Source organism: Hemitrygon akajei, chromosome 9 (genome assembly GCF_048418815.1).
Source record: "Hemitrygon akajei chromosome 9, sHemAka1.3, whole genome shotgun sequence".
NCBI classification, from domain to species: domain Eukaryota; kingdom Metazoa; phylum Chordata; class Chondrichthyes; order Myliobatiformes; family Dasyatidae; genus Hemitrygon; species Hemitrygon akajei.
In genome coordinates, this window is record NC_133132.1 from 88,382,914 (window position 1) to 88,895,897 (window position 512,984).

A 512,984-nucleotide genomic window follows, 5' to 3' on the forward strand; every position below is an offset into this window, starting at 1 on the left:
TTATAATTTAAAGGTAAAAAACTTAATTTTTGAATGAGAGATTGTAACATATGCATGCAGCAATTGGTTTGAAAAATATTCAAGGTAATGAGAAATCTTGACCTGTAACAACACACACAAAATGCTGGTAGAACACAGCAGGCCAGGCAGCATCTATAGGGAGAAGCACTGTCGACGTTTTGGGCCGAGACCCTTTGTCAGGACTAACTGAAAGGAAAGATAGTAAGAGATTTGAAAGTAGTGGGGGGAGGGGGAAATGCGAAATGATAGGAGAAGACCGGAGGGGGTGGGATGAAGCTAAGAGCTGGAAAGGTGATTGGCGAAAGTGATACAGAGCTGGAGAAGGGAAAGGATCATGGGACAGGAGGCCTCAGGTGAAATAAAGGGGGAGGGGCACCAGAGGGAGATGGAGAACAGGCAAACAACTAAATATGTCAGGGATGGGGTAAGAAGTGGAGGAGGGGCATTAACGGAAGTTAGAGAAGTCAATGTTCATGCCGTCAGGTTGGAGGCTACCCAGCCGGTATATAAGGTGTTGTTTCTCCAACCTGAATTTGGATTCATTTTGACAATAGAGGATGCCATGGATAGACATATCAGAATGGGAATGGGACGTGGAATTAAAATGTGTGGCTACTGGGAGATCCTGCTTTTTCTGGCGGACCGAGTGTAGGTGTTCAGCGAAACGGTCTCCCAGTCTGCGTCGGGTCTCACCAATATATAAAAGGCCACACCGGGAGCACCGGACGCAGTATACCACACCAGCCGACTCACAGGTGAAGTGTCGCCTCACCTGGAAGGATCTTGACCTATGTTTGTTTGGTTTTTATTGTTATACTGTATATTACGTTCTGATAAAAGTGTGGTTTCCTTTTGTCACCCATTGTTCAAGCTTCAGTTGAGGATTTCTCAACCTCAGACACTGTAACACGAATCTTGTTCCGAATTTCCAACTTGCTGTTTGAAATTTTGTATGAAAACATCATATATTCTCAGCTTTAAAAATGTAAGTTATTTTGGTGACATATTCCTTAATCACATCATCTTATCTGTTAAAGAATATGTATTTTAAAAATCAATAAACAGCAAGGTTAGAAATCTATAAAGTTTACTTAAAATATAGAATGGTAACATGTATATATAGCATGAGGACTCCGCCCAAAGACTGCCAGGTCCTCCAATCACGTCGTCTGACAGCAAGATTTAAATAAACATGAAATCATTGCTATGCACATATTTTAGTAGGGGATCGGGAGCGGACATTTTCCTGGAGGCCTAATATTCAAATAAGAGGAGGGAGAGGATAGAGGCAATCCGCCTGGTTATTGGGTTACCATGGCAAGCACTTGCAGGCAATCCGGATTCTTATTCCTAGTAATTTTTCTACAAATAGTGCGCCTCGGTTTAACTCAAGTAAGTAGATATTCATTTGAACTTTGCCGTTTATTTCTTTTGAAACTAGCCGATCTTTATCTCAGCTAACCGCGTTGCTATTTGCACACTCATTACTTTGAACCACAAATATTTCAGCTAAAATTATTTACGAAAACATTAACACCGTGGAAAAGTTTTAAATATGCTTGGTTTCACTTAGTTGTTGTCAGATCGGCTGAAGTTTGAATTTACAAGAATCCCTGTATCGCTCTGTGTTCGATTCATTAATGGGCCAATGAATCAATATCGTCGCCTCAGGGAAACTACTGCAAAATAAAATCTGCGAACTTCACAGATCGTTATCTAACTCAACCAGCAATCTAACATTCATATACGTTTTACTGAAAACAAAGAGTGAAACTTCGAACGAAGGGACTTTTCTGATGTGCTGATTGAGATACAGGAGCCTGGATAAATAGAACGGACAGAGTATATTGGCAGTTTCTGTCCCGTGAGTGAACAATGGTCTACTGTGCTGACTATATGGATGTCCAGGAACGTTGTCTGGACAGGAGAAGAAAGGATGAACGATAAAGATTTTGTTTTGGAACTGTAGTGTTAAAACCTGTTTCTGTTACTGGGGATACCTATCTTTCATTTAGTTTGTGGCTCAAGATAGATATTTTCTATAGTAAAGGGGAAATACTTAAATTGGCGTTTAATTTACATGTTTACAGCTTTTGGAGCTGCATTAAGAGTCGAAACCACAGTAAATAAAGTGCTTGAGAATTTCGTTTGGAGGCAATAAATGAAATCTTGGGGTAATTAGGTCCAGTGTTTTGTTGTCTGGCGGAGGTTCCGCTATCATATTGTCCTTCACAAAGAACAATAATAAATACTTCTAATTGAAGCACTTATAATTCGTAGATACATTGTTTTTAAACGACTATAAACTTCCAAAACACCGATGTGAACACCTTTTAAAGTTAATAAACTTTATTTTAATGACTTTGAACAGCAGAGTTTACCAGATGATACAGGTCGCACAAGTCCACCTGGAGTCCCGGGAGTGGATGGAATCGATGTAAGTCATTGGATCAACACCAACACCGGTGATCTTTACTCCCGCTTTCCCCTTCCATCCTCTCCCGCTTTTCCACATCAACGTGACAAAATGCAAACGAAAGACCGCAGCTTTGTTGAAGGAAGCCTGCAATCCGCACTATCCTTTCCATGCCAGCCTTAGAACTGTAGATCCAAAGCGGCTGAGAGCTCTCTAACTCCAACATGAACATCATGTATTCACATTGTGTCAACTCCACACCCTGCACACTCCCGCATCCCCTCGGTCCACATGTCCTGCTTTCTTTTAGCCATGTCATTGGAACAACTTAATCTGTTTTAATGACTTTTTTTAACTTTTGTGATTTACCTACAGGGCCCTCGAGGTCCAGATGGTCCCCCGGGTCCACCGGTGAGTGATTCTTTCCTCTGATAGAATCATTCATATAAAAACATTATTATCGATTAAATATCTTTATCGATTTGAATTCCGTCCAGGGTCCAAAAGGTGACGCAGGTCCGAGTGGCGCTACTGGATCGATGGGGAAGCCAGGGAAAGATGTAAGTAGGAAGCTAACTTGGAGTAAATCCTGTCCGCGCAACTAAACAAAAAATCTTCCGAATTAAGAAGCGGGGCTGGTAGAATATGCGCTCACCATCACTCTGTCCCCTCACCTTGTCTAATGCAGCGTTCAGTCAGTGAAATTACTTCGGTGACCTTGCTGCAAAAACCCAGCGGTGGGGTTAGAGCGGCGAATTCCAGGTTTTCCGCTTTAAACAAGACCGTTATTGTGCACAGGTATTAAAGAAGCTTGAGCTGAGCGGACGGAAAGAATGCAATGCCCTCGCTGTATTAATATCAACAGCTGCCGTTTTGTCTTAAAATTTGTAGTTTTGATCGTAAATCAGCCGGTATGGGTCCGACTGTCAGGGTCAGTTAGTTCCTCCGATCAGGCGTCTGGCAGTGGGATGGGGGAAAATTCTTGAGTTTATCGAAATGCAGTGGAACAGACATAAAATACTGAAGGAACTCAGCAGATCAAGCGGCATCTATGGAGAAGAATAAAAGGTGGAGGTTCGCTCCACACCCTTCAAAGGTTCAGGAGAGGAAGTGGGAAGAAGCCAGGATAGGAAAGTGGGGGAGGGGAAGGAGTACAAGCAGGAAGGTGATAGGTGAGACCAGGTGAGGGTGAGGTGGGTGGGGGAGGGGAATTAAGTAAGAAACTGGAAGGGGAAGAGGTAAAGGGTTGAAGAAGAAGGAATCCTATAGGAGAGTTCAGTAGACCATCAGAGAAAGGAGAGGAGGGGAATCAAAGGGAGGTCGTGGGCAGATGAGGAGAAGGGGTGAGAGGGGCACCTCCAACCTGAGAGTGGCCTCATCATGGCAGCAGAGGTGGCCACAGACTGACATATCAGAATGGGAATGAGGTGTAGAATTAAAATGTGTGGCACTGGGAAATCCTGCCTTTTGTGGTGGGTGGTGGATGGAGCAAAAGAGCTTGTCAAAGCGATTCCCCAATCTATGTTGGGAATCTCTGATGTAGAGAAGGTCACCCCCTGAGAACTGGATACAGTAGATGATCCCAATGAAAATCCTGAAGAAAAAGCATAGGTTTAGTCCATTTTAAAATCATAGGTTTAGTCCATATTAACCACCTTTATCTGCTTGTTATAATATTTGGATATGAGTGTGTAAGGGATCCATGAGTACATACATACTTATGGGGTTCCCAGATACTGGAGGCAAGGTGGAACTCCAAGAAGGTGTAGATGTTATTGAGCTGTCAAAGGGGTCAGTGTAAAGAGGCTGGTTGTAAGAGGGAGGTCATGTGATGAATTTCAGGAATGCACCTAGTTGAGATCTACATCATAAAAAGGTCAAAGGTAGTCTTTGATTGTTGTCTCTGTAGCACTTACATTTCATTGCAAATCATGGATGCTGCTTGTGTTGACCAGCTATTCCAAAACTGCCTGGTTTGTCCCAAAGACCGATAACATTTTCAACCTGGAGGTTAATGTTTTTGTTATTAGTTTCTGTATTTTAGCATTAAGAAAGAGACCCAATTTTAAAAAAAGGTAATAGAGCAGGCTCCTTACATGAACTTGTAAATGAAGAGACCTAGGGGTGAGAACTCTAATCATTGGATCCTCTGGCAACCTTGATTGGATGTTTTACTTATAATATGACCTCCAGTCTCCCTCCTTTAATCCAATCCTTTCCCCCTTATGTTTTCAGATAAAATAAATAAGTATTCAAAGAATGAGAAGAACATAATTTTATTTCAAAAACCTAATTGCTCCTGGATTATTTAGTCACCATTCTGAATATTATTCATTAATTCCTGGTGATTCCATGATATCCCTTTCCCTATTAAGAGCTGATATTGAGCCTAATAATACATTAAAGGTTGTTGCCTTCCTTAAGAGAAACATGGAGAACAATATTTGATGTTACAATAAATTTTTCAGCCTCTAATGACACTTGAAAAGTTGATGATGCACTTATGTGCTTCTTATTCATTCCAACTTGAATGCCCTAGACATCGATCCACATACATACTATGGCCTCAAAAATTAAGCTTTTGGAAATATCATGTGACTGCCAGTAAAATGGTCATTGGTTTATTATTGTTACATAATCATTTAGCAATACAGCATGGATACAGGTTCTTTAACCCAACCAGTCCATGCTGACCAGATTGTCCACATGTATAATACAAAGCTTTTGTTTGCATGTCAACCAGATTAAGATTCCATACTTAAGTACTTTGAGGTAGCACAAAGAGAAAAATAACAGAAAGCAGCATACAGTGTTGCAGTTACAGAGAAAGTGCAGTACAGCCAGATCAATAAAATGCAATGCCCATACTGAGGTGTTCTGGGAGATCCAGAGTTCTATGTTCTGATCTTAAAAATTTAAACTCTATTAGATAGAAGGTCAAAGGCAGCAGTTGTTTGGTCTCTAATATCTGCAATATGGACTCCAAGTCAAGCATAATCCTAATTAGAAAACATTTATCCCAGTGCTCATGCAATTGATCTAATACTTGGTGGAGCTACCCTCCTAATTGGTAATGATTTATTATTGTCACACGTACGGAGGTACAGTGAAAAGGTTTCCTTTGCATGCCATCCATGTAGATCATTTCATCACATCAACAGTACATCAAAGTAGTACGAAGGAAAAGCAATGAAATAATGCAGTATAAAATGTTATAGAGAAAACAAACACAGGCAGACAATAAGATGCAAGACCATAATGAAGTAGGTTGTGAAATCAAGAGTCCCTTTTATTGCACAAGTCCATTCTGTAGTCTAGGGTAAAATCTCTCCTCAAGCCTGGTGGTACCTGTATTCAGGTTTTTGTATCTTCTGCCCAGTGGGACGTGGGAAGAGAGAGAATGTCAGAGGTGGGAGGGGCCTTTGATTATCTTGGCTGCTTAACTAAGGCATACAAGCCCTGATGTACCTGGATAGGAAGCTTTCCATGGTGCATCTATAAACATTGATGAGGATCAATAAGGAAATATCAATTTTTTGTAACTTCCTGAGGAAGTAGAGACACTGGTAAGCTTTCTTGGTCATGCTGCTACTTGGCTGGACCAGGATAGGCTATTGGTGATGCTTACTTCTTGGAACTTAAAGCTCTTAACCCTCTCACTCTCAGCACCATTGATGTAAACAGTAGTACATTCGCTGTCCCCTTTCCTGAAATTAATGATCAACTCTTTTGCTTTACTTAACAACATCGGGGAATTCCTTGGCCATAGCACTGCATTGAATCAAGAGGATGCCTTCTTGACAACTTTAGTGCCTGGAAGGGGTTATCAATAAGTGCTGACATACCCCACCGTGTTGACACAGCCCTAGAGTGATGAAGAGCAAAGGAAGTCAGATCCTCAGATAGTGATTAAGTTCCCATGTCACCATCCCTTTGTTGCTAACCATTGCATTACAAATGAGAAAAACAAGAAGAAACCTAATGATTATATTTAACAGTGGGAAAAAATCTTTAAATCATTGACTATTCATCCTGCTAGATTTCTCAGTTTATATTCTCAGGGTGTGTTATCTGTCTTACTACATTGACAAAAACACATTTGGTGAATGCAGCCAAGCTTTGGATGATTGGAGTGCAGGAACTTCCCAGGCCTTTATCCCCTGTTTTCAGACCTTGCCATCTTACCAGCAATCTAGGCTACCTGTGATAACAGGTATCAGCATGGGCATTATTAGGATTAGAAATGCTCTTGTCACCCCAAGAGAGAATCATACTCTACAGAGCTGCTCCCTCTTCTCAAATGCATGCACACCAGCATTCTGAGTAAGATGCTGAAAGACACATTGCTAGACTGACATGACTGATTAGGATCCAAAGCCCTGATGGCAGCAGTCTAAATGTCCAGGATAGAACTTACATATCAGCTTTGTAGGGAAAACCAAGATCTTGCCATCAGTTGCTGCACTATTGTATCTATGACAGGGTGTTAGAAAGACAGAAATCAGCATATTTTCAAAGTATTGAGGTGGAAAATGCTGATGCTCAAAAGGACATGGATGCCCTTGTATAATTGTCACTGAAAACTAACATGTAAGTGCAGCAGGCAATTTAAGCACAAGTGATATGTCGGCCTTTATTTATTGCAATAGAATTTGGGTATGAGAGTAAAGTAGCCTTATTTATAATTATGGCATTTGTAGCCATTGGGGAAAGAGGATAGCCCTATGGTCGGGAAGGGGAAGGGAGTGAACAAGTTAAATGACAGGAGGAGAGGGTGATTAGAATGGGATGTTATTGGTGGCAGAAATAAGAACGAGGGCAGATTGTGGTATAGGAATGGAGAGTCTTCTTCTGATGGATCATTGTACTGTTTACATTGTGACACTGGGAAGATACAAAAATCACATTTCATTATGTTCAGGGCTCTGTGGCACCCCCTGGGAATTTATGTAGCATCTTCTAATGTTATGAGAAGCTGCTGTTCTGAACATTATGGATAACTGGTAGGTGCATGTCTGGAACCCTGTGCTGACCTGTTAACTCCATCCTGTAGTACATATCTAACTAAATTGATCAACAGGACTTAGGAAATGGGAAAATGATATGTGACTTAATTCAACTCTGGGGAAGGTTTAGAGGAAATAGACCTGACCTGATATAACACTACCTTGTTACAAGATTTATGATGTTATTTGCTTTCTCCAGAAAGTTCCCCTGAGCTGCATCTCAGAATGGTACAAGACTGGGCCTCCTGTCAGGAAGATCAGTTACCCATGGGCCACTCAGCTTCCCCCGTCTCACTCTGTATTGAAACTGTATTTACCCCATAACTCTGGCCCATCTTCCTTCTCTTTCTTGTGACTATCTGTTACTGCTGAAATGTGTTTCTTAAAAAATGTATACTCAGAACTTTAAAGGTATCATTGCAGATGAATAGAGGGGCCAATGATATAAAAAAATATGATGGGGCAATTAAAAACTGGAGGACCACAGACATGTAGGATTCTTGAAGGCCTGGAAGTAGTTACAGAGGTAGGAAAGAACAAGAGCATGGAGGGATTTAAATTCACAGATAAGAATTTTAACATTAAATTTGGGGTGAAAATTCAGGCCACGGTTTTAAAACAATATGGTAACCCCACAGGGATAAAAACAAATAGCTTGCTCAGTCTTGAGATACTATATTAATAAGTTTCTTCTATGTGTAGTAAAATTGCCTGCTGTGGTTAAATAACATCTAAACTTTTACTTAAGAGCAAATTTCACAGGAATGTGCTAACACTGCTTTGATGTTTTTGCACTTATACAGGGAGCAACAGGACAACAGGGATCTCCAGGGCCACCTGGGCAACCTGGAACAAAGGTAAGGTCTGCAACCTTACATATTAGCAAATCATCATTATTGTGCATTAGACATTTACAGAGTAAAATACAGAGATGTGAAGAACTGACATTAAATGAGCTAGTACATATTCAGTACTATAATACAAATGTAAGACCAAATATTTGAACCTTTCGAAGGCCAAAATAAGTCATATATAAATTCACATTCCTGTGCTCCCAATGAGAAATATGTAGTGGAAAATGCCCCAGGTAGCAAATAAGTGACACTGGTGGGGTAAATTAAAACATAGATGGGGCAGATGGGAAGAATCTTCTTCCCAAATATAAGAGATAAGAACCTAGGTTTAAGGAGAAATGTTGGAGGTTTAGTGGGATTTGAGTGGATTTTTTTTTCCAGAGAGAGAGTGGATAGAATCTGGAATGTACTGTCTGTTGGTTGAGAAAGATAATCTCATAACAGGAGATGCATTTGCTTGGATTAAACTACATCTATTATTTCTCCAACAATAACTGTAACTGATTTCTATCCTGCTGTATCCTTGGATAGCCCTCTGCACTGTTCACAGTTCCACCTATTTTTATGTCAACTGCAAATTTACCAACTCACCCATTGATATTTTCATCCAAGTCATTCATGTTTACATCATAAATAACAAAGCCCAAGCACTAATCCCTGCAGAACACCACTGGTCACAGACCTCCAGCTAGAATAAAACACTTCCACCACTACTCTCTATGTTTTATGGGTAAGCTAATTTGAATAACTAAGCTACCAAGCTGTCATAGATCCCATAAATCTTAATCTTCTAGATCAGCTGACCTTGTCTTGCACTTCCCTCATTTCTCGCAGAAACTCCAGTCATTGCTGCTCTGCTGTCCTTCCTGCAAATATCCCTTTCCAGTCAACTTCGGCCAGTTCCCCTCTCAAGCCATTGTAATTTCCTTGGATAATTGACCTTTCAATAATCTTGGATATATCCAGTCAGGCCCTGGAGACTTATCCACCAATGCCCTTTAAAAGACCCAGCACCACCTCCTTGATCTCAAAATGTCCTAGCACTTTGCTGTCACTATCCTCAGTGTCCTTCTCCATATAAAGCACACACTTAATAACTTGCCCACATTATCTGGCCCCAAGCACACATTCTCGAGCAGTCTTACCATCCTCTTATCCTCTTGTTTTTTAATGTAGGTATAAAATGCCTTGGGATTCTCTTTAATCTTACTTCCCAAAGATATTTTATGGTCCATTTTGGCCTTCCAAATGCACCGCTCAAGCACCATCATGCTGTATTTATTCCTCATGGGATCTATCTGATGTTAACTTCCTAAATCTTACATATGCTTCCCCTTGCTGTTTTAATAAGTTCCTAACCTCTCTTGTCATCCATGGTTCCCTTACCTTGCCATCCTTGGCCTTCCTCCCTTCTGAAACATGTAGTAAGTGGTATACTGTGTAGAATGAGGCAAACACAGTAACTTCTCCCCATTGCTCATTTTATTTTGCCAGGGTAAGTTCAAAAATCTAAGATCTTTCTATTTTGTCTATTTTTTGTGGATCTGTGTGATATTGCAGCAGTATGTTTGATTTACATTGCTGTACAGAAGTACACATTGCTGCCTCACCAAGTATGAGTTATACTTTTGTGTTGGGAGTCTGAACTTTAAGAAGAAATCTGTTCAGACTGTGTACCGTTCTGTCAGGAACCTGGCACTATGGCAGAAATGAAATGATGTTCTACCCAGCCCAGAGATTTACCTGTGGTGTTGTGTTTAATGGTGTCTATTAGCCATTGAGCTTTTCACAATTGAGATGACTCTGGACTGAAGTCAGCTTTAAGCCACTAAAAGAGAGGAAAACAGGAGCTTCCTAATTGTTTGAATAGAAGATAATGAGAGAACTTATAGGATTGGATACCATATCAACACCTAGATCAATTGCTGCCAGTGTCCAGCCACGGCCTTCCTTACTGGCTCAAGTGGTGTTGACAGCTGCACTGCCAGTCCCAGCCTGCTCAACACCATTCCTCCCTTGCATCTCCTGTGGCTCACTTTATATTGAGGCATGTAGTGTTGAGGTCACTTGAATTGTTCATTGCTGTTTGGAGTACTTGGTAGAGAATCAGGTACTCATATTTGGATCAGTAAAACCGTTCTGTTCTGGACCAGTCTGGCAAGGTCTGTGTGTCAGCAGAGCTTGATAAACAATTAATTGTTTCATGTGGTGAACTATGACAAACACTATCCAGATAGCAATGCAATGACCACATTTTTGCCATCTGTTAGGGCTTTTATAGTATCTCTGATTGCCTATAAAAACTTACAAATTCTCTTAAAAACTGTAGTAGCTGATAAACGTCTATTAAGCTATTTGTTTTTAAAAAATCACTTTATCAGTTTAAACAGATAAAATTAAATTTAAAATAAATAATTAGCTAATGATTACCTGTTATCCTCAACCACAAAACCTCCATTGGAATGAATTGGCTCACAGATCTTACGCCAGGAATTGCCTTGCTTTGATATGATCTTAGCAAGTTTGTGCTCTAGTCATAGGATTCCATGTTGTGTTGAGTGACAATGCATACTGGCATTTTTGCTGTCAGCAAGTTATGGGGTTCTTTAGATACATATGCACAGCACTTGTTCTGACTGCCTCTCTCATCCTTTGAGTTTAGAGTTTTATGGTTTAGGACATAAAACATGTTTTCTGGTCTCTACTTAAAATGACTTCCTATCCAGGAGAGCCAATTACTCATTAGGATTAGTAAATCTCTTCTTCAATGGACAGTCTCTAAATAGCTCCAGGTAATAAAAAATATGCAAAGAAATAAGACAGACAGACATACTTTATTGATCCCGAGGGAAATTGGGTTTCGTTACAGTCGCACCAACCAAGAATAGTGTAGAAATATAGCAATATAAAACCATAAATAATTAAATAATAATAAGTAATTAATGCCAAGTGGAAATTAGTCCAGTTCCTCCAAGGGAGGAATTGTAGTTTGATGGCCACAGGCAGGAATGACTTCCTATGACGCTCAGTGTTGCATCTCGGTGGAATGAGTCTCTGGCTGAATGTACTCCTGTGCCTAACCAGTACATTATGAAGTGGATGGGAGACATTGTCCAAGATGGCATGCAACATGGACAGCATCCTCTTTTCAGACACCACCGTCAGAGAGTCCAGTTTCACCCCCACAACAACACTGGCCTTACGAATGGGTTTGTTGATTCTTTTGGTGTCTGCTACCCTCAGCCTGCTGCCCCAGCACACAACAGCAAGCATGATAGCACTGGCCACCCCAGACTCGTAGAACATCCTCAGCATCGTCTGGCAGATGTTAAAGGACCTCAGTCTCCTCAGGAAATAGAGACGGCTCTGACCCTTCTTGTAGACAGCCTCAGTGTTCTTTGACCAGTCCAGTTTATTGTCAATTCATATCCCCAGGTATTTGTAATCCTCCACCATGTCCACACTGACCCCTTGGATGGAAACAGGGGTCACCAGTGCCTTCGCCCTCCTCAGGTCCACCACCAGCTCCTTAGTCTTTTTCATATTAAACCGCAGATGATTCTGCTCACACCATGTGACAAAGTTTCCCACCGTAGCCCTGTACTCAGCCTCATCTCCCTTGCTGATGCATCCAACTATGGCAGAGTCATCAGAAAACTTCTGAAGATGGCAAGACTGTGCAGTAGTTGAAGTCCAAGGTGTAGATGGTGAAGAGAAAGGGAGACAGGACAGTCCCCTGTGGAGCCACAGTGCTGCTTACCACTCTGTCTGACACACAGTGTTGCAAGCGCACGTACTGTGGTCTGCCAGTCAGGTAATCAATAATCCATGACACCAGGGAAGCATCCACCTGCATCACTGTTAGCTTCTCACCCAGCAGAGCAGGGCGGATGGTGTTGAACGCACTGGAGAAGTAAAAAAACATGACTTGTTCAGGTGGGCGTAGACACGGTTCAGCAGGTAGATGGCAGTTGATGGCATCCTCAACTCCTAGTCGGGGCTGGTAGGCGAACTGGAGGGGGTCTAAGTGTGGCCTAACCATAGGCCGGAGCTGCTCTAGAACAAGTCTCTCCAGGGTCTTCATGGTTGGGAGGTCAATGCCACCAGTCTGTAGTCATTGGAGCCACTGGGGCGCGGCATCTTCGGTCCAGGGATGAGGCAGGACGTCTTCGACAGCACAGGAACCCTCTGGAGACTCAGGCTCAGGTTGAAGACATGGTGAAGTACTCCATATAGCTGGGGGGCACAGGCTTTGAGCACCCTGGGGCTGACACCATCTGGGCCTGCAGTCTTGCTTGGGTGGAGACGTTTCAGCTATCTTCTCACCTGTTCAACTGTGAAGCCCACTGTAGTGGTTTCAGGTGGGGGAGGGGTGTAGTCATGAGAGCAGGGTGGGGGGCTGTGAGGAGGGGTAGGAGGGGAGAGTGGAGTATGTGTTGGTTGGGGGCCAACAACAGATGAATCGTGGGGTATGGGCAGGGGCCACAGTGTCAAATCTGTTGAAGAACAGGTTAAGTTCGTTGGCCCTGTCCACACTGCCTTCAGCTCCTCTGTTGCTAGTTTGCCGGAACCCAGTGATGGTCCTCATCCCACTCCAGACCTCTCTCATGTTGTTCTGCTGGAGTTTCCACTCAAGCTTCCTCCTATACCTGTCTTTAGCCTCCTTGATCTTGGTTTTCAGGTCCCTCTGTATTGCCCTCAGCTCCTCCCTATTTCCATCTCTAAACACCCTCTTTTTAGTGTTCAGGATGTCCTTAATGTCCTTTGTTACCCATGGCTTGTTATTTGAATAACAAAGGACAGTTCTTGCTAGAACATTGCAGTCCACACAGAAGTTGATGTAACCAGTGATGCACTCAGTGAGCCTATCAATGTCCTCTCCATGTGGCTCACAGAGTGCCTGCCAGTCTGTCACATCAAAACAACCCTGGAGTGCCTCATAAGCCTCCTCCGACCATTTCCTCACTGTCCTCAAGGTTGCAGGTTTACTCTTCACCAGAGGCACGTAGCAGGGTTTGAGATGCACCAGGTTGTGATCTGACCTTCCCAGTGGGGGGAAGGGAGAGGAGCTGTATGCATCCTTAACGTTAGCATACATCAAGTCCAGGGTCCTCTCCCCTCTGGTTGTACAGCTCACATACTGCGTGAAGTTGTGCAGTGTTCTAGCCATGGTAACATGGTTGAAGTCACCCGAGTTGGTAATGAAGGCACTCGGGTGCTGTGTTTGTAGTCTGGCTATGACAGTGTGAATGATGTTACACGCCGATGTCGGGTTGGCAGAGGGAGGGATGTACACAACAACCACAATTGCATGTGAGATTTCCCTTGGCAAATAATATGGCCGGAGTCCAACAGCAAAAGGTTCAATATCCGGGCTACAAACACATTTCTTGATCATAATATGACCAGGATTGCATCATCTGTTGTTAACCAGAACAGCAAGCCCCCCTCCTTTACGCTTACCGCTCTCAGTGCAATTCCGATCGGCCCGAACGGTCTGGAAGCCCTCTATGGAAATGTTTTGGTCGGGTATGTCTTCGTGCAGCCACGTTTCAGTAAAACACGTAACACTGCTGTCCCGAAAAGTCCTCTGACTCCTGGCTAACGCTGTCAACTCGTCCATTTTATTACCCAGCGATCTCACATTGCCCATAATGAGAGAGGGGAGACACGGCTTATAACTCCTCTCCTCCATAAGTCTCTGTTGTCTTGACCCGGTCCTTTTCCCTCGCCTTTTTGATCCCCCCCTCTGCATCCTCTATGTGTTTTCCTCCAGATTTCAGCAGGGGTATCCCCCACTCTGTTCACTAAACCGGCCGGCTTAAGCACGATCAGCTGGTCCCTGGAATAAACAATGTGACCATACTGCTGCTCTGCTAATGAGACGTGTCCGAATGTAAATATTTCCAGTGCTAAAAACCAGAATAAAACTCTCTCCACCAGCATGTTAGAGAGGGTGCAGCTTCGACGTGTTACCATGAAAGAAAAAAAAACAACAAATAACGTAAGTTAGAAAAGTAAGAAAACTAGTTGGAGCGGCTGTAACAGGCTGCATGCACAGCTGGTGCATGCGCACTAGGATAATGTGTGGATTCTATTCTCTTTTCCATTTACTTTGAGTCACGATTTATTTGTTCCCTAGGTTTATAATGGAATTAAAAGCCAATTTCAATATCTGCAGGAGAAATATTAGTGCTATTTTTTTAGTACTGTCAGTCTAGATGTAATCTTGATCTGGTCACAATTAAATTTACAGCATTAAATCTTTGTGTTCTTGAAAAATAAGTTAATGTAGATTTTGTTTCATAGGGTGAACCTGGATCAGTTGGACCTCCTGGAGCTCCCGTAAGTCATTATATTTACAATCATTAAATGGATTGAATTTAATTTGTTCTGAAAAAAATGTTGAATAGAAAACTGCATTCTATGTTTCTGTAAAGTGTAGCTTGAGAGAATAATCATATTTGATAAGTTATGAGTTTTATACCTGTAGCAGTTTACTTAATATAATGAAATATAGCAACAATTTAAATTTTGATAGCAAAGTTAGTCTTGCAAAGTTATGGAAGTAAGCCTGGGCACTGGGACATTGGTAGGGGAATGTGGCAGCTGGATGGCTGCAGGGAGGCTAAATGGCACTGAACATGAACAAGAGGTTATAGTTGATAAAAAGATTATGTTGTCTTTTAAGTAGTTGTGAAGTACGAGAGAAATGTAGTTATACATAGGGATTAAGACTAAAATAACAGACTAAAGATTTATCTAATAACTGTCCTTGATAATAGGGCTGAAAGCATGGAGTCCAAGTGAAGACACACAAAGATTGTTCTAGAGTAAGGATGTTGTGGTTCGAAGGAAGGACTGGTAAATGTAAAGAAACTTGAACTAAGTATACTGAAAATTGTTATTGAGTAGATTATGAGTGAAGTTGGAGTGACTGGAACACTTAGGGATATGATAAATATTTTGGAAATGTTGCAGCAAGGATCTTGGAAGGCTGATATAGAGAGATTTGGAAATGTTGAGTTATAAAATCATGAATACGTGATTTAAGATATTAGGAATGAGGGAGAACTGGTGATTCAGGTGATTAGTATGATAATTAATCATTGAAATTGAAACCTGATTCACAGTGGAACTTCAATGTTCAGCTGACAGTAATGTTTAACTTCTGCAAGCTATCAGAAAAGATGACATCGTAGTTTCAATTAATCACATAACTGGACTACTTCAGGTTTGCTGATGTTAAGGTGAAAATAGGATTTGATGAACCATAATTTAATACCATGCAGGTAATCTATTACCACCATAAAGAGCAGGCATGAGAGCTGCTTCCACAATAGTGGTACAGTTGTAATATTAAGTATCTTTGGTATACATGAAAAACCATGACCCTCTTGTTTATAGATAATATTCCAAGAAAAGTGCATTAATAATAAATAATACAGGATTGAGGACATGGTCTTGTGACAAATGGAACTGGTTATGGAGATAGGAGATTAAAAAAATGTTTTAATACATTTTTAGATCTTCATAACCAGCAGGATTGCAACTGGCGGTTGACATTGGTGTGTCATTCTTAAAGAAGTAGCAGAGTATGGAGGAAATGGAGTGACCAAAGATACTAAAATTGTAGGTTAGCCTAAGGGAGAAAAGTTTTGCATTTAACCAGAATATTGTTAGTGACATTGGCCACAGTCATTGTGAGATTTTGAGGGGAGGAAGAGGCTGAAGAGATCCAAGACTAACGGGTTTGGTGAATAAAGTGGACATAATGTCATTGACTTGTTAAAGATTTTAGGGAAGTAACATTACAAATGAAATTGTGGTTTCAGAAATTGAAGTAGTACATTTTAGCTGCTGAAATAGGTAATTTTATTCACTGGTTCCATTTTGCTTTAGTGTGTTTTTATGTAATGTGGAGGAATAAAAATACATTCTCTGTAAAAAGAATTTTTTTTCATTGAATTATTTGCTGTTCTTTATTTGCAGGGTGAGATAGAATCGGGGCCACTTGTAAGTAAAGAGACTATGCAATGGATATGGCAAGTTACTGATTCATTTTTGAAGTATGAGTATTTACCATTCAATAAAAAAAGTTTTCTTTCATAAAGGATAATTTCCTTTATGCTGTCTATAGATTTCTTTAGATATTTTCACCTTGTTTTATCTTTGAAGAAATACAATTTCTCCAAGCATCTCCTTGCTGTTAATATTGCTAGTGTATGTACATTGAATTTATAATTGCAATTCATTGCAATTCTGTGACATTGCTAATTTCAGAAATTTACCCAGACTATTATTGATGTTCATGGCATTGTGTCTTTTTCCTCAAGAGTTAAGCACCTAAAAGTCAGGAGACAAAGAACATTTAGAAAGTGATGATATTGTATTCTGTGCACTGCACAAAGAACATTAATGATGGAGCTGTGTACAAAGCAAATTTATGAGGCTGCTACATAGGATGAGAAAATAAAGATATGCAACTTTTCCCTTCTCTTATATTGGTTATGATTACAGTACAGATAACAGAGGTGTTTAAAGTAATGAAATGGTGGGCAGGGTAGATGATATCAGATCTGGGTCAATAGTTCTGTGATTTGAAATAGAGGGCCTTTGTTAAATTATTACACTTAAAAGACTGAGGACAAAGGATAGGAGTAATATCTTAAACGGAGAAAAATAATGCTGCCATGATTAGTGATTGAAGCAGAATCCATGCCAATATTCAGAACTGGATTGGATAGGGAAAATAGCTGAATGGAAGAGTAACTAGGACAGTACATTTTGTGTTGTAACAAAAGTTGTTATAGACTGATGAAGCACAGTGATCTTTTTTGTGTTGTAGGTCCTGCGTATATTTATGTAGAATGGATTTAGAGCTCCATTGTGCAGTGCTATGAGCACACTCTTCCACTGTATAATTAATCCCTCTTGTTTGTCTTTTCAAGTCATCTACAGTGATACCAATAACTCTCATGGACTGTGATTACACAATGGTTTTGTAGTGTACCAGTGAGGCATATCCTCAATATGAGAGCATTCACTGAACATTAGATGATATGTACGAACATTTTGACAGCATATATGACTCCAAACATAGTATGCCGAAATTTCATATAAATTTTCTTTAAGAATAACATGATAGTATGAATACTGGATGGAATTTATCACTGTTCTGACTCAACAACTCCAAGGCAAGTTGATCAGAAATTAAGCTTTTCCACTTTGGCACTGTTTTACATTGTGCACATCCCACCAAAATATCTTAAAATATGTATAGCAGTAAGTTAGAACCAATGAAGAAAGTGAAAGGGCCATTCACAGTTGTGAAATACACCATGTTATATCAATAGGGCATGGACACAATTGCTAAAACTACAGCAAACTTGCGAACAGTAGCTGTCCAATTTGAGAACTTTAGCTGCAAGGTTGTTGCTTCCCAGCCAATGGTTTAGGTGACAAAGAGTGCAGGAAAACCTTGCCATTCTTCCATTTCAACCAGATGTGTGTTGCCTGCAGCTGAGCAGGAAATCAGTTTGGTGAGTTAGAACATCTCACTTGCTGTGCTGATCACTTTGCTGCTCAGCCTTCTTTATTATATTTGGTTAAGCCTACTTCGATATTTTCAATAACAGTTGAAAATGCCTCTTCAACCATGTTGTTTTGGTGCAGGGCCCGCCTGGTCCACCTGGACTTCCAGGTGAAATTGGTCGTGTGGGTCCTCCAGTGAGTATTTAATCTTTTTCTTACATTGTTCATTGTTGTTATACTTAAAGCAAAACAGCATGCAGCATAAAAAAACACTAGGTCTGTATTTATATAACATGAGTATACACAGCAATGGATATGACATTGTTAACAATAAATGTATGTATTTTTTTGTTACTAAGCATATGCAGGAAATAGAAATCATGCATTTTTGTTCTTGGTGCTTGAAATTATGTAGTTGCTATCCATTTATTGCAATTTGGGAAGACTCTCTTCCTGGTTTTGAATTTATTGAAAGATTTGTAAAGATAAGTATAGAGTTGTACAGCACAGAGAAAGGCTCTTCAGCACAACTTATCCATGCTAACCAATGGGCCATTCTGAGTTGGTCTCATTTGCTTGCATTTGCCCATATCCACAAAGCCTTTTATATCCATGTAGGAATCCGAAAACCTTTAAAATATTGTAATTGGACCCACCTATCCCATGTTCTTTGGCAAATTGTCACATATATAGACCCCACTCTGTGCAGAAAAATCCACCCCTTAGGTCCCCTTTAAATCTTTCCTCTCTAAATTTTAATCTATGCCTTTTAGTCTTATCCTACCCAGTCTCTCCTTATCATTCAGCTGTCAGTCCCTGCAGCAGCCTGATGATTCTTTACTGCCTGCTCTCTACCTTAATCACATCTTTTCTACAGTATGGTGACCAGAACTCTGCACAATATTTCAGGTCCGGTCTCAGAAATATTTATAAAGTTATAACACGGCATCCCAACTCCTTTTACTCAATATCCTGTCTGATGAAGGCAAGCTTGCTGTTTGTTTTTTCATCACTTTGTCTGTATTGCCTTTTTCAGAGAACTATGTACTTATAACCCTAGGTCTCTCTTCTATAACCCTGCTCATGTCATTCACTATGTATGCCCTGCCCTATTTTAGCTTCCCAAAATACATCAATTTGCACTTGTCTGAGTTAAATTCCATCTTCCATTCCTTTGCCTACTTCTTCACTTGATCTATATACTATTGTAAACTTAGATAAACTTCGTCACTGATTACCAGCCCAACAATTTTGGTGACATCTGCAAATTTACTAATCATGCTACCTACATTCTCATTGAAATTGCTAATATATATAACAAACAATAGGGTACCCATCGCAGATTCTCATGGCGCACTACTAGTTCAGGCCTCCATTCTGTAAAACAACTCTCCACTGCACCCTCTGGTTTCTTTCACCAAGCCACTTGTGTATCCATTTGGTTCACTCACCCTAGGTCTCATGTGATCAACTTTCTGAAAAATCCTACAATGAGGGACCTTGTGAAAAGCCTTGTTAGATTTCATATAGACAATATCTAATGCCTTGCCCTCATTAACCTTCTAGATCACGTCTTCAAAAATTAACAAGACACAATTTCCCATGTGGATTATCCCTAAACAGTACATGCCTATCCAAACATAGATGGACCTTGTGTCTTAGAATCCCTTCCAGTAGCCTTCATACCACTGATGTTGGGAGCAATGATCTGTAGCTCCCTGGTTTGCCCTTGCAAACTTTATTAAATAAAAATTCAACATTAGCCACTCTCCAGATTTTCAGTACCTCACTTGTGGTTAAGGAACACACAAAGCTCCTTGTCAGGGCCCCAGCAGTCTCTTCCCCTACTTCCAATAATGTCCCAGGGTATATTTGGTCAGTTCCTGGGAATTTATCCATCTTTATGCACCTCAAGACAATTAACACCCCTTCTTTTACAAAACCGATATATTTCAGGATATTGTTCTCTTACTTTATTTCCCTAGCTTCCATTACCTTCTTCATTGTAAATACAGATGAGAAGACCTTACCCATCTCTGTGGCTCCACACACAGACAGCTACACTGATACTTAAGGGACCTATTCTCTCCGTGGTTACACTTTTGTTCTTAATATACTTATGAATTCTTTTGTGATTCTCCTTTACCTTTTCTTCCATTGATATTTCATTTCATCTTCTTGGAGTCCTGTTTTCTTTCTTAAGTGGACACCTGGATCCTTATACTCCTTAACAGCCTATACCTGATATATTCCTACTATTTTTTCCTGACAAACCCCAAATTTCCTTTGTCAACCAGGGTTTCTTAATTTTTCCAGCCTTGCCCTTCATTCTAACAGGAATGTGTCAGCCTGACCTCTCAACATCTCACTTTTAAAAACCTCTCACTTGTCAGATATCTCCTTACCTATGAATAGTCTCTGCCAAAAAACCTTTTAAAGTTTTTGCCAAATGCTATCAAAACTAGCTCATGCAATTTAAGATTTTAGCTTGTAGACCAATCTGATCTTTTATAATAACTATGTTAAAACCAATAGAATTTTAGTCATTGGTCCCAAAGTGTTTCTCTTCTACTTGTCCAGCCTCATTTCTCAAGAAGAGATTGAGTAGGATCAGTTATATGTTGCTTAAGAAAACATTCCTGGACAAACTAAACATCTAATCCCTCATCACTATTGGTGGTCATGTTGGATAACATAGAACCGTACTGCACAGGAACAGGCCCTTTGGCCCACAATGTTGTGCCGAAATAATTAAGTTAGTAATCAAATGGCTAACTAAGCTCATCTCTTCTGCCAAACAATGCCATATCCTTCCTTTTCCTCACATTGATATGCCTATATAAATGTTTCTTTAATGACTCTAATGTTTCTGCCTCTACCATAAGACCATAAGACATAGGAGCAGTATTAGATCAATTGACCCATAAAGTCTTCTCCAACATTCCATCATGGCCAATTTTTTTTGTCTCTCTTAACCCCATTCTGCTGCCTTCTCCCCGTAATGTTTGATGCCCTGACTAATCAAGTATCTAGCATCTTCCGCTTTATACCCAATGACTTGGCCTCCACAGCCATCTGTGGCAAGGAATTCCACAGATTCACTTCCCTCTGGCTAAAGAAATTTCTCCTCATCTCTTATCTAAATGGATGCCTCTCTATTCTGAGGCTGTGCTCCAACTAGACTCCCCCACAATAGGAAACATTCTCTCCAAAAAAAAAATACTCTCCACATGCATTCTATCTAGGCCTTTCAATATTCAATAGGTTTCACTGAGATCCTTCACCACTCCAGGAAAAGCAACCTAAATTTGTCCAAACTCTTCGTATAGTACATGCCCTCTGATCCAGGCAGCATTCTAATAAACCATTCTGCACCCCCTCCATAGCCTCAACATCTTTTCTATAATGGGACGACCAGAACTGTATGCAATATTCCAGATGCAGCCTAACTAGAGTTTTATAAACCTGCAACATAACTTCCAGACTTTTGCACTCAGTTCCTCAAGTAATAAAGGCAAGCATGACTTATGCCTTCTTAACCACCCTGTCAACCTGTGTAGCTAATTTCAGGGAGCCATGATTTTGGACCCCAAGATTCCTTTGCTGATAAACACTTTTAAGGGTCTTGCTCTTAATAGTGCACTGCCTCTTTTACATTTAACCTACTAAGGTGTAACATTTTGCATTTAGCTCAGTTAAACTCCATCTGCTATTTCTCTGCCCATATCTACAATAGATCAGTATCCCATTGTATTCTTTGTCAGTCTTCTATGCTATCCACAACACCACCAATCTTTGTATCATTGGCTAACTTAATAACCAACCCATCTACATTCTCATCCAGGTCATTTATATATATCACAAACAGCAGAGGACACCACTAAATGCAGACCTCCAGCTAGAATAAATCTATTTGACCACCACCCTCTATCTTCAATGGGAAGCCAATTTTGAATTCAAACAGCTAATTCACCATGGATCCTGTTAATGTTACCATTAATGTTGTGTATAATGTTATATTATGTATGAAGTACTGGCGTGATTATGTAGATGTTAATCTAAGGGTAAAATTTGCAGCAGTATGTAATTCCACAGAGTAGCTAATGCATGTTTTGACTTGGGTCTTGACCAATGAAGGCTGTTGTAGGGCTAGTCTTCTGAGCAGTATGTAAATCAAAAGGAGCAAAGGCAATCAAAAGTTTTTTCCTTTGATTTAAGATTGTTAAACATTTTGAGACACTATACACCCATTTTTTAGAGCTTGACTGCTGCATGCACCTTCATATCTGTCTAATTCTTTTGGTTTTGCAGTGTCTGTCTTGAGGGCTATGTTCCCTTATTGACTAACTATGGTTCTCCACCACAAATCTTCCAGTGACCAATTCTCATTATAGTTTGAATCTTCCAGCAAGCTACAAACATTACCACCATGACTTTTGCACATCCTACTTTATGAGACATTCCTCTAGGGCATTTTAAAATATTGGAATTTGTCTAACTGGTGGTGATGTCATAGCTGATAATAAAATAAGTTAACTAAAATAACCGGGCACAGAGCACACTCACTCTTATGGCTCAAGCATTCCTTTTGTTTTATTTGTGCATAAGAAGAACAGCAGGGGTTCCTGTCACCCACACCATTCTGAAGACTGAACAGAAAACTATTTTTATACAGATTTGGCTGATCAGTTAAGGATATTGACCATTTGGTAAATTGTACTGTATATTTTTGAATTTCTCATTGACAAGAACAATTGCCATTCAAAGTAGAGGTGTTAAAAGTCAATCAAAACTTCAAGCAGACAGTCGATGATATCTTGAAGTTAGTAAAGACAATTGTGCCTTATTTGTTGGGATTGTTTCACATCCTTCTGTTATTCTATCCCATCTGTCTCTCACACCCCTATTGTGTGAAGGGACGTTATGCTTTACAAAGAACTTTCTGAAGAAGTATCACTACAGAGGCCTCACTCAACTGGCTTGAGTACACACTGCGGCAACCATCCCAGCCTATCTTGTTTGTAGTATGCAGCATTGTCTCCGTTGGTCTCACTTGACTACAACTGCATCAGGCTATCCTTGCCCTACTACAACTTCCTCACTTCCTCCCCTTTGTCCTGTAGAGGACAACATAGATCTTACTGAATTTCTATAACACAGAATAACTGAAACTCTGAGTGTTTCATCAGGGACAATTGGCTGTTGCTATTGGGGCATACGTGTTACACACCTGGCTAATAATGACACAAGTGCCACCTACCTTAAACAGCAGAAAGTCTAGTGCTGATCGATTTTTAGGGAGGAGGCATGGTGTGCATTGTCAGCATTTCAGTAGTAATATCATTGATGTCCTGGCTTGTGCCATGCAGCGCTAATGCTGTGTTAGTAGCCAGATTCTCCATTAGTATTGAGGCCACGTTAATGCTTTCACAAACCAGTCTGGCAGATTCCAAGACCAGGAGCACTACATCCAGAAACACTCATCATCCTTTGGCAGATCCACACAGTAGGATGGAGAGAGAGAGAGAGAGAGTGGGCAGGTGGTACATCTATGGTATGTGTAGGCCAGATAACAAAAATCCCTCCATTGCTTTGGTTCAGCCAAAGATCCCATTTTAGAAGGGGTATCACTGGCAGCCAGTGATAGGGCTGATGGCCACGTAGCCAAGAAGTACCATTCATGGGAATCAGAGGGTCACCAGTAGTACAGGCATTGCATACACTGTTACCCAAGTCTAGTCCTGACCCTTGATGTTTACAGTAAGATACTTCACCATTATCCCCATGAAGCAGCTTCAGAGCAGGGTGGTTATGCAGTCATTGTAAGTAGGTTGATACTATCCCTCAAGACAGTTGTTTTGGCAAGAGTCATTCCTGTGGGTGGTGCAGTCCCATGCTCCTTTTACGGTTCTAATTTTGCTATCAAAGTAAAACACAGAATCAAACTCACTACAATTCAGGGGTATAAATGCATTGGCAATCCACCTTCTGAATGTATAGATGTTCTTTAGAGTACATCCAGCAACCTGACTGATTTGTTCATGATGCATACTCATAACTAAAGTGAGAAATGCATAAGAAGTCTATTATAAATCAAGTCCACCTGTACGTTCAATGAGGTGGACCTCATTGTATATAGTTTATGATTATTTGCACTATTGTTTTTGTTTGCTTTTAATTCTGTACAGAGATAGCTCAGGGAAACCGGCATCAAATTCCCTGTATGTGTCCTCATACTTGGCGATAATAAAGGATTCTGATTCTGAAGTGTCAGGAATAATAGTGTCGTGAGATAGTTCTGCATTTAGACAGAAAGTAGATGTCCAGATTACCCAAAATGTATAATGCATAGTGATTGCCTAAGGTGGGAAATAGCAAAGATCAAGAGTTCAGTCGATCAGTCCTCATCATCAAGGCTTTCTGGCTACCTGTACCTTGGTCCGGTGGCACTGCTGGCTCAACGTGTGATGTGTATATCCACGTTGGCTCTCCAAGCAGCTTATGTGGTCAGTAACACTTGGAATGAACCTTCCCAGTAGAACTGCAGGAAGTTCTTTCATTGGTCGGCTCTCACCAGTACCCAATTTCTCAGCTAGTGGGTCTGCGCTATACAGCCAGTGCGACCTCTTGGGCTTTAAATACCTGTTGATTGGAAACTTTAAGAGCTTACGTTAGCTGTGCTGCCTCAGCTGCTATATGATGTGCACACACTACATATCAATTACAGCACGGAAACAGGCCATCTTGGTCCTTCTAGATTTTTTTATTTTTTTACCCCCTTCCCAATATAATCCCAGATGATCAAGTCCACTTGAATATCCACTTTTTTTTTGTATCAGGTTGGGAGGAAAAGCTGTCAAAGAAAAATTATATGCAAGTTCACATATATCAGGTGGCATTTTATGATGGAAATTAAAATTGTACAAATTCTTTAAGAAAATTTCAGGAACAGATTATTTAAAATAAACGGTGTAGTCTATGGTTCTGGTAGTGGTGGAGATGGAAACTGTTAACGAAGTTTTCTTGGCTCAAGGGCATCTTTGAGCCCAGTGGCTGGGCTGTACGCAAACAAAAACATATCCCTCCTGACATCCACATGTTTACACCTACCGTGTCTACTGTCCCATTTCTGTGTTTGTTGGACCAAAGAGCTGTAAAACACATTTAGAATTTATTTCACATTTAGAATTGTATTACCTAAATGACTACACTGTTCAAAACAAAATTTACCAGTCACATTTGAGTTACGTGAGCCATGTGTATAAAACAGTTAATGTTAAATACGAAGTTTACAGTGAAATTTTAAGCAGAGGATAATCAGGTTATGATTAGCCAAAATATAGTCACTGTCAATTTGTTAAGTATAAGACAAAGCTATAAGTTAAAATAGCATTCAAATTGTATATGTTAACCATTACAATACAATAGTTCTAAAACAATGTACGATATTGCCCAGAGGCCATACTTGAGCAGCCTGGAAGGTCTCTAAGACGAGTAATGTCCCCATTCCCCTTAAAAGCCTTAATTCCTTGATGTTGCAATTGCTTTTTGTTTATATTTGCATTTGCAGTCTATTGTCTTCTATGCTCTACTTGCTCTTTCATTGATCCTGTTTATAGTTACTATTCTATACATTTCATAAGAATGCCCACAGGATAAAGAAAGGAATCTCAGTGTTGTATGTGGTGACATGAATGTACTCTGATAATAAATTTTACTTTGTATTATCCTTTGCCTGTTGGGTTTGTATCTTTTCCTTTTAAAACTTTTGCTCATTTACCTGCTTTTTACAGGATTCATCTGACCATTTTTGCATTTCACATCTATATTAAACAAACACTGACCACCCTAGTCTTCTCACATTTTCCTTTCTCTAACAACATGGCCTCAGACATTACCTTAGTCCATTAATATACTTCAGAATATTTCTCAACGTACTTAATACTGTCTGATACAAACATGCATGCCACTGGAATCCTTTAGCGGTCTGGGACAGGGGACTTCCATGCTACCATTCATTGCACACACAATCAGGGTGCACATAGACACACACATTTCAGAATTCCTTTTTTAACAACACACTCATCAAACATTACTGTCCAAAATGTGGGACTCCAACCCTGCCCATGGCAACCTCATACGGGACAGCAACCGAGCCCGTGGCAACCTCGTGCGGGACAGCAACCTGGCCCGTGGCAACCTCGTGTGGGACAGCAACCAAGCCCACGGCAACCTCGTGCAGGACAGCAACCTGGCCCGTGGCAACCTCGTGCGGGACAGCAACCTGGCCCGTGGCAACCTCGTGCGGGACAGCAACCTGGCCCGTGGCAACCTCGTGCGGGACTCCAACCCTGCCCGTGGCAACCTCATGCGGGACAGCAACCTGGCCCGTGGCAACCTCATGCGGGACAGCAACCTGGCCGTGGCAACCTCATGCGGGACTCCAACCCTGCCCGTGGCAACCTCGTGTGGGACAGCAACCAAGCCCACGGCAACCTCGTGCGGGACAGCAACCTGGCCCGTGGCAACCTCGTGCGGGACAGCAACCTGGCCCGTGGCAACCTCGTGCGGGACTCCAACCCTGCCCGTGGCAACCTCATGCGGGACAGCAACCTGGCCGTGGCAACCTCATGCGGGACTCCAACCCTGCCCGTGGCAACCTCGTGCGGGACAGCAACCGAGCCCGTGGCAACCTCGTGCGGGACAGCAACCTGGCCCGTGGCAACCTCGTGTGGGACAGCAACCAAGCCCACGGCAACCTCGTGCGGGACTCCAACCTTGCCCGTGGCAACCTCGTGCGGGACAGCAACCTGGCCGTGGCAACCTCGTGCGGGACTCCAACCCTGCCAGTGGCAACCTCGTGTGGGACAGCAAGCCGGCCCATGGCAGCTTCGTGCAGGTCTCCAACCTGGACCGTGACAATCTCATGCAGGACAGTAACCAGGACCATGGCAACCTCTAGTGGGTCTGCAACCCAGACCACAGCTACCTCGTGCGGGACTGCAATACAACCCACAGGATCCTTGTGCGGGACTCCAACCTGGCCCACGGGATCCTCGTGCGGGACCGCAACCCTGCCCATGGAAACCTTATGAGGGACTGCAACCTGGCCCATGGGATACTTGTGCGGGTTTGCAACCCGGCCCATGGGATCCTTGTGCAGGACTGTAACCTGGAAACGGCAACCTCATGCGGCTCTGCAACCCGGCCCACGGGATCCTCGTGCGGGACTGCAACTCTGCACATCTGCAACCTTGTCTTTTTTTTAACACTGCAGCTTGCAGGAGGAAATTAGTGTTCCATCAGCAAACTCCGACCCTCGATAAATATGAGCAGCCTAGGATTTAGAACTGATCGGCTACGAAGGCTGAATTCCTTTCTCCTATATAACAAAGCCAAGGGTTAGCCATCTTGGTGGAACTATTAAGTAACTGTCGTAGCTGACAATTAATTGAATAAATTAAGATAACTAAAATAACTGGGCTCTCTTCCGACTCAAACGTTCCTTTTATTTTACTCTGGCACAAGTGTAATAGCATGTCCCCATCACTCAAACTGTTCAGAGGTCAGAACAGAAAACTGCTGTTTTTATACAGAACTAGCTTATCAGTTATGGATAGTAACCATTTGATAATTATATATGTTTCAATTCCTTACTTGGAATTGACAATACTTGCCATTCACAATAGAGGTGTTAAAAGTCTTATCAAAACTTCAAGCAGGCAGTGGATGATATTTTGAAGTTAGTAAGAACAATTGTGCCTTAGTTGATGGGTATGTTGGGTATGTATGTTTTTGTTTTTGTTATTTTTATCTCTTCTGTCTCTGGCACCCCTATTGTGTAAAAGGATGGTATGTTTTGGGAAGACCTTTCTGGAAAAGTCTCACTACAGAGGCCTCACTTGACTGGCTTGAGTACACAGTGCCACAGTCACCCCATGCTATCTCATCTCTTGTAAGCAGAGCTGTTTCTAGTGGTCTTACTTCAAAAGTTTCACTTAACTACAACTCTCCAGGTTATCTATACATTACTGTAATTTCCACATTGTTCACTTCTAAAGTTGATCTCTTTGTTAAATGAAAACTTGACACTGATTTTATGATAATGTACAAACAGGATGCATTTTGTTTACCGATTGGACCAAATGAAGTGAACATGGGTTAATCAACCATCACAATCCTCGCAACCATTTTTGAGCCCTATGCAGTTTGTCTGTACCTTATATCTCATGGTGCTACATCATTTACCGGACTTGACTGGTGCCATTCACTTCCACAGTTGTCTCGTCCCACTGCCTTTTGAGCATGTGGCTGGATGGCTCCTTCCGGCCCCTTGTGAATAGAGGACATCTCTCTGTCTGCCTTCTCCACCAAGGCATCCATTATAATCTCTGAAACACCTGGAGCCTGTTCTCTTCCATTTTGTGCCATATTTTTCCAGGCAAGTTGCAGTCCTGTATCTTGTCATTGTTGAGGGCCCCAGTCACTGTTTCACACTTATTCTTACAAAAAAACTCTCACATTGTGTAACTAATTACATCATTTTAGTCACTGTGGTATATACCATCTGATCAGAAAAAATAACTGATATTTCATTTTTGTGTATATTATTCACACAGAGATTATGTATAAAATTAACTAACTTGTAGGTGTACATGCTTATAAAATTAGGCCAGAAGTGTATTAAGGTGTTGATATGAACAATTGGTAGAGTATAAGTTATCTCTTACAATTTTGCCAGAATGTTATTTGAAAATTTATTCATGTTATTGTCTCATATAACTGCTGTTTCCACTGTTTTACTGTTCCATATTACTTTCCAACCCCATTCTGCCAGATTGCTCCCAGATAGTGTTTTCTGATTTATCGTTATTAGTTATGTATTTCACCTCTAAATATGCTGTAATATATCTGCCCAAGACAATTCTTCTGATAATAATCTCATTTATTAACTTTTTCTCCTCTATGGTTTCTTGGTTACTTCATTTACCTTTTGCCAGTAGTTTGGAAGTGAACTGCAAGTATTGTGCTCTTTGAGGTCAGTGTGTTCCTGACTTCCACACCTAAGTCTTGCAGTCCAAAGGCAGGTTAGCCATTGCACTGGTTCTGGGGTGGAGGTTATGCATTCTAAGCAGAGGAGTCAGATTAATTTACCTCATGGAAGCTTACTCTAATATCTTCAGTGTTTTAATGTATTTTAAATCTATTTTAGTAGTTTTTTAAATGTCCCTAATTTCAGAATGGCTGGAAATGCCTTTGATGCTATGAGTAGTCAGTGCTAAGACAGCATGGAAATATTGCTTCTGGTGAATCTCCCCAGGTCTATGACATTTCCCTGAGGAACTCTGATAGTGATGTCCTAGCACTAGAACTGACTTCTGACAGTCACATCCATGTTCCAATTTATAGAGTGTGAACACGAGGAAATCTGCAGATGCTGGAAATTGAAGCACACATTCAAAATGCTGGTGGAACACAGCAGGCCAGGCAGCATCTATAGGGAGAAACACTGTCGACGTTTTGGGCCGAGACCCTTCGTCAGGACTAACTGAAAGGAAAGATAGTAAGAGATTTGAAAGTAGTAGGGGGAGGGGAAAATGCGAAATGATAGGAGAAGACAAGAGGGGATGGGGTGAAGCTGAGAGCTGGAAAGGTGATTGGCAAAAGGGATACAGAGCTGGAGAAGGGAAAGGATCATAGAATAGGAGGCCTAGGGAGAAAGAAAGGGGGAGGGGAACACCAGAGGGAGATGGAGAACAGACAGAGTGATGGGCAGAAAGAGAGAGAAAAAAAAGGAGGGAAAAGAACTAACTATATCAGGGATGGGGTAAAAAGGGGAGGAGGGGCATTAATGGAAGTTGGAGAAGTCAATGTTCTTGCCATCAGGTTGGAGGCTACCCAGCCGGTATATAAGGTGTTGTTCCTCCAACCTGAGTGTGGCTCTGTCCACCAGAGAAAGCAGGATCTCCCAGTGGCCACACATTTTAATTCTACATCCCATTCCCATTCTGATATGTCTATCCATGGCCTCCTCTACTGTCAAGATGAAGCCACAATCAGGTTGGAGGAACAACACCTTATATACCGGCTGGGTAGCCTCCAACCTGATGGCATGAACATTGACTTCTCTAACTTCCGTTAATGCCCCTCCTCCCTTCTTACCCCATCCCTGATATATTTAGTTCTTTTCCCTCCTTTTTTCTCTTTCTCTTTCTGCCCATCACTCTGCCTGTTCTCCATCTCCCTCTGGTGCTCCCCTCCCCCTTTCTCCCTAGGGCTCCTGTCCCATGATCCTTCTCCTTCTCCAGCTCTGTATCCCTTTTGCCAATCACCTTTCTGGCTCTCAGCTTCACCCCACCCCCTCTGGTCTTCTCCTATCATTTTGCATTTTCCCCTCCCCCTCCTACTTGCAAATCTCTTACTATCTTTCCTTTCAGTTAGTCCTGACAAAGGGTCTCGCCTCGAAACTTCAACAGTATTTCTCCCTATAGATGCTGCCTGGCCTGCTGCGTTCCACCAGCATTTTGTGTGTTGCTATAGAGTGTGAGTTGAACCGTTCAAACATTTTCCCCTACACTCCTTCAACCCCTACATTTTTGTACATTCCTAAATAGAAATCTGGTTAACTTGCTCCCTCCTTCCCTCCAATCTCAATGATTTTAGTCAAGTACCTCTGTCTTTATTTGTTTTCTCTGTGGTTGTGCCAAAATATTAATCTTACATATCGTCCTTTCTCAAGACTTCAACCGGACTTGAGGTCTGCTATTATTTTTTTTCAGTTTATATAAAATATATGCCTCAGGGTGTTCCATCTGAGGGAGGGAAGGTAGGAATGGCAAATTTAAAAATTATTCCTAGTCACTTCTGTGCAAGTGCTAGGAACTGGTTCAGAGAGCTGGGAGAGGCCAAAGATCTAGTTGTTTAGCTTCAAAAAGTATGAGAAAAATGCCTAAAGCTCTGTGCGTTGCAGATGAGGGCTTACAAAACAAGGCCTTCCTTTCAGGCTCTACAAAGGTGGACTGCGTGAAGGAAATGAAATGCATCTCGCATAGGACTGGCCTTGTGTATAGGATTTGGGATAGGAATTGGGATTACCCAGGGATTGCTGGGCAGTAGCACGAGTAATGAAGGAAGAAGAGGGGCAGTATTGTAGTGATAGGTGGGATTCCTTTCTGGCAGATAGTAGTAGGAGCATGGGTAGAGTTGTCAATTAATAGATAACTTTGACAATAAGAGGGTAAAATAATGAAAGATGTGTAAGAAGGGTTGGCTTAATGAGTTTAATGATATGTGTTCTGAATTTAGATTTTAGTCTGATGCCTATAAGCATAAACATTATATTTCAATAATTATTTTAGTTTGAACTCTGGTTTTATATTACTTCAGGGTGATCGAGGACCTCCAGGACTATCTGGACCACCAGGGCCTCCTGGACCCAAGGTAAGTGATTTATTATTTTACTGAACTATATTTATTACCCAGCACACAAAAGATAACAGTTTCTGTTTCCAGTCTGTGAATGGTGTTTCATTGTATACAATAGGACAAAAGAAACAGAAACAATTGTTTCTGCTTGCATTTAATCAGAATAAATATATTCTACCATAATACCATTAATTAGCACTTTCTCTTTATATAGAAGTAGGTGAGACTGAAGATGTTGCCAGTGGTAATTTTAGCAGGAGGGAGACAATTGCTTTCAGGGTACAGTAACTTCAGTTGTTCCAGGTAATTTAGTTTATAAAACCTGGTAAAAGTAATACCAAATCTGTGAAGGTAGAAATTAAATTCCTAGATTTGTTAAGACAAGAGAATGCAGATGCTGGAATCTGCAACCAGAAGCAGAATGCTGGAAGAACTAATTGGGTCAAGAAGCACCAGTAGAGACAAAAAGTGTAAGTCGAGGTTTTGGCTTGGTTTTATTTTACCAATTATATTACTATACCTTGAAGCATAACCAAAATACTTCATATTTAATATTTTTAACTGTTATGTAAAACACATAGCTGTTATATTGCACATAGAAGAAGCCCCCAAGTTCAGGACCAAGGAAGAAATTGTTTCTGCTTGCATTGAGTCCTTTTCCTACTCTTCAAATAAAGCTGTGGATTTTGTGATGTGCAACAAGATTGGTCTATTTATACCAGTCATGCAGAAATGAATATGGTTTAAGTGGGATTCCAGTTCATGTTGAACATCTCTGGTGAGAATCAATTTCACCTCCATTGCTTTGGTTTGGTGTGTCACTTGACAGTGATATTCTGTGATTATTGTATCTTGGATTTTAGCTTCATGAAACCATATGGCAGCAATAAGAGTGTCCAAACTTATTTTTACATGATTCCTCCTAGCAGACCATCTGTTTGATTGTCCTGCAATCCTGTCTGATAGTTTCTTTAAGTAAGAAATAGGAACATGTTTAATATCATTTCATGGATTTTTTTTTACCAATAACTCTTCTACTACTGATGTTAGATTTCTGGACCTGTAGTTATTCAGTTTATTCCTGCTACACTTCTTAATAATGATTTTTCAAAATATTGAATTGGTTCAATTTCTTTGTTCATCTTATGAAGATGCTGTGGTACAATTACAAAGATTTAAGGCCACTTTTGACTATAGTGTGTCTTTATTTGTGTGTCACACTGCTGTATGCTGTCAGCTGACTGAAGAGGGGTAGTCTAATCCCATCCTCTGAATAGCAATTAATTAAAAGTGGAAATACATCTTTCCTTCCTATCTATTCCATTTAAGACAATAATAAAGTATAGCATGTGAGTATTTGCACTGAGTGATCTGAAAAGTAAAGACACAAACTTGGGAATTTCTTTGGTAGTTATGATAGGCAAGGCTTATCCATAAAGACAAGTGATTCAGCTTTAACTTCATGGACTTTCTACAGAATACAGAGAAGGAGGTGTTTGCTGTCTTGAGGCAATTAGGGTGGATAAATCTCCTGGGCTTGACAAGGTGTTCCCTTGGACCATGTGGGAGGCAAGTGCAGAAATTATAGAGCCAGAGCAGAGATATTTAAATTATCCTTTGTGACAGGTGAGATACCAGAAGATTGGAGGCTAGCCATTGTTGTTCCACTGTTTAAGAAAGACTCTAAAAATAAACTAAGGAATTATCAGCCAGTGAGTCTGACATCAGTAGTGCAAATTTATTGGAAACTATTCTAAAAGACAGGGTATATGAGTATTTGGCTAGACATGGTCTGATTAGGCATGGGTTTGTGTGTGGTAGCTCATGTCTAACCAATCCTATCGAGACTTTTGAGTAAGTTACTATGGTGAACTACATATACCTGTCTGGACTGCTCCTGTGGCTCCTCCCACAGACCCCTGCTGATTGCTCCTGTGGCTCCTCCCACAGACCCCTGTATAAAGGCGATTGAGGCCTGAACCTGGCCTCATTCTCCAGGATGTAGTGTTGTTCATTCTTCCAGTCAATAAAAGCCGCTATCTCGCTTCTTATGTCTCAGAGTGAGTTATTGATGGTGCATCAGTTACCAGGAAAGTTGATGAAGGCAAGGCAATGAATGCTGTCTACATGGACTTAAGCAAGTTGTTTGACAAGTTCCCACATGGGAGGTTGATCAAGAAGGTTCAGTCGCTCGGCATTCAAGATGAGGTAGTACATTGGATGAGACATTGGTTTTGTGGGAGAAGCCAGAAAGTGATGATAGTCAGTGTCTATGGAGGGGAATAAATACTTGATGCTTCAGATCCTTCATCAGTACTGGAAAGGAAAGGGGGGGGTCAGAAACCAGAATGAGTAAGTGGGGAAGGGGAAGGATAACCAGGTGGCAGGTGATAGGTGAGACTTAGTGAGGAAGAAGGCAGGTGGGGAGGAGGAATGAAGTAAGATGCTGGGAGATGATAGGTGGAAGAGTTAAAGGGCTGAAGAAAGAGGAATCTGATAAGAGAGGACATTGGACCATGGAAGAAAGGAAGGAGACACACCAGAGGGAGGTGATGGAGACGAGAAGAGAAGGGGTGAGAGGGGAATGGAAAAAAGAGAAAGTGGGGTTGAGAAAATGAAGTCGGAGAAATAAATGTTTATGTCATCAGGTTGGAGGCTACCCAGTTGAAATATGAGGCTTTACTCCTCCTACCTAAGTGTATCAATTATGAAAGTATTAGAAGCACAGAATCATGAAAGAGTGATGCAGTGTGAATATACATCTTGCTTTTTTGAACTCTTCCAAAAGTTATTGTTGAATTGCTTTCCTCTAACTGGTCTGGTGTATATCTCAGATCATCATAGGTATTTGCCTGTTAAATTTGTCAATATATTTATCTTCTTTCACTGTAGGGGCTTCCAGCAGTAACAAATGGTGAAAGCAGTGTCGATGTTCTGGTAAGTTCTCAAGAGTATTGATTCATTTGCTCCATCAAGACATTCCATATGAATTATTAAACAGAATGCCTGTTTGTTTGCAGTGCCCAAACTCATGCCCTCCAGCCCTCCAGGGTCACGCTGGTCTTCCAGGAATGAAGGTAGGAGTCCAGATTATTATAACTGAACTAACAACTAAATAACTGGGTAAAATGATGCACAAGTACTTTCATTTAATTCATCCCTTTAATATTTAGGGTCATAAAGGTGTGAAAGGTGAAACCGGTGAACCAGGCAAGCAAGGACACAAGGTAGGAGAAAATCAACATCTGAAATAGTTGTACTTTGAAGATCAGTGTATATTTTCTTTGTCCCAAACAAATTCAGTATCCTCTAAATAAGATCTTTTACTCATTAGTTGATTGTTTGATTAAAAAGTGACAATTATTTTTCTTGTGAGCTGATAAGCCAAACTTTGCCACAACATACAAGTCATCAAGTCATTAATTTGTACTTTATGTTCCAACAGTTTGCACAGTTCTGCAATTCCAAAATATAATCTTCAGTTTTCCTTTAACATTGTAGTTTCATTCTGTCTTTGGATTTAAGGAAATAATTTATGTACGGTTGCATCAGACCTTTCAAAGTAATTGCAGGTTACAAAGCAAAGTAGTTGCAGGTTGATAATATATTCTTCCAGTCCTAGCTGTGTGTGGCCTGCATTATCATAATTTACTAATAAACATGATATAAAGTACACAGTTCAGATCTGCATCTTTCTTGTATTTACAATATAAACATGCCAAAAAGAATTATAGGAAAGAATTAGTGAATGTCCAAATTACTTGTTTTTCTCTGCTTTTTGCCTAGCCTCCAAAAATGCATGCCATTGATTAAATCTGAGCTAGGGACTGACATGACTCTGGGCAGAGGTAACATGGATGTCCTTCGGGGACTGAAATTCCCCTTTGCTCTGGAGGCTGGTCCCAATTCCACATATAAATGACAAAGTTATTCAGCATTAAACCACTTCACATTAATGGTGCCATTGTAACATAAACAGCTCATTGCAGGAAATCTTGTTCTCTTACTAGGAATCAGTGGCAAGAAGGAAGAAGGTGACTGAAGTAAAATATTGAAATTAGTTGAAGTACTATAAATAACATATATAAAGAGACAGGGGAAAACATTCTATAGAGATGCAAAGAGGAAGAAATAATGAACAAATAGAAGCATAAGAAGAGTAGATAAAAAGATATGCTAAGCAGGTGCAAGATTCTCTTGTGGCTAATCTGTTCTCAGCTGCTTCTTCCATTGTAAGGATGGAGTTATTTGAAGGCACTTCATGACTTATGATTTCAGTTCTATTTGCAACTCCCATGACAATGAAGTACTCTGTAGCTGACCAGGTCTGTTTGTTCTTTGAGGTGAAAAAAGCTCTGATAGTAATGTCTTTCTGTTAAATGTTACCTGGATCTGAACCTACTTGAACTATACACTGCTCTCCCTTTGATTGGCATCAATTTCTGAATCCATTGCCCTCACCTTCAAGCACATGGGGAGGAAATAAGGGATCAAAAATTTGTGTTCCATCTCACCGCTTTATATGGGTTACAATTGAGTTAAGTCTGCTCTGGCCAGTGACCCACCTCCACAGTATCTGGCCAGAAGATCTCAGACAGGTCTCTGCTTATCAAGTATATGATTGCTGATATGCAAGGCAAGGGGATGAACGCATGTTTAGTCAGCTTGGACCAGGAGAAGACCTATGATGGAATTTTGCAATAGTGGTTGTATCCTTCAAAGTGAAGATTGGGGGAGAAAATTCAGAAATGGATACAACTGTCAGAGACACAGACCTAATCAATGAGTAAAAAGCTTTCCTATCAAATTGAGAGTCAAGCAAGGCTGTCTTCTCTCCTCTGTCTTATTTGTGTGTTGTTTTGAGCCTATTGTTGAATCCACTAGGGGAAATATAAGAAGCACTGTATATACGGTATGGCATATATTTTGCACAATGCTTTACAGTACCAGTGACCTGGGTTCATTTCCCACCACTGCCTGTAAGGAGTTTGTACATTCTCTCTGTGACTAAATGGTTTCCTCTGGGTGCTCCGGTTTCCTCTGATGGTCCAAAGACATACCAATTGGTTGGTTAGTTCGTCATTGTAAATTGTCCTATGATTAGACTAGGGTTAAAATGGGTGATTACCAGGTGGTGCAGCTCGAAGGGCCTACTCTGCACTGTATCACAATAAATAAATAAAGTAGAAACCCTTGACTCTCAAACGTCTAGCAATCACAATAGGTACACAGGAACAAACCCTTTTCAAGTTAAAACTATATAAAGGTTTCCCCCGCTATCCGAAGGTAGAGTGTTCCTCTGAAACCATTTGTAAGCCGTAATGTCGTAAATCGAAGAAGCAATTACCATTAATTTATATGGGAAAAATTTTTGAGCGTTCCCATACCCAAAAAATAACCTACCAAATCATACCAAATAACACACAAAACCTAAAATAACACAAACATATAGTAAAAGCAGGAATGATATGATAAATATACACCCTATATGAAGTAGGTATATTGTATGTATGGTGTAGTTTCACTTATCAAACTCGGGAAGACAGCGAGCCAAAATCGATTTGGAGGAAAAAAATCGGCATGTACATGCATGTGCATGTACACACCTATGCAAGTACACGCATACGTACGTACATGCGCACACAACTGCCTGCACAAGGCTTCACGGTTGTTGTAGTCCTTCTCAGGGTAAACACACGTATAAAGCGGGCGTCTTTTTCTCATAAAAGTGAAAATCCTCTTTGGTTAGCGAAAACAGTTACTGACTGTAGGTCTTACATAACAGCGAGCTGTCATAAAGCAAACGTTCGAAAAACAGGGGCCACCTGTAACTATTTGTTCATTCTCACTGGGTCGATATGCTGGAACTCCTATAACTACCATATTCTTCGACAGTTTGTTTTGGTCTTATCATCATTAGTCCTATCCTGTACATAGATGAAAAGGAATTATTTGCTTTCCTGTAACTAATTCAAAGATTCTTACTTCTGTTGAGAGTAAATTTGCACAGGATGCAGGTGTGCATTACAATACACATTATTTTAGCTGTACTTTCTGCACATGCATGTGTCAGCTGTATTATTGTATCAGAACATAATTCTGTTATACTTCTCCTTTCAAAAATACTTGCTTTATCTTTTAGGGAGAAGAGGGTGAGACAGGAGAACCTGGAGACCTAGGTTCTCAAGGCCCTCCGGTAAAGTATTTTTCATCTTAAATATATTTTTCCTTGGTGAAATTTATAATCATACAAGGTATATTAATTAAAAATCTTGGGCTGAATTCCTGGAGCAACACACAAAATGCTGGAGGAACACAGCCCTTCAAGATAGTACTGTCGTTTAAGATGATCCTGATTAATCTCTGGTGCCCTCATCTCTTCTGTGCCAGTTTTACAATGCCTCTGTTTGATGATTTTTCAAATACTTATTTATCTTTAGCTTTAATATTTAAGCCTCCACCATCTTTTAGGGCAGAGAATTAAAGAGATTTACTACCCTTTGAGAGAAGAAATTTCTACACATTTGTTTTAGATGACTGGCCCCTTATTTTTTGATCCTGTCTCCAAGCTGAGACACTTATACAGTATATAAATAATTGAAACACCCTAGTTTCCTTGGCTCCGTAAGTCTAGGGAAGACAACCTCTGGCTCAACTAAACTTGTGAGATTGAGTTGTTCCCCTACCCCAAACCGCAGTTTGCGTGAATGCTGTGTAATTTGCTACCCTGTTGCAAATTGTTGGCAAAATAACAGACAGTAAACTGCATACGATTAAAGGAATTATATTTATGAATCTTAACTAAAGGTTTAGTAAAGAATAACAAAAAGAAAAGGGCCCATTCTAATTAAACAGTCAAATGTGCACAAGTTGGAGCTCATCTTGAACTTCTCTGTCACTCACGCGCTGGGCCCTCATCAGTGTGAATGCCCACACCACCTTCTGAACATTGCTCGCAAACTATCTCAAACAAACAGGTCTCCCATCAGATCGTATGTTATGACCGGTTCTCCCCAGCATTTTCTCTTCAACTCCCGCCGAACAAAAACCCAAGACCAACTTATTGTCCCTCACCAAGAAAACCTTCTGCTGAATGGATGGCACACATTCCACATCATCCCTTACCTTCAACAGTAACCCAAACAAGCTGAAAACAAGTGGCTCTTACAGAACTGCCAAAATGAAATATATATAGCAAAAATATGAACCAGTGCATTACATAATTATATCTCTTCATTTTTACATAGATGAAAACTTCAAGATTGCAGTTCAAATAAACACTTTTAAATTGTTTTAGTTGTCATTAATTAAAGATTATTTTCTGTTAATATTTTTCCCTGAATGGTAACTTTCAAATGGATGGTACTATACAGCATTTGTTAACAATCAATCCACCATATATTCAGAAATTTAGTTTTTGTTGCAGCCAGTATGTTCTTTTCCACATGTTGGTGAAGCCTTGTGATGAGGAACTGTGCACAAAAAGAATCTGCATTTTTCAGTGTTGTGTGAGAAGGCTGTAGAAATTAAAAATCTGATGAAGTGCTGTGGCTGGCAATAATAAAAAAAATACAAACTTTACTTCATATTTGCCACAAGCATTTTTGTGTTTTCCTAATAATAGCACATATAATGGGCTTTCTTATCAATATTAGGGATCACAAGGCCTAAGAGGATATATTGGCATGGAGGGTCAAAAGGGTGATATGGTAAGTTCATTTGATGCCATTGAAATAAACTGGTCTTTGTCCTGAATAATTGTGCAAACCCTTTACCATAACACTGTGAAAGGAATACCAAAAGTACTTTAATGCTTTGTTAGTTTGCTTATAAAGAAATCTTTCTTTGGCATGCTGAATGATATAATTTAATGTTATTTCCTAACAATTATATGTAATGTCTATTTTTGGTAAGGAAATTGGCTTAATACTGGAACGGGGCTAATTAGGAAAATGTAAGACTGTGGGAATAACAGCATTCCTATGATGGGCCACTTGAGTTACCACTAATCCTGTATATTTTATATCACTGAAATACCATATGTGGTGGGAGGGGGCAAAAGAATTGTTACTGATGTCCCATACAGCAAATGTGCAGAAAATAACTGAGAATTGGTTGTTTCATTTATTAATGAATTTGTGCAGAAGATAAAAAAAATCCTTAAAACCCTTGTATATCAGTAGATTTTTTAATTAGGTTCACAGTTCAAATGAAGTGTAATTGTCATGGTGCAGGCCTTGAACACAGAAGCAGGCCTTAACTTGGAGTGGATGTTTTGTGTATTAGTATCCTTGCTTCTGTTGGAGAATCCAAAATATTTATCTCTTTCACTTAGTTTCTTATTTAAAATTTCATCACTTTACAAATCTTTTCCCATTCCTCAAACTATGCTTAGCCCCTTTATTATTTCCCTCCTCCACTCCTGACCACTTACTAGGCAACACACACAAAATGCTGGAGGAACTCAGCAGGTTGGGCAGCATCTATGGAAAGGAATAAACAGTCAGGAATTTGGGCCAGACCCTTCATCAGGACTGGAAAAAAAGATGAGAAGTATGTCCTGATGAATGATCTCGGCCCGAAACGTCGACTGTTTATTCTTTTCCATGGATGCTGCCTGGTCTGCTGAGTTCCTCCAGCATTTTGTGTGTGTTGCCTTGGACCAGCATCTGCAGAGTTTTCTCTTGTCCCTGACCACTTCCTGCAACCTACAGTGATGGGAAGCAGTGGACAAAAGGACTTCGCGGCTGTTTGTGCATGTAAGCCTTTTCCAACTGTGCACTGTGATGTACATTAGACATACAATTGCCAGGAGCTCTTGTACGGTGCAGCTCAGGGCATGATTCTCCACACTTTAGAGCATTGTTAATGAGGGGCTGTGACAGTGCTGCCAGAGATTGATACCTATTTGATGCACTGAAGAACAAACTCTAGCATTGTACAATCAAGAATATCATAGATAATAACATAGGGACATAAAAAAATAGGAGCAGGAGTAGGCCATCTGGCCTATTGAGCCTGCTCTACCATTCAATAAGATCATGGCTGATCTGGCCATGGGCTCATCTCCACCTACCTGCCTTTCCCCCATAACCCTTAATTTTCCTACTATGCAAACATCTATCCAGCCTTGTCTTAAATATACTTACTGAGGTAGCCTCCACTGCTTCATTGAGGAGAGAATTCCACAGATTCACCACCCTCTGGGAAAAGCAGTTTCTCCTCATCTCCGTCCTAAATCTTCTCCCTCGAATCTCACCTACCAATCGAAACAACTTATCTATCCCTTTCATAATTTTATATGTTTCTATAAAGTCTCTTCTCAATGTTCTGAATTCCAGCGAGTACAGTACCAGGTGACTCAATCTCTCCTCATAGTCTAACCCCCTCATCTCTGGAATCAACCTGGTGAACTTCTTCTGTACCACCCCCAAAGCCAGTATATCTTTCCTCAAGTAAGGAGACCAGAACAACACACAGCACTCAAGGTGTGGCCTCACCAGTACCCTGTACAGTTGCAGCATAACCTCCCTGCTCTTAAATTCAGTCCCTCTAGCAATGAAGGGCAATGTTCCATTTGCCTTTTGATAGCCTGCTGCACCTGCAAACCAACCTTTTGTGATTACTATGGTAAACTACAACTGCATGAAATACAAGAAGTGTGAAAGTACCTTTATATATTTTGTGCAGTCTGTGTGCTGCTATAGGTGACAATATGTAGACAGTTAAGGGCAGCAAGTGATTGAAGGATTGAACTGGGAATCCTTTTTGCTGGTTATGTGCATGTCACCCACAATCTATGCTAACAGTCATTGGACTTACTATAAAGACTAACCTTTGGGTCAGTTTGACTTTGATTCAGCACTCAAGCACTAAATTGCAAATCAGAGTCTTGCAATTTGTTCCTTGGCTGGACTCAGCACATCCTGAACAGAGGCATAACTTATTGAAGTAGTCCCACAGGCATCCTGAACAGAGCGACTGGATATACCTTGCATCCAGGCTCTTCATAAGTAGTGCAACTGTATTCATCTGAGTGTGGTCATTGACATTAATTGCAAAGGTTGTTGGCCCCATCATAAGCTAGAGATTTAAAAAATATATTAACAAGTTAAATTAATATATGGTGGTTTTTATTAAATACATTCTAATTTATGTTAATTATTTAAATCTGTTTGGGCTGTTTGAAATATCTCTGGTTATCAGAGATTTTAAATACAGTGGATTCCAATTAATTGGGACATATCAGGACCAGTACTTTTTGGTCAAATTAAACGGCTGCACCAATTAGCCATAGTTTCATGGAAGTAGTTAAAAAAAGTATAAAAATGCAAACTACCATTTAACTGAGTAACAAGTTATGTATTTAATTGAATTACAGAACAAATTAGAATACCATCAATTCTACTGCAGTCCCATGAATCTGTGTATGAGTTCCCAGTATTTATTGATGGAGCAATTCATCCAGTGTATGCTGACATGTTCTTTTGATTCTCTGTAAATCATATATGTCAAACTCAAGGCCCGCGGACCAAATCCGGCCCGCGGTGGAATTATCTTTGGCCCGTGAGATAATATCTAATTACTATTAAAGCTGGCCCCAGTAATCGAAGCGCCTATGGCGTATGATATGGCTAATGCTGAGTTTATTCAGGTACCAGGTTTTCAGGGTTTTTAGTGTTTATTCGGCAGTCTTCTTCATAAGAAACGGAATTTGTAAAGTGAAACACTTTGTAGTTATAGCAGAGACTGAGACACATGAGAGCAGGCTGAAAAAACGGAGGCAACGAAAGCTGCGTTCGCACGCGTCCGACTGATCCGGCCCGCATGAAGCTGCATTTTGCTCAATCCGGCCCGTGACCTAAAATGAGTTTGACACCCCTGCTAAATGAACAAAATCAGTGCAGACACAGTGTAGAAAATGGACTGCCTTCATACAATGCTATCGACTATTGCATCCTCCAAATCTTAATTGTCATTGTAACATTCAAGATTATTGTTCATACCTTAATTTTTCATAGTTCCTAACTTGCTGAAGTAGTGAAATCATTTCATTTTCACTCGTGACCGTTCCTGACATCTCCAAGCTTGGATGCTTGAAATCTCAATGAGGAAGCAGCTCGGAATTGTTTTACTGCTTATTTCTCAACAACTGTCTGTGACAAAAAACACTGCCTTTTCAACACAAGCACATGCAACTGATGCCTATTTAAAAACTTTTCACTCTAAGCATGGTGAAGTGTCTAACAGCTACACTGTGCATGTGTCTGACACTAGTTAAAAACTGGCAACAATCTCCTGCCCCGAGTAAGCGGCATAGTGTCCCAAATACATAAAGGGAACCTTGGCTATGTTTTGATTAGGTTTTGTTCTTTAAGATTGTCCAGAATAAGCAGCTTCCCATGATTAATCGATGGCCCGATTAACCAGAATCCACTGTAACTGAAGAGACCATTGACAGCAATGAGTTATCAAAAGGCTTGTTAGGGTGCTCAGCCCTGAGGAATTGCTCTGCTTGTGGATCAATCCACTTCACAGGGTGGCTATGGAACCAGATTCACAAGTTGTTTGAGTCCATGCAAATGTAAATTTTAAGTGCAGCCATGGGAAAAGGCAAGTGTAGTTCTGGGTCCAGATTGCACACTTGCAATGAATGGCATAGATTGCAATTACAGTGCATAGCAGAGATGTTGTTATTCTATTAATCACTTATGTCAAGAGAACTGACAATAATTAATATATATTTTATAAAGAATACGATACATTTTTAAACACCAATCCTACAGAACCATAAATCAACCTTGCTTAGCTAAAGAAGAGCTGAGTTTATGTATGTAGCCAGCAATTAGCAGTTCTGCCTGTCAGGTACAATATAGGAAGCTGTAGAACATGATGTCATAATTTGAGTTCATTCATTTCAAGCAATGCCGAATTTTGACTAGGACTGGTAATTCACAAAATTTTATGGCCAATGGTCAGAGTTCCTAATAGACATGCTAATACTTCCATCTTTATAACTTATTGTTCCTGCTCTGAGAAGATTTGTTATTGAATATTGTTTTCTTTCTTCCCTTCTGAAACTCTTTGGTTTATTTCTGCAGGGACCTCGAGGAGAAGTTGGTGAAGCTGGTGGTGTCGGCCCTATCGGTGCACCTGTAAGTAGATTTTCTCTTTAAACTTCTTTCCTTTTATCTTAATTCAGAGGGTGGAGGGTGAAACTAACTACCACAGTGAATAATTTGGGTGAATGGTATTGCTGTACTCAAGGAGAACCAAGATCAATGGAAAGAATGAAAGGATATGCTGATAGAGTGAGATGAAATAGGGTGATGGGGGGGCAGATTTGTGGGAGATGCTTATGTGGAGTATAAACTCCAGCACAGATTTTTGGACAGTAATGTTGCAACACTATTTTAGTTATGTTAGATTCTGCTTTTGTTAATTACTACCAATGAAATACCCTGAATAATGTCAATATTGTGACTTTATGGCATCTCAAAATGGTTCTCAACTAATTAATTATTTTTGAATTATTGTTACTCTAATAGATTGAAATGATAGTTTGTGAATTGCAAGATTGCACTTTAAGCAAAGGACCTAGTTACCTTATTTACTTAATTTTGGCAAGTTGGCAAAGAGTTGGAATTAGGGCAAGCAGTGTTTTCTAGGTGGAAGTTTGTGTGTCTAAGCAATCTTAGTGTATTCCTGAGGACCTGGAGGATGTTGCTGCTGTCTGTAACACTTGGCGACAGCTATGTAGGGATGGATTTCATATTCTGGAGATGGAAAGAACAACCAGAAGACAGCAGAAGAGAGCCGGGAGAAATGCAGCCATGGTTGCCATCACTACCACCACTACCACATATACATGTCCCACATGCAATAGAACTTGTGGGTCCAGGATAGGACTGTATAGTCATCAAAGATCTCACCATTAAAGGAGTGGATGTTGTCATCAGATTCCGATGGACAACAAAAGAAGAAGAGTGTAATGTACTGTATATTTTGGGTCATGCATCTGAAAATATAAAGTGGAATATAGTTAGAGCACACCACTCCAGAGCGCCTGTTAGAGTACTCATCTACATCTAGATTGCATAATGATGTGTGGTTTAGATTTACTGCTTTAATCCTCATATCCAGTAAATTCTCAGTACATTCTATTTATACCACATTTCAGGGATGCAATTAAGTTGAAGGCAATTCATTGTGCATCTTTATTTTAAATGTAACAGTTAAATATGCATAATTATGAATATGTCCAAAATATACTTTTTCCGCATTGCTCCCATTCTTTCATATGATACTACTTTGAATTTACAAATACTTTGCATGGATGTGATGAAACATAAATTCTACTGGGACTGCTCATTGCTAATACATTCTAAATTAGTCATTTAAATTGGTAATACATGCTGTTTTACCTGAGGAACTGAAATAGATTCTTAAATAAAGATCAGTTTCAAATTTAAAGACATTTAATCTGAATTTGGAAGATGTGGAAAGGTTCTAAATAGGAGCCTTTTTCCAGTAAAATTATACAGGGAATTATTGACTAATAGGCAAGCCAGTGAGGGGCCATATCTTTAGTGACTCTGCACCAAGTGGTCTGCCTTGTTCAGCAGCACAATTACAGTTGCAAAGGAGCACCAGAGCTGCATTGCCAGTGACTATAGATCAAATATGAGGCTTCTACATCTCTCCAGAAGAGCCATTTGCACTGTCTTACTGTTCACAGTATTCATTTGGCCACAGATATATTTTGGGAAGCAATTCATCGTTTCTTCCTTGACAAAACACAGACCAACAAGGAGTAGATTTACCTGGACTAAGGAATTCCAATGGTGCATATCCTAATGCCTGCTTTCAGAGTGCAATATATTTTCCTTCTCTTTCTAGATATCTCTTTCTCCAACTCTGGAGACAAACTGTTTACCGACATCTTTTATAAATCTACCTATTCCCATGGTTATCTTGACTATATCTCTTCCTACCCTGTCTTCTGTAAAAATGCTATTCCTTTTTCTCAGTTCAGTTATCCTTCTTCAAAGCACAGGGTTTCCCTTCTTCCACTATTGATGCTTCTCTCACCAATATTTCCTCCATTTCCTGAACATCTGCATTCACCCCATTTCCCCACTGCCTTAACAGTGATAAGAATTCCTCTTGTTCTTACCTATCACCCTATGATCCTCCACAACTTCTGCTATCTCCAAAGAGATCCTACCACCAAACAGACCTTTACCTCTTCCCCATTCCTGCTCTCCACAGCGATCGCTCCCTCTGTGGTTCCCTTGTCCATTCGTACCTCTGCACTAATTTTCCTCCAGGCACTTAACCCTGCAAGTGGCCAAAGTGCTACACCTGCCTATTCACCTCCTCCCTTGCCTCCATTCAGGGTTCCAAACAGTCCTTCCAGGTAAGGCAACACTTCACCTGTGAATCAGTTGGGGTCACCTATTGTGTTCAGTGCTACTGATGCGGCCTCCTCAACATTGGTGAGACCCATCGTAAATTGGGGGACTGCTTCATCGAGCATCTCCGCTCAATCCACCTAAAGCGTAACTTCCAAGTTTGAAGAGCCTTCTAAGGCATTTCCCCTCAATAATGCAATGTCCTTCAACTTTTGCATCCACACTCCCCCTACCTCACATCATGTCTGAAATGTATATGTGCTGCAATGTTAAGTTTCTAAGTCCTGCACCATTTTCAACTTGTCTTGGTGGTCGCTACAATATCATATTTTCTCTTTTCCAATGGTAATTTGTTCTGGAATTCAGCCCTTTGAATTCTCCAATTATGATGTCCTTCTGCACAGTGAATACAGATAAGAAGTATTTATTTTACAGTATTTTGGTTGGCACAGTGACTCAAATAGTAAAGCTGCTCCCTTACAGAACCAGAGACCAGGGCTCAATCCCGACCTCAGGAGCTATTTGTGTGGTGTTTGCATATTCTCTCTGTGAATCATTGAGACGATGTCTTCTTTCTGCCAAGAAGTGTCACATTAATCTTTCACTCATTCTCTGGCCCTATGCAATGTAGTTCCAATGTGATCTGATGTAAGGAACGGGCCTTCCTTTACCCTCTCATATGAGGGAATGTACTTTTTGTCCTGAGCTGAAATGTCATTTAAGTCAATCTATTTTTCAGAATGTGGCTAAGAAAAAAACACTAACAAGACACCAACAGCAAACACAAATTTCCATGAGATCTTCACTTATTCCTTTCTAATTTTCTCAATAGGAAAATTTGCCAACACTAAATATTAATTACTTTAATCATAAGTAAGTATAGCAAAGATGATCAGCACTAAATGAACTAGTTCAAATTGAATGTGAAGGATGAGGATTGATGGTGAAAATTTTAATGTACCATATTATAATTGTAAAGAGAAATTTAAAGTTGTAATACTGTTAAAAGTGTGTTCTTGAATGCATGATTTCCTTTAACTCATAGAACATAGAATAGTACAGCACAGTACAGGCCCTTCGGTCCACAATGTTATGCCAACCCTTAAACCCTGCCTCCCATATAACCCCCACACCTTAAATTCCTCCATATACCTGTCCAGTAGTCTCTTAAATTTCAATACTGTATCTGCCTCCACCACTGACTCAGGCAGTGGTGCCCTGGGGAAGAGGCGCTGGCTGTCCACTCTATATTTTCCTCTTAATACCTTATATACCTCTATCATGTCTAATTTAATGTAAAATTGAAAATAATATTTCACCTTTAATTTAACACTAGTAATTTCAAAAAAGCAGATTATCAGTCAAAAGGTGAAGCAGTGTTGTTTAAAAGTCTTTATCCATTCCTGACCAAATAAACAAACCTTTGCTCTGGATCATTCTTGACTTCCTTTCTAATTTTCTAAATAGTGAAATTTGTCAACACTGAATATTAATTACTTTAATCATAAATAAGTATAGCAAAGGTAGCCTGCAAAAAGTAGTAGATACAGCCCAGTCGATCAAAGGTAAAGCCTCCCCACCATCGAGCACTTCATGACAGAGCACTGTCGCAGGAAAGCCTCACCCGTCGAGGACTCACCCCCTCCCCAAATCCAGGCCATCCTCTCCTCTCACTGCTGCCATCAGGAAGAAGGTACAGGAGTCTCAGGACTCACAGCACCAAGTTCAGGAAGTTATTACCCCTCAGCCATCAGGCTCTAGAACTAGAGGATAACTTCACTCAGCCCATCACTGAATGTGTTCCCACAATCAATAGACTAAGTATGTATACATTCTACAACCTTGAGATACAAGCAGCCACAAAACAAGAAGCCCAAAAGGACCTATTTAATAAAAAAAAGACTGACAAACACCCTGTGTGCATTAATTGCTTAATTATTATTGTTATTATTATTATTATTTTTTTTTAAATTTATTTTATTTTTGCATTTGCACTATTTGTTGTCTTTTGCACAGTGATTTTTGGCTGACCTGTTGGGTTCTGTCTTTCATGGATTCTATTGTGTTTCTTGTATTTACAGTGAATACCTGCAAAAAATGAACCTCAGGGTTGTATATGGTGACACATATGTACTTTGCTAATAAATTTACTTTAAACATTGATAATTTGAAGGAATACATGCTGTAATGATAAATATAGATGCTTTTTCATTGCAATGTTTTGCACAGAGGTGTGACAGTTCTTTTTTCTTCTTCAGGGAGACATAGGGCCACGAGGCCTGCTGGGTGAGCCTGGCCCCAAAGGTGATATGGTAAGTGTGTAGGCTAATGTACCAATGTACATAATTCACAACTACTGATATTGAGTTGTAGTCTTGCTGTAAGAAGCTGGTCTGATATGATGTTGTTGTTACGTAAAGATTTTTAGTGCACTTTCATGTTCAGGTTTTGGAGTTTAATAAAATGTGTTTTGGGTTTCATTAGACATAAAACGCCTCACCATTTTATTTGTGAAAGCCTATATTGGTGACCCCAATGCTTTAGGATGATTCCAGAGTTATTTGGCATGTCAGCCAATGCAGTTGATTTGAAACTGCCAGAGTTTTGGCAGCAAAATGCAGTTGCTTGATTTGTACAATCTGAGGCCCAGTTCGCTCTGTGAGAAACCATCACCGATAACACCAAATTCTACTACATGGTAGCGTAACTCAGCAGTTCCACAGCTGCCAAGAGTTTCTTTGAACACCGGCCTGAGCACTATAAATACCAATCGCTGAAAACTTACTTTTAACAGACTTTTCTACTACTGGAGTCTCAGTATGCCAAACAGTTGCTGTCCTTACCCGGCCTCAGTGATGCTAGGCTTTCAGAGCTAATGAACCACAGGCTGTCTCTCCTGGGAAATCACCATCCTTATTTTATTTTTAAATAATTCTTCATGTAGCAAATGCCTGATCAAGTTCACATAGTCCTTGCTTATGCACCTGTGATTGACTAGGAGTTTGGTAAGATGGCTGATAGTTTACACTCAGCTAGGCAGCAGTACATCATTCCTCCTCCTTTCTCTACCTCAATAAGCCCAGTCAGCAAGGCCCCCAACATAAGGATGCCCACGCCTGCGAAACAGCAGGCCGGGCCAGTGCTTTTACCATGTTTGCTTTGCTAGGATTGCTAGGAAGTGCTGTCTGCATTGTAGCTTTGACAATGCCAGCCTATTGGGACATCAGAGGTCTGTGAACACCTTGGGTTCCAGCTGCCAAGGATGTCTACTGTTCATTACAGACAGCCTTTCAGGGCACCGCTTCTTATGTGAAATGGGTGCTCAAGTGTGTGTGCTCCCAGCATCACCAATTAATGAGGAGGCAAACAGCGATTAAAATCTCATTGGAAGCCTCCAATGGCAGCAAGAAACAGACTTATGGGACAAGATGGGTGACACTCTGTTTCAGTGGGCGACGTTACACATTGGACTTCATCCTGGCTAAAGTGGCTTGACTTCTGCTTAGTGCAGATTTCCTGTGTGCCCAAGGACTTTTGGTCAGTTTTAAGAGCTGTTGGCTTGTCGAAGTTAAGGGCTTTGGGTCGTTACCCTGCTCCCCCGGTAGGTCAAATGCATGCACCACCGCATGTGAGTTTACTTGACTGCTGGGCGAATTCCCAAACTTCACCAAGCCCCCATTCTCCAGTACAGTAACAAAATAAGGGGTTGAGCACCACAGTCCATGCCCGTGTGCGTACACAGGACCCAGAAAAGCTGGCAACCACGAAGGCTGAGTTTGTCAACATGGAAAGACCTGGCAGAGTAGCCCCTGGGCTTCACCCTTCCATGTAGTCCCTAAGTCCAATGGTGGTTGCCGCCCTTGTGGTGATTACCAACGCCTTAACAAGTCCATCAACCTTGATCGTTACCCGGTCCCACACATCTAAGACTTTCTGGCATGGCTGGAAAGTTAATTTTTTTCCAAAGTTGATTAGTTAGGGGTTACCATCAGGTGCCTGTGTGCGTGGAGGAAATTATGTATGACTTAGTCCTGAAGAAGGGCCTTGGCCTGAAACATCAACTATTTATTCATTTCCATAGAAGCTGCCTGAACTGCTGTGTTCCTCCAGCATTTTGTATGTGTTGTTTAGTCTATTGTCCCTCTTTATTTTATCTGCAGGGTCGCCCTGGTCCCAGAGGAATTAGAGGTTCTCCAGGATCTAAAGGAGAGTCTGTGAGTATGTTTTTTGTCATTTTTTTTACATGGTAACCATGATATAAAAGTTAAATCTTTTAAATTCATTGCATTTCTACTGTTACAAAAGTAAAACTCAAACTACAACCATACAAAATGAAACTGGAAATTTTAAATATAAATTGTTAATCTTGCAATCTGAAATAAAAATATCAGTGAAATAATTTCAGGGCCAGATAATAGTAACTGTACAGAGATGGAGTAAATTAATGTTCTGTTAGAATTGCCAGAAGCATGAGATTAATGTATCTCTCCTCAAATGTTGATTGTTTTACTGAGTCCTTCCAACAACTCCTGTTCTTGTAGTTATTGCAAATGGCAAGTTCTCCATTGTTTGAACCCTGTTACTCTCCTGCATTTCTTAACCTACTGTAGTATTTTTTTTATATATGATAACCAAGCATAGTGTTTCAGAAACTCTTATCTTATTCATTAGGGTTTACCTGGTATTGATGGACGAGATGGTATTCCTGGAATGCCCGGATCAAAGGTAAACCTTTACTATGTTATAATCTTTGTTTCATCTTGCAATTAGTCATTTAGATTAGTCACATGTAATTAACCCTTCTGCCTCTGATCTTTCCAGGGTGTAGCTGGCAAGCCGGGTGTTCAAGGTGAAGCAGGACCTCGAGGTCTGCCTGTAGGTACAAGTTTTATCTGTACAAAACCATAGGCTGCTAGAGTCATGTTTATTAAAGCAGTAGTCTAATCAGGCAGAGAACTGTTAAGGAAATTACTGGAAGTGTTGCATAAGAGGTGGTTGGTGGAGATTTTAAATTGTGTGTGATGCACCATCAATAACTCTCCGAGACATGAGGTGAGATATAGGCTTTTATTGGCTGGAAGAAAGAACAAGCAGCAATTGACCACCACACTGCATCCTGGAGACTGAGGCCGGGGCGGTGTCCCCAATCGCCTTTATACCGGGGTCCATGGGAGGAGCCACAGGAGCAGTCGGGGGGGGGGGTGTGTCCAGACAGGTATATGTAGTTCACCACATTCACCCCCCCTTTGTTTTAAAAGAGAGTCCCCATGGGGCGAAATTTCTTACAAGTATATTTACTGGTTAAGTCTATCAGGTGGTCGAATCTGTCGCTGCGATCTATGTAGCACCGGCTGTGATTGCACCGGAAACGGTGGTTGTGCTGGTTCCGGCCTAACTGGAGGTGTCAGTGATCCCTCATGCATGTGCGAGGCGCCTGGTATATGCGCGTGCGAGACACCCGGTATAGGAGTGTCATGAGGAGTCTGTGTATGGCTCGGTGTGCGCGGTGTCACCTCGGGTACAGGGTTCATAGTTACCGTGGAGTGTTCGGGGTAGTGGTCTGCTGCTCCTGCGGGCGCCAGGTCGCGGACGGAGACCATGTCCTCCTGCCCATCAGGTAAGACCACGTAGGCATACTGGGGGTTCGCATGTAGAAGATGAACCCTCTCGACCAGCGGGGAGTATTTATTGCTCCTCACATGCTTCCGGAGCAGCACTGGCCCTGGGGATGTCAGCCAAGCCGGTAGGGTGGTCCACAGTGTGTAGATGGAAATGGGGCTGAGCTGAAAACACAGCTTCCAAGGGAAGAATGGAGGGTGGTAAGAATCAACAGAGAATGGTGATGAATTGAGACAAGGCCCATGGATTTGTTGATGAGGATGTTGATTTTCCCAGATACGGAGGATCATTACAGGAACTGCAAGTCAGCATGGACAGTTGAGCAGGACTAGCGTTGTTTTGGTAGTATAGCTCTCAGGAGAACAACTACAAAACTATTGAAAATTGAAGTCTGTGGATGGCAAAGTCAGAAATCAGATTTTCACTTGTGTGAGGAGATTGTAATGTCTTAGCTGTGGTGGTAAGGAACTTTTCTGCCATGGCCTCATGCTCAGCATGGTTGAGGGATGCTGCTGTCATCTGCTATTAGACTCTTTGAGAGATAAACAGCAAAATCGTGGAGTTTCTGGTAGTCAAGGCACAGAATGACCTGTTCTGATGATGGTATTGGGGTTGGGCTGGCTATTTTACTGCACTGCTGTGGTGAGGCAGGGGAAATGTAAGGCTGACTCTGTAGAAATATACCAATACAGAGAGTAAATGGAGGAAGATGGTATGTTGGAAAATGTTGGAGTGAATGGCGACAAAGCAATTCACACCCAGTCACATAGAATCTCAAGTGCCTTTTACTTAGATTGTCTCAGTATTTCAGATTGAAAGGTTTCAATAAGGAAGTATTGGACATATAAATTGGTAGGGAAAAGGGCACTCCAGGACCTAAAGAATAGAAATTAGAGGCGGACAGGTACTTTGGGGAAAAAACACAGAGGGCAAATATTTGAGAATAGTGAGTAGAAATATTTGGAAGCTTTGTCTTGCATTTTTGCTAAAGGATAAGGAATGTCACAATTCCTTTTGCAGACAAAAACAATAATATTTCCTACGTTATTTTTGTCAAAAACTATTTGTGCTGTAAAGGTAGCAGATCAAAAAACACCTACTGTGAAAAGAAATTAGTGTAAGACAAAAATAAGGAGATAGAAGACAATGAATGCTACAGAATGTAGAATTAAGCCAGATATACCCTAATCAAAGGAATACTTGTACTGCTTTATCGTTATGAAGGTTCTCAACATATACAAGCAGATGGATTTCCAATTTTTCCAATAAATATACTTTATAAAGTACTATTATATAATTATTTGTGTTCCATTTTATTAGAATAAAATAGTTCCCTGTATGCCCCCAACTTTGATGTTAACTTTTTTGAACATTTTTTTTCCTCACTACCAGACTTAAACTCATACTCTCTTATACTGGGTGGTGACTTCAACTGTTGGTTGGATCCTAAACTGGACCGATCGTCTTCTGTTACCAGATCACCTACTAAATCTGCCTTAGCTATTCAATCGTTTCTCTCTAATTTTGGTATCTCTGATATATGGCGTTTCCTCCATCCTACGGAGAGAGATTATTCTTTTTTCTCACATGTTCACCATACCTTCACTAGAATTGACTATTTCTTACTCGATAACCAACTTATCCCATTTGCCACTCTTGTGACTATCAGAGTATACTGATTTCTGACCATGCCCCAATTACCCTTCTCTGACCTTTCCTGGTCTCCCTCAGAGGAAAAAACACTGGCGGTTCGATTCAACTTTATTATCGGATGATGATTTCATAAAATTTATTAAGGACCAGATAACCTTTTATTTTAACACTAATACATCACCTGAAGTGCCATCCCAGATTGTCTGGGATGCCATGAAAGCATATCTGAGGGGTCAAATAATCTCTTACGCAGCAAATCTCAATAGAAGATCCCGTGCAGATCGAGCAGACCTCATTAACCAGATTAAAGATTTGGATCAAATATATGCCCAAAATAAGAACCCTGAATTATACAAGAAGCGCGTTGAATTCCAAACTAAATTTAACCTTCTGTCCACTCAACCTGTCGAACGCCAACTTCTCGAAAGCAAGAGCCGCTTTTACATTCATGGGGATAAGTCTGGTAAATTCCTAGCCAATCAGCTGAGGCGTTCCAAAGCCAAACAACATATTACAAAGATCCGGAAGGAGAACGGAGACTTTACATCGGATCATTTAGAAATTAATGACGCATTTAAAAAATTTTATTCTCGGCTTTATTCCTCTGAATCCCTGAATGACAATATCTCTGTGGATCAATTTTTACAGAATCTGAATATCCCCTCACTTTCATCTGATTTCAAAGCCAAACTCAATGCACCTATATCACCAGAAGAAATATCTTTTGCAATTTCTGCACTGTCCTCAGGGAAATCTCCTGGACCTGATGGGTTCCCTGTGGAATTTTATAAATCATTCTCTTCACTTCTTTCTCCTCAGTTACTTTCAGTATTATCTGACTCGTTTAATTACGGCAAATTGCCACCCACTTTCAATGAGGTATCTATTATTCTTCTTTTAAAAAAGGGCAAAGACCCAACAGAGTGTTCCTCGTACAGGCCGATCTCTCTGCTCAATGTTGATGTAAAGATCTTAGCTAAAGTGTTGGCTCATAGATTAGAAACCGTTATTCCCTCCATTATCTCTGATGACCAAACAGGCTTTATTAAAAATCGTCTCCCTTTTTTAACATTCGGCGTCTATTTAATATTTTATACTCAGTTCCAACTGGGACTCCTGAATGTGTTATCTCCCTTGATGCGGAGAAAGCATTTGACCGTATAGAGTGGAACTACCTTTTTGCAGTCTTAGAAAAATTTGACCTCGGCCAAAGTTTCATCTCTTGGATCCAATTGCTGTACCTGTGTCCTACTGCTTCTGTTCTAACTAATTTTCAGAAATCCCAAGTATTTAATCTCAAACGTGGCATCCGTCAGGGATGCCCCTTAAGTCCCTTTCTCTTTGATTTGGCTATAGAACCTCTGGCGATAGCATTTCGAAATTGTCCTGAATTGACCGGGATTTGGAGAGGGGGTGTTGAGCATAAAGTTTCTCTCTATGCTGATGACTTATTACTCTTTCTCTCAAATCCGTCTACATCCTTACCTCTAATGTTTTCACTTCTTGACCAGTTTAGCCAGATCTCTGGCTATAAACTCAACTTACATAAGAGTGAACTTTTCCCAATTAATAAAGAAGCACAAGAACTAATATTTCATGATCTCCCTTTTAAAGTAGTCCATAATCAATTTACTTATCTTGGAATTACAGTCACAAGGAAGTTTAAAGATCTGTTTCGTGAAAACTTTGTCAATCTTTCATATGCTATAAAACAGAGTCTGGTACAATGGTCACCTCTATGTCCTTGGTAGGTCGTATTAATGTTGTTGAAATGTATGTTCTCCCCAAATTTTTATACTTATTTCAATCTATCCCAATTTTTATTCCTAAATCTTTTTTTGATTCCTTAGACTCTATTATTTTGTCATATCTGTGGCAGAATAAGCGCTCTAGAATTAATAAAATCCACCTCCAAAAATCTAAAAAAGAGGGTGGCATGGCTTTACCTAACTTTCGCTTATATTACTGGGCAGCTAATATACGTTGTGCTGCCTTCTGGTCTTTCTTCCATGGTCAACCCGAGTGCCCTAACTGGGTGGCAATGGAGTTGAGCTCCACTAAAGAATTATCTATATCTGCACTTCTTGGCTCTGCACTCCCTAGCAGTCTGCCCAGATCAATAGCTAATCCTCTGGTTAGACACACTTTGCGTATATGGGCTCAGTTCAGGAAATGCTATGGTTTCCAGGGGTTTTCCGTTTCTAGCCCTGTTGCACATAATCACCTTTTTTTACCTACTACGTACGATTCAGCATTCCATGTTTGGTACAGGAAGGGCATTAGACATTTTGAAGATCTCTTCATTGATAACCGCTTCGCTTCTTTTCAGCAGCTCTCCGTTAAGTTCAACCTGCCTAACGCTCACTTTTTCAGATATCTCCAAATCCGACACTTTACTGCTCCTTTAATTCCTAACTTTCCTGAAATGCCTGTGAAAAATGCTATGGACCTATTTCTTTCCATTAATCCACTAGGTAAAGGTTTAATTTCAATTATCCGAGATAAACTAGCAGCCTTACGACGGGCCCCTGTGGATAAAATTAAAATGGCTTGGGAGCAGTATTTAAATAACTCCTTATCTGAGGAGAGCTGGGACTCAGTTCTCAAATCGGTTAACTCAACCTCCCTTTGTGCTCGCCATTGCCTCTTACAGTTTAAGATTGTTCATAGAGCCCATTTGTCTAAATCTAAACTATCTTGATTCTACCCTGGCATTAGTCCGCTCTGTGATAAATGCAAGAGGGGTGTGGCCTCTCTCATCCATATGTACTGGTTCTGTCCTAGCTTGGAGAAATTCTGGAAAGATGTCTTCACTACATTATCGGGTATTCTGAATCGGCACCTAGAACCTAACCCCTTAATTGCTCTGTTCGGTTTTTGGGGCGAGACAGATTTACATTTGGGTCCGACCAAATGCCGAATACTATCCTTTGCCTCTCTCCTGGCGAGATGCTTGATCCTCCTTAGATGGAGAGATGTTGCCCCGCCCACTCATGCGCAATGGCTTAACGACATTATGGCCTGCTTGGACCTCGAAAAAATTAATTATTCAGTTCTTAATTCGGATCTAAAGTTCCATAAAGTCTGGGGACCTTTTATCGAGTACTTTCATAACCTTCCTCTTGACTAGGGTTTTTTTTTCTCTGCTTTTCGGTCCCTTGCTTTCAGCTCCCTTTTTTTTCTGGTAGTAGGCATTATTATCCTCTGTTGCTAAGTGTATTCACAGTCTGGGAGTTTGACTGTCCGGACTTATACTCTTTATACTGTGTGGTGGTTGGTCTGGAGTTGTTGTTTTTTTCTTGTGTTGTGGGGCTTGGGGAGGACACTAAGCTCACTTGTCTTTAATTTAGGTGCTTTTTTGTTAAATTCTCTTCCTTTGTAGCATATTGTTATTGTATGCTTAATCTTGCACTGTACTAATGCTCCTCATTGGGAATTGGGGTTTTTAATTTTGTAAAATGTTTTGAAAAACTAATAAAAAAATTATTTAAAAAAACAATAAAATAGTTTCTTTAGCAATTACATTCAGGGCACTAAACAAGGCTGGCCAGTAGCATTATGGGAAGTAAATGTTAATATTTCAGGTGATATGCAATGCTCACAGGTTACTCTAGCCAGGGAATCTGACGTCCAGAGCATCTGTTTGTCTATGCAATTGAAAAAAGTTTAAAACCATCTTTTGACTAACACTTTCTTAAACTGGTTCTAGCTGAGATTGTTACTCCTACTTGAAATATCCATTTGGCTGGAGTTGGGAATCAACTGTACAATGATTTATATTTAATCCAATATTTAATTAATAAGCTGTTGTGACATTTAAGGAAGATTTTTTTTGTTGTTCAACATACTTTTTATTCTCTAGGGTTTGCCTGGATCTCCAGGGCTTCCAGGTGTAATTGGAGGAAAGGTATGGAATTATTCTCTTTCTAAATATCCCTGCAATGCTGAAATAATTTAAATTTTCAATTAACTGCTTATTCCAATTCTTAATTTATTATTTTTGTTGTATAGAATAACAAATTTTAGCAAAAGGGAAGGAGACCGTAATATGAAAAATTCTAAGCTACACAATTTAAAAATATGATATTAAAATTTAGGGTAAATCCATTGTTTCTGATTCCCCATTATCTGACATGCTTTCAGAGGGCATGAATCAGGGAGAAGGCTACACAGCACAGAACTAATTCGTATTTTGTCTGTGGGTACTTTATTAATTGTGACTGCAATTTTATTGCTTTTAATGTATTTTTGAATTATATTTTGCCTGCATTCTGTGCCTACATCTTCATTTTTGTATGAGATATTATGAGCAGAATAGAAAACAATTCAAGTAAATTTGTTAAAAACTGCCAGAATACACAAATGATTGTAGGTTTAGTGATGAGACTTAAGATCCGATAAGAAATACATTGGGCTAAATATTATGGAGAAGATGGAACAGAATGGCTCCTAATCAATGAGCATAAAAAAGGTATCTGATATAAAGATAAAAGATTAAAACATAGCTTTATTTGTCACACATACATCAAAACATGCAGGGAAATGCATCATTTGTGTCAAATAAGATCAACAAGGATTCTGCTGGGCAGCCCGCAAGTGTCACCATGCTTTGGGCACCAACTTAATAACCCTAAACTGTATGTCTTTGGAATGTGGGAGGAAACGGAACATCTGATTACAGGGAGAACATACAAACTCCTTATAGCCAGCACTGGGAATCGTACCCCAATCTTATAGCCAGTGCTGTACAGCATTGTGCTAAGCACAATAGATGTGTAACAGCTGCAATATTATACCTAGATAATTTGGAATTTTCCATGATTTGTTTTCATACAAAAAAAGAAACTTTTCAGTCCCCTTCTTCAGAATATCGTATGCGTTAATATCTGTTACAGCTCAGATTATGGAAGGTCTGTGACAGGAGTGACTTGAAGACAGCATTAGTCAGAGTGAAAGCTGGATAGAGTGAATAATCTTCATTCATTCCAGATTTACTTCGATTTGAAAGAAACTGAAAGAATAGCAAGTCACAAAGCTCAGTTAATTAAATATACTTGAAGTTTCAAATACTTCGGAGAAATGATGAACTAGTTCTTTCGTGAGATGACTGAAATAAATCATTAATTTCTTCTAAATTAAAATATTGTTCACACTGAACAAAAGGATAACATTTTTACTATTACTGTATGTTGTGTGCTTATTTACAATCATTTTAAGCAACCTTTTCTCTTACTTGTGTTGATTGTTCTTGTTTTATGACAGGGTAATCAAGGTCCCCCTGGTTTGGTTGGTGCAATGGGATCACCCGGTAAACCTGTGAGTTAGTTTTAAGTTATATTAATATGGACCTGTGTTTAACATTTAATGTATAATTTTCATTATTTCTTTCAAATATCTTGTTTCTAATTAATTCATGGACATGTCTACTGTTGTTAATATATTTTTTGTTTAGAAATACTTCATGTCCTCAGATTTAACCATATCAATGTGAGAATTTTAAGGATAACTCGAACATTCAATAAATAGCAAGCTTGTAATGACAGCATATCACAAGAATATTTTTATTCAAACAGTGAGTTTTATATTTTGCTTTTCCTGAAACCATTAGGTCATTCAGTTAGTGAAGGATGACATAAAATAGGAGCTACGTGTTGTCCATTTGAGCTATGCACCAGTTACTGGAATCCTATTCCCAGCCACTTGGAAGGTTGCCAAATCACTTTCCGCCTTTAATTGACAAGATTAGATTTCTCAGTTTAGCTTTCCACAGTTGTCACACAATAATCATTATGCATTGCAAGGCATCATAAGTGTGAATGTCAACTTGTGGTTCACATGGTCACATGCCTGACTGTTGGCTAGAAGGCTCCTCAACTGGTGACTTCCTCTAAAGTTCATTGTTGCAGGTGATATGTTATTTGTAAGGTAATGTAAGCTCAAGTTAGAAAGCTGTAATAACTGTTTCTGCTGTCTCCAACTTGCTTAAGTTTCATCAATAATTTCCTTTCTTTACTCAGAGCCTTGCCGTGCAACCCATATCTTTCATGTCTATTCAATAAATATGCCTTGGCATCAGTGGACAGTTGTTAGTTCAGTGCCCAACCTGAGTGACCAATTGGATGGAACTCTGCTCACATTTTAGTTTTCAGAGATTAGAAAAAGGGTGGGAAGAACCATATGCTAGAAATGACTAAATTGCATTCATCTTGCAGGCTCACATTTGAGGAATTGCTGTTCAGGAAAGCTGCTGCATGACACATACCAACATTAAGAGATAAAAACATTTTAGAAAAAGCATGATCCTCATATCCATATTGAAATGACAAAAACCTCAAACTTTTGTCATTGTAAAACAAAACCTGAACAACTGTTAATGTGAGTTCATTATCCACATGAAAATTCTGCCACTCTATATTTCTTAGTTGTCTCCATATCTTTTCTTATTCTTTTTTGTTTATGTTCATCAAACTGTTCCCTAAAGGTATTGAAGCTATCAACTTTAAATTAATTTCACAATGGAGATCTAAACCACTGGAGAAAGGAAACCTTTTTCATCTGATCATTCTGGTTGAGGGTTATGCTAACAGTGAAAAATTACTTTTAGACCCAATGTAATATTCAACTCCACATCCAATTTGAGCATTGATCCACAGTAACAATACACTTTTGTTGCAAGCCAAACTATTGTGAGACATGATCTGGAATTTAAGTTGTCTTTTTCTTTGCTATAATTGTGACAGGGCGAGCAGGGTCCTCGAGGTGACTCAGGAGAACCTGGCCTTGTCGGTCCTCCAGTAAGTAGTTAATCATTTAACTGTCTTTTAACTAATCTGCCAGAACTAACTAAATTCAATGTAATGGTGCATCTCTTGTATTTGATTGCTCAGAGTTAGTATAATAAATTGTAGTTGGTAGTCACCAAAACATTCTTTGTGGTTATTGCCAAGGAGTGACTTAATTGCATATTTGAATCAATGTATACAGTATTTTGAATTGGGTGTTGAACTGGAGATCGTTGAGAGCTGCACAATCATCAAATGACAGAAAATTATATTATACACCTAACTGTAATTGTGCAAATTATTAAATATTACCAAACCCTAGTGACATTTTGCTTCATTTTCTAGTTGTGCAGAGTAAGCATTGTTGAATTAACCTTAGCTAACAATTTAATACTGTATTCAACACTTCCTGTAATTGTGTGAGAAATATGAAACCGCTTTAAAGCTACCTTCAAGAACAAAAATACCACGAATACTTCTCGAGACTTAGTCACTGTAGGACTTATTTTAGTATAAAAACTTGGTCAAGGAATTAGATTTTATGGAAAATATTAAATGCGGACAGAGACGTAGTGAGGTTTAGGGAGGAAACTTCAAATTTTAATGCACAGATAGTCTTCAGCTTTGAATTTTCTTCACTAACTCTCTTTGCCTCTCCATTATCTTTTATTATGTTCCTTAAAACTTAACACTGACCATGGGGACATCCAGGAAGCTAAAGTAAGAGAAGTGCAACCTGAGCACCAGAAGGATGTTTTTCTAAACTGGTCCTTTCTAAAAAAAGGATCTCGTGCTTTCCTGGCGTATGTGACAAATAAACTCTTCTCGGGCTTCCAGCTGGGTACAGGTATTGACTTCAATCAACTTTTCGATGACAAACTCTCCCATCTTCATTCGGGATGATGCCTGGACTTGACTAGTTCGGTGGTAATTATACTCCCATTGTCCATCCCTCCTGATTGGTTAGTTCTCATTTAATCAGGTTTCTGCTGACCCACCCTTGTTACAATTGAAATATGGGATCTCAGGATGTGTATCCGTTTGGGCTACCCAGAGAAATCGGTGGTAGCAGAACATTGCATTTGCAATGGCCATAGGATTGACTTTGACAGCACAAAACTATTGTGCCACGCTATTGTATTTTGGAACTGCCTGCTCCAAACACTATGAGATCATTCAGATACACCAATACCTCAAGCAAGTTCATATCCCTCACTATCTTCACTATGACCCACTAGAAGGTTGCAAGGGCTCCCAATATGTCCTGGGGAATCCTTTCGAACTGGATCAATCCCAGGGGACATATAAAGGCTGTCTTCTCTTTGTCGGTCTCACTCATGGGGATCTGGTAATATCCACTCCAGCACACTGAACCACTTTGCTCCACTCGGACAGGCCAGCGCGTCTTCGATCCTCGGGACCATATACTGGTCAGGGACAGTGCGCCTGTTCAGAGTCCTATACTCCATACATATCCGTACCTTCCCATTCTTCTTTCGGGCCACTACTAGGCATAGGGGCTTCGGGACTCGGTGATGATCCCAGCTTCCTTCAACTTACACAAATGCTGCTGAATATCTTCCACCTCTTCAGGGGCCAGTCTCCGCGACTTCTCTCTATAAGGGGTGTCCTCGGTCACCCGGATAGTGAGATGAGTGCTCTTGAAACAACCCACATCAAACTCGTCAGAGGAAAAGACACCTTCCAGCTTCAACATCTTCTCTACCAACCTCCTCTTCCAACCCACAGGAACCAGGGAGTCCCCCGAAGTTGAATTACTCAGCGGTTAACTTCCCCCTTTCAAGTATGGCTTTAGCATAAATTCCTCTATCTGTAGCGACACACTGGAACATGGTCTCACTAAGCCTTCAGGAATAGGGCCTTTTGCTTTCGGGGGTTCCTTGGTATATTGCTGGGACTCCAGGCTGTTCCCTTACTGGGTCTCCTCTTAAATTTTCCCCATGACTCTCCCTACTTATGTTACCCGGGGGGTCACTCTCCTCACGTGACACCTGTTGCCAGTAGCCTTCTGCATTGTTCGTCCCCTTGAGGGATCTACTCCCCCCACCCATCAGCTCCATATGAGGATAACAGCCAAGACATCTCAGTTCTCAACTCTACCACAATCTCCTCTGGCGCTCCCCAGGGTAGGCGATCTGTGGTCACTTCACCGCAGGGGACCACTACCGAGGACTGTACCCTGCTGACGGAGGCCTCCTGTACCTCTGACCGCCTCTCATACCTCTCTGATCAGGTCAACCAAAGGCGGGGGGGGGGGGGTGGTGGAGGTGCATCTTACGAGACTGTTGGAGACCCCAAGCAATCAAGTCCTGGGACTGGGCACCCTTGGCTATCTGGTCCACTCTTAACTGATCCAACTCAGCCGCCTGAATGACCCCTCTGCGCCACAAGCAATTTAGCTGCCTCTCTAGCTGAAAATTGTAAGCAGAAAGCTTCTCCCCCTTCTCCTGACACATGTTCTGAAACCCTGCCATGAGCTCCATTGGGCTTTCTGTCAGGCCAAAAGAGCTTTCCAGTGCTTGCATGTAATTGCTCATGGTTGCTAGGGGATACTGCAATCTGATTGCTCTCACAATGTCTGCAGCCTGCCCACTCAAACGCTCAACCAATCTCTGTCACTTTACGTCATAACAACTGAGAGGTCTGCTCTGCCCAAGTCTCATACTCCTCTTCCCCTTTAGGGGTGGGTGTTATACTAGAGAACAGTCGGAACCTGCTGTAGTTGAGACTTTGAGCCTGGGCATTTTTCCATTTATTCGCCAGAGTAGTAAGGATGGATACACTCAAAATTCTCACTCTCCCCTGGGGGTCAGGGACTAATTAGTCATTTAAATCCAACCACTCCTTCCCCTCATTCCTCAGAAATGATCGAACCCTGCCTTTGAAATCTCTGCCCCCAGCTCCGGGAAACTTGACTTGTGATTCGGCCCGCTCCACCACCACTACGTCAGCGCTGGTCTGCATTAAAACGAGAGCTGCGCCCACCATTTTATCAAACCTCCACCCACAATTGCAGCTTTAACAGAACTTAAGACGAGTTAGCTTAACTTCTAACCCCTTCACCTTTCACATTTCTACTTCATTCCTTCAGAAAAGAAAGCCTGCATTTTGTTTGCTTTACCATTTACTTGCAGTACCTGCAAGCAAACTTTCTGGACTAGAAGTGAATTATGTAAATTTCCTTGCCCATTCGTCTCTCCCCACTAATCTTTCTTCTGGCACTTTTACCTGCAAGCAGAAGAGGTACTAAACCTGCCCATTCACCTCCTCGCTCGCCTCCATTCAGGGCATCAAATAGGTGTGGCAACTCTTAACCTGCAAATCTGTTGAAGTCATCTATAGTACCTATTGTTCCCGATGCAGCCTCTGCTATATTGGTGAGACCAGACGTAGATGGGTGGAAGTCTTTGTTGAGCACTTCCGCTCCATCTGCCAAGCAGAATTTCCTGGCGGTTAACCATTTTAATTCCAATTTCCTTTCCCATTTTGACCTATCAGTCCATGGCTTCCTGTTTGAACCATTCTCATGTTGGAGGAGCAACATCTCACATTCCATCCAGGTAGTCTTCAAACTGATGGTATAAACATTGATTTCTGTAACTTCCACTCATCTTTTTTTCCTCTTCTTTAATTCCCCACTCTGGCCCCCTTACCTCTTCTCCTCGGCTGCTCGTTACATTCCCTTGGTGCCCCACCTCCTTCCCTTTCTTCCATTGTTCACTTTCCTCTCCTACCAAATAACTTCTTCCTTCAGCCTTAACCTTTTTCACCTATCACCTCCTTCATTCCCCTCTTACCCTGCCACCTGGCTTCACCAATCATCTTACAGTTTTTTCACCCTGCCCTCCCCTACCTTCTTATACTGACATCTTCCCTGTTGCTATCCAGTCCTGATGAAGGGTTTTCGCCCGAAGTGTTGACTATCATTTACTTCCATGGGTGCTGCCTGACCTGCTGAGCTCCTCCAGCAATTAGTGTGTGTTGTTGTGTCGAGTCTAGTTGTTCTTTTTTTTAACACCATTGTGTCTATTTTCAATTTTAATTGGAATAAGTTACATTGGAAGATTGGACTCAACATTTCTATGAACTTTTAAGTTCAAACCTTGCATTTTCTTCATGTTACTTGTAAACTATATGGCATCATTATTCATATAATGTCCATTGTTGTCATAAATTAGGGGAGAAAGTAGAAAGTTCCACACCCTGCCTTTGTGGAAAAATCTCAACAGAAACAAACTTTGTGCTGGTTTGTTCCTTTCGCTACTCTGCTAACATCAGGAAATATGATTGCAAGCCTCTAAGGCACCTTCCAGACAACCCAGAATGTGCCTTTTCCAAAATTTGGGTGCTAAGATACTCATTCCATGGGTGCCTCACTGATGATGCTGCTGGCTAGGCTCCCTTACAGGTGTCAGATAAATAGTGAAAAGGACAGAAAGAGGCTATAAAATTATATGGATTGGTTAAACGAGTTGGTAAAGAAATGACAAATCGAGCAAAATGTGGAAAAACTGCCCATTTTGGCAGGTTAATGAAAGAAAGAAATATATGGTTTAAATGGTGAGAGATTACAGAACTTTGAGATTTAGAAGGATCTAGATTTGATCCGTAGTGCATGATTTATAGTGACACGTAGGAACAGCAAATAGTTAGGAGAGCTAACAGAATGTTATTAATTATTGCAAAGGGAATCTGATGCAAAGGACGTAAATTATGCTTTAGTCATATAGGACATTGACCTGAAATACCGTCTACAATATTAGCCCTTTTATTTAAGGAAGGATGAGATAAGATAAGACAAAACTTTTATTTATCCTGAGGGAAATTATTGTTAGAAGGTTGCTCAGTCAGAAATATATACTTCAAAATACAAAAGATAAGCATTAAGGTATGAAAAAGAATACAAAATGTGCATTAAAAAGTTATTGTGCAAAACTAAGATGTGCAATGAAACCATATACTTATATACACAAGGAAGAGGAGTTGTAGAGTCTTATAGCTACAGAGAGAAAGAATCTCCTGTCACATTCAGTGGTGCACCTCAGTGGAATCAGTCTGTTACTAAAGGTGCTCCTCTGTTTGTCTAGTATGTTATGGAGGACATGAGAGGAATTGTCCACAAGGCTCTGTAGCTTCTGCAGCATCCTCCTCTCAGACATAATCACCATGGAGTTCAGTTCCACCCCCCAGAACAGAACCAGCCTTCCTGTTGAGCTTATCGATCTTCATGGCCTCAACTGCTCTCACCCTGATGACAGCATAGAATATAAGACTGGCCACCACTGAGTTGTAGAACATTTGCAGCACAGTACTGAAGACATTGAATGACTAGAGCCTCCTCAGGAAGTACAGTCAGCTCTGTCCCTTCTTGTACAGAGCCCCTGTATTTTTAGCAACTTGATTGGAAACAATTCAGAGACTATTGGCTTGAAAAGGTTTGGTTATCTTGTGAAGAATATTTGCCTAGGGTAGGCTTGTATGAAATCTGCCAGAGTTTAAAAGAGTGAAAAGGAACTTGACTGAAACCTATAAGATCCTGAGGAGTCTTGATTCGATGAATGTCGAGAAGTATCCTATTGCAAAGATGATCTAGAATTAGGTTTCTTAATAGAAGTGCCATGGGTCATTCATCCAAGATAGAGGTGAGGCAAAAGTTTTTGTTATGGAGAGTTGTAAGTCTTTAGAACTTTCTTCCTAAGAGGTAATGGACTCAATCTATTTTAATATATTTAAGGCAGAATTGGATATTTTCTTAATTAAAAAAGGTTAAAGGTTACCAAGCATAGATGGGAATGTAGAACTGAGGTAATGTACAGATTATATAAACAATATAATTAAATGGTGGAGCAGGCTTGAAAGACCAAGAGGCCTATTCTTGTTTCTAATTTGTGAGTAGATGCAAATACTATAGCAAATAGGAACAGGTGTGGGCCATAAGGCCCCTCAAAACTGCTCCATCTTCAATAAGATCATGGCTGATCTGGTCTTTTATCTCAATTGCATTTTCCTGCATGATCCCTGTAACTATTGATTCTCCTGTAGTCTAACACTATTAATCTTGTTTTTAATTGTTTAATCTTTAAGCTTCTATAGTTCTATGGAGCCAATGATTCCAAAGTTTACAGTGATAGACAGGGCTGTGTCCACTGCCTTTTGCAGGCTTTTCTGTTCAAGAGCATTGGTATTTCCATACCAGGCCGAGATGCAACCAGTCAGTTTACTCTCCCACATTCATCTAGAAGTTTGTCAAAGTTTTAGATGACGTTGAATCTTTGCGAACATCTAAGAAAGTGCTTCTTTATTAAGGAAGAGGAGGTGTCAGAGCTGCTTCTTGACCCTCCCAAGGTAAATGCTGGTCCATCAGACCACAGTGGCACTGCCCTTGTCTGCGGATGTATCTGGAGGACTTCGAGCAGATGGTGGAAAGAGATTCAGTGGTATCTTTCAAAACCATATTGAATAAAGAGTGAAAACTCTGTTAGGTTTTTGGTGCAGAGCTGAGGTTAATCGGTAACTCTTTTGACAGAACTTGCTCAGTCACAAGAGGTATAGGGTGCTGTTTCATTCCAAGAAGTTCAGAAATTGGTTGGAGATTGAAATTTCAGTTTCCCAGAAGTGAGCCTGCAGAGAGGCCAAATAATTCATCAAACTTTGCTTGTAATCCTCTCAGTGGCTTAAAGTCAAGGATTAGCTTTCTGTATGATCCATTAAAATAATTACCAGAGATGTCATTTAACAAAAATAGTAGACGTTTCCACAACAGCTTCTGCTCAGTATGAGTTTACAAAGAGGTTTTTTGTTGGAGACTTCTGGCTAATAGTGAGTAAACTTGGTGCTCATACTATTGCCACAGACCTTTTCAACTAAAGAAGAAATATTGAGTGACATGACTGGTTATTTAGTTGATCATCCAATTAAACTGAAAGCAGGGAGATTAGTGGATTAGCATCATGTTGGTTGGATTTCATGAAGGAACACCAAATGGAACTTAGAGAAACTTGTATGCAGTAGTTTAAGCATCTCCAGTAGTGTTTTGTTTATTTCATCAACTCAAAAGATTCTTGGACATCTGTGGGACTTTGAGCATTGCTTTTTTTGGTTGAAAGACAAGAATCCCATCCGCTCTTTTAAACAGGCATCATATTTGCAGCACACATCACTATCCATAACTTATACTCCATGAATACTAACATCCAGGTTAAAATGACTGTATTTGAAAGCTTCCTTTACCCCGTATGATAAAGGCGATTGTAATGAACTGTGCAAATGCTTTGAATTCTTTGACATCCCACAGCTCTTTCATAATAATTGGCCAGAGATCAATCATATAACATGTTTTAGCACGACACAATTAAAAGTTGATTTTTTCTAGTGTGAAATATGTTACAGGCCATTTCAAAGGAGTGGTCTTTCTATGGATCCCCTTTCAAAGACCCTCTCCATTGATGCTACACTAAGTTCTGACCTTGTGATATCCCAAAGCACAGAACCTGATCTCTCAGTTTTTCCTGATTTCCTCCACCTCTGATCTCTTTCTCCCTGTCCTGCTAAAAAATTTCAGTGGGAAGAACAGTGCTGGAAGCATTGGGGTTATTTCATTTTTTGGCTGGGTTCTGGATCTTGAAAAGTTTTAGGGCAGACAGTATTTCCTACACAGAAATTGTAAAAAATCATTAAGCATTAAGACTTTTCTAGTCTTAGTCTATTGTAGTTTTCTCTGTGTTGTTTTTTTTACGTAGTTCAGTCTAGTTTTTGTACTGTGTCATGTAACACCATGGTCCTGAAAAACGTTGTCTCATTTTTACTATGTACTGTACCAGCAGTTATGGTCAAAATGACAATAAAAGTGACTTGACTTGATTTTACTTGACTTTTTAACCTGTAGTCAAATATAAAATATTACAGATGAAGAAAACAATTTATTCATGTTAAATCAGCAAGACCTAACCTCATCAGCACCTGACACTATCTTCAAAGGCACAAAAGTTCATTTATTATCCAAGCATACAACTCTGAAATTCACACACAAAAAATGAGAAAGATTGGGCAAAAAAACACAGAATATAGAAAAACTATAAGACTGAAAAAAGTGTATAGTCCAAGTCCATATTCAAAATGCAGAAAGCCTGGGTAACACTCTCCAGGCAAAGTGGCAGGGCTTTCCCTCTCCAGTAGCCAAATGATCCCACCAGGGATCAAAAGGCAGGCAGCCAGTACTCACCTTCTGCATTTGCCTCAATGTTTCAATCTCCCTCGTTGCTTTAGTCAGCGAACAATGGAAGCTTTAATCGACAAAATGGAGTTGAACATCGGCTTTCGTCCCTTCCTGCAGTCTTCTCAGCACAAGGTTCGCGCATGCTGCCTCTGTCTCTTGGAGACTGCAGAATGCTGAAACAGCTAAGCAACTCCAAATCGCAAATCATAGGCTCCAGCAGTTTCCAGAATCACATTCAAGACAAAAGACAAACATGAAGACATAAAAGAAGTGAAATATATGGTTTCATGATCCATCCAGAAGAGGGAGACCGAAGGAGTGTTGTATGCAGGTGCCAACTTGACCAGAAGAACCTTCCAGAAATTATTTTCGATAACTTTACAGCATCTCCTTTTCATATGGAAGTTCAAATATTGAACCTTTTGCTGATTCAGGTGTATGCCAATGAACCCATGGAAACATTTGATAGGATGCAAAACTGGGCTGAGAAGTGGCAAATAACTTGAGTTCAACCCAAATAAGTGTGAAGTTGTTCATTTTGGTAGGTCAAATAAGAGGACAGAATATAGTATTAATGATAAGACTTTTGGCAGTGTGGAGGATCAAAGGGATCTTGGGGTCCGAGTCAGCTGCGCAGGTTGGCTCTGTGATTAAGAAGGTGTGTGGTGTATTGGCCTTCATCAATCGTGGAATTGAATTTAGGGGCCGAGAGGTAATGTTGCAGCTATATAGGACCCTGGTTAGACCCCACTTGGAGTACTGTGCTCAGTTCAGGTCGCCTCACTACAGGAAGGATGTGGAAGCCATAGAAAGGGTGCAGAGAAGATTTACAAGGATGTTGTTTGGATTGGGGAGCATGCCTTATGAGAATAGGTTGAGTGAACTCTGCCTTTTCTCCTTGGAGTAACAGAGGATGAGAGGTGACCTGATAGAGATGTATAAGATAATGAGAGGCATTGATCGTGTGGATAGTCAGAGGCTTTTTCCCAGGGCTGAAATGGTTGCTACAAGATGACACAGGTTTAACGTGCTGGGGAGTAGGTACAGAGAAGATGTCAGGGGTAAGTTTTTTACTCAGAGAGTGGTGAGTGCATGGAATGGGCTGCCGGCAACGGTGGTGGAGGCGGATATGATAGGGTCTTTTAAGAGACTTTTGGATAGGTACATGGAGCTTAGAAAAATAGAGGGCTATGGGTAAGCCTAGTAATTTCTAAGGTAGGGACATATTCAGCCAACTTTGTGGGCCAAAGGGTCTGTATTGTGCTGTAGGTTTTCTATGTTTCTATGTTTCTAAACAATAGTTATCCCAATTTTATTGACCAAAATGGATCAGACGCACCAATAAGAACACATACGCAAATGAGTTTATTATAAAGATAAAAGGATCATGTATATTGTTTTCAAAACAAAGTGCAAAGACAGATTCACTAGCTGGTACTCCAAGAAATTAAACACAATGAACTTCTCCTATACTTTTAGTTTGAAGCACTGGGAAAAACAGCAGGGGTACTTCATTGTATTGTTGAGCAAGTAAATGAAAGAATTTCCAGGGCACCTGAAGGTTAATGAGATATCCTTATAATCAGCATACTATGGAATCTATAGCTCTTCATGGGAGTTAGGAAATAGTCTTTCACACATTCTGTCCATGGAGGTTACTGAAAATACACTGATTATATTTTGAAAATCAAAAAAGAATGACAGATGCTGGAAATCTGAAGTAAAAATTCAGTAGATAATGCAGCATTGGAGGAAAGAGAAACAGTAATAATGTTTCAGCTGAAGATGAAGGATCTTTGACTTAAAATATTAACTCTGTTTCTCTTTCCACAAATGACGTCTGACCTACTGAGTGTTTCCAGCCATTTCCTTTCATGAACTGAATATATTTTAGCCTGGGTCTGCACAAAGTAAACTGATAGTGAAAGTAAAGTGACCTAAGAGGGTCAACATAATTCAGAATGCTATAGACAAATGATCTTTCCGCCTTGCTACAATTAATTTACTATCTGTTTTTTTTTGGTTTTGATTTATAAAGGGTGGTAGAGGTGAAGCTGGTTCTATTGGTCCACCTGGTCCACCAGGCCCACGAGTAAGTACCTTTTTTCAGCATCCTAGGGTGCACATTTTACCAATATACATTTGATCCTAGACATTAAATTGTATCAAATGATCTAATATTGTTTTGTGCAACTGTAATGACAAACATGTTGTGAAGTTTGCATGCAAATTCTATAACACTGCATTATTAAAACATGTTGATGCATTTAAAATAAGCTGATATGTGCCGCTGATAGTGGAAAATGAGTTCTAAATTGACGTGTTAAAGTTAACACATTGTGTAATATCAATTATTGTAGTCCTTTATTGATTGTGCATTTGGGGTATTTGTGAACAATATTGGAAATTTGAAGTTAGTGAAGATAATTGAAATCAAATGTTTCATACCAGGTATGGGCAAATGTGATTTAGACCTTTAGTTCATAGTTATATTCCATGGTGGTGCAATAGAGTTGTGTTGACTGACAATTGATTGGAACTTCACTTGAAGCTTCAGGAGTGAAATGCTAGAGCACCGTATTAGAGAGGTACAAGGTTTAGGATAATACACATCAGGTTTATACCTGTCCTTTATTAACACAAATTCGTGACACTGTCCTGAAAGGAGAATTCAGCCAAATCTGTGCATGTTCACATTTTTCTTTGAGGGAGCTTAATGTACAGAGGTTGGCCGTGATATTTCCCTCTTTACAACTATGGCTACACTTGAAACATACACTTCATCAATTGTTCTTGACCCAAGAGAGGCACTATTGAAATCTTTTTTATTTATTTTTCTGACATTTAAAACAAGTTGGATATTTCCAGTTCATTGCCCAGTAGTTTATAAATTTGATCTGCCATCTGAAGGCACGTAATATGAAAGGCAGCCCGGGGGCACCATCTGCTGTGTTTGAATTTGCACCTCTGGCTTAGAATGCATTCGGTGACATAGATGTCAATGCAGAGGCCGTGCCTATAAAGGAAGAATTGCTTTTCTGTTAATCTAAACTGCCAATTTCATGGAACTTTGAACCCACTGTCTTAAAAGAAAGGAAGATATATTCTACATGCTGCTCCTGGAAGTAAAGGGTGTCCCATCAATGCCTCTATTTAATCCTCAGAAACACTGTTTACACAGGAACATAGACTGGCAATACAGGAGAATGAGCTGAATGAGTTCACTGTTATGAGGAATTCAAACCACAAAAACAAATTTGTCATGTTAACGTGGACTAAAGAAGTCAGGAGTCAGAAAGGTTGCTTTTCTGCAGAATATTCCTGAAGTTTATTCAACCACATTTCAAATTATTTCATAACTGATAGTTTAATAAAGTCTTTAAAGCAGGATGGAAATGTTACAGTGCAGTTTTGTTAATTTGAAACAACCTAAATGGGAATGAATGAGAATTATTAAGGTCTGCATTCAAGATATCCCTTACTGTGAATGTTAGGTGGTATGTACAGTTCAAATATTTTACTTCATGGCATCTTTTCCTCACCTTTAATGTTATAGGGTGCCGTTGGTGATATTGGTTATCCTGGTCTTCCAGGTCCTGCTGGTCTACGTGGTGCTAAAGGTAACAGGGTAAGAAAGATTTTTTTTGTACCAGAGTTGTGTAACAAGTATAAAAAACAGAAGCTGCTGCTCGCCATGCAATACATTTTGTTTTTCCATTGTGATTCATAACTGGACACGGTGAGACACTGATGAAAAAGCTGACTTAATATATTATTCATCATACAATGCTAAATTTTCAGTGGGGAATACTTCGCTTAAAGATGCTTGTAATTGATTTTATGTTCTAAAATTAAGATCTGGTGAAGTGAATGTGAAGCAATGCAGATTAAGAGGCATTTAGACAGGAACATGAACAATCGAGGGATAGGGATGGTGAGAAGGGAGATGGGATTTGATAGACTAGTATCATGGTGGTCCAAAGTGCCTGTTCCTGTGCTTGAATGTTCAATGTTCAAAGATCTAATATGGGGCTGAAATTCTTTTTTTTTGTTGGTCAGAAGTGAAAAATTTCTGATTTTTCCTCATAAACTACAAAGTTGAACAAATAGATACTTAAAAATGAAATCACGATGTGTATCAAATCAGCGAGCAAATAGCGCATGCAGTAAGGATTCTTATATTTTTCATCGCAAGCTTCATGTCACAATTTAAACTGTGGACATCTGAAGCAAAAAGGGGGCTTATTCAGCCTACACACACAAAATGCTGGTGGAACACAGCAGGCCAGGCAGCATCTATAAGGAGAAGCACTGTCGACGTTTCGGGCTGAGACCCTTCGTCAGGACTAACTGAAAGGAAAGATAGTAAGAGATTTGAAAGTAGTGGTGGGAGGGGGTAAGAAGGGGAGGAGGAACAACACCTTATATACCGGCTGGGTAGCCTCCAACCTGATGGCATGAACATTGACTTCTCTAACTTCCGTTAATGCCCCTCCTCCCCTTCTTACCCCCTCCCTGACATATTTAGTTGTTTGCCTGTTCTCCATCTCCCTCTGGTGCTTCCCCCCCCCCCCTTTCTCCCAAGGCCTGCTGTCCCATGATCCTTTCCCTTCTCCAGCTCTGTATCACTTTCGCCAATCACCTTTCCAGCTCTTAGCTTCATCCCACCCCCTCCGGTCTTCTCCTATCATTTTGCATTTCCCGCTCCCCCCACTACTTTCAAATCTCTTACTATCTTTCCTTTCAGTTAGTCCTGACGAAGGGTCTCGGCCCGAAATGTCGACAGTGCTTCTCCTTATAGATGCTGCCTGGCCTGCTGTGTTCCACCAGCATTTTGTGTGTGTTGTTTGAATTTCCAGCATCTGCAGATTTCCTCGTGTTTGCTTATTCAGCCTGTTGGCTCTTTGCCAGAACAACTAATCCCACATTCTTTTCATTTTTGCCTTAGCCCTGTATCTTTATCTGTTCCAATTGTTTATCTTCTGTTGCTTGAAAAGGTGCAATTTTCTGTGCCTCAATACTCTGAGGCTGAATGCTCCATGCTAACCAATATCAGAATGAAAAGCTCTTCTAACTTTATAGCTTATTCTCAAGTTTAAACTGATAATTTCCACAGGTATCTAGTCAGACCTTTAATAATATTTTATCAGTTCCTTTTTCTTTATTAAGAGTATTAGGCACTGTGTTTGGCACGAACATTGTTGGCAACACTGCCTATTTCTGTTCTGTATAATACTGTGTTTTATATTGGACAAATTATTCTATGTTCTTATGTTCTATTGAAAATAATCTCTTTAAGTATCTCTGAACAACATTGGTTGGTAACCCCCATTTGATTATGATAAAATTATACCATGCTCCCCCTTGCATTCATTACTGCCTTACTGGTGGAGTGTCCAAAACTCTGTTAGATTCCATGCATAATTCTTATCACATAATAATCGATCAAAATACCTTAGTTTCTTTATGCTCAGTTTTTAAAGGCAAATTGCGGTTGCCCTTATTTTAAATGGATTTAGCTGCTTACATATGTATTTTTACTAAAATATGTCCCAGTTTTTCCTGAGGGGAGAGAATTTCCTGTACTAATTGCTCACATTCCCTATATTTTGAATTAAAGAAGAGATCCAAATGGAGGAAAATTGATATCTGAGATTGACCAAAATTTCTCATTTAAACTGCCTTATTATACCAAGTCAGATCTCCGGTTAGTTTCTGTTTTAGTACACCTAAAGGATTATGTATAGTAACACTACACCCAACTAATGTTAAACAAGTAAAATATGGTCATTGATTTTTCAACACGTAGCTAATAATGCTTTTTTGTTAGTAAATTATCATGCAGAACTGCCAATAACAATTTCAATCTGTGGTCTTCTGTTCTCAACTTTTATGAGGGCACCTCTCATTCTCCTCCATTCCAGGGAATTAAGACCATAAGATATAGGAACAGAATTAGGCCATTTGGCCTATCGAGTCTGCTCCGCCATTTCATTAAGGCTGATCCAATTTTCCTCTCAGCCCTGATCTCTGCCCTTCTTCCCAGATCCCTTTATGCCCTGACCAGTCAAGAATCTATCAACCTCTGCCTTAAATATACATAAAGACTTGGTGTCTACAGCTGCTTGTGGCAAAGAATTCCACAGATTCACCAGTCTGTGGCTAAAGAAATTTCTCCTAATCTCCATTCTAAAAGGACACCCCTCTATTCTGAGGCTGTGTCCTCCTGGTCTTAGACTATCCCACCAAAGGAAACATCCTCTCCACATCACTCTATCAAGGCCTGTCACCATTAGATAAATTCCAATGAGGTCACCCCTCATTCTTCCAAATTCTAGTGAATACAGATCAAGAGCCATCAAATGCTCTTCATATGACAAGCCATTCAATTCTGGAATAATTTTCATGAACCTCCATTGAATGCTCTCCAGTTTCAGCACATCCTTTCTAAGATAGTGGGCCCAAAACTGCTCACAATACTCCAAGTGAGGCCTCCCCATTGCTTTATAAAGTCTCATTACGCCTTTGTTTTTATATTCTATTCTAGAAATGAATGCTAACAATGCATTTGCCTTCCTCAGCATAGACATATCTTGCAAATTAACCTTTAGGGAATCCTGCACAAGAACTACCAAGTCCCTTTGTACTTCATTTCTTTGTATTTTCTATCCATTTAGAAAATAGCCAACCTTTTCATTTCTTCGACCAAAGTGCATGACCATACACTTCTCAACACTGTATTCTATCTGCCATTTATTTGCCCATTCTCCTAATCTAAGTCCTTCTGTAGCCTTTCTACTTCCTCAAAACTACCTGCCTCAGCACCTGCCTTCATTTTGTCAGCAAACTTTGCAACAAAGCCAACAAAGAATGTTATAGCTCCTGCTTGGATGTCAAATTTACATTCTCTGAACTTAAAGGGGTTATTAATGATGCTGGTCAGACATCACCCAAGAAAGATGATACTTGTTATAGTATGCTTACATGGTTATCGGATTTGAAACTTATGTTGGTTTTGAAATTCTTTAATACAATATGGGTTGAAGGGCGACATCCAGCTTCCTGGAAATTTGCAGTTGTTTTCTCTCAATTGAAATCTGATAAGGATCAATCAGATATCAATAGATATCAATCCAGCCATAGACGTATTTTGCTAATTTCACATGTATGTAAGGTAATGGAACAAATGGCGATAGCAAGGCTTTCTTATTTTGTGAAAAGTAGTGGAAAATTAACTGTGTACCAGTCTGGATTTCATAAAGGGAGAATGATTGCAACATCCCATTCATACTTCTGTCACTACAACCATACATAGTACTATGAGCATTAAAATCCCCCACCACGTAACCTTATTTTTCCCATTTCCACCCACACTTTCCAATATATCAGGTATTAACCTTTCACAAGGGTTATAAAATTATTATCCATTCTTTCCCCATATTTCAACCATAATTGATCATAAACAACCCCAATCTCCAAAACTCTATCCCATTTTTGACAAAGGTAGCCACTCCTCCTCCATTACCCATTTTTCCAATTATGTCTTATGTCAACGTAACCTTGTATCTTAAAACTTAGACAAAATTTTAACCAGGTTTCCTATGCATGGTATAACATCAGGTTTATTTGATAAATCTTCAAGAAATTTGTAAACTCTTGACCATTAGCTAATAGGTTTCTAGCATTCCATTGTAAGGTGAGAAAAAACATTAACAACCCTACTTTGAAGTCTGAACATTATTTACACCTCCTTGTAAGACATCATTAATATCTCTAGAGTTAGGTCTTTTATATATAGATGTTTTTCTGCAGCTTTTAATATAATTTTTTATTTTCTGTTTTACTTTTAGTTTCTGCTGTTCAATTTATCACATCTGCTATGAAAGTGACAAACTTTAGTTTATGAACAATCGTAGAATCCTTTGTTATACAATCATGTACTTTACACACTCTAAACTATCTCTGTTCTGAATATTAATAGATCCCAATGACACTGTTTTCTGTACTTTCTGCAGAGCCTCTGCCTGTGATATGCCCATTTCCACCTGAACACACTGCACTTCCTCAGCTTTATTGTATACAGGACTCCCTGCATAAGCAGAGCTATGTTCTCCTCCACTTTACCAAACCGCTTTTTACCCTTACATAGGATTTCTACATGACCAAACTTCTGGCATTGAAAACATCTCAGAGGGGGTAACACATTGACTTGAGCCATAAAATTCATATAATCTAAATTAACCATATCCAGCAATTTTTTTCCATCCAATTTAATCAACACAGATAAGCTACCTGTTCTACCTTTACCACAAAACTCGTTTAAATGTTTACTGTCCATAACTTATCCCCTGACTAAATTATTTCAACTTGGTTCATGGATACCTCTGGAGGCACTCCAGAGGTTGTTCCCCAAAGCCAGTGTTGTTCAGTATCAACCCTTGGTGTTAGTTTTCTTCCTCTCACAGCTTTTAACCGCAAAGCTTTCTTACATTGCTTACTTTCTTTACAAAATACTAAGAATGCCCCATCTGTTAAAGGTTTTGTGTTCACAATATCTCTTAATTCTTTTTTCAGAACCTTAGTCTAATTAGATTGATACCAGAAACAGGTCCACGTTCAACACAACATAACCTTAAAGTCTTCCTTCCTTCTTTTATTTAAATCCTACTGCCTTCATCACTGGATGATAAGCCATTACATTCCTTAATCAGCCACTTATTTTTTAGTTTCCCAGAAACCTGCCATTTGCCTTTCTCCATGCAACTCCTACCACACAAAACAACTCCTGTTCACTACTTCTCTACTGCTTCATGCCATCTCTACCCAACCTTTCAGTTAGGAAGTAAGCCTACAGAACCTATATGAAATCTATTTGGCCAAATAGATGAATAAATAGATTTAGTAGATTTGGCCAAATAGATTTCAAATTAGATTCTTGTAAATCTGATAGGCTTACTTCAAATAATTGGAGCTATGGCATAATAAAAATGCAGGTGAAGATAATAAGGAAACAAATGCTTTGGATTTACATTATGTTCCTGCACTCTCTTTGAACACATCAACCTTGTTTAAGCATTCCCTTAACCTTTCCTGATCCTATTTGCTTCCCTTTAAACTCACAGCAACCTCTTACCAAAACTCCCTTTAAATTCACTGTGGCCCATTCCCCATACTATTTTGAAATTCACAGGGGCTCTGGGAAGTTGCCAGGGTCACACATCCTCCATTCCCTTGAAACTCACTTGGGGCCCTGTTTCTCACACCCTCTTGAAATTCACTACAGCTCTATTTCCCCTGTTCTCTTGAAACTTGACTTGGTAATTTTGCCATGATTCATTGAAACTCAACAGGGCCTTGTCTTAAGTTTACCAAGTCCATTTTAAAGTTCATTATAATAATATGTAGCATCTGAAAAAAGTGAATTGAAATTCTGTTGGCGTAATAACATTCAATAGTGAATTATTCAAATGTTAGGATTACATTCCTTGACTTCTCTAGTGCCTTTAACACCATCCAGCCCAAGATCTTAAGGCACAAACTAACGGAGATGGGAGTAGACTCTCACATGGTGGATTGGATAGTGGACTACTTGACAGATAGACCTCAGTATGTGCGGTTGGGAGACTGTAGGTCTGACACGGTGGTCAGCAGCACAGGGGCGCCGCAGGGAACTGTACTCTCTCCGGTCCTGTTCACCCTGTACACATCAGACTTCCAATATAACTCAGAGTCCTGCCATGTGCAGAAGTTCGCTGATGACACGGCCATAGTGGGGTGTGTCAGGAATGGACAGGAGGAGGAGTATAGGAAACTGATACAGGACTTTGTGATATGGTGCAACTCAAACTACCTGCGTCTCAATATCACCAAGACCAAGGAGATGGTGGTGGACTTTAGGAGATCTAGGCCTCATATGGAGCCAGTGATCATTAATGGAGAATGTGTGGAGCAGGTTAAGACCTACAAGTGTCTGGGAGTACAGTTAGACGAGAAGCTAGACTGGACTGCCAACACAGATGCCTTGTGCAGGAAGGCACAGAGTCGAATGTACTTCCTAAGAAGGTTGGCGTCATTCAATGTCTGTAGTGAGATGCTGAAGATGTTCTATAGGTCAGTTGTGGAGAGCGCCCTCTTCTTTGTGGTGGCGTGTTGGGGAGGAAGCATTAAGAAGAGGGACGCCTCACGTCTTAATAAGCTGGTAAGGAAGGCGGGCTCTGTCGTGGGCAAAGTACTGGAGAGTTTAACATCGGTAGCTGAGCGAAGGGCGCTGAGTAGGCTACGGTCAATTATGGATAACTCTGAACATCCTCTACATAGCACCATCCAGAGACAGAGAAGCAGTTTCAGCGACAGGTTACTATCGATGCAATGCTCCTCAGACAGGATGAAGAGGTCAATACTCCCCAATGCCATTAGGCTTTACAATTCTACCGCCAGGACTTAAGAACTTTTTAAAGCTATTATTAATGCTTTTTGAGATGGTGATTTAGATGCATATCATATTTTTTTTTACTGAGTTAAGTATTGTATGTAATTAGTTTTGCTACAACAAGTGTATGGGACATTGGAAAAAAGTTGAATTTCCCCATGGGGATGAATAAAGTATCTATCTATCTATCTAGTCCAGAAAATCTGCCAGTCTGTCACGACCAAAATGTTCAGTGTGCTCTATTAACCTACTATAGTTTTAATGCTCTCTGTGCCAGGTTGATATTTTCAGTGAAACTGGGGGTGACACTTGCTGTGAGCTGATGTTCTCTTGAGTTCAGTGTGACTTGGTTTTACTCCTCCCATTGTTCTTGAAGAGTAAGCAAAAGGACTTCTAGTATTAGATGCATAGGGCACAGTAACTACATTGTGTGCAATCAAATATGAATATTGAAATATTTACATATGAATCTCAAATTTTGACAATGATTCCATCATCCTATAGAATATAGGACAATACAACACAGGAGCAGGACCTATGGCCCACGGTTTTGTCCCGAAATAATTAAGATTAAAGATCAAAAGATTAGTTTTATTTGTCACATGTATATCAAAAATTCAAAGCATACAGTGAAATAGATAATTTTTGTCAACAACCAGCACAATCCAAGGATGTTTTGGGGGCAGCCTGCACATGTCTTTGTGAAGGGAAGATCGTGCCTCACGAGCCTGATTCAGTTTTTTGAAGAGGTAACAAAAGGAATTGATGAGGGTAGGACAGTGGATGTAGTCTACATGGACTTTAGCAAAGCATTTGACAAGGTCCCTCATGAGAGACTCATCCAGAAAGTCATGAGGCATGGGATAAGTGGAACCTTGACTGTTTGGATAAAAAACTGGCTTAAAGGAAGAAAGCAGAGGGTAGTTGTGGAAGGAAAGTATTCTGCCTGGAGGTCGGTGACTAGTGGAGTGCCTCAGGGATCTGTCCTGGGACCCCTGCTATTTGTGATTTTTATAAATGACCTGGATGTAGAGGCGGAAGGATGGGTGAGTAAGTTTGCGGATGATATGAAGATTGGAGGAGTTGTGGATGGAGCTGTAGGTGGTCGAAGGTTGCAAGAGGATACAGACAGGCTGCAGAGTTGGGCAGAAAAATGGCAGATGGAGTTCAATCCGGACAAGTGTGAGGTGATGCATTTTGGAAGGACAAACCAGAAGACAGTACAGGATTAATGGTCAGTTACTTAAGAGTGTAGATGAACAAAGGGACCTTGGGGTTCAAATCCATACATCCCTCAAGGTCGCTGCACAGGTTGGTAGGGTAGTTAAGAAGGCCTATGGGATGCTAGGCTTCATTAACAGAGGGATTGAGTTCAAGAATAGAGAGGTCATGTTGCAACTCTACAAATCTTTGGTGAGACCGCACTTAGAGTATTGTGTTCAATTCTGGTCACCTCATTATAGGAAGGATGTGGAAGTTATGGAGAGGGTGCAGAGGAGATTTACCAAGATGTTGCCTGGATTGGAGAACAAGTCATATGAAGCAAGGTTAGCAGAGCTGGGACTTTTCTCTTTGGAGTGTAGAAGAATGAGAGGGGACGATAGAGGTCTACAAGATTATGAGAGGCATAGATAGGGTGGATAGTCAATACCTGTTTCCCAGGGTACCAATAGCAAACACCAGAGGGCATATGTACAAAATTAAGGGAGGGAAGTTTAGGGGAGACATCAGGGGTAAGTTTTTTTACACAGAGGGTTGTGAGTGCCTGGAATGACTTGCCAGGGATGGTGGTGGAGGCTAAAACATTAGGGGTATTTAAGAGCCTCTTAATTTAAGAGGCATTTAAGAGGCACATGGATGAAAGAAAAATGGAGGGTTATGGGGTAGTGTGGGTTTAATACTTTTTTAAAGGATTATATGGGTCAGCACAACATGGAGGGCTGAAGGGCCTGTACTGTGCTGAAATGTTCTATGGTTCTATAACAGCATCTGTTAATGTCGTGCCAATTTAGCATGCCCACACTTGCTAACCTTAACCTGTACATTCTTGGAATGTAGGAGGAAACTGGAGCACCTGGAGGAAGCCTATGCAGTCATGGGGAGAACATACAAACTCTTACAGATGGTGGCGGGAATTGAACCCAGGTTGCTGGCACTGTAAAGTGTTATGCTAACCTCACTACCATGCTCATGGCATCTAATCCCTTCTGCCCACATGTGGTTCATATCCCTGCAGTCCCTGCATATTCACGTGCTTATCTACAAACGTTTGTAGGATCCCCTTAAATGGTTTTATCGTAACTGCTTCCACCGCCAACCCTGACAGCACAATCCAGACACACAGCACTCTCATACATCTCCTTTAAACTTTCACCCTCTCACCTTAAATACACGTCTCTAGTATGAGATATTTTGACCTTGAGAAAACAATACTGACTATCTATTCTATGCCTCTCATAATTTTATAAACTTCTATCAGGTCTCACCTTCTAGAACATGCATTCTAACTCAATCAATACCCTGGTAAACCTCTTCTGAATCCTCTCAATAGCCTCAACATTCTTCCTATTGTTGGGTGACCGGAAATATATGTAGTACTCTAGATTTGGCTGAACCAGAATTTTATAAAGCTTCAACATAACTTTATTACTCTAAAACTTAACACCTTGACCAATGAAGGCAAGCATGCTAAACAGCCTCTTTATTATCCTATCGACTTGTATGGCTACTTTCAGACTCATCTTTTGATGAACCAAAGCATTACATTTTACTTGGGGGTTGAAATACTGAATGAACATGAGTAGAAAGATTCTTTTTAAGGATCTATGGCAGCTGACTTCATTGGATGATCCAATGAAGATAACTATGTAGTGTTTGAAGCTTAAGCATTTGGTGCTCTCTCATGGCTTAACTGTCTGAGAGTTTCCTTTAATTCCTCTTTGCATGTAGGTCTAAAAATCACCTATTTCAGTTCTCTCTGTTCATAGGTTTGATTAAATTTTCTGTCTATTCAATTATTTTTTATCATTATCATGTGAGGCTGTCCTAAGCTGAACATTCTCTAAGATGTTCATGTCTTATGTGTTTGTTTACAGGGATCTGTCGGCTTATCAGGACCTAAAGGTCAACAAGTAAGTCTTTGATTTACTAATGCTCTAAACTGAGAATGCATTATGTTTATGTTAAGATATATCAAACTGTTATTCTGGTTTTAAAGATGTTTTAAAACAATCCTCTTTCAGGGTGCTCCTGGCGGAGAAGGTATTGATGGTCAGAAGGGTATGATGGTAAGAGATGATAATAATATTTATGATTAAACATGTCTGAATAACTTACCATATCTGCTGCAGTCTGCTCTTTGTAATGGAACTGTGTTTTTTTCCCCTAGGAAGGTATAACTTGTTGATCTACTTTCTTACTATGAGCTGCATAGTTCATGTATCTGTATTGCAAGAAGTACTCTGTGTCTGCCTGAAATTGGGATAAAGATTTGGCAAGTGTAAAGGCCTTTTGCTTTAGTCCTGTGCTGCTGTTGGGTGTGGTTTTAAGCTCAACAGCTCCTCTGATGGGTAAAGCTGTGTTTCAATAGGTACATCTAATGTGAGAGAAATGTATACATTCTGAGATTCTTTTTCTTCACAAACATACATGAAAACAGAGGAGTGACCCAAAGAATGAATGACTGTTAAAACATTAGAACCCCAAAGTCCCCCAGCTCTCCCCCACACAAAGCAGCAGCAAGGTAATGACCTTCCCCCCCCGCCACCCTCACCAGCAAAAGAGCAGCAGCACCCTTCACCGAGCACTCAAGCATGCAGTAAAGCATCAATAAGGGCACAGCCTTGCAGTACCCCAAAAACTACTCCTTCACCAGGTAATTCAACATACCACAGGCTCTCTGTCTCCCTAATAAGAGAAAAAGAGGTACCCTGTTTCACAGAGAGGGGAGAAACATAACAAGCAACTTGCTGATTTACAATGTTAACCGTGTGTTGCATCACTTTTTCCGAGCTCTACGCTCAGAGAGTCAGCACCAGAAAGGTGCAGCTCTCCAGCCACTCAACCCACAGCAGCTAACCGGCTACTCCTGACGTTCCATGTTCTCCCACGACGCTTCAGTCTGGGGCACCAGCCTAGAATCAACCCATCCCCAGAGCCATGAAAATCTGGAACCCTGAAGGCGCGCTGTCATTCCAGGCCGTGTCCTTGGGATATTAAAAAGCAGCTGGTCATGAGGCCCTGAGAACAGGTCCCATTCCCACAAAGAACCAAAATCAGAGTGGAACTCCAGGTCAGGGTCTTCAAAAGAACCTTGAAAAGGGAAAGATATTAAAGATAAAAATAGAGCTGTTTCCGAAGATGCAAGCAAAGGAGTCGTAGTTTAGCTCTATCCTGACTTCGCTCCGCCTCCAGAAGTCAGTCAAAGTGTCTTTCATGAAGCTAAATCATTCCATGGACACTCATCTATAGAGTTACATTTAGATATTGAAGCCAGATAGTTTTATCAGAGGTCATAGAGTCATAGTCATAGAGGTATGGCACAAAAACAGGCCTAAAGCCCATCGTCCATACCAAAACCAATGGAACTGTTTACTCACTTCGACCTGCAGCAGGACCATATCCCTACTATCCATGTACCTATTCAAACTTCTCTTAAACATTGAAATCGAGCTTGCATGCACCACTCGTGCTGGCAGCTCATTCTGGACTCTCATGACCTCTGAGTGAAGAAGTTACCCCTCATGTTCCCTTAAACTCACAGTTTATCCTTAACTCATAACCTTTGGTTGTCAACCTCCGCAACCTCATTGGAAAAAGCCTGCTTCTATTTACCCTATCTATATCCCTCATAATTATGTATTCCTCCATCAAATCTCCTCTCAATCTTCTACATTTTAAAGTATACAGTCCCAACCTAGTCAATCTTTCCTCATAACTCAGGTCCTCCAGACCGGGCAAAATCCTTGTAAATTTTCTCTGTACTCTTTCAACCTTGTTTACATCTTTCCTGTAGGTGACAAAGTATATTCTGTGTAATTTCATATTGGGTTGTTCTATGTTCCATACTCTGTTCCTGATAACTGCAGTCAGATAATGGTGAGGTTATTAGTTTCAAAATCGGAAAATGCTAGAAAAACTCAGCAAATCAGGCAGCATCGATGGAAGCAGAAATAGTTAATGCTGCTTTGACAGAAATGGGACAGAGGGAAATATGAGTTAATATTTAGTTGGAGAGGAAGTGGGTGAGGGCTGTGTAGAACATCAAGCTCTCACAGGATATGTCCAAATGCCTTAAAAAGAAGAATTTACAACATCTTTTTCTGCAATGTATTTTAATGACATGGCTGGACTACACAATAGAATAAAAAAAACTGAGCAAACGTATTTGGATACAGACAGAAAGAAAGCGTGAGCTGTCTATATTTGGAGATTCAGTACTGACTCTAGAGCTTGCAGTTGCACAGACAGAGGATGACCAGGATTGGTTGGTGCCAAAGTGCTTGCATGCAAGTTATGTTACTCAATGACTCAATGTCTCTATCAGGTATTGTTCCTAAAGCTTGCAGTGAGCCTCAATATAACATTGTAGTAGGCAGTAGGTTCAAGGTGGGAATGGGATGGTGTATGAAACAGCAGGCAACCAGAAGCTCACAATTACTCCTGTGGACAGACTGCAGATAAAAATCTTTAAAAAGAACTTCAGATATTGGATATCTAAATTAAACCATAAGATGTTAAAAATAGTCTGCAGATCAGCCCACATTTCTAGGAAGAGAAACAGAGCTGATATTTCAGAACCAGGAAGGAAACAAAAGTAACTTGTTAAATTGCGAGGAAGGTGGAGGAATGAGGTGTCTCTGATGGGTTAAAACTGAAGTGATTATGGATAGGCTGTAAAAACAAGGTTATCTGGCCAGTGAGTGAATGGGAGCAGTTAGAGAGTGAGAACATAATCTAGGAGTTCTGAAATACAAGGCAGGAAGATTAAGTCCAGCAGGTCAGGCTGAGCATGTACTCCACTCCCACAGTGGACAAAAATGGAGGGGAGAAACCAACTGAGCCAATACCACAAATCAATGACTGATACAGATGAAGAAGTTATTTTGCTTCAAGTTGGAGCATTCAATTTTGAGTCCAAAGGTTACAACATACATAGACTGAAGATGAGGTGCTTTTCGTCAAGTTTGGGTCTCATTGTAACAGTAAATGAGCTCACTGATTAATGGAGTGGAAAATTAAAGTAGCAGAGAACAGGAAGCTCAGAGTCACCACTGCAGGTGTTATAATGTGATCATCCAATCTGCATTTTGTTTCTCCAGTGTGGAGGAAATTACATCATGAACATTGACTGCAGTACAGTAAATTGGAAGTACTGCAAGTGAATTGCTGCTTCATCTGGAGAGACTAGGTCCCTGGATGGTGGGAATGGAAAAATGAAAGTACAAATGCTGTTTTGCCTGCAGTTGCAAGTGAAAGTGTCATAAGATAGGGATGGTTGGTGGAAATGGAAGAGTGAGCTAGAGGATTGTGAAGGGAATGGTCTTTATGAAATGCTGAAAGAAGGAAGGGGGATGAAAATATTTGGGAGGTAGGATCTCTACAGGTGGTGGAAACGGCAGGGAATGATCTTTTGAATGCAGAAGTTGGTGGCTACAAGGTTAGGACCAGGAGAACTTTATTTTTGTTCTGTTCTGGAGGATAGGGCAAGAGCTTAAAGGGTTTATTTAAGAATGGTATCGGAGAAGCCACAGCTCAGGGAGAAAGGAGACACTTCAGTGGCCCCTAGATGGAAAATCTCACCATTGGATCAAAAAGGATAGAGATAGAGGAACTGAGAATATGCGATAAAGTCCTTGCAAAAGGCAGGGTCAAATGAAGAATATTGCTAGATTCAGTGGGGCAAGAGCAGGCTGAAACAATGTGTTTGCCTGTTCTAATACAGATCATTGAATTTAAAAGAGATGTGGAAATTAAGAGTAGCTTCAATACCTGAGTATGGCAAACAAAAACAAGCTGTTTTATGCTTCTTCCTACTTCAACTAGACCTATAAACATATTGTATTAGTTTTTTATGAAGTGCTCAAAAATTCAGAAAAAATACTTTACCCAGGATATAGAATATGTTACGAAAGAGAGTGAGGCAAATGCATTTTGAGGAAAATATACAATCAGAATAAAGAATAGGCATATGAAATGGTGTTAGATGAAAAGAGCTCAAAGATAGGAGGTGACTATGTAGAGAAAAACCATTGGCCTTATGAAACCTGTTCCATAATGTAAACTTTATATAAAATGGTCAAAAGAATTATGATGTACTGTTCAAATCCAGTACTTAACTTCCCCCTTTAGACTGGTTTTCCAAGGGATTTTTTTACATATTGATATGTATGTTTTGTAAATATAGTTCTTAGCATATTCAATTGTAAATGAGAATTATGTTTTATTATTCTACTGTATATTTTTATGATTTTCACAGGAACAAGTATTTTAATGCCATTATGTTGCGTTTTGATTCATTGCCATGGTGTGGTCTGAGATTTGTATTTATTTAGAGATAACCGTGCCTATAAAAATTATTCACCCTCCCCCTTGGAAGTTTTCATGTTTTATTGCTTTACAACATTGAATCATTGTGGATTTAATTTGGCTTTTTTGACACTGATCAACAGAAAAGACTTTTATGTGTCAAAGTGAAAACAAATTTCTACAAACTGGAACATAATTTATTGCAATTAGAAACATAGAAAACCTACATCACAATACAGGCCCTTTGGCCCACAAAGCTGTGCCAAACATGTCCATAACTTAGAAATTACCTAGGATTACCCATAGCCCCCTATTTTTTTAAGCTCCATGTACCTATCCAGGAGTCTCTTAAAAGACCCTATGATATCCGCCTCCATCACCGTCGCTGGCAGCCCATTCCACGCACTCACCACTCTGTGTTTAAAAAAAAACTTAACCCGACATCTCCTCTGTACCTACTTCCAGGCACCTTGAAACTGTGCCTGCTCATGCTAGCCATTTCAGCCCTGGGAAAAAGCCTCTGACTATCCACATGATCAGTGCCTCTCATATCTTATACCCCTCTATCAAGTCACTTCTCATCCTCTGTCACTCCAAGGAGAAAAGGCTGAGTTCACTCAACCTATTTTCATAAGGCATGCTCCCCAATCCAGGCAACATCCTTGTAAATCCTGGTGGGGAGGTTTGCAAAGGCTATTAGGGAGAGTTTAAACTAGAATTGCTGAGGGGTGGGAACCAAACTGAAGAAGCGGAGGAAGAGGTGGTTGGCTCACAAATAGAGAAAGCTTGAAGACAGTGCGAGAGGGAGGATAGACAGGTAATAAAGAAGAGACGCGCTCAGACTGATGATTTGAGATGTGTCTATTTTAATGCAAGGAGTATTATGAACAAAACGGATGAGCTTAGAGCGTGGATCAGTACTTGGAGCTATGATGTTGTGGCCATTACAGAGACTTGGATGGCTCAGGGACAGGAATGGCTACTTCAAGTGCCAGGCTTTAGATGTTTCAGAAAGGGCAGGGAGGGAGGCAAAAGATGTGGGTGTGTGGCACTGTTGTTCAGAGATAATGTCAAGGCTGCAGAAAAGGAGGAAGTCATGGAGGGATTGTCCACGGAATCGCTATGGGTGGAAGTTAGGAGCAGGAAGGCGTCAATAACTCTACTGGGTGTTTTTAATAGACCACTCAATAGTAACAGGGACATTGAAGAACAGATAGGGAGACAGATTCTGGAAAGGTGTAATAATAACAGGGTTTTGTGGTGGGAGATTTTAATTTCCCAAATATTGATTGGCATGTCCCTGGACCGAGGGGTTTAGATGAGGTGGAGTTTGTTAGGTGTATTTAGGAAGGTTATTATTAAACACAAAATAATAGATTGCATAATTACTCACCCCCTTCAAATCAGTATTTAGTAGATGCACCTTTGGCAGCAATTGCAACCTTGAGTGTGTGGATAGATCTCAATCAGCTTTGCACATCTGGACACTATAATTTTTCCCCATTCTTCTTTACAAAACTGCTCAAGCTCTGTCAGATTGCATGGGAATCATGAGTGAACAGCCCTTTTCAAGACCAGCTACAAATTCTCAGTTAGATTGAGGTCTGCATTCTGACTTGGCCACTCCAGGACATTAACTTAGTTATTTTTAAGCCATTGCTATGTAGCTTTGGTTTTATGGTTGGGGTCTTTGTCCTGCTGGAAAACAAATCTTCTCCCAAGTTGCAGTTCTCTTACAGACTGCATCAGGTTTTCCTCCAGGATTTCCCTGTATTTTGCTGCATTCACTTCACCCTCTACCTTCACAAGCCTTCCAAAGCCCGCTGCAGTGAAGTATTCCCACAACATGATGCAGGTACCACCATGCTTCATGGTAAGAATGGTGTGATTTTGATTTCTTGCGGTGTTTGGCTTACACCAAACATAGTGTTTAGTCTGATGGCCAGAAAGCTCAATTTTTGGTTTCATCAGGCCATGGAAATTTCTTCCAGCTGACTTCAGAATCTTCCACATGTCTTCTGTCAAACTCTAGCCGAGATTTCATATGAGTTTTTTCAACAGTGGACTTCTCTTTGCCACTCTCCCATACAGTAATTAATTTAGATCACTTTGTAGAGATCTGTTTTCACTTTGACAAAAGAAGATTCTTTTTCTATTGATCAGTGCCAAAAAAAGCCAAATTAAATCCACTGTGATTCAATGTCATAAAATGATAAAATGTGAAAGCTTCCAAGGTGGGGTGAATGCTTTTTTAGGTACTGTATATCATGGAATAGGTTCTTCCGGCTTTTAGAGCCATACCACCCAGCGCCCCCCAACAAACCTACATTTAACCCCATCCTAATCATGGGATAATTAACTATGATCAATAAACTTACTAACCAGAAATATCTTTGCACTGTTAACATACTGAGCATTGCTTTGGAAGAAAATGTAACTCATTTGATTTTTCTGTTCTCTCCCTTTTCCCCCACCCCCCAACCTGTCCTTGTGATTTATGTTTAGGGCGACAGGGGACCACCAGGCCCCAAGGGCTCTGTAAGTATTTTGAATGCTTTTTATCAATATTATCATTTTGTGAACTTATTTCAAATGCTATAGAAGAATAGATTTTGGGGACATTCGATTGAGGAATTTAAAACGATATAAGGATTGTATTCAATTTAGATGTAAAATAGTAATTACTTAAGTACAAACGTAGTTTAAAATGGCTAATGGTTGGGCAGTGGGTGCACCAAAGGTTAAATTGTACCATAGTTAAATGATATTGTTTTGAATATTATTTCTGCTGTTCTGTTATTGCTATTTTTGTATGTTCTCTATCCAGTGTTTGTGTGGTACAGTGATGCACGTATGGTTGTGATAGAATAGATTACAGATAAACAAGTGGGGGAATGATCTCCATCTAGGTAATGAGAAACTAATCTTTGGAAAACGTGGAAGGTATTCTTAGGGATACTGGGAGTTGTCATTTAATAAGTTGTAGATGAATCAAGAATAGCTAGCATAGTTTTGTTAAGGGAAGCTTGTGAGCATTTTTTGAATTTTTTGAAATGGTAAAAAGATTAGAGTAACATGTTGGGTATTGCATACATATATTGTTAATCAAAAAATGTAAGATTGTGGTATTTGGAGGAAAGTGTCATGTTGGGTCAATTAATAAGCTGAGTTAATTGAAATAAATAATTAAAATATTAATTAATTTTAAAACAAATTAGAAAAAAAGATTGATTTAGAGACTAGCTCCAAACAGGTTCTAGTGGCTCTATACCAAGATGGTCTCTCTCCGTGATTTGGCAGACTTGAGGATAGAGAGCCTGAGAGAGAAGCCTGCAGATGCCCAAATAGATACGTAGTTGAGAGAGATGAAGATAAGTTGCAAAAAGAATTCATTCCATGTATTCAACCATATTTATGCCTTTCTTTCTTTTACACTTGATTTTAAAAAACCTATGTTAGCTTACGTTCTATGCTACATACATGTCATGGCCATCCAGAATGGCACTGCCTGTGCCCTGGCTCAGAGTGAGCGCTCCTGTTCATTCATCACTCCTTTGGAGCATTAACATTATCTCTCTTATTTGCAGATCCAGTCCAAAATACCTTTCCAATATCCCAATTCCTCTGTTTTTATCCTATTCACTTCCCTAAGATTTCTCAGTTTTAATTGCTCCCCATTGGCAGCTGAGATGTAGATACTCTAAGCATCTTAAACCTTTTTGACTTTTTACCTGTTTTCAGGAAGATACTACTTAAAATCTAACACGAGGAAATCTGCAGATGCTGGAAATTCAAACAACAACAGACACAAAATGCTGGTGGAACACAGCAGGCCAGGCAGCATCTATAGGGAGAAGCGCTGTCGACATCAGGACGAAGATCTAAAGCCTGCTGTGTTCCACCAGCATTTTGTGTGTGTTGCTACTTAAAATCTATCTCTTTGATCAACAGTTTAGATTGCATGGGATCCAAAAAGAGGTAATAAATTAGATACATAATGTTTAGATGGCAAGAAGCAGAGGGTGATGATGAAAGGTGTTTATTTTGGGATGGAGGCCTGTGACTAATGCTGTGCCTTGGGTCAGTCTTGGGTCTAGTGTTAATTGTCAACTACTGTATATCAACTATTTAGATGAGAATGTACAAGGCATTAAGTTGGCAGGTAGCTTTAAAATACGTGGTGTTTTGGATAGTGAAGATGGTTATCAAAAACTACGGTGGGATTTTGATCAGCTGGATAAGTGGGGCAGGGAATGGTAATGGAGCTTAATTCAGACTAGTATGAAGTATTGCATTTTAGGACTTTAACAGTGAATGGCAGTGGCCCGGGGAGTGTTGTGGGACAGGAAGACATAGAAGTTCAAGTAAATCATTCCAATAAAATTATGTTACAAGTGGAGGGGAGATGAAGGCGGCCTTTGGCAACTTGCCTTCATCATTCAGGGGACTGAGTACAGGAGTTGGGACATTTGATCAGTTGTGGGTAAGAATGCATTTGGACTATTGTGTCCCATCAGGGAGGAGGCTACTTAGCATCTATTCCAGGATCAATAGACTCAAAAACAGTTATTTTCTCCAAGCAGTAAGGCTGATCAACACCTCTGCCTACTAACCCACATCTCCCACCACAACTACTTTACTATTTCCTGTCAGTGTCACCTTATGTACATACTCTTCTGTGCCTAGCACCACTTTATGGTCATACAATCAATCTATGTATATAGCTATCTTATGCATTTATGTTTATTGTGGTTTTTTTATTATTGTGTTCTTTATGTTATTGTGTTTCTTTTTCTGCTGCATCGAATCTGGAGTAACAACTATTTTGTGTATAACAACTATACTGAGAATGACATTGAACAGTCTTCGTCGATTTGGTTACCCTGATATAGGAAAGAGTACGCAGAGAAGATTTATGGGGATGTTGCCAGGACTCAAAAGGCAGAGTTGTAGAGGAAGGTTGAACAGGCTAGGACTTAATTCATTGGAGAATTAGTGGAGTTACACAAGAGTCTGTGTTGGAACTGAAAACATGTACTTTATACAATAATGATGTGTGTGAAGAAACTGATGTCATTGTGGTTAAGTTTGCAGATGATATCAAGATAGGTGGTGGAACAGGTAATGTCACAAAGGCAGGAAGCCTGCCGAGGAATTTCGACAGCTTGAGAGAACGGTTAAAGAAGTGACAGGTGGAATACAGCACAGGGAACTGTGGGGTTATGCATTACCGTAGGAAGAATAATGGATAGATTATTTTCTTATGGGGAGAAAAATTCAGAGCTCAGAGGTACAGAGGGACTAGTTCAGGATTCCCTCAAGATTAACTTTCAGGTTAAGAGAGCACTAAAGAAGTTGAATGCAGTGTTAGAATTTGTTTTGAGAAGACTAGAATTTAAAAGCAAGGATGTGCTGCTGAGGCTTTATAAAGTGTTGGTCAGACCCCATTTGGAAAATTGGGTGCCATTTTGGGCCACATTTCTAATGAAGGAGTTTCTGGTCCAAGAGATGGCCCTGAAGAAATTCACATGAATGATCTCAAGAATAAAAAACTTAACATATGAGGATCATTTGATGTCTCTGGGCCTGTACTTGTTGGAGTTCAGGAGAATGTTGAGGGATCTCATTGAGACCTATTGGATACTAAAAGGCATGAATAGAATGGATGGAGAAAGGATGTTTCCATAAGTAGTAAAGTCTAGGATATGAAGGTACAGCCTCAGAATAAAGGGACGTCCCTTTAAAACTGAGATGATGAGAAATTTCTTCAACTGGATGGTGGTGATTCAATGGAGTTGGTTGCCACAAAGGGCTTTGCATGTATTTAAGGCAGAAATTGATATGTTTCTAATTGGTAAAGGGGTTAGGTTACAGGGTAAAGACAGGAGAGTGGGTTGAAAAAAAACATGATTAAATAGTATAGTACACTGAATGAGCTGAATGGCCTAATTCTGGTCCTATATCTTATAATTTTATAGAGTTGTGTATTGCTCAACTAATAAATCCCATCACTGTTGTACCTGCAGCCAGATTAGTTAAATTGGCAATAATTTCTCCAGACTTACAAAAGATTATATTAACATTATGCAATATTGCATTGTAGACTTTTAAACATTTTTCTGAAGGGATAGATCAGGATGCTGTAAATAGATAATGCCAACTGCGTTTTTTAAAAGTATAAAGGTTGTAGTTGGAAGGAAATAAACTCTAAAAGCCATAAATAGTTCCAAGCTTGATTTTCTAAGAATTATTAGAGGCTCTACCGTAAGACTTACTTTCAACACTATGAAGACACACAGGGAAGGTACTAGAGATTTTGGGTAAGAGTGAAACTTGTGTAGCTCTAAATTCTGCTTATTCTGTGATTCTGTTTTTAATTTTCCAGCATGGTAAAGTTGGTCAGGCTGGGTCCCGTGGCAAAGAAGGTTTCCGTGGATTGCCTGGTACAGAAGGTCCCCAGGGACCAATTGGAGCACAAGGGTTACAAGGAGATCGTGGACCTACGGGATTACCTGGAAAACAGGGTTTTCCTGTATGAGTACACTATGCCTACAATTTTCTATTTATTCATGCTCATGACCTCAATTTCCCTGTCAAGTTCTGAGTTTGATTTTGCAATATTTTTTAATCTTGCCTTTTTAATTAACATTCCTAGGGTAAAGAGCCTACGGACCAGCACATAAGAACTGTGTGTATGAGAGTAATGCAAGGTAACTATTTTGTTATTGTTGCAACTTTACAGTGCAGTTTTTTGATGTCCATTTCAACCAAGGTTGATTTAAAGTCCAAACACGAAGAAATCTGCAGATGCTGGAAATTCAAACAACAACACACAAAATGCTGGTAGAACACAGCATTTTGTGTGTTGTTGATTTAAAGTCAATGTTTCTTGGGTGAGTGGTTGTGTTTTGGAGAGAGGGGGAGTACTATGGAGATAAGAGGAATAAGAAGTGATTTTGTAGAATCATAGAATTATTAAAGCATGGAAGGAGACAGATTGGCCCATCAAATCTTTGCTGGTTACTAGCAAAGCAATTCCGTCATAACAACCTAGAAACACATGAGCACAAAAAAGAAGTAAGGAGTAAGCCTGACCCATCATTTGATCATGGCTGATTTATGCTGTGTCATTTCCTCTTCTATGCCATTTCTCCATATCCCACTATTCTTTGATGTATTAAGTACTTATCCACCTCTACTTTAAATACTTTTAATAAACCAGTTTCCATTATGCCCAGGGCAGAGAGTTCCAGAGAATCTCCTCCCTCTGCATTCAGATGTTTCTATGTACCTCAGTTTCAAATAGTCATCTCCTTTTCTAGACTCCCCCAGAAGTGAAAACCTCCCGATGTCTACACCCTCAAGCCTCCTAGAATCTTATATGTTTGAGTAAGGTCACCTTGATTTTTCTAAGTTCTAAAGAGTACAGATCAAAACTATTTACTTTTTCTTGATAAGACAACCCTCATATCCCAGGAATTATGCTGGTGTCACTATACCTTTTTTTAGGTAAGAGGACCTAAGGTGAACAAACTTGCATTTTTTTCTCTGGAGTGGCAAAGACTGCGGTGAACTTGACAGACGTATATAAAACTGTGAGAGGCATAGATAAGATAGGCAGCCAATACCTTTTTTTATCCCTGGATCAGAGTATCAGAAAGTATGCATTTAAGATGAAAGAGGGAAAGTTCAAAGGAGATGAGTGAGGCAAGTTTTTTATACAGAGTGGTGGGTGTCTGGAATGTGCTGCCAGGTGTGGTGGTGGAAGCAAATACAATAGGTGCTGTTTGATAGGAACATGAAAATGCAGAGAATGGAGAAATATGGACGTTATGTTGGCAGCTGGGTTAGATGTCTTCAGTTTAATTCGTCTGGCACAGCATAGTGTGCTGTGCTATTCTGTTCTATGTATGCAGTATTCTAGCTGAGGTCTCAGGAACACCATGTACAATTGCAACAAAAATCTCTCTATTTTTAAACTCCAACCCCTTTGCAAAAAAGGCTAAAATGTCATTTACCTTCTTTACTTGCTGACCTGCCTGCGAACTTTTTGGACCCAAATGCCTGGATCCCTCTAAACTTCACTCACATGCATTCTCTCTTCATTTAGATAATAATCTGTCTTGATTTTTCTTACCAAAATGGAAAACCTCAAACCTCTCCACATTAAACTCCATTTGCCAGTCGTTTGTTCCCTTAAACTTTCTAGGTCAGTTTGCAGGATCACAATATGCCTTTCCACTGATTTTCATATCATTGGCAAATTTAGGAAGCTTCCGTATTATTCCTTACTCCAGATGATTAATGGATTAATTGCAGCCAAAAAACTAGTACCTGTGGAACTCCACTGTTACATCTTTCCTGTCCAAAAAGGATCCATTTGTTCCAACTTTGTTTTCTGTAAGATAGCTAATTGTTAATCCATTCTAATACACTTACTCTGATACCATGGCTTTATAATATATGCACTAGCCGCCTTGACACCTTGTCAAAAGCCTTTAAGAAATGTACAACTACATCATCATGTCTACCAACTCTCCCTGCAACATCCTAAAAGAATTTGAACAAATTTGTCAAAGATGATTTATTTCCCTTTTATAAAACCATGTTGACAACGTTTAATTATGTTCAGCTTTCTGAAACGATTAGCAGGTTTGAGTTGGCAGTAACAAAGGCAAATGTGTTAGCAGTCATTTCCAGAAGACTAGAATATAGAAGTAAGAATGTAGTGCTGAGGCTCTATAAGCCATTGTTCAGACCCCATCTGTACTATAGTTAAGTTTTCAGCCCCATAATCCAAAAAAGCATGTGCTGATATTGCAGTGGGTCCTGAAGTGGCACAAGAATGATCCTGGGAATGAAAGGGTTAACATATGAGGGACATTTGATGACAGTCAGGCTGTAATCAGCAGAGTTTAGAAGAATGAGAGGGATTTTATTGAAAGACCTGCTGTAGATAGAGTGGATGTGAAGAGAATGCTTCCATCAGTCGGAGAGTCTAGGTCCAGAGGGCACAGCTTCAGTATATAAGGACATCCCGTTAAGAACAGATGAGAAAGAATTTCTTTTGCCAGGGGGAGGAGATTCTCAAGAATTCATTGCCACAAACAGCTTTGGAAGCCAAGTCATTAGATATATTTAAAATGAAGGTTGATAGGTTATTGATCAATAACGTTGTCAAAAATTATGGGGAGGAGGAAGGAGAATGGGACTGAGGGAAAATAAATCAGCCTTGAAAAAATAGTGGAACAGACTGAATGGGCCGAATAGCCTAAATTCTGCAGTTGTGGCTTATGGTCTTATATCCTGTTTGACTCAAGCATCTTGCAAATAATAACCGTTATAGGAACTGGCCTTTTGTTCCCTGTCTTCTGCCTTTCTCTTTTTTTCGAACAAAGAAGTCACAATGGCAGTTTTCCTCTGAGAATCTGGTGAGTTCTGAAAAGTTTCAGCCAATGCATCCAGTGTCTCTGCTGCCACCTCACAGAACATAGAGCAGTTCAGCTCTGGAGAGGCCATTTGACTTTTGATTTTGAGCCCAACCTGATGCCAATTTAAATTAAATGTCCTCTTCCTGTATATTATCCATATCCTCCATTCCCTTCATATCCATGTGTCTATCTACAAGCCTCATAAACTCCACCAAATACCTGCTTAAACCACAGCCTCTGGTAACCCATTCTAGACACCAACCACCCTCTGCACCCTCTCCATAAAAAGATTCCCCCTCACCTATTTGATAGTTCTAGCCTGGAAAAAAGATTCTGACTGCCTACCTATTCTGTGCCTCTCATTATTTAAAAAAAAATCTTTGTCAGATCTCCCCTTTATCAGGTGTCCAATCTTCCTTTATAGCGCATACTCTCTAATCCAGGCAGCATATTGGTAAACCTCTTCTGGATCCTTTCCACTGACTTCACACCCTTTCTGTAATGGGACCACCAAAACTGCACAAATACTCCAAATATAATTTGACTAAATTTTTAATCTTATGGCTGTAGCAAGACATCTTACTTTTATATTCAGTGTCCTGATGAATGAAGGTAAACATGACATACACCTGTTTTTTGACCATCCTGTCTACTTGCTTGGCCATTTTCAAGGAACACTTGAATCCCTTTGTGCATCAATGCTGTTAAGATTTGTGCCATTAATTGTATTCAAATTTCCCCAGCTCCTACGCCTATTTATTTATTTAATTTGTTCATTGATGCAGTCCAGAGTAGGCCTTTCTAGCCCTTCAAGTCATGTCCACCCAGCAATCCCCAACAGCCCCTAACCTAATCATGGGACAACCTACAATGACCAATTAATCTACCTGCTACGTCTTTGAATTGTGGGAGGAAACCAGATCACCCAGAGAAAATCCATGTATTCTATGGGGAGGACATACAGAGGATGCCAGAAATTAACTCCAAACTGAAATAAATGGAAAGGAATTCTACATTTCTACATTTATGTCCTCTAATTGTGTTGTGTTCTCCCTCCTGAATGATCTAGTTCTAAGATTGCAGATATCCCTCCATCACAAGAAATTCTCTCTTTACCTTTTCTAGCAAATTGTTTTAATATGTGCAGTGCCTTGATTTAATATGTTTAGCACTTCTGACTGTTGACCCTATATTAGTCTTCTGGAAAGATCTAAGAATCTTACATTAGAATCTAACCAGTATCCATGCTTCTCTTTAGCTTTATAACTAGTCAGCAGTCACCAAAAACACAGTTCTTTCATGTTAAACCAGATGAATCTCCTGATTTTCCTCACCCTCCATTTCTGAGATGCTCACTTCCAGCTTCACCTAAAACTGAGTAACTTGCTAAATGAGTAGACTGTGTAAGGTTTGTGGATTGTCTTCCTCGGAAAGTTACTAATCATACAAAACCTCATGCATTCTCTCCCATTAACATGTCCACCATTACTCAAAACGTCTTTTAATTTCAGATTCATTTAATTAAAATGAATTTCCCAGCAGACACAATGTGTTTCCAGAATTATAACTCTGTAGTGTAGGTGCTGGATTTTTGTGCCACAGTACTATTCTACATGTGATGCAAACAGGGCTAACTCTTTAAGCAAGATTTACATACATTTACTGTTACTACTGGGCATATTGTGTTCAGGGATTTTGATGTGCAAAGGAAATTTATTACAACGACTACAGCTATCAGCATCAAATATGTACACATCAAACCCAATCTAGAATCATGATCTCTACAATGTGCTCTGAACACTTCTGTTCTTTTTTTCATAGAGTGTGCAATTATACAGCAGAAAAGGAAGCCAATTTATCCATATCATGCATTTTCACCATACCTTGTAGCTTTCTCCTCTTAACAAATTCCTTTTGAAAGTCCTTTTTGACTTGCTTTCTCAATCCTTTCAGATTCCAGATCTCAGCAAAAAAATGTTTGCACCAAATAAGTAAAGTTGTGCATCAAGAATGCATAACAAAGTAAATAAAATGTTTAATCTAGTGTAATCAGTTGAACATTGCCATTAGCATGTGACTATCTTCCCAAAGCCTAAAATGGCCTGACATACATGGCCTGTTGGGCTCTGGTTGAGCTGAGGTGTGCTGGCCCGCTCAGTACTTTGTCCAGCTCATGAAAATTATATTAGTGTTATTGTATGTACCTCTGGCTTTACTCCATGTCTGGGCTGTGTAGCAAACCTTTTTTTTCCCATTGTTCTATGTGTCTTGGGGTGAAGTCAGGTCAGAATCAGAATCAGATTTAATTTTCAAACTCAAGCAGAACTCTAATTCTCACTGTATATAAGATCATCAGACACAGAGCAAAATTAGGTCACTTGGCCCATTGAGTCTGCTCTGCCATTCCATCATGGCTGATTTATTATCCCACCGAACCCCATTCTCCTGCCCTTCCTCCGTAACCTTTGACACCCCTACTACTCAAGAACCTGTCAACCTCCACATTAAACATACCTAATGACTTGGCCGCCACAGCTGTCTGTGGCAATAAATTTCATAGGTTCACTGCACTTTGCTTTATAGTGTTGGACTGAAATATAGGATATTTTGGGAAATGGATCTACATTTGATAATTACCTAATTAATTTCATTTGAACTCAGAGCTCACAGAGACGTTAATTGATTAATTTGAATAACCCAAGTAAAACTATGGCACTAAAACGACGCCCTCAATCAGGCTGATTGTCGCAAGGTGCTCTACAGAGATTGATTGGTCATTGAAGTAACATAAATTTTAGGATTAAAGTCAGTTATAAGGTTAATTAAATGAATGATAGGTCAATACTTATCCTTTTTCTTGAACAGAATGTTTACAATAGAATTATAGAAATTTGTTGCATGACAGGAACTGGTCAGCCCATTGTATCCAGGCAAGCCAAAATGGACCAAAGCTTTATCCCATATTTTATAGACCATTGCCCTGCAGGTTATTGCTCTTCAAGTTACTCTCTGCACTGTTGAAGTTAACTTTCAAATCAAAGTTTCTTCTGTGGTTCTCTGTTGATGGATGCTGCCTCACTATGTCTAACCTAGTTCAACAGAATGCCTTTATAAATAACACTTGTCATCACAATGTTTCAGTATTAGAAAATTGTCAATATTTTCACAGTTATTATGTAAATACACTGAGAATTGAGGTGGAGTGTAGTGTGGAGGAGCAGAGGGATCTGGGTGTACATGTCCACAGATCCTTGAAAGTTGCCTCACAGGTAGATAGGGTAGTTAAGAAAGCTTATGGAGTGTTAGCTTTCGTAAGTCAAGGGTCAGAGTTTAAGAGCTGCGAGGTAATGATACAGCTCCATAACACTCTGGTTAGGCCACACATGGAATATTATGTCCAGTTCTGTCACCTCACTATAGGAAGGATGTGGAAGCATTGGAAAGGGTACAGAGGAGATTTACCAGGATGCTGCCTGGTTTAGAGAGTATTCATTATGATCAGAGATTAAGGGAGCTAGAGAGAAGGAGGTTTGGGGAGAAGGGGGATGAGAGGAGATGTGACAGAGGTGTACAAGATATTAAGAGGAATAGATAGAGTGGACAGCCAGCGCCTCTTCCCCAGGGCACCACTGCTCAGTACAAGAGGACATGGCTTTAAGGTAAGGGGTGGGAAATTCAAGGGGGATATTAGAGGAAGGTTTTTTACTCAGAGAGTGGTTGGTGTGTGGAATGCAGTGCCTGAGTCAGTGGTGGAGGCAGATACACTAATGAAATTTAAGAGACTACTAGACAGGTATATGGAGGAATTTAAGGTGGGGGGTTATATGGGAGGCAGGGTTTAAGGGTCTGCACAACATTGTGAGCTGAAGGGCCTGTAATGTGCTGTATTCTATGTTCTATGTTCTAGAATTTCATATTACTCCAAAAGGAATTGCAAATATTTGTTTCAACAGAATGTGGAATTTGCACCTGCAAAGTATTGTTAAGGTGTTGCAGATCAAGGGACATTAGATGAACATTGAAAAACAAATAAAATGTGTGGCTGAGAGTGTTTAAATAAAGAGGGGTGGGAAGGAAATTGTATGGGGGAGCAAACACTTAAGTGATCAATTTATCTGACTGGCTTTCACCAGAGCTTTATGTTCTACATTTCTATCACAGGAAAGGATTGCACATACTGTAACAAGTATGCAGAGCAAAAATGCATCTTACTTTGTTTTAGTGGCATTGTGTAATTTGCTGACCTGCTATAACCCGACAGAACACTTGGCTCATTTGGCCTCCAGCCTTAGGCGACCTGAATCTGGAATCATGGGTATGCCAGGACGTCCTGGACCACCTGGCCCCCCAGGTCCACCTGGAGACAATGGCTTCCCTGGACAACCAGGAGCTCGTGGACTCACTGGCCTCAAAGGACCACCTGGCATAATTGGTTACAAAGGACAAAAAGGTAATGGTCAAGCAAAACATTGCTTCTGCCAAACACTTCCTTTTAAAATACATGGATGATAATACTTGCACATAAACCATATTGTCAGAAGGTTGCAGATTCAGAAAGGCTGAAAGAATAATGAAAATTTCAGATCAACCAGTTTAATATTATAGTATACTTATACAGCTTCATGTCTTGGTGAATTGCCAAACCTTTCTTATTCAACCCTTTAACATATACATTGCATGCTTTGTCAGTCAAGTTTGTTCTTAATGTAACTACAGATTTTTGAAGTTTGAATTAACTGGTCTTTATTAAGCATTACTTCTCCAAACTTGATAAAGTTTAAACAAGTTAGGTCTTTATTCTTTGGAGCGTAGAAGGTTGATGGGGGACTTGATAGAGGTATTTAAAATTATGAGGGGGATAGATAGAGTTGACATGGATAGACTTTTTCCATTGAGAGTAGGGGAGATTCAAACAAGAGGACATGAGTTGAGAGTTAGGGGGCAAAAATTTAGGGGTATCACGAGGGGGAACTTCTTTACTCAGAGAGTGGTAGCTGTGTGGAACGAACTTCCAGTAGAAGTGGTAGAGGCAGGTTCGATTTTGTCATTTAAAAAAAAAATAGGATAGGTATATGGACAGGAAAGGAATGGAGGGTTATGGGCTGAGTGCAGGTAGGTGGGACTGAGTGAGAGTAAGCGTTTGGCACGGACTAGAAGGGCCGAGATGGCCTGTTTCTGTGCTGTAATTGTTATGTGGTTATATAACATAGTCTAAATTTGTTTATTAAAAAAGAAGTTGAATGATGGCAATAGGGCTGCAACAACAAAATATTATTTTACTTATTCAATTTTAACATTTTTGTTATGGTAATTTCCCTATTTGTTCTATGTCAATGTATAACATGAATTTCTGTGCAGGTGACCAAGGTGATAAGGGTGATAAGGGACTGCCAGGAAGAGGACCCAGGGGTTTGCCCGGGCCACAAGGTCTACCAGGTATGAGCAAACAAGGCTAAAATCAACTGGCCTATTCTTTTTTATTGTTTGCAAACTTTTAAGGATGACGTTTTGTGATTATTATTATTTTGTGTTGTTGCTTAAGCTTTTAAGAATGTATCTATTCCTTACCAAGACAACGGTCTGTATTGCAATTTTACTGCCATGTTATTTACAACAGATTTATCAAGCTGACCATAAAATTATGTATCTGTTTCCTCTGCACATAGTAAATGGTTCATCCAACTTAATCAAAGGAACATTCCAGTGGTTGGTTATCTGAACCAAGCCCGATGAGATCTGACTGTCAGGTTTGGGTCAGGTCGGATGTGTATTTGTGTTCAGATCAGGTTGAAAACTACAATAGTGACCCAGCTTATTACTTTATCCAAGTTAGGAAGATTTGCTTAGTATTACTGCATGTGTTCTCTGTCTTTATCTAATAGCAATATCCTGAAAAAGAATTATCTTTGAACTATAGATATTCAGCACTATTGAGCACACAACTGATGTATGTTGAAGCAACAGATCCAGTTCCTAGATTTCTTTTGATGTGAACTCCAGATCAGTCCAGAAGATGTTTATAGTGCTCTGCTTGAGGAGGAGGAAGAGAGGGAAATGTTTGAGGACAGTAATGAGAGACCCTTGCAATTCCAGTAAGGTAGTTGGATCAAACTGGATATGGATATGGAATCCCCCTATTTGCGCATGCAGCAATTCTTGGACAACTTTGAGGCCATATGCTCATGTTCAGCAAGGGCCTACTTTCCCTTGCTGAACATGAGGCAACACCAGTGAAATTCCTTACAACCACGTCTAAGACGTTGCAATCTCCTTCTCACACAAGTGAAAACTTGATTTTTTTCCTTGTCATCCACAGTCTTCAATTTTCCATAGTTTTGTAGTTGTTCTCCTGAGACCTCTATTACCAATACAACGCTGGTCCTGCTCACCAGTCCATGCAGACCTGCAGTTCCTGTAATGATATTCCCTATCTGGGAATATCTTCATCCTCATCAACATATCCATTTGTGCCCTTGTCTCAATTTATCACCATTCTCTGTTGATTCTTGCTTCCCTTCATTTCACCTTTGGAAGCTGAGTTTTCAGCTCAGCTCCATCTGCATCTACACACAATTTAAAATCTCCACCAACCACCTCTTATGCAACACTTCCAGTGATTTCCTTAACAATTCCTGCCTGTTCAGACTAATTTCCAATGGTTGTGCCATCTCTTTAAAAGAACTATCTAAATTAGTCCTAGTTCTCTCCATTCATCCAGACTTGGCAAACTTTCCTCAACAAGTATTTAACCAATTCCTTTTTGAAAGTTGCCATCAGATTTGTTCATGCCACATTTTTCAGGTAGTGGGTACAAACTAATAACAATGAACTAAGTGTTTTTTCTACTCATCTTGTTTCTGTTCTTTTTTATCACTAATTTTTATTGCAACACCAACAAATTACATTCAATACAACCAGTTGCTGATTACATTTTGACTGTTTAACTCAGCCATCCCCAACCCTCAACCCCACCCCCCTCTCCACCCCTGTCTCTCCCCTCCACCAACCAACTGAATAGTAGTGCATACATAGACAGAGCATTCCTATTTTAGCAGAAGTTCTTTTAAGTTAGATATCAAATTTGTCCACATTAAGATTGTGTTTGGTTGTGCATCATTTACTCTTGCTGATGATAGTTCCAGGTAAAAAATGTTCAAAAAACTCCGAAGCCAATCAGTATCATGGGGAAGTTTCCAACGTTGGACTACAATCTTCTTAGCTGCAGTCAGGCCTGCCAGCCAGACTTGACGTGGTTTTTCCGTAAGGGAAAGGTGGGAGTCATCATTTAGAAGAGGTACAGTGGGGCCCATTGGTAATTGTACCCCCATTAGTTCTGTAAGAGTACTGATAACCTTTCCCCACAAACCAAAAGCCCCTGGACATTCCCATACACCATGTATAAAAGAGCCAACGGCTCTATGGGGGCAAATGAGCAATATGGGTTAGGAACCAGTCCCATTTGATGTCTAATTCTCGGTGTTAGATATGCTCTATGACCAAATTTCAAGTGTATATACCGATGATTTGAGTTTTTCGAAGCACCAGCAGCATTATCCCAAATCGCATCCCAGTCTAAGTCTTGTCCCAATTCAGATATGTCCCCATCCCAGGCTTTCATTCCTGTTGTGGGCATATATTTCTGGGAGTTTAATTTATCATAGATATATGACACTATCTGTCCTGGAGCACTCTGTATCCAACTTAAAATGGGATGGTCCTTTAAATCTGACCCCCAGGGAACCCCGTAGGCTTTACAAGCTGATCTTACTCTAAAGTAGAAGAAAAGAGAATGTTTATCAATATTATATCGAGATACTAGTTCTTGAAAGCTAAGGATAGTACTTGCCCCATTAATATCTTGAAGAGTTATAATACCTTTATCCTCCCAAGTTCTGTTAGTGAATGGTTTCCCCCAGATAGGAGATGATTATTGTTCCATAATGGAGAAGATTTGCACCATACGCTTTTAAATTTTCAGAATTTTTCTGTTGCTCTAAACATTTGTAGCATATGGGTTAAAATTGGACCGTAATGCAAATCACATTTTTTGGTAGACATACCTATAAGGAGAAAGTCCTTATTGGTGCTGTTAGCTCTAGTTCTATATTTTTCCATGATGTTTCTGTTCTTTTTTTGATGGTTACAAAAATAATGCTATGTTTAAATTCCTTAGTTAATACTCATCAATCGGATGAATTACAGTATGATCTAAATAGATATGCAAAGCTTACACATACATACCCAAAAACAGGAATGAGTGACAATACACTACTAACTAGATCACCCTTGGGGCCAGACTCACCCAGTAGACCTCGTGGCCCTATGTCTCCCTGAAGAAAAAAAAAAGAACTGTCAAACCTATCCTCAAAATATTGCAATGAAAAGCATCTGTATTTATCATTACAACATGTATTCGTTCAAATTAACAAAATTCAAAGGTTCATTTATTATCAAAGTATATATAAGTTAAAATTCATCTTCTCCAAGTAGCCATGAAACCAAGAAAGAAAAGAAAGGCAGCAGGATCATTGATCCCCAAAACCCCTCTCACAGGACAAAATATGATCAAAAATGGAGCAGGTGCATCGACCCCCAAATCCCTCCTCCCACACCAGAAAATGAACAAAATAGAACACATTGACCCCCAAATCTCCCTCTCAGCACAAAAAACCCCAAGAAAGATCGGGTGAAAAACACAGAATATAAAAACTGTAAGACTGAAAAAAGCGTAAGTCCAAGTCCGCATCAAAAATGCAGAAAACCTGGGTAACATTCTCCGGGCCCAGCGGCAGACCTTTCCCCCCGTAGCAGGTCGATCAAAAGACAGGCAGCTGGCATCACCCATCACACTTGCATGATGCTTCATCTCCATCCTCACTTCAATTGGTGAACAATGGAAGTTTCAATCAGTGAAATGGAGTCAAGCAACGGTCTGCATCCTGTCCTGTAGCCTTCTCGCCACATGTTGCCTCTGTTTCCTGGAATCCTTTCAGGGACTGGAGAGTGCTAAAGCACCCAAATGATCTCCAAGCTTTTGCATTTGCCCTGATGTTTCAATCTCCCTTGTCACTTTAATCAGCGAGCAATAGCATCTTTAGTCGGCAAAATGGAGTCAAACATTGAACATCAAAGTTTAAAGCAAATTTATTACCGAAGTACATATATGGCATCATGTACAACCCTGAGATTCATTTTCCTGTGGGTATTCACAGCATATACAAGAAATGAAAGAACTCACCCAACAGGATGGACAAATAATCGGAGTGCAAAAGGCAACAAACAGTGCAAATACAAAAAGAGGAAAAAAAAGAAGCAATAAATATGAAGAACATGAGATGAAAACTCCTTGAAAATGAGTCCATAGATTGTGGGAACAGTTGAGTGATTGGGCAGGTGAAGTTGAGTGAAGTTATCCCCTCTGGTTGAAAGGCCTGATGGTTGAGAGGTAATAACTTTTCCTGAACCTGGTGGTGTGGGTTCTGAGGCTCCTGTACCTCCTTCCTGGAAGCAGCAGTGAGAAGAGAGCATGGCCTGGATGGTGGTGGTCCACATACAGTACAGTGAAATGCATCGTTTGAGACAAATCAATTCAGCGAGGATTGTGCTGGCACCCCCAGTAATGAAATGCACATTGTCAAGTCAAGTCGCTTTTTATTGTCATTTCGACCATAAACTGCTGGTGCAGTACACAGTAAAAATGAAACAATGTTTCTCCAGGACCATGGTGCTACATGAAACAATACAAAACTACACTAGATTATGTGAGACAACTCAAAGCTACACTAAACTACATAAAACAACACAAAAACTACACTAGACTACAGACCTGCACAGGACTACATAAAGTGCTCAAAACAGTGTGGGGCAGCACACTAATTAATTAATTAATCAATTAATTAATTAACAAGGCAATAGATAGCCTAACCTACTTATACTCGGCCAATTTCTGACTTGAATCTCACAAGTCAGATCCACAGCCTTTAGGGGAAAGAAATCCAATTTTTTTTTTCAGAAATGGTTGAGGGATACTGTAGTTCTGTTTCTGTCTCTCTTTAGTTTGCTTGTTCATCAGTGGGAATAGTTCAGTAGTACTTCGGAAGAAAACATGCTCAAATAGGGTGCAGTATTAAGATGGATAGCAATAGTCTGTACTTCATATGAGCCACAGGTACTAATAATGCCATTGCTTTTCTTCGGTATAGGGGAGCCTGGCAAGAACAGCTTTGGTAGGGATGGCCGTGATGGTATGAGAGGGCCACCTGGAAAGGCTGGACAGCCTGGTATTCCTGGTCCACCTGGGCGTGCAGGACCTCCTGGCTACTGTGAGTCTTCTGCTTGCACACTAGCTATACGAGCACCACCACCAGAAAATGTAAAAGGACCATGAACTATTAAAGCTTAACTGTTAAAATGTGGAGCAGGTTGCAGAGAAAAAGAGGAGAACTGAAACCTACGTAAGTTTTAATCTGGGAAATGGACTTCAACGTTTAATTTTATAACACTGTTTTATTTTGAAAAATAAATTGTACTTGATAATGTAATTCCAACTGATGGAATGTAATTCCATAAGAAACTAAACCACAGTTCTCCGTTGGATGTACATTAAAATTAAAAGATGACCAAAAGAAGTTGTACTTTTGATAATTTCCTAATACTTCCCCTCCCTGGTGGGTTACAGAGTCCCCATTACTTTCCTATAAATAATTTAAAAGAGAAGGTTGTGTTAATTATTACCTCAGAAATAATATTTTCCATTTCACCTTGTAAAATTAAAAGAATACTAAACTTGTAAAGCCAATTGATGAAGTTTTGCTGATTTGTTTGTACTATATTGTATACTAAACCTGCTAACAGGAAATAATAAACATTCCATTTTGTACAAAAATTGTCAGAGACCATTCATGTTAAAACATGCCAAATGGGATTCCTGTGTGCTGTAAGTCTCCATGCATGTCTGATTCTGGGATTATTCAAGGAGAATCACTTTTTTTCTTCTTGGGTAACATTATTTAATAGAATGAGTGATGGATATTTCATCCCACACACTTTGCTCTAGTGTGCATGAAATTCTTTGATTCTAACTTGTACCACTCTGCTTTTAGAATCCTTGGTTAAATTGGCATTTTCATGTTGTCAAGAATAATTTCATTTATGGAAACTAGAAAACTAATACATTTGGAAAAAAGTATGTTATTTATTTTATCACTCTATAGTGATATTGTTTATTATTTTAGAAGAATGTAATAAATGCAAATTTCTTCAAGAAGTGCATGTTTTTTTTATGAATGGTCAGTTCAAATAGCTAGCAGCCTAATCAGTCAGTACATTCAGGCCATTGTTGAGTTTTATTTTCAGACCTTTTCTCTAGATCAGAGATTTGTAGTGTACATGTCTTTCTGTTCTTTGTAAAAAAAAAAAAGAAAATTATGAATTAAAAGTATCACACCATTTATTTGCAATAAGTGACTAATTTAAATAGCTATTTGTTGAATGTTTAACTTTATTGTATTTTTATTTGTTATGATGCTTATTTATTAACTGGAAAGGAAGTAAGGACAAATTTGCCTGGAAAGTCACCTGTTCCATAATGGATTGCTAATACAAAGTTGCAAATGTCACCCATGTGAATTCATGGTGGCACAATCAAAACCTCGTTTAATAGCACATAAATGTTTAGCGTGCCTTCTCCTGAAAGAAATAGTACCAATCCTAAATAAATAACTTTACATTTAGCATTGGTGCCAGTATTTAGTTGCAGAGGAAAGGCTGGGATTGCAAGCTGTTAAGAGACTATTTTCCTGCAATGACAGAGACCCGAGGCATTCCCCAAACCCAATTTTATTGACCATCACTTTGTGATCTAGAGGATCAGAATGGAGGTGTGTGCCATAAAGACCAGGAGATCATCTGAAGTACAATGAGAGGGAGTGAGGAAGAGATGATGGCAGAACTAACTGCAAGGAGTGATAATTCCCAAAATATGCAACTAACGTGGTCTGATAGATATATCTAAGTAAGAACTTCATCACTGTTCATAGGATCTTAGCCAATTCTGTTGTTGCCATAACTAGCTGGTACTATTATAACCAGCTAGTTATGGGAACTACAGTGATTGGGCTGAGGATGACCTAGTCGGTTTACAAACAAAGAAAGTATGCAGTGAGATTGTTAGCAAAGACAGGCTGATGAAAGGGCAATTCGGAAGATGCACAATTGATGTATCCCGAAGAAAAAGTAGCTTCTGAAGGTAGGATGATGCAACTGTGGCTGACGGGAAGTCAAAGCCAACATAAAAGCCAAAGAGAGACATTAATAATAGAGCAAAAATGAGGGAAATCAGAGGATTGAGAAACTTTTAAAAACCATCAGAAGGCAACTAAGTAAGTCCTAAAGAAGGAAAAGATGGAATATGAAGGTGAGCTAGCCAATAACGTTAAAGAGGATACCAAAATTTTCTTCAGATACATAAAACGTAAAAAGGAGGCGAGAGTAGATATTGGACTGCTGGAAAATGATGCTGGAGAGGTAGTGATGAGAGACAAAGAAATGGTGGACAAACTGAATAAATATTTTGCATCATTCTTCACTGTGGAAGACATTAGCAGTATGCCAGAAGTTCAAGATGTCAGCAGTGGGGTCAGAAGTGAGTGAAGCTGCCATTACTAGGGAAAAGGTGTTTGAGAATCTGAAAGGTCTGAAGGTAGATAACTCACCTGGACCAGATGGTCTGTACCCCAGGATTCTGAAGGAGATAGGCTGATTGCAGAGGCATTAGTAATGATCTCTCAAAAATCAATGGATTCTGGAATAGTTTCAGAGGAATGGAAAATTGCAAATGTCACTCCAATTTTCAAGAAGGGAGAGTGGCAGAAGCAATGAGATTACAGGCCAGTTGGTCTGACCTCAGTGTCTGGGAAGATGTTCGAGTCAATTGTTAAGGATGTAGCTTCAGGGTACTTGGGGGCACATAATAAAATAGGCCAAAGTCAGCATGGTTTCCTTGCCTGACATATCTCTTGGAATTCTTTGAAGAAATAACAAGTAAGATAGACAAAGGAGAAAAGGTGCATGTTGTGTCTTGGATTTTCTGATGGTCTTTGACAAAGCACCACACGTGAGACTGCTTTACAAGTTAAGAGCCTATGGTATTGCAGGAAAGATACTAGCAAGGATAGAGCATTGGCTGATTGGCAGAAGGCAAAGAGTGGGAATAAAGGGAGTCTTTTCTGGTTGGCTGCTGGTGACTAGTGATTTCCACAGGAGTCTGTGTTGGGACCACTTCTTTTTATATTATATGTCAATGATTTGGGTGTTGTCGTGTGGCCCAGTGGATAAGGCATCAGTCTGGTGATCTGAAAGTCACTGGTTCGAGCCTCAGCTGAGGCAGCGTGTTGCATCCTTGAGCAAGGCACTTAACAACACATTGCTCTGAGACGACACCAGTGCCAAGCTGCTTGGGTCCTAGTGCCTTTCCCTTGGACAACATCGGTGGTGTGGAGAGGGGAAGGCTTGCAGCTTGGGCAACTGCCGGTCTCCCGTACAACCCTGGAAACCTTCCAAGGCGCAAATCCATGGTCTCACGAAACTAACAGATGCCTATTAATAATCTGGATGAAGGAATTGATGGCTTTATGGACAAATTTTCAGCCAATCTAAAGTTAAGTGGAGGGGCAGGAAGTGATGAAGAAGCAGAAAGACTAATGTAGGACTTGGACAGATTAGGAGAATGGTCAAAGAAATGGCAGATAGAATACAGAGTTAGGAAGTATATGGTCATGCACCTTGGTAAAGAAATAAAAGGGTAGACAATATTCTAAGTGGAGAGAAAATTCAAAAATCTGAGGTGCAAAGGGATATGGGAGTTCTTATGCAGGATTCCCTAAATGTTAATTTGCAGGTTGAGTCAGTGATGAGGCAGGCAAATGCAAAGTTAGCATTCTTTCTGAGATGGTTATAATATAAAAGCAAAGATCTATTGTTAAGGCTTTGTAAGGTACTGGTGAGGCCCCATTTAGAGTATTCTGGGCAATTTTAGGCCACTTATCTAAGAAAGGGTGGGCTTTCATTGGAGAAGGTTCAAAGGAGGTTTATGAAAATTATTCTGAAATTGAAAGGTTTATCATATGAGTGTTTGATGGCTTTGGCCTGTACTCACTGAAACCTGTTGAATGTTGAAAGGCTTTGACAGAGTAGATTTGGAGAGGATGTTTCCTATGGTGGGGAGTCTAAAACCAGAAAACACAGCTCAGAATAGAGGGACATCCATTTAGAATGGAGTTGAGGAATTTCTTTAGTCAGAGAGTGGTGAATCTGTGGAATTAGTTGCCACATGGCGGCTGTGGAAGCCAAATCATTGGTTATATTTAAGGCAGAGGTTGATCAATTCTTGATTAGTCAAGGAATGAAAGGGTATGAGGAGAAGGCAAGAGACCGGGGCTGAGAGAGAAATGGATCAACCATGATGAAATGGCAAAGCAAATTTGATGGGCTAAATGGCCTAATACTGCTCCTATATCCTATGGTCTTATAGTCTTATAACATTGTTGCTTTTATTCCTTTCTAGAAGTTTATAATTTGTGCTTGAATGTGGGTGTCTAGATCAAATTCAGTCCTCAACTCAGTGGGCTTAATATGCTGACAAAGGGTCTTGGCCTGAAATGTTAACTGTTTATTCTCCTCCATTTATGCCGCCCTGACTTGCTGAGCTCCTCCAGCATTTTGTATGCATTGCTATGGGCAGAATACAAGAGATGATTTGAAGGAGGGAAATCTGAGGACAACAATGGGAAACTTATCAAGTGCAGAGAGTTTGCAGGAGGATAAAGAAAAGTTGGACAGGACAAACACTGGGAAAGGCGGAAGGTTGAGAATGTTGTGTGGCTGTATTGAGTCCATGGCACTCTTTCCACTTGGTTAAACAATGTGAATATGGGCTCCTTCCTTAAAAAAAGCTTGAGCAGAGGAAGGAAACTCTTTTAGTCACTTGGAACTGGAACTTGAGGGAAATAATGATGGGACTGGATATTGCAATTGGGGAAAAAGGGCAAGTGACATGGTAAGATGGATGGCTTAAGACCTGTAACATTAAATCTGTGAGTAAAAGTTCCTATGTGCAAACTATCATATGGATGAAGACTGATGAGTACCAAAAGCCTTCAAAGAGAGGCAATCCATTTTCAATGAGGAAGTTTATTGTGCATTATTGATGCCTAAAACTAAAGTGACTAAGAGTTTCACTACAATAGTACAGGATCTTTTGTGGTTTCTTGTTTCAGCTCCATCTGGAGTCTTTGTAGTCTTTTTCAGATAGCTGATGGTGAAACGATTGTACGATCCAGTAATAACCTGTCAATATACTTAAAATTGCTCAGAAAAATTGTTTGGCTATTCAGTATTTATTCACTTTTAGGGATCAGGGTATTGCTGGCAGTACCAGTAATCAAAATTCTCCTTGACAAAGTGGCATGGAACCACCACAGTCCTTCTTGGTGAGGTGGTATCAAAATCAATGCTGAGTAAGAAATTTGAGTTGGACTCAGCAACAGTGAGCGATTACTGACATATTTCCAAATCAGGATGGACTACAACTTGGAGAGGAACCTGAGGTATTCCCACAGAAATGGTGCCATTGTCCCTCTTGGTATGGAGGTGACATGTTTGGGAGATGCTGTCAGATTAGCAGCGGTGAGTAATTCAAAGGTACTTTTCATGTCCGAGAAATGTATACAATATACATCCTGAAATCCTTTTTCTTTGCAACCATCCACAAAAACAGAGGAGTGCCCCCAAAGAATGAATGACAGTTAAATGTTAGAACCCCATAGCCCCCCCAGCCCCCCCCCCCATGTAAGCAGCAGCAAAGCAACGATTCTCACCCCCACCAGTGGAAAAAAAGCATCGGCACCCACCACCGAGCACTCAAGCGTGCCGCAAAGACACAGGCTTGCAGTACCCCAAAGACTACTCATTCAACCGGTATTCAACATACCACAGGCTCTCTCTTTCCCTAATAAGGGAGAAAGAGGTGTCTTTGTTTCACCAAATTATGGTGAATTTGGCTGAAAATATAGAGTGCCATTGGTGTACGCTAGTGCTGGAGGGAACGGATGTTTAGGTAATGGATGGGGGGTGACAGGTGGAAAAGGTAAAAGGCTGAAGAAAAAGGAATTTGATAGTCGAGGAAAGTGGACTACGGGAGAAAGGGAAGAAAGAAGATAATGAGGATAGACAGATGATGATAAGAGTAGAGTTAACAGTGGAGACTTAATGGGGAATGGAAGAAGAAGGAAGTGAGAGGAGGAAAATATTACTGGAAGTTAAAGAAATCAATGTTCATGCCATCAGGTTGGCAGTTACTCAGACAAAATATGAGGTATTGCTCCTCGAGCCTGAGAGTGGCCTCATCATGTCAGTACAGGTGGCAATAGATCGACATGTCAGAATTGGAATGGGGATTGGAATTAAAATGGTTGGCCACCAGGAAATCGTACTTGTAATGGAGCAAGGGTGCTCCACAAAGTGGTTCCCAAGTCTACGCCGGGTCACATCAATGTAGAGGAGGCCACATTAGGAACACTGGATACAGTAGATGATCCCAACAGATTCGCAGGTGAAGTTTTACCTCATCTGGAAGAACTGTTTGAGGCTCTGAATGAAGGTGAGGGAGGAGGTGAACAGTCAAGTGTAGCATTCTTCCGCTTACAGGGATAAGGGCCAGGAAGGAGATTAGTGGAGAAGGATGAACAAACAAGGGGATAAAGAATGATCCCTGTGGAAAGTGGAGGGGAAGGTAAAGATGTGTTCGGTTGTCACACCTCACTATCAGGTGTGGGTAAGTATGCCTGACGAGGTTGAAAAAACACAGATGGTCAGCTGCAACAGCACATTAGTGCAAGGAATTTGTTTAGTGACAGGTTAAAAAAAAGAGCAAAAACTGCCCAAAAGTTGTGAAGAAAAAAAGTATTTACGAAAAGACAAATGAAAACAAACGTACAAAAATTTACAAATATACAGAGGCTTTCTCCATGATACACTTGTTAACGTTGGGAAATGTATGATAATGCATATTAAAATAATGCAGACTGTTATCCAAATGAGAAAAAAATCAAACATCAGAGGTAGAGGGATTCGGAAGTCCTCGTGCAAGACCCCCAGAAGGTTAAATCACAGGTTGAGTCAATGGTAAAGAAGGCAAATGCAATGTTGGCACTTACTTCAAGGAGAATAGAAAAAAAAACTGAATATAAAAACATGAAGCTTTATAAGACACTAGTCAAGGTGCATTTGTAGTGTCTTGGGTTTTGGGGCCCTTATCTCAGAAAGGATGTGTTGTCATTGGAGAGAGTCCAGAGGAAGTTCCCAAGGATGATTCCTGAAATGAAAGGGTTAACATATGAGGAGTGTCTGGCAGCTTTGGGACTGTAATCACTGGAAATTAGAAGAATGCATGAGGATCTCATTGAAACCTACCGAATTTTTAAAGGACTAGATCAGATGTATGTGGAGTAGATGTTTCCTCTGTTGGGGGTATCCTGAACTAGAGGGCTCAGCCTCAAAATTGAGGGGTGACCTTTTAGAACAGAAGTAAGGAGGAATTCGTTTTAGCCAAAGAGTAGTGAATCTGTAGAATGCTCTGCCACAGACTGTGGTGGAGGCCAAGTCTGTGGGTATATTTAGAGCAGAAGTTGATAGATTGCTGATTGGTCAGGGCCTCAAGGGATACGGTGAGAGTACAGGTGTATAGTGTTGAATGGGACCTGGGATCAGCTATGATGAAATGACAGAGTGGATTTGGTGGGCTGAATGGCCTAATTTGGTTCCTGTCAAATCCAACCTCCACACCTCCCAGCAAAGCCAAACTGAGGGTTTAAATTTGCCTGTGTAGGGTGTAGTGCACCTGCTCCCACTAACCCAGGCATTATTTTATGGCACCCCAAACTGTCCCTTGGGTCTTTTGGGGTCATTCTGCTGTCTACAAACTGATGTAACAGTGTGGGTAAAAATAAATGAAACTGTTTGGCATGCCTTTCTCTAGATTCCTTAATTTTATGAGTTATAAACCAGTAGAGCAGATTAACTAAGGGATTGTTTTGACTAGCCAAGCAAGCATTTGTTTTACTGTTGGATAAATGGTAAATTCTCAAGAACTGCAGAATGGGAGAGCCAAATGTGTGAACTACTGGGGACAGAATGAACAGGAGTGGCTAATTGGGCAAAGGGGCAAGGATAGCTGGAGAATTAGCTATTCCAATCAACCCCCCTCTCCCACACTCTTGACCACTTGATGGAAGAAATGTCACAGAGTAATACAGCACAGAAAGAGGCCTTTTGGCTCAACTGGTGCATGCTGATCACAGCATTCTCCCAACTAGACTGGACCATAACTCTCCAAGTTCCTCCTCTCCACGTACCTATCCACATGTCATTGGCAAAGATGGCTGTGGTTGTTCGGAGTCTGTCATCTCTGCTCTGAGACATCAATGCAGAGATCCTCAGGCAGGTGCCAAATTGCACCCATCTTAACCATTTCCTTTGGCAGCTCATTCCAGCTATTCTCTACTCTCTCTGTGTTAGTAAGTTAACAAGCAGAACTGCCAGTAACAATTCATAACCTCCTTGGAAAATATAAAGTTATATGATAGCGTAACATGAAGTGTGGTAGGAAATAGCCTAGACACCTATTAGGGATATTTGGTTGACTAGCCTGCTTTTCAACTGAAAGTAGATGTGATGTCATATATTAGACCAGGACACAGACTTTAAAGCAATAAACAATTTATTTAAATGGACAATACACAATTTAATCATGAATTGCATACATCATAAAGTAATAAGAATATAATTTTCTTTCCCTCTGTATATAAGCCAACATTAGTTCACATCATATATCACAAATCAATTTAAATCCTTTTTTTTTCAGATTGGCACAAATGTGAACACAGAACCTTTTGCTGGCCATAATTCATCTGCACCTGACAGAGTCTCCAGCAGCATACAATCAGAACAGGGTATATTATTAAAATATTGTGAGGATCAATTCAAAGATAAATCTGTTATTCCCTTTCCAATTACACACAGGGAGGCTAATGCTGCACAAAAGGGTATGAAGCATCTTAAATAGATTAGCAATTTCAGTGTTTAAACATTTGATTTCAAAAAATTATCGCACTTTGCCACAATCCTTTATTCACACTATATGCTCTCCTGTTCTCTCAGTGGTAATACAGCAGGTAATACAGAAATTATTGACTGAGGAATGAGCACAAAGCAATTTAATACTTTATTAGAATGTGGTACAGAACTTAAAATAATTCAAACAAATAAAATATTAAAAATTAGAAGGTAAGATATAATCATTGAAAATGTCTGTCAAATTACAATAACATTTAAATAAAATTAAATAAGGTGAAGAAATGAGTCAGTAACCAGTTTGCATCAGAGGCTTAATTAATATAGTTTTTGGATATACAATTCCACCTGAGAAGATCCACATTAGTTCAACTATGTTCTCCACTGTTACACTGTCTGATATACTGGGGAACCCTGCACAATCTCCTGTTTTATCCCATGTCACATTCTGATATCATCTCAGGCTTCACTTCCCCAGGGATATACTGGTCAAAATCAATCTGGGTTCTTAATACCTTATTGTTTTCCAATGACCCTTAATCAAGCAAGAATGATTTTGGGTGAGGTCTGAGGCAGGTTTATTGCTCCTCCCTTGTTGAACAGCATCAGGGTCAGATATGAAAAACAACTCAGGTCAGATACTGGATAATCCTCAACTAACTGTTGTTCTAGTTCCTAGCATCTTCACCAAAGAGTGGAGAACTTAGGAAAGTAAACAAAAAAAGGTGCTGAGCAATAAATGAATTAAACAAAACAAGGAGTTATTTGGAGAATTTCCTGTGAAAATGAAGAATAATCAAAATCAGAAAATAAGACAGTTGAATCAACTATTTAATGCTACCAATAATTAATTCAATATACATAGATTAAAAACCATTCCTCAAATGAGGTAGGACATTGTGTTTAAAACAGTATATCTATCTGCCATCAATGTGTTCACTTATATAATCATCTGTTGTCATATTGACAAAATCAATTACAAACAAATAATCCAAACAAACAGACCAATATTCTTGTTATGAAGTATTTCAAATATCATCAACTGATACAAAAATGCTTCATATCATTAGTGTTAAATGCTTTTTTCTCATTGCAATTACAATGCATTGAAACTGAGTTCTAAATATTTTTGAAATGAAATGAATCCAAAAATTTGTCTTTTTTTCTCAGCCGATGTATATCATCACAATTTATTCTGCTTTTATGACCAATGACTGAGATATAGTCATGTTCATAATTGCAGCAAAAAATTATAATTAAAGAAAATTAACAGCAACTACTTAATAGTATTTTCATATACTTTTACACGAGCATTTAACAACCTCAATCTAAAATCACTGTCTTTCAGCAATTAGTGTCTGATGAAAGGACAATTTAAAATGACATTATTTCTGACTTTATCTAGTAATCTTGTGAAAGGTGCTCTTGATAACACCCAATGAACTGGCAGGAAATTAGCACTGTTTATCTAAACAATACTGAGGAAGTACTGTATTGGATCCACATGGTCGCCACCCAGGAATGGGAGGAAGAAAGGGATGTTGAATACCATATTCAAGGTTCCAATTCAGCCATCAAACTTCAGGAGAAAACCAAAAAAAAACATGAAATAGGAACTAAATGTTGTAGAATTTCTACATTCATATTCTACTACTTTCTCTTTTATTTTAGAGTAATGTATCAATAATATTTATTTTTCTAACTGTAGACCCTTAAGTCCCTCCTGCTTATAATATTTCTCTGATAGAGCTTTCCCAATCCCTAACCTTCATATGTATGTCAAACTACAGTTGTATTGCATAGATGGCTCCACTTTTAACATATTTATGTTTCTGACTTAATTTGTGTATTCTCTCCCTACATTAGGATAGCTTGACAATCATGGTGAATTTTATTTTATACAATATGTTTGACCTGTTGTGTATCACGTTTATTTGCAAAAGAAAAAGTAAAATTATGCTTAGAAACCAAGCCAGGTTGGAATGCTCTTCTGATGAGGTACTTCTACTAATAATACACATTAAGTATACTGCTATACCATCATTAATTAAAATACTGGCACCTGTGCACAGCAACAGATGAAGGTAATTTCTTAACTAACATATAAGATTTTTTTCTAAATTACAACATATACATTTCATCAATTATACTGTTGATATAAAACAAACAGAAGGTTCAAAGTGTCAAAATATCCAGCATAAATAAATTTGAAGCAATAGTTGCAGTAGTGTACATCGTGCATGCATAACACCAACCAGTCCAGCACTCTGACAGAAAATAACACTTCCCATGTATATGAAAATAAAATAGCACTTTAACAATGTATAAAAAATAAGATCTGCCAATTTTAATCACAATTGAATTAAATCAACATATGTATTTAAAAGCTGGCAGTACAAGTTGCTCACAATTAAATTTTGCCATGATTAAATTAAAAATTCAAAATATACACATAGCACCATTTGGAATAGTATTTGTTCCACACAGTTCATTCTAAAGGTGGCCTTTGCTTCCTGGCCCTAACTGTGCCAGTACATTACATGTTTAATGAGTTCGTTATCAATAATGTTAAAATAAGGACTTCTTGCTTTTTGCCATTTGAAGTATATGCTATTAAAATATAAAGGAAGAATCACAACTACCTACATTGCCACACAGTTTCACTATTATTCTTTTGAGGCTCTTCATTAAAGCCAATCATTCCAAATAAAGGTTGTGAGGTGGAGCTACTCAATAGCCATGCAAAGTATCCAATTAGCAGTAAAATCACATCACTCTGTAATGTGTATTCATAACAACATCAGTAAATTATTTGACTAAATCACATAAAAATTACAAATTGTTATTCAAGCAGATTAGTGAAATAAAATCACACAGGACATTTAGCCCGTAATGCAGTAAATGTAAACATCACATGTCTGATGTTTTCATAAAATGGTTTCATCAGTTTAAACTGCCAATTGGAGCCTTTAAATGGAAGTTATTCATATGTTTTAACAATAATGGAAACTGATCTTTCAGATGATGCGAGCAAATTCATAGGAATTAACAAATTGGTAATAAATTAGCCTTTTTTTCAGAACGTGGGGAAAGAGATGTGTTGTGAGATGAATCAATATTTTAAACTACGGGGACTGGAACAATGAACCTAAGGTCTCCTACACAAAGAATCCAAGGAAGCACACAAGATGGGATAGGGATGGATGTTTATCGCAATCATCACATATTTCATAACATTTATTCCTTACTGAAATCCTTACTTGAAAGGAGCTAAAACTCTCCTTTTGAATCAAATCACCACATTATGTGGGAAATATGTATACAGTGTGTTCAAAGACTATTTATGAAATAGAATTGGAGAACAATTCTATCGGCAGATTTGTAAATGTAGAAGACCTACAGCAGCTGGTGTGTTTCATACTCAGCACACCTTTTCAACTGAGTTATAAATTCAACTTCGCTTATCAAGCTGTGAGTGCATGACTCCATAACTGAATGTGGATCCAGTTGCACAATTTACATACAGGTGACTACCCATGCAGTTTTTGCAAATTGCAAAAATTGGAACTGGATTCCTCTACTAAATTTTAAAGTGTGTTAACCAACAGTTCAAAAACTGCCACACTTGAAATAATTTCTGGTTTAATGCCAGACTTCTATCATGCAGATGGTTGTGTAAAACTTGCAGGAAAGAAGCAGTCTGTGGCATCACATCTTCCATCACTTCCCGGAGGGCCTTTGATGCCTTGTGGACCTGGTGGGCCTGGAGGACCTGGGATTCCTAATCCCGGCAGACCTGAAATACACAATGCTCACATAATTCTCAGGTGTCTGCACATCAGGCTATTCAAACTGAAATAGTAACTTGAGCAACACACACAAAACGCTGGAGGAACTCAACAGGTCAGGTATCATCTATGGAAATGAATAAACAGTTCGACACTTTGGGTTGAGAATCTTCATCAGAGTTGGAAGGAAAGGGGGAAGAAGCCAGGAGAAGATAAGAAGGTGGGGGTAGGGAATGGAGTCCAAATTGGCAGGTGACAGGTAAAACCAGGTGAGGGGGAAGGTAGGTGGGTGGAGGGGAGATGAAGTGAGAAGCTACAAGGTGATAGGTGGAAAAGGTAAAGGGCTCATGTAGAGAGTTGACCATGGGAGAAAGGACATCAGAGAGAGGTGATAGATAGGTGAGGAGAATAGTTAAGAATAGAGCCAGAATGGGAATGGAGAAAATGTAAAATGGGAAGGGAGAGACATTACCAGAAGTTAGAGAAGGTGCTTGACAAAGCAACTCAGTAACTTGAGTCGAGACTTCAACAGACAGAGTTGTGGATCAGTTTGCTGATCACCTAGGAAGTACGACAGCCTATATGGGGTTAGGTTTTGCAATAAAATTAACAAGATTGCCATAACACCTGGCACCCCTCGTGCACAGTTAAGTGGGGATATTAGGTGGCTGTTGTCTGAGCTGCTTTAGAAGTACTAGGATAATAACTTTGGAGAAGTGACCATGTGCTGAAAGATGACTTTAAACTGTGTATGTTTTACCTCAACAGGCACGGACATAATGGACTGAATGGCTTTATGTAAGATCTCCCACTTATATACAAAAATGATTAGGAGAAAGAAGCCATGGGCAATTGGGAAGTCTCTTGAGGAATACTGAGTGTGTAGAAGAATTTAGGGAATAAATCAGGAAGGCAAAATGGAGCAATGAAATATCCTTAGCAAATAAAATTAAGGAGAATCCAAACACATTCTATTAGTAAATCCCGAGCAAGAGGATAACCATGGTAAACGTGAGTTCCTTTCAGACTAAAGGGGTAATCTAGTGGAGACGGGCAATATGAGCGACGTGCTATATGAGTACTTCTCTTCACTCAGGAGGACAGGGAACTTAGTGAGTTTAGGAAGGAGAACATGGATAATCTATAGCAGGTCAGTTTTGATAAGAGGAGGTGCTAGATAATTAAGGCTCCATAAATCCCCACACCCAGTCACAATCTATCCTTGATTGCTATAGGAGGCAAGTGAGATGTTAACTGTGGCCCTCAAGAGATTTTTGCATTTTTGTTTGCTACTGATGAGATTTTAGAAGAATGGAAAATAACTAATGTTCTTTTATTTAAGAAGGGTAGCAGAGATACACTGCTCCAAACCTTATACCAATAAGTGAACCTTATGCCAATGGTAGGGAAATATAAAATTCTAAGAGGCAGAGTTTGGTACACCATCTCCTTCTCCACTCCATTGTGGTAACTTCATGGCAGTGTGCCTGCCTTCTATTGGCTGTCTCTGGTGCCCCCCCCCCCCAACACATAGCTGCACTCCTGCTTTTGCAGCTTCTCCACTGTTGGAAGCAGAGTTCTGATGCATCCGCTCATCTGTCTCTACATAGGGCTGGTCATTACCCCATGGAATATGCTAGTGTGAAAGGCTCAGATGTTCACTTTCAGATGGTCTGAGTGCAATGAGTTGACCTTCTTCAGCAAATCTCTGGACACTTTCTCCATGTTCTCTGTGTTCCATGGTGTGATGTGGTCCTGTGCTCAAACTGCCAGATCTTTTGAGAACCTCACTAAGGTGTCTGCTGGGGCTGTCTCCTCTAGGTCCTTGAGACCTTGCTCACGAGCATCCAACCAGAGCTACAACTTGTTCTCCTTGGCCAAATAAGACCATAAGACAAAGCAGCAGAATTAGGCCAATCAGCCCATCAAGTCTGCTCTGCCATTCAATCATGTTAATTTATTTTTTTTCTCTCAAGCCCATTCTCCTGCCTTCTCCTTGTAACCTTTGATGGCCTTACTAATCAGCAATCTATCAAATTTCACTTTAAATATAGTCAGTGATTTGGCCTCCACAGCCACCTGAATTCCACAGTTTCACTAGTGTCTAACTAAAGAAATTCCTCATCTTTGTTCTAAAGGGACTTTCCTGTATTCTTAAGCTATGTCCTCTGGCCCTAGACTCTTCCACTATTGGAAATATTTTTTCCACATTTACTCTTTCAATATTGGATAGGTTCCAGTGAACCTTTTGTCTGAGCAGTCCACACATATAACCCAGACGGGGAGGAGCTTCCTCAGATAGTCAATAGCCCGCAGAAAACTGTACCAGTCATAAGGGAAGCAGGAGATGATGCCTTCTAACCTCAGTCAGAGGCTTTTTCCCAGGGCTGAAACAGCTAACATGAGAGGGCACAGCTTTAAGGTGTTTGGAAGTAGGTACAGAGGAGATGTCAGGAGTAAGTTTTTTACGCAGAGAGTGGTAAGTGCACAGAATGGGCTGCCAGTGATGGTGGTGGAGGCGGATACAATAGGGCCTTTTAAGAGACTCTTGGATAGGCACATGGAGCTTAGAAAAATAGAGGGCTATGGGTAACCCTAGTAATTTCTAAAGTAAGTACATATTCGGCACAGCATTGTGGGCTGAAAGGCCTGTATTGTGCTATAGGTTTTCTGTGTTCTATGTTCTAAAGCTCTGATCTTTTTGGTTTCTTTAATTTTCTCATCTTTATTTTTATTTTGCAAATGACTGATAAAATATCATAGACTACACACACATCAAATGAAGAAGTTCTCAGAAGAGCCCAAGCAGTTAGATCACTCATACCAACAATAAGAGAAAGACAACTCAGATTCCTAGGACACATCATGTGGAAAGATGAACTAGAAAAACTCATACTCTCTGGAAAGATCGAGGGGAGCAAACCTAGAGGAAGACCTCTGCTTATATACATCAAAAGCCAAGCCAGGTGGCTACACATCGAGGAAATGGATGTCATACAAAGAACAAGGGATTGATCTGTATGGAAAACCATGGTCGCCAACGTCCGCATCAGATATGGTACCCAGACAGACCGACATGTTCTAAAGCATATTTTAAGTACCACGCACAAAATGCTGGATGAACTCAGCAGGCTAGGCAGCATCTATGGAAAAGAGTACATAGTCAATGTTTCAGGCTGAGACCCTTCATCAATTTACTCCTTTCCATAGATGCTGCCTAGCCTGCTGAGTTCATCCAGCATCTTGTCTGTGTTGCTTGGATTTCCAGCATCTGTAGATTTTCTCTTGTTTGTGATATTTCAAGTACATTTGGCAGGCTGCTGTAGAAAATTAAAAAAATGCCATTTCATTGCCCTGAAACATAAACTCTGGTCTTTCTTTCCATAGATGCTGCCTGATCTGCTGAGTGTTTACACCATTTCTCCTTTATTTCAGATTTCCAGAATCTGCAGTACTTTTGGATTGTTCGTTGAAATTATGATTTGCATTAGACTGGGACTGACCCTAAAAAAGCATTTATTATTTCTCTGGGAGTGGGGAAGAGGTGACACCAGTTTGTGCATTTAAACCAAACAGTGAATACATGGAGAATATGTGACTGCATGGATGTATGTATGGAACCATTGTTGAGAAACGCCATTCAAATATTTGTCCTCCCTAAATGTCAGCAATTGCAGGAGTAGAGAGGAATAGACAACAAAGGTTTAAAGTGCTATTCTGTACCTGGGGGGCCCCGTGGACCTATCTCACCAGGAAGTTCGATGCCAGGTTCGCCTCTTTCACCTTTTTGACCTCTGTAACCTGTCCAGAATAAACACAGAATTTAAGATCAATAGATTGTGTGCATTCCAATGTACATTAAGCACATGTGACTAGGCAACTTTGCTACCCTTGGAGGTTAGGAATAGGTGATTCATAACTTCACTTTATACTGTATTTATCTTTGGTTAGAATCTCAGAATCATAGAAACGTTTAGCACAGAAACAGACTTTTTCAGCTGACCTCATCATATCCTGACTATGCTAATCCTATTTGCGTGCATTAGGCTCATATCCTCTATGCACTTCCCACTGTATGTGTGCCTGTCCAAATACGTTTTAAATGTTGTAAAAGGTGTTTAAACAGATTTAAATAGTGCTCCTCTTTAGATCAATAAAACACTTTTGCATTTATCCTCTAATAAATCAGAACTTTGCAAATCTATTCTAGGCTCACTATAGCTCGCTGAATGTGAAGATTGCTTTTTTGGTTGGGATACCATGCAAGAGGTCAAATTATTGCTGTTATTCCAGTATGTGAATATATAAACTGTTGGATGACCATTGGAACTGCCTGGGCTAGATTCTTTTTGTTTTAAATTTTTTTTATTTGTTCCAATTAACTCCTAATCTCAAAGAGAAAAGGTGGCTGCGTGAATTGTTAAAACAAACCAAAGTTTAGAACAATCATACATGGCTATTAATTATCCAGTGATGTTTAGGACTGGTAACTCCTGTATGATATTGAAGCAACACTTGGTAGGCTGATTGACTCCATAGGAAACTGACAGAAAGACAAAGCTGAAGAGACTTGAATACTGTCAGTTTGTTTTGAGATGAGTTCTGTCTCATTTCTTCTGGCACAATTGTCACTTGATTTGTGATCCTTTCCTCAGTACCGGGCTCTGAGTTCTCCTTCACTCAGAGTCAGAATAAGGTTTAATATCACTGGCCTAAGTTGTGAAATCTGTCATTTTTGCAGGAGCAGTACATTGCAATGCATAATAAAAAATGTAAGTTACATTAAGTGTGTGTGTGTGTGTATATATATAAAATTAGAAGTCATACAAAAAGAGGAGAAAAAGTGAGGTGGTGAATGCGGGTTCATTGTCCATTCAGAAATCTGATGGCAGAGGGGAAGCAGCTATTCCTGAAGCATTGACTGTGTGTCCTCAGGCTCCTATACTTCCTCTTTGATGGTAGGTATGAGAAGAGAGCATGTCCTGGGTGATGGGGGTCCATAATGATGGATGCTACCTTTTTGAGGCATTGCCTTTTGAGGTGTGCTCAGTGCTGGGGAAGCTAGTGCCTGTGATGAAGCTAGCTGAGATTACAATTTTATGCAGCTTTTTCCAATCTTGTGCAGTGGGCCCTCTATATCAGTCAAAACATGTCTTGCTTTTTTTTTGCATTATTTTTTGTGAGAGTTGCTATAACCAGTGCTAATTGGATCTCTTTTATAAATATCCTGCTCTAAAATTTGTCAATCTTTACCTTTCTTGGCATTTTCTTTCTCCTGCAGACCTCAGGCTTTATAAGCCTGTGATAAGTCACTGCTGAGCTACAATGGGGAAGAATATAAAGCAGATCAAACTTAGTCTTTGACTTCTATTTTTTCCTGCTTCTTTGATCCAGTGCCAAAACTGAATGACTTGCAGTTCAATTGACATCAAAGTGGTTTACAAGATGTATACAGATGGCACTTGATAGTTGGCATAGATACATTCTATCTGTGCCACTTCATTAGGTACACCTGCTCATCTAAACAGCTAATCATGAGGCAGCAACTGGATGCATAAAAGCATGTAGACATGGTCAAGAGGTCCAGTTGTTCAGACCAAACACCAGAATGGAGAAGAAATGTGATCCAAGTGACTTTGACTGTGGAATGATTGTTGGTGCCAGATAGGGTTGTTTGAGTATCTCAGAAACTGCTAATCTCCTGGGATTTTCATGCATTTCACTCTCTAGAGTTTACAGTTAATAATACAAAGGAAAATACAACACCTGGTGAGCATCAGTCCTGTGAGCAGAATCTCCTTGTTAATGAGAGAGGTCAGAGGAGAATGGCCAGATTGGATATGAAGGAGACAGTAACTCAAATAACCATATGTTTCAACAGTGGTGAGCAGAAGAGTATCTCTGAATGCACATCCATAAGTAAATGGGCTACAGCAGCAGCAGACCATGAATGTACACTCAGTGGCCACTGTATTAGGTACAGGACATACCTTTGTTAGGTACATCCTCTACCTAATAAAGTGACCACTCAGTGTAGTGAGCTGAAGGGCCCTGATTCCATGTTGAGTACAGTATAACTCTACCTAAGATGACTTAGCCAATTTTCTGCACAGTACTTATGAAATATTTTCTAATTAAAATAATGAGATGTGTGTATTCCATGTTGATCTGCTGAATTTCCAATTTTATTACATGAGAAGTAAGTTCTGCAATACTTAAAGTAGAAAACCTTGTCTACAGTCAACATAATTAGGTTTTGCACTGGAATATATCAGTTATGCTGAAGGATTGGTGACTCCTTACTGATCTTCAAACACTGGTTGCAAAGATTGCGGACTGAATCACTTCATAAGAAACTGACAAGGAGGCAAGGTTGAAAAATTCATCCCATTTACTACAAAAATTAAAATATGTACAGCAAAGTTTCTGAAGATATGAAAAAATGACCACCTTGAGATATCCAGAGTATTTGTGATAATTTTTAGAATTTCTTCTTCAGATAAAAATATATTCTGGTGTCACAAACAGGTAGTATGAATGCTAAAGATTTGGCAGGGATCCCCAACCAGGGGGAAAACAGGTTCTTTCAATAAATGGGACAAACAAATCCCAAGAGGTAGAAATGTAATTCAGGCATCAACACAGCATGCAGTCATTTATCAAGAGTCTTGAACACTGCTCTTCAGTCTTGGGTAGTCCAGGTGGTGGAGAACAAATGTATTTTCAGTAGTACTGAATTGGAAGATTGGCTTTGTACTAGAGCACTTCCCTGATATAATATTAAAAATGTATCAAGGACTCGTTTCATCATTCTTCCTTTTCATTTTGCCCTTCTTTCCTGAAATTGAAATAGAAATGGTTTTTCATGCACAAAGGAGTAGACAGAAACCTAACATAATCGCAAAATTTAATTTAACAAATCATGAAGAAGGGCACAATGTAGAGAAATTGTTTTGCATATTTCAAAAATTACTGGGGTGGACATTTTTTGTATAATTTTAATGCTTGGGGGACATATAAAGAATTCCTGATGGTTAGAGATTAGAAATTGGAAATCACAACACAAATGGGAACAGTCAGCTGTTCTTATACTGTTGCCTGTAATCTATTCTATAATATGGAGGAAATATTTTGTTTTGAATAGAGTCACAGAATCAAAGAGTATTACAGCATGAATACAGGCCATTCGAGCCATCATCTCCATGCTGACCACATTGCCTATCTAGCTAGTCCCAATTTCCTGCATTCTATTCATACCCCCCAAGATCCTCCACTCCATGTCTCTAACTAAGTGCTTTTCAAATGATACAATTGTACCTGCCTCAACCATTTCCTTTGGCAGCTCATTCCATGTACTCACCACCCTCTGTATGAAACAGTTGTTACTCAGGTTCCTTTTAAAACTTTCTCCTCTCACCCTAAAAATATGTCCCCCAGTTTTGGACTCCCTTACTCTGGAGAATAGACTGTTATCATCCATCTTATCTATGCTTCTCATAATTTTAAACACTTCTATAAGGTCACCCCTCATTTTCCTTTGTTCCATGGAGAGAAAGACTTAGCCTGGCCAATAATAACACACATCCTCTAGTTCTGGCAGCATCCTTCTTTTCACTGTTTGCAGCTTAACCATGTTTTTTTAAATATAACCATGTGGTGAACTACATATACCTGTCTGGACATGCCCCCCCGCTGACTGTTCCTGTGGCTCCTCCCACTGACCGTGGCTCCTCCCACAGACCCCAGTATAAAGGCGATTGAGGCCTGAGCCCTGCCCTCAGTCTCCAGGATGTAGTATGGTGGTCAACTACTGCTTGTTCTTTCTTCCAGCCAATAAAGCCGATATCTTGCCTCACGTCTCAGAGAGTTATTGATGGTGCATCAAACAGGATGACCAATATTGTACACAGTATAACTGCACTCTAACTCCTGCACCTTAATGCCCTGATTAATTAAGGCCAGCACACTTAATGCCTTTTTTTTATCATCTGATCTAACTGTGATGCTGCTTCAATGAACTATGCACTTGTACTCCCAGTTCCCTCTTTTCCATTGCACTCTCTTGTGCCCTACCATTCAAAATTGAAAGTTCAAAGAACTTTTATAATCTAAGTATGTTTACATTATACAACCTTAAGATTTGTCTTCTTACAGGCAGCCACAAAACAAGGAAACCCCAAAAGAACCCATTAAAAAAAAGACCATCAAACACCCAAAGCACAGGAAGAAAATCATGCAAACAATAAAAGAAGGCGAATAGCATTCAGAAAGATGCAAAGCCAGGCATCACTGCAGCTGGAACAGGCCACAGGCCATTGCAGAGCCAAGTAAACGTCACAGAACAGTAAGCAGAACTGGCCTGCCCATCGCCTCTGGTCCTGACACCCTGACTTTTTCAATCTGACCCCGTGCTTAAATCATCCAAACATCAGGTTGTTCCTCACTCTCGGACCATTCTGGGGCTTGAACCTTCCACCATAATTTGGCCTGTACTTGACCTTTCCAATTCAGCCTGGCACTTGGACATTGAGACTTCCCCATTTCCGCCTCCACTATGCCTCGCCTTCGCCTCTGCATTCTCCCACCTCCACCTCAACTCACCTAGCCTCACTTGTTAGCAGTGATCATTATCAATAAAATGTTATGAATAAAGTGTTTAGTAGTTTTCTTTGTTTTGTATTTTTCTGCTGATAAGTAGTCACTGGCCATTGCCAGCGCCATCTTAAATCGTATAAGTCCTACTCTGGTTTGACTTTCCAAAATGTATCACCCAACACTTATTTGTATTAAATCCTATTGCCACTCCTTAGTCCACTCCCTAGCTGATCAAGATCTCCCTATAAACTACAATAACAGCTCTTAATAGTGTGCCATATGCAAATTTGCTGATCAAGCCTAGAACATTTAGATGCAACACACAAAAAATGCTGGAGGAATTCAGCAGGTCACGCAGCATCTATGGAAAAAATTACAGTCAAAGTTTTGGGCTGTGACCCTTCGGCACAGAACTGTACTTTTTTTTCCACAGATGCTGCCTGGCCTGCTGAGTTCCTCCAGCATTTTGTGTATGCGCTTGGATATCCAGCATCTGCAGATTTTCTCTTGTTTGTGATTGGGAACATTTACATACAAATATCATTTATATAAATGACAAATAACAAAGGTCCAAACACCAACTCCTGTAGCACACCAGTTACTAGTCTCCAATCTGAGAACCAAACTTCAACTACTTCCATCTGCTTCCTAACTCCGAGCCAATTTTCAATTCACCCTTACTAGCTTTCCTTGGATTCTCTGGGATCTAACCTTCCAATCCAGCTGCCATGCAAGACCTTTTTCAAAGGCCTTGCCAAAAGTCCAAATAGACAACATCCACTGTGCTACGGTCATCTATTCTTTTGATTACCTCTTCAAATAACACTGAAAGATTTGTCAAGCATGACTTCCCACACAACAAAGCCATGTTGACTCCTCTAAATCAGACTCTGTTTACCCAAATGCCCTCCTAAACAGACTGTCAATCCAAATGCTTGGGGCAAGAACTGCAAATGATTTTCAACTCAAATAAGTGAGAGGTTTGGCACATTTGGAAGTCAAACTATGATAGGGCATAGTGAATAGTCGAACTGTGAAAAAAAATTGCAGAACAGAGAGACCCACTTCACTCTAAATGGTGTCACAGGTAGACAGGGTGGTCAAGAAGGTGTTTGCTATCTTGACTTTCATCAGTCAGAGCACTGAATATATAAGTTGATTGGAGTACTGTGCAGATGCAACAGAAGCATTCCCTGCACAGGTCTGGCGAAGAGCTTTAAAATCCCAGTATCTATAAGAGAGAGGTACCATCTAGAGGAATGGTCATTATGGAAGTGGTGGTTGTCGGAGTAGTCTGAGTCAGAGTAGTAAGGCCCAACAGGGCTTCAGTGAGAACAGGTGGAGGCAAGGTAAGTAGGTAAATTCATTCCTTATCAGTTATTTCTTATTTTTTATTAACTCTTGAGAGAATGGAGGAATTTTCAGTCTCCCCGATGGCCACAACTGCATCGAGATGCAGCTCCTTCGAGAACATGTTAGAGAACTGGAGATGCAGCTTGATGACCTTCAGCTTGTTAGGGAAAGTAAATCAGTGATAGCTACAGGGAGCTAGTCACCCCAAGGCTAAAAGAGACAGGTAGGTACATGGGTGATTGTCAGGAGAGGGAAGAAAGAACATCAGATAGTGGAGAGCACCCCTCTGGCCATCTCTCTCAACAAGTACTCCATTTTGAGTATTGTGAGAGGGGGATGACCTACCTGGAGAAAGCAACAGCAGCTGTGCCCCTTGCACTGAGTATGGCCCTGTCGCTCAAAAGGGTAGGGAACTGAACAGGATGACAGCAGTGACAGGGGACTCTATAGTCAGTGGGACAGAAAGGCGATTCTGTGGATACAAAAAATGGAAACACAGATGGTAGTTAGCCTCCCAGGTCCAGAATCCATGATGTTTCTGAAGGCATCCACGATATCCTTTAAAGGGAGGGTGAGTAGCCAGGAGTTATGGTACATATTGCTACCAATGACATAGGTAGAAAAAGGGAGGAGGTCCTGAAAAAATACAGGGAGTTAGGAAGGAAATTGTGAAGCAGGACCTAAAGGGTAGTAATCTCAGGATTGCTGCCTTTGCCACTTGAGAGTGAGGATAGGAATAGAATCAGATGGCAGATAAATGCGTGGTTGAAAAACTGGAGCAGCAGTCAGAGATTCAGATTTCTGGATAATCGGGACCCCTTCTGGGACAGGTGGGACCTGTACAAAAGGGAGGGGTTGCACTTGTATCTGAGTGGGACCAATATCCCTGCGGGCAGGTTTACTAGAGCTGTTGGGAGTGGTTTAACCTAATATGGTAGGGGAATGGGAACCAGTATGATAGAGCTGAGAATGAGCCAGCAGGTTTACAAGTAGATGAAGGATGTAACATGAATGTAAGGAAAAACAAGCCAATGATAGGGTACAAATGCAGCCCGAACATTGTATCACAGAGGCAAAATACAAAAGGGCAAAGAATACAGGACTGAAGGTGCTGTATTTAAATACGTGTAGTATTCGGAATAAGGTGGATAAACTTGTGTCGCAGTTAGAGGTTGGTCAGTATGAGTTTGTGGGCATCACTGAGTCGTGGCTGAAAGAAGGAGCTATATCAAAGGATATACAGAACTTTGCATCAAAAGGACAGGCAGAAAGGCATAGGCGGTGGTGTGCTGTTGGAATTACATCTTTAGAAAATGGTGACATAAGGTCAGAGAATGCTAAATCTTTGTAGGTGGAGGTAAGAAATTGCCAGGGTAAAAAAAACGTTATGGGAATCATATATACGTCTCCAAATAGTAGCCAAAATGTGGGGTTGAGATTGCAAAGGGAACTGGAAAAGGCATAATAAGGGTAATGTAGGGTAATGTCACAATTGTAATGGAGGATTTCAATATGCAAGGGTATTGAAAAAATTAAGCTGGTGTCAGATCACAAGAGAGTGAATTTGTTGAAAGTCTATGAGATGGCTTTTTAGAGAAACATGTGCTTGAGCTTACTTGGGGAAAGGCTATCTTAGATTGGGTATTGTGTAATAACCCAGATCTTATTATGGAGTTTATGTAAAGGAACCCTTAGGAGGCAGTGATCATAATATAATTGAATACATACTGTAATTTGAGAGTGAGAAGCTCAAGTAACATGTATCAGTATCGCAATGGAATAAAGGGAATTACAGAGGTTTAAGACAGGAGCTTGCCCAGGTGGATTGGAGGAGGATACTGGCAGGATGATGGCAGAGCAGAGATAGCTGGAGTTTCTGGAATAGTTCACAAGGTGCAGGATAGATATGTCCCAGAGAAGAAAAAATTCTCAAATGGCAGAGGTAGTTAAGGATTGCATAAAAGCCATGGAAAGGGCATATAAGATAGCAAAGGGAAGTGGGAAATTGGATGATTGCAAAGCTCTTTACACCCCACAAAAGGCAACTGAAAAAGCTATAACAAGGGAAAAGATGAAGTATGAAGGCAGACTAGCCAACAGTATATAGCAGGATACCAAAAAGTTTTTCAGTTACATAAAGAGTAAAAGGGAGGTGAGAGTTGATATTGGACCACTGGAAAATGATGCTGGTGAGATAGTAATGGGGGACAAAGAAATGGCAGATGAACTGAATGGGTACTTTTGCATTAGTCTTCACTGTGGAAGACACTAAAAGTGTGCCAGAGTTTCATGAGTGTCAGGGAGCAGGAGTGAGTGATTTTGCTATTACAAAGGAAAAAATGCTTGGCAAACTCAAATGTTGGCATTTATTTCAGGTGGAATAAAAGATAAAAGCAAGGAGATAATGCTGAGCCTTTATAAGACACTAGTCAGGCTGCACTTGGAGTACTGCCGACAGTTTGGGGCATCATATCTCAGAAAGGATGTTCTGTCATTGGAGAGAATCCAGAGGAGGTTCATGTGGATGATTCTAGGAATGAAGAGGTTAACATATGAGGAGTGTTTGGCAGCTTTGGGCCTGTGCTCACTGGAATTTAGAAGAATGTGGGGGGATCTCATTGAAACCTACTGAATATTGAAAAGACTATTTAGGGTGGATATGGAGAGGATGTTTTCTATGGTGGGGGTATCCAGAACTAGACGGCACAACCTCAAAACTGAGGAGCGACCTTTTAGAACTGAGGTAAGGAGGATGTTTTTTAGCCAGAGAGTAGTGAATTTGTGTAATGCTCTGCCACAGACTGTGGTGGAAGCCCGGTCTGTGGATATATTTAAGGCGGACGTTGATAGGTTCCTAATCGGTCAGGACATCAAAGCATATGGTGAGAAGCCAGGTGTATGTGGTTGAGTCTGATCCGTGATCAGCCATGATGGAATGGTGGAGGGACTCGATGAGCTCAATAGCCTAATTCTGCTCCTATGTCTTATGGTCTTATGGCAAGTGATATTGCAATTGTGCAAGATGCTGGTGAGGCCACACTTAGTGTAGTGGATACAGGCTAGTCCATCACAGAAGAAGTCCTCCTCACCATTGAGCACATCTACAAGGAGCGCTGTCACAGGAAAGCAGCATCCATCCATCATCATCCAGGCTATGCTTTCTTCTCACAGCTGTCATCAGGAAAGAGGTACAGGAGCCTCAGGACCCACAGCACCAGGTTCCTCAACCATTAGGCTCTTGAATGTGAGGGAGCAACTTCATTCACCCTAAAACTGAACTGTTTCCATAACCTATGGATGGACTCATTTTCAAGGACTCTTCATTTCATGTTCTTGATATATATTCCTTGCTTACTATTATTATTATTATTATTTTCTTTCTGTATTTCCAGTTTGTTGCCTTTTTCATATTGGTTGCTTGTCCATCTTCTTGTGTACAGTTTTTCATTGATTCTACAAAGAGCCAATGTTTAGGGCCAAGCCATTCCATCAGGATGTCCTAATTAAGGGTCTCCCCGGGAAACTCTTTGTTCCTCTCCATGGATGCTGCCTGACCTGCTCAGTTCCTTCAGCTTTTTGTGTGTGTTACTCTGGATTTCCTGCATCTGCAGAATCGCTTGTGTTTATCTTCTTCCTTTTCCCCTTTCTAGATTTTGGTGCTTGTTCCACAGTTCAGATATTGTCTTCCAGAATTTGAATGCATTAATGTTCCTGCACCATCTCTTCTTGCCACTTCTTGAATCTAGGAAAGGTGCTTGAGTTGCCACTGGGTGTTACTTTGAATATGTTTCTGACTAGTTTAACTTTGAGATTAGACAGTCTGTCACTTACAGCTCCAGCCTCACAGATATGGCAGTGAGCCTGCTAAAATGCTCATTCTTGGAAAAAAATGGTTTCATTTACTTCTTGTTTGTCTTCAGTTTTCCGGGTTCATCTCTCTGAAGTACAGAGTTACAGCCCGTTCCTATCCCATTTCACCTTACCATACAACTATGCAAGGGTCTTCGCAGTCCGAGTGTGTACTCTGGGATCATTCCTAGAAACCTTTTATAATGTATGAGCATCATTACTCCAATTCCTACTTACATTCATTTGGCTTCTCTGTTTACACATTTAGTATCCATGTGCATTACATTGCACGCTTGGCATCCTAAGGAGGTACTGAACTTTTATTAGGGTAAAAGATCGACTATTTGATCAAAGATTTTAAGAAGCATCTTAAAAGAGAAAGGAGATAAAAAGTCTTGGAGTTTTTGGAAGGGTGATTACACTAATTGCCTTAACAGCTGAGAGCAAAGACCAACTGCTGAATTCATCACTTATTTCATTCAGTATTCTGTCCCTTGTAACTTTCTGAACTCTTTCATCTCTAAACCCTTTTGATACCATTTCCATATTAATATTTATCTTAACAACCTGAAGACTCATGGAATAAACTGTATAATCCTTTGTCCCTTATCTGTGTAGTTGATTACTTTCATGGTTAATTTGTGATTTGAAAATTACTAATTTGAAATTATGAATAAAATATGTGACTAAACTATATACAGTACAGTAGTTCTACTTTATTTAGAATATCAAAGTACAACTTTTTCTGTTTAAATTAAATTAGATGCTCCATATAAAGCAAGAACTCTCCATAATCTATTTGTTCACAATATTCCCAAGACTTTCATTGCATTCCTCACAACTCTACACTGGAGCTTTGAGAAAATGATTTTGCCTTTTACTGGTCACACACTGTATGCATAATGTGACCTTACCAAATGGAATAGTTTGAAGTGATGAAACTTCATATAATTATATTAAGTAGTTTTCCATTAACTTGCTTCTACATTTTTTCTATCTTTTCTCATTTCTGCCACCAGAGATCTCTGTGCTTTCTGAAGGTGGCTTGTCAAATTGTAAAATCAATTTCAAATTATCTGTGATGCAAGTTTTTGCAAGCCAAGGATTATTTTTACTGTAAAATATTACAATTCAGAAAGGAATAAGGCCCACGTGTAAATAAAATCATCCTTATTATTTTAGGTAAATCTTACCTCTGGGTCCTTGTGCTCCAGTCTCTCCTCGAGGACCTGGTAGTCCAGGCAGCCCATCTTTTCCTGGTGGCCCTTGTAAAATTGACTTGGCTTCAGCAGCCAACATTGCAGCAGGGAACTTCAGTTCATAGTGCGCAAATTTCTCTGGAAAGAAAAGTGGAAGAGGACAAAAAAGGTATTATTTAATATTTATCAAAGATTTCAATTGTAGGTTGACCCTGGCCTGTCATTTTGATTGTGGTTGAATCTTAAATACATCTTAAATAGTTCCTTAAATACATCTATCCTTCAATGTTTTCTAAGCTTTTCTATCAAAATTCATGACCCTCACTTAAGGAGAGGTCTTGAGATTTCTACTATTTCTCATGTGAAGATTACAGAAAATTGCAGGACAATCTTTGAAGGAAAGGCAACTTATTTGGCAATAGGGCAAATAGACTCAGAAAAGGACATTGAGCCATTCTGAGAAATTTAGGGGAGGGGAAAAGTTTGACTGAAAGATGGTGGTTGGATGTTGACTTTTATTTAGATGAACCACGTGGATTTAATCTTGATGAAGTTAGAGTGCTCCATCCTTCAGGGAGCAAGAAACACAAATTTTGCTGATGTAGTTTATGAATGCATTTTCTGAATTGGATTAGCATCTTTGAATCATTTTGAGTTGTCCAATATAAATTACTGAAATCACCTGATTAGATTATTGCCTTGTAATCTCTCTGGAGACACAATGTTCTTCAGAAACCTTCCAAACTCCTTGATTAGATTACTGTTTTCAATCATTGCATGCATGCATTTTTATAGCATTGGCAATCAGATGTGTTTAGCATGCAAACTAGAATCATGAACATTTACTGAGATGAACTGAACCACAATCAACTGGACAACCATCCTCAAAGTTTAATCAATATTCATTGAGAGACTGCAAGAAACTGGTGCTGCAGTACAATGTTTTGTTTCAATCACAGTGAATTTCTATCATCAAGCAGAATTAGAGCATCAGAGAAATTACAATACAACCTTATGCTAGCATTCAGAAGGCACTCAAAGAAAACATCACTGACAAAAAGATCCTTTAAGTTTCATTGAAGACGGATCTCGTCACATTGTTTCTACATTGTACTCCTTAGCAATGTTTGTAAGGTTTCATGTAAATGTTGTGTCTTACATTAATAAAATTATTTAGACTGTATTAATGTGCTCCAGACTCAGATCACTGTTACCTACAGGAGCACAGAACACAAATGTGGGAAGTACAGTGGTGCAGCTATTGGGGCTGCTGCATTACAGCGTCAGAGACCATGGTTTAATCCTGACTCTCAGGTTCTCTCTGTCACTGGTTGGGTTTCACCAGATGCTCTGGTTTCTTCCCACATTCCAAAGTCATGCAGTTTCGTAGTTCATTAGCCATTGTAAATTTTCTCTGTTGTGTAGATGAGTGGTAGTATCTGCGGGGGTTTGGGCGAGTTAGTGAGGAGGTGAGGAGAATAATGTAGGATTAGTGTAAATGGGTGGCTGTGGAATCGATGGCCCAAACAGCCTGGGTCTATGCTGTGCTTCTTTATAAAGAAAATCATCAAAGCAGAATGGCTTCCAGGCATGTTACTAAACTACAATTTTAAAATCATACATCACCTCAAAAAGGCTGATTAAAATCAAACATTGGACAAAAAGTACTGTACAAATAGTGAGGAAAATGAAGTTTGGGATAGAATATCTTCTATTTTCTATTGCTTGAAATTCTGGCAGATTATGTGGGTACAATGAGAACCTGTCCTCTTCCATCCTGACATAAGGCAAGGAGCATGGACTGGGCATCTCACACTCCAGAAGTACAACCAACCCACCTTTAACCACATGCACCTTATGGTATTGCATTGTGAATTACAATGGAAATGAACCCATTTGGCTAAGTTCTCAATGGAAATCAGTCTCAAGACATCAGAACTAAAATAGGAAAGCAGAAAATTGCAATTTGCTTGCAAAGTTTTTGAGACCAGTAATGGTCATTGTTAGCTACACTCTCAATGAAAATCTGGTGTCCATTGTGTGAGCATTACATACAAAATGCTGGAGGAACTCAACATTTCAGGCAGCATCTATGAAGAGGAATAAAGAGTCAATGTTTCAGGCTGAAACCCTTCATCAGGACTGGAAAGGAAGTGGTAAAAAGCCAGAATAAGAAGGTAGCTAGAAGGAGGTACGTGAAGCCAAGTGAAGGGAAAGGTAGGTTGGTAGGGGAGGGAGGATGAAGTGAGAGCTGGGAGGTGATAGGTGTTGAAGGTAAAGGGCTGAAGAAGAAGGAATCTGATAGGAGAGGAGAGTGGACCATGGGAAAAAGAAAAGGAGGAAGGATACATCCTTTCATCTATCTTCTTCCAGTCTGTACTCCTCTCCCCCCAACCTTCTTTTTCTGACTTCTTTCCCCCTTACTTTCCAGTCCTGGTAAAAGGTCTCAGCCCAAAACTTCAACTCTTCCCATAGAGTCTGCCTGACCTGCCGAGTTCCTGGAGCATTTTGTGTGTTACCTTGGATGTTTAGCATCTGTAATCTCTTGTGCTTAAGAGTTGTCATGTACTGTTTCTAGTTTTATGCAAATCTCATGAGATTTATTGGCCTGTGAAAGGATTCAACAGAATGATACCAGATCTCTTGAGGGTTAAAGAATGCCTTGTTGCATGTCATAATCTTGGTTTTTATTGCCTGCTCTCTAGAAAGATGGTGTAAGAAGTCTGAAAATTAATGAGGAATTTAAGAAAGAATAAATACACACACGCAGGGAAACTATTTTCCTGAATAGGATTTGGGTAGAAGGATGAATGGAATTTGGATCAAGGAAACACATTCTTACAATCAATCAACATGGAGAGAAATTTATGAGTATCACTTGATGCAAGTATAGACACTCCCTGAGTTATCTAAGATTCATGCTCCTGAAAACTGTCCAGCAGCCAATCCCTCCGTAAGTCAACAGTATCCACTTTTTACAGTTACTATATCACATCACTCAGCATACACTTTCTTTCTGTGATTTTTTTTCTTTCTTTTCCTTAGCACTACCCATACCTTTAACTATTGGTATATACTGCAGCCAGTCATTACTGAATGTGATGAAATACTTCATTATTATTATCTTGAAAAATGTTTCAAAAGCACTATGGGGAATCTGCATAATGTCAAATTTCTGTCAGTCTGGTCATCCATATGCCAGGGAGGTCCTAAATATAAAATTATGAGAGGCATGGATAGTGTAGGTACTCAGGTTCCTTTTCATAGCATGTAAGCAATTGGAGGGCATAGCTTTAAGAAAACGGGATAAAGTTTAAAGGAGAATGGGGCAAGTTTTTTTAACTTGTTAGGTAACTGGGGAAGTGGTCAAAGCAGACATAACAGCAACACTTTAGAGGCATGTAGTCAGCTACATGAACAGGCAGAGAATTGAGTGATACAGAGTCTGTGCAGGCGAATAGGATAAGGTAGATTGGCATCACAGTCCATACAGATGTGGTGACCTGAAGGGCCTTTTTCCTGTGCTGTACTATTCTGTGTTTTATTTTGTTACATATGTCTGGCTTGCACTGGAGTCTTCTTCACTACAAGGGTGTGATCTAAATGAGAAGACGGATGGGTGAAAGAGACCTAACTACTGAGAAGTACCATGCTTTTCATTAAAGGTACCCTATTCCTGTCCAGCCCAGAGCACAGACCTATCCAAGCCACATAAGTATGCAAATTACCTTTCCAACAATGTCTGCTGTGGTCAGTTCCCTGACTTTGTCCCAACAGCAGTCAGATCCTGACATTATAAAACAAGCTCCTGAGAGACAGCCAGCCATCAGGAGAACTTGAAGATTTATGGCAGATGAAATGAGAAACAAACATAAATGATCCACTGTGACAGGAACAGAGAACCCTGTAAGTAAACTGTTTGTGGAGAGAGAAACATACTTAACATGTCAGGTTGATGTTCTTCTATCTAGACCAAGGTAGGCAGCAAGCATTTTTAATATTGCAGAGAAGGGAGGAATGGAGGAAACAAGAGAGACTTAAGATGGCTATAACAGCTGAAATAGGACATGTGATCCTTTCAGACCCATATGAAGGATGTGTGAATAGGAATACGTCCAAGTGGCAGCCATAGCAAACTTATCCTCATAACTTATTTCAGCCTGCAGTGTTCTTAGAACGTAGAACAGGAATAGGAACAGGCTTACAATTTCTATGTCAAACATGATACCACATTAAAGTAATCCCTTCTGCCTGCAAGTGAACTATATCCCTCTGTTCCATTGTATTTATGCGCCTAGGAAGTTTCTTCAACACCAGTATCGTATTAGCTTCACCAACCACATCCAGTGGCATGTTTCAGGCAGCACCCACACATCCCCATTAAACTTTTCCTCTCTCACCTTAGAGCTATGGCCTCTAGAGTGCAAGATTTCACCCCCACATATACATCTTAACATTTTAAAAGTATCTTTCACGTCACCCTTCAGCCTCCTACACTCCAGAGAAACAAGCTTTTGCAAAGTTTGAAGCCTACAACTGCTGCATCTGCTCTCAGGATGAGGATTTTCATTCCAGAATAAAGGAGATGTCCTCCTTCTTCAAAGAAAGGGATTCCCCTTCCTCCATCATCAACTCTGCCCTCCACCACATTTCTTCCATTTCATGCTTGTCTGTTCTTACCCTATCCTCCTGTCATCCTACCTGGGATAGGGTTTCTTTTGTCCTTACTTACCACTCCACCAGCTTCCGCATCCAGTAAATAATTCTCTGTAACTTCTGCCATCTCCACTGGGATCCTACCACTAAACACATCTTTTCTTGCCCCCAACTTCCTGCTTTCCACAGAGATCACTCACTACACGACTCCCTTATCCCTTTGTCCCTCCTGGTACTTATCCTTGCAAACGGAGCAAGTACTACACCTACCCCTACACCACCTCTCTTACTACCATTCAGGGCCCTAAACAGTCCTTCCATCAGGTGACACTCCACCTGTGAGTCTATTGGGGTCATATACTGCGTCCGGTGCTCCCAGTGTGGTCTTCTGTATATTGGTGAGACCCGACGAAGATTGGAAGACCACTTCGCCGAGCAGGTATGCTCCACCCACCAGGAAAAGCAGGATCTCCCGGTGGCCACCCATTGTAATTCCAATATGTCTATCCATGGCCTCCTGTACTGTTGCGATGAGGCCACACTCAAGTTGGAGGAACAACACCTTATATTCTGTCTGGGTAGCCTCCAACATGGTGGCATGAAAATCAATTTCCCAAATTTCCAGTAATGCACCCCGCTTCACCATTCCCCATCCCCTTTTCCCTCTCTCACCTTATCTCCTTGCCTACCCATCTCTGGTTCTCCTCTCCCTTTTTCTGTCTTCCAGGGCACTCTGTCCTCTCTGATTACATCCCCCTTTCTCCTGCCATGTATCACTTTCAATCAACTTCCCAGCTCCTTACTTCAAACCTCCCCGACCCGGTTTCACCTATCACCTCGTGTTTCTTCTTCCCCTCCTTTTAACTCTACTCCTTATCTTCTTTTCTCCAGTGCTGCCGAAGGGTCTCAGCCTGAAACGTCGACTGTACTCTTTTCCATAGATGCTGCCTGCCCTGCTGAGTTCCTCCAGCGTTTTGTGTGTGTTGATCACAGTGGTCTTCACTGAGATTGGCGCTGTTGTAGACCGTTTGGATATCCATCAAAAGATTAACTTTATTTGTCACATGTACATCTAAATATACAGTGAAATGCATCATTTTGTGCCAATGACCGACAGTCTGAGGACTGTGCAGGGGGCAGCCTGCAAGTGTTGCCATGCTTTGTCGCCAACATGGCATGAGCACAATTCACTAACCCCGGAACATGGGAGCACTCGGATGAAATGCACACAGTCACGAGAAGAACATATAAACTCCAGCAGTAGGAATAGTATCATTACTGTGATATTATTTGCATCAGAGACATTCTTGGTCTCCACCATAAAGGGAATAAACTTCCCTCTTGTTCTCTCTATCCCTCCTCCACCCACTTCTCTGTAATTTACAGCTTGATTGTTTTGTGGCTTTGCCTGGTTCTGTTATAAAGTCATTAACAGGAAATGTTAACACTGTTTCCATCCAGTTTCATTCTTTTCAATTTCAATCTACTTCTTCCTTACCTTCAAAAATTCTGTGAATCTCCTGTCTGATAAATTTTGATAAATCTTCAAATGAAATTTTGGTGCCCTAATGAAGTAAAGAGAGAATTTAATAGAATCAGGTAAATGACAATTAACATAAGTAAATAAAACAAGGTGGAAATAGTGAGATTAAAGGACAGCCAGATGATTATGAAGATTTGCAATGAGGGTAAAAGACACTTTGATTACACTTTAATCTCAATAAGTAAAAAATGTCAGAACTCTCGAACACAAACCAAAGAGGCAACCATTCCATTGTTTTATTGGGTGAGAGTGGGTATGAATGTGTCATGTTGCCACCATTTTCAGGTGGCAACTTACATATTTTCAATTGCATTATATGGATCCCGCTGTGAATGATCCTTAGCTTTGTACGTGGCTTAAATCTTAACTCTTTTCCATTACTGATGCATTTAAGTACATTTGAATATCTCTGTATTATTCACCAGCTACATTGACATTTACACAACAAAGTATTGCATTTACAGCATATTTATTTATACATCTTGCATTAATTTCCAGAATACTTAACAGCTAATGAAATGAATTTGAAGTTACTGCTATGCGATAGGAGATGGGACAGCCAAATTGCATACAGCAAGACCCCACAAATACCAATTTGCTGGTGATTATATATGGATTAAATATTTTCAGGAGAGTGATGATAAACTTAATGATTTACATTTGGTATCAATGAATCTTTAACATCCAGATGAGAAAAGAGGATATCTTCACTGCTACCACATTCAGTGTGTTGCTGGAAATGTCCACCATATGAAAGTTTCTAGAGTGCAACTTGAATTAGGTAATATAATTAATTTGTAACTTTGGCTTTTCCATATTTATATCATGTTGTTGTACCAGCACTTTACAGAATGACCAGATGTGAAATTAGTCTCCGGAGGTCCTAATTATGAGCCTTGTGCTTGTGGGTGGTTTCCAAAGGAGATCCCTTTGACACCTCTATTGACATTTGACATTCTGTAACCAGAAGTTGCTACTGGAGCAGCTGCCATAACTATTGCCACCATTATTGTTCAATCTTGTAGTTAATCTCTCTTCAAGAACTTCTGGTACAAACTAAAAGCTGTTACTACCAAGGACTGAAAGAAGTTTGAGATGCTGATTGTTTGAAATCTACATTATGTTAAATGCTGCATTTTGATCTTTTTGCCACAGTATCTGCCATATTTTTCATCTTTAATCATAGAGATTCAATCAAAACAAAGGAGGATCTAGTATGAGAGCTGATGAAGTTCTTGATCAAAGATACGCTTTTCAGGAGTATCCGAGTGGAGTGGCGGTGTGCTGCCTTTAGGGCAGTTATTTAGTTTATAATATTTTCGCTTAGTAATTTGTTAGCATTTTTTAGTTAAAGTTAGGATTGTTTAAGTCAATTTATTTGTCTGTAATACATCGCGGCTGCGATGACGTCACATCCGGGTTCGCCGCGTCTTGTGGGAAAATACCGGTTTGGGATAAATGCAAGGGTGGGGGTCGCTCACATGTGGTGCCACAGCGCTGGTTAAGTTTTCTCTACGCACCAAAGACACAGTGAAAGCAACGCTGTAAGTCATTAGATAATCGATATGTTGAGTTAAAATGTTAACGCCGATTCTGTTAAAAGTAACGATGGTCGATAAGGTTTATGTTTTCGTTAGTTAAAGAGTCGGGATAGTTTGTATTGAAGTGTATTTAAAGCAGTCAATGGAGCAGCTAGATTCTGACTGTATGCTGCACTTTAATGTAATGTAGTTATTGTAGTTTTACCTTTACAAGTATTCACAATGTAAATGTGATATTTAGAAGGAAACAAACACTGTACCAATCTTGTATTGTTTTATCAACAGTTTTCACCATACGTTAATGTGAAGAGTGAACAGTAAATGGTTAATCTTACTGCGACCTTGTTTTCATTGACTCCGGTTTATCTCGACATTTACCTCGGCATTACGTTACACCCGAGCGAGAGCGTTACAGTGAAAAAGCGGCATTATCAGGTGTTTAAAGTGCAGCAATGTCAACTCATTCCAGCATCAAGTTGTTGCCATCCTGCGACAGGGGCAGTAGGGCATCAAGTAAGGCCACCCAAGCAAGAGCTAAAGCAGAAGCCGCCAATGTGCGAGCGCGCTTTGCCAAACAAGAATTAGAAGTAAAAATGAAAGCGGCTGCCAGAGAAGCCGAAAACCAGAAGGAAGAGGCTGCCAGAGAAGCCGAAAACCAGAAGAGAGAAGCCGAAAACAAGAGGAAAAAGGCTGCCAGAGAAGCCGAAAACGAGTTGGAAAGTAAAAGGGTAGAGGCAGAGTTAGAAGTGCTGAAACTAGAACGAGAAGCAGCAGCCGCCAGGGTGGAAGCAGGGTTAATAGAAGATGCTGAAGAAATGCATGATCCGGTTGACGGAAAATCTACTTCAGAAAAGATCAGGTTGGAACGCACAAGAGACTATGTCCAATCTCAAACAAGCTGGAAGATTCGTTCTTCCGCTCCACACTCATTAGTTAACGTCCAACTTCCTGAGGAGCCTCAGAGAGGCCCGACCGCGCCGCATCCATCCGAGGAAGACAATTTACCCTCGCAACTCCGCGATGAGTCCAAGAATGCAAGGGCTCACGACAAGTACTTCTCGACACCGAACTTACCAGATTTGGGGAGAAGAGAGGCAAAGACCGAGTCCAGACCAGCAAATTCCATAACAGATGTACGCCCTCAGTCGTGTACCTGCGGACATGTTCCCTCAGCCCGCACGCCACTTGCAGACGAACCCATAGCACAGTATTTCGCACGACGGGATCTCGTCACTTCAGGACTATACCAGTTCGACGATAAACCTGAAAATTACCATGCATGGCACTCCACATTCACCAACGCTATCGACGGAGTCCAGCTCAGAGCAACCCAGGAGTTGGATCTTATGGCAAAATGGCTGGGAAAAGAATCATGTGAACAGGTGAGACGCATACGTTCAGTGTACATCAACAAACCCGAGCTAGCATTGAAGAAAGCATGGGAGAGACTTCAGGAGGGCTATGGAGCCCCCGAAATTATTGAAGCGGCGCTATGCCAACGTTAGGGAAATTTTCCTAAGGTGTCAGCCAAGGACCACGCCAAGCTAAGAGAATTCAGAGATTTACTCATGGAGATTCAAGGCGCCAAAGAAGATGGCTACTCAGCTGGTCTAGTATACCTAGACACTCCAACCGGGATTAGACAACTCGTGGACAAATTTCCATTTGGGCTGCAGGACAGGTGGTTGTCCGTTGCCTCAGAGTACAAGGAAGAACACGAAGGTTGATTTCCTCCCTTCGAGTATTTCACTAGGTTTGTGTGCAAGGAGGCGAAGAAGCGAAATGATCCTAGCCTCATAGGTCCAGGAAACAGTACAATTTACACCAAGCCAGATAAATCCTCTTCGAATAATTCCAACATTACTAAACCAGTCTCAGCACTTAAGACTGAAGTCTTTACAACTAACAACGACCCTAGCAAGAATTGTCCATTGCATAACAAACCCCACCCCCTCAAAAGATGCGGAACGTTTAGGGAAAAACCCCTTGAAGAGAGGAAGGCCCTTCTCAAGGAGAAAAGAATATGTTTTAAATGCTGTTCCTCGACCTCTCACCTTGCTAGAGAGTGTACGATCGCCGTGAAGTGCCCGGAATGTAATAGCACTAATCACGACGGGGCCATGCATCCCGGCCCGTTACCGCGAACCGACAACGCTCCTTCACCCCCACAACAGGACGGCGGGGAGGAAGAAGCTCACTCCAGGACAACTGTTGTCAGCTCGAGCTGTACAGAAGTTTGCGGCCAAGCTCAGGCAAGCCGTTCTTGTTCAAAGATCTGTCTCACTAAGGTGTACCCTAAGGGAGCCAAAGACAAGGCCATCAAAGCCTACGTAATTCTGGATGATCAGAGCAATCGCTCGCTAGTCAGTCCAGAGTTCTTTAACTTGTTCAACATCAAGAGTGAGCAGTTCCCATACTACCTTAGAACTTGCTCAGGCAACCAGAAAACTTACGGAAGGAGGGCTGAAGGCTTCCAGATCGAGTCCCTGGATGGTAAAGTCCTCATCTGTCTCCCTCCACTCTTAGAGTGCGAGGAAATCTTGAATAACCGCACTGAGATCCCGACGCCAAGTGCGGTGTTACACCAGCCACATCTCCACCACATCGCCAATCACATCCCAGAGCTGGATCCAGAAGCAGAAATACTCCTGCTATTAGGAAGAGATGTTCTCCGGGTACACAAGGTTAGGCAGCAGGTCAATGGACCACACGACGCCCCCTTTGCGCAACGCCTGGATCTGGGCTGGGTGGTGATAGGAGAGGTATGCCCTGGCAACATACACAAATCAACGGTTAACACACTCAAGACCAATGTGCTAGAGAGTAGCCGCCATTCGATTCTTCAACCCCGCACAAGTTCCATGTGCATCCAGGAAGCACAACAAGGCTTTAACAAGCGCAAAGTAACTGACGAGACGCCGGGTCAGTCAGTCTTCACTCAAAAGGAGCATGATAATAAACTTGCTCCATCAGCTCAAGACGCCATCATCTTAAAAACAGAGGACACCAAGGTCTTCAGAGACAAAGCAAATAGTGGGGTCGCCCCACTACCTTTCAGAGAACCACGCCAGTGCTTGCCAAACAACGAAGAGCAGGCAGTCAAGCGGTTCACGTCCTTGCAAAGAACCATGAAAAGGAAACCTGAGATGCAGCAATGCACCCGATCGACCCACGAGGTACTGTGCACACTAATGGCAGAGGTCACAGCCATTATAAATGCACGACCACTCCTGCCCGTGTCTTCTGACCCGGAAAACCCCTTCATACTCTCGCCACCAATGCTCCTTACGCAGAAGGCAGGAGCTGCCCCTCCACCAGGGAACTTCTCTGATAAGGGTCTGTACACAAAGCAATGGAGAAGGAACCTTCAAGTTGGAGATTTAGTCCTGCTCAGGGACAAGCAAATCGCCCGCAACTGCTGGCCAATGGCCAGAATCACTGCCACATTCCCTAATAGGGATGGACATGTCAGGAAAGTCGAGTTGAAACCTACCGACCAAGGCGATGTGAAAATTTACCAAAGGCCAGTTACAGAAGTCATTCTACTTCTACCTAATGACTGATTTAGAGACTGAAGTTTGTATTATGTTCATTGTGACCTTACGAAGGTCAAGCGGGGAGTATTCTGCCTTTAGGGCAGTTATTTAGTTTATAATATTTTCGCTTAGTAATTTGTTAGCATTTTTTAGTTAAAGTTAGGATTGTTTAAGTCAATTTATTTGTCTGTAATACATCGCGGCTGCGATGACGTCACATCCGGGTTCGCCGCGTCTTGTGGGAAAATACTGGTTTGGGATAAACACAAGGGTGGGGGTCGCTCACATGTGGCGCCACAGCGCTGGTTAAGTTTTCTCTACGCACCAAAGACACAGTGAAAGCAACGCTGTAAGTCATTAGATAATCGATATGTTGAGTTAAAATGTTAACGCCGATTCTGTTAAAAGTAACGATGGTCGATAAGGTTTATGTTTTCGTTAGTTAAAGAGTCGGGATAGTTTGTATTGAAGTGTATTTAAAGCAGTCAATGGAGCAGCTAGATTCTGACTGTATGCTGCACTTTAATGTAATGTAGTTATTGTAGTTTTACCTTTGCAAGTATTCACAATGTAAATGTGATATTTAGAAGGAAACAAACACTGTACCAATCTTGTATTGTTTTATCAACAGTTTTCACCATACGTTAATGTGAAGAGTGAACAGTAAATGGTTAATCTTACTGCGACCTTGTTTTCATTGACTCCGGTTTATCTCGACGTTTACCTCGGCGTTACGTTACACCCGAGCGAGAGCGTTACAGGCGGAAAGGAGAGAAGGAAATGCGTGATCTGTTTTGTAGCTTCTAACCCAAGTCATTTGCTATCGCTCAGTTTAAAAAGGACTGAGATTCTCACTGCCTCTGGACATTTCTTTGACTTGCTATTTTAGAATATATGGTAAATGAGGCCAGATTTTCACTCTAAAAGTTGCATGGATATACTCTCAGAAATGAACTTTTGATCTAGGCAACAACACAAAAACATTATGTATAACACTGACACTATTGATTATGAAAATATGATGCTGTCCTCTTTTCCCTAAAGCTCCTGTTGTTAGCTTCGTTCAAGCACATAAACACAAATAAAACCACTGATTTTCAATAATTTGCTTCTTTTCCCAAAAGTTTGGTTATCCTATTATTGCATTCAGTTAAATTCCCAAGTACAGAAACATGTACAAAATTCAGCTATTTATCTCTTTTGGATGAATTCTATAATAATGAATTAGCTCCTATATTGCAACAATGTGCTCCAGTCATCTTACCGGGCAGAAATACAATGCTGACATCTACTGGAAATATACGCCAAAGGCAGAATAAGACAAGAATTAATGCATTATGGACTTGTTCCATAATAATAATTTAGAGCTCAATGATACAGCTGATGTTCTTTACCAATTTTCTTGGAGCATTCAGCAGTTGGAAAGAACTCACCCAAGCAGTACTGTTTAAAGGGATGCTTAGATACATTCAAGTCAGTTAATAATTAATTTTAATTGTCTTTTTGATAAACCAGGAGATTTGCAGTCTGCTGATGCCTAGATCTGTGGCATTCAAGACTGGTGAACCAGAACTGTACAAGAAGTCCAGGTATAACCTATGGAAGGCTATTTTGAGGGTGAAAAAACAACTCTGAATGAAGGTAGAGCTGGAATCAAATGCACGTCAGATCTGGCAGGGTTTGCAGGCCAGTACTTCCAACATGGTGAAACCTACCATCGTGAATGTCTGTGATGATTCACTCCAGATGAGATCAATGCCTTTTATGCAAGCTTTGAGAGGGAGAAAACTACACCTGCAGCAACTGGTGACCTTGTGATTTTTGTCTTGGAGGCTGACATTGTTACATCTTTCAAGAGAGTGAACCCTCGCAAGGTGTTAGGCCCTGACAGTATACCTGGTAGGACACTGAAAAACTGCATCAACCAATTAGTGGTAGTGTTCAGGGATATCTTCAATCTCTCACTGCTGCAGTTAAAGGTTACAAAAAGATGACAATCATTCCAGTGCCCAAGAGGAGCAGGGGGAGCTACCTCAACAACTATTGCCCAGTTGTACTCACATCTATTGTAATGAAGGGCTGTGAGAGGTTGGTCATGGCCTATTGAACTCTTGCCTAAACATGAACCTGAACCCTATCGCCATAATAGACCTACAGCAATGCAATCGCACTGGCTCTCCACTCAGCCTTGGATCATGTGGATAATAGCAGTACTTACCTTAGGTTGCTGTTCACTGATTGCAGCTTAGTGTTAAGCACAATCATACCCTCAATTCTAATCAGCAAACTCCAAAACCTGGGCCTCTGTACCTTCCTCTGCAACTAGATCCTTGACTTCTTCAGTGCAGGTCGAAAATAACAACTCCTCTTTGCTGACAATTAACACTGACACACCTCAAGGATGCATAATATGCCCACTACTCTACTCTCTCTACATCCTTGACTGTGTGGCTAGGCACAGCTAAAACGGCATCTATAAAATTTGCTGATGACTCAACCATTGTTAGCAGAATTTCAGATGGTGATGTGGAGGCGTACATGAGTGAGATAGATCAGCTGGTGGAGCGGTTTCATAGCAACAACCTTGCACGCAACATTAGTAAGGCCAAGGAATTAATTATGGACTTCAGGAAAGAAAATTGAGGAAACACATACAAATTCTCATTGAGGGATCAGCAATGAAAAGGGTAGGCAGGTTTGAGTTTCTGGGGTGTCAACATCTCTGAAAATCTATCCTGGGTGCAACATGTTGATGCAATTACAAAGTTATATTTGATTAGGAGTTCCAGGAGACTTAGTATGTCATCAAAGACTCTCACAAATTTCTACAGGTGCACCATGGAGAGCATTCTAACTGGCTGCATCACTGTCTGGTATGGAGGGGTCACTGCACAGGATTATGAAAAGCTGCAGAAAGTTGTAAACTCAGCCAGCTCCATCATGGGCACTCGCCTCACCAGCATTGAGGACACCTTCAAAAGGCGATGCCTCAAAAAGTTGGCATCCATCATCAAGCAACCCCATCATCTGGTTCATGCCATCTTCTCATTGGTACCATTCAAGAGGAGTAAGAGGTACAGGAACCTAGAGACACACACTTTAACTTTTCAGGACAACTGCTTTCCCTCTGCCATCAGATTTCTGCAGAATAAACTTAAAGGAGTTTGACAGGGCTAAAACTGAATAGCAAATAAATTAGTTTTAGAAATTCATAGCAGTATTTAGTTAAAAACCTTTATATATTTTTGATAACATATACAAAAAGCTGAAGGAACTCAGCAGGTCAGGCAGAATCTATAGAGGGAAATTAACAGTAGATATTTCGCTCTGAGACCTTTCATCAGCACAGGAGAGGAAGTGGGCAGAAGCCCAAATCTGGAGAGAGTGACAGGGTAATATTCCAGGTTGATGACCTTCTATCAGTACCTATCACTGCTTCCAGATTTTGCCTTCTGACAAAAGCATTCTGTAATTAATCTGCGACAATGTGTTCATGATAACTTAAATTGTGCTCAGTTACAGATTAATTGTCTAGGGAACTCTCAGAGGAGTTAGAGATAATCAGACCCCACTTTGTCCCTTGGACTTGAAACCAACCAGCAGAAATGAAACTGAAGGTAGAATCCAGATGTTTTTCACATCTGGTCTTCAGCTTTTTGCCAGCGAAAGTGACCTCATGGATCGGAATCAGTTGCCGACTCTTACATCATTGTCAGTGTTTGTTGTTTTGCCTTGTCCTAATGTTCGTAAGTAGTAGCATTTTAAGATATTTTCACTTAGAATTATTTTCTCGTGTTTTTTAAAAAATTTTAAATAGTTCTTGGATGTTTCAGACACTTGAAAACAGTTCAGGTGACTCTGGAAGTAGTGAGTTGCCAAAGGTTGTCATGATTGTGGTGATACAGTTTGAAGCCTACTTACTGCTTGGAGTCTGTGCTACCTTGCTGGACACCCGCTGGGTGAAAGGGTGGGGTGGGGGGTCAGTGCAACTGGCCCTCTCAGAATCAGGTTTAATATCACTGCCATATGTCGTGAAATTTGTTAACTTAGTGGCAACAGTACAATGCAATACGTGATAATTTAGGGGCAAAAAGTAAGTGTGTGTGTGTGTGTGTGTGTGTGTGTGTGTGTGTGTGTGTGTGTGTGTGTGTGTGTGTGTGTGTGTGTGTGTGTGTGTGTGTGTGTGTGTGTGTGTGTGTGTGTGTGTGTGTGTGTGTGTGTGTGTGTGTGAAATAGATTAAAAATTGTGTAAAAACAGAAATAATAAAAATGAGCTCGTGTCCAAAGCTTCAACATCCATTTAAGAATTGAATGGCAGAGGGGAAGAAACTATTCCTGAATCACTGAGTGTGTACCTTCAGGTATTGGGGGTCCTTAATGATTGACACCACCTTTCTGAGACACCACTCCTTAAAGGTATCTTGGATACTATGGTGGATAGTACCATAATGGAAATGACTGATTTTACAACTTTCCGTAGCTTATTTCAATGCTGTGCAGTAGCACCCTCCAACCCAGACAATGATGAAGCCTTTCAGAATGCTCTCCATGGTACATCTGCAAACGTTTTTGAGTGTTTTAAGTGGCAAACTGTATCTCTTCAAACTCAGGGCCGGATTAAGCTAGTGCAGGGCCTGTAGCATATGTTATAAAGGGGCCCTAAATTTTAAAAAAACACTTAAGTATTAAAACATAAATTATTTACTTGCATAGTAATTCATTTTTTCATTTGCTATACAGCCAGATAATACGACAAATGTCTGACACTTCAGTAATAGTATTACTTACATGTAGGTATCAATTTCAAAAGTCAAAAGAAACAAAACTACAATTTAAAAGTTAGATTTTCTAGATTTAGCATGAGCAAATTTGTTGATACTGGAAATGTCTATTTCACACAGAAGTTCATGTTCTTCTGAATGCGGTGGACTCTGAACGTCTGATCCCTTAAGTATTTTACCCAGTAGACGCGGAAGAAATTTGTTAATTGCGCTTTGTTTGAATTTATTTACCCTCATTGTCTTTTATGAAAAGTAGAACATTAGAAAATTAGGAGTAGACGTTTAAATTTTAACAGCCCAGGATTAATAATGGTACAAGCACGGATTATTTGTTACACAGTCATTGGATTTATCGGTGTCCCGGGTAAATACCTTTCAGTTACTTGTACAGAGGCCATGACATCTCCTCGCACTCAGTAACTGCTGATGCGATTTTAGTCCGTGTTAATGAAAATGCTTTCACACCACAGTTTTCTATACGAGATGATGTTCCGGTTCCAACCCACATTCCACGTTAGAATCGTTGCCTGTTTCAAACGGGATTGTTCGCAAATCATCTGATGCTTTGAAACAATTAGCGGAACCAGAGGTGTTTGCTGATAACCTGATCTATCAGCACTCCCTTTCAGATTTTCAACTCGTGTTCCTGATAGTCCCTAGAATGCCGTCTTGTTCCTCTCAGTCTCATTTTGTGTAAGAATACCAATTGACAATTTAACCTGGGTCATGCAGACTTGTCACTGGAACTGTTTGTAGTTTTTTCATTTGTGAAAAACTCCAACTCCCGCGATTACAGGATTAAGGTAGCGATTCACAAGATCCTTGGATATACACCATGTAAAATCCAGCAAGGCCGATTATTCTCCTTCTCGGAAGGTCGTTGATGAAACAAATGAGGCTTTGCAGTTAAAATCCAGAATACACTATTTGGTACATTACGCGCTAACATTGAGGACAATTCATATTCAAAAAGCATAGATATGGTGTCTTCCCAACTACCTGTAAAATTAGCATTCTTGTCTCAGAGGCGCCAGAGATGCATTGAAACTGGGTTCACAGCTTTTAGGAAATGCATTGTTATGAACTCAATCCACAGTACTTTGTCAAAGAACAGAAAACTGATGGCTGATGTCATTTATTTAAGTGTAAATGAATCGTCTACCCAAAACTCACTCTAACAGTCCTGAGAAAATGGTGAGAATGCCGATTTCACCAGATCGCAGCTTGCAAGCATTTAGTGCGGGTGGGTACCTCGAAGATGCGGGGCCTGTAGCATATGCTACTTTTGCTACTAGGTTAATCCGGCCCTGCCCAAACTCCTAATGAAGTTCAGCCTCTTTCTTGCCTTCTTTATAGCTGCATTGATATGTTGGGACCAGGTTAGATCCTCAGAGACCTTATCACCCAGGTACTTGAAATTGCTCATTCTCTCCACTTCTGATCCCTCTATGAGGATTTGTTTGTGTTCCCTCATCCTACCCTTTCTCAAGTCCACAATCAGCTCTTTGGTCTTACCAACATTGAGTGCATGGTTGTTGCTGCAACACCACTCAACTAGCTGGTAGATCGCACTCCCGTAAGCCCTTTGATCTCCATCTGAGATTCTACCAACAATGGTTGTACCATCAGCAGATTTATAGATAGTATTTGAGCTATGCCTAGCCACACAGTCATGGGTATACAGAGAGTACAGCAGTGGGGTAAGCACACATCCCTGAGGTGCACCAGTGTTGATCGTCAGTGAGGAGGAGCTATGAATACCAATTCACACAGAGTGTGGTCTTCTGGTGAGGAAGTTGAGTATTCAATTGTATTCAAGAGGGAGGTAGAGGCCCAGGTTCCGTGCTTATCAATCAAGTCTGTAGGAATGATGGTGTTAAACGCTGAGCTATAGTCAATAAACAGCATCCTGACAGAGGTGTCTGGAATACGTCTGGGTGAAAGGACTCTGCAAGTAGTGAATCTGGATAGCAGCCCATCTGCCTCTTGCAGCCTCAATGAATATGAATGTAAAGGGAGTTTCTTCTTTTTCTGTGTTACTGTGTATGTAATCAAAATGGATTATTTGTTTTGTTAAAAGTAGGAATGCTTCTTTGTTGCGAGAGAGTGCTGGAAGCTTGTTTGGGTTAAAATTTACTGATAACGAGAATTGTATTCCTTTGTAAACCAACTGGGATTAATGTTGTTCTTTCTTCTGAGTCTGTAAGCTATTGTTGGCGGGCTTTTGGGGAGTCGGCGCGAGGGGGTGAGAGAGAGAGGAGGCGATGCTGTAAACTGGGTGAGGAACGGACCCCAAGTGGGGGTCCAAGGCCAGGAGGTACCCCGAGGAGAGGAGACGAAGATAGATGTGCTTGGTTGACCACTTCGGGTGGTCCTGAGCTGCGAGTCGAGGAGTTCGGAGGGGATCGAATGGTGGCCAGAAGACTTCAGTAATTGAGCTCCAACGGTTGTGCACGAAGTGGTTTGGACTTTGATAAGTTTGGCGCCTTTCTTTATTTTCTTTTCCTTCATATATACTGTATCGTTATTAATCACTTAGTTATAGTAACCTTTATAAATTGTACTCATTTAATCGCATATGGTGTACTGTCTGTTTTTTGGGCGAGGCGGGGACATCACACAGCATCCACACCAGCTGATTACCCAGTTTGGCGGGGCCGAAGGCTGCTCCCCCTAGACGAGAACGAGCTGAGCGAGCCTGAGGCGACCCAGGGGGTTACACGAATTTATGCATTAATTCAGGATGTCTGAAAACACCTTGCCGCCAATGAAAATCATTTGTGATGTAATCACATTTGTAATTAATTTAGATCACTTTGCAGAGATCTGTTTTCACTCTGACATGAAAGAATCTTTTTTTGTTGACCAATTGATTCAATATTGTAAAACAATAAAATGTGAAAACTTCTGGGGGGGGTGGGTGGTGAATACTTTCCGTGGACACTGTAAATGTGCTATATGTGCCTTGTGCTGTGCATGACTGTTGGTAGTGTGCTTTGCACCTTGGCCCTGGAGTAGCTCTGTTTTGTTTGGCTGAATTCAAAGGTATTTATGTATAGTTGAATGACAATCAAATTTTGAATTTAAAGTAGGCAGAGATGACAAGAAGATGATTTATTACATGGTTCATGGATGTGGGAGAATAGTGTGAATAGTGTTTTGTGCATGGTGCAGAAGAAATGATAGAAATGTTCAAAGCCAACATTGCTGTAAAAGTTGGAATATTTGTCCCACTTCCTCACCACTCTTTCACCTATTCACTCATAATAAGCTCATCAAAATTGAGTTAATATATATCATAAATATACAACATTGTTTAGATGCTAAAATACTGGAACAGGGTGGACAAGAATAGTAATTGATTAGTCTTACTGAAATTTCAGAGAATCCTGGATAACCTGGAGGTCCTGGGGGACCTGTTCTTCCTCGTGGCCCTACAGGGCCGGAAGGTCCCAGTGCTCCTTTCTCTCCAGGTGGCCCTGGGACACCCATCCTTCCTCTTTCACCTTGAGGCCCTCGATCACCCAGTATTCCTGGATCTCCCTATCCAAAAGAGGAACAGAAAGGATCAAGACATACAAGGATAAAAGGAAGGCCATGACATAACTATATATCCATTTTAGAAGAGACAAACATTAGAAACCTGTTCTTTGAGGAGAAGCACAAATTTATGAAGAAAAATACACATTAGTAAAAACATGCATTAAAATTCAAAGTACTCCTTTCTTAATTTTAATGAAGTGAACAAATGATGCGGAACAATTCCTAAGATCCAAACTACTGCCAGTAAAACAGAACGTTCAATACTTTCTCCTTCATTTCTGCATTTCCTATTCACAAAATGTGGATTTTAACTATCTATCCAAAGTAGCCCTTCTTTACAAGCCTAGACAATTTGTGCATTCAACTGAAGGGGCACCACACTTTATTTCCATACTGTCCTCATCCAAATCCAACATCTTCCAGCAGGATTGAGTAGCCCTGCTTCTCCATTCTAACAGTTCAGGCCCGACCTGCACCATAGCTCATCTTAGCTGCTTATTCCTTGGTGCCTTCTCCAAATGAATAACAATTTCAGTCTTTTAAAATTTTGATTCACTCAGAAATTTTGGCCTTTAGGAGGACAAAATGCAGATTTCTGTGACAACAAAACCTCCTTCTTCTTAAGCATCCCCTGCAGTTGAGGATTATTTGCATTCACACTGGCCACTTGTATCAGTACTTAATGGGTTTTGAGGGAAATGTTCAGGAGGGAAGAGAATTATCATTATGAAAACATTTTTTCTCAGCTCATGCTGGTAAAACCTGAGGTGCGGGCATAGCCAAGCACGCTTATTTCTCAATTGCTAGAAACTTTCGAACTATTCTAGTGGTGTTTAGTATTGTGGCTTTCTGAAGATTGCTGTGTGGCCATAATTGTTGAATGCTATTGTGTAGCTCCTTTGGGATGATACCAGTTTGGGACAATGTATATCCTGTTCATGTTCCAAAGTCTTTAAACTTCCTCTTTTAATTTTGCATATTTCTGGTGGTTTTCATTTATTGATTTCTCTAAGTTACGTATATGAAATGGCTATATATATTAAGTAAGTTTTTCCTGCTTGTTTAACAAGTATTATTATGCATTGTTATGGTTATTATGGATCATCCTATCTGTAATAACTGATCAGTTTTAATATAATCTGTGGTATTCTGACTTTAAAACTGGATCAGGCTTGTATTTATGGTAAGGTATGATTTCTTTTAAGAGTTTGTATTTTAAAGCAAGATTTTGATGAATGATGCTTGCTACTTGATTGTGCCTTTGTAAGTACTCAGATTAAGTTAAACTGCTACAGGATCCTGTAATGTATAGGATTGTTTTTGTTTTTTCTTGGCATTTTCTACATTTATCATCTTGAACTTGTTGGTCTATTATTATATATTTTGATTTTTTTGTGTCTTAACACCTGGTCCTGTATTTCCACAGGAACCCTTCCGTTTCTGGGAAGAGGGCTCCAGCACTGAGCTAGGTACTTTACGCTTCCTTGTCAATATCTAGTTTGCTCAGATTGCGAGAATGCCTTCCATGGAGGATTATGCTCTTCCATTGGTTAACTTTTTCTTCAATAGTGATAATGGCTTCATTTTTTTTGGGTTGTGCTCTCATTTAGGTTTAGTGGTGTATATTTCTTATCAGAATTGCATTTGCTCGTGTGGAGTGCTGAATCTTGTTTTCGTTGATGAAAGTATATGCTTAGAAGTTTTATCTAACTGTTGTGTAGACGTTTAATGTCTATTATTCCTCTCCCCCTCAAGTGTATTCGAGTGTACGTTGTTATTATTTTTTTTTGTATTTGCACAGTTTATTGTCTTTTGCACATAGGTTGAACACCCAGCTGATGTGATCATTCATTGATTCTGTTATGGTTATTGGATTTATTGAGTATGTCCACAAGAAAATGAATCTCAGGATTGTATATGGTGCCATATATGTACTTTGATAATAAATTTACTTTTAACTTCAAACTTTGAATACTGCTGCCTGATAGACCGAGCTTGGTGTCAGGCCTTCATCTTCTAACAGTGGGTCAAAGGCTGTACTGGTGCATTGCTGACAGTAAATAACATGTATTTACACAGTGCCTCTCACAACCTTACTATGCCTGAAAACATGTACAGTTTCTTGAAATGGAGTTACTACTGTAATCCTGTGGCTTTGTGTGAATCCTTTTCCCAGCTGTGCTAGCATTGATCTTATATGGAGTCATAGAGCACTATGCAATATTCAGCCCAACTGTTCTGCTCGTTTCACGGGATTCTTCCCCTCCTCCTCAAGTACTTTCAATTCTCAAAGTTCAAGGTTCGAAGTAAATTTATTATCGAAATACATATATATCACCATATACAATCCTGAGACTTGCTTCCTTGTGGGCATACTCAGTAATTCCAGGCTGTGATGCAGCCAGACAATATAGTCTCCACCACACATCTATAGAAGTTTGCCAAAATATTAGATGTCATGCCAAATCTTCGCAAACTTCTAAGGAAATAGAGGAGCTGCCGTGCTTCCTTCACAATTGCACTTAAGTGCTGGGCTCAGGTCAGGTCCTCTGAAATGTTAACACCAATGTATTTAAAGTTGCTGATCCTCTCCACTTTTGATTCCCTGAAGAGGACTGGTTCATACACCTCTGGTTTCCTCCTCCTGAAGTCTATATTCAGCTCCTTGGTCTTGTTGACGTTGAGTAAGAGGTTGTTTTTGAGGCACCACTCAGCCAGATTTTCATTCTCCCTCCCACATGCTGATTTGGCACCAATTTTGATTTGGTCAACAACGGTGCTAAATTTTATCTTGTCGTAAACACTTCATAAGTCCTGATGAAGAGTCTTGGCTCGACATGTTGACTGTTTATTCCTTTCCATCGATGTTACCTGATCGCTAGCATTTTGTATGTGCTGCTCTCATCCTAATACTCATTTCAAGATCATTTCTCTTGCTGGAATGTGGTAATGTAATTCAAGTCAAGTCAAGTCAAGTCAACTTTTATTGTCATTTCAACCATAACTGCTGGTACAGTGCATAGTAAAAATGAGACAACATTTTTCAAGACCATGGTTCACATGACACAGTACAAAAACTAGACTGAACTACGTAATTAAAAAAAACACAGAGAAAGCTATACTAGACTATAGACCTACACTGGACTGCATAAAGTGCACAAAAACAGTACCAGCATTACAATAAATAATAAACAGGACAGTAGGGCAAGGTGTCAGTCCAAGCTTTGGGTATTGAGGAGTCTGATAGCTTGGGGGAAGAAACTGTTATATAGTCTGGTCGTAAGAGCCCGAATGCTTCGGAGCCTTTTCCCAGACGGCAGGAGGGAGAAGAGATTGTATGAGGGGTGCGTGGGGTTCTTCATAATGCTGTTTCCTTTGCGGATGCATTGAGGATTTTCCTCATTGTTTTTTCCCTTATTCTTCACTCTCTGAAGGAACTAAACTCACAACTTTTGGATATACAAATATCAATTTCCTTTCAATTCGTCTCCAAGTTTGTATGTGTAAAGCCAGTCAGTAAGTGTCTAAACATGGAACAAAGAAATATGGATAATTCAGATTTCCATATAGTTTGTATCAAACTGGATGTCAGACAACAGCAATCAATGGGCATGTCCTGGCTGAATTATCCTTATATTAAGAAATATTTCTTTTAATAAGTGACTTACTCGCTCACCCTTGGGCCCACGGTCTCCTGGATTCCCTTGCAAACCCTACAATTTAACAAAGAAAATAAATTCACAAGACTTAGCAAGTGTAAAATACTTTATTGTTAATTGGAGTACTATTGCAGTTCATGCTTAGAACCTGTTAACATTTCAAAGCACGAGGTGGGGTAGCAAAACAAATCAGTAATAATTAAAATTATGATACCTAAATTGTTCTCCTTTGACCTTACCTGTGCACCTGGGAATCCATGCGCCCCAGTTTTCCCCTGCAAAGTAATGAAAAGAAAGCTCATCTTCAAAGTATCTGAACAATGCCAGTAATATTTTATTGTCACACATCTTCTATAACCTTATTTGCCCTGAACAAGTCTCTGCCTATCATTCCCCCATATTTGAAGTAAAAATGTGTGTGAAAGTGTAGAGCCAATACCTCTTTCTTTCTCATTAGGAGGGACTATCAAAAACTACAGACCTTGATAGTATGTTTCTGTGGGTGCTGATTTGCTTCCACTGTCAATTGAAAATCATTTTATTTGGCAAATCAGGGTCACAGAAACATGCCAACTGGAAGAGGTTGCAGTGGTGACATTAGTCCTGATGTGATAGATAGATATAGATACTTTATTCATCCCCATGGGGAAATTCAACATTTTTTTCCAATGTCCCATACACTTATTGTAGCAAAACTAATTACATACAATACTTAACTCAGTAAAAATATGATATGCATCTAAAATCACCCTCTCAAAAAGCATTAATAATAGCTTTTAAAAAGTTCTTAAATAGTTTACTTAAATACATTGAGTCCTAACCCCGGCACTTTAACCTATCTTACTCCTGGCGGTTGAATTGTAAGCCGAATGGCATTGGGGAGTATTGATCTCTTCATCCTGTCTGAGGAGCATTGCATCGATAGCAACCTGTCGCTGAAACTGCTTCTCTGTCTCTGGATGGTGCTATGTAGAGGATGTTCAGGGTTTTCCATAATTGACCGTAGCCTACTCAGCGCCCTTCGCTCTGCTACCGATGTTATACTCTCCAGTACTTTGCCCACGACAGAGCCCGCCTTCCTTACCAGCTTATTAAGACGTGAGGCGTCCCTCTTCTTAATGCTGCCTCCCCAACACGCCACCACAAAGAAGAGGGCGCTCTCCACAACTGACCTATAGAACATCTTCAGCATCTCACTACAAACATTGAATGACGCCAACCTTCTAAGGAAGTACAGTCGACTCTGTGCCTTCCTGCACAAGGCATCTGTGTTGGCAGTCCAGTCTAGCTTCTCGTCTAACTGTACTCCCAGATACTTGTAGGTCTTAACCTGCTCCACACATTCTCCATTAATGATCACTGGCTCCATATGAGGCCTAGATCTCCTAAAGTCCACCACCATCTCCTTGGTCTTGGTGATATTGAGACGCAGGTAGTTTGAGTTGCACCATATCACAAAGTCCTGTATCAGTTTCCTATACTCTTCCTCCTGTCCATTCCTGACACACCCCACTATGGCCGTGTCATCAGCGAACTTCTGCACATGGCAGGACTCCGAGTTATATTGGAAGTCTGATGTGTACAGGGTGAACAGGACCAGAGAGAGCACGGTCCCCTGCAGCGCTCCTGTGCTGCTGACCACCGTGTCAGACCTACAGTCTCCCAACCGCACATACTGAGGTCTATCTATCAAGTAGTCCACTATCCAATTCACCATGTGAGAGTCTACTCCCATCTCCGTTAGTTTGTGCCTTAAGATCTTGGGCTGGATGGTGTTAAAGGCACTAGAGAAGTCCAGGAATGTAATCCTCACAGCACCACTGACCCCATCCAGGTGAGAGAGGGATTTGTGCAGCAAATACGTGATAGCATCCTCCACTCCCACCTTTTCCTTATACGCAAACTGAAGAGGATCCCGGGCGTGCCTGGTTTGTGGCTTCAGATTCTGTACTATCAGCCGCTCCATGGTCTTCATCACGTGCGACGTCAAGGCAACAGGTCTGAAGTCATTCAACTCCTTTGGTTGTGGTTTCTTTGGTACTGGGACAATACAGGATGTTTTCCACTGTCTGGGTACTCTTCTCTGCTCCAGGCTCATGTTGAAGATGCGCTGTAGTGGTTCTCCCAGCTCAGTCGCACAGGCCCTCAGTAATCATGGGGATACTCCATCCGGTCCAGCTGCCTTGCTGGTACAGATCTTCCTCAGTTGACCTTCCACCTGTGCAGCCATAATCCTGGGCATGGGCAAGGTCTCCTGTGAGTGGCTATTTTCCTGTGAGGGAAGTAAGAGGGAGGACGAGTAGAAAGACAAGCCTGGTGTGGAGTTCTGCGGTGAGGATGAGATTGTGATCCAGCTACAGTCAAATATACACTTAACAGAAGAAATTGAATTAGTAGTAGATTTGGTATGTCACCTAAGACTCTAGCAAATTTCCACAGATGTAGCGTGGAGAACATTCTAAATGCTTGCATCACTGTCTGGTATGAAAGAGCCAATGTACAAGATCAGAAAAAGCAGCAGGGGGTTGTAAACAGATCCATCAAGGTCATTGAGGACCTGAAAAATAGCAACATTCATTGTGAATGACCTCCATCACCCAGAACATACCCTCTTCTCATTTCTACTACCAAGGAGGAGGTACAAAAGCCTGAGGACACACACTCAACATTTTAGGAACAGCTTCTTTCATCTGCCATCAGATTTCTGAATGGTCTATGAACCCAACCTCACATTTTTTGCTCTACTTATTAATTTTATATTTTGGTATTTTTATACTTTGTCACATCTATTACTATTGCTTTCTTCTGTTCTCATGACTACACCCCTCCCCCACCTGAAACCACCACAGTGGACTTCACAGTTGAACAGGTGAGAAGACAGCCAAAACGTCTCCGCTCAAGCAAGGCTGCAGGCCCGGATGGTGTCAGCCCCAGGGTGCTCAAAGCCTGTGCCCCCCAGCTATGTGGAGTACTTCACCATGTCTTCAACCTGAGCCTGAGTCTCCAGAGGGTTCCTGTGCTGTGGAAGACATCCTGCCTCGTCCCTGTACTGAAGACGTCGCACCCCAGTGGCTCCAATGACTACAGACAGGTGGCACTGACCTCCCACATCATGAAAACCTTGGAAAGACTTGTTCTAGAGCAGCTCCAGCCTATGGTCAGGCCACACTTAGACCTTCTCTAGTTCGCCTACCAGCCCCAATTAGGAGTTGAGGATGCCATTGTCTACCTGCTGAACCATGTCTATGCCCACCTGGACAAGCCGACGAGCACTGTGAGGGTCATGTTTTTTGACTTCTCCAGTGCGTTCAACACCATCCGCCCTGCTCTGCTGGGTGAGAAGCTGACAGTGATGCAGGTGGATGCTTCCCTGGTGTCATGGATTATTGATTACCTGACTAGCAGACCACAGTACGTGCACTTGCAACACTGTGTGTCAGACAGAGTGGACTCCACAGGGGACTGTCCTGTCTCCCTTTCTCTTCACCAGCTACACCTCGGACTTCAACTACTGCACAGAGTCTTGCCATCTTCAGAAGTTTTCTGATGACTCGGCCATAGTTGGATGCATCAGCAAGAAAGATGAGGTGGAGTACAGGGCTACGGTGGGAAACTTTGTAACATGGTATGAGTAGAATCATCTGCAGCTTAATGTGAAAAAGACTAAGGAGCTGGTGGTGGACCTGAGGAGGGCTAAGGCACTGGTGACCCCTGTTTCCATCCAAGGGGCCAGTGTGGTAGAGGATTACAAATACCTGGGGATACGAATCGACAATAAACTGGACTGGTCAAAGAACACTGAGGCCATCTACAAGAAGGGTCAGAGCCGTCTCTACTTCCTGAGGAGACTGAGGTCCTTTAACATCTGCCAGACGATGCTGAAGATGTTCTATGAGTCTGTGGTGGCCAGTGCTATCATGTTTGCTGTTGTGTGCTGGGGCAGCAGGCTGAGGGTAGCAGACACCAACAGAATCAACAAACTCATTTGTAAGGCCAGTGATGTTGTGGGGGTGGAACTGGACTCTCTGATGGCGGTGTCTGAAAAGAGGATGCTGTCCAAGTTGCATGCCATCTTGGACAATGTCTCCCATCCACTCCATAATGTACTGGTTAGGCACAGGAGTACATTCAGCAAGAGACTCATTCCACCGAGATGCAACACTGAGAGTCATAGGAAGTCATTCCTGCCTGTGGCCATCAAACTTTACAACTCCTCCCTCGGAGTGTCAGACACCCTGAGCCAATAGGCTGGTCCTGGACTTATGTCCACTTGGCATAATTTACTTATTATTATTTAATTATTTATGGTTTTATATTGCTATATTTCTACACTATTCTTGGTTGGTGCGACTGTAACGAAACCCAATTTCCCTCGGGATCAATAAAGTATGTCTGTCTGTCTGTCTGTTCCTTGTCCAGTAATATAATGTCTGGTTGGTGAACCAGTACCTGCTTATCAGTCAGTATTTAGAAGTCCCACGAGATCTTAGCTCTGTCATTCTCCACTACCTTCTTTGGTAGTTCTCTATCAAAGGCATGGGAGCTTGAGGGTTCAGCACAGTATCCTTGCTGTTCCTAGCACTGCGCTCTTCTGGACTGAGATCTCAGATGCTGTTCCTGTGATTTGTTGGAGCCATCCTCCCTATCCAGGTGTCACAGTCCAAGTGCTCCTATCACCACCAGGATTACTCTGGCTTTAACCTTCCACATCCTCTCTATCTGCTCTTTCAAGCCTTGGTATTTCTCCAGCTTCTCAAATTCTTTCTTCCAGATGTTACTGTCATTCAGGATTGCCACAACTATTACTATTGCTTTCTTCTGTTCCTTGTCCAGTATTATAATGTCTGGTTGGCGAACCAGTACCTGCTTATCAGCCTGTATTTGGAAGTCCCACAAGATCTTAGCTCTGTCATTCTCCGCTACCTTCTTGAGTGTTTCCCTTGGACTTGGGAACAATCCAAGTGTCCAATCCATACTCAGCACAGATGTTCCTGTATACAGTTCCTTTATTGTTCATTTTTGGAATGAATATATATATATATATAAAATTATTATTGTAACTTGTAGTATATTTTATGTCTTTGCATTGTACTGCTGCCACAAAACAACAAATTTCACAGCTTATGTCAGTGATAATTGGGAGCTTAACATTAAAATAATATACTTTGTATCAAAAGGATAAGCAGGAAGGCATAGGCGGTGGTGTGGCTCTATTGGTAAGAAATGGAATTACATCTTTAGAAAGAGGTGACAGGTTTGGAGAATGCAGAATCTTTGTGGGCGAAGTTAAGAAGCTGCAAGGGTAGAAAAAACCATGATGGGAATCATATATAGGCCTTCAAATAGTAGCCAAGATGAGGGTCTGTGATTGCAAAGGGAGCTGGAAAAGGCATCTAATAAGGGTAATGACACAATTGTAATGACAGACTTCAATATGCCAGGATATTGGGAAAATCAGGTTGGAATCCGATCGCAAGAGAGGGAATTTGTTGAATGCCTATGAGATGGCAGCTTGGCTTGAGCCGACTCGGGGAAAGGCTATCTTAGACTGGGTATTGTGTAATAACCCAGATCTTATTAGGGAGCTTAATGTAAAGGAGACCTTAGGAGTCTGTGATTATAATATGATTGAATTCATACTGCATTTGAGAGGGAGTAGCTTAAGTCACATGTATCAGTATTGCAGGGAAGGGGAATTACAGAGGCAAGAGAGAGGAGCATGCCCAGGTGGTTTGAAGCAGGATTCTGGCCAGGACGACAGCAGAGCAGAGATGGCTGAAGTTTCTAGGAATACTTCTCAAGGTGCAAGATAGATATGTCCCACAGAAAAAGAAGTTCTCAAATGGTAGAGATAGGCAAATGTGGCTGCACAAAAGCCAAAGAAAGGGCATATAAGGTAGCAAAAGTGAGTGGGAAGCTGGATGATTGGAAAACTTTAAAATCCAACAAAAGGCAACTAAAAAGCTACAGGAAGGGAAAAGATGAAATACGAGGGCAATCTAGCCAATAATATAAAGCAGGATACCAGAAGTTTTTTTCAGTTATATAAAGAGGAAAAAGGGAGGTGAGATTTGATATTGAACCACTGGAAAATGATGTTGGTTAGGTAGTAATGGGACAAAGAAATGGCAGATGAACTTAATGAGCACTTTGTATTCGACTTCGCTGTGGAAGACACTAGCAGTGTGCCAGAGGTCTATGAGTGTCAGGGAGCTGGAGTGAGTGATATTGCAATTACAAAGGAAAAAGTGCCAGGCAAACTGAAAGGTCTTAAGATGGATAAGTCATCTGAACCAGATGGATTACATCTCAGAGTCCTGAGAGAGAATGCTAAAGAGATAATGGATGCATTGGTCTTGATCTTTCAAGAATCACTTGATTCTGGCATGATCCCAGAGGACTGGAAAATCGCAAATATCACCCCACTATTTAAGAAGGGAGGAAACCAAAAGAAAGGAATATATAGGTGAGTTAGCAGAACCTCATTGGTTGGGAAAGTGTTGGAGTCTATTATTAAGTAAGAAGTTTCTGGTGGTACTTGAGACTAATGATAAAATAAGTCAAAGTCTACATGGTTTCTGTAAGGGAAAATCTTGACCGACAAATCTCTTGTAATTCTTCGAGGAGGTAACAAGCAGGGTGGACAAAGAAAAGGCAGTGGATGTCATTTACTTGGATTTTCAGAAGGTATTTAATAAGATGCCACATGAGGCTGCTTAACAAGATAAAATCCTATGGCATTACAGGAAAGATACTGGCATGGATAGAGGAATGGTTGACAGGCAGGAGGCAGGGAATGGGAATAAAGGGGGTGTTTTCTGGTTGGCTGCCAGTGACTACTGGCGTACATCATGGGTCAGTATTAGAACCGCTACTTTTCACATTATTTATCAATGATTTGGATAATGTTATTGTTGGCTTTGTGGCAAAGTTTGCAGATGATACAAAGATAGGTGGAGGGATAGGTAATGCTCAGGATGCATTGTGATTGCAGCAGGACTTCGACAAATCGGAAGAATGGGCAAAGAATTAGCAGATGGAATACAATGTTAGGAAATGTATGGTAATATATTGTGAATACATATATGTGAATTATATTTGAGAATAATGGTGCAGACTATTATCTAAATGGGCAGAAGATTCAAATATAAGAAGTACAGAGGAACTTGGGAGTCTTCGTGTAAGACTTCCAGAAGGTTAATTTATAAGTTGAGCCTGAGGTGAAGAAGGCAAATACAATGTTGGCATTTATTTCAAGGGGAATAGAATATAAAAGCAAGGAGATAATGCTGAGCCTTTATAAGACACTAGTCAGGCTGCACTTGGAATATTGTCAACAGTTTTGGGCCCCATATCTCAGAAAAGATGTGCTGGCATTAGAGGGAGTCCAGGGAGGTTCACGATGATGATTCTGGGAATGAAGAAGTTAACCTATGAGGAGAGTTTGGCAGCTTGGGATGTGTACTCACTGGAATTTAGAAAAATGTAGGGGGATCTTGTTGAAATCTACTGAATGTTGAAAGGACTAGATAAGGTTGATGTGGAGAGGATGTTTCCTATGGTGAGGCATCCAAATCTGGAGGGCACAGCCTCAAAATTGAGGGGCGACCATTTAGAACAGAGTAAGGAGGAATTCTTTTAGTCAGAGAGTAGTGAATTTGTGGAAAGCTCTGCCACAGACTGCAGTGAAGGCCAAGTCTGTGGGTGTGTCCAAGTCAGAAGTTGATAGTTTCCTGATCAATCAGGGTATCAAAGGATATGGCAGGTATATGGGGTTGAATGGGATCTTGGATCAGTCAGGATGGAATGACGGAGAAGATTTGATGGGTGAATGGCCTAATTCTGCTCCTATTTCTTATGGTCTTATAATAAATCTGATTCTGATTTACAGGATCTTTAGTCCTGGTTTCTTGGGACATTAGGAGAGTGTATGATTGAGAGAAACGTATGGAATGGGTATTCACAGAAAGTAAGACATCTATATCTGCAGATCAACAGAACCTTTTCTATGGAATAATGGAAGTTTACAGTGTAGAAGGAGACCACTGGCCAATTGGGTGGATATATGCTAGATCTATGGAAGAGCAAACCAGCTCGTCCAACTCTCATGGCTTGTCTCGTTTTTTGGAAATCTTTTTCTCTTTGTAGTCTATTTCCTTCTGAATGCTGTCAGAAATATCCACATCCAACCCTGGCGCTGTATCCCAAATCCCATCTACCTGGTACTTAAAGCAATTATTTCCTCACATCAGATGTATGGACTACAATAAACTGGGAGAAAGAAGAAAGGGTACAAAGATCAAATCTTGTTTGAAGAGGCAAGAGGCAGACAAGAAAAGCTTTGACCAACGAGAACCTCTCTAAGACGGGGCTGAAACCTGCGTCGTCCTCAGGCAAAGCTGCTGATGCTGAACCATAAACTAGATACTAATAACAGTGGTAATTATATTACAGTGGCCTTGACATTCCTGACAGCTAGTTCTGCCCTGGCACCAGCACCAAATCTTAACCATATCTCCTGAGCTGCACCACAAATAGAGAGGACTTAATCACATTTTCCTTGCACTGGGCGCAGATAATGTGCAGGCACTGTGACCGCCTCCAAAGTAACTGAATGCATGGGCCATTGAGGACTTGGCATCAGGACTCAGATCTCTACTAGACTGAAAATTGATAGAGATTAAATCCTTTACAACTAGTCTGGGACGATGCATAGAAAATCAACCTGGTTAACATTTTATGCCTGGAGCACTCACATAATTCCTTCATCAGGGGGCAGTCAGCTGTGCCTACTGTTGTTAACCTCCTCTGTCTGACCAACAGTTGGTTACTGGAGTACAAGAGCTATCTCTTGAACCTCTAGTCTTGGCCTTTGTCAGGTATCCAAGAACAAATACAGCACATATCTACAGCAAGATCCACAGACCACTTGAAATATATTGAAAATCAGTATGTATTCTGAAGCAAAGAGCAGGATGCCTGGACAGACCTAGAGCACAATCATGACACTTCAGCTAGGGTCCCTATCTTCATCATTGCTGGCTGGCCTCTCCAGAATTATGAGGCCTCATCATGCAAATACAGTGAGACAGCCAGAGGGAGAAGCTTTTCAAATATTCATTCCAGTAAGAAGCTTGACCACTATTAGCAACACTCAGTGAATGTAATATCGTCCATACCTAAATACAGCAAGTTCAAGCATCGGCTTTGTTTTAAGTAACATTTGGACTACATGAGTTTGTTTGCTGTGCTAATCACTGAAGAGTGGAAGTTCTTCATTAAAAAGTGTTTTCTATAGCATATAAAAACCTTATTCTGAAAATATACATACGGGGGCTCCAGGTGGTCCTTTTGGTCCAGGAAAGCCAGTTTCTCCCAATGGTCCTCTCTCACCTTTTACTCCCTACAACAGTAGAAATAGTAAAGGTCAGTCCCCAGTCCTATTTCCTAAATAGCAGATGATATACATTGGAATAAACATGAGAATTCAACTCACAGGATCGCCTGTTGAACCTGGAGGTCCCGGTGGGCCTGGAGAACCTGGTTTTCCCTTTTTAGAAGGAAGAACAAAAACTGTAGTTGTTATTTATGTTAAAAAGACTATTTATTATTGGAAGGAAGTATAATTTTATAAAGTGTGACTTTTAAGGTAATAAACTAAAATGCTATATGTTCATCTACAATGAATGCTATCAAGTTATATCACAATGATTAAAGTGGTTTTGTGGAGATCAGGATGACGCAGTGCAGAATGAGACAAATTGAGCACAGTTAGCCTCTTGAATAAACTGTCAATCAGTTCTATTTTCTTGATCCTTCCTTGTAGCCCTCCCTTCTTCCACATGGATCTTCATTAACTTAGACATTGGTAACTCATACTTGAGGCCACCAGGAGAACCTACTCTTTGTTAAACATAACTCTTCAAGAAATACACCCATTGCATAGTATTTATGATAGATTAATATTACATTGTGTGGTAAGTTTGGCAAAGGGCAACTTTAAAGAAACGAAAATGTCTCAATTCCTTGCAGAAAAATTGAGGACAATTTTTAGACAAATTGAAGAAATTTGATTGTGCCTGAACCATCTTCTGATGGATATGGTGCTTGAACAGCTTTTTAAATAGAAAGGTAAATAAACTTCCAATTTTCCAATGGTCATTGAACTTGATGTACAGTGAGAAAATGTACACCGAGGCCCCTTAATAAATGCTACATAAACTGATTTACTGTTTTGCATTTTGCAAGATATAAATCTTCAATATTATTCAATGCCCCTCAAAATACTCACCTGTGGACCAATGGGTCCTTGGAGACCAGGTGGTCCAGGCATTCCTGGATCGCCCTAGAAGTACATTGCAAAAACATTTTATAAATGATGCATTAACACTTTACAGGTTGGTATACTACTGTTTTATTGCCTATGTGAAAAATTGCTGATGAAGACCACATTCTAGAGCTGTAGTGAACATTTGTAGTGATCTATTGAGGATGTCTATCACTAACTCAGGGTAAGCTGATATCCTAATCAGTAAATCAGAAAGTCATACAAACCCATGGAGTGCTCAGGTTCAATTCTCAATTACACTTGAGCTAACTTTAACTTGATTCTGCCCTTTCTTCCTGGTCCAGTTCCTTCCCACTTATATCTTTAACAGTCTCCTGGTCCCAAGTGATTCAACTTCACTATGGCCATACAAATGCTCTGCCTCCACTCCTCATAAGGAGAGGCTGGAACCTCCACCTCTTCTTGAATAGGTTCTCCTTCTGCCTGGCTGCAGTTGTTCATATTTTGAACAACAGCTCCTCATTTCCAATCACGGTCTCCAGATCAAAGGAATGGCAATTGACATTTTGCATGGAGCCACAACTACATTTGCTTTGTGTGGCTCCTCGATTTGCTCCAAGGAGGCGTTCTGCACAGGTGCTTCTGAAATATTTTATTAGTGGCTTCACCTCCACCATAGTGGATAAAAACGTAACCACATCACATCAATTTCCCACATTTCTGCTTTCACCTCCCTCTCCTTCTGGACAGAGCAAGAACCAAGATTTCCTGATCCTCAATTTTCATCACACCAGCCTCTTCATTCAAGACATCACTATTTGCAATTTTGACAAGCTGCAATAAGATTCCACTAACAGACATATATCCCTGTGCCCTCTCTCTCACTCCCTTTGGGAAACCCTAATTTGTTTTTCCTATCTTCCTCAATCATTCCTCATGTTATGGCATTTTCTCCTGCAAACACAGGAGATCAACACCAGCCCTTTTACCTTTTCACTGACTTCCAGTTGGAGCAACAATTCGTTTGCTCTCTGACAATTTTGGAGTATTGCACTGGGTGTTCGCAATGTGGTATTCTCAGCAATGGGGAAACCAAACTCAGAATAAATGGTTGCATCAAGTAGCAGCAATGTTCTATCCATCCAGGCAACACTGAGCTCCCTTTTGTCTGGCATTTTACTTCAACATCCCACTCCCTCTGACCTACCTGACTGAAGTCTCCTACACTGTTACAGTGAAGCCCAGTGCAAGCCTAAGTAACAACATGTCATCTTCCCTGAGCACTTTGCAGCTTTCCAGGCTCAGAACTGAATTATCCAACTTATGCAACTTGCTTTTTCTTTCTGCCTGTCTCAGAAGTGGCCATTGCTGTCAGCCATCCATTCATGATTTTAGTTCAGTTTTACTCTCTCTATGAATTTTGTCTTTGCTGCTGAGCAACAAATAATAGAAAGAGGTAGACCATACTTCTAAATGCTACATTAGGCCATAAGGTTTTACTCTATCAGAGATATTCCTTTGTTCCTTTAACTGAAAATTAATTTGTTTTCTCTTTTACCAATTCTGGGAAAAGGTCCTGGATCTGAAAGGTTAACTCTGTTTCTCTTTCCACAGATGCTGCCTTCTAGCATTTTACATTTGCAGCATCTACAGCTTTGACTTTCACAGCATTACCAGTAGCTGGACATGAAGAAACTGTCCTGAGACTGGAGAATGAGATGAGAGAAAGAAGGAGAGAGCAAGAACAAAATTAGCTAGAGGGTGTAAAAGGGAAGAGTGAAATAATGGAAGAAGTAAGAGCAAGATTAGAGCAAGAAAGAGAAAAGCAGAAGAGTGAGGCTGGAGTGAGACATACCTTTTCTCCTGGGGAGCCTTCCAATCCTGGCAAACCCATTAAACCCATCTCTCCCTACAAGGGGATAACAGCTATTATTTAACTTTTACATGAAATACCAACTCATATCACAACTGATCATCATGTGCACTAAAGGCAGAAGAACTTATTTCTAATGAGCTTTCAGGTTTCACCTTGATATTTTGCATCTTTAGGTATTACTCTTTAACTGTGTTAATGATTTCAGTAAGGCATTTGATAAGGTTCCCCATGTGAAGCTCATTCAGAAAGTAATGAGGCATGGGATCCAAAGAGACTTTGCTTTATGGATCTAGAACTGGTTTGCCAGCAGAAGGCAAAAGGTGGTTGTAGATGGTTTGTATTTTGTGTGGAGGTTGGTGCCTAGTGGTGTTCCAAAGGGATCTGTTCGGGGACCCTTCCTCTTTGAGATTTTTATAAATGACCTGGATGAGGAAGTAGAAGGGTGGGTTAAGTAGTTTGCTGATGATACAAAAGTTGGGAGTGTTGTGAGTAGTCTGGAGGATTGTCAGAGGTTACAGCGGGACATCGATAGGATACAGAACTGAGCTGAGAAGTGGCAGCTGGAGTTCAACCCTGTGAAGTGGTTCATTTTGGTAGGTCAAATTTGAAGACAGAATATAATATTAATAGGAAAACTCTCGGCAGTGTGGAGGATCAGTGAGATCTTGGGGTCCATGTCCATAGGACACACAAAGCTGCTGTGCAGGTTGATAGTGTTGTTAAGAAGGTGTGTGTTGGCCTTCATCAACCGTGGGATTAAGTTCAAGAGCCATGAGGTAATGTTACAGCTATATAAAACGTTAGTTAGGTTTCACTTGGAGTACGGTGTTCTGTTCTGCTCACCCCATTACAGGAAGGATGTGGATGCTATAGAAAGAGTGCAGAGGAGATTTACAAGGGTGTTGCTTGGATTGAAGGACATGAGAATAGGTTGAATGAACTTGGCCTTTTCTCCCTGGAACGATGGAGGATAAGAGGTGACCTGATAGAGGTGTATAAGATGATGAGAGGTATTGATCATGTGGATAGTCAGAGGCTTTTTCTCAGGGCTGAAATGGCTAACACAAGGGGGCACAGTTTTAAGGTGCTTGTAAGTAGGTAACAAGGGGATGTCAGGGGTAAGTTTTTCACAGAGAGTGGTGGGTGTGTGGAATGCATTGCCAGCGAAGGTGGTAGAGGTGGATACATTAAGTTCTTTTAAGAGACTCATAGATAGATACATGGAGCTTAAAAAAAATAGAGGGTTATGTAGCAGGGAAATTGTAGGCAGCCTCAAGAGTAGGCTACATGGTCAGCACAACCTTGCGGGCTGAAGGGCCTGTAACGTGCTGTAGATTTTCTATGTTCTATGTATCTAAAAATAGCTTCAGGATATTTTCATATCAGAGGGGAACAATTTCAGCTAGATGTTGGAACTATAATGTTTCACTTAGTATGTTAAATGCACAAAGAGCAAAACATAACTCTGCTTTTTATTTGTTTTATTTTTCTTTCTGGTATTGTAAGGCAAACTGAGTACTTAGAAAAATTTATCCATGCTGGGTTGGACTGTCCAACCCGACTTTAATCTACTACTTATTGGAAAAATGATTCTGCAACTCAATCTGTTTGGTATTCTTCAATAACCCTGTTGACTTTATATACTGATGAAGTTGATCCCTTGCAAATGAAGTGAAAATTTAAACGTTCATTTCAATATAGCTCTGTCATGTAAGTTGGTACTTTGTATATAGTTATGTCTACACAATACATATATTTACTCAGCAGCTTCATCCCAAAATGGACTCAGTGCCATTCGTGGGTCTTTGGCTTGCAGAAAAAGTCACATGACTCACCTTTGAACTCACCAATTATACCACAAAAGCATCATTGCCAGAGGTGGTAGAGAGTAACCTCACTTCTTCCCTTCCCTCCCCAAAAGGGAGCACAACTGAGATATGTCACCAGGGTTCCCATATCAATCATCTGTACAGTGGCTACAAACCAAAACCGCCTGAGAGACTGAGTGAGGGAATTAACACTGTGTGACATGCTTCCAAATAACTGAGTTCCAAATCAAAGAAAAGTATGTACGAAACTTTATTACAAAACCGCTAAAGATAAGCAATCAAAAATAGAGACAAAATCCAACCAAACTAGCATAGCAATAGCAAAACTGGAAAAATTTGTGGTCAACAAAACATATCCATTCCCAGGCTCACCCCTTCTCTAAATGGGGCAGCATGGTGCATAGTGATTAGCACAATGCTTTACAGTATGAGTGACCTGGGTTCAATTCTGGTCACTGCCTGTAAAGAGTTTGTATATTTTCCCTGTGACTGCATGGCTTTTCTACGGGTCCAAGGATGTACCAATCGGTAGGTTATTTGGTCATTGTAAACTGTCCCATGATTAGACTAAGATCAAATCGGGGAATTTCTGGGTGGCATGTCTCGAAAGGCCAGAAAGGCCTATTCTGCGCTGTATCTCAATAAAATAAAAATTAAAACTAAACTAATGGACGGAAGGCTATGGAAGAAAGAAAAGGGGGTAGGAGTGCTCTTTGCCCTGTCTGCATTTGCATCCAATCATTGGCTTGTCCTTCTTTACATTCACATTACATCCGTCATCTACTTGTAAACCTGCTGGCTCATCCTCAGCTCTGTCATACTGGTTCCCACCTCTCTGCCATATTAGTTTAAACCACTTCCAACAGCTTTAGCAAATCTGCCTGCAAGGATATTGGTCCCCCTTGGATTCAAGTGCAACAGGTCACACCTGCCCCAGAGGTCCCAATCATCCAGAAATCTGACTCCCTGCCTCCTACTCCTGCTGCATTTATCTGCCATCTCATTCTATTCCTATCTTCACTGTCACTACCCTTGAGGTCCTGCTTCTCAGCTTCCTAACTCACTGTATTTTTTTTCAGGATTTCCTTCCTTTTTCTTCCTATGTCTGTGGTACCAATATGTACCATGATTTCTAGCTGCCCAATCTCCCTTTTCAAGATATTGTGGACATGTTCAGAAACATCACAGACCCTGGCACCTGGGAGGTAAACTGTCATCCGTGTTATTTTTTGCGTCCACAGAATCGCATATCTGTCCCCCTAATGACAGAGTCCTCTATTACTGCTGTGATCCACTTCAGTTCCCTACACTTCAGAGCCACAGGGCCAGACTCAGTGCCAGAGGCACGATCGCTGTTGCTTCCCCCGGTAGGTTCCTTTCTCCCCCCCAATTTATTTACCCCGCACATCCCTCGCTCCACACTAAGCCCTAGATTGAGTTAGAGAGCTGAGAATGGCCAGTATCTCACCTGGCTGGACACCTTCTCCTTCTCCATGCACTGAAAATTCTCAGTGAGCCACATAGTTGGGGGGGGGGGGCGCAATACCAATCACCCCTGAAAAGGCCAGGACGTTACACATCCCTTTTTCTTGATGAGCACCAGGCTCTTTCACCAATAGGTGGCCAAGAAAGTGAAAGTAAAACACTCCACTGATCTGACCACCTTCTGACTTCAAACAAAAGCCCCGGGCATGTCTACAAGTCAGACATACCAGCCCCTTAATTCAAACACAGGTTTAATGTACTTTTAAGATTACTTTTCCATGTATAAAGTCAAGGTGAATTAATTTCAAATAGCTGATATGCAGCAGGTAAGTTATAAACTACTTCAATGTTTTTATACCAGATCAAGGTATTTAGTAGAGGGCTCAGGAAGCAAACCTGAAGACAAACTGCAAGTCTTATGTACAAACATTAACTGGAACCATGGGACAACTGATATGCTGGAGGTTCTTGTTCTCAGCTTCCAAATCACACTAAGATTGTGGCCTTGATCGGAAGCAAAATCATTGTTTTAAATTTAATTATGTACTCAGAAATTAAACAATGCATCAATGATACGTTGACAAGGAATGTGATAGAGATAGATTACAGGCTTCACAGGGTAGAGAAAATTAATTAATACATTTGTGCAAATTTCTGACAGGTAATGCTAGATTAAGGAGGGAAAAAATGTTTCCATAGACAAGTCTGAAAGCAATGGACATAACTGTCAGAGAAATCCAGAGGGAAATGAGCAATTTGCTTTTATGGAATGTTTTGTGATTTGGATTGCATTGTCAACTAGAGATGTGAAAGCAGTTTCAGTGGCAATTTCGAAAGAGAATTGCATAGACTATTGATTGTAAGAATTTGCAGGGGTAAGAGAGGGAGAACAGCTGCAATTGTTTAAGTCTTCAATAAGCGGCAGCAAGGGCATGGTGCGCTAGATGGTTTCATTCCATGGAATATTCATTTATGGCAGAATACATGACTTCGTATTATAAAGCAGTGCGTGGCTACGTTACAGAACAAGCTCTTCTGGAAGATCAGTTCAGAGATACAAGTTCACTACCACCCCACCAGCTGGGAAGCTAAATTTAACTAATTAAATAAATATGAAATCAAGGACAGAAGCTGGTTTCAGAAACCACAGAGCTATGAAATAAACTAAGTTTTGGAAAATAAGTCTCTTGCTCTGAGTCAGTGTGCCCTCTAATGTTTTCAGACTTGCAAGTGTGGTTAATCTTTAACTGACTCTTCACTGCAGGGACAAATTAGGGATGGACAAAGTAAAATCATTATTATTATTATGAGGAAATAAAGTCCAAACCGAACAGCTGAATTAATGCTCAGCAGCCTGAAGGCCCCTCCCACCTGCCAATGCAATGATTTTTGTTGAAATCAGGTTGACTGATTTTTAATGGCTGTTGGTACTATTCCACAAAGTGTTACGGAGTTTTTGCCGCTCTTCAAAGTTACTAATGCCCACAGGGTTTGCTGCGGCAGGTGCTTAATTACTTTGTTCTGAGTTCGAGGCTTGTGTACAAACCAGTTGCTCCCAGGCATAGATGCAATAGTCAGTATTCCCTTTGGAATAATACATGATGGAGAGAGTGAGCAGAGCGCAGACAGACTGCATCAAGCTGCCCGAGGGGAGGAGCAGGATCTGAGAAGTGCTTTCAGCGCAAGGAGTAACTCTACCAGCTGAACATTTGGGAAATAAAGATGTCCTCATTGAAATCTGCCACAGTATATCTCAATTTAAAATGTTCAGTTGGCCTGAAGCCTGCTCACTCCAGTGGGAAGCCTAGCCTATTTTAAAGAAAACAGGGCTAAGCCGGGCTCCATGTTCACTGATATCAGCAAATGTTCTCTTATGGCACAGAAAAGGGCCATTCAGCCCATCAAGGCTATGTCAGCTCTCACTGCTATCCTACCTATCTCATGTTCCCATTTATTTTCAAGTAACCCATTCTCTTTCATATGCTCATCAACTCTCTTCAATTGACCTAACATTCATCTAAGCATCTAGGGCAACATAAAGCAGCCAATTAATCCAGCAACTAGCACATCATTGGATGGAGATGTTTGTGTGTGTGTGTGGGGTGGGAAGGAGGAAGGTCCATGCTGATGAAAGCACAGGAGATTATTACTGCTGAAATTATCAGCACTGCCTGTTGATCTTCTGTGCCCCTGTGTTCGGCCTGGATTTCCATTTTAAATCTGTCTTCATTCTATTTCAGTATTTTTTCCCCTGCAGCAACTTCAGTTTTCCAAATGAAGGCCACTGCAAAAATGTCAAATGGAGGTAGGTCGCCATCCTAAATCCTGCAGGCTCAATTGTTCTCATTTCTCTCGGCAGAAGAACTGAAAATTCTGCACAAGCTTTCTTCATCAGGCTTGTACTTGTAGTACAACTCCAGTCCAGGATATGAGCGCATGATTAGACTAACCCATCCCCCCACCAATAGGTCATATTCTAGGAAATAATGAGATAGGAGTCGATCTCTGTAGTATGCGCAAGATGTGAAATAGTAACGTCACTTGCCATATCTTCTCCCATTGTCTTATGAAAGTGAGTTTCAAATGAAGTTCAGTACTCAGAACCAAGCGGATTGTTTCATATGACACAGAGGACAAACTTCTGCATGTAGACTTCCTTATTATAATAGGGAGTCAAAACGATAATGGCTTTATCTGGAGAAAAGCAATGGTTCTTTGTCCAACATTCCTCCTTTAGCCTCTGCTGGATTAGTATAGTCATCAACTTAACCACTTACTTTTTGACCAATTTTATAAAATGCCAGAGAAAAACTAACCTTTTAATAGTTTTTCTATTCAGATTTTGAAGCTATTTTAAAAATAGGCAGCTGTTTACCTTTGAACCTGGATCTCCTTTTAACCCCTGCAAAAGTAAATCACAAATAATCATATATAAGCATATAAAATTCCATACAACCACTGTTTATAAACCAATACATCATAAAAATATATTGCACCTTAAAAATAGGCATGCATGTAAAAGAACAGCACAATGGTGCAGCCACTGAAATCGAGTATGATCCTGATTTCCAGTGCAGTCTGCACATTCTCCCTCTAATTGCATGAGCTTCTCTGAATTCTCTGGTTGCTCCTTACATCCCTAAGATGTGATGCCTACAGGGAAATAAGGAGATGAATGGAACTGATGGAATTAATCAGAGCGGGTATCGGGTCAATGGATTAAATGACCACTTTTGATTGTTGTAAAAAAACATTAAATGAGAAAAATAGGTCACTTTTTCAAATTTCTTCATGGAGGTGATGAATTATGTAGATCAGATGTAGTGAGAAAATCTGGGCATTTTATGAAATTATACAACCTAAATCATACAAGAACTTAAATGGGAATTACATGGAAATCAGGAAGCTAAAAGTGAAACACTTTTGCAAGTAGCATTAAAGAGAATCCCAATTCCATGTATATAGTAAAAACAAGAGGGTAAGTGGGGAGAAATAGAAGTGCTCAAGGACAAAGAAGGGAATTTATGCTTGGAATCAATGGAAGTGGGTGAGGTACTTCACATCAGTATTCGACAAGAAGGAAATGCAGGACAGGGAGAGGGATAGTAATATTATAAGGCCAAGTTGATAGCAATAAGCGTGATGTGTTGAGTCTGCTAAAGGATATTAAGATGGATAGGTCCCCGTGGCCTGATGGGACCCATTCCAGGTTATTGACAGAGATGTTTGCAACCTCCTTGGCCACAGCTGAGATAGCAGAGGACTGGGGATTAGACCATGTTATTCCTCTGGTTAAGAAGGGCAATAAGGTCAAACCGGGAAATCACAGTCTGATGAGCCTTACATACTGTAAATTGTAGGGAAAGTATTGGAGAAGATTTTTAGATATAGAATCTACTCACATCTTGAAAAACAGACTTATTAGTGATAATCAGCAAAGGTGATTATGTTTGTTTGAGGATGTAATAAAGATAATTGAACAGGGAAGGGCAATGGATATTGTCTACACGAATCTCTGGAAAGCTTTTGATAAGGTAGGCTGATCCAGAAAATTAACGTATGTGGGATACACGGACACTTGACAGACTGGATTTAAAATTGGGTTATCATAGAAAACAGAGGGTAGTGGTAGAGGCATGTTAATCTGACTAAAGTTCTGTGACCATTCGTATTCTGTAGCGATTAGCTCAAGGACCTCTTGTTGGTGATATATATAAATGACTTGGATGAAAATGTAAATGGGATGATTATTAAGTCTGTAGAGGACACAAGAATTAGTTCAGCATGATATAGATCAGCGGGAAGTATGGGCATGGAAATAACAGGTAGAGTTTAATCTGAACAAGTGTGAGTTACTGCCTTTCGGGAGTTGAATTGGAAGAGGAGAGTATATTGTAAATGCCAAGACCCTGAGGACCACTGATATACAGAGGGATCATGGTGTCCAAGTTCGTAATACACTGACAATGCAAGTGGATAGGGTGGTAAAGAAGGCATACAGCATACTTGCTTTCATCAGTCAGAACATGGAGTATAAAAGTTGTGAAGACATGCTGCAGCTGTATAACCCTTTAGTTAGGCCACGTTTAGCGTACAGTGTACAGTTCTGTTTGCCACACTATAGGGATGAAATGGAGGCTTTGGACAGGGCACAGAATTTCACCAGGATATTGCCTAGATTAGAGAGTATTAGCTATAAGGAGAGGTTGGACAAGCATGGAGGGTGAGGCACACCATGATACAAGTATATAAAACTATGAGAGCCATAGTTAGAGTAAACAGAGTCTTTTACCCAGAGAGGATATGTCTAATACTAGAGATCATTGATTTAAGGTGAGAAGGGGAAAACTTAAAGGTGATATACAAGGGAAATTTTTACACAAACAATGGCAGGTGCCTAGAATGTGCTGCCAGGGAAATTGATGGAAGCAGATGCAATAGCAACAAGCAGAAGTATTTAGAGGCATATGAACAGGCTGGGAGTGGATGGATCTAGACCATGTGCAAGCAATCAGCATCATTGTCAGTAAAGACATCCTCGGCCGAAGGGCCTGTTCCTGAGTTGTACTTTCTGTGCCCTATTTGACCAATTAGCTCAGCATTACCTTGAAATTATAGTGAAGAACTGGACAGCTGAATTCTGTTCCTTCTCTGAAGTTGATGTGTAACTGGTTTGTTCATGTTATAAACCGATATCTCCATAACACACATATTTCCTCAATCACTTGCAGTAATCTAGAGTTAATATTTACTGACCTAGCCTTCAATTTAGATCACCAATGAAGTTTTGCCACATTAGTCAGCCCCAAGTTATTGAGACTGATTTCTATTTGTTTTTATTATTTATGATGACGGGACACCCAGGAGATAATACTATAGGTTGCTTGCTGCAAGTTTAATTTGAAGCTGGTATAAATTTCATAGGAAGTGAATGCAGGTTAAAATCTCTAATCATTCTTCCATCATTGAACATGAGAAATACTTACCGGTGGACCTGGTGGACCTGGTAAACCCAGAGCATCCTGCAAAATAATCAGAGGATAGTAATGGTGACTTTCAACTTCTATAATTTCCAGCACTGGTAACAAATGTAGAAGATCAAATCTGAAAGTAGGGAAGCAAGCAAAATGCTGGACTGGAAAGAAAGGGAGAAGAAGCCAGAATAAGGAGGTAGGGGAGGGAAAGGAATATAAGCCGGCAGGTGCTAGGAGAGGCCAGGTGAGGTGGTTGTGTGGGGAGGGGGGATGAAGTGAGAAGCTGTGAGGTGACAGGTAGAAAATGTAAAGGGCTGAAGAAGATATCTGATAGAGGAGGAGAAAGAGGAAGAAAGAGGAAGGGTACCAGAGGGAGATGATGGGCAGGTGAGGAGAAGGGAAGGGGTGAGAGGGTAACCAGAATGGGGAATGGAAAAAGAGAGAGGGGCAGGGGGAGAAATTACTGAAAGTTTGAGAAATCATGCCATCAGGTTGGAAGCTACCAGAAAGTAGGGAAATGTTGGTTAGAGAACGAGCTATAAATCCATCGAGTCCACTGCAGAGTCTGCACACATCACTAGAGCTCAAGGGAAAGGCAGAAACAAATCACACTCATTAGAACTAGATGTAAAATAACGTGGTAACTGTTTCTAAAAGGGCATTTTCAGGGACTGAGCGTTTGGAGGGTGCTGTATGGTAAAGACGACCAAAGAAAACAGGATAAATGGTATATCACTGAGAAAATAGTAGGATCTAGAGCAGCATGATGACAAATCTCTGAAAGTATGAAAGCTGGTAGAGGAAGGAGGTTAGAAGGCAAATGGGAGAACTGGAAAAAGGGGGAAAAGGTTTAAGTCGCAAAGAGGATGGGAAAGGAGACATTAAACAAAGGGATTATCTCTAATGGGTTGAGCAGGATTACACAGTTGATCCTAATGTCTATGGGAGCTGTCTGGTTAATCGGAGAAATGAGAGACTGCATATGCTGGAATCTGGAGCAACAAGAAATTTACTGGAGGAACACAGAGAGTCAAGTAGCATCTGTTTGAAGATTGTTTAATGTCTGGTTAATAGATTAACTCTAACTGTCTTCATTAATCTATAAACCAGATGGTTCCATAAGCATCAGGGATGCTTGGGATTCCCTGGCTTCAAAGGATCCAAGATATACTCTTTGTCATTTATACCTCTCCTATCCTTTGGGAACTTTACTTTCCTAGTTCTAAGGAAGACTCTTGAAATTGAAACATTAATTGATATTGGTTAATTATTATTGTCATATGTACCAAGATACTTTGAAAAGCTTGTCTTGCATACTGGTCAAATTATTACACAGTGCATTGAACTAGACTAACATAGCAATGCAGAATAAAGTCTAAAAGCTACTGAAAGACTGTAGTGCAGGTATATGATAAAGTGCAAAATTATATTGAAGTAGATTGTCAGGCCAAGAGTCCATCTTATCATTTCTCTGTTTTCATTTCCATTGGTAATTCTGTTTCTCTTTATACCAATGATATCTAACTTGCAGGGCGTTTTCAGCATTTGCTGTTTTGTTTAGGTGGTGCAGTGGCACAGCTAGTAGAGCTACTGCTTCATAGCACCAGAAACCGGGGTTGAACCCCGACCTCAGTGCTCTCTGCATGGAGTTTGTGCTTACTTTCCATGGCCACGTGGGTTTACCGAGTGTTTTGGTTTTCTTCCGCATCTCAAACCCATACGAATTTTTGGTTTAAGTTGATCATTGTAAATTACTCCTAGGGTGTAGGTCAGTGTTTCATTCTGGGGGTTATTGATGGGAGTATGGGGAGAATAATTAGTGTAAGTGCAGACAGAGAGAAGAGTCTGTCTTTCACCATGATTTTGAACATTTGTTTTTTTTAAAATTTGTGAATGAATTCATTTTGTGTTCTTGGTGAAATGTACCATTTGGTTTTATTTATCAAGATACATGTGAAATTCCTAAATTCTGTGAAGAGCACAGAAGGGTTGGATTGAGCATGACCTTTGATCAATAAAGGCCAACAAAAGAGGACATATGGAATTGCAAAAGAAAGTAAAATGATAAACAGGTCATTCGTCACTTTAAAGTAATCCAACACTACAGGTACAAATGGACAAAAACAAAATTTGCAATTAATATCAATACACTCCTTCATTAACAAGGATTACAATACAGAGAAGTTACAGAGATGCTCTCAGATAAAGTGATTGGTGGAAAAATAACCTTTCAAAATGATGAAGTACAACACTTCAACTTTCTGCATTTGCACTTAACATTGTGAAAAGATATTGAAAATTGCATGTAAAGGTATACATTTTAAAACTAACAATCATTACAAACAAAATAATTTAGTTTTATAAATGGATATAGGTGAACATTGTGAATGATTTCTGTAAAGTCTTACCTGTTTTTTATAGATACTGCTCATTCCATTTCCCTCATAGGTAGCAGTGCTCTGAGAAATATGAGAATATAATATCAGACCTAACTCTGTTGCTCATATTAACATGAAGTAACATGAAGTCACCAGTTGTTCTCACAGGGAATGAATGGTTTCATATGGGAAAAAATACCCTTTGGTGTTGTACTTTTCAGTAAGGCACAGCTACATATTTCATTACCAATAATTGGTGACTGCTGCAGGTAAGAACGATAAACTAAGAATAGCCTGTAACAAACTGATTGTGGATAATGATGTCGGCTGTCAAAAGCTACAACGTGATATAGAGCATATGAAAAATTGGGTGAAGTGTGGCAGATGTCACCAGGATGCTGCTTGATGACTTTAGTTAGGGGAAACATTTGAATTGGTTAGGATTGTTTTCCCAGAAAGAAGGACACTGATAGAAGTATGCCTGATAGAACGATATAAATTATAAATTCAAGACGAGTATTTATCAACCATTTACAGAGAGGACAGAAAAAAATTCAGAGATTAGAAAAAAGAGGTGAAGAAAAGAGAAATAAATAAATAAATAAATAAATAAATATTTTAAAAAGGAAAAATAAGTCAGCAATTAAACTGTGAACCAACAAACAGGGAAGCCTTCACTAAAGACTTGGAACCTCCAAAACAAGTTAGAGTCAGTTGTAGAACTCTGTAGATAAAGTTATACAAGAATAAAAATAGATTACACACACACCAAATCCCGGGAGAGATTATTAACAGTCCTTAGAGTTTCAATGAATAATGTCTGAGTGATTCAAGTGAAGTCTGAGTCCAGAAAAAGTAATTTTACTACGAGGAGTACTTATCCACCATTTTAGGAGGTCCGATCAGATTCCGAAGATGACTGGATAGCCGGAAGACTTGCCACAAATGCTTCAGCTTCCTTCACTGATTTGAACCGCTTGTATTTCCCGGTATTAAGCTTGATTCGTAGATCGGCAGGATTGTGAACAGAGGGTTTGAAACCACGTTCAAAAAGCACTTTCATTGCACCTTTAAACTCAGCGCGCTTCTTTAAGGTCTGGGGTGCAAAATCTTCCACAAAGCGAATGGTTGTATCCTGGAAAGTAAAAGACCCCCTGCGACGTGCCTCTACAATCAGACTGTGTTTTACCTGGTATTGATGGAAGCACAAGATTACTGGTCGCGGACGGGAGCCCAGAATTCCGGGGGGGAATGTAAACTCTGTGTGCCCGTTCGAGCTCAGGCGGGTTCGGAAGCAAATCTTTCCCGAATATCTCACAGAGAAACTTGGCGAAAAACTTCACGGTTGGTCCATGTTCGGTCGCCTCTGGCAATCCAAGAATTCTAAGATTGCAGCGTCTGCTGCGATTTTCGAGATCCACCATTTTGGAAAGGAGTTTGTTACATTTTTCCTCTAAGCTGGAACAGAGAGTCTCCAAGTATCGAACACGACTTTCTAAATCTTCAGAAGTCGAATCGATGCGAGATAAGTGTTCAGCATGCTTGTCCACTTTATCGTTGATCCGATCCAGTTTGTCTTCCAACTGTTTGAAAGCGGTTTTAAATTCCTTTAAAATTCTGTCTCGGAGCTGTCCGAGCGCAGCCCGGGTCTCGTCTGAAAGATCCGGAACTTCCTTTCTCCCGGATTTAGAACTCTTGCTAGACATTGTAAGTTAGATATGTTCACAGGCAAGTAAGAGATACCGAAAAAATTCCTAACTAAGGATTAAAAAATTGAGACATTTAGTGCAAAGATAGCGACAGTAATGGAACAAAAGTTCGGAGCAGCTAAACAATCGCCATCTTACCGGAAGCCGATATAAATTATAAAGGGTACAGGGAGAGTAGATAGTCAGAACATTCTTCCAATGATAGGGGTATCAAAAACAAGAGGGCACATGTCCTGATGAAAGATCACAGCCCAAAACTTCAGCTGATTATTTCCCTCCATAGATGCTGCCTGGCTTGCTGTGTTTCTCCAACTTTTTACGTGTGTTGCTCAAAAACAAGAGGACATTGTTTTAAGCAGAAAGGAAGGAGTTTTGAGGAGGATATGAGGAGAAAATTGTTTTACATTGAGAGTGGTTGATATCTGGAACTCAGCACCAGGGAAGGTGGTGGAGGCAGATACAATTACTACATATAAAACACATTCAGAAAGGTGCTTAAATAGGCATGGCAGAGTATAAGATCTAGTGCATGCAGATGGAATTAGCCCCGAGGGGCAAAATGATCAGCATGGAGATGGTGGCCCAAATGGCCAGTTCTTGTGTTTTACAATATTAAGACCCTATGGTTGTCATGCTATCATTTTACAAGTCAATGAAAAGGTAGCTATGATTTGTTTGGAAATGTAGGAATCAAGAATAAATGTAGGAAAGCTGAAAAATCATAATTATAGAATGAATTTCCAAGAACACCCACTGATAGTAGCTCGTATTCAAAAAAGTGAATGTAAGTGGGTTCAAGAAGCAATTGGAAAATATTTAAATTACACGTGTGACCAAGACTAGGAATTCAACATAATCTATGCAGTGCTTGAACAATATAACATATTACTAGTCCTCTGAAGATTTACTTAATGGTTCTGTCCTATATAAGGATAATGATGCTAAATATTGAACACTTTATATCCATTGTTAACTTACCAGAAGTCCAGGCGGTCCAGGAGGTCCTGGGATTCCTGCTTCCCCTTTGCTACCCTGTGATGTACAATCAACACTTCACTTTAAGGACAGAGTCTTAATTACACCTGAAACTGTGGACAAAGTTATGAAGCCAATCTCCTTATGTCAATAACTTAGGAAAATTCTGATCTGCAAAGGTCATTTACCAATAAAAAAAAAGAACGAATTTGCTGAAGTTGGCAAGTCTGCCAACACTTGTGGAAACAGTAAGAGCCACATTGTGCAAAATGTTCACCCTGAATTGTTGACTCTGAAATCTCTTTTTAGTTTAGATTTCCAGAAGCTAAAGCATTGGCTTTCAGAGTAAAATATTTTTAATTGAACAACTTTTTCAGAGAGGCATACCAGGGACAAGGGATACAGCAATCTTTATTGTTCAATGAAACAATTAGCAAATTTGCATTAGCTTTCCATTTTTATCCTATAATAATCCATTAAACATCACGTATAAACTTTAAAAGGAAAGCAGATGTCCTAAGCCCCCTCCTTTACTCTTTGCATACCCATGACCGTGTCTCCATCCACAGCTCCAAATTAATTTTGCTGACGACACTACACTGATTGGCTTAATCTCAAATAATAATGAGACAGCCTGCAGAGAGGAACTCATCACCCTGTCACCTTGCAGGAAAGCAGCACGCATCATCAGGAACCCCACCACCACCCAGGTCATGCTCTCTTCTCACTGCTTCCATCAGGAAGAAGGTACGGAATGCTCAGGACTCATACCACCAGGTTCAGGAACAGTTATTAACCCTCAACCATCAGGCTCTTGAACCAAAGGGGATAACTTTACTCAACTTTACTTGCCCCATCATTGAACTGTTCCCATAACCTATGGACTCACTTTCACCTCATAACATAAAAACATAAGAAATAGGAGCAGGAGCGGGCCATCTAGCCCGTCGAGCCTGCTCCACCATTCAATAATATCATGGCTGATCTGGCCATGGACTCATCTCCACCTACTTGCCTTTTCCCCCAATCCTTAATTCCCCTTCTGTACAAAAATGTATCCAACCTTGTCTTAAATATATTTACTGAGGTAGCCTCCACTGCTTCATTGGGCAGAGAATTCCACAGATTCACCACTCTCTGGGAAAAGCAGTTCTTCCTCATCTCCGTCCTATATTTACTCCCCCGAATCTTGAGACTAAGTCCCCTAGTTCTAGTCTCACCGACCAGTGGAAACAACTTCCCTGCCTCTATCTCATCTATCCCTTTCATAATTTTATATGTTTCTTGATATTTATTGCTACCTTATTTATTATTATTTCTTTTCTTCCCTGTTTTGTATCTGCAGTTTGTGTTGTTTTTTGCAAACTGGTTGTCCACCCTTCTCGGTGCAGTCTTCATTGACTCTATTATGGTTATTGGATTTATTGAGTGTGCCCGCAAGAAAACAAACCTTAGGGTTATATATGGTGACATAATGTACTTTGATAATAAACTTACTTTGAATTTTCAACCTGGAGTGTTAAGTCATCATTTATTGGATATCCTAACCCTGAATTTCAAGCTAAAGCATAGTGTTTCTTTTTTTCATATATTGAACAAATTGACATTGATGAATATGGCAACAGAAAGCAGCCTAGATTGTTCCAGGCAGCTTTCTAGAACTGATCAATAGCAAACATTAACTCTATTTCTTATTAATTCTATAACTCCATCAGCAGCTTGATTCAAATCTGCTTAAAGCACATTAAAGTTCTTGTCAAACTTAATCATTATACAATCACAAGTGAGCCTGTGCAAGACATCCACAGGGCAGTGGCAGTGACAGTCATAGAACTGTAGAACAGGTGAATTTCAGCAGTGGCTTTGATTGTCCATCATAATACTGGGAGATCTCTGGCAAAAACATCAGCCTATTTACGCTAGATCATAATGACAATCCTTATAGAAAGAAAGGAAATGCAACATGTATATATACCTTTGAACAATAGGGCTGCATGGTAGAATAGGAGTTACATAATGTTATTACAGTACCAGTGTACCAGGTTCAATTCTATGGCTGTCTGTATGGACTTGTACATTCTCCCTTTGATTTTCTCTGGGTGCTCAAGTTTCCTCCCACATTCTGAAGATGTATAGGTTAGTAGGTTAATTGGTCACATGGGTACATATGAATGGTATGGGTTTGTTGGGTTGGAAAGGCCTGTTACCGTTCTGTATCTCTAAATGAAATAAAACAAAAGTATGATAACAGAACTGATACTTTTGAGGGTGCATATATCATTGACTTTTAAGGGCATTTATACTTATTGCATTTGAGGGCATATGTACCAGCTATGTCTAAAGACTTGGAATGGAGACTTGGAAGACATTTCTTTGGTTTCAGTGCAAATCTGTCCTGAAAAGTCAACTGTTTATACTTTTCCATAGATGTTACCTGACCTGCTAAGCTCCTCCAGCATTTTGTGTGTATGATGTATATTATTTTGTTCTGCTTTTATTGACTGAAAGATTTATCAATTTTAATTTGGGACTTAACCTTTCCAACATTTTTTAATTCTAGCAGTGTTCTAGCATTGATCTTCAATCATGAAGGACATAGCTTCAGAGATTCCCACCTTCCAAGACAAGCTGACCTCCATCAAAGGTTACACCATATGCTTTCATCTCCAAAATTCAGGACTGGTAAATGAGCATCGCAATTTGTCAGAATGCATTAATCTCAGTCTAAGGTCAGGAGCAGAATAGTTCCAGCCTTTGAATCCAAAGGAACTAAATAAGTACAGGGAATCTGACTAGCAGAAATAGAGGACACAATTTGCATTTAAAGTGGCTGCAAATTAGAACAATTCCATGGCAGCGTGGCGACCCACTTCCCAGCTCACTCGAACCGGCTCACAAAGTGGCGCGTGCCGGCATTCAGGCCGGTCCCAAAGAGGGCACCAAGTCTGCTTCACTAGCAAGGGGAAAAGCCCGCGCGCAGGACGGGACTGTGAATATGCGCCTCCTACAGCATTCCCGCCCGGGGAGGGCGGGAACAGGAAGGCTTTAAAGCGAGGCCGCAAAGTTTGAATAAACCACTTTTGTAACTGCAGTTCACCGACTACGTGTCGTTATTTCAGCGCTGCGTGTAGCACACCGCTACAACTGGTGACCCCGACTGCCCAAACGATATTTGGACTGGAGATGAACGACACCGCATCTGTTCATGCAGTTTCATTAAAACTGCCAAGTTTCTGGACGCTGCAACCTCACCTATGGTTCCAGCAAGCAGAAGCCCAATTCCACATTCGGCAGATAACCTCGGATGCCACATGTTACTACTACGTGGTGAGCTCCCTCGACCAGGAGACAGCGGCCCAGGTTGAGGAGTTCATACAGTCGCCCCTGGAGGACGGAAAATACACAGAATTCAAAGCCCTGCTCATAAGGACTTTCGGACTCTCACGGTGCGAGCGAGCTGCCCACTTACTGCACCTGGATGGTTTGGGAGACAGGCCACCGTCGGCTTTGATGAATGAGATGCTCTCCCTGGCCGGAGGACACAAGCCCTGCCTCATGTTTGAGCAGGCGTTCCTGGAGCAGCTGCCCGAGGACATACACCTGCTGCTGTCCGACGTGGAGTTCAGTGACCCCCGGAAGGTGGCGGCCTGGACAGACGTGCTGTGGAAAACCAAGAAGGATAGTGGGGCATCCGTCGCACAGATCACCAGACCACGCTCCCAGCAGCAAACCAGACCAGGCCCGGCCGCAGAGCCCCCTAACCCCAGAGGCAGGAGTGAGGAGACCAACGAACAATGGTGCTTCTACCACCAGCGGTGGGGCGCAGAAGCCCGCCGCTATAGCCCGCCCTGCAAGTTCCTGGGAAACACCAGGGCCAGCTGCTGCTGATGGCTACGGCGGCTGGCCATCAGGATAGCCTCTTGTATATCTGGGACAAGCAGTCGGGACGCCGCTTGTTGGTCGACACCGGAGTCCAGATCAGCGTCTTACCTCCGACGAGTTACGACACCTGCAACAGAGAACCGGGACCCACCCTGAGGGCTGCCAAAGGCAGCACAGTAAGGACCTACAGCACCCGTACGGTGTGGCTACAGTTCAGCTCCAGCCGGTTCACGTGGGACTTCACACTGGCCGCCGTAGCCCAACCGCTCCTGGGAGGAGATTTCTTGCGAGCTCACAGCCTACTGGTCGACCTGCCAAGGAAGAGACTGGTCCATGCCGAGACCTTTCAAACGTTCTCCCTGAGTGAAGCCCAGTTGCCGGCCCCACACTTAGACTCCATCACGCTGTCCGACAACGACTTCACCAGAGTCCTGGCGGATTTCCCATCGGTTCTGGCACTGCAGTTCACGGCAGCCATGCCCAGACACAGCGTACAGCACCACATCCCGACCCAGGGACCACCCCTCCACGCCCATGCTCGAAGGCTTTTTCTGGTTAAGCTCCGACTGGTGAAGGAGGAGTTCAAGAAGATGGAGGAATCGGGGATCATATGGTGGTCCGACAGTCCATGGGCCTCCCCCCTGCACATGGTGCCCAAAGCAACAGGGGGCTGGAGACCATGCGGCGACTACCGCAGGCTGAACGAGGCTACAACACCGGACCGCTACCCTGTGCTGCACATTCAGGACTTTGCAGTAAACCTGCATGGTGCACGGATCTTCTCCAAGGTAGACCTCGTCCAGGGATACCATCAAATCCCGATGCATCTGGACGACATCCCCAAAATGGCACTCATCACCCCGTTCGGCCTTTTTGAGTTCCTCCGCATGCCGTTCGGCCTAAAGAATGCCGCACAGACGTTTCAACGGTTAATGGACGCGGTGGGATGCGACCTGGACTTCGCTTTCATCTATTTGGATGACATCCTTGTAGTCAGCAGCAGTCGTCAGGAGCATCTGTCCCACCTCCGTCAACTCTACGCCCGACTGACAATCAACCCGGCCAAATGCCAGTTTGGGCTCGACACCACCGACTTCCTGGGCCACAGGATTACTAAAGACGGGGCAACCCCTCTGCCTGCCAAGGTAGACGTGGTCCGCCATTTCCCCCGACACAACACAACCAAAGGCCTTCAGGAATTCGTGGGTATGGTGAATTTCTACCACCGCTTCCTCCCCTCAGCTGCCCGAATCATGCGCCCCTTGTTCGCCCTGATGTTGGGTAAGGGCAAGGACATTACCTGGGACGAGGAGTCCACCGCCGCTTTCATTAAAACCAAAGAAGCCTTGGCAAATGCCGCAATGCTAATGCACCCCAGAACGGACGTCCCTACCGCCCTCACAGTGGATGCATCTAACACAGCAGTCGGTGGTGTGCTGGAACAACTCATCGATGGTCGCTGGCAACCCCTGGCGTTTTTCAGCAAACACCTATGACCACCCGAGCTCAAATACAGTGCTTTCGACCGGGAACTGTTGGCACTATACCTGGCAATCCAGCATTTCAGGTACTTTTTAGAAGGTAAGCCCTTCACCGCATTCACAGACCACAAACCGCTTACCTTTGCGTTCACGAAAGCATCCGACCCCTGGTCGTCCCGCCAGCAGCGACATCTGTCCTACATCTCCGAATACATGATGGATGTCAGGCATGTCTCGGGAAAGGACAATGTCGTGGCAGACGCTCTCTCCAGACCTAACATTCAAGCCCTGTCCCGGGGGTAGACTATGAAGCGCTGGCGGAGGCGCAGCAGGCAGACAAGGAGATCCCTAGTTACAGAACTGCAGTCTCCAGTTTGCAGCTCCAGGACCTCCCCGTAGGCCCAGGTGAGAGGACACTACTCTGTGACGTCACCACCGGCCAACCCCGCCCCATCGTCCCGGCAGCCTGGCGGCTGCGCGTTTTCAAATCCATTCACAACTTAGCGCACCCCTCCATCAGGTCAACCGTCCAGATGGAGGCCAACAGGTTCGTTTGGCACAGACTCTGCAAGCAGGTCAGTGAATGGGCCAAAATGTGCATGCACTGCCAAACTGCCAAGGTGCAGCAGCACACCAAAGCCCTGCCGCAGCAGTTCCACCCCACCTGCCGGCGTTTCGACCACATTCATGTGGATATCATGGGCCCCCTGCCAGTGTCGCGAGGTGGACCGGTTCACAAGAGGGCCAGAGACGGTCCCGCTCACCAACACCACCTCCAAATCCTGCGCCTGAGCACTGATTGCAACCTGGGTATCTCGCTTTGGTATACCGGCCCACATTACCTCCGACAGAGGCGCCCAGCTCACCTCCAGCCTGTGGTCAGCTATGGCCAGCCTTTTGGGGACACAGCTGCACCACACAACTGCCTACCACCCACAGTCGAACGGACTAGTGGAGCGTTTCCACCGTCACCTGAAGTCGGCTCTCATGGCCCACCTCAAAGGGCCTAACTGGGTGGACGAACTTCCCTGGGTCCTGCTCGGAATCCGCACAGCGCCCAAAGAAGATCTGCACACCTCGTCGGCCGAGTTGGTGTACGGCGCACCCCTGGTCATCCCAGGAGAGTTCATAACAGCCCCAAGGGGGCAAGAGGAAGAACCCGCAGCAGTCCTGGACAGACTACGCGAGAGGCTCAGTAACCTGGCCCCTATACCCATTTCACTGCATGGGCAGAACCCAACCTGCATACCCAAAGACCCGCAAAACTGTAAGTTTGTTTTTGTATGATGGGGCGGACATCGGGCACCGCTACAGCGGCCCTACGAGGGGCCGTTTACGGTGATCAGGAACAGCGGGTCCACATTCGTGCTGGACATTGGGGGGAGAGAGGAGGTTTTCACAGTGGACCGACTCAACCGGCCCATGTGGACTTGGCGCAACCGGTCGAGTTTCCGCCACCGCGGCGCAGAGGCAGACCTCCCAAACAGAGTCCGACCCAGACTGAGGACATTGGGGGTGTATCGCCGGTTCTGGGGGGGGGGGGGTTATGTGGCGACCCACTTCCCAGCGCACTCGAACCGGCTCACAAAGTGGCGAGCACCGGCATTGAGGCCAGTCCCAAAGAGGGCGCCAAGCCTGCTTCACCAGCAAGGGGAAAAGCCCGCAGGCGGGACAGGACTGTGAATGCGCGCCCCCTACAGCATTCCCGCCCGGGGAGGGTGGGAACAGGAAGGCTTTAAAGCGAGGCCACGAAGTTTGAATAAACCTCTTTTGCAACTGCAGCTCATCGACTACGTGTCATTATTTCAGCGCTGCGTGTAGCACGCCGTTACAGCAGCATCAATTCAATGTGAGAGTGCTGAGTGGATGGAGTGGAGACTGTGGGGAAGTTATGAACACAAAAAGTGCTGATTTATTTAAATGGAAATTAGATATTTTATTAAAATTAATTTTTGGAAATGCAATTTTAGAGTAATATAACACATGGCATAACAATCTACAAGGGAGAGACAGGAGTTTCTTTGCTATGTTTTGGGGTCTGTTAGTAGGGACTACATGCTAAGACTGATCAGCAATTGTACTATTCTTTCGTCACATGATTGGAGGAGCTGAGAAACCAAATTTGTTCTATTCTGTCCAATGATTCCTGTAACTGTGAGTAAAATGCAACATTTTCCACTTTGAATTGTGCATGATAAATTGCAGGATAAGGAACAGATATGAAGCAATGTTTATCTGCGCACACCAATCATATAAAGGATTCTATCATTTGGCTGTCAAATTCCTGTCTCGTTCAGAGAAAAGAACGATTGAGAATTTGGTCAATGAAAGTAAAAATAGTGAATGATCAAAGGCTGAAAGACTTGATTGTAAAAGGGGGAAGAAAACTTGCTTTACTAGAGATCCTCCCTCCAAATGAAATCCCTTTCTATTTAACTGGGTGACTGACAGGAGAAAGAGGAGAAATGCACAGCCAGTGCAGAGCACAGATGTGGCTGTTACCCTCAATAATAGGCACTTAACTATAGATACTATTGAGGGGGATGACCTACCGGAGGCGAGCCACAGTGACCGGGTCTCTGGTGCTGAGTGGTGCTGTGGTCAGAAGAACAGACAGGTGAAGTGGACTGCAGTGTTGATAGAGGATTCCTTAGTCAGAGGAACAAAGGCAAGGTTCTGTGGGCATGACAGAGACACATGGATGGTATGTTGCCTCCCTGATGCCAGGATCAGGGATGTCTTGGATCAGGTGCAAGGTATTCTCAAGTGCTAGATGTCTTGGTATATACATTATGGCACCAGTGACATAGGCAGGCAAGGTGAGAAGGTCCAGAAGGGAGATTTTAGGAAGCTAGGTGGAAAGCTGAGAAACAGGACCTCCAGGGTAGTAAACTCTGAATTGCTGCCTGTGCCACGTGCCAATGAGAGTAAAAATAGGATGATTTACAGGTGAATGTCTGTATGTGGAAATGGTGCAAGGGCAGGTTTTCAGATTTATGGATCATTGGGATCTCTTCTGGGAAAGGTATGACCTGTAGAAAAGGGACAGGTTATGCCTGAACCTGAGGATGTCTATTATCCTTGCGGGCAGGTTGTCTAGAGTTGTTCAGGTGGTTTTAAACTGATTTGGTAGGGGGATGGGAATCGGAGCGATAGTGCTGAAAATGAGGTCGTTGTTTTACAAACAGAGGCCATGGGTATAGAGACTCTGAACAAGGAAAGGCTGATGATAAGGCAAAATTGCAGTCAACAGGATGAGTTGCAATGTAAAAAGCAGACAAAGTTGAAGAAGGAGAATACAGGACTAAAGGTGTTATATTCAAATATATGGAATAAGGTCGATGAACTTGTAGCACAGTTGCAGATTGGCAAGTATGCTGTTGTAGGCATCACTGAAACATGGCTGAAAGAAGATTATAGCTGGAGCTTAATGTATATGGAGACACATGTATTGAAAAGACAGGCAGAAAGACAGAGTGGGTGGCATGGCTCTCTTGGTAAAAAATGAAATTATATCATTAGAAAGAGGTGACATTAGATTGGAAGGTGTTAAATTGTTGTCAATAGATCTTAGGAATTGCAAGGGTAAAAAGACCCTGATGGGAGTTATATACAGTCCCTCAAATAGTAGTAAGAATGTGGTCTACAAGTTTCAGTGGGAGATAGAAAACGTATGCCAAAAGGGCAGTGTTACAGTAGTCACGGAGTATTTCAGTATGCCAATAGACTGGGAATATCAGGTTGGTGTGGGATTCCAAGAAGAGGAATTTTGAGAATGCTGATGAGATGGCCTTTTTGGGCATCCTGTGTTCGAGCCACTGGGGGATCAGTTATTCTGGACTGGGTGTTGTGCAATGAAGCGGAAATGATTAGAGGTCAAAAGGTAAAAGAACCCTGAGAGGGAAAAGATCATAGTATCATTGAATTCACCCTGAATTTTAAGAAGGAAAAGCTAAAGTCAGATTTATCAGTATTACAGTGGAGAAAAGGGAATTACAGAAGCATGAGAGAGGAGTTGGCCAGAAATGATTGGGAAAGAACACTGGCAAGGATGATGGCAGAGCAGTAATGGGTTGAATTTCTGGCAGCAATTCTGAAGACACAGGATATATCCTTTCCAAAGAGGAAGAAGTACTCTAAAGGCAAGATGACATAACCATGGGTAACAAAGGGATTCAAAGCCAACATAAAAGAGAGGGCATATCATAAAACAAAAATTAGTGGGACGTTAGGGGATTGGGAAGCCTTTAAATAGCAACAGAAGGCTATTAAAAAGTCATTAAGAATTAAGGATAGAATATGAAAGTAAGCGAGACAATAATATTAAGGAGGATATGAAAAGTTTCTTCAGATACATAAAGTGTAACAGAGAGGCAAGAGGGGATATTGGACTACAAGAAAACAATGCTGGAGAGGTAGTATTTGAGGAAGAGGAAATGGTGGATGATCTGAATAAGTATTTTGCATTGGTCTTCACTGTGGAAGACACTAGCTGTATGTTGGAAGTTCCAGGTTTTAGGCTTCAAGAAGTATTTGACATTACCATTATTAGAGAGGAGGGTCTTGAGAAACTGAAAGGTCTTAGGTAGATAAGTCACCTGGACCAGATGGTGTATTCCCCAGGGTTCTAAAAGGAGTGGCTGAAGGGATTGTGGAGGTACTAGTAATGATCTTTCAAGAATCACTAGATTCCGGAAGACTAGAAAATTACAAATGCAATCCACTCTTCAAGAAGGAAGAGAGACAAAAGAAAAGGAACTATTGGCCAGTTAGTTAGACCTCAGTGGTTGGTAAGATGTTGTTGATGTGGTTTTGGGGTACATGGAGGCACATGATGAAGTAGGCAGCAGTCAGCACAATTTCCTCAAAGGGAATTCTTGCCTGACAAATCCGTTGGAATTCTATGAAGAAATAACAAGCAGGATAGACAAAGGATAATTTTCAGAAGGCCTCTGACAGGATGCCACACATGAGGCTGCTCAATAAGTCACAAGCCCATGATATACAGGAAAGATTCTAGCATGGATAAAGCAGTGGCTGATTGGCAGGAGGAAAATGGTGGGAATACAGGGAGCCATTTCTGGTTGGCTGCTGTAAATTTGAAGGAAACAGGAAGGCTACAGAAGGATTTAGACAGATTAGGAGAATGGACAAAGAAGTGGCAGATGGAATACAGTGTTGGGAAGTATATGGTCATGCACTTTGGTAGAAGAAATAAAAGGGTTGATTATTTTTTACATGTAGAGAAAATACAAAAATCTGACGTGCAAAGGGATTTGGGAGTCCTTGTGCAGGATTCCCTAAAGGTTAATTGAAGGTTGAGTCTGTAGTGAGGAAGGCAAATGTGATGTTAACATTCATTTCAAGAGGGCGAGAATATAAAAGTAAGGATGTAATGTTGAGAATTTGTAAAGCACTGTTGAGACCTCACTTGGAGTATTATATGCAGTTTTGAGTCCTTTATCTTAGAAAGGATGTGCTGAAACTGGACAGGGTTCAAGGAGGTTCATGAAAATAATTCTAGGATTAAATGGCTTGTCATATGAATAGTGTTTGATGGCTCTGGGCCTGAATTCATCTGAATTTAGAAGAATGAGCGGTGACCTAATTGAAAACTATTGAGTGATGAAAGGCCTCAACAGAATGGATGTGGAGAGGATGTTTCCGATGTCAGAGAGTCTAAGAGCAAAGGACACAGCCTCAAAATCGAGGAGCATCCTTTTAGAATGAGATGAGGAGGAATTTCTTTTGCAAGAGTGGTGAATCTGTGGAATTTCTTTTGCCACAGGCAGTTGTGGAGGCCAAGCCTTTATGTATATTTAAGGCAGAAATTGATAGGTTTTGGATTGGTCAGAGCATGAAGGGATACAGGGGAAAGTAGGAGATATGGTTTGAGAGGAATAATTAATCAGCCATGATGAAATGGCAGAGCAGACTCGATGGGCCAATTGGCCTAATTCAGCTCTTATATCTTATGGTCTTGTGGTCTATTTTTTGAAGAGAAATCAATTCTGCACTTTATAAAAACCAGTTTGCAAAATCAGTCAGCCAAATTATTAAAGTATGAGGAAGGTTTTGTGGAATTTCCCATGAAACTAACTAGAAATCCTATGTAAATTCCTCATGACTAGAATATGCAATGGAAAAACACATCTCAGGAGAGAATACAAGGCCCATTCTTTCTGAAATCTGCTGCAAATGGTCAGAAGCTTAGTAATCTCCATGAGGTAAATTTAGGATTTTACTAATAAAGAACATTTATTTTAATGTACCTTTTCTCCCTGAGGTCCAATTGGCCCTGTTGATCCTGGTCTTCCTTTAGAACCCTGATAATAATAAAAAACAAAACATCATTTTAGTTCAGTATTTTGATATTCATGACATTATTGTTTTTTAAAGTCCATCCTACATTTTATTAACCTTTCTATCTCATTCAAGATTTTCTGTAAATTCTTATCCTTCTTCCCATAAAATGTTAAGCACATGTTAAATCAGTAAACAAATTGCATCATTGCTCATTCAATCTCATAGCAAGTAACCTCAGAATATTTTCAAAGGTGGATGATACTATTGGGCGAGAGTTTGAAGATACAAAGACGGAACCTGAGCAGCATTATCACTGAACACATGTTGTCAGTGGCAAAGGACCAGTTCCCTCTCAAATGCTTTACAACTGATGAATAGTAAAGCAATAATTGTAGCATTTTCTTTTGGTCCTACTTTTGTTGTTTAGGCAATGTTTTCATTATTAACGAAGAGGGAATGGAAAGAGGCTTTACAGCCTATTAAACTCTTTATAAGTGTTGTACAAATGGCCAAGTTGCAGATGATGCTAAATTTGAAAATGAAAGAGCTGGCTTTGAAGCCATGAAATGAAATAAAAAAACATCTATGTGAACAAAATAATAGCTGCTTAAATTTAACTCAGCCAAGGTTTTCATATAGGAATATGGTCATGGACATACTTCACAAATTGCATTGAAATAGTTAATCAAGTACTTGAAAGAGTAGTAAACTCAAAATGCAGCAAGTTTGACTGATTCAGTTTAAATTTTTAACCAAGTCTAGAAGGGTATCAAAGGGTGATCTCAGAACGGTAATCATGTATGGGTATTTTAGGTGGCAAAATTTTGATCAATCCAGAATTGAGAATTTGAGGAAGATGTTTTTAACCCAAATGATGACTGGAATCTGCATGGCACTGGTGGAGACAAGTACTTTCACAATGTTTAAAATGTATCTAGCTCAGTGCTTTATTTATCTGCACATGTAAGACTATGGATCAATTACTGTGGAATAGTTAAGATAGATATTCAATGGTTAGTATGGGTTTAGTGGGCTGAAGGACCTGTTTCTGTTCTGTATGATTATGTGACTCAAATATAAATGTTAAATGTGGGAATAAAACAAGCAATACAAGCCCATATCTTTGGAAGGGAATGATGGCTAGTATCAAAATTTTGATCTTTGTTCAGTGAGTGGCAGGCAGTCATTTGGAATGGACCTTTGAGCAGCATTCGAAGTGGCAACCTTAGAATTATCTTGGAATCAATTTGATATACTTGTGGGTGCTTGTACTAGTCTTGAAAGGATATAACAAGATCAGCTGAATGTGTATAGTAAGGGTCCATTATATTATTTCTTTTGGGTAGAGAGGGATAAAACTGGTAAGAAAGTACTGAAGCTAACTGAGGCATCGGAGACACAAGACTATTTCTGTCAATGCGTTATCACTTACTGTAGGTCCCACAGCTCCTTTGGGTCCAGGGAGACCTGGTAAACCCGGCTGTGCCTGAGAATCAGAAACAACATATACATTATTTCAGCATGAAGTATCATTTCAAATAATAACAATTCACTGAAACACATTGGGTTTGGATTCTTGCAAAAAACAAATGCACATTAAAATGGACAAACAAGAGAAAATCTGGAGATGCTAGAAATCCAAGCAACACACATAAAATGCTGTAGAAACTTGGCAGGCCAGGCAACGTCTATGGAAAAAGTACAGTTGACATTTCGGGTCTGCTGAGTTCCTCCAGCATTTTGTGTGTGTTGCTCGGATTTCCAGCATTTGCAGATTTTCTCTTGTCTGCATATTAAAATGGGAAGGGTAGGGGTGTGGGGCTTGAACCATGACATATTTGCGCTGTTATAGTACGGGTGAGAGTCAAGTTGTGGAGTGTGCATTGGAGCAAAATGAGAAGGGTGGAGATGAGCTGAGGGGAAAGGTTGGTGTCAAGTTGTGATGGGAAGGATGGGGGTTGAGTAGTGATGCAAAGGGAGGGTGCCAGAGTCTGATGGGGTGAGGAACAGGCTATGATGGAAAAGGAGGGAGATAAGTTGTTACAGAAGAAATAGAGATTGAAGAAGGATTCAATATGAAATTGGGCGGAAATTGGGACTCCTGTACTCAATACTTTGATTTATGAATGCCAGTGTGCAAAAGCTCATTTATGAGCCTATCTACTTATTACAATACTTTTAAGGAAATATGGATCTGTATTCCCAAATCCCTCTGTTCTACCGCACCCCTCAATACCCTACTGCTCACCGTGTGAGTTCCACCCTGGTTTGTCCTCCCAATGTGTAACATCTCACACTTGTCTGCATTACATTTTATCAGCCATTTTTCAGACCATTTTTTCCAGCCAGTTCAGATCCTGTTGCTCGTTTTGATAGTTTTTCTCGCTGTCTGTTACACCACCAGTCATGGTATCATCTGCAAATTTACTGGTCCGGTTTACCACATTATCACCCAGACTATCAATATAGATGACAAACAACAATGAACCCAACACCAATTCCTGTGCACACCAATTGTCACAGGTCTCCAGGCAGAGAGGCAACTCTACTACCGCTCTCTGGCTTCTCCAGCGAAGCCAATGCCGAATCCAATTTACTACCTCATTGTGAATGCTAAGCAACTCAATCTTCTTGACCAACCTCCCATGCAGGACCTTGTCAAATGTCTTGCTAAAATCCACGTAGACACCATCCACTGCCTTGCCTTCATTATCTTACCTGGTAACTTTCTTGAAAAACTCTGTAAGTTTGATTAGACATGACCTACCACACACAAAGCCATTTTGACTATCACTAATCAGTCCTTGTCTATCCAAATATTTATATATCCAGTCGCTTTGAATACCTTCCAATAACTTATGCACTTCTGATGTCAAACTCACCAGCCTATAATTTCCCATCTTATTTTTAATTCTTTTCTTAAAGAACAGGACAACATTAGCTATTCTCCAATCCTAACCTGTGGCCAAGGATATTTTAAATATCACTGCTAGGACCCCTGCAATGTCTGCACTAGCCTCCCACTGTAAATACTGTAGGAACTCAGCAGGTCAGGCAGCATCTATGGAAAGGAATAAACATCCTTTCCATAGATGCTGTATGACCTGCTAAGCTCTCCAATGGGATCCCACCACCAAGCACATCTTTACCGCCCCCCTACTTTCTGCTTTCCGCAGGGATCAGTCCTGATGTGACTCCCTTGTCCATTTGTCCCTCCCCGGTGATCTCCCTCCTGACACTTATCCTTGTTTAAGGAAACACCTTGTCAGGCCCTGGGGATTTATCCACCATAATTTGCCTCAGGACAGCAAATACCTCCTCCTCCAAAACCTGTATATGGTCGATGACATCACTGCTATTTTCCTTCACTTCTATAGACTCTGTGACCAACTCCCAAATAAATACAGATGTGAAAAAAATCATTTATGATCTTCCCCATCTCTTTCAGCTCCACGCATACAACTCTGATCTTCCAGAGGACAAATTTTGTCCTTTGCAATCCACTTTGGAATTCTCCTTCACCTTGTTTGTTAGGGAAACCTCATGCCTTCTTTTAGCCCTCTTGATTGCCTTCTTCAGTGTTCTCTTATATTTCATATTTTCCTGCCAGCCCAAACCTGATATGTACTTCCTTCTTCTTAACCAGGGCCTCAATATCTCTTCAAAACTAAGGTCCCCGAAACCTTACCCTTTATTTTGACAGGAACAAATAAACACTATTATCAATATTTCACTTCTGAAGGCCTCCCACTTACCAAGTACACCTTTGCCAGAAAACAGCCCATCTCAATTCACATTTGCCAGATCCTCAGTGATAACATCAAAACTGGCCTTTCTCTAATTTAGAATCTCAGCCTGAGGACCAGACACATCCTTTTCCATAATTACCTTCAAACTTTTGACATTATGATCACTAGATGCAAAGTCTTTCCCTACACAAACCTCTGTTGTCTACCCTGTCTCATTCCCTAATAGCAGAATGAATATTGCACACTCTCTCATTGGGACTTCTACGTACTGATTAAGGAAACTTTCCTGAACATATGTGACAAACTCTATCCAATCTAGACCTTTTACAATGTCATTATTGCACCTGCTGATCCATGCCCTAAGCTCATCTGTCTTTCCTACAATATTTTTTGCATTAAAATATACACAACTCAGAACATTAGTCTGATTTTTAACAAATACAAAATACTGGAGGAACTCAGCAGGTCAGGCAGCATCTATGGAAAGGAATAAACATCCTTTCCATAGATGCTGTCTGACCTGCTGAGCTCTCCAATGGGATCCCACCACAAAGCACATCTTTCCCGCCCCCCCCCTACTTTCTGCTTTCCACAGGGATCAGTCCTGATGCGACTCCCTTGTCCATTCGTCCGTCTCCAATGATCTCCCTCCTGGCACTTATCCTTGCAAGTGGAACAAGTGCTACACCTGCCTCTTTCCCATTGTTACCATTCAGGGCTGCAAACAGTTCTTCCTGATGAGGCGACACTTCACCTGTGAGTCTGTTGGGGTCATCTACTGTTTCCAGTGCTCCTGGTGTGGCCTCCTGTATATCGGTGAGACTTGACGCAGGTTGGGAGACTGCTTCACCAAGCAGCTATACTCCACCACCAGAAGAAGCAGGATCTCCCAGTGGCCACCCACTTCCCATTCCGATGTCTATCCATGACCTCCTCTACAGTTGCAATAAAGTCACACTCAGGTTGGAGGAAAAACATCTTATATTCTGTCTGGGTAGTCTCCAACCTGGTGGCATGAACATTGATTTCTCGGACTTCTGGTAAATGCTCACACCTCGCTGCCCCCTTCACCATTCCCCATCCCCTTATCTCGTTGCCACCCCATTACCTTCCTCTGGTGCACCTTCCCCTTTTTTTTCTTCCATGGCTTTCTCCCTCTCCTATTAGATTCCCCCTTCTCCAGCTCTGTATCTTTTTCATCAACTTCCCAGCCCTCTACTTCATCCCTCCCCCTCCCAGTTTCACCTTTCACCTTGTGTTTCTACCTCCCTTCCCCCCACCTTTAAAATCTACTCCCCATCATTTTTTCTCCTGCTGAAGGCTTTTGGCCTGAGACATTGACTGTACTCTTTTCCATAGATGCTGCTTGGCCTGCTGAGTTCCTCCAGCATTTTGTGTGTGTTACTTATTAATTGGGCCAACCAGTGGTGCAGTGGCATTAACACTGGACTGTGAGTTCAAGTTTGGCCAGGTCCCAACATGGGCAGCAGCAGTATCTGTGCCAAAGAAAGGCCTGGCAATCTACTTCTGTACCTTGCCACAAAAATCCTATGGACAACAGTACTATCCATAGGGTTACCATGAGACAATGATGACTCAATGGCACTCAACAACTTATTGATTATTACTGTTTATTAGACATCTGCAATAGCCAGTTCTCATTACATTATTATAAGTATTCTGCCTTGTCCATACTGGGAACTGATATTATTTCACTCTCACAAATATCTGTATGTATCGTCTGCCATCGGAAAATTAGCAGGAATGGGTATGGCAGCATGGGAATTGGGTTACTTGACTCAGATCCAGGAGGCTCTAATGGTTCAGTGATCCAATTGGTCTGGAATGATAATCCAAAGACAAGAGTTCAAATCCCACTACTGCAGCTGTGAAATTTAATCCAGTTAACTAAATAACTACTTGAGGAAAATAAAGCTAGCATTGACAATCAATATATCAGATTGACATAATAACTCTATGTCAAAATTGAATCATCAATCACTGATTAGGGTTTAATTCCTAATGCTATCTGTAAGAAGCTTGTACATTCCCCCATAACTTCATGGGCTTCTTCCGGGTACTCTGGTTTCCTCTCACATTCCAAAGACACATGGGCTAGTAAATTGCCGGTATGCTATGTTTGCACTAGGAGCATGGTGACAGTTTTGAGCTTCCCAGAGCAACCCTCAGACTGTGTTGGTCCTTGATGCAAACGACACATTTCACTTCGATTCTTCAATGCTCATGTGACAAATAAAGCTAATCTTTAATAAAGCTAGTCTTCAACTTAATTGTTTGTGCTTTAGGAATTCTGTCTTTCTTACCCATTATCTGACTTCAGACTCATTAATGAAATAAATTAAAGTCTTGCCAGTGACATCCATATTCCGTGAAAGAACTGTGCTCTATCATCCAGTTTTGGAGTCATGAGACACTCACCTCATCCCCTTTCTCTCCTATAGGTCCAGGTAATCCACGCTCACCTTTACTTCCCTTTAAAAACAGAAATAAGTTTAGAAATGAATCTAACTTAAGCATTTCTAGTGGCATCAAGTTTCTTATGGAGCTGTCAAGATTGTATCCGTCAAAATTACCTATCTGATGAAAGTCTCACAAGCGATGTATTGCGACCCAATAGTGAATTACAGCTACTGGGCTGGTTTGCAAAATTGGCCAGTATTTTATGTTTTGTAACTCTCAATGGTGAATCTCTTCATCTGATGCATCCAGAGAAATGATTTGGAATATTTGACCTCCAAAGCTTGATTCAAGGCTGGGGTAACTTCATACCTGATACATTTACTTGTGCACATCCTCCAGCATGTTATTCAGAGAAATGTTCAACTGGCTTGAGTGCAGTGATTCTGCTTTTAGATTCTGTTTGTTTATAGCACACTGGGACATTAAACAACAGTGGAGGCAAAATATGAATACAAACTATTGTTAGATGCATGCATTTGCTTTATCACCATGTTTTTTAAGGTTTCACCAGAAGAGATCACAGTGAAGAGGCAATTGTTTTCCCAGCCAGTGATAGAAGAATGGCAAACTATTAAGTGTCTGAGGAAGGGAGTGACTCATCCAGGAGTCTCACCTCTAAGAACTGAAACTAACATGATGAGTGTTTCAATCATTCCTCAAGGGCAACATTGCCCTTCACTTCTTCTCCCTCAGGAATACACAGCAACAGTTCTTCCATTCTCCCCCCAGCCCTCACCACTAGACACTACTCTCCAACACATTCTTTCTTTTGACTTTGTGGTGCACCACCTCTTGACTTCACGATAAACACACTCACCTGACTTTACAGCATTTAACCCAAGAAAGAAACAGGACTCTTGGCTGGGTTTGAAAATGCACTTCTCACAACAGCACACAGTCCTGTTCTCTGTTACCTGCTGGTGGCGATGTTCTGAGCCCAGCTTCCAGTCACGTCGCCAGTTTAAAAAGTCAGTGCTTTACTCAGTAGGATTATTATTGGGTGTGAGTTCTAATCTACCCAAATATACAGCAACTGCAAGTGTCCAAATGAAATAATTGATTCTTGTTTGAATATATTTGTGAGAAATCCATAGTGTGTTTTATAGCAATAAAGAATTTTTGGAATGTAGTTCCTCATCTGCTTATTTCCTGTCAGGTCTTGTAATAAGTATTTTGTTAAAAATGTGAATACACACAGACATAGTTTTAAAGGTAATTGTCATTGGCATCCGTATTGTGTGCCAGTGGGGAGGATAGCCTGTTTTAACATTGAAACTGGAATGTAACAATGTACAGTAATTTAAACTCTGAATTTAGTTCGGTCTACACTTGGAGCCAGACTAGATAGCCTCTAACCACATCTGTGGTTGACAAAATTAAACAGCCCCAACCAAAGATATTTGATTATTTTATGCAATCTGAAATGGAAGGAGTGCTTCCACTTTGTCACCAATACAGGCAGCTGGCTCGCTGTCCAAGAGCCCAAATTTTTTAACGTCTCATCCCAGCATGTGGGATAAAAGATTGTTTAATTAATTGGATGTTGCCAAGTATCTCCAACTGTTTTCTCATAGTCCAATTGTAATCAGCTCTGCACTCCAGCATTTCTGGCCTTTTAGGTTTTAATTACCCTGCCCCTGGCAGCTGTGCCTTTAACTGCCTCAAATCTAAGATCTGTAATTTCATCTCTAAATGTCTTTGTGTCAATATCACTTGCACTATTTTCCACTTTAAAGGCTAGCTCTTTGGCCAAGCATTTGGCCACCTGTCTGAAAATGTGGCTGAATACCAAATTTTAACCAATAAACCTTGTAAACTGTATAGGATATTTGCAACTGAAATGCACTATAACTGATGTTCATTATCTTCTCTGCATTGTCCTGTTTTTGTTCTGATAGAGTTATCAATGTCAAGAAGAGATTGTTATACCCACCTTTTGCCCATCCAGTCCAGGAACTCCAGGTGGGCCTCTTGGTCCTGGGTCACCCTGTATGAAAATAATGCAAGGTTTAAATATCAAAATACTACTGGAGACAACAGGATGGATTTTTGGATCCCTGAACTGAAAGGAGGTGCAGTTCTGAGGAATGATGCAATGATCTCTGGCTTGTTCCCTTGCCATATGAGCCCTTTTGGGATTGGAAGATCCCTGAATTCTGCCATTTTTACCCAGTGTAAATCCAAATAGAATCCTATGAGAAGAAAAGAACCACTTCGTTCAGAATTCAGCTCACATTCAGAATTCTTGTTTTTGTTCGGAAAATAACTTGAAGTGTTTACTTATTCACTTGCTCACAGTCATTAGTCCATGAGATAAGTGTGAATGCTTTTGCTTTTTTTCTGAACAATGCACAAATATTAATGGTTGTCTATTCCAACCATTAATCACCTACACATTTTTATTCCCACTACATTCTCTTTCCTACATTCTACTACTCACTTACATATTGGAAGCAACTTACACTGCTTATTTAATCTTCAGACCTTTTAAGATGTGGGAGGAAACCTACAGATTAAATCTCATTTTGATAAAACCATGCTGACTCTATGATCAATCTCTGTCACTGTAAGTAAAAATTAATCTCAGAACAACTTCTTCTTTAATTTTCTTATCATTTCTGACTTACTCATCAACCTGTAATTACCTGGCTTACTCCTGCTTTCCTATCATCTTGGACAATTATACAAAATAACAGCAACCACTCCATTAAAAGTTTTACACAGGTTTCATGGACAATTGGTTCAGTTGTCATAATTATACCTCTGGCAGGTGAAACAAGAACACTAAGCAGTGCATTATTTTTTCTTTGCTCTTTTACCTGCCTGCCATCAAGTCCATCAGTCCCAGGTATTCCGGGCACACCACGGTCCCCTTTCATTCCAGGTAATCCTGAATAGCCCCCATGACCACCAGCCAGGCAGCTGCTACACGCATTCTGTCCATAAAACAAGGAAATAAGGTCTGTGAGACTGTGCGAGATGATGCAAAGCAAGGGTTCTGTAACAATATCTTGTCACAATGTTACTCACACTAAGACAAGCCCTCACACCGAATACTGTAATCTGTAATGTAGCATTGTAATACTTCTCTGTGTTATGTTCAGCTTGGATTTTTGCTCAGACCATAATATATAGGACCAGAATTATGCCATTTGGCCTGTCATTTCTGCTTTGCCATTCAATTATGGCTGATTTTCTTTTAATCTTATTCTCCTGCAACTCCCCGTAACCTTTAACCCCCCCCCCAACTAATCAAGAACTCATCAAACTCAGCCTAAGGTACACCCAGTGACTTGAACTCATTTGCCCTCTGTAGCAATGAATTCAAAAAAATTCCCCACAATCTGGATGAAGAAATTACTTCCCATCTCAGTTTTAAAGGGACGTTCTTTTATTCTGAGGCTGTCTTCAGATCTTGTGAACATGTGAAAGGAATACTAATCATATTTGTGGGATGGAGAATTCTGCTTGGATAGTGGCATCAATAGGAAAGGAGTAGACAGAACACGGAGCAAATGGGTCTATCTTAGATGGAAATCTTGGTCAGCATTGACCAGCTGGGCCAAAGAGTCTGCTTCTTTGCTGTAAGACTCAAACGAGAGATTGGTCCTTATGGCTTTCCCTTTATCGTCCACTACAGCATCGTAAGACACTGAACCATGAATGCAACCTCATAGCTTCAAGCCTTCACGGTCTTCTGGTTTCATATTTCCCCTGCTTATTTTGATCCTGCCTTTCTTGATGCCTTGGAAACATACTTGCATCACTCCTTTCTGCAATGGACTTTTATTACTTCACTGTGGATGTCACCGTGCACATTTCTACCTGAAGAAACTCGAAGTAGATTTTTGAAACACTACACGCCATTTAAGAAGCGTCTAAATGACCATGTGAAACACTTGAGCATAGAAAGCTGAAGACCTGGAAGATGGGGTTAATGACTGATCAGCATTTACCAGTCAGGCTGAAAGTTTCCATATGATTCTATGACTCTATAACACAATGCTGTAAACAAAACAACAAAATTCACCAAATACTTAACAATTAGCATATAATCCAGCAGTTAGGATAGTGCATGTGACAGCTGGGGCCAGAAACATAAATTCCAGGATTATATTATGTCTAGAATAAATATGAGAGAAGTTTAAACATATATATTTTGTTAACTATCTGATGAAAGCTGTTAATCATGTAATGAACAACTTCAGTAACATCAACCTACTAATATCATCCTAATGCTGCATCAGATTGTTGTGGATAGTTAATGGACCCCCCCCCCCCTAATCAAGCTACACACTTACCTTCAGTAAAGCGCCAATGTCTCCCATCAGAGGCAGCGCAGACTGAAATGAAACAGAACCATACAAAACAGTAAGAATAAAACACCAGTGACAGATTGATTATCTGGACTGTGCTGCATGGAAAAGTGGAAAATGAGTCATTTTTTAGTAATTCTACAGTGTAAAAACTTTACACCATGAAAATTTACAGAGCAGAAAAAGGGTGTTCATATTAATTAAAGAACAACTAAGGCTAATCCTGTACTCCAGCTTTCAATCCATAACACTTTATATTTTCATCGACTGTACGTACTTATTAAAAACAGCTGTCAACTGCTTTTGCATCTTTCACACTTTCAGATTTCCACCATTGCTCAAATTCAAAAATCCTTTCTCATTCGCACAGTAATCCTTCCACATTACATCTGCATCCCTGATTTACTGGCTTCTTTGAAAAGGAAAATAGATCCAGTTCACCTTGTTCAAGCATTTCATAATTTTATACAGCTTAAATAAATCTTAGTTTTTTGTTTCAAAGAAAACAAAATGAAGCCTCTCTTCATAACTGTCTCTACTGCCATCATTCTTGTGATGTGGTAACCAAAAGTGATAGAACTAATGATTTTTGGAACAGTTTAAATGTGAACTCCTAGCTCTACACCCGGGCAGGCACTTGTTAAGTACTTTATCTATCCAGTGATAATCAGTGTTTTATGGACTGCACTCCAAAATCCCTCTGTTCTGTTGCACTTTACTGTATCCAACCATTTACTGTGTTTTCTGGCCTTGTTTGCCTTCCCTGAATAATTACTTCACATTTCCCCAGACTGAATTCCTTTTGCCATTTTTCTGCCCATCTAACCAGGTCCTGCTGAAGGGTCTCAGCCCAAAACATCAGCTGTATTCTTTTCCATAAATGCTGCCTGGCCTGCTGAGTTCCTCCAGCATTTTGCGTGTGCGTGTTGCTTGGATTTCCAGTATTGCCAGATTGTCTCAACTTTAAACTAGGTCTGTTGATACTTTTTAATAGCCTAAAACTTTCCTTCTCTCTGTAAAACTTGAAATTGTGGTCCTTATTTTTATGTCCCAATCATTCATATTTATCATGGAAAGCAAGGGCTCAAATAGTGAGCAAGATGCAGCCTTAGTATATGAAATTTCTAGTAATTAAAATACCACAGCTTTTTCCTCAAGACTTAATTTAGGATCCAGCCTGCCAGTTTCCTTTGGAACATATGACTTTTACTTTACTGACCCATCTAGCAGATTGAACTTTGTAAAAAGCCTTATTTGAATCCATACAAAGCTGCTTATCCTCATGTAACTTCACCCTTCACTGAATTGTCCCTGATTAATCTGGAAATTTGTTACCACTCTGTTCATTTGCGGCTCAGGTTGTGAGTTTAAACTCTACTCCGGAGACTCTAGCACAAAAAATGCAGTCAGGATAAGTGCTACTTTTCAGATGAAATGTTACACTGGGGTTCCCTCAGCTCTCTGTGGTAAACATAACAGGTTTATGTTCTTCAAGGAAGAATAGGGAAGCTACCCTGGACATTCTAATCATTATATTTTCATTGATCAACAACATAAAAAATAGATTATCTGGTCTATTACCCATTCCTGTTTTAAGAGCTTATATTGGAAATATGGCTTTGTGGTAAAGATCGTTTCAGAATGAAGGCAGTAGATTGTGTAGATGGTTTTAAACAGATCATCTTTTGGATATGATAACTGTCTTTTTATTAATCTAATTCTTTAAGACTGATTGTTGGTTTTTTATCATATTGATTTATAACTTGTACTCATAGTTTGTTGCTTGTCATATGAAAAGTGTTTGATGGCTCTGGGCCTGTATTCACTCGGATTCAGAAGAATGAGGGGTGACCTCATTGAAACCTAGTGAATGGTGAAAGGCCTCGATAGAGTGGATGTGGAGAGAACGTTTCCTATGGTGGGACAGACAAACACCAGAGAACACAGCTTCAGAACAGAGGAGCATCCTTTTAGAACGGAGATGAGGAGGGATTTATTTAGCCAGAGAATCGTGAATCTGTGGAATTCTTTGCCACAGGCAGCTGTGGAGGCAAAGTCTTTGTGTACAGTATATTTAAGGCAGAGGTTGATAGATTCTTGGATTGGTCAGGGCATGAAGGGATACAGGAAGAAGGCAGGAGATTGGGGCAGAGAGGAAAATTGCATCAGCCATGATGAAATAGTGGAGCAAACTTGATGGGCAAAATGGCCTAATTCTGCTCCTATATCTTATGGTCTTATGCATAGAATAAAGCTGTGTAGCTGTGCATACCTTAACTTAATGCTTCTCTTCAACTGTAGCAAAACAAATTCAATGTGTTGCATCATTCAGTATAATTTAAGGTTCAGTATCTTGGCAATAGTTTACATGACAGCCTAGTGATTAGGGTGATATATGCTTCATATCTGTTTACCTGTAAAAGCAACTATGCTTCAAAAGTATTCTCAAGTGTTTCAGGATGTCTGAAGGGCATGCAAAGCAGCATATAAATCACAATCCAATTCAATTGTTTTATGTGCTTATCAGAATACAGCAAATTATAAAAAATGGCACTTTCTGCTCTGACATTGAAAACCACTATATTTTGAAAGCCCATTTGATTTTCTAATGCCCATCAAGGAAAGGAACATATGCTGTGTGCTTTCCACTGGGATCCATACAGGTCCCATTAATACTTCTTTCTAGCTGTAAACTCTCCTAATGCTGCTTCAAACAACTTTTTTGATCAATTTTTTTTTGCAGCAAGTCTGATTGAACATTATTATTTCCAATTGTCATGAGGTGAAACATCCAAAGCTGGCAACTGTATCGGCAAACAACTAGCCAGCTCATTAGTTAGAATTATTTCCATCCCACTCTAAGTGAAGCTGGTCTCTGCCCTCACTGGTAATATTGGGAACAGGATGTCTCTAGGTCACTTCTAGAAACAGTAACAATAATTTATTTGTGCTTCTTGTGTCTCAGTTGATGATCTGCCAGGATATAGACAAAGAAGCCATTTGAGATGGCATTATGTTATTCTGTTGCAACAATGTCAGTTCAGGATGTGTGGTTTGTGGAACTTTGGAATGTGTTATAATGCATCATCATCACATTAACCTCTGAAAGACTTTCTCCCAATGTGTGGGAAGGGAACCCCATGGGATTAGGTAAACAATAAAACACACTCTGCATATTTGGATAGAAAGCATCTAGGTATAACTCAGTTTTACCCAGAGTAACATATGCAAAATGCTGGAGGAACTCAGCAAACCCGATAGCATCCATGGAAAGGAATAAACAGTTGACATTTTGTGCTGAGACCCTTCATTGGGACACTTACACACATTCTATATTACAGTCCATTAACTTCATAAGAGTAAGACATGAAGTTGTGGGTGTAAGGCCTTGCACTCAATCCCATGGTGATCCCGGCAAGACTGTCCTGCCTTTCAATAGGTTAGACTGTTGGCCATTAATTGCATTGAATGATGACTTACTGGCTCTCCAGGTGGACCAGGTGGCCCTGGCATCCCATTAGTCCCAGGTATGCCCTGTGAAAAAAAGGGGAGAGAGATAGAGACAGAGAGAGAGAGAGGGAGGTAGGCAAATCAGAAATTGAACTGGATTCCAGTTTACCTCTATGAAGAGTTTGTGTGTTGTTTACTACTCACATTAGTACCCGGATGTCCTAAAGAGCCTGGCAAACCCCTTGGACCCTGAATCGATGCAAAATAGAAATCTTTAATCACTACTTTGATCAAGTCATTGTACTGTTCACTAAATAGTTTGACTTGAATTTGGTCAGTTTCACATTTGTTATAAACAATGCAAATGATGACCTGCTCCACTAGTTTCATTTTTAAAATTAATTTTGTGAGTTTCTACAATGTGATAAAACAAAAAAAAGTAAAAAAGAGATTTATACAGTGCAAAACAAACATATAAAAAGTACAGTTCATAACAAGTTAGAAAAGCACCCATAGTAGAAACATATAAAGTTAGTTACCACCCCACCCTCCTACTACCCAACTTCAAGTCAACCTTACGATATATAAAAAATGTTAATCAGAACTTTATCACCGCAGAGCTATATTTATAAAAAGAAGGCATATTGCCTACTACCTAATCGATAATATGTTTACACATTAAAAAACCCATAAATCTTAACTGTAAGAAGCTGGAAGTAAGGGATTTAAATGCAAAAGAAAAAAAGGGAGGGATGCACTCTTAATCTAAACAGGAATTATGGAAATATTCAAGAAAAGGTCCCCACACCTTTTGGAACTTTATGTCCAAATTAAGAAGTGAATAATGAATCTTTTCAAGGTCCAAGCAGGACATAATGTCTCTGAGTCATTGAGCAAGAGTGGGTGGGGCAGGATCTCTCCACCTAAGAAGGACTGCACGTTTGACCAAATGAGACGAAAGACAATGTACGACGCTTAGTTGGAGTCAAATGCATGTCAACCTCTCCCAAGTACCGAAAAGAGCAATCAGAGGGTTAGGTTCCAAATAGCAATTAAGTATATGAGATAAAGTTAAAAAAGCATCTCTTCAGAATTTCTCCAAGCTAGGACAAGCCCAATACATATGAATAAGAGAGGTCTTGCCTCCTTTACACTTATCACAACAGGGACTAATATCAGGATAGAATCGCGACAATTTAGTTTTAGACATATGAGCCCTGTGTACCACCTTGAACTGTAAAAGGCAGGGGCGAGCCCATAGAGAAGTTGAATTAACTGAGTTGAGAATTGATCCCAAACCTTATCGGACAAAGAAAAATTTAAATCATGATCCCAGGCAGTTTCAATTTTGTCAAAGGGGGCTCGCCTCAACATCGTTAACATATCTGAAATAGTAGAAATTGAACCTTTATCCAATGGATTCATACGAAGAAACAAATCCTCAACATTTTTATCAGGTACCTCAGGGAAGTTTGATATTAAGGGGTTAATAAAATGTCTAATTAGGAAATATCTAAAGAAATGAGTGTTAGGCAGGCCAAACTTTACAGACAATTGTTCAAAAGTTGCAAAGTGCTTATCTATGAAAAGATCTTCAAAGCACCTAATGCCTTTTCTGTGCCAGTCTAGAGATGTTAAATCCTGCATAAAAGGCTGAAAAAGATGATTATGTAGAATAGGACTAGAGAGTAAAAAACCGTGAAGCCCATTATATTTTCTCAGCTGAGCCCATATTCTCAGAGTGTGTCTGATAAGTGGATTAACAATTGATTTAGGCAAATGGCAAGGAAGTGTGGATCCCAGAAGTGTGGAGATGTTTTTATTAGAGTTCAACTCCATTGCACCCATATTGGGCAGCCAGACTGATTATGAAAGAAAGACCAAAAGACAAGACAATGTATTTTGGCTGCCCAGTGATATAAACGAAAATTGGGCAAGGCCATACCACCTATCCTTTTAGGTTTTTGAAGAAGTGAATTAATGAAAGTATTCACAAAAATTGGGCAAGGCCATACCACCTATCCTTTTAGGTCATTTAGCCTGGAACGTTTGCCCTTCCATAAATACAACACACTAGTTAAATTAAAGTATAGGTTTCTGAAATGATAAATGCTAACTTACTAATTCAGAGCTTGTGTCAGTGCATTTAATTGTAATGGCTTAACAAAGAGATGAATTGCTCTTCATTTTAAATTTAATGAAAATTAAGAAAATAAAAGATGACTAAACAAGTTTGAAATAATTTCTCCTTATGTTAGATTTAACCAGGAAATTTTTCAGTCTCTGGTCCAAACTGATGCTCACGCATGTATTCACACATTATCAATAGTGTAAAAGTCAATGGGTCTTACCTGTAAACCGGGCTCACCAGGAGGACCTCTGGGACCCTATAATGAGAAAAGGAAGATGAAAAAAAGATGGTACATACATTTGACACAATTGATAAAGTTGGAGTCAGGTGGGAAGGAGAGTCGGCTGAAAATGGACATTTCCAGTTGCATGCCAATTCAGTTCTCCTTCCTTTCCCAATGACCTGTCTGTCTTCAGTCTTCTCCACTGTCAGGGTGAGGCTCAATGCAAACTGAAATAACAGCATCTCATATTATACGTGGAGAATCTACAACCCACCTTAACGAACATTGAATTTTCCAATTTTAGTTAATCCTTACCTCCTGTGTTCCCCCTCCTTTTCTGATCCACCTCTGGTCCTGTTCTTGTTCCCTTTCCCATTCCAATCCCTAGCCCTTAGAACCCCAACACCCAATTTTTTGTCTCCCACCGTTTCCAGGTTCCATCCAATTACTACCCATACATTTAACTCACTGGCCTTACGCCACTATGTCCTGATTCCATTTGCCTTTCACCTCTTCCCTTGTGGTTCCCATTATCAACTTCTTAACTTATCAGATTCCAGCACTGGTACTAGATTCCACTTAGCATTCACCTGCCTCTGTCTCTCAACCCTACCCCTACACATGCCCTATGGCACCCATCTACCCATTAACCTTCACCCCTCCGATACCTCCTCATACTTACCCGCCACAGGACCCCACCAAAAAACATCAATCCACTGTCTCCCGCACCATCTCCACCCTCATCAACTCCAGACATCTTCCTCCCTCAGCCAAAAAACTCAATTCCCACACCCCACACAGCTCGGTTTTACCTCCTCCCCAAGATCCACAAGCCTGACTGTCCCAGCAGACCCATAGTTTCAGCCTGCTCCTGCCCCACCAAACTTGTGTCTACCTACCTGGACTCCATTTTATCCCCCATAGTTCAGTCTCTCCCCACCTACATCCATGCCCTTCACCTCTTCAATAACTTCCAATTCCCCAGCCCCGACTGCTTCATTTTTACTATGATGTCCAATCCTTATACACCTCCATCCCCCATTAAGAAGGCCTCAAAGCCCTCTGCTACTTTTTGGATAACAGACCCCACCAGTTCCCCAGCACCACCGCACTCCTCCGGTTGGCGGAGCTTGTTCTAACTCTCAATAACTTCTCCTTTGGTTCTTCCCACTTTCTCCAGATCAAGGGCGTAGCCATGGGCACTCGCATGGGCCCCAGCTATGCCTGCCTCTTTGTGGGTTATGTGGAACAGTCTATGCTCCAAATCTATACTGGCACCACTCCCCAACTTTTCCTTCGCTACATTGACGACTACATTGGTGCTGCTTCCTGCACCCATGCTGAGCTCGTCAATTTCATCAACTTTGCCTCTAACTTTCACCCAGCCCTTAAATTCACTTGGTCCATCTCAGACACTTCTCTCCCCTTTCTTGATCTCTCGGTCTCCATCTCTGGAGACAGACTATCCACAGTAATTTCAGGACTGGGAGTGCTGTCAAATCAATCATTGCAAAAAAAAAATCACTTGATGCAAGTTCTGTAATATTGATTACCGTAGATTCCGTACTACAGAGCGCACCTGATTAAAAGCCACTGGCTCTAATTTTAGAAAGAAAATCAATTTTGTACTTGTACAAGCCGCACCGGATTTTAAGCCGCAGGTGTCCCACGTTGTAATATGAGATATTTACACAGAAAGATATTACACGTGAGGATTTTTTAACTTTTAATTAAATCCGTATGGTAACATAAACAAATACATATTGCAAATGCTTTTTTTCGAACCGTGCCTGTAACTCGGCTACTTTTAAATATACATACGTATCGGTAACACACAAATTACGTTGCGTATACTTTTTTACTGAACAGTGCACGAACAACATTCCAATATCTCCTAACGACTGGTAAAAAAATATATACTGCAGCCTACCAGGAAAAGTTATTGATCGCCTTTAACTTAAAAGCTGCATCATATGTTTGCAGCGGGTCTAATGCGCTTGCCCCCTCCTTTCCGTTTATCGCAAACCGGTATTTTCCCCACAAGACGCGGCGAAACCGGATGTGACGTCATAGCATCCCGGAATGTAGTACAGAAAACAAATATACTTAAAACACTTCTAACTTTAACTAGAAAATACTAACAAATGAATTACTAAGCGAAAATATTATAAACTAAATAACTGCCATAAAGGCAGCACAATGCTTTTCTTCGAGTGTTTTCCATGTTGATGAGGGTGAGTACAAATGACTGATTTACAATAATTTAATTGTGAAAGTGCGCTTGATTTATCGTACAATTTCATTGGACCTCTGTGAACTACTCATCAATTTTATTGGTCTACTGTTACGAGGCAAAATGTTTTTGGCGGCATGAAAAAAAACCATGCATTAGCCGCACCGTAGTAAAGGCCGCAGTGTTCAAAGCTGTTCAAAGCGTGGGAAAAAAGTAGCGGCTTATAATCCGGAATCTACGGTACTTACTGGGGAGCCAGGACGTCCACTTCCTGATGGTCCTTTCTCACCTTGTGGACCTTGAAGGCCAGGAAATCCACGCTCACCCTAACAACAGAAATCCAGGTTATTCCTGAACAAGTAGATATCGTGCTGTGAAGCTAGATGGAGCTAATATCCCAGCCTTAATCAGAGAGCAGCTTTACTTACACACGACTATTCTTTATCTAAATTCAAATTCACCCACTGAGAGTTAAGCAAGTCTCCCATGTAGCCTTTACAACTCTGACAGGCAGAGAATTCTACAAACTCATGACCTTTTGAGAGAAGAAATTTCACCTCTTCTCTGTCCAAACAATCTGAAACCACCACACCCCCCCTTGATCTAGGTATTCCCCATAATGAGAGACATTCCTCTCAGCAGCTACTCTTCCTCCAAATAAGAATACCTCACTTTCTATATATACATACCACTGAATTCAATGGATGGAACTTTGGATGCAGAGTACACTGTTTACCGATTTATTTTTATGCACCCACAAACCTTAATCTGATTAATTCAGTTTAATGCTGACTAACTGAATAGTCTCTGCTTTTACACTCTGATTATGATGTTACATAACATTCAAATTCATGTTATGAACATTCACCAATAAGGGACATACATAACACAAGTATTTTTATTATGTCTACAGAGATGTGCTTAGAGTTGATTAGAATGCACCTTGTGTGACCTCTGTGAATGTAGTGGATTATATCAGTTACTTAAATTTTTTGGCTAAAATCTGTTCTGATTTTGTAAGAGGGAATATAGACTGGAGATAAAACACAAAGTGTTGGAAATACTCAGCAAGTTAACCACTAACTGTGGAATGGGAGAATAAGATCAAGGATCTACTTGGACTTCTGTTTCTTTTGTTGTTCTGTTGATGTTGTAACTCCACTTCACAGTACACAAAGGGTACAAAAAGAGACCTTTCCCCACCATGTCCATGGCAGCGTTCAAGTATATTGTATACAAATCTGACTTACTAGCACATGATCCATAACCTTCTATGCCTTGGTGATTCAGGATAAAAAAATATTATTCCTTGAATCCCCTGTAGAACTCTAGTCTTAAGACCATAAGACCCTAAGAGCAGAATTAGGCTATTTGGTCCATTGATTCTGCTCTGCCATTCAAAAATGGCTGATCTTTCTTTTATCTCCTCTTCAACCCATTTCCCAGCCTTCTCCCTGTAACCTTAGATGCTGTGTCCAACCCATGTCTTGATACCCTCTAGTTTTAGAAATCTCTACTGCAGGGAAAAGTAACCTCCTATTATGCTGTAGATGATTTTGCATATCTCTCTCAAGTCCCCCCTCAGCCTCCTCTGCTCCATGCAATAAAGCAACATCCTATACAATCTTTCTTAACCAAAATGCTCCATCCATACAATGTTCTGCTAAATCCTTTCTGGACCCCCCTCCAATACAAGCACATCCTTTCTAATAGTGTGGCAACTGGAACAATACAGTTATGGGCTAAGTAATAAGTTATAATATGGCACAGAATCTATTCATAATGACTGCATTTGGTCTGTGGGGTGAGAGGCCTAGAGACCAAACAAGACCTCTTTCAATCTCTGTATGCCTACATTCTGTGTCTGTCCCTTCTTCACATATGGGCAAACAATAAAGATAACTGTTTATCAGACTAACATAATCAGTCTAATGAATATAAGGAAGCAAAGTACTTCTGATGCTAAAAATCTTAATTAAAAATAAGGCACAAGTATCGATTATAATCAACATTTCGATGACAAATTCTGCCATCTTCTTCAGGAATTTTGCCTGGGCATGTCTAGTCTTGTGGTATTTATACCCACATAGCCCATCCCTTCTGATTAGTTAGTCCTCATACAAAGAGGTTTCTGCTCTCCCTCCTTGCTTACAATCAAATTCCAGTTCTTACTTAGAGCAAGACCTTGTCTTTGTTAAAATTCTTCTACTCTAGTTTTATTTCCATGGTTTCTGGAAGGATCACCAGGATCCTGAAGAAATAACAAATTAATACAATTAATAAACCCATAAGGAATCATAGTTTATGTGGGTCAAAGATGGCCTGGGACTCAGATCGACTGGCACCTACAGAATTCCCTGTGAATGTGGAGCAGCATATATTGGCCTGATGGGATGCATGGTGGAAATCAGCAGTAACAGAACATTGCATTTGAAATGACCATTGGATTGACACTGACAGCACAAAACTACTGTGCTACACCATTGGCTTTGGAGACTGCCTGGTAAAGGAAGCCATTGAAATAAAACTAGAGGAAAAGAATTTCAACAAAGTCAAAAGTCTCGCTCTAAGTAAGAACTGAAACTCAATGGCAAACAAGGAGGGAGAGCAGAAACCTGATTGGATGAGGACTAACCATTTAGGAGGGACAGACTATGCCAGTATAAATACCACTGGACTAGATATGCCCAGGCATCATCCCTAAAGAAGATGGCAGAGTTTGACATCAAAATGTCAGATATAATCGATATCTGTACCCAGCTGGAAGCCCAAGAAGAGTTTAATCGTCAATGACTCTTTATTAGAAATCTGGATTTCTTACAGATAAAACATGTTTTTAGCTGCAGGCTGATCTTCCTGACTTGCCAGTATGTATTTTGTTTAATTATCTCTTCAGAGAGTAAAATTTTTACCAGCAACCCAATGACTTTAGGCAAGTGGTAAATAATTGGTGAAGGGAATGGGATGAAGAAGTCCAGTGTTTTTCCAGGATTCTGTCACGAGCACTGGAGTTTTATTATTCTGAGATGATTTTTAGAGTTACTATTTTGTCCTTGGGCTTTAGGCTCCACACCTCCCTGCAAATGAGACAATTTATGTACTTCTCTTAAATTGAACAAGCTTAAAAGTTGCCCATTGGTGTACATCTTTTAACCTCCTTTAGGGGAGTGCCTGGCTTTCAATTATCAATGCCCCACAGTAATGGAGCTCAGTGCACCAGCTCAAGTGAGTTATCAGAATCAGGTTTAACATTATCAGCACATGTTGTGAAATTTGTTAACTTTGCAGCAGCAGTACAATGCAGAAAAAATGAATTACAGTAAGTATATATATATATATATATTAAATTGTCAAATTTAAATAAGTAGTGCAAAAACAAAAATTATAAAAAAGTAGTGGGGTAATGTTCATGGGTTCAATGTCCATTTAGAAATCAGATGGCAGAGAGGAAGAACCTGGATTGTTGAATGTATGCCTTCAGCTCCTGTACCTCCTTCCTGATGGTATCAATGAGGAGGAGGTTTCTCCTTTTTTGTTTTTAAATATTGGAAATGCAATAGTTTGACTGCACAATCTTTATAGAGAAATTCATTTTAGTACCTTAGGTCCTCGTGATCCTCTTACTCCAGGCGGTCCAATTGGCCCCTATTGTAAGCAGTAGTCAACAAGTTAATCAAAAAACTGTTAAGTTATGAAATGTAACGTCACACTCATCAGCAAGTACATGCTTTAAATACTTCTAGTTATGTATCCTTTGTCCACAATGACACAAACCTGTTTTCCATGCAATCCTGTGCCTGGAAGCCCTGCGTCACCTTTGTCTCCTTTTTCTCCAGGCTGTCCAACAACACCACCAGAATCTCCCTGCAAATAGTTACCTACATTAGGCTACACAATATTTCTCAAAATGTTATCATCAGGGTTACAAAACTGTAAACAGCATAAAAAAGATGTGCTTAATGGTATCAAGTCCTGGCAAAGGATAGGATACAGGTCTAGTTTTATATCCTATCTGCATATTTCTTATGTCTTAGAATTTTCTCCTGTAATTTAATTTCTAATGATGAAAGACTCACTAGCCTCAAGTTACAGTGCCTATAATAAGTGTTCACCCTCTTTGGAAGTTTTCATGTTTTAATGTTTTACAACATTGAATTACAGTAGATTTAATTTGGCTTTTTCGACACTGATCAACAGAAAAAGACTCTTTTGTGTCAAAGTGAAAACAGATCTCTATAAAGTGATCAAAATGAATTACAAATATAAAGCACAAAGTAATTGATTATATAAGTATTCACTCCCTTCAAGTCAGTATTTAGTGTCAAAATTGGTTCACACTTTCCCTCATTACTTTCTTGTTCCTCATATACATAAAATATTTTGGGATTCTCCTTAATCTCATTTGCTATTGATATTTCAAGGTCCTATTTTGTTCTCCTAATTTCATTCCTAAATTACTACTCTACATTTCTCAAGAGTCTCCAGTTGCCTATACTTGACACCTGCTTCCTTTTGTTTCCTGATTAAACCTTCAATATCCTTTGTCTTGTTTCTACAGGACTTTCGAATAAGTCTCAAAAACCTTCTTGGACATGCTCAACAAATTCTGCCCCTTTAAGCCCCTTGCCGAGTCAATACTGGGAAAGAAAAAATACCCAACTATTATAACCTTATACCTTTCTACAATTCGTTTATATTTCTGTTTCTATAATTCACACTGATGATTAAGAGGCCCAGAGTATCATACCAACAATGTGATCACCACACTCTTATTTTGTAGTTCTACTCTTATCATGAGGCTGTGACCCCTGGTTCTGAGATGCCCTATCATACTTCAACATAGCAGTGAATATAGGCCTTATTAACCCAATCTTTACTCTCATCAAGAATCTGCCCAGTAAACTTACATTGCATTACCTTTATTGCCAGGACATCTATCCTCAGTGAAGCAAATGAAAACTGCATAGAAGACTACAAATGGGGTCCTGCCAAATGTCTGTACATTTTTGTAGCTCTACTCAAAACATTGTCCCATGAAGGCCAACCCATTATTTAATTTCCTAACTGCTTGCTGCACTTGAAGGACTGCTTTCAGCAATTGGTGTATAGTGATAGCGCAGGTCTTCTTGCATTTCCTATTTTTTTAAATCTCAAGACCACTAGATTACTACTAAAATTACCACTAGACACTAATGGAAGATATTGAATTAACTGTAAATCTCATAGCTCAGGTAACTTTCTTTCAGCTGAGGAATGTTACAGCAGAGGCAATTTGTGGCTCTGTTGCATCTTCTGAACAAAACTGAAGCTGCATTGGGAAAGATGATGAATTTGGGACTAATTAGTCCAATTAGTCCCAAGTTCATTATCTTCCCCAATGCAGTTTCAATTTTCTTCCCTTCAAATACATTTCTCTAATCCTAGAATTCCCTACAGAGGGCCAGTCACCACCACTTTCTCCACTGAAATTAGCATTAGACAATAAATAATCACACAACGCAATGAAAAAATAAAGAAAATAAAATTGAGCTGATGTACAATGAACAGTGGTGTACAGATCTGCATTCCATTGCTAATCAAAGTTATAATTACCCCAGAGATATTCCTGAACAGAACAATAAAATGAAATGAGATAAAACCTTGTCACCCTTTCTGCCCTGTTCTCCTGGTTTGCCTGGTTCTCCTCTTAATCCCTAGGAAATAACAAAGGAGAAAAATATAGTAAGCAGTCATTAGGCAATCATAATCTAAGTGTCACCAGCTGCAGTTATTTAATATACAGATAATTATTTTTTACATTATCATATAATAATACATTGAATCTGTTAAAGTCTGCCAAGCTTCTTGTCATCATAATTATAAAGTAGAAAGTACTTTAATGAGGTTATGTTAAATGTCCAGATGCAAAATTAGATACAAGTGCAGTGGCCCGATTTTGTCTTGGGGATTGTGGACTGACATATTTTAAAAGCAGTATTTATTTTTCCTTTATGAGTACATAAAGTACAAACTCATTTCATTTCAGGTATTTTCATGAATGTGTTGAAATCAAGTGCATTGAAGTTCATTCACAGCTGGTCTGCTAAATGCCTCTTTTAACAGCTCCAATGTGTCATGGTCTCCTGAAATCTAGTAGTTTCTTGGTCCCAATGGATAGATTTTTTTCCTTTAAACCCAGTGTAATCCCAATGTATGAAGTTCCTCCACACCTTTCCAGCTTAATGGCATCTTTTCTATAGCAGGGTGACCAAAATGGAACACAATATTCCAAACGTAGTGTATCTTCACTAAGGTTTTGTACAACTGTAACAGAACATTCCAACTTCCATACTCAATTCCTTGACTGATTTGGCCATTGCACCAAAAGTCTTCTTCACCACCTTGTCTATCTACGACGCCACTTTCAGGGAAGCATATTCTTGTACTCTTATATCCCTCTGTTCTACAATACTCCCCAGAGCCCTACCTTGTGAATGTTCAACCCTAATTTGTCTTCCCAAAAGGCAACACTTACTAAAAGGCAAACACAATTAAATTCCATTTGCCATTCCTCTACAGCTCCTGATAACCATCTTCGCTGTAAACAATACCACCCTATTTCAGTTTACTAACCATGTTTCATACATTCTCATCCAAATCATTGATATAAATGACAAATTGTAATGAGCATAATGCCGATCTCTAGAGAACACCACTAGTCATGCATCTCTAATCTGAAATACAACCTTTCACTATCTCAAACATCACACACAAAATGCTGGTGGAACACAGCAGGCCAGGCAGCATCTATAGGGAGAAGCACTGTTGACGTTTCGGGCCGAGATCCTTCGTCCTGATGCTGCCTGGCCTGCTGTGCTCCACCAGCATTTTGTGTGTGTTTGAATTTCCAGCATCTGCAGATTTCCTCATGTTTGCTCTTTCACCATCTCCCTCTGTTTCCTACCACCAAGCAACTTGTGTATCAAACTATCTACCACTGACTGGATCCTATGTGACCTAACTTTCCATAGCTGCCTACCTTGTGGAACCTTATCAGAGACCTTACAAAATACATATAGAGCATGTTTACCACCCTGCCCTCATCAATCTTCTTGGTTACTTCTTCAAACAAGTCAATCAATTTCCTGAGACACCATCTCCCAAGCATAAATCTAAATGGATTCTCCCTAATCAACCCATCTTCTCAAATGCTGGTATATCTTATCCTGCAGAATTCCCTCTAGTAACTTACCTGTCACAGATGTGAGGCTTACATGTCTATAGTTTTCTTTGTGGTTCTTCACCTGCTTCTAATGATGATGCATATATCTGAGCCAGGGTTCCTGCAATTTCTTCTCTTGCTTCCCAAGTGTTCTTGGATATACATGATCAGCCCCTGGATATTTATCTACCTCCATAGGTTTTAAGACATCCAGTACTACCTCTGCTACTATAATGAGTCTACCCTCAAGACATTGCCATTACAGGACCCTGGTTGAAAGTTTGGAGCAACTGGGCTTGTATACACTGGAATTTAGAAGGATGAGAGGGGATCTGATTGAAACATATAAGATTATTAAGGGATTGGACATGCTAGAGGCAGGAAATATGTTGATGATGCTGGGGGAGTCCAGAACCAGAGGCCACAGTTTAAGAATAAGGGGTAGGCCATTTAGAACAGAATTGAGGAAAAACTTTTTCACCCAGAGAGTTGTGGATCTATGGAATGCTCTGCCTCAGAAGGCAGTGGAGGTCAATTCTCTGGATGATTTCCAGAAAGAGTTAGATAGTGCTCTTAAAGATAGCAGAGTCAAGGGATATGGGGAGAAGGCAGGAACGGGGTACTGACTGTGGAATGATCAGCCATGATCACATTGAATGGTGGTGGTGATGCCTTGTGCAGGAAGGCACAGAGTCGAATGTACTTCCTAAGAAGGTTGGCGTCATTCAATGTCTGTAGTGAGATGCTGAAGATGTTCTATAGGTCAGTTGTGGAGAGCGCCCTCTTCTTTGTGGTGGCATGTTGGGGAGGAAGCATTAAGAAGAGGGACGCCTCACGTCTTAATAAGCTGGTAAGGAAGGCGGGCTCTGTCGTGGGCAAAGTACTGGAGAGTTTAACATCGGTAGCTGAGCGAAGGGCGCTGAGTAGGCTACGGTCAATTATGGATAACTCTGAACATCCTCTACATAGCACCATCCAGAGACAGAGAAGCAGTTTCAGTGACAGGTTACTATCGATGCAATGCTCCTCAGACAGGATGAAGAGGTCAATACTCCCCAATGCCATTAGGCTTTACAATTCTACCGCCAGGACTTAAGAACTTTTTAAAAGCTATTATTAATGCTTTTTGAGATGGTGATTTAGATGTATATCATTTTTTTTTTTACTGAGTTAAGTATTGTATGTAATTAGTTTTGCTACAACAAGTGTATGGGACATTGGAAAAAAGTTGAATTTCCCCATGGGGATGAATAAAGTATCTATCTATCTATCTATCTAAAGGGCCAAATGGCCTACTCCTGCACCTATTGTCTGTTAACCAGCTCAAATTACAAAGCCTTCATGTCATTCTTTATGGTAAAAAATAGAGAAGAAATATATATCGAAACTCCACTCACCTCAGGTGGCTCCATACAAAGATGTCCACTTAGGTCTTTGAGGGGTCCTATTCTCTACCCAGTTATTCTTTTTCCTTTAACATATTCATGAAGTCTCCTTGGATTCTCCTTAATCTTCCCTGCCATAACTACCACATGCCCCATTTTTTGCCCTTTTGATTTTCTTCTTCAGGATATTTCTGCATCTTCTAAGCCTTTCCAGAGATTCACTTGATCCCAGCAGACTGCACTTGACCCATACCTCCTTCTTATTCCTGACTAGAACCTCAATATCCCTCGTCATCCAGGGTTCCATGTTCCTGACAGCCTTGCCCTTCAGTCCAACAGAAACATGGTGACCTTGAAATCTTGACATCTCACTTTTAAAAACTTCCCACTTGCTATATGTTCCTTTGGCTGCAAAGTATCTTCTCCAATCAACCTTTTTAAGTTCCTGTCTAACACTGTCAAAATTTGCTTTGCCCCAGTTTAGAACTTAAATTTGTTGACTGGATTTCTCCCATCCCATAACTAATTTAAAACTAATAGAAATATGGTCACTGGTCTCAAAGAGCTCTCTCACTGACACCTCAGTCCTGCTCTATTTCCCAAAAGCAGGTCAAGGCTTGCACTTTCCCCAGTAGAGCCCTCTATATATTGCCTGAGGAACCTTTCCTGAACACATTTAACAAATTCCATCCCATCTAAGCCATTAGAACTACGGCAGTCCAGGTCTATATTAGGAAAGGTAAAATCCTCTACTATGGCAAACTACTATTCTTGCAACCTTCTGCATGTTTATTCCTCTAACTCCTATTGACTATTAGGGCGCCTGTGGTATAATTGCAACAATGTGATCATCCACTTATTAATTCACAGCTCTATCAATAAAGCATCACTGGGTAATCCCTCAATAATTTCATCTTGTGGTACTGTGATCTCCTTAATCATAAATGTAACTCCTTCTCCCCTCTTTTCTCCACCTCCCTCCACCCTTTAGCACCTGTACTCTGGAACATTTTGCAGCCAATCCTGCCATTCCCTTTATTTATACCATCTAATGCAGTGTGTACACAAAGTTAATGTTCATGGTATAACTTTCATGGAAATCCAGGTAAACCCCTAAATGCAAAAGGGAAATCCCAGATAAAGGCCTAAATTGAATTTCCACTGAATTTTCAGCACATGAAAGGGAAATTTATTAGCCGTGCAAATTTACAGTAGTACTCCATGCAAATTAAAAAAAAACAGAAAATGCTGCAAATGCTGAAATCTCATCAACCACAAACATATGAATGCAAGAATATTGAATAAAAAACAATAGAAATAGGTATTATGGCCCTTTCAGCCTCACCAAAGTTTATCAAGATCATAGAACCATAGAGTTATACAGCACACAACCAAATCCTTTGGCCCATCATGTCTGTGCTGGCCATGAAATATCCAAGAATACTAATTCCATTTTCCAACAATTGGTGATTGAAGTGCTCATCTAAATTCTTAAATATTATGAGAGTAATTGTCTCCACCCCTCAGGCAGTGTGCTCCATATTCCACCCACCATCTTGGTGAAGATTTGCTTCCTCAGGTCACAGTTAAATCTCTAACACCTTACCCTGAACCTATGTCTTTTGATTTTTAGACCCTTCGGCTATAGGAAAAAATTTCCTACCATCTATACTTTCTATACCATGTCAAAGACTAAGGGATGGTGTCTTCTTTTTTTAATTGCAAGAGGGCTGCAATATAATGGAGTAGGAGTTATTTTACAGCTGTATTAATCTCAGGTTAGTCTCAGCAAAGCATTTGGTTCTGGCCACTTCACCATATAGAATGTCTTGATCTCAGAGAAGGCATGATAGTATAGCAGTTAGCAGTTTAACAGTGCCAATGATTAGGGCTCAATTCACACTGCTGTCCATAAGGAGTTTGTGCTTTTCCCCATGACCTCCAACTGCTTCGGTTTACAGATAATAATACTGGGGGGAATCAGTAAGATACTACAAAGATAGAGAGTTCAGGATTGCATTCTTTTGGGACCAAACATCTGATTTAATTAGGTACTAAATATAAACAATCTGATGGATGAAATAGAGAGAAGCAATTGTAGTGGGGGGGGGGGGAGTTAGGTCATTCAGAGATGATGGCTGGAAACACAAAGTGCAGTCTCTCAAAAAAAACTTCACTGGGCCTTTTTGAGATGTGTGTGTCCTGTGGGACAATGGCTGACAAGGTGCAACAGGACTACTCTCCTTCATTTGTTTCCAGATTCCAACATCCATTGGGCATCACTACAAAGAACAGAATTTAAACTCGAAGTTTCTGTTCAGTTGTCAATGACAGAGTTAAACATGCGAGCAACAACAAATGAGTTTTGAATTGTTGTTCAATCAGGAATTAGTACGTGTTCTGGAAACAAATATGGTCTTGAGAGTGGCAGCGGGCTCAGCATGGAAGCTGAACACCCTTAACAAATACTAAATTCACTTTAAACTATGAGATATAATGATTTTTCAAGACATACTTACAGCTTCTCCTTTTAATCCTTTGGGGCCGATAGGACCTGGTAATCCTGGTCGACCCTGTGAAGCAGATAAAATTTAAAATTACAGTGCACAATACAAGAAATCAAGTGAAAGATCAACGTATTGCCAATGAAGATATGAACATCCACCTTCTAGCCACTCTTAAGTTCTGTCTGTAACAGTACATCCCAAGTTACGATGCGACTGTGACAAAGTTGTGAACTTTACATTCTGAAGAATTCTCTCACTGAAATAGCAGCACTAGAATTTTATTTTGCAATGTGATTGAAGCAAGTATGAAAGTCTGTTCCATTAAAACTTTAGTAAATTTATGGCATCTTTAAGATGACTTGAAAGCTTTATATAAACATTTATTGAACTCTAATTCTATTTTTCATGGTATGCCATGGTAGGATACGAGTCTGAAATCCATGGATAATTTTCCTAAGACTCTTGATTGTTAGTGTAGTAATGTGAGCGCCATGTTATCAATATCATTGCTTTATAGCATAGTGGAGGTTTATGCTTTGACACTAGTTGAGCCACAACTGAATTCCACCTGGAAAGTATAAATTTTCTGATATTCAGTATGGATTTTTCTCTTATGAATGTAACCAAGAAGCTTTGCATCAAATGAATTTTAAATAGTCGGTTGTTCCCATTCACATTGAAGAAAGTTGGGTATTTCACCGTTTTACAAAAGACCTCTACTCTAGGAACAACCCGAGTGATAGCTTCATCTAGTTACGCACTCTATTGTGCTCCAACAAACTTGAAAATCGTAAATCGAATAGAATTGAGAAACACTTGTTTACCTTACAGTGATTAAAACATGGAATTTGCTGCCATGGGAAATAGTTGTGATGCAAGTTTTCAGGGACACTACATAATGTGCAAGATGGGAAAAGGAAAACAAAGGTTTGTTGAAATCCTTCGAGATTTGTAAATGTCAAGAGATGGAAGAAAGTAGATGTGTGCAGCACACTGGCATGAAATAATGGGTCAATCACATAGAACTATAAATAAAATGTAATTCCATCTAAGGATGTGTTTATGAAATGGTAGTGTTCCAGGCTTGTGAAATGATGGTTTGACTTAGATTATTTCATCATCTCTTTTTTTTTTCTGCAAGACTGCTGGGTGGGAAGTCTGATATTTCACTATGTAATTGTCTTTGGCCAAATACTAGCTCAATGTACAGAAGTTCTCTCAATAAACTGCTGCATCAAATGATGCTCCAATAAATAATTAAACACAGAAATTATGCTGATAACGTGAGTCAGAAAGGATCTTTTCTATAAGTACCTCCAAGCCTGGTTCTCCATTAAGTCCGGGTAGCCCTGTTTCTCCCATTTCACCCTTAAAATGTGGACAGGAGTAAAAATGTTATTGCCTAATGATAGTAATGTAGTAAATTTAAAAAGACAAACAGCTGAAAAGAGGTACAGTAGCTTTACATGGATAATCTACCTTTAAACCAGGATGCCCTTGCATTCCTTTGTCTCCTTTCGGTCCCTGTAAGGAAGCAAACAAGGCTGGTGAGGATGGAGTTTATCCCATTTACATGTGCAGTACAAACTTGGGCTCGGGTGGGATTGACTGGGTGTATTTTCTAGGTGGTTAGAGTGCTTTTGTTTTTATTTCAATAAAATAGCATGATGAATCCATTAGCTTCCCTATGTTTAAAATTTTGTTTCATTCCTTTATCTCAATGAAATTCTTTAACAGCTACTATAATGTTGACTATCTCAATTCCTCTAAAGGCCTTAAGTAGAGCAAAGTAAGGCTTTACTAAAATTTGATCTTCAATAAGCTCAGAGGCCTTATAATGTAGACAACATTTATCTTATTCTTCTAATCAATAAGTTTAGTAACCTCCCCAAAAAGTTCGATCAAATTTGTGAGACAGGATATATCATGAACAAGGTCATGCTGACTATCCCTGATCAATTCTTGCCTTTTCAAGTGAAGATAACACCGCTCCTTTAGTAGCTTTATCAGTAGTTTCCCTATCATGAATGTAAGGCTTGTTAACCTTTATGTGTCTGGCTTATTCCTGTGTCCTTGAATAAAGTAACAGTTATTTTTTTTCAGCCATCATTTACCTCACCCACAGCTAACAAAGATGCAGAAATCACTTTCAGGACCCCCAAACTCCTTTTTATTTTGCCTTCCATTGAAACCAGAGATATATCACATCAGGCCTTGAAGAATTATTCATCTTTATATACCCAAAGGCATCTAGCATTTTCTCTTTCCTAATGCTAACATGTTCCAGAACATCATGTCCTTCCTGTTGAGTTTGAGTTTCCTCTTAGAAAGCGCTACCAAGCTATTTCTCATTCGTTTCTCTTGGCTTTGCAAATACCTTCATGCAGATTATCAGATTTATTTTCAAAAATCTCTACTGAGTCTCATTTTACCAACCTTTCAGACTGAACTTAAAAATTTTAAATAACCTGCTACATAAACACTTTATTCCCCTTTATTCAACCTGAAAATTGCTGAGCATTAAGTCTGGTAATTGATCATCATCCTTTATACTGACTTTAATCTAGCTAACCATCACAGTGCTCATGGTAAATAGAACTGATAGAAAGGTCTACTGTATGTAGTTGATTGCAGAGCTCCATGAGGTTTGTGGCTATTCTGCCTTGTGAAACATGCCACAGACAATCTCCACTATCTTTACAATTGTGCTAGGATTTCTACCTCAAGGTTATTAGGAATGGTTGCAATAACTGTTTCCTTGTGTGCTTCACCTATACTGGAGTAACGTGTGCTGTGAACATCTAGGCACATTTCCCTGGGTTCAATGCAACAGAGAGTAGGACAATTGAAATGGAAAGATCAACAATCTCATAAAGAGAATTGTGGAACATATTTTAAATCAGTACAGTTATTGATTATGGCAGTAAGCAACTTATTCATCTCCCATTATTCTGCAGTTGATGAATGACTTAAGAAGTCACTGAGTGGGAAATGTCATCAAGCAATTCTTACAAAGAAAGTTGCCACTGATTGAAATACATTGATAGCTATCAGATATTTCTCATTATTTTTATTTGAAGGATATTCTCCAGAAAAGCATGAAAAACTCTCCGGGTTTTCCATAAAGGCACAGCATGGAGTCATTCATGTCCATCTGGCAAGGCAGATGAATCCTAAGGCTCCATGACACATCTAACTGCAGTATCAGCTGAGATTATATATTCCACTCTGTGAAGTGGGACAAAGAAATTGACCTGAATTTAATCTCTCTTTGCTATCTCTCCAGTTTCACTGCAACAAAGAACTAAATCTATACAAAGATATTTTAGACCAAATGAAAGTAATTCTGATAAGAGAGTTGCTAAAGTTTTAGCTCTTTGCTACTGAGCTGTGAGTGCAGAGCAATTGATAAGACTATGCTGAGGATGCAATATTGCCATGGTTTCAATTCTCCTGGCAGCCTGATACAGCCAGAAACATGAGATCTGTATGGACTCCATGGGGGAGGGATTTATTCCTTAGGGTTAATGAATAGATATCCTTTCAAATACTTGGCATAACTTTATTTCAGAATAGCTAACTCCTGGTAATAATTGTCTTTCCACCTCACATTCTGCCTGGGTGGCTTACATACCAATAGCATTATTGGATTAGTGTGTAGAACTGTTAATTTTCCAGTATTTTCCTTGTAGTTTAACTTCCCTATGCTTGCTTATAATTTTTTATATAATATCTTTATATTTGTAATTGTTCAGTAAATTTTCTAGTCGTTGTAGTAAAGCTAATTCAGTATTTTTGTAAAAGCTTCTCTGTTTTTCTGCACTTGAATCTGGCTATTTAACAGGTTAATTGTTAACACAACAATGTTTTTAACTCTAGTCTGATTTTTGAGATGACCATGACTTTTTTCTTTGTCTTTGTTTGTCCTTCACTCTTGTAACACTTAATAATAAAATGGCTGAAACCATAAAGTTTTAAACCATAAGACCAAGGAGTAGAATTAGGCCATTCAGACCATCCCCATGAGTCTGGTCCACTATTCCATCATGGCTGATTTATTATCAACTCCATTCTCTGCCTTTCCCTTCTTGTTGTATTCTTGACTTCTGAAGAACTTCTGATCAATATCACAAAACACAACAGTACTTCTATTCACTGGCAAACTTTCCATTTCTCTTTCAGACTTTAAGCGTTGACGTATACTTTTGCTGCACGGATGATGCTGGCCTGCTAAGTTCTTCTAACTTTCTTTTAATTTTGCTCCAGATACCAGCATCTGAAGCCCCTTTTGTCTTCTAAGTACTGAAACTTCCAATAAAGCTCTATTTAGGGCCTGTATTTGTATTAATCTTTGATATGTGCTCCAGTGGGGTAGTAAAAAGTTAAAACTGACACAAGAGTAATAAAACAGTTTTTCTTTTAAGTTATTTGCACATATATTTTAGGATCAGAAATAAAATAATAATTGAAGACTTAAAGAATCAAATCATAGTCATTTACTACAGAATAGGAAGTCTATTCATTCTATCATGCCTTAGTTCTAAGCTCAATCAATCCAAAGCTCATGTACACCAAGAGATCACAACTGTTTTTTAGAAACAAGTGTTAAATATTTATTTAATAAATGGCTTACCTTCTTACATTGAAAGCAGGCATATCACCTAGATCTGTGTTTCTCATTACTGGATGAACCTTATCAGTGCCTAAATACCTACAAAGGCTAGTCTGCAGGAAGAAATATCTGTGTGATTTCTGACTCTTGACTGATAGTTAGTGGATGCAAAGGAAGGATAGATTGAAGCTTCAGTGTGACATGTTCCATTATTAGAGCCATGTGTAGAATGACTGTATGTGAGAAAGGCTTGCCAGCAGCAGTGAAGATGTGACTTGCATAAGAGTGCTAACAGGAGAGGAGTGTGAAGAGGGAAAGCAAAAATAAATGTTACGATGGTATGCTTAAAGAATCATGGCTTAGGATGGAACTAACATTTGATAGGATGGGAAATGCATATCGGCATTAATTCAGCACTCATTGCTCGTGTACATGCCATCTTCTTGGAAAGCAACCTTACTGCATTCCTAAGAAAACACCTCCAAAATATTCATACATTCTCTCTCTTAATAAGTAATCAGATAGGAATGAGTTAAACAGCCTAAATTTGTGTAACCGTTCTTGCTCATCTGTTTTTTACTTTTTATAGCAGTAATATTAATATGATGACTCATATTTTAATAGTCATGTTTCAAGGGATCATATAAACATCATGATAGAAAATCTCCCATATTGCTAGAGCAGTTACTGGGGCACTTTTATAGAGTAATTTTCAGGTAAATGTTTCCATTTCCCTTGCAGGTTCAATAAATAAATATGTTAGCAGCTACAAACTTACTATAAAGGAGGCATTATTGTATTATATTTTATATTGATTGAAAGCAGGGTCTTATGTACAATGATAAGAGGCATGAGTTGACAATGGCAGTTTGGGCAACTACAAGAAAAAAATATAGGTAGAAGACGGAAACTCCATGGAAATAATGGAGAAAAGTGGATCAAGAGGGAATGAGAAGTGAAGGAAAGTAATATTAGTTAAAAATAGGGCTGGAGAAATTACATGGATTGGAAGGCAATAAATCTCCAAGATCTGCATATAGGATCTGCTGGTGATCTGCATATCGGATTTTGAATGAGGAGGCAGGAGAGACGATGGATCTACTGGCTATCGTCTTCCACAGATTCAAGAATGGTTCCTACAGAATGAAAGATAAAAAAGGAAGGGAAAAGAAATTGGAAACTATAGTCCCATGCATACTCTACAAATTAAAGTATGTTTGTTTTTCTTATTTTTGATGAAGGGGTACTGATTTGAAATATTGACCATATTACTCCCTTTACAGTTACTGCCTGACATGTAGTTTCAATTTTTATATTGGATTTCCTGGGTCAGCCTTTGCTTCAATTACTCAATAGGCAGGAAGAGCTCAGAGAAGCATCTATGGAGGCAAAGAAATAGTCAACAGTTTGGGTTCAGACCCAGCAGCAGGTCTGAGAGTGCAGTAGGAAGATAGGCAGTATATAGAAATGAGATATAGGGGTGAGACAAGCTGGAAGGTAATGAGTGGAGGCAGGCAAGGGAGGCAGGGAGGGTTAGAAATTAGGCAAATAAACTTCATAAACTATTGAGCTTAGGAGTTGGGATGATATGTTGAAGTTGTTTAAGACACTGGTGAAACCTAATTTGGAGTACTGCATGCAATTCTGGTCACCTGCCTTCAGGAAAGATATCAATAAGATTGAAAGAGTACAATGAAAACTTAAAAGAATATTGACAGGATTTGAGGACCTAAGTTATAAGGAATGATTGAATAGGTTAGGACTTTATTCCCTGGAGTGTACAAAAATGAAGGGAGATTTGATAGCGCTATACAAAATTATGAGGTGTATAGACAGCAGGCGTTTTCAACAGAAATCAGGTGAGGCTAGAAGAAGAGGTCATGATCTTAGGGTGAAAAGTGAAATGTTTAAAGGGAACATGAGGGAGAACTTCTTTACTCAGAGAGTGGTGTGAGTGTGAGATAAGCTGCCTGCAAAAGTGGTGAATATGGGTTTGATTTCAACACTTATGAAAAGTTTGAATAAGTACATGGATGGTAGAGATATGGAGGGATATGGCCCAGATGCAGGTTTATGGAACTAAGCAGAATAATAGTTTGACATGGACTAGATGAGCCAAAAGGTCCGTTTTCAGTGACGTAGTGTGCTATGACTCTATGAAGCATGTGGGAAAGGGGAAGGGTAGGAAAGGTAAACCAAGGGAGAAGAAAAGAAAGATCCAGGCACAGAGGTAGGTGGGTGATGAGACTAGACAACAACAGAAGTGATGGTGCAGAAAGGGTGAACAAAGGGAGTGAGAACCCAGGTAGGAAATGAACACAGGGTGTGGGATTCCTGAAACTAGAAAAGTCAATGTTCATACAATGGAGTTGTTGGCTATCAATGCAAAATATGAGGTGTTGTTTTTCTAGTTTGTGTCTGTATTCAATGTGGAAGTGTACAAGGCTGAGGACAGAGAAGTAGGTGTGAGGATGAGAAGCAGAAGTGAAATGACATGCAAATAGAGCTAAAGGTGGCCATTATAGACTACCTCTACAGCTCAGATCAGCAATTCTCCAAATGATGGAGGGGTGTGTTTCATGACAAACTCTCTGTTGTGCTCTGATGTGGCAGCTTTGTTGTACACTTGTTCCCTGGAACACTTAACAATCAAGTGCTGACTGTTCTACTTACCAAGAGAGTCCATAGGGCCTTAAGACCATAAGGTATCAGAGCAGAATTAGGCTATTTGACCCATCCAGTCTGCTCCACCATTTCATCGTGGCTGATCTAATTTTCCTCTTAGCTCAATTCCCTGACTTCTCCCCATATCCCTTTATGTCCTGACCAGTCAAGAATCTATTAACCTCCATGACCCAGACCGTAGTTTACACACCACCATCGGCTAACTATAATCAGGCACCTGAGATACTGCATGCTTTAGTCACCAAACAAGAACCATTTCACTATGATGCATTCAAATCATAGTCAAGGAGTTCAAACCAGGCTTGTTAGAAGAAATCTCTGCACAATTACCTTCAGTATAGAACCAGTAGCACCAGAGGTCCCAACATACTAGACAACTGCTATAATATGTTAAGGAATGTCTACCATTCCAAGCCCAGACTGCATTTTGCAAAATCTGATCACCTGGCTATCCTTCTCCTACTGGTATCCAGGCAAAGGCAAAAGAGCGAGACTCCAGAGATAAGAGTAACAGAGAGGTGACCGTGGGGGACAGAGGGATGGTTACGGAATTGCTTTGAGTCAGTGGACTGGGCTGTGTTCAGGGAATCATCAATGGATCTGAATGAATGCACCATGCTTGTCACAGACTTTATAAAAACAGTCAGAGACAAGTGTGTCCCCACAAAAACAAGCAGTCTTCCCCAACTAGATGCCCTATATGAACCTTGACCTCAGTATCTCCTTGTGCAATTGGATCTTCAATTTCCTCTGTTGCAGACTCCTATCAGTTTGGATTGACAACAACATCTCCATCAGCAAAGGTGCACCACAAGGCTGTGTGCTTATCCTCTTGCTCTACTCACTTTACACTTAAAACTGTGTAGATAAGCACAGCTCCAAAGATTCAAAGGTTCAAAGTATATTTATTATCAAAACGTGTATACAGAATACAACTCTGAGATTTGTCCTCCTGCAGGCAGCCACAAAACAAAGAAACAGCATGGAACCCTTTCAAGAAAACATCAAACATCCAATGAGCAAATAAAGAACAAATTGCACAAATGGCAAAAAGTAAATGAACAACACATAGAATATCAAACATTAAACCAGGAGCCAGTAGTATTCAGTTTAGTTCATTTCAGTCCATCACCTCACCGCTAGCCAACGCAGGCCACAGGGCCACTCTTTGGCAAAGTACCACAAACCACGCAAACCAGATTCCAGGAACACATGCAACATGAACCTCAAAGTCCCCCAAAATGAGTCCACAGCCTCGCCGATCAATCCTGGTAATGTGGATCCCAAGATTTCTGCACTTTTCCCTGACAGCATCCAGCGAGAGGGATAGGAAGCCTGGTGAAACGCAGCAAGACAGCCCAAAACACCTGCCTGTCCTCTACTCTCATCCTCGTCAAATTGCTTGATGCCTCAATCGGAGGGAAGCAAAGAAGTGGATCATGGGCTCACCGAAGTCTCCAGGCTTCCAGGCCTCTAGGATTCCGTACCAAACCTAACCAAACTCCCTCAGAGACAGCAATGCATAGATCACTCAAATGGCCCCAAAACTAATTCAAATGTAATTCAATAGTTCCAATTGCATCCAGCTCAGTAGTAGAATCATATTTGAAAGAAGTAGTAAAAGCAGTTTTGAGAACTGTCAGCAGATTGTTGCTGTCAGTCATATTGTTCACTGGCGCCACCACGGTTTGCTGATGATTCCATTGTTGTTGTCTGTATCAAAGGTAGTGATGAACTACTAAGACAACTGTGCTGCTCCAAAGAGTGCTACATGAGGTCATTCTTGCCCTTGGCCATCAGGCTCTGTAACGAGTCAACCTACAGCCAGGGAAGTGATGACCCCCTCCTGTTAGACTGTTATTAACCTCTGTTTACTAGAGCTCTGTTTAAGGAATGGAATGATTAATGTATGAGGAATGTTTGATGGCTCTGGGCCTGTAATCACTTCAGTTTAGAGGAATGATGGGGATCTCACTGAACCTATTGAATACTGAATGGCCTAGATTGAGTGGGTGTGGAGAGGATATTTCCTATAGTGGATGAGTCTAGGACCAGAGGACACAACCTCAAGAATAGAGCAGCATCCTGAAGAAGAATTTCTTCAGTCAGAGGGGTGGTAAATCTGTTGAATTCATTACCATGGAGGGCTGTGGGGGCCAAATAATTCATTATATTTAAAGCAGAGGTTGATAGGTTCCTGATTAGTTAGGGTGTCAAAGGTTATGGGGAGAAGGCAGGAGAATGGGGTTGTGAGGGATAATAAATCAGCCATGATGGAATTTCGGAGCAGACTCGATGGGCCAAGTGGCCTAATACTGCTCCTTTGTCTTATGGCCTAAAACAAAACAATAGATTTCTAATATATTGAAGAGATTGCCTGAATGGTTAACAGGAATAAAAAGAGCAGATATTGGAAATTGGAAGTAAAAATAGGATGTATGTGTGAGACTCAGCAGATCATGTCGCATCTGTACAGGAAGAAAAAGAATTAACATGAAATATTACCTCTGTTTCTCTCCCCACATAAGCTATCCCAGTTGTCTTTAAGGTGTTGGAAGCAACAACAATGTTCAAAAACACTATATGAGCATAAAATATAGGAGCAGAATTATGCCGTTTCATCCAGAGTCTGCTGTGCTATTCCATCATGGCTGGTTCATATCCTTCTCACCCCCATTCTCCTGCCTTCTTTGACACCCTTACTAATTAAGAACCTATCATTCTCCGCTTTAAAAGTACCCAATGACTTCATCTTCATAGCTGTCTGTGACAATAAATTCCACAAATTCACCACCATCTCGCTAAACAAACTCCTTATCCTCTGTTCTAAAGAGATGTCCTTGTAATCTGAGGCTGCGCTCTCTGATCCTAGATTCGCCCAATTATAGAAAATATCCTCTCCATCTCTAGGCTTTTCAACTGGGAACATTGGATAAATACTTTGAAAAGAAAAATAATTGGAGTGCTCTGTAGAAGCAGGTTTGGGACTTCCTAATAACTCTTTCTAAGAGCTGAAGAGAACACACTGCACTGAATACCCTTCAGCTGTTCTAACTAAGATTAATGTTTACTGCAGATTCACTTCAATGACAAAATGGTCTGATTTCTTTTAAAGAATACAACATAAACATCAGAGCTCCATGTTTGCCCTTATTGCCCTTCAGTCTAATTTCTCCCATTTGAAAAAAATAAAAATTGATTTACTTCATGAATACAAAATATGTGATAAGTACTTCCATTGAAAGTGAACTTGTGGCTGCTTGTGTGACACAATGCATGAACTACTCTGTTTTTTTTTAAACTACCGGATCTCCCTTGGATTAAAAACAAAGAATAAATGACTTTGTGGTCCCTTAATTCTCTGCATGCTGCCATTTAGACATTCCCATTAAAATCATACTTCTATTATTAAATGTTATTAAAATCAATTGCTCAAGATGAAACTTAAGAACAAAGACCCTGTAAATAGCTTAAAATCAGGCATGAAGAGGAATATTCTGACAGGAATATTCCAGTTTACCATTAGAATCAGAATCAGGTTTATTATCACCGGCATGTGTTGTGAAATTTGTTTACTTAGCAACAACAGTTCAATGCAATACATGACAGATATAGAAAGGAAAAATCAATCCATCAATTGCAGTAAGTATACATATGTATATTGAATAGATCAAAAATAGTGCAAAAACAGAAATGATATATATATAAAAAAAGTGGGGTAGTGTTCATGGGTTCAATGTCCATTTAGGATTCATATGCGGAGGGGTAGAAGCTGTTCCTGAATTGCTGAGTGTGCACCTTCAGGCTTCTGTACCTCCTTTCTAATGGTAACAATGAGAAGAGGGCATGTACTGGGTCTTGGGGGTCCTTAATAAGACAATGCCTCCCTAAGGCACTGTTCCTTGAAGTTATCTTGGGGACTGTGGAGGCTGGTACACAAGATGGAGCTGACTAATTTTATGACTTTCTATAGCTTCTTTTGGTCCTATATAGTAGCAATCCCCCCACCCCCAGACAGACAGACAGTCTGTCACCAGACAGTGATGCAGCCTGTCAGAATGCTCTCCACAATACATCTATAGAAGTTTTCAAGTTAACAAACCAAATCTCTTCAAACTCCTAATGAAATAAAGCTGCTGTCAACCCTTCTTTATAGCTGCATCAATACGTTGAGACCAGGTTAGATCCTCAGAGATCCTGACACCCAGGAACTTGAAATTGCTCACTCTCTTCACTTGCCTTACCCTTCCTGAGGGTCCACAATCAGCTCTTTCGTCTTACTGACATTGAGTGCAAGGTTGTTGCTGTGACACTACTCAACTAGCTGCTATATCTTGCTTCTCTACACCACCTTATCTCCACCTGAAATTCTACCAACAATAGTTGTATCATCAGCAAATTTATAGATGGTATTTGAGCTATACCTAGCCACCCAGTCATGAGTATAGAGAGTGTAGACAGTGGGCTATGCACACATCCCTGAGGTACGCCAGAGTGATCGCCAGTGAGGAGGAGATATTATCACCAATCCACACAGACTGTGGTTTTCCGGTCAGAAAGTCAAGGATCCAATTGCAGAGGAAGATTAATCTTGCTTTGTAAGATTAATAGATACAGATAAGCTACTGATTATTATTGGTCAGTTAACGACAGTGATAAAGCATCTAGCAATTCATTGATATTTCAACTAGAAAGTGGCAGACAGTGTGTATGCCCAGTACAGTAGTACGTGTAGGAATTTCCTCAAATAGCTCTGCAGTCATTCAATGATAGCCACTTGTTCATCCTCCACTTTCTTCATCCCACTATTAGTAGCCCTGCCTTTGCCTTTTTACCTCCCTCTCCATTTTCATTTCAAAATCTACCTCAAACCACACAACTGGGCATCCACCCTAATGTCTAGTATGATTTGGTATCAATTTCCCTGATTCATGCTCTTGTGAAACACCATTTGATGCTTTACTGGATTGGGCAAGCTTAGAATGTAAGTTGATGAAGTATCTTGCAGAAAATAATGCGTTTGGCAAACATAAAAAATGTTTCGGTGATCCATCCTGGATTCTTCATAAGATGGAGCATTCCATTAACAGCATTACTTTGTGGATACTTGGTCTACTCTGATCAAATAGAATAGACCAGTCACTTGGAGAACAGAACTCTGCAGGACAACTTCTACTAAAAGCCAGTGTGAGTCAAAGAATGATTCATTTATGCTTTACAGCTCTCACTATAAAAGTTGTTAGCTGGGCAGAATGGTATTTTGCATACAACTATACTTGCAAATGGTTATGATTCAGTAAATTGTACTCCATGGACACTGGGTCCATGTCTTATTATATTAATACTGATGTACAGTATTAATAGCCACACTTCGCCTGAACAACAGTAGATCTAATGTTCAGCTTCTAAATGACTACTTCAGTTCCTCAAAGGTGCAATCTTTCTTTTCAAAAGTTTGCCTTTTGTGGAGGAGACCTTAAACAAAATAATAGTTTATGTATCTCTGAGTTTGACATGTCATGTTAGGAGTGAACAATCAGGAGACAGTGCAGAAATGTTGTGCATTGACTGTCATTGGTGTGCTTATGACTGGCTCATAGAGTCATAGAGTTATACAGCACGGAAACAGGCCATTCACACCAACTCATCCATGCTGACATAGTGACCTACCTGAGGAAATCCCAATTGTCTCCAAACCGTATCCAGTCCAACTGCCTTTTAAAATGTTGTAATTGTACCCGCATCTACCAACTCCTCCGCAACTTGTTCAAAGTACTCATCACCCACATTGCCCCTTTAGTCTTCCTTAAATCTTTACCATCTCACCTTAAACCTATGCCCTCTAGTTTTTGACTCCCTTACCCTGGGAAAAAGACTGTGATTATCTGCCCTGTCTATGATTTTATAAACATCTATAAAGTCATCTCCCAGAACCCTTTATTCTAGAGCAAACAGTTTCTGTCTATCCAGGTTCTCTTTAAAACCCAAGCCATCCATTCCTGGCAATATCCTTCTGAACCTTTTCTGCAAGCTTTCTAGCTTAACCACATCCTTTGTGTAGGGTGATGAGGGGAACTGTACACAATGCTGCACGTAAATGTGATCTCAGCAACATCTTGCAGAGCTGTAATGTGACATCCCAGCACTTGTATTCAATTTCCCATCCAAAGAACTGCTAAATCTTTCTGTCCTCCAACACTCTCCAGGGCCCTGCTATTCACTGTGCATGTCTTGCACTGTTTTAACTTCCCAAATGCGTCATGTTACACCTAGCCAAGTTAAATTTCATCTCCCATTTCATTTGCTACTTCTCCAGTTGATACTAGATCCTGTTATAAATTTAGACACCCTTCTCCATTGTCCATGACACTACCAATTTTAGCGTCATGTACAATCATACTAACTACATCATCTATTTCACACTCAAATCAATAATATAAATAATGAACAGCAGGAGGCACAGCACCAAACCCTGCAGTAGAACATATTGCCCTCTTGTAATACAAATTCATGCACCCCTTCCTCCTCAACTTCTGATGTAATATTGCTCTGCATCCTGGAAGCTTTGATCCATTATCCAGCCCTTTCAGTTAGTAAACAAAGGTTGTGAGAAAGCTTCAGAAATAAGAAAACTTACGGCAATTCCATACTGCTGCAAGGAATATCCTGAAGCCAATCCCTGAAACAAAATAGATTTTTGAGAGCTGGAAATTAAGTTTGTTTCGTTTTCTTTTAGTATAATTGCTTTCTCCATTCTCATTTTCTTGGTCTTCTTCCTGTACTTATAGCAGTCGACCACCACACTTGTCTTTCCATCATTTATGTCTTACTGCTTTCTCCCTGGGCTATATTTATCTACTTAAACATGGTGGTGTAAGATCTTGCTATGCAAAGCTCTTACCAAACATATTGCTTCACTGTACCAGCAACAAAAATATACCTCATTTATATGAGAATGTAAATGTTTGGTTTTTGTACCTTTAAATTAATGTATTGAATGGGTGCTACTCTCACATATTTTCTCTTTTTTTTGTAATTTATTTTTTTATTGAAGTTCATCGTCAAACAAACATTTCCATAAGATGTATTTCAGACATCGTATTTTTCAATGCTGTTCACATACAGGTCAACAATAATTTCAAGCCACTGCAGAGCACAGCGATATAATCAAGTCTCTTGGACATACTCAGAAATGAGCTGTAGGGACAAGTAAAAAGCTAAGCTTTATTTGTAGAATTCTGTGGTTTGGATTCAGGAAGTCTTCAATGCAATGGATTCTGGTTCATTGGGCCATTGGTTAATCACAGTAGCCGCTTATTTGGGCAACTCTTAAATAAAAAAAAACTAATCAAGGAAATTTCTGGGATTCCCTTCATTTATTTGGGACACTATGCCACTTAATTGGGGCAGGGGCAGGCGATTATTGTCAAACAGTTTCTAACTCATGCTAGTTGCATGCACTTGTGTGGAAGGTAGAAACTAGACCAGGCTTAGAGCAAACTGTTTTTAAATAGCATTATTTATGTGTGTTTGTCTTCAAAAAACACTGGTTTTTGTCACTAATAGCTGGCAAGAAATAAGCATTAAGACAATTCAGAACTGTTTTGCTCACTGTGGTTTCAAGTTTGGAGATGCCAGAAACAGCTGGGAGTGAAAATTAAATGATTTTACTACTTCAACAAGTTAGGAACTACAAAGAATTTGAAAGTATCAAAAATCATCTTGAATGTTACAATGAAAATGAAGTTTTGGAGGATGCAATTATTAACAGCATTGTGTGAAGGCAGTCCATTATCTGCCGTAGGTGTCTGTGTTGATTTTGTTCATTTACAGTCAATCAAAAGAATATGGTAGTGTACACTGGAGGAATTCCTCCATTGATAACTTTGAGGAACCAATACATAGTTCTATATAACATTATTTCTAATGTGTTCTGTATATCAGTTAAATATAAAATTTGTAACTCAGTTTGTCTTTTTTAATGGATTTTAACTATTCCCATGAAACTTCAGCTAATTGGGGCAGCCACTTAACTGGGCCAAAATGTATTGGTCTTGATATGTCCTGATTAACCAGAATCCATTGTACTATGAAGGCTCTAAAGCTAATTTCCTGAGGTTGGATATTTGCCCACTTAACACTCAGTATTCTGTCGAAACTGTGTTCATCAATAGATGCTCATCAAATTGCAATAAATCTCACTGTGCAAACTGCTTTCCTAAAGCGAACAGTTAAGGGATGGCACAGCATGGAAGAAATCTTTTTTAAAAAATGCCTGAGAATTTTAGATAAATTAAACTATCATGTCACAATTTAACAAAGTAATTTATTGTTCACAGTCCTTGAGCTCATCTGTTGATATGTTTAATGCAGTATTACTGACAATCAGCAGACCACTGCACACAAGAATCACTGAACTAGTAAGGTGACAGCTTCCCTTTTGATGTTTGGGTATAGGCTACATTAGTAAGGGAGAGAAGGTTTCCATCTTTATGCAATCTACCTCATATGTATATGTACAACCAGACATTCACATGGGCTTCAGACTAATTGCCAATTAACATCTCCTGGTAAAAAGCAGGGGGTGAAGGTCTCAATGCAAAGAAGCCATTCTTTTTATGTGATCTCTTTAAAAGGGACATCTACTTATTCCCAAGTTATTTCCCTGTGGCCCAAAAACGTTAAATTCAGTATCTGGTATTCTGGTTTCCTCTTACATAAAAATGTGTGTGCAAATTACCCTTAGTATAGGTTGGTCATAAGAGAATCAGGGAGAATTGATGAGTATGTGAGATAGTTTAGGTTTTGGAAAATGACAGCAGAGAGATCTGAATCGAGCACAGAACCATCCTCAATCACTGTTCAGCACCAATCAGTGAGTAGCTGAACAAAATTTCCTTATTATGGCTTCAGTGTCTAAGAGCAACACCACAACATGAAAAGCTTTAACTCAATACAAGTTAACAAGGTGCCTGCCACCCTTTATCCCAGTTTCCTTCCATAGGAAATGAAGAAAAGTTCAATGAAGGAACCCCTTTTACAACTTTATTGCCATTTAGATACTAGCCACTAGAATACTACAGCACAGTACAGGCCCTTTGGCCTTTGATGTTGCGCCAACCCATATATTCCTTAAAAAAGTGCTAAACCCACACTGCCCAGTAACCCTCTATTTTTCTTTCATCCATGTGCCTGTCCAAGAGGCTCTTAAATACTCCTAATGTTTTAGCCTCCACCAACATCTCTGGCAAGTTACAAGTGATACATTCTGATCGTCATAATTCCTTTCAATACAGAAGTAGGTCCTTCATCTCAACATGTCTATACTGGCTCTCAGAGCATTTGCATGAGTCCCATTTACCTTCTTATTTTCCTATAACTCTTGCACATACCCACAAGTTCTCCCTGATTCCCCTGTCTCCAACCAACACCAGAAGTAGTTTGCTGTCACCAGTTAACCTACCTGCATGTATTTGAATGAGCACCATGAGCACAAGAATAATGAGCACAATCCAAATGGACAACACCTGAAGTCACCATTTTTTTCACTGTACCATCCTGGCACTATGGTAAGAATAGCAGCATCCTATCACTGCAATAAAAGTCTGACCCGGGCAATTGACTTGCAGGCACTGTCCTTTAAACAATTAAACATTCTTCTGGTATTTTGGGCAGCAGTGTTTTCCACTGAAAGATAGTTTAAAATTCCTTCAATACATCCTATGTACAGTATTTGAAAATAATTTACCAGTCCTGGTGGTCCAGGGGGTCCCATCAATCCAGGGTCACCCTGAAAAATAAGACATCAATGAAAAGTGGTAATCTTTCTCATGGTATTTGGGCCGTGGGGAAGAAGGAAAGGAGACATCTTCAATTTGCCCAATGTGACAGCTGCTTTCTTGTTTTGTATTAAGCTGGCAGCTGCTTCAGCTTGGTGACTCTGATTTATGCTCAAATGCATCTCTGCGATGTTAGCAACCCTGAAATAAGAGAGGGCCATTCAGCCATTGAGATTGTCCTTGCCAATAAAGCAAGGCATAGATCAGACTGCTGTAGGCCCTTTACACACCCAAGGGAATTGGAGAATCAGAGAGAAAATATGCAAAAAGATTAACCCTAGTAAAACTTCATCCCTTCCTCCCCTAGGCCTACCACTCACAGTCCACATCATACAAAATAATGCTCCATTAATTTGCAGTTTTAAAAAGCAACTCCGTCTAAGAATCTGATTAAAAGTTAAAAGAATAATAGAAACAGATGAGCAAATACTCTGTAGGAGATGTGCCATTTGTCAGGGATGAGTAATATTGACAAATGTGCCTGATTGACATCCTTGGAATTTTTAAGTCCATAAGTTGAAGAGAAATTTTGCAGAATTTTATCATCTTGAAGGCTCTATTTGTGATATTAATCCTGACATTTATCTTGTATTGTTTAGAAAATAATTCTATTGGACAGATCATTGAGTAAGAGAGATTCTCAAGGTGTCAGCATGGTTTTATGACCATCTTCAAAACTCACCTCATTAATGTTTCAATCAGTGCTGCCATGATATCAATCTTCATCCTTATATTCTCATGTCTGACAGAGATGTTGTGCAGATCGTGTAGCCAGCAGGTTAGAGTCCAACCATCACAATAACCTAAACACTTGGCATTTTCATTTTGCTTCCCCTGTATACTGTATCTCCTGCTCTACCTGTGGTTCTTTTCCTTTTTGTCCGCGTAATGTTGTAACTGTGAATGTCACTTCCTACAATGGTAGGACTAGGACACCACTGCTCATTCCATCCACAGACTTGTGTAAATTGCCTGATAGGAACACTAACAGTCTGGAACATCAGCTGCAGCTGGTTACTAATCCAGAGCTTCCTCAATAGATGGCTTGTGCCTTCCACTACAGTTACCTGGCTTTTAGAAAACCATATATGATGAAATACCTACCTTTGATCCTTTCTCTCCTTTTTCCCCACCTGGGCCTTGCCCCTAAGAGCAAACAAAATGCAGAAGTTAATGTTAAACAGTGCAAATATTTTATCACACGTAGAGTAATGGTGCAAAGCAATTGAAGGTGCTTGATCAATTCAAAAGCTCTTACAGGTTCTCCTTTCACTCCTTTTATTCCATCCTTCCCTGAGTGCCCAGGATCTCCTCTGGAACCCTGTAAAACATGGCAATCAGTACTTAGAGTTATAAAGTCACAGGAAAACACAGCATAGAAATTGTCCATGCTGAAATCATTTAGACTGCCTACTCTCACCACCCTGCAACGGGACATAGCCCTACATATCCCTACTATTGATGTACCTATCCAAACTTCTCTTAAATGTTATAATCAAGTTCACTTGGACCACTTGTGCTGGAAGCTCATTCCACACTCTCACAACCTTCTGAGTGAAGAAGTTTCCCCTCATGTTCCTCTTAAACTTCTCACTTTTCACCCTTAACCGATGACCTTTGGTTGTAGTCCCACCCAACCTTAGTGAAAAAAGCCTGCTTGCATTTACACTGTCTATACCTCTCATAATTTTGTACACCTCTATCAAATGTCTTCTCAACCTTCCACATTCTAAAGAATACAGTCCTATCCTATTCAATTTTTCCTTGTACCTCAGGTCCCCCAGGTCCCACAACATCCTTGTAAATTTTCTCTGTACTTTTTTAACCTTGTTTACACCTTTTCTATAGGTAGGTGATCAAATACTCAAAATTAGGCCTCACTAACTTCTTATGCAATTTCAACATAATATCCCATCTCTTGCACTCAATACATTGATTTACAAAGGCCAATGTGCCAAGAACTTTCTTTACGACCCTATCAAACAAGGTAACCCTTTCTGTAGCACTTGATCTAATTATTGCAAGTTGGTAGAGGATTTTTGCAAACTCTTGTCATAGGCCCAGGTACAAAAAATTCAACTTGAAGAGAGTAATGGCTGCTTCTGTGATTTTTAATGTTGTTCCTTTTATTGCTCTTCTTACAATTTCATGCATGTCCAAGGAACCATATAGTGAAAAGTCATAGTTGTTTAGAGGTTCTCATGAGTCATCTATCTACAAAGGTATATAGTGTGGCAACTGAAGTATGCTTAATATGGTAGGTGCAGCAAACTGTCCCAGGATTGAAACAGTACATGAGCTTCTGGAGTGCATAGTTCCAAGTCAAATCAAGTTTATTTTCATATGAACAAGTAGATATGAAAATAAAACTTGCAGCAGCAAAGGCACATAGTATCATATGCACAACATTCACTAACTCGCTATTTCTCTTTCACATTATTTACTTATTTTAAATGGTGACTTTTAGTTTGTCTTATTTTCTATCTTGTACTGTACTGCTGTCACAAAATGATACATTTTACAACATATGTCTGTGAAAATCCTGATTCTGAAATAAACATAAATTATCCAGGAAACAAAATAATTTCAACAAAAGAAACTAAATAAATTGTAGTGCATAAGGGTCAATGTGTTGCTGCAGTGGGGTAGTGATTAGGGTTGTGCAGTTTGTTTCAGGAACCAAACGGTTGAGGGGAAAGAGCTGTTCTTGAACTTGTTGATATAGGACTTCAGACTTCTGTATCTAATGCCTGAAGGTAGCTGTGAAAAGATGACACGGGGTGGTGGATGATGGGAATCTCTAACAACTGATGCTGGTTTCTTGAGGTAACATCTCTTGCAGATACTTTTGATATGTCCGCGATATACTGAGCAGTTCACTGCTCTCTGCAGCTTCTTTCATTCCTGTATATTTAAATTGCTGCTTCACGTCATGATGCAACCAGTCAGGATACTTTTAACACTGTAGAAGATTGTCAGAATGTTTGATGACATGCCAAATCTCCTTAACCTTATAATAAAATTACAATAAGGATAGATTGGCAGAGATCATACAGAATTTCAGAGTAATATTACATGAAGAATAAGGTGTGCTAAAATAATGCAAGAATAAAGTGAACCCATTGAATATAATCAGATTTTAATTCCAGAAGAGTTATGGCATTGTTGCACATTTTGTGTTGTGACATAAGCATGGTGCACAAATTGTGTTTCTCAGAAAAACCGAGTTTGCCACACTCTTGCACACAAAGAGGATGTTGCTTTACTTTGGCTTAATACTCTAGAAAACATAGAAAATAGAAGTGCATAATCTGTCAGGTTCTTCAGCTATGGTATGGAGTACAGCCCAAAGAAAGGGACTCAACAGCCAGGGGGTGGCAGCAAACTGCTGCTCTAGTGACGAAGTGTACCACCTTACCCAACTCTGGAAATCTATCCATCAAAATGTTTATTGAAGCAAATCCCATAATTTCAGGCTATTACTGAAGAGATCAATGTGATAAGAATGCTACATAGTAAGGGATACAAATTAGTAGCCACTTTGCTGGGTGCTTCCAGCTGTTGTCTGTTATATAAGCTTATTAACAGAAACCATGCCCAGCTATTTTGATAAGCACAGCTAATGTCATAGAAATAAAAAACAGAGAAATTACACGGCTCATTCCCTCCAACCAGAGATTCAGACCCTAGATTATAAATTCCCATGGTGTGAAATCTCTTCCAATTTGAAACCTCTTCCAACCCTACAACATCGAGTTCTTCATACTTTTGTCTTCTGGCCTCTTGATCATTTCTGAATTTAGTCATTACATCACTGGTAGATGCACATTCAGCTCGAGATTCTAAGCTTTGTAATTACTTCCTTAAAGCAATCCTACCTCTATTTCTCTCTATCAATTTAGAGCACTCTTAGAGTAATGTTTTTTAACATCTGCCCTAGCATGTACTGCTGAGGCTCAGAATCAGATCTTTCCTGATGATATGCCTTAGGATGTGATGCCACGTTAAAAGTGATATACTGTATATATAAACAGATGCTCTTGTTTCTTTAGGGTTTTATTTCTCTCGATGTAGTCAAATTACACTTCTTCCTAGGTAATCCCTTTGGATCCAAACTAGTTCTAGGAACAGCAAATTCTTGCACAGATGGTAGCATGTGATGGGCTTCTTCTGCCACTCACACAGGGCTTCTGTGTGCTCTTAGTATCTGGCCTGAGTACTTTACGGAATGCTCTGTCTCCACCTCGATCAGAGGTTCTCAGGTTCCATTGAGGTGGTTGCACTTCTTCAAGGAAACTTTAAATCTTTTTTTTCTCTCTGCCAGAAAATCATATAGTCCTACAGCATGGAAACAGACCATTTCCCCAGCATAAATGCATCCCAGAACTTGCTACACTTTTTCTTCATGGAAAAAGGTCCCCAGAGATTCTCTAAATCTCTAAATCCTTACTTTACATCTATGCCCTGCAGTTTTATTCCTCTCTGGTAAGGGGAAAAGTTTTCAGTCCTGATGAAGGGCCTTGGCCTGAAACAGCTGCTGTTCATTGCCCTCCACAGATGCTGCCTGCATCTGCAGATTTTCTTGTTTAAAGTTTTCTACAGTCTATCCTATCAAAATCCACAATATTTTTCTGTTATCCTCCTCTGCTCCAGGGAGAACATAACTAACCTCTCCAGTTTCTCTTTATAAGTGAAACACTCTTTCCTCGTCTTCCTCATAATCTCCCCTCACCTCAAAGAAGAGCATCTGTTTTGGAAATCAGGCGTGGGGCTGCCCAACATAATTCATGGAGAAAACTATGGTTTCATTGCTCAGGATGTTGGCCTGGGAGTAGACCCTAATGTTGATTCACTAACAGTTAGTGTATTCTATTATAGCACCAGCAATCCGGGTTCAAATCCCACCACTGTCTGTAAGCAGTTTGTACTTTCTCTCATGACATTAGTTCCCTCCAAGTGTTCTGACTTCCCCACATTCAAAAAACATACAGGTTAGGGTTAGTAAGTTGTGGGCTTGCTATGTCGACACCAGAAACATGGCATCACTTGCAAACTGCCCCCTGCACATCTTTGGACTGTATTGGTCATCGATGCAAGTAACACATTTCACTGTATGTTTTGATGTACATGTGACAAATAAAGTTAATATTTAATCGATCTTCAATCCCTCAAGTTCCCACCTGCTTCAAAAAAGGGCAAAAAAACCCAGCACCCAAGAAGAGCAGTGTGAGTGCCTTAATGACTATTGCCCTGTAACACTCACATCTACGGTGATGAAATATTTTGAGAGGCTGGTTACAGCCTCTCAACGCCTGTTCAGGAAGTATCTGGACCCACTGCTATTTACCTACTGCCACAATAGGTCTACAGCTAATGCAATCTCAATGGCTCTCCACACGGCCTTGGATCATCTGAGCAATACAAATACTTATGTCAGGATGCTGTTTATTGACTATAACTCAGTATTACACACCATGATTCCTACAGTCCTGATCGGAAAGCTACAGAACCTAACCTCTGTTTATTTCCTCTGCAACGGGATCCTCATCTTCCAAACTGGAAGACCACAGTCTGTGCAGATTGGAAATAACATTTACACCTCACAATCAACACTGGTGCACCACAGGGGTGTGTGCTTAGCCCACTGCTCTACTTTCTCTACACCTACTACTGTGTGGCAAGGCACAGTTGAAATGCCATCTATAAATTTGGCAATGATACAACCATTGTCGGCAGAATTTCAGATTGTGACAAAAGGGCATATAGGAGCAGGATGTATCAGTTGGATGAGTGGTGTCACAGCAACAACCTTGCACTCAACATCAGCAAGACCAAAGAGCTGATTGTAGACTTCTGAAAGGGTAAGGTGAGGAACACAAACCAATCCTCATAAAGGAATCAGAAATGGAGAGACAGAGCAATTTCAAGTTCCTGGATATCAGTATCTCTGAGGATCTAATCTGGATGCAATGTATTGATGCAACTATAAGAAGGCAAGACAGTGGCTATAATTCATTCAGGGTTTGAGGAGATTTGAGATTTGGTTTGTCAACTAAAATACTCAAAAACTTCTACAAATGTAGTGTAGAGAGCATACTGACTGGCTGCATCACCATCCGGTATGGGGTGGTTACTGTACAAGACCAAAGTAAGTTGCAGAAACTTGTAGAATTAGTCAACCACACCATGGGCACTAACCTCTGTAGTATTCAAGACACCTTCAAGGAACAGTGTGTCTTAGGAAGGTGACATCCATCATTAAGGACCTCTACCACCCAGGCCATGCTCTCTTATTGTTACCATTGGGAAGGAGGTACAGAAGCCTGAAGGCACACACTCAGCAATTCAGGAACAGCTTCTTCCCCTCTGCCATCCAATTTCTAAATGGATATCAAACTCAAGAACACTAACTCACTACTTTTTTAAAAAATTTTTTGTAAGTCGAGTTTTTTCTCTATATTTATTTCATGTATTTCATTGTACTGCTGCCATAAAGTTAACACATTTCACATCAAATGCTGGTAATATCAGATTCTGATTCTGATACAACCTTTAATCTTTATCCAGTGGAATTGGAGAATTCTGCAATTTTGCTATCTAACAAAAAATTCCAACCACTGCTAACAATCATAGCCTAGAATTCTAACATATAGGTGATTACACATCATTCAATATCTACTCCTCCACTAACAGTGTTCCCCTTGTCATTGGACCGTAGTGAAAGTTACTGCTGACTTGACAGCCCATGAAGAGCTAAAGCATCATTAAAAATACAATCACCCAGGGAAAGTAAACCAGAAATGTCCTATCAAATTCCATGTCAAAAAATGATTCCATTCCATGTTCTGAAATAAAAGCAGGAAATGTTGGACCTTTCATTGTTGGCCTGAAACATTAACCCTGTTCCTCTTTCCAGCAAGGCTTCCTGCTGAGTGTCTTTAACAGTTCACGTTTTCACTTTAATTTTCAGCACTTGCCACGTCAACACTGTGGATAATTCTATATAGAATCCACCTCCTCACCACCATGCCCGTGAAAAACATGAAGAAAGAGCACTTCGGGATCTCTTCATGTGGTCAAAGGTGCTGTATAAAGGCTACTCAATATAATAAGTTCAAGTAACTTATCGAAGAAACTTAGACTCTAATTCAACTTTTGGAAGGCAGTCTTCCCTGAGCTTCACTGATGACAGCAGTGGGAGAATGTTGGAACCTAATATTAAGGATTATTAATAATAGAATTGGGCAAAGTCAACAAGGCTTGGTGCATCTGTTTTTAAGGATGCAACACTCAAAACAGATAAGGTGGATGCATCGGAATTTTTAGAATATTTTGGTAATGTGGTAGGTGAGAGATTTTTAAACAACATTAGAAAACTCAACAGTATTGAGCTGTGAATCAGGATTGATCGCTAGACAGAAAACTGAAGTCATTTTCAGGTTGGGGAGCTGTGACTAATGCAGGACACAGGACCAGCTATTTACAGTCTATATCATTTATTTAGATGAGTGAATTAGGTGCAGTATATCTAAATTTGCAAGTGATACAGAGACAAATTGAAGTGTGGCTGTGTATGCTGAGAAACCTTTTGGAGAAATACATAGGTTAAATGATTAGTTAAGAGCAGATGAAATATTATGTGGAAAACTGTGAGATTGTCACTTCATGAAAAGAAATGAATGTGTAGATTGCCCTTTTTAAAAGGTGAGATTGGAAAGTGTTAGTGTTCAGAAGGCTCTAGATAACATGAATCTAGAAAAATAATTAAGGCGGTAAACTGTGTTAACTGTTACTGCAAGTGAATTTGAGTACAAGTAGAGACATCTAGCTCCAATGATATAGGGATTTATGAGACCCCATCTGGAATACTGCAAACAGGTCTTGTACCCTATCTGTGGAAGAATCTAGAGTGACACACACAAAATGCTAGAGGACCTCAGCAAGTCAGGCCACATCTAGGAGGGAGAATAAACAGTTGAAGCTTCAGACCAAGATCCTTCATCAAGAACCTATTTTTGATAGAGCTTTGCAGTAAATGTTCAGCAGTTTGATTCTTGGGATGGTAGATTTATCTTATGAGGAGAGATCAGGAAGACCTGGCTTATGCTTTACAAACTTTCAGACAATGGGATGTGATCCTATTATAATAAAGTAAGTTTTTACCTGCCTTAAAGGTATATATGGAGATGATGTTTCCCTGGCTGAGATGCTCAGAGTCCACAGACATCAAAATAAGGATGAAAGTTTCTTGGCCCAGAGGGTGGTGTATCTTTGAAATTCTCTACCCAATGGCACTATGCAGAACATTCAACACAAAACTTGATCAATAGATATTGAGGGAATCAAAATGTTAGGGGACTATTGCAGAAAAGAGACAAAGATGTAAGAGATCAACCTTGTTCTTGTGGAAAAGTGGAACAGGACAGAGGTGCCTAGTGATCTTCGCCTATTCCTTTGTATAACATTTATTATGTTCTTAAGTGAAATTGCAATAATTTGCACAGCTAACTGTCTACTTCATCTCTTAATTATTGGACCATATAGACAAATGACCTGAACTTTGAAATGTATTTTCTTACCTTTTCCCCCTGGGGTCCAGTTTCTCCCTTTTCTCCTGGTTCTCCCTAAAATTAGGAGACAGAAGGTTAGCCTGGCCATTTAACAACAAATATGCAAGTGAAATATTTAGATATACGTATAGTTATCTGACCCTAATATGATGTTGATGATAGATAAAAATTGGGATTACAGTGGAATGGAAACATCAACATAGTGAACCTCAAGATTCTTTATACATAGCCACCATTCTAATAATCACATCTTAAAAGGTCAGCATTAAGGTCCTTTGCAAATGAAACTCTTATTTGATTGACACAGAAGCAGAGAAAGAGCTATCTAACATTTCATGCTCTTTTACCACTTCCATTCCCACAGGCCAGGTTTCCTGTGGTGGTTCAGTCCGAAGTCCATGGTCTGGTCCCCGGACTCTGGGTTTTCCGGCGGTCCCTTGCTGCAGTTGGACTTAACTAGAAACACCTGAGGCTCATATTGGAACTGGGAATATAAGTGGCCCTGGTATTGTGTGTGGTTGTTTTGTCAAGATACTCATGGCTGGTGGAAGGCTAGAATGGACTCTTACTATCCTTGGGGCTGTGTTGGAGAACCATGGCTTTTGGGAGCCTTGCTGGTAGTAGTTGGAGTGGTCATTGCAGTATGGATTCAGCTGTTTCCTGGGCCAGCTGGGTGACTGACAGCCACTCTGAGCTAGGTAGGGATCTGGTTGTTTCTGTAGCCAGCCAAGGCTGCTGGCTGTAATGGCTACTTGGAGCTACCCTGATGCAGAGGTGGAACTGTCTGTTGTTCTTTGGTGTTTGTCTCTTCCTGTCCTTGCCCCTGTGGGGTAAGTCTGGCTGTTCTGCTGTTGCCCTGTGGGGGGAATCTGTCTTGTCTTTGCCTCTGTCAGGTAGATCAGGCTGTTCTGCTGTTACCTGATGGATGGTCCTGCTCCACCGTGGTGAGTCCTGGTTTGTCAGTGGATAAGTTCCAGCTCTGTCTGTGTACTGTCCAGTCTCAGGTAAGTGCCTTGTTAAAGATGAGTCCTGGCTTGTCAGAGGATAAGTCCTGGCTCCATGTTGATGTACAGTTCCTAGTCTGCCCCTAGCTCCAGCCTCTGAGTTCCCCAAGCTCCAAGCCTGCAGCCTTGACCCTAGTCCCTAGCCCAGCCTTGTCACAACCTCACCTGGGTTTGGGGGTCTGAACCCGAGGCAAGACCCAGGTTCTGGGTCCTTGTCCAGTCTTGGGCTCGGAGTCCACCCTAGGCTCCTTGTTCCCAATCCCTCATCCTGGTCCTGCTTCCCCTGCCTTGACTGCATTCTGTCCCATCCTTGGGTTCTGTCTCATCCTGGTTCTGGGACTCCAGTGTCCGTGTCCTGCAGTTGGGTCCTGATTCAACACCTGACTTATGACAGGTTCCAACCACTTCTACTGAGTGAAACAGTTTATATTAGAAGAGGCCATCAATCTGTCATACTAACCAAGTTTTTTATTGCCAAAGAAGCTGACTTGCTATGTATTTCTAGTATTGTATATTTCAGATGTCCAGAAATGGCATTGTTCTGTATTCCATGCTTCTTGCTCTTTTATTTTTCTCTCAACTGTCCACCTTTATCTCCTAAATACAACTCCTCCAGGCAGATAGGCTGCATCTAACAAGCCCTCAAATTCCTCTTACAGCCAATATCAACATCTTTTGTACCACTTGGTCTTTCTTTGTCCCCACCCTAAACACAGATAACCCTTTTGTTCTCTTCATTCCACCTCCCCCCACTCACCCACTCCCCTCACCCACTAACACAATATGCTGGAGGAACTCAGCAGGTCAGGCAGCATTTATGGAAAGGATACCCTTCACAAGGACTCACACCCACTTCTCTGCAACTTAAAACATATTTGATTTCCAAGCTTTCCCAATTCTGGTGAAAGATCATTGACCTGAACCATTAACTCTGTTTATCACTCCACAGCTGCTGCCTGACCTGCTGTATATTTTCAATACTTTCTACTTCTACCTCAGATTTCCAACATTTTCAGTTTCTTTTTCCTTTTGAATTCCAATCCATTAATTTTTCTTTATAGACCAGCAATGTGTTGCCTTGGAATGCCACTTCATTTGCTGTACCTGCCTTTTCAGAGATATGTTATTTATAGCAATATTTGATTTTTGAAGAAAGGTCTCCTCCTTTCTGCTGTATGTATTTTGCCCACTATCAAAATAGTGTCCCTTTGCTAGTAACCCACCTGCTAGTAACAGTTTGTCTCCATTTACTTTATAAAAGTACTCATAATTTCCTGCAGTTCCCATGAACCTTCTGTGTACTTGCTGCAGTTTCTTTAACTCTCCTGTGATTGAATCCTCATCAACTCACCAATATTTGATTTATGATACCCTAAGGATCAGTATGGGTGTCAATTCAGTGCATGTGTTCTGCCCTTCTGTAGTTACATGGGTTAAGGTGTGGGGATTTGTGCTGGGCATCAACTGACTCTCCAGCTCTGTCCCACCTGGGCTCTTTTCCTCTGGCTAAGGGCAAATGCAGGTGTGGCTAAGGGTGCAATTCCACCATTGGGAAATCCCAGTGCACTGTATTACAAGAAGTTTATCACCAAGTACCCATCTCAAATGAGATCATAATTTGAATACAAATCACAACACCATCACCAAACCAGGAAATCTGACATAAAGCTAGAAAATGCTGTAAACCTGCAGCAAGTCTGTGAAGAGGAACAGAAGCTAATGATGTTTCATCACATTCAGGAATGAATGGAAATAAACAAGATAGTTGTTTGAAATAAGGCTCTTATTTCTTCCTACCAGTCTGAATCCTCACATCAGGTTACCTTTTCACCAGGACTTCCTAGTAGCCCATCTTTTCCTGGAACTCCAGGATCACCCTGTGAAAGAATTAACAGTGAAAGGCGAACCAGTATGATATGGAAATCCTGCAGTTGTTGGTGGAGTCAGAATTAGTCACAACCAACACCTTGACTGTTTTCAGGAAGAGTACAAAATCCCTGTCAGCAATTTCCACATGGACTTTTCTTGATTTCTTGCAGATCTTAGCAATACAGCACAGATTAGGCCCTTCCAGCAACACCACACCCCAAATAACCGTAACCTAATCACAGGCCAGTTTACAAAGATCATTAACCTAACCTGGTACCCGTTTGGACTGTGGGAGGGAACCGGAACAACAGGGGAAAATCCAGGTATTCCACGGGAAGGACACAGGAATTCCTTCTAGAGCAGCAGCAGGATTGAACTCAACTCCGGAATGTCCTGAACTGTAATAGCGTTGTGCGAACCGCTATGCTACCATGGCGCTAAAAGCTGATGTCTTTTGTTGAACAGCAAGATAAATCTTGCTACAAAGGTTTATCACCACGAATATAAAAGACATCTGTCCAATATGATTCCTTTGACCTGCTCGCCTTCCAACTGCTGTATATATCACAAGCTGAGAATAAATCAACAAGACCAATACAAGGATTTCCACGCCAGTGAGAACTTTTCCAACTGGCGTGTTGCAGGTGCTTCAGCCATTCCAGGGCAGATGATGGGGCAGACTTGGAAATTGCATATGACAAGTGTTCATTTTCAGAAGCCGCCAATTCCATTTTTACTGTAACATAGCCAATTTTGTAGGACAAAATACATCAATGTGACTTTTTGAAGCACAGCGATGGGTTGATGTTGGCAGTGGAGAGTAGAGCTAGGTTATCTAAAATTGATTACTGCCCTAGCTTCTCAGTAACTCTCAGTTTATCCACAATTCTGCTCTCTGGCCCTATCAAGGTAGCTTTAATGAGATTTGGTGAAAATATTTTAGGGTCAGAATATTGCAAAGAGTCTAATTATCTTTTAGACAACGTAGCTGGTGTAATTACTGTACAAGTGACATATGTGATTAGAATGGGGAAGCTAATTGGAAAGACCTTTGTATTTGTCCAACATTTTCTTAACAATGTGTTCTGTCCTTAGAGGCATACATTATTCATAATCTTACACCATATGTCATACCTCTTTATTCAAGAGAATCTCCCTTCTGTACAACAGAATTGGTAATTCCTGAAACAGAGCTTTTTGAACCAAATAATGTGGATTTATATTTGAGCTATATTACTGCAGAATTTCTGTTTGCTTTATCTCTTGGAGATATTATCCAAAGTTAGCAGAGACAGAGAATATAGAACAGTACAGAAGAGGACAAGGCCCACTGTGTTTATGCCAACCAGGATTCCATTAAGGCCAACCTTATTTGCCCTCACATCATCTATATCCCTCCCTGTTCATTGGCCTTTTCCACTTACTGCCCATTATGCCACTGGCATCTAGGGCAGCAATGAAGGTCCTCCATCTCTGTCAGTATAGAATGATTCTTCATTGCTGTTTCTGTAACAATTGATTTTTGACCAGTCAGAGTTGTTAGCCCTGAGCTGGACTCCCAAACCCGGAGGGCTCATGGACCACTCTTAGTCTGGCCTTTACCCTTTGACCTATTTGGCATGGGTGACACTACTCCAGCCAGCATAGCTCTTTGGGTCCTTGAGGCATGCAAACCTCTAAACCCTATGACAAGGTTGTGGTCCTCTTGGAGGATGTGCTTTTTTAAATGCCTCTTAATATGTGACCATAGTTTTTTTCCATCACTTCCCCAGGTACAGTGTTCCAGGCACTTACCAATCTCGTGGAAAAAAAAATTCCTTGTAGACTTCCTTTTAGCACTCCCCCAAACTTAAACCTATGCCTTCTAAGCATTTAACATCTGAAATGTTCCTGAATATTTATTTATTTATTGAGATACAGTGGGGAATAGGCCTTCCGACCCTTCAAGCAGCACTGCCTAGTACACGGGTGTCAAACTCATTTTAGGTCACGGGCCGGATTGAGCAAAATGCAGCTTCATGCGGGCCGGATTTGCGCTTCGATAGGCGCTTCGATTACTGGGGCCAGCTTTAATAGTAATTAGATATTATCTAATATTATCTCGCGGGCCTTGAGTTTGACATATATGGCCTAGTAAGCCCCGATTTAACCTTACCCTAATTACTGGACAATTTACAACAACTAGTTAATCTATCAACTGTGGGAGGAAACTTGAGCACCTGCCCATTGCTCTGAAACTGGATGGAAGCAATATGGACTGCCTCTTCTGTTTTGTCTCTCGTCCTTCTGCTAGAATTTCCTCGCAGCTGTTTCATTCTTATTCTCATTATTTTTGCTGGAATTTAGTCCGAGTTACCCATGTAAACTGAATTTCCAATACAGGTTTGTCAATACTACATATCTCAAAGGATAATCCTGACCACTGGGAAATGGGAATGTATGGATATCAAATCTTGAACATGGACCTTCCTTTTTCTGATGTTCTGCCCAGTTTGGTTCTGTGGCAATGGCCAGTTTTTGAAGTTGCAAACTGAGAACTATTAGTGTAGTGGAACACAAGTCAATTCTACTCGAGAAAAATTAGATGCAGCCTACATCTCCCTTTATTCTGACCCAACCTCTGGACAACATAACAAACTATCAAACTTCCCTTCACTGACAAAAACAACTATTTCCAATGAAGCAACAAACAACCTGCTGGAGGAACTTAAAAGGTCAGAGAGCATCTGTGAGGAAAAGGAACTGTCAATGTTTCAGGCTGACTGTTCCAGACTCCAGCATCTTTAGTCTCTTATGTCTCTATTTCTACTAATTTAATTCCACTTTGCCTTATTAGAATTCACAGTTTACTGCTGTGAGCTCACATCTTTGGGGAATACCCAAAGTTGTGCCAAATAAATTATCAGCAATATGACAATAGTTCAAAATCTTTAAAAATAACATTCATAGAACATAGAAAACCTACAGCACAATACGGGCCCTTCAGCCCACAAAGCTGTACCAAACATGTACTTACTTTAGGAATTATCTAAGGTTACCCATAGCCCTCTTTTTTAAGCTCCATGTACCTATGCAAGAGTCCCTTAAAAGACCGTATTGTATCCACTTCCACCACAGTCGCTGGCAGCACATTCCACTCTCTGCGTAAAAAAAAAACTTATACCTGACATCTCCTCTGTATCTACTTCCAAGCATCTTAAAACTGTGCCCTCTCATATTAGCCATTTCAGCCCTGGGAAAAAGCCTCTGACTATCCACATGATCAATGCTTCTCATCATCTTATATACCTCTATCAGGTCACATCCCATCCTCTGTCGCTCCAAGGAGAAAAGGCCAAGTTCACTCAACCTATTTTCATAAGGCATGCTCCCCAATCCAGGCAACATCCTTGTAAATCTCCTCTGCAACCTTTATAGTTTCCACATCCTTCCTGTAGTGAGGTGACCAGAACTGAGCACAGTACTCCAAGTGGGGTCTGAGCAGGGTCCTATATAGCTGCAACATTACCTCTCAGCACTTTACCTCAATCTCACAGTTGATCTTACACCATATGCCTTCTTAAAGTCAACCTGAGCAGCAACTTTGAGTGTCCTGTGGACTCCGACTGCAAGATCCCTCTGATCCTCCACACTGCCAAGAGTCTTACCATTAATACTATATTCTGCCATCATATTTGACCTACCAAAAGGAACCACATCCCACTTATTTCGGTTGAACTCCATTTGCCATTTCTCAGCCCAGTTTTGCATCCTATCAATGTCCTGCTGTAACTTCTTACAGCCCTCCATACTATCCACAACACCCCCAACATCAGCAAATTTACTAACCCATCCTTTCACTTCCTCATCCAGATCATTTATAAAAATAAGGAAGAGCAGGGGTCCCAGAACAGATCCCTGAGGCACACCACTGGTCACTGACCTCCATGCAGAATATGACCCATCTACAACCACTCTTTGCCTTCTGTGGGCAAGCCAGTTCTGGATCCATAAAGCAATGTAGCCTTGGATCCCATGCCTCCTTACTTTCTCAATAAGCCTTACATGGGGTACCTTATCAAATTCCTAGTTTTTTATTTTGAACAGTCTGGGTCCACAAATCAACAAAAATGTCTGACATACAAACATTTGATCCTGAGATTTTCGTTTGTTTTAGGAAAGTGGTGCCATCTTGCAATATCATCAGCAATTAAATATGCTCAGCTTTTCTGCTTGTTTAATCATCAACAAGCAGGAGTATTCCACCTCACTGGTCACCAGAATCAGATAAACAGAATCACATAAACTTTACAACAAATTTGATCATTGGTATCTTGGTATAAAACCTGACTTAGTCATTTCTCTGCATGTGGAAGTACCTGTACTATTCTCATTATTTACCACTGACTTAGTCCCTTTCTTGTGAAAATATGAATTACGATTCTCTGGTATTCAATATGATCATGGAGACTTAAGAGTCCTCAGGTGCTGGAACTGGGAGTAGAGACATGATGCTGGAGAAACTCAACGAGTCAAGCAACATCTGTGGGAGTGAGGGACATGGGGAAGGAATTATTTACATTTCAGGTCAAAACTTCTCTCTTGGCCCTGTAATGAATTAAAGTGATGCATTATCACACTCCTTCCATCAGCAGCACCAACTTTACAAGGAAGGAAGGAATCTAACAAATCTGAAATTAATTCCTGACTTCAGCAAAGTAAAAGTACCTCAACAATTGGCAGTTTTAACCGGTCACTGTAAATCTGTGCAGAACAGCCAAGAACAGATGAGCCTGGCCTTGAGACTAAGGTGCTAGTCTCGCTTATCCTAGTCAGCTATAAAATATTTATGTGATATCTAATTATATTAGATAATCAGATGCTGGGAAACATATTCCTTTAAAATAAGTTCAAAAGTAAGATGAAAGATTAAATTTATTTTGTCACATGTATATTGAAATGTTGAAACATACAGTGAAATGTGTTGTTAGTGTTAAATCAAATCAGCAAGGATTGTGCTGGACAGCCTGCAAGTGTCGCCACGCTTCTGGCACCAACAAAGCATGCCCATAACTCACTGACCCTAACCTGTACATCTTTGGAATGCAAGAGGAAACCAGAGCCCCTGGAGGAAACCCATGAGATTACAGGAAGAACACACAAACTCCTTACAGACAGCAGTGGGAATTGAACCCAAACTGGTAGTTGCTGGCACTGTAATAGTGTTATGCTCGCCATTATGTAATCATGCTACACTAATTATATTCTTCCACCACTGCAGTTACCACAAAATAATATCAGTGATTGAAAGCATAAGGTTAAAATTACCTTTAACCCTGGTTTACCAGGAATGCCATCTTTTCCAGGTGGACCCTGCCAGAGGTATAAATCAGGAAATCAATGCCAACTTGGTATTATACCAAAATAAGAATTTCAAGCAAGGGTTGTAAGAATAAAGATTTGGGAACTTAGAAACAAACAATAAAATCAACACTTCATTTCCATTCATAAAAGAAATGGAGGTCAACTCCAGTCTAGGAGTTTACTCTTAACATTTCCATTCATTAACAAGCACCTAGGATCAAATATTTTCTAGATGAACATCTGAATTAATAGTAGTAAGCTATTTGGTCCCTTGAGCCTGTTCTGCCATTCAATGAGCTTAAAGTTGACATGGGTGTACTCTCAGTATTGCATTGTACCTACAGGGGTATACAAAATTATGAGGGGTATAGACAGGGTAATTGCAAGTTGGCTTTTTCCATTGAGACCTTTTCCTCTGAGACTTACTCAGAGGATGGTGAAAGTGTGGAACAAGCTGCCAGTGGAACTGGAGAATGCAGGTTCAATTTCAACAATTAAGAGAAAATTGGAAAAAATACATGTACTGGGGCGGGAAGATGAATGGAGAACTATGATGCAGGAGCAGGTCCCTGGGATTAGGCAGAATGATAGTTCAGCAGAGACTAGATGGGCCAAAGGGCTAGTTTTTGTGTTATAGTTTTCTATGATTCTTTGCCCTTACGTTTTACATTAGCAAAACTTGCCACCGTAATTTCATTGTTGAAAGTCATTCTTTATTCTCACAATAGTATAGCTTACACCAATATCTATAACTTAGCCATCACATTCAGAAAAGATTTGATGTAGAAAGAATATTTTAATTATGCAGCTCTACTTTTTTCCAGCAGACCTTCCAGTATTCTCTTCACCTCATTTCCCGAGAGTAGACCACTGCTAGCAGCAAAATATGTCAAAGTTGCAAGTCATCTAAGAATTTCCAAAGGATTAATTGCAGGTCTGAGTGTTTAATTATGGATTTGAAAAGCCTACAGGTGCTTATTAAAACCTGCTAGATGAAAACAAAATTTATCTCATTATCTTGCTGGGTTTTAGTGGCATGACAAGAGGCAAGGCAGTTGGGGGCTTGGTCTGGCTGCAGTCCAAAGGCATTACTACCAGATGGCTTGCAGTTCTCTGTCATTTCTTCTGCAGTGTCTTCATTGTCACTGAATGATTACTCAGCCTTGGTGGACCTCAGATAGTCATACTTACATATTTAAGGATGACTGAATTACCTGTTACCCTCATTTATATCTAAATCAGTGTGTTTGCCTTACTGGGACAGGTGCAGAATCAGTTATGAGTGCCTCAGATATTTCTGAAATAAGTATTATATCATAGTTAGTCAAAGAAACGAGAACAGTATATCAAGAAAATACCAACCTGAGGCCCTGGCATTCCTGACTTCCCATTGAGACCTGTTTCCCCAGGCAAACCCTAGGGAAGGAAAAAGATGGTCAGAGTTAATCAGCTTTTGCCAATAAATAACATGAACATTTTCCTAACAGTTTAAAAGTTCAAAAGTAAATTTAATAACAAAGTATGTATATGTTGCCATATGCTACATTTTCTTGCAGGCATTTACAGAACAAAAGATACATTGGAATTTTATGAAAAACAATACATAAAGAAAGACTGACAAACATTCAGCATGCAAAAGACAAACTGAGCAAAAAAAATGATATTGAGAATATGAACAACTTGTATATTGAACTACAAACAGGAACAGTTTGTAACCTTTCAGAGAAGAAAACTAAAAGAGGTTTAACTTGGATTACTTACCTGAGGTCCGAGTTTTCCAGACAATCCTGGATTTCCAGGAGGTCCAACAGGACCCTACAGAATGAACAAACCAGACACAGTGTGATGAAAACATACATCAATTTTTATTTTAACACCTCACTTAGGATCTATTGGCTGACATATTAGTAATATGTCAAGTTTTTGAAAATAAATAGCTATTATTGCTCATTATTGACTCAGTGGAAAGCCGTGAAATGAAACTTGGGAATTCAAATGCTTCCCCTCCCCCTGCAAAGATAAGAACACACAACTAGCCTGACCCTTCAATGCAGAGCTAAGGGGGTGCTGCTGTCTCACATTGCCAGAGATTCCATACTATTATTTTTGAACATACTGTAGAACATAAAACATCGAGCTGGAAAACAAGTCCTTCAGCTCACGAAGTATGTGCTGACCAGACTCCCAATTTAAACTTCCTTCTGCCTAAGTGTGGTCAATATTGCTCCATTACTTGCTTGTTCATGTGCCAGATGAAAAACCTCTTAAATATTGCCATTGTAACTGCATTCACCACTTCCTCTGTCAGCATATTCTAGGTACATGTCACTATTTTAAAAAAAATAATCTTTTTAAAAGGCAGGATAACCCCAGGGTTGTAGCAGAATTGTATCTATTCACGGGGTATTTCCTTTAGAGCCCTCCCTGTTCTTCCTTGAAGAAATGATTCAATTGCCGATCCAACAATTAATTTCCAGCTTTCACTTTATTTGGTGTCGGAGAAGTCATAGAAACAGGCCCTTCAGCCCATCTAATCCAAGTTGACCAAGCTGCCGAGCTATGCTAGTCCCATTTGCCTGCATTTAGCCCCAGATCCCTCTAAGTTTTTCCTGTTCATGTTGTTACATACCCCGTGGGTATCTGGTGACTGTCTTATGACCATGATGTAATTGAGTATCTGGTGAGCATGATGTAAAGGTCTTGTGATGATGGGGTGATGTAATTTCCTGCCAGTGTGAGGTCACATGATGTAATTTTCCTGCCAGTGAGAGGTCATGTGATGGCCTGTTACAACAGGTATAAAATGGGAAAGCCTTGCCATGACACAGTTCAGTTTGTTGTTTCATTCGTCAGTGACTCCGTTATGCTGCGTATTCGTCTCATGACGCAGTTTTGTTTTAAAGTGGAGTTTTACTTTCTGTCTTAAGTCTCAAAGGTTATTGCCAGCAGTTTTCACCACATCGCTGCCAGTTTTAGTCCAGATGGAGAGTGAAGAATTTACCAAAGTACGGAGACCCGAAGGATCGAGTGAAGTGGGTGTCGTCGGCGGTTTACTACAGGATCGACCTTATTGAATTCTCGTTCAGAAGGTAGTAACCTGCATCCGAGATAGCCCCTGCATTGTGAAAGCAGAAAGGCCTGGGCACAGCATTATTCGCCAAGGAGGAGGTCAGTTCTTTTAAGCCGTTTTAATTTCCTTCATCGTAAATCCTTCAGGCAAGGCGTATTTCAGCTGGGATAAGCAGTAACGTCATGTCGTTGAGGAATTCGTTACTTCAGGAAAGTCTCTCCTAATTGACTGTCTAAATCATTTGGAGTTTCGCACTTACCACTTTTAAAACTGTGTTTGCATTTATCATTTTAAGAACCGTGTTTGCATTTATTGCTTTAAGAACTGTTTGAGTTGCCGTATAGCAGTTAACTTCTGGTTAAGTTAGTCGTTTGTTTATTGAGCAGTGTTTAATAAATGTTTTATTTGTTTATAAAATACCTGTCTAAATTCAATATTCATTGTTGCCATATCATAACAATGTAACTGTTCAAATATCTTTTAAAGATTGTGTATACCACTTCTCTGGAAGCTTGCTCAATCAGATTGTGACTATTTATTCACCTTATCTGTGCTCATGATGATTTTTGAACATCTATAGAATCACCCCTCAGCCTCCGACAAACCAGTGAGAAAAACCCAGCCTATCCAACCTCACCATATAACTCAAGCCCTCCAGTCCCAGATTTTTGTGAATCTGTTTTGTACCCCTTCCAGTTTCGTGACATCCTTCCTACAGCAGGATGACCAGAACTGCATGCAGTACTCCAAATGTAGCTAAGCATCTTGTACAGTTGTTACATGATGTCCTTACTCCTGTACACAATATCCTCATCAATGAAGGCAAGCATGCCGAACACCTTATTTACCACCCTGTCTACCAGTGTAATCACTCTTAAGGAACTATGTATCTATACCCTACCATTTCCTGTGAGAGTCCTACCCTAGCTTGTCTTACCAAAATACAACACCTAACATGTACTTAATATAAATTTTATTTGCCATTCCTCAGCCAACTGGCCCATTTGAAACCTTCAATAACTTTCTTCACTGTCCACTGTACGCCACAACCTATTAACCAGAGAAGGAAAGGAAAATAGCACAGGAACAAGATTTTAAGTTACTTTCTTAATAGATTAACCATCCTATTTAAAGAAGGTGAAGATAAGCATAATGTATGAATAGCTTAAATATTAATATTGAATTCTTGCCTGTGAAATCATCTACTCAAATACCATTTACATTCACAGCTGGTTGTAATTAAGAGTATGCATTCACTTCTAAATAGAGAAGCGGAACAGTGTGCAAAAAATGTCAGGTTATATTTTACAGAGCTACTTAAAAATAAATTATTTATAATTAGATGAAAACACTAGAATTTAGTGATACTGCAAAGAAATTTTTTTCTTTCTCTACTCATTCCTGAATTTCCAGTATTCTCTTTAATTCAGATTTCAGCAGCTGCTATGTTTTGCTTCTCATAACTGTTTCTACACATTTATCTCTATTCTGATCAATTTCTTTCAGACAGGTCAGCTTTAAATATCAAACCATCGCTCTCATCTCTCAGCTACAATTCCATCTGTGTTACAGTTTCTCTTCTTCTCCATCTTATCACAGACATTAACCTTTATTTTTTTCAACACTGCTTCTTCTCCAACTTAAAATACATCTTTTTCTTTTTCTTACTTTTCCCAGTTTTGATGAAAGAAGACGGGTTATGGTTAAGATTATTACGATGCGGGCATACTATGTTGGTGCCGGTAGCATGGCAACATATTTTTAATTCCCCTCTCCAATTCCACACCAACTTTTCTGTACAGAGACCTCTTCACTGCCAGGGTGAGGCCAAATACAACTAGCAGAACAGCACCTCATACCTCCCCTCCCCCCGGGTAGCCTACAACACAATGACGTGAACACAGAATTCCGGTCATTTCTAGTAACCTGACCCCCTTCTATCCCATTCTGTCTCCTTCTGATATACCATCTGACAGCCCTTCATCTCTCAGTTTCTTTCCCATCCCCACCTATTCCATCAGCCTATTACCCATACATGCCACCCATTGTTCCTTATTCCCTCCCCCACTGTTTCCACCTGCCCACCATCCTTCCCTCATTTGGTTATACTTTTAACTTTACTTTTTATCAGATTCCATAATCAGAGTCCTTTATTGTCTCCACTTACCACCTCCCAGCCAACTCTGCCAGAAGCTCTACCTTACCCTCCATCTGCCAAACAGACTCCCCTCATCTGAATCCACTATTGATTGCCAAGTCCTGCTCCAATCCTCCACTCATATCTTTATATTGGCTACTGTATCTCTCCTCTGCTCTCACAATCCATACAACCCAAATCATTGACGGTCCCCTTCCCTCCACAGATGCTGCCTGATATGCTGAGTACCTCCAGCACTCATGTTCTTTTTATGAACTAGCTCTGCATTAACAACACTTCCTATGAGTCCTGAACTGTTTCCATATGTTAGGTTTAATGGCTGACATTTAGTAATGGATGGATAACTATTTCCTTCAACTAAATATTTGGACTTTCAAATCCATTTTCAATTCCCATCACAAAATGCATTCCCAGTCACTGAACTCAGTTTTTTCTTTTTTCCTGACAAGAATATGAAACCAAATCACTCTCTTTACAACCTTAGGTTCACATTTGATCCAATTTTTTATACCATCACTAAGGTGTCACATTACTGTATCCAAGATATCAGCCAACACCATCCCTAGCTTAGCTGCTAAAAATGCCTAATGATTTGACTATCTCATCCCAACAGCCTTCCTCTTTCTTGTGATTGCTTTTGTTGTTAAGTCACTTCCTGGGATGTTGAGACTCCTTTGGTTAAATATTATCATATGTATCCATACTTTTAAATTGTGCCAGCTTCAAACTTGAGCCCCAGGGACAAACAGAACAAAGTTAACATTAAACAACACGCCTTAAGGAAGAATAAATGAACTTACAGGTGGTCCAGGGGGTCCTGGCTTTCCAGTAGGGCCTCTTCTACCTCGCTTTCCCTAGAGCGAAACAAATAACAGGAAGATGGACTCATGCAGAGGTTCTACCTGAATAATTAGAGTGATCTGTACAGTTCCTGTCACCACTTTACAGAAAATCAACAATAGCATTAGAAAATTACATATACGGAGATTTGCCAAGGCTGGAGAACATTATCAATGAGACGACCTCTTACCTTTATAATCTCCAGTCCCAAACCTCTGTATTTCTCTAAAATTCCATTTTAAATTTGGTCTTTCTAACCTTCTTTGACATGCTCCTTTAAAATGCTCTTATCACTCATATGTGTGTGTGTCAATCCTCACTGTGTGTGTGTGTGTGTGTGTGTGTGTGTATATGTATATATGTGGGGGGGGGGGGTGGTTGTGTGCACCCCAGACAACTGAAACATTGCAATGTAACCTTTGCTGAAAAGATTAAGGGGCAAATTAATTAACTACAGGACAGTTAGCCTACCCGATAGTGAACATCCCTCGAGGAAACACAATACTTCAGCTAGACAGATGAGGATTAATTAAAGAAAGGCAGCAGAAATTTTAAAGAAAAACAAGACATGCCTGAGATATTTAAGAATGATCTGAGAATGCTCTGGTGAAGAAATGCAGTTGGTTTATGTAATTCTATGTCACAGTAGAAGCTTCTTAAGTCGCAACATGAATTTGAAAATAGTTAAAGGGCAGAAACAGTCACACTAAAGGAACAATGCTTGATGCAGCTTAATATTTCCAATTAATAACTGACCTTGCCTCAAAATGACTCTGGCCAGAATCAGTCTGACACTTAATCAACTATTACATAGAAATGTTAAACTGTGGATGCACAGACACAGATGTCTAGATTCATGCTAGTTCAATATTTGATGATCTAGAAGAGACCTGGGGAGGATCAAGGAAGGTGTGCTGCTCCTATGGATGGACTGGACCCTGTGATTGTGGTCAAGCTGCAATCCAGAAAAAAGGGTTACCTGTCTAGTTGTGAGATGTCAGTACATAAATTGATGTGATTGGAGTAAAGCAGAAGAGAGGTAAAGTAGGCTGATAGAAAACTTGAGCATTGAAGGCAGATAAATGCTATTGCCTGTTAGTGGATAGTTTGAGGACCTTATAATATAAGCAGAGTCATAGAGGAGTACATCACCAAAGTAGGTCCTTTGGCCCACGTAGTCTGTGCAAAACTGTTATTTTGTATAGTCTCATCGACCTGCATCTGGACCATAGCTGTAAATACCTCCCTCATCCATGTACCTATCCACATTTCTCTGAAATGTTGGAATCAAACCCACATCCACTACTTCAGCTGGCAGTTCATTCCACAATCACACCACCCTCTGAGTGAAGAAGTTATTTCTTAAATTCCCCTTAAACATTTCATCTTTCATCTTTAAACCATGACTTATAGTTCTAGTCTCACCCTTGCTCAGTGGAAAACGCCTGCTTGCATTTACTCTATCTATATCCCTCATAACTCTGTATACTTCTATCAAATTTCCCCTATGCTACAGGAAATCAATCCCTATTCTAACATACATTTAAAATTAATGGGTGTGATGTGAGGTGCAATCTTTTTTTCCTGGAGTGTAGACATGATCTGAAACTCACTTCCTGCAAGAGTACTGGAAACACAATGAAGAAGTGTCTTCAAAAGGGAATTGGATAGGCACTACAGAAGATTGCTGGCTGACCTATGAACAGGAAGGCTGCCCAGAACAACTGACTTTGCAACCATTGTTCTACAAGGAGCAGATCTATATTCGGTGCCTTCTGCAATCTATAACAATTCCATGGGGAGGTTAAAGGAGTTATACAAGTAGCAAATCCACTAGTGTATAAGAACTTGGATGCATTTCAGGTTGCTGCTAGGTGGGGCTTTGTATTGTGACTAGGCTACCAAAGGAAGCCAAAGGAGCACGACATACACTGAGCTTGCACATCATGCCCAACCAGAGAGAAATAGGAATCCAAAAAATTTCGGGGATTTGGGTGGAACACGGCAACTGTATTTGGGAATATTAAGTAAGTGGCCTCTGTGAACACAACTGTGGTCTCTGTCAAAATACACCTTCAGCTGATACCTCAGTCAGGATCTATGTAGCCCACACTGCTGTATTTCACAATGTAACTGCATGCTCCAATTCTATACTTTGAACTCAGTCAATGCTGAATACATGGAGAAACATGGAAAGCTACATAAGGTTTATTCAATAAGCATCTGCACATACTTTACATTATACATACACCATGCAATTACATTAATTAAACTATTTTCCCAATTTTTTAGAAGAATCATTTATGTATGCAAATTGTTTGCATGTTTAACCTGTTTACAAGCTTTCTAAGTCTCTTGATGGAACTTGAGTGATCCACTTTGTTGAGCAATGTACATAGGAACATACCACTCAGAAGCAGGGTTAGCCCACTCAGACCATCAAGCTCATTCCCCATCAAATAAGGCCTGGCTGCTCTGATTGGAATCTCATCTCCACCTTCCTGTCTACTAGCGGTAAACTTTCAACCCTTTGCTCATCAAGTTTTGATCTACTTATTTAAGATGAGAGAGGGTAGTTTCAAGGGAGATGTGAGTGGCAAATATTTTTACACAATGTATTAGGTGTCTGGGATACACTGCCTGGAGTGGTGGTACAGGCAGATTCACTAGAGACTTTTAAGAGGTGTTTAGATAGGTACATGAATGTGAGGAAAATTGAAGGATATCGACATTGTGTAGGCAGAGATTAGTTAAGTTGCCCATTTGATTACTAATTTAATTGGATTGCCATGATACTGAGGGCCAAATGGCCTGTTCCTGTGCTGTACTGCTCGGCGTTCCGTGTTCTATGTACTTGAGTCACTTCTTCACTCAATTCAGTATAATTTTTTCTAATCTTTTCCATGTTCACTGGATCAGCTTCGGCATACACTTGTACTCACAGAAGCCTTCATGTATATATCTGGCTGGAATCGATCTGCATTGGTGTAGATTTCTCATTTTCCACAAGATATCTTTGTGCATTATGTGTTTCATATTTTCTCCTTTGAAGTGCAGTTCTGAACAGCAGATTTGCTAAGTTGTGTTGACTTATGAACTCTGTCATATTATTTGTAATTTTTTTGTCTGTGACCTAAGCTAAAATCTTGTTTCTATCTCAATTGATTCTCTTGTTTACCGCTAGTAGACAGGAATGTGGAGATAAGATTCCAATCAGAACAGCCAGGCCTTCTATGATGGGGGAATAGGCTTGATGGACTGAACTGCACCCAATTATGTTCCAGGTCTTCAATACATCAGTAACTCAGGAGCATAAGCTGCTGTGGAATGTAATTGTCCCTCTATAGTCTGATAAGAAATTTGCTAATCAAATTCTTTTGTTAAGTTTTTTAACAATCCTCTTAAACCAGTTCTTCTTAAATGCTTCTTGAACAAATCTCACTGATCTCTCTAACAACCCTATTGATGCTGGATGAAATGTGATATTAGCGTGTCATAATTCCCTTAAGTCCTCACATGGAAATGAGCACAATCAAGACTGTTATTCAAAACTAGTTCTTCTTGTAAGTCATTGCGTGAAAAAAAGGTACTATTCAGGAATTGATATCCAATCTGTTACAGTACTGAATACAACATGTTCATCAATAGCCATTCTGAGCGATTATAGATGAATGTTAAGAATTATAAAACAAAATAGTTAATGTATAGTCTTTGGAGATCTTTATCTAGTCCGGATCAATAAATAAAACTTCCATCTTCACCTCACATTCACAAATTCAAAGTGATGTCCTTTAAGAGTTCTGATCTTTGTCCTCATTTAACAAAACTCTGTTGTTAAGGAGTCATACAACACGGAAATAGGCCCTATCCAAGTAGCTTTTAAATGTTGGTAATGTGCCTGCCTCAACCACTGCTTCTGGCAGTTCATTTTAAATTCATACCACCCTCCACATGAAGAAGCTACCCTATGTCACTTTTACATCTCTCAACTCTGATCTTAAATCTATCCCCTCTTGCTTTAGCAGTTCCTCCTGAGAAAAAAGAATATATGCTCTCACCCTGTATCTACATCTCATGATCCTATATACCTCTATCAAGTCACTCCTTCAACCTCCAATGTTCCAGGGAACGAAAGTGTGGTTTACTTCGTAACTCAGGTCCCGAAGACCAGGCAAGATCCTGGTAAATCTTTTCTGCACTACTTCTAGTTGAGTAACATATTTCCTAGAAGAGTGACCAATACTCCAAGTATGGCCTCTGTACTGTCTTACATAACTGCAATATGAATTCTAAACTCCTATATTTTTTCCTAAAGTGGAGGAGTCTAGGACCAGAGGACATAACCTCAGAATACAAGGACATCCCTTCAGGATGGAGATGAGGAGAAATTTCTTTAGCTGGAAGGTGGTGAATCTGTGGAATTCATTGCCACAGAAGGTTTTGGAGAAAGAGTCATTAGATGTATTTAAAGTGGATGTTGAAGGGTGCTTGATTAGGAAAGGTGTTAAAGGTTAAGGGGAGAAGGCAGGAGAATAGGGTTGAGAGGGATAATAAATCAGCCATGATGGAATGGCGGAGCAGACTCGATGGGCTGAATGGCTTAAATCTGCTTCTATATCTTATGGTCTTAGTGCCCTGATTGATAAAGCCAGCATACTACACACATTCTTCATCACCCCATCTAGCTGTGGTGCCATTTTCAGTGCTTGTACTCCCAGATCTCTCCCTGTTCCACATCACTTCCCAGGTCCCTATACAAGCCCTTCCCTGATATGATCTCCCAAAATGTAACCCCTCACATTTATCAGGATTGAAAGCCATTTCCTCAGCTCAAATACCTAGTTGATTAAGGTGCTCCTGTAATTTTTCATAATCTTATATACTACCTAGGACACCACTTAACAGCAAACTTTACTTATCATGCCTTGAACCTTCACATCCAAAATGTTTATATCAATTATAAACAACAAAGATTCCAGCACTGACCCTTGTGGCATAGAACGAGAGACAACATCATGAATTCAATCTGCTATCTCTCCCTTTCAGACTAACTTGCAACTAAGGATCCTGTGAAAGGCCTTGCTGAAGTCTATGTAGACTATCCCCCTGGTTATTTCCCTGAATAACTTCAAGAGATTGTCAGGCACAACTTACCAAGCTCCAAATCAAACCCTATCTCTCCAAATATTGGTAGATCCTGTCCCTCAGAATCCTCTTCAGCAATTTACCCACAACTGATGTCAGACACACCAACCTATAACTTCCTGGCTTGTTTTTGCTACCCTTTTTAAATAATGGCATCACATTTACCAGTTTCCAGTCCTCTAGAACCTCACCTGTGACAAGAGATGAATCAAAAATCTCTGCAAGTGATTTCCTCTCTGGCTTCTCACAGGTTCAAGTGCCTTTGTGTCTTTTCTCCTATCTTTATTGATGTAAACTGAAAATTATCTTTACCTATTTATCTAAATTCTTATATGATAATTTGACAATACATCAGCAATGGCATTTTGTTTCAAACCTCCATATTCAATTTTGTAATCATATTGAGATAATAGAATAACACACTGTATATTTGCAAATTGCTAAGAATATGCCCAAGTTCTATATACAGCTATTGTCAATACTGTCAACTTAAGATCAAAAATTGGTACAAAAGTCTCTGGTTTGTATTGCAATAAAAATCTGCTGAAGAGGAACTGATAATTTTTTTTAACTTCAAGGACATTTTCTAATTACCTTAATTTGAGTCTTGGTTCTCTCATTCTTCATCAATGTATGGAATGCAGACACCATTGTTTTTTTCTTGATCATCATCCATTATTATCACTTATTATGACTCCCCTTCCACAATTTGAAGCATAACACACATGCCTTAAATTTACATTGCTGTGAATGAATGAGGTCTCATTGCACAAACCCACCTTAAATATTGTATTTGCTGTTCTTTATCAATTTCATTCTTTTGCCATATTTTCAAATAGCAAGAATCTAACTGAGGAATGATTTCAGCTCTGCAATAACATATAACCATATAACAATTACAGCACGGAAACAAGCCATCTTGACCCTTCTAGTCCGTACCGAATGCTTACTCTCACCTGGTCCCACTGACCCGCACTCAGCCCATAACCCTCCATTCCTTTCCTGTCCATATACCTATCCAATTTTATGTTAAATGACAATACCAAACCTGCCTCTACCACTTCTACTGGAAGCTCGTTCCACACAGCTACCACTCTCTGAGTAAAGAAATTCCCCCTTGTGTTACCCTTAAACTTTTGCCCCCTAACTCTCAACTCATGTCCTCTTGTTTCAATCTCCCCTACTCTCAATGGAAAAAGCCTATCCACGTCAACTCTATCTATCCCCCTCATAATTTTAAATACCTCTATCAAGTCCCCCCCCCCTCAACCTTCTATGCTCCAAGGAATAATAACGTTCAACCTTTCCCTGTAACTTAGGTGCTGAAACCCAGGTAACATTCTAGTAAATCTTCTCTGTACTCTCTTTATTTTGTTGACATCTTTCCTATAATTCGGTGACCAGAACTGTACACAATACTCCAAATTCGGCCTTACCAATACCTTGTACAATTTTAACATTACATCCCAACTCCTATACTCAATGCTCTGATTTATAAAGGCCAACATACCAAAAGCTTTCTTCACCACCCTATCCACATGAGATTCCACCTTCAGGGAACTATGCACCATTTTCATATTTTCAAATTTCCTTGCCTTGACAATTGCTTCCACCTTTTGTTTGATTGATTACAATCTACAGTATGCACAGTTACCTTTAGTCAGAGATTAAGCACCATTTTATACAAATGCTTGCTTTGTAACCATCTGAGCATTTCTTCTACAATGTAATGCAGCCTTTCTCAACCCTCTTGCCCGAGAGGAACCCTTGAAATAATTTACACATCTCAGGGATCCACTGTGTAAAAATTACTATATCTACAGCTCATGGCACGATAATGTGATCAGTAAGTTGTACATAATAACAATCCAAAAATGATAGTCAATACTCTTTTGAGTAGAAAATGAATTGTTAGCCAACCTTTCTTGAAAAAACAACAGTTAGTTAAGCTTAGTTAACCTTTCTTGAAATTAATCTCTTTCTTTCCCTTTCATAAATTTTAAAAACTCTTAAGGCAAACAGAATAAATTTCTGACAAATAACCGGCTTAAGCCTAAATGGGATTTAATTTTTCTATAGGTAGTTTCAGTAGATTTAACTTAAATAAAGGTTGTAAATTGATTTTAATCAATGCTATTTACAACATGAAAATTTATTGACAACATTGAATAGTAAAGTTACTGAAAAGACATAAGCCAAAGCTATATGAATAAAAATATAGTCAAAGACCCATTTTTATATAAAACTTTGAGAAAACATTTTCATACTAAGTGGCATGATCAGGCTCAAATATAGTCCTAGCATGTGAAACCTGTGTTTGCTTTTTGCTGCACAAACACTCAATTCTGGGTTGAACTTGAGATAAGCACACTTGGATTTCACCTTCAATTGAAATAAGATTATCTCTATCCTTGGTCTTGATGCCTGCTAAACAAGAAAAAGCTTGCTCACATATGTAAAATGTTGAAAACTGCACAAAATGTTCATTGCTTTCCTATGAATGGCAGGATACTCTTCTTTCAGAAAAATCCAGAACTTGTCCAGGGATAGGTCAGTAAATCTCATCTTGAGTGCATGATCAAATTGCATCTCACAAAGTTCTTCCTCTTCTCTCAAAGGCTGAGAAGAAGATTCAGAGAAAGGGTCCTAGCTCAGTCATACACTTGTGTTGAAAGGGAGGAAAAAGACTGTTCAATTTTGTTCTGCAGTTCTTCCAGGTGGTTTTCAATAAGACTCGAGACTTTCTGGTCTTTCCTCACTCTTAAGCCCAAGCAGCAGTGGAAACATTTCAAGATATCCTTTTGTAATATTATTTTTCCAAAGATTCAGTTTCCTTTAATTCCAAGAATTTTGTCACGTGATGTCAAAACTTTTTCCAGGGCCGTGCAGAGACTTGTTCACTGGTTCGTATGATGAAAACTGTCTGCCAGGTAGGCTAGTTTCTGCAGCTATTCTTCATCTCAATGCACTTAGCAAAGCTTGGCATCCTATTTTCTTGAAAATGCTTCTGGAAATTGCCTTTCAGCTCAAACACCCTGTTGAAAACTCTTCCAATGCTAAGCCACTGGATTTCTGGATGTAGCAGGAGACTGGTGTGCTCTTTGCTCATGTTTTCACAGTCTTTTTAAACACTCTCAAGAGAATTGGTCTTTGTTTAATTAAGTTAGCCATTTTTGTAGCATCATTAGAACATTTTTTCATTCCATCTCCAAGATTTTTTGGCAACAGCACCTCTCTGTGAAGAAAGCAGTGTGTTGTGACAACATCAGGATTTTCTGTTTTTTACAAGAGAAACAAAACCTCTAATGGAGCCAACCATCGATGGGACACTATCAATACAGATGCCAACACAGTTTCTCCAAGACAGGCTTTTTGTTTCTGGATATGAAGACAAAACATTAAATATATCTTGGCCTTTGTTTCGGGCAGCTCTTTGCAACAAAGAAAAAAAAATTCTTGAATTTCACCATCATTTACAAATCTCACAAATGCTTCAACAAGATACTTATTGGTGAAATCTGTTGACTCATTAACCTGGACAGAGAAACTGTTGTTTTTCAGATTATCACACAAAACCTCTTCAGCATCATGTGACATGTCATCAATAAGTCCACTTATCATACTGTTTGAGAGTGGCTGTCCTCTCACCCAAACAAAAACCACACAACAGCCCATTCTCAGGCTACTATATATGGACGACTGTGCTCTTCTCACGCAAACAGAGGAGGTGCTACAGACTGCAGTCGCTCAGTTCGCCAAGTTTGCAAGGACTTTCAGGTTAACGGTCAGTCTGGAGAAAACAATGCTCCTCTATCAGAAGCCCCATTGCGGCATTTACAATCCACCTCAGACCACTATTGATGACCACCCTCTCACTACAGTTGAGCAGTTTACTTACTTGGGCAGCATCATTTCAACGATGCTATGGTAATAAGGGACATTGACAATTCATTCAACAGAGATTGCTGTGCCTTTGGGCACCTCCAGAAACATGTGTAGAAGAACCACAAAAATCCAGGTGTACAGGGCTGCCATCATCACAACACTGCTCTGCGGCTCTGAAGCCTGGTCCTTATATCGCAAGTAAATTCATTCACTTGAGCGCATCCATCAGCGCAGCCTCGACTCCATCATGGTATCAGCTGGCAGGATCATGTCTCCAACTACAAGGTCCTGGAGAAGGCTCAACTTCCAAGCACTGAAGTCACTTCGCTGCTCAGGCCGCTCTGCTGGTCAGGCCACGTGTCTGGCATGGTCAACTCCAGGTTACTGAAAGCAGTACTCTGTGGAGAGTTCTCCCAGGGCAAGAGAGATCGTGGTGTCCTGCGCAAGAGATACAAAGACCAACTTAGGCAGGAGCTCTCTCAGGCAAACATCAAAATCAACGAGTGGTAGCAGCTGCTTGTGACAGAGACAGCTGGAGAACGCTGATTCACTGTACAGCCAAGAATTTTCAGGAATCCAGAAGAGCGACTGCCTAAGAGAAGAGAAGGCACGGGAAGGATCCTACTACCCAAGTGCCCGCATACCAGCTGTTCCCATTGCTCCAGAGTCTCCAGATCCAGAATTGACTCCCAATCACCATCACGCTGTTGCTCTTGAGGGCTCTTCTTCCTCCCCTGATCTTCACAAGCAAAGAACCAGCCATCATCATCATTGAGCGTGAAACTTTTTCAATTTCTTGTACTGCGTCTTCTCTGAGCATGTTACCCACTATAATTTTACATGTTAGCATTATTAGGTTCTCACCAACTGTGTGACTTCTCCTTTTCTGGGTAATAAGTTCTGCTACTAAATAACTTGCATCCTGGGTCCTTTTACTGACTGTGGCTTTAATAGATAGATAGATAGATACTTTATTCATCCCCATGGGGAAATTCAACATTTTTTCCAATGTCCCATACACTTGTTGTAGCAAAACTAATTACATACAATACTTAACTCAGTAAAAATATGATATGCATCTAAATCAGTCTCTCAAAAAGCATTAATAATAGCTTTTAAAAAGTTCTTAAGTAGTTTACTTAAATACATTAAATACAATCAACCCCGGCACTTTAACATATCTTACTCCTGGCGGTTGAATTGTAAAGCCTAATGGCATTGGGGAGTATTGACCCCTTCATCCTGTCTGAGGAGCATTGCATCGATAGCAACCTGTCGCTGAAACTGCTTCTCTGTCTCTGGATGGTGCTATGTAGAGGATGTTCAGGGTTTTCCATAATTGACCGTAGCCTACTCAGCGCCCTTCGCTCAGCTACCGATGTTATACTCTCCAGTACTTTGCCCACGACAGAGCCCGCCTTCCTTACCAGCTTATTAAGACGTGAGGTGTCCCTCTTCTTAATGCTGCCTCCCCAACACGCCACCACAAAGAAGAGGGCGCTCTCCACAACTGACCTATAGAACATCTTCAGCATCTCACTACAGACATTGAATGACGCCAACCTTCTAAGGAAGTACAGTCGACTCTGTGCCTTCTAATAACAAAAGCTTTAATCTGTTTGTTTTGAGAAACCAAGTATCTGTTTACAATAATCATCACTTTTATGCATCATACGGCTGTGACTTGTTGTTAAGTGTCTTTTCAATTTTGCTGGAGCTATTGCTGCATTTGTAAGTTGTTTGCTACAGACTAGGCACAATAGAATTAAACAACTTGGATCACTGGTTCATGTAAAACCCATTGATAAATAGCTTTCATTGTAAAGACAAACGTTTTTGTGTCCGTTGTTGCACTAGAGCTGGGAAATGACTCAGAAGATGGTAATTCAAAAATCGCCACATTGGACCATCAAACATGTCCGTAAAACACAAGGGTTAATAAAATATAAAAATGGGCAAGTCCATTCAATGCTCGGAAAACACACTATGCTCCTTGTCAGCCTACCATCCTCCCCTCCATGCAATAAAGCGCTCACCAATTATCAATGGCCTCCCCTATCCTGCATCAAAAAATGAAAATGGACACAACCAACTAAACACAGTACTACTGTGGACTGCCATACTGGACTGGGAGACCTTTAACAAGATTGCTAACGGTTCTGCTTGGTCATTGCGCCCCAATGCAAGTGCTAGCATCGCATGCTGCGTGAAGTTCAATAAACAATGCTTTTTTAATCACGATCTATTGTGGAACCCCGGGTGACGTTTTGAGCAGAATCCTGCCTGAGGAAACCCTGAAGTAATGATTTGCTTCCTTGGTATTTGTGGTTATTAATACTGTACATTATTGTGATTATTCAGCCATTAACCAATTTCTTATCCACGGTAGCTTTAAAGATATTTGGAGAGGATTTACACTATTACATTTTATATGAATATCAAATACTCCTGACTTCCTATCTGCATTCAATTGACCATATATATGTACATCACTGGAGTAATTTGGTGAAAATTGATTCCTGTCAAATCTGCTCAAAAATCATGTGAAATAGATCATGTATACTGTTCATGAAGCTGCCTGTTTTAAAGTCACCTGGTAATCTCCACATGTTCAAATACATTTTAAGCTTTATTTTGATAAATGTTGCATCGTAACTGAACTAAATTCACTAGCACTCCAGTTTTGTTACAGTTTATCTATAATCCTTCCTCTGTGGTTTTCAACATACAGATCAAGGTTGGAAACTGGCTTGAAAGAAATATTACATGTTGTATACCCTGATTTTAAAGTATCTGTACTGAACAACTCCTTCCAGTTTGGTATAGATTATCTGTGCCAAATTCTGCTGATTAATTTGATTGATCAGCATAAAGATAATATCAATAGTTGTGTTGGCTGATATTTGAAACATTTCATCTGGTTTAGTCTTCAATACTTCAGAAAGTTTTAAATTCACTGCTCTCTTTGTCAGTAGGATATAGCTGAACTTAATTGGATATATGTCCTTGCTCATCATTGCACAATCTGCTACCAGAATGATACTCTTACAATGCACAAGCTTAATCACACCTTGGTCTTAAAGCAACTCTGCTTTCTACTGTCGTCACTAACAGTGTAAATGTCTGCTTTGTGACTGCCTGTAAGCAAACAAATCTCAAGATGGTGTAATTTATACATTCTTTGATAACAAAAATGCTCTTTGAAACTTTGAAATGTCCTATTAGCTCTGTTCCATTCTTTACACTGGCTACAGAGGTAAATGACCCCTTCTGCACCATTTCTTGCTGTGTAAACATCCCTCTGAAAAGAAATCACATCTTAGGACTTTCCTTTTCACTAATTTGGATTTAGACGTGCATGCTGAAATCATCTGCCTTTCTTTCTGATATATGTCATTCTAAATTGACTCAAATACTCTGGGTGGTTTGACTACATATACAATAACAATCTGCACCAACTTCACTCACTTGCTTTGGATTCTGCTTTGCAGTTGGACGATGAAACCATAAGACATAGAAGCTTTAATGCCCTTACTCATCAAGAATCTATTATCTCTGCTTTAAATATACCCAATAACAGCCTCCACATTCATCAGTGGCAATGAATCCCACAGATTCACTACCCTCTGGTTAATGAAATTCCTTCTCATCTCTGTTCTAAGCAGATGTTCTTCTATTCTGGGGCTGTGCCCTCTGGTTGTTAACACTCCCCCCCCCCCCCCACTACAGGATATAAAAGTTTCTCCAGGTCCACTCTATCTAGGCCTTTCAAGATTCAATAGGTTTCAATGAGTTCCCCCTCATTCTTTAAAACTCCAATAAGTGCAGGCCCTGAGCCATCAAATGCTCCTTGTATATTAACCCTTTCTTTCATTCCCAAAATCATTCTTGTGAACCTCCTCTGGACCATCTCCAATGCCATCATTTTGTAGATAAGGGGCCCAAAACTGCTCATAATACTCCAACTGTGGCCTTAGCAATGCCTTTTAAAACCTGAGCATTACATCCTTGCACTTATATTCTAATTCCCTTGAAATGAATCCTAACATTGCATTTGCCTTCCTTAAACCTTTAAGGAATCCTACACGAGGATTCCAAAGTCCCTTTTCCTGTTCAGAAAATAACTCTAGCCTGCATTGGTCATGCGATGATTGGTATGTTATCATACATTTACCTTGCATTCTTTTTCATTCTTCAATCAATTTCTAAGGAAATGGCAATTTTTCATGTAAATGTAAATATGTAATTCCAAACATTTCATATCTTTGATGAAAATTTCATAAACTAGCTTACAATGTATTTTGAGAAGGAACCAAAGTTGTGGTGCAGGGACAGGACTGTCAATGAGACCATATTCTCATGACAGTCTTACCTGACCTCCAACTCTGCAGCACTGCATGATTTGTGAGAATTTGGACTGAAATTATTCTGTAATTTTTAAAAATTACTTTATTAAATGAAGTATCTTTTGATTATCAAGGCATTAAATGATTTGTTAAAAGAATATTGACATTATGGAACCAAAATTCCTCTATCAATATGACTGAAGATGCAGAAAATCAGAAATAAAAACAGAAAATTCTGGAAACAATCAGCGGGTCAGGCAGCATCTGTAGAGAGAGAAACTAAGTTAATGTTTTAGGTAAAAGATGCTTCAAAGAACTGTGAAAAGGGAAAACAAGATAGTTTTAAGTTGGAGAACATATGGGAAAGGGAGAGGACCAACAGATATAACTGTTCTGATGAAGGGACTTGTCCTGAAACGTTGACTCTCTTTTCTCCTCCATAGATACTGCCTGACCTGCTGAGTTCCTGCAGAATTTTGTGTGTTTTACTCAGAATTTCTAGCATCTGCAGAATCTTTAGTGTTCAGAATATATCTGAGAGGATGGAGCCGGAATTAATATGGTGATATACTCTATTTCATAACCTTTATGTAACACTTACCCAACAGGCTGGTATATGTCATGGGGAAAAGGAGATCCAGCCACACACCAACCCCACCTCCCGTACACGCAGGTGCTGTGAGAATCGAGTTTATGCCTCGCGACCGCCAACAGTATCAAACCCACAACAAATACCGTTATGAAATACACTTTAAAGAGTTTACTAAAATTAAAAGAGTATTAGGCAATACAATATATATGCAAGGAAAAAAAAACAAAAGGCGCCAACTTATCAAAGTTCAGTCAGTTTAGTGCACATCGTTGGAGCTCAACCATCGAACCATCCGACCCCTCGTCGCTTGCCTCCGACCTCCACGTCTTCGCACCTAGGACCCCCCCCCCCCCCGGTGGTCTTCCGAGCAGTGCAGCGCACGTCCACCTTCCTCGGTGTCTTCCTCCCGACTCCCCACCAAAAGCCCACGAAAACCCCTTCCCCACATGCCCAGCCTCACCAGACAAAATAACATTCCCCATTGGTTAACAAATGAATACAATTACCATATCAGCAAGTATAAAGCAAAACAACTGCGAGAGAAACACTTATCAGACAAAGAAGCATTCCTACTCTTAACAAACCAAAAAAAACCATTTTGAGTAACATACACAGGACATTGTCCATTCTCTCCCCACCAGCAAATGTCATGCCCTCATGGCATTACCAGAGTTCCCCAACGCTTCTTGCAACACACAAAACCCAACCCAGGTGCAGAAAACAGTGACATAACTACCCAGAGCAGTAGAAATCACATTCAGTTCTCCTGGTACCACATATGTCAACCGCTCCGGGGGGCGCCTAATTCTCTGAGATCTCCATACCCCTTCTGCCCCACTGGGCTCCCTCTTCACCTGCGAACCCACTGTCTCGGACACCCCAGGTCTACCTGACAGACCCTCACCTCCTTCCTCACGGGGGTCCTCCCTCACCTGAGATCTCTCCGGCTCACGCTCGGGTTCCACCCTCTCTCCCCCCAATGTTGGCTGCCTCTCCATCTGACCCTCAAGACCTTCCCTCCTCTCACCCAACTCAGTATAGGAAGGGCCAGGAGCCTCCTCTCCGGGTACTGGAGCACCAGCGAATGGGAACAGGGGCCACTCGTCTGAGTCGTCCTCTTCCAAATCAGTAGCCATTCCCGGGTGAGGGACCTGTCCCCGCTCTTCAGCAGCGGGCTGTTCCCTTTCTCCGCGCCCTCACAGAGTCCTTGTACTAGGCGCAACCTCCCACTCGGGCTCCTTATCCACCTGCACCGCTTGACCCAGGGGCAGCAGGTGATTCCGATGGAGTTCCTTGATAGGCCCTTTCCCATCCTCAGGTTTCACCCGGTAAACTGGTAGATTCAGCACCTGGCTCTCTATTACATAGAGGCTGGCCACCCATCGATCGGCCAGCTTGTGCTTACCAGGGAGTCCCAAATTCCGTAAAAGGACCCAGTCGCCTGGCAATAATTGGACAAACTTCACCTTTCGATCATACCGCATCTTATTCCTCTGATTTTGTTTGGTAGCCGCCGCCTCGGCCAACTCGTACGCCCGCTGTAACTCCCTCTTCATGTCGGACACATACTTTAGATAGGACTTCCCGGGTAATTCACCCACTTCACCCCCAAAACACAAGTCAATTGGCAACCTCGCCTCCCGCCCGAACATTAGATAATAGGACGAGTATCCTGTCGCATCATTGCGAGTACAATTGTAACAGTGAACCAATTGTCCAATATGACGACTCCATCTACTTTTCTGCCCAATCTCCAGCGTCCCGAGCATATCCAACAGGGTCCTGTTGAACCTCTCTGGCTGAGGATCTCCCTGTGGGTGATAAGGGGTAGTCCTGGATTTCTCAACCCCAAGCATAGTCAGTAATTCATGGATAAGGCGGCTCTCAAAGTCCCGCCCCTGATCGCTATGATTTCGCCTGGGAAGGCCGTAATGAACAAAATACTTCTCCCATAACACCTTCGCCACTGTCGTCGCCTTCTGATCCTTAGTGGGAAATGCCTGAGCATAGCGAGTGTAATGATCGGTGATGACTAAGACATTCGCGGTGTTGCTGGTGTCAGGCTCAATCGACAGGAAATCCATACATACCAGGTCCAGAGGTCCCGCACTCTGCAAGTGCGACAGTGGAGCCGCCGACGCTGGCAGGGTCTTCCTCCGGATGCAACGACTGCATACCCTACAGTATTCTTTGACTTCCCCCCTCATCCGGGGCCAGTAGAACCAGTCTTTGAGTAATCCATAGGTCTTTTCCACCCCCAAGTGTCCAGAATCATCATGTAAGGCCTGGAGTACAGCCTGTCAATACTCCTCCGGCAGGACCAGTTGCCAACAGCGGGGTTGGTCCGGAGGCGCTGTTACCCAGTACAAGATTTGGTTCTTTAACTTTAACCGGGACCACTCCTTCACTAACAGAGGCACGAATGGGTGCTTCGCCTTCTCAGCCAACACCACATCCCCCTTCTCGACCGCTCTCCACACTGTGCCAATGCCCGGGTCATTTTGCTGAGCAGCTGCCACTTCCCCCGGACTCAGTTCCGGCAACTGTTTCGTCCGCAGTGCGGTCAGGTCACAGTAAGCTAGGGGTATGGCGTCATCAAAAACCCTCAAATGGTCCACGGCTCGTTCCATCCTCCCTTTTCCCTCGGCCTTCACGGTGATAGCAAACTGACACATCACCTTCACTCCAGGGGCAGGGACACTCTCCCACTCCTCATCCCTCTCCTGTTCCCCCGGCTCCCGACGAGACAAAGCATCTGCATTGACATTCTTGCTTCCGGGCCGGTACCTCAGGCTGAAATCATATACCGACAAGGCCGCCAGCCACCGATGTCCTGTGGCATCCAGCTTCGCCGAAGTCAAAATATAAGTGAGAGGATTGTTATCCGTTCTCACCTCAAACTTGGCTCCGTACAGGTAATCACCCAGCTTGTCCACCACCGCCCACTTCAGTGCCAGGAACTCCAACTTGTGAGTGGGATAGTTTCTCTCAGATGGCGACAAGCTTCGGCTGACAAAGGCTACCGGCCTCAATGCTTTGCCATGCTCCTGGTACAGAACAGCCCCTAGACCCTCTCGGCTGGCATCCATGTGCAGCACATATGGCTTCTGGGGATCGGCAAATGCCAACACCGGGGCCAGGGTCAGTGCCCTTTTCAAAGATTGGAACGCCTCTTCACATCAATCATCCCATCTCGAGCCAAAAGGTTCCGCCGGGTTCCAGTGTCCTGCCTCTGGTCCCCCTTCCTTTTCTTTCCCACCGGGGGAAAGCCACACAACAGCTGAGTCAATGGGTGACACACTTTGGCGTATCCTTTCACAAATCGACGGTAATACCCACAGAACCCCAAAAATGAGCGCAGAGCACCCACTTTCTGGGGTTTCGGCCATGTGGTCACGGCCTCTATCTTGGTTGGATCAGTAGCCACTCCCTCTTGCGAAATGATATGGCCAACGTAGCTAACCGATGACTTGCAGAACTGGCATTTGTCCAGGGAAAGCTTCAACCCTTCTTCATTAAGCTGGCCCAACACCTTTAACAGCCTCTCCTCATGTTCCTCCAAAGTCAATCCAAACACTATCAAATCGTCCAGATACACCAGCACCTCTAACAGATTCATATCCCCCACAGTTCTCTCCATGAGCCTCTGGAAGGTGGCTGGGGCTCCCGATATGCCTTGGTGCATTCGTTCGAACTGAAAGAACCCCAGCAGGCAGATAAAAGCGGTCTTCTCTTTATCGCCTGCACTCATCGGGATCTGGTAATACCCACTTCTTAAGTCCAGCACACTGAACCACTTCGCACTACTCAGGCAGGCCAATGCATCCTCGACTCTTGGGACAGTATATTGATCAGGGACAGTTCGCCGATTCAGAGTCCTGTAGTCAACACACATGCGCACTCTCCCATTCTTCTTCCATGCCACCACTATTGGGGACACATAAGGACTTCGAGACTCAGCAATGATTCCGGCCTCCTTCAACTTGCACAAGTGCTGCCGCACGTCCTCAACATCTGCCGGGGCCAGCCGCCGGGATCTCTCTCGGAACGGGGTGTCTTCCGTCACCCGGATGGTGTGGCGAGTGCTTTTGGAGCAGCCCACATCAAACTCGCCCCGAGAAAAAACAGCTTCCATCTTCAGCATCTTCTCCACTAGCCTGCGTTTCCACTCCGGCGACACGGGAATCCCCGAAGTTAAAGGCTTCAGCAGTCCGCTCCCTTCGATGCTCCGCTCCCTCCCCGTTAGGGGTCCTCACTGGTGCGCTAGACATTACCGTCACCGGGAACAGATGTGCCAGCGGCATTCCCCTCTTAAAGGTGATTTCTCTTGCCGTGGTGTTCCTGACACTTATAGCTATACGCCTCGCATGTACCACCCCTGGTCTCTGCACTTTGGGCCTCACCAGCGCCCCCGCCGGAAATCATGTCTCCCCTTCAAGATCGTCTGGGGCGTCTCCTAACAGGGCTTCGCCCGTCGGCACTCCTGGGAATCTGGGGGTCCCCATCACTAGTGCTACCTCCCCTGGTCGGATCACCTTGGGCCTCGCCTGCGTACACTACACCGTCCCTCATTTACACTCCGGGTCCAGCCCTTGGGAGGCGACCCCTTCTTCGAACACCGTTCGAAACACAGGATGCACCGAGAGGGTCTCCAGAAAGTTTTCTCCCCCTTTCTCCTTACAAGCTCCCAGGAGCCGTTGCACCACAGGGGAGTTAGTCCCCACCAGGAGGGCAGCACCACTGGTTTCCACCGGGTCAGGACACACCAACACCAACGTCTCAATAGCTTCAGACACTCCCACATCGCCCTCCGAGAACTCCAATCTCACCGATAGGTACCCATCGTACGGGTAGTCACTCTCGCTCACACCCCAAATCTGCAGTATGTCAAATGGGGTTACGGGCAAATGCTTTAGATATTGATTGTAGAAAGACCGGAACAATAAGGTCACCTGCGATCCCGTATCAAGAACGGCTTTTGCGTAAACTCCCTCTATCCGTAGACCCACACTGGCACGGGGTCCTACCAGCCCATCCGGAATAGAGGCGTGGGCACCTGGGGGTCTTCCGGCTGATCTCTGGGAATGTGTTCCTCCAGAGGCTCCAGTCCGTTCCCTCACTGAGCCTCTCCTAAGTTTCCCGACACCTCTCCCTTCTTAGTCGCAGGGGGGCTTGTCCTCCGCAGGACTCCTTGTCTCTCACAATCCCACCTAAAGTGTCCCTCCTCTCCACAGCTATAGCACACCCTCGGCCGCCCACAGTCCCGCCTGAAATGCCCCTTTCCCACAGTTAAAGCACACGCTGCCTGCCGCCCCTCCTCTCCCAGGACGACTCCCACTCCCAACCCACGGCACTGGTCGCCCCTGAGAGTGGGTACCTCCCCTGTCCCTCCCCTCCAGAGGGGGTTCCCTACTCCCCGGGGGGTTGTCAGTCCTCCACCCAGCCAACACTTCCTGTATCGCTGAGGATCGCTCCCGTAGGCCTGCGCCCCTTTTCCGCCCCAACGCTCTCTCATCCTCCCGCACCTCTCTAATCAGTTGCCCGAACGATGGAGGGGGGCCTTTCCTATAAGCTTGCCGGATAGTCCACGTCACCTTGTCCTCCTCCAAAGAGCCACTGAATATCTGACTAATCCTCATGCTAGCCACGTCAGGCGCCTTCACTACCCCCCGGCACCGCAACCCCGTAAGCATCCCCTCCATCCTAAATATGTACTCGGAGAGCTTTTCCCCTCTCCGTTGCTCCAGGCGTTGGAACTCTGCTAAAAGCAGCCAGGGTTCCCCTGACAACCCAAACGCTCCCTCCAAAACTTCTATGCATTCCTCCACTGAGGCCCCAGGCTTCTCAGCTTTCAACTCCCGGACTGTTTTGGCTGCTAAATCCCTCAAACTTCCCACCAATCGCTGCCTCTTCTCCTCCTCCGAGCCTGGCCACTCCTCTAACATCAAGGACGTATGCTCGATCCAGGTCTCATAGTCCATCTCCCCGTCCGGAGTAGGCTTGGCTCCGGAGAACACCCCCAGCTTCAGCCGTGGCCTCTCGGCCACTCCCACCAGGGAGTTAAGTGCGGCTGCCAGTTCCGAGGCTTCCCCCCTACCTGGGGGGCGGGGCCTAGTCACAACTCCCTCCTCCCACCTCCCTTTACTAGTGCCGGACACCTCTCTGGGGTCCACCTCTAGCTCTAGCTCCTCAGCCTCATCCTCGGAGAGGGTGTGGAGCCCCCACGGCCCCGCCTCCCCCGGAACACTGACCGTCGCCGGCAGTTCCAACGTCCTGACGTCAGCACTCGTATGAACCAACACCCAGCTAGACTCCACCTCTTTACCACACCATCTAGCTACCAATTCTACCTGCCCAATACCTTTTACCAAACTTAAGCCCCGCACTAACACATCTCCCGAAACTCGAAAATCCACTCCGCTCACTGCACAGGCATACTGCACCGGTACATCTTCCAACTCGCACCAGCTAACAATCTTATCTCTGTCCATCTCCGCTCTGCTGCCTGTGCGATTCCACAGCCCCTGACAATCCAATCCCGGGACGAGCACCCCACAAATGTAACACTTACCCAACAGGCTGGTATATGTCTAGGGGAAAAGGAGATCCAGCCACACACCAACCCCACCTCCTGCACACGCAGGTGCTGTGAGAATCGAGTTTATGCCTCGCGCCCGCCCACAGTATCAAACCCACAACAAATACTGTTATGAAATACACTTTAAAGAGTTTACTAAAATTAAAAGAGTATTAGGCAATACAATATATATGCAAGGAAAAAAACAAAAGGTGCCAACTTATCAAAGTTCAGTCAGTTTAGTGCACATCATTGGAGCTCAACCATCGAACCATCCGACTCCTCGTCGCTTGCCTCCGACCTCCACGTCTTTGCACCTAGGACCCCCCCCCCCGGTGGTCTTCCGAGCAGTGCAGTGCACGTCCACCTTCCTCGGCGTCTTCCTCCCGACTCCCCACCAAAAGCCCGCGAAAACCCCTTCCCCACGTGCCCAGCCTCACCAGACAAAATAACATTCCCCATTGGTTAACAAATGAATACAATTACCATATCAGCAAGTATAAAGCAAAACAACTGTGAGAGAAACACTTATCAGACAAAGCATTCCTACTCTTAACAAATCAAAAAAACCCATTTTGAGTAACATACACAGGACATTGTACATTTAAATGTCTCTTCATTTTACAATAGCACTCATTAATCTATCAAAAAATGGCATTATCAACAACTTATCAGGAGAGCAGCCCTGGCTCCACACAGTTATTTCCTTTCTCCTTCACATTCTTCCCCTACTCTCTTCATGATTTAAATCTAACCTTCCTTTCTTTTCCAGGCTTGGAGGGTTTTTGACCAGAAATGTTAACTGTTTCTTTTCCATACACTGCCTGACCTGTTGAGTTTTCCAGCACTTTTTTGTTTTACTTAGAAAAATTGTTTTGTCTTTATTTCTTTAAAGCATTGAACTCATTCACACTTATTAATATATTGCAGCATATGATAACTTTGGTTGTTTTGCTGTGGAAAGAATCACACAGTCTAGAGATGAGCCTACCATGACCCATGCTGACCATTAAATAGCCATTTGTACTAATCCAATTGACCAGTATTTGGTCCACAGCCTTTAATGGCAGAGGAATTTTAAGTGTTGTGAAAGTACCTGTCTTTACCATTTCCCCAGCAGTGCATTGCAAATTGCAACCATCCACAGGGTGGTAACACTTTTTTCTAATCCCCCCAAATCTCTTTCTCATCACTTTTACTCATGCACCAAGTTCCTAGGAGAGTATCCTAACAAATTGCATCTCCATCTCATATGGGAACAATCTAGCATCTGAAGTCCCTACAAAGAGCTGTGAAAACAGCTGAGGGGATCATAGGGGTCTACCTACTGTCCATTATGGACATTTATCAGGAGTGCTGCGTGCACAGGGCCCTTAGCATCTTTAAGGATCCCACCTATCCATCCAGCATCCTCTACAATCAGGCAAGAGACTACGATGCACAAAAACAATAACAGTCAGGATGAGAAAGTTTCTTCCCCCGGTCATTAGGCTTCTGAATTCCCAGCCGCATCATATTCTAAGTGTCAGTTAACCTGTTCTGTGCCTTACAATATTTAAATACTAATGCACTTTAGTTTGTTATTTATGTGTGATTCATCTGTAGATTTTATTCTTACCTTCATAACTTATCGCTTGTTATGTGCTTTACACCCTGGTTCAAAGAAACGTTCTCATTTCTATATACATTATGTAAGTTATACACATGTACGTGGTTAAATGACAATAAACTTCACTTGACTTGACCTTACACCTACGCCCTCTTCTTTTGGTTATCTCCCTTAAAGGGGGGGGGGGGATGTTTCTCACTATCAGCCCTATCTATGCTCTCATAATTTTATACACCTCATTTCAGGTGTTCCCTCAGCCTCTTCCACTCTAAGGAAAACAAACACACACAATCCAGACTCTCCTTGTAACTGAAACATTCCAGGACTCTGCCAGCTGCCAATAACCATCCTTCAGCATAAAACAGCCCATAAACCTCTGTGTGAAACTGATCAGGCACACAGACAGAAGCAGGAATGCTTCAGTACTTTGTCATATCAAATAATAATTTATTTACTGAGTCACTGTAAAATAATACTGTGTATCCTTAGGTATAGTGTAATTGGAAAAAGTAATAACTACAATTGCATAGTTCACAAACAAGTTAATTTTATTTTTATAAGAATAAACACTTGCAGAGGTTGAAACTATCTGAACCAACAAAATTTCAAGATCATTTTGGGTTCAAATTCCTCTCCCTATCCAAAATGAAATCTCTATAAAGCAGCTTTCCATAGAAACTTAATAACTTCAGGCACATTTGTACTGGCCCATTTCCAGTGCCCATAAAGAATCAGCTATGCGATTAAAAATACATCAACACTTAACAATCACATCATGAAGGAATAACACTCAGTTGCAGTGTTTTCAGTGCAATATCCCCAAATCAGACTGATTTACAGCAATTGAACAGAATGTGTTGGAAACACTCAGCAACACACAAAATGTTGGAGGAAATCAGCAAGTCAGGTAGCATCTATGGAGATGAATAAAACAGTTGGCGTTCTGGATTGAGATCCGTCATTAGGACTCAGTCTGCATCAACAGGAAGAAAGTTAAATTTCCCTGAAGCAAATCTTTCTATAGATGTTACCTGAGTGTTTCTAGTGTTTTCTGTTTTAAGTTCAGACTTCCAGCCTTGGCAGTTTTTACTGTTGATTTATCACAATCCATTGCATTTTTAAAAAATCATCAGACTAGAATTGGCCCCATACAGATAGCTGGCCATACAGCAAGGCTGAATTGATGATATGTAGATGAATCAAACAAGCAAATGTATCGCTGATGCAGGGTGTTGACCTGAAGCATTGACAATTCTTCCATTCCCTCCCCCCCAATAACCTGCTCAGTTCCTCCAGCAGATTGTTTGTTGGTCTAGATTTCAGCACTTACAGTCTCTTGAGTTGCTCAGCAAATATATCCTGCCATCTCCCACATTACTTGTATCATTGAACGAAGTTAATGATTGGATTAAATAATTTAAGATATAGGACTTGCAATCACTTTGGTTGCTGAAGCCAGAGAAACATCTTCCTTGTAACTAGCCTATGTAGGCCTAAAAGAACTTTCAATTAAATCTCACTTCTTTCTTCTAATCTCAACAGAGAACTGGCCTGATTTCCTCAAACTCTCCTCCTGTACCCCGCCAAAGATCATTAACTCACGTGCCCCTCCTTAGTGCATTCCTCCTTGGTCTAAATACTCCAGTGCCTCTCCTTGATTACAACAAACCTATATCCTGCATTATCTGTTTACTCTTGTGATACTCCCCCCCCATATAGTCCATTTATTCCTGTTCCCCTCCTTAGTTCATATGCCCCTGCCACTCATCAGTGTATGCATTCCTCCTCCCAGCCATGGCCTTTGCAACACCTTTCTTCTAGTCAATTCAGACATTCTCTGCCCCTCTACAGTCCATAAACTCTCTTTCCCTCCTCGATTCATGCACTCTTGCACCTCTCCATGCTTTTTTCACCTCTGTTCCCTTCCATGAGCTCTACCTTTGTCTATACATTTCTCCACCCATCCATGGTCAGTCCAAGTTTCCTTCCCTCCTTGATCCATTTCCACCTGTATCCCTCCATGGTCCACACACCCTTGCACTCTGTCCACGCAGTATTTTCCCTCTGCTCTTCTCCTTGGTCTATATACACACATGTCCCCCTTCCATGGTTCATACACTCCTGCCCTCCTCATAGGCCTATTTACTCCAGCGCCCCTTCATCAAAATGAGGATGGCATATCAAATTTCTTCAAACTCCTAATGAAATATAAACACTGCTGTACATGCTTTGCTACAGAAGTCAATATGTTGAGCCCAGGATGGATCTTCAGAGATATTGACACCCAGGAACTTGCACCTGCTCTTCCTTTCCACTGCTGACCCCTTGATGAGGACTGGGTGTGTTCTTCCAACTTTTCCTTCCTGAAGTCCACAATCAATTTCTTGGTCTTACTGACATTGAGTGCAAGATTGTTGTTGTAAGACCACTCTGTCAACCGATCTATCTTACTCCTATATGACTCCGAATCATCATCTGAGATTCTGCCGTGAACATTTGTATTCGCAAATGTGTAGCTGTGCCTAGCCACACAGTCATGAGGCGTAGATAGAGCACTGCAGAAGGCTAAATATGCATCACTGAGGCATGCCTGCATTGCACTATACACTCCTGTACTCCTCCATGGTCTATATTCTCCAGAACTCCACCATGGCTGATGCATTCCTGTGTGCCTTTCTGGTCCATAGGCTCTTGTGTCTTCTAAGGCCTACACACTTCTGTGCCTCTTCATAGTCAGCACACTTCTCTGCCCCTTTATACACTGTGGTGTCATACTTTTATACATTTAGGACATACAGTGTGTTAACAAAGCTCAGCCATTTCATATGAGTTGGCAGGTGAAAGCCTTTCTTTATCCCCCAGCAAATTTGTAAATGATTATGTCCTTAGTATGTACATTATTCGTTCCTTATTTTTTTTAAAAAAGCTACTGGAATAAGAAAGAAACAGATGTTAAATGTGAAGCAGTTTTACATGTTTGCTTTATATATGAATAAAACAAATGTATTCTGCTGGGAAGATAAAAGCTTGAACATGATATGCACATAAGTGACATTAAGACCACAGTTGCTATTTAGGAGTGCAGTCCAATCTACACATTACTGTGATTAAAGATGAAAGGCCGAACAGAGTGCCACATGGGGGCAGTCATGGATACAGAGGCTCTACATTTTCCTCATGCTAATACAGCACAAGTACTGGGCATAGTTACTGGCAAAAGGCAGTAAGTGCTGCATTTGTCAATCATATCTGACATCTATCCTGACCAATCCAGTCATTTGGAAAAATCTTTTTTTTCCGTGTAGCCCAGCAAAACATACTAGGTTTCACTGGGTTATAAAGTAAGATGTCAGGAAGAGCTAGCCAAGATCTCTCATGTCCGGAAGTCAATAGAATTATTCCAGCACAGGGTATTTAAGTGGCAGATATAAATATGGGCTTGGAATACTGAGACTAAACACAGCCTTTCAGTTACATGGAAACTTCTCAAAGAATAAAATGACCTGGTTGCTCAGGAAGTCTGAGGGCTCCTTAATGGAATGGTCACAGGTTCCTGTCCCAGTAGTGCTTATTACTGAAGCTCACTGATATCCTCGAATGTGAATAAATCCCTTTATTAGTCTGTAGGATAATAAAGATACGATTGTGTTAATCGTATCTGGTCTCAATAAATTACAGGGAGCATTGATTTTATGTTAACCAATTTCTTAGTGTTCTCTATGTATAATCTTTCAAACAGGCAAAGCTTTTTTTCTGGAAGGCCATACCAAGGAACTGCTGTACTGTATTGTCAGAAATGCCATCTTCATTTAGTCATAGAGAAGCACAGCACAGAAACAGGCCCTTTGGCCCATCTACTCCATGCCAAAACCATCTAAACTGCCTAGTCCCATCGACCTGTACCAGGACCACAGTCCTCCATATCCCAACTACCCTTGCACCTAACCAAACTTCTCTTAAACATTGAAATCGAGTTCACATACACTATTTGTGCTGGCAGCTCATTCCACACTCTCATGACTCTCTGAGCGAAGAATTTGCCCCTCATGTTACCTTTAAACTTCTCACCTTTCACCCTTAAGCCATGGTCTCTGGTTGTAGTCCCACTAAACCTCAATGGAAAAGGCCTGCTTGCATTTCCCCTATCTATACCCCAAATAATCTTGTGTACCTCTATCTAATCTCCTCTCAATCTTCTATGTTTAAAGAATACAGTCCTAACTTATTCAATCTTGCCTCATAACTCTGGTCTTCCAGACCCGGCAACATCCTTGTAAATTTTCTCTGTACTCTTTCACCTTGTTCACATCTTTCCTGTAGGTAGATAACCATAACTGCACATAATATTCCAAATTAGGCCTCACCTACGTCTTATACAACTTCAACATAACACCCCATCTCCTGTACTCAATACATTAATTTATGAAGGCCAATGTGCCAAAAGCCTTCTTTACGATCCCATCTACCTGTGAAGCTGCTTTCAATGAGTTATGGACCTGTATTCCCAGATCCCTTTGTTCTACCACACTTTTCAGTGCCCTACCATTCGCTGTGCAAGACCCACCTGGTTGGTCCTACTGCAGTGCAAAACCTCGTACTTGTCTGCATTAACTTCCATCTGCCATTTTTCAGCCTATTTTCCCAGTTGATGTAGATCCTATTGCAAGCGGTGATAGCTTTCTCCACTGTCCACTATACCCCAAATGATGTCAGACTCACCAGCCTATAATTCCCTGATTTATGTTCAGAGCCTTTTTTAAACAGGTGAACAACAATGGCTATCCTCCAATCCTCTCACACCTTTCTTGTCACTAAGGATGTTTTAAGTATCTCTGCTGGAGCCCTGGTCATTTCTGTGCTTGCCTCCTGTAGGGTCCGAGGGAATCCCCTGGGGATTTAAGAGTTAATGTGGCCAGCATTTACCTCACAATCAATGTCCAGTAAAACAAATAATCTAGTCCTTAAACTTGTGGTTTAGGGGCCTACCTAGGTGCAGATTGTCTGCTTTGTTTCCTATATCAGAACAGCAGAATCAGTTCAAAAGTATTTTTTTGACTGCAAGACATCAGGATGTCCTTAGGTAATGCAAATTATAATAGAAATTAATATATTTTTGATGGACATTGAGGCAGAACAGTGGCAGCTAAAATGTTAGTAAAGTAAGTTATCTATTTACTGTCATTTTTGAAATACATGACACTGTTTACTCGATATGCAAAACCTCCTTTGCAGTACATGACCATTTGAAGTGATCTAATTAGTTAATAATGCAGTCAGCTTCAGGCAGACACTGGGCATCCATTGCCATTAATCATACTGCTTATATTTATTTTTGGTTGGGCAAATGTAGAACTTACTGTGACTGAAGATGAAGCTTTCCAGAAGAAGCTGACAGTCCAAAGAGAAAGCAGGACCTTTTGCATTGAACTTAAATACTGTTAAATTGATTTTCTGACCCTACATCGGCAGTTTGTACTCAACCAGCCTACTTCACAGCCATCAAACTCTCTTCCAGCAGCACATAATTAACAACAGTAAAAATGAAAAGCCAAATTCATTATTCCATGTTACCATGGTGCAAGTAAAAAGAGATAACGTGCCTTGAAAGATATTTGCATAATTTATCTGCTTCAGTGCATTACCTAATCTCATCAATGCTAAAGCACGATTGTTAATCATATGTTTATCTTTGTTTTAAAAAGTAATGTACAGTACACCCTGCTGACATTACTAGTGTGGGTGGGGATAAAAGAAATTATATCATCTCAATATCATTTGGCCACCTTCACAAATCATTACATACAACTTTCTTGCTGTTTTTTACTACCAGAACACAATAAGATAATTTAAACATGCAGGCATATGTGGTGGACTCTGCTTATTGTGGGGAAGGGCCACTAGTGTGAAGAGATAGCTCCTTCATCCTCAGTAAATTCACCATATTTATGGAGCTCACTTAGATTTCAGCAAATCATAAACAAAAGAATTTTTGAAAATGCTGAAATTATTGAGCACCACACACAAAGTGCTGCAGGAATTCAGCAAGTCAAGCAGCATCCATGGAGAGGAATAAACAGTCCACTTTTCCGACTGAGACACTTCATCAGGATTGGATAGGAAAGTGGCAGAAACTAGAATAAGAAGATGGGGGAAAGGAAATGAGAACAAGCTGCAAGAACAAAATTCTGTCTAAGGTTTGATGCAAAACCGAATGTTTTTGGTGTCTTAGCCTTCACTTGTGTTCAATAGAAAGAAGTGAAGCACCTGATGCATCTTCACCAGTTTTGGGAGCTTTGTCTTTGGGATGCCATGAGTTGAAGAGAATATTACATTTCTTTTTCCAAGGAGTATTTGAGAACAATCAAGTATTTTCTCTTTGATCCTGAGAATCACCTTGACTGACTCTGGTACAGATTACCAACTTTAGATATCTGGTGTTATGTGTGTGGATAATGTAGCCCACCAACTAGGGATGGCTTAGTGTGACCACAGAAATCGTGGGGATGTTGGTCTGAAAGAAGACTTAAATTTTAATTAAAAGGGGTTTGCTTTCTTGTTAGCCATAGGCAAGATGCCAGAAGGTCAAATCATAGGCAAAATCATTGTTTAAGAAGGGCAATTGGGATAATCCAGCAAACTACAGGCCAAAGTTCCGTACATCAGTGGGAGGAAAATTATTGTAGAAGATTTTTGGGTGAGGGATCTACTTGCATGTAGTAAAGCAAGGATGTTTAAGAAGTATTTAGACAGGCACATGAACAAGCAGGGTATAAAGGAATGTGGACTTTGTTCAGGCAATTGGGATCGGTTTAGGTTTGCAATATGTCAGCACAGAGACAGCGTGCCGAAAGACCTAAAGACCTATTGCTGTGCTGTACTGTTCGATGTTCTGTGCACATCATCAGTGCACTGTAACTCGTGGTGATCTAATATGGTAATAAAGATGAAGACAGTTGAACAATTGATCATCTTAACTCCATTCCATTTACTTGTTTTGTTTGAAGGTGAAGCTGTGGTGTTGCAGATCAAGAAGGTTGGTGCAATAGACAAATATTCAACAAATATGAAAGAAATAAGCATTTCATTTAAGACTGATAAAAATCAAATAAAGAAAAATACTTAGTTACATAGCCTGAAGAGTTACCATGACATCCAGTTCTGCATTTTGTACAAATGAAAATGAACCCTGTAATGAACTCAGTCTTCCATCAATTAGAACATATTACCAAAACCAAAGGTGTCAAGAGATTGGCATCCTTTGAGCAAACAACATCCTAAACTATATCAAACTCCAATGTCTTAGTAAATCATTCATGAATAAATGTTGTATTATCCTGGCCATGTTCAGTGGATTTGGGAATATATGGACATATTATAAAGGGTTGATCTTTGTACTTGTTGAATATCTCCCCGCCACTACGGCCTTGAATGTAACAGAATTTTGATTGCTACTAAGGGAATACAACCATGAGACTACAATATGACTATGGGAAATGAAAGCTAGTTGAACACAGGGATGGGACCAGTGAAGAGTGATGACAGGTGTTGAAAGTTCCATCATGGGCACTGGCCTCCCCAGCATTTAGAACACCTTCAAAAGGCGATGTCTCAAAAAGGTGACATCCATCAAGAGGGCCCCATCACCCAGTACATGCCCCTGTTCGCACTACTACCACCAAGGAGGAGATACAGGAGCCTGAAGACATGCACTCAATGTTCCAAGAACAGTTTCTTCTCTACAATCAAATTTCTAAATGGACAATGAACCCATGGATTCTGATTCTCTTTCTATGTCTTATGGACTTTTAAAATTAATTAATAAATAAACAAACATTTATTTATCTATCTATTTATTTGTTTGTTTAAAGAGACCATAAGACATAGAAGCAGACTTAGGCTTTATGGTCCATCAAGTCTGCTCTGCCATTCAATCCTGACTGATCCTTTTTTCCCCTCCTCAGCCCCACTTCCTGGCCTTCTCTCTGTAACCTTTGATGCTGTGGCCATTCAAGAACCTATCAATCTCTGCCTTAAATACACCAAATGACCTGGTCTCCAAAGCTGCCTGTGGTAACAAAATCACCACCCTCTGACTAAAGAAATTTTTCCACATCTCTGTTTTAAATGGGTGTCCTCATGACCTAGACTTCCCCACTATGGGTAACATCCTTTTCACATCTACCCTTTCTAGGCCTTTCAATATTCGAAAGGTTTCAATGAGATCCCCCACAATCTTCTAAATTAAAGATAGAATATGAAAGCAAGCTAGCCAATAGTATGAACGTAGATGCCAAAAGTTTCTTCAGATACATAAAGTGTAAAATAGAGGTGATAGTGGATAGCGGACAGTTAGAAAACAATGCTGGTGAGGTAGAATGGGGAAAATGAAGTGGAGGATGAACTAATTAAGTATTTTTGCCTCAGTCTTCACTATTGAAGACACTAGCATTATGGTGGAAGTTCCAGCATCAGGGGGTATGAAGTGTATGAAGTTCCCATAACTAGAGAGAAGGTTCTTGGGAAACTTATAAGTCTGAAGGTAGATAAGTCACCTGGTCCAGATGGTGTACACTCCAGGGTTTGAAAAGAGGTGGCTGAAGAGATTGCAGAGGCATTAGTAATGATCTTTCAAGAATCACTAGATTGTAGAATGCCTTCGGAAGACTGGAAAACTGCAAATGTCACTCAACTCTTCAAGAAGGGAGAGGGGTAGACGAAAGGAAACTATAGGCCAGTTAATCTGACCTCAGTAGTTAGAAAGATGCTGGAGTCAATTGCTAAGGATGACGTCTCAGAGTACTTGGAGGCACATGATAAAATAGGCCGCAGTCAGCATGGTTTCCTCAAGGGAAAATCTTGCCTGAATCTTGCCTATTGGAATTCTTTGAAGACGTAACAAACAGGATAATAAAAGTAGAATTGATTGAGGTTGTGTACTTGGATTTTCAGAAGACCATTGACAAGGTGCCATACATGAGGTTGCTTAACAAGCTACGAGACCATGGTATTACAGGAAAGATTCTAGCATGGATAAAGCAGTGGCTGATAGGCAGGTAGATTTGAGGTAGTAGAGAGACTACAGAGGAACTTAGACAGATTAGGAGAATGGGCAAATAAGTGGCAAATGGAATACAGTGTTTGGAAGTATATGGTCATACACTTCAGTAGAAGAAATGAAAGGGTCGACTATTTCCTAAATGAAGAAAAAATACAAAAAACTGAGGTTTAAAGAGACTTGGAAGTCCTTGTGCAGGATTCCCTAAAGGTTAATTTGCAGGTTGACTCTGTGGAGAGGAAGGCAAGTACTATGTTAGCATTCAAGAGGATTAGATTATAAATGCAAGGGTGTAATGTTGTGACTTTATAAAACACTAGTGAGGCCTCACTTGGAGCAGTATTCGCAGTTTTCGACCCCTTACCTTAGAAAGGATGTGCTGAAACTGGAGAGGGTTCAAATGAGTTTCATGAAAATGATTCCAGGATTGAATGACACACACAAAATGCTGGTGGAACACAGCAGGCCAGGCAGCATCTATAAGGATAAGCACTGTCGACGTTTCGGGCCGAGAAAGGTCTGACGAAGGGTCTTGGCCTGAAACGTCGACAGTGTTTCTCCTTATAGATGTTGCCTGGCCTACTGTGTTGCACTGGCATTTTGTGTGTGTTGTTTGAATTTCCAGCATCTGCAGATTTCCTCGTGTTTCCAGGATTGAATGGCTTGTCATATTAAGAGTGTTTGATAGCTCTGGGCCTATATTCACTCAATTCAGAAGAATGAGGTTGGTGAAAGTCCTTGATAGAGTAGATGTGGAGAGGATGCATCCTCTGGTGAGAGAATCTAAGACATGAGGACACAACCTCAAAATAGAGGGACGTCCTTTTAAAATGGAGATGAGGAGGAAATTCTTTAGTCAGAGAGGGTTAAATCTGTGGAATTCTTTGCCACAGGCAGCTGAGGAGGCCAAGTCTTTATGTACATTTAAGGCAGTGTTGACAGATTCTTGATTGGTCTGCAGGGCATGAAGGGATACAAGAAGGCAGGAGATTGGCTGAGAGGAAAATTGGATCAACCATGATGAATAGACAATAGACAGTAGGTGCAGGAGTAGGCCATTTGGCCCTTCTAGCCAGCACTGCCATTCACTGTGATCATGGCTGATCATACACAATCAGTACCCCGTTCCTGCCCTCTCCCCATATCCCTTGACCCCACTATCTATAAGAGCTCTATCTAACTCTCTCTTGAATGCATCCAGAGACTTGGCCTCCACTGCCGTCTGGCGCAGAGCATTCCACATATCCACCACTCTCTGAGTGAAAAAGTTTTTCCGTATCTCTGTTCTAAATGGCCTACCCCTTATTCTTAAACTGTGGCCTCTAGTTCTGGACTCACACATCAGCGGGAACATGCTTCCTGCCTCCAGTGTGTCCAATCCCTTAATAATCTTATATGTTTCAATCAGATCCCCTCTCATCCTTCTAAATTCCAGTGTATACAAGCCCAGTCGCTCCAATCTTTCAACACATGACAGTCCCGCCATTCCTGGAATTAACCTTGTGAACCTACGCTGCACTCCCTCAATAGCAAGAATGTCCTTCCTCAAATTTGGAGACCAAAACTGCACACAATACTCCAGTTGGGGTTTCACCAGGGCCCTGTAAAGCTGCAGAAGGATCTCTTTACTCCTATACTCGATTCCTCTTGTTATAAAAGCCAGCATGCCATTAGCTTTCTTCACTGCCTGCTGTACCTGCATGCTTGCTTTCATTGACTGATGTACAAGAACACCTAGATCTCATTATACTTCCTCTTTTCCTAACTTGACTCCATTTAGATAGTAATCTACCTTCCTGTTCTTGCCACCAAAGTGGATAACCTCACATTTATCCACATTAAACTGCATCTGCCATACCTTTGCCCACTCACCCAACCTGTCCAAGTCACCCTGCATTCTCATAACATCCTCCTGACATTTCACACTGCCACCCAGCTTTGTGTCATCAGCAAATTTGCTAATGTTACTTTTAATCCCTTCATCTAAATCATTAATGTATATTGTAAACAGCTGCGGTCCCAGCACCAAACCTTGCGGTACCCCATTGGTCACAGCCTGCCATTCCGAAAGGGACCCGTTAATCACTACTCTTTGTTTCCTGTCAGCCAGCCAATTTTCAATCCATGTCTGTACTCTGCCCCTAATACCATGTGCCCTAATTTTGCCCACTAATCTCCTATGTGGGACTTTATCAAAAGCTTTCTGGAAGTCCAGGTACACTACATCCACTGGCTCTCCCTTGTCCATTTTCATAGTTACATCCTCAAAAAACTCCAGAAGATTAGTCAAGCATGATTTTCCCTTCATAAATCCATGCTGACTCAGACTGATCCTTCTACTGCTATCCAAATGTGTCGTAATTTCCTCTTTTATAACTGACTCCAGCATCTTTCCCACCACTGACGTCGGGCTAACCGGTCTATAATTCCCTGTTTTCTCTCTCCCTTCCTTTCTTGAAAAGTGGGACAACATTAGCCACCCTCCAATCAGTCTTAACTATTTTTTTGCTATTCACATACCTAAAGAAGCTTTTACTATCCTCCTTTATATTCTTGGCTAGTTTACCTTCATACCTCATTTTTTCTTGGCGTATTGCCTTTTTTGTTATCTTCTGTTGCTCTTTAAAAGCTTCCCAGTCCTCCGGTTTCCCACTCATCTTTGCTATGTTATACTTCTCTTTTATTTTTATACTGCCCTTTACTTCCCTTGTCAGCCACAGCCGCCCCTTACTCCCCTTAGGATCTTTCTTCCTCTTTGGAATGAACCGATCCTGCACCTTCTGCATTATTCCCAGAAATACCTGCCAGTTTTGTTCCACTGTCTTCCCTGCTAGGGTATTGTTCCATTGAACTTTGGCCAGCTCCTCCCTCATAGCTCCACAGTTCCCTTTGTTCAACTGTAATACTGACACATCCGACTTTCCCTTCTCCTTCTCAAATTGTAGGTTAAAACATAACATATTATGGTCACGACCTCCTAATGGTTCCTTTACCTCGAGGTCCCTGATCAAATCCGGTTCATAGCACAACACGAAATCTAGAATTGCCTTCTCCCTGGTAGGCTCCAGTACAAGCTGTTCTAAGAATCCATCTCGGAGGCACTCCACAAACTCCCTTTCTTGGGGTCCAGTACCATTCTGATTCTCCCAGTCTACCTGCATGTTGAAATCCCCCATGACAACTGTATCATTACCTTTGCAACATGCCAATTTTAACTCTTCATTCAACTTACACCCTACATCCAGACTGCTGTTTGGGGGCCTGTAGATAACTCCCATTAGGGTCTTTCTACCCTTAGAATTTCTCAGTTCTATCCATACTGACTCTAGATCCATACTGACTCTAGATTCAGTGTCCAGATTCTATGTCTATGAAATGGCAGAGCAGACTCAATAGGCAAAATAGTTTAATTCTGCCCCTATATCTTAAGGTCTTATGGTCCAAGTAGATAATTGGAGTTTCTGTCTTATCAAATGGGTTTAGTGAATCTATTGTTTCAATGAAACAATGGATAAATGTTCAAAATTCATTCATAACCTTCACATGCTTGAAATTCAGATGTGAAAAATGTACAATTTTCCATTCATTAATTTTAAGACTGATATAATGCAGGAAGAACTGATTGATTTTTATATCCTTTGACTAGATAGCTAGGTGTTAAGCAGATGGACATCAATAACCTGGCAGCTGGCATTTTCTATCAGAATGTGCCAAATGACACTATTTTAATCTCCATTCATTTTCAGTGATAATCCTCATGCATCTCACAACTTCTACACCCACTAAATTATATTCAGAGTGTCTATAAAACCAGATATAAAGAAACTGAGATTAATGAAGGCTATTAGATTACATGCATTTCATATAATACCAACTTTAACTGCAGTTAAAGTGCACAAATCATGAAAACGCAAGAGCGTTAATTATTCAGAAGAAATGAGAACAAGAATCAGGACAACTCCCAGAATAAAGTAGCTAATTTAAATGGCATCCATTCTGGAGCCTAAATGTTCACTCCGAATAATAAACATGGCTGTTATGTGTGCCATCTATAAAATGCCACTTCTCTCTTATATCACTGCATTGCAGGATGGAAATTCTGGAGCTCTTCTCCAAACAGGAATGGGTTTAAAATTCTGGCTTTGCTCAAATCTGGAGATTGAATAAAAAGGATCAGAATATCAGGAACAGGTTACTATTGGGAAGTTGATTAATGGTAGGTAAATTATATTTTGTGTGATTAAAGAATGGGAAGCACAAGATGACCTGTATAGGATTTTCAACTGTTTCTCTTTCCAGGCCATTTACAGCTATTATTCTGGCTTCAAAGACTTTGTTTGACTTCTGTTCTTACTTGAGTTAACTGTATTTGCATATGTAGTTCTTTTGCCATGCAGAAAGATGATCCTGGTCACCTTATAGCATAAAGATTTCACCCTCCCTCCCCACCCCCAACCAAAAGATAGCTTCTTTCAGCTTCCCTATATCCAAAATTATCTTTGTAATCAATAAAAATCTTCATTTGATCATAAAAATAAAATCAAACATTTTACAGCACATTTACTGTTTAATATCTGAAACTAGTCCCTGCTCTTACTTACATAGAAGTATTTGTTTTCCTTTATAACATATTTGTGGTCTCTTCCCACCATGGTTTTCATATGTCCTTTCAACAATAACTAACAATTGTATGCTTCCATTTATCTCAAAATGCTCCCCTATTCACATGATGCTGCTCAAACTACTGTCCTCAGGCTTCCAATTCAATGGCCAGTTGAAATAGCTCTTTGTAGTTACCTGGATGGAACTTTTCATAATTTTGAATGGATCTTAAATTTCCCTGTGTTCCAGTATGTAAAACAAAATTCTTTAAGCTGTGCTCTTATGCAAAGCAGCACATCCCAATAAAATCAATCTCACATGCTCTTCTACACAGTCTTTACATCCTTCCTCAAGGATCATACCAATAACTGAACATAATTCTCTCACAACAGCCTGACCAATTATTCACACAGCTTCTGCCACGATAGTTCTGGGATACAATATTTGTATAGGATTCCTTTTACTTTCTTTTATAGCTATCATTGACTTCTAAAGCTAGTGTATCTGAACACCTAAATCCTTTGGGAACTCTGTTAACTGTTTTGTCTTTTTTGAAGTAAGTGTACTTCAGGTGACTAATATGCTACACCAAACACCACATAGAAACTGGCCAGTGCTTCATTTGGACACTATAAAATCACTTTTGAATTAAACATTGTCCCACTGCAGATTAATTATTATATTTTATAGATTATAAATAATGATGCAGTTCACTGTTAATACAATTTTGTGTCTCTGAGCAATGCTTAGTGAATTTGTAAAAGCTCTGCCCTCCATAAATCTATCTTAAATTGGGAAATTTCAACGAGGTTGGACAAATTTTATACATAATTATTTCTCCTGTTTTCTATTTTTCATGCTTTAAGAAGAGATCATTCAGCCCACTGAGTCAATACCAACTTGAAGAGCATTCCCATCCATCATATTTCCTACAGGTGAATGTATTATATGGGTTTCCCTCACTATCCGAAGATAGAGCGTTCCTATGAAACCGTTTGTAAGCCGTAATGTCGTAAAGTGAAGAAGCAATTACCATTAATTTATATGGGAAAAATTTTTGAGTGTTCCCAGACCCAAAAAAAACCTACCAAATCATACCAGATAACACATAAAACCTGAAATAACACAAACATATAGTAAAAGCAGGAATTATATGATAAATATACAGCCTATATAAAGTAGAAATATTGTATGTATGGTGTAGTTTCACTTATCAGAATGGGGAAGACAGCAAGCCAAAATTGATTTGGAGAAAAAAAAATTGGCACGTACACAAATGAGCACACAACTGCCCGCACAAGGCTTCACAGTCATGGTAGTCTTTCTTGGGGTAAACACACGTGTAAAGCGGGCGTATTTTTTCGTAAAAGTGAAAATCCTCTTTGGTTAGCGAAAAAAGGTACTAATGTAGGTCTTTCGTAACAGCGAGCTGTTGTAAAGCAAATGTTCAAAAAACGGGGGCCACCTGTAATGAGGTAAAAAGGACAGGGATATATCGGAGAGCGTACCTGTTATCATTTGTGTCAAATGGTGGGAATTGTAGAATATTCTTACTTTCTGGGAAAGCTAAAACATTTTACAAACAATAAACAAGTTTGAAAATAGATACTAGATCCCACCAACAGCAATGAGATAAATGATCAATTAAGTTGTTTACTTTGGTGATTCTGGTTGAGGATCTTTTAATGCCATCTTTCACATCAAGAGGATATGAGGCATTTCTGACTATATACAGTGCACTTGCAAAACAGTAGCAACCAATTGAGGATAGAAGCAAAAACACATCTTCAGCTATCTAAAACTCCCAATCTGGAAAACCTTCTCTAAACCATTTAGTCTCTTTCTGCCCCCTTCTACTGCTTTTAAAACTTTTCTTAAAACTCAAGTTTTGAATCTAAGTTTTAGATTAACCTACCCAATATCTCAATTTTTGCCTTTGTGTCCATTCCTATCTGGTAAGACTTTTGTGAAGTGTTTTGAGATACTATTTATGCTAAATTGCAATGTAAATGCAGGACACTGTTACCTCAAAACTATTATGTGCAACAATACACCCTAGCAGATGTCAACTTCTTTATGTTTGTATCATGGACTATAATCCGTATTTTACAGTGTGAATTATTAGCAAGATAAATAACACTTAAATTTGAATAATTTATTTCCATCACAGTCAATCCCTGGCCAAAAAATTTAAGTGTGATAATTCCCAGCTGTTCAGCACAATATTTTGGAACACTTGACATAATGTTCCTGTCACAGATAATTCACCATCACTTTGGCTTAGCTGAACTTCATGTATAGCCACCCCCCCCCCCCAATTTCAAAGGGGGAATCAGAAGAATAACATGGGATCTATATCAGTTCTGTTTCCGAAATTGCTGTAACAACATACGTTGTGAAGACTTATAACAAGAGAGTTGTTAACTAAAGTAAAATCATAATTGCCTCACAATATTTTTCTCTCTTTCTCTGTCTGCCTCCAAGTACCATTCACTTGCCCCTATCTCTCAACTCCACCCCTTCTGCCCTCTATTACCAGGCTCAACATGTCTGTCATCTTACACCCATCATAAATCGACAAATCATCTCGGACTCCTGTTTCACCATTGCCCTTCCCCTCTCTATACTGGCCATCTCACTAATCGAACCTCAGTCCAGATGCAGAGTTTTGACATGAAACATTGATAATTCCTTTCCTCCCACAGATGCTGCCTGACCTGCTAAGTTCCTCCAATAGATTGTTGCCTTAGATTCCAGCATCTGGACTCTCTTGTGTCTCTATCTACCTTGTCTAGACCAAGAAGCTGAGTATATACCACAGATGAAACTCTGTGAGGATCCTGGGCATCTCATATTTGGAAGGAAGGAGCAAATATTTACTGGACACTAGAGGTTAATTATACAACTAGGAGTTCAGATAACAGATAAATGAAGAAACTAGTCCTGACTGAAGGTCCTAGGAACAGGAAAACAGTCTCAAAATTAGAGGCAGGTCTTTCAGAATTAAAACAGTAATCTGAAAGCAAAATAATGCAGATGTCAGGGATATGAAATAAAAACAGAAAATGCTGGCAATACTCAGAACATCTGGAGCAATTATGACGAGAGGTAACATTTCAGATTGGTGACTTTTTATCAGAATGCACTTTCTTTTGCAGTGTAACATTTGACCCACTTCCATATACAGAAGATGGGAAAAATTCACTACTCCCAAATGGTAATCGATGCATTTGTTAATTTAAACTCAGAATTTTTTATTAATCAAACAGACTGAGGAATATTTGGAAAGGTAGATATATATGAAATAAGTTAACTTAGCAGACATGAACAAATTGAATGATGGAACTGTTTTTAATTTCTAAATTGCGTACTCCAATCTTCCCAAATTCCATAACAGAAACCCAGAAAATCTACAGCACAATACAGGCCCTTTGGCCCACAAAGTTGTGCTGAACATGTCCCTGCCTTAGAAATTACTAGGCTCACCTACAGCCCTCTATTTTACTAAGCTCCATGTACCTATCTAAAAGTCTCCTGACCCTGACATCTCCTCTGTACCTACTCCACAACACCTTAAACCTGTCTTCTCTTGTGGCAACCATTTCAACCCTGGGAAAAAGCCTCTGACTATCCACATGATCAATGCCTCTCATCATCTTATACACATCTATCAGGTCACCTCTCATCCTCCTTCACTCCAAGGAGAATAGGCCAAGTTCATTCAACCTGTTCTCATAAGGCATGCTCCCCAATCCAGGCAACATCCTTGTAAATCTCCTCTGCACCCTTTCTATAGCTTCCACATCCTTCCTGTAGTGAAGTGACTAGAACTGAGCACAGAACTCCGAAGGCCCATACACCGTAAGCCTTCTTAACCACAGAGTCAACCTGTGCAGCTGCTTTGAGCGTCCTATGGACTCAGACCCCAAGATCCCTCTGATCCTCCACACTGCCAGGAGTCTTACCATTAATACTATATTCTGTCATGTACTGGACCTACCAAAATGAACCACTTCACACTTATCTGGGTTGAACTCCAACTGCCACCTCTCAGCCCAGTTTAGCATCCTATCAATGTCCCGCTGTAATCTCTGACAGCCCTCCACACTATACACAACACCTTCAACCCTTGTGTCATCTGCAAACTTACTAACCCATCCCTCCACTTCCTTATCCAGGTCATTTATAAACTCATGAAGAGTAAGGATCCCAGAACAGATCCCTGAGGCTCCCCACTGGTAACCGACCTCCATGCAGAATATGACCTGTCTACAACCGCTCCTTGCCTTCTGTGGGCAAGCCAGTTCTGGATCCACAAAGGAATGTCCCCTTGGATCCCATGCCTCTTTACTTTCTCAATAAGCCTTGCATGGGGTATCTTATCAAATGCCTCACTGAAATTCATATACACTACATCCACTGCTCTTCCTTCATCAATGTGTTTAGTCACATTCTCAAAAGATTCAATCAGGCTTGTAAGGCATGGCCTGCCCTTGACAAAGCCATGCTGACTACTCCTAATCATTTTATACCTCTCCAAATGTTCATAAATCCTGCCCTTCAGGATCTTCTCCATCAACTTACCAACCACTGAGGTAAGACTCACTGCTCTTATTAACTGCTCTTTCTTTGAGTCCCGTTCTTTTGCAAGAATCAATAAGAATTCTATGTGGATTTCTAATCTAGTTCTTGATTAAATAATCAATTTGCAGCTATTTTATCCAGCACTCTCTCAATATTTCAACATCTTGTTATCTTCTTTCAGTTTTTTTCTGTGCTAAGAATATCTGCAAAGTAATTTCTTTAAAAACAAAATTATCCCTTTTACACATTTTCCAGTGTATCTGTCCATTTGAATATAGTATGTCTAACTAATGTAGGGACTGAAAGCCAAAAACTGAGTATAATATTCTAGGTATTGCTTCCCTATGATCCATAAATTACAACATTTTATATTGGTTAAATTCCCTTCAAAAACGTTTCTTGCTTAACCACAATTAATAAAAGCTTCATAGCTAAGGATCATTTCAACAGATGACCAAAACACGACCATCTTCTCTTTCTCTTTTCCATGTTCCTAACCAACCTACTTTCAATGTTCTTAAATTTTCTACTTCTAGTTCCAGTATGTCAAAGCTTATTTTAATTATGTTAGGACTCAGATATAATTCCTTACCTTGCTTATTACAATGCGCCTAATCTTCTTTACCAACTTTAACATTTGTGGCTTGAATTTTGTTTTTCCCTGGGAGAACTCACATCATCAAAAATACTACAATATTAACATGAAGGTCAGTAGCTAAAAGCCAACATTTTAAAACAATTCACAAATGAGCCAGAGGTGATCTGACAAAAATGTTTTTGATTGTAGTGAGTTGTCATCAGGATTACATTCCCCAAGCTTGGTGGAAACAGATTCATGGACTTCGTGTCAGATCACCAGCAGGTTGTAAGAGTGCACTCCCTCACCTCCAACCTTCCGACTCTCAATATAGGAGATCCTCAGGGCTGCATATTAAGTCCCCTCCTTTACTTCTGTATACCCGTGACTGTATCACCACCCACAGCTCCAATCTGCTAATTAAGTTTGTCGACAACACTACATTGATTGGCCTTATCTCAGACAATAATGAGGTGGCCTATAGGAAAGAAGTCATCTCTCTGACACAGTGGTGTCAAGAAAACAACCCCTCCCTCAGTGTCGCAATAACAAAGGAGCTGGTTGTAGATTACAGGAGGAATGGAGACAGGCTAACCCCTATTGACATCAATAGATCTGGGGTTGAGAGGGTAAACAGCTTTAAGTTCCTTGCCATCACCATCAGTGAGAACCTCACATGGTCTGTACACACCAGCTGTGTGGTGAAAAATGCACAACAGAGCCTCTTTCACCTCAGATGGTTGAGGAAGTTTGGTATGGGCCCTCAAATCCTAAGAACTTTCTAAAGGGGCACATTTGAGAGCATCCTGACTGGCGGTATCACTGCCTGGTATGGGAACTGTACTTCCCTTAATTGCAGGACTCTGCAGTGTGTGGCGCAGACAGCCCAGCGCATCTATAGTTGTGAACTTCCCATGATTCAGGACATTTACAAAGACAGGTGTGTAAAAATGGCCTGCAGGATCATTGGGGATCCAAGTCACCCCAACCACAATCTATTTCAGCTGCTACCATCCAGGAAGTGGTACCACAGCACAAAAGCCAGGACCAACAGGCACCAGGACAGCTTCTTCCACCAGGCTATCCATTTGCCATTTCTCTGCCCATAATTGCAAATGGTCGACATCTCGCTATATCTTTTGGCAATCTTTTACACTATCTATATCACAATCAATCATTATATCAACTGTAAACCAACCAACCTACCTATCTATGTTTTCATCCATGTTATTTATGTACATTACAAACAACAGATGTCCCAGTGGATTCCTGCAGAGACCAGTAGTCACAGAACTCCAGCCAGAATAATTCTGTCTTCTGTGGGCAAGCTAATTCTGAATCCAAACAGCCAAGTCATCATATAACACATACTTCTTCATCTTCTGGATAAACATCCCATGAGGGACCTTGGCAAACACCTCACTAAAATCCATGCAGACAACATCCACAGGTCTACCTTCATCAATTACCTTTGTCATCTCCTCAAAACAAATCACACTTGCAAGACTGACCTGTCCTGTACTCTCCCTAAGAATCCTCTCCAGTAACTTCCCTACCACTGACATAAGACTCACTGGTCTATAGCTTCCAGAAGTATCCCTATTTCCCTTCTTGAATAATAAAACAACAAGACAGCGCAGAGGAGATTTACAAGGATGTTGCCTGGATTGGGGAGCATGCCTTATGAAAACAGGTTGAATGAACTCGGCCTTTTTTCCTTGGAGCAACAGAGGATGAGAGATGACCTGATATTGGTGTATAAGATGATGAGCGGCATTGATCGTGTGGATAGTCAGAGGCTTTTTCCCAGGGCTGAAATGGCTGCCATAAGAGGACACAGGCTTAAGGTGCTGGGGGTAGGTACAGAGGAGATGTTAGTGGTAGTTTTTTGCTTAGAGAATGGTGAGTGCGTGGAATGGGCTGCCGGCAACTGTAGTGGAGGTGGATACGATAGGGTCTTTTAAGAGACTTTTAGATAGGTACATGGAGCTTAGAAAAATAGAGAGCTATGGGGAAGTCTAGTAATTTCTATGGTAGTGACATGTTCAGCATAACTTTGTGGGCTGAAGGGCCTGTATTGCGCTGTAGGTTTTCTATGTTTTTAAGACCTCACCTGTGGCTAAAGAAAACACAAAGATATTGGTCAAGCCCAGTAATCTCATCTCTTGCCTCTTTCAATAACCTGGGGTATATTCATCAGACCCCAGAGATTTATCCATCTTAATGTTCTTTAAGAGATCTAAAACTAACTCTGTTACTATGAAATGCCCTAAGAAATTTGCAAATACCATAATGTTCTTCATTTTGGCAAGTACTAATGCAAGTACTCATTTAGAACCTCACCCATATCATTCAACTTGAAGAACATATTTCCTCCTTAACCCTTGAGTGATCTTACCCACTCTTTAGTCATTCACTTACTCATGATCCATGCCAAAGATGCTTTAGCAGTATCTTTAACCCTACTTGCCAAAGACTTCTACAGCCCCTCCTGGGTTTCCTCATTACCATCTTGAGATCTTTCATGGCATTTCCATTCCATTTCCATTCCTGTCCTTTCTTCAGAGTGGAACATACCTGTCTGTATTTTGTGTGTTGGTCTTTAAATACCTTGCCCAAGTCAGACATGGACTTGCCAAAAATCACTGTTATCAAATAACTCTCCCTGGTTCCTGCCTAATCTCTTGCAGCTTGCCCCGTTCCAATTTAATACTCTCCTTCAAGGTCTACACTTAATCTTATCAAAAGGTATATTAAAACCTAAGGAGATGTGATCACTGAAAGATCAGTCACCTGGCCAAGCTCATTACACAACACCAAGTCCAGTATGGTCACTCCTCTTGTTTCACTATTTACATATTGATTTAAGAAAGCCCCTGGATGCATCTAACAAATTCAATAAAACCCTATGCCCTTAAGACATTGGAGCAGAATTAGGGAATTTGGGCCATTGAATATGCTCTGCTATTCTATCATGGCTGATTTACTATTCCTCTCAACCCCATTCCTCTGCCTTCTCCCTGTAACCTTACCAATCAGGAAACTATCAACCTCCACTTTAAAAATACCCAATATCTAGACTTTCAGAGCCGTCAATGGCAATGAATCCCACAGATTCACCACCCTTTTACTAAAGAAATTCCCTCTCATCTCTGTTCCAAAGTGATGTCCTTTCATTCTGAGGCTGTGCCTTCTCGTCCTAGACTCCCCCACTATACAAAACAACATCTCCATGTCCACTCTATCTGGACCTTTCAATATCTAATAGGTTTCAATGAGATCCACTCTCTTTCTTATAAACTCTAGTGAGTTCAGACTTTGAGCCATCAAATTTTCCTCATATATTAATCCTTTCAGTCTCAGACCCATTCTCGTGAACCTCCTCTGAACCATCTCTAAAGCCACCATATCTTTTCATAGGTAAGGGGACCAAAACTGTTTATAGTACTCCAAGTACAGTCTGACCAATGCCTTAAAAAGCCTCAGCATTGCATCCTGGATTTTATATTCTAGTCCTCTCAAAATGAATGGTAAAATTGCATTTGCCTTCCTTATTACCAACTCAACCTGCAAGTTAACCTTTAAGCAATCTTGTTCAATAAGTCCCAAGTCCCTTTGCACTTCTGATTTCTGAATTTGCTCCCCATTTTGTAAATAATCTGTCTTTGTTCTATGCTTTTATTCCTTCTACCATAGTGCATAACCATAGATTTCCTTACACTGTATTCCATCTGCCACTTCTTTGCCCATTTTCTTAATCTGCCTCAGTCCTTCTGCAAGCTTCCTGCTTCCTCAACACTATCTGCCCCTCTACCTATATTTGTGTTGTTTGCAAACTTGGTCACAAAACCATAAATTCTGTCATCCAAATTATTGACTTATAACGTGATAAGAACTAGTCCCAATACCAATCCTTGGATAACATTCTGCCCCGTTTAAACTACTTGTATTAACGAGATTACAGTGTATATTAGGGAAGATGAAGATTTCCCTAATCTGTCTGCATTTGTGTTCCTCAATGTCATAGCGGCCACTGGGGGAGGTGGGGGGAGTAGGCCCCGTGGTATAATCCCATCAGAATGATTTGTAACTATCTTATTTTTGATTTTTACACTATTTTGATTCAGTGGACAAGCCCTTCATTATGTCTCTTCTGAGTGCAGCTGAAACATTGACCCTGACTACGAGTGCAACATCCCCTATGTCCTTTTACCTTTTTATCTTTTCTAAAGCACTGGAATGCTGGAAAGTTAAGCAACTAGACCTGTCCCTCACACAACCAAGTCTCTGGTATTGCCACAACATCATAGTTCTGGGTACTCATCCATGCTCTAAATTCCTCAACCACCGCATAAAACTTTTAGCATTAAAATATACATTCTTCAACTCATCCATTCCATTGAAATTATTACAACCAGTAAAGTATTATCTGCTTTAAGGCTGTCTTCTGCACCTGTGGCTGTTGGCACAAAACACTGAGATGCCTGATGCTATGGGCAGCATTCCCAAAACAATGCTGGAGAACCCCAGTTTGTTTGGGCTGTCAATTGACTCCATGGAGATAAGCTCTGAGATTTGCTCCCTTGAATAAGATAATATGCCAGGTCCCTAGTGTTTCCCAACATCTCCTTTGCAGTATGAGACTGACTTTTATTTTCATAGCTAGAACTACAGGCTCCTTCTGTTCAAGCAACACACACAATGCTGGAGGAGCTCAGCAGGCCAGGCAGCATTTACAAATTTTCTCGTGATTCTGTTCAAGCAACTGTTTTCTTCTTCTCTGCAAAGAATCCTGTGAACTTGGCATTTACATTCCAGAGCAGGGGCTCCAAACCTGGGGCCCATGAACCTCTTGGTTAATGGTAGGGTCTGTGTGTAAAAAAGTTTGGGAACTCCTGATCAAATGGTGAAACTGGCTCCAAGTGCTCCAAGCAAATTGGTGATTATGATTCAAATGCCTATTAGAACATAGAATATTACCATGCAGTACAGTACAGGACCCTTAGGCCCACAAAGTAGTGCCAACCTTATAACCTTCTCTCATGTCAATATAACGATTCGCTCCTACATAGCTTTGAATGTTTCTATCACTCATGTTCCTATCTAAGAGCTTCTTAATGCCCCTAATGTATCTATTTGCTCATCGTTTTTAGCAGGGCCTTTCATGCACTCACCACTCTTTGTGCAAAAACCAGGGACGGTAGTGCACCCGTGGCTGACAAGGGAAATTAAGGATAGTATCAAGTCCAAAGAAGAAACATATAAATTAGCAAAAAAAAGCGGCACACCTGAGGACTGGGAGAAATTCAGAGACCAGCAGAGGAGGACAAAGGGCTTAATTAGGAAAGGGAATAAAGATTTTGAGAGAAAGCTGGCAGGGAACATAAAAACTGACTGTAAAAGCTTTTATAGATACGTGAAAAGAAAAGGATTGGTCAAGACAAATGTAGGTCCTTTACAGTCAGAAACAGGTGAATTGATCATAGGGAACAAAGACATGGCAGACCAATTGAATAACTACTTTGGTTCTGTCTTCACTAAGGAGGACATAAATAATCTTCCGGAAATAGTAAGGGACCAATGGTCTAGTGAGATGGAGGAACTGAGGGAAATACATGTTAGTAGGGAAGTGGTGTTAGGTAAATTGAAGGGATCCCCAGGGCCAGATGGTCAGCATCCCAGTGTGCTTAAGGAAGTGGCCCAAGAAACAGTGGATGCATTAGTGATAATTTTTCAAAACTCCTTGGATTCTGGATTAGTTCCTGAGGATTGGAGGGTGGCTAATGTAACCCCACTTTTTAAAAAAGGAGGGAGAGAAAAACCGGGGAATTATAGACCGGTGAGTCTGACATCGGTAGTGGGGAAAATGGTAGAGTCGGTTATCAAAGATGTGATAACAGCACATTTGGAAAGAGGTGAAATCATCAGACAAAGTCAGCCTGGATTTGTGAAAGGAAAACCATGTCTGACGAATTTTATAGAATTTTTTGAAGATGTAACTAGTAGAGTGGATAGGGGAGAGCCAGTGGATGTGGTATATTTAGATTTTCAAAAGGCTTTTGACAAGATCCCACACAGGAGATTAGTGTGCAAACTTAAAGCACACGGTATTGGGGGTATGGTATTGATGTGGATAGAGAATTGGTTGGCAGACAGGAAGCAAAGAGTGGGAGTAAACGGGACCTTTTCAGAATGGCAAACAGTGACTAGTGGGATACCGCAAGGCTCAGTGCTGGGACCCCAGTTGTTTACAATATATATTAATGATTTAGACGAGGGAATTAAATGCAGCATCTCCAAGTTTGCAGATGACACGAAGCTGGGCGGCGGTGTTAGCTGTGAGGAGGATATTAAGAGGATGCAGGGTGACTTAGATAGGTTAGGTGACTGGGCAAGTTCATGGCAGATGCAATTTAATGTGGATAAATGTGAGGTTATCCACTTTGGTTGCGAGAACAGGAAAACAGATTATTATCTGAATGGTGGCCGATTAGTAAAAGGGGAGGTGCAACGAGACCTGGGTGTCATTGTACACCAGTCATTGATGGTGGGCATGCAGGTACAGCAGGTGGTGAAAAAGGCAAATGTTATGTTGGCATTCATAGCAAAAGGATTTGAGTACAGGAGCAGGGAGGTTCTACTGCAGTTGTACAATGCCTTGGTGAGACCGCACCTAGAGTATTGTGTGCAGTTTTGGTCCCCTAATCTGAGGAAAGACATTCTTGCCATAGAAGGAGTACAAAGAAGGTTCACCAGATTGATTCCTGGGATGGCAATACTTTCACATGAAGAAAGACTGGATCGACTAGACTTATACTCACTGGAATTTAGAAGATCGAGGGGGGATCTTATTGAAACGTATAAAATTCTAAAGGAATTGGACAGGCTAGATGCAGGAAGATTGTTTCCAATGTTGGGGAAGTCCAGAACACGGGGTCACAGTTTAAAGATAAAGGGGAAGCCTTTTATGACCGAGATGAGGAAAAACTTCTTCACACAGAGAGTGGTGAATCTGTGGAATTCTCTGCCACAGGAAACACAGGAAACAGTTGAGGCCGGTGCATTGGCTATATTTAAGAGGAAGTTAGATATGGCCCTTGTGGCTAAAGGGATCAGGGGGTATGGAGAGAAAGCAGGTACAGGGTTCTGAGTTGGATGATCAGCCATGATCATACTGAAAGGTGGTGCAGGCTCAAAGGGCCGAATGGCCTACTCCTGCACCTATTTTCTATGTTTCTATGTTTCTAAAAAACTTACCTCTCACATCCCCCTATACTTTCCTCTAATTACTTTTCAACTGGTTGGCATCCATCTGTATCAAAGGTGATCATCATCACAAACCTGGACAGAAGGTATGGAGATCCTGAGATGCCGATTTGTCAAGTTCCGCCTCTCGGCCTCAGCTAATGAAGCAATACGTTTGGCACCAGCTTGGCTGCAGGAGCTGCTGGAAGGATGTTCAGTGATGTCCAGCCGTTTTAGGGGCTCCACTCCAGATTTGCTACCTGGGTTTACTCCCGTAGCCTTCATCTCTCTTGAGATTGCCCACAAGGCAGTGGGGCTATTTACCCACAGCTGGAGATCCATTTCATGAGCACCAGGGCACGTCCACACACTAGTGGGCCTGTGTGCCACATGTGCAGGGGCCAGACCTCCTCCCTGTCCTCTGTAAATTACGCCCCATCACATTAGCCATTTCCATCCTGGGAGAAAGTCTTTGGCTATCCATTTGATCTATGCCTCTTTTTATCTTGTACACCACTATCAATTCACCTCTCATCCTCCTTTGTTCCAGAGAGAAAAAAAACAGCTCACTCAACCTACCCTCATAAGTCATGCTCTCTAATCCAGACAGCATTCTGATAAATCTCTTCTGCACCTTCTCTAAAGTTTCCACATCCTTCCCATAATGAGGCAACCAGAACTGAACACAATACTCCATGTGTGATCTAACTAGGGTTTTATAGAGCTGCCACATTACCTCACAGTTCTTGAACTCAATCCCCTGACTAATGAAGCCAACATACCATACATCTTCCTAACGACCTTATCAGCTTGCAGGGCAACTTTATTAATCTAGAAGTAGTTGGCAAAGAAATCCAGATGTTGTGTAAAAAGAACTATTAACTCTGGTTTTGCTGCTTTTGCAGTAATGACCAAGGTAAAAGTTTCCTCCATTGCTTCTACATCTATCCCTTCTAAATGCTAAAATAGCTTGAATATTTCCCTTAACACCATCTATGTGCTAACTGCTGTTTAATCCAACAGGATAGATGCTGACAACCTAAGTATGTTAGTAGCTGTGTATTAGCACTTAATCTCAGATACCCAGGTCAGATTGTTGTCAGATCTCAAAATAAACCCCAGCATGTTTCCAGTCTCAGGTTTGTCAATATCTAAAGCAACATGGCATGTTTCCAATGTCTGCCTGTGCCAGACTAAAACAAATGCATGGCAATTTCCATATCAGATAAGATGGCCACCAGTAAATCCAACCAGAAATTCAAGAGGAATTTCTTCATACAGAGGGGGCTAAAATGTGGAACATACTATCAAATAAGATGAGGCACCTTAAATGTGACGGGGAGGGGCATCTATCCATGGCAGATAATTAGATGTGGAAAGGAGGCATAGCAACTCTACTGAATTGCTGAAGAATGCCACTGTTCGATGCCAGACTATCTACTTCGGTATTGTTGGTGGGAACAAACACAGACTTGTTCAATCGTATGACCTCTTTCTGTAATGTATACTCTACTTAATTCTACAGCAGTATCATCCTCAAAGCAATAAATCATTATTCTAGGTTTATTCAATGTTATTGTTCAACAAAATCAGAAACTGCCTTTCTGCTAAGGTCCAGTCACAACTGGTTCTGTATTTACCAAATAAAATATATTGAAGGAAAAAAAATTATGGATGTTTTTCATTCTAGTGAAGAATTGCAATTTTAATCTGAAAAAGTAATTTACTAATTATAATTTTTGTGAATTGCTTAGTAGAAACATGGGGAATTACATGCACCCAACAGATTACTGCAGAACACTACATCCACTTCACTGTTTTTGTTTTACATCCAATTCATGTTTTTCCATCTATATTTTTTAAAGGAACTTGTTTTAGCTCCCAGATGGAAACAGATTGAAGTATATAGTGAACTGCAATTCCTGTGGTGCTGGAGTTAATGAGACCACAAATGCATCAGCTTTGAATAGTTTAGAACATTTAAGAATATAGAATTTTAACAGATTATTAAGTTATATAACATACACTTGCCTCTTGGCCCACCATGGCTTCTCTGACCTTGGAACAATTCAAGATCAAATTGTTAGATATGGTCTGTGAAAGTCTTACCTGGGAAGATTCTTTCTTATTTCATGTGTTACACCATTTTTAACAGACCCAGAAGCAAAATACATTAGTCAAACCAATAGGAGACATCAAATAGGAAATTTGACTTGATCAGTGACTGGCAAGGATTAAAATGTTTTGTGAGCAAACTTATAATGGATGTTACAGGTTGTGAGCCAGCATTAAGACCTGGAATAGTCTGAATGTAGGATCTCAACCCAAAGCATGAACAAGCCCTTTGCCTTCACAATTGGCACTCTGATTTCCTGATCTCAGCATCTGCAGTGTCTTGTATCTCAAAGTGCTTTTGGATGGTTACGGATAAGAATGGAAACAAATGAGAAGCAGAAGGTTTGGATAAAGATTTAGACAATAGACAATAGACAGTAGGTGCAGGAGTAGGCCATTTGGCTCTTCTAGCCAGCACCGCCATTCACTGTGATCATGGCTGATCATACGCAATCAGTACCCCGTTCCTGCCCTCTCCCCATATTCCTTGACCCCGCTATCTATAAGAGCTCTATCTAACTCTTATAAGTATATATATTTAAGCTCTTATTTAAGTATATAACTTGGATTCTGTAAGGTTTATTGAGATAGTAATTCATAGGGGGCATATTTACAAAACTAAATATCTTTAATATTAAGGTCTGTATGTGTATGTTGTATGTTGCATGACAAATTGTAAAGCTGATTTTCCATAGCTGCAGCAATCTGGGTTCAATTCCAATATCGCATGCTGTTTATGTGAAGTTCACATGTTCTCCATGTGACCATGTGAGTTTCTTATGGTTGTTCTGGATTTCTCTCACCCTACCTCATCCCAAAAATCTTTGTGTAGGTGAATTGGTTTAAGATGGCATGGTGAAGCATACAATGACTTGCTGGTAGCAGACAAAATAAACTAAATTATGAACAATTGTTAATCACACTTTTCCTCAGATATGATCTCCGCACTCAATAGCCTGTAATGTCTCTTTCGGAGCTCAGTAGTTGAACTACCTGTATGACCTGGCATTATTGAGATGTGAACTGAAGTCTTGAAGGTGCAGGATAGTCGCAGCATGGCATGAATCAAGGTAGCAGGTCCTGGGCTTGACTGTGGGAAATGAGCCAATGTTTGGGCATCGTTAAGAGTGGGCTTGGAGGCATTTTAATGCAGCAGGAAGGCAGAGTCAAGGCAGTAGGGCCTGGTCCCAAGAGTAAGGTAACGATTAAAATTTCAACAATTTAGCGGAATTGGAAAGTTGGGGATGGGCTGAATTGATGGGCGAGGCCTAGGCCCACGAGCCTATTGAAACAACAGGGGCTGGGTCCAAGAGCGAGGAATGACCTGAGGTTTGGCTGATTTAATCACTGGGCCAGATGGAAAAGGTCAGGGTGTTGGGGGTCAGAGATGAGGGCTGGGCAAGTATACAGCTCGCTGCACTACGAACTTTACTCTATGCTGAACTAAAGCTGTGTCCTGAAATTAATGAGCTCCTGAATTGACTGCAGTGATAACTGGCTTCATGGCTGTGGACTCACTTTCGTGAACTTCAGCTCTAAATGTTATTTGCTTACTTTTATTGTTTGCACAATTTTTTTTACCTACACTGGGTGTTTGATAGTCTTTGTCAAAAGGGTTTTGTTTTTTATGGCTGCCTCTAAGGAGACAAATCTCAAGACTGCTTTGAACTTTGTATATTACCCATATTGTGGAGGTGCGTGCTAGAATCTGGTATTGGCAAGAATTGCTGGGAATGTGGTGAGAATTAAATGGGATTAATATAGGATTTATGTAAAAATGTGTTTGATGTTTGGCATGGACTCAGTGGGCTGAAGAGCTAGTTTTTGTGCTGTGCCTGCATGACTCTAGATACAATAACGCGAACAATCAGCTATACTCATAAATAAAAAAGCAACTTTAAACAATTTACATGTATATACAGCCTTTAGCATTGTAAAACATCCCAAACACACAATATTTAATGATATGATAGGACAGGAATCCTAAATCTTGACTGAAAAGGAGATTCAGGGAATGGGCATTTAGAGAAGGAATTCTGCAACAGTTTAAAGTTTGGCCACCTGTACTGAATAATTAATTTGAAGATGTCAAAAAAACAAGATAGTTTCAGGAGGTTAGAGGGCTGAAGATACAGAGATTATTGATGGACTTATAAACAAGAATGAGGATGTTAAACTATGGCAAGTCAAAACCCAAAACACAGTGTGAATGGGAGCCGGGTGGGTATCAGTTTAACACTATAAAAAAAAACTCATAGGGGAAGCTGTGACTTTAAACTGTTCTTTTTCTGACCTTCAGCCAGGAAGATTCCTACAGCTGCAAACACACTATACTTAGATAATCAGGTTTAATGAATAACTAACTGAAAAAATTAGCAATCAAAATCTTGTGGGCTAGTTTACTTCAGCACTTTTGTCATGTTAAAACAATTACAGACTCTATTTTCCAGATTATAAAGAAAACATTTCAGACTAAGATGTTTTCTAAATGTTAGTTATCACGTGATACTCCTAAAGATATTGTATTATGATTACTTTGTCCTAATCTGTCTCCTCTGGTTTTCAAATTGTTGACTCAATTGGCTGAGAAACTTGTTGACTCCAAGTCACTCATCCAATTGCCCTTTCTTTATATGTCACATGTAGACAATTCATTACAGCTGCTATTGTAATTAGACTTCACTGATCAAAATTTTACATCATTACATCATTTTATTATTCATAGCAGGATACACATTTATGCACATTGCTCCACTGAATACAAAATTACACTAGAACATAGAACATTGCCGCACAGTACAGGCCCTTTGACCCACAATGTTATGCCAACATTTTAACCTACTCTAAGGTCAATCTAACCCTTCCCTCCAACATAGCCCTGCATTTTTTTTATTATCCATGTGCCTATCCAAGAGTTTCTAAAAATAAAACCTGAAATCATAATAATTTAAGAACTACTGTGAACACTCCTGTAAGCAGTATTTTTTCCAATTCATTTGTACACTGCAAACTGAAGCTGTAATTTATGAACCACTCAGATTAAATTTCTGGTACCTTTCCTGATCTGTGGCAGAGTTACTATAAATACATATAAGGAGCTGTCATCACCAGGAGAGTTCAATTTCTGTTTTGGAAATGCTTCACAAGTCTGAGACATTCTCACTAGTATAGGTAATACTATATGATACAAAAGGACAAAAATTGTTTGGTTTCATACAGTACATCGACGATTTTATGATCCTGCACTCTGGTTGGGGAGCTGCTCTCACAGAAAGCATAAAAAATAAATGGTGGTGTCCAGTGGTGCTCCCTGACATTATTGATTTGTAACTGTTAGTTAATGCAAGCTAATTAATTTTATCCCTATGACTCACAATTATTATTGAACAAATGAAATCTTTATAAAGCAGAGAAAGCAAAGTAAATCTTACACATATTCCAATGGATATGAATCCTGATACAGTCATCCTACACCGTAGCTCATGAAATACATGCCATGGTCTCAGTGGGCTGACATTCCTGCATCTTTCTATGACCCTATCAAACAATGCTGACAGTGATGGGACAAATTAACCAAGTCATTAGTAAAGCATATCAGAATCCAAGACGTAAGAGGCACTGGAGATGCTGGAATATGTTGGACCTGTTAGCAAAACATGGTGGGTCAGGCAGCATCTGTAATGAAAAAAGAATAGACAATGTCTCGGATAGAGACCCTACATCAGGGATGAGAATCTAGAGAGAAAATAACCGGTATAAAGAGGTGAGAAGGAAGGGTTAAGCAGGAGCTGGCAGGTGAGAGGGGTGGATTCAGAATGCAGTAGCTGGTGAGTGATTGAAAGAGGCAGGTAAGAAAACAATTAAAAGAAAGCAGGTGGAGTCAGATGGGGAGAGAGCAGGGCAGGTGTAGGGGCACCAGCTAGAAGGTAATAAGTAGAAACAAAAGGCTGCTGATGCTGGAATCTTCTAAATAAGGTGACTCTCCCACCTCCACCTGGTTCCATTTGCTGATCATCTCCAAGCTGACTTGGTTGTACCTATCACCTGTCTAAGGCCGCCCCCTCATCTCTTTCTACTGGTTGTCACCCCTGTACGCTCTCAGTCCCAATACAGACTCACAACTCAAAGCCTTGACTATTCCTTTGCCTCCACAGAATGGGCTGGAGAATCTGAAATTATTTGCTGTATGATTTTGGAGATGGGAAAAGCATAGAAGTAATCTGGAGAGAAACACTTTCACAGAATGTGCGGCTGGAACTATTGGCTATGTTAGCAGAAGCAGATTTTGAAGAGAATTAGATATATATCTCATGGAGAAAAGAATTGGAAGAGTAGGGGAAAAAGACATTGATTGGGATTAAGTAAATTGTTCTTTAAAAGAGCTGAGACACATTCCATTGCCTGAATAATATGTAGCAGAGATGGTCATACTAAACATAGAACACAGAATAGTACAGCACATTACAGGCGCTTCAGCCCACAACACTGTGCTGACCCTCAAACCCTGCCTCACATATAACCCCCCCACCTTAAATTCCTCCATATACTTGTCTAGTAGTCTCTTAAACTTCACTAGTGTGTCCGCCTCCACCACTGACTCAGGCAGTGCATTCCACGCACCAACCACTCTCTGAGTGAAAAACCTTCCTCTAATATCCCCCTTGAACTTCCCCCCCCTTAACTTAAAGCCATGTCCTCTTGTACTGAGCAGTGGTGCCCTGGGGAAGAGGTGCTGGCTGTCCACTCTGTCTATTCCTATTAATATCTTGTACACCTCTATCATGTCTCCTCTCATCCTCCTTCTCTCCAAAGAGTAAAGCCCTAGCTCCCTTAATCTCTGATCATAATCCATACTCTCTAAACCAGGCAGCATCCTAGTAAATCTCCTCTGTACCCTTTCCAATGCTTCCACATCCCTCCTATAGTGAGGCGACCAGAACTAGACACAGTACTCCAAGTGTGGCCTAACTAGAGTTTTATAGAGCTGAATCATTACCCCGTGACTCTTAAACTCTATCCCTCGACTTATGAAAGCTAACACCCCATAAGCTTTTTTAACTACCCTATCTACCTGTGAGGCAACTTTCAGGGATCTGTTGACATGTACCCCCAGATCCCTCTGCTCCTCCACACTACCAAGTATCCTGCCATTTACTTTGTACTTTACCTTGGAGTTTGTCCTTCCAAAGTGTACCACCTCACACTTCTCCGGGTTGAACTCCATCTGCCACTGCTCAGCCCACTTCTGCATCCTATCAATGTCTCTCTGCAATCTTCGACAATCCTCTACACTATCTACAACACCACCAACCTTTGTGTCGTCTGCAAACTTGCCAACCCACTCTTCTACCCCCAACATCCAGGTCGTTAATAAAAATCATGAAAAGTAGAGGTCCCAGAACAGATCCTTGTGGGACACCACTAGTCACAAAACCTCCAATCTAAATGTACTCCCTCCACCACAACCCTCTGCCTTCTGCAGGCAAGCCAATTCTGAATCCACCTGGCCAAACTTCCCTGGATCCCATGCCTTCTGACTTTTTGAATAAGCCTACCATGTGGAAACTTGTCAAGTGCCTTACTAAAATCCATGTAGATCACATTCACCTCACTACCCTCATCTATATGCCTGGTCACCTCCTCAAAGAACTCTATCAGGCTTGTTAGGCCCTTCACAAAGCCATGCTGACTGTCCCTGATCAGACCATAATTCTCTAAATGCCCATAGATCCTATCTCTAAGAATCTTTTCCAACAGCTTTCCCACCACAGACGTAAGGCTCACTGGTCTATAATTACCTGGACTATCCCTACTACCTTTTTTGAACAAGGGGACAACATTCGCCTCCCTCCAATCCACCAGTACCATTCCTGTGGACAACGAGGACATAAAGATCCTAGCCAGAGGCTCAGCAATCTCTTCTCTCACCTTGTGGAACAGCCTGGGGAATATTCCATCAGGCCCCGGGGACTTATCCGTCCTAATGTATTTTAACAACTCCTACACCTCCTCTCCATTAATATCAACATGCTCCAGAACATCAACCTCACTCACATTGTCCTCACCGTCATCAAGTTCCCTCTCATTGGTGAATACCGAAGAGAAGTATTCATTGAGGACCTCGCTCACTTCTGCAGCCTCCAGGCACATCATCCCACTTTTATCTCTAATCGGTCCTACCTTTACTCCTGTCATCCTTTTGTTCTTCACAGAATTGAAGAATGCCTTGGGGTTTTCCTTTACCCTACTCACCAAGGCCTTCTCATGCCCACTTCTTGCTCTTCTCAGCCTCTTTTTAAGCTCCTTTCTTGCTACGCTATATTCCTCAATAGACCCATCTAATCCTTGCTTCCTAAACCTCATGTATGCTGCCTTCTTCCACCTGACTAGATTTTCCACTTTACTTGTCACCCATGGTTCCTTCACCCTACCATTCTTTATCTTCCTCACTGGGACAAATTTATCCCTAACATCCTGCAAGATATCCCTAAACATCGACCACATGCCCATAGTACATTTCCCTGCAAAAATATCATCCCAATTCACACCCGCAAACATAGCAGTATCTTTAGATTTCAGTGATTCTATGGTAGAAGTTCATCCTCATTAAACATACGACAATCATAACTGCTAAACTGTGCCAAATGTTAGGCTCCTCTACCTCTCTTTCATGATTCAATCTCCAACCCATTACTAATGCTGATGTTACATTAATTGCCAGTGTTACACACAGGAGGCAACAAGCAACAAACGAGATGTTACTTGGGAGACAAAGTTTGAAAACCTGTTACGATATTTCCAATCACCTATCATAACTTTGGTGAAGAATCAAGAGAAATTCCACAAAAACACCAGTGAGATGAGTGATCCAGGACATGATTGATGCACAGTACTGTATTCCATCCACATTGTTCAGACCAGAAGATTCATTTTCACACACGTTACCTCACCAACTGCAACAGTAGCATTAGATACTGCTCAATGCACCACATCCCCATTACTTGCCCTCCAACAATTATCCATTGCACCAGACCCTCATATACAATCCGACTACTTGAAGCTTCATGCCCCCATATATACTCAATCAGCTATTCAACCATGGTACATACATCACACAAACAGAGTGCACAACACCAACATATATCTTTTCTCTTGCACAATAACGTGATATGTAACAGTGCCGAGACCAAAGATGATAGCATCCTCATATTCATCCTCTTTCTCCTGAAAACTCAGAGATGCACTGTGGCTTGAAAGAAGTTTACTCCTTTAATGTCCACCAGAATCACGTGGCTCAATACCTTGATTTGAAACAGTGCTCTTTGTATTTGTCTCACTTTAAAAAGGATTGAAGATAAAAGTCATCAGGTTCCTTGAACTCAGGACAATCTCTGGTAGTTCCTGATATAATACCCTCTTGAAGTAAAAGTTAAGTTTATTGTTACATGCACAAGTACATGTACACACAGATGCAAAGATAAAAGTGTTTGCACCCACATCACTGGATGCAATATGCAAACAAGTTGCAAAGCATCATACACTGACTGGCTGACTTGAAGCAAGACTTTGTAGAAATCCATCAGCTACTCACATTCATGTATTTGAAACAGTCCTTCATGCCTGATCCTGCACATGGTGTTTTACACATGAAGTTTTCTGCATCACTAGGCTCCAAGATGAAGATGCTAATGTTAAACTAGGGGTGCCATGGACAATACACTCTTCATATTTCCAAGTGGACACATTAACATCCTTCCTAAGATGATCCACAACTTACAGTGTGTATGCATCAATGTACTTTGTACAAACTGGAAACAAATCAGCACCCACAGCATCCAAATGTTGGGTGAATTGTAAACCTACCCAGACTTTACATAGTACTTATTCGTTCCAAACTTTTAACACGAGTAAAGGGTTTGTCAATCTTCTCCATTCATGAAATATGCCACCTTATATTTTAATTCATGCCAAAGATTGACTGCACAGATAATAAAATGCTCTCAGTCTGGTAACAAATCATCATGTGACCTTAACTTGAGTGACAATGATTCTCAGTATCATACCAGACTACATTAACAGGCTGAGCAATGAAATACAAACGTAAGCTCTAAATTCAACAAATGCTATTCAAAGCAAATAACTGTGGCAATACTTCATAACATTAACACTGCAGGAAATCAGTCAGAAATAACAAGGCAAGCTCATTCAGACACTGTTGAGTAATGCCTCATCACCATCATCAGTGACATTCAGCAAGAACTCACAACGAGAAAGTCATTCTTAGAAACCGCTTGAGTAATTTGGGGATGAAGCTAATACGATGGATAATGCATGTCTGTGATTGTTACTTCTCACAGACTCCAGCAGGCACTTGCTAAAGTTCACATGAAGAGAGTGATAATACAAGTGAAAGTGAATGGAAATAATCTATTGATTTAATGGGCAGCAAATCATAAACACAAGAAATTCTGCAAAGGCTAGAAATTCAGAGCAACACTTAAATTGGTTAAGGGGAGCTAGAAAAGAAAACTATCAAAAACGTTTACAGGTCAAATGGACTTTCCTAATATGTGCTATATCATTTCTTGAATGTCTTCATCAACAAATTAGTTCATCTAACTTGGTTCAAAATCATAGTGCAATAAATAGTGCAAATCACTATTGATTTCATACATAATACATCAGTAGATGGTAAAATAATAGACTTTTCAGGAAGTTTGCACTATCAAATTATATAAACCAAGGAATGTCTCAATGACACCAATCAGTTCACGAAGTACTCTGTACTATTTGCAGATGTAAATATTGCTGGCAATGGAGGCAGGTATGATCCATCCTTAATTATTCCTAAATTGACAAGTAATTAGGGCACAACCTGACTGATGGGTCTGAAGCCATACATGGGCTTGACCAGGTAAGAACAGTGTATCTCATTCCATGAAGGATATTCATGAACTGAGTGGGTTCACATGACAATCTCTGAGAGTTTATAGTTACTCTTCTAGAGACTAGCTGTCAATTCAGACTTGGTTTATTTCTTGAACTTATATTCCCCAGTTTGTATATGGTGGCATTCAAATTCTATCTCAATGAGCTTCTAATCTAGCAACTTAACCATGATGCTAACAGACTGTGTTAATCTACTATACAAGATTCAGTCACTTTCAAAATTTCCTCATTCTTAACTGCTGGTACATTATATTGAAGGATATGTCCATTCCATCTTCCAACTTCAACCAAGCCTAGCAGTTGCTTTTAAAGTTCACTTACCCTTTGGCCTTCTATTCCTGCTTGCCCTGGAAGGCCTTGGGGTCCTTCGAAACCCTATAAGACAAACAGTATTTGTCAAAGTTCTTCTGATTTAACGTCATGATAGCATTCCCAATACCCCAGGGTTTCCAGAAACATAAGATTAATCTCCACAACATACTATGAGTAACTTAAAGGAAAATCATATTATTGAGTATAAAAGTTTGGTAAAAATTCGTTTCATTGGTAGGCTTTTGAGAAATGAGAAATCATATGAAGTAACCCTCAGGATTACTTGCAATGTAAATCGGTAACTCTGTGTCGAGGGTTTACAATGAAATAAACAAACAGAAGGTGGGTGGGTACAATGATCAATATTTAATGTAAACAATGAATAACAGAATATTGTAAGTATACTTGCCCTTTCTCCTTGCATTCCTGGAAGGCCTCTGGCACCAGGCTCCCCCTGCAAAAATATTGGTCTGAATAAGAAGGTGTTTTTCAGAGCTAAGATGGAGCTAAAAATCAATGGTAAAGATGATTAAGCAACTGTTTTTTTCAGGTGGGCAAGTTCTGCACATTGAAGTATAACTTCAAAATTAGATTTAATTCAATAAAGCTACAGTCTAAGACAGTGAACAGCCTATTCTTTTTCCTTAAAATCCACAAAGTGTAACACGCAGAGTGTTCCAAGTATTTTCTGATCTTTCGATCTTCTTCTTTCCCAAGAATACAGACTTACAATTATTTTCAATTTATAATGGTCTTCAAACCAGATATTAGAACCACCTCTATTATTCAACTTGCTTCTGGCTGATAGACCACTCAGAGTCTCCTCAGTTTCAAATGCTATAAGTCTTCCTTTGTCTAATGTAGAGTAAAACCTCACATGACCTCAGATTACTCCAGGTACCAGAGGCACTAAGATTGCTACAATTAGATTCAATATCCTTGGGGAATTAAAATGGAGAAGCAGTCAACATTCCACCATTAACCATAACTTGGAGATCTATGATGAGAAAGACACTCATGATCTTGGCAATCGCGCAATGTAGCAGTTGGTATAACGCTATTGCAGTGCAACAATCTGGACTTCAATTCCGCCAGTCTTTGTAAGGAGTTTGTGCATTCTCCTGTGACTACATGGATTTCATCTGGGTGGTCTGGTTTCCTCCCACATTCCAAAGATGTACAAGTTAGTAGATTAGTTGGTTACATGAGTGTTAGTGAGCAGCACAGGCTCACTGGGCCAGAAAGGTCTGTTACCTTGATGTACTTCTGAATAAATAAAAATGAAATGATCAGCAATGGTGGAAAGTGGACAGTGGGAACTGTCTAACAAATGAAACTGCAGATGCTGAAATCTGAAACAAAAGCAGAAATTGTTTCATAGATGCTGTATTCCTGTTTTTGTACAAGTAGTAATTAGCTGTCTATTTAATAGCAATGGAAGGAAAGACCGGAAGGATGTATAACAGATGTGAATTAGCCACAAATAAAATTGGAAAACTGAAATTGGTCACTAGACGAAAAATGTTGTGATACACATACCAGGCAAGAACTGTACTGGTCTCAGGACAGTGCTTTCACTAATTTTGGTGAATCATTGATATTTTGAGCAGTCTTTGTATTGTTTTCTTTTATAAAAGTAAGGCTGGTTGATAAGCTAGCAGAGATATTTTAAATTATCATGGGCTTTGGAGAAACAGACAGAGATAAGATATTTACATTTGTAATTTTATCTAAAATGAGAGACCAAAATCCACTCATTGGCCACTGTATTATATACCCCCTTTATCTCGTGGTTTTCTGCTGCTGTTGCCCATCCATTTCAAAGTTCGATGTGTTGTGCATTCAGAGATGCTCTTCTGCATGCCACAGTTGTAACGGATGTTTATTTGAGTTTCTGTTGCCTTCCTGTCAGATTGAACTAGTCTGGCCATTCTCCTCTGACTTCTTCCATTAACAAGGCATTTTTGCCCACAGAACTGTCACTCACTGGAAGTTTTTTGCACCATTCTCTGTAACTCTAGAGACAGTTGCACGTGAAAAACCCAGGAGATCAGTAGATTCTGAGATACTCAAACCACCCCTTTTGGCACCAACAATCAATCCATGGTCAAAGTCACTTAGATCACATTTCTTCCCAGTTCTAATGCTTTTATGCATTGTGTTGCTGCCACATGATTGGCTGATTAGATATTTGCATTATCAAGCAGGTGAACAGGTATATTTAATAAAGTGGCCACTGTGTGAATGTAAAGCTGTCTTTCACAAAACAAACTGAAAATTCTGCAGATACCTGAAGTGGATAGAGTGGTGAAAATGTGTATATTTCTATGACAAGCAGCTGCTGACATTAATAGGATAGACAAATCAAATGGGAATCTAGGTATGCAAATGAAGGTCTGGGATACACAAAGATAATGAGAATGAAGTGGTGTAAGAGTGGTGCATGTGAATCACTAACACCAGTCTGGCGCTATTGGGATAAACACATGTGCTGTAACATATATTTCAGACTCAATCTTATATTTATGGAACAGGAAAGACAAAATAAGGAAGTAAACCATGCCAAGAATATTAAAAAAATTGATTTGATCAGTATACTTGAAATGTATTAATTACATCCTCACTGTACAGTGATATATAAAGTGCTATGTATCAATGGAAAGGCGTCAGCTTCTGGAAATAAATGAAGGAGTGAGTGGTTAGATGATCCTGGATCTGTGCCATTTAATTTGCATCGTAGCAATGCTGCCAATAGCCTAAGTGTATTATAACCACCTCAGAGGAGTTTTGTTGGTACTTAAAGTTCAATGCATCGAAGTCACATCATGAATACATACATTGTTTACAATGTTTTGGCACTGCCTCAGTAATGGAGTTTAAAAAACTATTTTGCAAGTTTTAGTTTCTGAGCTGGTCACTTCTCTCATTCAGTCTGTCAGTCTAACTCTGTTCCATCCCTCAGGATATTGCCTCTGATCTGCTTTCCATGAGTTGTGTCATTATTTATGATTTTAATTTTCATTTGTCTGTCCATCCTTCCCAAATTAAATAATAGTCTGGATTGAATGTTATTATTTTTAGCTTCTAAAGCACAGATTCTAACAATGGAAATACAGTATCTTGACTCAAACAATGGAAGCATCTTATCTTGATCCTGGGTACCTGATTTACTCCCTCATTTAAAGATTAATAAATATGCACAGAAGGAGGAAGAGAATCTTATGCAAAGGGCTGTTTGAAAGACCTACTTAATTAATTCTACACACCTTAACTCACAGACCTGAAAATTATTTCTTTTTAGACCATGGCTTTAAAAGTTGTTAAATCTACTGCTCCTACCCTTCATCAGGTGCACATGAAATTGTAATACCTCATTGTTTAGGAATACTTGTTGTTGCTTTTGGTTCATTTTGACTTATCTTAACTCTTTGTTCTCTGGTTATTAGCACTTCCTAGTTACTATTTAATCTCATTCTCAATCTTGCTCCTAACCTTGTTTGCTCTAAACAGAATACGTGGAGAGTAGTCTCCCCATGTAACTGAAGTCTTTCCCCTTGTCACCACTCTAGATCATCTATTTTCTGATCCCGCCATCAATAACTCTGAGACGTGGGTTAAGGTAGGCTTTTATTGGCTGGAAGAAAGCACAAGCAGCAAGTGACCATCACACAACATCCTGGAGACTGAGGAAGGGTCTGTACCTCCAATTGCCTTTATCCTTTATACCGGGGTCTGTGGGAGGAGCCACAGGAGCAGTCAGCGGGGGGGGGGGGGGGGTGTCCAGACAGGTATAAGTAGTTCACCACATTTTCCTCCGAAGTTTTTGCCACTTTTTTCTTAGGTATTGTGCTCTGAATCAGCCAAAGCATATCAACTGAAATCTAACCACTTTTGATAAAAGATTTGCATTACTTTCCTGTCACTACCATACACAGCAGCTTCTGGTTAATTTTAGCCCAATTAATTGGTTGTCCCAGTTAGCTGAAGTTTCATGGAAATAGTTTAAAAGGTCCAAAAAAGACAAACTACTGTTTAACTGAGTAACAAATTATATATTTAAATTAAATATAGAATAAGTTAGAACATTACCAAAACTACTGCAGTACTATAAAACTGTATTAGTTCTTAATAGTTATCGTTGGAGGAATTCATTCAGCGTGTGTTGACATATTCTTTTGATAGACTGTAAATGAACAAAACCAGCATAGGGACACCTAATGCAGATATTGGACTGCCTTCAAACAATGCTTTTGATGATTTTGTCCTCCAAATCTTCATATTCATTGTAATATTCCTGATCATTGTTGATACATTCAAATTCATCACAGTTCCTAACTTGTTGAAGTTGTGAATTTGAATTATTTTCACTTCCAGTCATTTCTGGCATCTCCAAGTCTGAACACTTGAAACCACAGTGAGCAAAAGGTTCTAAACTGTCTTACTGTTTATTAGTGACAAAAATCGGTGCTTTTTGAACACCAACATGCAACTATTTAAAAACTGTTCGCTCTAAGCATGGTGTAGTGTCTAACAGCCACACACAAGTGCAGGCGACTGATGCTAGTTAGAAAATATTCGGCAACAGTTTTCTGACCCAATTACGTGGCATAGTATTCCAAATAAGTGAAGAGAATCCCAGCTATTTTCTTGATTTGTTTTTGTTCTTTTAGAGTTGTCCCAAGTTAGCAGCTGTTCTGATTAACTGATGGCTCCATTAACTGGAATCCAAGCACTATTGCTATAGCTTTCCAACCTTCAGTCTTCTGGGTTTGTATCACAGTTCTGTCTGTTCTAGTGTCTCCTTTAAGTTGTTTAATTTGTTATTGATGCACCATCAATAACTCTCGGAGATGTGAGTCGAGATAGGCTTTTATTAGCTGGAAGAAAGCACCGTCAGCAGCAAGAGCCCACCACACAACATCCTGGAGACTGAGGGAGGAGCAGTGCCTCCAATCGCCTTTATACAGGGGTCTGTGGGAGGAGCCACAGGAGCAGTCAGTGGGGGGGGGGGGGGGGCGTGTCCAGACAGGTATATGTAGTTCACCACAGTTATAAATAATTCTTCCACTATAGTATCACTTCATAGATCTGTCAGATTTTGTATAGGCTCGGATATATCACCAGTCTCTTTCTATTGCCCTCTTAAGAGTCTGTCAACATCCTCTCTGCTCTCTGCATTTCCAGGCCATGTATAAAAATTAGAATAATTCCATATATCCCAATTTGTTCATTGATACATTTGAAAAAGCACAATGGTTTCAATATCATTTGTTAGAACGTGACTACTATACACAGCCTTCCAGTCTGTGAAACAACCTTTCCAATGCATGATTTTACGTATACACAAACATCCAGTGAGGATCATTTCCCTACAATCCCTTGGTACATAGGCAATTGTACGACTCTAACTATAACCTGTCAACAAAATATTGACCACAATCATTGGTTGAGTAGTGAGTAGCAATTTTGAAGATTATTTTTACTACGCTTGAAATTTGAAGTGTTACAAATATTCTTTGAATTTTAAGACTAATTCTAGGCAGCCATTTCAAAGTTGAATGTCGAGTACTTACTGGTTCACCCTTTGCTCCTTTAATCTGTAAATAAAAGGAATTGATTACATTTGAGAGATATATGTCTATACATTCATATAACAAAGATAATACAGAGAACAAGCCAGAGTTGAGCATTTGGCATGAAAAGAGAAAATGCTGGAAACATTCAGCAGGTCAGACATCATCTGCATAAGGAGTATCAGGTGTTGTCTGATCTGCTAAATGCTTCCAGCATTGCTTGTTTTAACATCAGTTTCCAGAAACTTTGGGTTCTTTTTCAATTGATTTTCATTAGCACTTCTTATTTGGCTTCTATCTTTTTTTTCTTTGAACACAGGAAACAGACATTGTTCATTATTCAGAACAGTGATTTTCAACTTCACCCACTTTTGTCCCAATTTACAGATCTTTCGATTTAGTTATATTAAAAATAACTTAGTCTTGAATGATCACAATAAATGGGTAGCCACAAACCCCTACCCTGGAGAAATACAAGGTTGCCCAAACATGAAAGAATTTTTCTCATCTCTGTGGTTACTAAGAAACCTCTTATCTTCTTACCATATTCCTTAATGGAGTGTGGTCAGCCTGAGAGAACAGATTCTAGATGTCTACCCTATCAAATCTCTCTTAACAGGATAATCTCTCATTACAGAATGTATCACCAATTACAGAGAGGCAAAGACAGAGACTGCTGGAACACTGACAGAAATATCCAATATTTTTCTGACCACACAAAAGATATCAGTTAACTGGAGTGCAGCAAATATTATGATTTTGTTCAAGAAGGACAGCAGGGATAAACCAGGTGATGACAGGTAAATCTACATCATTAGTTGGAGAATCAAAAGGAAAGCATTCTTGTTCAGGCAGTTATTGTCAACATGCACTTATTAAGGGGAGGGCCTGTCCAACTAATTTAACTGAGCTTTACATTCACGTAGTGGAGTTCAGGTAGACTATGTGGATTTCAATAACTTCTTTGAAAAGGTCCCATTTGGGAATCTCATCCAAAATATTAAAGCCCATGAGATTTCAGGGTAATTTTGTGGCAAATCACTTCCAAAACTACCTTAGTGATAGAAGACACAGGGTCTTAGTCAAGAGTTATTTCTGTAAACAGAAACTGTATTTCTGTAAATAGAAATGAACAGTATGCCATAAAGATCAGTACTGGAACTCTGTTTGTCTTACTTGTGCATGTAGGAGATATAATTTGTAAGTTCACAGGGCTGCTGGTGGCAAATGAAGGCTGATGGTGTTACTAATACTGAAGGTGGCATTCTGCTATGGAACAATATTGAAGATGGCAGACCTATGGCAAATATAATTAAGTACTGAAAAATGGTGGGTGGTTGTGATCTGGCAGAACTAATAATGGTTAGGATATGGACAATAAATGGTAAGATCCTCCAAGGTATTAAGGAACAGAGGCATCCATACAGGATTCAAGGATACCTGAAGGCAGTAGCCTTCTTAATCACCTGTTTTCATGAGCCCAGTCACAAAATACACTCAGTGGCTGTTTTATTAGGTACCTCCTATACCTAACAAAGTAGCCACTGACTGTAAGTTCATGGTCTTCTGTTGCTTTAGGCCATCTACTTCAAGGACTTATGTTTTGTGCATTCAGAGATGTTCTTCTGCATACCACTGTTGTTTGGCATCTGTTTGTCTCAAAGGACAATGGGTCCTTCACAAGCCGAAGGTATGGAGATCCTGAGATGCCCAGTCATCAAGATCCCCCTCTTGGCCTCACCAGTGTCGGCCAAAGGAAAGCTTACGAAGCAATACATTTGGCACCAGCTTGGCTGCAGGGACTGCCGGAAGGATGTTCAATGATGTCCAGCCACCTTAGGCATTTCACTTCGGATTTGCTGTCTGGCCTTCTTCTCTCCCGAGGTTGCCGACGAGGCAGTATGGTTAGTTACCCAGTGCTGGGGACCTGGTTCACATACTGCATACCGGTGGGCCTGCTATGTATACAGGGGCCATACCTCCTCCCTGTCCTCTATAGTTCAGCCTGAGTCCAAAAGGAGTTCAGTTTCCAAGTGGTTATTTAAGTTACTGTTTTCTTCCTGTCTGCTTGAACCAGTCTGGTCTTGACCTCTTACATTAACAAGACATTTTTGTCTATAGAACTGCTGCTCATTGGCTGTTTTTTTCTGTTTTCCCACTGTTCTCTGTAAACACCAGAGACTATTGTGTGTGGAAATCCCAGGAGACCAGCAGTTTTTGAGTTACTCGAACTACCCCATCTAGCACCAACAATCATTCCACTGTCAAAATCACTTAGATCACATTTCTTCTCCATTCTGATGTTTGGTCTGAACAAAAACTGAACCTCTTGACCATGTCTATATGCTTTTATGCATTGAGCTGCTGCCACATGAGTGGCTGATTAGATATTTGCATTAACAGACAGGTGTACAGGTGTATATAATAAAGTGGTCACGGAGGACTTCCGGTAAGATGGCGATTGTTTAGCTGCTCCGAACTTTTGTTCCATTACTGTCGCTATCTTTGCACTAAATGTCTCCATTTTTTAAACCTTAGTTAGGAATTATTTCGGTATCTCTTACTTGCCTGTGAATATATCTAACTTACAATGTCTAGCAAGAGTTCTAAATCCGGGAGAAAAGAAGCTATGACCCCGTTGGACGAGACTCTGGTTGTGCTCGGAAAGCTCCGAGACGAAATTTTAAAGGAATTTAAAACCGCTTTCAAACAGTTAGAAGACAAACTAGATCGGATCAACGATAAAGTGGACAAACATGCTGAACACTTATCTCGCATCGATTCGACTTCTGAAGATTTAGAAAGTCGTGTTTGATACTTGGAGACTCTCTGTTCCAGCTTAAAGGAAAAATCTAACAAACTTCTTTCCAAAATGGTGGATCTTGAAAATCGCAGCAGGCGATGCAACCTCAGAACTCTTGGATTGCCAGAGGCGACCGAACAGGGATCAACCGTGAAGTTTTTCGCCGAGTTTCTCTGTGAGATATTCAGGAAAGATTTGCTTCCGAAGCCGCCCGAGCTCGAACGGGCACACAGAGTTTACGTTCCCCCCGGAATTCTGGGCTCCCGTCCACGACCAGTAGTCTTGTGTTTCCATCAATACCAGGTAAAACACAGTCTGATTGTAGAGGCGCGTCGCAGGGGGTCTTTTCCTTTCCAGGATACAACCATTCGCTTTGTGGAAGATTTTGCACCCCAGACCTTAAAGATGCGCGCTGAGTTTAAAGGCGCAATGAAAGTGCTTTTTGATCGTGGTTTCAAACCTTCTCTTCACAATCTTGCCGATCTACGAATCAAGCTTAATACCGGGAAATACAAGTGGTTCAAATCAGCGAAGGAAGCTGAAGCGTTTGTGGCAAGTCTTCCGGCTATCCAGTCATCTTCGGAATTTGATCGGACCTCCTAAAATGGTGGATAAGTACTCCTCGTAGTAAAATTACTTTTTCTGGACTCAGACTTCACTTGAATCACTCAGACATTATTCACTGAAACTTTAAGGGCTGTTGACAATCTCTCCCAGGATTTGGTGTGTGTGTAATCTATTTTTATTCTTGTATAACTTTACCTACAGAATTCTACAACTAACTCTAACTTGTTTTGGAGGTTCGAAGTCTTTAGTGAAGGCCTCCCTGTTTGTGGTTCACAGTTTAATTGCTGATTTATTTTTCCTTTTTTTTAATACTTATTTATTTTATCTTTTTTTTTCTTTTCTTCACCCCTTTTTTCTAATCTCTGAATTTTTTTCTCCCTTCTCTGTAAATGGTTGATAAATACTCGTCTTGAATTTATAATTTTCCCCTTCCTCTTCTTTTTTCTTTTTCTTTCTTACCTTTTTTTCCCCTTTCTCTTACTTTACTCTTCTATAATTTTTCATGGGTAGGTTAGTTTTGGTCTTCCGATTTTCTCTGTATTAAGTTTTATATTTCTGCAGAAGGTGTTCTAATCTGTAGTTATGTTTTCTAGTGCATAAACTAGTTACTATTTGCTATAGTATTTATACGGAACTGTTGTTAATGACACAGATCTGGAAGTTGTATTTGGGTTAATTTTTTTGGTAGAGCTAGCTACTTGTTTTGGTAGCCATCTAGTTTTGGGTTGTGCGGATGGGGTGGGTTTTCCAGTTCCAACATCACTCACTGTATTTATTGTTTCTCTTTATTGCTCAGGACATGTTTATATTTTGACTTTACGAATCTATGTTTACATCTCTGCTCCCAGACTGCTATTGTACTGCTTGACTTTTTATATGCCTGCTACCTTTTATGCTCGGATCTAAAGTTCCATAAGGTCTGGGGACCTTTTATCGATTACTTTCATAACCTTCCTCTTGACTAGGGTTTTTTTTTCTTTTTTTTTTCTTCTTTTCAGTCCCTTGCTTTCAGCTCCCTTTTTTTTCTGGTAGTAGGCATTATTATCCTCTGTTGCTAAGTGTATTCACAGTCTGGGAGTTTGACTGTCCTGACTTATACTCTCTATATTGTGTGGTGGTTGGTCTGGAGTTGATGTTGCTTTTTTCTTGTGTTGTGGGGCTTGGGGAGGACACTAAGCTCACTTGTCTTTAATTTAGGTGCTTTTTTGTTAAATTCTCTTCCTTTGTAGCATATTGTTATTGTATGCTTAATTTTGCACTGTATTAATGCTCCTCATTGGGATTTGGGGTTTTTAATTTTGTAAAATGTTTTGAAAAACTAATAAAAAAAATTTTTTAAAATAAAATAAAATAAAGTGGTCACTGAGTGTTAGCAGCAGGAAGATTATGGTATAAGTATGTAAAACATTCAGTAGGCCAAAGCTGAAGTCCTACCTGCAGATCTGACTGCCACATTATACTAAGGATATGATGGCATTAGAAAGGGTGCAGAGGAGATTATCCTGGATGTGGCAAGGAATGAAACGTTTCAGCTGTTAAGAAAAACTGGATATGATGGGTTTGTTTTCATGGAGAAGAAAAGTTTGAGAGCATCTTGAATGAGGTGTGAATATTCACAGTCAGGGTGGGCAGTGAGAAAATCTTTTTCTACTCAGCAGAGAGTTTGCAACCAGAGGTTAATATAAGGAGGAAAGGATTTGAGGAACATACTACCTGAACTGGAGGTTGTTAGAGGTGGGTGCTCACACAATATTTAAGAAACATTTGTAATATATTAACTCAGGCCTGGGTGCTGAGAAATGGCATGATCACGATGAGTCAAAGGATTTAATTCATACTGTATTACTCCAGTATAGGTGATCTCCATGTTATGGCCATTTGGGTAAGGGAAGTTCACCCATACAAATGTAGGACTCTCAGTACCAGTAACAGTGGTGCTAACTGTTCAGGCTAACAAAATGGCTTCTCTATATTGTTATAATGAAATGGCTTCTCTGTAATGCTGTAATGGGTTTCTGTGCCTGGTATGTTTGGGTTATGACCATCGATAAGGGGGAAATTAACCAATGGAGAATTGTTATGCTATCTTATATGTGTAAGCTGAGCGGGAGTTTGCGGTCTTTTTCAGGAGGAGAGCGAGGAGGACAGACGTGTTAGGAGCGGACAGCAGTTTCAGAGCGACAAATACTGGACATCGGAGGTTTGGACAGTGGCCAAAGGCTCGGAAGGTCATTGTAGATAGAACTGGAGGCGAGAGCTCCAACGTATTAAAATATTATGTGCACAAACTGATAAACTTATTTATTTGGCGCCTTTAGATTATCTGTTTCTACTAACCCATCACTAAGAGATAACTATAAAGTTGCAATTATTTACTCACTTTTGGGTGTATTGTCTGGTATTTGTATTGCGAGTGTGTACTGGGGGGGCATTACTCCGTATTTATACCGAAGTATTGCACTATTGGCGGGGCAATGGCTGTTCATCCTAGGCAAACAGGGGTAAACTGGGGGCACGGAGGCTACACAAAATTCACAATTCAGTACTCCAAAAAAAAGATATGGAATAACCTTCACTCTCATGGAATTTCTGTGGTGGTGGGGGGGAAATAAATAAATGAACACATAAAACTGAATTCACTCAATATATTTGGGCAATAAAGTTTGGATGCAATTTTTGCATGTTGATTTGATTGGCAGTCATGGCCGACTCCCTCCCTTGGCACACCCTCTTCCTTCTGGGAACATACGAACAAGTGTCTCAGAGATCAGTGCTGCTGTGCTATTCATCTGATGTGCTGCATTGTGAGGAGCTGCAGGAGCTATGGTCAGCTCCAGAAAATAATCTGTCTTTACTCCACTTCCTTTCTCCCAATCCTGAAATCCCATCTTTTTCTCCACTTCCTAAACCCTTTCCTTATCCACGAACCTTGCACTTAGGGAAAATATCTCACAGATGAAGAGCACAACTGCACTGCATTCTGAGATACTTCAGCAGATCTGGTACCATCAATACCTTGTATAATTTCAGCAATACTTCCCTTCTGTTGTACTCCATCCCTTATAACTAAAGGTCAACAAAGCTTTGTCTTCCAAATAACTTCTGTACCTGCATATTAATTTCTTAGATTAATGAGCCAACACTTCCAAATCTCTCTTGCACAGTACTCGTACTGTACTGTTTAAAAATTATTCAAATGTCATTTCAATCAGTTACACAATTCTTTAATATACAATGATAATCTCATCTGAAAGCTGATTGCAGTTGGTATCACTGAATATGCACAATACATTTCTTCAAACTGTAATACAATCATCCAAATTTATGATGCTCTATTGCTATAGTATAATGATTTTCCTGTATACATATACTCAGTGGCCACCTCATTAGGTGTATCTCTACCCCCACTTTTTATTGCAAATATTAAATCAGCCAATTACGTGGCAGCAGACATGGCGAACACGTTCATTGTTGTTCAGATCAAGCATCAGAATGGGGAAGGAATGTGATCTAATTGACTTTGATCGTGGAATGATTGTTGGTACCAGACTGGGTGATTTGAGTATCTCAGAAACTGTTACCTCCTGGGATTTTCATGCACAACAGTCTCTAGAGTTTACAGAGAATAGTGCAAAAAAACAAAAAAGCTTCCAGTGAGCAGCAGTTCTGTAGGCAAAAACACTTTGTTAATGAAAGAAGTCAGAGGACAATGTCCAGACTGGTTCAAGCTGACAGGAAATGAAATAACCACATGTTACAACAGTGGTGAAAATCTCTGAATGCACAACACATTGAACTTTGTGGTGGATGGGCTATAGCAGCAGAAGACCATGAATGTCTTTTTTTTTTTACGTAGTTCAGTCTAGTTTTTGTACTGTGTCATGTAATACCATGGTCCTGAAAAACATCATCTCATTTTTACTGTGTACTCTACCAACAGTTATGGTCCAAACAACAATAAAAGTGACTTGACTTGACTTGATGTACAGAAAAATACCCAGTGGCCATTTTATTAAGTACCTTCTGAAACTGGTAAAGTGGCCACTGGGTGTATTTACTTTTGAAATGGAACAGGACTTGAATATATAAGGAGGTTTTCATTGGTTAATGTTATGTACCACCTATCTTGCTTGCTGTGGAAATGTGATAGTGAAGTCATGGCTTGATTCATTCCCGACAGACCCAAAGTTATCTATTAATGGGTCCTTGCACAGTAATAACCAGAATTCCAGAGGTCCATCTGTGATGGTACTCGCTCCACTGATTATCAGAGTGATATTTGTCTCCATCACTCACCAGGGAGACAATGAACAGGGCCCATGAACTGAAGGTTTGGAAATGGTCATTTTAAGAGCTGTACCATGGAGGAAGATCATGGAGCAAAGTTTGCGTCCTTTCAGATTTGGTATTAACATATGCAGGAAGACTCAGATTCATAAACTTGACACACACATTAGAACATACGTGTCAAACTCAAGGCCCGCGGGCCAAATCCGGCCCGCGGTGGAATTATCTTTGGCCCGCGAGATAATATCTAATTACTATTAAAGCTGGCCCCAGTAATCGAAGCGCCTATGGCATATGATATGGCTAATGCTGAGTTTATTCAGGTACCAGGTTTTCAGGGTTTTTAGTGTTTATTCGGCAGTCTTGCTCGGCAGTCTTCTTCATAAGAAACGGAATTTGTAAAGTGAAACACTTTGTAGTTATAGCAGAGACTGAGACACATGAGAGCAGGCTGAAAAAACGGAGGCAACAAAAGCTGCGTTCGCATGCGTCCGACTGATCCGGCCCGCATGAAGCTGCATTTTGCTCAATCCGGCCCGTGACCTAAAATGAGTTTGACACCCCTGCATTAGAATATCATTCTTCAAATGAAACTGGCATTGGTTCCTGTGCAAAGCTCTTAAATACACATAACAAACCGTGCATTCAGTCTTTTTTTACTGTTGTCATAGAATACTGGAGTACAGAAAGAGGCCCTTTAGCTCATCCAGTCCATGCTAAACTATTAATCTGCCTAGTCTCATTAACTTGCACCTGGACCCAGCCTTCTAAACCCTTCCCATCCACGTACCTATCCAAATTTCTCTTAAATATTGTCATTGAAATGATATCCACCACTTCCACAGGCAGCTCATTCCACACTTTTATCTCACCATCCTCTGAGTGAAGAAGATTCCCTTCATGTTCCACTTAAACATTTCATCTTTCCCCTTTAACTCATAACCTCTAGTTTTAGTCTCACCCAAACCTCAGTGGAAAAAGTCTGCTTGCATATACCTTATCTATGTCCGTCATAATATTGTACATCTCTATCAAATCTTCACTCATTCTCCTGTACTCCTGGCAATATTCTTGTAAATTTGCACCGCACCCTTTCAATCTTATTGACATCTTTGCTGTGGGTAGATGACCCGAACTGCAAATAATACTCCTGATTAAGCCTCATCGATTATTTAAACAACTCCAACATAACATTTCAACTCCTGTACTCAATACTTTGATTTATGAAGGCCGAAGTGCCAAAAGCCTTCTTTATGACACTAATGATGTCACTATCAAGGAATTATGAATTGCTTTAAATTGGTGGACTGGACAACTTCAGGGATTCATTTTCGAGTCTGAATGCAAATGCCACAGTTGTTATTGACTTCATCAAGAACTGTGTGGATGGGTGTATGCCTTCGAGAACATACCGGACACAGGACATACCCACATTAAAAGCCATGGGTAAACCAGGAGATTCAAAGTCTGCTGAGGGCTAGATCTGTGGCATTCATTACTGGTGATCCAGCACTATATGGGAAGTACAGGTACAACCAATGGAAGCCTATTTTATGGGTGAATAAACAGTTCTGATTGAAGTTGTTGATGGTATTGGATGCATGTTAGCTCTGGCAGGGTTTGAAGGCTGTTACTTCCTACAAAGCATAATTAACATTTTAAATGGTTGTAATGTTTCACTCTCTGATGAGCTCAATGCCTTTATGCACACTTTGAAAGGGAGAATAAAACTATACATGTAGAAATCCCTGCACCATCCGATGATGATTTTGTAGGCCAATGGCAGAAGAGCAGGGTGAGCTGCCTCAAGGACTATTACCCAGTTGCACTCACATCTATTGTAATAAAGTACTTTGAGAGTCACGGCTAGAGTCAACTCCTGCCTAAGCAAAGACCTGGACCTGCTGCAATTTGCCTATCGCCGCAATAAGTCTACAGTGGATACAATCTCACCGGCTCTCACTGGCCTTGAATCACCTGGACAATAGTAATACCTACATCAGGCTGCTGCTTATTGATTACAGCTCAGGGTTCAACACAATCTCAGTTTTGTTCAACAAGCTCTAAAATGCGGACCTCTGTACCTTCCTCTGCAACTGGACCTTTGACTTCCTGACCAGGAGACATGGTCTGTGCAGACTGGAAATAACATTTCCTCCTTGCTGACAATCACCACTGGCACAACTCAAGGATGCGTGCTTAGGAGGAGTTTATATTTTAAATAAAATTCCACCCCAAAGTAACTAAGAGTTGGGTAGAACTGTTCAATATGCTACTCATACCCGCAACGTTGTTGATATATTGCTGCTGCTTCAAAGCTTTTAATCTCCTGATTTATCAGCTTAATCTATGCTTATTGCTGTGCCTTTGCACAGAGTTTTCTTCCAGTTTCTCCTTGTGGCCTGCTGTTCAGACAGTGAACAGCACTGCAAATTTGCAGCTCAACAAGAGTACTGGCAAAATCTTAAAGGAATGCTATATTTGAGCAGTCCAGCTGTCGCAACAGAGGCCTGAGATTGGGATCAGGGTGAGCTTGCCTGAAAACAGCTTGTGCCTTTCTGGGTAGATTAAGTATCACTGAAGTCTCTGCTACCAGAGAAATGAAAAACTATCAATGCAGAGCTCCACAGATTATGTTTCTTCTCACTATAGACTCTGGAAGTTGGGAAGTTGGTGTTGGGATAAGGAATTGACCATTTTACTGAGAAGAGAAGAAACTTCTTTACATAGGCACTTGTAAATAGTTATAATTCTTTGCCCTAGAGCAATATGGATCCTTAGTTGTTGAAACTTTCAAGGCAGAGTGATAGAAAGTTATGAATATCAAGGTAAGTGGGGATCATCTCCCAGGAACCGAAAGTAACATGGCAGAATGGCTTTGGGGAGAGATGGAGGGGGTACAGTTTAGTGATCTCTGAAGTTCTGATTTCATATAGAAAATCCAAACCTATGATCATATGATCTGTATTCCCTATGACCACTCATTCCCACTAGGGACAGAATCCCTGGTTTCCCAAGTATTTGTCACTGAACAATACAAATACATATGTTAGGATTCTGTTCATTGACTACAGCTCAGCATTTAATACAAGCATTTCCACAGTTCTGATTGAAAAGCTCCAGAATTTGGGCCTCTGTACCTTCCTCTGCAACAGGATCCTCAACTTATTAACCAGAAAACCACAATCTGGTTGCATCGGTAATAACATCTCCAGCTCGCTGACAGTCAACGTCAACACTGGCACACCTCAGGGTTGTGTGCTTAGCCCTCTGGTCTACTCTCTCTGCATCCATGACCGTGTGGTTAGGCATGGCTTAAGTGCCATCTATAAATCTGCTGATGATATAACTGTCGTTGGCAGAAGTTCAGATGGTGTTGACAGGGCGTGCGGAGTGAGATATATCAGCTAGTTTAGTGGTGTTGCAGCAATAACCTTGTACTCAACATCAGTACGACCAAAGAACATTGTGGACTTCAGAAAGGATAAGATGAGAAAACACACTCCAGTCCTCATAGGGGGATCAGAAGTGGAAAGATTAAGCAATTTCAAGTTCCTGGGTGTCAATATCTCTGATGATCTAACCTGGACTCAACATACTGATGCAGCTACAAAGAAGGCACGACAGTGGCTATATTTCATTGGGAGTTTAAGGAGATTTGGTTTGTCACCTAAAACACACTTACATTTCTACAGTTGTTCTGTGGAGAGCATTCTAACTGGCTGTATCACCATCTGGTATCAGGGGGCTACTACATAGGATAGAAGTAGGCTGCAGAGGGTTGTAAACTTAGCTCCATCATGGGCACTAGCTTCCATAATATCCAGGACATCCTCAAGGATCGATGCCTCATAAAGGCAGTGTCCTCATTGAGGACTCCACCATCACCCAGCTCATACCATCAGGAAAGAGGTACAGAAGTATGAAGGCACACACTTAACAATTCAGGAACAATTTCTTCCCCTCTGCTATCTGATTTCTGAATGGACACAGAACTCACTGCTGTTTTATTTCTATTCTTGCTCTACTTATTTAATTTGACTATTTTGTATATATATTTACTATAATTCATGTTTTATTTTTATTATTATTTATTGCATTGTAGTGCTGCTGCAAGGTTAACGAATTTCATGACACATGCCGGTGATATTAAACCTGATTGTGAACTTCGCTGTATTTAGCATAGGAGGTCATTACTGACTCTAACATTCAGTTACAATTTTATCTTTCAATGTTCTTGGGTTAGCTTCCCTGATTGTTATGTGATTATTTCCTTCCATGACAAAACAATGTAAGGTAAATAGTTAGATTCAAACACATAGGGATCTATGGGCGAATATCCACCAACCTATGAAAGCAGTGGGACGGATATATAAAGTCGTCAAAAGGATATATCGGATACTTGATTTATTTGATTTAGACACAGGATACAAGCGGTCACTTTAGACTAGTATAAAACACTATTGCGAACACAGCTGAACCACTGTGTAGAGTTTAGGATTTGGGACACCATACTACAAGAGGGTTTTGACAGCACTGGCAGAGGCAGCAGAGAGGATTTGCAAGAATGTTTTTGGAGATGGAAGGTTAAAGTTTTGAGAGGAGACTGTTCAGCCTGGGATTAAATTTTTTTCAACTGAAAGTATAGAAAATAATAAAAAACCTCACTAGAATAAACGTCTAGAATCTATTTCCTTTGCCAGATAGTTCGATAATTATGAGGCATTGATTTAAAGTTGAAAGGTTCCAAGAGAGTCAAATGAAACATGTATTATCCAAAAAGTGTCAAGTTTATGGAACTCTGGGCCAGAAAGAGTGTTGAAGCAGAAACCTTTACCATGTTAGATGGTACCTGGATCAGCTTTGAAGTGTAAAACTACAAACTAAGAGTTGGGTCTCTCTACATGGTTTGTAATGCTTAGTACGGGCATTACAAAGTTCATGAGAAATACTGGCTGAATGGCTTCCAAGTATACAGAAGGCTTCTGATGTGCTGATTACCCAGAAAGCTTGTCAGAACAATATCATAAGCTAAAGGAATGATATCAAATCAAGGTGCAATTCTCCTTGCTCAAATTATTCAGAAAACACTTAAATTTCTAGGGTTTATTTCAAGTCCTTTCAATCAATCTTTCTTTTATTGGCTTTCAAATGGATTCTTTCACTTATTCCTAATTCCATTCTCTTCCAACTATTTCTGACAAGTCCACACATCAGCTCCTTCTTTTCAAAAGATCCTGCATCTTCATGAGGAGACCACTGCAAAAGATAAGGCTGCTAAGTATGAAAGTGTCACCAGCTGTCCATGTGCACTCAGTTCCTCAGTTACCTAGGTAAGGTAGGTCAATCACTAGGGTTAATCTTGTTTTTTTTTCTGATTCAGTTTGAATCTTCGCTGTTACCTTGTGGACTGGACCTGAAATGTTCCCAATCCTTCATGCATGAAAATTTATTTTGTCCCTTTTCTGAGTCTGCTTCTCACCTGAGATGACTTTTTCCAGCTTTCCGGGATGCCAATTATACCTCTTCCTTTTCACATTTTCTTCAGTTCTTCTTTAGTAGATCCTAATCAGGCACTTTTCCCCATTAGTATTCTCATCTGTCTTCCTTACTTCTCTTTTCCATCCTTGCCCTTCTTCACCAATAATCTACTGTGTGATCATGTATCTTTGAGGAGATTGCACTTGTGTACTGGTCATATGTTCTAGGATATCCCAGAGCATTTCATAACCAATGAAACACTGTGGAGCAATCAGTGTGACATAAATAAATTTTCAGAGAATGAGGATGGGGTCATGAATATCAACATAATAAACATAAGTTAATCTGTTTCATTGGGAGACAACAAGAATGCAAAGAGAAATTCACAAATCTACTCTAATAACGTCTTGGGACAACCGGTGGTTTTGAATAGATGGATGATATTCCTATACTCCAGTGAAGAGTCATACTAGATTAACAGTCTTGGACAAAGACCGAATCCTTACACCTTTACACCATACAGGGTCTTGGCCCGAAATGTCGACAGTGCTTCTCCCTATAGATGCTGCCTGGCCTGCTGTGTTCCACCAGCATTTTGTGTGTGTTGTTTGAATTTCCAGCATCTGCAGATTTCCTCGTGTTTGCTCTTTAAATATCTACATATTTCTTTTTTTCCAGTTTTAGTCTCCCCGCTGTGCTTGTTTACCATGCTATAAGATCAGACTCCTAAGTATATGTTGAGTCAGTGATTAGGAGGAACAACAACATGTAACGGACTAAAATAATGAAATTCAGTACAAACCCTTGCCATTTCATTGTTTTAGAATTCCTTTCTGAGCCAGATAAGTATGACCATACAAATGAATGGTCCTCTCCCTGAGATTGAGTAATTGGGATGACAGTGATGGCCCTGTGAGACGATTACACCATAATTCTGTCACCTATTGTTGCTCTGATAGAACAAGATTGTGCATATTAATGCCAGGGAGCTTCAACCTCACATGTGCCAATCTCTGAGTTAGCCACTGAAATGACATCCCTGAAGTCTTGGCCAGCAACAAGATGTTAATCATTTTGTTTTAAATCAAAAGTGCACTGTAAACATATGTGACTTTAAGGGTTGGAAATTCTATTCCATAAAAAAGAAACTGCCTCCTGTTTATCAACAGAAGGCAGTTTCTATTGTAAGTCAATTAACTTCTGGAGTATTGGCCAAAGTTAATGACAAATGACAATCAACTTTTAATTTGCTTTAGATATGCTTTGTTCAGCATCTGGGGTTTCTGCTTCCCTTCTTGTCATCAGTGAAGTGCAGTACTCTCCATTCCTCCCTCTCCCTCTGCAATTTAAAATTATAAAACACAAAAGATTCTGCAAATGCTAGAAATCCAGAGTTAACATAAACAAAAAGTTGGAGAATCTACTGGCTTGGTTACTGAACTGTTCAAACATTTGAAGAGTAATAGGAGTGAACTTGTTTTATCTGTCTATAGAATTAAAAATTCTCAAAAAGAGGAAAATCAAATTGAAAGTAAATGGGGGACCGTTGAAAATATTTGGTTCAATAAACAAACCAGGGACAAACATTTTTTTCTTTATCCTACCTTCTCAGCTTACTTGCTTGAACCAGGAACTAAAGGAACATTGACCAGACATGAAAACAGGAGGCTAATCTCAGTTCACACAAATGTGAACAAAAATGAGCAAATAAATACACTGATAAAATGTTCCTGTCCCATAGGATCATCATCTTTTGTCAAATACACTACTCATGACAGTAATAAAGATTAACTAATAGCTAAAATATAGGGTTGCTCAAGTGTCAGTAATTTAAACTAACTGATAAGTCTACCTCTCACAATGAAAGGGATAAGGCCAACAAGCTTGGTTCAGCTAACTCCCATCTATTTTTTCTCTTAACAATGTCCCTGGAAGCAAGCCCAATAATTGAAATTTATTGGAGGGTTATTTTTAAATATGCTGGTTAACACATTCACACCAAATTCCTGTCCATACTATTTTAATGAAGCTATAACCAGTTTAAAATGAATGAGCTAATGACCCTGACAAGTAGTGCAGAAAGGACTTTGACATAACCACGCTAACCAGGACACTAAAAATAACATAAAGAAAAAATTTTGACTCACAAGTTGCATTTAAAATCACTTTGTCTGGCTATTTTACTGACGCCCATTTGTCTGAAATAATTCTATTTGTACTTCCTGTTTACACTGGTTATAAAATACTTATTCTAGTTTTACTTTTTATAATCTATATTATTATAGCCAGTTTCTCTAAAACAATTCCAATATTCTTTATTTTTCCTCAGATTCCAGAAAATGCTATGATTGGCCATCTCTGCAACCTCTTGATCTTCTCTGAACACCCTAAACTAGAAAGCCATGCAGCAGAAAGTGAATTTTACATTCAAGCTATCTGGAGTGATGGTAGTAAGTGAATGGTATGCATCATGAAAATCGTATCTTTTTCACCTTAATTAAAATTTATTGTATTTTTACAAGTTGGTTTTATACGCAGGGATCAAGGCAAGTTCCCTTCAACTAGATCTTGTTGCCAAAATTACAGGATGATCCCATGTCTCAAGGACAAAACTACATGCAAATTGGCTGAATAATCATTGGGGAATTAAGAAGATTTCTTAATTTTCAGTGAACATATCATTTTCAGAAAATAATGTAAAAGGCAAATTGCCTCTCCTACCAAATCATTAAATGAACCATCTAACCCAACCAAAGTTAAGTCTGGATCATAGTCAACAGATTTGGAATATCAGTCTCTCATTAGCCCAACAAGGATTAATCAAAATGTATTTTTGCAGAATTGCTTCAGCCTTTCACAAATAAGATCAGTCAAAGATTGCACAGAAACAGTTTCAACCAGTTCTGTCCTGAATTAGGGTCTAGACAGTTTTGGAATTTAATTTCCAAGTTAACCAGGCCCTACAACTTGAAAAGGATACCTATTTTGGCTGTCTGATAACTCATTTCAATTAATTTTGTTGAAAGTCATTTATCAGGGTGCACAGAACTGTAATCAAATGAAAGCATTTTAAGATAATTGCAAACTATTTTATCAGGTTAAAAATGGCACTATTTCATCTTTCATCATTGAATATTTTGCTCTGTTACATAGACATTTTATTAAAATATTTGAAAACAAATGGTATACACACACACACACATACATACATACTAGCTTTTATATCTTTTCTGATGTGCCTTAATGTAGAGTCATTGAGCTGAAGAGGTCCTTTGGTCCAGCTCATCCATGCCAACTATTTATCTCCATTTGTCAGTATTAAGCACATATTTCTCTACTCCTTTCCTACAAAAATATCCATCTAAAAGCCTTTTAAGTGCTTTAATTGTACATGCCTCTGCTGCTTCTTCTGACAGATTGTTCCACATGACCACTACCCTCTTGGTCAAGACTTGCACCTCAGATTTCCTTTAAATTTCTCTTCATTCACCTTAAATCTATTCCCTTTATATTTAGACTCTCCCAACCTTGGAAAAAGAAACCATTTACCCCATCTGTCAAACTATTTACCCAAGAATACAAAGAGAGGCTGCCCTGATGCGATATGGCATGGACTTGATGCGCTTCATGTCCTCCTTGTATAATATGTAAGTCCATAAGTAAGTAACCAAACACATTATTTGTGTTGATGTTTGTGGGGGGAGTTAACATTTTCTTGATAGCAGGAAAACTTGCTATTCCTGTGCAAAGGGTACCATGAAATCTTTAACTTCCACTTAAGAAAAATAGGGCAACAGTTGAAAACTTAATCAAAGGCCACGATCTCCAAAATGTTTTTAGCATTCCACTGAAAAAGAAGCTTATATAAACATATAATTTAGGAGCAGGTTTCGGCTGCCTTGCTCTCTAATCCTTCTGCTCCCTTTCTAATCAAGTACATATCTACCTCTGCCTTAAAAATATTCAAAGACTCTGACTCCATCAGTTTTGGGGAAGAATGTTCTGAAGACTCATAACGGTCTGCTCCAATGTAATGAAAATTACAATTAGCAACATAAATTACATGCTTTTACAAAAAATAAACACTTGCAGGGTCTCAAATTTATTTCTGGAAACTTGAATATATTTGGCTGGAGCCAAAGCTGGAACAGTCCTTGACATAAACACTTAGTGAGTAATACTTTGACTAGTTAGAGATAAAACATGATTGTGAATTGAATAACAAAAAGTGGTTAATTAATGAGTGTTTTTAATTTTACTGCTCTAATGCAACTCCATTCAGCTGTTGCACAAATTACTTCATATTTCAACTCTGATATAACTACATGCACTGAGTGAATCTATGTTCTTGCTAGGGAGTCCTTTCATAGAAGACTCTACATTCCTCCAAAAATGCTGGAAACCAGCCTACTGATTTAAGATATATGTGTTCCTTGATGAAAATACCACAGGTACTGGAGATAATTATTCTGAAACTGAAACAAAACATTGCAGTTGCTGGATATTTTTAAATAAAGACAGAAATGCTAGAAAGACAGATCTTTGATGAAAGAAGCAAAAATAAGATCTCAAGTTGATGACTTTCCATAACTCCTGATGAAAGGTCATCAACATTCAATAATAACTGTTTTTCTCTTTGTAGATGCTATTTGACGTGCTGAGTATTTCTAGCATATTTTGCTTTTGTCTCTGAAAGGTATTTCATTTTGAGTTTGCATGCTGAGTTTCTGAAAGGCAATTGAGCTGATGTTCATAAAATACAAAGAATGATATGCTCATTTTAGATGCTTCAATTTAGAGATGAAGATCATAACTGAGTGCATTACTTAAAACCAGTACTCGGCAAATGCTGCATTTGACTTACTGTGCCTTAGCCAGTTCTTTGCTAGACCAAATCAAAACTAATCACCCTCTCAAATTCTGGGGACAAAGCTGTATCTTCTCATCTTAAAATACTTATCTATTTCCCCTCAAAATAGATATGATGATCACCACCTTCATGTGAACCTGTCTTGAATCACTGAACATTTTGGTATCTGGCATCAGTTACTTACATATACTCCAGGTGGACCAGGCGGACCCATATCACCCTAATAAAAACAAAAGTATCAGTTAATAATTAACTGGTCAACAGACAACTCATTTTATCAAGTTTTCAATGCTGAATAACTCCATAAGGAACATGGTTTAAAAAATTGTAAAACTAAGGAAGTTGAAAAGAAAGATTCATCTGATCTTTAACTAGTTATGTGAACCACAACATGCCAATCGTGTTTATCTTTTTGTATTTCTTAGAAGTCCATCATCCACATTCAAAATACTTTTATGATTTTAATTAATGATAAAAGAACCCTTAGTACTTTCATGATACAGTAGAAGGCGGCATTTTCATCTATCAAATATATAGTATTTCAACTTAAATCACAAGAGAAATATTGCCTAATTTCCAAGAGTTTCTTTATATCCTCATTCTTTTGTGTTGTCCGTATCAAAAAGTTCTTCTTGAGTACCATGTCAAGACTTTACAGCTCCAGTAATGCATCATATGAGAACAATGTATGACAAATGTCATCCTTAACATGGTAAAGCAAATGATTCTCTTGAATGGACCACAGTAAAGAAGCACTATTGCTTTCAGAAGAATGGTCTTAAGCCTAACAGGATTTGTCTTTTTGCAAGGGCTATCACAATTTCAGACTCCTCCCTTTTTCTCTGCCTGAGATTGATTTGCCATTGCTGTTTATAACACTTTATATTTTAGAACTGTTGTTGTCCTATTTTATGATGTTCCACTGATAATGAAGGTAAAGGCACTAGACTTGGACACAATCCGAGTATAATCCTACTAATACATTACAGGCGAGTCATGTTACTCCCATGTACTTATATTCTGTGCATCTGCTCACACAGCTCATTCCGTTTGACTTGCCAATTGGTTTCCACATTGCAGAAATGTTTTCAATGAGTGGTCTGTATCACTCTCAAGCTCAGTCATTTGAAACATTATCCCCTTCATTGCATAATCATATTTACTATCTACTAATTTAGAACCTGAATGCAGTGTTTCATATTTCTCAATGTTGAATGTCACTTGCTACTTACTCATCCATCCAAATTTTGCCTCCTTAGGATTTTAATTATCATCAATTAATCTCATTATTCCATATTACTTAATAGACAGCTGAATTACTTATAAATGTTTAATAAGAGACTAAAAATAAATCCTTAAGGGACTCCCACCTGTTAATTCTATTTGACATGGACATTTCCAATTCTCTTTAATATGGAGGGCTATGGTCCGGGTGCAGGTTAATGGGACTAGCAGATTAATGGTTCAGCATGAACTTGATGGGCCAAAGTTCCTATTTCTTTGCTGTAGTGTTCTATGACTCGATCAATCAGATTCTGTAGCCTGGAAATTACTGGTAATGCTGCATTTGGGACGTCTTAATTTTGTGAATATGAATTCAATTAATTTTGCCCAGGTCCTTTCAAGAAAAACATTAAATACATTTCATTAATCTATCACATTAAGCTTGTGCAGTGTCTAAAATGTAGAAAAGTGAATTAACGTTCAATGTTAGAGAGCTGAACCAGGCTGCTGATTCACTATCACTGGTTGTACATTAGCAAACAAGCCAAAGCTACTGTACTCCATCCAATACATTTGTGAAGAAAAAAACAATTTCTTCCAACTGCTTGTCTTTTGCAGTGGAAGCTCCTAGCTCACAAGAGGAAAAACTTCTAATTATTACTGGCCTCTACTGAAATTTCAGTTGGCACTTACTTTTTCACCTTTTACGCCAGCTGGACCCATGTCACCAGAGTCACCTTTTAAACCCTGTGTGAAGACAAAAGTAAAATGCTCTAATTGGATATTTTATTCAACCATAAACCAGCTGTTTAATAATTATAGCTCTAATCAGTTCAATTTTCAGGCATTTAAAATAAAGGGTTATAAAAAATTGTCCAAGCATATTAAGTATTATCAAAAAAGCCAAATATCTGTTAGAAAAATCTGTCACTTATTAAATAGTATTTCCCATATCTGATGTGTTTTGCTTTTAGTCTTTGCATTTAATGCTGAACTAAAGGAATGTAGTTCCACTTCAGATCATTTATCATATTACTACAACATCATGTGCATGCCAAACAGCTAAGGAGCTGTGTAATGCAAAGATGTACACACTCCCAAAACACTAACCAATGTTCTGTATTGCAGTCACATCTTATCACGAATAATGGGACATAATTAAATAGCAAACTCCTACAACATCCCGAGCTTTCATGAAATGGAACATGGATGTCAACAACCAGGCTGTAGCATTTGTAAACATTTTCAGTCAGAAGTGGGTACGGCTGATCTGTCTTGCTTCCTTACGATCTTACCATCACAGAACCTAGTGTCCAGCTAGTTCAGCTCGTTCCAAGTGACCATAAGATATAGGGATAGAATTAGGCCATTCAGCCCATCTGGTCTTCTCTACCATTCCATCATGGCTGATTTATTATCCTGCGCAGCTCCTTTTGGAGTTTGGGTGCATGTCAACTAACCTCTTAGCATGTCTCTGGGATATGTAAGAATACTGAAGTACTCACAGAGAAAAAAGCCTTGCATGGTTACTGGGAGAACATATACATTCCATATAGATTGCATCTGAGGTCAGTATCAAACATGGGGCACCTGGAAGTGAAAGGGAAGCAGCCTGATGCTTGATTGGATGTACTTGCTGCACCACTATGACAATATTCTATATGATCCGTAGCCAATAATATTTGTGCATATGTGAATGCAATGCCTATCCATATCAAGAGGCTGAATGTTAATGATTGATGAGTAGACATTACAATTGTCCAGACCCTCCTACCAGCAACAATTGGAAACTCAAATGGACCAGCCACGTAACTACAATAGCAAGTAGAAGTTGGGTATTGCATGGAAATCATTTCAACTCCTGAAGCCTAGTCCATATACCCCAAAGCATGATGTAATAGTTTCCAATTGGCTGAATAAATGCTGCTCCAACAAGATTCAAGAAGCTTTGACAGAACCCAGAACAAAGAAACCACTCACCCAACAGTTCACTGACGTTATTCTAATAGTATTGTAACTTCACCAAAGAAAGACAAGGTAGGAGAAAACACTGTCATGTACAGGTTTCCATCAAAGTCATACATCTTCCTGACTGCAAAATATATTGCCAGTCCTCCACTGTTACTAGACTATATCTTGGAACCCACTGCCATTAGCATGGTGGGAGTTCATTCACTCAAAGGGATGCTGTGCTTCAAGAACATCATTCATCGCCACCTTTCTTGAGGATAATCAAGGATGGCAACAATGCGGCAAGTGATGCTGAATTCTATTCATTTTTAATGTTGTCATTTAATCAATGCATGGGATTGCTGTAACTAACTTGCTCAACAGAAAGGGAATTCCTATTAAGGGAATTTAGTTATTACACTCCATACATCAATTACATGACAGGCAAAGGGGGTGCTGTTGTAGTGTGGCATGCTGACCCCCACCTAGCTGAGGACAGATGGCAACTCTCAGACACCTCTTACTTACCTCTTGAAAAGGACCTCACTCAGGACCATCACTTGATCCTCCATTCCCCACCCACCTGATTTCACCTATCACCATCTAGCTTGTCCCCCTCCCCCTTCCCCCACCTTCTTATTTTGGTTTAGTCCACCTTCCTTTCCAGTCCCGATAAAGAGTCTTGGCTTGAAACATCAACAGTTTATTCATTTCCCTAGATGCTGCCTGACCTGCTGTGATTTGTGTGTGCTGGTCAAGATGTGTAAAGAAAAGACATGACATTTTCCTGATAAAATGTTTATTTTGCTCGTCAGTGGATTTCACTGTAATGGTATCTGGAGAGAATGGAGTTCAAACACGAGGAAATCTGCAGATGCTGGAAATTCAAACTACAACACACATAAAATGCTGCTGGAACACAGCAGGCCAGGCAGCAGCTATAGGGAGAAGCGCAGTTGACGTTTCAGGCCGAGACCCTTCGTCAGGACTAACTGAAAGGAAAGATAGTAAGAGATTTGAAAGTAGTGGGGGGAGGGGGAAATGTGAAATGATAGGGGAAATGCGCAATGATATGAGAAGACCGGATGTTGTTTTTTTTGTATCATCAAAATCAAAATGATTAAATGATAATTTTAATTCTGAAGCACTAAATTAGTAACTACTGCCTTATTACTCAAATTTTATGGTTGAATAATAGCTTTTTATTCTACCAATAATTAATAGTTGGAAAGCAAAAAAGTTACTGCAGCATTCATAGTGGCAAAGGATTGCAGGATAAAAGGATGTGTAAATAATTACAGGTCTTGCAAATAATTACAAGTCAAAATCCAAGCAGAATAAAATATCTTCAAAGGATCCCGGGTCCTTGATCCAGTAAACATCAAAGTTTACTCAGACATAAATTATTCTTTATTTTATTTCATTGTACCAGATTTGTGGAAAATGCAGCAGGGCTCTATTTGTTGAGTATTGGGACAACATTGTGGAGCAGCTAAAGAACTGCTCCAACAACCTGGTCCCTGCTGCTGTCACATTCTCCTCGTGACAATGTGGATTTCCTCCAGGTGCTCCGCTTCCGTTATTCATCCCAAAAATGGGGTTGTAGGCTAACTAGTCACTGTAAAAATCAGCCACCATAAATTGCCCTGAGTATAGAGGTGAATAATAGAATCTGGGGAGCAGGAGGGGAAAGCTGATGGGAATGAGGGGAGAGTAACTGTAGAATTGGTGGTTGTTGATTGACCTGGACCTGCTGGATCCATTTCTATATCTGTAATTACATCCTTAGACTTAAGAAGGCAAATATGAGTTATCTGCAGTCTTTATGCCCATTTAGTTCTTGTTTCTTTTTACTGTGATCTTTATGATAAGTTTGAGTTATAAAGCTTGACTCATTTGAGGGAATTTTGAACATTCCTATGGAGTAACTGATCTTAATTTCATTGTTGCCAAGTTAAGTATTGTGGACAGGATTTCTATGAGATAGAAATTTGATTTGTCAATTCCTGAGTAACAGTACAACACTGGACAGGCTATCTGTCCCATGACGTGGTGCTGATCTTGATGTCAATTTATATTATATGTCCTCTTTCTGTATTATCATCCATATCTCAATCCCTTCCATATTCATGAAAGGAATAAAAAACCTTTTGAACTCCATCAAACTGCCTGATTCTACTCCTACTCCTGGTAACCTATTTCAAGCATCTTTCACTGTTTGCATAAAAAATACCTGCCCTTCACTTTAAATTTCCCCTCTCTAACCTTAAAAAGACGTCCTCGGGAGTATGACATTTTTACCCTAGGGAAAAGGATTTGCTCTGATAAATTACAGCCCATGCGGCACTGTTGAAAATTTGTCCTGTGCTCTGTACAATAAACCAACATGTGGTTGGCTACACGCCATATAGTCTCTTGTCAGCCGAGTCATAAAACCTGTAATGTGCTCTCCCAATGCAGTGTTTCTATGGATACCAAACAGCTAGAATATAATTTCCTAAATAATAATATATTTGTATAATTGGTGGCAGTATTGGAATATCAAGATATAGTCTGTGAATATTAATTCCTGATAGGATTGTGTTTCTTCTTTGACCTTCTTTACACAAGACAATCAAACAGCAGAGCAATTTTTGAATTGCACCTACAAATAAAAGCTGCTGAACACACATCATTAATGTTCATCACACCTGAAACACAGGAGTTCATATCTGTGACTCTAAACAATACAGACCTCAAATAGAACAGGGACTCTAATAGAAGGAAACAGGCTTACTTGAAAACTCCTTAAAGGCTTAGGTCTTCACTGCACTATAGTTACAAAATCTGTCACAGAATTCTATGATGGATCCAGTTTCAGTGACGGAGTACATTTCTTGGCTTTGCTTTCTGCTCTTATTAGGGGTGGAGAGTCACAAGTCCAATCTTCTCAGGTGTCCACCTTGCTATTGTAATATCCAGGGGAGTGTCAGAGAAAGGTGCCTGCAACCTGACTTGACTGCCATCGACTGCAAATTTAAACCCTTAATATTATAATCCCTATAGCTCCAACTGAACATCTGCTAGTGAGGCTTTACGTTGGGATGGAGGTATAGGTAGACGATAACCCATTCATTTTATTGCAGATTTATACTACAATTATATTAGATATTGAGTGAAAAAACATGGACTCTTCGCTGCAATGAACGACATGTGGTCACGTCATTCATAAAAAATTCAATTTGAAGTTTACCCTTTTCCTCAGAAAATACGTACTCATTATGTAATCTCACTATTGTAGTTGGTCTATTGTTGGATTTTCCAACAGATGTGTACTCTTGCAAATATCAGTTTGCAATATTAAATAGATAATCTCTCAAAGTTCAAGAAGTTTGAAGTAAATTTACTATCAAAGTACATATACTTCACCATATACAATTCTGAGATTCACTTTCTTGCGAGCACATACTCATGAATCTAATTACCATAATAATAGACTACACCAACAAGGCAGGGCAAGCCAGACAACTAGCTGTGCAAAAAGAAAACAATAAATATCGAGAACATGAGATGAAGAGTCCTTGAAAGTGAGTCCATAGGTTATGGGAACAGTTCAGTAATGGGGGAAGTGAAGTTGAGTGAAATTATCCCCTCTGGTTCAAGAATCTGATAGTTGAGGGATAAATAACTGTTCCTGAACCTGGTTTTTCATCTCTCTCCATGTTGTTAATTAAGTAGATTTATAATTCTTCTTACAAGTAAAAACAATGACAGATGTGCATAAACTTTTTTTACAGTCTCACAGCAAAATTTCTGTAATTGTTGATGAACGTTTAGTCACAAAGTAGAAAATACAATATGTGATATTCTATGAACAGCAAGGAGACATCAAACAAATAATGTTTTTAACAAATAATACCCAGAACATGGAAGGGTAATTCCCCTACATTTCTTTGAATTGTGCAATAAGATCTCTTATAACTACAGTCTCTTAAGGAGGGTAGAGTTCCACGGCATTGCTGAGTAAAGGGTAATTGTTAATTTATACTATATCATGGAACTCTCAAATTTCTAGGAGGCAAGAACACCAGATTACATTGAAAAGATGAATCACAAGACAAACTACAGCAGAAAAAAATTGAAAAAGAACTTACATCTGTTCCAGGTAAACCTCGTGGGCCAACTTCTCCAAGGTCCCCTTTCTCACCCTGATTAACAAAAAGAAATTCAATCACTTAACATGTGTCAAAGCTTCCAAGTGTACACATTCCAACACAGAAAACACAGTTTCAATTATTTGCCTGACATTGGTCAGTTCAGCAAATTAAAAAATCAAGTCAAATGTGACAAATCTGATTATACTTCTAATTCTTTTTCTGACTTTATTTCCTAAGAAAATGTTTCTAATTACAGAAGGCCCAATGATATGTTGTATATGTTGGATATAATACACCAGTTCCCTAAATTTCCCCTAGAAGAGTGGAAAATGCTAATGTAACAATACTCTTTAAGAAAGAAGGAACATAGAATACAGGCTATAAAAGCCTATTTGGCCAACACTGAACATTGAGAATTAGTAAAATCTGTTAGGAAGATAATAAAACATTTGTAAAAATCGTAATACAATTAAGCAAAGTCATCACTATCAAGGGGAAATCATGTTTGATATATTTCTTAGCGAATATAATAGAGTGGTTAAAGAAGAACTAGTAGTAGTATATTTGAATTTCCAGAAGGCATTTAACAAAGTGCCACATAAAAGAAGAAATCAAGGAGCTGGATTAGACACAGGGTTTATTAACAGGAGACAAATAAGTCATAGAATCATAGAAACATAGAAAGCCTACAGTACAATGCAGGCCCTTCGGCCCACAAAGTTGTGCTGAGCATGTCCCTACCTTAAAAATTACTAGGGTTACCCATAGCCCTCTATTTTTCTAAGCTCCATGTACCTACCCAAAAGTTTCTTAAAAGACTTTATCGTATCTGCCTCCACCACTGTTGCCGGCAGCACATTCCACGCACTCACCACTCTTGAGTAAAAAACTTAGCCTTGACATCTTCTCTGTACCTACTCCCAAGCACCTTAAACCTGGCCCTTCTTGTCAGCCATTTCAGTACTGGGGAAGAGCCTCTGACTATCCACACGATCAATGTCTCTCATCATCTTGTACACCTCTATCAGGTCACCTCTCATCCGCTGTCGCTCCAAGGAGAAAAGGCTGAGTTCACACAACCTGTTTACATAAGGCATGTTCCCCAATCCAGGCAACAGGCTTGTAAATCTCCGCTGCACCCTTTCTATGGTTTCTACATCCTTCCTGTAGAGAGGCGACCAGAACTGAGCACAGTACTCCAAGTGGGGTCTCACCAGGGTCCTATATAGCTGCAACATTACCTCTCGGCTTCTAAATTCAATTCTACGATTGATGAAGGCCAATACACCATATGCCTTCTTAACCACAGAATCAACCTGCGCAGCGTCCTATGGACTCGGACCCAAAGATCCCTCTGATCCTCCACTCTGTCAAGAGTCTTACCATTAATACTATATTCTGCCATCATATTTGACCTACCAAAATGAACCACTTCACACTTATCTGGGTTGAACTCCATCTGCCACTTCTCAGCCCAGTTTTGCATCCTATCAATGTCCCGCTGTAACCTCTGACAGTCCTCCATACTATCCATAACATCCCCAACTTTTGTGTCATCAGCAAACTTACTAACCCATCCCTCCACTTCCTCATCCAGGTCATTTATAAAAATCACAAAGAGTAAGGGTCTCAGAATAGATCCTTTAAGCCACCACTGGTCACCATGCAGAATATGACCTGTCTACAACCACTTTTTGCCTTCTGTGGGCAAGCCAGTTCTGAATCCACAAAGCAATGTCTCCTTATCCACAAAGCAATATCCCCTTGGTCAGTCTTGGACAGTCAATTAGTACTGATTAGGATATATATTTCCACAGATGAATTTGTTCATGATCCAAAGATTGGTGGATTAGTGAATTATGAGAAGGACACAAAGAACCTTCAAACAGATATTTAAGAGTTCTGAGACTGGGCAAGAAATTGGCAGATGGAGTATAACCTGGGAATAAGTGAGATTTACTACTTTCGGAGGAAAAATGAAAATTAGACAATTTAAACAGAATTTGAATACAAAATGATTCCTGCAAATTACATTCTGCTATGGTCATCAGAACAGGGGTGTCTCATTGTACACATTGAACTGGTGCAAGTACTTCACTGCAGTGTGCCCCATGCTTTACATGTTGGAGAACCACATATTGGAAAATCTAGAGACTAAGTGCTCAGATGCACAATCACAGAGTCAGCTGAAACAGGATGGGGATAACTGTGCACAGCATCACCTGCTGGATCACTGCACTCACAGGAGGCAAAACAGGTATTGTCTATTAGTGCAAAAACAGAGTCTTTAATTGAGGGGATTCATTTGAAACTTCTCTACCTTTACTTAGTCTTCTAATAAAACAAACAACCCCCTTTACTGCAATTCACCAATAAACTCTAGAAGGAGCCCAGATGATACATCATGTTGCTTCCCCTGCAGCTTTGCAGGTCATACTTCACTGCTTATGAAGGGATTAACTTTGCTCCTTTTAAATTCTGATAAATGGCAGCTGATTCTATGCAGTCTGATCTCTATGCACAAACCACTTTCTTCAGAGTAGCTCTACTCTGTAAGTGTTAGCAATAGTCAAAGGCTCATAACATTTTGCAAAATGTAGTTGAGAGTAACACACATATTAATATATTGATGAATTGGCTATCAAGAGATGGGGATTACATTAAATTGCTAATATTTCAAGCCACTGGAGCCCAATTTTATTCAGCAACAACAATAAATCCCTCCTAAAGCTCATTTGGAGTAATGATGATCAGTCCAAAACAATAAACCACTGATCATCCCAAGATACAGAAAAGGAACCTGCAGATGAAGTCTCAGCAGCTAAAGAACATAAGAGGTAGAAGCAGGAACAGACTATTTGATGCTTTATTGCAAAATGGTATCAGTTATACTTATCATCAGTTGATGCTCTGCAGTGGGACACATCTTTTTATGAATAGCATTCCTCAATTGCTAGGAGCAATCAAATGTGGCCTCCACCCAGATTTTCTGACAGGCTTGCAATTAGTATCTTTCAGATATTACTGCGTATGCAGCACTGGCAGTATTCCCCACACTAGTGTGACTTTTATCTGCATATGCAGGACATCAATCCAACAAACCTATTTCATCTTAAAGTAAGATGCAATGTGATAATGAAATCAATTTCTAAGCAATAATTTTCATATCCCAATAATTCAAAGTTCAAAGTAAATTTATTATCAAAGAACATATATGCCATCATATAAACCCCAAGATTAATTTCCTTGTGGGCAAGAAACATAATAGTATCGGTGAAAGACCACAACCAATATAACGGACAAACATCCAATATGCTAAAAACAACAAACTCTGCAAATACAAAAAGAAAAAAAACAATAATAATAATAATAAATAAATAAGCAATAAGAAGATGAGATGAAGAACCTTTGGAAGTGAGGCCATAGGTTGTGGAAACAGTTCAGTGATGGGATGGGTGAAGTTAAATTAAGTAATCTCCTTTGGTTCAAAAGACTGATGGTTGAGAGGTAATAATTATTCTTGAATCTGTGAGAGGGAGGTTGTAAAAGTGAGTAAGAATAAAAGATCTGCCTTTTGATAAAAGCAAACAGCATAAAATATTGTAGTCTTACACAGTAAGCCAGAAATCCATGTAAGGATAGAGTGCCCTCAATTCAAATGACTGGAATCATTCTTAGCCTTTGTGCCATCTGTGTAGTATTTTCATGTTCCTCTGTGGGTGACTGAAACCACTGGATTTCCACAGGGAGCTTTGGTTTTCACACAGATACCAAAAATATTCTTGTTGGTAGTTTGATTGGCCACTATAACTTAGTCAGTCTGTTTGTTGAATTGTAGTACTGTATCTGGGGTAGTTAATACAAATGAAAAGAGAATAAAATGCAGTATGTGTAAATAGTCAGTCTAGATTCCATGGGCTAACTGGTCTGTTTCCTTGTTGTATAAACCTATGAATGAATCTATAACACTATGCAAAATTGGAAATAGCTGCCAATAAAGATGAGGACAGAATCATACTTGGGCAAGATTATTGGTTTGGTGGGAATGGAGTGTTGAAGGTTCTTGCCACAGGCACCTGTGAGGGATCTGTCTATGCCAGCATCACATCAATACTGCCAGATGCAAAAAGAATGGAGAGGAGGGGTAAGGAAAGTGCCCTGGGAGTAGAAAGTAGATGATAATACTGAGTAGCAAAGAATAATCAAGAGAATCGTTTCTGCTCTGTCATTTTAATTAGTTACTTGTTGCTGTGATACAGTATCCATGGCATACTCTCTGCAGGCTGCTAATACACAAAGCACGTTAAGAAATTATTTCTTGGAAGTAGATATTTTTCTGGTGACATACAGAACATTCAAGATATCACATCACTTTATTAAACTGAAGTTTTGATCATAAATTAAATTAAATCCTTGTTCTTGGCAATGATTCATGTCAATTAATCCAGGCAGCCATTCACCCAGCATATGCCATTTACAGTATTGTTTAATATGATTTTAAAAGCAAAATTGAATTACTACTGCTGCTTTGAAATATAACAATAAAAAATCCAAAAATGATGACTACAGTTTTGACTTTTGCACATTTTCTCAACCACTGTAACCACATTTTTTGTCCAAGAGGTTCAAAGTAGAGCACTTTAATTTCTTATGCTTAAATATTGGACACACCAAGCAATGCTTGGCTTTAGGAATATGATGTTTACTGATGTTGTGCAGTTGCATGCCAACAATCTGGAGCATATTCTATGGAAGTTATGTTCTCCTAATAAGGGAAGAAACTATTGAAAGGGTGGTAGTACAACCTACATACGTCCAACTTGCTACAATGTTCCCTAGGTCACATGGTAACTTTAATGCAAACATTCTTACTGGCTGGATTACGTGGCTTTTAAGTGTCTCTATAAATTGACAATGATTCAACATGCCAAGAAAATATTGGTTGAAAAAGTGAGACAATAGTGGGCAAGCCCATCTCTAATCTGCTCTCCACTTTGTCAGAGTCATACAATCACCCTCAGGTCTCAACAGGTACTTCCAATCCATCCTCCAGTACTCCTCTAAGTAAAAACGAACTTCTTGTTGCACTTACCTTTTATAGTAACACTCCTAACTTTATGTTCACTTGCTAACCATTTGCAGCGGGGAACAAGGTAGAATCTGTCTTTTGACAAGCGTTAGATCAGATTTATTATCACTGACATGTGTCTTATTCTTTGTTCCATTTTGTTCCATTTAAAGTCAGAGTGTGTGGCTTAATATAAGGGCCCAAGCATTCAATTATCTGTATGTCTTTGGTCTGTAGTAATAATAGGATAAATATTTAATTGCCAACTTCACCAGTACACTCGTACTTAAGTAAGATCTGATGAACAAGAGGACACTGCCTCGGAATAGAGCGGCGTCCTTTTACAACAGAGATGAGGTGGAATTTCGTTAGCCAGAGAGTAGTGAATCTGTGAAATTCTTTGCCACGGGAAGCTGTGGAGGCCTGATATTTATGTATATTTAAGGCAGAGGTTGATACATTCTTTATTGGTTGGACCATGAAGGGATAGGAAGAGACAGTAGGAGATAAGAGCTGTGAGGAAAATTGGATCAGCCATGAAAAAATGCGGAGCGGACTCGATGGGCCAAGTGGCCTAATTCCGCTCATATGTCTGACGGTATTATGGAATTGACATGGCCACTGCTTCTTTAACAAACACAATTGTAAATGAACAGAGCTCATCTTCTGTCTGAAGCTTCTCAGTGAGCCATCTGGAAATTTGGCAAATTTGTCCACTTTCATTAGTACACTGACCATATGCTGAAGGTAATCTACTATCTGTGATGTATTGCTTCTTGAAAAGTGAATGAGACCAAATAAATACAAACCATGACTGTGTATTATCTACTTAAAACCAGCTGCTTCACTTTAATTGGGTATCTTTTACATGGATGTGAGTTGGGTTTGGAATTGGTAAAGAAAAAAATCCCTAACTTCCACACAACTGACAGCCTTTCCCCAGCTAACTATTCTTTGTTTTTCCATTCAAACTTCCACATATTGTTCATTTACACTGGAAAATCTGCTGACTAAATCTGCACACATGGAGTGGGGGCCATTCATTATATTGGGAAGAAATTGCACAGGGGAAGGAATGAGGATAAGTAATTTCCTTTTCAAATGTCAGATCATTTCTGGAGGATGACATATTGGAACACCCTGAGCTGGGCCAGACTGAACTGCGTTTGCCACTTACAGTGGGCTTCTACCAGAAAATTGCACTGGAGAGCTGCTCTGGATAATAGCAGCTTTGAGGGCAGCTGTGCAGTGAGCTTGGGAAGTTTGTCAGTTAACAAAAGAGGCGTTGCTTTTTGTTTAAGTAGTTCTGCTAATACCAAATGTTTCAAATACCATTTGAACCAGAAGCAATTTAATCCTGTAATTGATCAAAATTAGTTGGCTTCAGATTCATATGGCACCATTAAAAAACATGTTCATACTTTCACCTCAGGGTAATAGCCACTTATGAATTCATGAAGCAAATAGACAAATAATAGGTGAAAAGGACTACCCACCTGGGGTAGAGGAAGACAATGAAATCAATGGATCATGACCAAAAAGATTGGTTCATGCACAGACAAGAAACATCAAGAAAAATGCAAAACATTAAATATAAACAAAACCATAAAGTGTGTGTTGCAGTTCTCAATATGTGAGAAATAAAGTGGGAGGATTAGAAGTAGCTGCATAATTAATAACACAAACAGAAAAATGTCAGCAAAGAAAGTGTGATGAATAAACATTGCAGCTATAATATTTCCAAGCAATGGAGAATATTACAGAAAGAATGAGTGCCAATAATGGCAAAGAAGGGAATATGTCCTAGAAAGAAGAGAAAGTTATCCATTCACTACTTAAGACAGGGAGGGAGTTAATTATGTAATTCTTAAATTATGTGCAAAATTTCTTCCTCAAAAATGATGCAAAATAGGACAGTGAGGTCTAAGGTGGAACGGGAGCATATAGAATGATGTGGATGAACAAATGATTCTTGAAATATATATCCATGTAACTTTATACTAACAAGGGTTAATAACATGGTTTAAAATTCACACTGTATGATTTCATTTATTAGCACAGAATAAAAATGCAGAGAGTTATCTCTGGAACTGTATACCACATTAGTTATGCCGTAGGCTGAGCAATGCGTACAGTTCTGGTCAACATGTTACAGGAAGGATGTTATTGCACTGGAGAGGATGTTGTCAGGATGGATGGGAAAACTATAGTTATGATGAAAAACTAGAGCGGTTCAGATTGCTTTCATTGGTATCAGCAGGGTCACCATTGTGCCTGAGGTAAGAAATAAAAAAACAAGGAAGCAAAAATTCAAAGTAATTGATAGAAGGAATAGAAAGAAGATGTAGAAGGTTTTCTCACCCAGAGGGTGGCAGGGGTCTGAAATTTACTGTCTGCCTGATCAGGAGAAGCAGAAATACTGAAGTCATTCAAACAGCACTTAGAAATTGACTCGAAGAGCTGAGGTGTTCAGGGATACAGACCGACATAATGCCTGAAGTTGGGATTAAATTGGGTAGCTTTCTTTTAACTGGCATTGACAAGATGGGCCAAATGGCCTCCCCCTGTGTGTGGAACTTTCTACCAGTCTTGTTTCTATGGGAGAGATGGTTCAAATTATGAAGCAAAATAGATTACAAAGATGAGCTAATTGTATGTGCAATGAGGTTAAAGGACCAAATAGAAAAGGGATTAATTCAAAAGCCAAGAGGAGGGCAGCTTTTAGAAACACAAGGACCATGTTAATTACTGAGTGGAAAGTGGATTTGTCCCATAGAATTACAGATCAATATTTATAAGGACATTGCAGAGATGAAGAATAAATCAATTAGAAAATTAATTCTGTTGATGAACAGAATAGGCTGCAAACTGATATTGATGAAAATGGCATGAGGCTCTACAATTTTGAAACAAATGAAAATATTCACAAAGGTGGAATCAGCTGAAGTGAGGGGTAAGCACAGCAGAGGTTTAAGGAGAGAGCTTCAAAAATATAAATTCAGATTTAGTTTACTTTAAATTAATTAGATTAAGGTTGAAGAAGATTTACCTTTTCACCAGCAGGACCGGAGTCACCTTTATCACCCTTTTGAGGAACACTCCAAGATATGCTCTGAATTAACAAAAGAGAATATGGGCATTACACTTTGGTGAAGGTGTAAACAGTTCTGTAAGAGAACAGCAGTTTGCAAGGTGCCTAGAAAGAAATAATAGTTTTGTACACTTATTGAGAAAGCCAAACTTATTGTGATGTCCAGTGTAACATTTCTTCCTTAACATTGTAGGTTATCTTCCTTTAATCTCATTTACTGTTTGTGCTTATTGCATTTTCCATTTTAAACTGTACCAATAGCCTCACTCTGCTGTACTGAACTTCCCTGGGCACACCTGTGGCCTCACTCTGGTGAATTATCCTACCTATTAAACACTGCATTGGGATATACTAATGAAACAATAGGAAGATGGTTCAGTTCCAGAAATGTGTGACTAAACCAGGGCACAAAGGTTCATGTACTGACCTTCTATAATCTGATATGCTACATAGGCAGTATCCATATAAGATCTTTTGTTCTGTGCTCTTATTGAACACTCTTGTGATTAACTAACTTGATATTTGTTGGCTAACATTAAACAATGAATATATTATGCTATCGATATCCTCTATCAAGGGTATATTAAATGGAGAAAAATAATCACTTTTCTTCCTTTTACTTCACAAACAAGATAAAAAGGGGAATTATATTTGTTTGACATACAACCCAGACAACAACCTGCTATACCCATCTGACATTTAAATTATTCATTCATATTGTACTCATCAACCCATTCTTACAAGATTTCCATGCTCAAGTGTTTCACCTGCACTATTTTGCTTCTAACTTCATCCTTAACCAATATATGGACATAACAGCCGAGTAGCTGAATTTTGACTATTTAACATCAGAGCAGCTTTCAGCTGAATGATGAATTACAGCATACCAGTAAAACTGAAATGAATTATGTCAACACCACAAAAAATAAAAATAAAATGTAAAATACTGTGAATCACAAATGTGACACAGAGATTCGAAAAAAAATCAGAGCATAATGCCTCGAAGTGAGTTAAATATTCCTAAATAATGGTCTTGTAATACCTTTGGAACAAGACATTAAATTTAGAAAGATAAATATTTATTGTAATTAACTTTAAAAGTGACTGTCACCCTAAAACAAAGAACAACTTAATTGGAATTACTAGAATTCTCCTCATACTTCAATCCCCAAACACCTCCTGCAGACTCTTAACTAATCTCTCGGTGATAAGCATCTCATTAAATGTTTCCCACATCCTACCCTAGGGACCAAACATCAATAACTGCCCACTTGACTTGTGACTTGCAAGAACATGTGTTTTTATTGGTATTGTCATGTGCAGAGCTACACCTGTCACTTGCAAGGGATTTTAAACATTCCTTCCCTTTTGTTTTATTCAATGAACGGTCAAGTGATGCCTCATAACTCGATAACTCAAGTCCAAATTTACTTCATTTTACAACTGGTTTCTTTATCAAAAAAATGTTATAAAAATCAACCAAAGCATCAAAATCAATTTACAACCAGTGTTTGCAATCAGATAGGATGTCTTCACAGATATTCCAAAGACTGCAGCACCAATTACAGTGTTTGTGTGCCTTTGTTACATCCCAATCTTATTAGATTCCTTTGTCTTCAGCCCATTACTTCTTGCATTTATTCCTTTCCTTCCTTCATCACTTTATGCTCACAGATCTCGATTTTGCAGATGACACAGTCCTGCTCTCTGATCAGATGAAGCACAGCAGCTACTGACAAAAGTGGAAATTGAGTGCAATAAAGTTGGACTTCACCTAAATGCTAGAACGCCAAAGTACATGGCATTCATCTGCGACGAAGGTACTCTCAAGACCATAAAGAATGATACCATTAAGAAAGTCTTAGACTTCAAGTACTTCGGGTCAAGAATGATGAGTTCAGAGAAAACACAAAGATACAGAAGGCACTAGTGGGTACCCTCCCAAGACTATGAAGATAGCGGTGTGGCTAATGTAGATGAACTGAACACACTGATGAGGGAGAGGGAGGAGTGGAGAGTCCATCATTGTGCCCGACGCCAGCCTCCTAGGCCTGAGTCAACGTAGTAGTTCCTTCATCACCCCTTCCTCACCCACCCACCTTCTCCCTCATCTGCTTTCACCTATCAATTATCACCTGTCAGCTTGTACCTCCCTCCCTTGCTCAACCTTCATATTCTGGCTTCTAGCCCCTTCCTTCCCAGTGCTGATGAAGGGTTTTGGCCTGAAATGTCGATTGTTTATTCCCCTCCATTGACCTGCTGCCTGACCTCCAACACTTCATGATTTTGTGTGAATTCAGATAATCTATTATTAGTCTGAGCCTCTGAATTACTGCCCAGTAACACAATCACTACACTATCATACCCAAATCATAATATTACTGTAAAACAAAGGCTCACAACCTTTTTTTTTAAACACATGCCACAATCCCCCATAAATGCCCAGTGTTTATAAGAAGCTGAGGATGTCTAGAGGGATTTCCAGAAATTGCTGACATCCTGTGGGGCTACTCAATATCATCATTTATGCAGTATTATTAAAGCCTCATGAGCCATCTGCCCAAAGAATAGGAATCACTGATGTGAAAGATACTGGAAAGAAATGTGCAGTCAGTGTATGCTAGAACAGCAAATGTAAACATTTGTTAACTCTGTGTCAGGCATCGAGATGAATGCAGAAATATGGACTCAGAGCAAACAGTAAATCACAAAGGGAGTATCAATGTACTTAGAAAACAGAATTTGTGAATCTACAGTAACTTCTCCCAATCAAAACAGAGTACTTTTGTCAGAAATATAAAAAATGCAAAGAAATCAAACAAAAGAACTTAGAGAATGATGATGCTAGACTTCAAACATTGTTACCTTATATTGGTATCCCTTCTATTTCTCCCTTTGATGTGCTGAAACCCTTTTATTATTATTTATTTATGGGGTGAGGGCATTTATTGACAGCCAGTAATTAGTTCTGAGATGTATTGGTTAGCCTTGAACTCAATAAACCATGTGGTAAAGATTATTTCATGATGTTGTTGGGTGGGGTACTCCAGGACTTAGACTTTATGATCTCGAAGGAAAGATGAGATATTTCCAAGCCAGGATGGCATGCACCTCCTATCCTCGTCTTTCAAAGTATTGGTTTCCTAGATGTTGCTGGAGAGTCCTTGTCTAATGCATCAATGCATTTTGGAGTTAGTAATGAGCCTTTTGCCTCTTCCACCAATCACCTCCAGCATATTACTTTATCCCAAACACAAGAAATTCTGCAGATGCTTACTTTACTGCCCTCCCTTATCCGCCCATCTTCCCCCCCTCACCTTGTCTCGCCTATCACCTGCCAGCTTATAATATGCCCTCTCATCTCTCCTTACTCTGGTTTCTTTCTCCTGATAGAACCATAGAACCATAGAACATTACAGCACAGAAACAGGCCTTTTGGCCCTTCTTGGCTGTGCCGAACCATTTTTCTGCCTAGCCCCATTGACCTGCACCTGGCCCATATCCCTCCATACACCTCTCATCCATGTACCTGTCCAAGTTTTTCTTAAATGTTAAAAGTGAGCCTGCATTTACCACTTCATCTGGCAGCTTATTCCACACTCCCAACACTCTTTGTGTGAAGAAGCCCCACTAATGTTCCCTTTCAACTTTTCCCCCTTCACCCTTAACCCATGTCCTCTGGTTTTTTTCTCCCCTAGCCTCAGTGGAAAAAGCCTGCTTGCATTCACTCTATCTATACCCATCATAATTTTACATACCTCTATCAAGTCTCCCCTCATTCTTCTACACTCCAGGGATTAAAGTCCTAATCTATTCAACTTTTCTCGGTAACTCAGTTTCTCAAGTCCCGGCAACATCCTTGTAAACCTTCTCTGCACTCTTTCAACCTTATTAATATCCTTCCTGTAATTCGGTGACCAAAACTGCACACAATACTCCAAATTCGGCCTCAACAATGCCTTATACAACCTCACCATAACATTCCAACTCTTATACTCAATACTTTGATTTATAAAGGCCAATGTACCAAAAGCTCTCTTTACTACCCTATCTACCTGTGACGCCACTTTTAGGGAATTTTGTATCTGTATTCCTAGATGCCTCTGTTCTACTGCACTCCTCAGTGCCCTGCCATTTACCTTGTATGTACTACCTTGGTTTTTCCTTCCAAAGTGCAATACCTCACACTTATCTGTATTAATCTCCATCTGATGAAGTGTTTTAGCCCAAAATGTTGACTGTTTATTGCTCTCCATGTATACTGTCTGACTTGCTGAGTTCTTCCAGCATGTTGTGTGTTGCACAAGATTTCCAGCACTTCTTGTGTCACATTAAATCATGGCAATTTTAAAACTTCAATACTGTTTTTTGCTTACAAATTAGTTGTAAAAAAATCGATCTGTAAAAGTTGGATTGTCACAAGATCACAATTCATCAATGGCCTAGGGGAGGAAAAAGACTGTTTACTTGGGTTGGTGTATGGGAGACTCAATTTCCATTATTATTCTTGACTATTTACTGGCTTCTTAAATGTTCTGGAAACCAGGTCTAGACTATGAATCTTAATCTTGCTAGTGGTACTAAGAATAAATAAAACAATTTCTAATTATTTGTTTCCCTAATATCATAAGATTTATTTGTTCTTCCAGTACATCTTACTTAAATAGTATGAAAGTGCAAAATACTTAAAGTACAATACCAACTATTAGGCAACCCAAGTTTCAAAATCTACATGCACAATAAACTCTGTGCATATACAGTGCAGAAGTACAGTTCCACTGTACTCAGGCAGAGAGTAGAAAATAGAAAGCACAGTCTGAGCATAGTCTGATTTCTGATAAAACTCAGCAAGCAATTCTGAGCAATGGTTACACACACACACACACACACACACACACACACACACACACACACACACACACACACACACACACACACACACACACACACACACACACACACACACACACAAACTTTCCCTATTGTCTCACTGTTCTGAGTCAAATTCAGTACGTTGTCGACACAACTATATCCAACAATTTGCTGATCCTATTTCGACTGCCTTCCTCTGAAGTTGTTAAGGATCTCTACCAAGCAGTTAGCAAGTTCTAGTCCAAGATGACAGTATAGTATCCTCACCTTCCGACTCCCACTTCTTGGGTTTGATTGAAGAGATGGCCGCCTCCCAAAGTCCTCTGATGCCACCAGAGCTGTATAAAAAACATCCTCTGCTGAGCACTGAGGACACAAAGATTTTATAGTTTAATTATGGAACAAAGTATCATTTATAATAATAATAAAACAGCTTTGCCCACATAGCTATAATCTTAATGGTTTAAGACTGCTGACATTACTCTTCCTTATGATACACCTCTCATCCAATCACTAGCAATATGTCATCATTCAGCCCCAAAAAACAGTCATTAGTTAGGCTAAAGGACCACAACAGCTTCAGTGCTTCAGTACCTGTGCCTTCGAACCTGTGCTTCAGTATTATTATTTTTTATTGAACACATGGTTAAGAAGGCCTACAGAAAAGTTCACACATACTCCATAATGTCAGGAGAATAATGGAGACACCTGTTTTGTTTTTGCATCTGAAAGGGTTTCCAGTTTAAATCCACAGGAATGCCAGAGACCATAATCCCATAATCCACAAATTCCCATGTTGGGTCAAGCAGAGATGTGGTGGGGAGAATATGGACTGCAGTCCTGAAGCCAGTGCTTAATCTACAGTCCCTACATGCCTAGCCTCTCAATGCGTTCACAGGATCACTAGTTACAGAATATATTAATAGCATGATGGGCTATTAGAGGCAATGGCTAGTGGAAGGAGACTGTATCTTGACACAAACCTACAAATCACCTGCACTTCCATCCATTCATTCCAAGTAATTTTTATTTCTGGGATTTGATGTCATTTAGCATTTAAATGTGGAACATTATAACTATGCTGCAGTTTGGAAACACGATAATGTTAGTGGAATAAAAACAGAAATTGTCAAAATACTCAGCTGGTCAGGCAGCTTTTGTAGAGAGAAACATAATTAATGATTTTTTATGCAGGGTCTTGATCCACATTTCAGGATAGGGAGGAGATGATGCATAGATGGAAACAGATTGGGGAGTGTGAAGGGTGGCTAGATATGACTTCAGCTGATAGGTGAAGACAGATTGAACCAGCTGGAGGTAGGAGGCAGGAGGGATGAACAATGGGAGTAGGCAGACAGATAGGACTGTGTGTGTGAGAGCGGGGGAGAGGGAGGGAGAGAAAATGGATGAACAAACATGGGGATGGGTTCTGCCTGAAATTACAAAAATCAGTGTTCACTATCGTACTATCATTTGGGTTGTTAACTACCCAGGCAGAATATGCTTTTTCTCTTAATCACTGGGGAAGGCCAATAAAATAAAGAACACAATAATAGTATAAAAACACTATAAATATAAATACAATCAATCTATGTATATGCTATCTTATGTATGTCCAAAAAGTGACATGACTCAGGAGTATCTTTACATAAGGTGACTGACAGGAAATGATCAAGTAGTGGTGGTTGGAGGGTGTGGAGCAGTGGGTTAGTGGGTGAAGATGTTGATTAGCTTTATGCTTGGGGAAAGTAATTGTTTTTGAGTCTAGTGGACCTGGCATACATGCTACATACTCTCCTCCATGATGGGAGTGGGACAAACAGTCCATGAGCAAAGTGGGTGGGATCTTTAATGATGTTACGGGCCCTTTACTGGCACCTTTCTGTATTTAGTTCCTTGATGGTTGGTACCTTGATGAGGAGTTGGGTAGTTTGGACTAACCATTGTAGAATATTCCTGCCTGCACTGTGCAATTACTGTACCATGCAGCGATTAATCTTGTTACGATGCTCTCTACTGCTTATCTATAGAATGATGAGAGTAGTGGTAGTCCAGCTCTCTTCAGAAATAGAGGTCTTGGTGAGCTGATTGTGTATAGTGTGTTCTGGGACCATGAGAGGTTGTGTGAGATAGGCACTCCTAGCAGTATTGGGAATAATGTCAGTTATTGGGCACTATAATTACTTTTACATGACACAACAGTAAATCTTAACCATAGAACCATAGAACATTACAGCACAGAAACAGGCCTTTTGGCCCTTCTTGGCTGTGCCAAACCATTTTTCTGCCTAGTCCCATTGACCTGCACCTGGGCCATATCCCTCCAAATCCCTCTCATCCATATACCTGTCCAAGTTTTTCTTAAATGTTAAAAGTGAGCCCACATTCACCACTTCATCTGGCAGCTCATTCCACACTCCCACCACTCTCTGCTTGAAGAAGCCCCCCCCCAATGTTCCCTTTAACCTTATCCCCCTTCACCCTTAACCCATGACCTCTGTTTTTTTTCTCCCCTGGCCTCAGTGGAAGAAGCCTCCTTGCATTCACTCTATCTATACCCATCATAATTTCATACACTCTATAAAATCACCCCTCGTTCTCCTACGCTCCAGGGAATAAAGTCCTAACCTATTCAACATGTCTCTGTAGCTCACTTTCTCAAGTCCCGGCAACATCCTTGTAAACCTTCTCTGCACTCTTTCAACCTTATTAATATCCTTCCTGTAATTAGGTGACCAAAACTGCACACAATACTCCAAATTCGGTCTCACCAATGTCTTATACAACCTCACCATAACATTCCAACTCTTATACTCAATACTTTGATTTATAAAGGCCAATGTACCAAAAGCTTTCTTTACAACCCTATCTACTTGTGAAGCCACTTTTAGGGAATTATGTACCTGTACTCCCAGATCCCTCTGTTCTACTGCACTCCCCAGTGTCCTACCATTTACCTTGTATGTTCTACTTTGGTTTGACCTTCCGAAGTGCAATGCCTCACACTTGTCCGCATTAAACTCCATCTGCCATTTTTCTGCCCATTCCTCCAACTGGTCCAAATCCCTCTGCAAGCTTTGAAAATTTTCCTCACTGTCCACTACACCTCCAATCTTTGTATCATCAGCAAATTTGCTGATCCAATTTGCCACATCATCATCCAGATTATTGATATAGATGACAAATAACAATGGACCCAGCACTGATCCCTGTGGCACATCACTTGTCATAGGCCTCCACTCAGAGTAGCAATCCTCCACTACCACTCTCTGACTTCTTCCATTGAGCCAATGTCTAATCCAATTTACTACCTCTCCATGTATACCTAGCGACTGAATCTTCCTAACTAACCTCCCATGCAGGACCTTGTCAAAGGCCTTACTGAAGTCCATGTATACAACATCCACTGCCTTCCCTTCATCCACTTTCCTGGTAACTTCCTCGAAAAACTCTAATAGATAGGTTAAACATGACCTACCACGCACAAAGCCATACTGACTTTTTCTAATAAGTCCCTGTCAATCCAAGTAGTTGTAGATCCTATCTCATAGTATTCCTTACAATAATTTACCTACTATCGATGTCAAACTTACTGGCCTATAATTTCCCAGCTTATTTTTTGAGCCTTTTTTAAACAACATGAGCAATCCTCCAATCCTCCGGCACCTGACCCGTGGATATCGACATTTTAAATATTTCTGCCAGGGCCCCTGCAAAACTTCTCGATTCATTTTACCCTCCCCTTTTCAGATTTGAACTCTCACTTTAAACACTATGACCTTTTACTAGTTAAAAGGAATTTTTCCTCATTACTTCTCCCATTCTTTTACTCTTGTCATTTCTTTAAATTTCACCTTAAATGTAACATTTTGCTCCTTCAGCTTATATGCATCATTGTCTTAATTTAAATTATGATTAAAATGATAATCTGACATTGGACTATAAGTTAATGAACATACAAATTAAGAGTAACAATGGCAGATTACTTGAACTTGTGTCTGCTTTGCCATTTAATAAAATGATCTGAAGGTAACCTCAACTCTATGCTACTGTCTATCAATGGCAATCTTTCACTCACTTGCTTAATAACTATCTATCTGCTGCAGTAGGGGAAAAATATTCAAAGTCTCGGCTTCCACCATCCTTTGAGGAAGGCAATTCCAAAAATCCCAGTTCCCTTAGAGAGAGAGAAAAAAATCACCTTAGATTTGCTTTAAATAGAAGACTGCTTCATTTCTGGTGAACCCAAGACTTACAGCTAATGAATCAAAAGTAAGCTCTACTTTAATAATCTAGTTTGGAGAAAAAAAAACTGGCCTACTTACTAGGGCACCCGGAATTTCACAGCAGTTTTCCAGTTCTGCCAGCCGAGGGTTGCAGTAAATCATTATCTCTTGAAGGTCAAACTAAAGATGACAAAAAACAGATCATTATAGTTTTCCTTTCCACATTATGCCTCAGCTGGCTAATTTATCTTCATGGATCCTTCAATGTAATAACAATTAATCCCATACTAATTAACAGATAATACTTGAATATTGCAGTTTTTAACCTATTATACCCAAAAATAACTCACAAAATTGTGCACAAAACTGTTCTCCATTTCTTGTACTCATAAAACTACACAGGCAATATATATTTTAAATACAAATCATGCGTTTTTAGTGCAGATGTTGTACATGGCGATAGACTTTTATGTTCACACAATGGAATTCACCATGCAGTGACATGGTCAGGTAATTTGGGAGTTAAAAGCCTGGTTAAGTAGCAATGAAAGTGATAATGAATGACTCTGGATGTGCTAGTATGATTTAGTTGCAATTTATTACAGAAAGTTTAAGTTAGTATATTTGCCTTCAGCTTTCTTTCCAATGACTGAAAGAAGTAATAATATTGGAAAAAATACTCCCAAACAAAACCAAAATAAACATCCAATAAATTTAAGTATAACTTTATACACACACACACACACACACACACACACACACACACACACACACACACACACACACACACACACACACACACACACACACACACACACACACACACACACACACACACACACACACACACACACACACACTTTAATATCACCTCATCTCTCAGCAAATACTTACATCAACAGGATTCTCATCACTGACACGAAGACCAATTGCAGTTTTCCCGTGGACATCAATCTTCTCTAGGTCTTCACTTGGTTTGCTGTCAACCAGTTCACAGTCCTTGTAAAGTGATACCAAGCCAGACTTCACATTAATTGCCAGCTTGTGCCACTGCCTGTCAAACAGAGAGAACAGTTCCCGCTTCCTGAACATGACATGCATGATATTTCCAGATTGGCTTTTGGCACTGTATTCCACCGTCTTCCGACTTCCGTCAACAATAATGGAGACCTGAAGGGAGAGGAGGATTGTTGCACTGAAAATCAACCTTCAAGCCAAGGGAAATAAACTAAGGGGCATATTTACATTCATTGGCTGGGGAGGGGAAATTTCCAACCTTAATTGAACTGAATTTGATTTATTTTAATATGGGTAAAGAGCCTTTAATTTAATCAAGCATTAGATGTGCAGACATACAAGTAATCTTCACTTAGTGGAGTGAAAAGAACAGGAAGGAATCATTCCAGCTTCCCAGAAATGACCAGGTTGCCAGCCAGAGCAAATTCAAAAACTACAGGATAAGGCATAGAAATCTATACTGACACATCTACACTACTACCAAAGAAGAAATGTTCTATGGAAAATATTGATTTCAGAAGTGATATTAAACTAAATATAAAAATGTAGAAAACAAAGGTAGAAATATGCCATTGGGGCACTCATACTTTGCCATTCAATATGAGTATAGCTGATCTTTAATCTCAGCACTAGCTTCCTGTAGTAATCCCATATTATTGAATATTTTAATATCTAAAGATCTGTTCATCTCTGACTTGAATATCCTCAGTGACTGAGCCTCCACGACTCCCTTGGGTATGGAATTCCCAAAGATTCAGTCCCCTCTGGGTAAAGAAATGTCTTCCATCCTGTCATGAATGGCTGATTCCTTATGTTAACACTGTGACTCCTACCAGCTGGGAGGGGTAAAAAAAATCCCTGCATCCACCCTGTCAAGCTGCCAGTGAAATGTGTACATTTTTGTGAGATCACCTCTCATTTTTCCAAACTCAAGTCATCAACTGGATGTGCTTAATCTCTTCTCATGACAGATCTGTGATCCTACAAACTAACCTGGAGAATCTCTTCTGCTGCGAATAGATTCTTCCTTAAGCAGGGATATCACATCTGGAAATAATTATCCAGCAGGGTCTGAGCAGGGTGCCATAGAAGAGCAAGATATCCCCACACTTGTTCTCAAATCCTCTTGCAGTGAAGACCAACATATTATTTGTTTTCCTAATGGTCTGTTGAACCCACATATGTACCTTGCGATGATACCTGAATAAAGACACCCAGTTCTCCTTAAAACAACTAAACCTTTCTACCATTCACCATTTCTATGTTTTCAGGCAAAGTGTATTTTTCCAATCATATTTTTCAAATTATATTCTAACTGTAATATCCTTGACCATTCTCAATCTCATCTGTATTTTAATATTTCATAGCACATAGCAACATAGAAGGAAGTCATTGTATACAATGAATTCCTGCCAACTCTTAGAGCAATTCCATCAATCCCATATCCCAACCAACTTCACAGTAAACTGTTCTCCCACACATACATGCCCATTAATAAAGTGCTGATTCTCCCACAGGCCACCTACACTATGGATAATCTGCAGTTGCCAATTGATCTAATGACTTTGATACACATTAATATCCCTCTGCTACCCCTCTGAATTCACCTCCATTTATCCTGCTCAGTGTTACAATACACACCCAACCATGCTGTTGGCCAGAAAGAATGACAGTCTACAAATCAGTGAATTTAAATGAATCAAGGACAGTGGAAACAGACAGACTAATTGTCTTTGTTTTTGCCGCGTGCTTGGGGATGGAGGCTGCCATTTTGTGAAGACACTCTGTCCTCCATTTTGTGGGCTTTTCTGGGATGTAATGTTAAAATTGTACAAGGCATTGGTGAGGTCAAATTTGAAATATTGTTTACAGTTCTGGTCACCAAATTATAGGAAAGATGTCAACAAAATGAGAGAGTACAGAGGAGATTTACTAGAATGTTACCTGGGTTTCAGCACCTAAGTTACAGAGAAAGGTTGAATAAATTAGGTCTTTATTCTTTGGCATGTAGAAGGTTGAGGGGGGAATTGATAGAGGTTTTTAAAATTATGAGGGGGATAGATAGAGTTGACGTGGATAGTCTTTTTCCATTGAGAGTTGGGGAGATTCAAACAAGAGGACATGAGTTGAAAGTTAGGGGGCAAAAGTTTAGGGGTAACACAAGGGGGAACTTCTTTACTCACAGAGTGGTAGCTGTGTGGAACAAGCTTCCAGTAGAAGTGGTAGAGGCAGGTTCGATATTGTCATTAAAAAAAAAATTGGATAGGTATATGGACAGGAAAGAAATGGAGGGTTATGGGCTGAGTGCAGGTCGGTGGTACTCGGCGAGAGTAAGCGTTCGGCACAGACTAGAAGGGCCGAGATGGCCTGTTTCCGTGCTGTAATTGTTATATGATTATATGGTTATATGGCTTGACATGCTGGATCAATGTTTTAAAGCAGACACAATGATACTTCAGGTAACCTGTTGGGCGGGAGATCATTTCCAAATAAGAAGTTATTTGTGAGATGTTCTTTGGTTGTATGTAATATGCAGGTTTGTGAATGTTGAGGTTGATGCCTGCCTGGAATGATTTGAGTACTTTGCTGATCAAGAACAAAGAGCCATAAATTATCGACTGTCACTTGATGGGAAAAGGGCAATAAATAGATGCTGGCTTGGAGGAGAGCCAATAACAAGGTGTTAAAGGACAGAAGTGTGACCTGTGGCCAATGACACTGGAATGTGATATTTGAACTGATAAGGAATGGATATGAAAGTGGATGATTTGTGTTTGCTGGCAGCAGTAACTTTGAAGAATAACCATCCTAGATACAAGTATGAGCAATCCTGTATGAAACACGTGGCAAGTGAATCGGGACAACAAGGAATGCCTGGCCAGCATAAACTGCTTTGTCCAGTTAATACCTTTGTTATTCTTTGACTATTCAGGAGAGTCAGGGATACTTGGCAGGTGTGCACACAAGGTATTTAGTGTATGAATTCCCGTATTTGTTAGTTCAATCAATAAAGGTACTTGTCAATAAATTACAGATCTCTCTGTGTCTCACTAATCATCATTCTAAGAAGTTTTTTTTACAACAATGCCATCTTCCGGGGTTTAGATGCCCTAACTCTCCAGAGTATGGATAGCTGGTGCAGCTCCTTTAAGGATTCAGGACCGTCCCACTAATTGGCAGCCAAGTTTTGGGGCCAGGATTTCAATATTTAAGGAGTACCTGAAGAGAAATTCGGTGATCAGTTGTCAATTCTACTTGGATTATTGTCTAGCGCAGGGGTGGGCAAACTTTTTGACTTGTGGGCCACAAAGGGTTCTAAAATTTGACAGGGGGGCTGGACCAGGAGCAGATGGACGGAGTGTTTTGGTAATACACCTCATAAGAGAAAATAAAATATCATGGGATATGTAGAAAACATGTGCTTTAATTTCAATTGAAAATGAACAAATGCATTACAACAAAATATCTGTCTTTGAAGTCCCATGGTATTTAGCTATTTATTGAAATGACTTTTAAAACACTGAAAATTAAATGAATAAAATACAGCTTTTTTTAATAGTAACAGTTATTATTTTAAAGCACTGAAAATTCTGTTATCCTTCAAGATATTATCATCATCACTCTCCTCCTGACTGTCTTTGTTTCAAAAACGGTAGGAGATGCAGGTCTACTTGTCCTGCTCCTTCTTATTCAATTGTCCCCTGTGCCAAAACTCAACAACGACCAGCACAAGGACAGAACAGTGACAGCGCGCCAGTATGCGGAGCGCGTTATTTGATCTGGAGCGCATTTTTTATTTTGAGAACGTACGTGCACCTGCGCACTACTCATGTCCATCACTTAACAGAAATGACATGTAACATGTAAGGCTTATTGAAAAAAATATTTTCAAATGCATTTTTTACATAACACAACAAAGAAACTTATTTTTAATTTCAGTGGGAACAGTGTTGTTGGTCTCCCTTTTTAGCCAGCGCATCAAAGTCTGGATTTAGTTTTGTTGTGGCGATTCTCAGGATGGATCTGAGGTGTTGGTCAGTTAACTTGGATCTGTGGCTGGCTTTGTTGATGTTCATGATGCTGAACGCCTGTTCACACAAATAGGTCGAGCCGAACAACGCCAGCATCTTCTGTGCCGTCCTCCGGAGGTTTGGAAACACCTCTTTACCAAGTGAAGCATAAAAGTCATTCAGTTTAAGAGAGTTGAACTTCTCTTTTAAGACGGGGTCAGACTGAAGGTCGATCAGTTCCAGCTGTAGCTCCTCTGGTGCTGTTTCAGGATCTTGTGACAGGGGACAGGCCACCAACTGAAGTGACTTGTCAATTTTTTCAAAATCAGAAAAGCGACGGCAGAATTCTCTGTGCAGCGCATCCAGTGACTCGCTGTATTTTTTCACATTTGCGCCGGCCTCTTCCAGCGTGGCTAGTGTGGGAAAATGAGTGAATAACTTATTCAAAATTTGCCTGGAGAAAAAAGCCAGCTTGGATTTAAAGGCTTTCACGTTTGTGTACATGTCATGCACAAACTGATCCTTCCCCTGTAGCTTCACGTTCAGTTCATTCATGTGTGAAAATATATCCACAGCAAACGCAAAGTCACAAAGCCAGCTCTTGTTGCTCAGCTCAGGAAATTCGCCGGCCTTCCTCAGTAACTCCAAAAATGCACCGATCTCCTCTTTGAGCTCCCATACTCATCGAAACACTTTGCCCAAACTTAACCAGCGGACACGGGAGTGATAAAGTAGGTCCTGGTGATCCGCATCAGTTTCCTCCAGGAACGTGATGAACTGACGGTGCTGAAGTCACCTTGCACGTATAAAGTTGACAAGTTTTACGACAGGATTCACAACATGATTCAGCTGTAATACCGATTTACATAGAGATTCCTGGTGGATGATGCAGTGAAGGAAAATAACATTCTGGTCAGGATTTTCATCTTTCACTTTATTCTGTATTCTCCTCAGCAGGCCGACATTTTTCCCTGTCAAATTAGGAGATCCATCTATGGTGACGTTGATAAGTTTACTCCAAGGGAGCTTCATATTTTCGATGACAGCAGACACCCGGTCATACAAGTCCTCTCCCCGTGTTTTTCCTTTCAGAGACTCCATTGTCAAAAACTCCTCCGTTATTTCAAAAGTATTGTTAATTCCTCGGATAAAGATGAGGAGCTGAGCAGTGTCTTTTACATCGTTGCTTTCATCCAGTGCTAATGAATATAACGTGAACGACTCTGCCTTTTTATTTAAGTCGCTGGTTATATCTTCATCTATCAGTTCCACACGGCGAGTCACTGTCCTGCGTGATAAACTGATTTTTTCAAATTTGTCTTTGCTCTCCGGATACAATACACCTGCTGTCTCCACCATACATTCTTTTAAAAACTCACCTTCAGACAGAGGTTTGCTGGCCTTTGCTAATTTGAATGACAGCATAAAACTCGCCTTGGTACTTGACTCATGAATGGCAGTTTGACGGTGAAAAAAATTTTGTTGAGCCTGTAAATTAGCTGCCAACCTCTGAGCATTAGCTTCCCGTTCTTTCGTTGACTGGTTGCTAGCATAGTTGGCATGTTTTGTGGCAAAGTGATGGCTGATATTATATTCTTTAAAAACTGCCACAGTCTCTTGGCATATCAGGCATACAGCAGTTGATCGGTGTTCAGTAAAAAGATATTTAGTTGTCCACTCCTTATTAAACACCCGACATTCTCTATCCACTTTTCTTTTCTTAGCTCCACTCATCTTTACAGAAGGGGTGAGAGGTCAAAGAGTAAAGCGCAAATGTGGAATAATACGCTGCACCTCAACAAAGGTCAATGTATATAGAGTGCGTCATCTATTGGGAAAACGCCAGAATTGCGGGGAAAAAACGTTAACAAGGTTTATTAATATAATTTCATCAAGTTCTGCGGGCCGGATTAAAAAGCTTAACGGGCCACATATGGCCCCCGGGCCGTAGTTTGCCCATGCCTGGTCTAGCGTCTATTGACCATTGACTACTGACTGTAACAAATGCACTTCACAAAGTACCTACATGACTGTAAGTTGCCTTAGGAAATATGAAATGTGAAGGGCATTAGGAAATTTATTTTATAATGATTACCTAATTTCTGCTGGATAATAATTGAGGACAGGACTGAATTTTTCCCTGTGTACAAATATAACACCATTTCTATATACAAAACAATCAATTCGAATGGGAGAAGTACACAGATGCAATAGCTCATCATCGCACAAGGCCACAGAGTAGATTTTAAAAGGGAGCTGTTTCTTTCTGTGGGAGATTTGATTGGAAGAAGTGTGCAGACACAGTAGCTCATCATTGCGCAAAGCCCCTGAGAAGGTTCCAGGATAAAAGGGAGACACTGCCAAGTGAAATGGTTGTCAGAGTAGTATGAGTCAGAGTAGTAGGGCTTTGGCGAGGGCATGCCTAGGTAAAGTAAGGAGGTAACTAACTTTCATAAATCTTTTTTCCTCTAACAAGAATAGTGGGTATGACTGCGAGGTCAGTTTTCTGCTCTGGGTGTCAAGATGTGAGACATCCAGGGGACTTCCAGCCTTCCTGGTAGCCACATCTGCACTAGGTGTACTGAGCTGCAGCTCCTTAGAGACCAAGTTAGGAAACTAGAGCTACAGCTCGATGACCGTTGGCTTGTTAGGGTAAGTGAGGAGGTGATCAATAGGAGCTACAGGCAACTAGTCGCACCAGGGCCACAGGAGACAGATAAGTGGGTGACTGTCAGGAGAGGGAAAGAAGAGCATTAGGTAGTGGAGAGCACCCCTGTGGCCATTCCCCTTAACAATTAGTTGGGGGGAACCTACCAGGGGGGAGCAACAGTGGCTGTGCCTCTGGCACTGAGTCTGGCCTTGAGGCTGAGAAGCAGGACCTCAAGGGCAGCAATCTTGGGTTTGCTGCCTGTACCACACGACAGTGAGAACAGGAATAGAATAAGGTAGCAGATAAATGTGTGGCTGAAGGATTGGAGCAAGGGGCAGGGATTCAGATTTCTGGATAATTGGGACCTCTTCTGGGGCAGATGTGACTTGTACAAAAAGAACAGGCTGCAGGGAGGTTTGCTAATACTATTAGAGAGGGTTTAAACTAGATTTGCAGGGAGGTGAGAACCGAACTGAAGAGGCAGAGGATGGGGTAGTTGACATGTTGGGAGTTTGTGAGGAAAGATAGGCAGATAATGCAGCAAAGATACGATCTGCCTGATTGGTTTGAGATGTATCTATTTTAATTCAAGGAGTATCATAAACAAGGCAGATGAACTTATGGAGCATGGATCAATACATGGAACTATGATGTTGTGGCCGTTACAGAGATTTCGATGTGTCAGGGGCAGGAATGGCTGCTGAGTATTCCAGGCTTTAGGTGTTTCAAACAGGACAGGGAGGGAGGTAAAGAGGTGGGAGTGTGACATTGCTAATCAGGGGTAGTGTCACAGCTGCAGAAAAGGAGGAAGTCATGGAGGGATTATCTGCAGAGTCAGTGTGGGTGGAAGTCAGAAACAGGAAGGGGGGCCATAACTCTATTAGGTGTTTTTATAAACCTCTCTCGAATAGTAACAGGACCATTGAGAAGCAGATCAGGAGACAGATTCTAGAACAGTGCAATAATAATAGGGTTGTTGTGATGGGAGTTTTTAACTTTCCTAATATTAATTGGCATCTCCCTAGAGCAAAGGAATTAGATGGGGTGGAGTTTGCTAGGTGTGTTCAGGAAGGTTTCCTGATGCAATATGTAGATAATCCAACTGGAGGAGAGGTTGTACTTCATCTGGTATTGGAAAATGAACCTGGTCACATGTCAGATCTCATGATGGGACAGCATTTTGGAGGTAGTGATCACAACTCTATCTCCTTTACCAAAGCACTAGAGAGGGATAAGAGCAGACAATTTGGGAAAACATTTAATTGGGGTAGGAGGAAATATGATGCTATTAGGCAGGAACTTGGGAGCATACATTGGGAGCAGATGTTCTCAGGGATATGCATGACAGAAATGTAGCATATATTCAGGGAACATTTGCATGGTGTTCTGCATAGGTATGTTCCATTGAGGCAGGGAAAGGATGGAAGGGTAAAAAAACCATGGTGTACAAAGGGCGTGGAAAATCTGATTAAGAACAAAAACTTATGAAAGGTTCAGGAAACTAGGTACTGACAGAGTTCCAGAAAATTACAAGGTTGCCAGGAAGGAGCTCAAGAATTAGGAGAACTAGAAAGGGCCTTGCTGAGCAGGATTAAGGAAAACTCAAGGCATCCTACAAGTACGTGAAGAGCAGGAGCATAAGCCGTGTGAGAATAGAACCAATCAGGTGTGATAGTGAAAATGTGTACATGGAGTTGGAGGAGGTACTTAATGAATACTTTGCTTCAGTGTTCACCAGGAAAAAAGACCTTGGCAATTGTGGGGATGACTTACAGTGGACTGAAACGCTTGAGTGTATACACATTAAGAAAGAGGATGCGCTGGAGCTTTTGTAAAGCATTAAGTTAGATAAATTGCTGGGATCAAATGAGATATTACCCCGTGCTACTGTGGGAAGCAAGGGAAGAGACTGCTGAGCCTCTGGTGATGATCTTTGCATCAAAAAGGATGGAAGAAGTACCGCAGGATTAGAGAGGTGCAAATCTTGTTTACTTGTTCAAGAAAGGGAGTAGAGATAACCCAGGAAATTATAGACCAGTGAATCTTATTTTGGTTGTGTGCAAGTTTTTGGAGAAGATTCTGAGAGGCAGGATTTATGAGCATTTGGGGAGACATAATCTGATTAGGGATGGTCAGCATGGCTTTGTCAAGGGCAGGTCATGCCTTATGAACCTGATTGAATCCTTTAAGGATTTAACAAAACACATTGATGAAGGTAGAGCAGTGGCTGTAGTGTATATGGATTTCAGTAAGGCATTTGATAAGGTTTTGCATGCAAGACTCATTCAGAAACTAAGACTCCAAGGAGACCTTGCTTTGTGGATCCAGAATTGGCTTGCCAACAGAAGGCAAATGGTGGTTGTGGATGGTTTGTATTCTGCATAGAGGACGGTGACCAGTGGTGCTCTGCAGGGATCTGTTCTAGGACACCTCCTCTTTGTGATTTTTATAAATGACCTGAATGAAGAAGTAGAAAGGTGGGTTAGTAAGTTTGCTGATGACACAAAGGTTGGGGGTGTTGTGGATAGTCTGGAGGGTTGTCAGAGGTTACAACAGGACATCAATCGGATGCAGAACTGGTCTGAGAAGTGGCAGATGGAGTTCAACCCAGATACGCGTGGTGGTTCATTTTGGTAAATCAAATTTGAAGACACAGTATTGTATTATTGGTAAGATTCTTGGCAGCGTGGAGGATCAGAGAGATCTTGGGGTCTGTGTCCATAAGACACTCAAAGTTGCAGTACAGGTTGACAGTGTTGTTAGGAAGGCATATAAGTGTGTTGGCATTCATCAACCATGGCACTGAGTTCAAAAGCTGTGAGGAAGTGTTTATAGCTATACAAGAACTTGGTCAGACCCCACTTGGAGTACTGTGTTCAGCTCAAGTCACCTCACTACAGGAAAGATGTGGATACTATAGAAAGAGTGCAGAGGAGCTTTACAAGGATGTTGCCTGTATTGGAAAGTGTGTTTTATGAGAATAGGTTGAGTGAACTTGGCCTTTTCTCCTCAGAGCAACAGAAGATGAGAGGTGACCTGATACAGGTGTATAAGGTGATGAGAGGTATTGATCATGTAGATACCCAGAGTTTTTTACCCAGGCTGAAATAGCTAATATGAGGGAGCATTGCTTAAAGTCCTTGGATGTAGGTACAAGGTGGCCGTCACATAGAGAGTGGTGGTTGCGTGGAATGCACTGCCAACGATGGTGGTAGAGGCAGATACAATAGGGTCTTTTAAGAGACTCTTGAATTGGTACATGGAGCTTAGAAAAATAGAGGGCTATGTGGAAGGGTAATTCTAGGCAGTTTCTAGAGCAAGTTACGTGGTCGGCATAACATTGTGGCCAAAGGGCCTGTAACGTGCTGTAGATTTCTGTGTTCTATGTTCTAATCAACCACTGGGCATCAAAGAGGCAGAATTTCATCCTGGATAGTATGGACCTAAAATAATTGCTCAAACTCAGAGAAAAGAAGGACCAAGGTGAATAAAGTATGCATGCACATGCATACATACTTTTTCATTCAAGTGCTTAAGCTTTATGTTTATGGGACAGCTATATGAAAAATATTTTTGGAACACTGTACAGATAATGCTGATCCCTTAATAAATTCTCCCTTGTTTTTTTTAAACACCTTCCTCCCAGGTGCCACACCTTGACACCTACGGAGCCTTTCTACTGCCCTGGACCCCATCAATCAGAGTGATTTGCGGAAGTATCATGGTCACCATCAATACTATCTCCTTCTAAGACCACATTCTTCTAAGTCACATCCTCTAATTTTTCTTTTGTTTAGATAAAACTCTATTCCCTGGCTACTAATACTTCACACAAAGCTGTCCAACAAATGGCACTTTAACCTATAAGTTCTTTCCACAGATGCAAGTTTCCAATCATTTCTGGCTCTATTTCAGACTCTGGAATCTGCTGAGTCAAAACTGATGAGAACTCTGCCTACCTGCACATCATCTGACTGATCAGTAATTTTCAACAAATGCCAGATCTCCTTTTTGCTGTTTCTCTTCAGGCGGAACATGGTAATAAAGGAAAATTCTTCTGGTAATCCATTTGGAAAGATCTGCCTGGAACAAATCACAATAAGTTAATTGGCAATTGTTGATAGCTCTAAGTAAGCTTGTATACCCTACACACTTGCATTGGGTGTTCAATGCTGGCTGTGTTTGTTACATCTAAGTCAACCGAAATTTTTAAAATAGATATTGATCAACTTTTGCTAGTAAAACATATTCAGGACAATGAACTTAATTACAGATCAACCTTAGTCTAATTGCATGATGGGAAAGGCTCCAGAGACTCAATTGCTTATTCGTAATCCTACATTCTAACGTACACAAGTCTGTTCAGTGTAGAAAGTTTAAATTTTTCAAAGAGAAAGAAGCATATATACATCTGAAATGGAATTAGAAATAAATATATTTTCAATTAATGGATAAAAATAGTGTGAGAGGTTCAGGAGTAAAGGAGGTTTTCTGCCAGTTTAATTAAAGATAATAGTTTCTGATAAAATTTGTTTTATAATGGATGGTTCAAATAAATATTTTATGGGTCTGTTTATTTATTTGCTTGTTTTAATGCAGGACACTGAAGGAAGAGTGGGCTGTATCTCGGTGCCCTTGAAGATGCTCACAGGAAAAGCAGCATACAAAAGAAGTTATTTAATAAATAGATTTTTGTTTCCATGAACTGATAACAGATTATTTAATTTCAAGTGCTATCATATTTTCACATTGAACATATGATATAATTTCAGGAAAAAGGTGCCGGTCAAATAGTAGCTTAGTGCTCTAGGTTAGTTTCATTTTCCTTTACACAATAAGATTCTGCAATCATATGATCTACGTAGAGAACTGTATTCTGTCAACTGTGTTGTTCCCACGATTATTCCTCCAAGGCCAAGTGGCCCTTTGCAGCTGTGAGAACATGAATCAACCCTTCACTAGTTACATGTGAATCCTTAATGGACCATTATTTAAATAGACTACACAGACGTTGCTAATTTTTCATCTTGTATTAGTTTTTTTTTTAATTGTTTTTAACAATCAATGTCAACATTTTCCAAAAATCTTCACACGACCTCACACAATTTGCTTTGGGCAAGAGCTGTCTGGCAGCCTCAATTATCTCACAAGCTGAGTTTACACTTTTTATGCTATGAATATTTTATAAAACCCATAAAATTTTCCATCTGATTCTCTGATTGTTGATGACAAAATGTAATGAAGAAGATTTCAATGAAATGAGTACATATAAGCCAGAATCTAAGAATGTAAAAACTAGATACAAGAATCAGAGAAAGCTCTGCCACAATGGTTGGTGTTGTACCTCAAGGTAAATATTTCAGCGGTTCAAAGGTTTATTTATTATCAAATTATACAGAAATTCTTCATTGTCTATTCTGAAATTCTTCAGAAGAGGAATGCATATGTTGGAATGCTGTTCCTGGACTATAGTTCAGCATTCAACGCTATAATTCCCTCCAGAATTATGGGGTTGAAGCTCAGAGACCTCAGCCTGCACCCTGCTTTGTGCAGCTGGATCCTAGGTTTCCTATTAGATTGCTGACAGGTGATAAGGATGGACTCCCTCACCTCTGCTCCCCTGACCCTAAACACAGGTGCCCCCCAGAGTTGTGTTCTGAATCGATTCTTCTACTCCCTTTACACCCACAACTGTGCTGCCACACACCGCTCCAATCTGCTGATCAAATTAGCAGATGACACGACTTTGATCGGCCTTATTACTAGCAGTGATGAGCCAGCCTACAGAGGAGAGGTTAACACCCAGCGGTACCAAGATAACAACCTCTCCCTCAGTGACTAAAAAACAATGGCTCACCCCAATCAACATCAATGGCACTGCAGTGGAGAGGATGAGTAGTTTTCAGTTCCTTGATATACACATCACATAAGATCTCACCTGGACTGTACACACAGGCTGTGTGGCAAAAAAAAAGCAGCATCTCTTCCAGCTCAAGTGACTGAGGAAGTTTGGCATGAGCCCCCAAATCATCAAGACCTTTGAGAGCACAATTGAGAGCATCCTGACAGGCTGTATCACTGCCTGGTATGGGAACTGCACCAACCTTAATTGCTGGGCACTGCAGAGAGTGGTACGGACAGCCCAGCTCATTTGTGGATGTGAATTTTCCTCCACTGAGGGCATTTACAATAGCAGGTGCGTAAAGAAGGCCTGGAAGATCATCGGAAACACTAGTCATCCCAAACATAAACTGTTTCAGTTGCTTCTGTCTGGCAAATGGTACCACAGCATTAAATCCAGGACCAACAGGCTTCTTTCTACAAGCCATTAGACTTAGAAATTGACATGTCTGTATATTACAATGGAGTCATAATGCAAAGATTTTTACTCCCTCACATTGTGGGATAGATGTAAGATTTAAATAAATTCAAATTTCAAATTCAATTCTCTGGGTAGCCATGAAACGAAGAAAGAAAAGAAAGGCAGTACAATCATCAACTCCCAAATCCCACCTCCCTGCAAAAAACAAACAAACAAAAAAACAGAACAGGCACATTGACCAGCAAATCACTCCTCCCATACAAAAAATGAACAAAATGTAGCAGGCACACCGACCTCCAAATCCCCCTCCCTGCACAAAAAAAACGAGAAGATTAGGCGAAGAAACACAGAATATCAAAACTATAAGACAACAAGAGTCCATAGTCCACATCCACATCCAAAATGCAGAAAAAACCTGGGCAACACTCTCCAGATGCAGCAGCAGGTTCTTCCCTCTCCGGCACAGAGCAGCTGATGAAAAGATAAGCAGCCTGCACTCAACCTCTGCACCCTGCTTCAATGCTTCAATCTCCCTCATTGTTTTAATATGCGAACAATGGATAATTGACAAAATGGGGCCAAACATCAGCTTACAACCCATCCTGTAGCCTGGCTGCTATGAAGTTCATGCATGCTGCCTCTGCCTCCTGGAATACTCTCGGAGTCTGGTTCACCAAAATGATCTCCAAACTACCGCACTCATCTTAATGCTTCAATTGCCCTCGTTGCTTTAATCAGCGAACAATGGAAGCTATAATCAGTGAAATGGGATCAAACAGTAGCTCATGTGCCATCCTGCGGACTTCTCATCACAAGGTTCACTCACACAGCATCTGCCTCCCGAATCCTCTCAGAGACAGCAGAGCACAGAAGCACCCAAACAATTTCTAAGCAGCAAAACACAGGCTTCAACAGTTCTGGAATCATGTTCAAGATGAGAACCAAATGTAAAAGACATAGGAGAAGTGGAAAAGGTGGTTCATGATCTAGATGTTGATCACACGAGCATTGTAAACAGGCACCATCTTGACCAGAAGTATCGTTTGGTAGTGTACAAGTGATTTAACTTACTAGTTCACTGCCCAGGCAATGAGAAGAATCATCGATAAAATATAAGCTACCAAAATGTAGGTAAAGTCTACAATGTTTAATTAGAAGAAAACAGTTCCACCAATTATCAAGGTTGGAAATTTTCCTTGCACTCTCCAGCATCTTTACGGTGTTAATGTGGTCTAATCCACATAAATCTACATTTTGTTAAGGGCATTAATAAACTCTCTTTTTTTACTAACCTAACTATATAAATATAAAAATCAATAATAGGGTTAAGGACAAATTAACTTTCTTTTTGCTTTTTAGAACAGGATGTTAATTGTACAAATCAAGTTATTTGATTCATTTTGCTCAATTACCAACATCATTCAACTACCATTGTTGCAAAGCTAATTTTCTCAGAACCACTGAGTTGTGGAAATGGTTGATACAAAATGCTGAAAGAAGAGGACAGTGGAAGATGTACAGTATCTGGCGTTCTCATCTTATTGAAGGAGGCAGAAACTGTGGAGGGTGATCCATTGAATCTGGAGACTGGTGGGATGGAGGTGAAGGTAAATGTAAATCTATACTTGCTCTGACCAGAAGGAGGGGGAATAACAGCAGAAGTTTCAGAAATAGACCCACACCATTGAGGGTACTGTCAACCACAGTGAAGAAGAATCAATGATCAAGGAAAGAGGAAAAGATATCAAAGGTTTCTTCATCAGAGAAAATCTCCTCATGGAGCCAGGGAAAATGCAAGTGTGCAATGTAATCTTTCAGGAAGCAAGATAGGAGGAGATACAGTCAAGGTAGCTGTGTTAGGTGACCTTGCCAAAGGTAATGGCTGCTCATCTGCCCCAAGGTGGAGAGAGAGAAGTTGAGAATGGGAAGAACAGAATCAATTATGGGGCACAGGATGTGAAAGCATGGTGCAAATTCACAAGAAAGTTGATTAAATTGTTGAGCCCTTTTTTGAGGAAAGAACGAAACATCAATACAGTCATCAATGCACTGAAAAAGAAGGTGCCTGAGTGGGAATGAAACAAAAACTATTCCATGTATTACATGGAGTGGCATAATTTAGTCATTCAAGTTTCCGTAGCTATACATTTCACTTGTAGATTGTGAGTAGAGTTAAAAGATAACTCAATGTGAAAACAATTTTCGGTTCCAATAGGTACCTTCAATGTCAGAGAAATGTGTATAATATACATCCTGAAATTCTTTTTCTTTGCAAACATCCATGAAAACTGAGGAGTGCCCCAAAGAATGAATGACAGTTAAGTGTTAGAGCCCCAAAGCTTTCTCCTCCCACGCATAAGCAGCAGCGAAGCAATGAACCCCCTCCCCCCAGCAAAATAGCATCCGCACCCTCCACCAAGCACTCGTGTGCAGCAAAGCATCAATAAAAATACAGACTTGCAGTACCCCAAAGACTACTCATTCATCCAGTATTTGACATACCACAGGCTCTCTCTCTCTCTCTCTCTCCCTAATAAGGAAAAAAGGGGTGTCCCCATTTCACAGCAAGTGGAGACATAATAAAACAACTTGCCAATTTATGATGTTAAAAGTCTGTTGTGTCACTTTTTCTGAGCTCTGTACCCAAAGATCTCAGGTCTTTGGGCACACAGCCAGCTTGCTGCTTTTGATCTTCAGTGTACTGCCACAACACACCAGTTCTCTGTGGCGGCACCAACCTCAAGTCCGCTCGCCTTCAGAGCCATGAAAATCTGGCACCCTGAAGTGTGCTAGTCTTCCAGGCCACGTCTTTGGTATGTCGAAAAATGACCAGTCGTGAGGCCCTGAGAGCAAATCCCATTCCCGCCAAGAACTAAAGTCAGTGTGTAACTCCAGGTCAGAGTCTTCAAAAGACCCAGCCAGTCAAAAATAGAAGGTGGTGATGTATATAAAATATCGAACAGCCCAGTACAGGAGCGGGCTCTTCGGCACAAAATCTTGTATTGAACAGTTGAAACCAGCCATTAAAACACTTAACTAAACTAGTTCATTTCTCTCCAGTCTCTGCACAGTCATGAATCTATCGAAGAGCATCTATTGGTTTTGCCTCTGCAACTACCATGACATCACAATCTAAGCATCCACCATTTTCTGTGTGAAAAACATTCCTTGCACATTGCCTTTGAACTTACTCCCTCTCACCTGAAATGCATGTCTCCTGGTATTAAACATTTCAAACCTGGGAAAAAATACTGACTGAATATTGTTTCTGCACTGTTCAAAATCTTAGAATCTTCTATTAGGTATCCCCTCAGCCTCCACTGCTCCAGAGAAAACAATCCACATTTATCCAACCTCTTTGTACACCATATGCCCTTGAATCCAGGCAGCATTCTGGTAAACCTCTTCACCCTCTCCAAATCCTCACCATCCTTCCTATGACAGCGTAGCCAAAAATGAATGCAATACTCTAGATGTTACATAATCAGAGTTTGATAAAACTGCAATATAACTTCATGCCTCTTGAGCTCATTGCATTGATGAAATAAATACAAGCATGTTGATTGTTTTCTTTATTACTCTGTTCTCTTGTGTAGCCACTTGAATGAGGCTCTGGACTTGGACCAGAGATGCCTCTGTGCATCAAAGATCTTCAGGGTCCTGGCATTCATGGTGCACTGTCTCATTATATATGCTCTCTCAAATACCTTGCACTGGGCTAGGTTAAATTCCATCTGTCATTTCTCTGCTCATATCTGCAACTGATCTACAGTGACTATAAAAAGTATTCAACCCACTTGGAAGGTTTCATGTTTTATTGTTTTGCAACACTGAATTACAGTGGATTTAATTTGGCTTTTTTTGACACTGATCAATGATGTTGTGGCCATTGCAGAGACTTGGATGGCTCAGGAGCAGGAATAGCTACTTAGAGTGCCAGGTTTCAGACATTTCAGAAAGGACAGGGAGGGAGGCAAAAGAGGTGGGGGCATGGCACTGTTGATCAGAGATCATGTCATGGCTGCAGAAGAGGAGCAAGTCATGAAGGGATTGTCTACTGAGTCTCTGTGGGTGGAAGTTCGGAACAAGAAGGGGTCAACAACTCTATTGGGTGTTTTTTTTATAGACCACCCAATAGTAATAAGGATATTGAGGAGAAGACAGGGAGACAGATTCTGGTATGGTGCAATAATAATAGGGTTGTCATAATGGGAGATTTTTATTTCCCCAATACTGATTGGCATCTCCCTTGAGCAAGGGCTTTAGGTGGGGTGGAGTTTGTTTGGTGTATTCAGGGTTTCTTGACACAATATGTAGATAAGCCGACAAGAGGAGAGGCTGTACTTGATCTGGTATTGGGAAATGAACCAAGTCAGGTGTCAGGTCTCTCAGTGGGAGAGCATTTTGGAAATAGTGATCACAATTCTATCTCCTTTACCATAGCATTGGAGAGGAATAGAAACAGACAAATTGGAAAGCATTTAATTGGAGTAAGGGGAAATATGAAGCTATCAGGCAAGAACTTGAAAGCATCAATTGGGAACAGATGTTCTCAAGGAAATGTACAGCAGAAATGTGGCAAATATTCAGGGGATACAGTAACCATGGTATACAAAGGTTGTTGAAAATCTAGTCAAGAGGAAATGAAAAGCTTACAAAAGGTTCAAAAAACTAGGTAATGATAGAGATCTAGAAAATTATAAGGCTCGCAAGAAGGAGCTTAAGAATGAAATTAGGAGAGCTAGAAGGGGCCATGAGAAGGCCTTGGCAAGCAGGATTAAGAAAAACTCCAAGGCACTCTACAAGTATGTGAAGAGCAAGAGGATAAGACGTGAAAGAATAGGACCACTCCAGTGTGACATGAAAAAGTGTGTATTGAACTAGAAGACATAGCGGAGGTACTTAATGAATACTTTGCTTCAGTATTCACTAAGGAAAAGGACCTTCACGATTGTAGGGCTTGAGAATATAGACATTAAGAAAGAGGATGTGCTGGAGCTTTTGGAAAGCATCAAATTGGATAAGTCACCGGCAACAGATGAGATATACCCTAGGCTACTGTGGGAGGCGAGGGAAGAGCTTGCTGAGCCTCTGGCAATGATCTTTGCATCATCAATGGGGACGGGAGAGATTTCGGAGGGTCGGAGGGTTGGAGGTTTGCAGATGTTGTTCCCTTATTTAAGAAAGGGAGTAGAGATAGCCCAGAAAATTATAGACCCAGTTAGTCTCACTTCAGTGGTTGGTAAGTTGGTGGAGAAGATCTTCAGAAGCAGGATTTATGAACATTTGAAGAGGCATAATATGATTAGGAATAGTCAGCATGGCTTTGTCAAAAACAGGTTGTGCCTGACAAGCCTGATTTAATTTTTTGAGGATGCAACTAAACACATTGATGAAGGTAGAGCAGTAGATGTAGTGTACATGGATTTCAGCAAGGCATCTGATAAGGTACCCCATTCAAGGCTTATTGAGAAAGTCAGGAGGCATGGGATCCAAGGGGACCTTGCTTTGTGGATCCAGAATTGGTTTGCACACAGAAGGCAAAGAGTGGTTGTAGATGGGTCATATTCTGCATGGAGGTCAGTGACCAGTGGTGTGCCTCAGGGATCTGTTCTGGGACCCATCTCTTGGTGATTTTTATAAATGACCTGGATGAGGAAGTGGAGGGATGGGGTTAGTAAATTTGCTCATGACACAAAGGTTGGGGGTGTTGCGGATACTGTGGAGGGCTGTCAGAGGTTACAGCAGGGCACTGGTAGGATGCAAAACTGGGCTGGGAAGTAGCAGATGGAGTTCAACCTAGATAGCTGGAGGTGGTTCATTTTGGGAGGTCAAATATAATAGCAGAACATAGTATTAATGGTAAGATTCTTGGCAGTGTGAAGGATTAGAGGGATCTTGGGGTCTGTGCCCATAGAACATTCAAAGCCGCTGCGTAGATTGACTCTGTGGTTAAGAAGGCATATGGTGCATTGGCCTTCACCAACTGTCAGATTGAGTTCAAGAGCTGAGAGGTAATGTTACAGCTATATAGGACCCTGGTCAGACCCCACTTGGAGTACTGTGCTCAGTTCTGGTCACCTTACTACAGGAAGGATGTGGAAACTATAGGAAGGGTGTAGAGGAGATTTACAAGGATGTTGCCTGGATTGGGGAGCATGCCTTAATGAATAGGTTGACTGAACTTGGCTTTTTCTACTTGGAGAGATGGATGATGAGAGGTGACCTGACAGAGGTGTATAAAATGACGAGAGGCATTGATTGTGTGGGTAGTCAGAAGGTTTTTCCAATTGCTGAAATGGCTATCAAGAGAGGGCACAGTGTTAAGGTCCTTGGAAGTAGGTACAGAGAGGATGTCAGAGATAAGTGTTTTACACAGAGAGTAGTGAGTGTGTGGAATGGGCTGCCGGCGACTATGGTGGAGGCGGATACAGTAGGGTCTTTTAAGAGACTCCTGGATAGGTTCATGGAGCTTAGAAAAATAGGGGGCTATGGTTAACCCTCGCAAATTTCTGAAGTAGATATATGTTCAGCACAGCATTGTGGGCCAAAGGGTCTGTATTATGCTGTAGGTTTTCTACGTTTCTATGTTTTCCACAGAAAAGACTCTTTCATGTCAAAGTGAAAACAAATTTCTATAAATTGGTCTAAATGCACTTACAATTATTGAACACAAAATAACTGTTCGCATAAATACTCCCCCTTTGAGTCAGTATTTAGTAGAAGCACCTTTGGCAGCAATTACAGCCTTTGGCAGCAATTACAGCCTGTGTGGATCGGTCTCTATCAGCTTTGCACATCTGGACGCTGCAATTTTTCCCCATTCTTCTTTACAAAACTGCTCAAATTCTGTCAGATTGCATGGGGATAATGAGTGAACAGCTCTTTTCAAGTCCAGCCACAAATTCTCAATTGGATTGAGGTCTGGACTCTGACTTGGCCACTCCAGGACATTAACTTTGTTGTTTTTAAGCCATTCCTTTGTCACTTTGGCTTTTATTCGTAGGGTCATTGTCTTGCTGGAAGACAAATCTTCACCCAAGTCACAGTTCTCTTGCAGACTGAATCAGGTTTTTCTCTAGGATTTCTCTATATTTTGCTGTATTTATTTTACCCTCTACCTTCACAAGCCATTGAGAACCTGCTGCAGTGAAGCATCCCCACAGCATGGTGCAGCCACCACCATGCTTCATGGTAGGGATGGTGAGTTTTGATGATGTGCAGTGTTTGGCTTACTCCAAATATAGCATTTAGTCAGATAGCCAAAAAGTTTAATTTTGGTTTCATCAGACCATAGAACCTTCCTCCAATTGACATCAGAGTCTCTCACATCCTCCTGGTAAACTCTAGCCAAGATTTGATGTGAGTTTTCTTTTCCAACAGTAGCTTTCTCTGTCATTCTTCCATAAAGCTGCAACTGGTGAAGCATCCAGGCAACAGTTATATGTGCAGTCTCTCCCATCTCAGCCAGTGAAGCTTGCAACTCCTCAAAAGTTGTCATATGTGTCTTGGTGGCCTCCCTCATCAGTCCTCTTCTTTCAGTCACTCAGTTTTTGTTCCAGGCAGATTTACAGCTGTGCCATATTCTTTCCATTTCTTGATGAATGACTTAACTGTACTCCAAAGAATATGCAGTGACTTGGATTTTTTCTTGTATCCATCTCCTGACTTGTACTTTTCAAAAACCTTTGCACAGAGTTGCTTGGAGTGTTCTTTTGTCTTTGTGGTGTAGTTTTTGCCAGGATAATGACTCACTTGCAGTTGGAAATTCCATATACCTGTGTATTTTTACTGTAATCAATTGAAACACCTTGACTGTACACAGGTGATCTCCATTTAACTAATTATGTGACTTCTCAAACCAATTGGCTGCACTAGTGACGATTTGGTGGGTAATATTAAAGGGGGTGGATACTTATACAATGAATTATTTTGTGTTTTATACCGGTATTTGTAATTAATTTAGATCACGTGGTAGAGATCTGTTTTCACGTTGACAGAAAGAGTCTTTTCCTGTTGATCAGTGTCAAAAAGAGCCAAATTAAATCCACCGTGATTCAATGTTGTAACACATTAAAACATGAAAACTTCCAAGGGGGGGAGTGAATACATTTATAGGCACTGTATTGTAAGCTTTGCCAGTACTCTAAACCATCCACAATGCCACCAGTCTTTGTATCACCTGTGAATTTACTAACACATCTGTGTTTTCTTCCATTTACATATATCACAAACAGCAGAGGTCCCAATAAAGATCCCTATGGAACACCACGAATCATGGACCTTCATCCAGAATAAATCCCTTTGACCACTAATCTTTGTCAAGTTCTGATGTAAGAAAAGGTCGTCAATGAAGTTAAGGGTTGCACAGTGGCACCATTGTGACAGCACCGGTAACCAGAATTGCAATCCTGATCTTGTGGATTTCTTCCAAGCATTCTGGTTTCTCCCTGTATTCCAACATCACGCAAGTTTGGTGGTTAACTACCCACCAAAAATTGGACCTAGTGTATAGGTGAATGGTTGAATCAAGGGAAAAATAAAATGGGATTAGGTATCAATATATGCTTGATAGTAAGTAGAGACTTGGTGAGTTGAAGAGCCTGCTTCATTGTTTTAGACACTGCTGAAGGGTCTCGGTCCAAAACGTCAGGTGTACTCTTTTCCATAGATGTTGCCTGACCTGCTGAGTTCCTCCAGTATGTAATGTGTTTTGTTTGGATTTCCAGAATCTGCAGATTTTCTCGAGTTTGTGATTGGCAATTCAACCCTGTGTTTGTTGAGTTTGCCATTTGTGCTTAAGCAGGCAGTATATATCACTGAATACAGAATGCTACTGAAGTCCAGAACTATGTGTATTGTCCTTGGTGATGATCAGTGAAAAATATTGTTCTCTGAACATAAACAAGAGAAAACCTGCATTTGCTGGAAATCCAAGTAACATACCCAAAATGCTGGAGAAACTCAGCAGGCCAAGCAGCATATATGGAAAAAATTACAGTTAATAGTTGCTCTGAACATGCTGTGTAGATATGATGTCCAACTGCAAGTTCTTTGGATGCCCCTCTGACTTCCTTTGCCAATAGCTGACTCTGCCCTGTCTGCCCTTTGCTTATTTCACACTTCAAGGAAAATGCCTTCTATAGTAACTATGCATGGGAGCAACTGGCTTGTGCCTTGAAGTCTGAACAAAACCTTCTATCACCTGCCACACTAGTCCCTGAAGACTTCAGCAACTTTAACAAACTTTGGAAGGTTCCAAACACTTGCCGATTTCAAGCAACAGTCACGCAAGGTCAATCAGCATCAAACCTGCATAATGACGCTGGTAGAGTTAGTGAGCACCTAACTGGCAGTGCTGGCAATGAATCAGTTCCATGTATTGAATACTCTACCTTCTTTGGAAGACCTGAGCTGTTCACATGCACATGGCCTCAGCAATATGCTGGTGCAACTCACATTGCAAATGCAATCACATTTGGAATCAATTTGGAACCCACAGTGTCCAAAATATTGAAAATAAAACTTTGTGACTGAAGTGTGCAGACTTAAGTGTAATGCTTTGGTTCCTATTTTTTTTACTGTTATGCTGTTCTGTGCAAGCTGCTTGTTTGGGTTACTATTGAAGGTAGCAGATAGAAGAATTGTGTGCCATTCAATTAGGAAGGCCAGATTAAGGGGAGGTTTCTCTGGTGAGGGACACTAAGGTTGGGCTTGGGGCTTTGTTAAAGTGATGAAGAGAGAAGATGCCAGAGAGAGGAGAGGTTGTATGATTTGACCCAGAGAAGGGCTATGATTTGACAAAGCCTGGGGTGAGATTGAAGGAGGATTGGCAAAGGGGAAACCATGAGCTCCAACTTGTGCACGCTAGACTGTTTCATTAAAATGGGCCCTTTTCTTATTTTGTTCTTTCGTTACTGAACTTTTAGTCAAATTAAGAATTATAAAGCTATATCTTTTAAATGTATATGGTCTACTATCTATTATTTCATGGCACTTATTTGTAAAAGGGTAACAAATCATACAGCATCCAATCAAACAGGGAATTTTGGGGTGGGCTCGCACCTCAATCTCACACGTTTGATGGGACCGGAGACTGTCTTCCGTAGACTTACGAAGCCGATGGAACCAGAGTGCTTCATAAGTTTAGCAGAAGAATGTGCGACAGTTAAGATGCTTGCTTCACTGTAAATAATAAGCTTTTCTTAAACTTGTCTTTCACACATCAGTAACATAACAACATAAGGAACAGAAGCAGGAGTGTAACAATTGGCCCATCAAGCCTGATCAATCATTTAGTAAATCATAGCGAATCCAGTCTTGGCTTCAATACCAAATTCCCACTTTCACTTTCCATGACAGTGTACCCCCATGAGTACCCATGGCAGTTTGGGTAATGAAAATACTTTACAAAATTCACAAATTTGGGACACCAAATAAAAATGTGCTCTAATAGAATTTATATAAGAAACAATAGCCAAATAAACACAAAATGTAAAAAATTGCTCATTTCTGCCAAGGGTTTGTGTTACCAGGAATGCAATCATCGTCCATTACTCAGGGCTGTGATGCAGTTCAAATATTTTTCACTCTCTGTTTTGCATATAGAACATAGAATAGTGCAGCACAAGAACAAGCCCCTCAGCCCACAATGTTGTGCCAAGCCAAATAAATTAGTCATCAAATAGCCAACTAAACTAATCCCTTACAGCTACACAATTCCCAAATCCCTCTATTTTCCTCACATTCATGTGCCTATCTAAACGTTTCTTAAAAATCCCGTATGTGTCTGCCTCTCCCACCATCCCAGACAACGCATTCCAGGTACCCATCACACTGTGTACAAAGTCTGGCTCTCACATCTCCTCTGACATGGGATCCATTGATCCTATGCATCTTAATCTTCTGGAAGAGTCTCCAGTGAGAGACCTTGTCAAATGCCATGTTCCACGTAGGCAGCATCCACAGCTCTATGTTCATCAATCACCTGCGTCAAAAAAACTCTATCTAGTTAGTAGGACACGACTTGCCCCACACAAAGCATATATTCAATAATTTCTACCTTCACAGCTCTTTGGAATAGAGAATTCCAAAGCATCTAAGAAAATACATTCCTCCTCAATTCTGACTAATTCAGAATCTTTCTTATTTTGAAAATAAGTCATCTCTTTCTTGATAACCCCATGACGGATACCATTCTCTGAACATCAACTCTGAAAATCTGCTTCAATATGTTATATTGTTTCACTATGATCATTCCTCATTATTCGGAACTGCAAAAGGTATAAGATCAACCTGCTCAGTCTCTTCACACATCACATCAGTCCTTTGGTCCCAAGAATTAAACTAGAAAATCTTCACTACAATACATCAATAAGCAACATGTACCATAATACCTCAGCTTCTGGTGCTCGGAAATAACTTTGAAAATTGGGAGGATGAGAATAAGAATGTTCAGAGGTTAGCAATCAACAAAGTCCAAACCCAACAAAGTTCATAAAACCAGCTATTTGCTCAAGTAGTGTAGGATACTCCAGTTGTATCCTTAACTGTTGTGTTGGCCATGACCAATTCAAAGTTCCTGTCACTTCCTTATTTACATAATCTTCACTCTTGGTTTCATCTGAAAACACAGCTGTTCCCTCATGCAGGCCAAGAACAACAGCTTTACCACCCCCACCCCCATCATCACCACTTGCCTTCTCTCCAAATTTTCAGAATTCTCACCCAACATCCAAAACTGAATGGGCAGAAATTTCATCCAAATAAATATTGACAACCATCTAAAACTGAGCCAGATGGTTTGCACCCTTGATTATATATACAAACCTGTTGATTTTTATAGCACAGAACCATGACATCTCAAAGACCTAGAATCATAGAAAAGTACAACACAGAAACGTGCTACATTGGCCCACTTTGTACAAACTGACCATGATGCCTTCATAACATTGGCTGACATCACCTTCTACACCTGTGTGTATGATAAAACATTCATCCATGGCCAAATTTCCATCCAATCATGTTCACCCATCGTCTCTTTACTAGGTCCAGGCAAAACAATGTCTTAACTTTACCATCCTTGCTTTGAAATCTCTTAATTGCTTTGGTCCCTCTTTATCAGCGTAAACTTCTCCAGATGTAAAACCCTACAAGTTTCTTGTGCTCCTCCATTTGGGACCCTTGATCAATCTTGATTTACCTCACCCTGGTCCCCAGTACCCAAAGCAATATGCACAGGATTTTCTTCCTAAACCTCTCCACATCTTTGCTTCTCTTTAAATCTGTCTTTCTGGCCAACCTCTCAGAGAGTTATTATTTGCTTAAGTCACTCAGTGTCAATTTTTTAATTTGGAATGTTCTTGATAAACACTTACGATATTTCTTGTTAAGCACCATATAGAAGGTTGTTCTTTATGATTAAGACAGAGATCAATCCTCACAAAAGTTAGGCAAAGAATTATTAAGGCCAGGCTGATGCCCTGGGTAAGTCAGTCATGCTTTTGTCCCTTTAACCTATTTCACCTATCATTCTTCGGTGTATTTCAGTGCATGGGTAAACAGTCTTCCAGAATAAAGTTTAATAATTATCAAGGACCACTGGAAAACACACACATGTTCAAAGTAAATATCATAATTTATTTATTTAACCTGAGAACTAAAAGAAAATCACTTAGTAAAGGGTATGAATTTTTGAGTAGCTCATCCTGCTTAACTCTGCTAAACATGTATCTCTCAGGTTTTACCCTTCCTAGGGCATAGACTGCTCCCACCACACACGCATTTTCCTCCTTGTGCTCTCTTTGAGGCTCTCATGCTATTCAATGGGCCTGAGTGAACTGTGATTAATTGAAAATTTCCAATAAGAATGCATATTGTAGACTGTTTTCCAATTTACAATAAAATATTTCCCCAGCAAACTCATTTTTATATATTTTAGTATTGTAGAGTCTAGAGACTTCAGGATATTGATATGTACTCACTACTGTTTTATATTCTGCACTCACTGCACTGTGGCCTACTGCATTCTTCTGTTGTAAAATAAAGATGTATTGCTTTAATAGCTCCTTCTGTGGACTAGAGGTCACACTTGATCCCCACAGTGGGTCGGTTCATGATTAGTTAAAATTAATTGGGTTAACATCCCAAGGCTCAGATGTACACCTGTTTGTAGAGCAAGGATGGCTTAATTCTCCTGGGTACTACAACATCTGTTTAAGTCAATGCTCTATTCAGTTTACAACTGTGCTCAGAATCTGAATCCATAGCCCTAACTATGCTGAGGTCCCACCAACAGCAATATTGCTTGGGAAAGGTAAGTGGTTGGGCTGGAGAGAGATGAACAAAGCAGTTGTATGCTTGTTCACACCTTCAGTGTGATCAAAACCTGGTAACGAGATGGTCCCAAAATGAAAATAGAAAATGATAGAAACACTTGGTAAGTCAAGCAGTATCTGTGACCCGAGAAAGAGTTTCAACCTATTCTATTAACTTTCTTTCTCCACAGATGTTGTATGATCTGCTGAGTGTTTTCAGCATTTTATATTTTTAATTCAGATTTTTAGCATCTGCAGATATTTACAACTATAGAGATATTCCTGATGAGAAAGAGATAACATACTTGTAATTAACAATCTTTTACCAACCTTTCTACACCAACACCACTATAGTTTGCATTAGTCGATCTGTCTTGGTCTCCAATCTGTCTCAGACATTTTTGTTGCTCTACTACTCTCCTTTTTTGTAACTTAAAATGCTTGTTTCTCGTGAAACATTAATTTTGTTTCTCACTCTATGAATGCTTCCATGCCAGCTAATAGTTTCCAGCATTTTTATTTTTTATATTTCAGATATCCTCTGCAATTTTCTGCTTTTCAATGGCACACTTTCAGATTGTGAACTCCCAGTAAGAAACTTACACAACAGGAGTAAATGTCAGGAACTGCAGTCCATGATTATCTGCATCAATATTAATAGCTAATAATGAGCAGTTGCCTCAACACCTTTTCCTTAAGATGTATCAGGGAACACAGGAGTTTAATAACTATTGTTAAGTACTACATAAGGACTGAAATCCCAGAGGAACTCCACTAGTTTCTGTTACAACAGAACGTCAATCACTTATGCTTTTCACATACTTCTAGATATTTTGTTCATCGTCATCCTGCTTCTCAGCTTACTGTACAACTCTTTGAAAGCTATTCAATTGGTTCCATTCTCCATATTAACCCAGAACCTTGCACATTTCTCATGCTTTTTTCTAGAACTTATTTAATTTACTTTTGCAAGTTATGATAAATTCTGCTCCACTTGTTCTTCATACAACATACCCTAGATTAAACTGGTGTGCCATATCGAGGAACTGTTGCACCTCCTTGTTGCACTGTTGCACCTGAGTGCAGCGTAGGTTCACGAGGTTAATTCTCAGGATGGCGGGACTGTCATATGTTGAAAGATTGGAGCGACTGGGCTTGTATACACTGGAATTTAGAAGGATGAGTGGGAATCTGATTGAAACATATAAGATTATTAAGGGATTGGACATGCTAGAGGCAGGAAACATGTTCCCAATGTTGGGGGAGTCCAGAACCAGAGGCCACAGTTTAAGAATAAGGGGTAGGCCATTTAGAACAGAGTTGAAGAAAAACTTTTTCACCTAGAGAGTTGTGGATCTATGGAATGCTCTGCCTCAGACGGAAGTGGAGGACAATTCCTTGGATGCTTTCAAGAAAGAGTTAGATAGAGTTCTTAAAGGTAGTGGAGTCAAGGGATATGGGGAGAAGGCAGGAACGGGTACTGACTGTGGAATGATCAGCCATGATCACATTGAATGGTGGTGCTGGCAGGAGCCCATCTATTTAACCCTAGCCTACTTGTAGGACAATTTATAATGACCAATCAACCTACTAACTGGTATATCTCTGGAATGTGAGACGAAACTGGAGCTTACAGATGGTGCTGGAATTTACCTCAGAACAATGACACCTTGAACTGTAATAATGTTGTGCTAACAACCACTGTGGCATCCTATTTTGCCTTATTAGTTATTGAAAACATCATTATGTCTGGATGAAATTTATAGGAGTTCTCCTGATACATATCCAATTGCCTTCAACTGCAAATGCCTCAAATATAATAACTCATTTGGCTTAGGTGTTTTTTACAGATGCCCTTACAAGGGTGATATCTGCTACCAATGGAAGCAGGTTTCTCTGAATCGGCTCTATGAAAGCTATGTTTGAACATCTCTGTTAAATCTCTTCGTGGCTTTGTTTTCAGGAGGAATGGTTTTTTCTTGTCCAACTTTTATGACTGAGTCAAACATTTGGCAATATATGCTTCAATGTCAATTAGTAGAAGATGTGCAGAGAGCCACTATCACTTTATTTACATCTTTTATTGCTACTTAATGCTCTGTTCCACTGAGTAAGCTAACTTCTGTTAAGCTGCTGATCTACAATTCCATAGTACTGTGAGCAAATAGCGAGTGTGTAACGATGTGCTACACACAGCACTGAAATAACGACACGCAGTCCGTAAGTCGTTTCGAGACTAGTTTATTCAAACTTCACGGCGCTGGCATTTAATCCCTAGCGCCCGCCCTCTCCAGGTGGAAATGATGGCAGAGGTGCTTTACCAAAGTCTCCACCCGCGCGCTGGCTATTTGTGAGCTGGTTCGCCTGAGCAGAAAGTGGGTCACCACATAATCGCCCCCCCAGAACCGGCGATACACCCCCCAATGTCCACAGTCTGGATCAGCCTCTGTTTGGGAGGTCTGCCTCTGTGCCGCGGTGCCTGAACCTCAACCGGCTGCGCCGTCCGCATGGGCTGGTTTGAGTCGGTCCACCGTGAAAACCTCCTCTTTCCCCCCAATGTCCAGAACGTACGTGGACCTATTGTTGTTAATCACCTTGAACGGCCCCTCGTACGGCCGCTGTAGCGGTGCCCGGTGTCCGCCCCTTCGTACAAACACAAACTTACAGTTCTGCAGTTCTTTGGGTACATGGGTCGGGGTCTGTCCGTGCTGTGAAGTCGGTACGGGGGCCAGGTTGCCGAGCCTTTCGCGTAGTCTGTCCAGGACTGCTGCGGGTTCTTCCTCTTGCCCCCTTGGGGCTGGTATGAACTCTCCTGGGACGGCCAGGGGTGCACCATACACTAACTCGGCCGACGAGGTGTGCAGATCCTCTTTGGGCGCTGTGCGAATTCCAAGCAGGACCCAGGGAAGCTTGTCCACCCAGTTAGGTCCTCTCAGGTGGGCCATGAGAGCCCTTCAAGTGACGGTGGAAGCGTTCCACTAGTCCGTTCGACTGTGGGTGGTAGGCAGTAGTGTGGTGTAGCTGCGTTCCCAACAGGCTGGCCACAGCCAACCACAGGCTGGAGGTGAACCGGGCGCCTCTGTCGGAGGGAATGTGGGCCGGTACTCCGAAGCGTGCTACCCAGGTTGCAATCAGTGCTCGGGCGCAGGAATCAGCAGATGTGTCGGTGAGCGGGACCGCCTCTGGCCACCTCGTGAACCGGTCTACCATAGTTAGGAGGTACCGCGCTCCTTGGGACACTGGTAGGGGGCCCACGATATCCACATGAATGTGGTCGAACCTCCGGTGGGTGGGTTTAAACTGCTGTGGCGGGGCTTTAGTGTGCCGCTGCACCTTGGCTGTTTGGCACTGCGCGCACGTTCTGGCCCATTCACTGACCTGCTTACGAAGTCCATGCCACGCGAACTTGCTGGAGACCAGCCGGACAGTTGTCCTGATAGATGGGTGCGCCAAACCATGTATGGAGTCGAAAACTCGCCGCCTCCAGGCTGCCGGGACGATGGGGTGGGGTTGGCCGGTAGCCACGTCGCACAGGAGGGTCCTCTCACCTGGGCCTATGAGAAAGTCCTGCAGCTGCAAACCCGAGACTGCGGTCCTGTAGCTGGGCATCTCATCGTCTGCCTGCTGCACCTCTGCCAGTGCATCGTCACCCCAGGGACAGGGCCTGGACAGCTGGTCTGGAGAGTGCATCCGCCACGACGTTGTCCTTTCCCGAGACATGCTGGATGTCCATCGTGCACTCAGAGATGTAGGACAGATGTCGCTGCTGGCGAGCCGACCAGGGATTGGACAACTTTGTGAACGCGAAGGTCAACGGTTTGTGGTCCGTGAACGCGGTGAATGGCCTGCCTTCTAAGAAGTACCTGAAATGCCGGATTGCCAGATACAGTGCCAACAGCTCCCGGTCGAAAGCACTGTACTTGAGTTCGGGTGGCCATAGGTGCTTGCTGAAGAACGCCAAGGGTTGCCAGCGCCCCTCGATGAGCTGCTCCAGCACCCCACCAACTGCTGTGTCGGATGTGTCCACTGTGAGGGTGGTCGGAACGTCCGTTCTGGAGTGCACCAGCATCGCGGCATCTGCCAAGGCTTCCTTGGCTTTAACGAAAGCAGCCGCGGCCTCCTCGTCCCAAGTAATGTCCTTGCCTTTACCCGACATTAGGGTGTACAAAGGGCGCATGATACGGGCTGCTGAGGGGAGGAAATGGTGGTAGAAGTTCACCATACCAACGAACTCCTGTAGGCCTTTGACCGTGTTGGGCCAGGCAAAGTGGCGGATCGCGTCTACCTTGGCGGGCAGAGGTGTTGCCCCGTCTTTGGTAATCCTGTGGCCCAGGAAGTCGATGGTATCGAGACCGAACTGGCATTTGGCCGGGTTGATCGTGAGGCCGAAATCACTCAGGCGGGAGTAGAGCTGGCGGAGGTGGGACAGATGCTCCTGGCGACTTCTGCTGGCTATAAGGATGTCGTCCAAATAGATGAACGCAAAGTCCAGGTCGCGTCCCAACGCATCCATTAGCCGCTGGAAAATCTGTGTGGCATTCTTCAGGCCAAACGGCATTTGGAGGAGCTCGAACAGAGTGATAAGTGCTGTTTTGGGGATGTCTTCAGGGTGCACCGGGATTTGATGGTATCCCCATACTTTGGAAAATATTCTTGCCCCAGCAGGTTTGCTGCAAAGTCCTGTATGTGCGGCATGGGGTAGCGGTCTGGAGTTGTAGCCTCGTTCAGTCTGCGGTAGTCGCCGCATGGTCTCCAACCCCCAGCTGTTTTGGGCACCATGTGCAGGGGGGAGGCCCATTGGCTCTCGGACCTCCATACATTCACCAATTCCTCCATCCTCTTGAACTCCTCCTTCGCCAGGTGGAGCTTTTCCAGGGGAAGCCTTCGTGCATGGGCGTGGAGGGGGGGGGGTCCCTTGGTCAGGATGTGGTGCTGAACCACATGTCTGGGCATGGCTGCCGTGAACTGCGGTGCCAGAATCGATGGGAAGTCCGCCAGGATTCTTGTGAATTTGTTGTCCGACAGTGTGATGGAGTTCAGGTGTGGTGCCAGCAACTTGGCTTCACCCAGGGAGAATGTCTGGAAAGTCTCAGCATGTACCAGTCTTTTCCCTTGCAAGTCGACCAGCAGGCTGTGAGCTCGCAAGAAGTCCGCCCCAGGAGTGGTTGGGCCACGGTGGCCAGTGTCAAGTCTCACGTGAACCAGCTGGCGCCGAACTGCAGCTGCACTGTGCGGGTGCTGTAGGTCCATGTCGTGCTGCCGTTTGCAGCCCTCAGGGTGGGTCCTGGCTTCCTATTGCGGGTGTCGTACCCCGTCGGGGGCAAGATGCTGATCTCCGCTCCGGTGTCGACCAAGAAGTGGCGTCCCGACTGTTAGTCCCAGACGTACAAGAGGATGTCCTGGTGGCCAGCCGCCATAGTCATTAGTGGCAGCTGGCCCAGGCCCTGGCCCTTGCAGGGCGGGCGACAACAGCGGGCTTTTGTACCCCACTGCTGGTGGTAGAAACACCACTGTTCGCTGGCCTCCTCACTCCTGCCTCGGTGTTGTGTGCGCCCCCCTGCCGGGCCTGGTCTGGTCTGCTGTTGGACGCGTGGCCTGGTAATCTGACCGACGGACGCCATGCTCTCCCTCTTGGCTTTCCACAGCACGTCTGCCCGGGCAGCCACCTTCCGGGGGTCGCTGAAATCTGCGTCGGCCAGCAACAGATGTATGTCTCTGGGCAGTTGCTCTAGGAACGCTTGCTCGAACATGAGGCAAGGCTTGTGTCCGTCAGCCAGGGCCAGCATCTCATTCATCAATGCTGACGGCAGTCTGTCTCCCAAACCGTCCAGGTGAAGCAGGCGGGCACCCCGCTCATGCCGTGAGAGGCCAAAGGTCCCAATGAGCAGCGCTTTGAATGCTTCATATTTGGCTTCTTCCGGGGGCGACTGTATGAAATCCGCAACCTGGGCGGCCGTCTCCTGGTCAAGGGCACTCACCACATGGTAGTAACGTGTGGAATCAGAGGATATCTGCCGAATCTGGAACTGGGCTTCTGCTTGGCTAAACCACACGCGTGGTCGCAGCGTCCAGAAAGTCGGCAGTTGTAGCGAAACTGCATGAACAGATGAAGAGTCGGTCATCTTTGGTCCAAATCCCATTTGGACCGTTGGGGTTACCAATGTAGCGATGTGCTACGCACAGCGCTGAAATAACAACACGCAGTCGGTAAGTCGTTTCGAGACTAGTTTATTCAAACTTCACGGCGCTGGCATTTAATCCCTAGCACCCGCCCTCTCCGGGCGGAAATGACATCAGAGGTGCAATACCAAAGTCTCCCCCCGCGCGCTGGCTATTTGTGAGCCGGTTCGCCTGCGCAGAAAGTGGGTCGCCACAAGTGAACCTTAACAGCAGGTATGAATTGTCAAGTAGTATACAACCCAGCAGAAATCTATGAATACAGAATGCAAAATAGTGTTATAGTTACAGAGAAAGTGCAATGCTGGGAGGCAAAAAGATACAAGTGCCATGAGAAGGCAGACTGAGAGATCAATAGTTAATTTTAGTGTATAAGAACTCCATCCAAGTGTCTTATAACAGTGGGATAGAAGTTGCCCTACACCTGAGTGGGTTGAGTGGGATCTGGGATCAGGCATAATGGAATGGCAGAGCAGATTCGATAGGCTGAATGGCCTAATTCTGTTCCTAAGTCTTATGATCTTATGGTCTCTCCTCTTCTTCTATTCCCCATTCTGGCCCATTCCTCTTCTCACCTGCCTATTACCTCCCCCTGGGTACCCACCTCCTTACCTTTCTCCTATCGTCCACTCTCCTCACCTATCAGATTCCTTCCTCTCCAGCTGTTTACTTTTCCTACCCACCTGGCTTCACCTATCACCTTCTAGCTATCCTCCATCCCCTCTCCCTACTTTTTTATTCTATTGTTTTCCATCTTCCTTTCCAATCCTGAAGAAGGGTCTTGGCCCAAAACTTAGATTGTTTATTCATTTCCATAGATGCTACCTGACCTGTAGGGTTCCTCTAGCATTTTGTCTGTGTTGCTTTAGATTTCCAGCATCTGCTTAATTTCTCATGTTTATGATCATGAACAATGGATATGGTGCTGCCTTTCAATATTGAATAGTCAAATACTAAAATATCAAAGAATGATAATGTTGTAAGATAACTTTGGACAGCCAAACAATGCAAAAGTGAAAAATTCTATCTGAATGCCATGTAATGCTTATGTTTGATCAAATTTTTTCCAGAGAGTGCCCATCACCTTGGTACCTTTCCTTAAGTCTTCCACTTTTGCATCCAACTCTGCTGGGGAAATAAAAAGAGCCAGAACCATGTGAATTAACTTCTGACAATATTACAGATGACTTCTTTGGGAAAGATGTCCTTCACTGCAACTTTTCTTTTCCTGTCTGGGTTTAAATGCTGCAAGGGCACTGTAATGTATGAATCTACAGCACCTATAAAAAGTATTCACTCCCCCCAGAAGTTTTCATGTTTTATTGTTTTACAACATTGAATCACAGTGGATTTAATTTTGCATCAAAGTGAAAACAGATCTCTACCATGTGCCCTAAATTAATTACAAATATAAAACAAAAAATTCACTTCAAACAGCTCAGCATAAGAGTTACTGATCTAATGAAATCAAAATTGAGCTTTCAGGCCATCAGACTAAATGCTATGTTTGGAGTAAGCCAAACACCGCACTACTTCAAAAACACACCATTGCTACCATGAAGCATCGTGGTCGCTGCATCTTGCTGTGGGGTTGCTTCACTGCAGCAGGTTCTGTAAGGCTTGTGATGGTAGAAGGAAAAATTAATGCCACAGAATACAGGGAAATCATGGAGGAAAACCTGATGCAGTCTGCAAAAGAACTGCTACTTGGGAGATTTGTTTTCTAGCAAGACAATGACCCCAAGCAAAAAGCGAAAACTACATAGGAATGGCTTAAAAACAACAAAGGTAATATACTGGCTTGGCCACGTCAGAGTCCAGACCTCAATCCAATTGAGAATTTCTAGCTGGGCTTGAAAGACGCTGTTCACTCATGATCCCCTTGCAATCTGACAGAGTTTGAGCAGTTTTGTAAAGGATAGGTAAAAATTGTAGTGTCCAGATGTGCAAAGCTGATAGAGACCTCTCCTCACAGACTCAAGGCTGTAATTGCTGCCAAAGGTGCATCTACTAAATACTGACTTGAAGGGGGTGAATACCAATACAATCAATTATTTTGTGTTTTACTTTGCAGAGATCTGTTTTCACTTAAACACAAAAGAGTATTTTTTCTGTTGATCAATGTCAAAAAAGCCAAATTAAATCCACTGTGATTCAATGTTGTAAAACATTAAAACATGAAAACGTCCAAGTAAGGTAAATACTTTTTATAGGCACTATATTTCTTTTAGAGCAATGGACCTCCCACCCACTTTACACCACTTATTGATCTGTTGTCTGTGTTGTTTATGCATGCGCGTTGTTCTCTCTGTCGCTGCAATGTGAATACACCAGATTAAGCCATCACCCACGTGTGTGCTTTTATTTAATATGTACGCAATTGTGCACACCAACAAATTGGCCAAGAGTATGAAGCTAAATGTCAGAAAATACCATAAACAGCACTGACAGTTATGAGACGAAATAGCAAGAGTTAAGCAGCACAAGAATGCCGAAGGACCTAGAGTAACAGTGTAAGACACACTGGATTTAATGTGAAAGTAATGTGGTGATGGCTTCATTCAGGAAAGTTGACGAATTTGATAGTGATACTGAAGCCTGGGAATCATATATTGAGAGGGATGAATTGTACTGAAATGCAAACAATGTGGAGGAGCAAAAGAAAGTCCTTATACTTCTTAGCTTAATGGACCCAAGAATATACAGTCTCTCATGCAACCGAGTAACCCCTGCAAAGCCAGCAAGCAAGATGCTCAATGAAATAGTTATAACTTAATGAAATCACTTGAGTTCTAAACCACTGGCAATAGCTGAGAGACTTAGCTTTTACTAAAGGAACCAGTCAAAAGATGAAAGCATTTCTGAATACTTTGCAGAACTGCGCAAACTTTCCCAGGACTGTGACTTTAGAGATGGACTTTCTGATATATTAAGGGACAGGTTTGTATATAGCATGCAGAGGCAAAGGCTACTGTTCGAAAGAGACCTAACCTCAGAACAGGCATTGACCATTGCAATATTGTTAGAGACTGCAGCAAAGAATGCAACAGAACTACATAAAAGAGCAACAGAGATGATAGAAAGGACAGGCAGGATATGTTGCCTGAATTGGGGAGCATGCCTTATGAGAATAGGTTGAGTGAAATCGACCTTTTCTCCTTGGAGCAACGGAGGATGAGAAGTGACCTGATAGAGGTGTACAAGATAATAAGAGGTACTGATCGTGTGGACAGTCAGGGGCTTTTCCCCAGGGCTGAAATGGCTAGCATGAGAGGGCACAGTTTTAAAGTGCTTGGAAGTAGGTACAGAGGAGATGTTTGGGTTAAGTTTTTTATGCAGAGACTGGTGAGTGCGTGGAATGGGCTGCTGGCAGCGATGGTGGAGGTGGAAATGATAGGGTCTTTTAGGAGACTCCTGAATGGCTACATGGAGCTTAGAAAAATAGAGGGCTATGGGTAAATCCTAGGTAGTTCTTAGGTAGGGACATGTTCAGCACAGCTTTGTGGGCCGAAGGGCCTGTATTGTGCTGTATGTTTTCTATGTTTCTATGAGGTATAATCACAGCCAGTGGGATGATTTACAGGGCAGTAGAGGCATGATGCAGTTTAAAAAGAAAGCAATAAATACTGGACTGAAAGTGTTATATTTGAATGCACGCAGTGTAAGAAATAAAATGGATGATCCTGAAATTCAGCTACAGATTTGCAAGTATGACGTTGTGGTCATCTCCGAAACTTGGCTAAGGGATAGCTGCCATTGAGAGCTGAACGTCCAAGAATATATGCTGTATCGGAAAGTTAGGTTAGTAGGCAGACGGGGTGGTGTGGCCCTGTGTATAAGAAATAATATTAAATCATTAGAAAGGGATGACAAAGGATCGGAAGGTGTGAGTCTCTATGAGTTGAGTTAAGAAATGGAAAGGGTAAAAGGACCCTAATGGTAGTTGTATACAGGCCCCCAAACAGCAGCCAGAATGTGGATTACAAATTACAGCAAGAGACAGAACGTGTGTGTCAGAAGGGCAATGTCATGATATTCGTTGGGGATTTTAATATGAAAGTGAGTTGAGAAAACCATACTAGTAATGGACCTCAAGAGAGAGAATTTGCAAAATGTCTAAGGGATGGCTTTTTAGAACAGCTTCTAGGGGATCAGCTGTGCTGGACTGCGTGTTGTGCAATGATCTTAAGGTGATTAGAGAGTTTAAGATTAAGGAACCCTTAGGGAACAGTGATCACAATGTGATCACAATATGATCGCGTTCACTTTGAAATTTGAGAAGGAGAAGCTAAATTCCAATGTGTTGGTATTTCAGTGGAACAAAGAAAATTACAATGGCATAAGATGGGAACTGGTCAAAGTTGAATGGAAAGGGACACTAGCAGGAAGGGCAGCAGAGCAGCAATGGCTGGAGTTACTGCAAAAAGTGAGGGAAGTGCAAGACAGATATATTCCAAATAAGAAGAAACTTTCGAATGGAAGAAGGACACTACCGTGGCTGACAAGTGAATTCAGAGCCAAAGTAAAAGCAAAAGAGAGGGCATACAAGGAAGCCAAAGCTAGTGGGAAGATAGAGGATTGGGAAGCTTTTAAAAACTTGCAGAAGGAAACTAAGAAGGTCATTAGGAAGGAGAAGATGAATTATGAATGGAAGCTGATGACTAATATCAAAGAATATACTGAAAGCTTTTTTAAATATATAAAGGGTAAAGAGAGTTGAGGGTAGAAATAGGACCAATAGAAAATGGCACTGGAGATATTGTAATGAGACAGACAGAGATGGCAGAAGAACTGAAGACGTATTTTGCATCAGTCTTCACAGTGGAAGACATCAGCAGTATACCGGACATTCAAGAGTGTCAGGGAAAATTACGACTGAGAAGGTGCTCAGGAAGCTTAATGGTCTGAGGGTGGATATATCTCCTGACCCTGATGGAATGTACTCTCAGGTTCTGAAGGAAGTAGTTGGAGAGACTGTGGTCTCTCTATGATCCTTCAAGAATTGATAGATTCTGGTATTGTACCTGATGACTGGAAAATTGCAAATGTTACTCCACTATTTAAGAAGCGTGGGAGGCATCAGAAAAGAAACTATAGATGCGTTAGCCTGACATCAGTGGTTGGCCTATCAGTGGTTATAATCAATTGTTAGGAATGAGATTACAGAGTACCTGGAGGCACATGACAAGACAGGCCAAAGCCATCATGGTTTCCTGAAAGGAAAATTCTGCCTGACTAACCTACTGCAATTTTTTGAGGAAATTACATACAAGATAGACAAAGGAGATGCAGTAGATGTGGTGTACTTGGATTTTCAGAAAGCCTTTGACAAGGTGCCACACATGAGGCTGCTTAGCAAGATAACAGCCCATGTAATTACAGGGAAGTTACTAGCATGGGTGGAGCATTGGCTGGTCAGCAGAAAACAGAGTGGGAATAAATGGATCCTATTCTGGCTGCCTGCCAGTTACCAACAGAGTTCCACGGGGTTGGTGTTGGGACCAGTGCTTTTTACGATGTATGTCATTGATTTGGACTATGGGACTGATGATACAAAGATAGGTGGAGGAGTGGGTAGTGTTGAGGAAACAGACAGCCTGTAGAAAGACTTAGATAGTTTAGGGGAATGGGCAAAGAAATGGCAAATGAAATACAATGTTAGAAAGTGTATGGTCATGGACTTTGGTGGAAGAAATAAACAGGAGACAATTATTCAGATGGGGAGAGAATTCAAAATGCAGAGATGCAAAGGGGCTCGAGTCTTTGTGCAGGATACCCTAAAGGTTAACCTCCAAGTTGAGTCAGTTGTGAAGAAGGCGAATGCAATGTTGGCATTCATTTCTAGAGGTATAGAATATAAGAGCAGGGATGTGATGCTGAGGCTCTATAAGGCACTTGTGAGACCACACAGAGTATTGTATGCTGTTTTTGGCTCCTTATTTTAGAAAGGATATACTGACATTGGTGAGGGTTCAGAGAAGATTCACAAGAATGATTTCAGGAATGAAAGAGTTACCGTATGAGGAACATTTGGCAGCTCCTGAGCTGTATTCCCTGGAGTTCAGGAGAATGAGAGGAGATTTCATAGAAACATACCAAATGTTAAAAGTCCTGAACAGATTAGATATGGCAAAGTTATTTCCCATGGTAGAGGAGTCTAGGACAAGAGAGCATGACTGCAGGATTGAAGTACGTCCATTTAGAACAGTGATGTAGTGAAATTACTTTAGTCAGAGGGTGGTAAATCTGTGGAATTTGTTGCCATGAGCAGCTGTGGATGTCAAGGCATTGGGTGCATTTAAGGCAGAGATAGATAGGTTCTTGATTAGCCAGGGCATCAAAGGGTATGGGGAGAAGGCAGGGGATGTGGATGACTGGAATAATTGGATTAGCCCATGATTAAATGGCAGAGAAGACTCGGTAAGCTGAATGGCCTGCTTCTGCTTCTGTATCTTATGGTCTTAAAAGGAGGCTAGAATGTGAAATGCCCAAAATGTCTGTGAATCGTGCAAAAAGCCAAAAATGTTATTGATATGGCACCAACAAGAGAAGGGTCCATCTAGATTTGATAATCTGGAATGCAATCAGGATAGAATTTTGAGTAAAGAATTTGTTGAGCCTTGAGGAACAAGTGATCATAGCATCGTTAGTCTCAAAGATTTTTGAGAGATAATATCAGTAAAAACCAAAGCCAGTAAATTCAATTTCAGAAAGGCAAAGTTTGTGCAAATGTGGCAAAGACTTTAGAAGGTAAACTGGAAAGAACTGCTTGACATTGAGTCAGTTGAGGAACAATGGGGTCGATTGAAAGAGCTAACAAACACAGTGCATGAAATGTTCATACCCAAGGTTGGGAGAAGCAATAAAAACTCTAGATAAACTACATGGATGAATAAAGATATACATAAAAATTATTGAAGAAAAGACAGCTATATAAAGAATACAAAAGTAATGATGTTAACCGCAGGGCATATGAAAATATGAGAGCTATAGTGAAGAGGGAAATTCAGATTGCAAAAAGGCTGTTTGAGAATAATATTGACGATAATGCTGATTGACTGACCCTAGGAGATTTTTTTCATACTTTCATAGTAAAAGGAAAGTTGAGGAGGAAGTTAAGTGTATTGGGATGTTAAATTATGCAGAGAAGGACATATTAACTGAATGTTAATAAATCTCCAGAGCTAGACAAAATATATCTAAGGGTACTTAAAGAAGTCTGTGATTATATATACAAACCCCTGACACGTACTTTTTCAAGTCAATGAGGACCAGTAAAATCCCTAAGGACTAGAATTGGGCTAACATCCTGGTATATCAGAATGTCCTTGCACTGACCCTGGTTACTATAGACCAGTGAGCTTAATGTGTATCGCACAAAAGATAATGGAAACAATAATAAAGAATGAGATAGAAAAGCAACTGATAAGAACAGGGCATGCTTGCAGAAAGCCAGCATGGATTCAGAAAGGGGAAATCGTGTTTTACTAATATGGTGGAGTTCTATGAAGAGGCAACTAAAATCTAAACAAAATCCAGATGTGGGCAGATAAACAGCAGATGAAATTTAATGTAAGTAAATGTAAAATATTACATATAGGAAGTAGAAATATTAGATACTAATTTGAGATGGGAGGTCTTGAGTTAGAAAGTGCACTATATGAGAAGGATTTGGGCATCCTGGTAGAGTCATCACTATCAACATTTAGACAGTACACAAAAGCAATCAGGAAGGCTAACAGAAAGTAGGGCTATATAATGCGCCCAGTGGACTTCACATCTAGAGACGTTTTCCTTGAGCTATATAATACGCTTGTGAGGCCACACCTTGAACACTCTGCACAACTTTGGCCTTCATATTTTGTGAGGGATGTGAAGGCACTGGGGAGAGTTCAGAGAAGGGCAACTAAACTCATTCACGGTCTGCAGGGTATGAGCTATGAAGAAAGATTGAAAGAATTAAATCTTTTTAGCCCAAGTAGACGTAGAATGAGAGGAGACATGATAGAACTGTTCAAAATTATGAAGGTTATAATAAGGTGGATGCCAGCTGCTACTTCAAAATTAATCCATCAATGAGGACACGGGGCCATAGGTGGAGACTGGTTAAAGGAAAATTTCAGACTAACATGTACCATTGAGACTTCCAAATCTAAACTCGATACGTATTTCAACACACTATGTGAATAGGAAATTGGCAAGCTTTGTTGGGCCAAATAGCCTGTTCTTGTCAAAAATTTTCTAATGTTCTGAATCTCTGCAGCCACCCAAGAGAGAGGCATTGGAGTCAGTGTGCTCTACTGGAGTCTCAGGGGCAATGTAATGCAGCATCCAAGCTAGAGTCGATGCTACCCCCTGATTGTTTATAAGGCAGATGACAAACCATATTGTGTTCAACCTCAGTCTGCTGAAAACGTTCATGAACCCAGCGTCTTGAACTATATATTTTTTGTGTGACTGTATTTTACTAATATCTTATATGTGCTCACTATCTTATATGTGCTATATGTGTCTTGTACAGTGTATGATTGTTGGTACTGTGTTTTGCACCTTGGCCCCAGTATAACTGCTTCTTTTGGCTGCATTCATGGGTCTTTATGTATGGTCGAATGACAATTGAACTTGATGGCTGGTCACAAGACTGGACATTGTTAGAAACTCCTGGTGAAGAAATATCCAACATCAAGAGCTCACACCACACCAGTAATTAAGCTAACTTGGAAGCTTTATTAGGACTGCCAGTATAGAGTGTGAGTTGAGCCACATGTAGAACATCATAAATTATATTATTGTCTATACCACAATTTTGACATGATCATACTGAGAATGTGGAATCCACTACAATAAGGAAGAGTTGAGGGTAATAATCATTAATGAGAGATGATTTACAGCAGTTGAGCGAAGGCTCGTGCTTGTTATGAGCACTGGTATAAAGCTGTTGGTCTATGCTTCTGATAAGTTTCTATTGGTCTACATAAAAGTAGGAAAGGAATAATATCAGATGGAAGCAAATAACAGATCATCCCTGTAGCCTGTTCTATGCCATTGCAACACCTTTTAATATTGTTTTGTTATAAATCACTTAGGATTGGTTATAGTTTCACTCTACTTCAGTTCTATGGATTCCGGGGTGTCTGATGAGGCCAATGTAGGATCGGCAGATGCAAACAGTAGTGCCTTATGGGTGGTTAGTTATTAAGTGGAGTGCTTCTTCTACTGATCATAGAAGTTCCCTGTGTTCGTGATGGATGAATTCAAGATTCTCAATGCCATCACAAGTATTCCCTCACTACTTGAGTGATTTTGGATCAATGCCTTCTATTGCACTTTAAAAAAGAAATATACCATGCAGTCTCATCAGAGGGATATTAAGACCAGAAATCCTCTCAATGCCTTCCACCATTCAATAGTTATGGAAAAGAAATCTGGGAAAAAGACTCTGACATACGATAGAATCAAAAACACAGAAGTTATGCTGAGTTTGTACCAATCCAGGTTGGATATTATTGTGCATATTTTAAGACCGTAAGACCAGAAGATTTAGGAGTAGAATCCTGCCTTCTCCCTGTATCCTTGTGTGCCTTGACCAATCAAGAATCTATCAACCTCTGTCTTAAATTCTGGTCGCCTCACTACAGGAAGGATGTGGAAACCATAGAAAGGGTACAGAGGAGATTTACAAGGATGCTGCCTGGATTGGGGAGCATGCCTTATGAAAACAGGTTGAGTGAACTCGACCTTTTCTCATTGGAGCTACAGAAGATGAGAGGTGACCTGATAGAGGTGTATAAGATGATGACAGGCATTGATCATGTGGATAGACAGAGGCTTTTTCCCAGGGCTGAAATGGCTGCCACAAGAGGGCACAGGTTTAAGGTGCTTGGAAGTAGGTACAGAGGAGATGTCAGGGGTAAGTTTTTTTATGCAGAGAGTGGTGAGTGTGTGGAATGGGCTGCAAGCAACAGTGGTGGAGGCGAATTCAATAGGGTCTTTTAAGAGACTTTTGGATAGGTACATGGAGCTTAGAAAAATAGAGGGCTATGGGTAACCCTAGTAATTTCTAAGGTCGGGACATGTTCAGCACAACTTTGTGGGCTGAAAGGCCTGAATTGTGCTGTAGGTTTTCTATGTTTCTATGTAAATATACAGAAACACTTGGCCTCCACAGCTGCTTGTGGCAAAGAATTCCACAGATTCACCACTCTCTGGCTAAAGAAATTGCTCCTTGTCTCCATTCTAAAAGGACGTCCCTCTACTCTGGGGCTGTGTCCTCTGGTCTTAGATTCTCCCACCATGGGAAACATCCTCTCCACATGCACCCTATCAAGGCCTTTCACCATTCGATAGTTTCAATGAGGTCAGCCCTCATTCTTCTGAATTCCAATGAGTAGAGGCCAAGAACCATCAGACATTTCGACAAACCATTCAATCCTGGAATCAGTTTTGTCAAACTCCTTTGAACACTCTCCAGTTTCAACACATCCTTTCAAAGACAAGGGGCCCAAAACTGCTCACAATACTCCAAGTGATAACTCAGCAGTGCATCATAAAGCCTCAACATTACATCCTTGCTTTTAGATTCTAATCCTCTTGAACTGAACACTAACATTGCATTTGCCTTCCTCACCACAGACTCAACCTGCAAACTAACCTTTAGGGAATCCTGCACAAGAAGTCCCAAGTCCCTTTGCTCCTCAGTTTTTTTGTATTTTCTCTCCATTAGAAAATAGTCTACCCTTTCATTTCTGCTACCAAAGTGCATGGCCATACACTTCCTAACACTATTCCACCTGCCATTTCTTTGCCCATTCTCCTAATCTGTCTGTCCTTCTGTAGACTCTTTACTTCCTCAACACTACCTGCCCCTCCACCTATCTTCATATCGTCTGCTAACTTTTCAACAAAGCTCTCAACTCCATTATCCAAATATATATTGTAAAAAGAAGCTGGCTCAATACAGACTTCTGTGGAATACCACTAGTCACCAACAGCCAGCCAGAAAAGTCTTGTATTATTCCCACTCATTTCCTCCTGCCAATCAGCTACTGCTTTATCATGCTAGAATCTTTCCTGTAATCACCATGGTCTTATAGCTTGTTAAGCAGCCTCTTGTGTTGCACCTTGTCAAAGGTCTTCTGAAGATCCAAGTAAACAACATCCACTGATTCTCTTTTGTCTATCCTGCTTGTTATTTCTTCAAAGAATTCCAACAGAGTTGTCAGGCAAGATTTTCCCTTGAAGAAAGCATGCTGACTACAGCCATATTTTAGCATGTGCCTCCAAGTACCCTCAGACCTCATCCTTAATAATCAACTCCAACATCTTCACATCCACTGAGGTTAGACTAACTGGCCTGTAGTTTCCTTTCTTCTACCCCTCTCCCTTCTTGAAGACTGGAATGACATTTGCAATTTTCCAGTCTTCCTGTACCATTCCTGAGTCTAGTGATTCTTGAAAGATCATTACTAATGCCTCCACAATCTCTTCAGCCACCTCTTTCAGAACTCTGAGGTGTACACCATCTGGTCCAGGTGACTTATCTACCTTTAGACCTTTCATTTTCCCAAGAACCTTCTCTCTAGCTATGGCAACTTCACACACTTCATGACCACTGACACCTGGAACTTCCACCATTCTGCTGGTGTCTTCCACAGTGAAGACTGATGCAAAATGCTTATTCAGTTCATCCGCCATTTTGTTGTCCCCCATTACAAGCTCTTCAGCATCATTTTCCAGTGTTCCAATACCTTCTCTCACTTCTGTTTTACACTTTATGCATATGAAGAAACTTGTGGTCTCCTCTTTAATATTATTTGCTAACTTGCTTTCATATTCCAGCTTTACTTTCTCTTTTCCTTAATCTTTTTGTTTTCATATTGTAAAAAATACTGCACATTGACACACTGATAAATAAGTAATATAGCACTGACAAAAATTAATATCTGAACTAAGAGACATGGAAAAGACTGACTAGGCAAGAACTCTTATCTCTAAAAATGAGAAGTCATGAATCTGTCAGGGAAAACAGACTGTTTCTCTGGAAATGTGATCCAATGAACCTGTTGAACTAAATAGTCTGATTATCTGCTATTCATTCAATATAAATATATTTAATATGAATAGCCCCAGGATATAAGAATTCTCCATCAAAAATTATAATCTTTCTGACTGGAAGCTTGATAGTGGAAAGATGTACCAAGACTGATCTATGTAAATGCAGGACAGTTACCTATTTGTAGGTCTGACAAAATTTTGAGAAATCCCTAACCTAGATGGTATGAAGTAAAAAGGAAGTTACCAATGTGAATGTGCAGCAGCAGCATTTACTGGCAATCTGATTGCTGAAGACCCCGAGGATCTCTACTGCAAGTTACACAGGAAAGTCATTTATCTTTAAGTCCTCCTGAGCTGAGTCTTATTGAAAAGTTATTCCTTCTTCCAAATGCTTGCTGTAATTTCAGAGTATATCCCAGATGTACCTTGTAAATGTGCCTCGGCAGAGTTTCTGGCACAGTTAAGGTACTATGAATACCCCACTGAGAAATTTTTGCTTTTAACCAAATAAATAAAATAAAAGAGATAAAATAATAAAAAGGGTCAACATGGCACTAAGGGTCAAGTGGTTTTATCTTGTGTGTATCATTCTATGACTGTAATATTTTCTGTTGTTTTCCACAAAAGGACTTAAATATCTTCACAATCCAATCATCAGCATCATAACTAATCAATGAAATGGCAAGTTCCTCCATAATTACAACCCTGAATTTCTGCGGATCTGTTGAGCTGGACCTTCAGTGACCTTAACATGATTTCTAGCAGGAGACTGGGAGAAGCGTTCATGCCACATACAAAGACCTAATTATTCAAAACAACAACCTCTCAGTTGCTGCACTGCTGAAAACATAAATGACATTTCTCCCCCAAAACAATTGCAAGTGCACTTGAAGAGGGTATTTCCCGATAAGCATTCTTAACTGCAATGATTGGAATGTTTTGAAGCAAATTGTTTTGTGTATAGATCTGAAGAGACTGATGGTAATTAGACTATTTTCCCATGATACGTGGATGTGTTTGGTTCCCCAGGCCTTCTTGGTCCAGTTGCTCATTGCTTCATGTAACAATCCTTGAGTCTTCTTAATAGTATGTAAAAATAAAACCAAGATCAGTTACACTTGATAGTTTTCACGTGCAGCAGGGCGAGAGATCTTTCTATTCTGGAGGAAAAATCTGGAGGTAAAATCCAGAAGCAGATTGTGCTTCTGAATCAAAAAATGATCTCTTAAGTTTCCGGGTTTAAATGAAAGAAGAAGCTACCATTGCACGCCTCCAATGTAAGTGTCTAATTTAATATGTACCAGCGGATTCACAGCTAGTTGAATACCGCCCAGACGAAGAAAGATGATCCCCTTTCATTTCCTGAGATTAAGGTGAAGCACATGCAGAGTTCCTAGACACGGTTTCCTTTTCCAGCTGACACATGGTGTCATCTGTCAGGGCTCGCAGCTGCCTGTGGGTTAGTTAGATGCTATAAACTGGCTTTGCAAGAAAGAGTCAAAAATGTGCTTCCTTAGTCAGGGATCATGTGTAAAGTGTGTAAACCAGGAAGGCAGGAGAGCCAACAGCACTTAATGTTTACACACTGGTATATCAGCACCTAAAAAAAACTTCTTATATTTATTTAACACATTAAAAGTCCCTTCTTTCTATGCATTAGGCTTAAGCACTGTACTTGCCGGAAGTATCATTTATGGCTTATAGTAGCATTAGGCTCTGCATCACAAGGCTGCAGGTCACTTTCCCTAACTTGGGAACCTGATGTAGCTCTGTTGCCCCCTGAGACCTCTGGTCTCCTCCAAATATGGCCTCTTGTACAGTACATAACCAAAATGACACTCAACCACACAATGATCTATCAAAGCCGCTGCCTAAACCCTTGCTCGAACCACCCAGAGGGGTTGGAAAAGCTCACTGGGAGGATTGCTGGAGCTTAAAGTCCAGGCAGCTGAAAGCATGATCGTCCATAATGGATTTATGAAAATCAGATTATGGGGCAGATAAATAGGTAAATTTAAAAAGCGATCAAAATAGAAAAACAAAAGCAAAAACAGAGGGAAGATACTCAGGTCTTAAGATTCTCACTTCTACAATTCTGCATACTATGAAAGTGAATTTTGTTAAAACTATGTTAGTGCAATAAACTTTTAGCTGCTCTACTTGTGTTCTTCTCTGCACAGGATTCACAAATTCTTGGAAGCTGTATACACAGACAAAATCAAGTGGCATCCTCTGAGCAAAATTTCACTGTGCCCAATGCAATGACCCCAAATAGTGAAGCAGGTATTAATCAGAGCAGAAATCTGATTTAAATAAGAGATAATCCAAAACATTCTTCTTCTGCTCTCTTTAATATTTCATCCTTAGTACCTTTTCCCATCCTCAATCCCCGACAATGTCCTCTTAGCTACTTGGAACTATTTCTAACCTCTTTCCACATCCTTCGATATAGTATCACCACTCAAAATAATCATCCACTTTGTAATTCCTCCAAATGCTACTCATTATCTCTGCCTAATGACACCCCACCCCACTGATGACCTCTCTTGCCCACATCCACATACAACCTACTGGCCAGTATACTTGGTTTACAATCTTCAATCTCTGTAATAAAGAACAGTCACTTTGGAAAGGCTTTGGTAATCACTTCTATGTGTTGGAGTTATTATATTGCACAAATACTTGTGCTCTGTGGTCTAGGCACTTACACAGACTTTCCAAAGATATGATCAGCTTACAATCTACAACAATTTTTCACATACTCTGTTATCACAGATGGACTGCCAGTGATGCCATCTATGAGAAGCCTGGCTACTTCACTGATGTTGCCAGATTTTTTTCTGTCATTTTTCGTAAGTATTGTTGCGTGCTGGGCTAAATTAGTTTGCTGAAGTGTTAAACACCCCAGCTCAGTACTCTGGATACCCAATCCACTAATTGAACCAAAGTTCAGCAGGTCTCATCAAAACATAACATTTAATTCTCCTGACAGCGCACACAAAATGCTGGTGGAACACAGCAGGCCAGGCAGCGTCTATAGGGAGAAGCACTGTTGACGTTTCGGGCCGAGACCGTCAAAACAAAACCTGGGCTTTTGATAACAAAGAACACCTGAATCACCTGTAGACAAGTGTTAAAATGCATGCATTTTTAACAATTAATTTCCATCTTTTCCATCCTCTCAGGTTACACAGAAAGAAAAGGTATTCCCAGGCCTCCCCCAATATCCTTAAGAACTAATCGCACAGGGGGTGGACTTCTCACCTTTTTCATGAATTCAATCTTTATTGCTTATTTATTTATTGATTGATTATATTTACACAGTTTGCTGTTCTTTGCACATTGGTTGTTTGTCCATCCTGTTGGGTGGGGACTTCTGATGATTCTGCTGTGTTTCCTGGATTTACCACAAGAAATGCCCACAAGAAAGTAAATCTCAGGGATTTATATGGTGACATACGTACTTGGATAATAAATTTACTTTGAACTTGAGCAATTCAAAACACTGGTTCAATTACTATGAATAAAATTGGATTGCAAATTTGATACCTATACACACTCAGGATTTCAGAAGTCACTGTCTGTGCTTTTCTACTTCTCCAGAGGCATTACTGTACTGATATCTCCCCAAGAGGTTCACCAGTGAAATATAACTGAAGCAGCGGTATTCATTTATACCCACTGAACATCCCAGAAAATACTGCAACTTGTTCAGACAAACAAGCCTGTAAAATTATTGGGAACTGAAGAGAGAAAAAGGAATAAAACTGGAAATTAGTCCCTGCTACTGAAATGTTTTATATCTCACAAGTGCAGCTTTACTCTTTATTCTACTCTCCTCAGTTCTCATTCATCTCCCTGTATATAAAATTCCTCCAGACAGATCAACTGTAACAAACAAGTTTTCACACTCTATGTCAGCATCAAAAACATCTGTGCACTCAGTTTGTCTTGCCCCCACCAGCCTTTCATAAATATTCTTCTTACTCTGAAAGCTTAATTTCAACTTTCACTATTTCTGATGAAAGGGCATCAATGTGAAATCATAGCTCTGTTTCTTTCTCATTGATACTGCCTGACTTGTTAATTGTTCCAGTACCTTCTGCCTTTCTAAAAAAAATCCTCTCTGGTACTAAATCCTTCATGCTTATTCGAGTCATGGAGATACAGCACAGACATGGGTTCTTTTTACCCATTGAGTACACAGTGACAATAATCACCCTTTTACATCAAGCCTACAATAATCCCATTATTTATTCTCCCCACATTTCTCAACTTTCTCAAGATTTCTTTCTCTTTTAAGCAGATTGGCAAATTAAGCAACCAAACCACCTATCTTTAGGATGAGGGAGGTAGTGAAACACTAGAAGAAACCATTGGTCACAGGGATAACATGTAAGTTCTGTACAAACAGCACCTGAGGTCAGGATTGAACCCAGGTTTCTGGCAGTGTGAGACAGCAACTTTGGTAGCTGAACCATTTGTTGTTGAATCCTAAAAATTGTTTTCCTTGTTTTTTCTCTGTCTTTTATCTCAGTGTTTTACTCGAATCTTTCTTTTTGCTGTTATTTTACTTTATGCATCTAATTTGGTACCAAATTCAGTTCTAATTCTGAGTTCCTGACTCAGACTGTGTGCCGAAATATCCATTGCACAATCTGATTAGTCAAAGACTCAGAACATTGTTAAGCTTGTTTGCAAGTGGCCTAGATACCCCAAGAGAGTACTGCATTAAAATGAATTTCTAAACACAACTTTCACTTAAAAAACCATAGAAAGCCTGTGAGCTAATGTAGGTGTGATGAATACACAACAGTGTCCATAATGATTCTAGCCAATATAAAATTAAGAGACCAAAAAGTGATTCCTACTGTGTTTGTCTAATTGACAGTTTTCTTCCCATTCTGATAAATGGTAAGCGTTGGGAGGTTTTGCTTCTTGTTGACAAGCGTGCCAATGAAAATCTCTGCACCAGGTCGAACCCTGAAATATAAACCATAAGTAATTTCTAATCAATATGTTGGATGGATAGGATAAACACAGTACTTCTATATATTTCTCAAAATAATATAATTGAGAGTCATAAAGTTATAGAGACATAAAACATAAAAAAAACAAACCCAGCCTATCTATTCTGTCCTACTAATTGAAATGCTTGTTTACTGTGACTACTCTCTGCATTTCCCCATCCTTCCTGTAATGTTGCAACCAAAATCGTATATACTTAAGGTGCTGGAAATCTCTGTCTTCTCTAGCAATGGCCTGAATTATTCGTCATAGAGCCTTGGGCTGATTCAGGGAAGCTAACCTCCCAGCTATGCACCTGGAGTTTTACATGTCCAACACTTTTGGGGTACAAAAAAAATTTCCCAACATTAGGTACATATTTGACTTTGATGGGTTATATTAATTTGCCCCTTTTACAGCTCAGTAAAATCCATTCAATCTCATATCAATCCACAACATACCTGCCAGCTATCTCCAATCAAACTTGAAAAGCTTAAAGTTAATTGGATCATATAATTATCGAAACATGTAGCACAAGCACCATTCATATTGACCAACCTTGTCCATGCTTACCATGATGCCTATCTATGCTAATCCCATTTGCCTGCATTAGGGTTGTTTCCCTCTTATGCCTTTCCTACCCAAGTATCTTATAAACATTGCAATTGAATCTGCTTCCACCACCTGTACTGCCAACTTGTTCTAGATATTCATCAACATCTGTGTGGAAAAATTATCCTTCAGATCTCTTTTTAATGAAAATACAAATGGCACCAGAGGGTTGAGATTCTGGCTAATTGTTCTGCAGACCAGCATCCATTTTTTGGGATAATCATGGTCCTATAATTTCCAGGAAGCCACTTAATTCCTTGATTACCTTGTATTGGTAGCCTCATCCCACTCCACTTGGTATGAAGCATAATGGTTAGAGATCTCAGCTGGAAGAGAATAACTGACACCCTTCCCTGATACAGTAAATATGCAACTCCAGATCCACAGCAATACCTTCTGAAATGGTCTAAAAATAAAGCCTTTCCCCTTCTTGAATAGCAGACATTTATGCTGAATGTATATATTATCCAAGGGTTCCACTGCTTCCTTCTCTCTTTCTGATGCTTGTTGGGCCTTTGACCTCACTCACTCTTGACCTCTGAGCTCCCTTTTGCCTGATTCCAGGCCACCTGTCCATCCAATCCCACATCCCAAATCCACCTTCCCACAGCAGACAAGGGAAAGCAAAACTCTTCATACCCCTGGATTCAAACGTGGAATTGCAGTCCATGAGAGACGAAAATTAAATAAAAATGTAAGTTATTAAGATAAAACATTTCATAGAGAAACTTTCATACCAAGATTAAATATTTTAAGGAAATATAAAAGAGATTATACTCCAAGGCTAAATTATTATCCCTGTCAATCTCATTCTTCTGCCTTCTCCCTGTAACCTTTGATGTCCTTACTAATCAGGAAACTATCAACCTCCACTTTAAATATACCCAATGACTTGGCCTCCACAACCATCTGCACCAACGAATTCCACAGTTTCACCACCCTCCTACTGAGGGAATTCCTCCTCATCTCTGTTCTACAGAGACGTGTTTCTATTCTGAAGGTGTGCTCTCTGGTCTTAGCCTCCCCTAATATAGGAAACATCCTTTCCACATCAACTCTATCTAGGTCTTTCACTATTCAATAGGTTCAATGAGGTCCCATCATTCTTCTAACTAAACTCCAGTGACTATAGGCCCAGGGCCTATCTGACTGCTCCTCAAATTAGTAATAATGGTTTTGTAATTTATCTTGGCAGAGCCTTATCTTGACAATTGTTCAGTTAGATCCAAAAACAGATTTAAAAAAAAAACTCAACCATCAAGTCTTGACCTAGGCACTAATTCTGACAGAATAAAACCACTTCCAACACTCTCAACTTAGCAAATTCCTTCTGAAATAACTAGAGATTGGTTTCTAAGTTGCTTCAGTTGTTCACAATGCTAGTTGAGCAACAGATACTCAACCTTGGTGCTATAAGGATGACCATGCCATTCTGCTCCAACATACCCCAGTAGAAGAACAGATCCACTTGGGATGCAACACATCAGTTGGGAGGGAATACCATTTACTCTAGACTTCATGAAGTCTTACATGGCATCCTCTAACCTATGGACAAGAAAATCTCCTGATGATTACCACTTACTCATTTCCTGAAATCAGAACTCCTTCTGACTGAACAACAGTTGGAAGAACATTGAAAGAAACAAGGAGTCAAAATGTATTTTAAGTAGAGGACTTCATTGTCTGTCACCTACAGCTGCTTGATCGCACCACCACTGACTGAGCTACTGGCTTCTGCCAGACTGGATCTATGCCAGAGAATGAAAGAGTCAAAGTGAGAAATAAACCTGTTTGACTTTGTCCTTAAAAATCTATCTATGGCAGGTGCTGTTATCTGTGAAAGCACTGGTAGAAGTGACCACAATACACACAGTCTTTGTGGAAATAACATCCTGTCATCACATTTAGTATAACCTTCACTGTTTTTTCATGGCTCTACAGCTCAAAACAGGACATTCATAAGGTATTGTGGACTCTCTACAAAAGCAGAACATGTACAAAGCCACAGCCTGGAAATTTATAACCCATATACTATGACCGTCACTCTGCTGTCAAAATGAAATCATGCCATCAATTCTGGTTCAATGAGGATTGCAGAGAAAATACAAGGAAAAACACCAGAAATACCAGAGAAATATATTGTTTAACCTTGTGAATTGCAATGTGTGTGTGATAAAACTAGCAATAGTGATCTACAACCAATGGATCAGATGAAAATTCTCTAGTACTAGAATGTTTAGTTTGGTGGTGGACAGTGAAACAGCCAATGGGAAGGAAGAAGAATAGCTATTGGCAAGTACAAATCAATAAAATGAATTCCAGAGGTAATTTAAATGTGCTGCCTGTAGCACCAAGGGAGCATGTGACCAAGTGTGTTATCAAGGATCCCTGGTAAAAATGAAGTCAATGGGCTTCAAGGAGAAAACACACTGAAAGGTTGAAGTAGCACCCTGCACAAAGGGAGATGGTTGCAGATACTAGTAGTTCATGTTATGATGTGCTTTTGGTTTCTGGTCACTCCTTTTTTGTTGCATTTTGTGCAATTTTGATTGGGGCAGATGAACACAGAGCTAGATTGAACTGAACTGAGCTGAACGGAATGTGTCCGGACTGGTAGGATGATTTGTGAGCTGGTATTTTATATTCTGTGTATTTAGCTCGTTTTTTGCCGTTTGCACAATCTCTTCTTTTTTTGTGCATTGGGGTTTGATGTTTTTCTTTGAACAAGTTCAATGGTTTTTATTTCTTTATTTCATGGCTATGAGAAGACAAATTTCAGGGTTGTATACCACAAACATACTTTGATAATAAATGTACTTTGAATCTTTGATATTAATCATTTCCATTCCAGAGCATCCATGTGGGATTTCTTCAAGGTAATATCCTAGACCCAATTATCTTCTTTCCATCATAAAGTCAGAAGTGGTGTTAGTTAATGACTGCACAATGTTCAATTCCTCAGTGAAACAAGCAGTTCAGGCTAAAAATGCAAAACTACATTAAAACATGGGCTATCAATAAACAATATTCATGTTCTGCAATTGCAAGCAATGACCATCTCTATCAAGATAAAGTCCACACACCTCTTCATGCCATTTGATGGTATTACCATCACTGCGCTGACACCATCTACATAAAAAGTTACTCAAATGAATCAGTCACATAGCTACAATGGGTACAAGTCCAAGTGGAAGCTGGGTATTCTGCAGCAAATGACTAATTTCAAACACTCATATGATGAGGCAACATCTGATGAAATATTTTCCAGTTTCCTGGATGAGTACAACAGCAACAACACTGAAGAAGCAGGACACACAATCTGTGACCAAAACCCACTTGATTGATGCTGCATCTACCTTCCTAAAGGTTTATCCTCTCTCCATGGGAGCACCATAGCTAGAGTATAAAATATACATCAGTTAATCACCCAGTCTACTCTGACCACAGCTCTCAAGCTCACAACCACTACTACACAAAAGAACAAAAGTTATATCCTACCATTTGCTCATTTGAACCAAGGTATACTGTAGTCAGTGACTTACCTCCCGATATTGCAGGTCAAGAGCATAATGAAATATCCTCCAATTGTTGAGATGAGTTGTTGATATGATTGCAGTTCGAACAATATTCAAAACATTTGATACCACCCATTCCAGTACACAGTATCCACAGCACTTTAAGGATTATTACAACATCATAATATTTGAATATTTAAAGATAAAGATTAACTTTGTCATGTGTACATCAAAACATATGGTGAAATGCATTGTTTGTGTCAAATCAAATTAGCGAGGATTGTGCTTGATAGCTCAAAAGTGCTGACATGCTTCCAGCACCAGCATTGCATGCCCACAATTCACCAACCCTAACAGTATATATTTGGAATGTGGAAAGAAACTGGAGCACCTGGAGGAACCCCTTTTCTAACATATAGAACGCTACAGATAGTGGCAAGAATTGAACCCTGATCATACAACTGGCGCTGCAAAGCACTACAGTAATTCCTACGCTACTGTGACAGCAACTAAGATGAAGACATCCACTCATTATCATTTTCCTCAGAGTAGCTGTGGATGTGCTAAAATGCTGTCCTTGTCAATAGGACTCAAAACTGGAAATATATCATAAAAGCCCAAGGATTCATATCTCTATCTGTCAGCAACTCAGGAAAAGGATTGTTTACTTTTGAATCTGCTCTTTCTGTGACATGAGCAGCTGATAAGTAATGAATGGCTTGTGCAGGTAAGGCTGACTGGATAACTCATGAATGTTTTACTGTCAGTCGCAAGTGATATAGATTTATTTAGTGGGAAACTGCCTATGCATGAAAGGAATAGGTTATACTGTAGGTGTGGTGAATGAGAAGGATCATGTGGAACCAAAAATGTTATACAGTCTGTGCAATATGGTTGGTATTATGGTAGCTTATTTTTCCCTGTTTGAATATTGATTTTACTGAGTATTTTAGGATGTTAAGAACTCCCATGAGACAGTCTGCCACCCACTGATTTTCTAATTGCAAAGTTAATTTATTGCTGTACTTAAAAACTTCAAAATAAGTTCTCACTCGAAGCTGGTGATGTAGGAAGAATAATTGAAATCCATAAGTGATCATAATGTCCAAAACTGGTTAGACTGCAGGTCTATATTCAATGTGGCTTATCCTCAAGGGATGCTACTATTCAGAGTATTGTGTTTCATAAAATAAGTTTTTTTTGCTGTGTTGAATTGCAATGCATTTCATTCTACTGGGGAATCCAACATAAAACTATCAAAAGGAAATCAAAATTTGCCAGGAGAGAGACTACTCTTAGACCATAAGTCAGAGGAGCAGAATTAGGCCATTCGGCACTTTGAATTTGTTCCACCATTCCATCATTGCTGGTTTATTATTCCTCTCAACCCCATTCTTCTACCTTCTCCCATTAACCTTTAATGCCATTACCAGTCAAGAAATATCAAACTCCACCACAAATATACCAAATAACTTGGCATCCACAGTCATCTATGGCAACAAATTCCACAGTTTCACTACATTCTGGATGAAGAAATTCCTTCTCATCTCTATTCTGAGGGAAATAAATGCAAAGTTCACTATAAATCTTTGCACCCATCTAAAAAGTCTGGTTTTACTATGGATTTCTGTTAACATTGTAGTTTTTAGTTCTAAAGATATGAAATTGACTTCCCGATAATTGAGTAACCAGCTCAAATTGTAGTCAAGGGACACCCACTGTAATATGAATTTGAGGTCCCAACTAAAAGCACAGCATGTATGGAGTGTGAGTAAGGGACTTTGGTAAGAGAAAGATGACAATGGCAGAACACAATAAATTGATTTTAATCATGTGATCTGATAAAACCTGTAGTATGAGGGAGCTGGTTGAAACTATTGGCATCCATAGGGACTGCATCTGCAGATTGTAGCTAGAGCTAGAGGTACAGTACATCAACTCAAAGTTATGAGCTTGAGGCTAGGATTTGGACTGAGAATTGTAAAACTGTTCAGTCAAAAGGTGCAAGAGAGTGAGGTGCGTAAAGGGATTCAGTTTGCAAGAGCCACAATCCTTATGTTTGTTCAGCAGATATAGTAGGAGGTATTTGCAGACTCTGTGGACAAGAGCAGTGACTGAATAGATGATGAGAAAACTGACCATGATATTGTGCCTCTAGGGTCCACTTAAATTGGTCATGGGCAATGGAATGATGATGTAGTTGGAGACAGAGTAGTTTCTAGGGTAGATACTGTCAGCTGATAACACAGGCTGTAGAATGCTTCAAAGTGAGACCATAGGTTGCAGAATCAGTTCAAGGTTGAGGTAAGTGAAGTTATTCACTTTGGTTAAGAGCCCAATGGTTGAGGGATAATAACCGTTTCTCAACCTGGTGGTGTGGGACCTAAAGGCTATTTAATGTACCTTCTTCCCGATAGCAGCAGCTGGGTAAATCTTTGGGAGCATTGTGTGTAGTTTAGGTCATTGCATTACAGGAAGAATGTGGAGGCTTTGTAGACGATCCAGAAGAGGTTCACTAGGATATTCACAAACAAGAAAAAAAATCTGCAGATACTGGAAATCCGAGTAACACACACAAGATGCTGAAAGAACTCAGCAGGCCTGAAACATCTATGGAAAAAAAAGTACAGTTGATGTTTCAGCCCATCAAATCAACTGTACTTTTTTCCATAGATGCTGCCTGGCCTTTTGAATTCCTTCAGTATTTTGTGTGTGTCTCTAGAATATTGCCTAGATGACAGAGTATTATCTATAAGGAGAGGTTGGCCAAGCTTGGTTGTTTTCGCAGGAGTATATAGTTCAAATCTTTTTCCCAGATTGGAAACATCAATTACTAGAGGGTATAGTATTAAATTGAGAGGGGGCAAGTTTAAAGGAGATGTACAAATGTTATTGCATAGACTAATAAGTGCCTGGAATGTGATGGCAGGTGACTGGTAGTGTTATCTGAGAGCTTTTTAAACAGGCACATACACATTTGTGCAAGAAATGGAAGGATAAGGTGAAGACAGGTGAGATTATTTTAATCTGGCACCACAGTCAACACATATATTGTGGGCAAAAGGACTTGTACCTGTACAGTACTGTTCTTTGTTCTAGGTTCTAAAAGTAGTCCACCCATAAACAGGTAAATCAGTTTATTATTGACACATGTCCCAAGGTACAGTGAAAAACTTTGTATTGCATGCCATCCATACAGATTATTTCATCGTATCAGTACATAGAAGTAACATAAAGAAAAAGCAATAACAGTATGCAGAAGAAAGTTTTACAGCAACAGAGAGTGCAGCACAGGCAGCGAATAAGGTGCAGGGCCATGACAAGGTTGATTTTGAGGTCAAGAGTCCATATGGGGAACCATTCAATAGTGAAACAGAAGCTGTCCCTTGAGCCAGATGGTAGGTGCTTTCATGTGTTTATATTTTTTGTCCAATGGGAGAAAGGAGAAGAGAGAATATGAGGGATTAGAAGTGTCTTTAGTTATGTTGATTGCTTTATGAAGGCAGTGAGAAGTGTGGACAGAACCTATGGAGAAGAGGATGGTTTCTATGATGTACTGAGTTGTGTCCACTATTCTCGGCAGTAATTTGCAGTCATGGGAGAGCAGCTGCTATACCATGCAGTGATGATCAGATGCTTCTGATGGTGAGGGTTAGAGGGGACATACCAAATTCCTTCATCCTCCTGAGGAAGTAGAGATGTTGGTTTGCTTTCTTGGCCATAGTATCAATATGGTTGGACCAGGTCAAGATATTAGCAATGTGCATTTTGAGGAACATGAAACTATTAACCCTCCTGAATTCAAAACCACTGATGTAAACAGGAACATGTGCACTGTCCCGCATAGGCTCACCCTCCTCCACTCCTGAAGGGGATGATAGTTAAAGGAAAAGTTTTGACAAGACACCACTTACTAGGCTTTCTATCTCCCCCCTGTACTCTGGCTCATCATTATTTGAGATTCAGCCCACAATGGTGGTATCATCTGCAAACTCGCAGCTGGAGTTAGAGCAATCTGGAAATGCAGCTGTGAGTGTATAGACAGGGGAGGGTGAGGATGGTGTCTTGTGAGGTAGTAGTGTCGAGAATAACCGTGGTGAAGTTGTCACTGCCTATCTAGTCTGTTGGTCAGGAAACCAAGGATCCAGTTGCAGAAGGACTTGTTAAGCACTAGATTCTTGGAGCTTAGAGATGAATTTGCTTGGAATAGCAATATTAAAAGTTGTGCTATTGTCACAGAAAGATCAAAGCCATGGCAGATGGAATATTGAACAGTAAAATTTGAGGTCTTTCACTTTGGTATTAGTAATTAAAACATAGTACTTTTTTTTAAACAGTGAGAGAAGTGTTGGTGTTCAGAAAGACTTGGAAGTCCTGGTACATGATTAGAGAAATTTATTGAATAGTTACTATAAAGAATAAGGAAGACAAATGGCAGCTTCACCTTTTTTGCAAGAATGATTTGAGTACTTACTCCTGTTTCCTCCAACATCTCAAAGGTATAAAACATTAAGACACAGGCGCAGAATTTGGCCATTCAGCCCATTGAGTCTGCTCTGCCGTTCCATTATCACTGATTTATTATCCCTCTCAACCCCATTCTCCTGCCTTCTGTCCATAACCTTTGAGACCCTGGACTAATCAAGAACCTATCAAACTCTGCTTTAAATATACTCAATGGCTTGACCTCCACAGGATTCACTGCACTTTGGCAAAAGAAAATCCTCCTCATCTCTGTTCTAAATGGACATCCCTCTATTCCAAGGCTTTGCCTAGTCCCGGACTCGCCCACTATAAAAACCATGCTTTCCACATCCATTCTGTCTAGGCCTTTCAATATTTGTAAGGTTTCAATGACAGCCCTCCCCATTCTTCTAAATTCCAACAAGTACAAGCCCAGAACCATCAAATGCTCCTCATATGTTAACACTTTCATTCCCTTAATCATTCTTGTGAACCTCTTCTGAACCCTCTCCAACACCAGCACATCTTTTCTTAGTTAAGAATAAGAGACCCAAAACTGCACACAATACTCCAAGTGCAGTCTGATAAAGCTTCAACATTACATCTTGCTCTTATATTGTAGACCTCTCGAAATAAATACCAACATTACATTTGCCTTTCTTACCACTGACCTAACCTAAAAGTTAAGCTTTGGGAAATCCTTTATGGGGACTCCAAAGTCCATTTGCATCTCTGATTTTTGAATCTTCCCCCATTTAGAAGATATTCTATGCCTTTAATCCTTCTACCAAAGTGCATGACCACAAACTTCCCTACACTATATTCCATCTGCCACTTCTTTGCCCATCTCCCAATCTAAGACCTTCTGCAGACTCTCTGCTTCCTCAATGTTACCTGCCCCTCCACCTATCTTTGTATTGTCCACAAAATTGGCCACAAAGCCATTAAGTCTGTCATTCAACTTATTAACAGATAACGTAAAAAGAAACAGTCCCAATACTGACACCCGTGTACCATCACTGGTCACAGGCAGCTAACTAGAAAAGGCCCCCTTAATTCCCACTCTTTGCCTTCTGCCATTCAGCCAATTTTCTATCCATGCTAGTATCTTTCCTGTAATACCATGGTCTCTAATCTTGCTAAGCAGTCTCATGTGAACCATAAAGGAAGATCACAAAACTGATTCCAGATTTGGACAGTTTGTTGTATGAAGAAATGGCTCTAGCCCTGTATTCATTAGAATTCAGAAGAATGAGGGGGTGACCTAATTGAAATCTATTGAATGTTGAAAGGCCTTGATAGAATGCATGTGGAGAGGATGTTTCCAATGGTGGGAGAGTCTAAGACTAGAGGACAGTCTCAGATTAGAAGGGCATCCTTTTAGAACAAAGATGAGAAGGAATTTCTTTAGCCATAGGGTGGTGAATCTATGGAATTTGTTGCCACAGGCAGCTGTGGAGGCTAAGTCTCCATGTATACTTTAGGCAAAGATTGATAGATCCTTGATTAGTCAGGGCTTGAAGGGATACAGACAGGGTGGGAAGCTGGAGTTTGGCGCTAAGAGGGAAAAATGGATCAGCCATGATGAAATGGCAGAGCAGACTCAATGGGCCAAAGAGCTTAATTCTGCTTCTATTCATTATAGTCTTAAGTGCAGCACCAAATCAAAGGCCTTCTGAAAATCCAAGTATATAACATCCACTGACTGTTATTTCCTCAAAATTTCAACAGATTTGTCAAGTTTTCCCCTGAATGGAGCCATGCTGATACTGGCCTACTTTATCATGTGTCTCCAAGTAGCCCTGAAACCTCCTGCTTAATAATGGACTCCTACATTTTCCCAACCATTGAAGTCTGGCTTACTGGCCTATAACTTTCTTTATTCTGAAACCATGCCAAAAGCTGATAATTTTCGAAAAATCATTACTTCTACCTAATTACTAATACTTCAGCTGCCTCTTTCAGAACCCTGGGGTGTATCCCATCTGGCCCAGGTGGCTTATCTACCTTCAGGCCTTTCAGCTTCCCAAACACCTTCTCCTCAGTAATAGCAACTGCACTCACTTCTGCACCTGACACTCAAATTTCTAGCATACTGCTAGAGTCTTCTACAGTAAAGACCAATGCAAAAATATTATGTTCATCTGCAATTTCATTGTCCCCCATTAATAGCTTTACAACATCATTTTCCAGTGGTCCAATATCCACTCTTGCCTCTCTTGCTTTTTATATCTCTGAAAAACATTTTTGGTATCCTCTTTTCTATTACTTGCTAGTTTACTTTCTCAATTAATCTTTTCTCCCCTTATTTCATTTTTAGTTGCCTTCTGTTGGTTTTTAAAAGCTTCTCAATCCTCTAACTTCCCACGAATTTTTACTATATTGTCTGCCCTCAGTTTTCTTATTATGTTGTCCTTGACTTCCATTATCAGCGACAGTTGACATTTACAATTCTCTTTAGAATACTTCTTCACTTTTGCAATGTAATTAGCTTGTGCCTTTCAAATTGCCCCCAGAAACTCCAGCTATTGTTGTTCTGCCGTCATCCCTGCTATTGTCTCCTTCTAATCAACTTTGGGCACCTCCTCTCTCTCCATAATTTCCTTTACTCCACTATAACACTGATACATCTGACTTTCTTCTTCCTCTCAAACTGCAGGGCAAATTCGACCATATTATGATCACTGTCTTCTAAGTATTCCTTTACCTTACACTCCCTTATCAAGTTTGGTTCAGTACACATTATCCAAGCCAAAATTTCTATTCTAATGGATTTAAGCACACTGCTCTAAAAAATGATCTCATATGCATTCTATAAATTCCCTCTCTTCGGATCCAGCACCAATCTGATTTTCCCAATCTACCTGCACATTGAAATCCTCCGTGACCATAGTAACATTGCCCTTATCACAAGCCTCTTCGATCTTCCACTGTAATTTATATCCCACATCCTGGCTGCTGTTTAGAGGCATGTGCGCTATATAAATTCCATCATGGCCTTTTCACATTTGTAGTTTCTTAACTCTACCCACAAGCATTCTATATCTTCTGATACGGTGTCACTTCTTCCTAAGGATTTTATTCTACTTTTTACCAACGAAGCATGCCAACCCTTCTCCCTACCTGTCTGTCCTTTTAATACAATGTGAATCCTTGCATGTTAAGCTCCCAACTATAATCTTCTCTCAGCCATGACATAGTGATACCCATAACACTATACCTGCCAATATCTAACTGCACTGCAAGATCATCTGCTTTATTCCGTATATCGTGTGCATTCAAATCCTGTATTCATCATCTTTTTTTATTTTGCCCCTATATTACACTTCAACTCATCACAGTGACTGCAATTATGCCCTATGATCTGCCTGTGCTTCCTGACAGTCTCATTACACAATGCATCGATTTGTGTATCAACTGTCCCATCCTCAGCTCTATCACTCTGGATCCCACCTCCTGCCAAATTCATTTAAACCCTTCCCAACAGTTCTAAAAATCTACCTGCAAGGATATTCCCCCTAACCCCCCTTCAACCTTGGATTCAGGTATAACTTGTCCTTTTTGTACAGGTCACATCTTTCCCAGAAAGAGATCATGTTGATACAGAAATCTGAAACCCTACCCCTGGTATGTGGGTTATTAGGTTAACTGCCACTGTAAATTGTCCTTAGTGGGTAAATAAGGAGTCAAATCTTAGGGGTAAGGGAAGAATTTGATGAAAGTGTGAGGAGAATAAAAAATGGAAACAATGTAGGATATTGTGATTCTGTTGGCACAGACTCCCAAGAAGAGCTCTGCTAGTAGAATTGTGCATAAAGATTGAGGAGTGAATGATGGCAGATTGAGGACAGATGATAGGAAACATGGAGTGTGGGAGATTTGCAAAGAAATTTAAAAGATCTGAGGGTGACAAGAATGAGGTTACAATCAGATCGGTCATGATCTTAATGAGTAACAGTGGAGACTCCTGCTCATAATTCATATGTTCATTTGAAAGGTGAGGGAAGAAGGGAGTAGAGGAAAATCTGGCAGCTGGGCATTGGTGAGGAGAATTGAGGTTGAGGATACAGAGTGTACATCTGAAAAATCTGTAACTAAACGTCCTGCCATATCCCCCATTCTACATATTGTTGCTAGACCAGCCTGGCTTCATTCAGAATGTAGATGATCCCAGTTGTTGAGATTGTGCTTAAAAATTACATGCGAAAGCCCATCACTCAACTATCAATCACTGGCAAAGAGATGCAAGATGTTGTTGAAAGTGCTCTCAAGTGACGCTCTCCCTCTCCCATATTTGTTCAATGATGATCATTCTGATTCAGGCTCTGCCTGAATCATTTGACTTTTGATCTCATCACATCCTTGGCCAAACTTGAAGTGCTGAATTCCAAAGGTGAAATGAGAATAACTGCCTTTGATATCATGGCACCATTTTGGCCAAGTGTAACATTCAAATTTCCCATTAAAACTGCAAACAATCTCCACCAATTCAAATGGATAGTTGCAGTTAGGAGGCATATATCAATCTTAGCCACACCCTTGCTGGGACAAGAATCTCTCAAGGTACTGTCAATTCTTTATTTCCATTGTGGTAATTTTAGCTAATGATTGCACAAATGTCAATTTTGTTTTATAATTATAAAGAAAGAAGCAATCCAGGTGCATATTCAGACATGGGCTACAACAAGAGATTCTAAATACTTCCCTTTGTCATTCATTGGGGAAGAAATCATCAAATCCCCCAACATCTGAAGAGGTGACCACTGACCCAAAACTCAATTGGATTAGCTGCAAGAGCAGGTGAGAGAGTAGATATCCTGAGTGGCAAGACACATATCCTGAGAGTCCAAAGTCTTTCCTTTATCTGTGAGACACAAGTCCGGACTGTTATGGAATATACTCCGTTTGCCTGGATCACTACAATTTCAACTACTCTCAGTAAACGTGACACCATCTAGAACAAAGCAGCTCACTTCATTCCATCACCATCCACCAACCCTAGCAATCATTTCCTCTACCATCTGAACACAGTGGCTGCAGTGCCAACCATTTGCCATTATTTGTCTGGACTGCTACCACTTCCCAAACCCAATAACTTCCACCACCCAGAACAAGGCAGCAAGCAAATGACAATAACGCCACCTCTTCTCTTAGTCACTGTCATCCAAACTTAGAAATGTATCATTGTATCTTCATTGTCACCGACTCTATATCCTGGAGTTTCCTATCCAACAATACTGTGGGAGAACTTGTTCCAGAATTACCATAATACTGTAGTTCAAGAAAGAGATTCACCAATATTTTTCAAGGACAATTAATATTGACTGTTAATTCTTGTTTTCTAGCAAAACCCCAACCTAATAAAGAGTAGTGTGGCTGGAAGGTAAAATTTGGCAGTAATTTTAACCCCAAAGGAAGGGGTTTCATTGCAACCAATGCAATACAGTTGTGCATTTGCTCAGATGTGGAGAAAATCTAATCTGGTATAAAACCAACACTTATAGATTCCTAATGGATATGTTAGGTTAACATCAGTCCCTTATTAGCCATGTGTACTTTATATTCTAGTGTTATATGTATTGCTTAATTTGAATTTCCAGATAATTTTCTTTTTGTGTAAAAAGAAACCCACAGAATTGTTAGGAGTAACAGAAATAGAGAAATAAGTGTTATTTTTCCTGAGGTGAAGCAGTTATTTGAAGGACTCTCAATAATTTAGTATTTACCTGAAAGGTCATGATGCAGTCCCTCTGTCTGAATGGTAGGGCATAAGTCATCTGTGAACAAAAGCATAGGAAGAAGTTGTATTAGACTGAAAGTTGTCAGTAACATAAACCTGAGACAAAGATTTGCATTCCTGGTCCTGTGTCTTAAAATAATCACATCATTAAAAAATTAAATAGAGGCTTAACAATAACCTCTAACCTAAATAAGCATAAAAATCAAGTTAAATAAAGAGTACAGTAAGAAGTGGATGTGGATCTGCCATGATTTAATTGAATGGAGAGAAGACCTGCCATTCAGTTATCTGCTTCTGTTACCACCTGTATAGCTGGCATACAGCGGCTCCTTACAGGTTCTGAAGTTCAACAGGCTTCCAGCAGCTAATTTCTCCAGTTTTTTGAAGACAATTTCTGCAGGTCAACCTCTTCACCTCTTCTTGGTAATACTTGAAAAGCTCTTTCTCTCTGCAGGAGTGTTGAAATAGTTATTTTGCGGGATTGTTTAAAATGAATTAACAACAAGGTCAGCACATTCCAGGGGCCATGAACTATAGCTTATAAAGTATCTTCTGCAATTTGGCAAATTTATATGCAACACTTATAGGGTGTCCACAGCATTTTATAGCCAACATTTTTGAAATTAGTTCTATTTCAGTGTGCCAGCTAAATGGATTATTCATCTGGTGACAAGAGGGTGAATGAGTAGAAGATGTTAATAAAAAGAGTGTGACAAATAACAGTGTTTCATTAATCAAATCTGCCCTGCTTCACTAACTTGGTCTCTTCAATCATTTCCCTTAATTCCTTGTCTCCAAAAATCATGTTGTCTTTTAAAGCTATGTAGTTCAGAGCTTTGCCCCAAATATACATTCCAGTATTCTATTACTTTGTTTGAAGATTTTTTATCCTATTACTAACTATTTCCTAACCCTTTCATTTGAGCCCTTAATGTGTAAATATTTCCGAGCAGTTTCTTCAAAAATGGACAGGCATATTATGATTTTTTCCATTTGTTTTTATTTCAGTTGTGCACATAGATTCATGCTGTGAATAGTCCAAGAGGAATCCAGTACTCAACATAATTAATTGCAACCCTACCTAGAAATGCATTTATTGAAGGGATTGTATTGCAAATATGTTGGAAATCCCTTGATTAACCATAACTATTGATTACTAACAAAAGGACTGTGGTACAAAGGTTTAAATGATCTTGATATAAATACAACACATTGACATGCTACAGACAAGGTGATACAGATTTTAATCACAATTCCTATGACACATTTAAAGTAGGCCAGTAATACCAATTCAACATATTCAGGAGATCCTGCATTTCAGAAGCCAGCTATCCATTTTGTATGGTCATGCTGGCTCTGTGGAACAATCCAGTCATTCCTATTTCCTATGTCACCCTTCAAATTTATTTCCTTCAAATGCTGATCCAGTTTCATTTTCCACCTCCACTGCCTTCATGGGGAGTAAGTACAAGATATCTGCCACAGGTTGCATGAAAAGCTTCCATATCTACTGCCCAGTTTGAAAATCTGTATTCTATAGTCCCTTCTATAGTAATGGGAACAGCTTTTCTTTTGTCTGTCTCATCTAAAATTGTCATAATTCTGTACACCACAATCATATTTTCTCTCAAATTTCTTAGCTCCAAGAAGAACAATTGCATCATCTCTAGTCCAATCTTGTAGTTAAATTCCTTCAACCCAAGATATTCTAATTATCCTACTCTACACCTGCCATAGGACTTTGATACCTTTTCTAAAGTGTAGTGACCAGACCCAGTGCTGTACTCCAACTCTAGCCAGAGCTTCTGCCAATGATTCAGCACAATTCCCCTATATTTGAAAAATAATATCATTTTAGCTGAAGCCCAAGATTCCATATCATTCGCTAACTACTCTACCACCTTCAAACGTCATGGTTTCCCATGTTCTCTCATCCTTGCATACTCTTTACATCTGTGCCTTTAAGTTTATTTTCTTCTCTCCAACTTTTTCTCTAAGCATATTACCTTACTGACCATTCTGCTGGTGGATCTATATCCTATCACAGCGGTTCAGTACATACATATGTTCACCACAACTTCAGGTCTGATATTGTTGGAAAATTTTGAAGTTTGTGTCAGGAAATGTAGGGGATGCTTTAGCCAAAAACAGAGCAGCATTGACAATTCGGCAGTGGACAATAACTTTAATAATAGACTGCAAAATAACAAGCCACAAGGGACATAAAACATGAGAGAACAGAGACTAAATACAACAGGCAACAAGGTAAACTTTAGGCAGAAGAAGTGAAATCTAGGAACAACTGGTTGAGGCCGGGTGTTTTGATGAGTGACTGTGAATGAGAACTAGGGTTAAATAGGCAGTGGGTGATCAGTTTGAAATGAGCAGCAAGTGACTCCTATTAACTGGGTGGAAACTGGAGGATGCCTGCATTTGCAGGCTTGACAGGACCTCCCCTCTCATGGCCAGTCCCCCATGGTTCGGGACAATCTGGATGGGTCCAGCGGAAATCCTTGTTGAGCGACAGATCCAGGATGTAACTGGGCGACACCCAGCCCCTCTCATCCAGGCCATACTGTTCTCAGTTGACCAAATACTGCACACCCCGTAAACAGCGATGAATCAATCAACTGACAAACTGTGTACACTGAACCATATTCCATCATCCTTGATTCCAGAGGTGCAGGCTCAGCTGGGTTGAGTGGTCCATGGACAACAAGCTTGAGACAGGATATGTGGAAGGTAAGTCCTGAGGGATGGTGACAGCTGGAGACAGTAAGTGAGTTAATGTGATGGGTGACCTTGAGGGGACCAATGAACTGGAGTGAGAATTGCAGGAGTTGTGCAGAGGGACAACTCTCAAGTGGAGGGCTAGCAACAGTCCCCAGGCTGGAGTAGACAGGCTGGGCACCAGGGATGGTTGTCAGTAGGTGCAGTTAGCAGCTAGAATGGTCCTTCATGCCCTCCTCAAGCATTCTGGTAGTGATGAATCAGGGCCCTGGTTGATGGGACCCTCTTCTGTGTGACAAATGATGGGGTTGGTAGCCATACAGCACTTCATAAGGTGACATATCTGCGGCAGAGGGTCTGGTACTCAAGGTCACAGATGATCGGGGAGAGGATCTAAGAGGATGGAATGATGGGCTGAGGTTCTGTCTCTGTTTCAGCTGGATCAAACTATCATGACAAGGTTTTCACCTTGTTTTCTTGGAACCCGGGTCAGTAGCAAATGGTGAAATTGAATTGTTTGAAGAAGTGGGCCCAGCAAACCTGATATGGATTGAGTTTATGGTATGGATATGAGATTCTGGTGGTCTGTCCAGATCAGGAAGGGCTTGGTACTTCACGTCAGTCAATGTCTCCATTCCTCCAAGGTCCATTTAATAGTGACTAACTCCCTGTCTCCAGTTCCATAAGAGCATTGTGTAGGGATGAATTTACATGAGAAGAAGGCACAAGGTCCATCCAGTCCTTGCTGGGAGAGGATAACCCTGATGTTCACATCAGATGAACCTACCTCCATCATAAAAATTCAAAGGAGTTTGGATGGCAGAGAATGGGGGTGGTGGTGAAGCATCTCTTGAACTCCTCAAAAGTGTGGTCTATGGCAGAAGACTAGGCTAACAGTGAGTTAAGTGATTTGTTGAGGAAGGTGAGAAGAGTGGCAATTTTGTGGTACTGCCTGATGAAATGGTGGTAGAAATTGGAAAAGCCCAGGAACTGCTATAGCTGTTTGAGGCAGCTTGGCTGGGGTCATTCAATGACGGCGTGCACTTTCTCCAGGTCCATGGTTATGCCTTGGAATGAAAGGAAGTAACTGAGGAAGGAAATGACATGAGTGTGGAACTGACATTTTTCTAACTTGCAGTATGATTGTTTTTTGAGAAGACGCCGAAGGACTGAACAGACATGACAGTTATTGACCTGGGGGTTCTTGGAGAAGATGAGGATGTTGTCGAAGTAGGTGAACACCTTTCTGGTGTAGCATGTCTCAGAAGATCTTGTTAATGAAGGCTTGGAAAATGGCTAGACTGTTGGATAGTCCAAAAGGCATCATCAAGTATTCGTAGTGACCAGTCGATGTTATGAATGCCAGCTTCCACTCATCCCCCAGTGGTTGTGGATCAGATTGTATGTGTGCCGTAGATCCAGCTTGGTGAAGATCTGGGCCCCATTAAGTGCTTTGAATCAAGGGGAGCGTGTTGTGGCTCTTAAGTGATTTTGTTGAGTCCATGGTAGTCAATGCCAGGACAAAGATCCCCATCTTGGAGGAGACAGAAATTACATGCCAAAAGGGCAATGTTACAAAAGTCATGGGGGACTTCAATATGCAGGTAGACTGGGAAAATCAGGTTTGTGCTGGAATACAGGAGGGGGAATTTCTAGAGTGCCTATGATATGGCTTTTTAGAACAGTTCATGGTTGAGCCCATTAAAGGATCAGCTATTCTGGATTGGATGTTATTCAGTGAACCAGAATAGATTACAGAGCTTAAGGTAAATGAACCGTTATGGGAAACTGATCATAATATGATCGAATTCACCCTGAAATTTGAGAAGTAGTAAAGTCAGATGTATCAGTACCACAGCAGAGTAAAGGGAATTACAGAGGCATGAGAGAGGAGTTGGCCAGAATTGATTGGAAAAGAATACTGGCAGGGATGACAACAGAGCAGCAATGGCTGGAAATTCTGGAAGCAATATATACATCCCAAAGAGGAAGAAGTATTCTAAAGGGAAGATGACACAATTCTGGCTAACAATAGAAATCAAAACCAACTTAAACACCAAAGAGAGGGCATATACAGAGCAAAGATTAGTGGGAAGTTAGAGGATTAGGAAGCTTTTAAAAAAAAAGGCAACTAAAAAGTCATTAAGAAGGTAAAGACGGAAATGCAAGTAAGCCAGCCAATAATATTAAAGAGGATACCAAAAGTTTCTTCAGATACATAAAGTGTAAAAGAGAGACAAGAGTGGATATTGGATCACTTGAAAACGATGCTGAAGAGGCAGTAATAGGGGACAACAAAATAGCAGATGAACTGAATAAGTATTTTGCATCAGTCTTCATTGTAGAAGATACCAGCAGTATGGTGAAAGTTCCAGGTGTCAAGTGGCATGAAGTGTGTGAAATTACCATAACTAGAGAGAAGGTTCTTGGGAAACTGAAAGGTCTGAAGGTAGCTAAGTCACCTGGACCAGATGGTGTACACCACAGAGTTCTGAAAGAGGTATCTGAAGAGACTGTGGAGGCATTAGTAATGATCTTTCAAGAATCAATAGATTCTGGCATAGTTCCATAAGACCGGAAATTTGCAAATGTCAGTCAACTCTTCAAGAAGGGATAGAGGCAGAAGAAAGGATCTATAGGTCACTTAGTCTGACCTCAGTGGTTGGGAAGATGTTAGAGTCAATTATTAAGGATGAGGTCTCAGGGTACTTGTAGGCACATGATAAAATAGGCCATAGTCAGTATGGTTTCCTCAAGGGAAAATCTTGCCTGACAAATCCGTTGGAATTCTTTGAAGAAGTAACAAGCAGGATAGATAAAGGAGAATCAGTTGATGTGGTGTATTTGGATTTTTAGGCCTTGACAAGGGGCCACAGTAGAGGCTGCTTAACAAGCTACAAGCCCATAGATTCTAGCATAGATAAAGGGAGACTTTTCTGGCTGGCTGCCAGCAAGTAGTGGTATTCCACAGGGCTCTGTGCTGAGACCAATTCTTTTCACATTTTATGTCAATGATTGACATAATGGAAATGATGGTTTTGTTGAAAAGTTTGCAGATGGTATGAAGATAGCTGCAGGGGCAGGTAGTTTTGAGGAAGTAGAGAGGCTACAGAAGGACAGACAGATTAGGAGAATGGGAAAAGAAATGGCAGATGGAATACAATGTTGGGAAGTGTATGGTCATGTACAAGATGAAATAAAAGGGTTGACTATTTTCTAAATGGAGGGAATTTCCAAAAACTGAGATGCACAGGGACTTAGTGCCAGTTTCCCTAAAGGTTAATTTGCAGGTTGAGTCTGTACTGAGGAAGGCAAATACAATGTTAGCGTTCATTTCAAGAGGACTAGAATCTAAAAGCAAGGATGTAATGTTGAAACTTTATAAAGCACTGGGAGGCCTCACTTGGAGTATTGTGAGCAGGTTTTGGCCCCTTATCTTAGAAAGGATGTGCTGAAACTGGAGAGGGTTCAAAGAAGGTTCACAAAAATGATTCTAGGATTGAATGGTTTGTTAAATGAGTAGTGTCTGATGGCTCCTGCATTCACTAGAATTCAGAAGAATGAGGGGTGACCTAACTGAAACCTATCAAATGGTGAAAGGCTTTGATAGAGTGAATGTGGAGAGAATGTTTCCTATGGTGAGAGAGTCTAAGACCAGAGGACACAGCCTCAGAATAAAGGGGCGTCCTTTTAGAATGGAGATGAGGAGGAATTTCTTTAGCCAGAGGGTGGTGGATCTGTGGAATTCTTTGCCACAGGCAGCTTTGGAGGCCAAGTCTTTATGTATTTTCAAGGTGGAGGTTGATAGATTCTTGATTGGTCAGGACATGAAGGATACGGGAAGAAGTTAGGAGGTTGAGGCAGGGAGGAAAAGTGGATCAGCCATGATGAAATGGTTGAACAGACTTGATGAGCCAAATGGCCGAATCTGCTGCTATATCTTATTGTCTTACTGTCTTATCTTTCTTTTTGACAAAGAATCCTTTACGAGCTGGGAACTAAGATGGGTGAATGAAGCCATACTGTCGCGTTTCAGCAATGTGGTCATTCATGACTTGGGTCTCAGGGAGAGAGAGAGGGAGGGGGGAGGGGGAGGGGGAACAGATGGCCTTGGAGAGGGGTAGTGTCTGAGAGGAGGTCAATTGCACAGTCGTATGGTCTGTGAGGCAGCTGGCTGTTGGTTTTCCTTTTACCTAAGTCAAGATTCAAGATTGTTTAATGTCATTTCCAGTACAGAAGTGTAAAAGAAAACAATATAATTGTTATTCTGGACCTAAAGCAGTGTAAAAAAAACAGAAACATGAAGAACACAATAATAAAAAAGAACAATATAAATACATTAGATAGTTTATAACCATGGATTGATTGTATGCCCATAAGATGACACTGGGCTGTACATACAATAACTGACAGGAAATGATAAAATAGTGGTGGTGCGGCATGTGGAGGGGTGGGTTAATAGGTGGATGGGTAATCAGCATTACTGCTTGGGTGAATCTATAGGAAGAAGTACAGTTGATGTTTCGGGCTGAGACCCTTCGTCAGGGTCTCGACCTGAAACGTCAACTGCACTTCTTCCTATAGATGCTGCCTGGCCTGCTGTGTTCCACCAGCATTTTGTGTGTGTTGCTTGAATTTCCAGCGTCTGCAGATTTCCGCGTGTTTGCTTGGGTGAATAACTGTTTTTGAGTCTAGTGGTTCTAGCATGCATGCTGCATATACTCCCCCCTGATGGGAGTGGGATAAACAGTACATGAGAAACGTCCAACGGATCCTTCATGATGTTACTGACCCTTTACCAGCACTTCACCGTATATATGTCCTTGATGGTGCATAGGTTGGTGCTGGTGATACATTGGGCAGTTTTTACTACCCATTGTAGAGCCTTCCAGTGCCACAATGCAGTTTCCATGCCATGTAGTGATGCATGCCTCCTCAGAAAGGAGAGGCATTGGTGAACTTGCTTGATTGTGTAGGATGCATTCTGCGACCAGGAGAGTGTGTGGGATGTGCACTTCCAGGAGCTTGAAACTGTTAGCAGTTTCCACTGCTGTGCTACTGATGTAAAGAGGGCTGTGAGTATTACAAGTTCTCCTGAAGTCAATAACCATCTTCCTTGTCTTGTTGACAATGAGGAAGAGGTTATTTGCCTGGCACCAGGCCTCGAGCTCTTCCACTTCTTGGCGATAGGCCATGAAACATTTTGTTTACTTATTTATTTAGTGATGTAGCGCAGAGTAGGCTCTTCCAGCCAAGCCACCCCAGCAACCCGACAACCTTGATTTAACCCTTACAGAGGACGTCGGGATTGAACTCCGAAGCCCCGAGCTGTAACAGCATTGCACTAACCACTATAGTACTGTAGCCCTAAGTCCATGTATCTCTCGATTACTCTTCTGAACACCTGTTGTAGGTTAGTTGGCTGCTGTAAATTATTCCTTAATAAAGGTAGGTAGTAAAAGAATTCTGGATATTAGGAAGCCTGAAGCTGAGCTTGCTTGTAAGATATAGTCCACATTTTCCACCAGCATTTTTCATCTGACTAAACTTGTGCATAGAAGGCCCCCTCTCAAAATTATTGGTCAAAAATTGTGAATGAAAGTCTCCGATTAACCCATCCCTATAGGAGAAAGCCTGACCACTCGTTGAAGTGCCCTCTGGTGCTCACCTATCCAACCCACCCTCATGGCTATAATCTGATATTTCCTTTGTGGAAACTCCTGGGCAGAAAGCCACATGCAAATGAATAGCAGCTACACAAGCTGTGTCAAACAATGAAGTGTTTTATTTAAGGACAATATTCACTTTCACTTGAAACATAAAATTGGTTCTCATTATATTAGCATTTTCCAGAAGCACAAATTATTACTTGTTCACAAGATTTATTTGTCAGTGTGTGTGTCAATGAAACAACTGCATCTTGTGCATAGACTAAGTCGTCAGTCTACATAAATAACCGTTTGATGAATATTCACTGTCCATTCCATTTATGTTTTTCAAGCTTGGACTATCACTGTATGCATTCATACATAGGAGAGTCATCACTTCTGTTAGAGTGAATCCTTTTCAGCTAAACTGAACGGAGAAAGCTATTTGGGCCATCTGATTACAGTGCTGATTCATAGTCAAATCCCAATCAAGAGACCTGTGATCTCAGATTGCAAGTATGGACTAGCTTCAAAATACACTGAACTCAGGCCATGCATGATAAGTTGAAAGTTGGAAACATACCTTGTTGTGGCTACCCTATACAAGGAACTCTACACATTACATTTATGGAGCCTGATTCAGAGCAACTCATCTAATAAAACTCTTCACGAAGATGTCTTCCATCATGAAGGACCATCAACATCCAGGACATGCCCTGTTCTCATTACATCTATCAAGGAGGTGGTATAGGAGCCTGAAGGTGCACAGTCAACATTTCAGGAACAGCTTCTTCCCCTACACCACAGACTTCTGAAGGGTCCATGAACCCATGAACTCTACTTCACTATCTTTGCTCTCTTTTTTGCACTATGTATACAGTATTGCATTGCTGCAAAACAACAAATTTCACGACATAATAATCATGCTTCTGATTTCACTCTTTCCTAATTTTTGACACTTATTATCTCAATTTTTATATCCTTTCATCTGGTTTTCTTAATCTTTTAACGCGTCTTCCTCTCATATTTTCACTCATCATGCAAGTGTTTTTTTTATTCTGCCCTCTCTTCCATTTATCTTCTGTTCTCTCTATACATCCTACATGAGAATTCTTATAAAGGTATGATTAAATTTTATACTGTGCTAGAGTCAGGGGCTGAAATCAATTTGTGTCAGAGTTTCTGCACTAAATGGAGTAACAACATTGAGAATAGGAACAGAAGTAGACCGATCAGTCCTTTGAACCTGCTGCACTATTCAATATGATCATGACATAACATCCAAATTCTGTCCCCTGTTCCAACGTTCTTTCTATGTCACCTGACCTCAAGCCATGAAAATATTACTTAACTCCTTCTGAAATATATTAAATGGCTTGGCTTCTTTTAAATGTTGAAAAGGAACCTGCATCCATCACTTCTGCTGGTGGCTCATTCCACACTTTCACCACCCTCTGAGTGAAGTCCTCCTCATGTTCCCCTTCAACACTTCAGCTTTCACCCTTAACCCATGACCTCTAGTTCTAATCTCACCCAACTTCAGTGGGAAAAAAATCTGTTTGCATTTACCCTATTTATACATTCATAATTTTGTACACCTTAATCAAATCTCTCCTCTTTCTCCTATGATCTAGGGAATAAAGTCCTAACCTATTCAACCTTTCCCTATAACTCAGGCCCTCAAGTTCTAGCAACATCCTTATAATTTTTCTCTGCACCCTTTCAATCTTATTGATTTCTTTCCTGTAGATAGGTGACCAAAACTGCACCTACATATCATGATCAAATCGTTCCAAACTGCACCTACATATCACCATTAATGTGTTCCCTAAATATTCTCTCCTGCCTGCTCCAAATCATATTTACTGTCTTACATCTTTGTGACTGACACCTTCTCAGAATGATAAAGAGTCATCTGATGAACTAGAGCTAACATCTCATGCTTAAATTCAGTCACCACAAGTAATCTTAACACTGATGTAAAGCTAAAATCCACTGTACATCATTTGGGAAACAGCTTTGATTCTTAGCAGCTTCAAGAATTCTATACCTAGCTTCAATCTTGAATTAATTAACAGCAAGAATTTATCTTTATTTCTTCCTGAGTAAATAATTTTTGAAAACTGCGATGATTTTTGCACTGTGAGTTGAGGAGAAGTAACAGGATTGCATAATAATTACTAGGAACATACATCAGATAAAAAGGACATACACATTCCAATTGTGGGGATAGCAAGTCTGTTGGTCATACCTGCTTGATTGTGAGCAAGGTTCCCTTTGATTAAATGAATCACAACTGTCATCCAAAGGTAGATAATCCAAGTTGTTGTATGGTTCATTGCTTCTTCAATTCATGTGAGCAAATGTCAAGGTATCTGCAGAGAAACTGAGAAATCAGCAAAGTTTTGAGTAAATAGAACAAGATTCACTCACATACATATGTATATTCATACAATCATACATGCATACTTGTGTACATACACACAGGAAAAACTCAGCAATAAAAAGCACAACTACTTGTAAGTTCCATACAAGTTTTCAGTCTGACAAATTTGTTCACGTGCACAGCCATATAAACAGAACATGTGCACACCCACTGCATAAACAAACCTGAATATACATATACACACAATATAAACATATAACATCAAATCTAAAAGAATTGGCAAAGTGTGTGCCTTTTAAAATGCAGCTATACTGTCTTTGTTCATCCCTTCATCTTTATCTCACTTTATCTCACGTTGCTTCTCTGTGATGATACGTACACTCAGTGGCCACTTTATTAGGTTCACCTGTTAAGTAACCATGCATTTCAAAAGTGATGTGCAGAGGAGCATCACTGAATGCACTTGCCAAACTTTGAAGTGAACGGGCTCAGTGACCACCTGATCAGGTACCTCCTGTACCCGGTAAAGTGGCCACTGAGTGTATACGGTAACTTGTTATGCAGTATAAAATGGGACTTACAAGGAATACAGGAACTCTGAAGGTCTTGGTCACCTTTCAAGCAGGTCAATGTTTTCTTCATACATTTTGAAATATTACCGAGCTATCAGAACCTAAGGTCTTGGGCCTGAAACAGTAACACCTTTTCTCTTTCTACAGATGCTGCCTGACCTGTTGAGAGTTTCCAGTAATTTTTGTTTTTATTTCAGAATTTATATGGAACTCAATAAGATCTACACTGGTCTCCAACTATTTAAATGTATGTAACCCTCTGAGCCTTCAGTTTTTGTTCAATGTGAAAATCACTAAATTCACCACTAGTGCCAAGCAGTTAACAAATTGCTGTTTAACTTGGCCAGTGCCTGCTGCATATTTTATTCAGTGGTTTACTGGCTTCTTAGCATAATTGCAATGCTGTGAATAACAAACACCAAGCACAGTCTCTCACTTTTTGGACAGTAGGTCAGTAACCTGCAGAATGAAATATCCCTTGCCACAAGTTGGTCATATTTAGAAGTGTCTGTGGTGCAGCATTACCAATTTATCAGAGACTAACTACAAAAGAAAACACAGACTTGTGAGTAATGTTTCTTATAGGGACGCCTTCTAGGCTTCCCAACTGACAAAGATTCGTGGGCTCACTGACCACAATCTTTCACCCTCCACCTTTCATTTAAACTGGCTGTGGGTGACCCAAATAATCCCACCACATAAAGGAAATACATTGAGAGATCCAGATACAGCGGGTCAGACACCAGTTAGTATAAAAAAAGAGTCAGACTTCTGTGTCAAATGCCTGCCTGTCCGTTCCATCCGAAACTGGGTTTAAATGTATGTAGGGCTTTGAAATAGATTGCAATGGACCACGGAGTTTCTATTTTTCTGTAATAAAAAGGTTATCTTGAGTCAGTGTACTAAAATGTTGAATTAAATCATCATAAATGTCATTCTATGGTAAAAACTGTATAAATAGCAATATTTAAAATTATAAATATTCATTGATTTCTCACTGTTTAACAGAGGGCAGATATAGAAAATTTAATCATAGCTTTGGACAAAAAAACTAGACAGATCTATGACGTTTATTAGCCCTCTGAACTCAACAGAAGCTTTTCTATATTACAAATAGGAATATTTTCAAGAGTTCCACCTCTCCATTGCTCCCAAACTAGTCTCTAAATCTTGTTGACTTTTGGAATGCAATTTTTGGAGTCACAATTATATAAACTGAGTGTTGATTGCTAAAAAAAAAATTCTTCTGGCTTTAGACTAAATTACTGAAGGAATATTACAACTCCTTTAAAGACAACTAAGCTACTTTATGCAGATCAGTGGGTTTGCATTTATAGTCTAATAAAGTTTACAGCAACAAGAGGCAGGTGGGAATATTTTTAAATCATACAGATTGTAAATTATGTGTCTGTTCAATCATTCAGGGGTAATGGTGAAAATATACTATGCACATTGTTTTAACAAAACCTAACAGAGACATCAGGTCAATGTACATATTTTTAAAAATAACCATCTAGGATTTCAGCAAGGCTTTTGATAAGGTACCCCATGCAAGGCTTATTGAGAAAGTAAGGAGGCATGGCATCCAAGGGGACATTGCTTTGTAGATCCAGAACTGGCGTGCCCACAGAAGGCAAAGAGTGGTTGTAGATGGGTCTTATTCTGCATGGAGGTCGGTTACCAGTGGTGTGCCTCAGAGATCTGTTCTGGGACCCCTACTCTTCGTGGTTTTTAAAAATGACCTGGATGAGGAAGTGGAGGGATGGGTTAGTAAATTTGCTGATAACACAAAGGTTAGGGGTGTTGTTGATAGTATGAAGAGTGGATAGTGGATACTGTCAGAGGTTACAGCAGGACATTGATAGGATGCGAAACTGGGCTGAGAAGTGGTAGATGGAGTTCAACCCAGATAAGCGTGTGGTTCATTATAGTAGGTCAAATATGATGGCAGAATACAGTATTAATGGTAAGACTCTTCTTGGCAGTGTGGAGGATCAGAGGGATCTTAGGGTCTGAGTCCATAGGACACTCAAAGCTGCTGCACAGGTTGACTTTGTGGTTAAGAAGGCACAGTGCATTGGCCTTCATCAATCGTGGCATTGAGTTTAGGAGCCAAGAGGTAATGTTACAGCTATATAGGACCCCGGTCAGACCCCACTTGGAGTACTGTGCTCAGTTCTGGTTGCCTCACTACAGGAAGGATGTGGAAAGCATAGAAAGGGTGCAGAGGAGATTTACAAGGATGTTTCCTGGATTGGGGAACATGCCTTATGAGAACAAGCTGAGTGAACTTGGTCTTTTCTTCTTGGAGCGATGGAGGATAAGAGGTGACCTGATAGAGGTGTATAAGATGATGAGAGACATTGATCGTGTGGATAGTCAGAGACTTTTTCTCAGGGCTAAAATGGCTATCACGAGAGGTCACAGTTTTAAGGTGCTTGGAAGTAGGTACAGAGGAGATGTCAGGAGTAGATTTTTTATGCAAAGAGTGGTGAGTGCGTGGAATGGGCCGTTGGCAACAGTGGTGGAGGCAGATACAATAGAGTCTTTTAAGAGACTCCTGGATAGGTACATGGAGCTTAGAAAAAAGGGGGCTATGGGTATTTCTAAGGTAAGAACATGTTTGGCACAACTTCGTGGGCCCAATGGCCTGTATTGTGTTGTAGGTTTTCTACGTTTTCTATATTTAGCAGCAGGGTGTGGGGTTTACGGGGGTTAATTTCCTAGTATACTTTATCTTGATTTTCTGTGACACAAAGCTGCAACACAAGTTGAAAAAATAATCTTGTGCTGATTTATTTGCTTCCTTTCGCACATTTTCCAATGGAGTGAGCTTCATTCCATATCTCAAAATTTTGGCAGTGATTTGTGACTTCAGAAAGGGTGAATTTCTGTAACCTAAATAGCCATAATGTGGGTGGGGGGAGTTACTTGTAATGCAAAATCATGAAGCAGGTGTTCCCTAGCTCTCTGCTTTTCCCATCTTCATTGCATCCTCCTTCCTGCTCTGAAATTAAAGATACTTATAGAATGCTGAGTCTACACAGTTTATAGTTACAGTATTTACAGTCTGTTTAGGACAGCAAATGTAGCTACACTTACACTCTAATGGTCTGTTTCATGCTGGAAAACTTTAATTATCAAATAAATATTGTTTTGGAAGACAGGAGATTTTATAGAATTGGCTCAAGTTAGATTGATCACAGTGAGATATAGTGGAGCAAGTATGATCAGGAAGGAAGAACTAGCATCGAACACTGAGCCTAGAGGGATTGCTGCCACTTACAAAAGCTAAACCCATTCCCAGGGACGTGATCAAACCCATCAGCTTGTCAGAACTGAAGCAAGAGCAGCTGGAGTAGTGTTTGCTAATCTGTGTGCTGACCCCACCCTTGACTCTGGACCTAAAACCTAAATCATTTGTAACCTCCCGAACAATGATTCAAAAGACATACACTTATATAGTATTTTTCCCACATCCCAATTTGTTTGAAGTTTTTCTGAAATGCAATCACAACTGTAATGTTGGTGGTGTGGTAGCTAACTTGCACATAGCATGCTCTCACAGACATCAGTAAATAAGTGATTAGATCATTCTTTCAGTAACTGATGAATATCTGCTCTTGCACTTGGGGTAAATCTGGGGCTCTTAATAGTCCACGTGGTCAGTGATACCAATTTGAGAATGCATATAGATTACAGAACAGTACAGCACAGGAACAGGCCATTTGGCCCACAATGTTGTGCCAAACCAGCTAAAAAGCAAATCAAACACACCCAAACACTAGCCCCTCCTACCAACATCATGTCCATATCCCTGCAGCTTCCTTACTTCCATATACCTATCCAAACATCTCTTAAAAGCCCCTTATGTATTTGCCTCTGCCAGCATACCAGGCAGTGCATTGTAGGCATCCTTGGCATCATCTACTCTCTGAGTAAAAAGTTTACCCCTCAGATCCTCCTTGAACCTAAACCCTCTCATTTCCAATGCATGCCTTCTCGTATTAGACATTTCAACCCTGGGAAATGGATACACTCTGTCCATCATATCTATGCCTCCCATAATCTTGTAAACCTCTATCAGATCTCCCCTCATCCTCTGGCACTCTAGAAGAGAAAAATAAGTTTATCTCGCCTCTCCTGATAGCACATGCCCTTTAAACCAGGCAGCATCCTGGAAAACCTCTTCTGCACCTTCTACAAAGGCTCAACATCCTTCCTATGGTGAGGTGACCAGAACTGTATGCAATACTCAACATGTGATCTAGCCAGTTCTATAAAGTTGCAACATAACCTCCTGACTTTTGAACTCATTACCTCGACAAATAAAAGCAAGCATTCCATAAGCCTTCTTAACCAGCTTATTGACCTGTGTAGCCAGTTTCAAGGAGCTATGAACTTGGATCCCAAGATCTCTCTGCTTAGCAACACTGTTGAGGATCTTGGCCTTAGCAGTGTACTGCCTCCTTGCATTTGCCCTGCTGAGGTGTAACACCTCACAATTATCTGGGTTAAACTCCATCTGCCATTTCTCAGCCCATATCTGCATCTGATCTATATTGTGCTGTATTCTTTGCCAGTCATCTATACTATCCACAACATTAATCTTGGTATCATCCACAAATTTACTAACCCACACATCTACATTTTTATCGAGGCCATTTATATACATTACAAACAACAGAAGTCCCAGCACAGATCCCCGCAGAACTCCACTAATTACAGACCTTCAGCTCAAATTAGTCTCTTCAGCCACTACCCTCTGTCTTCTATATTCAGGCTAATTCTGAAGCCAAACAGCCAATTTGCCACAGACCCCGTGCATCTTAATTTTCTGGATTAACCTCCCATGAGGGACTTTGTCAAACTGATTACTAAAATGCATGTATACAACAAAGCAGGAGGACCTCAGTTTAATGTTTCATCCAAAAGACAGTTGCAGTCTCTCTTACGTAGAAATGTTATAAGTTTCACTCATGAAAGGCCTTATTCCAAAGTTCAGAATGTTTCCTTAACTGTGAGTTCTCAACCAGCAATTTATCAGCTTGTTGCTTCCATTAACATCCTAATCACTCCTTAATCTTCCAAACTGCTTGGAGTTCCTATAATCTTTCTTTATAATATCAACATTGATACCTACCCTGCCATACCAGTACATGCTGATCTCCAGAAAACCATTCCCCAAGAAAATATCTTGATACCAACATGCTTGCGCACCATGTCATGCTTGTACACCCCACATGCTGGCAACTTATTTTTTTTTATCAAAAGACCCTAGCATACCAAATTAAGTTGCTGTATCTGTGCGGAGTGAATTAACAATATTTACTGCTGTGCTACAATGCCATGGTGTACCTGTATACCCTTAGCATAACAGGCGACCAACATAATCCAGTTAGTTTATGGTACACCCGATGTTCTACTATAATCAAGAGTTCAAGTATATCTTGGTGTGTCACTATTTCCAACTCCATCAGTAAGCTTTTGCCATAGTATAACAGAGCCAACAACAGACGGAAATTGGACAGGTTGACTCAGGTTGGGAGAACGAAATTGGGTGGGAATTATTTGCTTCCGGACTGCAACGTTCAGTCAATCTATGCATCAACAAACCCCGTACAACTCGATCGCCCCATCCCGGCGAATGCTCCAGCCTCCATTCATCTCCACATTTCAACATCGCAATCTGTTCGCGGGGAATCTTGCTTACCTTCTCGCCTAGAGATACACACCGCTTTAACTTTCTCTGATCCTTTTCACAATTCCCTTAAATTATTGCTCGCTTTCTCAATACCCCTGAAGTGGAGGCAAATAAGCACCCTTCGCTCAGTCATGTCCCTCCCTGCCCCCTCCCCATTAATCGTTCTCACCAGGATCGTCTTCAGTGTATTTTTGTTCTCGCTGTTACTTTTTTAACTTCCTTTTCCATTCTTTCACTTTATCGAGTTTCGTAGTTCTTCCCTTTCTCGCATCTCTCTCCTGACTCAGCGTCCGGCTCGCTTTCAGGGCAGCCTGCTGGCGGATTTCTCAATGAAACTTTTATAACCGAAGGAACGAAAGCTAAGCTTCTGGATACTAACGTCCATAAGGTGTGAATGGGCGCGTTCCTTCACCCGATACCATACTGACAGCCACAGATGCGCTACGAGGAAAAAGCAGGGTAAGATCTGCCAAAGTTTGCCGTCAAGTACTCGCCTGATATACAACTCCGCAACTTAAAAACATTCTTCCAGCCCAGACCCGCTGTTACGCCGTTGCATCTAGTCCGAAGCCATTCGTAACTATCTAAACACATCCAGAAATGACGATGCAGGAGATGCAGAATTTCCCGTAGTTACAAATAATTTGCAAATAATAATTTTTAAAATAATGCAAATAATACCTGGTGCATAAGCCAAGCAAAGATAAACAAAATTGCAATGACAAAGGAAATTCTAACTGCGTGAGAGAATCAGCAGCGGAGTATGGAGTGTTATAAATAAAGTCGGATATAGATATGTGGGATAGCTTCAGTAAAATATAACTGCCAGCTCGTGGAAGTGTTTAATTACAGAACTTGTCTTCAGAAACGTGTTCCATAAGCTACAAAGCATTCTAGTTAGTAAAGCGACAGTTCACATTTTAAAATCTGCCATCTAAATATATAAAGTACAACTTCGTGACGAGACTTCAGCATACATTATGTATCAAACAGAGGCTTTACCTTATGGAAGAATTGTTCAGTCTGTGAAAAGCACACCAGATGAACAGTGGGATCGCCGAAGTCGCTGCTCTAGTGTTTAACCGCAATATCTGGGGCCGAGAGCAGCAATTGCCATTGACTGTGACTTGTCCCAAGACGTGTCCTTATTAGTCGAACCGACCAGGCGGTGCCTGCAGACCCTCCCACTCACAACAGCAGCCACCGGACAGGTCGGTCTCAATTAACAACCTCTTCCACTCAGGATGTACGGAGGGAAAGCGGTTGAAGCAAGCACGCAGACATTTTCAGGGCTCAAACGGCGGGGTCGGAGTGGCACAGAGGAAAGAAACTTCAGAACTTGAAAGGACATCTATGACTCTCGAAGACTGCACGTGAAATTATTAAGTACAGATTAATGCACTAATATAAACCTCATCAGCACCATCACAAATGTCATCCTTTGGTATAGCACCTACCAACAAAAGCGCAGGTTTCACCCATCAATAGCAGCCATGTCACACATTGTTATAAAGCCCATCTGCTACGGCGTAAGTATCACGCACAAATAGTCCATCTACCACCTACTTGGCCATCTCCACACTTGAGGAACTTCACTTCTTGCAATTGATGTGAAAGATTTGGTGGTGTTCATGCTCAGGTGGAGCTGCATTGTCAGTGCACACAATTCATTTAAACTTAACTGCACCATAGCAAAATATTGAGAAAGGAAAATATATGTTGCCATTTATTGTAAGAAGATTTGGTTACAAAAAAAAACAATGATGTCCCACAGCAGTTTAAGAGGGCCCTGGGAGAATGCACCTAGTTTTGTTAAAATACCTGTTTCACACATCAGGAAGGATATACTAGGGGTGGGAAAGCAGCAAAGTTCACCAGACTGATTTGTAAAATGGGGAGATTTCATCCTATGAATAGAGATCAAGAAGAATGGGATTTTACTCTCCTGAATTTACAAATTAAATGACAATGTCATTGAAAATTACCAAGATTTTTATTGGACTTGAAGGCTATCACCTAAATCAACCGACAGAGGCGACAACAAGGATTTGCTTCCAGATAACCTCAATGTCTTCTACGGTTGCTTTGACCATTAAAATATGGAGGAACCATCACAAACTCCCACAGTCCCCAATAATCCTGTGATTTCAGTCTCCAAGGCTGACATGCGAGCAGCCTTCTAGAGGGTGAACACGCAAGATGCATCCAGCCCAGACAGGGTACCTGGCCAAGTACTAAAACCTGGTTGGAGTGTCCATTGAGAACCTTCAGCAGTCTGAGGTACCCACCTCGTTCAAGCAAGCTTCAATTATACCAGTGCCTCAGAAGAACATGGTAACCTGCCTCAATGACTATTTTTCATTAGTAATTACATCCACAGTGATGAAGTATTTTGAGAGATTGATGATGAAACATATCAACTCCTGGATCCACTCCAATTTGCCTACCAGCTCAACAAGCCCACAGCAGATGCCATCTCACTGGCTCTTCATTCAACTCTGGAACATCTGGAGACCAAAAATGCATACATCAGGATGCTCTTTATCAACTGCAGCTCAGCATTCAATACCATCATCTTTCAAAATTAACCAATAAACTTTAAGACAGTGTGCATTTGGATCCTGGATTTTCTCACTTGCAGACCTCAGTCTGTTTGGATTGGCAACAAAATCTCCTCCACGGTCTAAATTAGAAGTGCACCACAAGGCCATATGCTTAGCCCCTTATTCTTCTTGTGTTATACTGATGACTGTGAGGCTAAGCACAGCTTCAGTGCTGTATCTGAGTTTGCTGACAACACCACTGTCATAGACCAAATCAAAGGTGGTGATGCATCAGCATATAGGAGGGAGATGGAAAATCTGGTTGAGTGGCACCATAACAACAACCTCTTACTATATGTCAGTACGACCAAGGAGCTGATTATTTATTTCAACAGAGGTACATGAACCATTCCTCATTAGAAGATCAGAAGTGGAGAGTGTCAGCAACTTTAAATTCCTCAGTGTTATTACCTGCACATTAAGTGCAATTACCAAGAAAGCATGACAGCACCTCTGCTTCCCAGGAGTTTGCAAAATTCGGCATGACATCTAAAACTGGCTGCATCACAGCCTGGTATGGAACAGAAAACCTTACAAGCAGTAGTGGATACGATCTAGTCCATCATGAGTAAAGCCCTCCTCACCAATGAGATCTCATACATGAAGCAGTTTCAGGAAAGCATCATCCATCATCAGGGACCCCACCATCCAGGACATGCTCTCTTTGTGCTGCTGCTATCAGGAAGAAAGTACAGGAGCTTTGGGACTCACTCCATCAGGTTCAGGAATAGTTATTACCCTTTCAACCATCAGGCTCTTGAACCAAAGGGATAACTTCACTCAGCTTCACTTGCCCAGTCATTAAAACATTCCCACAACCTATGGACTCACTACCAAGGACTTATTATCTCATGTTATTGATATTTATTGCTTATTTATTTATTATTATTTCTTGCTCTTTGTATTTGAATAGTTTGCTGTCTTTTACTCACTGTTGAACATCCTAGTTGGTGAGGTCTTTCATTGATTCCACTATGATTATTATTCTATTATGGGTTTACTGAATAAGCCTGCAAGAAAATGAATTTCAGGGTAGTATATGATGACATATATGTACTTTGATAATAACATTCATTTGAACTTTGATCTGGCAGGGTAGATGCAGGAAAGGTGGGGCATCTAGAGCTAGGACTCACAAGAATTTTCTTCACCTAAAGGGTAACAAACCTTTGGAGATTTCTGCACAAACAAATGTGAAAGTTCAGTCACAGAGAGTTTTCAAGACAGTGATCAATAGATTTTGCACTATTAAAGGAATGAAGGAGATGTGGAGTTTGTATAGTAAAATTATGCTGGGTAAATATATATGCCATGATCTTATCGAAGGTAAGACCAGGCATGAAGGGTATTAATTTTATTAGTTAGAGGTTGTCACACAAAATGTTTCATAGAGTTTTGGTAGAGGATTAGTTAGAAGGTAGAAAGTAGGGTAGAAATAAGCTGCCTTTTGAAGTTGATGGGCTATTACCAATTGGGTGTCATGAGATCAGTACCTAGTCTCAGCCACTTACAGAAAATGTAGGAAACACAGTAAGTGAATCAGTATCTATTGAGAAAGGATGTAACTGCGCAGGTCCACAATCGTTTGTCAGAATTGGAAAAGAGGGCCAACAGGTTGTACTAAATTGCAGAGAGAGTGGATTGGGATGGATAAGACAAATTAATTATCTCTAAGAAGAGTGTGGTCAAGGTTATATTAGGCACATATTTTGGAGTTTATCTTGATAATAGACTAAAGGAGGCAGTTACAGAAAGTGAAAATAAACAAAAACTATTAAATAGGGCAGTTAGAGACACAACTGAAAAAATGCAAAAGTTTGAAATGCAAGCTGTGCTAATGGAGAGAGAAAAGCAGAGGCAATGTCACAGACAGATGACCTACAGCAAAAGTGGCCAGTTCTGAATCAGACTGAAAAAGTGAGTTGTTTATATTGACTATAGAAGGCTGCTATGTGCCCAGTTGGACAATGAGGTGCTATTCCTAAAGTTTATGTTGGTCACCATTAAATTTTTCCCATCCCTCTATGAAACCAATACTTGCTTTAGCTGTACTCTTTTTACAGAGAAGTTCATAGTCTTTCAGAAGGGATCCACTAGAAGTGAACAACTTGGACTCTTAAGACAAATACACCTTTGTAGTTGAGTGTTGTAGTAGAAATCAAGAAGATACAGCAAACTGAATTCATTAATGACTGAATGTAAATAGTTAACATGAATTTACATATATGAATATTTGATAGTGTGCATGGATTTATTTTCTTTTTAAAGGAAATCTAGTTTAAATGTGAGAGCACCTTTAAGGGCTGAATGTGACATGTGGGATGCCCTTAATATGTTTTTCTTCTCACTCAAGCTGTTAAGTTGCGTGTTAATACCATTTGTGAAGAATGTTCTATTTATAGCTCTATCTTTGTCTAATTGTCTATGTTTGCAGCATCTCAAAGAAATCTGTCCCATGGTGATTACTTTTCCTTAGAGTTTTCTTTAGTATAAAATTTCAGATTAAACCTTTCTCACTGCACAACAAACACCGTTTTTCTATATTTGCACCGACTGTAATTGTCACTAGCAAGGGCATTATTTGTATCCCTCCTAAATGCCTCCTGAATATAGGATTGTAGTTAAGAGTCAACCACATTGAGCTATCTAGTCACATGTAGGTCAGATGGATAAGGAAAGCAGATTTTTTTTCTTTAGAATATTAGTGAACCAATGAGCTTTTCTGACACTCCAGTAATTTACTGCTTATCATCACCAATACCATCTTTTTATTCCAAATATATTTAATTACCTGAATTTACATTCTTTTACTGCAATGATGGATCTAACCTGAAGTCTCAGGATCAATTTGCTTCTGGATATTACTCCAATAATTAAGTTAAACACTATTTTTAGAAAGTAAATGACTTTAAGGGCTAAGGTGACCAGTGGTGTGCCTCAGGGATCTGTTCTGGGACCCTTTCTTTTTGTGAGTTTTTATAAATGACCTGGTTAAGGAAATGGAGGGATGGATTAGTAAATTTGCTAATGACATAAAGATTGGGGGTGTTGTGGATAGTGTCGAGGGCTGTCAGAGGTTACAGCAGGACATAGATAGGATGCAAAACTGGGCTGAGAAGTGGCAAATGGAGTTCAACCATGATAAGTGTAAGGTGGTTCATTTTGGTAGGTCAAATATGATGGCAGAAAATAGTATTAATGGTAAGACTCTTGGCAGTGTGGAGGATCAGAGGGATCTTAGGGTCTGAGTCCATAGGACACTCAAAGCTGCTGCACAGGTTGACTTTGTGGTTAAGAAGGCACAGTGCATTTGCCTTCATCAATCGTGGGATTGAGTTTAGGAGCCAAGAGGTAATGTTACTGCTATATAGGACCCTGGTCAGACCCCACTTGGAGTATTGTGCTTAGTTCTGGTTGCCTCACTACAGGAAGGATGTGGAAAGCATAGAAAGGGTGCAGAGGAGATTTACAAGGATGTTGCCTGGATTGGGGAGCATGAGAATAGTTTGAGTGAACTTGGTCTTTTCTCCTTGGAGTAACAGAGGATGAGAGGAAACCTGTCAGAGGTGTATAAGATGATGAGAGGCATTGATCGTGAGGATAGTCAGAGGCTTTTTCCCATGACTGAAATGGCTATCATGAGAGGGCACAGTTTTAAGGTGCATGAAAGTAAGTACAGAGGAGATTCAGGGTTAAGTTTTTTTACGCGGAGGGTGGCGAGTGCATGGAATGGGCTGTCGGCGACAGTGGTGGAGGCAGACACAATAGGGTCTTTTAAGAGACTCCTGGATAGGTACATGGAGCTTAGTAAAATAGAGGGCTCTGGGTAACCCTACAGTAGGTAATTTTTAAAGTAAGTACATATTCGGCATATCATTGTGGGCCAAATGGCCTGTATTGTGCTGTAGGCTTTCGATGTTTCTATTTTTCTAAGTATTGCTAACAAGAGAAAATCTGCAGATTCTGGAAATCCTGTAAGTCCTCCCGAAGGGTTTCGGCCCGAAACATCAACTGCACCTTTTTCTATAGATGCTGCCTGGCCTGCTGAGTTCTTCCAGCATTTTGTGTGTGTTGTTTAATTATTCCATCTTATTTCTTTCAAAGAATCTGCTGTACCGTCTTTGTCATTTGAGAAAATTTGGCTTGTTCATGAAGAGTCTCTTGAACTTCTACAGATGCACCATAGAAAGTATCTTACAGATTGTACCTCAGCCTGATACAGCAGCTATTCTATTCTGGACTGATGGAACCTGCAGTAAATAATAAATACTACTCAGCCTATCACAGGCTCGTCACTACCTTTCATCCAGGTCATCTTCAGGAACGCTAATGGTATCATTATCGATGTCTGTCACCCTTTTTTTTCTGCCTCTTGGGAGAAGATACAGGAGCTTGAAAGCATCGACAACCAGACTTAAGAACTTCTTTCCCCATGATATCAGACTTGTGAACTAATCACCTCTTTCACATTTCTCTACCACATTCTCATAATCTTGAATCTATGTCTGTTGTTAATTCATTTGTTACTTTAACATTTCTTTTTGCACCACTTCAGATGGCACTACAATATTTGCTTTATATTGTAGTTTTCATCTGCTGCTGTATTTATTGTTGTTTTATTCCAATGTATACTCTGATCTTCATACAAGCAAGGAATTTCATTTTATCTAGTAGATAAGATAACAAACTAATCAGAATTATATATTTTTAAACTGTATTTTTTGTTTCTTTCCTTACATTTTTATCATTTTTTTTAATCTTTCTCTCCATTTCTCTACTTGTAGTCATTTAATTTAGCTAGTTAAATTTGCTTATTCCTATTTACTCTCTTCCTCCATTCATCCGCTGTCTCCATCTCATGCTTAATATCTCATTGTCAAAGAGGTGTTCCATTTTTTTAGGCTCACTGGTTAACCATAATTTGGTCACATTTGTTACAAGTTTCAGGGCAAAACAATACCAAAAGCTAACCATTAATGGATGTACCCAACCTTCATATTTATGTTATGTGCTTTGTAGCTCACTCAAGCCCAGCTCTGGCAAAATGGCTTGGATGAAGGTATAGCTGCTAACTTTGCAAATGACACAAATTGCTAGTGAAGAAGAGAAAAGGAAGCAACAAAGAGCTAAGGACGTTGAGGTTACAATTGGATCAGCCATTAGCTTACCAAGGGATCCCAGTGTTCGTGGCAGACAGGAGGATTCCTCATGGCGGGCCGCATGGATCCCGGGCAGGGCCACCACCCAGGCGGAAACATGGAGGCCTGGGGAAGGTGCGGACACCTGGGCAGGTGCAGGGCACAACCCTTAGGGAGCAATAGGTGCAAAGGGCAGAACCCCCGCCGGGCAGCGGCAGTCCGGCCGGACCAGCCCAACGGAGGCAACAGGAAGGAAGGGGTAGAACCCCCGCCAGACAGCAGCAGTCCAGCTGGACCTCCCCAACGGAGGCAATGGGTAGGTAGGGGCAGAACCCCCGCCGGGCAGTGGCAGTCTGGCCGGACCTGCCCGATGGAGGCAAGGGATCAAAAGGAAGCTGGGTCCAGGGTGAGCAGCAGGACTACCGTGATACATCGGGTACATTGGTAAAGGCAACCAACAGCGCAGGCAAGGCAAATAAGGAGGAACAGCGGGACCAGCACACAGGAGAGAAGCAGGGGAACAAGACCAACCGGATAGAGCATATACAGATCAGGCCGGCAACCAGGGCAGAACAGGATTCTGAGCAGGGTGGCAACCAGGGCAGAACAGGATTCCGAGCAGGGTGGCAACCAGGGCAGAACAGGATACGGAGCGGGCGAAACAGGTACAAACAGGATTCAGAGCCGGCGGTCCAGGTACAGAGCGGGTTAAACCGGCTTTGGAGCAGGATGACCCCACCACTAGGCTCAGTCCCCAAGCCTCTTATAAACACCTGCCCCCTGATAGGCAACAGGTGTACTCCTTAAGCCAAGATGGTCCAATGGCGCCATGTGACAGGAGGGCTGGCTGCAAGGCCCGGAGACCGCGGACCGGAGCAAGACCCGGAAGGCAGGCTCTGGACCGGACCCCAACATCATCAGCTAATGGTGTAGACAATCTTGTTTAGAATTGAACTGTCTTTATTTCGTACATCCTTCATATACATGAGGAGTAAAAATTTATACCTTACTTCTCCATCTAAATGTGCAATTTATAGTAATTTGTAATAAATAATATGCACACCAGGACAGTCAATGTAGCATAGAAATACAATTGTATCAGTATGAACTAATCAGTTTGATGGCCTGGTGGAAGATGCTGTCCCAGAACCTGTTGGTCCTAGCATTTATGCCCGAATGGTAGCAACTATAACAGTTTGTGGCTGGGGTGACTCAGGTCCCTAATGATCCTTCAAGCCCTTTTTACACACCTTTCTCTGTAAATGTCCTGAATAGTGGGAAGTTCACATCTACAGATGCACTGAACTTAACCATCTACGAGGGGTGATTGATAAGTTTGTGGCCTAAGGTAGAAGGAGTCAATTTTAGAAAACCTAGCACATTTATTTTTCAACATAGTCCCCTTCTACATTTACACACTTAGTCCAGCAGTCGTGGAGCATACGGATCTTGGACCTTCAGAAAGTGTCCACAGCAGGGATGATTGATAAGTTTGTGGCCTAAGGTAGAAGGAGATGAGTTATACAGCTCTCTTTACATGCACATGCAATTCAACTCTTTGAGTGAATATGCAGAAAGTTTGAAGTAAATAACTCATCAGGGTTGATTGTTAAGTTCGTGGCCTAAGGTAGAAGGAGATGAGTGCAAGTGTTGGTGGAGAAACAACTTGTGCACCTACTGAAGAGCACCAAACATGAGCATATTAAATGCCTACTACTTCCAGAAAAAAAGGGGGCCTCCAGGTAGAGATGAGGGATCTCCTATCTGGCAAGCTCTCCCTGGCGACTGGTCCCAGCACCTTCACCCAGGAACATCTTTGCAGAAAAGATGGATACATCAGGATGCTCTTTATTGACTACAGCTCAGTGTTCAATGCTATCATTCCCTCAAAGTTAATCAATAAGCTTCAAGTCAGTGGACATAGGATCCCTTCATTTGTTTTATGTAATCCAATGCAAAGGTTTCAAGAATTCCTATCCTAGTTTTGTATGTTGGAGCCTGAAAAGCAGAACTTGTCAGCTAGCATGTTAGAATCAGTTACTTAAGAAACAATGGCTTAGTAATATTGATCTCAAACCGTAGAATATAAATACGTATATGATCCTAAATAATATTAAAATCCATGGAGCTTTGCAACCATGAAGGCTGTGTTGCTCAATTAATGAGAAATGTCAAGACAGAGATAAATATATTTCTACACTAAAGGAATCAGGTGATGCAGTGTAGGTGGTGATTGCTGAGTGAGAGAGTGAGTAACTGGAACTTATTGAATGGCAGAGTAGATGTGCAGTGTCATAAATCTCATTTCAACTTTTATATTCTGTATTTTTAATAATGAAAAATACACCAGTTGACCACAATGTTAAAGAATTACTGTTAGAAATGTGTTTCAGATCAGAAGTAGTAAACATGTTATTTAAAAGAAACTGCATATTTAACTCCATCTCTTATATTCAATTCAATTGAAATCAAAGACACCAAATTTTAGAGTGAAAATACAATGTGACGTTGGAGAGGGCTATCAATGAAAAAATAATTTTTGTGCATATACTGTTTCATAAATTAACACAGACTGACTGCTTTCTAATGTAGATTGTGAGGTAGGATTCTTGGAGGCCTGGACTCCTGGAACATTGGGATTTTATCTGCATACTTTGTATCCATTAAGACACAAATGCAACTAAGATGCAAAAAGCAATAAATTTATACCAAGAGTTACACACATGGATTAACACAGCAAGGACCAGTATTTTAAATTGTAATCAGCTTTCCTTACCCTAGTTCTGGCATGTTCTGACAGTATTTGTAATGCATTTTGGTTCAGCAATTCTACAGTTTTTTGTACATTGTTATAAATTTTACAAAGCTCTTCCACAGATTTACGTCTTAATTAGCTCCATGAATGCTCCAATTATCTACAATTAGGTGTGGTGTACATAACCTCAGATTACTTGTGGTCACTCTCAATTGGAGATGGTGCTTAAACCAGAAACAAGGGCAAGCAAAGAAAATCAGATGGAAGAAAGAAGCTGCAGGTTCATACAAAGAAGAAAGGAAAGAAAAACAACATTGATTATTTAACTTCTGCTAGACATGTCTTGTTTACATTGTGACTTTTCTTCCACTGGGAGGTGAATTTTAAATCCAGCATTCACCTGTTATAAAGAAGCAACACTCACCTACCCTCCCTTTCCTCACTCATCAGTCCACCAGTGATTTAGTTTTTTTTCATTGGTTTGCAGTCTCCACATTTACTGATTATTTCACATGCTGCAATACTAATTTTGCATTAATCATTTGTAAATAAGGCAAGACAAGAAGCATGAGGGATAATGAGCATGAGTCCGCTAGATCCAGTGGAGTCTGTTTTTTATTTCTGGGTTCTGCTTTATTTCAGATTTCTTGCAACCAAAGATATTGCTTTTTGATGAGAAGCAATAAGCCTGGATCCCCAGACTGGGCATCTTTGCTCTGGTTTATTGCATATGCATTCATTCTATAACTGTGATGCAGTGTTGAATTTAGCTTTGAATTTGTATAAACATTTATAACAAGAAATTCATATGCTCCATTTTTGGAGCATTATAAACCCATGACCTGGTACTCCTGTGCCAATATAACTCTGTTGAAAAAAATCATGTTCTTAAATTGCAATGAACGTGTAAAGTGAATTTTTGACACAAAATGTGTCCTTATATGGGAAGCAGCTAAGGTCAAATGGTTTTATATTTGCATTTCAATCAACTACCAACAGCCAGCAGCCTTAAAGGGATACACTGTGGGACAACTCAACAGTCACACAGATGCAATAGTTAACACCAAGGCCAGAAAAGGAGAAGGGAGAGAGTGTGCATCATAGATCCTGGAAATACTTCTCAATGAACTCCATGTCAGGAGGGAGGTGCTGATTGCAGCTGGCAAGGGGAACAACAGGGCATCATTGTAAATGGCAGGAGATGGGCACATTTAATCTTCAGGAGTGGCACCCAGTGCAGTATTGACTAATGAAAGAACATAATCTACCACCTCAGCAGATAGGGTAAGGTGAGACTTAAAGCACTGCAAACTCCTGCTGAATGAAACTCTCTCCAGCTGGAATGTATCCAAACATACCTTGAGATCACATCAGTAATCTGCAAACGCAATCCTGATTTCTAAATTATTCACCTGATTTTGCAGCATTTAATCACAATTCAAGACCTCTCCTTTAATAACCCATACACCCTGGCCCCATCCCAACTAATCCATTTATCTATCCCCATCCCACTGGAATGCCTGTAATCTTTTTCTCAATAACCCATCACCCAGATCTCACCTCAACAATCCACACACTCGATTCGGAATTAAGCAGACTGGTTACTGTGATAGTTAAAGTCTCAGGAGGAAGCTGAGGTGGAGCGTCTATCTGCTCAGTGTATGGAGCTGAACATGGTTGCAATTCTTCAACTATTCCTTTAGCATTCATATGCTGAGTCACACAATATTGTAGATGGAAATGTATTTGGAGCCTTCTGCTCTGTTTAGCTGTTGATGACCAGATGATCTGGAATGCAGAATATCATTCTAATTTGATCCATTGTTTTGTGAGCGTTCTTAGCTATGCCTTTACAATGTACATTTCTGTGGTTAGCACAAATGTAATGCAGTCTTGCAGCTTCACTGGATTTGCACTTTATCAGTTTTTGATGCATCTGATTTTCTTCTAGGCTTCTGGCTTGGTTCTATGCTAAAGAGAGGTCATACTGTTATAATTGTTGTGTGTACAATTCTTCTCTGTTAAAAGCCCATCGTGCCTCATGGGTGCCATTTAACATATTTTTGCTGGCAAACAACACAGTGGACGGTGACCTCATGTGTCAAGATGGGTCAATGTATCTACAAGGACTATGAGGTGGTACTTCTATTAATGATGCAATGGACAGATGCATCTGGAATAGGGAGACTGGTGAGAATGAGGTCAATAAGGTTTATATCTTGTGCTTGTGTATTTACTACTTGTCACAGATGCAGTCCAGTAGCTGTACTCGTCATTACTTGGTGAATTCTACTTGTGGTGTGAAACCAAGCCACTCTTAGTCTTAGGCAATGAAGTTCCCAATCCAGAATATATTCTATGATTGGGTTACTTCTAGTACTTCTTTCAAGTGCTACTTGACCTAGAAGAACAGACTCATCAGCTGAGGAAGAACAGTAGTAATCAGCAAGAGGTTTCCTAGTTCACGTCATGAGATGTCATAGGGCCTGGAGTTAAAAATTTCAAGGATTATTCCTTCCTGTGCTGTGGACCACAGTGCAGTCACCTTTGGTGAGTCTGTCTTGCGAGTGGAACAAGATATACCCGTGCATTGTGATGGAGGAATCTGGCAAATTGTCTGTAACTTAACTAGTGTGTGGAACATCTCCCCCCAATTTAGACACTGGTCTCCAGCTGTTTGTAAGAAGCAGTTTTCATCTAGGCTGGGATTGACTTGGTGGTGTCCACATTTGGAGCCCCAGTAAATGTCAGTGGGCCCATCTGACTTTATTTCATCCGTGTTTAAACATAACAATGATGGTACAACTAAGTGGCTTGCTTGGTCATTTCAGAAGTCATTTAAAAGTTAACCACAAGGACAAGTCTAAAGTTACAACTGGGTAATGACAGCCTCTCTTAAGGGCATTGGAGACCCAAATTAGATTTTATGACAATCCAAACTGTCTTCACGGTCATTACTAAGATAAAAGGTGTTTTATCTTATCTCTTCAAATTCCAAATTATGAACTGAATTTAAATTCCGCTGTGACCATCAGAGGATTTAACTGGTATCTCTGAAATTTTAGTTCAGGAATGAAAAAATGTCATTTATAAGGGAGGTTGTTGCAGATACAGATTTGGTTAGTCCATAGTTGGGCTGATGATGTACCAAAAGATAGAAGGCAACATGGTGAAGTCCATCTCCCTCACACTCTCCTGTCAAGGGAGGTTGTGAGGAGCCAGAGTCTGTCAATTTCACAACTGGGCTTTCTTTTTTGTGCAAGAATCTGACAGCAATTCCATTCTATAGCGACTACTATTCAAAGTCTAAGTTCCTTTATTTAAGATCAACCTGACCTAATTAGAGCTCTGCTTCCTATTACCCAGGACCTGCTTGCTGTTCTCCAAGAATAACAAGATGCCACATATGAGCATTCTGCTGTTCTTCAGGAACAGAGGGATGCTCTTTTGAAGTCTGATGGAAGTAGATTTTTGGTCAGGAAGAGCAACACTGCAAAATGCTGAGGGCTGAGATGCTGGATGCATCAGCCCTAACTGACACAGGTCTGGAAAATGAAACAAAGACAGCTTGAAAAATCAGAGCCTCACTATCACAGACCCTTGAAAGAACTTTTATTATTGAACTTCCATTACTCGGGGTAGTTCTCATTGCTGAAGATGACCAACAAAGCCGATTTTGCTTTGAATGAAGCAAATCGAGCTTCCGGGATGAACTGCATGACCATGAGAAGATTTTATACGTCAGGAATCACTTGGTAGTGAAACCCTCTTAATTCATGAAGAGTACTGGTTTTTGCTAGGGGGCTTGGATTGTAATAGAAGCACACTTGCTGTGGAAACCAGCGATGCTGGTAAGTCTTACTGCTTCCAAAGGTACATTCTCATTGTCTGGAGTATGGCACAAAGATGCAATTTGCAAATTGTAGCAAACTGTGAGATATGACATAGATGCACCTTGTACACTTAGAATAATCCAGAATATAAGAAATTAAGTGTGTAAATAATGTTAATCTTCATGGGAACATTTTATACTATTTTTATATATTTCTTACAGTATAGATGGAAGTTATCAGTTCAAAATGTAATTCTGACCAGATTTCCAGTCCCTGCTGCTGAAAAGCATCTCCATAGCATGATGTTACCTCCACTACACTTTACAGTGGGGATGGTGTTACCTGACTGATGCACCATATTAGGTTGATGCCATATGTACGGCCTAGTGTTGAGACCAAAAAAATCCCCTTTAGTTTCATCTGACAACAAGTCCTACTTGCACATCTTTATAGTATCTTCTAACTGACACTTTGCAAAGTCTTTACAGACAAGGATATGTTTTTTTTTAGCCAGGGCTTCTTCCTTTCCATTCCTTTATAAATACCCTTCTTGTGCAAGGCCTTAGAGATTGTGGAGCCATGAACATCAGTTCCTGTGACTTTTGCAGCTCATTCAGAGTAACTACTGGTCTCAGAGTAGTCTCTTTTACAAGTGCCATTCTTTTCTGGCAATAAGTTGAGAAGGGCAGCCTGACCTCACTATGGACTGTACTGAGCTCTGAAGTATTTTCAGTACCTTTGAAAGGGTCTCATACCCTTTCCCAGACTGGTGCTTCTCTATTATCATTTCCTTGACTTGCCTTTTGTCTTCATTTTGGTTTGGCCTGTTGAAAATCTACCATACTGTTGGATCTTACAGAAAACGGTGGCATTTATTCAGGTGATTCTCCAAATTTTCTACATCAACAATTTGGGTGAGTTGGTAAGGTAATATAGAGTATTGCACCTGAGGTAAGTTAGCATAGTAATTAGAATGGGGATGAATACTTCTGAAGCCTCACAATTTTGGTTTTTAGTTTTTAGTAAATTGTTGGAAGGCTTTGGAATTTTTCTTTGAATTTGATATGATGCACAATGCTCTGTAGATTAGCTCAAAAATCCTACTTCAACATATTTTAAATTTAGAAAAAGAGATAGTAAGATGTGAAAACAGTTGTGAGAGCTGAATTCTTTTTCAAGGCACTGTAGATCTTAGTTTGAGACTGACACACAACATTTACATACTTCCTCAACTCCAAGTTATGTTAGCAAATTGAAAAATGGTGTTCCAAGAGAAGTAACATCATCAGCTTATGGTCTGTCACTGAAAATATGTCGGATGCTGTATGTATACAATGACAAATCTGAATGCTCCCAAAATCAACCGCTGAGGAAAAACAGAGGTAGTCCCCTCTTCTCCTGCTACACAGCACATCAGTGGACTCTCTAAACAAATGCGTCAGAGCTTTGGTGTTGATTCCTTCTAAAAGTGGCTGTTCAAAATTCTAGTGTGGTTGATATGATCCAGAAACAATCACAATTGCAACTTTGTCTGGATTAAACTGATTTCACATTGCATAGCACTGAAAAAAAACTGTACTAGTCCAGTTTCCAAATATTAATACGTTGATAACTGAAACTACACCTTATATTGTGAAGTGCCACACAGTTTAACATCCACTTCTCCGCAATCAACTTCCTCATGTTCCCAGTAAATATTGATTCTTTAGGTTCTATTTGAAACAGTGAAATCTATGTAAATTATAAAATGGCAGCAGTTCATTCAGTCTGACAGTCCATGTCAGTATTATCCACCTTGCAAAGAAGCAGATCATATCAGGAGCTAGTTGCATATCTCTTCAATCCTACCAGCATTAACTGAGGGGGAAGGATTATTTCCCTGATATACTGAACAATATCAATAATATAAGCATTATTGACCTAAATTCTCCCTCAAATTCTACACTGAACTAAGCACTTTTCTATTGCAGATTAAATGGTGTTTTCCTTCATCAAAGGCAGCTGGATAAATAAGCAAGCTCCCATAGCAATATAAATAAATCTGTTCTATTTGGTTTTAAACTCTCAATATAACCAAAACAGGCATAGGTTTGTCATCATTCCTTCTGGTGTCACTCCCAAATGAAAATAAGCAGCAGAAAATATTTTTACATTAATGGTACTGAATTTCTAACTCTAGCTTTCTAATATAGTTTGAGGAAAAGGTTTCATCCAAATTGTTTCATAGCCCCTAAAGGACCTCACCAATGGAGTGGAAGATTTCCCCTACACATGCTCAGATTGATGGGCACAAAATCCAGGGAAAATATCAATTCTAGCCCTAGAGAGATTCTGATGTCTCAGAATAAAAATGTATTCAAAGGAATTACTGAGAATAGGACACACAAGTCTAATCATAAAAGTAACTTATGGAGGTACATTTACTCTTTCAAATTCATTATCAGCAGAAATAAATATGTTTAAACAAAATCAATGCATGGAGAGACAAAAACTTTTGATTGCATTTTGGATTATTTTAATGATAAAATTTGCTTTCAGGTAGAAGTTTTCTTTTTTTTTTAAGTATGAATAAAACAATGATTACAAACTGTGATGGCCAAGGTATAATTTGCCATGGAAGTAAATTATGGTCAGGAAATGCACAGACCTTTTTTCGTGAAATTACGAGCAGATCTCATGTAACAGTTCACGTTGCAGTGTCCCTGAATAGATACCGGTCGGGCAAAGCAACAGGACTCTAATTACAATTATGATCATTGGTTCCTCCACTGCTTAGTGCCTTGAGAAAAACTGATCAGCACTACAGACTTTCAAGAATGAAGGTAAGGCCGTAAGACATGCTTGGAGCAGAATTAGGCCATTTGGACCATTGAGTTCACTCTGCTATTCCATCCTGGCTAATTTATTATCCCTCTCAATCCAATTCTCCTGTCTTCGCCCTGTAATCTTTGACACCCTGACTATTCAAGCACTTATCAACCTCCACTTTAAATATACCCAATAATTTCCAACATCTGTGGTAATGAATTCCACAGATTCACCACCCTCTGGCTAAAGAAATTTCTCCTCATTTCTGTTCTAAATCGATGTCCCTCCATTCTGAAGCTGTACCCTCTGGTCCTAGACTCACTCCACATCCACACTGTCCAGGCCTTTCAATATTCAATAGGTTTCAATGAGATCTACCTTCATTCTTCTGAACTGCAGTGAGTACAGGCTCAGAGCCATCAAATGCTCTGCGTACTTTCATTCCTGGAGTCAGTCTTGTGAACCTCCTCTGAACCCTTTCCAATGCCAACTCATCTTTTCCTACATAAGAAGCCCAAAACTGCTCACAATACTCCAACCATGTCTGACCAATACCTTATAAAGCCACAGCATTACATTCTTGCTTTTATATTCTAGTCCTCTTGAAATGAATGCTAACATTGTATTTGCCTTCCTTACCACCAAATCAACTTGCAAGTTAAATTCTAGGGAATCCTTCACGAACACTCTAAGTCTCTTTGCCTCTCTGATTTTTCAATTTTCTCCCCATTTAGAAAATATGCTATGCCTTTATTCTTTCTACCAAAGTACATGCCCATATACTTCCCTACACTATACTCCATTTGTCACTTCTTTGCCCTTTTTCCTAATCTGCAGATCCCTGCTTCCTCAACACTACCTGCACCCCACCCCCCTCCATGCACCTATCTTGGTATCATCAGCAAACTTGGCTGCAAAACAACTACAAAGATGTTGTATCTAGGACTCTGTTCCAAAGCCATGTTAGCTTGATCAGGAAGATTAAGATGCATGGGATAAACAGTAAATTGGTAATTTGGATTCACAATTAGCTTGCCCATAGAAGACAGACGATTTTGGTGAAAAGGTGTTATTCCAGCTAGAAGTTTATGAGCAGTGGTGTTCCACAGGGTTCAGTGCAGGGACTTCCATTGATTAGGATGTGTATGTACAGTAAATGACTTGGAAGGTAAAGTTGAGGTGCTGATTGATAAGTTTGCAGATGATAGAATTAGTAGTATTTGTCAGAAGAAAAAGAAGGACATAGAACTGGCCAGGTGTGAGGTGTTGTATTCTGGGAAATCAAATATGGCGGGTTTGTGCAGGGGAAATCCTGTTTTAAAAATCTGATTGAGTACCAGTAGGCAGTAAATAAGAAAAGTGATGAAAACTTGGTAGTAGGCAAGCTTTTGATAAGATAGTCTGATCCAGATGTTACAACACACACCCATCCTCATCAGGTTTCGGGGTTTGGACACTCTAACTCTCCGGAATACAATTAGTTGGTGTGACCCCTTTAAAGATTCAGAATCATTCTGTTAATTGGCAATCATGCCTGGCTGTCAACTCAGTATTTACCTCTCTGAATAGAGTCCAGGAAATTGGCACCCAAGTTCATTGGACCCTTCAAGATTCCCAAGAAAGTAAACCCAGTGGCTTACACTTTGTAGCTCCCCAAGACCCTCAAGATCAATCCCACTTACCACATTTTCAAATTAGAACCTGTGAACGCCAACCCTTTAGCCCCACTACCATCAGTCCTGCCACAGCCTAGGTTTGTCAATGGAGAACGGGTCTTCACTGTGAGAAAACTTTTAGATACATAAACTGTTCGGGTGTTTAGTAGTTCCTTGTGGGTTGGAAAGGATTCGGACCTGAGGAACAGTGCTGTGTTCCTGAAAGAGACACCTTGGATCCAGTCCTCATCCATAACTACAATCATTATCTCTCTGAGCAGCCAGGACCATCAGGAGTTGGCCATAGGGGATTCTGTTACGAGATGCACCCAACTGCGTCAGCTTCCAGGATTTAGATGCTCTAACTCTCTGGAATATGAAGAGCCTGCATGGCCCCCTTTAAAGATTCAGGACCATCCTGCTAATTGGCAATCATGCTCTGGGTGCCAAGAATTGAGTATTTAAAGAGCACCTGAAGGGCACCTCAGTGCTCAATCATAAGCACAACTAGTGATGTTATCTAGTGCTTTGTTGTGCTCAGTTCTTGTTTCAGTTTTATTCTGTGTCTTGATCCTGGCCTCAGATACTCCAGTATTTGGGTCCAAATCATCCACATCAAGGACTCTCATTACACCAGAAGTTTAAAGTGTAAATGGTTCGAGGGGTGTTGGCAAACTGGATCCAAAGTTGGTTTGATTATTGGAGCCAGGTGTAGTTGCAGAGAACTGTTCTGACTAGATGTCTATAAATAAGTGGTGTGCCACAGGAATTGATACCAGGACCTTTGTTGGTTGTCAGTGTATACAAGGTTTGGATGAGAATGTATGTGGATTGGTTACTGAGTTTGCTTATTCAGTGGAGTCACAGATAGTAAAGAAGGTTATCTGAGGATGCAGAGAGATACAGACAAGCTGGTAAGCTGTACAGAGTAGTGGCAAATGGAAATTAATCCAAATAGGTGTGAAGTAATGGATTTTGAAATATTAAATACTGATATGGCATATACATAATGGCAGGGACCTTGTGAATATTGATGTACAGGTTCTTAATTTCCTGAAAATGGTGACACAACTGTCTAAAATAGTGAAAGCATTGTTAACATTCTTGCCTTCATAGGTTGAGGTATTATTGGAGTTGGGATGTCATGATGGTTTGTACAGTTCTGGTTACTAACTACAAGAAGCATGTAACAGCATTAGAGAGTATGTAAGAGGTTCACTGAGATGTTGTCTGGAGTGAAGCTCTTTTGTTTCAAGGATTTGGACAGGCTAGGTCTGTTCTCACTGGAGCATAGGGAGGCTCAGGTGAGCTCAGAGGTTTATGAGCATGATGCCTTGATTAAAGAGCATATGGAAGGTTGGATGAACTTGGTTGTTTCCTTTGGAGTAATGGAGGCTGATGGGAGATCTGATAGGCTTATAAGATTATGTGGCCCATCGATAGAGTAGACAACCAATGTCTATTTTTGCCAGGGTTCAAATCCTAATATCATAGGGCATGTATTTAAAGTGAGAGATGGTTACTTCAAAGGGGATGTCTGGGGCAGGCTCTTTTTTTTAAAAAGAGCAGTGGGTGCTTGAATTGTGTTGCCTGAGGTGGTTGTGGAGACAAATATGATGGGGGCATTGTGACTCTTAAATAGGCACACGAATGTGTAGGAAATGAAAGGATAAAGACATTATGTAAGCAGAAGTGATTAGTTCAGATTGATATTTGATTAATTTATTTAGCTTGGCACTACATTGTGCATTGAAGAGCCGGTTCTTGTGCTGTACTGTCCTACATACTATGCACTGCAACATTATGAGTAATGTAGAGAGAGTGGATAATAAGAGTCTGTTTCCAAGGATAGGGGACTCTTAAGAAGAGGGTATTAGTGGAGATGGGTATCAGAGTCGGCATGGATGAGTTGGGCCAAAAGATCTGTTTCTGTACTGTACAGCTCCATAACTCTGTGACCTGGCTCTATTTGAGAAGTCTTGGCTGCAGCAAGAGCACTCAGTGATGGTTGCTTTGAAGGCAACATGGACCAAGCTCGTACAACAATTATCCAAAAGGAATATTCCCCAGGGAATACCATTATCACAAATTGCTTGATGTAGCAATATCATTGGAAGTGTCCAAATTCATTTTCAACATAACCTGGAATTAGTAGCCAATAGTTTTCACTGTAATAAAAATCATTAATTTTCCATTGAGTAATGCTGGTAAAAGTTATCATGTAATTAAATTTCTGTCTCCTTGTGTCTGATGTGGCACTGCAGGAACTGGAAAGTAGTGTAAAATGTTGATGAAAAAAATAAAACTAGGTAATCCTTCTCTTCAGAGGCAACTGAAAAATATTTAGATGATGCAATTGGATTGGTGCATCGCCTTGATATTTCTACTAGTTCACAAGGGAAATGAGGCCTGAAATTGAATTGTTTTCTTGAAGGCAGTTTTGGAAGTTCTTTTGCTGAGTATATTGAAGACAGGTAAATTTTGAAACATATGAAAATCAAAAAGTAAGGAGCTAGAGCAAGAAAGACTGTACTAAGTGGTGGAGCAAGCACAAGATGCCAAGTGATGCACTGCTCCTTCTATTTCATATGTTCTCGATATGGCTGGTGGTAAGTGAAGAATTTCTGGTAGTTCCTTGGTTCATGATACTATTTTGTACAACCACTCAGATGGTTAAAATGGATACCGATTGAAAATAATGATAAAACTGGAAAAGCCATTGTAATTCTCAAAGGAATTCATTAGCAGGATTTCATTAACATTAAACATGTATTTCCTCCTGAAACTTGTTACAGTAATGCCAATAACACTACACAAAATGAATTTTTCACCTTCAAGGGTGATTTTCAACTTCACTGGTCTGAACAACATCAGTAAAAACAAGAAATAGAGTAAGTTTCAAAGCTTCAGATCAAGATCTTCCCTCACAACCATGGACTCTGCCATGGAATCCGTACGCCGTCGGAGGGGGGCTGCGTAACAGATTTGACAATCGTGCTCATGGATATGCATGTTCCAGCCAATTAGTGTTTCATTGTGGTGTTATTTAATTCCCTTTCTTTGATTTCAGTGTTGTTGACACTTGACCAAAAGCACAGCAATATCAGCATTCACTGCTTACCATTGTCCTGGCTTTGGAAAAGAACACTATTGTTTAGACTGAAGCTGTTAAGGAACGGTATTTATTTAGTATTAAGCAACTGCTGCTGTGTTGTTGTATTGATGTTAACTTTATTTTGCAAATTCTACTTAACAGCCCTATTGTCCTAGCATTTATTGTTTTTTTTGTTCCTTTATTTCTGCACAGTTCCTATTAAAAGTCAGTGAATTGTTCATTGGCTTCAGTGTTTCTCTTTCTTGGCACTTGGGTCATAACTGTACATCTTTGTCAGTAAGACTTGACCAAAGAAACTGGATCCAGCACAGACAGGATAGTTTGCCTTGGTCTGATAATTAACTGGCCAGATAGGAAAGAATTACAGTCAGTTGAAGCTGTGTTGGGAGAAGTGACTCAAGCAGTGCAAAAAATACTCTCAGAATGACAAGTCCCGTCCAAAACAAAGTTAATGAAGGAGAAACTAAAATCAGTAGTGAACAGCTGTGAAGATCCCTTCTGTACCTGATGACCCTGTGATCTCCATCTCAGAGGCCAATGTTAAGCAGTCTTTAAAGAGAGTGAACCCTCGCAAGGCGGAAGTTCCCACTTGCTTCATAAAGGCAACAATTATACCAGTGCCTAAGAAGAATAATGTGGGCTGCCTTAATGACTATCGCCCGGTAGCACTCACATCAACAGTGATGAAATACTTTGAGAGGTTTGTGGTGACTAGACTGAACTCCTGCTTCAACAAGGACCTGGACCTATTGCCACAATAGGTCAATGGCAGATGCAATCTCAATGGATCTCCACGCAATTGTAGACCATCTGGACAACACAAACAGCTACATCAGGATGCTCTTCATTGACTATAGCTCAGCATTTAATACCATCATTCCCACAATCCTGATTGAGAAGTTGCAGAATCTGGGCCTCTGTACCTCCCTCTGCAATTGGATCCTCGACTTCCTAACTGGAAGACCACAATCTGTGCGGATTGGTGACAACATATCCTCCTTGCTGACAATCAACACTGGCGCACGTCAGGGGTGTGTGCTTAGTCCACTGTTCTACTCTCTCTATACACATGACTATGCGGCTAGGCATAGCTCAAATACCATCTATAAATTTACGGACGATACAACCATTGTTGACAGAATCTCAGATGGTGACGAGAGGGCATACAAAAGTGGGATATGCCAACTAGTGGAGTGGTGCTGCAGCAACAACATGGCACTCAGTGTCAGTAGGACAAAAGAGCTGATTGTGGACTTCAGGAAGGATAAGACAAAGGAACACCTACCAATCCTCAAAGAGGGATCAGAAGTGGAAAGAGTGAGGATTTTCAAGTTCCTGGGTGTCAAGATCTTTGAGGATCTAACCTGGTCCCAACATATCTATATAGTTATAAAGAAGGCAAGACAGCGGCTATACTTTATTAGAAGATTGAAGAGATTTGGTATGTCAACAAATACACTCAAAAACTTCTATAGTTGTACCGTGGAGAGCATTCTGACAGGCTGCATCACTGTCTGATATGGAGGGGCTACTGCACAGGACTGAAAGAAACTGCAGAAGGTTGCAAAACTAGTCAGCTCCATCTTGGGTACTGCCCTACAAAGTACCCAGGCCATCTTCAAGGAATGGTGTCTCAGAAAGGCAGTGCCCATTATTAAGGATATCCAGCACCCAGGGCATGCCTTTTTCTCATTGTTACCATCAGGTAGGAGGTACAGAAGCCTGAACGCACACACTCAGTGATTCAGGAACAGCTTCTTCCCCTCTGCCATCCGATTCCTAAATGGACATTGAATCTTTGGACACCACTTCACTTTTAAAAAAATATACAGTATTTCTGTTTTTGCACGTTTTTTAAATCTATTCAAATAAGTATACCACAATGTATTTATTTATTTATTTATTATTTTATTTTTATTGTTATCTGTCCCGCGAGTTTCTCGTGAGCATGTTGTAATTGTCTCATGATAGTGGGGTGATGTGATGTCATGTGATGGCATGTTCCAGCCAGTATAAAAGGGGAGACTAGTTTGTTGCGTAGTTGTTTTGTTGAGAAGTCACAGTCGGTGGTGACATAATAATAGGAGAGAGAGAGAGAGAGTAAAGAATTACCACCTTCATGCGAACCCAAAGAACTGGGTAGAAATCAACAGCGTTCTGTGTATCTTGAATGTGATTGACGTGAATTGTGGTACACAATTTTGATTAATCCCTGCATGGTTTCGGGTGTTGTGTGGTGACCACCTCCAGTGAAAGGTCAGTTACTCTGAGAAATCTTATTATTTGTGATCTCTTCGGAAAAGTCATTTCTCGGCTGGGATCTCCGTCAACAATTTTGTCTTTTCTTCGGGAATCACTTCATCACTGGTTCAGGAAGTCACTGCTCTCACTTACTTTATGAATCATAAGGACTCCTCAAACCTACCAGTTTAAGACCGCTTGAGTAAGATCTGTTAAGAATTGTCTCTAAATTCAACTGTTGGATAACTACAGATGCATAACACTGTTAACTTCTGTTTAAGTTAGTCATTGTTTACTTTTCTATGTTATTGAGTAGAGGTTAAGAAATTTCGGTGTTTATTTATAAAAACCCAACTCAATTTTCATATCTATTGTTGCTGGCACATAACATTATTTTTTATTATTATTTTTTCTTCTGCTAGATTATGTATTATATTGAACTGCTGCTGCTAAGTTAACAAATTTCACGTCACATGCCGGTGATAATAAACCTGATTCTGATTCTGATTCTGAGCTGGGTTGGCCAATGTGTCTCGCGTAGTGCAACAACTATTTCACAACAGCAAGCACAGTCCCAGGTGAAAGAACAGTTGTCGGCCCTTGCAACAATGATTTGGCAAATCACTGTGGACAACCAGAATCAGGTGGCAGCCACTACTGCTCTTGCTGCCGCAATTCAGCAACCTTTAGCCCTATCAGTCTCACTCCCTGCATCTCCCAGATCCTCCTCAGCAACCTCAGACACTAATGCCCCATCTCCCATAACGGCATCTGGACCAGAACTGAGTATTCTTCTACCAGGCATATACTCTGGTGATCTTGATGGCTGCAGAAATTTTATTACCCAATGTGAGCTGATTTTCTAAGCCCAGTCAGGTCGGTTCAGTGATTATGCATGTAAACTAGCATATACGGTGAATATCTTAGACAGACCTCCAACCAACTAGTTCAATGCTTTAAAGGAACAAGCTTCTCATGCAGCCCAGTCATTTTCGCATTTTTGTTAAGTTCAAGAGAGTTTTTGAGCTTCCAATGTGGGGTCAGGAGGTTGCCCACCAACTGTTGAACCTGTGCCAAGGTCGAGGTACTCTGAAGGATTATGCTGTAAAGTTCCACACCCCAGCAGTGGTGACAGGTGGAAAGAAAGATCCCTCATCACAGTCTTCCAGTAGGGACTGAGTGCAGGGATCCAGCATGAGATTGCAGTACATGACGAGCAAGGAAGCATAGATGACTTGATTAATCTGGACATTCAAATTGACAACCAGGCAACTGAGTGGCGCAGAGAAAGAATGCCCTGAGCTACCTACTCCTTACATTGGTGTTCCTCTGGATCCCCTCCCACATCACCTACTACACAGTCAATGAGGAGCCTCTGTAGATGGAATGCATACACCTATCTCAGGAGGAACAAGATCAGTGCAGTAGAACAGGTTCATGCTTCAATTGTGACAATTCAGGAATCTTCTGGGCTTCATGTCACAAGCACCCAGTAAAAGAGGATACCCAGAAGCAGGAAGGGTTGGTCTCCTGAAACCATCTTCTGCTAATTGTGTAGTGCTCTGAGTTTCCTTGTCATGGGGGTTCTCAGACCCATGATCTTCAGGCTTTAATTGACTCTTGAGGCAGCCGGGACCTTATGAATATTTCTCAACCTCAAAAATAGAGAGTTTCAACTCAACAATTGAGAGAAAATATCAATGTCAAGGCCCTGGATAGTCAGCCTCTGGGCACTGACAAGATCCAGGATTCCACAGAACCTCTTCAACTTGTACTAGACGACAACCCTAGGGAAACTCTCTCATTCTATCTATCTGGTTGATTTGTCTGAACTGCCACTGCTGCTTAGCTTTCCCTAGTTATCTCAACACAACCCACAAATTGATTGATCCCTAAAAGTGCTCCAAGAGTGGGGACTGGTGTGGCTGTCTTCCTGTCTGGGTCCAGCTCAAGCCTCTCTCCTTAAAGCACCTCTGGTATCAACTTCTAGTGTGGACCTGTCCAGCATTCTGGTTGAATATAATGACCTTGAAGTCTTCAGTAAAAAGACCACCTCTGTGCCTCCATGCTGGCCACTCAACTGTGTTATTGATGTCTTACCCACTACTAGTCCTCACTGAGGTTGGTTCATTTCTCTCTTTCGTCCAGAAACGGAAGCCATGGAAGAGTACATGGAGGAGACATTAACCTTGGGATTAATCCATCCGTCAATCTCACCAGCTGGGGAAGGCTTGTTTTTGTGAGCAAGAAAGATGGCAAGTTCTGTCCCTATGTTGATTCTCTGCCCCTCAAGAACATCACATTGAAGAACTACTACCCTTTTCCCCTGCTTGCCTCTGCATTCAAATAGGATGCAAAACTGGGCTGAGAAGTGGCAGATGGAGTTCAACCCAGATAAGTGTGAAGTGGTTCATTTTGGTAGGTCAAATAGATAGATAGATAGATAGATAGATAGATAGATACTTTATTCATCCCCATGGGGAAATTCAACATTTTTTCCAATGTCCCATACACTTATTGTAGCAAAACTAATTACATACAATACTTAACTCAGTAAAAATATGATATGCATCTAAAATTACCCTCTCAAAAAGATAGCAGAACATAGTATTAATGGTAAGACTCTTGGCAGTGTGGAGGATCAGAAGGATCTTGGGGTCCGAGTCCATAGGACGCTCAAAACAGCTGCGCTGGTTGACTCTGTGGTTAAAAAGGCGTACGGTGTATTGGCCTTCATCAATCGTGGAATTGAATTTAGGAGCAGAGAGGTAATGTTGCAGCAATATAGGACCCTGGTCTGACCCCACTTGGAGTACTGTGCTCAGTTCAGGTCACCTCACTACAGGAAGGATGTGGAAACCATAGAAAGGATGCAGAGGAGATTTACAAGGATGTTGCCTGGATTGGGGAAGTATGCCTTATGAGAATAGGTTGAGTGAACTTAGCCTTTTCTCCTTGGAACGAAGGAGGCTGAGAGGTGACCTAATAGAGGTGTATAAGATGATGAGAGACATTGATCATGTGGATAGTCAGAGGCTTTTTCCCAGGGCTGAAATGGTTGCCACAAGAAGACACAGGTTTAAGGTGCTGGGGAGTAGGTACAGAGGAGATGTCAAGGGTATGTTTTTTACTCAGAGAGTGGTGAGTGCGTGGAATGAGCTGCTGGCAACAGTGGTGGAGGCGGATACGGTAGGGTCTTTTAAGACCCTGTCCATGTACCTACCCTTTTCGATAGGTACATGGAGCTTAGAAAAATATAGAGTTATAAGTAAGCCTAGTAATTTCTAAGGTAGGGATATGTTTGGCATAACTTTGTGGGCCGAAAGGCATGTATTGTGCTGTAGGTTATCTATGTTTCTATCTCGAGGGAGCAACAATATTTTCCAAGGTATATCTGTTCAATGCTTATAACCTGCCTCGTGTCTGAGAGGGGGCAAGTAGAAGACAGCTTTCAACATCTCCATTGGCCACTATGGTTACTTCGCGATGTCCTTTGATTTGGCTAATAACCCTGCTGTTTTACTGGCCCCGGTCAACGATGCGCTCAGGGACATTTGAATCAGTTTGTTTTTGTGTATTTGGACAACATTCTAATCTATTTCTGCTCTCACGAGGAACATGTCCAGCATATCTGTAAGGTTCTCTGATGGCTACTCAAGAATACCCTTTACGTCAAATCAGAAAAGTGTAAGTTCCACAAGGAACAGATGTTGCTTTTGAGCTACATCATCACCCCTTCCAGTGTTCAAATGAACCCGTGTAAGGTTCAGGCAGTCAGAGAGTTGTCCAAACCATCAATGGTCAAACAAGTGAGGCACTTCATGGGGTTTGCAAACTTTCATCACTGCTTCCTCAAAAATTTCAGTCTCATCACAGTCCCCATAAATGCACTCACCTAGAAGACCTTTGCAGGGTTCCATTGGATAAGTGAAGCAGACTAAACATCCTTGGAACTAAAGTGACGCCTCACAACTGCCTCAGTGATGCAAAACCCTACCCATCCCATTGTTGAGGTGGATGTATCAGACATTGGCATTGGAACTATACTCTCCCAACATCTGCTGTCTCTTGTGTCTCCCATGTTATTTTTCAGCTCTGTAGTCTCACTGCGTAAGTTACAAACTACTCTTGCTTCATACTCATTCCTGTACATATTTAACTACATTCTGCACTCAATATCTACTTCCAGTGAGTATTTGTCTACTTCATTCTTGATAGCATGGAGGTAGATATGACAGAGGCATAAAAAGGCTCATCACCGAGGGACATACAGTCATAGCTAGACTTCTCCGAGGACCAACTTCTACACTGGATATGCTTCCACAAGTCTTCACTGAGGTCTGTGACCTCAAATATAGACTCACACAGATGCCTGCACTGCTGTCACAGTACAAGTCAATGTTAACCTGAGCATTGGATCATTCCAAGCTGCTGCTGTCAATCTAATGCCAAATTTCATGCTCTGGGGTGGCAGTTTGGGGGGAGGGGTGCCGCTCTGTACAAGTGTACAAAAGGGAAGAAATGCAGGAAGCTGTGAGAATGAAGGAATCACAATTAGTATGTATGAGTGAGGGAACTGAGTGGGGAGAGAGAGGGAGGAAGATGGTAACAGAGAATTTAAAGGCAGCAAATGATAAGAAAATATTTACGTGCTGAGGAACAGCTTCTCATAGATAACCAGGTCTTGATATATTTTGTGGCACAGATCTGCAGGTCTATGAGTATTACTCCTTTCAGGTACACTACCTTTCTGCCGCCAAATACATCTGCTGTAGCCCGAGTGGTCTACAAGGCTATTGAGCAAGGGGAGCATCCCTCCTTGAGTTGCATTCTTCATTGGCCTGTCAAGGTGATTCTCTGAAATTGTGGAACCAATCTCATTCCATCTTGCAGCAGATATTTTAGAAGAGGATTTACCAAGTGAAAAACTTAAAGTGCAGAAAGTGGAATTATTTTTTAAAGAAATGCAACTTGATCACATTAATTATCCACTTCAACATTTTTATGATCTATTTGAATAAGTACACTCTGCAATGACATTCACCCTTTGCTCTATATTGCACTGGGCAGAGCATTTTTACTTGCCCATGATCTTGTCACCCTCACTCAATTCCATTTGCTTTATGTTACTATGAGCACACATTATAGTCCAAAGAAGTCTGTTATGTTCATTTGCTTAAAAGGAGCCTTATGGTATAACATATTAGAAACATAAGATGCAATAGCCACTGCTCTACATATCATCCTTACACATCTGGAGAAGAAGGATGCTTATGTGAGAATGCTGTTCTTGGACTACAGTTCAGCATTCAACACCATAGTTCCATCCAGGCTCGACAAGAAGCTCAGAGACCTCGGCCTTGAACCTGCCTTGTGCAGCTGGATCCTGGACTTCCTGTCAGGTTGCCAGCAGGTGGTAAGAGTGAGCTCCCTTACCTCCAACCCTCTGACTCTCAATACAGGATCCCCTCAGGGCTGCGTGCTGAGTCCCCTCCTTTACTCCCTGGCTCACTGGATACCCATGACTGTGTCACCACCCGCAACTCCAGTCTGCTAATTAAATTTTCCGATGACACTACATTGATTGGCCTTATCTCAAACAATAACTAAGTGGCCTACAGGGAAGAAATCATCTCTCTGACACAGTGGTGTCAAGAAAACAACTTCTCCCTCAATGTCGCAAAAACAAAAGAGCTGGTTGTGGATTACAGGAGGAATGGAGACAGGCTAACCCCTATTGACATCAATAGATCTGGGGCTGAGAGGGTAAACAGCTTCAAGTTCTTTGGCATCCACATCACCGAGGACCTCACGTGGTCTGTACACACCAGATGTATGATGAAAAAGGCACAAAAGCACCTCTTTGACCTCAGGCAGTTGAGGAAATTTGGTAATCCTAAGAACTTTCAACAGGGCATAATTGGGAGCATGCTGGCTGGCTACATCACTGCCTGATATGGGAACTGCACCTCCCTTAATTGCAGACCTCTGCAGTGAGTGGTGTGGACAGCCCAACACATCCGTAATTGTGAATTTCCCATGATTCAGGACATTTACAAGGCCAGGTGTGTCAAAAAAGGGCCTGCAGGATCATTGGGAACCCAAGTCATCCTAATCACAATCTATTCCTGCTGCTACCATCTGGGAAGAGGGACCACAGCATAAAAGCCAGGACCAACAGGCTCTGGGACAGCTTCTTCCACCAGGCCATCAGACTGACGAATTCACGTTGATTTGAATGTACTCTATATTACATTGACTGTTCTGTTTATTATAAATTATTATGATTTCACATTGCACATTTAGATGGAGCTATAATGTAAAGATTTTTACTCCTTATGTATGTAAAGGATGTAAGAAATAAAGTCAATTCAATTCAAGAAGACCAATTGTGGCAACTAGTAACAGCCATAATTATTGTCATGTATTACCAATGTGTGGTGTGACATGTTAGGAAGAGGACTGATACATCTCCTATTTCTTACATGCCTGTAGCTTAGTTAGATCACACTTAAGATTTTACACAATTCTGATCTCCGTATTATAGGTGGTATTTAGAGATAATGGGAAAGGTACAAAGACCTTTACAAGGTTAGTCCCAAACTGATATCTTGTAACTATTGGAACAGACTGAATAGGCTGGACTATTTTCTTTCAAATTGAATAGGCTGAGAGATGACTAAATAAATGCCTTTAAAAGTTGGAAAAGGATTTGTATGTGAGATTAAATCTAGAGGCAGAAATAGAAGGTAATAAATTTAACAGGGAAATCAGGAGAATATTCTTAAACAGAAAAATGGTGAGAATGTAAACATTTCTACATCTGACATTGGTGAGGTGTATTGAATTAATGCCTTTATAAATAAGCATAGAAATAGGCCATAGTGAGTTCATGATCAGTTTGACTTTAAACTATACATTCCTGTGTTTGGTCCATATCCCCTAATACTTTAGATACCAAAGAACTATCAATCACAGATATAAAATTAATGGAACAACAGCAGCTGTTTGCAAATGAAGTGCTCTAAACTTCCACAGCTCCTTTGCGTGGAGTAAATTCATTCCTAAAATGCCTGGCTCTAATATTTAGATCAGGTCCAACAAAGTCCTGCAGAACCCCCACCTTGCTGATATCATTTTTCTCTCTGCAGCCTAAATCAAATCAACATTCTTTTTAATTCCAGGGAATCTATAAACCCCAGTGTTTTTTCAGAAAATCCATGGTACACTTCCTCCATGAGATACTTACTTTACAGAATAACTGAATAAATATATTACAAATAAATAAGCATAAATAAACTGAAAGAACAGTGGGATGTGCCATTGTTTAGAGTAAAGGGGTTGGGTATAACATAGACCAGTTGGTCTGAATGACTGGTTTCTGTATTTTTAAAGTAAGTTATTTTTAAAACCTAAATAAATATATTTTTATCGTAAGTATAGTAAAATGTTCAGAAAGAATAGAGGTTTTACAACACAAAAATGGACCCATCACATATATGCTAACCTTTTTATCCATCCGTATTAATACCATTTGCTTACGTTAGGTCCATATCTTACTGTGCCTTGCTTTTTGAAGTCATAGTTCCAGATTTCAACCACTCACTCTCTGTATAAAAAATCTGTCACCTCAAATCTCCTTTACACTACTTAGACCATACGACTATGTCATTGGAGCAGTATTAGGCCATCTTAAAGCTATCAGCTTAAACACATGCTTTCTTGTTTTTGATACACCTATCATGCAGAAAAGATTCAGACTACATACACTATCCATGCTTCAGAAGTTATATATTTCTATCAGGTCACCACTCTATTTTCTTTGCTCCAGGGAAAAGAGGCCCAATCTATCCAATCTTCCCCCCATGTTGCCTTCAAGGCAGGCAACATCCTGCTTAACTTCCTCTGTATCTTCTCCAAAGCATTCACATTTCTCCTACAGTGTGGTGTCCAAAACTGCACACAGTACTTCAAATGTGATTTAATCAGTATTTATAAAGTTGCAACAATGCACCCTGACTTTTAAAATGTATCTTTCAGCCTAGGAAGGTTTCCTAATTTAGAGCATAAATTATTAGATTGGTGGAGCATAAAAATTCCATCTGCCAACAGACTACTCAACTTTCCATCTGATCTGTCCTGCTGTAGCTTTAGACAACTGTCCTAATTACCCATGTTATATTTTCATATAAGGAAATGCTAAGGAAATGTTTACTTACTAAACTTTAGGGATTTATGTTGATATCAAGGACATCCAAAGCAATACATGTGCAAAGGGATTGATTTCTGCTACATAAATAGGCCCAAACTTCAACCTGAACTAATAGAAAGAAATTGGAAACCACAAGACTGATGAGAAGCATTACTAACACACTGGATCTGGTGTAATTACTGATAGCTAGATGTATTGGGATCTATTACAGATAAGAACCCTTAACTATTGGATTGTAACTGTTCAACATTTCACTTGAGATGTGCCACTGCCAGAATACATGACCAATAGATTAAGTTGTAAAAAAGAGTGTTTCAGATTCCCAGGATACTGGAACAGTTTCCAGTGCAAGGGGAATTGAGAAAGAACAAGTTTTCCATAAATTAGTATTGCTTTTGCAGAAAGACTAAATAGGGTAATGAGCTGAAAGGTTTGAACATGGAAATAAAGTAAGTAGATGAGTAGCTGAAGGATAAATTAATGAAAATGTGAAAGGGCATAGGAGATGTGGATCAATGGGTCAGATTGTAACTCACTTTCCTACTTTCAACAAAGGCAAACATACCATTTCACCTCCAAATTATCTGGTAACATATTCCCTGTACAAGGAAACACTGATTTCTCTGAACACCAGCATTCATTTATCACCACTTAAGTAATACTCTGATCTACTATTCTTCTCACTAAAGTAATTGATGTCACATTCCTCCACCATATATCGAACTGACAATATTTTATCCATTCATTTAACCTGTTTATGTTCATTTGTAGACTTTTTATGTCCTCCTCACAACTTCCCCACCTATCTTTAGATGGTAAGAAAATCTGTGCATAATATTTTGTTTATCAGTCTCTTCATTGGGGTCGTTGTTGATCTTTTCAATTTGAACTAATATATTATCAATACCTCCATAAAAGCAAGTAATTCCAGGGGCAAGGTTATGAGACTTATTTAAAGGTTGGCTTCCATTTCAGTCTTTCCTGTGTACATCTGAGAAGCAGCCATCAAAGTATTGGGTTCCAAGTCAGCCAAGAGAATCTCACTCAGTATCTTATGCTAATCAAAGCTGTATTTAAAGGTACAGATTGGGTACTCCTTATCAGAAGTACTTGGGGCCAGAAGTATTTTGGAATTTGTAATATATATAATGAGGTAGCTTGGGATTGTCATCATTCCCGACTGAATTTATGTGCTACTTGTAATCAGTCTTTGTCTTGCACTTGTTCATCACATATACTGTATGTACTGCTGCAGCTATTCAGCATGTTAGATTTTCATCAGCAATAATCTTGGTAAATTCATCAATGAATTCCTCTGCTGCTTCGTGATCAGTAGATGGTTTATCACCATAAATCTTTTTTAAAAAATTAAGATTTTCTTAAATTTCTGCAAGCAGCCTGCAGAATATTCACAATCACCATCAATTTTCAGTTCATTGTGATAGATCTTTGTTTGTTTCATGATTAGCACACCGTTAAATATTCACTCCAATGCTGATGGATTCACTCTTTCAATACATGATCGAGATCTTCATTTATCGCTTTATGTAGAGATTTTCTATTTTTCATTAACTTCTGTTCATTACGTGTGTGAGGTCACTTCTCAGAACTGTCTGTGGTGTGCAGAGACCTGAACATCACCTGGGAACCTTCCCAGTGCCTTGTGGAATTTTCCATTTGTGATGTCATATCAGCACTTAAAAAAATTTGGATTTCGAAGGTTTTTGGATTTTGGAATTTCGTATAAGGGGTATTCAACCTGTAATGTGAGACTGAGTCTGATCACATGGAGATAACGGTCATTCTCTAAGGTGAACTTCTTAAAGAAGATGCAATGTTGAGACTGAAGCCAATAAATGCCCTCTCACATCATTGATTTTACCTCAGTAAAACTTGTTCTTTTTGTAAGTGAGTCTACAAATAGGATGCGAGGTGCCATGAATTAGCTTTCTGAAAAGAATTTAAATAACCCTTGGCCCTGTAATATTGTGGGCTGCAAATTATTCTGACATATTTACTGAGAGCAATAAATGTTCAGTCTATTTATCTCACTCTCTGATAGAAGATTCATTGCTCGCAAGAACTCAAGGGACAGGTTTGGTGTCAACAACCTTGCATCTCCTGCGCAAATAGTTGACTTCTACCCTCTCGTGAATTGGAGATAAAACTACATACCCCCTTCAACAGTATCTTTAAAACCAGGGCACAATATTGCATTTTATTATGACATATCTAACTGCTATCACATATGTCTGGAGGAATTATGATCTCTTTACTTATTGCTAGGGCTTATTTTCATGCTATGGATTATCAGTAAGAACAGCTGCACAAAGCATTTGCCCATCTTAACAAAGCGTGGCCACTTATTACTCTGCACAACTTTTTCAAAAGTAAAAGCCTTTTAATGTTTTTAATGTAAACATCAACACAAAAGATCTTTTGTTTTAGGCCAGATTAGTAACATACTAACAGCTAGATTAAACTAGATAAGCAACCTTCTAGTTAACCTTCTTGGTAAACACATCTTGGTTGGCAGTTGAGCTGAAGGGTCTGTTTTTCATGCTGTAAATCTATGATTCTAACAGTAGCAATGGCACTTCCGCAGAGAGTTTACCTTCCAAGTGAGTTTCATTGATTGTCATCATGTTGCAGTGTTTCACCCATGGCTGTTACCAAGCTGCTGGAAGATAATCCCCTTCTACCATGGTGGAAGAAATGTATGTTTCCACTGGATGTACATGATGAACACTTAGCCTGACGAAGCTAATTTTTGATTGTTACATTCCATCATCTGAAAAAGTCAGTTAGAGGGCACAGTATGGGTTCTGACGTTCACTAGAACCCAGTGAAAGGAGGAGAAATTTCATTTCCTGTAGGATGATAGGACTTTTAAATCCTGCAGTGTGCTTCCAGGGTTCTGACAGAAGTTGGAAAACAATATATGTGAATATGCTGAGCCAGGTTATACTAGTATCTCAAAAGCTAAAAAACTCAAGCCTGCTCCACCATTTAATGAGATAATGGCTGATGTGATTGTTACATCTGCTTTGCATCCCATTTACCTGTGGGAAACATTCACTCCCTTGTTTATCAATAATTAGTCAATCTTGACCTTAAAAACATACAAAGACTGCATCTGAAGAAGGTGGTTCCAAAGACCCAACATCATCGAGGGAAAACAAGTACCCTATCTACCTTAAACAGGCAACTGATTATTATTAAAATAATGAGCCCTAGTTCTAGATTATCCTACAGGAAGAAATATTATCTCCACATCCACTATGTCAAGACCCCACAGCATTTCAAATGTTTCATTCAAGTCCCCTAAATTCTGTAAATACAAACCTAACCTGTTCAGCCTTTCCCTATAAGACCATCTTCCCATTTCAGTTATTATTTTTGTAAACCATCTCTAATTTGCTTCCACTGTATTAACATCCTTCATTAATAAACAGGAGGCCAATACCATTCACAATCCTTTGGATGCAGACTCACCAATGCCCTTTATACTTCCCCTACTTAAACACCCCTAGCAATAAATAATGCCATTCTGCTACTTGTTCCAGTTTCTTGCTAATCTAGCAGTCAAGCCTTTTACAAATCATCCAGTAATGCAGATCTTTCTCCATCTCAGACGGCTGTTTAAAAATATACACCCTTTTCATTTTTTTCTGCCAAAATGGACAATTTCACAATTTCTCACTTAATCCTCAATTTGTTAGATATTTATCCATATATGCCACACATTCCTATCCCTTGTTGTCCTCATGTCCTCATTATCTACCATTGGAAAATGTAGCAACCATACCTCCAGTATTTCCAAAGTTATTTAGATAAATTGTAAAAGTTGATCCACCAAATGGTAGGGCACTGAAGAGTGTGATAGAACAAAGGGATCTGGCGATACAGATTCATAATTCATTGAAAGTGGTGTCACAGGTAGATAGATTTGTAAAGAAAGCTTTTGGCATATTGGCCTTCATAAACCAATGTGTTGAGTACAGCAGATAGGATGTTATGTTGAGGTTGGAAAGACATAGGTAAGGCCTAATTTGGAGTAATGTGTGCAGTTTTTCACCTACTGACAGGAAGGATAGAAACAAGGTTGAAACATCCCAGAGACAATTTACAAGGATGTTTCTGGGTCTGGAGGACCTAGGTTATAAGGAAAGACTGAATAGGTTAGAACTGTATTCTTTAGAATGTAAAAAATTGAGAGGAGATCTGATAGAGGTATACAAAATTATGAAGGATATCGATAGGGTAAATGCAAGCAGGCATTTTCCACTGAGGTTTGGTAGGACTACAATCAGAGATCATGGGTTAAGGGTGAAAGGTAAAAAGTTTAAGGGGAACATGAGGGGAAACTTTTTCACTCAAAGGATCATGACAGTGCGGATGGAATGAGCTGCCAGCACAAGTGGTGCATATGAGCTCAACTTCAATGTTTCAGAGAAGTCTGGATTGATACATGGATGGTAAGGGGATGGAGGACTATGGTCCCAGTGCAGCTCAATGGGAGTAAGCAGTTAAAATGGTTTTGGCATGGACTAGATGAGCCAAAGGGCCTGTTTTTGTGATGTACTTCTCTATGACTCAATAATTCACTCCTATCATCCAGCCAGCCAGAATTCAGTTTTCCACTTGCCAGCTTCTTCTTTCCATGGCCACACATTACTTCCTCTGCCATGAGATTCTATTTTTCCACACTTTGGATACAGTCAACATTTTGTAATACAATATTGATTCATAAAATCTATACGAAAAGTTAGAATGCTACACATATTGGCATGGCATTTTTCTTTCATGATCTGTTTGAATTTTAAATTTGAATACATTATGCATTAAATGACCCCTATTTCCCTCATACGTAGAAGTAGGCTCCAATCCAATGTAAAGAGTAAGGGGAGCATAATAGAGATCAGCAGATCATTTTGGTGGTTAGTGCAAGAGAATGCTATTCTTATAGTTGAAAAGATATGAATCAAATTCCTGTTTGCTGCAGTTGCAGTTCAAAGAATGTGAATCAGGGTTAAAGTCAGAAGGTCATGAATTAATTTTGTATATCACAGTGCCTTCTAATTCTCTTTATGTTTATTTTGTTGTTATTAACCCATAAAACAAGAAAGGCACACTTCAAAATCCCGTGGGAAACATTTTCAAGCTGTCAGTTATCACTGTGATCTGTAAAGCTTTAGGCATATTGCTGTAAATAGAATAATTTATTCTAAATCAACTCATAACTTTACACTGTTTCCAAGTGCTGCTAATGACTTTGCTGCTCCTTAAGTATCAAAATAAAATATTTATTAGCTGTTAGCTCTTGGAGATACTTCAGATCAATATGCTGCAAATACTTCACTATTTCAAATCAATATGCAGGGTTGTATTCTATCACCAGACCTGTTCTCCCTGTATAGTGAAAACATCATGAGAACCATACAAGACCTACCTGGAATAAGTATAGAAGGATACAATATCAACAATCTCTGCTATGCGGATGATAAAAGTACTGATTGCAAACAGTGAAGTAAATTTACAGAAACTAGAATCTACCATCACCACAGAGAGCGAAAGACTTGGCCTAACCTTAAACAAAGAGAAAACTGAAGTAATGGTAATATCAAAGACAACTAATATACCAAACTGTAGGATTGTATTAGGAAATGAAATCCTGAAACAAGTTCACAACTTTGAGTACCTGGATCATGGGTAACATCTGATGGCAAATGTGAAACAGACATAAAAGCAAGAATAGCAATCGCAAGAACAGCATTTACAGAAATGAGAAACATCCTAACAAACAAGAAAACAGCAATTGACATCCGCCTTAGAACTCTCAGCTGCTACATTCTTCCTATGTTGATGTATGGCTGCAAGTCATGGACCATCACAAATGCAATGGAAAAAAGAATTAATACAGCAGAGATATGGTTCCTCAGAAGAATGCTATGCATATCATATATGGACAGGATAACCAATGAAGAAGTTCTACAGAGAATGAAAACAAAACATACATTACCTAAATAAAATCAGAAAACAGCAATCAAAATTCTTTGGACACATCATGCGAAGAGAGACATTAGAACATTTAGTTACAACTGGAAAGCTGGAAGGAAAAAGAAGCAGATACAGACAGAGAACGAAAATGATAGATGGATTAACAACATGGTTAGAAACAGGGGAGGCAACAGCTACAATTTAGAGGTTCAGGGACCGTGATGGATGGAGAGACATGATTGCCCACGTCGAACAACAAGGCACCTGAACTATGCATGCAAATATTACATTTTGATATGGACTACAGTATAATTCCACTTGACTCAGCATTAACCACAATAACCTAATTACATTATTGTGCTGCTAATTTTATTTTCATTTACATTGATTGTCTTTCTCTTCTGCTGGAAATCAAGTAATTATGTATCTAGTAAGAATTCATGAGGTTAGAGATGACACCATTCACTATGGCATTCATATTGCAATGCGAGTAATTCTTCACTTCATAATCCATGGTCTAAATTTACAACTTTATTACCACAGATTGGCTGAATATATTTAACTTGCATCAAGTAATTTTTCTTATTGCATTGTGTATTTTAGGGACAGGATTTGGATGCTATTTCAATTTTTAATTCTCTACAAAGGCTAGATATCATTGACTCAGCACACACTAACACTTGATAATTTGGAATCTAAATATGTAAATCTTAAGTGATGGAAGTGTAACTCAATAATACAGTTTTAATTGAATTCTGTTTTATGCAATTTAGATTTTTAAAGAATTCCACAGCTACACAATTTAATTTTCAGTAGGTCTTGCAATAGTTTTTATTTTGTTTCAGTGGGGTACTGTTCAGTCATAACAGTCTGAAAGTGGACTCTTCAGCCCACTATATCCATGCAAACCATCAAATATCAATCTATTCCATTTTCCAGCATTTGGTCCATAGCTACCTATGCCCCGACAATTCAAAATCTTGTCTGGATACTTCAATTTTGTGTGACTATTTGACTCTTTTACTGACTCATGCAATGCGTTCTAGATTTCAACCATTCTCTCAGTGAAAAAGTTCTTCCTTGTATCCTCTCCAAACATCTTACACCTTACATCATTGGTCTTTAGTTTCAGACAACCCTGCTATAGAGAAGAAAGTTTTATTACAGTAAATTCCAATTAACTGGGGCAGCCGCTAAATTGGGACGCTCTTAAAGAACAGAAAGCAATCACAAAAATAGCTAGGATTCCTTTAATTTATTTGGGACACTCTGCCACTTAATTGGGACAGGATAATTTTGCCAAACAATTTCTAAATAGCATCAGTTGCATGCACCTGTGGGCCATTAGACACCACACTGTGCTTCAGGCAAACAATTTTTAAATAATGTCACTTGCATGTGCTTGTGTTCAAAAGCAACAATTCATGTCACTGACAGTTGGCAAGAAATAAGCAGTAAGACAATTCAGAACTATTTCCTTCACTGTGGTTTCAAGCATTCAGGCTTGAAGATCCCAGAAATGGCCGGGAGTGAAGATGAAAGGATTTCACTGCTTCATCAAGTTAGGAACTGTGTAGAATTTGAAAGTATTGACAATCATCTCGAATGTTACAATGAGATTTGGAGGATGCAATTGTCAACAGCATTATAGGAAGGCAGTCTATTATCTGCAGTAGGTGTCTGTGCTGATTTTGTTTATTTATAGTCAAAAGAACACAGTGTGGATGAATTCACCATAGGTATTAGGAACTATAAAACAGAATTTTTTAGTATTGTAGTAGTATTGGTAGTTCTACTGTGTTCTGCATTTGATTTAAAAACACAATTTGTTACTCATTTTGTTTTTTTCTACCTTTTTACCTACTTACTTGAAACTTTGGCTTACTGGAACAGCCGCTTAATTGGGCCAAAATGTACTGGTCTTAATGTTTCCCATCTCCTTGATTTACTCTATCAATACCCCTGATCATTTTTACCCCTCATAATTTACCACTTTCAGCTATACCATAGGCCTTCTTTGTTCCAAAAAACACTTCTTTGTTGTAATCTTACTGGCTCTCCATTCAGACTTGGACCAGCTGGACAACTGTAATACCTAAGTCAGGTTGCTATCTATTGATTACAGCTCAGCATTCAACACCATCATCCCCTCAGTATTAATCAACAAGTATCAAAGACTGAGCCTCTGTACCTCTCTCTGCAACTGTACCCTTGATTTCCTCGTGGGGAGACCCATCAATACAGATTGTAAATAACTCCTCCTCGCTGACAATCAACACAGGTGAACCTCAATGATATGTGCTTAGTCTACTGCTCTACTTTCTCAATACTCATGACTGTAGCTAGGCACAGCTAAAACCCCATCTATAAACTCACTGTCGACACAACTGTTATTAGCAGAAAGTCAGTTGGTGATGAGCAGGTGTACAGGAGTGAGATAGATCAGCTGGGTGAGTGGTATCACAACAACAATCTTGTACTCAACATCAGTAAGGTCAAGGAACTGATTGTGGACTTTGGGAAGAGAAAGTCAGAAGAACACATAACAGTCATTGATAGGCTGGTGCTGGAATGAGCTTTGCTGATAATGTGAAAATAATGCAGGAATATTTAGAACTAAAACCATTCTTGATTGCAGAATGCTTAAGGTTTCATAAGCGGAATCAAAAGGAAGGGGGATCTATTTCTGCTTATAGTATGTGGCTGAATTGAAGAAATTGTCTGAGCATTGTCAGTTCAGCGATAGGCTTAATGATGTGCCAAGATATCATTTAATATGTGGAATCTTACAAGAAACATTCAAAAATGGCTCCTAAGTAAAGCATAACTTGCAGTTAAAAGAGCAGTTTAATCGCTGTACGAATGGAAACAGCAGACAGCGATGCAATTGAGTTGCAGTCAGGACTGAAAATGAGTGTGAATAAAATGCAACATCTAAACAGAAGCCAGCCTGGCTGAACAAATTAGGTTACTGTTGTGGCAGGAGCTCACATTCTCCAAACCAATGTAGGTTTAAAGGCAAAATTTGCAGAAAATGCAACAAAGCAGGACATATACAAAGAGCATGTTGGGCAGATGGACTGCACAGGGAAAAGAAAAAAGATAAAAAGTCAAGTTGCAGTTTCAAGAAGATCACTAATCTGCATGCTGTTGATGAAAAATCTGATCATGATTAAAGTGAAACAGGACGCACACCCTTGAAATTTATGTACTGGTACGAACCCCGTAACTGGGTCACTTACCAGCAAAGATAGAGAGGTCCGTTAAAGTCTGATGGTACTATTTTTAACAGTATTTATTGGTAAAAATACACAAAAATAATATCAATGCAAACATACAGATACTATACGTCGTCAATACTAGATCTAAAAGTGCGGGTATAATAATAATCAATAAGAAATAGCTCTATCGTTGTCTAGGGGATAATGTATTGTCCGATGGAAATATAAAAGTCACTCAGTTCATTCAGGCTGCAGCTTTTTGGTTGGAGAGAGAGACAGATTTTTAGAAACTTGCCAGCTTTCCTTTATCCGATCTTGATCCGTATTCGTCCTTTAGCGAGGCCGTTCTGTGGAAGACTTGTCATCCGGGCAAGGATGGACACACACAAGCCCCCACCGGTCTCATACATTTCTCCTGGTGTGTCCTCTTTTATCCTTACTCACGGGGTCTCAGATGTCAATCAGGTTGGGATGATGCAATCCCTCAACGAGCCCACTCTGGTCATTCCCTGAGGGCTTCAATGAATAGTACAGTACTCAATACACAATTCCGTCTCCAAGAGACAATAGCCGTTATCAATGGTTCCGTCTTGCTGAAGCCAGGACACATTCCAAAACCTGTGTATTCTGGATGTCTCTCTCTCATTTCCTGGGTCCCAGACCCGAATTAATAGCGATCTTGCGATTCTCACAAAGGAGGGGGCTACTTTGTACCCTTCGGCCCCTCAGAGTTGTGGCACATTCGTAACAGTACAATGTGAAAACTAACAAGAAAAAGGCAATGTGGCTTACACCATAAGTAAATGGCAAATTAATTAAAATGGAATTGGGCAGTAGCTTGGCTGCTTTACCCATTCACAAAAGAAGTTTGAATAGCATTTCTAATTTACTGAACTGAAGTCTGCAAACATCCAATTAAGAACTTATACTGGAGAAAAGATATCTCCTGTGAGAATGACATTCATAAGAGTGAAATACTGTACAAATAACAAGCCACATTGGCTTGTGTGTGGTAAAAACAGGAGGGTCTGCATTGTGGGGCCGTGACTGGCTGAGGCAATGACAACATGATTGAAGATCAATCCAATATTTGCATGCCACATCCCCTGCAATAGAGTCAATTGAAAGCCAATTCACAAAGGTACTGAATGATGCCACAGGAGTGTTCAGAGGTGGCATTGGAAAACTTAAGCATATCAAGGGTAAAATAGTGTTAAATGAAAACACCACATCCAAGTTTTACAAATCCCATCTGATTCCTTATACGACCTGCGTTAAAGTAGCCAGTGAGCTAGATTGCAAGAAAGGCTGAATGAATTGTTTCCAAGGTTGAGTGGAGTCCATGGACAATGCCACTGGTCCCGGTAGCCAAGAGGAATGTGTCTGTCAGGATCTGTGGTGATTTTAAGGTCATCACTGAAAATAGATCAATACCCTCTGTTCAGGATAGAGGGTATCTTTGCAAATCTTTCCAAAGGAAGTACATATGGCATAGGTGCAGTCATGTCACATGTTATGAGAGATGGTGGTGGATGTCCCATAGTCTTTGCATTACATTCCTTTATCATTGCAGATAAAAATTATGCACAGATTGACAAAGAGACCTGGAGTCAGGTTTGGGGTCTAAAACATTTCTACCAGTACTTGTATGGGAGAGAGTTTACCCTCATTATTGAGCATAAGACATTGGTGTAGAATTAGGCCCTTTGGCCCTTTGAGTCTGCTCTGCCATTTCATCATGTCTGATCCATTTTCCCTCTCAGCCCCAATCTCCTGCCTTCTCCCTGCATCCCTTTATGCCCTGATCAATCAAGAATCTATCAACCTCTTCCTTAAGTACACACAAAGGCCTGGCCCCCACAGCTGCCTGTGGCAACAAGTTCCAGAGATTAAGCATTCTCTGGCTAAAGAAATTCCTCTTCAACTCCAGTTTAAAAGGATGTCCCTCCATTCAGAGGAAGAGCCCACTGGTCTTAGAATCTGCTACCATAGGAAACACTGATGTAGGAAACATCCTCTCCACATCCACTCATAGCCTTTCACCATTCGATAGGTTTCAATAAGATCACCCCTCCTTCTTCTGAATTCTAGTGAATTCAGGCCCAAAGCCATCATTTGACAAGCTGTTCAATCCTGGAACTATTTTCATAAAACTCCTTTGAACCCTCTCCAGTTTTAGCACATCCTTTCTAAGACAAGTGGCCCAAAACTACTCACAATACTCCAAGTGAGGCCTCACCAGTGTTTTATAAAGTACCAACATTACATCCTTGCATTTATATTCTGGTTCTCTCAAAATGAGTGCTAACATTGCATTTGCCTTCCTCACCACTGACTCAACCTGCAAATTAACCTATAGGGAATCCTATATGAGGACTCCCATGTCCCTTTGCACCTCACATTTTTGCATTTCCTCTCCATTTGAAAATAGTCTACCTTTTATTTCCTGTACAAACTTGCATGACCATACACTTCCTAACATTGTAATCTATTTGCCACTTTTTTGCCCATTCTCCTAGTCTGTCTAAGACCTACTGTAGCCTTTCTACTGCCTCAAAACTACCTGCTCCTCCACCTAACTTTGTATCGCCTGCAAACTTTGCAACAAAGCCATCAAATCCATTGTCCAAATCATTGACATATAACATAAAAAGAAGCGGTCCCCACACAGACCTCTGTGGAACACCATTAATCACGGCAGCCAACCAGAAAAGACTCCCTTTATTCCCACTCTTTGCCTCCTGCCAATCAGCCACTGCTTTATCCATGCTAGAATATTTCCTGTAACAATATGGACCTTTAACTCATAAATCATCCTCATCTGTGGTGCTTTGTCAAAGGCCTTCTGAAATTCCAAGTACACAACATCCACCAATTCTCATTTGTCTATCTTGCTTGTTAATTCTTTAAAGAATTCCAACAGGTTTGTCAGACAAGATTTTCCCTTCAGGAAACCATGGTGACTACGGCGTATGTTATCTTGTGCTTCCAAGTACTCCAAAACCACATCTTTAAGAATCATTTCCAACAACTTCTCAACCACTGAGGTCACACTAACTGGCCTATAATTTTCTTTCTTCTGCCTCTTTCCCTACTTGAAGGGTGGAATGACATTTGCAATTTCCCAGGTTTCTGGAACCATTGCAGAATCTAGTGATTCTTGATAGATCATTGCTAATTCCTCCTCAATCTCTTCAGCCACTTCTTTCAGATCCTTGGGTGTACACCATGTGGTCTAGGTGATTTATCTACCTTTAGACCTTTCAGTTTCCCAAAAATCTTTTCCCTAGTAATGGTAACTTCACACACTTCATGTTCCTGACATCTAGATCTTCCACCATACTGCTCATGTCTTCCACCATGAACAGTGATGCAAAATACTCATTCATTTTATCCACCATTTCCTTTCCCCCAATACTACCTTTCCAGCATAATTTTCCAGTAATCTGATATCCACGCTTGCCTCTCTTTTACACTTTATATATTTGAAGAAACTTTTGTTGTCCTCTTTAATATTATTGGCTAGTTTACTTTCATTTTCCATCTTTACCTTCTTAATGACTTTTTTAGTTGCCTTCTGTTGGTTTTTAAATACTTCACAATCCTCTAACTTCTACACTAACTTTTGCTCTATTGTATGCCCTCTCTTTGGCTTTTATGTCAGCTTTGAATTCTCTTGTTAGCCACGGCTGTGTCATCTTGCCTTTAAAATACTTCTTCCCCTTTGGGATGCATGTATCCTGTGCCTTCTGAATTGCTTCCAGAAATTCCAGCCATTGTTGCACTACTGTCATCCAGCCAGCGTTCTTTCCCAATGAATTCTGGTCAACTCCTCTCTCGTGCCTTTACTTTCGTGTAATACTGATACATCTGACTTTAGCTTCTCCTTCTCAAATTTCAGGGTGAATTTGCTCATATTATGATCACTTCCCCTATGGGTTCTTTTACCTTAAGCTCTTTAATCAATTCCAGTTCATTGTACACCACCCAATCCAGAATAGTTGATCCCCTGGTGGGCTGCTTAAAAAGCTATCTTGTAGGCATTCTAGAAAATCCACTTCTTGGGATTCAGCACCAATCTAATTTTCTCAATCTACCTGCATATTGAAATCCTCTATGACTATTGTTATATTGCCCTTATACATGCTTTTTCTATCTCCCGTTCTAATCTGTAGACCACAACCTTACTACTGTTTGGGGGTCTGTATACAACTCCCATCATCAACCATTAGTATCCATTTTCTATTTACAGAAGGGTGTTCCACTAACAGTCGCAGGATGAATGCTGAGATGGGCTCTGTTTCTTGGAGGGCACAATTACAAGATAAAATTCAAGACGAGAACTAATTATGGAAATGTTAATGGATTGTTCCATATATTCTTGGAAAAGGAAATACCTGAAAAATTTACTAAAGAGGAGACTTCTCTTGACATACTCTCCTTAATGCAAATTGGAGGTCTCCCTATTAAGGCAGAGGTGATCCAAAGGGAAACAAGTAAAGACCCAGGTCTACACAACCACCCAAAATGGCTGACAGGTGCATTCCAGTTCTTCCGTTTTTACCAGCGTCGGGATGAACTTGCCCTGGATGGGGGGGGGGGGGGTTGCCTTCTGTGGACATTGAAAGATCAGCAGATCGAGCAGCTTGCCATGTACTGTTGAGGATGCCAACACATCCAGAGGAAAGGTATTCAGAATTTTCAGCACCACAACAGACCATACTTCACAGCTACAAGTCTCACCTGCCAAGAAGAATGTCTTCCCTGGCTATACACACACATTAATGACTACAGCAATATGTTACATAATTGTTGAGATACATTCTATATTGAATTAAAGTTTATAGTTAACTAGGAAGCTGTGATATGTATTTAATATTTCAGTAATATTTGAGTAAAATTGTAAATATATGTATTGCTTGATTAAGCATTCTTGGTTGTTTACATAACTCATTGGGGGTTATATACTGCGGTGTCCGAGTCACATTAATGCTACATGGTGTTAGAAGAAAGCGGAAAGGAAAGGAAGAGAAGACACGTAAAAAGATGTCACAGTTACAGCCACCGTCGAGTTTGAGCCTACGAGGTAATATTGCTGAGAATTGGAAGGTATGGCTCCAGCAGTTTGAGCTGTTTTGCACCGTTAGTGGCGCAGATGACAAGATGGAGAAAGTGCAATGTGCTACGTTTCTGCATGTGGCAGGAGCAGAGGCAATAAAGGTTTGCGTTTGTCTTCCAAGAGGGTGTGCGAGATAAAATTGAAGTGTTGAAGAAAAAGTTTCAAGATTACACAATTTTTTACAAGGGCTTAAGGACCGACAGAAACTATAGATGCCTATGTAACAGATTTGAAGAACAAGGCAAAAAACTGTGAGTTCGGACAACTGCATGATTCTTTAATACGCGACAGGATTGTATGCGGCATACGAAATGATCATGTGAGAGGCAGGCTGTTGAGAGAGGCGGAGCTTACGTTGGAAAAAGCGATTGATATGGGTCGTGCTAGTGAGATCACGTCGAGTCAGGTTAAAATGCTTAATGAAGAGACTGAAGTATACAAAATAAAAGCTGTGAAAACTGACAAGAGTAGGACAAAGCCAGCTCCACAGGATAATCAAAATGGAAATTAACTGCAACAGATGTGGTTATAAACATGGATACAGAAAATGTCCAACCTTTGGTAAGACATGCAAATTATGCAGAAAGAAAAATCACTTTGCAAAGATGTGCAAATCGCAGGAGCAAGCAAGGAAAATGCATGCTGTGGAACAGAGTGAGTGCAACAGTGACATGTTCATTGGTACAACTGAAGTGGAACAGGAGGTATGCATCAAGAATATTGATAATGCAGAGATGGATGTTGAAGATGAATGGACTCAAGATCTGATAATAAACAGGAGGAATGTGACATTTAAGCTTGACACTGGGGCGAAGTGCAATGTGATGTCAGCAGAAACAGTCAACTCACTGGACATCAGAGGGAAAACTTGGAAAATCCACCTGCAAGCTTGTTGGATATTTTGGCCACAAGACAGCATCATTGGGAAAGAAAACATTCACCTGTGTGTATAAAGGACAAAAACACAAGATAGAGTTTGAGATTGTACAACAGCATGTTTCAGCAATACTGGGCAAAGCAACATGCACAAAGCTAGGCCTGGTGAAGCGAATCTATGGCGTTGAGAAAGAAAATGACTTTCTCAAAGACTTTGCTGACTTGTTTTCTGGACTAGGGTGTTTACCAGGGATACACCATATCCAGATTGATCCAACTGTTGCACCAGTCGTGCATGCTCCGAGGAAGGTTCCAGTAGCTCTCAGGGATCGAGTAGTGGAGGAGCTACACAGAATGGAACAGATGGGAGTCATAACGAGAGAAATAGAACCGACCGACTGGGTGAATAGTATGGTGACAGTGGTCACAGAGAAAAAGATTAGGATTTGCATGGATCCACAAGATCTCAACCGAGCCATCAAAAGAGAGCACTATCCGCTGCTCACGGTTGAAGAGGTTGTCTCCCGCATGCCTAATGCAAAATACTTTTCAGTATTGGATGCAAATCAAGGTTTCTGGCAGATCAAGCTGGATGAAGAAAGTTTCAAATTATGCACTTTCAACACACCCATAGGGAGATATTGTTTCCTGCGGCTACCCTTTGGGATTTCTTCTGCATCAGAGGTATTCCAGAGGTCAGTGGCACAAATGATTGAAGGCCTGGATGGATTGGTCAGTATCATTGATGATTTGCTGATATGGGGTGACACCATTGAGGAGCATGATCAGAGATTGAGGAAGCTTCTGGAGAGAGCACGTGAGTACAACCTAAAACTGAACAAAAGTAAATGTAGGATCAGAACTACAGAGATCAAATACATAGGTCATGTACTCAGCGCTGATGGGCTAAAACCAGATAATGAAAAGGTCAGGGCTGTGGTACAGCTACCACCACCTGAAGACAAGCAAGGACTTTTGAGGTTCATGGGCATGATACAGTATCTTGCCAAGTTCATTCCCAACTTATCGGAGGTCCGTGTTCCACTTCGAAAGCTACTAGAGAGCAACACTGAATGGCATTGGGAAGATGAACAAAAGAAAAGTTTTGACACATTGAAGCAGTTGGTTACCAATGCACCAGCACTCAAGTTCTATGATGTCAATAAACCGGTGACAATGTCTGTGGATGCCAGTTCGGAAGGAATAGGAGCTGTTATACTGCAGGATGGGAGGCCTGTGGCGTATGGATCACGAGCACTTACAGACTGTCAATGCTGATATGCTCAAATCAAGAAGGAATTACTTGCCATAGTTTATGGGTGTGAGAAGTTCCACCAGTATGTATATGGCAAAGAAATCCAGGTTGAGAGTGATCACGAACCACTTGAGAGCATCTTCAAAAAGCCACTTCATCAAGCTCCTAAGAGGCTGCAAAGGATGCTTTTCAGGCTACAGAGGTACACTCTCACAGTTACCTATAAGCCAGGAAAAGAACTCCACATCACTGATGCTTTGAGCCGTGCTTACCTCAAAGAGCAAAAGGAAGAGTTGCTAGGAAGAGAGCTGGAGGTCAACTGGGTTATACCTCAGCTACCTATTTCTGAGGAGAAGTTAAACATGTTCAGGAAAGCGACTGCAGAAGATCCTGAAATGCAAATGCTAAGAGACATTACAATGAATGGATGGTCAACAGAAAAAAAAGATGTTCCAAAAGAAGTACAGAAATACTGGACATTTAAAGAGGAAATTAGCTATGCATCAGGACTAATGTTCAAAGCGGCAAAACTCATAGTACCAAATCAAATGAGACAGGAAATGCTCAACAGAATTCATGAGTCACAGCTGGGGATAGTGAAATGTAAAGAAAGAGCAAGGGACATTCTCTATTGGCCAGGCATGTCAACTCAGATAGAGGACATTGTGTCTCAGTGTGCTGTTTGTAATGAAAATAAAAACAGCAATCCAAGAGAGCCTTTGCTTCCCCATCCACTACCAAGAAGACCATGGGAGAAGATTGGCACAGATCTCTTTCGCTACAATGGTGCAGAATATCTGCTTTGTGTGGACCACTATTCAAAATATCCGGAAATCACCAAGTTAAGTGACACTTCCAGTCAAGGTGTCAATACCGCAATGAAGTCGACATTTGCAAGACATGGTATTCCAGATATTGTTGTCAGTGACACTGGTCCACAATATGCCAGTGGTGAGTTCAGAGAGTTTTCAGAAAGCTGGGAATTTCAACATGTTACTTCCAGTCCTGGGCATGCTCAGTCTAATGGACAAGCAGAGAGAACTGTACAAACTGTGAAGAACATGCTCAAGAAGGCACAAAGCAGCAACAGTGACCTGTACATTGCTCTGCTTGAATACCGCAACACACCGATTGAGGGTGCGGGGTTCTCTCCTGCACAGCTGTTGATGGGACGTTGTCTGAAGTCCAAACTGCCAACATCCACAACTCTACTGACTCCTGAAGGTAATGCTCAAGTACATGACAAGCTAAAGTACAAGCAAATAAAGCAAAAGAGCCACTATGACAGACATACAAGACAGTTACCAGATCTGCATATAGGTGAAAATGTCAGAATACAGAGAGGAGACATTTGGCAGCCAGCTGTGGTTGTGAACAGGCATCAGCAACCAAGATCCTTCATAGTTTGTATGCCGGATGGAAGAGTCTACAGGAGGAACAGGAAGCATCTGCTGAAGACAGGTGAGAGGGCGTTTCCACGTACAGATACACAGGACATTTCCACGGATACAGACATGGAAACAAATGACACCAGGAGCGAGGGGCGTGACGAAACCCCACGACGCAACGACGGTGAAAGTTCGGCGCAGACAGACCAAGGTGGAAACGCAGACACAGAGGTTACTCGAGAGACTGACTCTGAAGGACAAGCACAGTCACAGTTCTATCGCACAAGGTCTGGGAGACAAGTCAAACTTCCAGCTAGATACAGAGACTAGATCTACCTACAGTCCCGCACAGCTTGAGACAAAATCACACATGTTGTAAGTTCCAAGGTGTGAAATAAAAGGTTTATTAGTCTATGTTAGTAAAAGAAAATATACTGCTGTTAGTATTGTAAGATACAATGTAGAATACAGTATAAGAAGTTTTTTTTAAATTTTTTTATTAGTTTTTCAAAACGTTTTACAAAATTAAAAACCCCAAATCCCAGTGGGGAGCATTAATACAGTGCAAGATTACGCATACAATAACAATATGCTACAAACGAAGAGAATTTAACAAAAAAGCACCTAAATTAAAGACAAGTGAGCTTAGTGTCCTCCCCAATCCCCACAACACAAGAAAAAAACAACAACTCCAGACCAACCACCACACAATATAGAGAGTATAAGTCAGGACAGTCAAACTCCCAGACTGTGAATACACTTAGTAACAGATGATAATAATGCCTACTACCAGAAAAAAAAAGGAGCTGAAAGCAAGGGACCGAAAAGAAGAAAAAAAAAGAAAAGAAAAAAAAACCCTAGTCAAGAGGAAGGTTATGAAAGTACTCGATAAAAGGTCCCCAGACCTTATGGAACTTTAGATCCGAATTAAGAACTGAATAATGAATTTTTTCGAGGTCCAAGCAGGCCATAATGTCGTTAAGCCATTGCGCATGTGTGGGCGGGGCAACATCTCTCCATCTGAGGAGGATCAAGCGTCTCGCCAGGAGAGAGGCAAAGGATAGTATTCGGCATTTGGTCGGACCCAGACATAAATCTGTCTCGCCCCAAAAACCGAACAGAGCAATTAAGGGGTTAGGTTCTAGGTGCTGATTCAGAATACCCGATAATGTAGTGAAGACATCTTTCCAGAATTTCTCCAAGCTAGGACAGAACCAGTACATGTGGATGAGAGAGGCCACGCCCCTCTTGCATTTATCACAGAGCGGACTAATGCCAGGGTAGAATCGAGATAGTTTAGATTTAGACATATGGGCTCTATGAACAATCTTAAACTGTAAGAGGCAATGGCAAGCACAAAGGGAGGTTGAGTTGACCGATTTGAGAACTGAGTCCCAGCTCTCCTCGGATAAGGAGATATTTAAATCCTGCTCCCAGGCCATTTTAATTTTATCCACGGGGGCCCGTCGTAAGGCTGCTAGTTTATCTCGGATAATTGAAATTAAACCTTTACCTAGTGGATTAATGGAAAGAAATAGGTCCATAACATTTTTCACAGGCATTTCAGGAAAGTTAGGAATTAAAAGAGCAGTAAAGTGTCGGATTTGGAGATATCTGAAAAAGTGAGCGTTAGGCAGGTTGAACTTAACGGAGAGCTGCTGAAAAGAAGCAAAGCGATTATTAATGAAGAGATCTTCAAAATGTCTAATGCCCTTCCTGTGCCAAACATGGAATGTTGAATCGTACGTAGTAGGTAAAAAAAGGTGATTATGTGCGACAGGGCTAGAAACGGAAAACCCCTGGAAACCATAGCATTTCCTGAACTGAGCCCATATACGCAAAGTGTGTCTGACCAGAGGATTAGCTATTGATCTGGGCAGGCTGCTAGGGAGTGCAGAGCCAAGAAGTGCAGATATAGATAATTCTTTAGTGGAGCTCAACTCCATTGCCACCCAGTTAGGGCACTCGGGTTGACCGTGGAAGAAAGACCAGAAGGCAGCACAATGTATATTAGCTGCCCAGTAATATAAGCTGTTATGACCTCAGCCCCCTCCTTTGGGAAAATCGCAAGAGAGAGAGAGCCCTCGGGCAAAGTGGGCTGGTCGCTCAACAAGACAAAAGCCTCGGACATAGCCATTGTCTTGGGAGACACCTTTGTGGGATAAGGAATTGGCCTACGTGCAAAATCTCAGGGCAATGTGAGATGGGTGATGGGGGAAGGATTGCCTCACCCCCCTACCCTGATGGACGTCTACAACCCTGCCAGTCCAGATAAAAAGGTGGGCTGCCGAGGCGGAACCCTCAGACGCACCAAGGAGACACCAAGGAAGCACGATACCAATTCCCGTGGGAGTGGGAAGGCATTTTGAAGGAAGCCACGTGCGTTAGATTCCGAATTTTGAATCTGTGGCTGGAACCAACGGAAGACCGCTTTTAACTAACAACGGGGAAGCCTGCTCCCCTGATTCCAAGGATTTGCTCCGTAAAGACAACGGGCAAGTGTTTATCCTTTCTCAACCATCTCTCTCTCTCTACAACGTGAAACCTCAGCGGTTCCCAAAAGGGAAAAGCCTGCAGACTTCTGAGTGACTCTTTATATTTCAATTGGACTCAGTATTATCCCCTAGACAACGATAGAGCTTATTTCTGATTGATTATTACTATACTTGTGCTGTAGATTGAGTAGTGACGACTTATATTAGCTGAATGTTTGTATTAACCTTACTTTTGTGCCCCTTTATAAATAAAAACGTTTAAAAATAGTACCATCAGACTTCAGCAGACATATCTATCTTTGCTGGTAAGTGACTCAGTTACGGAGTTCGTAACAAAGCGAAAGTTAGGTAAAGCCATGCCACCCTCTTTTTTAGTATAAGAAGTTAAGATTTTTTTTAGTTTATGTCATGGCAGTTGTAATGTTAGAAAGTCATACCTAGAGGCATTATTTTGGTAATTCACAGTATTGTAAAAAAAAGTTGAGAAGGGGGATGTAATGTATTTTGTGAGTATTCGTAGTGTTACGAATGTGGAGCAACTCTGATGGGCTGAAGGGTGCAAAGTCACCCCCCTCCTTTTTGAGAATCACAAAATCGCTATTATTTCGGGTCTGATACCCAGGAAATGAGAGAGATACACATCATGTCAGTAATGAGAGAGAGAGACGCAGGATCACAGCAAAGGCAGTTGTTATAGACAACGCAGAATACACAACGAGGTGGAATGTCTCCTAACAAAAGCGGAACAGAACCACTGATTACTGCTATTGTCTCTTGGAGAAGGAATTGTGTATTGAGTACTGTACTATTCATTGAAACCCCTCAGGGTACAGCCAGAGTGGTCTGGTTGAGGGATTGCATCATCCCAACCTGATTGACATCTGAGACCCCGTGAGTGAGGATAAAAGTCAGGTCTGGGGAACAACCCCTCAGACACACCAGGAGAAACGTACGAGACCGGTGGGGGGCTTGTGTGTGTGTCCATCCTTGCCTGGGTGGCGGGTCCTCCATGGAACGGTCTAGCTAAAGGACGGATACAGATCAAGATCGTAATAAGGAAAGTCGGCAAGTTTTTCTCTTTCTCTCCCTCTCTCCAACAATTGCAACACAGCGATCAACAACGGCTGCAGCCTGTATGAACTGAAATGAACTTTAGATTTCCATCGGACAATTCATTATCCCCTAGACAACGATAGAGCTTATTTCTTATTGATTATTATTATACACACACTTTTAGGTTTAGTATTGACGACGTATATTATCTGTATATTTGCATTGATATTATTTTTGTGTATTTTTACTAATAAATACTGTTAAAAATAGTATCATCAGACTTCAACGGCTACTCCTATCTTTGCTGGTAAGACACCCAGTTACGGGGTTCGTAACAACTTGGGGCCTCGTCTCGAGATTTGATACAAAATTGGAGGGCCAGTAAATCGGGCTTTTAAGTCCAAACTTGGATCTGGTTGTGTGGATAGCCAGACGGGAAACCAGCAAAGATGGACGTAGACGAATTTATAAAAAACCCAACTCTGGAGGCGCTAGAGGCTGCCACAAAGTCGGACTTGATAAATATTGCGAAAGGACTAAATCTCGCAGAGGTGAGGTTGTCAATGAAAAAGTGGGAGATGCGGAGGGCTGTAATTCAGTATTATATTGAGAAGAATGTGTTTTCGGCTGAGGTAGTGGAACAGATCCCTGAAAAGGTACCAGCTAGTGGGGAGGTTCAGTTAGAGTTGGAAAAATTGAGGCTGGACGCGGAACAGAGGAAGAAGGAGCATGAAATTAGGTTTAAACAGCTGGAAGCAGCTGAAAAGGAGAAGGAAAGAGCTGAAAAGTAGAGGGAGTATGAGGAGAAGGAGAAACAGAGGCAGCATGAGCTGGACATGGAGAAGTTAAGGCAAGAGTGAAGAGCTCAAAGGCCAGACCGAGAGGAGAGGTTTAATGTTAGTCGGGAGTTTAGGTTAGTACCTCCGTTCGAGGAGACGGATGTTGATAGTTATTTCTTGCATTTTGTAAAGGTGGCAGTGAATCAGAAGTGGCCCAGAGATCAGTGGGTGGCGTTGTTACAAAGTGTGTTAAAAGGGAAGGCACAACAGGCATATGTGGCGTTATCTGTGGAGGAGGAGTATGAGAATTACGAGGAAGTAAAACAGGCCATTCTTCGGGCCTACGAATTGGTACCTGAGGCCGATAGACAAAAGTTCAGAAATTTAAAGAAAGTGTGGAATCAGACGTATACCGAGTTTGCCTATGAGAAGGGTGTGCTCTTGGATCGTTGGTGTGCAGCAGAAATGGTGGAAGAAGATTTTCGGCGTCAGGGAGTTAATTCTGATTGAGGAATTTAAAGGTTGTGTTTCGGATGATATCCGGATGTATTTGAATGAGAAGCCGAATAAGTCCATATCCGAATTTGCCAGGTTTGCAGATGAATATGCTCTAACCCACAAGACAAAGTTTTTCTCGAATAAGAGTTACCAGAAAGACCGTAGGAATGGTCGAGAAAGCCCGCCAGCTGAGGCAGAAATTCAGCCGGGAGCTAGTGGTAAAAATAAGCAGGAAGAAAGACAAGATGGCAGGAGGGGTCCTAGCTTGACCTGTTTTAATTGTGGAAAGGTTGGTCATATTGCATCTAAGTGCTTTGCTCTGAGGAAGGAGACAGGAAAAGGGAACGCAGTAGTCCCTACAGGGTGTATTGTGTTGATCAGTAAATCGACGAGAAAGCCCCAGGTAGATAGAATACGAGAGGGGCGTGAGAAATTTATTTCAGAAGGGACCGTGTCTGTGAAAGAGGGAGAAACACCAGTTCCAGTGCATATCTGGAGAGATACTGGAGCTGAGCAGTCATTGATTCTCAGTAAGGTACTAAATTTTGGTCCTGAGACGGGAGAGGTAGCTTTGAGAGGCATAGGAAAAGGGACAGAAGCTGTGCCTTTGCATAGGATCATTATAAATTGTGAGCTGGTATCTGGACCGGTTGAAATAGGGGTGCAATCAGAATTTCCGAGAGCTGATGTGGACGTCCTTCTTGGTAACGATTTAGCTGGTGGTGAGGTTTGGTCAGCAATGAAGCTGATGAGCCAGCCTGTAAGTGTTGAGGACCCGCCCCTGGATTCCAAGATCTATCCCGCATGCGCGATCACTTGCAGCATGTCTAGAAAGGCAGCTGAGAAAGAGACCAGTTTAAATCAGTCCAGTGTTGATTTGGCTGAGGCGTTTTTACCGATCCTGTACCAAGAGGGGTTAGAGGGTGGTAAAACGGAGAATAGGGAGGTGAAAGAGAGTAAAGGAGAGGAGGTAGACCTACCCTTAGCCAGGAGGAAATTTATAGAGGCACGGAGTAAAAATGAGAAAGAGATAAGACTGTTAGAAGGTCCAGGGTTGGACATGGATGATCTGTCTGGCTTGAAAGAACTATTTGAAGAAGTTGAAAATTTTAAAGGTGTTCCCAATAATGAAATGAGGGCAGTCCTAGATGAAAAGGATGCCATTACCTTGAAGGAGTCTGCTGGGTTGGCAGATGAGGTTGTTTCAGCCCGCAGGGTTGAGTTTACTCCGGAAGGGAGTTGGCCAGAGAGTAACTAGGAGGATCAGGGGAACTTAGAATTTGAAAAGGGGATGGGTATTGAAAGCCTGGAAGAGGCAGATGTCCCATTTGAGTGTGTTCAAGATGTGGATGCACGTGGTACTAAACCTAGTAATGGAACTCAGGAAAAGTCTGAGGTATCTGATTCAGTTAACAAGGAATGCAGTCCTTGTGGGTCAGATGGACTTGGTTCAGTGAAGAAAGGGTTAACATTGGTGCTAGTGGGAAGTGAGAATTCCCAGTTGTTTGTGTTCGAAGGTGTGTTAAAAGTTAGTGAGGAGATAAAATATGGTGAGGTGAATATTATTATTGAAGGAGAAGGGAAAAGTGTAGTTCCTAAATTGAATGAAGAAAATTTAAAGTCTGGATTGGTGTCAGAAGCAGTAACCAGGCTGAAGGAACAATGGCTTGTTACCAAGGTGCCTGTGAATCAATTACAGTTTGATTTGGAATGTAAAGGTGCCCCACTCGCTAATGTTATTCAAGGGTGTGCTGTGAAGAGGCAGAATTTGAAATGTTGGTTGGACAAAGAGGGATCGCTTGCAGATATTAAACTGAAAACTAATAGAATGAAGGGTCCTGAAGATAAAACTTACCACTTGCTTAAAAATAAAGAATTGTGTGGAAGTTCAGAAGATGGGCTAAGTTTGGAAAACATTGTTGATAAAATAACTCCTATGAAAGGAGCATGCAAAAGCCTGTTCCACACTGGTAAGCAAGCTAACCATGTGAGAGTTAACTGGAAAAGGGGCGAGGGTTGACGGGATGCCACTTTGGATAACCGGATCTGGTTTTAAGGGATTTTGACAAAGCATGTAAATAATAAAGACAACACCATGGAAGATTGACTGTTAGGTTTGAAAGTAAAATAAAGATTAGTATTTGCATAAACTTCTGTAATATACACGTAAGCTAAGATCACAACTCTTTAGTTTTGTTTTGCTGAAGAAAAGGAATAAAAAAAATAAGTGGTTATTAAATTGGAGTCTGATGCTACAGGAATTTATTAAGGTACAAGATATTAAGATATTAAAGGAAATGACAATGTAATCGCTAACTGTTTAGATGCTGAATTGAATGTATGACTGTATTACTCTGTAGTAAAAAAAACTCTTTTGTATTGTGTTAGATTCTGAAATTCTGTAAGACTCTGTATTAGTTAATTTTTCCCTGTGGTAAAAATCCTTGGAAGGATGGGGGTGTTATGAATGTGGAGCAACTCTGATGGGCCAAAGGGTGCAAAGTCGCCCCCCTCCTTTTTGAGAATCGCAAAATCGCTATTATTTCGGGTCTGATACCCAGGAAATGAGAGAGATACACATCATGTCAGTAATGAGAGAGAGAGACGCAGGATCACAGCAAAGGCAGTTGTTATAGACAACGCAGAATACACAATGAGGTGGAATGTCTCCTAACAAAAGCGGAACGGAACCACTGATTACTGCTATTGTCTCTTGGAGAAGGAATTGTGTATTGAGTACTGTACTATTCATTGAAACCCCTCAGGGTACAGCCAGAGTGGTCTGGTTGAGGGATTGCATCATCCCAACCTGATTGACATCTGAGACCCTGTGAGTGAGGATAAAAGTCAGGTCTGGGGAACAACCCCTCAGACACACCAGGCGAAACATACGAGACCAATGGGGGGCTTGTGTGTGTGTCCATCCTTGCCTGGGTGGCGAGTCCTCCACAGAATGGTCTAGCTAAAGGAAGGATACGGATCAAGATCGTAACAAGGAAAGTCGGCAAGTTTTTCTCTTTCTCTCCCTCTCTCCAACAATTGCAACACAGTGATCAACAACGGCTGCAGCCTGTATAAACTGAAATGAACTTTAGATTTCCATCGGACAATTCATTATCCCCTAGACAACGATAGAGCTTATTTCTTATTGATTATTATTATACCCGCACTTTTAGGTTTAGTATTGATGACGTATATTATCTGTATATTTGCATTGATATTACTTTTGTGTATTTTTACTAATAAATACTGTTAAAAATAGTATCATCAGATTTTAACGGCTACTCCTATCTTTGCTGGTAAGACACCCAGTTACGGGGTTCGTAACAGTAGGTCAGAGTGCGTATGATGTCAGAACGCGGGTTTTGGTAAAATGGAAGTCTAGTGAATAAACGTGTGTGTTTAATATACTGCGGTGTCCGAGTCACATTAACGCTACAGACTACAGATCAAGGTGTTCCAATGTTCGGACTTCAATTCCAGCACCATTCTGTAAGGAGACTCTGTATGTCCTCCCTGTGGAATGAATGTGGCTTTTCCCTATGGTGCTCCAGTTTGCACCACAGTCCAAAGGTGTAATGGGTAGGTTAAATGATTGTTGTAAGTTATCCATTGATAGATTGGAGTTAATCAGAGTGGTTGGGTTGCTGGGATGGTATGGCTCAAAGGGCCATAAGGGCCTTCTCTATGCTGTAATGCTAAATAAATAAAATAATGGTCCTAAATAAGCCTCATTCTGTGTACTCTCTTGCCTTTCATTTGCTAATAGAAATATTTTGGGGTTTTCCTTAATCTTGTTTGTATGTGATGCTTAATGCTTTGCTTTCAGTTCTGCATATGTCATGTCCTTTACTATCCTTCAAGACTTTTTGACATCTAGCAGAGTAACCCAAGAGACTTCTAATAGTTTTGCAAGACCAAATAACTAAACAATCTTAGTGAGTGGCAGATACCGGCACTTACACATCTGACAGCTTGGGCCTTATGATCCCAGAGAACACACAGGAATGTGCTGTATGGACTGCTGAAGATTGATGACACCATTGTGAGATCCACATATTCTACCACAGATGGGGCAGATGGTTGATGGTACAGGATGGTGGTAGTTTACATACGGTGCATTTTTTGTTGTCTATACAGGGCTTCTGTGCCTTCTTGGTGAATTGATGTCAGGTTTTTAATGTCATCCCCAATATTTCTTCATTTGGAGCGTTCATGCAGGGATGTTGCATTTGTTGCAAGGAGATTTTCAGAATATCATTGAACATTTTCTTCTACCTTATAACCTCTTATTATAAAATTCAGAAGAGAATAACTTTTTTAGGAGTTCAATGTCAGACATATGAACCAAATTGCTCATTGGAGTGAATGTCATGCAACTTGGACCTTGGTGCTGGGGTTTGTCAGT

General features: G+C 40.5%; 2 protein-coding genes across 3 annotated transcripts; one reads left to right on the forward strand and one right to left on the reverse strand.

The window, feature by feature from the left end:
* The first annotated feature begins 1,241 nt into the window (after positions 1-1,241).
* col9a1b (collagen, type IX, alpha 1b) lies at positions 1,242-106,232 on the forward strand. 2 transcript variants are annotated; one of them, XM_073056499.1, is made up of 32 exons: positions 1,242-1,413; positions 2,393-2,458; positions 2,813-2,848; positions 2,935-2,997; positions 8,247-8,300; positions 14,607-14,642; positions 16,290-16,313; positions 17,973-18,026; positions 31,218-31,271; positions 34,149-34,193; positions 34,277-34,333; positions 34,430-34,483; positions 37,399-37,452; positions 38,912-38,965; positions 43,358-43,411; positions 47,929-47,982; positions 49,831-49,884; positions 50,342-50,395; positions 50,492-50,545; positions 56,805-56,849; positions 58,205-58,258; positions 59,683-59,736; positions 69,999-70,052; positions 71,517-71,588; positions 81,485-81,520; positions 81,632-81,676; positions 88,422-88,454; positions 92,302-92,448; positions 92,572-92,626; positions 99,609-99,797; positions 100,706-100,783; positions 105,550-106,232. In XM_073056499.1, exons 1-32 carry the CDS (start codon positions 1,336-1,338, stop codon positions 105,732-105,734), a joined length of 2,046 nt encoding a protein of 681 aa, XP_072912600.1. In that variant the 5' UTR covers positions 1,242-1,335; the 3' UTR covers positions 105,735-106,232. The 2 variants fall into 2 exon arrangements, with proteins under 2 accessions (XP_072912600.1, XP_072912601.1); XM_073056500.1 differs by having other exon boundaries at positions 2,396-2,458.
* Positions 106,233-114,116: 7,884 nt separating this feature from the next.
* On the reverse strand, positions 114,117-454,643 carry LOC140733322 (uncharacterized). The gene is made up of 56 exons (XM_073056501.1): positions 454,535-454,643; positions 447,122-447,256; positions 436,479-436,529; positions 422,026-422,137; positions 383,245-383,368; positions 372,503-372,778; positions 371,708-371,788; positions 367,650-367,748; positions 362,469-362,531; positions 354,349-354,402; positions 348,959-349,012; positions 347,226-347,261; positions 329,034-329,057; positions 323,870-323,914; positions 323,470-323,523; positions 263,828-263,881; positions 259,561-259,614; positions 259,162-259,215; positions 257,764-257,808; positions 252,411-252,464; positions 249,593-249,637; positions 242,272-242,334; positions 242,118-242,159; positions 240,923-240,964; positions 237,812-237,853; positions 225,357-225,401; positions 225,192-225,245; positions 223,890-223,943; positions 218,424-218,477; positions 216,559-216,648; positions 216,385-216,429; positions 213,033-213,110; positions 210,549-210,584; positions 208,402-208,446; positions 208,228-208,281; positions 204,733-204,774; positions 203,251-203,367; positions 202,365-202,418; positions 200,390-200,443; positions 195,634-195,687; positions 194,168-194,221; positions 182,536-182,589; positions 179,879-179,929; positions 177,483-177,518; positions 174,872-174,898; positions 168,662-168,715; positions 166,810-166,863; positions 166,015-166,068; positions 165,850-165,921; positions 156,758-156,793; positions 156,528-156,572; positions 152,689-152,859; positions 139,414-139,480; positions 133,254-133,397; positions 121,987-122,064; positions 114,117-118,271 (listed from the first exon to the last, which is right to left on the reverse strand). Exons 2-56 carry the CDS (start codon positions 447,207-447,209, stop codon positions 118,135-118,137), a joined length of 3,666 nt encoding a protein of 1,221 aa, XP_072912602.1. The 5' UTR covers positions 447,210-447,256; positions 454,535-454,643; the 3' UTR covers positions 114,117-118,134.
* Between the last annotated feature and the right edge of the window lie 58,341 nt (positions 454,644-512,984).

Coding starts and splice junctions, on each gene's coding strand:
- col9a1b (XM_073056499.1), top strand. CDS start 1,336: ATGGCAAGCACTTGCAGGCAATCCGGATTCTTATTCCTAGTAATTTTT. Junction 1,414..2,392: donor TGCGCCTCGGTTTAACTCAA/GTAAGTAGATAT, acceptor GACTTTGAACAG/CAGAGTTTACCAGATGATAC. Junction 81,521..81,631: donor CAGGACCTAAAGGTCAACAA/GTAAGTCTTTGA, acceptor ATCCTCTTTCAG/GGTGCTCCTGGCGGAGAAGG.
- LOC140733322 (XM_073056501.1), bottom strand. CDS start 447,209: ATGAACCATACAACAACTTGGATTATCTACCTTTGGATGACAGTTGTG. Junction 156,573..156,757: donor ATGGATTCCCAGGTGCACAG/GTAAGGTCAAAG, acceptor GTTAAATTGTAG/GGTTTGCAAGGGAATCCAGG. Junction 118,272..121,986: donor AGGTCCACGGGGCCCCCCAG/GTACAGAATAGC, acceptor TGTGTATTTCAG/GTCTGCCGGGATTAGGAATC.